At 38.1% G+C, this 565,000-nt stretch overlaps 1 long non-coding RNA gene and 2 pseudogenes across 2 annotated transcripts; 2 read left to right on the plus strand and 1 right to left on the minus strand.

Moving 5' to 3' along the window:
• The first annotated feature begins 42,677 nt into the window (after nt 1-42,677).
• LOC144257168 (small ubiquitin-related modifier 3 pseudogene) lies at nt 42,678-109,874 on the plus strand (annotated as a pseudogene).
• A 14,525-nt stretch (nt 109,875-124,399) lies between these two features.
• On the plus strand, nt 124,400-487,304 carry LOC144257283 (uncharacterized). 2 transcript variants are annotated; one of them, XR_013344417.1, is made up of 3 exons: nt 124,400-124,465; nt 466,952-467,151; nt 486,172-487,304. It is a non-coding gene; the product is annotated as an uncharacterized LOC144257283 (long non-coding RNA). The 2 variants fall into 2 exon arrangements; XR_013344416.1 differs by lacking the exon at nt 124,400-124,465 and adding an exon at nt 386,413-386,794.
• LOC144257248 (keratin, type II cytoskeletal 79 pseudogene) lies at nt 141,734-143,348 on the minus strand (annotated as a pseudogene).
• Nucleotides 487,305-565,000: the final 77,696 nt, after the last annotated feature.

Genomic DNA, 565,000 nt, shown 5'->3' on the forward strand with positions numbered 1-565,000 from the left:
TAACTCTACCACTATCTGTGATTTTCATCTACAGTTGCCACAACCCTAAGCAGGTCAAGTAGTTATTATCTCTTACCTCAATAACTGATACCTGCAAAGTAGCATATTCTGGTATACTAAGCCATAATACAATTTGTGTAGTTTAAAAAAAATGGAAATATAATCACATCAGATCTTCTTCAGAAAGGTCACATTAATTTTTATTCAACAGCAGTATATATGGTGTATAAGACCCCATATTCTTGGAGTAATCATTATTGAAAATATTCATCAAAATTTGTCACAGGAAATTTTAAGAGACAAGTGACCAAGATGTTTCAGTGATGGCAAAAATAATGGTAGTAGACATAACTGATTATTATTAAAAGATTCACACTGAAAAATAGTTCCATAAATAATAGCTTCACAGCAATAAAAAAACTGGTGTTTAGGAAATAAGAGTAATTTTGTAAAGCAGTTCTCAGCTAGTCAAAGCTAAACAAGAGTGGTTCAAAGGGTAAAATTTTATATTAAATTTGAGGCTTGATCTTACTGATTACCTTTTTTCCTGAGTATTTTTCCCTATTGGATATTTTTCTGTTTCTTTGTATGTCTCCTAATTTTTGGTTAAGAATTGAACAATGTACATACTTTATTGTAGTAACTCTGGATTCTGTTTTGTTTATAGAATTGTTTTCATTCTAGTAGACAGTTATCTAAATTTAAAACTGCAAAATTTGCCTTCCTCATGGCTTGCGGAAGCCTCTGATAATTTTTTACTTTGTTCTTAGAACTTCTAACTGATTCTTTTTTAGTTTGTGCCTTGGGAAATCACTTCTGTGCTTAAATGGCTCTCTCATCCTTTCCTCTTCATCTTTGCCTTCGAGCCTTCTTATAAAACAAAAATCAGATCATATATTTTACAAATATTTACTTATTGAAAGCCTACTCTGTGCCAGGCACTTGGGATACACTTACAAAAAATATGGGGGGCGGCAGGTGAGAAAGGTCAAAAGTCCTGGCTTTATGGAGCTTAAATTGTAACTGGAGGAAACAGACAAGCAATAAAGATAATGTATAAGTCAATATAAAGTATGTAAGAAGATGATATATGCTATGGAATAAATTGTGTGGTGCATAAGGCATCTGGAATGTGAATGGGAGGAGAGGTAACTTGCAATTTTAACTAATTTTAACATCAACTCATCTGCTCAAAACCCTCCAATTGTTCAACAAACTTTACTATTAGATTCTAAGGGTCCACAAGCCCTGGTTCCTATAATCTCTGTGACTGTTGTGATAATTTCCTCTTCCTTCTCTATGTGTGGCCACCTTGCTATTTTGAGAACACTCCAGGCATGCTTCCTCTTCTGCCTGGAGCTCACTTATGGCAAATAACCACACAACTGGATCCCTTATCATCTTAAATAGTCTCAAATCTCCTTTACGTAGCGAGGCTGGTTCCAGCCTTCTTATTAAAATTGCTCTTTCATTCCCTAAGGCTGTTCTCCCATTCATCCTATTTGATTTATTCTCCTTGACTGCATGTACATATCTATATAATATACTATGTAATGCATTTACTTGCCTATTGTCTGTTTCCCTACCTGAATGTAAGCTCCACATGGGCATCGTTCTACTATGTCTGGAACTTAGTAGATACTCAAATATCTGTTGGAAGGATGATGAATGAGATGATGTCTGAGCCTGGATCAAAGTGGAGGACCTAACCTGAAAGGCAGTAACAGATGGGACCAGTCTTTGAGTGACTTGAGATTTATAGGACAAAATCCTTTTAGATACTCTCCTTAAATTCCTGTCCAAGCGATCACTTCCTGAAGCCTGGGGAAATTCTTGTCACCATGTAATAGCTATAAATAACCTGGACAGCTTTGACAATTATATATCTCCTCACTTTGGCCTGTGGCATCTCAGGGTCCAGCTTATTGTGATTTGTTAAGAGATCATATATCTCAATATCTAGGGAGATAATTTTTCTCAACCTCATAATCATATGCGGTTGTACTAATTGCTACTTTCTCTCTCAAGATGATAGGATAGCATTGGAGTATACATCTATAAGTTGATTTTGTACAGTTCTATTAACTTAAAATTTTTGTTTTGAAATTCATCAAGGAGAATGACTGAAATTCACCTACTATAGAATCTCCAGTGTAATTGTTATTTTATCCCCCAAGATTGGATTACCACCAGCATTGAGGTTGTGCTTATTATTTATCTTTATATTTGCACATGTTGTTTTTACTGCTTTTTTTTTTAACTAACCATGAAATTTTGGCTTTGAAACTTATCATGGCAGAAAGTTCGAAGTTCACATTCTATAATATCTCAATCCTAATGAGCTGAACACTGGAATAAACCATGGCTGCCAAACATTGGGAACAGATGCTATGTGCTAATTTTATACTTTTTATCACCTGTGCAGAACATTAAGCTGTTATGCAGAACATGTAGCTCATCCTTTGGGCATGAAAGAGAATGGATTTCTCTATTATGAACATGATAAACACTTATGCAAGATACAAGCAGATGTGATTTGATGCTATACCTATAATGTTTCCCTCTAGAACATATTAAAATTCCACCATTCCTCTCAGACAGTACTTTTAATGTCATTATGCAAGGTATGTAGTTAACATTTGTACATTTCCTTGACTTGCACCTTATCTGGTCTATCCCATAAATTATCAATCTTAAAATGTTGTTGAGAAGCTATATGTGATCCTCTTAATTTCTGTTGTATTTTTGTTGATTCTGACTTTGTTTCTTAAGCTGTGGGCCCCTGATTTTTCTAAGTGAATACTATTAATCAAAATCTTTAAATTCCTTGGGCATTTCCTATTAATATCAAATATGACATTTGGTGTTCCATTCTTTCTGTAATAATACATCTATCTTATGCTTGGTGCATTCCTTATATTACCTCTACCAAAGTGGCACCTGTAATTAATTGACCTGACTGTATGCTTCTTTGCAGTTTTTACTATTATTCCATTTGGGTAGGCCAATTTAAAAAGGTATATTTACATCTTAGTACTTAAAACTAATAAATCTGGGCACAAATATGGATAAGAAAAGAAGATTCCACGAACTTTATGGAGTTAAGCTTTTTTTATATGAATATTCGAGTTTAACCTACACATCTGTACTGATAAGGGGCAGTCTCTCGATAGGTCTTAGTATATTTGATTATTTTAGTACTGTAACTTAAAAAACACATTGGAGGATGGTAAAGATTTATCAGTGCTATTTTGTGGTGTTGTTGCAGGATTGTAAATCCATGAGAAAGAGCTTTATAGTGAAAATCTTCACATTTGTGAAGATGGAACTCATCATCATACCTTCAACATACATGTATTAAGAACCTATGAACCTGCTCCAGAACTGCAAAACAAACAAAACTCAGTAACATATGATATACTAGGTAATAGTCTAGTAAAGGATAATGCAAGAATAAAGTGTTGGTTACTATGGGGTTGGTAGATAAAAACAACAGCAAACATACAAATATGTGATGATTTTTGTAGAAATAGGTAATATAAAATATTGGTAATAATACAGAGAGTGCCTGGGACTACCTTTTATTGCTGTTGTTATTGTTGCTTTTGTTACTGGGGATTGACCTCAGGACACCTCTACCACTGAGCTATACCCTCAGTCCCTTCATTTTTTATGAGTTCACTAAATTGCCCAGGATGGCCTTGAATTTGTGATCCTTCTGCCTCAGGTTCTCAAGAAGTTGGGATTACAGGTGTGCTCCACCATACCCAGCTAGGGAATACTTTAAATGGAATGCCAGAGAAAGCTTCTTTGAGAAAAAAAGCATTAGAGCTGTAATTTTATTTATTTTTTATTTTTAAAAAATTTTTATTGTTGGTTGTTCAAAACATTACATAGTTCTTGATATATCATATTTCACACTTTGATTCAAGTGGGTTATGAACTCCCATTTTTACCCCGTATACAGATTGCAGAATCACATTGGTTACACATCCACTGATTTACATATTGCCATACTAGTGTCTGTTGTATTCTGCTGCCTTTCCTATCCTCTACTATCCCCCCTCCCCTACCCTCCCCTCTTCTCTCTCTACCCCATCTACTGTAATTCATTTCTCCCACTTGTTTTTTTTCCCTTTCCCCTCACTTCCTCTTGTATGTAATTTTGTATAACCCTGAGGGTCTCCTTCCATTTCCATGCAATTTCCCTTCTCTCTCCCTTTCCCTCCCACCTCTCATCCCTGTTTAATGTTAATCTTCTTCTCATTAGAGCTGTAATTTTAAAATAAAGAAAACAAGGGGAGCTGGGGATATGGCTCAAGCGGTACTGCGCTAGCCTGGCATGCATGCGACCCGGGTTCAATCCTCAGCACCACATACAAACAAAAGATGTTGTGTCCGCCAAAAACTAAAAATAAATAAATAAATATTAAAAAATTCTCTCTCTCTTTCTCTCTCAAAAAAAAAAAAAGAAAGAAAGAAAGAAAGAAAGAAAGAAAGAAAGAAAACAAGGGGTGTAGAAGAAAGCCAAAAAGTAGCATTGTGACTGGATTAAGAGAGTAAAGGGAAGAAAATCCGGTTGGAGAGACAGACAAGGGCCAGATCATGAAGGCCTTGTAGACAACAGCAAATAATTGGTCTTCTGTTCAGATTTTATTTGGAACCACTGGGGAGTTTTAAGGAGGGAGAAAGGTATAATATAATACATTCTAAAAAGTTTTACTCTGGTTTCAGTGGGAAAAGTAGAGAGCAGGTAGTGTGAATACCTTGGAAACTCATTTTTCTGTACCACCTAGGGAAGAGAGGCAGTAGAAAGAGAAAGAATGAGGGTACGGTACCTCTTCATATATTAGAAAATCTGACATGTTGATTCAGATGGCATTTGTTATGACTTGGGAGCATATGAGGTTTATGCTAAGGGCCACACAATATCTGATGATGTCTGTAACTCTTATTAATGTGACTTTGGTGCCTTGACACATTTTTCTAGTCTCCTGTCTGCACTGTAATTTTTGAGGTTTCATATTCCCCTGTATCTCATCTATATTCCCTAGTTAAGGATTTCTCTCTTCAAATCTTCTGTCAAAGGTCTGCTGTGCAGACTAAATCTCATTCACAGTAAGTAAAGGTGAAAATGAGAAATACAATGCATAAAGTCAAGTAATAATGAACCATGTTAAAGAAAAACAGTAAAGTGACAAACAGATTTTACCCAGGAGCTACTGCAAAGGAGGAAAGGAGACCTAAGTATAGCACTAGGTTTTAATCTGAGTATAGAAGGGACAAGTAGTAAAGGGCAGGGTTGGGCAAGTAGATTGAAAATTACAAAGTGGAAACATGGGGTTAAGAGGGTGATTCTGGCTAAACTGACTTGACAAATTCTTGCTGAATGCAACCTAGTGTGATCAGATATCACCTGGGAAATGGTGGAGGATGAGGAATTTGATCAGAATAAGGTGATTAGAAATGAACAGTGAGGGATTCTTGCAGAATTGACTTATCAGAATTCTTGCTGAAACTGGGCGATCAAGACCATCAAAAACTCATACTGAAGCCCAAGGTTAAAGCCTAGTGGAGAACAGGGTTAAGAGGAGCCTGACTCATATTTGGTCAAGGACAGAGTCTGTTAATCAGGAAGAAAATAAATAAATAATTATGTCTTCCTCTTTAGTGCTAATATGAATAGATAGGAATAATCCTAGGTAAATTGCAGTAACATGGGGAAATCAAACTATGATTTTTATACACAAACAATAGCACTAAGTGGATATTAAAGACAGTCTCAAAGGGTAAAAGAGAGAGAAAATATGAGAAAGCCACATGCAATTTCTTGAAGAAGGTACAAAAAGGAGAATCAATTAAATCAGCTTTATCTCAATATATTGATAATTAGGAAGCAGTAGATATCATATAAAGATTTTTATTTAGTACCACTGAGGGTTCCACTTTATTCTAGGAAAATGAATTATGGTGACTGCTATTATTCAACATCTTTGCACAATTCTACACATAGCTATTGCCTCCATACTTACAGCATACATGAAAAATATAAGCCATATTTCATGTCATATGACCCAGCCTGTTGTCTACAGGTACTGAATTATGAGCACTTGCTCTAATGGCAGCCAATGCCTAGATGGTCTAGCTATGTCATGTGTGGTTTCACAAGAAATGGTGACTTGAGCTAATAGCATGGTTACTCTTATTTATAAATAGAAAAGCTAATTGGGCTGTTCATAGTGGATCTGAAAGTGGAGGATACATGCAGAGAAGCTCTTAAGATAGATCTGGAGCCACATATGAGGGATTAGATTTAGGCCTGTGAAAGGTCGGGACAATTCTTACCTTAAGCAAAAGCTCTCAGTTGGAGAAAGTTCTAGAATAAAGTAATTGTTGTGGCAGACTAAGATAGCTATAGATTTGCTGACATTTTGTTTTACCCAAAGATGGGATTTATATCTCCTTCCTTCCTTTTTTTTTAACTGCTTGACCAATAGTATACAGTGAATGTGGCCCTTTACCATTTTGGATTCTCAAGAGATTGTTTTCAATTTCTTTCTCTTTGAATACTTGCTCTAAGAACCAAGCCAACAGGCTATACCACCAAGAACACTCATGGAAAGGCTAATATGGAGAACTAAGGCCCTGGAACAGCCTGGGCTAAGCTCCTAGCCATATATATACATATACACGTGTGTGTGTGTGTATATATATATATATATATATATATCACATTTTGTTTATTCATTTCCATTTCCAAAGATGACCACTTGGGTTGCTTCCATTCTTTGACTAATGTGCATAATGCTGCTATGAACATGGATGTATAAAAATCTGTTTGAATATCTGTTTAAATCTCTGTTTAATTCTTTTGCACACATATATCCAGATGTGGATTTGCTGGGTCATACAGTAATTCTGTTTTTAATTTTTTTTAAGGAGTTGCTATACAGTTTTCCACAGTGGATGTAGTCCTTTGTCCATATTTTAACTAGCCTGGATTTTTTGGTAGTTGTTGAATTATAGGAATTCTTCATATTATTCTCAATAGTACAGATATGATTGCAAAGATTTTCTCCCATTCTGTGGGCTGCCTTGTCACTCTACTGATTGTGTTCTTTGATATACAGAAGTTTTAAATTTCGATAGTCCAATTTATCTATTTTTTCTTTTGTTATTTTTGTGTTTTATATCGTATCCAAGAAATCATTGTCAAATCCTATTTTAGCTTGCTGCTTTCCTAGAGACAGGATCTCTCTATGTTGCCTAGGCTGGCTCAAACTTCAGTTCCTCCTGCCTCAGTGTCCTGAGTAGCTGGGATTATAGGAATGTTGGTCCTTTCTTCACGCCTCTGAATTTGATATGGATTATTATATAGCAGTAAATGAGAGCAAAATAGACCAAGTAGGAGAAAGATATAGAGAAGGCACAACAAAGATATGAATCTTGTGATGGAAAAAAGATAATTTCTTACAACTATTCCAGTGCATTTCAATTTCTGTGAAATATCTGTTTTCTTTAATATCCCACGCATATCCTCAAAATAAATCAGAATGACTTTCTTTTCCTTGTTATGAGATGAGGTCAACCCAGCATGATATTTTTCCTCTGTTTTTGAGTACTTGTGCAATTTCAGTCACCCGGTACTAGAAATAATCAGTTTCCTCAAGTGTGGGATCTGGGCTGCTAAGCTAAAATGCCACCTCAAGGCAGAGAAATGGGGTAAGAGATGCTTTGAGCTGAATTAAAACACTGTTTGAAATGGGCACCTTGGTCCACCTTCATGTTTGTTTACTTAATTATAATGACTTTAGAAAGAGTTGTCTCATTTTGACCACATGTGCTAGTCAGCTTTTTATTACTGTAATTAAATATCTGATATAATCAACTTTTATAGGGGAAAGATGATCCAGCAGATACATTGCTTTAGATCTCTGGTGAGGGACAGCACATGCACTCCATGGCTGGGTGTGAAAAAGAGGAAGAGGAAGGGGTTAGGGTTCCACTACCCTTTCAAAGGCATAGCATCAGTGACCCAAGATCTGCCACTGGAGCACACCTCTTAAAGTTTACACCATCTTCCAATCATGCCAGACTGAGAATAAGCCCTTAACATATGGGCCTCTGGGGTACATTTAACAATTGAAGTATAGGAATATATGTTGCCTTAGAATTTTAAATTTTATTTATGGAACAAGATAGCAAAATATTCAGTAAAATATTTAATTTGCCAAACTTTTCAAAATTTTGGTCCTGGAAATTTATATTTGCATGTTTAACCATTAGTTTCCTTTGTATCCTACACTAGAGGAATGACTTATATGTTAGTAGTTTTGACATATCCATAAAAAGTAGAATACTACTCCTTAGTTTAATTTATGTTGACTTCCCAGAAGCAAAATTGCAATTGCAAAAACATTGAATAGAATTGCAAATTTAGTGAATTCCTATAGTACAGATGTTCCAGAGTGTCACAAAAATCTATTTCACTGATTATTTTCAGATAATTTACCACTTAAATATACAAAACATAATTGTGTTTCTGAATTGTATTCATTTTTAAAATTTTTATGTCTTTGTTCTAAGATAAGAGTTAATGGAACAATTACTTTTTTTTGGCGGGGGGGGGGGGGGTGTAGTACTGGAAGCTGCACCCAGGGGTGTTTTTTTAATCCCTGAGCTGCATCATTTTCCCTTTTTATTTTATATTTTGAGACAGGGTCTTGCTAATTTGTCCAGGTTGGCCTCGAACTTGCAATCCTCCTGTCCTCTTGTCTCAGCTGGGATTACAGTTGTGTACCACTATGCCCAGCTGAACACTCTTTTAACTGTTAGCTTGAATCCAGAGGCACTTTACCACTGAGTTCCTTTTTATTATTTAAAGACAGGATCTCACTAAGTTGCTTAAGGCCTTGAACTTTCTATCCTCTTTCCTTAGTCTCCTGAGCTGCTGAGCCACAGTCATGTGTCACCATACCCAGCTTCTATCCAGCTTCTTATCAATAACAAAACATGTTTTCATCTGCCTACATTCTGACTTTGATAGTCTCTTTGAAGAAGAAAATCAAGTGCATTGAAATAATTATAAGCATAGAGAATTCAGGCATTAAAATAGATAATTGTTATATCAAAACAAATATCCCCTAAATATTTAAATTAGATACTTGAAGGATTATGAAGAGTGTTAATTGGTAAAGGAGTTTAGTGTAGGAGAAATGTATGTTTCTGTGTATTCCACAGTCTGTAGGAATCTAGAGCAACAGTTCTTAGCCCCAAGTCTGTAATTAGTCTTACTGGGGAGTTTTTAAAAGACCCATTTCACATCACTAAGTGAGAATATCTGGAGATAAGATGCCATTAAAGATATTTTTTTAATAGTTCTCCAATTAGAACTCAAAGTAGAGAACAACTGGAAAGGAGAATAGGAACTATATTTGTACATTTTGCACAAGGCAACTATACTTTGAGTGCTTATTAAACATTAAGGATGATCTTACTGGCTCAAGTCTTAGTAACAGATGAAGCCTCAATTAGGTAGCTGGCCACTCTATTCTAGAGTGCTTTCTGTTTTCGAAGATAAGATGAACAGTATCCATGACAACAGCAGATGTGATTCATCTGTTCCTTAGCTTTCAGTCCTTTGGGACATTCTGTTCCCTGGGATGACATTTGGGGAAGCTCATATGCTCTCTCAGCCATATGGCATAGCTGGTAATTTGAACATGTCCTCATACAACACCTTTCAAACACGACAGTCCTAAGGTGATGCCTTAAGTATATCAGTTCACATATAAATTTTTAAAAATGCCATAATATTTGCATGGTTATGATAAAATATATTGATTGACTTTTAAAAGCATTTACTGGTTATTGCATGGCTAATATATAAAGGTTGATCCTTACCTTCAAGGATCTTATATTCTAAGTACCCTAAATACTTATATTATATTCTTATATTATGTTATATTCTTATATTATAGATCTTATATTCTAAGTACCCTAGTTTATATTTTTTAATCTATTGTATGATTTAGGTTCTTGTGTTCATACATAGGACCTTATTAGAGTTCTTCAGAGAGGCAGAACAAAAAGGGTATGTATGTATGTATGTATGTATGTATGTATGTATCTATCTACTATAAGAAATTGGCTCATGTAATTATGGAGGTTGGGAAGTCCAAATCTGCATTGTAGACTGGCAGGCTTGAATTTCAGGACAGCCAATGTTTCAAAGGAGGCTGGAGGCTGACAAGCTAGAGATCCAGGAGAACTGGTGGTAGTGTAAATAAAGTTCAAAAGCAGTCTTCTGGGGAATTTCCATTTGCTTGGGAAGACTAGTTCTTTGTCCTATTCAGGCCTTCAACTGATTGAATGAGACCCATTCACATTATGGCAGGCGATCAGTTCATTCAAAGGTCACTACTTTAAATGTTTATCTCAATCAAAAGTACCCTACAATTGACATAAGATTAATCATCACAGAGGTTACTCAGAGTCAATGATAATGATAATGAGGAGAGGTGCACCATACAGAGTGTTTACTATGTGCCAGATACTCTGCCACTCACTTTCTAACCTCCAGTCCTTACTTTGACCTTATGTGGGAACTACTACTATTCCTTCACTATATAGATGAGAAAAATGAGACTAAGAAATGTTCAATATCTTGTCCAAGTTACATGGCTAATAAAGCTGACCCTGCAATATGCACCTAGATCTATTTGTCTCATAGACTCCATTCTTAATTACCTCAAAGCTTTACAAAGATTTTTTTGCAAGTTTTCTTCTTTTGTTCTCTGAGGTATGGAATGACACCCTGTAGTGCTAAGAAAGAATAATATTTCATTATTTGATATGTTTCATTAATATTGACTTGAAATGCTGTGGGAATCACATTCTAATGGGTTAAATTCAGAGCAAAGACAATCTTTTTTCATTGGAAAAATTTTATTAATATTAAATGTACCTTTTGCTTTTTACTATTTAACATGGAAAGGGAGATTTATAAGTGGGAGATTTATAAACTACCTTAAGGTCCTCAAGTGAAAAAAAAAAAAAACTCCAAGTAAAAGTATTGTTACCCTGACTTAAATAATTGAGCCAATTAACTTTAATCTCTTGAACAATGTAAAATGCTAATTTAACTTCTTGGCTCTTTTTACTTAATTTCGTAGGTCTTATTATGAGCATAAAAGTAATGTTGTCAGGAGAGCTGTGCTTAAAACCAGTTAGAATGGAATCATGATCTTCCCTAAGAACTAGGGAAATTATTCTCTAATATAGTACCTTCTTATCTTTCTTGTCCCTGGTTCGCTTAACTAATCATTTTGTTAGCTAGCATTCATTCATTTATTCAAAAATTTTATTGAGCATTTTCAACATGCCAAGTGGTTAGACACCATCTGTTTAAAACTTTATAAAGCAACTTCACACATCTCAGTTATCTTGGCCTATGATCCAAGATCAAGATTATTAATTTCTCTTGTCCATATACAATTATTGTTTTTGTTCATGTTTCTCCTCCTTTTCAAATGTTACTTTTGCAGCTGGCATAGAGCGGTGTGGTGACACACACCTGTAATACCAGTGGCTCAGGAGGCTGAGGCAGAAATATTGAAGTTCAAAGCCAGCCTCAGCAGTTTATTGAGGTGCTAAGCAACTCAGTGAGACCCTGTCTCTAAATAAAATACAAAAATAGGGCTGGGGATGTGGCTCAGTGGTTGAGTGCTTCTGACTTTAATCCACAACACCTCCCCCTCAAAAAGTTACTTTTGCTTCAATATAATGGTACTGATGAAATTAAAGACTTGTGATCCCTTCAGAAATGACTTAATAACTACTGATTTCTAAAGTATATGGTTTTCACTGGACTCTTCCTGCTTGGTCTTCCTATTTTAGTCTGCAAGATTAATTTGTGCCATCTGTAATTCTTTAGTTAATGTTATATCAGTTCTTCTCATTTCCTTCAGAAGGTATCAATTATCAGAAAAAAGGATCAGATTTTTGGGACACCATTTGTGAGAAACTGTTACATAATGGGAAGGGAATCTTTACTAAGCTTTGTTTGGTGTTTAAATGAGGTGTTAGACATGGTACCCTATTGCATAAGAGAGGATCATACTATGAAGGCACATGAAAGAATATTTGGAAATGGAATTAAATCTGATCAGCTGTAAGTATGTTCTGGGTGCTGTAACATATATCATACCTTAGTGATTTAAAAACAACAGAAATTTATTCCATAGTTCTGGAGGTTGGGAAGTCCAAAATGAAGGTGTTAGAAGAATCATTTTCTGGGGAAGGCCAACTTGCTGTTCACACGTGGTGATGTTTAGCTGTGTTCTTATATGGTGGAAGGGACAAATGAACTCCCTTGAGCCTTTTATGCAAGGTCATTGTCTTGGTCTGCATGCTGTTACAGCACAACAGAACATACTGGAGGATTTATAAACAGCAGAATTTATTTTCTCACTTGAGGCTATAAAGTTTAAGATTAAGGCACTGGGGTCTGGTAAGGGTTATCTTGCTGGGTAACTACATGAAGGAAGGCAGAAGGGCAAAAAAGAAGGAACTCCTATGGCAAGCCCTTTTGGAACTACATTAATCCATTCATGAGGGTGGAGTCCTCATGATCTAAATACCTCCTCACATCTCCTATCTCCCAGCACTGTTGCATGGGGGATTAACTTTCAACATGAGTTTTTAGAGAGGACAAACATTCAAATCATAGTGGGCACTATTCCATTCATGACCTAATAACCTTGCCAAGGCCCCACCTCCTTATATCATCATCTCAGGGGTTAGAATTTCAACATATGAATTTGGGGGAGACACAAATATTCAGACTATAGCACCAGTCATTGTTTGTCTCATCTAAGCTGTATATATTACAAAAAATAGCAGTAGCTGAAATGCCCATGACAGGCATAATGGCCCTTTCTGAATGGACTCTTTGTTTCTTTATAAAGAGAAATTTTGTATTCAACTTTCCCCACTAACTATACTATGCCTTGCTTTGGGAAACATTACTATTAAGTGCTGAAGATTGTTTCCAATATGCTGAGCTATGAATTGTAGAGAAGTAGGTTATAAGATCCTCATTACTGTGCATACAGAAAGGCTTCAGTACTCTACATGTAGTCTGCACTATAGTATCCAGTGTATTCAATACAAGTAAACACTGAAAAGGAATTCAGCAGTTATTTGATTTCATCCCTTCATCTGGTGCAAACCTGATCATAAAATCAGTCACATTAAGAGATAAAATACTCAATTAGCATGCCAAAAATATCTAATGAAACATTTGGAATCCCAAGATCTGAGTTTTTAACTTGCTTATTATTTTATAGAGAGAAGAACCATTTATTCTCAACTGCCCACTATGGCATTGTTCCCTCCTTCCATCCCCAAAGCAGTATGCTTGACATTTCTCATTGGTAAGGAACAAGCTCTCTGATAGCAAGATACCAGACTAATTTTATTAAACTTAAATGCTCTTATGAAAGATATAGAAATAAGAACATTTGTGAACATTTATTGAGTAGTGTCTATGTGCTATTTATGGCTAAACTCTTGTTTAACTTTCAAAACACTGTGGTTAGCTACATTTTTGACATTAGAGAACTGGGTCTTTTTGATGTTAATAAAAAGAGGTCATACAATTAGTGTGTGACATCCCAATTCTTTCTGAAAACTGTAATGTTCCAGGTATAGTTGTCAAATCCTCTGTGCTCTTCTGCTTCTATAATATGCATATATTATTAGCATGATATAATTTTTCTAGGTTACATAAGTTTGGTTCTGTTTTGAAAATATTGTTATGCTTGACATGTATCCTTCTACCAAATATTTGCATTCTAATTACATGCTATTCATTAGAACTTGTAAGTATGGTACTGCATAGGTGTTAACATTTTTTGAAACATCTTTAAAAGACTTATTTTTTCCTAACTGAGAAGAAATCCCTAAGGTTTCCTTGCTTAAATGTCTATCTACCAAAAATCACTAATCTGTGATTGCTCTATGCTTTTTCTGGGTTACACCATAGTTCTTAGATATTATTTTATTAAATTTGAATTATAAATAGAGACAGTTGAATATAAGATCTAAAGCTTAAATTCTTCATTTGGGAAGTAGTTCCATATGGCTGGAAAAAGATAGCCCATATAGAGAAACACAGATGTTGTTGAAAAGGTAGATTAGGGTCAGTCTGTAAGATGTCCCACCTATCAGCCTTGTTAGGCAAGTAGGGCTTTCAGCTATAGAATGCCCTGCTCTTTAAAATTAACCTACACTAGGCATAGTACCTGGTATATAGTAGGTACTTATTAAACTTGGAAGGGTTATGAACTCTGGCAAGACAATGAAGTTTTAATAGCTCAGCAGTGAGAATCACACTTAGATTACTGTCTTAAGATTTTTATTTAGTAGCAAAACTAATTTTGGGAAGAAAATATAAAAGAATATTAGAAAATAAGATTAACTTTATATTAGCTATTCATAAAAGGAAAATGTAAATGTAAATGTAAAATTTCTGGAAAAATGATGCAGGGCCTAGGCACAGGGAATAGTTTAGGAAGTGTTGAATGAATAAATAGAAGAATGAATAAAAAGCATATGTATATGGAGAGAGAGTGAGCCAGTGAACGCACATGTGCATGCATGTGTATTCACATTTATCATACTGGTAAATGATAAATAGGTGAAATACGAAAATTTAATATATTCAAATATATTCACATTAAACTCAAAGTTCAACTTTAGAAAGACCTAATGGGAAGCCAAATTCAACATAACTCATTTTTTGTCTTTATCCATTGCTATTAAGCTTTTTACTGCTTCCTTGAAATCTCATGTTCCCTTGTGAAATAGTGTAATAATTTAGGGAAGAAAATCTGAAAGATGGTATTGAGGAATAATTAGCATTTAACTGAATGTGAATGCAAGCATGAAACAAGGTCCCAGGGGTAGAAGATAAGAAAAAGGCTTAATGAAAAAAAAGTAATAAAATCAAAACAATAGAAAAATAACACTTTTAGACTTGGGTTTCTAAAGTCTGTGAAACACAGTGGAAGGTTTGGGTAGCAGTGGCTTGTTTAGGGCCACCTGAACACTTCAACTTTTTTGGTTTTAGGAAGTATAAAAGCAGTCTTGTGCCTAAAGCATCACCTTGGCTTTGTATAACAATTATTTTGAAATCATTTGTGCTTCTTTTTGCCCATGTGTATTTGTATGGTCTACTACATGTGAGCTCCTTCCTCTCTGGGTACCTCAATTCAACTGGCTTTACAGTCTGAGCTTAAAGCACCCTATGTGGGTAGAATGTTTTTGTAGATTCATTATGGGTATGGTTAAAAAATATCAAACCAAAAGAAGGCGACATATTAATTTTTCTGAGTCACAATTTAATTTAGCTATAAAACCACGTCATACTATTTGTGTGTGGGGAAATCAACAACTCAGATTCTCCACTGTCACCTTCATCTTTTGTGATCAAAAGAGTGTTCCAGTGACATAGTTTCAAATACCGACAGGACTTTTTTAAATTTTTCAAATATTTAAAAACTAATTTTTTAACTCTTTTTATTTTTTTTTAGTGTATTATATATGTAATAGTAAGGATTCATTTGGATGTATTCATACATGCATATAATAACATTTTCTCCACTTTAGTCCCCAATATTTCTCCTTCCCCTCCTTTCTTCCCTCCTGGATCCCTTTCTTTTTCTCTACTGGTCTTCTTTTTATTAATTTATTGTTTCTTTTTGATAGCTCAATTATAGATATATGTAAAAGTAGACTTCATTGTGATAAGTTCATATATGCACAGAGCATCATTTGGTCAATTTCACTTTGCAGTTCCTCCCTTTTTCCATTCCTACTCCCTGTCATTCCTCTAAAAGAGTCTTGCTAAGAATGTCTGTGCCTGAACTTATATTTTGTAGCGTTGACCTGTGTTTTCTTCTAGCAGTTATTTCTGGTCTAATTCCCAGGTCTTTGATTTACCATAAGTTGATTTTTGTGCAGGGTGAAAGATAGGGATATAGTTTTATTCTTCTACATATAGATAATCAGTTTTCCCTTCTATATTCAAGGGGTTCCCCCCTCCTTTAAAGTTCCTTATTTCTCCCTAGATTCTACATATGAGATAAAACATTTGACCCTTGACTTGATGAATCTGACTTATTTCACTTAGTATGATGTTCTCCAGTTTAATCCATTTAGTGGCAAATGACATAATTTCATTCTTTTATGGCTGAGTAAATATACCACATTTTAAAAAAATCCATTAATCTGTTGACAAGCACCTGGGCTTGTGCTGTTATTGGTATACATGTATCATTATAGTATTCGACCTTGAGTTTTTTTTATATAAGTACTATGGAGTGGTACAGCTGGGTTGTATACCTGGTCCATTCCTTGTCTTCTGAGGAATTTCTATACTGTTTTCCAAAGTGGTTGTACTAATTTGCAATCCCACCAAAAATGTAACTTTACCCCCACAAATTGCCAGCATATATTTATTTTCATCCTTTTATATATATGGATAACCACTTTTCCTAGCACCATTTATTAAAAATGACTGTTTTTTCTTCCATATAAATTTTTGGTAACTTTGTCAAGGATTAGATGACTGTATCTATGTGTCTTTGTCACTGTGTCTTCTGTATTCCATTGGTCTTCATGTCTGTTTTGATGCCAATACCATGCTGTTTTTGTTACTGTATCTCTGTAGTGTAGTTTGAGATCAGATGTGGTGATACCTCCAGCATCTCTCAGTATTGCTTTGGCTGTTCTGGATCTGCTATTTTTTTCCATATAAATTTTAGGACGATTTTTTTTCCTGGCTTTGTGGAGAATGTCATTGGTATTTTGATGGAGATCACACTGAATTTGTAGATTGCTTTTGATATATGGTCATTTTGATTATATTAATTCTGCCTGTTGAAGAACATGGAAGGTCTTTCCATCATCTGAAGAGGGACTCTTCCATTTAATGTGTTCTGCCAAAACTTGTTCAACTTTCATTACCAAATTTGTACAACAGCACATTATTTTCTTTTGAAAAATTAAAAATTAAATAGTTAAAATTATATACTTCTACTTTTTTTGCACTTGTCTGAATTGTACCCAATTAATTAATTGTTTATTTATGTTCTTCAGGAAAACAAAGGCTTTCCACAGTGCTGTTGTACATTTTCAATGAAATAATGTGCACAAGAGCATGTAGTGTATATTAAGTTGATCCTTAGTACATCATATTTACTAGCACAGTTTTCTATTCAAAATTTTTAATTGTTTTATTGCCTTTAGGGTGAAAATCTAGAAAATTAAGATTGTATATTCAAGATCATGAGAGTTTGACCTTATCTACATTTACTAAATTATTTTACACCAATCTCTAATTATTATTTAATCCCAAAAATGTCTTTATGCCCAAAACAGGCATATTCATTTCAACATCTCCACCAGTCTTCCTGTTGCTTGCTTTTTGGGGAACAGTACCTTTCTATGATCAATCATATCCTCCCAGTTTCCACTCCAGTGGTGCCACTTCTATGGAATGGATATAGTGATGCACAAGTTAGACAATGTCTCCGAAATTACAAAGCATATACTCCAGCAGGGGAACAGATAATAGATAAATAAACAAAGAAATGACAGGCCAGGTCCAGAGATAAGCACACACTGGCCTGATGAGCAAACCATCAGCACTCCTTCTGAGCTGGGAAGCATGCTGCAGAACTCTCTTGTTATGGTAACTGCCACGGCAACTGTTGGCAGATTTTAGACACCAGGAACTCAACGTCACTCAAATTGCTGTGGATGCTAACTACTCAATTTCATTGTAACTTCCTCTGCTACTTTGAAAGAGAAACACTCTTCTGTCACCTGTGTACATATATAGTTTATGCATTGAAGACTTGGTCTCCAGTGCAGCAGAGTTCAGAGGTTGGACCTTTGGGATGTGATTGGACAATGAGGGCTCTGACCTTATCAATGGATTAATGTTGGGTTCACAGCTGATGGTTATTGAGAAGTAGTAGAAACTTCAGGAAGGAGAGCCTAACTGGAGGAAGTAGGTGGTTGAGGGTGTGTCCTTGAAGGCATATTTTTCCCCCAGTTCCTTCATCTCTCCTTTCTCTCTGCTTCCTGGCTATCATGAAGTGAGCAGATGTGCTGTGCCATATGCTCCCCTGCCATGGTGTTCTGCCTCACCACAGGCCCAGAAACAAGGGTCCATAGACTAAGACCACTGAAACTCTGAGCCCAAATAAATCTTCCCTCTTTTAAACTTGATTTTCTCAGGCATTTCATCACTGTGATGGAAAACCAACTCACACAGAAGGCAAAACTCAAGATGAAGAAATTGTTAAAATGTAGAGGATAGGCAAAAGGTAATGAAGGTCATGCATGAGAGGCCTCTATGATAATGTACCATGGACATTCACCAACTATAGCATTGCACTGTTACTTGGGGGAATTTTCTCTTCAGTTACCACCTAGTTGATAAGTGTTACTATCAAAGTTCATCCATTTTATTGTGATGATTTCTCCATTTAACTGTGACATAAGGCTAACTACATTTGTGAATTCACAAGTTTACCAGCTACCAGCATTTTTTAAAGAACAGACCTTGGATTGTATATCATTACAGCTATGGAATATGATACATATTAATATACTGAGCAACCCAGTCATCTTATATTCTTTGACATTCATACTGTCCTCATCGAGAAAGAAATTTCATGATGTTATTCACTTGGTGAGATCTACATGCATTATTCATGCATTATTTTCAATCTGTGAGATATTGCCATTTGTTAATACAAATCTTTAAAATAGCAGCTTAATGAGACTTGAATAAAAGAAAATAAGAATTTTCCTTTGCTTAGCTATTGATTTTTAAATTCAACTTTACTGTTATTATTTATGTAAATAAAATAAATCATTTTTCATGTTTGATTAGTTTTGGCAAATATATCCGCTCAAATAATCACCAACCGTAATCAAACTATAGACCATTTCCATAATCCACTAAGTTCCTTCATGCCCCTTTCTATCATCCCTACTTCTGCAGCTCTACAAAGTCATTAATATACTTTCTGGCACTATAGATATCGATTTTTTCAAATTACTGAGGCATAATTTACATAAAAGTTAATGTAGCCATTTTAAATTTGCAGTTTGCTACAGCCATTGATTTTCCAGAAGCATAATTACCCTTCCTACAGTGTTTTGCTCTTGAATTCTCAGCTGCAATTATCGAACTCAAGGAATCTTGCCAATCATTTGATTACAGAAGAAAACATTAAATAAATTCTCTTTGTTTTCTATACATAGAGACTCACATACAGAATGCCCCCATAATTTCTGCCCACAAACTATATGATGTTACAGTATTATGGATTCATAAACTCTTCCTGAAAATTGCTGAGAAAGGCCAAAGAAAGCAAATGTAAAGTTATACTACTGAGTTAGAACCAAATTAGTATCAGCTATTTCCATATACCCATGAATTATAAGGTTCCTGCAACATGGATGTTGATATTGCAAGATAATTATACTCATAAAATTATTTTAAAAGAAGGTAGAATACAACCCTTAAGTAAATAAATGGGAAAACAATGCATAGTTGGCAACTTAACATTTGATGTGTGGGAGAGGGTAGATACTCAAAGTTATCTAGGGACCTCTACTAATGGCACAATTCTGAAAAAGCATATTTGAAGCTAATAGCATGTTTTATGAGTTATTGATTTCTAAATGTCTCTCTAGTTTGGCAAGAGAATCAGATTTTAGAAGACAATGCCAATAATCCTTTTTTTTAGATAGGATGGATAATAGTAGGATGGCAGCTTCCTCAATGTGAAGTTAATATAATAATTTTCAAAATTGTGTTGCCCCTGTTTATATGTGGGTTACAATAATATTGGGAAGCAAATTATTATAGCTTAGAAATTTAGAGCCTGTGAAATTTTTTTTTCACAAAGTTGTTTTTGCACCATTTAAAATTTGCAGAATAAACAAAAATAGCAACCATACAGTCAACAGTCATCATACAATAACCTATCAGTTCTGTTTAACAAACGTTGTGAGTGGATTATGTATGAAGCATCATTTGAGTATGTGGTGGTACACAGATGACGAAGGGCTTCTACTTACAATTTCCTTCTCTGAGCAGGCAGGAGAGAGAGCGAGCACATCGAATTAACAATACATAGAGTGCTAAGTTTCAGAAGAGAAATAGGTGCCGAGTGCTATGGTGGCAGGGTGTTACAGTTTAGATCTGAAATGTTTCCTAAGGTTTATGTGTAAAAAGCATTGTCCCTAATGTGGCAAGGTTTAGAGATGAGGCTTTTAGGCAATGACTAGATCATGAGCCTCTGGCCTCTTCAGTGGATTAATCCATTGATAGCTGAATGGACTGCTGGGAGGTGAGACCAAGATGGAAGAAGTAGGGGGTGTTCTTCAAAGGGTTTCAGTTGTCCCTGGCCCCTTCCTCCCTCTGCCTTTGGGCTACTGTGGGCTGCCAGCTTTTCTCTATGGCATCCTTCCACCATGGTGTTTCTGCCTTAAAGCCAACCCATCATGAACTGAGCCTCTGAAACCATGAGCCAAAATAAATCTTTCCTCCTCTAAGTTGTTCTGGTCTGGTATTTTGGTCACAGCCACAAAAAGCTGAGTAACACATAGGAATTAAGAACACTGGGTTTTTGCTGACAGGATTAGGAAACTTTTCTAAAAGTCATGATATTTTTACTAAGTCAAGGAGGACCAGGTGGAGGAAAAGAATGTGCTGGGCTGCATTCCTAAGAAGCCTCACATCACTAAAACTCACATTAGCCAGGTTACGTGGTACACAACTATAATCCAAGCAACTCAGGAGGCTGGGGCAGGAGGATCACAATTTCAAAGCCAGCCTCTGCAACTTAGCAAGGCCCTAAGCAATTTAACAAAACCCTGTCTCAAAATAAAAAGTAATTAAAAAATAAATAAAAGTACAGGAGATGTTGCTTAGTGGTTAAGCACCTCTGGGTTCAATACCCAGTACCAAAAAAGAAAAAAAATCATGTTACAGATTCTTCAAGGTAAACATAGGAAACATGCTTGAGAGCATCAAGATTTTAATGTAAGAGTCTCTTCTTCCTGTAAAGATTTCAATAGTATATTCTCTATTGTTCTAATGATATTTTTAATATTAGAAGCAAAATAATAAAATCAAAACTAAATACTTTATAATTTTCTCTTTGGTCCATATAGTTTTAATTCCTTCTGTCACTGGATGCTAACCTCATAATTGTGCTTGTTGCATTTATCACACTTGCCCAAGAGCCCACGGAAGAAAATCCAAAGAAAGATGTCAGCAGAACACCCAGTCAGACACTATCACAGTCATGCATCACCATGTCTGTCTGCATGATTGTTCTTTCAGTTCTGTTGGTGAGCTATTAATTCCCAATAAAACTGACTTATAATCAATAGTAGTTTACACAATGTAAAATGGGTTTCATAATTAATCAATTGCTTTATATCTGATTCCCAATATAAAATCTTGTTTTATTGGAGAAATGTTTAAAATTTGGTATGATTGGAGCATAAAATATACCTGGGAATGTGTTCAGGTCTTTGTGTGCCATGCTAAGCCATTTAGGTTTTATTCAAAAGCAATTAATACATTTCAGGGAGGATTGAAGAGCACAAAGTTTGAATTTTAAAAAGTCTCTTGGTAGCAGTGTGAATAGAAATTAGAGTGTTGGGAAATGGTGACACAAGATCATTTAAGAGGCCACTAGGACAATAAAGATCTGAAGTAAGAAGTAAGAAAGCAAAGGAGGGAAAGATTTAGAGAAATAAGAACATAGAATGAGTTTAGTAACAAACTGGATGTAGTTGTGTGTGTGTATGTGTGTGTGGGTGTGTGTGGGGGACTGTGTATGGTATGTCTAAATTAGTATCCACTTTCTGTCTTAGAAACACCAGGTGAGATAAGAAAAACAAAGGAGGAAAAGCAGGATAGGTATTTCTGAAGGGAAGTGATGGACAAGGATGGCTTATTAATGAATTTAAGGTATATAATAGAATATCTATAAGAAAATACTTAATAGGTGGGCCTTAAAATATAGGAAATACTTTCTAGATAGAGAACTTCAAAAATAAAATCTTTTTAAATTAATTTTTATTTATATATGACAGTGGAATGCATTACAATTCTCATCACACATATAGAGCACGATTTTTCATATCTTTGGTTCTATACAAAGTATATTCATACTAGTTCATGTCTTCATACATGTACTTTGGATAATAATGTCCATTCACATTCCACCATCATTTCTAACCCCTTGCCCTCTCCTTTTCCCTCCCACCCCTGTCCCCTATCTAGAGTTCCTCTATTCCTCCCATGCTCCCTCTCCCTACCTCACTATGAATCATCCTCCTTATATCAGAGAAATCATTTGGCATTTGGTTTTTTGGGATTGGCTAACTTCACTTAGCATTATCTTCTCTAACTCATTCATTTACCTGCAAACTCCATGATTTTATTCTCTTTTATTGCTGAGTAATATTTCATTGTGTATATATATAAGCCACATTTTTTTAATCCATTCATTTAGGTTGGTTCCACAGTTTAGGTATTGTGAATTGTGCTGCTCTAAACATTGATGTGGCTGTGTCCCTGTAGAATGCTGTTTTTAAGTCCTTTGGGTATAGATGGAGGAGAGGGATAGCAGGGTCAAATGATGGTTCCATTCCCAGATTTCCACGGAATCTCCATACTGCTTTCCATATTGGCTGCATCAATTTGCAGTCCCACCAGCAATGTATGAGTGTATCTTTTCCCCTGCATTCTTGCCAACACTTATTGTTGTTTGTCTTCATAAGAGCTGCCATTCTGACTGGAATGAGATGAAATCTTAGAGTGGTTTTGATTTGCATTTCTTTAATTGCTAGCGATGATGAACATTTTTCTCATATATTTGTTGATTGATTGTATATTCTCAGAAGAACAGACACTTCTCAGAAAATAAAATCTTAAACTGTTTATCAAAGTGAAGCATACACATGTCTAAAAGCATCCAATTGCCCATATGGCTTATAAAAAAAAATCATAACTATGTGGGATAGTTATCAATTTGTTGCCTCTCATCTCCAAATTCACCCTTTATTGTCTACTATGCAATAATGGGTCTGGATTCTTGTTGTTCCTTTTGAAATAAGTACGACATTAAGCTTTCACAGTGGAAGGCACTAGAAGGAGACTGGACCAAAAAAACAAAACAAAACAACAACAACAAAAAAGGATTTCTCCTCTTGGTTCCTGTGTGCTCCCCTTCCAGCCCTGGCAGAATGGATAGCTTTGCAAGGCTTAGTGCTAAAAACATGGATGGCCTCACCCAGCTCCAGGCTTTTGCAGCGTCCATGACTTGGCCACGATTGATGGCCAACAACCACCTCGGATACTTCCTTTGACAATTTGCAGCAAGTTCCCAGGTGTGGCACCTGTTCATATGGTTTTGCTATGAGTGGTTTTTCTGAGGGTCGTTTCCTGCCCAGCTCCAAATGTCATCTTTTTGCCTTCATAAACCAGAAAATAACTTTGTACTACGTTTCTTTTCTTTCTTTCTTTTTTTGTAGTTGTAGATGGACAGAATGCCTTTATTTTATTTGTTTATTATTATGTGGTGCTGAGGATCTAACCCAGTGCCTCATGCATGCTAGGCAAGTGCTCTACCACTGAGCTACAGCCTCAGCCCTGTACTACTTTTCAATTTAGTTTTTCTGACAGTTTTTTTTTACATTACCAAATAATTCTTCATTAACTAATTTTGGCATTATTTTATAGGCATCATACTAAGACCACTGATGATTTAGTGCATTTCTACACAGTCATGTTACTTCCAATCCCTTCTCCCTTTTGCTATCCCTCTCTCTATCCCTTGATTCTATCATTAGTTTTCTCAGTTCCTTCACTGATAATCTGCAACTTCAAACTACATACCCAACCCCATTTCTTACTTTACTACCTAAATAAAAAAAATAATTTTTTGTTTGTTTACAAACCTTGGAATGTAAGGACATCATCACACTCATCATCTGTTCTACTTTTTCTTCCCCCTCTTTCCCCTTACATGTACTACTTCTGCTTTTCTTTTAGTTTTCATTTTTAAAAATTGGAGCATTTGGGCTGGGGATGTGGCTCAAGCTGTAGCGCGCTCGCCTGGCATGCGTGCGGCCCGGGTTCGATCCTCAGCACCACATACAAACAAAGATGTTGTGTCCGCCGAGAACTAGAAAAAATAAATATTAAAAATTCTCTCTCTCTCTCTCCTTCTCTCTCTCTCACTCTCTTTTTAAAAAAAATTGGAGCATTATAATGATACATAATGGTGAAAGTTGTTGGTATATATTTGTATGTGCACACAATATGACAATATAATTTGGCCAATATCATTCCCTAGTACTGCTCCTTTCTGTTTTTATTTTCTTAAGATATTTTTAATTTGATAAAATATAAATCTACAGATTATATATATATATATATATATATATATATATATATATATATATATATAAATTCTTTTTTGGGGGGGTGTTGAACCCAGGGCACTAACCACTGAGCCACATCCTTAGTCCTTTTTGTATTTTATTTAGTGACACGGTCTCACTGAGTTGCTCAGGACCTTGCTAATTTGCTGAGCCTGGCTTTGAACTTGTGCTCCTCCTGCCTCAGCCTCCTGAGCTGCTGGGATTATAAGCATGCACCACTGCACCTGGCCATATGTAAGTAAACTCTTAACACTAAAACCTGATAAATACCTTTCAGAGTATTTCTCTTTGCTTACTTATTTACATTATCACATAATTATGCAAGTTTGTGACATACAGTGATGTTTTGACATGTGTAAACAATGTGTAATAATCAAACCTGGGTATATTGGCATATTTATCACTTCAAACATTTATTATTCTTGAAACATTTAAAATCCTTACTTCTAGTTATTTTGAAATATATAACACATTATTGTTAACTATACTTATCCTACTATACAATAGATCACCATGCACAGTATTTCATATTAAAAAATTGCTTTGTGAGTCAGGTTATGCAGTGTTATTGTATTTCCTCCTCTAAGTCTATAAAGTCAGGATCCAGTGTCATGCAAAAAAAAAAAAAAAAAAAAAAAAAAAAAAAAAAAACCAAAACCCTAGCATTGACTTCAAGAGGATTCTCTTTATATCATTCACTCAAACTCATGACACAATTTAATTAGCTCCAAATTTAAGCTCTTTCTCTCATATATTTTACTCTTTTAAATCTCCTGTAATTGCAGATTTTTGTTATACTTGTCTTGCATTATGTGCATTTATTATAATCTTCAGGTTTTCAAACTCTTGTTCATACTATAGATTGTATTAAATTCCCCTTCATCTCTTTTTTTCCTTAGAGATCTCTTTCTCAGATGTCTCTATCTCTTCCAATTTAAGCTTTTTGTTTCCTATTCTTACTGAACAACTTGGAAATATTCTTCTTTGCTTTTTTTTTCTACAAGTAGTACAATTTCTTATGTTGTCATGGTTTGCTTTCTTGTTATGTTGGAGCATATCCTCATACAAGTTCCTAAGAAAGAGTGTAGATATAAGATTTTCAGAGTTATTTCATGCCTAAAAATGCCTGTATTTTGTCCTATTTAATTATTTGGCTAGGTAAAGTACACCTGGTTAAAATATGCATATTTTTCTTTAGAGCTAGAAAGAACATTGAATTATACCCACCCATCATTGTTCGTGAAAAGTCTACTGCTCTGAACTTTCATTATCTCCCCCACTTCTTGGTCTTATCAACAGTCCTAATGTTTATGTCTGTCTTATGAAGCAGAGGGGAGGTGATGTGATTGTGCATGCTAGCTTTTCAGTTTTCTTCTTGGAGCTCAGTTGTCCTTTTATTCCATGCTGCTAGAGGTATCCATACTCTTACTCTATTTCCTGTCTCCTATCGATGGCTTTGTTGAAATTCTAATGTTGATTTAAGAGTGTGTTCTACTCTTCTTCATCTGCGTGCCCCAGAGGGGTGGTCTTAATGGACTACAGTCACAAATTTCTTTACCCTGTGGTTTCCAGTTGGGTTTGGCTAATGAAAGGCATCAACAGGATATGGGGAGGTGGGAGGAATATAAGATGGTGTGTTTATTCTTTGGAAAACTTGTTGAGCCATGGATGGGCAGTGGTTGCATTTCTGAACCAAGTGAATCATACCTGCTGCTATGCTTAAAGAGTGTTACTTGTTCTTGGACCTGCTTTCTTTACTGTCCTTTTAGGCCAAGGGATAGTAGTTGCTTCCCATTGTTACTAGTCTCAGAGTGTTATCATTACAACTTGTTGGATTTCTTTCTTCCCAACAAACTTTTGTAATTATCTATACAAGCTCTATTTGGTGCATATTTTGGTACATATATTTGGTGGTTATGAGGAACTTCATTCATATAGTCTCCCATGTCATTTTCTTCTTGGTGGATGAATTCATATATTAGGAAAAAATATAATAATTCTACTTAATCTCCCTTTGTGACCTGTGTATGAGAAAACAAGCCAATCAGAATAAGAACATAAGAGAATCAGAATGTAAATGATAGTTGAAGTTTGGATAAGGGTAAGTTTGCCCAAGTATCTTAGTCCACCCAGGTTGGCATAATGAAATACTTTAAATTCAGTAATTTTAAAAAAAATTTGGGTTTTTTAGTTGTAGATGGACACAGTACCTTTATTTATTTATATGTGGTGCCAAAGAGCAAACCCAGTGCCTCACCCAGTGCAAGGCAAGCACTCTACCACTGAGCTACAACCCCAGCCCTTAGACAGGTAATTTATAAATAACAGGAACTTATTTCCCATAGTTCTTGAGGCCAATAATTCCAAAATCAAGATACCAGCAGACTTACTCCCTGCTGAGGGCTTACTCTCTGCTTCATAATAGTAGCTTCTGTGTATCCTCCCCTGTTGGAAGAGGCAAACAGAGTCCTTCAAGCCTCTTTTATAAGGGCACTGTAAGAATAGAGTTTTCATGACCTAATTACCTCCTAAGGCAGCACCTCTCAATTCTATCATACTGGGAATTAGGTGTCAGCATTTGAAGACTGGGTGGGTCATAAACATTTAGATTATAGCACCAAGAAACTGTTTTGGAAGAGAAGTTGTATTTTTAGCTGTTTTATCAGTGGTTATCTCACTCTGTTTTGTGTTGCTACAACAGAATACTGAAAAATGAATAATTTTTAATGAACAAGAATCTATTGGATCACAGTTTTGAAAGCTAGGAGCTCCAACATCAGGGTGCTGGCATATGGTGAGGGCCTTGTCCCTGTGTCAACATGGCGGAAGGCATTACATGGTAGAAGGGCAGAGAGGGGACAAACCCACTCCCATGATAATGAATCACTCTTGGAATAATGGCATTGATCTCTTTATGAGGGCAAAGCTCTTCTAACCTAAATATGTCTTAAATATCTTACCTCTCAATATTGTCATGATGGCAATTAAATTTCAGCATGAGTTTTGGAGGGAACAAACATTCAAAACAGAAGTATCTCTATTAGTAATTTGGCATGAGAAGTTATTCAGTTGAGTGTCAGGAAATATAGAGAGGATAGCACAAATGAAGTATCACAGGAAATATTTTTTAGTATCTCATTGGTCTTGAATAAAACTAGGTAAATAACTGATTTATTTAGAAGGTTTTTTATTCATAAGTAGGTGAATTTTATTTTTGAAGATCTTAGGTTGACCTCTAAAGGACTCATGAATTTCTTGTCCTCTTGAAGATTATTGTTACTATACACATGGGGTATAAAATAATTTTATTTGTACTGGAAATTTTTGATAGTATTTCTTCCATAAATAATAACATATGCATATTCTAATGGGCCAGTTAAATTTCAGCATAGCATCCTTATGATGGTTTTAGGAGATATTAGGAAAAGGTGGAATCTATGTGTACAGAGAAAAGTGCAAGAGATATTATAAACTTTATATGGAAATAAAGACAGGGTTCCTCATACTAGAAGTTAACTGAACAATCATAATGGATTAAAAGAAACACAAGGAAACTCCTTCAGGCTTAAACCTTTATTTTTGCTAATTTCCATGACATTAACTATTGTAACTGTCAAAACTCATATTTATATAGTATAATTCAAAATTAATACAGTATATTTGTGTGTGTGTATGTGTATGTGGTGGGTGTGGTACTGGAAATTGAACCCAGGATGTTCTGCCACTGAGCTATATCCTCAACCCTTTTTATCTTTCACTTTGAGACAGAATCTTGCTAAGTTGCTCAGGCCGGCTTCAAACTTGAGATCCCTCCCATTGGCCTCCTCAGTCACTGGGATTATAGGCATGCACCCCCATTCCTGACTCAAAATTTTCCTTTTCATAATCATTACTTTGGATAAACAATGAAGTTGTGATGTGGTGGGAGTTGGGAGAACACACACAGCTTGGTGTGGTCCCTGGCTACTCCAGGAATTCTTAAATTCATCAATAGGAATTAATATGTGTCACATGGAGGCTAGAGTTGTGGCTCAGTGGTAGAGGGCTTGACTGGCTTGTGTGAGGCCCTGGGTTTGATCCTCAGTACCACATATAAATAAATAAATAAAATGAAAGATCCATTGGCAACTAAAAAATATCTAAAAAAAATATGGGTCACATGTACCTAAAATAAAACTGCTCCTTCCCTCACAGAGGCTAAGATGGAACTATGGTACGTTAGACAAAGACAATTTAATCCATAGTCTGCTATTTTCATTGTCAGAAAACCCTGGAAATCCATATTTTCTGCCAATACTCAGTCTCTCAGAATCTGCATCCTGTCTACTGGGACTATTCTTTGTGCCATTTACCAAATGAATCTCCAGATATCCAGGTCTCCCCTATTCTCCTACCTTCTAATCCCCTCTGAATATCATATACCTCAATATTTTTTCTTTCCGCCTCCTTCTCCAATGCCTACCATTCTTCCATAGCTGCTTCTGGAATTCCAATTATATTAGACATAAAAATCTCCTGTACCCTAAACCTGGTCTTCAAATAGTCCCTTCACATTTTTACTCTGAAAGAAATGTGGCTCCCTGGGCTTCCTGCTTCCCTGACTGCTGTTTCAAGTGATGGTTGTTTTTCTTCCATGATTCTCTCAATAATCACCAACGGGCCTGGAGGTGGGCGACTTCTCCTTGCACTTTTATGCTGCTTCTAAGCTATTGTCTCTTTTCTGTCCTTACAATCTCTCAACATTGCATCTTATGCAATCAGATTTTATCCCTCATTGTTGCCATTATCTGATACCACAATCTCTTTCTCTTATTTGTATCTGGTTTAATTCTTAGCTTCATCTCGCTCTAATGTGCTCATGACTCCTACTGATTTTAATATGCATAAAGGGAATCCTTCCAACAGCCTGAGCTGTTCCTTGAACTTGTCTCTATCCTAGTGCAGCCTCTCTTTACAAGATTTTGTATCCTAGACTTTTTGATTATCAATAAATGAAAACCCTCCGTATTCTCAACTTCTTATATCTTCGTCTGTAACAAGAACCTCTCTCCAACTTACATTCAGCCATCCTTTGACAATGCCCTGCCAGGGGATCCATCAGCCTGAAACTGTCCCTCTCCTTTTTCTTTTTTAAAAAAATATTTATTTTTTAGTTGTAATTGGACACATTACCTTTATTTTATTTATTTATTTTTATGTGGTGCTGCAGATTGAACCCAGGGCCTCACACGACCTAGGCGAGCACCTAGGCTGAGCCCTAACCCCAATCCTGTCCTCTCCTTTTGACATCCCCATTACCCTTCTTGCCCAGCTTAATTTCGTAACCAGTTGTGATAATCTCTACATACATTTTCTCTTGACATCCATGCTTCATTTTCCCCTTAATTATACTGCTTCATGGAAACTACAGCAGGGTTAAATCTTTCCTTTTCTGAGCCTACAACTATCCAGCTGAGGATTGTTGGAGGAAATATTGCAACCTATTGAATTTAGTGTGCAACCCATGGTCCTCATCTTGTTTTGTCTATCAGTATTTTTGACACAGTTGATCACATGGGTTTCTTTGATTCAATGCCATTGCACCATGCTTTTTTGGCTTTTCTTATATCTCATTGGCAACCCCCACCCCCTTTTCAATCACCTAAGCCTCTTTTATCTGAACTTGTCACCTTGGGTTGATGTAGTGTTCAGCATTTTTCCACTCCTTGATTCTTGTTTTTTTTTTTTTTGATATTTTCACTTACTATGAAGTAGGTCTTTATATATCTTCCTATGCATGTGATTACAATGAGAAGATTAAATAATTTGCCACAATTTAACTCTAATGCTTTTACCCTTAACCACTACACTCTCCTTTCCAATTTATTATTGCATTTCATTAATTTGCATCATAATGAGTGTGAACTATTGTATTACATTAATGCATATTCTTATGAGTTGATGCCTTAAATATTTCTATCATATTGTTAAGTAACCTGAGGAGCAGATATTGTTTGAAAATAGTCACATATATAGTAAATCATGGGGATGAAACAAAATAATATCTATAAGTATCTAGGGCAAGGTACAGCCATATAAGGTACTCCAAAGAGTTTTATCTTCTGAGTATGAGGAAACAGAGGAGAATCGATCTTTATTGGTGCAGGAGAGAGGGGTTAAAGGAATTAAAATTCTCCCAGATTGAAAACATTTTCTCCCAATCTTTTAATCAGCAAATGTTCTTACATGTGTTCTGTATTGTAATGACATCCTGACTGGGAATGATAGAAACAAAAATTATAAAAGAAGTAGGAGCTCTCAAGTTTATTTCCAATACTGTTTTGTACTTCGTTTTGTTAATGATGTGGTAAGAACTACTGAATTGGGCAGATAATAAAACACAATTTCCTGGTGAATCTCTTCCGACTGAAAGACTGTGGGAGTTTATGATTTCAGTGTTGTAGGAGGTCTGGAAAGGTTGGTGGTCAGAATATGTTCCATTTCCCTGTAAGAACTCATATGAACTTCCTGCTAGTACTTAACAGATCTTGTCCTATTGCAACACTGTCTCCTTTCTCCCTGCTTCCCTCCCTCCCTCCCTCCCTGCCTGCTTTCCTTCCTTCCTTCCTTCCTTCCTTCCTTCCTTCCTTCCTTCCTTCCTTCTAATATTTCTGCTTTTTCTCCCTTCATTTCTCCCTTTCACTCTCTTTTATTCAACACATATTTATTGTCTACTTTGGGTCATGCATTGATCTACATGCTGGAAATGCATAAAGTTATGAACAAAACACATCAACTTCCTGCCCTCATGGTTACATATTAATAAGCTTACAAAATACTATAATACAAGGAGGTGATGGATGTTTTGGAGAGAAACCAGAATAAGGTAATAGCAGAGATTCAGAGGGCTGGGATGATAGTGTGATCAGGGAAAACCTCTATATTAAGGTGAGATTTAACTACAGAACTGAATGAAGGCAGAGAATGAGCCATGTAACTATTATGGACAGTTTCTCAGTTGAGGTTAGAGCAAATGCCAAGATCCTGTGGCAGGAATGTGCTTGGGAAATATGAAGAACAGTCTGGCTGCTAGTGTGACAGGAGTAGAGGGGGCTATCAAAATAAGTTTGGAGATGAAGCTAGTGGCCAGATCACATAGGTCTTTATGAGTCCTTCAGTGGACGTGGATTTTATTCTAACAATTATGGAGAGCCAGTGCAGGGCTTCAGAAAGGAATGAATTATCTGATTCATATTTTCAAAGATTTCCTGATGTCTTCATGGAAAAAAGCACCAAAGGAGGAGAGAAGAACATGGAAGCACGGAGACACAGGCTAGGCAGATGTTCATGGTCCTATTTTTTTTTTTATCCCATCCACAGGTCTTACTTGAGTATCTGAAAGGATTATGGGTCAAGAGAGAATGGAGTGGAGCTATGTGGTCAGGACCAGGAGAAGCAGGAAAAGTCAATGTAGAATCCACAGAACAATTTAGGAGAGGGTTTCAACAGGGTTAAATTTAAAGGCTTCTACTTTTACTGACTCTTATAAATGTAAATGTTTGCCACAAATAAAGCTTTTTATAAGTGTAAATTTCTCCACTTGGGAATGAGAGTGGGCGGGGGGACAGCACCCTGAAGTAGAATAAGGTCTAGAAAGTGCAAATTTCTTCAGAAACTCATGAATGGATCAGAAATGTTAAACGAGAAGGAAAAGGTTAGTACCCTGGGGTCTTGTGATGGGCACAGTTTTGCTATCTGAATCTGATTTTCTGCACAACATGCTAAACCTTACCACTGTCAGACACTGAGCACAGGTGGATAGACTAGACAATGGCAGCCTCAATTTCATGCTTATTACCGAGTCTCCTCCAACATGGCAAGGATAAATGATGGAAGTCAATGCTCTCATCCTTGACTCCCTTCTATCGAGCTTCGCCATGTTCAGTTATCTGTGAAGATACAAAGAGCTCAGGCACTTTTTGTGATGAAAAGATCCAAAAGCATCTTTTGATCAAGTCGTGAGTGTGATATTTCAATGCATATTTCACCTCGACACTCTCATGCCTGTGGCTGCACTTCCTGGGAAGGGACTGTGGCTCTCATAATGAATAATCAGAGACTGGCTCACCCTGTAATGGGAAATGCAGAGAATGAAAACAGCTTAGAAGCTCTTTGTATATTAAAAGTGTTTTATCATCATTTGAAAAATCTACTTGTTTCCCTATGAGCCTATGAGGTCGGTGATTGCTGCTGCCATTCTAAAGATGAGTTTGTGGCTCGTGGCTAACTCTTACAAGGTCATACCAAAAGTTATTGGCTTAGTTAAGAAAAGAACTCAAAGTCTTTGTTGTACCATATTATTGCCCTCCAAGTTACATAATTATGGTGACAAATGGAGTAACCAGGGATAATGTGTTACCAAGTGAGATAGGTAGAGAAGCTATCAATGCAAATAGCTGGAAGACAAAAGCCACCATTATTATTGGAAAAAAAAAAGACACAACTATTCACGCCATGTTCTTCAGCCACTAAAGATAAGTATGATGAAGTTATATATTTGCTTCTTTCTCTGTTATTTGTGCTGTGTCTATTAAATGAATACTGTTTCTGCTTTTAGGTTTGTGAAGTGATTTCACGTTGGCTCTTGCCGCTGGTGGAATCCACCAAAGGGCTTGGGGTTCCCATCAGCAGCATGCTGTTTCTGTTTCATACTTAGACGGCAAATGGTGAGTGGATAATTAGCTAGGTAAAATAAGATCTAACACAGTATAGTTTTTTTTTTTTAACAGTCTCATTCTGTCTTTCTTTTAAAAAATCTTTTGAGATATATTGCTCTATTAAGAGAAAAGGACATTGGGGATGAGAGCAAGTGAATCTGGACTATTATTTTACTTGATTTCCTAATGTGGTAGTTAACAAAAGGAGTCTTTATATGTTAGTTTTGTGAATTAAAGATGAAGCCTCAGGTGGTGTTGTAAGAGAAGCTTGGACTTTGTGGTCCAGAGAAAGAATGATTTTCCTCTGATTTGATTCAGGAGATATAAAAGAAAGCTCCTCATTGTCTCATTGCAATTGCCATTCCATTCAGGAATGACAGAAGTGACCTAAGGCAAGTGGTATAATGGCCTCATTACAAAATAGACTTGAAGGAATGGCTTGTGAGTGCTGGTGGGATTAGAGCTTGTGTTCAGACACAGGTTGCACCAACCTATAGCTGAGTAACAGCCCTTTGAACACCATGTGTGGGAGAATTGGGAAATATTTCTCATTTTTGCACATGGAAAGTAAGAACAAGTGTAAATAGGAAAAGAGTAGGTGAATAATGAACATGGAGAGAGCCTAGGGAATCCCATGTCAAGTCAGGATAATACAAGGGTGAGTTATCTAGCTGGTCCTCTTTCCCTTGAAGTGAAAAATCATTATGAGCTCATTCAAGTATAGTAGTTCAATTTTCTGAAAATTTTCTCACATTTGGACAATGAGTAACTGAATATTTTTTGGGAGGGACAGAAAACTGGCCAGTTGACGTCTCTCCTTTATTTTCCCCTCGTACGTTGTATCACCCACAAAACTGAAGTGTGGTCATCGTGCCATTGTCTATTTGCATATCTATGCTTCTGCCTATCTACACCGTGTCATTTCTATGAAGGCTGAAATCTTGTCTGATTTGTCCGTGTGTGGTGTCTCCAAAATCTGGCACGGTGTGCTCAGCACCTTTATAAATGGAATGGTCTTGGTTGTACGCAGGAATGTATGGTGGGTCAAGGAATCAGACTGTATAGATAGGAGGGGGAATAATCAGCTTTTGGTTCCTATACCTATTGATATTCTTTTAAAAGAGGTATACAGCAGGGCCCGGAGAGCCAGGCCAACTGATTCGCGTGGCCTGCCCTGCGGCTACAGAAGGCGTGGCGCCTCAGTGAAGCCATTAATTGGCAAGCAGGGAGGTTAGGGAAGGCCATTAGGTGGAATCCCACCAGCCAAGCCCACACGGACCCTTGGGCCGAGCACGGGTTCTCAGAAGGGGAAGGAAGCGGTACAGTCCCATCCCCCACAGCGGACACTCCACCGAGGCAGTCAGCGGCCACCATCCGGGAAAGCTGAAGGATACACCGCCACTCTCCTTCAGAGTGCAACATCAAAACAGCGGACACTCCATCCAGGCAGTGTCCACCATCCGGGAAAGCTGAAGAATACACCACCACTCTCCAACAGCTTGCAACATCAAAACAGCCAGCAGCAGGACCCCGGAGATCCAGGCCAACTGATTCGCGCGGCCTGCCCCGCAGCTACAGAAGGCGTGGCGCCTCAGAGAAGCCATTAATTAGCAAGCAGGGAGGTTAGGGACTGCCATTAGGTGGAATCCCACCACTCTCCAACAGCTTGCAACATCAAAACAGCCAGCAGCAGGACCCCGGAGATCCAGGCCAACTGATTCGCGCGGCCTGCCCCGCAGCTACAGAAGGCGTGGCGCCTCAGAGAAGCCATTAATTAGCAAGCAGGGAGGTTAGGGACTGCCATTAGGTGGAATCCCGCCAGCCAAGCCCACCGCCCACGCCCGGAACAGGCCCAGCGATCTGCCAGCATTGTAGTCACGACACCCCAATTGGAATAGGGACAGAGCAGAGCCGCCTTCCACTCCCGGAACAGGCCCAGAGAGCCGCCAGCGTGGTAGACACGTCACCCCAATTGGAGTAGGGGCACAGCCGCCGCCTGCACCTGCAAGGGAGACTTTTCAAGTATACAAGAGCAACATAAATAAATAGGGGGTAAATTTCAAAACACAACAGTTGCACCAAGCAGAAAGAAACGCGAGCAGTATGAAAAGACAAGGAAAGAAAGGACCACAAGCAATGCAGGTCAACTCAACTTTAGAAGAGGTAATAGCTGCAACAGATGGAATATCAGATAAAGAGTTCAGGATATATATGCTTCAGATGATCTGGAGTCTCAAGGAAGACATGAGACAGCAAAATCAGACAATGAAAGATCACATTGACAAACAAATCCAGGAAGTAAAAGATCAATTTCACAGGGAGATAGAGGTAATAAAAAACAAACAAATTGAAATTCTAGAAATGCAGGAAACAATAAACCAACTTAAAAACTCAATTGAGAATACTACCAGCAGAGTAGATCACTTAGAAGAGAGAACATCAGACAATGAAGACAAAGTATTTCAACTGGAAAAGAACATAGACAGCTCAGCAAGTCTGCTAAGAAACCATGAGCAGAACATCCAAGAATTATGGGACAATATCAAAAGACCAAATTTAAGAGTCATTGGGATACAGGAAGGCACAGAGCTCCATTCCAAAGGAATAAACAGTCTATTCAGTGAAATAATACGAGAAAACTTCCCAGAATTGAAGATTGAGACAGAATCCCAAATCCTAGAAGCCTACAGGACGCCGAATGTGCAAAATCATAAGAGATCCACACCTAGACACATTATAATGAAGATGTCCAACATACAGAATAAGGAGAGAATTTTAAAAGCTGCAAGAGAAAGAAAGCAGATTACATTTAGGGGTAAACCAATCAGGATAACAGCTGATCTCTCAACACAGACTCTGAAAGCTAGAAGATCCTGGAATAACATATTTCAAACACTGAAAGACAATGGGCTCCAACCAAGAATCGTGTATCCGGCGAAATTAAGCTTCAGGTTAGAAGATGAAATTAAAACCTTCCACAATAAACAAAAGTTAAAAGAATTCGCAGCTAGAAAACCATCTCTTCAAAAAATCCTTGGCAAAACATTACAGGAAGAGGAAATGGAAAACAACATTGAAAACCAACAATGGGAGGTAGGACAGTAAAGGGGGGAAAGTAGTCAAAGAGGATAACAAATCAGGTTTAGTAACATCAATAAACAAATATGGATAGAAGAACAAACCATATCTCAATAATAACCCTAAATGTTAATGGCTTAAACTCACCAATTAAGAGACACAGGCTAGTAGAATGGATCAAAAAACAAGACCCAACAATATGCTGTCTACAGGAGACGCATTTGATAGGAAAAGATATACATAGACTGAAGGTGAAAGGTTGGGAAAAATCATATCACTCATATGGACCGCGGAAACAAGCAGGAGTGTCCATACTCATATCTAATAAAATAGATTTCAAGCCAAAGCTAATCAAAAGGCATATAGAAGGACACTTCATACTGCTCAAGGGAACCATACACCAACAAGACATAACAATCATAAATATATATGCCCCAAATAATGGTGCAGCTGTATTCATCAAGCAAACTCTTCTCAAGTTCAAGAGTCTAATAGACCAACATACAATAATCATGGGAGACTTCAACACACCTCTCTCACCACTGGACAGATCTTCCAAACAAAAGTTAAATAAGGAAACTATAGAACTCAATAACACAATTAACAACCTAGACTTAATTGACATATATAGACTATACCACCCAACATCAAGTAGCTACACTTTTTTTCTCAGCAGCACATGGAACCTTCTCAAAAATAGACCATATACTATGTCACAGGGCAACTCTTAGACAATACAAAGGGGTAGAGATAATACCATGCATCTTATCTGATCATAATGGAATGAAACTGAAAATCAATGATAAAAGAAGAAAGGAAAAAGCAAGCATCACCTGGAGAATGAACGATAGGTTGCTGAGTGATCAATGGGTTTTAGAAGACATCAAGGAGGAAATTAAAAAATTCCTAGAGTTAAATGAAAACACAGACACAACATATCGGAATCTATGGGACACATTGAAAGCAGTTCTAAGAGGAAAATTCATTGCTTGGAGTTCATTCCTCAAAAAAAGAAAAAACCAACAAATAAATGATCTCATACTTCATCTCAAAATCCTAGAAAAAGAAGAGCAAAACAACAGCAAAAGAAGTAGAAGGCAAGAAATAATTAAAATCAGAGCTGAAATTAATGAAATTGAAACAAAAGAAACAATTGAAAAAATTGACAAAACTAAAAGCTGGTTCTTTGAAAAAATAAATAAAATTGACAGACCCTTAGCCATGCTAACGAAGAGAAGAAGAGAGAGAACCCAAATTACTAGCATACGGGATGAAAAAGACAATATCACAACAGACACTTCAGAAATACAGAAGATAATCAGAAATTACTTTGAATCCTTATACTCCAATAAAATAGAAGATAGTGAAGGCATAGATAAATTCCTTGAGTCCTATGATCTGCCCAGATTGAGCCAGGAGGATATAGACAACCTAAACAGACCAATAACAATAGAGGAAATAGAAGAAACCATCAAAAGACTACCAACTAAGAAAAGCCCAGGACCGGATGGGTATACAGCAGAGTTTTACAAAACCTTTAAAGAGGAACTAACACCAATACTTTTCAAGCTATTTCAGGAAATAGAAAAAGAGGGAGAACTTCCAAATTCATTCTGCGAGGCCAACATCACCCTGATTCCGAAACCAGACAAAGACACATCAAAGAAGGAAAACTACAGACCAATATCTCTAATGAACCTTGACGCAAAAATCCTCAATAAAATTCTGGCGAATCGGATTCAAATACATATCAAAAAAATTATACATCATGATCAAGTAGGATTCATCCCTGGGATGCAAGGCTGGTTTAATATACAGAAATCAATAAATGTTATTCACCACATCAATAGACTTAAAAATAAGAACCATATGATCATCTCAATAGATGCAGAAAAAGCATTCGACAAAGTACAGCATCCCTTTATGTTCAAAACGCTAGAAAAATTAGGGATAACAGGATCATACCTCAACATTGTAAAAGCAATCTATGATAAGCCACAGGCCAGCATCATTCTGAATGGAGAAAAATTGAAGGCATTCCCTCTAAGATCTGGTACAAGACAGGGATGCCCTCTCTCACCACTTCTGTTCAACATAGTCCTCGAAACACTGGCCAGAGCAATTAGACAGTCAAAAGAAATTAAAGGCATAAAAATAGGAAAAGAAGAACTTAAATTATCACTATTTGCAGATGATATGATTCTATACCTAGCAGACCCAAAAGGGTCTACAAAGAAGCTATTAGAGCTAATAAATGAATTCAGCAAAGTGGCAGGATATAAGATCAACACGCATAAATCAAAGGCGTTCCTGTATATGAGCGAAAAATCCTCTGAAACGGAAATGAGGACAACTACTCCATTCACAATATCCCCCCAAAAAATAAAATACTTGGGAATCAACCTAACAAAAGAGGTGAAAGATTTATACAATGAAAATTACAGAACCCTAAAGAAAGACATAGAAGAAGACCTTAGAAGATGGAAAAACATACCCTGCTCATGGATAGGCAGAACTAACATCATCAAAATGGCGATATTACCAAAAGTTCTCTATAAGTTCAATGCAATGCCAATCAAAATCCCAACAGCATATCTTGTAGAAATAGATAAAAGAATCATGAAATTCATATGGAATAATAAAAGACCCAGAATAGCAAAAACAATACTAAGCAGGAAGTGTGAATCAGGCGGTATAGCGATACCAGACTTCAAACTATACTACAGAGCAATAGTAACAAAAACAGCATGGTACTGGTACCAAAACAGGCGGGTGGACCAATGGTACAGAATAGAGGACACAGTAACCAATCCACAAAACTACAACTATCTTATTTTTGATAAAGGGGCTAAAAGCATGCAATGGAGGAAGGATAGCATCTTCAACAAATGGTGCTGGGAAAACTGGAAATCCATTTGCACCAAAATGAATCTGAATCCCTATCTCTCGCCGTGCACAAAAGTTAACTCAAAATGGATCAAGGAGCTTGATATTAAATCAGAGACACGGCATCTGATAGAAGAAAAAGTTGGTTATGATCTACACGCTGTGGGATCGGGCTCCAAATTCCTCAACAGGACACCCATAGCGCTAGAGTTAACAAATAGAATCAACAAATGGGACTTACTCAAACTAAAAAGTTTTTTCTCAGCAAAAGAAACAATAAGAGAGATAAACAGGGAGCCTACATCCTGGGAACAAATCTTTACTCCACACACTTCAGATAGAGCCCTAATAACCAGAATATACAAAGAACTCAAAAAATTAGACAATAAGATAACAAATAACCCAATCAATAAATGGGCCAAGGACCTGAACAGACACTTCTCAGAGGAGGACATACAATCAATCAACAAGTACATGAAAAAATGCTCACCATCGCTAGCAGTCAGAGAAATGCAAATCAAAACTACCCTAAGATACCATCTCACTCCAGTAAGACTGGCAGCCATTAGGAAGTCAAACAACAATAAGTGCTGGAGAGGATGCGGGGAAAAGGGCACTCTTGTTCATTGCTGGTGGGACTGAAAATTGGTGCAGCCAATTTGGAAAGCAGTATGGAGATTTCTCGGAAAGCTGGGAATGGAACCACCATTTGACCCAGCTATTCCCCTTCTCGGTCTATTCCCTAAAGCCCTAACAAGAGCATGCTACAGGGACACTGCTACATCGATGTTCATAGCAGCTCAATTCACGATAGCAAGACTGTGGAACCAGCCTAGATGCCCTTCAATAGATGAATGGATAAAAAAAATGTGGCATTTATACACTATGGAGTATTACTCTGCATTAAAAAATGACAAAATTATAGAATTTGGAGGGAAATGGATGGCATTAGAGCAGATTATGCTAAGTGAAGCTAGTCAATCTTTAAAAAACAAATACCAAATGACTCCTTTGATATAAGGGGTGTAAACAAGGACAGGGTAGGGACGAAGAGCTTGAGAAGAATATTTACAGTAAACAGGGATGAGAGGTGGGAGGGAAAGGGAGTGAGAAGGGAAATTGCATGGAAATGGAAGGTGATCCTCAGGGTTATACAAAATGTCATATAAGAGGTAAGGAGGGGTAAGTCAAGAGAATACAAATGGAAGACATGATTTACAGTAGAAGGGGTAGAGAGAGAAAAGGGGAGGGGAGGGGAGGGGAGGGGAGGGGGGATAGTAGACAATAGGACAGACAGCAGAATACATCAGACACTAGAAAGGCAATATGTCAATCAATGGAAGGGTAACTGATGTGATACAGCAATTTGTATACGGGGTAAAAGCGGGAGTTCATAATCCACTTGAATCAAACCGTGTAATATGATGTATTAAGAACTATGTAATGTTATGAACGATCAATAAAAAAAAAATAAAATAAAAGAGGTATACAGTATATATAATTATATATGTCCTGCTCTGGGCCCAGACTGTGTGCAGCTTCCAAATTTAGTTCTGTCATCTCCAAACCATATTAGACGATGTTCCTTAATCTTATTTGTAAATAGGAACAATGATATCCACTTATATTAATTAGGGTTTGAATTTGGCTGCATATATTATGCAAACCCAAATAAGAGTAGTTTAAATAAGAAAAATGATTCATCTTTCACGTACTAACAAAAAGCCAGTTAGAAGAGAGGTGGTCCAGGCCTTACAGCAAGTCTACCATGCAATCATGACCCAGGTCCTTTGCACCTTTCCTTTCAGTCATATTTGGAGATACCTTTTACTATTGTCACCTGGCAGTCAGTGTGGCTTCAGCTATCACACCTGCTCTGTAAATAGGAAGGAGACAGCAAAAACAAACTTCACGTGACAGTAGAATTTGCCAGATTTCTCAAAAATCTCAATCAAAAGCTTGTATCCCATTGCCCAGACTGTGTCACATGAATCCCCTATCTAAATAGGAGTTTGGGAAATGTGTTTCCTTTCTTTCAGTTGGGCATTGCTAGTCTGACAGTGAAAAATGATTATGTTGATAAGAAAGAAGTGGCGAATGGATATTGAGTAGGTAACAAATAGTATCAGAGCAGGCGAAGGCACATAGTGGGCACTCAGCAAAAGTGGCTGTATTCACACTGGAATTGAGCTTGTGATTATAATTGAGATGTATAAGAATATGTAGAAATGGTGGCTATGTAGATTTGAACATTGGGTTGGTAGCATGTGTTTTTTGATTGGCATCCCAACTCCAAGATCTAATGATTAAAGCTGGCAGAGTATTAACTGTGGATCTGGATCTTCATATACATTTGCTCACTCAGTCCTTAACCACAACTCTGAGAAGTAGGTATGAATTTTTTTTCCCCACTTTGTAATCGGAGTAATTGAGAGTTAAATTCCACATCCATTGAGTGAGAGCTAGGTAAGGTCTGCATTCACTTGTCTTCAGAGTCTATTCTCTAAATCCTCTGTGTGAGTGCCTTGCAACTAAATGAATTAAAAAGTGAACAATTCACTTCCTCTAAAACTTTCCAAGTTCTCTCTGTGGAATATGTTAACCATGGAATTTTTAAAATTCATTGAAACTTGTTGTGTCTGTGTGATACTGTATTCAAAATAAGGAGAATAAATAGCAGATGGTGGCATCTGTTAGAACATAAACCCAATAAGGGGAAGTACTGTCATTTTTCTGACTCTAGGAAGCATCTAATTTAGTGTCTCAAATACTATGAGAGAACTTGGCAAATCACATTTGTTAGCGAAGCCTGAAATTTGACATTTTTAGCTATCAAGACTCACCACATAAATATGTTATAATTTAAGAACTTCCTTTACAGATGGAACTAGAATTCTTGTTGTACATTAAAACAAGAACATGCTGCTTACAAAAACATTTAAAGCCAAATGATCACTAGCGAAACAACTTGCAATTATTCAAGAAAAGGCATCTACAGTCAGATTACAAGCATATATGTATACACACATATACATAAGCATGTATTTTACAAGTTTAGATGATATGCATTCATGCTTATAGAAGAAAAAAAGCCTGATCATTTTTAAACATCTGTTGAGACAGGTGAACATTTCCCAGGCACCCTTCAAGGAAGGCACAGATGGTAGATACTGACTGGTTATGAAGAAGTGAATGTTATCAACACAAGGTCAAGCAAAACAAAGCTCTGAGCCATTTCAGTGTCAGGAGGAAGGTAATTCAAATGCAAATGTGAGAGAGAAGGCAGAGGTAGCAATTATTGAGGCTGGACTAGCCAGTGACCAAATAATTATCAGTATTAACCCTGGCAAGGCAAGAAGAGGATGGCACTAATCTTCTCTTGCTTTTTTCTTGCCAACCTACAACAAATTAGCAGTGAGGTGGGGGGCATCTATACCTGCTTCTGATTTGCTGCTTTCCCAGTCCATGAGGGAGAAGGAAGAGGAATCAGCAGGTGGGTCCACAGCCCCAGTAGCTGAAGACTGGATGGTCTTTGTACTATAATTAACCCAAGGAGCTGCTTTTGTCTTCTTCTCTTTGTGTTTTGTTAGTTAAGGCCAAAAATGTTGACCCTTCACTCTGCCCTCAAAGAAGCCCTTCTGCCAGGGTTGGTAGCGACAGCTTTCGACCACACATGCCCCAGAACTGGTAAGTATTTTCTTGGCTAGTTTGCATATTTACCTGTGGGCTTTGGTTGTTGTTCTGATAGTTCTTTTCTTCTTATTCTGTCAAACTGTCCTAAAAATGACGAGGGCCAGATGAAGGCTGCCAGTCCTCCTCAGGCCCTCTGCTGGTATATGACAGCTGGTCCATTAGCTGCAATTGCTTTAGGGGTGATCAGATCATTTGCTGATCATGGGGGAAGAGAGAACCCGATAAATGAAACAAAGTTCCATAAAGAATAACTCTTGTATCGTTAATGTTGTTGATATTGTTGAAGTTATTAGAATCATAATCTTAGTTGGAAAAAATCATGGAAGTATAGGAAGTCACATGCCTTTTGATTTCAGTAGAGAAGAGACACTTTTTGAGAAAATCTTGTTACCTTGTCATTGCTTTGTAAGTTTTGAAATGTGAAAATGTATATATCCCTAAGGCAGCACAGATGAAAAAGTAGTACAAGTCAATGAGGCCTATTTCTTTTTTTCTTCTAATAGAAGTTTTTTTTTTTTTTTTTTTTTTTTGGTATGTTTTGTTGATACTTTGTAAAAGATACTCACTGATATTTGGAACTTTAAAAAAGAATCTACCTTTTAAAATTCTTTATAAAATTTTAATTTTATGGCATAGATTTTTTTGTTTGAGCAAGATTATGCAAATGCATATCCTTGGTAACAAGATGGAAACATTAAATACTGTAGTTAAATCTGATTTTCTGATTATTAAAAGCAAACAGCTACTTAATGTATTTTGGGACAATTCTTTGTATCTCTTTTCCCTTTAGAAACACACATACTTCATTAGTTTGGATGGTACTAATGGCCAATTCATCATAATTTAGGCTGTGTGAAAAGTTTCTAAATAGTTCTTTAATCAATGGCAGAACAAATAGGTTGAAAACAAGATTGCAAAAATAATGTTTTAAAGAATAATGAAAATATATCATTTTTTAAAACTGTATAGAAATATTTTAGAAGTATATTTGCATTTAAACATTCTTATGGTTACAAAGTCCTCTACTTTGCCTATTAATACTTCAATCAACAAATATGCATTGAACATTTCTTTTGTCCCTGGAACTGTGCTAGGTAGTAGAGTTATGAGAATGAATCAGAGGGCTCCTTGTCTTCAGAAAGCTCAAAGTGTAGAGGAAATAAATCAATTACAATTAAAGTAGTTAATGTTCTTACATATGTATGAATAACACACAATGAAGGTTATTGTATGCAGGAGTCAAAAAAAACATTTTTCTCAGGAGATGATATCTAAATTGGGTTTGGGGAAATGAATTGAGCAAATAGAACAACGGGCAGAAGGAATCAGGAGGAGAGGACCCCAGAGTTGTGTCGTGGCATTTATGTGTCTGGACCTAGAGTGTCTGGTGTATCCTTGTGGGATGCAACCTAGACCATGTGGGGATATGCCAGGGGTGTTAGTAATAGTGCCCAGCAATCTCCTTGGTACATAGTGTCTTAGGTTAACTTCTTGTTTCCCTCTTAAAATGTTCTTTACAGGAATCTTCTGGGAATTGTTTTGATAAGTAATAATCTCCCAACTTGACTGTTTTTCCTGTTTTATAAATATGACTGATACTTTACATATCCATATAATTTTATGATTCTTACAAACTTCTTTGGTTGTAGAAATATGAGTAGAAAAATCTGGAAGTAAGAATATTTAGATCTTTAGGCTGAATTGAATCTATCATCCTGATGCAGACCGAGTTTACTCACACAAAGATTTTGCAAAAATTTTTTCCTGTTAGGCTTTTCCCTAGAAAAATAAATAATAACATCTTTCCTGTCCAGCTCATATGAGGATCTTTAAAGAATAAATAAAGTATGAAAAAGTAATTTCAAAAGATCTATACAGGTGATTTAAAAAGATATATACAAAAGTAACAATAACAATGCCTTACACAATCCTTAACTAGAGTAATGTGGGTTATATATAATTCTTAACACCTTCATGTATTTCAATAATCTGTTGAGATAAAAATTTCTGGATGAAAATACAAGTTTCTAAACGTTTGACAAACTCTTTAAACATGATAAATGCTCAATTTCAGATCTAGTTTAGAGGTTATTCTTTTTCCTTTGTTTGTTATGATATACCATATGGTAGAATTGGAATAATGCTATTAACATTTATTTTCTTAAATCACAAAAATGTGGTTAAGATTCATTGGTCACTTCTATAGTAATCAGCATATTATATAACAATTGTTTTCAAATTAGTGTTAAATTCTTTGAGAACTGTTAATTATTTATCATTATACCTAAGGGCTAAGTTTGTGCTCTTATTTAATGATGACTGATAAAGTCACTAAAACAAATCTTTCTCTGTTGTCAACACATTTATGTGGGTTTTAATGGGTTGCTGTACTTTACATGGTTTTAAAAGCAGCTGATATTTTTCTTCCTACTTGAGATATTAGTGATGCTTTCTTATCATTGATTGCTAATGTACAGAGATCTGATGGCCACCTTGGCAACTGCTTGAATTGCTGTAAATTAGGTCATATGAATGTTGGGTGAATGAGAGCATTTGAGAATGTAAACAGTAGTTATGTTCAGTGACCAGTCCCTAGAGGACTCCTGTATAGAAGATTTTAAGAAGGAAACAACAAGCTACCCAAGACAACTATGTACCAATATATAGAGGTCGTGTTATGATTTAGATGGTAAAAGTCCCCTAACATCTTGGTGTGCTATGTGCTAAAGGCTTGATGTCAGCCTGGAGAGCTATTGGGAAGTGTCAGAACCTTCAGGAGGTGGGGCCTAGAGAAAGGAAGTGAGGCCACAGGGGGCATGTGCTTAAAGGGGCTATTAGAATCCTGTTCCCTCTCTTCCCCTCTTCACTTCCTAGCTGCTGTGAGGTGAGCAGCTTTGGTCTCCCACACACTTAACTTTCTGCCAGCATAAACTGCATTCCTACAGGCCCCCAAAGGACAAGCAACCATAGACTGAACTCTCTTAATCCATGAGCCCAAATAAATCTTTCCCCTTTTAAGTTGATTTATCTCAGGTATTTTGTCCCAGCAAAGGAAAACTAACACAGGTTATAATCACCCAGGCTCACATTTAATAGCATAGGGACAGCTCCTGTGAACAATTCTTTTTACTTTCTTATGTGATCTTCAGAGTACTTTACTTGTGATGTTTAGACGTTGCAGAAAACATGTTGCCATTATTAAATCCCTGTAGTCTTTTAGAAGAACTTACTGAAAACTTTTAAAATGCCAAGTAATAAAATGGTCTCATAAGTTTATGAATTGCTTTAATTTTATTGCTTTAACTGATAACATTTTAATATTATCTCCACAGGAAAACAAAATGTTTTTCAACTAAGTGATGACATTAGTGTCAACAGTAATTACTGGATCTAGGAAAGGAGTTTAGTGACAAACCCTAGGTATCTAATTTAGCATTATTTTGTTGTGACATACAAGAGAAACTATGAGACAAGACTTGAATAATTTATGTGCAACATATTTGTTCTGTTATTTATCTTTGAGATTTCTTATAATTGGACCTTTTTGATAGCTATCAAATGTTAGAGTAAAACATGATCTTATGAGAATGTTTACCTAAGGCAACACATTAGATTTATCAATTTTTATGTATATTATCATGGTAAAATAAGAAAAAATCTTGTTATGTTGATGATCTTAAAATAGTAGTTACAAGCCATTATTAATCCTTGCTAGGGTTAGATGCACCTGAAGTTATGGCTTTCCTGTACATTTTACTATTTAATGTTTTATAATGAAAAGTGCTATTTTAATGGATTCTATTCTGACTCCAAATGGAGGTAGTGGAGAATGAAAATTTTCTCAAAGGAAGTTGATTGCTGCAATATGCATTTAATGATGTTGAAGACTTATTTTCTGGGTATTACCAAAAGTGAATAAATGAATGTTTTTCAAGTACTTCCCATTGACCCATCCTCTGAGGCATGGGAGATGTAGCAGATAACCCAATGGGAAATTGCTGAATTTATAAACTTATGTTGAAATCTAGAATGGTCTACTATTTACTATTTTAACACTTTCCCAACTGACCCCATGTAAGTACAGTAACATTTGCCCAAGGAGATACTCTAACCAATGATTGATTTTAGATCCCTAGACTTTTAATGAGTTGGGAGTTGCATTTGGAGTTAGATCATGGCCATTTGGTCAAGATGGAGAGGATTTCTGTGGAATGAAGGTTACTCTTCAGAGCTCCAGATGGGCACTTCAGTTGTTGTTAAGCTTTATGACCTGTTGTGAAAATGTGTAAAATACCTATAGAACTTGACAAATGGATTTCAATCCCTACTTCATGAAATTAAGATTCTTTAGATTTGAAGTAGTGCCTAAGAATCTGCATTTTTAACATGTAACAGGTGGTTACTGTTAAAATAATATTATTTCCTCAAGATTTATTTGGTGTTAACCTTTTTTTTGGTGGACTATTAAAAATAGGTGTCTGAATATATCTAAATGAAAATTTATTCTCTACTATTGCTTCTGACATTAAGAGATAGTCCTGACTCAATTCCAGGCCAGATGCCCTCACATATGAAACTGAGAGCAGAAAGTGGTGCTAACACCTCCAGCCCCTGCCTGTATCAGAGTAGCCACAAAAAGAGGTTTGTGTATGTGAATATGCTTTATTAAGAGAATTAAATTATATTCAGAAATTTTAAGTGTCAATTCCAATGTCTCTCAATACCCAACCCCCTGCACCTCCATGACACCCCTTGCTCTGTATCACACTTCATTCTGTTCACTTACTGGGTTCTTCAGTACAGATTTGAGGTGGGGATTAGAAACTATTGTCATGGTGATTTTCTATTGCTAGCTTTTGAAACTCAAATCAGGCTGGAGAATGTTTTTCTCCAATAATTGTTCACCTAAGAGGGCAAGGTTTATAAAAACATTTTTTGATCACTGAAATATACAATTCATTGTGTACTCTGATAGCCTTGATGAGAACCTCAAAGTGTTATGAAATTCAAGGCTTCTCAATAATAATTTCTGAAAGTAAGATGTAATTCTATTGCTTGGAAGACAAAACACTCTGAACACTTACAATGGCTATAGCATCTTTTTGTTTGGTTTTATAGGGTATTGATTTAACAGTGGAGTAGCCATCTATAAGTTTTGCTTTCCTGTACTTCCTCTTACCCGAAGTCCCCCCACCCCCATTAGTGACCTACCCCATAGTACCATAACCCTAAGTCAATCCCAGAAGGACACAATCCCTTGACTCTGGAAAGCCCCATGGTGCCATCGACCTAAGCCAATCCCATGCTCTTCCCCACCTGCCTAGCTCTGACACAAGCACCCGAGACTATCCCATAGGCCACAAGTACAACTCCCAAACCCCTACCCCACAAAAGCTGAATACCCAGACATCTAGGGGCCTCTCTTCTCTCTACAGAGAGAGATGGCCTTTAACCTTTGTGTGGATCTTCGCCTGGTCTCTGTCCTTCATTTCTCGCTCCCCCATCTCTCACTTTCTCACTTTCCTTTCAGGTTTTTCTTTGAAAACCCTCAGAAGCTGTTGGAATATGCCTAGGAGCATAGGAATCATATGATCTTTAGACACCTAGTTAACTAGATAACCAATTAGAAGATCACTAGCTAAGAGCACATACCACAGGACAATCACTCTATGCTTATCATTTGTAGGAATGACCATCAAATATTTTATCAACAAGTGTTTGTTCATTGTCAAGTTATAGTTCTTAAGAAATATCTGTCTCACACAGTATAGTCCTAGTGAGCATAAATAATTGTGACTAAAAAATTATGGCCTTTTTTTCCTTTCCATATGACATTCCATAAAGAATATTTATCAGCGATGAGATAGCAAATTATTTCTTACAAACTGTGAAGGTTGGCTTTTATCAGATGACTGAGACAATCACAACCATCAGTTCAACTCTTTTTGAGTCCTATGTATTCCCATTATATGGGGTGTAAAGATTTATATCACAGCTGTTAAAGAACTGAAGAGACAAAGCACCAGCCTATAAAAGTGGACTATTTTGTAAAATCAATATAAAAGATATTTTAAAATAAAGACCACGTGAGAAGTGCTCAAAGAATGATTTAAACTATAAATGTTGAATTTAAGGGATGGACAAATCACTTGGAGAAGGTCATTATTGAGGACAGTGAGCTTTGGTTGTGATTTTATGCCACTGATAAAAGGTGAATGTGTTAGTCAGTTTTTGATTATTATAACAAAATGCCTGAGTTAATTAATTTAAAAAGAGGAAAGATTTATTTTAGCTCAGTTATGGAGATTTCAGTTCATAGTTAGTTGGCTCAGCTGCTTATGGGCCTGTGGCAAGGCAGCACATCAGGGTTAAGCACAGGCCCACGAAGGCTGTACTCCCCGTGGCTGGGAACAAAAAGGAGAGAGAAAAATATTAATGTCCCCTTCAAGGGCAGTACCCCCATTGGACTCTTCCACTAGGCTCCACATCATAAATGTTTCCATTACCTTCCAGTAGTGCCAAACTGAAGATCAAGAGTTTTAACATGTGGGCATTAGGGGAAATTACAGATTAAAACTATATCATCATGGGATGTTTACATGATTAAATAATGTATGTAATATCAGAGCAAAGGGAAAATGGAAATTTGGGGAACAGACCAGACCAGCTTATAGAGTAGTATTTGGGGACTGTAGAGGGAGGGGTATGGGAGGCAAGTTAGATTGGAAAGATAAATTGGTGCCATGGTATAACATGTCCTTTACTTTATTTAATTATTTTATTTATTTTCAGTGCTGGGAATCAAACCCAGGGTCTTACTCGTGGTAGGAAAGCACTCTGTCATTGAGCAATACTCTCCAGCCCCTGATACAGCCTTTAAATCTGGCTATAGGTGATGGAGAACAATGAATCAGGAGAAAAGAAATAGTTTAGGAAAGTCTGACTGTAATATTATAGGAAGGACTAGAGCATTCTCAAAGTGTGGTCCACAGACCCCTAGGAATCCCCATGATTTTTAAGGTATCTCTGAGGTCAAAACTTCTTTCATAACAATATTCACATATTATTTACCTGTCATTATGTCAACATTTGTACAGAAGTTACAAGACATCTTTACCTGGATCAAAGCAGTGATGCTAAGTGATGTGAGTGGTCTTACAATTCTTTGTCCTCATACACTTGCAGAAGTACAAGCATTTCTCATGGACATTCATTATGAAGTGGTAAAGATGATTTATTTTATGAAATCTCAGCCCTTGAGTACACATCTTTTTAATGTCAATTGCAACAAAATACATAAAGCACTCTACTTCATACCAAAATGAGTTTTCTTCAGAAAATAAACTTGTTTTGAGGTGAATCGACCAAACCTCCTGCCTCTTTTTTTAAGGGAAGCACTATTTTTACTCTAGAGAGGAAAACTATGGTCATTCAGATTAGAATTTGGCAGATCTGTTCTCAAAAAGAAAGTGAGCCTGTCATTTCAAGGAAAACAACTCACATATCACAGTATTTGTGAATAATAAAAAAACTTGAGCTTTCAAGTGAAAATTAAAAATTTGGAAAACAGTCTTTTTTTGAGGTGCTAGGGATAGAACCCAGGGTCTTGTACATGTGAGGCAAGCATTCTATAATTGATCTATATCCCCAGCCCAGAAATTTGGAAAACTTTTATCTGTCACTATGAGATAAAACATTTTCCTATACTAAGAGACATTTCTGATAACATTAGCAGTAATATTAATAACTGTGATTTTTGTGGAATAAAATTTCTCATTATTTGAGTGACCTGTATAACTCATCAAATTAATGAGTTTTCCAAATTTTCTGATGTTTTCCAAATGACCAATGTATGATGTTATAAAATAATGCAGGTGTAAAATATATCCATTCAAAATTCAAAACAAACCAATTGTTTGTCAGTCAATTGGGGTCACTGTGACCAAAAGTCCTGCAAGAACAATTTTAGAGAATCAAAAGTTTGTTGGTGCTTATAGTTTCAGATGTCTCAGTCCATAGATGACCAACTCCAGTACATTATGGTGGAAAGGGATAGAGAAGGAAATCAGCTCAAGGCATAGCAATCAGGAAGTAGAAAGAATGGGTTTGGCTCATCAGTGACAAAATATAGACCCTAAAGTCACACCCCTACTGACTCATCTCCTCCAACTACACTCTACCTACTTGCAGTTATGACCCAGTTAATCTGTATAGGTGGATCAATTCACTTATGTTAAAGCTCTCAGAAGTTAATCATTTCACCTCTGAACCTTCTTGCATTGTCTTGCACATGCAATTTTGGGAGACACATCCTATCTGAACCATAACACAATGAAATTTAATGTATCTGAGTTAAAAATTCAACAATGTAGTTTTAGATTCTATATTGCAACTGATCTTTAGGAAAACATCACTTGTCAAGTTTTGCTTATAATAATAAATAACAGTATCTATAATTGTCTGAAGAAGCTATTAAGCTCTTCAAAACTATAGGTCTATGTGAGGATGCATTTTCTTCATATATTTTAACTAAAACAATATTGCAACAGATTGAATGTAGAATGTAGAGTGAAGATCTCTTTTACAAAGCTATTTACTATATAAAGATTTTTAAAAATGTAAAGTAATAAAACTGTATTTTTTTGTCTTGGAAATATAGTTTTTATAATAACATGTAATTTGTGTTATTATTATTTTGAATGAACTTAAAAACAAACTCATTTTAAGGGGCTAGGGTTGTGGCTCAGTGGTAGAGTGCTTGCCTAGCATGTGTGAGGCACTGGGTTTGATTCTCAGAACCACATACAAAAAAAAAGTCCTATCAACAACTAAAAAATATTTAAAAACCCCTCATTTTAAAATAAAAATTTTATAAATTTCTCAGTTTTAGCTTCTAACATAGTAAATATCAATAGATATCATCAAAACAATCATACAAAATTGTACAATCATACAATCACACCTATTAAATAGGTGTGTGTGTGTGTGTGTGTGTACATATGTGCATGTGTATGTGTGTAGATAGATTGGTAACACTCACTACCTATGTATCAAGCAAGGTCTAGACAAGAAAATGTAACAGTGGAAAAAAGATTCATCCTTGTTTTGAACAACTGTAGAATCAATTCTGGTAAATTTCTTCTTTTTTCATACAGTACCCATTGTGTTGTGAAGGTTAAATTGGTTAATACTTGTAAAACTTTTAGAAAACAAAAGCATTTAGTAAAGATTCGATAAGTATTTTACATAACTTAAAGAGAGGTTTGTGATTTGCAATTAAAATCTAAAGGACTCATATCTTTTGATGCTCATGTACCTTCCAATGGTGTTAACAGAGCAAAACAGTTGCTCTGTCTTCTGCCTTCTAAATCTTGTGTGAATGCTTCTCACTGGTAATATAATCCAGATCATACTGGCAAAGGATTCTGGGAAATATTCTCTGGCTTCCAGCCCCTATTATACTGGAAAGCTGAGAATGATGCTGAGTTGCCACCAAGCAATCTGAAGCACAGGAAGCACAACGTTAAGAAAATTAAACACAATAGAGAAAATATATTTGGTATTTCTTAGTCTTTGATGTGCTAATGGACATTTTAAAACTCCAAGAGACAAAATTATGTCTTCAAAAATTATTTGACACAGAGCTCTCTTCTCCAATTCACTTATTTTCCAGAGTCTTTGAGCAGAGAGGAGTCCATTGTTCTCCTGGAACATCCTGGGCTCAATAAACCATCATGACACATATTGGCATTGAGGGACTAGAGTCAGTAAGTGTTGAATGTCACAGAATCAATGCTTTAGTTCTTTTGATGCCCGGGAACACTGGATATTTCAACTCTACACAATTGGGAAATTCTAACAGAGTGTGTAAATCCTTCCTATCACCTAAAGTTTTTCAGTCCCCATTCACACTGTTGTTTATCTTTGGCATGGTAAAGGCAAATTTTAAAACAAAATGAAAATATAGCAAGAAAGAATCAATTGGCATAGCTTTTATAATATGTCCTTAAATTGTGATGTCATACTGTAGTTGAATTATGAATACAATGGATTGTCTAATTAGTGGATTATCCACATAAATCATAGTATTTCTCCTGTGTTAGTCAGCTTTTTGTTGTTGTGTCCAAAATGCTCAACAAGAACAATTTGGAAGAGGAAAACTTTATTTTGGTTCATAGTTTTAGAGGTTTAGTCTGTGGTTATTGGAGTCCATTGCTCTGTCTGGACCCAAGATGAGGTAGAGAACATCATGGCAGAAGGGCCAGGTGATGAAACTGCTTACCTCATAGCAGCTGGGAAGCAGCAAGGGAGGGGAAGATGAGCCCTCCCAGGGCATAACCCAAGTGACCCGCCTCTTCCAGCCATAACCCACCTGCATATAGTTACTATTCATTCAGTTCATTCAAACTAGGATGGACAGATTAGGTTACAGCTCTCATATTTAATCACTTCACTTCTGAATATTCCTGCATTAATACAGGAGCTTTGGGGAACACCTCACATCCAAACCATAATGCTCTCATTCTTCCATTCCTTAATTGATCTATTAAAAAGGTGGTGTGTGTGTGTGTGTGTGTGTGTGTGTGTGTGTGTGTGGGTGTGTGTGTGTGCATACATATGTGCATGTGTATGTGTGTAGATAGATTGGTAACACTCACTACCTATATACCAGGCAAGGTCTAGACAAGAAAATGTAACAGTGGATAAAAGATTCATCCTTGTTTTGAACAACTGTAGAATCAATTCTGGTAAATTTCTTCTTTTTTTTCATAGAGTGCCCATTGTATTGTTTTTTGAAAGATTAATGGGTATACCACAGAAAGCTTAAAATATGAATGTGAAATAAGCATTCTTTATAATTTATTTTTTATAATTTCATTAAAAGATTAGGCATTTTTATCAAGAAGAGAGAGAAGTCTATAGGAAAAATTATAAAAAAATTGAATAAAGTAAGTTTATTTTTGTTTTATATTATGTCACTTATCTATGCTATTCTTATCTCCTGTCACAGATAACCTGAACTTCATTGTTTTTTGTAGTCATCAGAATATTTATTTATTTATTTTATCAGAGACACTTAAACATTTTTTTATTGGTGCATTATAGTTACACATAATTGTGGGATTATTTGTGATATATTCTTATATGTACATAACATTCCTTGTCACCTCCCGTTTTTTCTCCCATCCTTTCTCTTTTTTGCCCCCTTCTTGTATTCCATTTTTCTCCCTTCTATTTTGATGACATCCCTTTCCTCTATCCCCTTTTTTTCTCTAGTCTCCACATATGAGAGAAAACATATGATCCTTGACTTTCTGAGTCTGGCTTATTTCTCTTAATGTACTGTCTCCAGTTCCACCCATTTTCCTAAAAATTAAATAATTTCATTCTTTGTAGCTGAATTAAATTCCATTGTGTTGTATTTTCTGCATCCATTCATCTGTTCACAAATTACATTTTTAAAATCATCGAGCAAGTACATTTAAAATTCTTTATTACTTTCAAATTGCTGACCTAGGTAAATGCACTTGTGATTGCATAATAAATTCTGTTGGTATCTGTATGAACAAATTTAAAACCTTAGCTCCAGGAAGTGTAGTCCTTTTGTGCCATATACCCAAAGTATGTGTGCATGTGTACTCATGTGTAAAATTTATACGTCAATCAATGGGACTACTAGGGACTGAACTGTGTCTTCCCAGAATGCATATGTGGAAGAAACTGTCAGTTAATATGACTGAATTTGGAATATGGAAGTAAGTTAAGGATAAATTGGTCATAAGGATGGAACTCTGGTCCAACAGAATTGGGTGATACCAGAGAACACTCTCTTTCTCTGCTATGTGAGGACACAGGAATTATTTGCTGCTAGTCAGTAACAGAGCCTTCACCAGAAACGGAATCTTCTGGAACTTTGGTCTTAGACTTCCTAGTTTCCAGATCTGTGTGAAATTTCTGTTGTTTAATCCACTTAGTATGTGGTGTTTTGCGATAGTAGCATGAGCTGACTAATACACAAGCAAATGTATTAAAAACAAGGTTTTTACCTATTAAGGTTGAAAGCAAGGAAATATGTGATCTTGCTTTGTCTAAGGAAAAATGCCAGCTGACAGCAGATTATTTATATTATGAGGTGATTTTGGAAGAGTGCATTATTTTGGAGGGTAGTGGCATTTAAGTTTTTTTTTTTTATCATTGATTATGATGTATAATAAACACTGGTCAATACTGGGATGATTAAGTAGTTGGAGGTATGAAAGAGGACTTTTAAAACAAAGAAATTGCAAAGAACTGAAATTAATGACAATTGTAATGATAATTGACCTAAATCAATTATACATAATTTCTTCCTGTATAATTTGTTTGAATGTCTAACATGTTTCATAGACAACTTCTTTTTTTATTGGTTGTTCAAAACATTACAAAGCTCTTGACATATCATATTTCATATGTTAGATTCAAGTGGGTTATGGACTCCCATTTTTACCCCAAATACAGATTGCAGAATCACATCGGTTACACATCCACATTTTTACATAATGTCATATTAGTAACTGTTGTATTCTGCTACCTTTCCTATCCTCTACTATCCCCCCTCCTCTCCGCTCCCATCTTCTCTCTCTACCCCATCTACTGTAATTCATTTCTCTCCTTGTTTTTTTTTCCCATTCCCCTCACAACCTCTTATATGTAATTTTGTATAACAATGAGGGTCTCCTTCCATTTCCATGCAATTCCCCTTTTCTCTCCCTTTCCCTCCCACCTCATGTCTCTGTTTAATGTTAACCTTTTCCTCCTGCTCTTCCTCCCTGCTCTGTTCTTAGTTGCTCTCATTATATCAAAGAAGACATTTGGCATTTGTTTTTTAGGGATTGGCTAGCTTCACTTCTTAATGGTATTCTGTCCGTGGTAAAATGATTAAACATACTTATAAAGCCCACTGCTGCTTTTCTTTGTTGATTTACTAATGTAAAACGAAAGACTCACAATGCTTTGACTTTCTTTTGCTCTTTCTTCCCCTTTTTGTTTAATTGTTTTTTACTCTTAGATATTTTTTTTCTTATAGGACTTCTAGTCAGATGATGGCATATCCCAATCTCAGTCCTTGGACGACTTCTCTTCTCCATTTACATTTTCTCATCCAGTCCTGTGATTTTAAACATCGTGGAGAGTGTTATGCATCATTTTCTTGCTGCTTCTTCCCTGGAATCACACCCATACATCAAACCTTCCTCTCTGTTTTTATAACCACCTCTTAACTGCTGTCCTTGTTCCATACTTTAATAAGAATATTAATTATTTCACTAATAATTAATATACATTTTAAATAGACATAACTTGTATAGAGCAGTTTTAGATTTATAGAAAAATTGGGCAGAAGCTATAGAGATTTTCCACATGCCTCCTGCCCCCTGACAAATGTACAGCAGCTTGATCCATTTTTTTTAAATGAGTTAAATTATTTTAATTTTTTATTTGTTATCATTAGTTATAAACCATAGCAGAATTCATTTTGATACCTTGTACACAAATGGAGCACAACTTTTCATTTCTCTGGTTGTATGCTTGATCCTTTTGGACTCAGTAGCTGTTCTTATGTCATTTTCCTGTTCAGAATCCCTCAGGTCATATGTAGAGCCAAACTTGTTCTTCCTACTTCCTGTTTGTGATCTGGCTGCTTTTTCAACTTCATGTCCTATTATTGTTTCTCGCTTTCAAGCTGATCCAGCCACATGACTTTCTGGTTGCTTCTCAAACATGCTTAGCCCATTCCTATTTCTGGATGTCTGCATATGCTATTAGTTTTGCCTAGACCACTCATTTTTCAAGTTCTTCACATGGCTCTCTACTTATTTTGCTATCTGCTCATTTGTCATCTTGGAAAAAATTCCCTGCCACTTTCTATCCTTTAAACACTGATGCAGTTTTCATCAGAGAACTCTGAAACTCTCAGTATCTCATATTACATCATATATTATTTGCTTGTGTGTTTATAATTTGTCTCTTGCACTAAAATGTAAACTCTATGAGAGCAGAGATATTTATGGTTGGTTTGCCACTGAATCTCCAGTTGCCTAAAATAGTACCTGGCATGTAGTATGCTCTTTATAACAACTTGTTGAATTAATGAATACATATGGATAAATTTTGTGCTAATTATTATTTTCATATTGATTCTTCCAATATTTTTTTAATCTCTCTACAGTCTGGTCTCCCTTTTTATTCTTATAACAAGAAATCAAGTTTTGCAATAATGGATTTTGGCTCATTAGAATATTTCTTTGGAATTTAATGACATGCAATTTAATTTTTCATTGCTGTGACAAAATGCTTGAGAACAACAACTTAAAAGAGAAAGGCCTTATTTTGGCTCACTGTTTCAGAGATTTAAGTTGATAGTCTGCTAACTCCATTGCTTTGGGCTTGAGGCAAGTTTAAACATCATAGTAGAAGGACATGGAAGAGCAAAGTTTCTCACCTCATGGAAACAGGGAAAGAAAGACAGAGAGAGAGAGAGAGAGAGAGAGAGAGAGAGAGAGAGAAAGGGAGAGAGGGAGAGAGGGAGGAAGGGTCTGGGGACAAGATATATGTATGAAGATCATGGCTCCAAGAGCCTATTCCCTCTGACTAGTTCCTTCCTTGTAGTTTTCACCTTCTCCCAATAGTCCATTCAAATTATGAACCCATCAATAATCAATCACCTGATGAGGTCAGGGTCCTCATGATCCAGTCGCTTCTTAAAAGCCTCACCTGTGAATAATGCTGAATTAGGGACCAAGCCTTTAACTCATTAACCTTTATGGGACATTCCAGATCCAAACCACAATTTTCTGCCTCAGGTCCCCAAAGGCTTTGCCCATCTCATAATGCTGAATACATTTAGTTCATTGTCAATAGTCCTCATATTCTTAACAGTTCTCGTATCTCTCAATAGTCCAGTTGAATATTTATTCTGAGATTTGAGGTAACACTTAGTTGTGAGCTCCTGTTGGGGGGAGGAAACAACAGTTATGTAATTTCAATATACTAGCTCAGGGTATAGAAAGGAGATGGGACCAAAGTAAGATCAAAACCCAACAGGGCAAACATTAAATCCTATAGTTCCATGTTCAGTATCTGGGACACACAGTGGCAAGATGTGAACTCCAAAGAGCTTGGGCAGCCCTATGGCCTTGCCTGTGGGGGCCCACCTAGCCTCTTTCTTGGACTGGCTTTGCTCACTACCTGCAGCTTTCCTTGGCAGATGTTCCATGTTCTTGTTATCTCTGACCTCTTGGGTCTCCATTATAGCCTTGGCCTCACTCACAACTTCACACATTACTCTCTGAGTGTTTGCCCACACAGATTATGTATGACCCTATCACACACTGCCTAGCCTCTCAGGCTTTCCTTTGAAACCCGGTACAAGACTCCATGACCTGCAACTCTAGCATTTTGCATTCCTGAAAAACCAGCACCACATTAATGATAATCAAGTCTGCTGGCAGGGGAAGCAGTACTTTGAACCATAGCTGTAGCAACCTCTGAGTGCCTAGGCAGCTGAGCCCAGTGAAATGATCCTGGAGAAACAACTTTCTAGGTGGCCCTGTGGGATAAGGGCACCACAGTGCTTTCTTCTTAAAGGAAAAGCTTTTTGAAAGAGTGTACATGTTTACATACTTCCTGAGATGACCATAGACATTTTTCCTATCGTCTTGTTGCAAAGTACTTAGCTTCTTTTTAATGGCACTAATCTCTTTACTGATTATACATTCCTTTGCCTCAATTTTATATGCACTTTTCTGTCCAAAAGGCAATTTTTTCAAATCTTTCTGCTCTTCTTCCTTCTGATCCTCTCTGGAAATTTGGCTAAAAGCAGCCAGCCATATTCATGCCACCACCTGAATGCTGTGCTGTTGTGAAATTTCCTCCGCCAGTTAAACAAATCCATCATCTTTAAACTCAGCCTCACACAAAGCTTTAGGGAATGGAAAAAATACAGACAAATTCTTTGCCAGAATGTAACATGAATGTTCTCTAGTCCAATTCCCACTAGAATGCTCATTTCCATCTGAAATCTCATGAACCGGGTCTTTACTCACCACATTCTTATCATAATTCTGGTCTTCTGAGTTCCTACTGGAAATTTTCCATTAAGTTCTTTTTACAATATTCTAGGGTTCCTTTTGCATTCAACCCCAAACCTTTTCAAAATTTCCTGATAAACAAGTTCCAAAGATTTCTGAATCACATGATCAGGTATAGTCACAGCAATGACCCTCATTTCTTGGCATCATTTTTCTGTGTTAGTCAACCTTTCATCACTGTGGCAAATACCTGAGAAAAACAACTTAAAAGAGGTAAGATTTATTTTTGCTCACAATTCAGAGATTTCAGCCTGTGGTCAGCTGACTCCATTGCTTTGGGCTTAAGGCAAGGCAGAACATCATGAAGAAGGGCATGGTGGTCATGAAGGAGGCAGGGTGTGGAGAGAAAGAGAAAAAGAAGAGGAAGAGGAAGAGCACAGAGAGGACTAGGGACTGACCCCAAGGGCATATCCCCAAGGATCATCAACTAGATCCACCCTCTTACAGCTTTCACCACCTCCCAATAGTTCCTTCAATTATCACTGCATCAAGGAATTAATCCATTGATGAGGTTTAAGCCTTTATGATCCAATCATTTCCCCAAAGCCCCATTTATGAACATATTTGCACTGAGGATAAAGCCTTCAACTAATGAGCCTTTGAGGAACATTTCAGATTAAAACTGTCATATGATATAATACTATTCTTTTAGCTATCTCTTATGACTAACTTCTGTATTCCATTGTCCTAATCAATGCTCCAAACTTTTACAGATACATAGACTCCTTATTTCATCCAACATGCTTCTTAGTAGAATCTTTTCTCACTTATCCATTGAAAATGTAAGTACTCTTAGGTATTAACTTCCTCATGGTCTATTTTTTTAAACTCCAAATAGTATTAATTTTATTTAAAACTTCTTTTTTCCTTTTATAGTGTAGAAGGAGGGCTTCAGACCTTCTCCCAAGCCTAAACTCTCTTAATCTTTCAGTTAGCCCCCTTTCCTATAATCTAATGTCCACAACTCCTTAATGTCCACAACTCTTTCCTCAACTCCACAACTCGGAGCTCAGTGTCCCCCTCAATATCTTTACATCAAATCTTGCCTCTGCTTTCTCTTAAGCTGCCTCCCTACCCACTACACCCAATTTGTTCGAGAAGTAATCACTTGCTATTTCTACATCTTCACTTGCCATTTATTCTTTATACTCTTTTTCTTAATTTTTTTTGTAGTTGTAGATGGACAGAATGCCTTTATTTTGTTTATTTTTGTGTACTGCTGAGGATCCACCCCAGTGCCTCACGCATGCTAGGCAAGCGCTCTGCCACTGAGCTATAGCCCCAGCCCCTATAAGCTTTTTCTTTTATATTTTGTTTAAAAGCTGAAATTAGGTGTATTTGTTGAGTACAAGATGTTTTTATTATGGAGTGATTCCATCTAGCTAGTTAATGAGGGCATTAACTCACATAGTTATAACTTTTGTGATGAGAACACCAAACATCTACTTTGTTTGCACTTTTCAAGATATAATTTTCACCATTAACTGTGGTCACATGTTGTACAACAGATTTCTTGAACTTATTTTTTCTCTGATCAACATCACCTCTTTTTCCCCTCCCTCTTAACCACCCCAGCTTTTGATAACCACCATTCTATTTTTCTGCATTCATAATGTTTAAAAAAACCTGTACATAACCATTTTCTCTCAGAAGTCACCCCTTTTCTTCTAATTTCCATACCCAATAGATTCTTCTTTATCTTTATACCACATGGACTTTTTTTTTAACATTTGATTTGGTTGATCTATCATGCAACATTTTTGAAACTTTCTTTCTTTAGCTTTATATTTCTCTTTATATATATTTGGTCAACCTATATACTTTATACATATTTAGTCAACTTACATATTTCATTTCATTGGCTTTCAGTTTTCATGTACAATAAAAAATATGGGTACTAACCAAGGATCTCTGCCCAGGTGTTAGTGATTAAAATTCAATTCAGAGCAATAACAGAGGATTAGATGTGGGACTCACTTATGAGCTCTAATGTCATCATAGTTTGTTCTGAATTCCTCTATATTTTGGGTCTCACATTGTTGCAAATTTGACCACTGATGGTTTTAAGTCTACATTAGCCTAGAGCTAACAACCTGCGACAAAGAGATTGTCTTTTTTTCTGATAACTTTATGTGGATTGTGGGATCCTCCCTAAATCAATAAGTATGGTCAAGAAAGACAGGACTTGGAATTATCAGTTCTGATCACATACTAGGTTTTGGAGTTGGGATTTGAGTCATCTCTTTCTAAGTCATAGCCTGGAATGTGAGAGGGTGAGGCCCTCTAAAGAGATACTGAACATCTTCTGATTGTTCACATGTGTCCTGGGCTATTGTGTCCACTACTGTAGCTTCTGTTATTATATATGCTGATATTTTATGAACCTTGTAAATTAGTGAGCCTTAGTACACTGAAAAGCAAGATGGAGCAGTGGTACGGCTCTAAAGGCAATGGTGGATCCTGATAAAGGACACCAAAGGCACAGTGTTCAAAGGTGTTGATGTCACACTCATGAGTGGTCTATAAAGTGTCACTATGTGAATCCTGCAAATTATTTCAACTGATGAGTAGGGAGATATTATTCAAATTCAGGTAGACTTCTAAGACTTCTTTTTAGACTCAGCAGAAAACTCACTAAGGCAGAAATAAAGCAGGATATGACCCTGAAGCTAAAGAGAGACTGGATAGAAGCAGAAAAGGCATCAGGGCCCTGATGGAGTAGGTTACTTTACAGTACAAGACCCTAGTGCTTGGAACAGAAGAGAGGAGTAAATGGATTTACTGAGAAGAATATAAAATGGTGGCAGGCAAGAGTATGGATAGACCAATACAGGGAGGGCATGGAAATTAAAGAAGCAGAGGCTTGGGGTCTATACTTTTGTTTAATTTTGTATAATAAGTATCAGGTCTAATATGAAATATAACTTTAATATAATCCAAAGAATTGAGAATATTTAATCATGGGCTTTTGTGCATTTCTGTTTCTATGGGTTGCAGTTGTGTTTTCTTCTTTGTACATTACAAATAAAACAATTAGGTAGAATAGCTAATATCTTCATGATTTTCTAAACTGTACAAATCTACAATTCTCTGACTATTGAAAAATATAATTAATAACTAAAATGAAGGTAGAGATTTTGTTTGATTGTCTTAAATTAATTCAATACCTAGAACAACACATTGCACAAAATAAATATTTGTTGAATTTGAAAGAATGTTTTTCATGAGAAAAAAGTGGAACATTTATTTTTTCTCTCTCTGAATTAAATAATAAGATATAAAATATTTTTGTAATGTCTAACACAAAAAGTGTATGAAACCGTAAGCATTCTTAACTATTATAAGAACTGTGAACATTCTTAATGGCTAATTTGCAATTGAATTTGCTTTTGATTTACTTGGATGACTTTTAGTCCTACCTTATGGGGAAAAAGGAGGTAGACAGACTCTTAAAATAAAATGTTTATGTTTTAATATTTATTTTAATTAGCTTAACTTATAATGAGATGAGCACTTTATTCAGTACCATTCTGTGGAAGACTTGTGCCAAGTGATGGCATAATGTAAGGAGTTTCTTTATTCTAATTCATTTAAAGAGGAAAACAAGAGTTTCAAGTTGTCTTTTTTTCAGAGTTGAAATCACTGTATTTTCTGGTATTGCGAAGGAGTAAGACCACATTATGTCACTAGGTGGCATGTGTTGCAAGTTGAAAGGCAATAGCATCACCAGATAGGAAGCTCAGTTACTGATGTATGCCTGTACACTGCCTTATTTTCATATGTGGCTATATTAATCTTGGAAACTATTACTAAGAGAAATAAATTTTGTCTGTGTTTTAACAAATAAAACAGAAAACTGGCATTAATTTCTTGATTTAAGAAAAATTAAAGAGTAGTTTAAAAAGAGGACCAATAGTTTTTCTTATTTGAAGTCATTGTCTGTTGAGTTAAAACATTAGGGAACATGAGGCCTATGTAAAGTGAGCCCTGGCAAAACTGTGGAGTTGTGGTTGAATTCCTCTCTCTGGTATCCTCCAGGAATCAGAATAGATGGTTCTCCACTTTCCTCATTCCCTTTTGGAAATCCCCTTCTCTCAGCTGCTGCTCTTCCTGTGTCCCAGCTGCTTCACAGTGGTGCTCACCAAACTCATTTTACTTGTATGTGGTTCACAGAATGCCTATTCTATGGCTCATTCTTTTGGAATCAGAACTTTTTTGAGTTCTTACTATACACTGAGTAATCAAGAAACAAACCTATTTCCACTTACAAATAAGAAGTTAGGATGTCATGGGAGAACTAGCTCAACATTGTTTAATTTTGTTCTTCCTCTTTTAGATAAAGTGCATCGTCATAGAGGTTCCAATGGTCAAGTCTGAGCAAGAAGCAGTAGATATACTCAATGGGTTATGAGAAAATTTAGTGAAGGCCTTAAAGGAAGGGCCCAGGAACATTAACAAGTAGCAGGGCACCACCTGGCACCATCCACAGCTGGGAATTATCACTCCTTGCATAGAGTATGTGCTTCCCCCAAAGAGTTGCAGATAGCAATGGAAAAATCCAGCTGCTACAAACTTGAGGCTCTAGGTTGCTGCTGGTGGTGGTGGTAGTTGTGTGTGTGTGTGTGTGTGTGTGTGTGTGTGTGTGTGTGTGTGTGCAGGCGGGGAGGAGGGGAGGGTGTGGGAGGAAGGCAAAGAGTGAATATTTTGACTTTCCTTTCACTGTCTATATTTTTTATGTTGTTTCTTACTGGGGAGACTTCCACCTGAAAGAAGGGGGTCAGGAATCCTGGGAACAAGGCATACAGGTATGAACTTCTCAGGAATAGAACAGGGTGGAAGAGTTGGAGAGTGAATTTGGAAGGGGAACAGAAACATAGGTAACTTTTAAAAATAGCATCTATTTTTCTAAATGGTGTCTCCAAGTAAGGGATTTTGATTAACCAGTCTTACTGGTAAATGGGCCTTGTGAAATCATGAAAAATTCTACCTAAGATGTAATGGCTTTGGTCAGAGAGAGATCATTCTAAACTGGTGCGTGGAGATCATCTAACAGGCTGTGTTTACACTGCTGACTCACAGCAGCTAGCAGCTGTGACTAATTTTAAGTTGACAACTCAGCTATTGATGTGTGGGCTTCAATGCTTGCCCACACCAACCATTGTAGTTTTTGCCTTTTTAAATCCAAATTTTTTTTTTCATCTGTGGAACACACTTGTAGTTTTTCTGGAATTAGTGTTTCACGAATTACAATTCCAAAGACTCTAAATAAAGCTTTTTTTGTACTTTATAGTGTTCATATTAATTATTGAGGACGATTAATATATCACTCAAATCAGATTGTTTGAACAGATCAATATTCCACCAATATATTTTCTTTTGTTTTCAAATATATATGATAAGTATCACACAGGTAATATTTATTTATTCATGTTTTTCTTTGCACATCAACAAATAGGTAGTTCATGAAAATATTTGATCACAAAAAGAATCTTGAAAAAAAAAGAATCTTGCAATGCTTCAGCCATCTACTTTAGTGGTTCTTAATATGTTGAAGAACACAATATCCTATCTTTTTTCATTCTAAAAGGTAGCCTTGGAAATGCAAATGTAAACACAAGTATGTCCATTTACCATGCAAATTTAATAATTCCAATTTTCATGTAATATGCCCAATATTTTTCGGTTAAAGGACAAAGCCTTGGGCCAGAATTCATTATATGTATAGAAGTATCCATCCAGGCAATTTCTACTGTGCTAACTCAGTCTTGCCCTGGTGCCAGAGCTGTGGGTTGAGTGTCCTGATAGGCTAGTTATTTTTCTCCCTCCATGCAAAAATAGTTTTGACACTTTCAGACTTGAAAAGAACACATCCATGAGAAGTACTGAGGAGTAAGAGAAACATGCCCTCGACATCTAGGTTTGATATGGAAGGTACAATAAATAGTTGAGATTAAGCACAGTTCAATATTCTTCATTTAATAGTTCTGCTCTACTGGGTCTTAGATAAAAGTAATTAAAACACAAGTGAATTTTCTTGTTCTTTTTCCCTTGGTGCAGATTATTCTGTGAGAAAAGATTAACATGCCCAAGAGCAGAGATTTAGAAATGCTTCATCACCCAGATATCTTAGTAGTTTACTGAGGAGGTGTTTTACAAACAACTGGGGTTTTGATCACCCTTGGATGTGGGCCCTAAATCTTGCTCGTACTCAGCATCAGGTTGCTGAGCATCTGGGGTAAAGTAAGGCCAGGATCTACATTCTTCCTATTTGCTTACCTAAATCCACTGCTTCAGCGACCATAAATGCAGGGATAACCCTCAGTTCAAACATGCTCATATTCAAACAGAACTACTTCTTAACATACTTTCTTAATGTCCTTTCAGATAATGCCACTACAGTCTCGCTGTGGATAATCCTACTGCCATCTTCTTTATTTCTCAGTAAATCACTCATTTCCATTTACTCCTCAGTACAGTTTTCAGTATAGGTGGGGGATTGGTTCCAGAACTGCTATAGATACCAAAATCCATGGATGCTCAAATTCATGATATAAAATGCATAGTATTTACATATAATCAATACAATATTCCTGTATACCTTAAGACATCTCTAGATTACTTAAAATACCTAATACAATGCAAAAAGTATGTCAATAGTTGTTCTAGTATGTTGTTTTGAAGCAGGCCAGAGGCCCCCTCCCAGAAGACTCCTGCTATAACTAAGCTTCTCCAGAGACCCTCAAATATTCTCTTTAGTATAATTGTTCTTAGACTATCAGCAAGAACTTCTACTACAGAGTTTTCAAGTAGAGGGGTGTTTGCAGAGATAGAATGGGACTCAATGCCTCCAGCCTGGGTCTAGAGCCAACACAGAGGCCTTTGCATCACAGAGGACTATAATCAGGTCCTGCAGAACCACTAGGTGCAGAAGAAAGGGGAGGGGGACTCTCCCTTTCCCAGACACTGATTTTCACAGAGAGTGTGCTTGGCCTGAATTGGGTGCTCAGAAAGGTGAAAAAGCTGCTTTTTATGTGAAGTTCTACAGATTGTGAGCCCCTGAGCCCCTACCCTTACACACTGGATATAATCTTTTAAAACTTTCTGAACTCGGGGTTCAGGGGGTAATTTTGGAGGCAAAAAGCCCCCCTTTTGAACCTGGCTGCAGCCAATAAACATGTTTCTTGCTATTCCTTGGTATCCTGCCTGTGTCCTACTTCAGTTTAGGGGTTAATGACAAGAAAACAAAAATGTCTGTATGTGTTCAGTACAATGCAATTTTTTTTCCAAATATTTTTGGTCCATGGGTGAATTTGTGATGTTGAACATTTGGATACAGAAGATGGGCTGTTCTGATGGAATAGTTTCCTTTCTGTATCCTCTTTATCACTGCCTTAAGCCAGGTCCTCTTCTCCATAGCCATGTGTCATACTGAATTACTTTGCTCTTCTCCAAACCAGCCACAAACCCTCATACCTTTGAACCAGTGGGCCTCTACATCTTTTCATTTTACCTGCTTTCATTAATTAGCTCAAGTACAAGTTCCTCTGTAATGTGAAGTCATGCTGTCTCCCCAAGGCAAACTTAATTTTTCTTTCTTCGGATTCCTATAGTACCTTGTACATGTTCCCATTATTAGCAATTATTGTTATACTTTACTTGCTTATTTCTATATCTGTCTCCCTTGAGTCCTGATACTCTTTGAGGTTTAGGACTTTGGCATAATACCTAAGTATCTCTAATAATCATAATCAGCATTGAATAAATGTGAATTACTAAATAGTTATATATGTATAAGATTATCTTCTGGGTATAGAAATGAAATACAAAACCTTCCACTTACATCCATTGTTGAGTTATAGCCTCACCTAAATAAGGGGAGGCTTGGACATATAGTTAAGCTATAGTCATTGACATATCTGTCACAGGAGGTGTGTTAGGAGGACACACTGGAGATGTGTTATACCAGATTTCCCTTGAGCAATTTTTCAGATTTTTAAAAAATATTTTTCTAGTTGTAGGTGGATACAATACCTTTTTATTTTATTTATGCGGTGCTGAGGATCAAACCCAGAGCCTCATACATGTGAGATGTGTGCTCTACTGCTGAGCCCCAGCCCCAGCCCCAGCCCCAGCCCCCAGCCCCCAGAGTGTTTTTTATTGCTGCAGTCTGGCTGGGCACAAACCACGAGCCACTGAAGTAGGAACAAACTTTATTTTTGAACTGCAAGAAAACACTTCACACACGCTCCCGGGGAATTCTCCCAAAATCCACACGGCTCGTCCAGGAACCAGCCACCGGAAATATCTCCTCCGGAAATCCCTCCTCCTGCACTTCCCCAACCAATGGGAACTCTCGGGGAATCCCCGGGAATCCCCATGAGAACTCAAAAGTAGCAGCTGAGGCGGATAGTAATGCCTCGACTGTCAACTAATACTGTTGGCAAAATGCCAGGGGCTATACAGACTCAGCTGTGGCTCTCAGCATCTCCCCCTTCTGTTTAATTAAACAACAAGCAATGTGGCTTAGGGACCGTGCCTGTTAGGTTGTCCAATACAACGTATGGTTCTTACCCGTCATCGGATGAGCTGACCTCTAGGCGTCAGCCTCCTGTCTTACGTTGGTACCACTGCAATTGGATCATACCCATCACTGGCTCTCAGCATTTTATTATTAAAATTTTACAGACATAATAATCATAGAAACTTGTAAATTTCATACTTAGTGTAATCAATGACATATTTGAGCTTAATTCCTCTTATTTTGTAGTTTTTATTTCTTATATATTTTTTCTCTTGTCCTACATACATTCTTTGGAATAGACCAAGATATCTAAAATTTTATTTTCTCTTCAATAAAAGAATATGCATTATTACTTTCCCAGCTAATGGCAAAGTGTTTGCCAAAGTAGCTTCACCAATTTATACCCTCATTTGAAATGTACAAGAATTTATATGTGTGTGTGTGTGTGTGTGTGTGTGTGTGTGTGTGCGCTGGGGATTGAACCCAGGGCCTTGTGCATGTGAAGCAAGCACTCTACCAACTGAGATATATCCCCAGCCCTGTATGAGAATTTTTGTTTGTTTGTTTCACACTCTCACCAACACTTGATATTGTTTAGTTTCTATAACTTTCCTTAATCTGGTAGGTATGCAGTATCACCTCCACATATTTTAATTTGCATCTGACTTCTACTGAGGTTGATTTATCTTCTCATATGTACAGAGTCCATTAAGATCTTTCTTTCCATCTGAGTTCATTATGCTAAGTGAAATAAGCCAGGCAAAGAGAGAGGAATACTGAATGATCTCACTCACAGGTGGAATCTAAAAAATACAAACTCATAGAGGCGGGGGATGGTGGTGGTGGGGATTGAGAAGATGATTGTCAAAGGGTACAAAGTTTCGATGATGCAGGATGAATAAATCTGAAGATATTAAGTGCCATGGTGACTGCAGTTATTGGACGTGTACTTGCTAAGAGTAGATCTTACACATTCTCATCTCAGAAAACAATGATGAGAATGTGAGTTGATGGACATATTAGCTTGTCTTAGTCATTCCATGATGGATGTATATATTCAAAACATATTGCATCCCACAAACATACATATTAAAAATTATTCTTAGGCAGCTTCTTGTATGTAAATTAGTGACATTTCTTTCTGTCTTCACTATACTATTCCTGTGTCAATTATCAAATGTGTTGTAAATGCTTTTTTTTTTTTTCCTGATTTGCTGTTCATTTCTGCCTCTTTGGTGTCTTTTGAGTTTGGAATCTTAATTTTAATTTATACTTATCCTTCTTCCCCTATGTTTGGTGTTTTTTTTTTGTATCTTGTTTATATCTTTTCCTTTCCTGAAATTTCAAATATATCTTCCTATAATATCTTCTAAAAACTTTACAGAATGATTTTCTTGGAGATCTTTAATCTGCTTGGAAGTGACATTAGTCTGTATCAGAAGTCAGATCTTTTTTGTTTTTGAAATGAAGATATACAATTATCCCAGATAATTTATTTATAAAATTAGTAATAAAACCTTTATAATATATCATGTTTTCCACAATTTAAAAGACCTGCCCTCCAATTTGTAATAACACCTCTGTCATAAATCATGCATTCATATATGTGTATCAATTTCTGGACAATCTTTTCTGTTCCATTGGTTGGTTTCCTTATCCCTGCAGCATTTCTAAAGAATAAAACTTATTCTTAGCTCTATAATAAGTGTTGTTATCTTGTGGCAAATTTCTTTCCAATCTAGTAGATGTAGCACTAAATTTTAAGGCCCTAGATTTCAGGAATCAGCCTATATCTTCAGGGCAAGAATCATTGAGTACTGATGCGGTATTGCTGATTCTTCTTTATTTTATGGCCTCTGAGAATTTTTTTCATTTTCTGGATTTTGGGCTGTGTATTTAAAAGAATCTCTATTGTAAGTCATTTCACACAGTTTCATTTGGAAGGATCTTTGAGGATATCTTTTTCTACACATTGCTGGAATCAAACTTCCTATATTTGTCAAGAAAAAAATAACACGTGTATAAAACATTTCCAGCTCTATTGTTTAAGAGGAAGAAATGTTTATTTTGGCTCATAGTTTTAGAGGTTCAGTCCTTGGTGGGACAACTCTGTAGCATGGGCCCAAGGTGAGGCAAAACATCATGGTAGAGGAAAGCAGCTCAGGACATGGAAATCAGGCAACAGAGAGCCGCATTTTGAGGTCTTGAGAGGAAATGTTACTTTACAATTAATTCTTGAGTGAATGTGAATAAGGAGAGTAGGATGTGGAAGAGAAGTTTAGTTTTATTTCTTATCTCCTCGACTATTATTCTCAGATCTCTATAGGTCCTACCAATTAAAATATTGCATCTAGAATGGAATATTTTCATGGACATATTTAGCAGCCTACCATGCTGTTCTGTTTGCCATAACAAATACTTAGTAAATTCTTTTTGACTGACTAACTGGTAGTAGTATCTCTCAAGACAACTTTTTAAAAACCAAACATTTACATAATGGTTTTCACATGTCAGGCACTATCTGAAATGGTTTACAAATATTTTCTTATTTAATTCTCATGGAACTTGATGAAGTTGGTTGTAGTTATAACAGATGGATTAGCTGAGACATAGTATAATTAATTAGATTGCTTAAAGTCAACATCTGGGGAGTAAGTGGTAGAGCAGGGCTGGGAATCCAGACAGTCCTGCTCCAACATCAGCACGCAGTCACTGTGCTATCTGTGTAGATTTCAGCTAGTATTTCTCTGGAGTTTGTCCAGGTGGGAGAAGTTTTCATGAATAAAACATAATAGTCAATCCTGAGGAGAGAAATAAGAAATCACATAAAATGACTTCATTTCCTGTATTTGGAATGATTTACAAAAAGTTGGCAGTGAGATGTCAAATGTAAGCATAATTTAGAAGTAAGCTACAGCATTCTCTTAGTCCCTTTGGAGTTTGATAACAAAATTCCATAAACTGGGTAGTTTATAAACAACAGAACTTTCCTGCAGATCTGGAGACTGGGAAGTCCCAGATCAAGGCACTAAGTGAGTTTAATGTCCAGTAAGGGTCTGCTTTTTGGTTCACAGATGGTGCCTTCTAACTGTGTCTTTACATGATGGGAAGGGGTGAAGGAGCTCCCCATATGCCTATTTTATAGCACTTATCCTTTTGTGAGGCTTTATGGCCTACCCAGAGGGCCCCAGCTTCTAAGACCCTCATCTTGAGAGAATTTTAACATAAGATTTTGGGTGACACAAACATCAAACCATAGCAGACATGCTTACATTATATTTTATTCATCTAACATTTCTGAGTGCCTGCTTCGTGCAAGGATTTTTCTACATGCAGAGGTTACAAATATTGCATAAGACAAGCTCTCCTTCCTCCTTCAAGAAAGTTTACCAGAATAGCAAAAGTGGGTTTCGTTGTACAGAAGCATCTCTCTGTAGGAATTTTCTTAGATAAGCACAGTTGGGGGTGGAAGAATGAGAAGAAAAGATAAATACATATAAAAGAAAGCAGGGAGATGGATTTTTTTTTAACTTTTTGCTGACTTCTTCCTTCTTTACCTACACTAGTGACCTATTGCTATGCTTCTAGAACAATGCCCAGGAATTTTTTTCTTCTTTGCTTTGGACACTGTAGATAAGATGTGGTGTCCTAGGTAATTCTGAGCATGTTAGTTTTAGGGTAATTGGTGAGTGAGGATAAAGAAGACACACTTCAGAGTTTATGAATGGTCATTTTTATTGAAATGTGAAACAGAGGTAGGAACATTGGTAGTGTACTAAGATAGAAGGTAAGGGATTATCTGCAAAGTATACACGGCTGCTCTGGCTTCTTATGCCTGTTGTGTAACTAGTTTGTGACCTTGATTTCTGCTTGAGGATTTCTTACCACCTAATTGTCAAAATTGTAAAATACAAGTAAAGTAAAATGAAGCTGGTCAAAACGCCAAAAACCAAAGCTGATACCAAACTATAGATTTTTTCTGAGTTTTAGATTATTTCTTACTTGCAACTTGTGCATTTTTGTCCACTATGTGAACATTCCAAGTCACATAAATACTTCCAGAGAAAATTTCTATTTTTTTTCCAGTTTTTATTCATTTATTTCTATACTTATGATTTTACCTTTTAAAAAATGTGTTCTTCTTTAATTTACAGATTACAATTTTCACAATATGGTTTTCATGTAGACCTGACTCAAATCATTAATATGGATTTTGAGTTCCTCTTCCAGGAGCACTATAGTTCTGTACGACTCTTTTCATTCATTCCTTTTACCTGGCTCTCTCTCTCTTTTTTTTTTCCTTTGTGACAAATGCCAGGTAGAGGACCATTAAGTCCTAATCTAGTGGGATAAAAATATTTAGAGAAATTGACTTAATAAGGAAAGCATATTTTGTGATCATAATTATTTTTATTGATTTTATTTTTAGTTAGGTTTAATTATAAGAATCAAGCAATGGGGGCTGGGGTTGAGGCTCGGCAGTAGAGCATTTGTGTGGCACCTGTAAGGCACTGGGCTCGATCCTCAGCATCATCTAAAAATAAATAAATAAAATAAAGGTATTGTCTCTATCTACAATTTAAAAAAATTAAAAAAACAAAAATGAATCAAACAGTGGTTATTCATCAAACCAATCCACATCTATATTTTTGAAGTACAGAGGCTAGTTTTTAAATAAAGGTGACAAATTCAATTAGATTCTCATAATCCTGTTAAGGGTTTATATCCACTTGATTCTGGACATAGTTCAGTCCACAAAGCTAAAAGAATGACAGAATGACATCAGTAATTAGACAAAAATGTGATTTTCAAAATCACTCTTTGTAGGACAAAATAAATTCTAACTTTTAATAAATGTCTAAAGCTACATAAAACTTAAAGGAATCTAACTATTTTTCTGAGATCAAAATAAATTTTAAATTATTTTTTATCATTTCCCTTTTCCTATCTAAACATAATTCTTAGCATTGAGGTAAATCTGAATTCACATGATACTTTGTCAAACTTCCCCCCAAATTTTAAGTCCTGCTTTTGAGAGAAAATTTCATGCTACTTTATTGATTATTATGCTGAAGAAAATGTATTTGTCATTGTATTTGCTGTATGTCATATTAAAAACCATGTAGAAAAATTTTGGAAAAATGAAGAAAAGAAGTAGGCCAAAGTCTGGAAAATAATATAAAAATAATTATTCAAAAGGGACCATTAGCTACAAAATTGACAGGTGAGATGAAACAGAGAACAGAAACATTTTTTAAAAAAAATAGTTATTTATTTTATTTTTTGGTGGACACAATATCTTTATTTTTATGTGCTGCTGAGGATTGAACCCAGTGTCTCACGTGTGCTAGCCGAGCACCACTTGAGCCAAAACCCCAGGCTCAGAAGCATCTTAATAATAAGGAAAACTAATGGTTCTGTGATGCACATCATTATACAAGCATGACAAAGGGCTGGAAATAATCTTGTTTGGAATGCTGTGGGATCCTTCACCTTGTATGACAAGAATGGAAAAGAAGCATCAGTAAAGACAGGATGATAAAAGATCTTAAGGTCATAGCTCCTTGTGGAGAATAAAATAATGAGGTCAGTACTTATTCTTGAGAAGAAAATGAAAGGTGCACATGACTAATGCAGGTAAAGTCTGGGGTATAGAAAAGGTATGTGAAAGAAAACTCTTCAAGGATATAATAGTTCAAAAGCAAGAGGGCATGAAATAGAGCAAAAATGGCCTTGACATTTAAAAGAATGTTATTGAAACAGTGCAACTCAGGTGTGGAAATAATGGCCAAAGCTGGCCCTGGAAGTTTCTATTTAAGTAGAAGGAATTTATTAGATACTTAGGTAAAATCATGAAATAGATTAGTGAGTGTTCAAAGTATGACCTGGCCTGAATGTACTTTTATGAAGAAATTATGTTTACTAATTCAGAGTGTATCTTATGGATAATCTCACATCTATTGATAAGTCGATATTATATTTAGGCTCCTTTTAATCATTGCTGACAATCAATCAATTGTATATACAAAATGATATTTTAATTTATAAGCACATTTATATCCTGACAGAGACACCTATCAATGGAGAAAACTGTATTTTAGTAACTATATAATGAATAAGAATAATAAATAGATGCCCCTCTAGTAGATCTAGGAAGAGACTACAAAGTCAATTTATTTCAATTCAGTATTTTCTTTGTTGAAGAAAACAAATTGCATAAACATGAAACTTGTATTTCCTTGAGCTACACCAGTTTTATGGGTAAAAATGTAATTCTATTAATTATAGTAAATTATGTAGTTTTTCTATCTGATACATAGACAATATATATAACACATATATGTACATGTACTACTTGGTGATTTTCATTACTGTTTATATCTCATGTTTACATTTCTGGACATCTTCAGGTATCTACTGTGATCTCACAAATATGTCCTTTGAACCTATAGCTCACTCTGTAAAGACATCTTTCTGGCTGCTGCTGGTACTCACAGACCCATTAGGCATAGCCATAGGGTACCACCACTGAGTGCTGATGCCCTCAGATGTGCTAAGGTGGAACCATAGTTTGTGGGACCTTCAGAGGTGGGAGAGTATCTCTGTCATACATTGGGTTTTTCTTTATCGTGTGGCTACCAAAAATGGTGCTGCCTTGATTTGAAAGGTTTTGGTGAAGAGGTGACGACGACGATGATGATGATGATGATGATGATTATAATGACAATGATGACGGTGTGTGTGTGTGTGTGTGTGTGTGTGTGTGCATGCACAATTACATATAACTAGAATTGAGATATGAGTCAATCAGTCAAAGCAGATGGCTCACGAGGAACACTGTGTTTTCTCCTGCAATGGCTAAAGTTTTCTTGTTGGACGAAATCATGCATATTCTTTGGCTATATTCCTCCCCAAGGGATTCCTTCTCAGGCCCTTCTCCAATTTAGACATGTCTCAAGTCCAGAAATGAACCTCTGAGATAAAAGCTAAGGGTTCTGGCTAAATGAGGAATCTTAAAATGAAAAACAACAGAGAAAAGAGGAAGTATAGAAGAAGGGAAAATAGAAGAAAAAGGAAAAATAAGTAATGAGAATAAAAACAGAGAAGCATAGATTCAAAGCCAACAGTAGCATAGTCTCTCATTCAGTTTCTCTCCTTTCATCTATTTCTGTCTTTCATTAATTCTTGGACTCTTTGATGTTTCTTAGTTTAGTATTTAATATTTCCCTTCTATTGACATCAAAGTCTGGTAATTCTTGTCAAATGGGATCAATTAGATCCCATCAAAACATTTATGTTTTACACTTCAGACAGTAAATGCAATTATCATGGTTCAAATGAAATTTCATTTTAAGCAATGACTTTCTTATAGGCATCCAGCTTGATTCTCTGAGAGAATGCCAGAAGTAGTGTACCCTTTTTTATTGCTGAAGAGAGAGAGGCTCTTTTATGACTCTTTCCAATTCTCTGTGCATCCTGCTTTATGCCATAATATTTTTGTTGGTGGTTGGCTTCATCTTTATAATTTCCCATGGCATGTTTTTTTCCTGGAACATAACTTGCCATTTTAGCCTGCTTAAGCAGATAGTTTTTACAGATGTTCCAGGGTTGTCAGCAAAGACTGTGAGCTACTGAAATGGGCAGGACTGCACAACCTTATGTGAGGCAAGAGCCAGATGTGAGGCAAGCCCCAGATGCTGGGACACCAGGAAATTTTCAAGGCTAGAATGGCTTTCTATTCTTAAAGAGTAGATGTGTTCATTTGCATATGCTGATGGTCTGCGCTGCAGGGTCAACATTGGCTGTATGTAGTAAAATTAAGAAGGCTGTAGAAAATTTCTCTTGTCATCATTAAAACTTGCTGAAAAAAGACAATCTACAGGTTCAATGCAATCCCTGAAAAATTCCAATGCCACCTTTCATGGGAAAAAACAACCCTAAAATTTATATGAAATGACAAATAACTCCAAATAGCCAAAGCAATATTGAGCAAGATCAAAACTGGAGGTCTCATAGAATTTCATTTCAAAATACTGTATACTTCAAAGTCATGGTAATCAAAACAGTATGGTACCAGCATAAAAATAGACATAAACTAATGGAACAGAATTAGATCTATGCTTCTACAGTCAATTAATATTTGACAAAGGTGCCAAGAACATTTAATGGGAGCACTAGTTTTTGTTTACAATCCCAGCAGCTCTGGAGGCTGAGGCAGGAGGATTTCAAGTTCAAACCAGTCTCAGCAACTTAGAGAGGCCCTAAGCATCTTAGCAAGAAATTGTCTCAAAATAAAAATAAAAAATAAAAAGAGCTGGTATATTGTTTAATAAACACTCCTATGTTCAATCCTTGGTACCATAAGTAAATAAATAAATAAATAAATAAACAAAGAAACAAACAAATAAATAAATAAAACAAAAAAGAACACCCAATGGGGATTATTTCTTCAACAAATAATTTTGGGAAAACTGGATATCCACATGCAGAAGAATGAACTTGGACACCTAGACCATATTAAAAAATCAACTCAGAATGGATTAAAATCTGCTGAATAATTTTAGGTAGTCCATTTTAAAAACTGAGATAATTATCTTCATATGTAGTTGTAATAAATAATACAGTGATGTCTTTTACTCTTTTGTTTACTTTTCTCCAATGCAACAGCTATATTAACAACTGAAATATTGACATTAATACAATTTCCAATCTTATTCAGATTTCCTCATTTACTTGTACATGTGTGTTTGTATTTTTCCACACAGCTCTTTTTATTTTATTTATTTTTTATCCACACAGTTTTACCTTCTTGAAGATTTTTGTGTATCCACCACCATAATCAAAGATATGAAGAGTTCCAACACCATGAGGATTCTTCCCCTTCTCCTTTTATAGTCACATCCATCTCCTTTCTCCCTCAGCACCTCTTTAAAGAACAAATCTGTTCCCTCACTTCTATAATTGTGTCATTTCAATAGCATCATACATGGTATACATTTTAAAAAATACACTTTGAGCAGCTTGAGTCCATAGCAAAACTGAGCAGAGTACAGGTTCCCATATACTCTCTGTCCCCATTCACCCTCTCCCAGCTTCCCAGCCTTTCACACTATTCACTTTCCTCTTTACAGTAGAACAGTTTTTACAATCTATGAATCTATGAACCCACATTAACACATTATCACCCAAACTCTATGGTTTGCATTAGGGTTAATTCTTGGTGTTTTACATTTTATGGGTTTTGACAAATATATAATATCATGTATCTACCATTAAAAATATATATTTTTAAAAATCTGTATATCCTTTGGTGAAAGTCTCTTCACATCCTTTGCTCATTTTCTATTTGGTGTGCTTGCTTTTACATGATTGAATTTTGCATGTTCTCTATATGTAGATAATGGTCCTTTGCTGAGTACATGTTTTGCAGATATTTCTCCCAGTTTATAGCTTGTCTTTTCATTTTCTTCATAGTGGCTTTTATAGTTAACATTTTAAAATTTTGGTGATGTCCAACTCACCAGTTTTCTTTTATGGGTTGTGCTTTTAGCATCAATTCTAAGAACTCTGCCTAGTTCTAGATACCAAAGAATTTCTCCCCATGCATTTTTTTTTCCTAAAGGTTTATCATCTTAGATTTTATATTTAAGTCTACAATCCATTTGGGTTAATTTTTGTATAAGATATAGATTTAGCTCACGATTATTATTTTGCTATTGGATATCTGGTAGCTGCAGAACCATTTATTAAAAGTCTAGCCCTCCTTCATTGAATTGCTTTTGTACCTTTGTCAAAAGTCAGTAAAACATATTTGTATGGGCCTATTTTTAGGTCCTCTATTTTGTTTCATTGACCTGTGTGTCTGTTTAGTAATTAAATTTGATGAGTTCATGTACTTTAAATAAATTTGCTATGACTTATTTTAAGATAAGTAGTTTATGGCATTCCAGGGATTTTTTGATTTCAAAAACTAAACTATTGGGGCTGGGGTAATGGTTCAGCAGTAGAGCGCTTGCCTAGCATGTGCGAGGCCCTGGGTTCCATCCACAGCACCACATAAAAATAAATAAATAAAATAAAGGTATTGTGTCCAACTAAAACTAAAAAATAAATATTAAAAAAACTAAACTGTTGACTATAAAAGGTGAGATAATGAGCATAACCAAGGTCTATTGGGAACATATTATTTACCAGGTACTATTCGGAGTACTTTCCTTGTATTATTTAATTTGCATAAAAACCCTAAGAGTGTTAGGCACTATCCTTATTTTATAGATGAAGAAATTGAAGCACAGAAGGGTTAAATGTCATATAGCTGTTAAATTAGAATTTGCAGTATGACTCTAGAGGCAGAACTATCAGTCAGAATGCTAGTCAAGTTCTTATAGAAGTGTGCATATTTATTTCTATTAGGAATCTGGGCTGGGTGTAGTAGCGCACACCTGTAATCCTAGTGGCTCACAGGCTGAGACAGGAGGATCGCAAGTTCAAAGCCAACCTCAGCAATGGTGAGGAGCTATGCAACTCAGTGAGACAGGTTATAAAATACAAAATAGGACTGGGGATGTGGCTCAGTGGTTAAGTGCCACCGAGTTCAATCTCCAGTAACCCCCCACCCCCCCAAAAAAAAGGAACACAAATGAATGCTCCTAATACAGATACCTACTGTTCCTCTTGTTCCTTATGGAGCTGTCACCTAAGATTTGATCAGTGCTGCCTGGGAGATTTAAGAGCCACCCATCCAGAGGAGAAACCTTAGGATCTCTCTCTGTCTTTTAAAGGACTAGGATGGGGTTGGGGACAGCTCCATGTTCTTCCTGTAAAGGCACTGTTACCTGTGCCACAGCCCCACATATCTACATGTAAGTTTTGGTTGTGTTTTGGGCTCTGACCTACCATATAAAGTTTCCAAGTATTACAGGATAATATTTAATTAAGAAAATCCTTTTCACATTATCACTTTCTTAGAAATTGAATTTATAGTGTAGCATCATTTTCTCCTTTATTATCCAATAAGGGGAGGAGGATCCACTCACTTTTGAACTTGTCTGGTGTATATATATTTCACACAGACTTTTTTTTCTCTCTCAGAAGTGATGACGAAGGGGCAGTTCTCCTCAGATTAAAGGGAATGTAGAAAACCCTCTGTTACTCAGTAGAGAGGGACAAGAAAGAAAGAATGGAGTTAAATAAATAACTAAATAAGAGTGTGTTCTTTCTTTCTTCCCATGGGTATATCCTTCTTTTATTCTTCAAGGGACCAAAACAACATAGCACTGATATGGTGGGAGAGCAGACCTGGTTGAGGAAGGTGTCTAGGCCTGAAGTGCTAAACTGAGAAAGCAACCTAACCTCATCAGACTTCTTGTGGGGACATGGACTGCTAGTATTTATAGCCTGGAAGAACTCCATGGTTGGACTGAGGAGGGGGTAGGGTGTGGGGTTCAGAGATGCTAGGAATAATATAGAAAAAGAGCTGTATTTCAACAGGTAACAGTGTATTTCAACAGGACACTTAGGGGATCATGTGAAATGAGGAACATTTTCAAAATAGGGTACATCAAATGTCCCTTACACTAGTGCCAGGATGATAAGTAAGTTCCCCCAGAATTTACGTTAAGAAGAAAAAGAGCCAGGTGCATGATGTACTTCTGTAATCTTAGTGGCTCTGGATGCTGAGGCAGGAGGATCATGAGTTCAAAGCCAGCCTCAGCAACTTAGTGGGGCCCTAAGCAACTCAGAGAGAACCTATCTATAAATAAAATACAAAAAAGGGGCTGGAATGTGACTCAGAGGTGAAGGGCCCCTGAGTTCAATCCCCAGTACCAAAAAATATAAATAAATAAATAAATAAATAAGGGAGAATGTAAATAAGTGGCCCTTGAGACCAAAGACAAATCTGAAGGAGCCTAAATTAATGATTGAAACACTCTAAATGGAGAAGTTGCCTTTGTTTTTTTTATTTTGTCTTGTTTTGCTACATACAATAAAGGATATCCCCAAACAGAATAACATTAGTAATAAAAATAAATTTACAGCTAGGCAGGGTGGGTCATTCCTGTATTCCCAGTGACTAGGGAGCCTGAAGAGGGTGGATCACAATTTCAAAGCCAGCTGTAGCAATTTAGTGAGACCCTGAACAACTTAGTCAGACTCAAGTCTCAAAAAATAAAAAGGGATAGGGATGTGGCTCAATGGTTAATCAAGCTTGGGTTTAATCCCTGGTAACAACAAAAACAAAAAGAAAAAAATTTGCATTAAAATTTTTTTTGGTGCATTTGAATATGAGGATGCAAATTTTACTCTGATGGATCTAGGTTAATCTTTTAACCTGCCTTTTTATGTATTTTGTAATTACTTTGAAGATTGGTTGTCATTGACTTCAAACTTTCCAGACCTGATGACCTCTCTGTTGTTCTTATCCCATGTTATTTCCATTCTGTTCTTGAGATTATCTTCCTACAGATTTCTTCTCACCCTTGCTTGCTATATGTTGCTGTCATCTGAGCCTGGAAGGCTGAGTTGCTTAGGGTAGGATTGAGAGAGAGGAGATCCAGGCTGAAGATCATCATGGGACTGAACTCCAATATTCAAATCATCCCTGGGTCTGCTTTGATTATTTTCTTTATTCTTTTGATTTTACTGTCTTTGAAATGTCTATAAGTTTTAATTATTTTATTACAATGGATTAGTCACTTCCCTAACTCCAACCTCAAACCTACAAAAATTTCTTAATGAAAGCCACCTGACTTATAGAGAACAGACATAAAATGCTTTTTGGATAAATGAATAGCTGGAGGTATAAGAGGAAGTAATAGAGAGCTCCTCTCTTGAGGGATTGATCAGAGTCAAGTTTTTGTCACAGTTTTGACATTCTGGTGAGAATCATTCTGTGTAAATGTTACTTATGAAAAGCATCTCATCCACAGGTGTATGGAGGCAGAAAAAAAAGGTGGGAAGCTTTGCATTCTGGAGAAGAAAGTTTCCTATATAGGCTTGCTTCTTGACTCATTGACTTATTGAAAGGAACAGGACTAGTCTAAAAATGAAAGTAGATCCAAAATATTAGGAATATAAAAACAATGCTTCTCAACTTTTTATCCTCAGTATCAACCAGGGAAGGGGAAGACAAATATGTACATCTGCCCTCATCCAGTGGTGTGGATTGGGAATCCAGTATATTATAAGCTTAAAGTTTATAATTAATTTAAATGTAAATTCCATTTGGTTCTTGTATTTGTTTTAATATGAGTCTTCTACTTGAACCTTCTAAATGCATGGCCTGCCTTTTCCTCCTCGATTCTGTGTATCCACTGGCCCACGGCTTCCCGGCAGCTGCTCTGTATTTTCCATGCTTCCGCCTACGGAAGCACTAAACTCCAGGTTACAGCCCAGTTACAGAGAGATCTCTCATGGTAGCAGATCTCTTTAAGAGAACACTTACAGAAAGAAAGACAGCTGGAGGCCATAAGCGCTGGTAATGTGGAGTAGGTGGGGAGAATTTGGCATAATGATGGGAGAGGTTTTACCTTTTTTCTTTAGCCAGTCCTGGTGTCTTAGACTTTAGGGCAGCAGTGATTTTGATTAATATGAGCCATAACTTTTTCCTTCAATAATTTTAAATTGTTCCATCTTCCTGTTAAGAAACGGCCAGCAAGAGACAATCTGATCTTGCTGGATAGCCTGCATATTCTACCCCAAACCACAGCTGCAAATGTAGGTGCAATATTACCATCTGCTTCAATATTGATTCCATGGTCCCCGATGACCAAAAGTCACAAATCTGCTGCTTTTTTAGTAAGGGTGATGTTCCTTGCAGTGCCCCTCATCTTTGCTCTTTGTACAATCCCATTTTGTAAAGAAGTGTTGAGTTGGAGCAATAGAAGCTTTGAATATGTGGTCAATCTGACATACAGATTTTTATCACAGTTACATTGTTTGCTAAAGTTCATTTTAAGGTACTCTGAGATGTGATTAATTTTTTTTCAGGGGGAGGATCCTAGGGATTATATTTAGAGGCACTGGGCCACTGAGCCTCATCCCCAACCCTATTTTGTATTTTATTTAGAGACAGGGTCTAATTGAGTTGCTTAGCACCTTGCTTTTGCTGAGGCTGGCTTTGAACTCATGATTCTCTTCCCTCACTCTCCTGAGCTGCTGGAATTATAGGCATGCACTATGTCAGGCTGGGATGAGATTAAGTTTAAGGGCAATACAGGATGCTGTCCATTGAATTTAGAGGCCTTGTGGGATAAATGACCCTGACTGTTTTCTTATTACAAAGGGATTTTTTTTAAATATAAAATAGAAGCAGTTAACAGTATAATAGCATAGTATCTTACTGTTATTGAGGCATAAACTATGTTGGGAGTCATGCTATAGGATAAATGGGGTTACTGCAACACAGTTCAAGCTAATAAAATAAGAGACATGTTAGATTCTGTCTATTTGAACTCTTCTATGCATCACAAGAATGCTCTTGCCTCTTGGAGATAAGGTTCTATTATTCACCTATTATCTGTTTATCTATCTCTCAGTCTATTTGTCCATCAGTCTCTCTGTCCACCCATCCATTCCATCCACCTATCCTCTCTCTTTCAAACTCTTTCAGATCTTCCCAGCCATAATTTGCAACTTTCTTTAACTTATATTCTATAACATCTTCAGGAATCATTTTGCAACTGATCTTATAATGTCATTATTTAAAAATATTTAGATTCTGTATTGCATAGCAAATAAATGTTCTTCCTAACATATTATAAATCTTCACAGAAAAGGGATTATGATTTCCTTTTTGTATTACCCAAAGCTCCTAATGTAGTTCTCAAAGAATATTTGTTGTTCAGTTATAAAGCCATGTTTAGAAAATACAAATAGAAAGCCAAAACTTTTAACATTTACTCCAGGAGCCAGGTGTATGAAAATTATTTTTCTTTTTTAATATTTATTTTTTAGTTGTAGTTGGACACAATACCTTTATTTTTTAAATTTTAATTATTTATTTATTTTTAAAAAAATATTTATTATTTTTTTTAGATGGACACAATATCTTTATTTTATTTTTATGTGGTGCTGAGGATTGAACCCAGGGCCTTGCACGTGCTAGGCGAGTACTCTATCGTTGAGCCACAACTCCAGCCTGCAAATTATTTTTCTACTCATGAATAGCTGCTTATACCAATTCTTTTCATAAACATTATTGAAAATTTAGTTTTTAAGGCATCACTATGTATGATGGAAGGGAGGATGGCTAAGCTCTGAGTTTAATGAGGGAAGAGAGGTATACAACAGCTAACTACAGTTTTAATTTGCAAAGTGTGTTCTAGCAACCAGCAGCCTTGGCACTACTGTAGTCTACAGTGAGAACTGCTGCATTGGAATTAGCATTTTAGCAAGGTCTCAGGTGATTTATATGCATGTTAAAGTTTGAGATGGACTGGACTAGAGCACGTCCTCCCAAATCACTCTTTTTCCTTCTTATGAACTGGTATTCAACAGATTGTATCATAGGGGAACAAAAAAGTGACACAGAACTAATGTCTACTTAGCATCTACCTTGAAATACAGAAAACCCAGAGTTTTCTTTCAGTCTTCCCCTACTAACAGATTCTCTGTTACAATCAGGCTCATGGTTACAAGAGTTATGGACTCATATAAATTCTTCATTCACTGTAATTGCTATTTAGCCATATGCCTGTAGCCATATGCCTGTAGCAGTGTTGACTCCAGGGGAACAGCAGTTAAAGTGCCTGTTTTTGGTCACATTCCCACTTAATGCTACACTCCTGAACAGGACCATGCATTACCACTTGGGGCAGGTGCAGGACTGATGGGGATGAAGCACTAGTGTGGTACCTCTATCTATTTGTAATGCTAGGAATATTTCATATCCTAATGAATGACCTTACTGGCTGCTAATGCATGATAGAAAGCATTAATTTGATCCAGTTTTTACTGAGTACTGATGATTTCTGACAGGAATAGGAATAGAGGATGAGATAAGACATTCTCTTAACTAGATTTAAACAAAGGACGGTATCTTCATTTCCATAAAACAAGTTGACATGTGGCATTAAATTCATTGCTGTTATCTGTCTGAGGCTTTTCTAGGAAGAATAATGAATGCTAAACTTTATTAGAAATATGGCTCAATCTTAATATCGCAAATGTGTTGGTAGACCAGAGGGAATGTAATTGTTTTATCAGAATGACTTTGGTTGGTGAAAGTATAATTAATGGAAGAGATAGCTTATGCCATCAAAATTCTTCATTTAGGCTTTGAAAGTCTAACAAAAATCTAATCATGAAATATACGACGAATAAACCATAGTTCAGAAAGTAAAAGAGATTAAAGAAAAAATGAGGCAACTTCGTGTTAAGTAAGATGGATAGCATATATGCATTCACTACCAATTCCACCAAAGGCTCCCTAAAATGACAATATAGAGATATCAAAAAAGCCATAATAAGCTCCAAGGACAAAAATACCATGAGAGGAGAAAAGAATACAACATAATTTGCAATTTATACGGGGGAAAACAGATGGTTCTGACTTTCTATGGCTGTGTAAGAGACTCAAACAATACTTATTGTATTATAATTTACAAATTTTGTGGTAAAAAAATTGGGGCAAGGTTTAACTGGGAAAATCTTCCACTCCCTATGCATTGACTGTGGTTGCTGGGCTGATCTGGGAGGTCCAGGATGCCTTTACTCACACCCTTTAATAGAAAGTCTGAGCTCAACTAGATACTCTTTCTCTCTCCCTGCAGGGCTTCACTGTTCCTCTCCTGCAGTGAGGCTGGACTGCGTACCTGAGAGCTCAGGGTTCCTGGAATGAGAGTCCAAGATATAGGCCTGCGTCTAAGCATTGGCACAGCTCCGTTTCTGCCATATTTTATTAGTCAAATTAGTAGTCTCAATAGAACAAATAGGACTGAAATTCACAGCCATCTGTATTCTATCACCCAGATGGATAAACAGCAGCATAATTAGAAGGCCAAAGGAAGTTCAAATCCAAGCTAGTAGTGAGAGAAATGTTAGGGGTCAGCTAAGTCCTGCCACAGAGCTCCTTAGAGGCTTAGAAATTTTACATACTTCTAAAAAGTGTGGTGGTGGGGGTACAGGTAGGGCTAAAACCAGAATTGCTTGAAAGTCTATATGAAAGCATTTGATTCTGTGACCCTTCCCATAGTTTGTTAGGCCACTTGTCCATGTTGATAGGAAAGTACAGGTTTAATGTCTAGAGAGGTTAGCAAAGCTGCTTTTGACCTGGGGCATAACTGAAAGCAGGTAAATCACATAGAAAACAAAGATATTAAATAAAAATGTACATATAGCTATGAAATCCTTTCCTCTCATTTCCTAATTGGCTCAGACTCTTAGGTAAGAACTAGAGAGTACCTCTCTGGTAAAATTAACCAGTCTGAGAGGAAATAACTACAGATGCTGACAGTTGGGGTGCCCAGTGAAGTGGCGCTATCACCTCCAACTTCTATGGCACCCTCAACAACTCTCATCTACACACACAGTGTCTACTCAGGCTTTAGGGTCTCATTTCTAATGTGAGCAATGCATCATTAGATATTTGAAAAAACTTCTTAACATAGAGAAACCAAATCAAATAAGTAAAGAGTAAGAAGATTGTAAAGCTTCCTGTGATAGCACACGCCCATAGTCCCAGATATTTGGAGGCTGAGGTTGGATAATCACTTGACTCTTGAACTCACCAAGAGTTTAAGACCAGCCCAGGCAACACAGCAAGATGCTGTCTCAAAGGAAAAAGGAAAGAAAAGTAAATTGTATAGAAAAAAGTAAAGTAAAAAAAATATAATATCCCCAAATATATGAGAAATAAATTACATAAATGAAATACACAAAAGAACACACTAAGGGAACATTGAATAAATATACTAGAGTTCTTGAAAATAAAATTTTAGGATCAGAAATGAAGAATTCAGTAGAATTTTTGAAAGCTATATTTGAGGAAATTTCAATTAAACCAACCAAAGAGATGAAAATAGTAGAAATTACAAGAAAATTAGAAAGTAAGTTTAGGAGGTTTCCCAACTAGATGATAGGATAAACAGAATGGAGGAACAGAAAGGAACAGGCAATGGGAGACATAAATCAGGAAAACATTCCAGACCTGAAGGCTAAAAGTCTAGACTGATAGGGAGCACAGAGCAAAGGATGCAGAAAGTTTCCACATTATGATACATCATGATGAAATTTCAGGGCCCTTGGGATGAAGAGAAACTCCCCCCAAAAGACTGAGGACTCAAAATTACACACATTCTCTTAGGGACACTGGATGTTAAAGGATAATTGGTGTGCTCAAAATTCTAATGGAAATGATCTCCCACCTGGAATTCCCAGCATAGTGCTTCTCCCTGGTTAAAGTGTGATGGCATATACTCAGGGCCCCTAAAGTTTGTTTTCTCTTCACTATGCATTCCACTCTCTCAACTAGACTCTACAATTCCAAGGGACACAATTTTAAATTTTAATTTTCCCACATAGTGTCTGCAATAAAGTAGGTATTTATGAGTGGTATTTATGAATATCTGGATTCGGCTCTACTTTAGGTCATTTGAGATACTACAATAATGTTGCCCTGATATATGAAAGTAGCTTATTTCTTTTGTTGACATAGTTCTTGATACAGTGTCTATTATTTATTCTCAAAAATTTCCTCACAATCTGTATCTATTAAGGGAGGAAAAAAACCTTTTATTATTCTTCCATTTGGTCCAACAGTCTAAAGGATTCCATAGCTTGAATATTTAGGAAAAGGAGTAGATATGTTGCTCACATTGTTGTAACAAAATATTTTCAGAGCCATTTATGGTGAGGTTGATTTAATAACACCAAGTAGCAATAAATTCAAGACAAAATTTAAATATCTTCCTCTTGTAATTACTATCCAGACCAGTAACCGGGTGCTTAATTATGCCTAGCATTATTGCTGGTAATAAAGTATTTATTACTACCACTGAATAGGAGCTGTAATGAACAAGGGGACAGGCTGATTGATTGGCATTGTGGAGGAAGGTGGCTCCCGATCCTACTAATAATGGCTTCAGGGGAACTCAGGAAGCTGTGTGAAGACCTGGAAGCCAGAAAGGACTTTTTAATCTAGAATCTCCAAGATTAGCAGGGATCAACAGGGACAGGAAAGTGAAAGTCAACTTGAATCAGATGTAGAAATATTTTGGTACTTGAAAGAGAATGAAAGTGAACTTCAGAATGACAGAAAGAAAAACTGAGCAGAAATAGAATCAAAGAATATAAGAAGTTGCTTCCTACCAAATGCACACCTATTTGTTTTTATTCTGCATGCATGTAACAGTAACTGTGTATATTTTTTTTCTGTTTTCAGCAAGGCTATTTATGTTTTCTTATTTGCTTTTAAAAAGACTGACTTGGGAGGGTTGGGATATTTGATTTCTTATTATGGTAACTACTATATATGTGGAAAAAATTTCATAACACTAATAAGAGTCCCAAAGAGAGCCTGCTGTGACTTTACACATCTTAATTAACATGCATATGATGGAGGTTTTTATTACTTATACTCTCAAGGGCGGTGCCAAGGTTGATTGCTACCAATGTGTGTTCACCCTTGGGCTAATCACTGAGAAATGTAGTTCTGGGAGTTATCTAAGTGCAAAGACAGCGACATGAAGGACCATGAAGCATGAATGTCTTTTGGTAGAGATGCCAATGATTCCTTCTCTACTCACATCCTGAGGCATTCCAGCTTCTCTTATCCCCAGAATGGGTAGCACTCTGTAACATATGACTTAGTTCTCCATGCTATGGCTGATTGGACCATGGATGGATATCTGACCCAAGCTAAGCCTACAATTTGGAGTTGGAATATTGAAGCTTGATTCAATTAACAGTATAGGCACTGGACTCATGAGCTCACACAAACTTGAAAGCTGTATCCTTGTTTGTCACATAGAGTCACAGAGAGAAGCAACACAGGAAGAAAGACTAGGCTACTGCTTATGTGATGAGAAGCATGATGGTGACTGGGTTTTAAAGCCAGTTCTCACTCATGGAGGCCTGACTGTACTTAGGTACTTTGGGGATAACTTAAAATACCTTCTACTTCCCTTAGTGAGATTCTGCCCTTACAATAGACAGTTAATATTTATTATTCCTTTCAGTTTTTCTGATCCAGCAATAAGTTTGACACACCTAAGACCAGTTAATACCTGGATATGGAATAATTTCAATTCTTTATAACCAGTTTCACCAATTCTTGGATTTTATCTGTCTCCTTTACAAGATTATGAACTCCCTGAATTTTTAAACAAGGAATCTACCCCGGTTTGTTTCTTGCACTAAAATCAATTACTTGCTGAAATTGAGTATTGACTGAGCTGTGGTGAATTTAGCTCATGAGAGATATATTTGGCTGAATGTCCCAAGAGACAAATGTTTCTAGCACTATTGCCATATGTTTAAAAAAATTCTTCTTTATAATTTTACATGAAAAGTTAGGTATGTGTTTTACGGTGGTAGCATCCTTTACTATTGTTTGTACTCAGGATATCAAGTTCTTTGTAATTCACGGAGGAAGTAGCCTCCAGTTTCACTAGTCTGCTTCTCAACTCCAAGAGTGAGGAGGTGAGCCTGACAGTGAGTGGCAGGAAGCCTTGGGTCTTTTTTTTATTCTAAAATAGCCCTTCTGACAGAAAGCTGTGTAGAGCAGATGGTGGGTTTCTCTAGCTTTAAGAATATTTGAATATTGTAAATTTAACAATTTGGCAATTGTTAAGTAAAATCATCCTCAGAACATAAACTATCTTTAATTTTTCCATTTTCAAATTAAAAAAATATTGTCTGGACAGTACACAGTGTAATATTCATTTCATTAAACTGCCTACTTATTGACTTTCCCTAGAGATTTCTTCCTTACTTTTCTTGTAATATGTTATAAAATTACCATAATAAGACTGTAATGAACAAGGGGACAGGCTGATTGATTGGCATTGTGGAGGAAGGTGGCTCCTGATCCTACTAATAATGGCTTCTTATTTCTTATTTTCCACACTCATTGCTCTGATGATTGGAAAAAGAAAAAAACTCAACTATTGAAATGAAGACCTTTACATCTGGAAAACTAATTTGTTTGAAATAAATATGAGAACTCTCATCATCTCACTTAAAACAGAATTAATGGTCACTTTAATTTTCCTTACAGGAAATTATTTCATTAATCAAAATATTCATACCCTATATTTCTCTTTGTTTGGTTCTTTTTCTTTATGTCACTTTTTTTTTTGCTTCCCCTTTCCAAAATTTAACAAATTTTTAATACTTACTTTTGCATTTGAGATTGTGAAGGTTTTAGTTATAAGTAGTGAGTAATGTCCAGGAAACAAACAGTAAATGATTCATAACAGATACAGGCTAGAGAAAGTATGTGACCTAGTCACTTCATTCCAGGGTGCTTTAGGAAGCTTTGTCTCTTTCTACAACTCATTTTCTCATGCAAATTGTATCACTTTGTACATTTAGAAAACAATCGTGCCTAGGAACATTTCTTAAGTATTTCCTTATTTGAGTTCAGTTTCTCAGGCCCTAGGTTATTGTCTGGTTTGGTTTTAGTGTAGTTCCAGGTCCTTTTGATGAGAGAGGAAAGCATTTCTTTTGGACAGCAGTTATGGCTTCAGCAATGACTTCCATCTCTCCAGCTGAGGATAGATCTCATATCACTGAGTAAGTACTCTGGGAGGCTGATGTCTGTTCTGCATGAATGGCTTTGACATTCCCACTCCAATTCCAACAAGCTATCTACCTGGTTCCTTATGCTTTGTCATTAAAACACCAGACTTTTCCAGATTATCTGTTGTTTCGAAGACAGTTCTCCTCTTATTCCTCAGGATACCCTGATCTAATCCTATTTCCTGCCTCTCCATGTCCATCTGAACTCTTCCATTCTGTTCTTGAGAACCCACAGACTGTGGAAAGCACACTGCTCACGTCCTCTGCCTACTGTCTACTTGTTCCCATCTCATTCTTGTTCAGGTGACACCAGCTTTTATTGACACCACCTCCTCTGCAGTCCCTGCAGAGACAGCTGTGTTTTCTTTGATCCTTCATGAGAACCTCTGGGTCAGGTGGTGAGTAGATGACCTTTCTTTCTTTGCCACCTCCAAACATTCCTTGTCTTCTCTTCTTAAGACCTCTCTCTTACAGTTCACAACTTCAGATTTCACCATTATCACCTCATGGTACCATGTTCCCTTCCCAGTTGCTGCTTCTTACTCCCGAATGACCATAAGAGTGGTTCATTTCTGTTCTCTCTTCCACTTGTTGCTATGATAAACTCAGAGGCTAAATTTCTTAGCTCCAGTAATCTCTTTCTTGTCTCCATCATCCCCTTCCTTCTTCATTCATATATACAGTGTGGTATTACTAATAACTGTCCCATCTCCAACGTCTCATTATCCTCCTGGACTTTGTCTTCCAGCCTGCTAACTCCTAATTCTGGTACTATCACTTTGGTAACTCTTTCTCTTAAAAATTGCATATTTACTGACTCAAGTACATTTTTGCTGTTCATAGCCTCCTAATGTCCACACTGTCCTTTCTATCCAATTTAGATTCAGTGTTTTGTCACTATGCCAGCATCCTTAAATCTCTTGATCCCCTCCTTCACCTGACCAAACTTGAGCCTAACTATTTGCACACCCTACGTGTATAACAGAGATGCTGAACTTTACTGGTTAGCAATCACACTCTGATACTGACTAGAATTGCTTCGTTGACTCCAGATCTCAAAATCCCATTGCAGTTTTCTAGTAGACTTACTGCTACTTCCTCACATGACTATATCATGCCATTTCTTCCTTCTCCAATTGCAAACATTGCTTATTCCCTCTTACTCTCAGTTGATGACTTGGTCTTATATTTCATAGAGAAAATGGATTCAATCAACAAGAAATATGTTATTATTCTACCACTTGTCTGCATGTTTAGTCACATATTCTGCCTTTCCTTCATTACCACTCTTGGCTTGTGTCTGGATCAATTTATTTTCCCAAATTGCTCTTATGTTTGCCAGCTCCAGATGGGCTGAAGAGCCTATTAAATAATTCAATAATTCCAAATCCCCTTTATTTAACCTATGACACTGAGGTTTCAAGGGGACAAGCACTTGGGCAAGGTCATACAATAAATTAGTAGTACAGCAAGAAAAGTCACAGTCTTCCAAAAACCTGGAATCAGCCATTATACAGCAAGAAACTCTGAGTGTTGAAGTGTCCCAGAGTTTAATTTTTTCAGTCCTCTAATCTAGTTATATTTTTCTTAGGACATTCTGTTTAGTTCCATGGTTTTAAATACCATGTCTGTGCGGATGGTTCACAAATTTTTATCTATGCCCATAAACTCTGTCCTGAGCACAGAATTACATCTGATTGCTTGATCAAGGTTTTCACTTGGGTGTCACTAACATAACACGGTTTCTTTTAATTTTCTCAAACCAAAACAAAGCACAAAAACAAACCATTCTTATCTTCTCTCAGTCCTTCTACATGTCAGCAAATTATACCATAATTCACTCAGTCTTTGTTCAAGTCTAAAATGTAGAAATGACTCTTCAATCCTCTCTTTCCCTCTTTGCTCACATCAAATGCAGTCTAGCTGCTTTTCTTCCCCCCCACCCCTACCACTCCCCATTTTCTTTTTGTGTGTGGGGGGCTGGGGATTAGATTCAGTGCTTCACACATATTAGGCAAATGCTCGACCACTGAGTTGCACCCCTAGACTAATAAAATTGTTGTTATTTTCATTTTTGTGAATGATGCTGTGGATGGACCCAGAACCTCCTGCATGATAGGCAGGTGCTTTACCACTGAACTTCCTTCGCAGCCCTTGTTTCTGAATTGTATTCCAAATAAAATTTCTAGTGCTGTAAAACTAGACCAATTTGTCACTGGGTTTTACTCAGTGTACTTAGAAACTTCCAAACTTACCATAGTGTTTTTTTTTTTTTTTATGTTTCCCTTGTATTTCCTCATGTTAAAGTGTAAAATCTATGAGGGTAGGGACTTTGTCTTATAATCTGTCATGTTCCTAGCCCCAGTACTAGCACATGGTAAGAGATCAATTAATATTTTTGCCTGACATTTCAGTGGAATCTAACTTTCAGAGAAAAGATTGAACTCTATGGAACACATTACAGATTTATATTCCTGAAATCCCAACAAATTGTCATGTTTCAGTGCTTTATATTTTAAAAAGCTAATCAACCATTATGATACCTATCTCTCAGCTATTGACTGTTCTGATTATATGACTTAAAGGGATCATTTAAGAGACATCATTTGTATGTATGAATTTGTGTGTGTGTATATATAAATATATAAATATATATTTACATCTCTCTCTATATAAATATATATATTTACATCTCTCTATATATGTAAATATATACATTTACATCTCTATACACACATGTTAAAATTTGTGCATACTCACATACACAAGCATACTACTTGATAAAAATGAGGTCATATTATGCACATAGTTTTGGGCCTTCCTCCTTTCTTATTTTTCTTTTGCTTTTTCCTTCACTATTTGTCTTTCACACACTACCACACAATTCTTACAAACCCAAACTAAACATCTGTTATTTTCTTCTGCATGCTATCATAGTTAATAAAACATATATACGTTTACCAAAATATACAGTAATGGAAGTACATTATGGCATTAATTGTTTTACAATAATGGCATCACATTCTGCTATTGGTATGCATTTTACTATTCAAAAGGGTACTTTTAGTGTTTTGTCTTTAATTTTTTTCCCACAAGCTGTGGAAGCTAATTTTTTGTGTCCTGCAAGCTCGCGCGCGTGCGCACACACAGACACACACACACACACACAAACACACACACTCATAGGATTCCATTACAACGCTACTGTGACGAGTATGTCATATAGAGAAGAGAGGGATGATGAATGGAATCACTCTTTTGAATGGGTCTCCATCAATATTTCAACTAAGAACAACTCTAGGTTTAGTAAGGCAATTAATTTTAACTTTCAGAACAATTGCAGGGAAAAGGAGGCTCAAGAGGCCTTACCTGTTAGCGTGAGGGCCTCTGCAGTGTTGTTAAAGTAAGAGCACTGAATTTGGAGTAAGGTGGCCCAGGTTTTAACTCATTCTGCAGCTTACTTGCTAGCTAATCTTTGTCAATTCATTTATTCTCTTTGAGAGAGGATAAGTTGTGGGGAGAAAAACACTTTGTTTCAGGTTTATCACTGAGAGTGTGTTAAGTTTAAGTCATAAAGAATTTAAATTATTTATTTCTGTACCCTGACAAGGTAGAGAAAATATTGTCATACCAATCTCACAGGTTATGTTTTTGAATTCTAGAGGATAAAAATATTCCTTAGATTGCAATATGATTAGCAAATGTCATTGTTATTGCTTCCTCATAACAAGCTGACAGCCACAGTAGATACATTCTAGTGATAGTTCGGTCTGCCCTGTCTCATACTGTAGCTACAAGCCATGTAGCTACTGAATGCTTGAAATTTGGCTTGTCCAAATTGGTATGCTTTAAGTATAAACACACTTGGGTTTTAAGATAGTATGAAAAAAAATGTCAATTATCTCATTTTTATATTGATTGCATATTCAAATAATTTCTAGATTTATAAAGCATTACTAAAATTTGTTCCACATGTAGAATAAAATTACATGTGTAAGCAACCACTCAGTTGTATGGCTGTAGGTAGGTACATTTGTACCCAGTGACCCTGACACCCACCTATATCTGACATAGCTGGGACTTTCAGGGTCGAAAGGATTTCCCACCTATTTAGGGCTTATGCTTTGGTGAGGTCATATCCAGACAAGACTACATCTATGTATTTCAGATATTTATTAGAACATGTAGGATATAAAGAGCTAGCTGCATGAAAACACTTTGCTTTTTTTCTTAATTAGGTTTGGTGGATTAGGTTCCCTGGTTGTTTATATCACAGGAATTTGAGATGGCTCACATATTCTCTCTGGTTCATTCTTTGATCATCCTGCTCAGTCTTCATCTCTGATTCTTGTCTTACTTCACCTTTCCACTTTCATCTTTTTAATTGAGACTCTCTTATAAGGTCTTCTCTTAAATCCTGCATTAGCTATGCTTTCCCAACCTCACTTACCCATTGATTGTGCAGTGCCACAGTATTGATGGCTGCAAGCTCAAAACCAATGGTCTGATTTTACTTCTTAAATTTAATCCAAAAGTACCAGTCTTGAGATTTTGTACAGGTATTCTAATTACATTGCCAAAATTGAATATATTACTTTATAATCATAATTCAAAGGATTTGTTTTTATGTCTGCATTTTGTTTCTGGTGCTCCAAGGAACCCAGTCTTAATGCATGATTAAAATGTACCAGGTTAGAATATGCAGAGTGTGCTATGGCTATGGATGACCTGAGGCTTAGGGGAAAGTGTGTAGAATTTGATGACAGTATCAGAATTTCAAAGATCGATTGCAGGCTAGAATTTGACCCACATTCCAGAATGGGAAAAACAAACAAAATTAAATTTTTTGGGTTGATTTTAAGGTCACAACCTGTGTCCAGAAAGCTAGCTCAAATAAAAGGTGGAGGAACATGGGTTAGCAATATTATAAGAGAAGAGGAGCAAGAGGGGTTGATCCTGAACTGCATTACTAATGAGATTTTAATTTCCAGGAGATGTAACTTAGCTCTGAATATAAAGGGACTCCTTAACTTATGATGGTGTTATATCCCAATAAATCCACTGTAAGTTGAAGTATCATAATTTGGCAATGCATTTAATACACCTAACCTACTGAATGTCATATCTTAGCAACACAGTACAGTGTAAGGTATTGGCTGTTTTCTATTGTGACTGTGACCACAGAATGAACAGTGTCTCACTAGTGCTGCCCATCATCCCAAGAGAATATCATATCACAAATCACTAACAAGGGAAAAGATCAAAATCTGAAATTTGAACTATAGTTTCTGCTGACTGTGTGCTGCTTTTGCACCCATGTCAGTCAAAGACTCTCTACATAATTTTAAACCATGTTGTTATCTTAGTTCCTGTTTGGGGCTATAAAGGTGGGACTCCAGATGTTTTCTTTTATATGTTGGTGTACTAATGAAGTGAATTTTTCTTTGAAAATTTTTTAAAACTTTATTGAATCTTTTAACTTTAAAATTTTACAAGTGTTAAAGCAAACCTGGTTGTATAGCTTTTCTTTTGAAGAGAGTTGTAAAGGGTACTTAGGGTATAATCTTATTTATGTAAAGAAAAAAAAAATCTATGTGTACTTGTGTGCACAACTGGCAAGATACACATAAAAAAAAAACTATGGTGAGTGGCAAGAGGAAGTTTTGAATGGGTAGAGAGAGGGCTTTTAAAAAATATAACTTGATAATATTTAAATATTTAAAATCATGAACATATGCAACTTTTATAATAAAAACTAGACAATGCTACCACTGCTGTGGGTTGTACAACCAAGCCGCTTGAATTCTTTCTGGATCACACACAATGTGTCCACAGGAGGAGAGAGAAGAAACCCAAGGTCCTCTTGTTTCCTTCATATTGAGGACTTCTATGTACCCTGTAGTTAAATTAGGGGTTTTCACATTGCAATGATTCATATTAAAATTTAAAGTGAAATTCACATATAATACAAACAGAGAACAGAAAAGTGAAATTTTTATTTCAACATTTGCAATTTAGGGAAGGAGTTTTAAAAAGTGAATATTGTACATGACAAATTCTTAGCATCCTGATCAATTTTTGGTATTTCACTCTTCTATCTAAAGTTATTCTTTAATATAAGGCCCAACCAGTTATTTAGTGAGTACTGAACATGTAGGTGCTATGACCAGAAATAGATTCTCAAGACTTTTCCTTTTATAGCACTTTCTTCCCTGCGCTTTAAAACAGCCACAAATTCAGTGGAAAGGTGATTTTGCTGTGGTAATTGCACACATTTACATGCTAAGATACTATTAATATTCTTTTTTTTAATTAAAAAATTTAAAATTATTAATGGACCTTTATTTTATTCATTTATTTAAATCTGGTGCTGAGAACTGAACCCAGTGCCTCACACATGTGAGGCAAGTGCTCTAACATGGAGCCACAACCCCAGCCCTATTAATATTCTTTATCATGTTCTTTCCCAAGAACAAATGAACACAAACAAATGTGGCTCTAGCTTCTGCATCCTCTTTGGTGAGGTCGTTCTTGGGTGGCCTTTACATTGTTCTGTACTGGAGATTCTGAGATTTTGATAGCACCTCTTCCAAATCACTATTCTTGAGTTTCTGCTTTTGATGACCATTACCATTTCAAGTCCATGCCTGAGTGAAATACAATATTCTGTTCTGAAGAAACATGGATGATGAAGATGTGATGTGCTTAAAATGAGCAAGACTTTGCTTTAGCTTGTTTTAATTGAAACCATGCTTTTGACAATCTGTCTGGCTCTCTTCTTTGACCTGTATGGCCAGGTCCTCTCTGTGCTTCTGTCCTCTGGCCACAGAAGTGCCCATGCTTCTGGATCCCAACTTCCAAAAGCATCTGAACATTGTGGGATGCTCAAAGATTGACTCAGGTTTGTGGCTTTGTCACTCACTAGTGGTGTGGCTCAGAAAAAGATAATTATTGTCTAAATTTTAAGTTTTCCCTTTTTTGGGGGAAGGGGCACCAGGGGTTGAACTCAGGGGCACTTGACCACTGAGCCACATTCCCAGCCCTATTTTGTATCATATTTAGAAACAGGATCTTGTTTTGCTGAGGCTGGATTTGAACTCACAATCCTCCTGCCTTAACCTCCAGAGCCGCTGGGATTACAGGTGTGTGCCACCATGCCCAGCTCTGGTTTTTGTGTTTTTAAAATGGCTGGAGTGATGTATAACTCTCAGGGCCATTCAGAGCCTTAAATGAAATAATAATGAGAATTCTTTAGCACTTAGCTGATGTTTAACCCATGTTAGCATTTTCCTTTTTTATTATATTTATTTTTAGAAAATTAATATAAAGCTGGAACATGAAAATCCCAATTTTCTCTCAAAAGATACCTGGGTTGAGAGTGGGGTATTCATCCTATCTTATCAGGTTTTATTTCATAAATTTAAAAAATATTGTTACTTCTAGAAAAGCCTTAATGAAAAAAATGCCTTAATAAATATTATTTTTATCATCAAGAACAAGATTCATATAATTGGTACTTTCAGATTCACTTCTACACACACACACACACACACACACACACACGCACGCACACATGCACACACATACACACATCCCAAAGCTGAAGGAAGGTTCTTCTTGGACCACATTATCAACCAGATCTTAGGATGGTGATTATAATGCTACTTGCTCTGATCTGAATGTATACAGTGTCATTGTGGTTGGAGGTAAAGCTTTTGGGGAGGTGTTTAGGTCACACATGACGTTATAAAATGACAGGGAGAGTTTGGTACTTTTTACCATTCTACTTCCTTCTATATGAGCACACAGCATCCAAGGTACCATCTTGGAAGCAGAAAGCAGTCACTACCAGAAAACTGAAATGTCACTGTCTTGATCTTGGAAGTCCTAGCCCCAGAAATATAAGAAGTAATTCTGCATTGCTTATTAATTGTACAGTCTATAATATTTTGTTATAGTTGCAAAAGTGGATTAAAACAGAATTGATACAGAGACCTGAGGTATTTGTCTAACAAATACTTAAGTGTGTGGAAGCAGCTTTGGGACTAGGTTAAAGGTAGAGGCTGGAAGTTTTGAAGTGAGTGCTAGAAGAAAAGCCTACATCACCATGAACATAGAGCATTAAGGATGATTCTGGTGAGGGTTCATAAGAGAAGAGCTGTATGGAAAGCCTCAGTATTTTTAGTGATCATCCAAGTGGTCATAACCAGAATGCTGGTAGAAAGGCCAGGCCTATGGTAGACAGCTGTAATCCCAGCTATTCAGGAGGCTGAGGCAGGAGGATCGTAAGTTCCAGGCCTTCCTGGGCAACTTAGTGAGAATTTGCCTCAAAATTAGAAAATAATAAAAGTAAACATGCTGGGAATGTAGCTCAGTGGTAGAGCACTTGCCTAGCACGCCAGAGGCTTGCATTGGATTTCCTGTACAGCAAGGAAATAGAGAGAGGGGGTGGAGAGCACAAGAGATGGACATAAATGACCATTTTCTTATCGGAAACTGGAGGAAAGGCCATCTGTGTTACAAAGTGGCAAATAACTTGGATGAATTATGTCTCTTACCTAAGACTTTGTGGAAAGCATAATTTAAGATTTATAAACACAGCACAGCCCTGTAATCCCAGTGGCTTGGGAGGATGAGGCTGGGAAGTTCAAAGCCAGTCTCAGCAATTTAATGAGGTACTTAGCAAGTCAGTGAGACCCTGTCTCTTAACTATGTACATATATATATATATGGGGATGTGGCTCAGTGGGTTAAGCACCCCTGGGTTCAATCATCAGTACAACAACAACAACAACAACAACAAAAGACTGATGAATAGGATATTTGAGAGAAGAAATATCTGAGCAAAGCATTGAGGATGCCGCACAACTTCTCTTAACTGCTATAATAAAATGCAAGAAAAGAGAAATGATTTAAAGATGGAATTCATAATTAAGGGGGAAGCAAAATGTAAAGATTTGGAAAACCTTCAGCCTGATAATATAGTAAAAAACCTCCAAATTTAATAAGACAAGATGGCAGAACAGAGGAAGGAAGCATAGCCCAGCAGTTCCTTAGAGGGAAAATTGCTCCTCAGCAAGGTAACAAAGGAACCTCACTGAAACCTAATACTGAACTGTTAAAGAAATTCATAGAGCTCCAGAAAGTTGGTACTTGAGCATAAAATATAATGCCTTAGAGGCGCGCCTGCTCTGGCTGCTAGCACAGCAAGACAGGGGCTGGGGAATAAAGAAATTAAAAAATAAAGAAAAATTGACTTGGGGAAACCTGCGGTTTACAGAGGAAGACTGATATTAATGGGCACAGCGTTGGTAGGGAAAGAGTCTCAGTGAAAACAAATCCAAAACTGTCTGTGGGGATAAAAGCCGTCCTTGGGGACAGGGAGCCTGGAGCAGAAAGCCCTCTGTGAGGGCAGAGCACACTGGCAGGTAGGGAAAATATTCTCAGGCACTGAATGCTGTCCCTGCGCAGCTTCTTGCAGCTGTGAACAGAGGCAGGGGATTGGGGATTTATGAAGGAAGTTACCAGTAGCTGATGAAAAGAGAGACTGAAACAGGCACAAAGATCATTTAACCTGGACCATTTAGTCTGTGGATTCCAAGGGAGAAAACTCCCATAACGGTTGGCATTCCATAAGAGCTATTGCAAAGACACCACCACCACACAAGCGCATCTGCACTCCAGGTGGATACTCAGTAAGTCACATCTGTAACAGTGAAGGTGAAATCCATGGAGGGTTAGTCCCTATGTCCTAAAAGTGGATTTTTTCTTGAAGTCCCAGAAATTCAGAAGCCCAGTAGAGAGAGGAGGCTCCACACCAACGGGGAGAGGGAACCAAATCTCAAATATCCATCAGCAGAGCTCCAAACTCACTGAAGTCCAAACCCCAACAAGTAGAAACTCCAATCTAGAACTCTGCATCAGCCCTGCTACAGGATTACCCAGTTTATCAGCATTCCCCAGTCTATCCCACCGAGTGCTGGGAGATTGGAAGCTGAGAGCTACTACACCTGGGCTGGCAGCTAGGTGAGGAATACAAGGATAGTGGCTAAAAATACAGAGCCAAAAATAAATCTGAAGACTGAAATCCATCCCTTCCAACCAGATTTGATCATCACAGCAGAAACAAGCCCTCTCTCATTCAGATTTTTCCCTTTTTCTTTTCTTTCTTTTTTCTGCTTATTTCTTTCTTCTCTATGTTCCCTTTTTTTACTTTTTAAAATTCTGACTTTTTTTTTCAAATATCATTTCATCATGTTTTATTATTCTTCACCTTTTTCCCATTATGCATGATTTCTTGTGCATGTAAGTATGCTGCATAGTTGTGTATGTGCTCACTGTGCAGATGTGTTTGAATATATAGATATATGTATACATTCATATAACCTAATTTACACATTAATTGCTCTTCTGCATGTGTTCATTATTCAGCCCAGATTAGACTTATGTGGGGTACAATTACATGGGGCTCAAGATCAAAACAAATTGAGCCCCATGTCTCAAGACAGTATTAAATATAGCATAAAAGCCAAAATGGCAAGAAACCACAAACACATATTCACACTAACACTGAGTATTAATGATTTCAACTCACAAATTAAAAGGCATAGGTTAGAACAATGGATCAGGAATCAAGATCCAATTATATGCTGTTTACAAGGGACTTGTAGGCAAAGATACCCACAGGCTGAAGATAAAATAATGGGAAAAAATATTGCATACAAACAGATTCTAAAAACTAGTAATGGTAGCTCTTTTTATATCTGACAAAAAAGATTTTAAGCAAAAATAAATCAGAAGAGACAAAGAAGGCCACTCTATCCTGGTAAAGGAAATGACCCAACAAGAAGATATTATGATATTAAATATTTATGTCCCAAATGTCACCAAACCCAATTACATTAAAAAAAATACTCCATGGCATTAAATCTCAGATAGACCGCAACACTAATACTCGTTGATTTCAACACATACTTATTACTAATATGTCATCAGAATATAAATATCAATAAATATATCTCTAACCTAAATAATACTTAGTAAATCAAATGGACCTAACATATATCTATAGAATATTTCACGCAAAACAGCAGAACTTACCTTTTTCTCAGCAGCTCACGTAACTTTTCCCAAAATAAACAAATTTCTATGTCACAAAGTAAATCTTAGTAAATATGAAAAAATCAATAGAATCCCATGTATTCTATCAGATCATAATTGAATAAACTAGAAATCAGTGGCAAGAAAAATGTAAACATACGGAAATTGAATAATATTCTTTTAAGTGAAGAATGAACCAAAAAAATGTGAGAATAGATACCAAGAAATTCTTAGAAACAAATGAGAACAAGGATACAACATATCAAAATACCTAGGACAGCATAAAAGCATTCTAAGAGGAAAATGTATAGCACTGGATGCCTACATAAAAAAAAAATAGATTTAAAATAAATAAGCTTATGCTCCACCTAAAGGAATTAGGAATAAGAGAACAAACTAATTCCTAAACCAGTAGAAGACAGGAAATAATTAAGATTGGAGCTGAAATTAATGAAATTCAGAATTAAGAAAATACACAGGATCAATTCAATGAAGAGTTGTTCTTTGAAAAAAATAAATAAGATTGTCAAATGCTTAGCCAAACTAACCAAGACACAGAGAGAAGACCCAAATCAATAAAATTAGAAATGAAAAAGAAGATATCACATACCCTTCTGAAATCCAGAGGACCATCAGAAACTATTTTGAAAAGTTATACTCAAATAAACTGGAAAATATGGGAGACATTGACAAATTTTTAGACATATATGACCTGCCCAAATTGAACCAGGGAGATATAGAAAAACCTAAGCAGACCAATATCAATTAATAAAACTGAAACAGCAATTAAAAACTTTCCAAAGTAGAAAAGTTTAGAACTGGATGGATTCTTACCTGAGTTATACTAGAACTTTATAGAAGAAATAAACCAGTATTCCTCAAATTATTCCAAGAAATTGAAAGGGAAGGAACACTCCCAAATATTCTATGAAGCCAGTATAACCCTGATACCAAAACCAGACAAAGATGCATCAAAGAAAACTACAGACCATTATCCCTGATGAACTTGGATGCAAAAGTCTTCAATAAAATATTAGCACACCACATTAAAAAATGGTCAAGTCGGTTTTATTCTAGGGATGCAAGGTTGATTCAACATATGCAAATCAATAAATATACTTCACCAATTAAGCAGACTTAAGGACAACAATCACAGGATCATTCCCACAGATGCAAAAAAGGCTTTTGATAAAATCTAGCACCTATTCATGTTAAAAATCTTGAAGAAGCTAGGCATCAAAGGCAGTTAACATCACAAAGGCCATTTATGACAAACCCAAAGCCAATATCAATACTAAATGGAGAAAAACTAAAGCATTTCTTCTAAAATCAGGAACAAGACTAGGCTGTTCACTCTCACTACTCCTATTTAAAATAACCTTTGAAACATTAGCCAGATAGATAATCAAGCAAGAGAAGGAAATCAAAGGGCTTCAAATAGGAAAAGAAGTCATCAAAGTATCTCTGTTTGCTAATGATATGATCCTATATCTAGAAGATCAAAAACAAACATCAACAAAATGCACCAGAAGACATATAGAGCTTATAAACGAGTTGAGCAAAGTAGCAGAATACAAGATCAACACCCATAAATCAATAGCTTTCCTATACTCCAACAGTGAATCGGCCAAAGAGGAAACCAGGAAAACCATTCCATTCACAATAAAAAATAAAAAAAGTCTCAAAACAAAACATTTGAGAATTAATCTAACCAAGGAGGTAAAAGAGCTCTACAATGAAAATTATAGAACACTGAAGAAAGAAATTGAAGAAGACCTTAGAAGATAAAAAGACCTCCCAAGTTCTTGGATAGGCAGAATTAATTTTATCAAAATGGCCATACTACTAAAAGTAATATACAGATTTCAATGTAATATGCAAAAAATACCAATGACATTTTTCACAGAATTAGAAAAAAACAACATTACATTCATTTTGAAAAATAAGAGTCTCAGAATAGCCTTTGCAATACTGAGTGAGAAAAACAATACAGGGGGCATCACAATACCTGATCTGAAATTGTAACTACAGAGCTGTAGTAAAACAAACAGCATGGTATTGGCATCAAACACACAGGAAGACCAATGCAAGAGAAAACTAGACACAGAGACAAACCCACATACTTACAGCCATTTGATACTTGACAAAAGTGCCAAAATATTTCTGACAAAAGATAGCCTTTTTAACAAATGATGCTGGGAAAACTGGATAGCTATATGCAGAAAAATGAAACTAGATCCCTATCTCTCACCCTGAACAAAATCAAATCAAAATGGATCAAAGACTTAGGATTTAGACCATAAACCTTGTAACTGCAAGAAGAAAACATCAACACTTCATCATATTGATGCTGGCACCAACTACCTTAACAAGATCTCCAAAAGGCAAGAAATAAACCCAAGAATCATAAGTGGGACAGCATCAAATTAAAAAGCTGTATGCAGGAAAGGAAATGATGAAGAGCATGAATAGAGAGCCTACAGAATGAGAAAATCTTTGTCAGCTACTCCTCTGATAGGGGATTTATATACAGAATATATAAAGAACTGAAAAAAAAATTACCACCAAAAAACTAAGTAACTCAATCAATAAATGGGCAAAAGAACTAAACAGGAAACTTCTCAAAAGAAGGATCACAAATGTTCAACAATATATGAAAAATGTTCAACATCTCTAGCAATCAGGGAAATGCAACCCAAAACTAACCTAGAATTTCAGTTTACTCTATTCAGAATGACAACGATCAAGAATAAAAATAATAACAAATGTTGGTGAGGATGTGGGGAAAAAGGTGCATTTATACATTGTTGATGGGACTGCAGATTAGTATAATCACTCTGGAAAGCAGTGTGGAGATTCCTCAAACATCTAGAGATGGAACCATCATATGACCCAGCTATCCCACTCCTTGATATTTTCCATCGTAATGTTTATAGCAACACAATTCACAATAACTAAATTATGGAATCAACTCAGGTGCTTTTCAATAGATGAATGGATTAAGAAATTGTGTTATATATGTACAATGGAGTTTTACTCAGCTATAAAAAAGAATTAAATTATGGCATTTACTGGCAAATGGATGGAAAGGGAGAATATCCATTTAAGTGAAATAAACCAGTCTCAGAAACTCAAAGGTCAATTTTTTTTTTCTAATATGTGGAAGCTACAGTAAAATAAAGGAAAGAAGGAGAAAGGGTAGGATATCATAAAACTATAGGGAATATAAGTAGTATAGAAGATCAACATGCAGTGTTAAGGATTAGAAAGGAGAGGCAATAGGAATGAATTATTAAAAAATCATATATATAACTATACCACAGGGAACTTCACATTTATGTATAAATGAAAACAACAAATCAAACATAAATAAATAGATGAGCAAAAGGAAGTCTTAGACATAGAGGCAGGAACACTAGCAAGGGGAGGGAGGTCGGGAGGGAAAAGGAGGGAATTATAAACTGAAATTGAATTCCATGCATATATGATTTTCTCGGGATGAACCCAACTACTATATGTAACTATGAAGTTCTACCAAAAAATTTTGTTTAGGAAAGAAAACTTCTAATCTTCAAAAAAGAAAGAAGACATTCCTTCTAGATTTATGGGATGGTTAGAGAAAGAAGAGGTCATAGGCAGGTCCATTTTGCACAGTGAAAAAAATCCTCTTCTCTTTGACAAGGAGATTAGTGTACATAGAAGGAAGCCAGGTATGAGCCAGCAGATAGTGGGAGAATAACCCCAAATGCACTTGGATAACTTGGAGGCTGCCACACCCACCTCAGGCCCAGAGTGCCAGTGCCTTGAGGTCAGGATTGCTTCAAATGAGGGACCTAGGTCACCTATGGGAATTAGGGGATTGCTGCTCAGGGCCTCTTCCTTACCCATCCACTTCTGTATAGCATCCTCAGCTGCCCTACTATGACCCAGATGGGCCCCAGTTGTGGCTTGGGACATTGCTGTTGAGGTTGGGAATCATAAATCTTGGCAGTGTCTACTTCTCACTAACTCGGAGGGTTTGGGAGTAAATGAGTTGTGTTCTTCTTGCATGGCTACCTTCACCTGGATTTCAAAGGGTGTCCAGAGCCCACACAAGGGCAATGCATAGTAAAGTCATGGGGGCAGGAGTGCTCTTGAGACCACATAACTATAGATCCACAAGTGTGCAATGCCTGCCTGGGCACCTGATTCCAGCCAATGAGAGTACAGTCTGGGCTGTGCTTAGCATAGCCATGGAGGCAGAATCTCCTGGAGCCTTGGGGACTCAACCCTCACCCCAGTGTATCTGGGAAGCATGACATATTCTCAAGCTTAAGATTTCATATTGCTTGCCCTGTTAGGCTTTGGAATTCCTTCGGAGCTGTAACCTCTCTCTTCATGTCAATTTTTACCTTTTGGAATTGTGATGTCTATATTATGCCTGTTCCATCAATAGAGTTTAGAAGTACATACTAGTTTGATTTTTCAGACTCACAATGGGAGAGCAATTAGCTTCAGGAGGAAACACACGTTTGAGTCTTACCCATACCTAATTCAGATGAGACATTGAATTTTAGACTTTTGAATTGATACTGGGTACAGTTAAGAATTTGGGGGTGGTTTTTTGATGGAATGAATTTTGAGATGGAATGCATATTTTTACTTGTGAGCAGGACATACATTTGTAGGGCCAGAGACAGAACTCTATGATCTAGGTGTGTTCCCCCAACTTCCATGCATTGGAAATTTATTCTCCAATCCAGCTGTGTCAGGAGGTGGAGCCTTCAGGAGGGGTTTAGGTCATGAGGGCTCCACATGAAAAGTCATTGTAAAAGGGCTTGACAGAGGGTATTTGATCTCTTCTGCCCTTCTGCCTTGCTGTGTTAGGACAGGGTTCCTCTCCTCCAAAGGATGTGGTGTTCAAGGCCATTTGAGAAGCAGAGCACAGCCCCTGCCAGATAACTTAACCCGCCAGCATCTTGATCCTGGCCCTCTGAGCCTCCAGAACTGTGAGAAGTACCTTTCTATTGTTTTTGAATTACTCACTCTGTGGTATTTTGTTACAGAGGTGCAAACGTATGAACATCCAGCTATTGAGTGTAATATGCTATAATTGAATACCAATCTGTCATGATAACAAAGACACAGTCTAAATTTCAGAGCCTCTTTATGACTTCCTTAAAATCACAAAGACTTCAACATATTCTGTCCAATGATGCAGCAAAGTATGAAGGACTGTCTTGATGTCTGCCTACTGTTTGAGGAGCTTCTCCTTAAATCGTTTACATCTATTTTTTTTAAAGAATTGACAGAATTCTGATTTCAAAGTGTGTGACATACTTAACAAAATAAACAAAACATTGAGAAATATAGGCTAGGATATTTCTCACTCACAATTATGGAGTAGGATACAATCTGTAACCCATAACCCTGTCACCCTATATTTTGTTATTATTTTTCAAGCTTCTTTCCAGTTAGTGGTTCTTTTTCTCAGTCTGATCCTCATTTAATTTCATTCTTTCCATCCATAGACTATACTCAGTCACTGATTCTAGTAACCTCTTCTTTCTGAATTCTGCAATAGATAAAGAAGCTTGTTGATCTTGCTAAAATAACTACTATCTGAGATCTAATTAGTTCTAGCCACATATAATCCTTAATAACTGTGAAATCTAAAGTGGAAATGTACTCCCTAAACCCCAAGTGATTTTAATGATGCTATCAGAATTGGGGAAAAAGGAAAAAAGCCTGATCATCCAATATTCTTATATGACTTTTGCAAAAGATGGCATGAGAAGAGACTCCATAACTGTGAGAAGTAACTTTCTATTGTTTTTAAAAAAACTAAAAAATAAATATTAAAAAAATAAAATAAATTACTCTATGGTATTTTGTTACAGAGGTGCAAACAGAGATTTCAGTTCATTTTTCTGTCAAGACTTCTAATAAAGAATTTTTGAGAATGAGAATGGGTTAAAAAGTATTTTTAGTTATATTGTAGCATCTGTGCCATCTGGTCCAGATAAACTAAATGTATTTCCTCCAATTTTGCTCCATTGACTAAGTGAGATCAATGCATATTAATGCATGCGTGCTAGTAATTTTTTTGTCCATGGATCACCCATATGTTAGAAACCAACTGATATTCTTCAGAGGCAGTGCATATTGTGGAAAAGGATCAGATATTTAAGACTCTTATTATTAGTGTAGTTTTAGAATTTTTTCCATGCTGTTAAATTTTCTCAGATGGGAAGAATAAGATGGGAAGAATAATATTCTCCTAACAAGTTTGTTAAATGAGGTGCTAAGTATAAAGTATCCATTACGATTAATGGGACAAAGAGGTTCTTCACTAAATTGTATTATCACTGGTTTGATGTTGCTGTCTGTTATCATTATGGTGTTATCACTGTCACCACCACCACCCGGCAGAGCCCTGCTCATTTTCACCCTTCTTCCTCAGGGAAAATCTAACATGATAGCCAATCCCTAAGTGCTTTGTAATGGATCTGAAAAAAGCTTGAGGTACTTATAACATGACCTTGACAAGAATATCAATAGAAATGGAAACTGCAAAAGATTTGTCTCTCCTTGTTTTCTATATGCAGGGATCTTCCCATCCTTAAGCTTTTAGAAGATCAACATTTAAAACACAAACACACCCATATGCACACACATTCTCTCTCACACACTCACTCATTCACAAAATTAAATTCTTAATAAAAAATTTTTAATTGAATATGTCCCCATGAGAAGTTCTCCTGCTACAAACAATGTTTAGAAGCAGCCTGAATAATTGGCTTCAATCCTGAAGAAATAGCTTGGCAATTCAGAGAGGATTCCCTCACTCATACTCTCAGTATCTCCTAATGTACAAACTGTTGGTTGGATGCTCATACACACTTGATGAGATTATGATTATTAAGCTAACTTCATTCTCATTGAAAATTGAAACTTTTCTAAACTATTTTACATAAGAAGACTAGATTAGGATTATAGGTTTTTTGGAGGAAGACCACAGAGACAAAATACCATTCTAATTTCTTTTCTTTTCCTTTTTTTTGGTTTGTTTGTTTATTTTTTATTCATTTTAAAAAATTTATATATGACAGCGGAATGCATTACAATTCTTGTTACACATGTAGAGCACAATTTTTCATATCTCTGGTTGTATACATAGTATATTCACACCAACTCGGGTCTTCATACATGTACTTTGGATAATGATGTCTATCACATTCCACAATAATTTCTAAACCCATACCCCCTCCCATCCCTTCCAACCCCTCTGCCCTATCTAGAGTTCCTCTATTCCTTCTGTGCTCCCCGTCCCTATCCCACTATGAATCAACCTCCTTATATCAGAGAAAACACTTGGCATTTGTTTTTTGGGATTGGCTAACTTCACTTAGCATTATCTTCTCTAACTCCATCCATTTACCTGCAAATGGATTTTATTCTCTTTTATTGCTGAGTAATATTCTATTGTGTATATAAGCCACATTTTTTATCCACTCATCTATTGAAGGGCATCTAGGTTGGCTCCACAATTTAGCTAATGTGAATTGTGCTGCTATAAACATTGATGTAACTGTGTCCCTGTAGAATGCAGTTTTTATTAAACTTGTCCCTGTTGATACTGTCCTTAATCCTGTGGCTCCAGGTGGTGTTTGTCAAGGCACTCCTCTGTAGAGCTCCTCTCCCTCCCTTCCATGTTGCACTCCATGAAGGAAGTTACCATCTGCAGTCTGCCATTAAGAAATTGGAGTTTTGTTCCACTTCTTGAGGGTAGAGGAGCTACATATTTTACTTGGAATTCTTCTGTAATTATGAGTGTGGTGTCATGGAGCCTTTTTATATGATTGGGAATGAAAAGACCCAGAGCAAACTAAGGCAGAAGAAATAAATGCAGGTTTGTTCTTATTGTAGTAGCAGCAAGCTGCAGTTGAGAACTCTCCCTTTTTCTCTTACTAGGCAAGTGACATGTCTATGTGATTTCTATAATTTTAAAAAATATATACAAGAATAGGAGTTAGGATTTACATTTTAAAATAAGACACACATATTTGAGAGTTCTTCTCTTCTTACATATTCAGTGTCAGAAAATATTGGGAGCATGAGGCTCATCGGAATATAGCAAAGCTACAGAATCTGATTCTAAAGAATCAAAATCTTTGATCTTAAACTAAGGAGGCTGGCAAGAGGTTTTGTATATTACAAGACACAGTAGATATTCCAAAGTGGGGACAATTTGCTTCATTACTTCTGTAAAAAATAAGTTCATTAATTATTTTGTAATTTCCCTTAAATTTTTTTTAAAAGGGATGACTTACTGTTCTTGTTCTGTGTTTTCCATCTAATGGGGAGGGAGCTTAGGCTATTCTGATTTGATGATTATAACCAAAAGTCATTCTTTGTGTTCAAACTTTGTTTATGCCAGTTATGCTTGTGTTTTAATTTACATATTTTACTTAAATACCAGGAAAACCTATATAATGGTATATGACATAGTCATGCCTATGAAAACTGAACTTGTTAAATATAATTTGCTACATAAGGTAAGAAATTGAAAGGGGTTAAAGATTTGGACAAAGGCTATGAAATTATAGGAAGTTTACAATTTCAGATACTTTTTATCCAGTATTTAAATTTTTACTTTACTTAGAAGCAAATCCTCAAACAGAAATCATAGACTTCACATTGTAAATAGGGTGAGCATACATTTTGGGATGTTTGAACTGTCTATTTTATTATTGGTGACCTAGTGTCCCATCCAATTTAGCTTTTTTTTTTTTTTTTTTTAACTGAAGCAAAGTATTATCATTAGTGTTTCCATTAAATAAGCAAGGATGTTAATCTTCTATTTGTACTTGAGTTTCTGTTGTGGCCTCTTTATGAGTGTGTGTATCATGCATATAGTACATATGTTCTGTCTAGTAAAAATATTTGCTGAAGTAAGTTATACTGAATATAGGCCAAAATGCAATACTCTGAAAACATTGGGTTGAAATGTTTATAAATTTCTAAATGAAAACAATTACTTTCAAAGAGTGAGAATATTTTCTCAATTAAGAAGTGTAAGTACAGAGAAAAGTTCATTGAAGCTGTAAACATTTAAAAATTGATCAACCTGAGTTGCGGCTGTGTCTAGCTGCCAGCGCTGCACAGCCACATCCAAGGAGAAGCCCAAGGAGGGTGTGAAGACAGAGAATGACCACATCAACCTGAAGGTGGTGGCGCAGGATGGCTCAGTGGTGCAGTTCAAAATCAAGAGGCACACTCCACTGAGCAAGCTGATGAAGGCCTACTATGAGAAGCAGGGCTTGTCAATGAGACAGATTAGATTCAGGTTCGATGGGCAACCAATCAATGAAACAGACACTCCATCCCAGCTGGAGATGGAGGTCAGGACACCATCGACGTGTTTCAGCATCGGATGGGAGGCATGGCCTCCAGAGGGACCACCCCACACCCTGCCATCCTCCTTGCATTTGTTGTTGAATGGTGAGCGACCAGGCTGATCACAGAGGAGTTCGAGAAAACCAAGGATAGTCACCGAAATGATCCTTCACACACTTCAAGTGCCCAAACACTCATACACTGCTGGTGGGACTGCAAATTGGTGCAACCACTATGGAAAGCAGTATGGAGAGTCCTCGGAAAATTGGGAATGGAACCACCATTTGAACCAGCTATCCCACTCCTTGATTTATACCCAAAGGACTTAAAATCAGCATACTACAGAGACACAGCTACATCAATGTTTATAGCAGCTGAATTCACAATAGCTAGACTATGGAACCAACCTAGATGTCCTTCAATAGATGGATGTATAAAGAAAATGTGGCATATATACTCATTGGAATATTACTCAGCTTAAAGAAGAGTAAAATTATGGCATCTGCCAGTAAATAGTTGGAGTTGAAGAATAACATGCTAAGAGAAGTAAGCCAATCCCACAAAACCAAAGGCCAAATGTTTTCTCTAATATGTGGTTGCTAATTCACAATAAAGTGGGGGTGGGGGGACACTAGGGAAGAATAGCGTTACCTTAGATTACATAGAGGAAAGTGATGGGAGGGAAGGGAAGGGGATGTGGAGATAGGAAAGATAGTGGAATGAAACAGACATTATTACTGTATGTGTATATATATATATATATATATATATATATATATATATATATATATGTATATGACTACATGAACAATATGATTCTGCAACATGTACATTTAGAAAAATGAGAAATTATATTCTATCTATATATGATGTATCAAAGTGCATAAATGCATTCTACTGTTATGTATAACTAATTAAAACAAATAAAAAATTAAAATAAAACAAAACAAAACTCTGCCAGGATGATTTTACAGCTTGCATTGGGCCAATCACATTGTTCTCTTTGTGAAATGAGTTGTAAGGTTTTGTTTTTGTTTTTGTTCTTGAATTTGTTCATTGCCCCTCCCAAAACAATTTTTCCTTCAAACTTGTGGCTAAATGTTGGCTCTCAGTCCGTGGCCAGGCTCTCACCCCTGGAGTAGTGGTCACTGCTGGAGCTACTTGTCCAAATCATGTGGCGAGCTCATGTTCACACTGTGCATCTGTGGGAGAGTGTGGGGGGCGGAATTCCACCAAACATGTTATTAAAATTCTAAAAGCTGCAAATGACAAGCTTCATCAAGCAGATGGTAAAGTTGAAGGCAAAATACTAGAATACTTCTTCAGAAGCAAAAAAGAAAGTTAAGTCCCCTTCAGTAGTAAGGCCCAAGTACTTTCTGCTCCTGAGTGTGTCCTGTCTGGGTCTGAGGCCCAGGATGCTACCCCAGCTCTCTTTGCCTGGGTGTGGGTATGTGGGCAATGATTGGCACAATCCAAACCAGCTTTTATCCTTTCAAAACAAGGAAATAATTACCATGTTTCTCATTTGGTAATTGTATCATGGCCTCAGATTTACTTCTAACAAATAATTATGGTCTCTCTATAAAAAGTAAGATGAAATATTACTGAATTTGCAGTTATGTTGTATAAAAGAGCTGTATAAAAGTGTGGTTGCAAAAGAAACCCACAGAAAGGTGACTTAGTGTTACAGAGTTTTACTCTGCCACTGTCCAAATAAATATCAAAATTATGCATTAGAACAGTGACTCCAATTCTGTGAGATATTTGGGAATCTATATCATTTAAAATGTTCATAATTCTGTCTATTGTCCTATAAGGATCCATTGTTGCTTGATGGCCATTCTCTGACTTTTATAGTTACCTGACAATGACCCATCACCTTCTTTCCTTCAAATCTTGCGGAAATTTCTTTGTTTCCTCAGTTTTGCTGTATGGGTTCTGGTGGGATGTTGTTGTCTCTATTGTTTGTTCACCAATTTGTACATTATGTTTTACTTTACTGTAAACAGTAAAGATAGTTTGGTATTCTGTCAACAAGTTTGTTTTTTGATCAACCAAAAAATTAAAAAAAAAAAACCCAAAGATGGTATTGTACCTTTAAAGATGGTTCAGGCAATTTTGTGGGGGAAAAAAAACAACAAGAAAACAAACTAGGAAAAAACACTAGAAAAACTACATCAGTTAAAGGAGTACCAGTGACCATATCAGCCATATATGGCCAAGAAACTGATTATAGTATGAAAATGTACATCAAGAAGACTTAATTTTTGTGCTTATTTTAAAATATTCAGGTAATCAATTTTGAGATTTTTAAACATTTGTTCTAATATACAATTTCATTTTTAGAAAGAATTTAAACTTTAAAAATAGTTGTAAAATAGAGCTATTTTTTAGTCAGTATTTCAAAAGTCATATATTTATATAATATATAGTCATAATATATACTATATAGTTATTATATATATACACACATCAGAATAATGACTATTTTCACTCTCAAAAGTTATCACAATATAAATGTAAAACTCCAATCAGTAATTCTGTAATCAAAGAAATGTCCTTGATTTTCATTTTACACGTTGGTGAAAAATTACACAATTCTATTTCTAAACAAAAATACAATGTTTTATTCATGTATGTATGTTTTTTACATGTAACTATGTTGATGAATATATTCAATTGAAATTATTTCAGTATGTAGGACAAAACCAGATAGAAGGATTTAAGGATATTTACCTTAAATGTAGTAAGTGGTGAAGCTGAGATTAGACCCAAAGTCTGTGCTTTTGTACCATGTACAACAGGCAAGATATTTTCAGTTCTTAAGTAAGCATAGCCCTAGTACAAGTGTTTCTCTTAAACAATAAGGAATTTAACTCCTTAGATAATAGCAAGACTGGAATTAGGGGAAATTCCAGGATTGGTTGATTTACTGGCTCAATAATACCCTTAAGTACCCATGTCCTTTTAGCATTTTACCTCCTTGTGACTGCAAGATATCTCAACAACCAGTAAAGAAGAAGAGGGTCTTATTTTTTATTTAATTTTATATCACTATAAGTGAAAACTTTTGTTAGAAATACTTAAATAGATTTATCTGCAGTTATTATCAACTAGAATTGGGTCACATGTTTATGTCTGAGCTAATCACTATCAAGGGCAATGAAACACCGTAATTGGCTGATAGCCATCATTATTTACTCTCTGAGTGTGAACTTTCTCATAGCACATAAGAAATTGAAGACTCAAACAAAAGTCTAATTTGCCATCAAGGAGGAAAAAACCTGGCTGTTAGCTATATAATAAGTAATATTTGCCACAATTTGCTTTCTCCTGATGTGCTATAATGTCCAGTTATGTCATATGTTGTAGTCTTCTTTATTCAAATATTATTATCATATTAAACCTATGGGAATTCTCATAATTGCAGTTGGTAGACATGTTTTCCTAAGCATAAAAATAATTCTTTAATAGCAATATATGTAATTGTGCTTGAGCCTGTTTTAATTTTAATATTTCCTCATTTCCCTTGAATAAATTGGATACATGCTATACTATCATAGTGTTAATTTAAATAAGTATAACTGAATACCTAAAATATGAAAAACAAACTATGAATTCTAGTGGGATATAGAAATAATATGGTCTTATTTCTGTCTTTGAGGCTCTCAGACTCTAATAATCATTAGCATTTAAGCCTGTCACATAATTTTATTGTCTAACTAGAATAATTCTCAAGAAGCACATAGAACTCTTGGCCAGTAATCCATAGGGAGCAACTCACCATCAGCCACACATTGAAAACAAATAATGCCAATACTGTATGCCCCTTTTTATATTTAAACCAAAATTCTATCTCAGGTTTACTTAATAAAGATGCTGCCATAACTGGCAAAAGATCTGGAAAAAAACAAGATCCCTTCCTCATATTATGTATTAAAATAAGTTCCAGAAGCATCAAAAATCTGGGTATTTAAAATAAAATATTAAAGAAAACAGGAGATACAGCAGAAAACTAGGCAGGAAATTGAGGAACACAAAGAAGAAGGCAGATATTTAAAATATTGTTATTGATATCGGTGTTGAGAATCATGTTGGAGTCCCTTTCCTCTTGTGTTGAAGATATGAACACCTGAGAAATGCTGAGGCAAGTACAAAAAGTTTTATTTAAAGAATAGAACAGAGAGACAGAAAGACAGAGATTCCTCTGCAGAGGATAGGGTCTCAATTGGTGCCCAGGGAGTGGGGGTGTCCTCCTCCTTTTATACTTTTTATGTTTCCTCTCTACTTATGCCCCCTCCCTCTCTTATATTGCCTAAGTGACCCAAAGGTGGAGTGATCCAAGGGCGAGAACAATCCACCCTGGGGTATAGGCATTCATTAACAACTCCTTACTGGGGGGAACAATTCCCTGGAGGCAGGTAACCTTGACAACAAATTGGAGGAGGGGGAAGTGCTCTGGAGATATTAGCATTTTATTTCCTCTTGAATCAACCCCCATCTTCATCATTCATTACACCTGCCCCAGCTGTTCATTTGCAGTCCTCTTACCCCCCACCTCATTATGACCAAACATAACAAAGTCAAGACACAAATAATAGGCTGAAAGTACAATAACAAAAGACAGTTCAGGGGTTCTATTCCTAATATGAACTGATTCCTATAAATGGTAGTATGTTCAAATACTCTTCTGCACTATAACATATTAGCATATGCAGGTGCTTGGAAAGTTTTTGAGTGTTTGTTTAATTAGCTTAAAACTTGGAGGTCTCAACTCTGCACATGCAAAGCAGGTTGACCTCCTACTCAGGCAAAATACCAGTCAAACTGGTACATTTTCATAAGATGAGTAGTTTGCACCCTCCTATGATAGCTAAAGCTTGGTGCCTCAATTAACATCACAGACTATATGCTCTACAAAGCAGTTAGAGAAAACAATTGCATGTTGACTACAGTGCTGCTTTGCATAAAGTTCTTTGAACACATTTGAAATTGGAGAAAGAGTTCTTTCCAAGTCCTTGGTAAAGTCATCAGGGATTCTCTAGGCCATAGTATCTCATCCTAATATTCATCCTAGTACCTTGTTATAGTTTACATGGTCTTTATTCAGAAAGTGCATAACAGAAACTTGCATCTGAGTGACATTTATGTGCCATTTACAAAATCATAATTGGTTAAATGGCAAAATATTTACAATGTTAGTAAGGTTCTGTGTTATAGTAGGGAGATGAATTAATTCCTATTTAAATTTATTTCAAGAAATAAATTGTTTTTTACTGATGAATTCGTTCTTCATTTTAAAAAGTTATTCTTCCCAGGAAATTTAAAATCAAATACAGAATCCCAATCTAGCAATTAGTTCTTTCAGAAATCTTTTAACAGCTAATCTCATTTACCTTTTTTAGATGTGCACCCTTCTGCTTTAAATTTTTTTTTTAGAACAGAATGCTTTAGTTTTATACAATTTTAAATGTATAAAGTCATGCACGTCATTTCAGAAGAAGAGAGGACAAATCCTTCATTGTATATGTAATGAACTGAGACTCAGAAATGCTAATTGGATATTCTAGTCTTATGCTAATTTATAAGTTGAGGCAGGGCTAGAGACCCAAACTTTTGATTATTAATGTAGAATTCATCCTACCTTATTTCTAACTTTTTTTTAAACCAAAATTTCAGTAGATATTCTTCCAGAAACAGGTGAATTGTAGATTCTAATATTTTGGTAAAAACAAAGCTTAATCTCTAAGTGAGGCTATGGAGTTATTTTTTTTTTCTTTATTTTCTTTGGTACTGGGAATTGAACCCAGGAGTGCTTTACTACTGAGCTATACCCACAGCCCTTTTTATTTTTTTATTTTGAGAGAGAGTCTTGCCAAGTTGCTTATGGCTTCATTAAGTTCCTGAGGATGGCCTCAAACTGTAAGGGTCCGTTGAACGTCGGAGGAAGAGACCACCAAGAGACCGACTCATGCAACAGCAAAAGGGGTTTATTGCAGATCCAGCATGCGGGGCTCCGTGCTCACTCAAGAAGGGAGAGCAGCCCAGAGCCCCGAGCAGGGGTTGAGCAGTGCTTAAGTACACTTTTTTAGGGAGGGCAGGGGCTTTACATACATCACAGTCTCCTTTAACAAATCACCATACACCTCGGGAAAATCAAACAACAATTCCCAAACATGATTAGTACATTCATTGGCAGGAACAGGTCGGCGGGAGTGATAGGTCAATCCTAATGAGGGGATACATTCAAACTGATTGGTTTGGGCCCTGAATGCCTACGTGCCAAGCTGCACGGGGTCCTAGGTTATTAAACAACTAAATGGTCAGTACCGGGCATTGTCTTAACTGCCTCAGGAATTTCAGGTTCTGTGTGCAGTTCAGAAACTTTACAATATCTAGTCCTTTACATTTTAACTCAGGCTTTGCAGCTTAGAAACTTTACCCTTTCAGAACTTGTGATCCTCCTGTCTCAGTCTCTTGAGTTGCTGGGATTACAGGCATATACCACTATGCCCAGCTGAGTTAATTCATTTTTGGAGGTAGTTTCTTTGACTAGTTTAATGACTTTTGAAAGGTATAAATTAGGGGTAATTAGAATGATTTAGGCTTTCAATTATATTTTTACTATTTAATAATACCCCAGATTAGTCTGATTTTGAAAAACCTAAAAGTAATATCATTATCACAAAAGGGATCGGGCTGGATGCCAACTTTATAGATCAGCTCAGCACAGCTATTATTTGAGAATGCAGTGATGCCTCTGATGGGTCCATTTTCCTGGTGGAAAATGAGCCACTGGCCAAAGTGGGGTTTAGGCTTATTATAGGTTATACTGAAAGATCACTCAATTAATGAGCATGTCAGTTTGGGCAGTCTTTACTGGGCCAGATGGAGGGTGTGGGGTCAGTTTAGGGAAGGAGCAATGCTTTGGCCTCTTCTCAGAAATTGTCATTTTAGACTTGATGGAAATCCCCACCCCCCTTCCCCCACCCCTGCCCCCACCCTGTGACCTGTCTTGTCACTGGGAAACACAGTGATTCCTTCATTCCTTCTCCCTCAGCCACATTATTTTGGGGTTCATCTTTTTCCATATCCAACAGATATATACTTATAAAAGACATAGAATGTCACAGTTTTTCTTCTAAGGTAACTCATCAGTGCAAATATTACTACCTAGAAAAGACATCACTTGATTCATGAGTAGAGATATAAATTTCAACTATTTTTCTTTATGATCTCTTTAACTCTATCTCATGTTTTACTCTCAACTTAAGAATTCTTAAATCTTGCAGGTATTCTCCAGATTTACATAATATTGAATTCAAACAACCAATTTCCTGTGCAACTTTCCAGTTGATTTCCTTTTCAATGGTATGGCATCTCATATTATCTATCCACTGCTATCTGAGTTACTAGTTTCCCAAAAGCTATTTGCAGGTATATACAGCATATAAAGCATTAAAAAATTTCAGTTCTGAGTGCTGCACAAGATGAAACCCTGTCTGTCTATAGCTGCCAAAGGGGCAGAACAACTTCTCCCAGATATTCCTTACCAAAGGTGAAGAATGTGAACAGGTGTACTGTTGCTTTTCCTTAGCATGAGGAGGGCTTTTCCACCAAAGTACGTTGCCAGCCATGCAAAAATAGACATGCTTGGAAAAATGGGTCAAGTTCTTGGAGAAAGCTTTTTCTTCATATTTATCTCCTTGAAGTTAATAGAAACCACATGCAGAAGAATTGGGTGAGGGTGGCAGTGGCAAAACACTGCTTAAGTACCTAGTGAATCATCAAAACCACCATCAACCAATGTTTCCCAGAACCTTCCTCAAGTCTGGATGGCACCCAGGTTGTTGCTATGGATTTACAGTATTTAGCTACAACAGATTGTTGTACAGGGTTCAGGGTTATAACAGGTCATGAGATTGTGGCAGGGGAAGCAATTGCATACCCACCTCCAACCTCAGCACAAGTGGGCAGCTTTTCAGCTGTGAGACAAGTTAAATAAAAAGTGATCATAAAGTGGTACCCTTTTATTTGTTCACCTTTCCAAAAAGTAGAACCTATCTGTGTTTCGGCTCTATTGTATTACAAAATTTAGGTCATTTAAAGTGTAAGGATAGTAAATAGATCTGAGGAAAAAGTTGACCTTTGAAAATCATTGGGGAAAAAATCGGCAGGCAAGATTGTAGATGGAGGAAAATGGCAGCAGCAAGAAGTATAAGCAACACTGACTCAGGTGGGCAGGTGAAATTTGGAGTTTCAGTACCAGAAGGCTCGGTAGGTCAAAAAATGACCATCCAAATGTGTCAATGCCATCTCATCTTTTATTTTTAATATTTATTTTTTAGTTGTAGTTGGACACAATACCTTTATTTTATTTATTTTTATGTGGTGCTGAGGATTGAGCCCAGGGCCTTGCAAGTGTTAGGCAAGTGCTCTACCGCTGAACCACAACCCCAGCCCCCTGCATCTCATCTTAAGACACTGATTCTGTGACCAAATATTCTTGTCAGAAGGAAAACCAGTATGACAACCAAGAGTTAGCAGTGTACGAAAAGAGGAGATCAAATTGAACGTAAGAATGAAATGAAATGAGACCAGAATCAGCCAGTAAATCAGACACAAGAGGAGCTTGATAAAAAGACATTACTCCAGAAAGACTAGTTATGTCATGGGTGAACTCGTTCTAGATATCCAGGATGGGGTATGCTTCAATCCTCACAAAACATTCAAAGAAGTTTAGTTCATGACACAGAAATTTCAGGTTCTTTATAAACCTCACTATGTGATCTCTCATTTATTCATTATGGAAAATTTGAAATCAAAATAGAAGAAGAAAAAATATGAAGAACTGACCACTTAGTTTTAACAATTATCAACACATGACCAATTTTATTTCAGTTATATTCAATTACACTCTTTCTCTCTTTTTTCCCTATGGATGCTGAAGCAAATTTCAGATAGCATAGTATTTCATCTGGAAAATTTGGTATGTTTTGTAAAAATAAATAAGAACCATTTTATTGTCATTATGCCCTTCAAAATAGAAATCATTTCTCAATTAGTAAATATTGATTCACTGCCCAAATTTCCTAATCATCTCATGATATCCAGTTGATATCATTTGAATTAGGTTCCAAATAAGGTGTACATTGCTTAGTATGGCTCTTTATGCACTTAAAGAACACATTAAGACTTACAACTAGTAGTTTTTCCTTTCTGTTTATTTTTCTCCCCTTTTATGTACTTGTTGAATAAAATAGGTCCCTAGTATATGGAATTTCCCACATCCTTGTTTTAGCTGAATGCACTCCAGGAGGTGTTATTTAGCATGTTCCTCTCATTCTTCTCTGGATTCTCCCTGAAAGAGGTTAAATCTAAAGACTAGATCAGATTCATGTTTGCTTTTTTGGCAAGAATACTGACTGTATCAGTGGTGCTATGTATTTCTAGAAAGAATTCTTTTTTTTTTTTAATACAACAGAGATTTTATTTTCTTTCCCTCTGCTTATAAGGGCACCAACCATATTGGATTAGGGCATACTTTAATGACCTCATGTTAACTTAACCACCTCTTTAAAGACTTTATTTTCAAATATGGTTATGTTCTTAGGTACTATGGTATTCAACATATGAATTTTGGAAGAACACAGTTCAGTCCATAATACATATGAAACAGCCTGTAGAATTTCATCAGAAAGCTCATCAAATCTGATTCCATTTTTTCCATGGTGCTTTGATTGTGCATGGGTTCAGATGTGTATCTATCATTGTAACTTCCTCATCAGTCCTAAAGGTGTTAACAGCCATTGAAGATTATTGTCTAGACAGGTTATTTCATTAGGTTTGAAAAAAGGTTATACTCTAATTTTAACATTCTGCCTGTATTTTCTAGCTAGAATTTACCAATAAAGGAGAACTTTCTTGATCACACTATTAGGTAATCTGGTAATAATTGCTATAATATAGGTAAGGCAATTATTTGATTTTTTCACTTGACCTCATTATCATGTTGAAGAGATTATTAAACCCTTATGGCTAATATACCACAAGAAGCTACATAAAAATCATGGAAATGACAGAATACAATGAGAAAATTGGAGATTGAGACACATGAAGGTCAAGGGAACTAATCTTATCATTGCACAGTGTGTTGCAGATGGTGACATGGCATTTTGATACCAGCAATTTCTCTGCAGGCTAAAGAGACATCTGTATTTATAATGGTGTGTTTCTACGAAGAAATTTAGTTTTCTTATTTCTGTCATTTCTGACATTATCAGACCTCTAACTGTTGCCTTTAGTCTGATATATGTTCATAGTTCTAATAAACACACAAGTAATCTCACTCACTGCTCAGTTTATTTACTGTCAGCTTCCCTTGTTTGCCATGGAAAAAAAACCCATTGAATATCTGGCTCCATTTTGTACAAATAAATTGAAAAACCAGCGTCTACCTCAGAGCAAAGCCTGTCCAAGGAAGGGGCACGGTCTTGATCTTTGTCCTTGGAAAGACCCACAGAGCACTCCAAGGCACATACCCACCCTGCTGAGTTGTTTATCTACAAATAACAGGAGAGATCTGCAGCACCAGGTGTTCCTGACTCAGTCAGGCTAGGTGGGGATCCATAGCAACCCCCTAGCAGCCACCAATCAGCATGAGACAGGGAAATACCTGGGATGCCAGATGACCCTCCCAGGAGTTTATGGTGGTTGATAATGTGTTGGGAAACCATGTAGTTCAGCATGAACACCTCTCTTGGCTTAAACCAATCAGTTCAAACGAATCCCCCTCTTGTAGTAACCAATTACCCCTACCCAAATTGTTCCCGCCAGTGAATGTGCTAATCATGTTTTAGAGTTATTTTATGATTTTTCCTGCGGTGTGTGGGTGTGTGATGATTTGCTAAGAGATGCTATGATGTAGGTGAAGTCCCTGCCTTCCCCAAAGAGTGTATAAAACTGCTTCCAACCCTGGGCTGGGGCCTCTCAGTGTCACCAGTTGCTGTGTGTGCGTGCGGAGGACGGAGCTAGCTCGCAATAAATAAATGCTGTTTACATCGATCTTGGTCTCTGGTGGTCTTTTGGGGGTCCTGAATTAGAGCATAACAAAATCTGCTGTTTTTGTGGCCTCTATCTTGCACTTAAACAAAACCAACCAAATAGTACTAGTTTTAATGTGTCATTAAGCACTTATCTCTGTAGAATAAATCATATATTTATCTACTGATTTTTTTTCACTTTGATTCTTATTAGTTATGAAAAAGACAACTTATCTTACCCGTTTAGCCTTAGCTTCCTCATTAGTTCAATTGGGATCCATAAACATAATCCAGGGATCTTCCGAGAGTAGCAAGGAGAATTTATGTGAAATCATCAATCATAGGGTCTTTCTTATTCATCCTGTTGATTTCTTACTGAGCTCCTTTTTGTGGTAGCTTTTTTGCTAAGTCCTGAGGAAACAGCAAGGGCTTTCCTCTCCAGTTTCAGGCTGATGGCGAAACCAACATATGGTATAATGTTCCTAGGCACACATAATTGTGGAATTTGAATATTCATCAGTTTGTTCTAATTGTTGATTAATTTCTTATTTCTACCAACTTATTAGAAGTTGATGTTTAGTTCTGTCTCCCTGCTATCTAATTTCACTACACTTGGTCTTCTTTACCAGGTTCCAAAAGAATAATATGATGCTAAGTCTCAGTGTATAACCTCCTAATACAAATAAAATAATGAAAGAAGAAAATTTCCATTTAATTCATTCACTCATCCATTTGTCAAATATTCAGATATCAATTACTAAAATACACAAGATAGTTTCTGAGAAGATAGAAATGCTCAAACCAATTTGTTTTATAAGGCATCCAAGACAGGTTAATCAGAATTAGACGATGCCTCTTCTGAGTTTGACTGCATATTATTGCCTATAAATTGGATCATATATTTGAGATGAAAGATTTGGATCAATATGTCTGATTTAATAAACACACTAACAACTTGAGACTGACTTTTAAAGAGTAATTTCCTTTAGAAAATTAGGTAGAACTATCAGATAAGGAAATGAATAGGGAACGTTATCTTCAAAACTGAACCATAACTTCCTTGACTATGGTTTTATAAGCAAAGTTGTATACTTTTGTCCCCAGTTCTTGTCCCCATCCTTACCCTTATTTATTAGTTGCCAAACTCATCTTTGGTTTGCTTGTTTTATGCATTAAATAATGACTTCTGTGCTGACATTGAGTTTTGCTACAACCTAGTTTAAAATATTTAAGTGTGTGTGTGTGTTTGTGTGTGCGTGTGTGTGTGTGTGTGTGTGTGTGTGTGTTGGATAATCACTGAAGTGATTTGAAAATCTGATTTCTGTTCAAGTGCCCAAGGGGGTTTAAGTCTAATGCTTTAGAGGTTCAGGTCATATCTTTTAATTTAATGCTTAGCTTTCTTGGAGTTTTTCTTTATTGGTGATATAAGAGTACATATTCCTTCATTGACAGTTTGGTCCTTTTAATCTTTTTAATAATTTAGTTACAACTTATTTCCTTTTAACTTTGTCATAACTTTCTCACATTTCTCTTAACTTTAAGTTTGCAAACGTCATGTCCGATCCTCAGTAGATAAAACTGTTTTTGATATTAGGTAAGACTCAAAGAAACCCAGAGGAAAAAACAGGAAAGAAGATTCATAAAGCATCTGCTAGATTCTAGTTAGTAGTCTGTGTCCTCTATATATGTCACAATGGCAGAGACTGTTAACTGTACCAAATCTGTTTCCTTTGCCTCTTAAGCACAGACTGCATCTCCAGCCTACATTGTACTTGGGTATGATCATGTGAATGGAAACTTTACAGTGTAATTAGAAGGGAAGTGAGGGCATGGTTGAATGTGTTCTTTTTCTCAATTGTTTTCCCACTTCTATGTAAAAGGATTATATTTCCCAATCCCATTGATACCAGATATGGTTAAATGACTTGCTGGGCCAATGGAACATGAGTGGAAGCAACACAGACTACTTCCTGATGGAAGCTCTCATAACTATCATGCAGTACCACCATTATTCTTTCTATGACATCTGATGGAAATAAGGGCTGCTCCTTCAGTTCGGGCCCAGGATGAGGAAGACACTCACTGTGAACTGAGGTGGACACACACATGTACATGAAAAGTAAATATCACCATGAAAAACTCAGATTTTGGAATCATTTGTTACTACAGCATAACTAAGTGAACTGGTACAAAGGAACATGCTAGTTTTGTCACTATTTAGAGACAAAGTGATGGGCTGTTACTATAAATCAGAGGAAAAAGCATGTGTTTTGAAGAGCTCTGAGTTGGATTCAGTTTGAATTCTATGGTTGTGCATAGTTGGGATAGTTATTTAACTATCTGAACCTTGGTTTTAAACTATGTTAAATGGAGATAAACCTATTTTAAACTTGTTACATTTTCTGTGATGCCATTAATGAAGATGGAATTCTTGCTGCTGTAACCAAGAAATGCAAAACTGTATGATTCAAAATTTATGGAAGTCAATTTCACACTTCACCTAAATGGTAAAACAGATGTTCCTAATTGTCAGGTGCATTTCCTCAAAACTGTGACTAGGGGCCAGGCACCTTCCTTCTGTCTTGTTGTTCTGTTATCTGTAATACATGGTTTCCCAGGTTAACTGTGGACCATCTCCAATCCACTGTCCCTGAGGGCAAAGGAATATGGAAGACTACAAAAGGGAGGATTTTCATGGACAGGGCATGCAAGTGGTATCCATGCTTCCACTCACATTCTCATGATTAGAATCTAGTACAATGTAGGCTGAAAATTCCGCCTAATGCTTTAGAGGCTGGATTCATGCAAAAAGTACTGAAGGGGCTGGGGTTGTGGCTCAGCGGTAGAGCGCTCGCCTTGCATGCATGAGACCCTGGGTTCGATCCTCAGCATCACATAAAAATAAATAAGTGAAATAAAGGTATTATGTCCAACTACAACTAAAAATATAAATATATATTTTTAAAAGTACTGAAAATTTTTGCTTGTCGAAATCAAAACTGAGAGTTCTTGCAAAATACATAAAGATAGATTTGACTCCCAGTCTTTCTTCATCTCCTCTTAAGCAATTGAACTCAGACAACTTACATTATTCATATGGGCCTCTACTAACTATTTCATTTGATGAAAGAAGATGAGGATCAAGCTTAGGTTATTATATACTCATAGTGAGTTTTAAATGGAGTGAAACAGGCAGAACATGAATACAAAGCTGGTGTATAGTGAATGACAACTTTTCTATTAACATTAATAGCAGTGATGATGCTAGAATCATCATCATCGGAAAATAATAGAGTATTGCCAGGGAAAGGTATATTTTAATCACAAGCCCCTTATAGATGTGAAATAGGAACTGTTCTAAATATCTTTTTTCTGTTCTAAATATCTTTCCCCTAGAGAAGCATGGAAAGAGGTTGGAATATGCTTTCTGAAGGGCCCAGAACAAGCTTTTGATCTCACCTGAGCGTTTTGACACTGTGTAACTTGATAGTAAACAAATTATGTCATATACTTGGTGTGCATGCCTTAATAATTTCTGAAAAGCCACTAGAGGGCGCTACTCTGTAAGGAAAATAAAAGTGCCTTCTTACAGTAGCGTTCAGTCTGCAGCCGCGACGTCTGATGTCAGGGGCTAGAACCGAGATCTCCACTGTGAGTATCTGGGTACAATTTACTCATTTATCGTTTGTGTTGGAAGTAAATAGCAATAGTTTAGGTAAGCCACAAAAGTTGATTCAGATAAAATCCTAGTCTTGTCTTTCAGTAAATATTTCTATCAATTCTGTAAGGGAAAAGCTGAGAATATTTGTTACCAAACAAAATTGTGAGGCTGTATGACTTTCTTATGAGAGATAAGCTGGTTTCAGTGTGTGTGCTGTGTTTTTACTAGGTAGCTGTTGTTTTAAGTTTGGGATAATGATTTTATGCTGTCTTTGGTAGTCTTTACTATAAGGTTTGGTATAAGGAAGATCTTCTTGCATTATTTTTGTCCTCTGAAAGATGATATTTCAATGATCCAAAGGTCACAAAAATATTCAGGTGGTGAGGTACAGATAAATTAAGTAGGTGACCTTCGTTTTTTGTTACTCCGGATTTAAAGCAAATTATTCCAACAAGAGGTTGTATTAAGTGTCGGCATTAATTATGAAAACCAGCCTGTAGTGTGAAGCTTCTATTCAATGGCAAGTGCGTCTTGGTGGAGCCAATTACCTAAGGATGAAACATAGACAGCATGGGTTTTGTCAAAAGATTTCTGCAGATTAACTATTGTCTTTTCAGCTGACCTCTAGGTAATGATAGAGCTGGAAGAAGATTGTCAATAGTTGGGTGAGAGAAAGAAATATAAGGGACACCTACAAAAATTCTAGATTTCCAATAAAAGCATACTATACAAAAAGTGAGGGTCTCATTTTTTGATCCTGAGAGACGAGTTAGCTTCCAGGGGGATTTTTCCTCCCACTTCATATTAGTTCCTAAATATTAGAGTTTGGGTAAAGTGTTTCTAGTTTGTTTTGCATTAATAAAAAATGATTGAAAAGTTTCAGACAAAATTTAACTGGAAGAGTCCAAGGGTCAAGTCCTTTGAGTTCTTCATAGCCAAGGGAACTAATCAACAGTCTGGAGTGGACACGGTGATTAAACTAGAATGTGTTCATGGCAATGGCTTCTCTCTCTCTCTCTCTCTGTGTGTGTGTGTGTGTGTGTGTGTGTGTGTGTGTGTATCACACTCCACATGCTCAAATATGCTTGATTACAACTTTAAGAGATCATGTCAGTCAGACAGAACCTTTTCATTCTCCTCTTAGCCTACTTTAATTTTTAGTGTTAATCCACCGTCTTTGATTTGTTTGCATGTTTATCTTTTCAAACTGCTGTTTAGGTTAGAAAGCTATTTGGTGGGAGAGGTGCAGGGGCCAGGATGTTCTGATACTATTCAATTCCATATTTCAACTCCTGTTCAGATAATTTGATTCTGGTTGTAGTTGAGTAGCACTAAAATTTGAAAAATTATTTTTCTATCCATCTTTTTCATTAATATAGATTATTATTATTATTGTTATTATTATTATTATTATTATTATTATTTTACTTAAGTTCACTTGAGGAGAGAAATAAAATGGAGTTGAGATTTCTCCTTGTTAATATTAAGGGAGCAAGGAAAGTCAAATTTATCCTCTTCTATTCAGTTGGATGAATTGGTCCATACAATGGATCAGAAAGGGAGTTATAATGTCTGGGCTGAGTTTTCATGGAGGAAATACCTATTTTAATTTTCCAACGGTATGAAAGCATGGACTATAGAAAAGAACATTTAATTATAGGAAAGGTGAAGGTGGGGCTTTATCACTCTGGTTCTTTCTGCCATTCCTAGTTGTGGCCAGTGGCTTCCTTTGGCTAAACCTTATATGTCCTTAAGGATATGACTAAGCTTTAGATTTTTTGTTTTGTTTTTGTTTTATAGGAAAGAATGGCATCTGTTTGCTTACATCAGAGACATACAGAAAGAGTGCCCTTAACTGTAGAAGCCCATAAAAATGTTGCCATGGTCTCTGTCAGTGTGGCCACCAAAATGGGCTTTATGAGATTAATTGGTTGGTACTGGGAAAATTCCCTGCTTAATTTCCTATTCCTTTATTTTCTTCAGCCTTCTCACTTCTCATTCTGTCCATTGTGAGTTTGTAGGTGACCATATTGAATGTTTCATCCTGGGAACAGATGCTGAAGTTGTGCTGATGAGGGAGATAGGGAAAGGTGGTTCACCTTCCTAGGCATTGTACAGATCACCACTGCCAACACCTGCATCTGTGCTTCTGCTTTTGATTTTTTCTTCATAAACTTCAAGACATATTATATTGTTAATCTCTCAAGTTTATAGACATATACCTGAGCGAATGTGAAATTGGAAACCCTGGACTTATTTTCTGCTTATACTTTTTCATTTGGAAACTTGAGGGAAGCAAGGTTTTTCTGAGGCTTCTTTTGGTGTAGATCTATAACTCTCAAACCCTGGATCTAGACTTCCCTTTATTACCTTACTGGACTATTATCATTAGAGAATCTTCCTCTTTTACCTTATATATCCTTATGCAAGCCCAAAAAATGACAGCCTTGGTTTGCCTGCCTTGATCTCTCTCTCTCTCTTTCTCTCTCTCATACACACACACAACTTCAATTTTATCTATCTATCTATCTATCATCTTTATGGGAAAACAGATGGAGAGCAAAGAGATCAAATATCACCTTTATCCTTTATGAGTAATGAGACTAATATTGGAGAATGAACCTAAGGATGGGACAATAATGGGATCCTAATACCAAACAACAGGGTCTTCCAGAGTCTACTTGGAACCTTCTTGGTAGGAGACTGATCCTGTTGAACCTAAATTCATGCTGGAGCCTATGTACCTTCTAAAAGCAGCTGGCTCCCTCAGGAATGTAGGGAGAAAGGGCTGAGCTACACTTACCTATTTCTTTTCCCATACACATTAGTCCAGTAACAGATTCACTTTCTAAGATGAAAAACTTTGGGAAAACTCCATTAGAGAAAATTCAAGGGCGGTAAAGAATTATCACAAACCCCAGCCTCTAGAAAGTCTTGAGATTTTTTACCTAATGGAGCCTAACCATCAAGTCTGTGGAAAGCAGATTGCTGCTGTTGTCTTAGAGGTCAAATCTGCAGTCTATCAAAGCAGACTTTTCCATCATCCTGAGGTTATTGTCCTACCACCAATGTCTGATTTTGGGTGGATCTGCCTAGTACCACTGGTGAGAGAGAAATCCTTTTCTCTTAGACATGTGTAAAAAGTCAATCTATAATAAAGCTGAAAATTCTCTCCCCTTTATATTCTCAACCCGAATTTTATCCAACTTCATTGTCCAAACTTATTAGAGGATTTGCAACGATAGTAAATGAACACATGAAGCTATTCCAATAATAACATGACAAAAACTGGAATTTCTGAATTTACATATAAATTTATGCCCATTATTAAATTCCTCCACAAACATTAAATTGCTAGTTGAAGTTATTTTGAATGTTATAGTTCAAGTGAATAAAACCCCAGACTCAAATTGTTTCACCTTTGTGATTTCAATGAAATTAGTGGGAAAAAAATCATTCCTTCCAATTGCTTATTCTGATTAGTTGTCAGTAAGGAGTTCTCCTCCGTTATTGGAGAAAATGAGTTTCCTTGGGCAGCTGCAGCCTGGACTATTTCTCACAGAATGGGTGTAGTTCCCACACAGCTTCAGAAACTGCATTAATTCAATGCCAAATTTCTAATGTGATTCGTTTTCAAAAAGGGATTTACATGATTATTATGGCATGGGCCCTTATTCCACCAAAATTAGAAAACAGCTAATCCCCAGCCCTGAGAACAGTTTTGACGGGGGAAATTGTGTTCTCTAACCTGGCATCAATGATGTCAGGACTTCTAGAAGAGATTCATTGACATCTAAGAATAGGGTGGACGGTGTTGATTGTAAGTCTGATTGAGATGCTACTCCATCCATGCCAATTTTTCAGAATTTACAACTTGAGAGCTTGAATTCAATTGGAAGAAGCCCCCTTTAAGGATATTCCCTTTAGCACTAAGTAATTACCAGATCTTGGGGGAAAATCTATTTATGCACATGGACTCTTCTAAAATGGGATAGCTGAGTCATGCTGGTCAAGCTTAGGAATTTGCAAGCATTTCTGCATTATTTGGCAAACCGCTGGGCCATGTGTTTTGGGCATCCTGATGTGATTTAATGTGGGTTCTGTCTAGAGACATGTCTTCCAGTTTCTCCTCTGCCATAGTATGGTGGTGGATCCATTGTTTTTGCTATGAAACAACTTAGCTCTAGGACCTCTTTCTCCAGATCACACCCAGTCCAACTGGAGAAAGACCCTCAGCAGATTTCTGAAATTGTACTGCCTTTTGCTATTTCTTGAAGCTTGTTGTCATCAGGAGATTTGCTGAGAATGGGTATTGTCCTGTGTTCATCAAGACAATGTATCTGACACAAAACAGTTTTAGCTAGAACCTCACATAGGGGTGTTTAAAAATATGTTTTGGACTTGAATGCTTGTATACTTTAAATATAGTTCCTACATTCACAGTTCAGAAACATATAAAAGCAATGAAAATTATTTCACCTATTGTTTGTAAGAGTGAAGAGTGGGAAGTCTGTGGCTGTACTGTAGCTGCCTGCTTCTGAGGGTCTCTGGAGCCCATGTGACTTTGTTTAAGTCTTGTGAACCTCAGTGTATGGAAAATCAGCCTCTCCCTGCATACAAATAATCACAGACCTGTGGACCAGCCACCTAAACTGCAGCCTCCACCAAATTTAAAACCCTCTAGTAACCTATTCCTTTAAAGCCCAAGGTCTAAAGCTGCTGCTTAGGCTGCATTGGTTATAAGCACACCACACAACTATGAAATGGCAGTTGCAAGGTGCCTTGTAAGCACCTACAAACCACCAAAGTCAACAACAGACACCCTCTGACCTGACCCAGTCTTTTAGTATGCAATGTTATTTTTACCACCCAAATCACACTCCATGTCTATTTCTCAATTTTCCTGGTTCAAGGCACCATATTCTAATACTTATTTGAATTGAACTTCAAGATTGTAGGCAAAGGTAAATGGATGGAGTTGGAGAAAAAAATGATAAGTGCAGTTAGCCAATCCCAAAAAACCAAATGCTGAGTGTTTTCTCTGATATAAGGAGGCTGATTCATAATGGGGTTGGGGGAGCATGGGATGATTAGATGAACTCTAGATAGGGCAGAGGGGAGGGAAGGCAAGATAGGAGGCATGGGAGTAGGAAAGAGATGGAAAGGTGGAATGAGATGGACATCATTACCCTAAGTACATGTATGAAGACATGAATAGGGTGACTCTACTTTGTGTACAACCAGAGATATGAAAAATTGTGCTCTATATGTGTAATATGAATTGTAATGCATTCTGCTGTCATACATAACAAATTAGAATTAAAAATAAATTGTAGGCAAAAGCAGAGGCTGTTCTCAATTTTTCTTAGAATAACAGAACTGAGCATCCGCACTCTCTAGTTAGCTGGGTCTTGAGAACAAGGAGGGCAGAAAGTACTGCTGTACTGATGTTCAGCTAGGAAACTCCCCGGTCAGATAACGCACTCCATTTTTGTGCACAAGGAGCTAGAAGTATTTAGGACAGATCTGTTCTCATGGAAAGCAAAGGACTAAAGTTCTAGTCCCCCTTATTAAGACTTGATTAGATTTTCCCCCTGTGGTCTCCTTTGAACCAGTTTCATTCTCCAGAATGAAAAAAAAAAAAAAAAAAAAACAAACTGAACAAATGAACACAAGAGACTTATATTTTCTAAGTAACCGAGAAGCTCGCCAGTCAAATAGCTCAACTCATGGATCAGCAATTTTAATACTGCTGCCAAATTTTGCCCAGGTCTTTACATACATTAACTGTGACAGATCTCTTCACCCTCACCATGTAAAACCTGGAAATGCTTGGATAAGTCTCATTTTCTAAAGGTAGGCCAGAAAGATTTAAAATAATATGGGTGGGAGGGGGCAACCCTGAATGAATAGGAAAATGATTTGCAGCACACAATGATAAGGGACATGTAATTACGTTAAATTAGGTAGCTGTGAAAGCACTTGGCAACCTTATAAAATACCATGTGAAGGTAAAGCTTTAGCTATTACATTCTGTGCAAATGGACTGCAATTCCAAGTCCACAATTTTCTATCAGAAGCCTTTGGTAGGAACTTTAAAGCTTTGTTCTATTCTTTCTGAACGAAATTGAGCCTGTGGAGTGTTGAATGATCTTTCTAAACCTCAGTCTATGTTCACCAACTTAATGAATGTTCAAATGGGACCAGAAGTTGGTTTGGTTCTCTTAAGGATTAGTGTTAGAAGCCAGGAGGTAACTAGATTCATATGAAATGTACCCTGTTGAGGCATGAGACCCTGATCAAGTTGAAAGCTTGGCCATAGAAAAAGTCTTACAACATGAACTCTACATATGAAAAAAAAAATACATATGTTTTGGAACCAAAGAGAAGTTAATTTACCTGTTTGTTTTCCTTGACTATAATATTAAGAAATTATTTGATAGGTAATTATTAGTTTAAAAAAGAAACATTAAATCACCATTTCAAAAACAGAACCATTTTTTCTGTTCATCTACTTCTATATAAATTTACTGTACACACATTTATCTAGAGAATTAACTAACAACTTGTTATGTTGCCATGATATTCAAATGTTTGGGTCAGTGATATATTCTCTTAAGTCTTAGTAAAGTGCTTCCTCTCAATGAAAAAAAAATTCCTAATGGGATTTATAGTCACTGGATTCCTATATAGTAAAACATGAATTGTTCTAACCCAAATGATATTTGAACATGACACAAATTTGAGAGAATCTGTAGGTAAGTTCAGTAAACTGCAGCTAGCCAAACCCAGCTGCATAGCAATTCACCAGCATACATACATCTCAAATATCTACCTGTATGGACATCTCACCTTGTGTTCTGAGCCACACCCACCGATGTCTTTCATTAGAACTTTCAGATAATCCTTTTTCCACTATTTCATAGCACCTAAGCTGAAAGTCTTCTTCAAATTCAGTTCTTTTTCAATATTCAATGCCATATTTATTGTGGTATTTGTGTATTTCATAACCATTTCATGTGTATAAACTGCACTAGCATATTTTTTTTGACTGTTTTTCTTTTTTAAATGAAGGATCTTTAGACAAAGTGACTCGACAAAATTTCCTGATTATATTATTAAATTAGAAAAAGGAAGTCATAGATGGCATAGTATAATCAACTTCATGTTCAAAAATTTATGAATATGTGTAAAAAAATGAAATTTATATATATTATCAAATGCATAAAGAAAACAACTAGAACTGTTGAGGTGGTTAATATGAAAAGACTGTTAAAAGAGGGTTAAACAAGAGGATCTGTACTCAAATTTTATAGTCCGCATATAAATCCAATTTCTGGATCAGGGAGATTATAAATAGTTGGTGAATGATTTAATGGGTTATAAAAAATTGATGGGCTCTATAATTTTAAAACAAAAAAGTAAGAAATTACAAAGAAACTACAACAATTAGAACCACCTAAAATCTGCCACCTAAAGAACTGTTATATATTCCTGGTGTGGATATGTATGTGTGTACATATAGTGGTATGGCTGAAATTCTTTTGAGTATTGTGACACTAACCCCATTTTCTCCTAAGCTCTGTAATTTTTATTGTGTGATATTACATAGCACAATAATTTTGAGGAATGCAGATGTTGCATTAAAGCAGAACTGACTAAATTTTAAATTCAGTTTTTTATATTATAGTTTGGAGCAATAGGTAATACAATTCTCTATTTCCCCTCTTCCTTCCCCACCAATTTTTTTGATAGTGCTGTTTGTTTATTTGTAAGTTTTGCTGGCAAGTTTTGGTGGGCAACAATCCTCTCTGCATTTGCATGAACTATGAAAGATTTCTTGAAGATACACACTTTTGAAGCTGGGCAGAAACCTGCAGTGGTCTTTCTCTAGGTTCAGATATGTTAATTGATGGCAGTCATGCATCCTTGCTTTTGTATGCTCTAAATTTGAAGAACATTTAGGAGACAAAAGGTACCACATATAAATTCAACAAATGTGTGTGTGTGTGTGTGTATGTGTGTGTGTGTGTGTGTGTGTGTGTGTATCTCACATGAGATATACATAAGCAAAATATATTTTCCATAATAATTTTGTTTTGTGTACCTGTCTTAAGGCAAGTGAATAATATCCCATATATGATAATATGCCTTTACTCTGATATTTATTGTTGCACTTTGTCTTTAGAAACCCTTATCCCATCGTGTGCCCTATTCTATGAATAACCACAATACATAAAATATAAATTATAGAAAAATATGCTCAATGATGCAAGAAAAATTTACTTGTTTTGAAAAGTTGAGAAGGAATATTGGTGTCTATTAACTTCTTTTCTGAGTGCTAGGAAGTGGACTACTGTGTTCACTGATAACTTATTCAATTCTCACAATATCCCCTATAATTTTTATTCTTTTTATTTTAACAGATGAAAATACTAAAGCTTATGGAAGTTCATTATCTGTTACAATCTCAGGTGGTGTTAAAGTCATGTGTCAATTTGGTTCCTCTGATAAGTGAACAGGAGGATAAGATTAGATTCACCAGAGGAATATTGAGGGAAATGCCTGTGAAAGATAAAGGGGGAGGGATATGGACTGAAATCTGGGAAAGGAGACAGAAGGAAGGAGGACTTGGTAGGAAGAACCTTAGACCACACAGAGTTCTGAGAAAGTCTCATTCACGATGTCTTGGGAATTTCTAAGCAAAAGAACCTTATTGGAGGAGTACAACTGCACTAGTCACCTTTATGTCATTACAAAACACTAAGCAACTAACTTATAAAAAGAAAACACTTAATTATTAATTAGCTCACAGTTTAGGAGGTTCAAAGTCCAAATTGGGTGGCCCCTTCTGGTGAGGGCAATAGATAGTAGCATATCAGGATAGGAATGTGTGTGTGTGTGTGTGTGTGTGTGTGTGTGTGTGTGTGTGTGTGAGAGAGAGAGAGAGAGAGAGAGAGAGAGAGACACTGAAGTCCCATAATTCTTTCTAAATGAATACCTACAGTCACCTAAGGTCCTCCTACTAGGCCCTACTTGTCAAAGGTTCTGCCACCTCCCAATAGCACCATCCTTGGGACCAAGCCTTTAACCACAATGGACCCTTTCTTTGGGGATCACTCAGCACACACACCATACCACTGGCGAGTTCTAATACCCCTGCTATGCTGACTCATTGGTTAGGTACAGCCCCTAGGGAAGTAGAGACTTATAAGTTGGAGCCAAATGTGGGGCCGCAGAAGGGTGCTGATCAACGGTGATCTTATGAGCAGATTTTTTGAAGGGTGATCCAAGCCATGTACTACGATGGCCATCACAGTTATAATTCAAGCCCAAATCTGCCTAGGTGGAAATTTCTTCTCTACATGTATAATATACAGAATTGCTAGCAGGGGTGGTTTCCTATCAATCAAAATAACTCTTTTAATTACTTCTAAATAATATAACCTATGTAAAATTTGTGGGTTTGAAATAAAACACTGACTTAAAAAAAAAAAGTCTAAATCCCTCCAAAACAGAAATTTTTTTTAGGCTTTAGCTTAAGAGTAAGGACACAGAAATAAGTTTTAAAAGTGGTGGATCTTAACATTTGCAGCACATAAGAGTCAGGGTGAGGAGATATTTAAAACTTTTCTCTGGCCAATCTGTACATTGGACTAATTAAACCAGAATATCTTGGGGGAAAACATAGGCATCAGTAATTTTTAAAGGTTCCTAGATGATTTCATTGCACATCCAAGTTGAGAGTTGCTATTGATTATTAAAAATTATCAACAGGTATAGGCAACTCTAAACAATTACTTTTCCTGAACAAAGTCTTTCCTAGGTCTAGGTTCTGAACTTCAAATTATTACATCTTTAAAACTTATTCTTTAATAAAGATTGTATTCTGCATTGTATTCTACAAAGAATATTTCCATTTATCCTATTGGCCTCTGATATGTGAAATCAGTGACATTTCTTGTTTCCAACGTTTGCTTGTAAAGGGTCGATATTCTTCTGTCTTGCACAAGGCATAGCTTGTCTCCAACCTCTATAAATAACATGTATTCCTGTGTTTAAGCAACACATTCAAGATAAACAGTGATGGCACAGCAAGTGTAAGGACAATGAATTAGCATTGGAGTGATCTCAATTTTGTCATCCTATCTGAAGACTTGGATTTGTGTTTACAGTGCAAATAGTAAAACAGGGACCATGAAATGTGACTTTTTTTGTTTCATACTTCTTACATTGATGTTGTCTTACATTCAAAAAACATCTTTAAAAATTATAAGTTACTCTCCTTTTTATTTTGTAATTTCTTTAGAACTAAAGAACCAATCAAGGAAATAAAACATTGCATCAGTATGATTTGGGAGATATGAATGGTTTGCATTTACTAAAATTCACTTTTTAAAAGAAACTGGCCAGATTCTATCATACACAAAATTTAATAAAAGAGAATATTCACTGTCTTTATATCTTTTCTAGCTATTGCTCATTCCATTTCATGATTATTACTGGAGATAATTTTGTTGTATTGAGTAGAAGACTGTTGAAAAGCCACCAGCTCTGTGTGCTAAATACTCTAGGTATGCCACTGGTTTGTAAAGAACTTGAAAGTCACTGTAATGGGCCTTATCATTTTCATCTATTGTACCTGTTTTTCCCTTTTCCATTCCTCCATCTTCCTTTGCTTGCTGCTAGCATACAATCCTCCAGGGCAGGAAATGTTTTGTAGAAAATGTAGGAAGGAGTCACTAATTATATTTACAATTCTGTTTCTTCCATGTTGTCAAAGAGGCTTAAAAGTATTGCTGCAGACCTGGTCGAGGATTAGCTGTGAAAGTCTGAAGAAATCAGGGAGATTGATTTGTCCAGAGCTCAAGGAGGTCTGATGAGTATTCTACTGAGAAAAGTAATCGGATTTGGGCTGTCAAAAGGAGATTGGACAGATTAAATGGTCACCATGTTCAATGAGTTCTGTTCTGCAGAAATGTCCAGACATTTAATTGCTCTTTAGTTGGTAAGCAAATCCTCCTTTTAGTGCACAGTTGAGGACGAAAGGGAAAACTGAGTCTCCATAGATTTAGAATACTAAAACATGAAAATAGAAGAACAATATTGGAAGGGTCATCTTACACCTCTATTCCTACTTCTTTAGTCTTCTAAAGAGAATGACTTCAAAACACCCTTGGAGAGATATGAAGGCAGAAAATAATTGGAAATGGTGTTCTGAGTTCTCATGTTGTTTCTGTACTGGACAAAAAAGAGGGACTGGGTAATAGGATCTATACAAGCCACTCTTTAAATTTCTTTAATGATGTCTTAAAAATTTACTTGAGTTATAAATATTTCACAATAAAATCTCCTGCTCTTGGTATTTTTTTGTGACAAGAAATAATTCCTGAAATCATATTGATTTTTCACAAAAATAAACTAAAGAAAATATCATGTGCTAAGACATAACACTAGGATACACATATCTATGTCACATTCTACATGGAAATAATTAGCACTGTTAAAGTGACCAGCACCATTTCAATATGCACATGTATTTTAATTTTGTGAATTTTGTTTATTAGGCTATCCTTTAGACATACAAAAAGTTAAACAGAATAAAATAATATATAACAACACTCAATATACCCAACATTCAATTTTAAAAAATTGCAGTATTTCTTCATTTTTGTCTCAGAGTTTTTTTATTTAAGAAATAAGACATTATGGTCACTGTTGAGTCCCTGTTTACAGCTTCCCCATCCTGTTTCCTTCTCTTTCTCTTTCCTTAGGGCTAAGCACTATCTTGCATTTTCTGTTTGTCATTATCACATATGATGGAGGTCGATGGAGGTCGCTGCTTCTAGATTCAAGCCCAGTAGACAGTAGCTTTATTTCTGCTTACTTCTTTGCATTTCACATCCACAGAAGTGATATCAGACACCTCTTAGGTATTTCAGACACTTTAGATCTTGTCATCACAACTTATCTGTGGAACCTTTGGTAATCCATTTTAGCCACAGCCACTGCTTTGTTGACCAACTGTCTTTGGAGACGTCAACAACCTTCACACACGTGCAACCAGATAGCAGGTCCAGGCACGGTCTCACCCCCTGTGTTACAATTCCTTGTTGAAGACAGGCAGGTATTGATAGCAGGCACAACCTAGAAGTATGTGTGAGTGGGTATGAGAGGAGTAAAAGGGCTGTGCAGTAAGGCTTTAACTACCGCGAGGTGAGAGCCTTCTTTCCTCTGTGGATTGGGAAGTCTACCATCTGACATCTCAGATCATCATAGGAGATGATCTATCAGTCATGCCTAATACCTAAAACTGGATTTTCCCTTTACCTGTCTCCTTCCTCTTTTTTTTATGTATTTCTGCTCCATGGGATTTTATCACTTAACAAAGTAGTAAGCTTTTGTCCTGGCATTGTTGGGAGGCCAGGTTAAAACAGAGATGTTTATCTTGTTCCAGCTCTGTCTTTTTGGCTTCATCTTTCCATATGAAGCTATCATTGCTATGTTTGGAGTAAAAGTGGTATAGCTTACTGTTCCTCTTCCTGGCTTGAAGTTGTTCATTCTATTTTTGCAATTGTTTCCTTGCTGAAAACATTACTTTTGTATTCACCATGAATTTTGTAGCATTAGTTATTCATATATGTCCTATTACATTTAAAGTGATATGAACATATTATTTTCAGACAGACATAGAAGAACATGATAGTCAAGTGGCACATGCCTGTAATCTCAGAAATTCAGGAGGCTGAGGCAGAAGGATAATATGTTTGAGTCCTTCCTTGACAATTCAGTGAGACCCCCATATCAAAATCCAAATAAATTTAAACAAAGTGCTGGGGATACAATGCCAAAATACTCCTGGATTCAGTACCCAATACCACATCCATCTATCTATCTGTCTGTCTGTCTATCTATCTATCTATCTATCTATCTATCTATCCCATCATTCTTTTTCCTTTTTCTAAAATGTTATCACTAAATTCCCAGTACTTGGACAACCTTTCTTATTATGCTTTGAGCCTATTTGCATCACTACGTATAACTCATTTAGGATTTTTTCCATATAACTGTCTTTCTTCTAAGATTATGAATTTCAGACAGAAATTGTGTCTCATTCATATTTGCCAACAGTACAGTGCCTGGCCCAATTGGCTCTTAGTTAATGAATATGGAATATATCTGACATTTGGCGTTCACATAGATAAACAGACATACACATTTAGGGTATTTACATACAATTCCCTTGACTTCCTCCCTGAATTCAGAACACTATCAGAGGATTGTTGGCAGCTCACTGTTGTGTTGGCATGTGCGATTCCTGCTGTTGAAAGCAGCTGTTTGAACAAACATATTTACCACTGTGTTGGTTTTCCTGGAAAAGGGAATACTCTGCAAATAGCATACTTCCAGTAATTCAAGACATAATTCATAATGGGGACTCTGTAATATCATGAGAAAAGTGTCTCATTAGCAATAAAAGCTATTAATGTCAGTCTTCTTAATGAAGGATTGGAATAGCATCCCTAATTAGACTGGAAAGGGCAAAAATGATGCAATCCACACTGTGATTGGAAAGTTAGTAAATGATTGAGAAAAGCTGAAATCTAAAATGCCTCCAAAGCTGACAATTTGGATAATATGAAAGGATAATTTGTATCATTTTATGAGACAGGGAAATAGGGGAAAAAAGGGAAGAAGCATAAGAAAGTAGATGAGCCTGGACTATAATAACTTTAATGTTAAATAATATCCATTCACTCAAGAATTAATTCATTCAATTTACGCTGAAAACCTGTTATTGCCAGACACTGTGGTAAGCTCTGAGTGCACACACGGTATTGTCTCCTTAAAGAACTTGTGTCATCAAGTTTTCAAGTGACTCAAATCCAAGTGGAATAATGAATTTTTGTTATGTCAATAATACAAATTAAAGACATATTATTGAATAGGCAACATTGGCCCCCAAAGTAAACAGATGAAATTTAATAAAAATAAATTTGTGTAAAAAATTCTTGGTTTCTATTAGTATACCATGACTTCTTCCTTCTCCCAAATCAAAAAAAATATTCTTAAGCTATATTAATACATATGTGCATAGAAACAAGGATTGTAGAACATATTTATAAAATCAAGAATGCATAAACTTTTCAGTCCACATCTAGGGTACTGTGTTCAATTCTAGGTGCCATGTTCTTAGCACTAGATAGTTAACCAGATAAACTTAATTCTGTGACACATGGAGAAGCATAAAAGGGCCTAGTCATATTTAGGAGAAATAATACTTTATAGTGTTTGGCCTCACTGCCCAATACTAATGTCAAAAGTGAGACCATTTTGGTAGAGAATACTAACTAAGGAGGGAGGTTTGACACATTATAAGATTCAGAAGTCTAAGAATTAAAATCATCTGTGTGAATGAGAGCTGTTCACACAAATCTGTGTGAGGGAAGCAGCAGAAGATGCTCCTGGTAACAGTGGTGGACTTTATTGCTTGCATAAAGAATTAACATTCTAGCAGCCAACCATTTAACTACAGTGTAAAATCTGAAAGAAAAAGAAAAGCACAAAGGGTTCTATATATATACATATATTTTTTTTTCTTTTTACCAACTTGAAGACTAAAAAGGAGGAAGGAGATCCATAAAATAACTTTGTGCTTCAATGCTCCAAGCATTTTTTCTTTTGTTTTCAGTTGTGCTGTGGGATGACATTCTTATAGAGAAGGAAAACAAAAAGAAAGATCAATTTATAAGGTTGGTTAAAGAAAAAATCGTTACGGTTGCACACAGATAAAAAGGTCATGTTTTAAAATTATTCTATCCTAGGCTATATTAAAAGAGAGTAGAATTTCTTTAATAAGGGTCTGATAGGAGAACATGATGGTATATACATTTAACTCTTTGTAGCCCAGTTGAATTTGCAAAGCTAAAAAAATATTTGTAAGTGGGTACTCACTGATGTTTACAATTATTCATATTTAATTCATTTGTCTATTTATGCACTTTTTCATCAAATATCTGTTAAGAGACTACTAAAACTAGGAAATAGGGAATATAAATGAAAGGTTATGTGTGTGAAATAACTGAAATTATAACAAGGGAGGCAGGAGGTATACAAGTAATTAGGCTGCAATGTGATAAGTGATGTGGAAGAGGCAGGGGTAGCCCTGAGTAAGGATGATTAACTCTGCATGGGTTTGAGTGGGGCATAAAGAATTGACCCTAAAGAATGAAATTCAGATGGAGGAGAATGAAATTTCAGAATGAAATTTCAGCATGAGGGTGCCATGTGTGCAAGTGCACAAAAGCAGAGCACACTAAAATCTAAGTGTTTCCAGGATTCTGTAAGTAATTCAATAAAACAATAGCAGCAGCAACAAAAATACTTAACTAATATTTTCTGCGGATTGTGTCCAAGGATACCTTTCTAGGCACACTATATGTATTAAGTAACCAAATTTTCATAGCAATCTGGAGCAGTCTGGCTCCAAATCTTAACCTTTAGCTTTCACGTTATGTGCTTTCTTGAAGAGATGGTTCGAGAGTTGATTGAGTATTGTTTTTCAGAGTACAGGAGATGGAATATCTTTGAACTAAGTGAAAGTGGAACCCAGTGACATAGCTGGAATATTCGCATGCTATAGCTGGGAGGGCAAATTGTTACACATGGTTTAGAAAGCAGTTTGCTGTTATCTTGTAAAACTGTGAAGGTTCAACCCTAGTTTAGACACAATAACTGTACTGATGCATATGGTCTAGAGAAACGTCTGCTCTGGCAGACAAGTAGCATGTTCGTGGCAGCATGTTTTTAATACCATGCACATGAGAAGCAAACCTCCCAATGTCCATCATCAGCACATGAGCAGTTATAGCAGGATAGGTAAAAATATTGTGGTATCTACATAGTGGACTATTACAGCAGTATAAATGAATGAGTTATAGTGACACCATGGGGCAATCTCAGTGAGATTACTTTGAGAAAAAGAGCAGATTGCAGAATAAAGCACATATGTGTAAAGGTCAAAATATGCTAAAGTTAAACAAAAGGCTGTGCATAGATACAAGCATATCTGAAAATAATAAATAAGAGAAGGAGAATGGTTAAAAATTTAAATCACATGTCCTCTTAAAGGGAGGGTAGGAGAATAAAATGTGGTAGGATGGTGAGTAGGTCATATTAAACTCACTGTGTTATCCTTTAAATGATTATTCAAAAATATTCTTTTGTATACTTAATGATTACCACATTTCATAAAATTTTAGGCCAAAATTTTTTATGCTTTAATATTTCTAAAACTGAGATGCATCTTAAAATTGTTAGTATTGTATAAAAGTAATGATCAGTGATTTTCTTAGTCATTCATAGGAAACAATGGCATGTCTTGTAACTGAGGGCTTCTTGGATCTAGTGAAATACTGTAAGATAACATATTTTAAGAAATGATATTCTGGGGATAATTCTAATAATTCCCTGGCATCTATGTCATGAATATGTAGAGAAATGGATTTGAGATCAGAGTGGTGGTTGGCACTAGATCATCAAGGAGCTTGCATGCCATTGCTAGCAGTATTCACCTTCTAAGAAATGGGAGCCTATTAAGGAGTTTTTTGAAGGAAAATAACATGATAAATGTATATGGCTTTATAAAGAAAATAATATGGCTTCTTAGAACTTAATTATGATACTGTCCTGAATTGATGACTCTTATTATAATGCTTCAATTTTCAAACAGAACTCTTTAAAAACCAACAACAGAGAACTTGAAGTACAATGAATGCAACATTGGCTTTTATTTATTTATTATTATTATTTTTTGACTGGAGTTGAAGTTTATTGAGACAGATCACAGGCACAGACTGGGGACGCGGTGGAGGAGGGGGTGGGTGACTGGGGAGGTTGGAGGATCTTGGGGAACCACTCTTCACTTCCCCCTTCCTCCCCCGCCAGCCCTGGACTCCCAGAAGAAAGGCAGAGGTGGTGAGCGAGACAGAGGTGGCCTGGGACACCCAGTCTCCTCTCAGCGGTCACCATCAGATCACTCGACCATGCTGCTCAAGATGAGGACCTTAACCTCCCAGGAGAAAAACTGGGTAGATTTGAGCCTTTCCCCCAATACAAATCGTACCCAAATAGTGTGGTGTGAAAAAACACGGGTCTGTGGTCCCCAGGGCTGTTCCTGAGAAGGTTGGAGAGGGTAGCAGGGATGGGGATGGGGCAGCGAGAGGACTGCAGGGCCCCCGGCATGCACGTCTCAGAGGCTAGTACCTCCGGCTGGACGTCTTGACCGTGGTGGTCTTCCGCAGGATGGAGGTGCCTCCGGAGCCGGCCCTGCCTTTGACATTGCCGTAGCCCATGTTCGTGCTGAATCCAGCCTTGAAGCCACCCCCGCTCCCACCTAGGGAGACGCCACCCCCAAAGCCAGCCGCACTGCCTCCAACCATGGTGGTGGAGTTGCCAGTCACAGAAATGCTGACAGCGCTGGGACATTCTCCAGACATCCTGCTCTCCTCGCTCTCCAACAGCTTGCGGTAGGTGGCGATCTCCACGTCCAGGGCCAGCTTGACGTTCATGAGGGCCTGGTAGTCACGCAGCAGCCGGGCCAGGTCCTCCTTAGCCTGGTGCAGGGCCGTGTCCAGATCCCCGAGCTTCTTCTTCGCATCCTTGAGCGCCATCTCCCCACGCTGCTCCGCTTCGGCGATGGCCGCCTGCAGCTGCTGACACTGCTTCTTGGCCGCATCCACCTCACTCTGCAGCCTCTGGATAGTGCGGGTAAGCTCCGCAATCTCGTTCTTGGTGTCCCACAGGGTGTCCCCATGCTTCCCAGCGGTCACCTGCAGCTCTTCGTACTTGGTCTGGTACCAGGCCTCGGCCTCCGCCCGGCTCCTCTGGGCGATCAGCTCATACTGGGCCTTGACCTAGGCAATGATGCTGTCCAGGTCCAGGCTGCGGTTGTTGTCCATGGACAGGACGACATTGGTGTCAGACACGTGGGTCTGCACTTGGCTCAGCTCCATTTCGTAGAGAGCCTGGAGGAAGTCAATCTCCTGGGTCAAGGAGTCCACTTTGCCATGCAGATCCATTCGGCCCATATACGCAGCATCCACATCCTTCTTGAGCACCACAAACTCATTCTCCAAAGCGGTGCGCTTGTTGATTTCATCCTCGTACTTGTTCTTGAAGTCCTCCAGGAGATCTTGCACGTTCCTCAGCTCCAAGTCCAATCTCCCCCGCTCGTCCTGCTTGCTATCCAGCTGCCTCCGCAGGCTGCTCAGGAAGGCCTCAAAGATGGGCTCCAGGTTGTTTCTGGTGACACCCATGTTCTGGCTTTGCTCCTGCAGCAAAGCCCACTTGGTCTCCAGCACTTTATTCTGCTGCTCCAGGAAACGTACCTTGTCGATGAAGGAGGCGAACTTGTTGTTGAGGGTCTTGATCTGCTCGCGCTCCTGGGTGCGCACCCGCTGGATCTCTGGGTCTATCTCCACATTGAGGGGGGTCAGCAGGCTCTGGTTGACAGTGACCTCCTGGATTCCCCCTGGAGGACAAGCAGGCCCGAAGGTCTGCCTGCCAGCCCCCAGGCCCATGTAGGCCCCACTGCCAAAGCCGAAGCCCCCCAGAGCCCGGCCCGAGGAGCCCCCTCTGGCCACACTGACAGAGATGCTCTTGCTGCCTCCCAAGTTATAGAGGCTCAGGCTGCCAAAGCCACTGGTGCTGGGGCCACAGCGAGCCCCCCCCCCCCCCCCCACCGCCACTGCTCCGGGACCTGGTCACCGAGCTGAAGCTGGTGCGGGTTCGACACCCGCCCCCTCCGCTGGCTGAGTTGGAGCTGAAGCCTCCTTTGGTTGAGTAGGTTTGCCGAGACAGGGAGGATCTCATGGCTGGCAGAGCGGCCGAGAGCGGGCTGAGAGCAGGAGGCAGCGCGGAGCTGCTGAGCCACCCAACATTGGCTTTTAAAACAATGTGGATCTCATGTAAGGAGGCTGGGCTTCTCCCACCATCTGATAGCACAGGTGCCTTCTTTCTCTGCTTGGGGTTGTTGGAGAGGAAGCCTCGTGAAGAGCCAGAACTTTCCCATGACCCACTGGCAAAGAGGCCACCTTTACCACAGTGTCAGTGTAGACTATTTGAGGAACTGGAAACCTCTGTCTCACTATCTAGTCGGCATGAGGAGCCCTTCTTTCTCATTATATTTGGTGTCAATAAAGACCAGTGTAGGCTCCTACTTTCACCTGGAAATGACAAGGTAGTGCCCCTCTCACCCGATGGAAGTAGTATCAGAAAGTCAGCTAAAATAGAATGTTTAAATAAGATCCAGAGTTTAATAGTATACTGCAAAAGGTCTGAGTTTCAGTAAAAAAAATTATCCAGGTTACTAAGAACCAAGAAGGTTTCAAACTGAATGAAAGAACACTGTCAATAGGTACTGAGATGACAGATATATTAGAATTATCCGACAAAGCTGTTATGATAAGAATGCTTTAGCAAGCAATTACAAGCATATGTGGAACAAATTTTAAAAATTGGACAACTTCAGCAAAGAGATAGAAGATACAAATAAGAATCAAATGAAAATTTTAGAACATAGAAATATAATAGATGAAATAAAAAGCTAAATTGATTGGTACAACTTCAGAGTAGTTAGAAAAGACAGAGGAAATAATCAGTGAACTGGAAAACAGAAAAATACAAAATATCTAATCTGAATAACACAGAGGAAATATAATGGGTGAAACCCTGTGGTTTGGATTTGGAATGTCCCCCAAAGAATCATGTGTTAAAGGCTTGGTCTCCAATGCAGCAATGTCCACAGGTGGGGCTTTTAGGAAATGGTTGGATCATAAGTGGATTAATCCATTGCTGAATTCATAATTTGAATGGACTATTAGGAATAACTGAAAACTATAGAAAGTGGGACCTGATTAAAAGTAGTGGGTCCTTGGGGTCATGACTTTGGGACTATATCTTGTTCTTCAGAATGAGGGCAAAATTGAGCCATTCTCTAATGAAGAAAAATTAAGAGACTTTGTAAGCAGGAGACCAACTTGCCTAAAGGAATGGTTTAAAGAAGTCCTGTAAATATAAAGAATACAATAAAAAAGTAACCACAGACAATCCTAATAAAGAACATGATAAGCAAAAATACTGATAAGAACAATAAGCTTTCCTTCTTCTCTTGATTTTTCTAAATTATGTTTTGTTATTGAAGCAAAACTGTAACTGTCTCATGTGATTCTAAATGTATATAGAGGAAATATTTAAGATAATCCTATTATAAACAGGGATAATAGAGGGATGTGAAGATAAAGTTTCTATATCTTACTTGAACTGGTAAAATGATAGATGAGTGGATGAGATGAGTTATTCATAAATAATTAATAACTAGGACAATTTCTAAAAGGCTATACAAAAGATACTCACAAATACTATGGATAAATCAAAATAGAATTCTAAAATAATGTTTATATAATGAACATCAAGCTAGGAAAAAGATAACAGAGAAATGAAAAGCAGAGAACAGTCAACAAGAAAGAAAATGGTATGTTAATTTCTAACATAACAATAATTATGTTAAATGTAAATGACCTAAATATCCCATTAGAAACCAAATATAAGTATAATGGACTAAGAAGACTATATAATATATTTTTTTAAAAAATATTTTTAGTTGTCAATGGAACTTTATTATTATTATTTATTTATTTATTTATATGTAGTGCTTTGAATCAAACTCAGTGCCTCACACATGCTAGGCAAGTGCTGTACCACTGAGCCACAACCCCAGCCCCATACAATATATTTTTAAGGAGGAATTCTCTTTGGATATTATGATCTAGGAAGACTGTAAGGAAAAGGACAAAAAAGGTACATCATGAAAACATTAATTAAGAAAAATAGGAGCAACTGCACTAATGTCACTTAAAGTAGACTTTAGAAAAAGGAAAATGAGATAGAGAGAGACATTCAAATCATCCCTTGGTGTTTGTGAGCTTGAACTTCAAGCACCTGCCGTGGATACCAAAACCCTCAGATGCTCTGATCTCTTAATGGCCAAGTATTTGCATATAACCTATTTTCCCATATACTTAAATTATCTTTAGATTACTTGTAATACTTATATTGTAAATGTCTTATTGTTTTGCTTAGGGAATAATGAAAAAAGTTTGTACATTTTAGTAAAGACATTTTCTAAAAAATTATTTTCAGTCTGCATTTGGTTGCATCCACAGATGTGGAACCTGCAGACATGTAGGGTTGACTGTTTATAATGATAAAAGGGTCAATTCATTAAATCCTAATGTGAGTATACCAAATAAAAGATGTTAAAAAAAATGTGGAGTAACAACTGGCAGAACAAAAATGAGAAATAAAAAAAGCTTCATTATTATAGCTGGTGACTTTAAGATCCTTCTTTCAAAAGTTGATGGAGAAGACTAGACAAGAGTCAGCAAAGGCCTGGAAGAATTCAACAACACCATCAACTAGCAGAGTCTAAATGACATGCATATGACACTCTATCCTACCACAGCAAATGTATTTTCTTTTCAAGTGCCCCTTGATGATGTGTTGACATAGACCATATCCTGAGCCATGAGACAAATCTCAACAAATTCAAAATTATTGACATCACGCACAGTGTGTTTTTTAATCACAATGTAACAAAACAGAAGCTCAGTAACAGGGAGAGAATAGAAAAATCTCCCAAACACTTAGAAACTAAATAACATACTTCTAAATAATCCATAGTTCAAAAAAGGAAGTCTCAAAGGAATTCGACAATTCACTGGATGGAAGGAGAATAAAAATGCAGCATATTAACATTTGTGGGACACAGGTGAAGCACAGTCAAAGACATTTATGACACTAAATGCATAGATTAGAAAAAGAGAAAAAGTCTTGCATCAAGAACCTGGGGTGGGATGGGGGAAGAGTATATTAATCCCAAAGTCTGATGAAGGAAAACATAATAACAATAAGAGTAGAAATCATTGAAACTAAACCAGAAAACCAATGAAAATAGAAACAGCTTTAATAAAATAGATAAGTATCTAGCAAGATAAATATCTAGCAAGAAAGGCAACACAAATGACCAATATCAGAAATTGACAGGAGAGGGAAAGCCAGGTTTTGATGGCATCCTTTGATGAGGTCAGGGACATAAGAGAATACCAAGGAACTGCAGCCTATGGGGTGGGCAGTCAGAGGATGGGGCTCTGAAGACATGGGACAGACTGAATGAACCTAAGGCGTCACGGCAAGGATAACCTGAACTCTGCAGCAAACTCCAGGGCCTTGGGGTGCAGTTCCTTGGGATTCTCTTAGGTCCCTGAATTCAGCAAAAGATGCCATCAAAACCTGGCTTTCCCCCTCCTGTCAATCTCTGATGTTGCTTTTCTTTTTTGTCAGTCTTGCCAGGTATTTATCTATTTTATTGAGTCAGTTTTTATTTTCATTGATTCTGTGTTTTGTTTCAATGATTTCTACTCACATAGTTATTGTATTGTTACTACTTTTTATTTTAACTCATGCATATTGATGTTCACTGTAGTTTTAATCTGAATTTTTCTTAGCAGCTAATGTTGAACAGCTTTTCATATGCCTATTTGCCATATGTATATAGTCTACATTAACATGGACTCCTCAGGTCTTTAGTCTATTTTTAAATTGGATTATTTTTTTCTTTTTGTTTTGTGAGTTCCTTGTATATTTTAGGCACAGTATTTTATTAAATATGTGGTTTACAAATACCTTCTTTTATTCTGTAGCTTGTCTTTTGGACATCTTCACAGAGACTGCTTACAGAGCAAAAGTTTCTGATTTTGCTGGTGTCCAATTTATTGATTTTTCTTTTTATGGAAGGTGTTTTTGATGCTAAGAACTTAACCTAGGCAAGACCCATAGATTTCTCCTATGGTTTTTCCTTCAAGTTCTATGGTTTTTTGTTTCAAATTTGAGCCCATGATCCACTATGTGATAATTTCTGTAGACAGTGTGAGACTTAGCTCTAGGTTCATTTATTCACTTTTGTGTATGGACATCCAAATGGTAGCTCCATTTGCTAAAATGTGATCTGTCCTCCACTGAATTGCCTTTGAATTTTTGTCAAAATCAATTGGGTATATTTGTGTGCATCTATTTCTGGGTGTCTGTATTTTTGACCTTCAGTCTTTTTCTGCTTATTTCTTACACTCATGTTCCTGGAATTAAATGAACCTTTCACAGAGAGTAATATTCATAAAGATGAACACAAATGAATTTAAATGAAAATCTCTACCTTTGAAAAAGATGGGTAATTTGTTTTCTATGCACTCTTTACTATTCCTCTTTCCAAATCTCATATAAAATGCCTTATACAGACACGGGAGACCTGTATTCCTTGTTTAACACTGAGTATTAATTCTGTCATGAGCTCTATGTGTTGATCATGACTGTTAGACATCAAACAACCCATCACTCTTCCTAGAGAGGTTTCTCATGGGCGAGAATACTAAATCCTCATTTGCTGCAAATCAGGTGACCTCCAAGGAAAAGAAGTCTTAGAGATATTTGATCTTCCCTCGCTTCCCATCTAAAGCTAAAAGACCTGCAATGTGCCCAACATTCTCAACATACATCTTCATGTTGGAGTATTAAGTTGGAGCATTATCTGAAGAATTTTCATTGAATATGCAAAAATAATACTCTATATGTGCAGATATCTGAAAACCCCATATCAGTCCAGAGCTGTTGCTTCTCATTCCTAAAGAATGAAACTTTTCTTTGAATTAAAAAAGTCAGTATTTTTAAAAACAATTTCGTTGGTTATTCTTAAATGTTTTTCTTTAGAGGAGCCAAGCTGTTTCATAAATCCGCAAAGTAGAAAACATGTGTGGACTGGATTGATAAATGACATCATAAAATTTCCCCAGGGGTTAATTTTTATCTTTGGTATCTACCAATTAAATGACCTGAACCTTTTAGCCAAGGAATTTCATGCTCTGACTTTTAATGTTTGCTAGTGTATTAGACACTATGATCAGAGATTTTCATGGTATTTTTCCTTGTGGTAAATGCTGCCCACAAGGAACAGAAATGTGGATTAACTCCTGTGTATACATATGGGTTCTCTCTCTCCCGTCTTTCAGATAGAGAGATGGCACTCTCTGTCGTTTGTACCTCAATTCCTTCTATTTGTCCATCTAACAAAAGGTTAAATATGAATGCTGCTACATTTAAAGACAAACAAATCTAGCAATTCAGTCTGTTTTGTGTCTTTGAATAAAATGCAATGCATCTGGGTTGAAAGAGGCCTTTTAAAACTAGCATTGTCTTTTAAGACAATCCTTAGTCTTGTTCATCTCTGATAAGTATCTGCATTATTTGCTTCAGCTCTTGTAGTTGAGAGGGTCACTCAAATAGCCACAGATTCCCTAAATGTTGACAGACACTAATAAATCAAATGGTATCGATTTTATGTCTCTAAGGGTGCATAATCACAGATTGCTTCTCTTATCCTAAATCACAGGGCTGGTGTTTTAAGTAGACTATTGGCTAAACGAGAGTCCAACTGTGAGTTTATGGACAACTTTGCACACATTTTTTCCCCACTGCAAGAAAAAAAATCCTGAAGTTACATATTTAATAGCCATTTGGGACTGCAGTATCACTTATCTCATCAAACAGTGATTATCTCCTGTGTTCTGCAAGTCAATATTTAGGTTTTTTTTTTTTTCATGTTATGTGATAAGGCAAGAGAAATATGCCATTACATAGTGTGTTTATATACTACTAAACTAGCATTTGAGAATTTAAAAACATTTCTAATAAGTGAAACATATGAAGTCTTAAGGATTGAGTTCAATTTTAAATTTCTTATTGCAATGTGACTTTTTCTACTTTGCTAGGATTTGATGGAGATTGTTTGGGTTTTAAGAATGAACGCAACATTAGTGAGCCAATATACTGATTTGTACTTTACAAATAAAGCATTTAATTAGAACACCAACAAATTTTTATTAAGTTAAAGCAATGTTTATTGGTGGTCATGGAAGGAGGTTGTGTGGTACCGTAGCCCTATTCTGAGAGCTATATCCAGCAAAAATCATGACATTGGTGAGCTTTGTCTAAGGCTCCACCCTTCCAGTGTTGTGTTCTGGTCACCTGAATGCTTGGTTAATGGGGGGAGGATGATGGCCAGCATTAATTAGGGAGTCATTCTTCCTGCCCAGTATAACCCAAGCCACCCTAAGACTTACAGTCTCAAATAATCAGTAAATAACAAAGCACAAATACACAGAAATATATTTACAGAATGCAAAGCCCCTGATAGATCTAGTTCACATAGGCTCTGAAACTAGACAAAAGACAAAATGGCTCCAGGAGTTTATTTAAGGGGGATCATGAAAGGCAGGGATAAGGATTCAAGGGTGGAGTCTTGCTTCGTGATGTCGTGCAGTCAGCAGGTTGATTGACATCTTGGCAGGTCACACCCATCTCAGGTGCTGCATGGGATCTTTGGCAGAGCTTGAGGGGGAAGTTCACCTGCATCAGGTGGTCAATCCCTGTGGGGGTGTCATGGGAGCTTCCCAATGCCAGACTTATCCTATCAGGAGGCTACTATGCTCAACAGTCTACACATAGCCCACAGACAGCTCATGACACCTGGTCATCTGTTGTGCCCTAGTTCTGGGTTGTTTCCGTCTCTGCACCCATACCCCCTCATCAAAATTTCCTGGTTGCATCTTATTTCACCAGTATGTTTTCCCTCTCCATTATTTCCCTTCCAAACAGGTACTAGCTACTCTGATCAAAATGACACAAGTCTTCCTAACATTCTCCCATACCATATATATTTCAAGTCACGTTTAAGAGAAAAATTAAACCCAAAAGAGTATGACCACATAGGAATTTCAAGTGTTGTGGAAGAGTCATATGCTGGTGGTTCCACAAGGCTTCTTTAACATCTTATTGTGTGAATAATTCCCTGACTAGTTTTCATAGGATTCAATCTAATCTATGTATGACTAATGACCAAGTTTGTCCCACTTGGTTTTTATTGCAAAACGTAAGATCACAATCCCAAATTAAAAAAAAAAATAATAAAAGTGTTAAATCTATGACACATTCATTTCATTCTTTTTTGTAGTTCTAATGTAAGTGGGGTAAATATTACAAGTAGAAATGCACATATGATAGATAATCTTTTAAAAATTACACCCTCAGTTTTGTGAACTATTCATTAGTGCACTGGTAATTCTTATTTTAATGGAATCATTTTAAAATTTGAAATAGTTCATTCATTAATTACTTCTTTAAATTCCTCAATTTTGAACACTCATTTATTTGTAAATTTATACAAATTTCTTGAATTCATATTTGTTGCGAGTTCTTAGTTATAGGAAGCATGGGAATTTTCATGAAGGAAAAATACCTAACTATTTGATATTTATGAGTTTTTCGTAGGTCATTATACAAATTTTACCCATCTACATCTTGTTGAAATGAAAGATGGGCAAAAAGAAGTGAGAGTGTGTGTGTGCACACGCGCACTCTCTCTCTCTCTCTCTCTCTCTCTCTCTCTCTCTCTCCCCAACAAGGAAAGTATCAACAAAAATTTAGCCTTTACTAGACTACAAAGTCATCAGCTTTCCAAACTCCAACTCCCAAGCCAATTCTTTTGCAGATGGCTCCCTTTGCTGCACTGCAGCCTTACAGACAACATCACCTTGTACATTTTTAAAGAAAAAGTTTTCTCAGTGTGTTCATCCATCACTCAGCAGCCCTGCAAGGCAGATGGCAAATTTGCATTTAGCCACACTCTAGAAACCCAAGTTTTGTTTTGGTATGAAGTCAATGATTTCATATTATTAGAGAGTGTGGAGTGCCTATTAACTACAGTGAAGTGTTAACCCAGTTTTAATCATGTTCCCTATTTAGAAAGTTGATTCTGTTATTTTAATCTGAAACATTATGAAAGATTTCAACTTAAAGTATGCTTGTAATTACAATATATAAATTCTTTGTTTTCTGTTAATGTCATATAATGCAAGTCTCCAAGTATTCCAAGTCTTCAAATGTCATATTTGCTTTCTTTTCTGATTAAAATTCAGACCTTTAGGTTTTAACCAAGAAAATATAAATGTCCAGATGCATTTATCATTTATTTTAGAATAAAATTTGGTTAAGCAATATAAAAAATATTTCTTGTCTGCAAAATTTTTACCATCTTCCTGTAGCTACTGATGAAATTTTTAACTTATTTTTTTGTGTGTTAATCATGGTATTCCAGTGATTCTTCATTTATAGTAATTTTAGAACTTTCATAGATATCAACAGAACTATGTTCCAGAGCAAATTATTTTAATTCTGCTCACTATCAACAAATAATATTAGTAAGTCATCTATAACATTTTTTTTCTCAATCCTGGGCTTTGAACCCAGGACTTCACACATGCTAGGCAAGCACTCCACCACCGAGCTACATCCCAGCCCCTCTAGTAATTTCACTGTTGCTCTGTGTATAGTTGGTTATTGTAAGGCATTAGTTATAAATTGGTGCCCCTTGGACTGTAGACTATTTTATTTTGCCAACTCATTTCTTTTTATTTATGTTTTATTCAATTTGTGAACATACAATTTCAGATGAACATATACTCGAGTTTTGCCATAAACAAATTTTATATGTAGCCTATTCATTTTAAATGTCTATAACTGCCTGGCATTTAAATTTGGCACATTGGCTAGAGATCATAAGAAGGATAAATAGGAAAAATTGAAATAGGCAAAAAATATAGGAAAACATCGCATGCAAATATAGCTTAGGGGATGAATAATTTTTCAGTAGGAATAATCCTGAAGAATAAAAATCATCTATTTTTTTGTGAGAAGCACTGGGCCTATGCAACTGAAAAGTGATATAATCTGAAAATCTTTGATTATGAGGCTGGGTATCAATATCTCTTAGGGTTTGAATATGTGGTATCCTCCGAAAGCTCATGTGTGAGACAATGCAATTCTGCTCAGAGGTGAAATGATTAATTATGAGATTTGTTACCTAAATGGTAGATTGATCCACTGATATGGATTAGCTGGGTGGTAACTGTGGGCAGGTAGGATGTGGCTAGAGGATTTGGTAGATTACTGGGGGCATGTCTTTGGGGTTTATATCTTGTCCCTGGTGAGCGGAGCTCTCTCTGCTTCACGGTTGCCATGTCCTAAGCTGATTTCCTCCTCCACACTTTTCTACCATGATGTTCTGCCACACCTAAGACCCTGAACTATAGAGCTACGGCCTGAGACTGCTGAGACCCTGAGCGCCAAATAAACTTTTCTTCCTGAAACTGTTCTTGTGAGGTCTTTTGCTCACAGTGTCAAAAATAGTGACTAAAACAACATCAAAGTTGAAAGTTTATCAGATTAACATACATTCATAAGATAGCTAGGAATCTGTTGGAGGAATTAAAAGCCAAGCATGGCAAAAGTGAGGTGGATGAGATTATTGCTGCAAATTATAGTCAATTCTATAGGTTCCAGCCATATTTGAATCTGTATAACATCAAAGCAGGGAGAGAAGCTGGAAGTGCTGATAACATACTTTCCTAGGAGGAGAGTTCTTCACCCAATACAGATGAAATTGATCTCTTTTGGGGAAAAAGATGCCACTCAAATGTATATACTGAAGTGGCAAACAGTACGCATGATGTCAAACCTTTGAAGGACCAGTTCAAACTTCTATTGGAGAAATGCACCTTGGTTTGCAAATTTAAACCTCCTTTATTCAAACAATTTTTCAGGTCAGAATGATTTCATAGTTTGCTGATTTTATGTGCAGTGTGATAGAAGAGTACCTTCATTCATTGCCATAGCCCTAGCAAAATCATATATGAAGGCAAAAGTGAATACTCATGATTTAAATCCTAAGAAAACTATAGTTAAGTTTTGGTGTAAAAATTTGTGCTAAAATTTCTTTTTCATTTATAAAATAGTGGTTAAATATATAAAACATGAAATGAAACCATTTAACCATATTTAAATGTATAGTTCTGTAACATTAAGTATATTTATATTATTTTGTGTCCATAATTGCTATCCATCACCAGAACTATTTCATCTCTCTCAACAGAAACTCTGTACATGTACATGTATATACTAATTGTTTATTCCTCCTTTCCCTAGCCCCTGGCAACTATTATTCTACTTTCTGTTTCTATGAATTTGACAACTATATGTACATCATATAAGTGGAACCATACAATGCTTGTTATATGAGTGGTTTATTTCACTTAGCATAATGTTTTCAAGGTTCAACCACATAGCATATATCATCAGAATTTACCTCCTTTTAAAAGCTGAATAATATATCATTGTATGGATATGTCTTATTTTGTTTATCCATTCATCTATTGATGGACACTTGCGTTGTTTCTATTTTTCAGCTATTGTAACTATGCTGCTATGAACATGAGTATATAAATATCTCTTCAAATTCTTGCTTCAATTCTTTCAGGTATATTTAATTCCAGAAGTGAAATTTATGGGTGAAATGCAATTCTATTTTTAATTTTTTGAAGGTCAATCATACCATTTTATTTCACATTTCTATCATCAGTGCCCAAGTGTTCTAATTTCTGCACTTTCTTGCCAATACTTGCTATTTTCTGTATATATATATATATATATATATATATATATATATATATATATTAGATGTTGATGGACATTTATTTTATTCATTTATTTATATGTGATGCTGAGAATTGAACTTAGTGCTTCTTACATGCTAGGCAACCATTCTATCACTGAGCCACAACCCCAGTCCTATTTTCTGTTTTTTTTGACAAAGGCCATCATAATGAGTGTTAGGAGGTGCCTCATTTTCATTTTAATTTGCATTTATCAAATTATTAGGTGAGGTTGAATACTTTTTCAATGTGCTTATTAGCTATATATATCTTCTTTGGAGAAATGTCTGCTCACTTTTAAGGTGGATTTGTTGTTGATTTGGAGGAGTACTTTATATATTCTGGATATCAATCCTTTATTAGATGTATGATATGCAAATATTTTCTCCCATCTGTAGGCTACCTTTTTACTCTGTTGGTAGTGATCTTTGATGAATAAAAGATTTTAACAATGTTCACTTATTTTTCTTAAATATATTTTGATGTCTCTTAAGAAATTATTGCCAAATATAAGGATATAAATATTCATCTTATGTTTTATTCTTAGAGTATTATAGTTTTAGTTTTTAAAGGTATTGGTTAACTTTTTTAAAACATTTTTTTAGTTGTAGATGGACATAATACTGTTTTTATGTGGTGCTGAGGATCGAACCCAGTGCCTCACACATGCCAGGCAAGTGCTGTACCACTGAGCCACACCCCAGCTTGGTATTGGTTCATTTTGAGTTAATCTTTGTATATGGTATAAGGAAAGTGTTCAGTTTCATTTTTTATTTTTTCATATGGGTACTCAGTTTCTGCAACATCACTTGCTGAATACTTTTCATTTCTAAAGGAAAATTTTAGACTATATTCTGCCTTTTCTTCCCTTCTTAAGTTTAATTTGAAAAAATCTTAGTGTACCTGCTACAGGAATTTCTGGATTAACACAGACACAGACACGCACTTCAGTAAACTAAAAACCACAAGAATTGTGTTTGCAAGAGAACTCACTAGGTTGTTTGGGAAAAACATGACAAATAAGACATCACTGGATATATAGGCTAAATTTTAGAGAAGACTTTCTTAACATTATGAAGATTCAGAAACTCATGTAGGGTTAAAGAAGGCAAGGATAAGCAACTTGCTTTAGTATTATGGTTGAATCTCTATTATACATTTTTGTAAGCATTAGTGAAAACAATTATTTAATGAATCACAGTATTTTAAAACCACAATGACAGCAGGCCACAGACTGCTATTACATAATACCATAAGTCTATTCACCACCAGGTCTGTAAATCTCATTTTATGACTGAATATGAAATTTATTTGAAATAAATTCATGATGATTTTTCCTTTACAATTTTTATAATAATTTAAAAGTACTTTTAGATACCATTGATTAGAATTTTATTCTGATCATATAATTTAACTATGAATAAATATTTGATATATTGAATATTTTACCAATCTTGTATGAACATTAACTTCTAGTGAGGAACCTCAGGTAAAATTAAACCAAATTTATACTACTAGTCTGATTTTTTTGGAAATAGCTGATACTTCTAGACTTAATCGTTAACTTTTTACTCAATTTTATGTGGCTGTGAATATGTAGTTCAAAATTAAATATACTCAAAAGATTAAGATAATTCAATAGCAAAATAGCACACCGTAGGAAAGGGAAGTTTCTTTTCCAACTTTATTGAATTATGAGCAATACATTATTATTTCAAGACATGAATTTTGAATCCAATGGTCTTAAAAATGTTATAAATGAAGAGTGTGATGTGCATATTTTTCCAAATTCTTCATTTAGAGTAAAAAATTTGGGAAAAAATAACAAAAATACATAATTCACAATTTTGATTCAGGCTTTGTGTCATTTTACGTATGAATAACAAAATATGAGGAAAATATTAATCCAGGGAAACAAACCATTTAATTATAGTATTTATCGTGAATTTTGTGTGGAACAAAATTCTGGAAAAACAGAATAAAACTATTTTGAAGATGTTTTCACTGTTATCTGCTTAGGTCCGTAGTGTTCTCTATTCTCAACTACTTCATTTAAATAATATGTTGTTAATGATTTCTAGCCGAATGGAATATTAAGTTGCTTGTAATAGAAGAAGTACTTTCCAAGTTTCAATCACCTTTCTTCATTATTTCTCAACATATTAAAGCATGTCTGTTCAGTATTTGTTATTTTTGGTTGTTCTTACAAAGTCTTATTGCATTTTAACGGTTTCTCACCAAAATTTTAAGCTCATAAACTAAATATAGTGATAAAATTCCACCAAATTTTAAGGCACCCCAAGAGTATATCTAGCATATGGAACTGATTAATTTATACAACGTCTCTATGCCAGACATTATGCTAATTTATTGTGATATAAAGGTTGTATTAGTCAATGTTGAATGCTATAACAAAATACCATAGACTGGATGACTTACACAACAGACACTTATTTTCTCACAGTTCTGGGAGGTGGACGTATGAAATCAAGATCCTGTTATGGTGGAGTTTTCTCTGTTTTCTCACTGACTTGCAGACACCCATCTTCTATTGTGCTCACATGGCATTTCCTAAGTGTGTATGTCAGGAATAAGAGAGAGAAGTCTTACATTTCTCCATCTTCTTACAAGTACGCATGACCTCATAAGCCTAGCCTCACAAAGGTTTACTCTCCAAAAAACTTCACATTTGGGGTTAGGGCTTCAATACATAAATTTTCATTTTCAATTAATCTATACTTCCCATCTTTTAACAATTTGGCATTTGTTGCTTATTTTATTAGAGTGGTTGTTAAGGAAGAAAAAGGATTCTAAGCAAGGTTTTTTCTTTCTTGCATCAGTTCTTCTTCTTTCTTGCATCAGTTTTTCTTCTTCCATCAGTTTTTAGATAGGTTTTTAAAAAATTATCAGTTAAGATTTGAGGTTTGGTTGAGTGGAATAGTGTTTGGATGCTACTTGGGGCTATGTTGTGGGCAACATCAGAGGGAATGGACCCAAGTGAGTCACAGAATGTGTTAGATGCTGATGCTGCATCTTCTAAGGATGATGACTTTTGTCTCTTATAGGTTTTTAAAAATTAGTGATTATCCTTTATAACAAATACTTTTGGCAAATTAAAATGAGACTCTACCTTCTTCCCAAACATTGCATTAAATGCCTTGACTCAGACCTTTTATCTTTTAAGTTCAATGCTATCATTGTTCAGTGTTTTCATTGCACTCTGTTTTTTGACTTCCTCTAAGTAGTGATTATTATTACTAATTTAGGAGCTAAAATGTATTTAAATGTTCATAGCAACTTATTTTAAGTTCTTGCATATCAAGCCTTCATTTTTTGTTTAGATCTCCTTTTTGCTGAGGTACATACCTAGTAGCTCCTTCAGCAATGATCTGTGTAAATACTGATACCACTGGTTATCAGTGATGAGTTCTGCTTCCTCAGATGTTGAAGTATAACATTAGGGTAGCACAGCAAGGCAAGCATATAAAATAGGGTTTACTTAAAAAGGGATAACATAGATTTCTCCCAGGAGGGAGAAGGGGGCCTTAGCTGGTATCCTGGTGTCTCAAGAAATGAGGGTGTTTTTCTTTGTTCTTCTGCTCTCTTCCCTCTTCTCTCCTCCCTGCGTATGTGACTAGGCCCAGGAGTTGCTCTGTTGAGATTGCCAAAAGGTGAGAAGCAGATGGGCTGGCGAGGCCAAGATAGAGTGATCTGGGCAGAAAGGGGGCTCAGGATGCATCAATTAACAACCTTTACAACTTCCTGTAAGGAGGGACAATTCTTGGGACAGGTTACCTTAGCAGAATGCATTTCAATTCATGGTACACATATACAACGTAATTTTTCATGTCTCTGGTTGTTCACAAAGTAGAGTCACACCATTTGTGTCTTTGTACATGTACTTGGGGTAATGATGTCCATCTCATTTCACCATCTTTTCTACCCCCTTACCTTTTCCCTTCTCCCCTCTTCCCTTTGTCCTATCTAAAATTTCTCCATTGTTCCCTTGTTCCCCACACCCATTCCCATTATGGATCAGCATCTTCATATCAGAGAAAACACTCAGCATTTGTGTTTTGGGATTGACTTACTTCACTTAACATACTGTTCTCCAACTTCATCCATTAACCTACAAATGCCAGGACTTTATTCTCTTTTGTTGCTGAGTAATATTCCATTGTGTGTGTGTGTGTGTGTATATATATATCACAGTTTCTTTATCCATTCATCTACTGAAGGGCATCTAGGTTGGTTCCACAATTTAGCTATTGTAAATTGTGTTGCTATAAATATTGATGTGGCTGCATTACTGTAGTATGCTGTTTTTAAGTCCTTTGGGTATAAACTGAGGAGTGGGATAGTTGGGACAAATAGTGGTTCCATTCCAAGTTTTCCAAGGAATCTCCAAATTGCTTTCCATATTGGTTGCACCAATTTGCAGTCCCACCAGCAATGTATGAGTGCACCTTTCTTTCCACATCCTTGCAAAACTTATTGTCATTTTATTTTTTTAATTGATTTTATTATTTTTTTAAATACATGACAACAGTGGAATGCATTACAATCCTTATTACACATATAGAGCACAATTTTTCGTATCTCTGTATATAAACTATGGTCACGCCAATTTATGCCATTATACATGTACTTTTTTTGCATTACAATTCTTAATACACATATATACCACAATTTTTCATATCTCTGTTTATATATAAGGTATGTTGACTCCCAATTCAAGTCTTCATACATGTACTTTGTATGATGACCATCACATTCCTCCGTCCTTGCTAATACCCTTCCTCCTCCCTTTCCCTCCCACTCCTCTGATCTATCTAGAATTAATCTAATCCTCCCGTGCTCTCCATCCCTACCCCACTATGAGTCACCCCCCTTAGATCAGAGAAAACTTTGTATTCTTACGTGGAGGAATGGCTCTTGAAGGCATTAACATTTCAATTCCTCAGGGACAGTCTCCAGCTTCCAGGACCCAAACTGGCCTCCATTCTCTGGATCCCACCCAATTATTTATCTCTACTGACTGTCTGACTTTAATTCTGGCTTGAATACTTAAGACTTGCTAGGTAGGAGAATATTTTGCTTTTATTTTTCTCCATAAGTGATAGTTTAACTGAATATAGTTTCACATTTTTTCCCTCAGCATTTTGAATTGTCTTTTGGTAAGTGTTGCTTATGATTTACTGTCAATCTAGTTGATATTTCTTTGTAGATAATTTGTATTTTCTCTTAGATATTTTGAAAGATACTCCTTTGGTCTTTGAAGTTCTCAAGCTCATTAGGTACACATTTGTTTATTCTATTTGAGATCTGGTATGCTTTTACAGTCTGAGAAAGACTCCTGTCTTTCTTAATTAAGGAAAATTTCAGTTGTTATCTCTAAGTATGTGATTTTTTTTGCCATTCTTTATATTTTCCACCTTGGGAACACCTATCCTACATTTCTTGGAGTAACTTATTCTATCACCCATGTCACTTAGTCTTTCAACATTTCCTATCCATTTTTCCCTCTGTCCATATATAGGTAATTATTTTAAATCCATTTGAACTCACTAAGTTTTTCTTTGTTTAAAAAATTATTTATTCTAATTTGTTATATATGACATCAGAATGAAATTAAATTTATATTACACATATAGAAACAATTTTTTTTCAAGTCTCTGGTTGAACACAAAGTATATTCACACCATTTGTGTTTTTCTTTAATGGTATTTGGTCAGCTCTTTAATCTATCCATTGAATTATTTATTTCCATGATACTGATATCACTTTTAGCATGAGAAACATTTTCTAAATGTTTTACAAAGTCTGTCTTTTCTTACTTTCTGGCTTCTATTCTTACCTTTTACAGATGACTACATTCATTTTTGAGGTACCTATTCCTGCATTGCTTTAGCTGACTTTTTCAAAGAGTTTTATTTTCTTGTGTGTTTTAGGATCTTTGTGATCCAGCCTTCTAGAGAAGCTGTCTTTTGTTGGAGTCAGTGGTATTCTGCATTAGGGAAGTTTGCATTGTTACTGATCCCAGGGTCAGCAGCTCTTTCCACAGAATAACCCATGTCTGAGAGATGAGAGCTGGGGAGAAACAAAGACGTTTTTCCTGTGGTCAAAGAATGTAGAAGAAAAAAATCAACTTCTCACCTCCAGCGGGTTGAGGGCCTACAGATATAGGATAGGAATAATGAGGGAGAGGGATAGGATAAGAAAGGGCAGGGATATTCACGTCTTTTCTGGGAATAGGAAGAGATGTTCCACAAACGTGGATGTTACCTTTTTCATTCTTTAGGGGTCTGTTGTTTCTAGTCTAGTCTGGTATGTATCTTTATGCTAAAATGAGGAAGGGGAGAGAGTGGGGGGGGTGGAGGGAAAGGGAAAATAAGTCTGGGTTAATTCTTTATCATAGTTTTTGCCAAAACATTTCTTAAATGAGCAGCATGTCTACATGCAGTGCTGAGTACCTTTCCAGTCACCCATGTAACATCATCTGCCGGCCCAAGTGAAGAGCCAGCGTTGCCAGCAAAAGCAGCCTTTAGTGAGGTCCTTGAAGAGTAACCAAGGCAACCATCATCATCATAACCCACACCGAAGTCGTGTTATCTACAGAAAAGCCAGCGGGAGACTAGTAATGTCATGCCCAGCCCAGTGACCTATAAAATTATTGAATTTTCAGCCAATTAAGAGCAAGTGAGCAAGAGGGAGTATTAAGCTGTTTCTCCAGGTAATATTATCAGTTTCAATTTTGCCTCTGCAGAGGCCTCAACTGCAATGTAGACAGCTTCACCCCGCTGGCTCACCAACATTTAAAATTCAATTTCTCACAAAGACCATCATCTCCTCCACTCCAAACCTGATTTCCTTTCTTTTTTTTTTTAATTGCTTTTCCCAATGAAGGACAGTGTGTCCATTTGCTGTAAGAAAGTACAATTAGTGTTGCTTAAATAAAAGAAATTTGTTTTCAGAGATGCTAGAAATCTGAAGTCAGAGACTTGGCGGGGCTGGTTTCTTTTGAGATCTCTCTTCTTGGCCTGGAGATGACTGTCTTCCTGTTGTGTCTTCTCATGGTCTTCCCCGTGTGTGTGCCTGTGATCTAATCTCTTCTTGTGCAGTCACATTACATTAAGGATCACCCTAATGAACTCATTTTAACTTAATTGCCTCTTTGGAAGCCGTGTCTCCAGGTACACTCATATAGGTATCACCAGTTATTCAAGCCAGAAATCTCTATATTGTTTTTTACTATACTTTACTCTCTCATTTCGTATATTTTTTTACCATTGGTTAATTTCCTAAATATCACTCAAGTCTGTCTACTTCTATGAATCTTTACTACCATATGCCCACTTTTGATCATCAATAATTTTCCCCCTAGATAATAGCAATAGCTTCACTTCTGGCGTCGTTCCATTCTATATTGTATTCCTCTACACCTCCTTCCCCATGACAATGAGATGAATTTTAAAAAGTCTTATATTCTTGTCTATCCCTGTTGAAAACCCCTCAGAAGTCCAAAATCTTTTCCAATGCTTATGAGGCTTTCATCTGAATGGATCTTGCTTTTAATCTTCAGTCTCATTTTTTATCTTATGCTTTTGACTACAGTGTTTTCAATTTTCTATTCAGGACATATTCTCTGCAGTCTCTGGCCATTTGCATCTTATTCTTTATACTTGGAGCAATTTTCCCTCTCTCCCCCCTCACTTTTGATAACTATTCTTTATCCTTTAGGTTTTGGCATGAAAGTGAAAGTCAAGTAAGTGGCCCATTAGTGCCTCACCATCATATACACTTCACAGCAGCGCCTGCTTACTGGCTGTGTAGCCCTCTATCCTGTAGGCACCATTACAGCAAAGATTATTTGTATACTATTCACAGTTGGGTCAGTAGTTATTAACCCAGTAAATATTGACACAACATAGTTCATCATTATTATGCAATAGTGGATGAAATGGCACCTTACTTTCTTGACTATTCAACTTAAAAGTTCAGTCTCACTTTCCTTCTCTCTTGTCTTATTTATTTATTTTTTTAACTTGTCGATAGACCTTTATTTTATTTATTTATATGCTGTTCTGAGAATCAAACCCAGTGCCTTACACATTGGAGGCAAGCACTCTACTACTGAGTACAACCTCAGCCCCCTTGCTTTACTTTTTAATAGAAGAATCATTAATAAAATTGATTAATTAATTATCTTTTATCCTCTACAAGTGTAGAGCTTATACTCTAGATGAGGTATAGAAGAAAACGAAAGGATCTACTTATATTTTTACGTATCATTGATTAGAAGAACTTTGTGTAACTCCTAGTTTTGTACATTGGTGCCTTCCAAAGCACATGTTCGTATCTGGCCCTACATCTTTGTATCATGATGCTAGGTGAATTGGCACAGTGAGTGATGAGAACATTTCTGGAAGGCATTTCTGCAATGGGGTAGCTAGTAATAACAGAAATGACTAAAGCCCACACACGTCCTACTAAATCCAAACAAAATCTACCTTCAAGTATCTCCATTATCTTATTCCACTGCAGTGCTACCTCACATCAGAGGGAAAATAATGGAGGTTGTATCAATTTAGTATTAGTCAATTTAGTGTTACTTGAAGCAATGAACTTTTTAAGAGAAAATGTTTAGTTTGTTCTTGATTCTGGAGGTTCCAATCCAAGATTGGGTGGCCCCATCACTTTGGATCTCTGGTAAGGGTGGCACATCATGGCAGGAGTGTATGGTAAAACAAATTGCTTTCATCATATGCTGTGAAGCAGAAAAAAGAATAAGACTGGATCCAGCAATCCTGTTTGAAGGTTTGTCCCTAATCACCGAAGGGCCTCCCATAAGGTTTTACCACCTCCCAATAGCACCTTCTTAAGACAAGACTTTAACATGCACGCCTTTGGGGAACACTTACTCATATTCAAACCATAGGTAAATTAGGGTAGAAAGAGGCAGCATCCTTGCCTAATAGTCGTCAACATTTTTTTTTACTTTGCAAATTTTACAAAACTTATGATCATGTGACTATATTATTAAGGGCCTTGGTAAGGTTTGCGCAAATAAGTGTCCTTAGGCTTAGCTGCATTCATTTCAAGGTAAACACCTGACTTTAAAACTATTCCAGTTGAAGTGGGGATGGTGGGATTGGGGGCTGGAATCAGGACCAGAAAAATCTATCCATCCTTCCCTTCTGTTCGTGAGAAGATGCTAAGAATCTCCTGTATCTCTGAGCACAGTAAAAAACAACTACTGTGCCATTTTACTTTCTGATATCCTTTCCTTTATACCTTAAGAACTAAATTTTAAGTAAGGAACATTCATTTTTCAAATATGGCAACAAAGCGCAACTGTTTTCAGCATAAATGCTTGATTACATTTTTAAGACTAGTCCTGTAATTTATTATCAAAAGGACAATTCAAATCTCTATTCCTGATCTGGTGGAAAATAGCCAGACTTCCAAAATCATTACAAAACAAAGCAGCAAAGACCCTCTCTTGAAGCAGAAATGATGAATTCCTGTGGAGTGCTACTGTGAAGGCAGGGAGAGGCAGTGCAGTCGGGCTGCGAATATAGATCTATTACCTTTGGCCTCCAAGCCATCAAACCAGGGAGCAGTGAGCAGGTTGCACAATTTAAATGCTTGCCCATATGAACACAATTTGGTAAGCTGTTCGGGAAAGTTTCCAGCTATAACCAAATAATATTTATTATTCTAGAAGAGATGATTTCAAGACTCTGTGTGCAAACTTTAGGCCCCTTAACATAGAAACTGCTTTCAGATTCAGTGATTATCAGCATCCTGCTGTAACCTTGTAGGCACACAGAGAAAGGATTCAGAAATCAGCCCTTATCCAAGGAGGAGGGGGTTTTTGTAAGTGAACTTTGGCAGGTGGTATGTAGTTTAATTCCTGAAAAGAACACTTTTCTTTCTTTATCGTTGTTTTAATTTTAAACATAATCTGCAGTCTAATGTTTGTCAAGGTTCATAGAAAATAATGACAAAGCACAAACACATGGTTAATTTCTTTTTTCTTTTTGGTGGTCATCTATTTATTTATAGTTTTTTAAAATCAGTTCTGTATGGTTATACATGAAGCTGAAATTCACTGTGGCATGTTTATATATGTACATAGGATAGAGCTGTCAACTTCACTCCACCATTAGTCCCATTTCCTGTCCTTTCTCTCCCTCCCTCACTTCCTTTACTCTCCTCCACTAATCTCTCTTCTATTTTAATGGGACCCTTCCCCCCGCACCTCCACTTTTCCCCTGGGTTTGGTTTAGTTTCAACTTATGAGAAAAGACATTGGACCCTTGAATTTTTGAGTCTGGCTTATTTCATTAGCATGATGTTCTTCGGTTCCATTCATTTATTAGCAAATGCCATAATTTATTCTTTTTTATGGTCGAGTAAGACTCATACTCCATTGTGTATATATGCCACATTTTCTTTATCCACTAATTTGTTGGTGGGCATCTGGGCTAGTTCCATAAATTGGTTATTTTGAATTGCACTGCTGTAAACATTGATGTAGGTGCCTCCCTATAGTGTGCTGATTTTAGGTCTTTTGGAGATATATACTGAGGAGTGGGATAACTGGGTCATAAGGTGGCTCCATTTCTAATTTTTTGAGGACGCTCCATACTGCTTTCCAGAGTGGTTGTACTAATTCGCAGTCCCAACAAGAAAGTATAAGTATACCTTTTCCCCTACATTCTTGTATTTTGGATCATTGCCATTCTGACTGGAGTGAGATGAAATTTCAATGTAGTATAAATTTGCATTTCCCTAATTACTAGAGATTTTTGAACATTTTTTCATATATTTGTTGGCCATTGTATTCTATCTTTTGAGAAGTGTTCCATTTATTAATCAGATTATTTGAAGTTTTTTTGATGTTAGGTTTTTTTGAATATGTATTGTAGATATTAATCCCCTGTCAGAGGAGCAGATGGCAAACATCTTCTCCCATTCTGTAGGCTCTGTCTTCACACTCAAAATTGTTTTCTTTGCTGTGCAGAAGTTTTTTAATTTGATGCCATCTCACTTAATGATTTTTGGTTTCATTTTTTGTGCTTTAGGGGTCTTGTTAAAGAAGCTGGTGCCTGCAGCCATATGTTGAAGTACTGAGCCTATTTTTTCTTCTAAAAGTTGCAGAGTTTCTGGTCTAATTCCCAATCATTTGATTCACTTAGAGTTGACTTTTGTGCAAGGTGAGAGGCAGGAATCTAGTTTCATTCTTATAGATAATGCATGGCTAATTTAAAGAGTATATAAAAGCAAATCTTGTTTTTGATGCCAGACTATGGGGGAACCTAATGAAGTATCTTTAAAGAACTTAGAAATTTAGATTGTTTTCTGAGACTTAAAGTGGTAAAATCCAAATACAATAGAAGTAATTATCTGTTAAGAGCAAATATGTAGGGAACAACTAACCACTGCTAAAAGTGAACTGGAGAAAGTGATTTTTGTCAAAAGGATGAGAATGAACTTTCACTTCGGGAAAGGAAAACTCAATAATGATTCCATGATCGGTATGCAGAATGTGGGACAGAGATGGGCCTTAGATGCAGACATGGCACAATCAAAAGCACTGATGTTGACAGTCGCCATCTTCTACCTTTTGATTTCAACCCTTTTCAAATTAAATTTATGGCATGAGATTGAGTTTTAATTCTCAATTCTAAAAATTGATACTGTCAGTCTTCCCAATTTGTCCTTTTACAAAAATATTTGACTCTTTTTATGTCTTTTAAAATTTTTACACACATTTTAGGATCAATTGATTGGTTATTACAAGCAAATTGTTCTAGGATTTTGACTGGAATTATGTTGAATTTATATTTGAAAGAATCAACATTGTAACAATTTTTAGTTTCCTATTCTGTGAACATAGTGTATTTCTCTATATATTTAGATCTTTAATTTCTCTCAGGAATATATTGTAGCTTTCAAATGTAGAGGTATACATTTATTAAATATATCCCTAAGTAGTACCTGTTTCAGGATGCTGTTGTAAATAATCTAACTTATGTAAATTTAATCTAAATAATCTAAATTTAATTTTCGAATATTTCATTGATAATTTGTAGAAATACAATTAAGTTTCATATGCTGCTTTCTGTCCTGCATCCTTGATAACCATTATTTCTTTCTCTATTTTTGTTGCATTGATTAGGATCTCTAGTATAATGTTTTATGAGGATAAAGTGAATATCCTTTCCTCATTTCTGATGTTAGAGTGAATGCATTCAGTTTTTAGCCATTAAAAATGATATAATATGAATTGTGATGCATTCTGCTATCATATATAAATAAGAAAATTAATAAAAATAAAAAATAAAAAAATATAAGTTACAGATTTTGTGTTAGATGTCCTTATCAATTGGGATAGTTTCCAACTTTTCCTAGTTCCTTGACAGTTTTTTTTTTTTTTTATCATGAATGGTGGTTAAATTTGCCAAGCAGTACTTCTGCATCTATTGGGATGATCATATGCATCTTCTCACTTATTCTGTTTATTTGGTGAATGAATTTTCAGTTAAACCAATTCTTAATCTATTGTGATAAAACACACACGGCCTGATGTTTGTATGTGTTTCAATATATATTGTCAAACATGATTTTCTACAATGTATGCTAATAGATTAATATAAAGATAATTTTAATGGGGGTAGGAAAGATGGTGGAATGAGATGGACAACATTACCCTCAGTACATGTATAACTGCACATATGGTGCCATGCTACATCATGTACAACCACAGAAATGTAAAGTGCTGCAATTGTGTATAATGAGTCAAAATGCATTCTGCTGTCATATATTTCTAATTAAAATAATAATATAATTATAGAAAATGTTTATATGTCACATTCATTTATGTATGTTGTATATGTTTTCCTGTACTGTTGGACTCAATTGCTGATTTTTATTAAGGGCGGTTTGTGTAAATGTTCATGAGGCATACTGATTTGTAATTTTCTTTCATGTGTTTGTCTAGCTTTAGTTTTGGGGTTATTCTGACCTCACATAATTAGTAAATTTCCCTCCTCTGTTATCTTTCTAAGAAGTATGAGTAAGATTGGATTTTTTCCCTTAAGCATATATTATAATCAGCAATTGTGCCATCTGAACCTTGTGTGTGTGTGTGATTACAAATTTAATTACTTTAAAGATAAAAGGAATTCTTCATTTTTTGTTTCTTTTTCTCTTTGTTTTGACAATTTGTGTCTTTCAAAGTATTTGTCTATTGCATTTACATAATTGAATTTATTGTTTTTATCTATTCTTTAGCAATCTAGCTAGAACTTATCAATTTAGTAGTTTTTTAAACTTAGGTTTTATTTTCTTTCTATCTTTATATTGTTTTGTTTTTATTTCTTCAAGTTTTGCTCATATCTTTGACTTCCTTTCTTTAACGTACTTGGCAATTCTTTTTCTAGCTTCTTAAGGAGGGTTAATAAGAAATTAGCAATGATATAAGATCAGCATGATATAAAACCTAAGCACATTTTACTCCTATTCCATAAATATTTAAAATTGCTATTTTTGTGAAAAACATTTTCTAATTCATTTTTTAAAGTTTTTCTTTGACATATTAATGATTAAGGAGTGTATTTCTGTCTTCAGTGAAAGGTTTGTTGACAAGATAGAATTACCATTTTTTGTAACAGGTTGAGTAAGGTGTAGTGTATTCTTGGTTATCAGAAACACTTGTATAGCTTTGGGATTTTTAACTGGTGAATATTCATGACGTGTGGAAAAGCATGATACATACTACAATCTCAATCACACAAAATGAGATGTTGTGTATGTGTATGCACTACCTGGAAGAACACATCCAATTAAGATGCTGTAACTAGATGACTTCATTCTTACTTGTGCTTTTGTTCTTCCTGTAATGCATATATTAACTTTTAAAAAATTAAGGAATCTCTGTACTGCTTTCCAGAGTGGTTGCACCAGTTTGCAGTCTCACCAGCCATTTGACCCAGCTATCCCACTCCTTGGTCTATACCCAAAGGACTTAAAATCAACATACTACAGTGATGCAGCAACATTAGTATCTGTAGCAGCTTAATTCACAATAGCTAAACTGTAGAACCAACCTAGATGCCCTTCAAGAGATGAATGGATAAAGAAACTATAGTATGTATACATAATGAAATATTACTCAGCCTTAAAGATGAATGAAATTATGGCATTTGCAGTAAATGGATGGAGTAAATGTCATGCTAAGTGAAATAAACCAATCCCACAAAACCAAAGCCCACATGTTTTCTCTTATAAGTAGACGCTGATCCATAATGGGGAGCAGGGCAAGGGAAGAATGGAGGAAATTTGGATTGGGCAGAGGGGAGTGAGGGGAGTGGTGAAGAGCATGTATGGGAGTAGGAAAGATGGTGGAATGAGATGGACATTATTACCCTATATATGGATATAATGGTGTGACTCTGCTTGGTGTCCAACCAGATAAATGAAAAGTTGTGCTCCATTTGTGTAGAGTGAGTGGAAATGCATTCTGCTCTCATGTGTAACTAATTACAGCAAATAAAAAATAGAAGAAATAAAAAAATAAAAGCTATTTCAAAAACCTGAAAACACAAAGAAGGATATTGGTAATTTCCCAATATTTGGATACTTTTTATACATCTTTACTCATTGTTTTCCTGCTTAATTTCATTTTCAATGGTGAATATTATTTATATAATTTTCAACCTTCTAAACCAATTTTTGAGAGAGCAATATTAATATTATAACCTTGGATTTGTCTATTTCTACCTTTAGTTTTATTAGTATACATAAGTAGATGTATTGTGTGCATTATATTTTGTATTTGAAATTCTATATTTGTGTATTAAACTCTGTTACTAAGGTACCCATACTTAGAATTTCTTTGTCCTTTTAATTGACCCTTTCACTATCACAGAATGTTCTTGTAACTGGTAACATTTCTAATCTAAAAATCTACTTTTACTGATGTTAATGTAATCACTTTAGCTTTCTTGTGTTTGCTGTTCTATATTTTACTATTATGTTACTTTAACTTTCTGTATTTTTATATTTCAAGTTTGTCTATTCTTAAGAGCATATAAACTTTGTTTTTATCCAATATAATATTTAATTTGCTTAGCCCATTTCACTTAATATAAAATTGATGTGGGTTTGATTACATTATCTTGCCATTTCTTTTCCTCTTATTTCAAATGTTCTTTGCTTTTTTTAAAAAAAAAATTCTTTTCCTGCTTTCTTTTGGACTAATAAAGTATAATTTATGACTCTTATTTCATCTCTTCTAATTTTTTTAGCTTGACCTCTTTCCTATTTGTTAATTGGCTGCTTTAGAGATTACAGTATTAATTTTTATTCAATTATAATCTTAAATACCTGGTTTTTTATGAAAAAATGTGAGAACACTTCAGTGGTCAATGTTCACTTACCTGTTCATTCTTAGTGATTGTTCTCATGCACCTACTTCTACATGTTATAAATCACTTAAGACATTGTTATTACTGTGATTAAATTTTACTGACTCGTCTTTTAAGAGAAAGGAAGAAGTCATTTATTTCTATCTTTCAACTCGTTGCCATGTGCATTTGTCTTCATCTATTGTCTTTTTGCTCCCCAGCCCGAAGAACTCTCTTTAATACATTTTCAGTGAAGTTTTGCTAGTGATGAATTATCTGTTTTGTTCCTGAAAATATCTATTTCGTCTTCACTTGTGAAGGACGTTTTTGCTGGACATGGACTGTCTGGTTAGCTTTTTTCTTTTAGCATGTTGAAGAGATTATTCCATTGTCATCTGACTTGCCTTGCTCCTGATAAAAAGTCACTGATATTGTTACCCTTGTATCTGTGTGTGTAATGTGTCTTTGTCTCTGTTGATTTTTAAGGTTTTCTCTTATGTTTTTCAGAAATTTGACTCTTAGAGGGCTGGATGTGGTTTTCATTGTATTTTGCATGAAGTATTTGAGATTTTTGAATCTCTACATTTATGACAGATTTGGAAAATATTTTCCCATTGCATCTTCAATTATTGGTCTTGTCCTACTCCCTTTTTGTGAAACTAAAATTGCATGATTGTTAATGTGCTTGATATTTTCCCATAGATCATTGGTTTATGTTTAATTTTAAAGCCTTTTTCTTGGCTTTCTAGTATTTCTCATTTCTATATGTAATCAAGAATATCAATTGAGCCTAAAACATCTGTCTCTCTCTGCCAAGATTCACAGATATGCCCCTGCTTGTTCAGAGATCAAAATACACATAGACCCCAGAAGACTGTGCTGTTCCTCTCATCTCCTTTCCTGATATGCAGCCTCTTAACTGATTTCTTTAATATTCATTTTACTATTTCAATAGTAAGCAAGTGGTGGAATAAGGAGTGTCAGAAGAATTTTACATAAGTAGAGAGAACAAAGAAGTGATTAGGAAAGTTGCAGAAAACATTGCAGTGAAAAAGAAGAATTTCATGCAGTGGAGGTGTTGTGATTATTTTTTTTTTGTCATCTGAACTTAATTCTCTTGTAGTCTGGACTCAATTCTTACTAATATTGAGTGTTGAAATTCATCCAGCACGTGCTGATACAACTTCAGTTGCTAAAACTTTGGAAACTTCAAAACATAATTGTGTATAGATGCTGCCTCCAAACCCAGCCCTTCCTCCTAGGAATCTGTAACTACATTAATCTAGTAATTTAAGTTACAGTTTGGTTTAGCAGGGGACTGCAGGGACCTATTGTACAACACAGTGGGTGTCTTATGCCGTACACGCATATAAATTTGTATTGCATAGGTATTTTTTTTTAAATATTTTTAATCAGGTTAAACCCTACTGACATTCACCCTGTAATTAAGTTTCTAGGTATTCACGGAGTGATGATGAACTCACTCTCTTTCAGCTGATGGAACTGATTGGAAAAATACAAGTACAATTCAGATATTTGTCAGGGAGAATTGCCTGATTTTACCACTACTTAATGCTTCTTGATAGTTGAGAGTATTATCATCTTAGCCGAGGACTATCTGTTATGAAATCCATCAACTCCTGACTTTAGACACAAAAATTTATTCCCAAATAAAGCCAGAATGTCAGAGAGATGTAGACTGAATTGTTTTACCCCTTTCATGAATTACCTCTACTAAGTTGCAATTTGTAGTATACAATTAGTCTGCACTGAAAGATGTTTTGAGGGAAAAAAACATTCAAAATTAACTTGCTTGCTATCTTCATCAGAATTTAGGGCAGAAATTCTTCCTAGGGTTTAGTAGAGAGGAATAGATTTCCTTCTTGACCCTTACCAGTTTATTTTCATGTAACAAAAACTGTGTATTGAATGACTAATTGTTTTTGTTTTACTGCTTCAATCAGTAACAATCCTAGAGCCAAATGTGTTTTCTACTTTTAACAAGTGTTCATTCTATCTTTATCTCACTTTCTATTTAAAAAATTCTGTGACCAAACATTTTTATGAACTTCCTCATATCATTTTTTTAAACAAGGATGAGTACAAATGTATAAATATATAAATGAAACACAATAAGGCTCCCATCATTTTTTTATGTTCATAAAGCTGAAAACTAATAGCTGCAATGCAAGAATAGAAGGCTCATATTCTGAAGCTTCACTGTTAACAGAGTCTGCATATTGCATGTTATTGATTCCAAGATGCACATTTACTAGTGATTCCCCACATTTTATAAAAGTTTCTTATATTGAATATGATATTTTTATGTAATTGTGGATAATATGGGAAAATGGGAGAGATTCTGTTTGTTTTGCAACATTAGCTTCAGTCTTGCCTGTTCTATTATCCATCAGAATCTTCACCCCCTGCCCCCCTTCCTTTCTGCTTGGTAAATCTGATGTAATTTTCAAGGCTAAGCACAGTTATCATTACCTTCAATTCTTTTCATTGGAAAGGATTCAGTAATTTATTTAACAAATATGTGCTAATAACATGTAAGGTTTGATCCATAATTCTTGAGAATGCATAGATGGGAAACAACCACTGCCTTCAAGGAATTAACCAATGTGAATAAGTTACATCATATGGTTAAAAAAATTGAACATTTGATTTGATAATAAAACTCCCTTAAATCTAGAAGTTTATGAGAGTATGTGAAGAAATAAGAAAGTTTATTATTTCATGACTTCATTTTGTTTATCAGATTTAGTAAGATGGTTCTTCATACATTAATTTCTTCCCAAAAGTTAGATAACATATTTACTTACCTACTTACTGATACATTAAAAGTGGAATTAAGTGGCTAGCTGGAGATAGACATTTTCTTTAGAACGTGTGGAAACTCTTTTTTTTTTTTTTTTTTGGTAACAGGGATTGAACCAAGGGGTACTTAACCACTAAGCCACATCCCCAGCTCTTTTTAATATTTTATTTAGAGACAGGGTCTTGCTAAGTTTTCTTAGAGTCTCACCAACTTGCTGAGGCTGGCTTTTTGAATGTGGGATCCTCCTGCCTCAGCTTCTAGAGTCTTTGGGATTATAGGAGCACACCTATGTGCTGGCATCTGGAAACCATTCATGGTATTGGACACTGTTTTTGGAAAAACCTCGTGCACTCTGTGGGTTCTCTTAGTAAATTTTGTTTAATTTTACTTAGAAACACTACAAGTTGTTACACTGAAATTTGGGCCCTTCAACTAAGCTTTCCACTGGTGTCTTTACTTAGCTTCCCAGTACATGAAAATAGCCCATTAAAATAAACCTAGTTCTCTTGGTTGATATTATGCTGCTAAAACATCAATAGCTATATGTCTACTTTTTTTTCTTGTTAGATGAAAGTCCTTGGAAATGTTTAATTTATATGGCAGAAAAAGTTTTCTTGAGAGATATTCTTCTACAGTTTTCCTTTCATGAGTATTTCCAAGTTTTAGTTATTCCACATACTTGAATGCTACTCTCAAGATTTGGATGGTGTGATTTCTCCTGTAGTATAGCTCTCAAAGGATAATTCTTCCAAAGTGAAAGCTACGAACCAATTCTTAATCCTGGTGTAAGATTCCATCTCCTGGATGTAGTAATCAATGCTGTTATCATTTATAATTTTTGCCAGAAAACTTCTTTACACTTATTTGTCCATTTGGCATTATACTCCCAAGCTTTTAGCATTTATGAATCATTGGCAATATTCTCAATCTTTATGACTCACTAGGAATCTTTGCCAAAGTTCTCAGCAGTTAAAAGATATTTTCCTGTTTTACCTTCTCATTTTAACATGGACAGTTGGCACATATGCCTCTTTTTACAGTAATTTCAAAAATGGATGCCAGACAGTGGTTCCCATATTTAAATCATTCACACATGCATTCTTTTGCTCTAAAAACTCACAAATTAAGGTAACTTTTATGTTGGCTTTTTAACTAATGTGGATATGAAATTAAACAGTGTGAGCTTCTCTGGTCAAGATTTTGTGGTAAGATTGTGAATGTCTTTCTTTTTAGATAAATTGTATTTTCATAATATATATTGAAAATGATATTTAGTAGCTTTAAACATTATTTTCCCAATTGTGTGTGTGTGTGTGTGTGTGTGTGTGTGTGTGTGTGTGTATATTGGTTCTGGGAATTGAACCCAGAGACTTGTGTATGCTAGTCAAGCACTCTATCAACTGAGCTAATGTCTCCAGCCCTCCTTATTGTAAATTTTTACACCTAGAAAGCCCTTCTCTTCAGTGTAGAATTCATCTTTTTAAATTTAATTTTATTGTGTTAAGAACATGTAACATGATCTGCCTTCTTAAAAATTTAAGTGCACAATGCATTATCGTGTATAGGTACAATGTTGTACGGCAGATCTCTAGAGCTTATTTATCTTGCTTAGCTGAAACTTTTTAGCTGGTGATTAGTAAATCCTGATCGCCCACTATCCCAGACACTGTCAACAGCCATTTTATTCTTGCCTTCTATGAATTTGACTATTTTAGAAACTTCTTATAAGTGGAATCTGGCAGAATTCACATTTCTGTTACTAGTTTGTTTTATTTAGCTTAATGTTCTCAAGCTTCATCTGTGTTGCAAAATTTCCTTCTTTTTAAAGGATGAAGAGCATTCCATTATATGTATGTACATATTTTCTTTACCTATTTATCTGTTGATGGGCATTTTGGCTGTGAACATCTCTGATATTGTGAATAGTGCTACAGTAAACATAGCAGTGCTAATATGTCTTTGGGATTTTAATTTCAATTTTTTTGGATAAATATCCAGCAGTGAGATTGCTGGATCATGGAGGAGGTTCTGTTAATTTTTTGAGGATCCTCATAATGGCTGTACCATTTTGCATTCCTACCAATAGTAGGCAAGGGTTTCAATTTCTCTACATTCTAACTAACACTTGCTATTTTTGTTATTTTGGTAAGAGCCATGAAGAAGGGTATGGGGTAATATTTCATTGTAGTTTTGAGTTGCATGTCTCTGATGATGAGTGACCTTGAATATCTTTTTATACATCTGTTTGACTACTTCTGTTATCTTCTTTGGAGAAATATCTATTCATTTTAAAATGGCTACTACAGTGAAGTATATTAACACATCTATCATCTTATCACAGAGTTATTTGATGTGCTAAAGTAGTTTTTATAGTAACTAAAATATACTGCTTACCAAATATTCCTAATGCAGTTTTGTTAACTGCATTCCTGGCCTCATGTTGTTCATTCTGTGTCTAGATTTGCTCATCCCAGAGATCTGCTACTTTTTATCTATATCTTTTGACCTAAAGCTTTCCATTTACTGTCTCCCCACCATAACCACTACTGTCTTCTTTATCTCTGCATATTTGACCTTCCTAGTATTTTTTAAGATTCCTTACAGAATTGAGATTGTATAAAATTTTTCTTTCTGGTCTGGATTATTTCACTTAGCACAGTGTCCACCAGATCTAATCATGTTGGGGCAAAAGGCAAAAATCTCCATTTTAAAAAAAGACAAGGAAAAAAATGTTTGGGAGCATGTAGAGAAAAGGGAACTTAGTACTTTGTTGGTGGGTAGATATTACCTGTGGAATTTTCACATATGGCATTTATTATGTTTTGAGTTTATTTTTTTCTATTCCTAGTTTGTTGAGAATTTTGTATTAAAACATGTTGAATTTTATCAATCTTTTTTCTGCATCTATTGTGCTTTATATTTTTCTATATTCTGTTGATATAGAAAAACATAAAGCACAATAGCCACATTAAGTGTTTTTTTTGCACGTTGAACTGTTCTCATGTCCCACGGATAAATTCCACTTGTTTATGATGTATGTTGTTTGAATGCGCTGTTCGATTTGTTTTGCTAATATCCTGCAGAAAAATTTGCATGTATGTTCACAAGAGTAATTTCTCTGCAGTTTTCTTGTCTTGGTGCCTTTGTCTGGCTTTCGTTTCTGGTACTGTTGGCCTCATTAAATGAGTTTGGAAGTATTTCTTCCTCTTTAGTATTTTGGAAGAGCTTGAGAGGAATTTGACTTTATTCTTTAAATGTTTAGTAGACTTCATTAGTGAAGGTATTTTGTTCTGGGATTTTTGATAAATGGCAGATTTTTGATAACTAATTCAGTCTCTCTGCTTGTATAGACTTTCTACTTCTTCATGATTGAGTCTTACAGGTTATATGTTTCTAGGAATTTATCCGGTCCTTTTAGGTTATTCAGTGAGGTTATGCATATCCAGTGAGTTCATAGTAGCCTCTTATGATCCTTTTATATGTATCAGTTTTAATGTTTCCTTTTCATTTTTATTTTAATTGAGGCTTTTCTACTCTTCATAACTTAGTTAATGGCATGTCAATTTTATTTATCTTCTAAAAATACCCAGTCTTAATTTGGTTAAAAAATTGTTTTCCTCTTTTCTATTTTGTTTATTTATCCTCTAATCTCTGTTATTTTCTTCCTTTTGTCAATCTGGGACTCATTTTTTTTTTTCTTTTTCTAGCTCATTGAGGTAGGCTGCCTTCTTTTTTTAACATAGGTTTTTATTGCAAAAAACTTTCCTCTGTGCACTTTCAAGGGTCTGAATATCTGTGTTCCCTTGATATGTTGAAACCCAATCCCAAGAATAGTGGTATTGGGGGATTGGGCATTTGGCAGATGGTTAATCCATGAGGGTGGAGGCCTTATGAATGGGATTAGTGCCCCTATATGTATAGCTACCCTGCTCTTTCTTGGTTACTACTTGCATAAAATATATTTTTCTATTCCTTCACTTTCATTCTATGTTAAAACCTGTCCTAAATCTAAAGTGAGTACTTTTTGTATACAACTTATAGTTGGATCTTATGTTTTTATCCATTCAGCATTTTATGTCTTTGGAAAGTTTAGTCCATTTATATTTAAAGTTATTATTGATGGGGGAGGATTTGGTATTGCCATTTTATTAATTGTTTTCTGTTAGTTTTGTAGCTCTTTTGTTTGTATTTTCCATTTTGTATTGTTTGTTGTATTGATGTGCTTTGGTTTCTTTTCTTTTGTGTAACTTCTGTAGGTTTTCAATGTGTGTGTATCTTGGGACTTACATAAAATGTATTATATTTGTAATAGTCTATTTTAAAGTGGTAACACCTGAATTTCAATCCAATACAAAGACCACATTTTATCTCTTCCCCTCTGTTTTATGTTATGTTGCAACATAACATAATTTTAACATAATATTCAGTTACAGCTATTTTTTTGCTTTCATCTTTTAACTCTTGTAATAGAATTAAAATAATTGAATTAACTGAATAATTTAAATAACTGAATAATACAAATATAGAAATAAATACAATTGAATTCTATGTTGTTTATTTATCTACCTTCACCAATGGATTTCTTATTGTGTTATCCTATTTGGCGTCTTTCCTTTTAACTTGAAGAACTTCTTTTAACATTTCTTGTAAGGCAGTTATTACAAGAATAACTTTGTCAGATTTTGCCTACAAGTCTATCACTCCTTCATTTTTGAAGGGCATTTTTCCAGGTATAGTATTCTTTTAAAATATAAACCTCATTTTTTAGGACAGTTGAAAGTTAAAATTTGAGCGAAAGTTGCAGAGATTTTTCCATGTATTTCCTATCATATAGCCTTCCCACAGAGTGCTACATTTATTAAAATTTGAACTTACATTGGCACATCATTATCACCCAAAGTCTAAGGTTTATATGAATGCCCAATTTTTGGTGTTATATAAGTATGTTTGTGTTATGGTTTGAATCTAGAAGTGTTCCCTAGAAAATTCATGTTTGAAAGCATAATAATTTGCAATGCCGGAAGGATCAGAGGTGGAATTTTAGATAATGATGAAAGCTGTAACCTCATCAGTGGATTAATCCATTTGAAGGCTTAATAACTTGAATGGACTACTGGGTGGTAAGTATAGGCCAGGGTGTGTGGCTGGAGGAAGTAAGTCACTGGAGGCAGGCCCTTGGGGATGACATCTTGCCCTGGCTCCTTACATGTGCTTTCTCTTTACTTCCTGGTTGCAGTCTTCCCCCACCATGCTCTTCTCCGTAATATTCTGCCTCATCTTGGGCCTAGAGCAATGGAATCAGTTGATTGTGGATAGAAGTTCTGAAACTGTGAACCCCAAATTAATTTTTCTTCCTCTACTTTGCTATTGTCAGATATTTTGGTTACAATGATGAAAAGACAAGAGAGTTCAGTCCAGGGCTCTTGCCTAGCAGTTATTTTCTTCCAACGTTTTGAATATATTATTTCATTCCCTTCTGATATGCAAGAATTCCTCTAAAAATATGCTGAGAATCTTATGGAGGTTTCCCTGCATGTGGAAACTCACTCTTGCTGCTTTCAGAATTCTCTTTTGGCTTTGGTCAGTTTGACTATGATGAGTCTTATGTGTGATTTTGTTTCTTTTTCTTTGGGTATAACTTATTTTGTTGTCCTTTGGACTTCTTGGTTTTGGATGTCTATTTTCTTTTCCAGATTTGGAAAGTTGTTAGCTTTTTTGGAATTATTTCTGGTGACCTCTCTTTAAGTTTTCTATTGCTTCCTTTGGCTTGATATAGTCTGTTGTTTAACCCCTTGTAGTGAACTTTTCAATTCAGTTATTGTGTTCTTCAGCCTATGATTTCTATGTGGTACTTTAAGATTTTTTTTTCTATTTCTGTTGAAATTCTCATTTTGTTCATGTATTTATTCTCTTGGCTTTGATGAATATCTTCATGAGAGTTATTCTGAACTCTCTTTTAAGTGAGTAATATTGTTTCATTAGGATCAATTTCTGGGGACTTAGCTTGTTCCTTTGTTTGGAACATAATTGCCTGATTCTTAAATTTTTTCTTGATTCTCTGTGTTGGTTTCTGTGTAATAGACAAAGTAGCAACGTCTCCCAGCTTCCAGTGATTGGCCTCATATAGAAAAGATCCTCACCAATCAGCAGGGCTCGAGATTCTAGGGGCCTCTATGAATTCTTTCCCTCCCCAGGAGGGAGAGACGGTCGTGGGTTGTGGGTTTTGCTTGTTTACTATGTAATGATCCAGGGGAGGAGCTGTGGCATCTACTACCCTGACTGCCATGTCTATTCTCCCCTTGGTAGAAAGATTCTTTCCTGGGCTCTGACCTGTCAGTGCCCCAAGAACTGTAAGATATATGCTGGTTTTTTAGGCTCCCTGAGACATTGGTATGTCATATGCGCAGTTCTGCTCTTTCTCTCCCCAGTGGGTAGCTGAGGCTGAGATTTTTCATCTGCTCTCTCAGTGCTAAGCAGAGAGGAGGATATACATGATGCTTACCAGTCAAAGCCACTTTCTCTATTCTGCCTCAAGTAGCTGGACTGTGCCAACCCATCAGAGCTTGAGACTGGCAATCCCAAAACCAGTCCTCCGAGGACCTTCTCAGAAAAGTCGCAGACCTAGACATATGAACCAATCCCCTCCTTCAGCTGGGAGAAGCTGTGAGATAGGGGTCTATTCTTGATTATATGACTCTGGAATTCTGGAGAGAATATGTCCCAAGTATCCCTATTGGATTGGGAATGAGTCTGCTTTCATATTCATCAAGATTGCATGAGCCTTTCAGTTAGTTTCTAGATTTCTTACCAAGAAATTTTTCTTTCTTTTCTTTTTTTTTTTGTGAATTGTTGCCTAATTGATGCGTTTATTGGCGAGAAGAAGGATTTGGGATTTCCTATCCCACTGTATTCTTTAAGGAATTCTGTCCATGGAATTTATTCTCTGGAAAATATTTCTATTGATTAAAAGTAGCTAATAAGATACTTACATAAGTGGAAATAAGAATTATGACCAGTATATATTTTTCAGACATAAAAATGTCTAAGACATTATTACTTCATATTGTTTTTGAGGAGAAGGGTAAGTGGTAAGCAAAGCATCATTATCATTACCTTAATTACATGAATAGAGCTCATAATGTCACAAGAAATAATATTCTAGTAGTATAAAAATGCTATAGTTATGAACAAAGAAGTCATATACAGAGACAAAAAAATATAATTTGATTGTAAGTATAAGTATAAATGTACAATATAGTGATCAAACACCAAATAAACAATAAAATTTCATTTTTTATCAAAATCTGATTAAAATTTTTAAACAAATATTTAATATTTGCATGATTTTAGAAAATAGTTATATTAAGCACTGCTGGTAGAACTGTGATTTTATTATTTCTAGAGGTTAATTTGGCATGGTGTCTCAAAAGTCTCTTTATTTATTTATTTATTTATTTTTATGTTGTGATGAAGATTGAACCCAGTGCCTCACACACGCAAGGCAAGTGCTCTGCCACTGAGCTACAACTCTAGCCCCAGACCCCTTCTTTAATAGCAACTGAAGGACATAGAACCTTCCTTCTACAGTATATGTTATCCTGATAAAGGTTCCTAAAAGGTATTTTGGAATCTTTGTTTGATAGAGTTTTTGAATTCTTGTGAAACATCACAGATTATCATGAATCATCTGTATTTATCATGTTGTAAAGATGTAGTCTAATGTGGTTAAGTGTGTGCATTAAATAAATGTATTTAGCCAAAATATATATTCAGCTATAGTGAATATATATATTGTGAATTTATATATAGTGAATATGTATATTGTGGTATTTTCCAGACCTATTTTCACGAAGCTCAGATGAAATGGAGGCTCCAACCAGGAACACAGTGCTGTTCTCTAAATGTAGTTGTCACTGTGGCCTAACAAGTTTGATTAGTTCCATTAGCAGGAACGCCCTGCAGAAAACTTCAGATCAAAAACATTAAAAACATGGATTGTCAACAAACTCAGCCCTTTCTGGGCCTGGTAGCCAATTTAGAAATTGATTGTCTCAAGTAATTGAATTTACTGGGGTTCCTGTAAGAGTATCATATCAAAACTCTGCTTCTTTCTCTTTTGCTGCATGTAACAGACTTCCAGTGCTGACCTTCCCATTCTGTTTTGAAGGAATAATCTGGATTTCTATTGAAAGCATTGCTTGGTAAAGTGAAAAAGCATTGTAAGGCCTGGATATAGGTAATGAGACTCTATTTTATTTTTAGCTGAATTAATAAAAAGTTCAAGGGAAGAGAGGGAATAAAACATCTCTGCTCATAGTACCATATTCTGATTCTTATATTGCTTGTATTCCTTACAAATCAGGGTTTTATAGCTTAATACTCTTCACCGAATTCAAAAAGAGCCAGATTGTGTGGGTGGCATTGCTTTCTATAAGCCATTTTTAGGTAAAACTTTCCAGACATTTCATAGGTCATAATATCAGAGTTACAAATGATTTTTAAAGATTACCTTCAAATAAAAGTTGCTTGATTTATGATGTGATCCCCCCAGATTTAATTAGTGATTTGTTCTTGGTCTTAATGAGAAATCGGGATGAAAATATTTCTCATCATACTAGTGGATAATAATAACATTTCTGTGGAGATCCTGAATGCACTTAATTAAGTGAATATATGTTAATTACTTCAAAACTTATAAAAAAGACATACTCATTTATCACTCTTCCTTTTTCCCTGATATGAAGCCAGTTCTCCATTCATGACAAAGAATCTTTTGTATCCTAAATTCACATTCATTTAAATTCTCAAAGCAGTCTTCATTAAGTTATGCTGTCAAAAACCTCTAAATAATTCAAAAGAATTAAATCTATAGATTCCTTTCTTTTGCCTCCTTTATTCATGCTCCTTTCTTCTACTCTCACTTCCTTCAAAGGTAATGCAGATGAGTTAAACACGAATATTCAGTTGAAATCCATACAGCCTTTCTCAATTAGTAGGCTGGGCCTAATTAAGTGCTAACTAATGTCTTCAGTTGATGACACCATCAACTTGCCAGATTGGACAGATTTGACTTACATTAAAGAAAGAGTTGGGCAAAATGTGGTGTACTTGGTCCTGTGTATGTTGGTGTAATAAACTAGAGGGCAGAGCATGAGTTCTTTCTTGCTTTCCCTCCATGTTTTGTGTGTTTTGAATATGTCTGCTGTTAACTTCTGGTCTTAGCTAATTTCCACTAGTTTGCTAAATATCTGTCTCATGATCAATTTGTGTCTCATGTGAGCTGTTTGGCTTCTGTGACTTAGATTTTCACTTCTCCATCTTTCATGTCTTGAGCTCCTTCCTGACTTTAGAGGTCCAAGGCAAATATTTCATCCTCCCATGGACATTTCTGCCCACAGAAGACTCACTGAGTCTACCTTTCCTACAGTGCTGAACTGTGCCACTTCTTTGTCACGGGTCATTACTACCTTGTGATACTAGTGTTTTTATCATTTACATTAATCATCTTCCACACAAAATTTTCTTCCAGGGTTCCTGGCACAGTGAATTTCCCCACCATCCAAATAAGTGTTCAGGCACAAAGTGGGACAACACCCGTGACTCTCCTGTCTTCCTCACCAGCTGCCCTCTTCACATATGTCTCCTCTGCCATCTCCGTATCTGTGTCTTCTACCATTTCTTAACAACTTCAATTCCTTTGCTCCAAGTGTGAGCACCTTTGACTAGATTACTGTTATGGCTTTCTATAACTGGTCAGATTCCAGAATTGCTCGCATTTCATCCATCCTTCACCATGTTACCAGAATATTTATGCCTCCTGTTGCACATGTAAAAAGGTTCCCTGACCTTTTTACCTTAAAACTTTTCACTGGCTCTGAAATGTCATTAAAGTCCAGATTTCCTGGCGTGACATACAGAATCTTTTACGAAGTAGGGTCCACCCAGCTTTATATTTGGGAATGCTCTACTCTTCACTCTAAGCTTTTGGTATACTGACCCTAACACAGATATTAATGAAAGTGGAACGAGACTTTTCCTATTGATTTAGAATTTCAACTAAAACCTCAAAGGTTAAGAGTGGTATGTAGTAGATATCCATGCCTTCTAAAGGGAGCTGCTACACACTTCTAGAGGACTTTTATAGTAGTAAAATGAGTGTGTGACTATCATTTTCTTCAGCTCACTCTACCAGAGAAAATTTTAAAAACAAAAGATAATTGATTAGAAAGTACAATTCCTAGTGGTAGACAGGACTGCCGTCTTTTTCCTCTTCTCTTCATAGAAATCAGAGGGACATTGAAGCTTTCTGAAAGAGGGGGAACCTCAAGCTCTACAACCTTTCTGCACATTTACTGTACTATGGAAGTGCTGCTTGGGCTCTGGAGAATACTGAAGCTGAGTGTTGAGAGAATTTCTGTGAGACTTCTCCCCTGGGGATTGAAATGTGGAGCCTGGTAGTTTTCTTCCCTCTGGTGAATCTGAAGGGCAGTAGGCTGACTGAAGTACCAAGGTGAAAGAAATAAACAACAGTTGGTAGAAAAAGCATTTGACAGGACAAGGTTCTGGGAGTTTCCAATAGGTCAACTGGATGTAATAGGGGGAGCATGAGGGGGTCCCAGGTGTATGCTCTGCATGAAGTAGACCCCCCCCCCCGTGGGAATGAGCCTGGGGGGATTTACTAAAGATCAGTGGTGTGTGTGTGGGGGGTGCTGTCTGTTTGGAGCTAATGCAGTACAGAGATCTCTGCATCCCATGAAACACCCAGCATTTGAACATTCTCCATAATGGACAGCAAAATACCTAGCCAGTCAGCCAAGGGAGAACTATGAGCACACCTGCCAACAGGAAGTCCTTTGCCCTGTCTTTTAATCTCTCCTTTCTTATTGCTGACCTTGGAAAAACCTGAAGGGATAGAGAGAAAATTGAGTAGGAAGAATTAATAAAATAATAGGAAACAACTCCCTCCTCATTGCAGGCCCAAGAGGCTTGACCTGGGAAGAGAAAAGAAATTGGGAATGGATGTAATTAACTCATTTCTTTGATGAACATATATCAATTATTTATTTTATGCTCGGTACTATTCTAGATTCAGGGAACACAAGAATGAACAAAATATATAAAGATCTTTGGCATTATTGATCTTATTATCTATAGGGTGGAAAAATGAATGAAGTTAACAGAAAAAATAAATATGTAGAAAGTGTTATGTGATAAGGAAAAAAAAATGAAGTAGGAGAGAAGAAATGACAAATGGGCAGGGGTAGGGTATTACAAGTGTAAGATATGAAAAATGTTTCCTGACAAAGACATCCAGTTTTGCTGATGGATTGGATGGGGGTATGACAGGGAAGACTAGTATGATTTTAAGCCTGAGCGACTTGAAGGATAAAACTATTATTAACTGAGAATTGTTTCGCTGTAGAAGAATCATGTTGGACTAGGTTAATGTTGAGATAGCTATTAGACTCTGAGTGCAGATATCATGCACGTAATTAGAGTTCAAAGAGGAGGTTAGATCTTGAGTCAGAAATGAGTATGTTTTGAGGCATTTAAAGCTACAAAACTGGATGAAATTATATTTTTCATTTATATGGCATGGAATTTTTGATATCTGAAATCAAAATTATTTTTGGCACTATAAATGACTGAACAAGTGTGGCTTTGGCCCAGGGTGGCAGTAAGATTCTGGGGCCAGAGGATCCAATGTAACTAGTTAAACCCAACCACAGGAGAAAAATCATATGCTTCCTGTTTGTGCCTCACCAAATGCAGTTCATCCAGCAAACCACTTACACCCTAAGTGTACTTTGCTCTCCCTAATCTTCCCACATTTATATGTGAGTTTCCCTGCCTAGGTTTTCCCCATACTATCTCTACTTATCTTTTTGCTTGGAGAGCTCCTGTGACATTTTCCAATGATCATTTTGTGGGACCATTATTCTTTTGCATCAGTTCCCCTCCATGAGCTCTCCAGTCCTTTCTTCTCCTGATACTGTTTAAGCGTTCCATGTCAGACCTTTTCTAACTGTAAGTTCCCTGAGAGCAGGGAGTCTCTCTTGTTAGCTCCTTTATCTAGTAGAAGACACATGCATAGCAAACGCCCAATAAAAAATTACGTGCCTTTTAAACATTTTTAGTTTTTAGTTATAGGTGGACACAATATCTTTATTTTATTTTTATGTGGTGCTGAGGATCAAACCTAGTGCTTCATGCATGCTAGGTGAGAGCCCTACCTCTGAGCCACAACCCCCCAAATTACATGCTTTTGACTTTGTGCCTCCTTTGGTTTGAGGGTAACGTGTGATACCTAGGAATAAATCTATAAACATCAGTATTGCATAGGAGTGCTGCTTATGTGTTTTTGCTCCCTATGGGCATCAAACACTTGATGGTATTAAATAGTCAGAGTCCCAGTCCCTATAAATACCAGTGAGTTGTGTGGTTTTTTTTTTTTTTTTTTTGTGGTAGGTATTGAACCCAGGGTTTGCAACATGTCGAGCATGCTCTCTACTACTGCTCTCTCACTGGTGAGTTTCTTTATCTCTAAACTTTTTGAAGGTGACAGAAGGATTTTTTGAGAATAGCTAAACTTAAATTCTGGAATGAACATGGTATAATTTACCTTAGGTATGGACATTTATCTTATGCATGGACGTACAATGGCTTATAATTATAAACTTAGATATTTCTCTAAGTTTACCATTAACCAAGTTAACAGACATCTTACTGGTTTATCTGCCTCTTTTCCTTCACTTTTCCCAATTATGCTGATGTTCACCTGTGTGTCTTCTGACATTACTGTCCTAGGGGGTTCTGTGCTGGGTGGTGGTTATAGCATTTAGGATTCAATGAAGCTGAATATTACAGAGAATCTAAAACAACAGTTAAATAGTATAGATATTTATTTTTCTCCATTGCAAAACAAGTCCAGAGAAAGCGGGTTGGGTAGATTTGGTGGTCACTAGGGACTCAGGCTTTTCTCAATTTCCATTCTTCCATCCTAGCATGTGTCTCTGTCTTCAAGGTCACCTTAGAGTCTGGACAGCTTTTTGAAGTTTCAGCCATCGTGGCCAACTTAGAGATCACAGGAAGAGGAAGAAAAGGAAAAAAACAACAGGGACTTTTCTTCCAATAGAGGCAGGTATCTTTCATCGGCCCTCCCTGGAGTCTCTTCCAGTGATTCTGCTTATGTCTAACTGGCCAGAACTCAGTTGTGGGGCAGTTGCCCGCCCTGTGACAGCTAGGATATGCCGTCTTTCAGCCAAAACTGGAGTTAATTATCTACAGAAAAGGAAATTGGTGGCAACAGTGTGGCTTTTCCCTGGGTGAAGTCTGACATCATTTACATTTCATCAGTTATTTTACCTCAATCTCCCCTTAAATATGAAATCTTCACCTATCGATCTCCACAAAATGCCACACTTCACTCTCATCTGCTCTGAACATCCATGCTGACGGCTGTGTTTGTTCACAGAGGATTCATTTCATTTGTTGGCTTGGCCCCGCTGCCCTCTTTCTAAACTCCCTGCTTCATCCTGCATCTGTGTTCCCACAGCCAAGCTCATTCTTCTTGGGGAGTGAGATGAAGAACAGGGATGAGATTTTGCTTCCTTTCAGTTGGATTTGTCTTTCTTGTCAGATTATGAGCTGAAAAATCAAGGCTGGCTTTGAGACATTTTGGTACTTCCCTGTCTGAAGAATGGGGGGATGGGGGGTTCTCACTTATTATGCCCCAATGTGTGCAGCAGACTGTGGCTTGGTGGTGTCAGGTGCTCCGCCTCCTGCTCTGTTTTCTGGGTGAGCCACTTCTTCCTCCCCTGCTGATCCCCTTCTGGCACATTAGACACAGTCCCTTCAGTCCTTGCTGCCGCCTTCATGAAGGTACCCTTAACAGTGAAAGCTCTTGATGCTCCACCCCGTGCCACACGCAGCCCTAGGCATTTATAAGACTCTACTCAAAGACTTGGGTAACTATGCTGCATTGCCAAGTAGATGGTGGAAATGTAAACTACATGAAAAATGGGACTTTCCCATGGCCTAAAGAAGACCTCTTGAGACAATCTTTCAGAGGGTGTCCTCTATTGTTGATATATATTAAGTTCTTTCTACTTGAGAGTAGAACAGAACACCTTAGTACAAACCTCTTCCTCAAACCATAGGGGATAGTTTTACTCCTATCTGATTCCCCCAACCATTTATTTTCTCTTTGTTTGAGCTACTTGCTGTAGGTAACAACCAAGAGTATATAGGGTGCACTTTGAGTTCCACAGAAGGGTCCAGAGTTAGGTACTCCAACTTTCTTCACCAGTGTGAATTTATTCTATTGTCATATAGATAATGGTTCTCTCCCCTCCAGACATGCAACACACACACACACACACACATTTATTAAAGACAGACAGTAAGGTGGTAAATGAATTACTGGAGATGTTTGGGTTCTGACAAGCTTCACTAAAGGGAGCTGTGTGGAATTTTATCACTGAGGGGACCAGGAGGTCATTTTCCATTCTGATAGGGGCAGCTGTATGTTTCCATAGTGAGCAGCATAAGAGGGAATCTAGGTATGTGCTGCCTCTGCACAGCATTTGTTTCTTTTGTTAATTTGGAAGTGAGGATGTAGGAATAAGAAAACTTGATTCCTCTTGAAATGGGTTGTTGGGGAAAGTTTTGTTTTCTTTACAGTTTAGAAAGACTACAAATGGAAGAGGAAGGACTGAATTGATCTTAAGTAGTTTTGCCATCCTATGGATGAGCTTGTGTTGTTGGAGACTATTTTATCCACCCCGGAAAATAATTTGAAATAAAAAATGGATATGTGATTAACTTTTCTTTTTTAAAACAGTGTCATTGAACCCAAGTCCATCTTTTTGCCACATAATGAGCCAATTAAGTCAAGAGACAAAGTGTGGAGATAAGAAAGGCAGCTTCATTAGAGCAGTCAGGTAGACAAGAAGATAGAGTACTCCTGTCAGAAAGTCCATCTTGCTGGGAAGCTGATTGAAGAGTAGTTTATATAGGTGACTGATGGTTGTCTCCAGACTGTCAGGTGCCTTCTCACAGTGTGTGGACCAACGATGCAGGTCTGATTCTAATCACCTAACCACGTGATGCTCCATAGTCCTGCAGATCTCAAGAATAAAGATCATTGTTTCCTCAGGCTATTGTTGTCATTGATTGGTTTGTCCACATGCAGTTCCTGACATGTTACACAAGGCATAGGTTGGGGGCAGGGGTAGATGCCCCTGAGGTCTTCAGAATGATGACCGAACTCATGGTAATGAAAGAAAAATCTCTCTACCCAATTATCCTGGAAGCCAAGGATCTGAAGAAGGTAAACAGGGACTCAGTTCATGAGATCTGATCTCAATGCTTGGGTCCAACAGGACTTATTTTTAGAGCAGTTTTAGGTTCACAGTAAAATTGCATGGAAAGTGCAGAGAATTTTTAAGCACATCGGTATGACTTTTAAAGTGAAATATTAATTCCTGCTCTTGCCACAAAATTATAATGGAATTCACTTTACTATTAGAATTTGGTGCCCTTTAAGTTAACTTATGATTGACCTTTGAGGATAATCATCTTACTGGCACAGAATGACTTAAAACTTAACAGTATTCTTTTTTTTCCAAACATTGTATATTATTTGCTAACCCATCATGCTGTTTTGGGGTTGAAACAATGCATCCATAATGTAAAAGGAAATGGCTTCATTCAAATAGTATCTATTTGAGGACTTTATCAAGAGAAAGTAATTTAGCTATTTGTAAATCCTCATACCTCCACTTAAATGATTGGATATGCAATGAATTTGAATATTATGACTCTGCTATTGTGGGAAGCAGTTGTTGTCTGGGTTACTCTTGTATTAGTAACTATAATCTGGATACTTCTTTATTTACCTAAATAAAGGTTACTAGCTCTGGTACTATAAAATGTTCTTATGCTCATGAGTTTTTTGAAGCTGTCCTGGAGGTTCCATTTATTACTGGAAAGTAAATGTTAGTGCCAAGCTTCTTAGTGGGTTCCAAAGCTTACATTGAGAGCTTGGAAATTTCCATTCCACCATTTTATTATTTATGCATGGATTGAGAAGTATTCTTTAGGGAAAATTTTTTAATCTAATAGGATAGCAACTTGCATTTTTCAAAAATGCAAAGTTTCTAATTCTCTCGAGTGTTGTATGTATATTTGGCTGAAGGAAGAAATATACATGACTATTATTATAAAAAAATGCTACCTGATTATTTTTTGTGTTTGATTTCCCTTTTGAAATATTACATTAAATATTCTGGGCTATATATATATATATATATATATATATATATATATATATTATGTGTATATTTGATACATTATATATATTATATCTCTGCTTTTTCTAAAATTTTATAAAAATTTTCTTCTTATAAGAAATAAACCTGGGGACTGGGGTTGTGGCTCAGTGGTACAGCACTTGCCTAGCATATGTGAGGCCCTGAGTTTGAGCCTTAGCATCACATGTAAATAAATAAAATAAAGGTATTGTGTCCAAGAAATAAACCTGGACTAAACTGTCAGATAAAATAAACCTGGACTAAACTGTCAGATAAATATTTTATATATATTTATCTGGAGTGGAGAATGCTTTTCAAAGCCTAAGAATTTTTCTGAACTTGGTAAGCACATGCTGTGAATTCCTTCTTCCTATGATTCAGTCACCAGCTCTGACGCTGTTCTAGGAATGGGTCAGATGAAGTGAGGTGTACATATGGTCAAGACTCAAAGGAGCTTACAGTTTGATGGGTCAGCAGTTTTTTAAATGATCTATTATAGTCCTGTGTAATAAAATATATGTTAGAGGTTTGCGCAGTGAGAACCTATGTCGATGGGATGGATCATGAAGGATTCTGAGAAGGTAGAGAAGTAGATTGCCTTTGAGCTGGGTTTGGAAAGAGTAAATGGGAATTAGCTTGAAATTGGGAAGGAAAAATGCATTCATTGGAGGGACATATGAAACAGTGTATATGTGTAAATAATCATAAATCTGTTGATGCTGACTGGGGTGAAAAAGCATGTGGAGGAGTGAAGGGAGAAGATTGAGCAGTGGGTGCCTGGGCATGAAGGGCTTCATGTGTGAGTAAGGGACTCTGAACTGTTATGTGAAAGTGACAGAGATATACAAAAGGAATTTTAAGCAGAGAAGAGAAATGATATTCACATTTTAGAAACATCATTTGGGCAATAATTAGAAAGAGGACTTGGAAGCAGGTCAGACTGAGGGAAAAGCATCTAATTATGATGGTACTGCAATATCCAGAGGAAAAGAGATGAGGATTTTAACTTAGGGAAGAAATGGTGGGAGTAGCTCAGAAGAAACCGATTAAAGCAGACTTGAATTTCAGGTCTTTAATACATCTCCTACAGCCCTGGATGAGCAAGTAGGTTTGTGGTACTCATATCTTGAATCAGAAATGCAGAGAAAAGATGAGGTTTTTTTGGGGGGGGAATATTATGTTTTGTTTTGAGTGTGTTCAGATAAAGTGACAATGGCATATTCATCATGGAACTGTCCACTCCAAACTGAAGTCAGAAGGTTCTGAGTTAAAGAAATGGATTTGGGAGTCATTCATCTCTGTGTGGAAACCCAAGTCATCGGTGTCAATAAAGGAAATAAAACCTCTTGGAAACCTTGACATTTCTGAGGTGTGTGGAAGACAAATTCATGCAAGATACGAATATATATGTTTTTCAGCATGTATTTTTGTCATCAACATTATATATGTATCTCATAAGTGGCTAAGTTCTAAATAGTTTCTCCTCTTTCTTTAAATTGTGGTAACACATACATAACATAAAATTTACCATCCTCACAGCTATTTTGAAGTGTTCAGTTCAGTGATATTAAGTGCATTCAAAATGTGCAAGCATCGCCAAAACCCACATCCAAAACACTTTTTGTCGTAATAAAACTGAAACTCTGCACCCATTTTAAACAGTGACTTGTCACCGTTTCCTCCACCCTAGCCCTTGGAAACAATCATTCTACCTTCTGTCTCTATAATTTTGTATACTCAAAGTACCTCAAGTAAATGGAATCACGTACTATCTTTCTTTATGTGATTGGCTTATTTCACTGAGTGTAATGTTTCCAGATTCATTTGTATTGTGGCAAGTGTCAGATTTCTTTTTAAAGACTAATATTTCACCCTGTGTGTGTGTGTGTGTGTGTGTGTGTGAGTGTGTGTGTGTGTGTGTGTATGCGCTTGTGCGCACGCGAGCGCTTATTCATTAATGTACAGTTCTGGGTTGTTATCACTTTTAATCTGTTGTGAATAATGCTGCTGTGAACACGAAGGTACAGCTATCTCTTCAAGACCCTGCTTTCAGTTCTTCTGGGTATTTAGCTTAATTTCTGGATCATATGCTAATTTTATTTTGATTTTTTTGAGAAACCACTATACCATTTTCTATATAATTTTACATTCTTACCAACATTGTACAAGGGTTATAATTTCTAAAATCCTCTCCAGCACTTTTTCTTTCTTTCTTTTTTAAATACTAGCTATCCTAATGGTTGTGAGATGGTACCTCATTGTAGTGTTGATTTACATTTCCTTAATTATTAGCAATATTGATCATCTTTTCATTTGGTAATTAGCTATGTAAATATGTTTTGGGGAGAAAAATTTATTGAAGTCCTCTGTATATTTTTGGATCAATTTTTGTTTTGAGATTTAGGGGTTCCCCATATATGCTGGAAGTTAACCTCCTATCAGATGCATGTTTGTAAAATATTTTCTCCTATTCAGTGACTTGCTTTTTTACTCTGATAATAAATGTTGATGCCAAATTTTAAATATTTTCATGATGTCCATTTTTTTATATTATTCTTTTGTTGCCCATGCCTTTAGTGTTAGATCCAAGAAACCCTTACCAAATACAATGTCATGAAGCTTTCAACTCATGTTTTCTTCTGAGAGTTTTATTATTTTTAGGTTCTATGTTGAAGACTTTTTTTAAAAATATTTTTTCAGTTGTTGATGGACCTTTATTTTATGTATTTGTATGTGGTGCTGAGGATCTAACTCAGTGCCTCACACATGCTAGGCAAGCGCACTACCACTGAGCCACAATCCCAGCCCTACTTGAAGTCTTTAATATACATTCATTTAATTTTTGTATATGGTAATAGATGAGTATTCAGCTTCATTCTTCTGCAAATGGATATACAGTTTTCTCAGCATTGTTATTTTAACCATCTTTTTTCCCACTGAAGTTTCTTGACACCCTTGTCAAATATCACTAGACCACATATGAAAGGGTTTATTTCTGGGTGCTTTTCTATTCCATTGGACTTGATGTCTGTCTTTTTGGTCCTACCATCTGTTTTGCTTACTGTAGCTTTGTGTTATATTTTTAAATCAGAGAGTGTGAGTTCTCTAGCTTTGTTCTTCATTTTCATGATCATTTTGACTACCTGGGGTTCCTTAGCATTTCACATGCATTTTACAATGCATTTTTGCAAAAAGTTACATTGAGATTTTTGTAGGGATTGTATTGAGATTGCTTTGGGTAGTCTGGACATTTGAATGTTAAAATATTAAGTCTTTTAATCCATGAACATGGATATGCTTCTATTTATTTAAGTATTCTTCGACTTCTTTTGGCAGTGAATTTTGCTTTCCATTGTACAAATCTTTGGACTTTTTTTTATTAAATTCTTAAGTTTTTTTTTTCTTTCTGGTGCTGAGGAGCAAACCCAGGGCCTCATGCAGGCTGAGGAAGTGCTATACCACTGACTACATCTACAGCCCTACTTTATTTTTTTATATTATTATAAGTTGAATAATTTTTAACTTCCTTTTCAGATTCTTCTCTGTTAGATTTTTCTGTGTGAATATTTTATATCTTGCTATTTTGTTGAGTTTATTTGTTCAAATAATTTTTTATGTAAAAATATTGTTTTAAAGGAAAAAGTGGGAGGAGGAGGAGGTAGTAAGGAAGGTGGAAGAAAGGCTGGATGAAAACTGATATTTTAAGAATTGAATACTTTCTAAAGTTTTGACACAAAAGAATATAAAATGACATACTGTATTATTTTCCCATAAATGTTGGGATCAAATGTGATTTACTTTAGGAATATCCAAAGGTAGTCTAAATAACATCCATAATATATTTTGAAGATCATTGTTTTTGAGAGTTTCCATAAATACCTATTTCATGGTAGGTTTTCTATGTATACTGGGAGAGTCTGCATTCTTGGGGTGCATTTGTAAATGTGTAGATATTCAAAGGCCTTAAGGAATCATACTGAAGTTTCAGAATTTATCAAACCTAACAGTTATTCACTCAGGGCTTTGGCTATTAAGGAAAAACATATGGAAGAATTCAAATTCAAGACATGAGAATGTTTACTTAAGAACTTTATACTACAAGGTCCCATATACAATATTTGTCCCAGTGTACAAGAGAAGCCATGTGTTGAAACAACAAAAATATGAATTTATAAATTTATCTCAAATATCCCATATTTTTCTGCCTCTCCCCAGTATTTTTAAATTTATTTAGGTGTCCTCAACTCTCAGCTCATTCTCTTTTATTTTGCTTGTACATTGCTTTTATGACTCTGTGTCCTTAAAGGTGTGCAATTTAACTTATTTCTTGTGAGATTTCTAATCATCTTTACAAATTGATCCATATTATGCATAATCTAAACCTCCTTCAAAAACTGTATAGAAGTATTACTTTTTCTCTTCAAGTTTTTTTTGTTGTTGTTTCTAACATTTATAAATAAACTTGTAAAACTTTTTTTAGCTCTTTATCTTAGCAAAATGCAAGAAGGAATGATTAACCATGCTTTGCTAAAATGAGTCTACTTAAGAAGAAATAGTAAAAAAAAAAAAACAAAAAAAAAACAGAAGAAGAAGAAGGGGGGCAAGAGGGGTGATTAATTAAAATAATGGTCATGTCTTTAAACAAGACAATTGAGAGAAGGCATGCAGAAGGTGGAAATGGTTCACTGAAAGCAGAATCTTGAGACTGGTAATTGGAAAGTGCCATTTAGTTTCCTTCTGAGTTTAATTCCATCAGACTGTCTCCTGTGCAAAACCATCCACTCAAGTGTCAGTCACCAACTCCATATTTTCTTTCTCACTGTGGTAGATTTAACTTCCTTTCTATGAGTAGTAGGTGGAACGCTTAATTAACTATTGAGTTAATATTATGGAAAAATATTGTGTAAAGAGTAGAGCTCTCCCTTGAGCCCTAATAAGAGATCAGTTATGAATGACCATGCAGCACACACATCCCAAGTTCTTTGGAATAGTTTTTATTTTTTATTTTTTTCATTTAGCATTACTTTTATTTTATTTTAATTTTATTATTGTTCAATACAATACAATGATCTTGACATATCATACATTTGATTCAAATAGGGTATGAATTCTCATTTTTCCACATGTACAGATTGCAGGATGGAATAGTTTTTATTAATAGAAACTCAGAGATATAGAAACAGTCCCAAGAAGAGTGTCCCTGCTTCTCATGCATTTTAGAGCAAAAAATAGAGATTTAGCAGCACAAGGTATGAGACTCCAAGAGAGGGACCCTGGCTGTGAGTTGAATAAATACCTATTTGTGGAAAACCAGCCTCTGAGCTGGCCTAATCAAGGGCACCAAGAGGATTAGGTTGTAGATCTTTGGCCCTGCTCCTGTTTTGCACATCAGTAGCAGGTTAGAGCACTAGCCTTTCCATAGCTCCCAGCCTGGTGATGGCAGCTCTGTGCATTGGTAGCCTGGAGTCGGAATGATTGGCTCTAGCACCCAGCTCCAGCTGTTTCTTTGTTGTTGTGGACAACTTTCTGAGCAGGAAAGGAATCAGTTATTTGTCCAAGACTTGCAGCAATCAATCTTGGACAAATACCTCTTCCTCTCTGTCCCTTCCTATAATCTTCTGAAGTACCCAAACAATTATTACACAGCAGGGACTGAGAGAAAAGAATTCTGGGAACATCACAGTCCCTTCCATATGGTACTGAGAGTCACAGAGGGACAAGCTTTACAAGACAGAACAGACATGATTTTTCAAAGAAATATCATGTTGGTTTAAAGAATTCTTCAAGAAAGTGTTTGTATTGGTTTGCTTTGTAGCACTAGCTCTTCTAGAGCCCTAGGTCTAAGTAAACCCATTTCCTAAGCAATTTAAAGTTTATAAAAGTAAAGTTAATGGGTAATTATTAAGTGCTGGGCACAATGGGGGCAGGTTTATGTTACAGATAATAAAATAAAGACTCTCAGAAATTAACTGATTTACCCAAGGTAACACAGATAACAAGTGGTCAAACTGCAGTTCAAGCACAAGTTGGTATACTTGGATGCAAAACTTGCTAAAGTCAGAGCTTGTGAAACTACAAAACATATACCTATATTGTGCTGATTTCAGGGGTATTACACAGCAATGGCTTTTTTCTCTTGATCTCTTCCTGAATTCCTGTAATATGATATGTTGAACCAGACATGAAGTTCAAATCTCTTTCATTTTACACAAAAATCACTTACATAAAGCATTGATTACTAAATACTGAGGACTTCCTAGGGGAGTCAGAGGAGGGGTTTACACAAATTGCTTTGTCAACACAGCTGTTACCATTTTAAAACTACCTACCCTTTATTTTGTCACTGAAGAATTTCTGCCCACTTCAGCCTTACTGACTGTATTGACCTGTCCTTTTTCTTTTCTTTTCCTCTCTTCGTCATCTACAACTCCCTTGCAGGAGCAAGCAAGCAAGAAAAATTTCTTCTTTTTAAATTTTTTAAAATAAAGCAACTTTCCTCTTTCTCAAAAGCTCTGATACCAGTCAAGGACCTCATAATCTCCAGAAGCCCCCTCCCTCCCACCTAAAAAAACAAAACAAAAAACAAAAGCAAAAACAAAAAAACACTCACACTAAAAGAGGAATACAAACTTTCTTTCTTGTATAATCTGTAGATTGAAAACTCAATTAACCCTTGAGTTTGGGGCCTGATACCCTACAGCAGTCTTCACCTCTGCAAAGGTATGTAGGCTACTCTGCCTGTCAGACAGGAAAGTCCAGGAAGGAGAGGAACAGGCTGGAGGGGGGAGGAAGGGGAATGGACACAGTGGGGGCCTTTTTTTTTAGTTTTTTTTTTTTTTTCTGTTTTAATCTTCATGTATTTGGGGCTTGCTTTGCATGTGGACTTTTGAAATGCAAGTTGTAAGTTTCTTTTTAGGAATACCTGTCTCCATTCACTGTCTTTAAACTCTTTATCTCCACATTCTTTCTTTTTGCTTCAACTCAGGTAACTGGCCTCAAAAAATCAAAAAGATGTGTGGTAGGAGGTAATTTGGGGGTAGAGGAGCAATGTTAATGCCTTCCTTTATTCATCTTATATGCTACAATTCATTGAATTATCAAAGAAATGTTTTATTAAGCCATTTTTTGATAGAAGACATAGTTGAGATGTCTAGCACTCATATCTTGCCAGTTTCTTTCCTCAGAAAGATGATTTTTTAAGTACTGAGGAAAAGTTCAGATTACTAGTCTATAAAATAAGAACTTTTTTTTGTAGGGTTGTAGAATCCATTTCTTATTTATTACCTATTGTGGACATGATCCTAGATTGGGTGGTAATTGTTAAATTAGCTGTGCTCATCTTTCATATTCAATTTATTTGTCAGTTTATGGGTTAGTCAGCTATGTGTTGTTGTAACAAAATAACTGAGATAATCATCTTAAAAGAGGAAAAGCTTATTTGGGCTCATGTTTTCCTAGAGTTTGGTTTATGGTTGGTCACCTGCAGTGCTTTTGTATTGTTTATGGCCTGTAGTGAGGCAGAGTGGTTCACTCTACCACATGGCAGAGAGCATGTGGTAGAGTGAACCACTTACCTCATGGTAGCTGGAAAGTAAAAGGGAGAAATAAAGAGAATAGGTCCTCAATATCGCCTTCAATGGCAGACTCTAGTGATTAACTTCCCTCCATTAGCACATGGGGCTTTGGGGAACACTTATCCAAACCATTGCAGGTTATGAAGAATTAATTTTGGTTTGATTGGTTTATTTCCTTAATAGAAAATTATTAGAGGATATGCTAAAAATTTTTCTGAATGTCCTCTATCAGTAAAGTTTATTATTCAGCATAATTAGATAATGAGGAATTTGTAGTTCCTTGTATATAAAATGTGAAGTACTGATTTTCTCAGAAATATAATGAGGTTTTAAAAAACCAAATTTAAGTTAATTTCTATAATAAAAAATCAATTGCTTATTATGTTGTCTCCTGTAGATTCTTAAATAAATATAAAATGTATTAAACAGTGTTTGTTCACAGGATCTTCAGAGCCTGAAGGAAGCACACAATTGATCTCATCTATGTGCACATTGGTACTCAAAAAAAAAAAAAAAAAAAAGCATGAGGACTAAGATTCATTTGCACAGTAAAGAGATGAGAAATTGAGGGGTACATTTAGAAAGTGGCTAGTATCCTAGTATGGCTGGAATGTAGCTTATGGTGGGACTGGTAGTAGGTGGTAAGACAAGAAAGATAAATCATGGCCCAATTGCAAGATAGGAGGCATGGAATACAATGCTAAATAGTTGGTATTTAATTTGAAAAACCAGTGTTTCACTGAATACTATGTTTGATAGACTTTGAATTTTCCCCCAAAATACTATGAACAAGTGAGTCTGAGAAATGCTGCATATCTCCTCTCAGACGTTCTCAAAACATACTTGCATATTAAAGGGTGAGGAAAATATTAAAGCCCATTTAATCTTGTTTGATCGACAAAGTGTTTCCAAAATATTCTTAACCACAGAGTATTTTTTCTTAGTACCTTTATTAACATGTTGAGAGAAACCTTTATTTCATGGAACACAGTTTGGAAAAACTTCTGTTGTTGCTGGTAGGCAATGGATTAGAATAAAAAATGTTTAAGTAGGGCAGCTGCATGATTAGATTTATATTTTAGGAAAGAAAAAAAAGAGTCTAATCTTTCTTTGATTCAGTTGATTCGTGTATTTCAAGATATTTTATCACATTGGAGCTGCCATTATTAAAATTAATTATTATTGTTTTGGGTATATTCAGAAGTGTTGATTAATAAATATTTCTGGTTAATAGTATAATAGATTTCAGTATTTTATATATTAAACATATTTCATATATTTTCCAATATATGGGATTTCTGTGGAGTACTTGACCCTATATCTGAGAAGATTAATTACCTGGCTATCAGTGACAAGCTGGTATTCCCAAAAAATTTTAAAAAAGAAAGCTTATCTAGTAATCAATTTCTTTTATGCATTCATTTATTGTAGAAAAGGACCAAAATAATTTGCTTATAGAAATGCAAACTATTCCATTGTCCTTAAGAGAGAAGACAACCTAGAATATGGAGGACATTTTGGTAGTTTTTAAACAGCTTTCCTTTTTTACGTACAGGAAATAGTCTTTTCTGGTAATTTAAGTACTAAAGTTTGTTTATTGCTTAAATGTTATTTTAGTGAGACATAAAGTGGTTTAATTCTGATCAATATAAGGACAGTTCTTAAAATCTTTTTGGAAAGGGTTGGAGGATGTAAACTCAGTGGTAGGGTGCTTGCTTAGCATGTGAGAGGCCCTGGGTTGGATCCCCAGCACCACAAAAACAAACAACAAAAGCAACCTCATTGGAAGCCTATAAAAATCTTGTGTTTTTAGAATGAACTCTTATACAAAGTCAGATTAGAATATCATGACATCTAGTACTCTAATCATTACTATTTGAAAAATGAAACATCAGCACTCCTGTTGAGTAGCTATTATACTTGGCCTCATAAGAAGAATAGAATGTTATATTGGTGAAAAACTACCTAAAATATAACAACTACATATAAAAATATCTTCAAATAACATAGTTATAAGGTAATCAGGTCTTCAATCTTAATTTCTACTACTTACATTTTGGGGAGTCCATTGTGCCTTTCCGTATTCTCTTCCGGGAAGGCTCTTTAACCCATTTGTCACATGGCTGCCTTCTTCCCTTTCTTCAGGTCTTCAAAAGCAGATAATTTACATTGCCAGAATGAGGGTATTCATGAGCTGGGTCTTAGGGATAAGTAGGAATGTAGCCCACGGTAGAAGTTTGACATACCTTTTGATTGATGTGTAGTGTGTTTATATGTGTTTATGGGTGAGTTGAGATAAATATTGACCTATGAATGTAGGCAGGCAACAATCATGGAGGACTTAATATACAGTTCTACAGTGTTTGTCAAGGGCCAGTGGGCTGGGAAAAAAGTGACTTGAAGTTTAGAACGATCATTCTGATAGCAGTATGCAAGATTGATGATAGGGAAAAATGCAGTGAGACTGAAAGTAGGGAAAATTGTTAGTGGAATATAATGATGTTATGAGTATATGTATGTATATTTCCTTATATACTTACACAATATTTTATAACATTAAAAATATAGTTTTGAAAAATATTGAATAATCATCAAAATATTGTATAAAATATTGTATAATATTACATGTGTGAAATATATGCTGACATTTGGAAAATCTGTATAATTAAGTGAATCAATGTTTTTGAATGACTAATTTATAATTTTACAGAATCATATATATTTTCATTTCACTGGTTCTTTTTTTTTAATTCTTTTTTTAGTTGTATATGGACACAATACCTTTATTTTGTATGTTTATTTTTTAAGTAGCACTGAGGATCAAACCCAGTTAATATTGTGAATATTAACTCATTAGCAGATATATGGTTTATATATATTTTATCTCAACCTGTCAGTTACCTTTTCACTCTGTTATTTATTTCTTTTGTTATACAAAAGCTTTTCAATTTGGGACATTATCCCACTTGTCTGTTTCTGCTTTAGAATGTACTAAGGCAAGTGCTCTACCACTGAGTCACAACCCCAGCCCCTCACTGGTTCTTTATTAGCTTTGTGAAGTCCACTTAGGAAACTTTCAGTGAAATTTCTTATATCTGATATTGTGTTTTAAAAATTTTTTAACATTACTATATGATTTTTCCTTATAGTTTCCATTTCTTTGGTGAATTTCATGTATTCCTGCATGCTTTCTACCTTTTTACTAGATTGTTTTGTATGTTGATTATAGTTATTTTGAAGTTCTTATCTAATAGTTCTGGAATATCCATGATTGGTTCTGTTGTTCAATTTCTTTTTGTTTTAAGTTGTAGTTAAATGGAATTTATTATCTTAATTCATTTAAAAATATACAGTACAGTATTGTTAACTCTACTCATGTTAGGATTTGCATATAAGGTGTCCCCAAAAGCTCACCTGTGAGACAATGCAAGAAGGTTTAGAGGAGAAATGATTGGTTTATGAGAGCCTTAACTCAATCAGTGAATTAATCACCTGATGGGAATTAGTGGTAATTGAAGGCAGGTGGGGCTTGGCTTTGGGGTATATATTTTATATCTGGTGAGTGGAGTTTCTCACTCTGCTTCCTAATCATCATGTGAGCTACTTCCCTTGGCTACACTCTTCTATGGTATTCTGCCTCATATATTGTGAATATTAACGCATTCCTAGCCCCAGGAATACAGTCTGCTGTCCACAGACTGATACCTCTGGAACCATGAGTCCTCAAATACACTTTTCATCCTCTCAAATTGTTCTTTGTCAGGTCTTTTTGTACCAGCAGTGAAAAAGCTAACTAAAACAAGCGGAGTGTTGGACAGCAGACCTGTAGAACGTTTTGTTTTTAACCTGCCTGATTAAAACATTATTGAACAGCAACTTCCAAATTCCTCCTCCCTCAGCCCTTGGTGGCAACTGCCATTCTACTGTCTGCTTCTATGTTTGAGTACTACAGGTGTTTCATGTAAGTGGAATCATTCAGAATTTGTCCTTCTTACACTGCCTTATTTCATAATTTCCTTTTGTCCATGTTGTGACAGATGATGAAATTTTCTTCTTTATGATATACTACTACTTTTGTGTGTGTGAGTGTGTGTGAGTGTGTGTGTGTGTGTGAGTGTAGGGGGTACTGGGGATTGAACCCAGGCCTCACACATGCTAGGCAAGTGCTCTACCCCTGAGCTACATCCCCAGCAAAGATTTTCTTTTTTATGGCTGCATAAAATTTTGTTATATGCATTATCACATTTTCTTTAGTCTTTCATTTGGGATGTTTCCACCTCTTGGCTATGTTGAGTAATGCTGCAATAAACATGGAAGTACACATGTCTCTTCAACTGGTTTTAGTTCTCTTGGATAAATACACAGAAGTGGGATTGCTAAATCATATCATGAATGTATTTTTAATTTATTGAGGAATCTTCATATGATTTTCCATAGATGATTGCATCATTTTACATTTCCTCCAAGAGGACATAATGTCTCCAATTTACCTATAGACTCACTAACACTTGTTATTTTTCATTTATAAACTTAATTTTATAGTGGCTAGCCTAAAGGTGTGAGGTGAAACTTAATGTGGCTATTTGAATTTCCCTGATGAGCTCTTTTTATAGACTAGTTGGCCATCTGTAAGTCTTTTTTTTTCTTTTTAAAAAAATTCAAGTACTTTGCATAGTTTTAAAATCCAGTTTCTCATCCTCCTCCTTTTCCTCCTCCTCCTCCTCCTCTTTTGCAATTGAATTGTGGAAGTTCCTCATAAATTGTGAATATTAACCCATTAGCAGATATATGGTTTATATATATTTTCTCTCAATCTCTAGGTCACCTTTTCACTCTGTTATTTATTTCTTTTGCTATACAAAAGCTTTTCAGTTTGGTACATTGTCCCACTTGTCTGTTTCTGCTTTAGAATGTACTAAGAAGTTGCTGACAAGACTAATGTCATTAAAATTTTTCTGTTTTCTTCTAGGCATTTTATAATTTTGGCTTATGTATTGTGTGTGTGTGTGTGTGTGTGTGTGTGTGTGTGTTTAGGAATATTTTTGTATGTGTTTATATAGTTTTTCCCAGCACTATTCTTTAAAAGACCCTTGTAGATCAGTTGAGCATATGTGCATAGATTTATTTCTGGCCTATTTCAGATTTTTTATTAGTCTGTATGTCTGTTATTATGCCAGTCCCACACTGTTTTCATTGCTGTAGACTTGTAATATGTTTTGAAATCAGAGTGCATTGCCTCTGATTTTGTTCTTATTTCTCAAGGTTGTTTTGGCTTCTAGGGTTCTTTGTGGTTTCAAATGAACTTTAGAACTGCTTTTTCAAAAATTTCTGTAAAGAAGACCATTGGAATTTTACAGGGGTTCCACTGAATTTGTAGATTGCTTTGGTAGGTTTTATGATATTCAGCCTTCCACTCCACAACATTAGATATCTTTCTGTTTGTGTTTCCTTGAACTTCTTTCAACAATATTTTGTGGTTTTCAGTGTACAAGTCTTTTGTCTTCTTGGTGAAGTTTATTCATAGTATTTTGTTCTTTTTGATACTATTATAAATGAATTGTTTTTGTGATTTTTCAGATTTTTTAGTGTAAAGAAACAAGTGATTCTTATATGTTGATTTTATATTTTGCAACTTCACTAAATTTCTTTATTACATCCAACAGGTTTTATTTGTGGTTTCTGTAGGGTTTTACAACTATAATGGCATGCCATATACAAGAAGAGATAATTTTATTTCTTCTTTTCTGATTTGCCCACTTCTTGTTTCTTTTTGCTTTTTAAGTTTTTTTTTTAATTTTATATTTATTGTACAGGGACACATACCTTTAATTAATTAATTTATTTTTATGTGGTGCTGAGGATTGAACACAGTGCCTCATATGTGCAAGGCCAGTGCTCTACCACTGAGCTACAACTCCAGCCCCCGTATTTCTTTTCTTGCCTAATTGCTCTAAAACTACCAGAAATATGTCAGATAGAAGTGGCAAGAGTGAGTATCCATACCTTACTCTTGATCCTAGGAAAAAAAAACCTTTTAGGATTTTACCATTGAATAGGGAGGATAACATTAGCCACAGGCTTTTCACATATGACCTTGATTATATTGATTAAATTATCTTTTATTATCGATTTATAGAAATATTTATATTAAAATAGTTTTGAGTTTTGTTAAATGCTTTTTCTGCTTCCATTGAGTGATCATGTGGTTTTTATTCTTTGCTCTGCTAATATGGTATATCTATAGCAGGTTTTGACTAAAAGTTTTTATGTAAATTTGGTCAGTCCTGCTTCCTTTTGGTAAACATTTGAGTGGAATTTTTTTTTCTGTCTTCATCTTTTTTTTTTTAATACTTTCTCTTTTAGTCAATGTGTGTACTTAAACCTAAAGTATCTTGCAGATGGCAAAATGTTTGGTCTGCTTTTGTTTCTCTTTAAAATCCATTCAGTTACTTCATATTTTGAATGCAGTTAATCTATTTACATTTAAATGAATTCTTGATAGGCAAAGATTTACTATTAATATTTTGATAATTGTTTTCTGACTTGTAATCTTTTGTCTGCGTTTCTCTCTTCCTTTGTATTTCTTTGATTTATTGTAATGAATTTTTTTTTTTTGTTACAGTGATTGAATTCAGGGGAATGCTACCTCTACCACTGAGCCACATCCCCAGCCCTATTTTGTATTTTATTTAGAGACACGACAGGGTCTCACTGAGTTGTTTAGCATCTCACTTTTTGCTGAGGTTGGCCTTGAACTTGTGATCCTCCTGCCTTAGCCTCCTGAGTCGCTGGGATTACAGGCATGTGCCACTGCACCCGGCTTGTAATGACATGTTTTTATTCCTTTCTGATAGTCATTGCTCACCTGTATATTTTCTTTGTAGTTACCATCATGCTTACAAAAAATATACATATATCGATTCCAGTTTTTGGGTTTCAGAACTTTGAATATATCTTTTACTCCCTTTTGGCTTGCAAAGACTCTGCTGAGAAATCAGCTGATAGTCTTATGGATGTTCCTTCATATGTCCTGAGTCACTTTTCTGTTGCTTTTGAAATTCTCTTTTGCTTTAATTTTTGACAATTTGATTATGATTATTTCAGTTTTTATATTTGGGATTCATTTTGATTCTTGAACATGGAAGTCTGTTTCTTCCCTAGATTTGAGAAGTTTTCACCATTATTTCTTTAAATAAGTTTTCTGCCTGTTCTTTTCTCCCATAATGTAGATATTTATTTGTTTGCTGCTATCCCATAAATCTTTTAATTTTCATTATACTTTTAATTTTTTTCTTATTATTTCCTATTACTGGATAATTTCAAATGTCCAGTCTTCAATTTTGCTGATTCTTTTGCTTGATCAAGTCTATTGTTAAACTCTGTTAGTAAATTTTTCAGTTCAGCTTTTGTATTATTCAGTTTCAAAATTTCTGTTTGGTTCTTTTCTATATTTTTGGTTATTTTCTATATTTTATACCTCTTTGGTAATAATCTCATTTGTTTATGCATAGTTTTTCAAAGCTCTCTGGACATCTTTGTGACAGTTATTTTAAATATTTTGTTAGGGAATTCTTATAGTTCATTTTCTTTGGGGTCCATTTCTGGAGATTTATTTTTTTTCTTTTATTTGGGTCATATCCCCTGTTTTTCACCCTGCAGTATTTTGTTAATAATCATGCATGAAAACAACACAAAAAACAAACAAACAACGACAACAACAAAATACTAGCCAACTCTCCCACATACAGGAAAATATATTTCTACTCATTCTTGCTAGAGATTCTGGATCCCCCTGAAATATTTTTTGTGACTGTATCTCCTGGACTTGTGTGTTTAAATTTCTAATTAAAGAAATTTGTATTTCTTTTCTTTTCCTCCCTCTTTTTCTTTTTTAGGGAGCTCAATCTCTTGTTCCTTCTGGTGTCTGTGGGTTGTACTGTGAGTCTTCTGAAAGAGAAGTATGTTATGTTACTCTTTTTGTTCTCAATGACAGAAGACATCTAGAATATACTAAGTTTCATCTTTTATTGAATTAGATCTGACAAAAACCAGTTGCTTGGTCAGCCCATGAAAAACTGCAGTGTTGGATACATGCTCTGCTCTACTCTTTCCCTGCCTAGGGAGAACCCCATGAACTGTATTGACTTCTGTCCCCTATACTGCAGACCCTCGTCTCAGTTTCCAGGCATTTAGAGTATGCTGGTTCCTGTCAGTGCTCTATAATACATGAGACAAATGCCAGTCCCCCAGGCAAAAGAGAAAACCAGTAAGAATGTTGGATGTGCAGTCCCGTTTTCTATTTCCTTCTTCTGGAAAGGGAAAGACGAGGAGAACCAGGAGTTCCCTTCTGATCATGTGTTGTTGTATTGGGGGAAGGGACTGTGTTGAGGAGATGCTACAAATTTTTCTTTTGGCTTGGTTTCATACCTACCTGGGTACATAAGCCTCTTAATAGTTTCGTATTTCTCACAAGTTGAATTTGTTCATGTATTGTTGTGGAACCACTGTTTACATAGGAGGATAGGCTGTCTGGGGTTTCCTATATACAATCTTGCTGAAATCACTGCTTATGTTTTGAAAAACAGTCCCTCCCCTCCCCCACCATTATTTTAAATTAAATGTGCTGGACATTATGTATAGAACAGTAGAGACACAGATTAATAGTATTTGTGCCTGGAAATCTGCATGTTATTTTTCACAGAACTGTTAGTATGAGGGTTTGAGTTAAGCTAGTGAGGATTTGAGCTGGGTTTAGTGTTTGTCATTACTGTCATCTTCAGTGTACTGCAGACTTCAAATTTCTCTAGAATTGCACTACTTTTGCCATTAGCTTAGTGTGGGGGTTAGAGTGTCAATGGATTTTCTGTTTGTGCTCCACCTTCAACTTTCAGCTGTCCCTGTGTTCCTGTATTGTAGAAGGATTCTCTCCAAGCTCTTGCTGGTGATAAAATACAGCATGTGAGGTGATCTTGGGATGTTCTATTTTGCCCTATTCAGCCACAGTCTTATGCAGAGCTTATATACCCGGATCATAGAGGTGGGCTTTCTAGCATTCTTGTCCCTCCTTTGGGTGATAGATAACCACAGTCTTCAACCTGCATTCCTATCTGGTAGGAGTTCCCTCCCTAATCCCACCAATAGCAGACCTCTAATCATTATTGATATAGATTCCTTGAAACAGGATGTTTCTTGCCCTCCTCAGTGAGTAGGGCTTTTCTTTCTACCCTTTTCCCAGATGCAAAGGGTCATTGCCTAGGCTCTGGAAACTTGTAATATTGCCCCATTTCCATATATTTAATGTTTTTGTTTCTTAGACAAGAAAGGTCCAGGGAAACAGGAAAGCATTTTTAACTTTTTTCCCCAGCAGTATCTGACTATGCCCTGAAGTCCTGTGTCATTGAGGTTGGTTATTTCTGGTCTCCTAAGTTGCACTATTCTTTCTGGAGAGTACCCAGAGGAAGTACAAGTAAAAGGCTCAAAAATTCAGTGTGAACTGCCCAGCTATTCCAGTCTGACATGGTAGTTCACAGTTGCCATTGAATCATTAAACATTTATTTGATTTCTTTCTACCCATTTGATCAGTGGCCAGCTATTATTCTTATTTCCTTCTCAAAGGAGAGATACTTTGGGATTCTGTTTTGTAGAGACTAATCTCCGTTTTGAGTTCAACTTGTCTGGTTGACTTGTGAGTTTTTTTTTTTTTTTTATAGCTTATCTTAATTTTTCTTATTGTTAAATTGGGAGTAATTTTCTCTCCAGTTTTCTACATTTTTAGACCAGTGGATTTTAATATAAGAGATCATGAAAATTATTGATATAATTTCAATTGACATTGCAGCTTACTTTTAAGGCCTAGTATCTGTTCAATATTGAGAATATTCAAATTATCTGTAAAAGAGTGTTCAAATACTCTTCCCCTTTTAACCTACTTGTCTGTGTGAAACTGAATTTTCTTCAGTGTTCTTCAACAACAACAACAAAACATATCACAACAAATTTAATTAAGCAGATAGGAGAACCCAGATGTTTTTTTTTTTTATTAAGCCAGACATCAAACACATTTGCAAAATAGTAAAACAGTGTCCTTCTTCTCATTATTTTTATTTTGTAAAATGTAGTTTAAATAAATAAAAACATTATTTGTGCTAGTATACAATAGGTTTATTATTTTCTAGTAAATTAATATTTAATCAAACAATAAAATAACAGTATTTTAAAACATTTAATAAAATAATATTTCAAAATAGTAGAGATTTTGGTAAATATATATAGATATAACCTACATAAATAATAGCTCTTTGAGATTCTCAATAATTTTTAAGAATATAAAGGGCTCTGGGAATGGGAATATTTGAGAAACAGTGACACAGATAAATTCAACAGCAGCACATATATGTTACTAGAGCTCAGGAGAAGATATGAGGTAGCAATATTGCTCAGAAGTCAAAGGTGCCATGGTTTACAGAGATGATTGTGGATATGGGTAGGAAAAAGGAAAGAATAATCAGGAGAATTGAGGGAGTAGAATTTGAAAAGAAAAGAATGGTTTAACAGCGTCAGTAAATGCCTCTGGGAAGAAAATGTCTCTTGGATCCTCACTGTGACATATTTGACTGTGGTGAAGTCACAGGAGTCAATAACTCCCTCCAAATCCCACAAACAATTTGATTCTTCCTATGCACTATATAATGAAGTTCTTCCCTCTTAATTTCATTTATTTTTGCCCAATGTAAATTTCACATTTAAGTGAACTAAGTGAACTGATTGAAACACTTCCTAGACATTCAAGCTAATGCATTAAATCAGATTTTTATTTAGGGCACTAAGAGAAATATATCTGTTTTCCTAAAAACTGACATTTTTAAGCACTAGATTTCAGGCAATAAGAATTAATATTTTAATCATGCATTCCAAGAACTATCATTATACCATTATTATTATTTTTTTTACTGACAATGGAATTATTACTGTCTTCAAATTCAATTACTTTATGGAATCAATTATAGATCCTGTCTTTTGAGACTGTTTTGATGCTACCAAATACAAAAACTCCTTGCTATAGCCCTGGTGTGAAGAGTCTTAGTATAAATTAGGAGTTTTAGGATGAGGAATTTGAGGATCATATTGCCTTTGGAGGTACTGAGGGAGCAAAGTTAAGGAAGCTGCCTCTGATGATGTTATTGTGAAGCTTGGAAAGTGAGCATACCAGAATCTTACCAGTTCCTGCTTGCAAATCTCAAGCCTTTTCTGTCTCTGCAGAATAATGACCTCTCCTTTCTCAAGTCTCAGCGAGTGAAAGGTCTAATTAAAAACACAGAGGAAAGAGGATTCTGGCAAAGGTGGTTTCCAGCTTTCTCTCTGAAATACAGAGAGAATGATAGAAGATGGAAGTGGTAATGCCCAGTTGATCATTAACTGTTTAGTACTGAGCCTGAAGTACTGGATCACACCAGGAGACCTGGTACAGTTAAGAGCCTGAGAAGATACACTAGAGTCAATAGGCAGAGATTGAAAGTCAGGAAAAAGACCTGGAGAGAATTATGACTTCAGGACAGGACTTCATATTGACGTTCAAGCCATGCATCTGCAAAACAAGTAACTAAAGCTCTTCACGATCTATCTCAGATCTTCCTCTTCCATCTTAGCTTTCTGGCCTTCTTAAGTCCCTCTTAAGGGTATGCTTATGCTTTCTGCAGCTTCATCTTATTTTATAGATGTTAGTCCAGAGAGATATCCTAGTACTGTTGTGTTTGAGTATTCCAAACCCTCTCCACAGAGCCTTGATTATTTCCTTCTAGCTTCTAACACAATTAACACAATGAATAATTTCTTGCTTCAAATTATTGATTTGGATGAGTCTGCAATTAAATATAAATAAATGTACCAATTAAATATAAATAAATGTACCAAAAAAAAAACACAACAAAACAAAACAAAAAACAAACCCTCAAAAAAGAAATTTATTAGAGCTGGGAAAGCCATTTTGTTAGCAGACCAGTAGGGGAGCTATTTGAGTCATGTGATTTTCCAGGATTCAGTAAATCAATTTTTGTAGCTGCTCTTGTGCTGCTAAAACACAGATACCCATGTACATAAGCATAACTTCCCTTCATTCATATCTATGTATTTGTACTGTGTTCTTAGTTGGGAGCTTCAGTTTACTGCCATAGTGCCTGGTACACTGGATACATCAATGACCATATGGTCAAAATCCTCAAATTGCTATTTTGTTTACTAGTTCATCTCACAGATGTTGATATATATCTACTAGCTCTCCAAATTTTCAAGTACTCAATTATCAATGTTGGATTTGCAGGGCAATTAGATATGACTGCCATCCTGCCTTGATGCTCCTGTATGCCAGTCTATATAGTCAGGACTGTGGCTTGATATGATAGTTCATTTTATTTACAGTCCATTATAGACACAAACACAAATAAACCCACAAAGAATACTGTTAACTACAGTTAACCTGTGTCATTCTTTAAAAAATACTTCCTATTTGTCATTATATATTTATACCATTTAGGTTGATAGGGATTTGGTTTATAGTATTGCTGGTAGTGAGGGGAGAACTTCTATCTATGTTACAAACTAAGCATGTAGTGGACTTTTATTATGTGTATTTATTTATTAAGACATGATTCCATAGATGGTAAAGCTGAATTCATTGAATAGATTATAATAATAAATATTTTTTCTTCTATAGAGACTAGATTCCATTTTTTCCTGATTAAATGACACTCTTTATAGATTATACTTATTCACGGAATCAGGTTGGTGTGTGTGTATACATACCTACTACACAGACATGCAGTATGATATGGAAAGCTCAATCTTATTTGGATATAATTTCACCTTCATCTTCCTTTGCTTCTATTCTTAATTCCTGAAGTCAGTGACTGAGCCCTATGTATTCTATCTTTATTAAGTTTCCTAGAAAATCCTTTTACATTTGCATCTGCATAGTATTAATTGAAGCCCTCCAGATGCTGTGTCTCATGGATGGTTCTAACAGATTTCAAACTCTTTTCCTCAGTCTGTTTCTTTTCTTGAATTTGTATCTGAGCTTAGTCCTCACTAGGTGGGCAACCTGGATGAATGGCATAGTCTCTCTGAGGTTTAGATGACACTTTTGCAAAACAGGCACAATCACACCAGTTTCTTTGTTGCTAAGATTAAATGAGTTGGTGTATATAAATGCCTAGCACCTAGTAAATCCTCAATAAGTGGAAAGAGAAGGAATTGTCCATTACAGTATAATCTACTTTCCAGCTGGGATCTTCTTTCATTTTCTCAAATATAGTCTCTGCTGGAGTGGATCAGACTTTTCATTATTCCCCAACATGCTCCATGTTTACCTGCTACCATTACCCTCTCTACCTGCTGACATCCAACTCAGGGTTTAAAGTCTAGTTCAAATGCCCCCTGAATCTTCAGCCCTCACTGAGTCTAATATTTGGAAATTTCGAGAGGCAGTCCTTGTCCTTGATATAATCAAGACTACATCATAGCTATTCCAAATGTCCCCTGCATGGTTGCAGTATCCTTTTATTACTCCCAGAAAATGAGATGCTGAGAGACAAGTGCATTTAAATCCTTCATCCTGAGACCCAATTGATAAAAAGTAATATCCTCTTTGCTTTAGGATGGAGAGGTTATTCATTTCTAAGAAAGACATCATTCTGTGATGACTACTGCTCACCCAACCCTCCCCATCCACCATCAGTGTCAGAGGAAGCAGGCAGCCTGTAGTCTAGAGCTTTCTTTTTCCATGTCCAGTCTCACCTGTTGCCTCCTTGATTATCTCCCATCTTCTCCTTTACTCCCATTGTTCCCACTCATCTAGGAAATTTCTACCAAATTTGTATGTTATATCATCATTTTTGGTCTTTCTGTATAGACAGTACTGTCTTTTATTTTATAATTCTTATTTATTATAAACTTCTTGAGGATATGAATATATTTATATTCCCCACAGTGCCTTCTTTAGTGCCTTGCAAATAAAACATGTTAAATAATAAATGACTAGAATCAATCAGGATTATGGTTTGGATTTTGTAGATGTTCATTATGTATAGCAGAGAATTGTTTCATTGTTGCTGTTCTATGATTTACATATTTTTCCAGTTAAACACTTGGTTTTGACCCAGAACTTTGCAATACAAATATGCTTACTTTCCAAACCTCATATAATTAGCACTAGATAAAAAAAAAAAAAAACCATGCCTGAAACAGTCATTTCCTTTCTATTCCTTACATGTTCAGACTGAGACAGGTGGTAACAATCTGATCTGGGAAGATCAGGGGTTGTGGGGTGGAACTATAAGACAATGGCCTAAGGAAAATGTTGGATGACTTAGAAAGTCCTCTTCAAGAGAATCCTACTAAAGTACCACAGGTGGTGCAAATGTTGTCATTGATTATCCTTGACACTTACCCTTGCTGCTCTCCTGGTCAAGCCATATGTACACATTTTAGTAACACAGAGTAGTTCTCTGGAGTGACTGTGTCAATTTGTCAGGTTTCAAATTAGAATGCTTGAAACTTATGCTAATTTTAACCAGCATTCTAGCTTGACTGTGATATCTACAATAACGAATAAGCTAGGTGAAAATCTAAAATGAAGAATAGAAAATCTAAAATGAAAATAGACACTAGAATTGCTGTATGAATATATCTGGCTGTATAACCAATGTGATCCTGCAACCTGTACACGTGGAAAAATGAGAATTCATACCCCATTTGAATCAAATGTATGGTATGTCAAGATCATTGTATTGTCATGAGCAACTAATAAAAAAAGAATTAGCTAAGTGAAATGGAGCTTTGATGGTAATAATAATGAAAACTAACAATGACTAAACAGCTTTGTTATGTCATGTGAGCCAGGAAGCATTTTTTTGGGGGGTAGTTTTCTCAGTTTAAGACAAAATTATGGACTAGATTGCATATTTTACTCATAATTGAATTTTCTATTCTTTCTTTCTCAAGCTTCTTTACTTCCCGTGTGTGTGTGTGTGTGCATGTGTGTGTGTGCGTGCGTGTGTATATATCTACATATCCATGCATGGGATTATTGCTTACCTTGCTAAGGATTTTTGAGGATTTAGGGATTGAGATTCTTTCAAATAGTTGAGATGCATAGCATACAAGTTAAGAATTGCATTCTTGGCTGCATTCTTGACAGTTATAAAGCAGAGGGAAATTAAACCATGTTCTTTTTGAACTTATAAAGTCCTTTGTGTATTTGTATCTGCATGTACTAGTTAGAATTTGTGGGCTTTGTGTATATCCAAGGAAGGGATATCCTTTAAAAGAGAAAGAAAAGACATATTTGGAATCATTCTCATGTAAGTACTCTAAAATAATAAAAGGTTTTTAAATGCCAAAAGTTACACATTATGTCATGTATTTTAATTTAGCATAGTGTGAAGTTGAGGAGAATAAATAAAGCACATCCCTATTTTCAAAAGGGATTGAATAATTAGCCTAGGGAGGAACATGGCTTCAATGTTGGGAGTGATGTCACCAGAGTAAAATCTTTGCTGTTTTCACATTTTGGGTGAGTACTAGTCATTATGTCTGCCCCCAAATCTTGGATTCTAAGAGGAATTCTTCAGTTGATATCTCAGTTCACAAATTATTCATTTGTGAATAATATGGTCAGTTTTCCATTAAGGTATGAGGCATGTTTGGAAAAATAAACGTACCTAAAGCAGAAGAAAACTATGCTATCTCTATATATTAATCAATATGGTGTTTCACTTAAAAATATGAACCAATACATAAGTATCACTATATGTTTAAGAAACACAAACAGCACAAAAAGTAATGATAAAGTTAAAAAACAGAAAAATGAAACCAGGAAGAAGTAGAAGTAATCCAGGAAGCTGAAAATCAAACAAACAAATAAGCCAAAAAAATCACTTTATAATTTATAAACTTACAGAGTTTGTGAAGAAATATGTCATAAAGAAGAAACCATTTAAAAAATTTTTTTTAGTTGTAGATGGACACAATACCTTTATTTTATTTTTATTTGGTGCTGGGGATCAAACCCAGTACCTCATGCATGCTAGGCAAACACTCTACCACTAAGCCACAACCCTGGCCCCCGAAACCATCTTTTTGTATTTAAAAAAGATCAATTATAGATTAACAAAATATTCTTGGAATTTAAAATTATGATTGTCTCTCTAAGGTAACAAATAAAAGTCAGTAGACAGTTTGGAAAATAAAAACAATTAATTCTTCAGATGTTAAAAAATAGAAAATATTAGGAAATTTTTAAAGAAACAGTAAGTATGAATGTGGAAATTCTCACACACATTCAAAGAGGAAAGAATAGAAAAAAAATAAGAGGAGAACATTTCTTAGATCTGAAGAAGGCATCTATTTTCAGATTGAAATTATCTACTGAGGTCAATCCTATTGAATATATTTTAAGAACACATATATTTTTGTGAAATTCATCAGAGAAAGATAAGAATTTCTTTAAACTTCTAGACATAAAAAGAGTATGTACAAATGAATAATATTCAGATTAGCATGAAATTCTTTTCTCATCAATAACTTAATATGTTGAGTTCTTAGGAATATGTTTTTGTACTTAAAATTCCACACTAAGCTAAACTATCTGTCAGAGATAAGGGAACAGTCAAGATGTTCTACAAAGTAAAAATATTTAGAAACTCCACTACTAACTAACTTCCTCTGGGGCAGAAGAGGGGGAACCTCTTGAGTATGATTCCAAGAACAAGGAAAGAAGAGAGAAAGGGTAGGGGGCAGGGGTGTGTTGGGGGAAGACCAAGAGAAAGAGAGAGAGATGAGGGAGGGAGTGAGGGAAGGAGGGAGGGGAGAGAGAGAGAGAGAGAGAGAGAGAGAGAGAGAGAGAGAGAGAGATAAAAGAAGAGTTTGTAGTACCAGGTAATAAAAGAACTACTTGAAAGTGTAATGGAAAAATATCTCAAGATGACAAATGTACAGGAAGTTTTAAAATAAATCAATTCAAATTAAAACAGGAAATCAATCAAATCACATTAAAACAGAAGTTTCCTTTAAGAATAACTTTCAGCCTAGGTGATACATGCCTGTAATCCCAGTGCCTCTGGAGGCTGAGGCAAGAGGATTGCAAATTCACAGCCAGCCTCAGCAAAAGCAAGGCACTAAGAAACTCAGTGAGACCCTGTCTCTAAATAAAATATAAAATAGGGCTGGGGATGTGGCTCAGTGATCAAGTGCCTCTGAGTTCAATCCCCAGTACTAAAAAAATAAATAAATAAATAAGTAACTTTCAGAAAATCTAGATACAATCTGCTCAATAGGTACTATTATTAAAATACCTAAAGTTATAAAATATAGTGAATAGAAATATTTCTTGCAATAAGAGAAGAACAAATTAAAATTCAATTTAAAGAAATAAATATACTTGAAAATTATGTACAAAATATGAAACAAATAAAAACTATAGATGATTTGAACATCTGAAAAGTGAAAAGAAAGACTAACAGTTACTAGTAATTACATAATCATAATGGTGTAAGTGCTATTTCTTGGTTCCTAACTTTACCATAAGCACTAAAATGTAAAGTAGACTTCCAGAATGAGATGCAAATGTTATAAACCCTGACAATATGCAGGTGATAATTCAGCTGACAGGTGTCAGGAGGTGGAGAGACAGGATTAGTGCAGTGGTGTGTAGCATGATGTTAACACAAGCTAAAGGTGACAGAGCAAGAAAGAAGTCAGAGTATGCCACCTTCTAATGTTAATCAATGTAAGGATTAAAGTTTAAAATGGAATCAGTGCACCTAGATCATGAAGGAAGGGAGAGGGAAAATGGGAGCTGTATAGGGAACTGATCCTTTCTTAGCAGAGCTGAGACCATTACCAATACATAGAATAAATGCATAAATTGATAAATTGGGATGGTTAAATTTATGTGTGACTTCACTCAACCATGGTTGTCCAGCTATTTGGTCAAATATTATTCTGGGTGTTTCTGTGAAGGTGTCTTTGGATGAGATTAATATTTAAATTAGTTTGCTGAGAGCCATAGCTAAGTAAGAATGACACATGGTAATTTCCTAGTCAGCCTACCCCATGTTGCTTAGAGGGAGGACTCTCCATTGTGGAAATGGGCTTCCCTTGGACCCAGGTCATTTGCAGTGACATTGCATGAAAGGTGACCCTGCTCAAGGACCAGGGTGGATCCGGGTTTAGGGAGGATCCTGCTGGATTAGGGTGGGTCCAGGTTTAGGGTGTATCCTGCTGGGAATAGGGCGAATCCTGCTGCCTCAGGCGTGCCTGCTCCTTGAGTTCCCGTTGAGTTCTCGGGAATTCAGAGAGTATTTTGGGATGCAGAGCCCAGTGGAGGTGTGGATTTTTCCCCAGAACGTGCTTGTAGAGTGCCGGTATGAGTTCGGGAATAAAGAATTGCTGTTTGTATCTACAAGGCTGTGAGTGGCTCGTGATTTTGTGCCCAGCCAGACTGCGGACTGAAGAAGACTGTGTTCTTTGGTAAGAGTGCAACTCATCCAATCAGTTGAAAGCCTGAAAAGAACAGAAGGGTCAACCTTCCTCTGAGTAAGATGGAATTCTTAGTCATGATCTTTGACAGGGACATTGGCTTTTTCCTTCATTTGGACTTAAACTGAAACACTGATTTGTCCTGGGTCTCAAGTCTGTTGGCCCTCAGAGTGGAAATATGAAATATCAGTTCTCCTGGGTCTCCAGCTTCCCAACTCACCTGGCAGCTCTCAGGACTTGTCAGTCTTCATAATTGCATGAAACAACTTCGGTTTCTGTGTGTGTGTGGGTGGGTGTGTGTGTTTGTGTGTGTATTTTTTCTCCTATTGATTCTGTTTCCCTGGAGACCCCTGCCTAGTGCACCAAGAAATATGGATATATGCATATAAACATATCCTTTAGAATTATGGTAATATTAGAAGATTTAATAACCAAAATGGAAACTTCTGAAGAATGGGATTCAGTGAAAGAATTTGGGTGCAGAGACTAGGCTTTTCTGCTATTATAATTTTTCATCATTATCAATATGTATAAAATGCCAAACCTCAAAAGATATATTTTTAAATTATGAATTTTATTCCTAACTTTTTGAAATATTTCTTAATGTTTTAAGAATAAAAACACGAAATTTAAACTATCTGAATTCTTGATTTGTAATTTCATAAAAACGCATACATTGTGACTTTGAGAAAAATGTGCAATTCAAAGCAGTGAGCTTGAATTTGAAAGTCACATATATAATTAGAACCTTTAATAAGCCTGGACAAGTAAACATCTCTAAAAGTATTAGTTATTTATTTCCCCTAGGTAAATGATCTATTCTACAGGTATACAACTTTTGAATAAATTGCTTCTTTTATTGAATCATATTCAAGAGAAGCACAATGAAGTAACTGTCATATGCAATTGGAGTGTGGCAAGAGAGTTGATCCCAAGGAAATGCAAATTTCAGGAAGTTTTTGATGTGCCAGTAAATACTATGCATCCTAGTTAACATAGTATTATGAGAGACTGGAACAAAATGTTCATAAGAAACCAGCAAGGGAAACATGAATGAACAACATATAAGTAAGCATTAGATGAGAATGCACCAATGGAAATTGAAAATCCATAAAAAAGGGACTGTGGACTGTTGATATACATATTTCTCATAGGATATTTCTTTAAAGTATCATTCTGTCCAGAGTTATTGTGTTTGACCTTCTAGAGCTCATGGAAAAGCTGGGGAAACTGATCTGGAAGTCTACACTCATTAAGATTCCTAGCACTACATGTATCAAACCATAACATCTAGTGGACATACGTGTCTGTGCAAATTACAAATAATCTGGGCAGCTCTCACCTACATTAGGCACTCCTAACCACACAGTGGAGTTCAGTTAAAATAAGCAAATAAAACCTTAGGGAAATCTCAGTGGCACTCCAGCCATAGGAACTTGAATTTCTAATACATATAAATATAGGATCAGATCCTTCTAAGCAGCCTGAGCAAGGAAACACCTCAGAAGGAGTTAATTGTTCATACCTTCTCAGTAAATTGACTATTCTGGAGAGGGAGACTGATTTTGAATAAATTGCTTCTCCTGTTAAATTGCATTGTATCCAAGTGCTATAAAGCATCACTTCTATAAAGCAGTGGTTATATGAGACTACTTTACAGAATTATCAGGGGGAAGTTTAATAATTGCTGTCCCAAGGAGAGGATATCTGTTAAGAATGGGTTACTTTAAACCCAGGACTGGTTGGTTAAGAACAGGCAAAACTGCACATGAAAAGAATTTGTTATGACATTGTCTTATACCCCTGACTCTTCCTGACTTAGATTGCATCAATTCATTCAGTTTCCAGCTTGCACACATAATTCTTTTGGGACATAGCAGATGCTACTTAGCTTTCTTGCATCTATCCACAATTCCATTAGCCATAATCCCAGAGAGTCAGGTGTTAGCAAATCCAGCTGTATACAAAACCATTCTCCAAGATGCTATTGAATCTGTTATAGCAAAAGGATATGAGATTTTGGGTGAAGAGATTATTGTAAATATGGACAATAGAAGCAGAATTTTAACTACAAAATTATAGCATTAAAGAGTCTTCCTGAACACAGCCAACAATTATGTTATGTGACAGATTATAGTCCACGTCACTCATTTATTCCCAAATTTGTTCTGTCAATGCCTTATACTTCCTTAGCTAACTTCTTGTGCCCTTTCTGATTTTAAAGGACAAAGCAAAATTTGATATGAAAAGAAAGCTGTTTGAATAGGCAAGCATGGCAGCATTGATTTTGCTTCAAGGTGATATATCTGTTCTGGGTAGAATGGTCACATGGTCTAATCAAAATTCATCCTGAATGCAAGATCTATTGAGAATTTGACAACTATTGTAAAGGCAAATATTGCTTTGTGAATATCACTGTCTCTATCTCCTATTGCTTTTGCATATTATTTCTTAAATATTCTTATATCCATCTACATTTAAAATGGGTATTTAAGAAATAACAGAGAAGAATATGTAAGAAATTTTAATGTGAAATTTTAGCCAGTGAATCAACGTGAACAGGCAAGGTTTCTGCTTTGGTACTGTAGTGTTTCCCTGACACCCATTCCTTGGCCTTTTCCTTCTCCCCCTTATTAGCATGACTTCTTATCCAGACAGAAGAATCAGTGACTGTTGTCCCCACTCTAAGACCCCAACTTCTTTGATACACTCTGAATTTTTCTCTTGTCTACCAATCTTTCTCTTCTTTCCTCATTTTTTAACCTTATTTGAATTCCGTAAGCCTGCTTGCTTCATTTATGGTGAAGATGCACAGACCTGAAAACTAAAAATATTTTGTGAACATCAATTAATTAACCATATTAATTAAGCACCTACTGGAAATTTATTAGTGCCTTCTCCTAAAGCACTGATTCCCAAATTTGAGTTCTGGATTTATAGTTAACCGTAAATATAACAGTGTTCATTAATAGCTTTCTATAATTCAAAGTTTTAAAATCTGAAATAACACATTTCTATTATAAAACTGTATAGGATAACTAAAGCACAATTTGTTTTGGGCTGGGGGTATATTAATTCATTGAGGTAAGACAAATTATCTCACATAGAGCAGAAGCTCTGATTATATGTATTTTGGGAATACAATTTTATTGGATATTTAGTCAATAATGTCTTTGCATAATAAAATTGAGAAAACACATTAATTATTTCTTAGTATAATTTGCCTTGGTAGTACCAGGATTTAAAACATGAAGTCAGATGTAAAAGGGAGAGTAAAAAATAAAAATGTGGATCTCTATATCTATTTTTCTATCTATAAAATATTGCTTTCCAAACATTATTGTATGGAGGGTGAAATGGGAGATGCTGAACAGAAATCTTTGGATTTTTTCATCCATATTTCAATCAGAACTGCTCCAAATGTATTCGCTTTTTAAAAAATATATGCATAGGATACCCATAGTGTTTGGAAACATTTAGAATTTTTTTTAGTAGATTTTAGAAGTCTTTGGTGATGCTGTATTCATTGATGTTTCCAGATTTTGTGAATAACTTATAGAATAACTTGTAGAATTAGGTGTCTGGGTAAGTACTGACTAAAGAGATTATTCAGAGGCCATGAACATTGGAAACTAATGTTCTAGAGCTCTCCAATTTGTCTTTGGCTCCCAGAAGTAAGAGAAATGTTTTGGGGCACTGATTTTCTCATAATGTTCATTGGCAGATGGTTTTGCAAAAAGTATTACTCAAAATCACTATGATCAATGCAGACACAGGGAGGTCAGTGGAATATAGAAGGGGAAAAAGAGGGAGAGAGGAGGAATGGGAAAATGGAGGAAATGAGGAACAATTGACCAAATTGCTATATACATATATGAATACACCAGAGTGAATCTCACTTTTATGCAATCTTTAAAGCATCAATTTAATAAACAATAAATAAATACAAGGAAGACCAGTAGAGGAGGAGGAGCAGGAAGAGAGAGTAAGAGATGGAAGTAGAAGTATTGGAAATGAAATGGAGCAAATTATATTCCATACATGTCTGCATTGATCAAAACAGACCCCAGCATTATGTATAATTAAAATGCATTAATAAAAACTTTTTTAAAAGAGGAAAAATATACTGTACTCTTAATTAAATGGTGACTTTCTCAGCCAAAAAAATTTTAAAAAAGAAAGAGAGAAAATCACTGCGGTCAAACCAAATGAAAAATATAGATGTATCTATGGAAAATGTATGATGATGACAAGTGACTTATTGTTTTGATATAAGCCATGTTTTCATAGATGCTACTTCAAATAAAGTAATAATCATAGTTAAGTAGATGTTGATCAAGGAAATCGGGCTGCTTGTTGAGAGCCACAGAGTTATGGATGGAATGTCCTACTCCCATTTTATTGTAGATTAAGAGCTGAGATATGAAAATACAAGCAAATTCCTTTCTTCAATGAACTTTTGTGTCTCTATCTAGTCTTACACTCTTGCCAAGTTGCTACTGTTGTGTCTCCTTTTTCATTCATAAAGGAGAATAGCCTATTAATGTAAAAGTTGTTTTTGAAAAAAAAAATCATTTCTTTATGTAATGTGCAATGTGGATAAGAATGCCAAAGCTGAACCTCCTGCTATCTCCTTTTATCAGTGTTTGAAACAGTGATTGTTTAATTCATTAAATTCTAAAGTTGCTTTAAAAATCAGGAAATACTACTTAAAAAGAAAGCCATAATGGAAACACAAGTCAGCCTCAGAATAGCTGAACTGTCATTCCTAAGTATGTGATCATCACCTGCCCATCACTGTTTTCTTTTCTTTTCTTTCTTTCAGTACTGGGGGTTGAACCCAGAAGTTCTCTACCACTGAGCTGCATGTCCAGACCTTTCTATAGTTTATTCAGGGTTTCCATAGTTGCCCAGGCTGACCTCAAACTTGTGATCCTGCTGCCTCAGCCTCCTGAACAGTTGGGTGTGCACCACTGTGCCTTGCCACATCACCTAACTTAAGCTTTCAAAGTGTCTTTAGTTTCCTGTGTGAAATTAAAAATGTTGGTAGTCTTACATTTTTGTTAACCTTTTTAATTTGGGGGGTAATTTCATATTTATCAAGAGGTTATAAAGACAGTTCAGATATGATATGTCAAGAGCTTTGTAAGGTTTTGAACAACTAATAAAAAAATAAAAATAAAAATGCTGCCCATCTTTTCATATAAAAAAAGACAGTTCAGGGTTCCTGTGTACCTTCTACCCATTGTCCTCCAATGTTAATATTTTTATATAATTATGATGTTTGTCAAGATTGAGCTTAATATCATTACATCACCATAAGTCAAATGGAAATCTATTTAGATTTCCCAACCTTTTCCTCTAATGTTCTCTTTCTTTTTGAGGATCCATCTAAAGATACCACATTGTAGTTAGTTGATGTCTCTTTAGTGTCCTCTCATCTATATGGGTTTGTAGTCTTGTTTCTTAGGACTTTAATGGTTTTGCAGAATACTTAAGTTAATCTCATTTTTTAAAAAGCAAACAAAATCACTATAATTTTAAAGGTGTAGCATCCAACTGGGTATTCAACATTCTGCAACATTCTCTAAATGGCAATTATAAATTATTTCAGACAGAAACACTCTATGTCCAAACTTAATGGATGAATCAAGTCAAATATTACATGATTAATAAAATGCTGGGATGCAATTTAGAAGATTGGAGTTCCATCACTAAAAGCAAGGTAATCTTGATTACAGACTGAGATAAAATAAGATTCATTCCTTATTAAATGAAAATGTCACAAATTAATTTAAAGAGAAAAATACTAAGATCTGTAAGAAAAATTTATCATAAACAATACTTAGTCTATAAGATTTTTTTAAAATTAAATATTCAAAGAAGATTTTGTTCATAATTTTATAAATTTGTTTATAATTTTATAGATCCAAATTCTTTTTCACTAAGAGAAATATGTTTTTTATATTTGTTTTTGTTTTTTGGTGGGTTAATTATTTTGTTCTCAGCTATGTTCATTTATCTTCAGGAATGTTTAATTCTCTTCACAAATATACATATAATAGAAGGCTGTTTTCTATTTAAAGTTGTAGAACCCAAGAAATTCTTCTCATAAAGAGAAAAAAAGCTGTCTCCTGAAACATAATTTTTTGACAATTGTTAAACTCTATTCCTAGAAAATAATAAATAAAAAGTATTTTAGAATGCTAATAAAAAGAATTTGCATGTGGAGAGCATCCTGGCCTACACATAGTATGTTAGACGGAGCTCTGGCCAATGGTCTCCTTCATTCATGGGATGTCTTTAATAAACCTATTAGGATTGCCAGGCTTTTATTACTATTACCTCTACTCTCTTAAACTACAGTCTCCAAAGGTATGGCATTTTTCATGAAATTGAACACCTGCCAACAGCAGATGGGCAACATTTTTATTAACATGAAAACCAGTCATTGATTAAGAAACACTCTGTTGGTGATAATGTGGCATTTTTTCCCTAAGCAAAAGCACCATCAATTTTCTTAATGGGACCAAGGACTGAATAAAATATAGTCCTGGGTCAGAATCATTCAATAGGCCATGTTTGTTCACATATTATTCAGAGCAAGAATCAATTCAATTTAACATTAATTAAGAAACCAGAGTAACACTTCCCCACATTTTAATAATAATTAAGTTTCTATTTCACATTACCTTAATCTCATTCTTTGATGGGTATATCTAAAGTTTACATTTGTATGTTCAAATTGTTTTAAAAAAGCTAGAAAATCATGTCTTCAAATATAGTGTATTTTAGGTCCTTAAATTACTTGCTTTCAATTCAACAGAGCCTAGGTCTGATGACTTTGATTTCCCCCTTGCACAAGTTTCCTGTTAAGGATGACTATTCTCTTTATGCTATTCCTTGTTCATTCTTAGATATGGGTTCATATTTAGTCAATTAATACCCTGAGTGTTTAAGAATTTTAACTAAATACCCACTATTGTATCCTAGAATTTGTGGGACATGGATAGAACAGAATTTAAAATTACTGGATCTACTCACCAAAGTTGGACAAGTACTGTGGTAGTCAATAACCTATAGAGGTCACTGATTAGGAAATCTATCTGATGCAAGGGTTTCAGGAATCTCTAGTCACAATCCAATTGGTAGTGGGGAATTGCATGAAGTAATATATTGTAGCAAAAAGTTCCAGTTGAATCACAGGAAATTTTGTAGACAGGGAGCTATCCTTATACTCAAGATTAGTTTAGCAGACAATTCTGTCTAAAAAGTCTGTACCTGAACTTAAAGAACCTAGTTATTATTAGTATATTGGGTTATAGTTGTTATCTTGAAACTGACAACAAAGTAGTAAGGCAGAAGTAGTTCAGACATAGACCTGATGTCCTTAGGACACGAATGATAAGAAGTTAGGGGTTGACTCCCCCAAAACCAAAGACTGAATGTTTTCTCTGATACATGGATGCTAACACAAAATAAGGGAGGGTGGTCAGGGAAGAACAGAAGTTCATTGGATTAGACATAGGGGAGTGAAGGAAAGGGAGAGGAGATGGAAATAGGAAAGACAGTTGAATAAACCAGACATAAATTTCCTATGTTCATATATGAATACACCACCAGTGTAACTCCACATCATGTTCAACCACAAGAATGGGAAGTTATACTCTATGTATGTATAAAATGTCAAAATGCACTCTACTGTCATGTAGATCTAAAAAGAACAGATAAAAATTATTTAAAAAAGGAGTTAGGGATTGAGAAGAAGGTAAGAATCCATTTTTCACATTTCACATGTATGCTCAGGACCTCTGAGAGACAGACATCAAGGTGGGGTTAAAACTTCAAGGATTTTATGAGAAGAAATGTGTGAGAGAAAAATGGGGAGGGAGATGCAAAAGTCTGGAATCTGACCCCTGACAGAAGGGGAATGAGAGTGAAGGTTGGTGAGAAGCCCCTTATGCTGCTGTGCAAACTAGTAAAGGTTCTACAAAGCTGTTTGGGAATTCCTGAGCCAGTGCCATTCACCAAAAGCCTCCCACTTCTCATAAGATGGGTCCTGCCCAGGTATGCTCACAGTGTTCAGTCACTGGTTTGTAGTAGACTTGAGAAGCCTGAACTTGGTGTCCATGTGGTAATGGATTTCAGAGCAAAACCAGTGGGACTCTCAGCCTTTTAATCTCCCTGTAGTTGGAAAACTAGGAAATACACTGACCACCCCTATGAATTTCATGTAGAATGGTTTGATGTATAGCCCCAAACCATAAAACATTGGCTGTGACCTGAATTAGCTTTAGACACTTGGGATGGAATTGATTCTATAAGCGGGAATCAAGTGATACTGGGAAAAGGAGATTGATATAGATGAACCAGTTTTTAAGTTTGGATGCTATTTAGGGGTGTCAAGAATTTCTGAGTTTTGATTTTCTATATGTATATAGAGAGTTCGCAGGTTAAATGGGTTTTCTATTTTGAAATGTATCATCAGTGTTTTTTAAGAAGTACAAGACCTCTCTTTTTGTTTATTTTCTTCCCATTTTCAACCCAAAGTTAATATGTTCTGTATAGGATTTTGCAGATGATCACTTTTTTTTTCTTGTATCTCTTCATAAGGTATTTTCTCTAGATTTGCATTTTTCTATGAAAGCAGACTCAGACTTTTAAAAGTACACAGTGAGAGTAAAATACTCCCATTCTATACAGTGGACTCTTATCAGAAATTTTTCATGATAACTGTATAACTTAACTGTGCCTGTTAATTCTCACATATCATTCTGATGGCTATTACAATAAAATATTTAACTTATTTAAATATTAATGAAGAAAATCAGTGTTGAGAGAGGTTTTAATATGATTTATTTTAAAGGATATTGACTTTCTACACCTTGTCACCTTTTATCATATTACATGGGAAGAATATTGAGAAAATGTTGTTTACCAAAATGAAGAAGAGGTCATATTGGCATAATAATACCCAGAACTGGCTTGAATAATAATGATAGCAAATGGCTTCTCTTGGCTTTTGGTTTACAGATTCCAATGTTGAAGTGTGAACTCATAAACTATATGGGATGAAGCTTTGTGAGAACTTGGGGTTAGGAAAATATGTCATTTTGCCTTATGGTCCCCACTGACATCCATGACATCCATATTGCTAAATTTATCTTCTTAATATATTTTCTTGTTTAAAACATTGTTTCTGCTCTTTTTCAATCTGCATAGCTTATTTTCCTCTCTCTCTCTCTCTCTCTCTCTCTCTCTCTCTCTCTCTCTCTCTCTCTTATTTAAAAATATAATTAGATTCAATAAAGCAGTAATGAAGTCTAAAAGCTACCTACTTAGTCCTCAGAATGCTTAATTTCAGGGTTTTGTTGATGAACTAGCTGCATCTTGGCAGACAGGAAAGACAGATTGGTTAAAAAGGCATGAAAACCAGTTTTTGTAAGCTTAGTTGATACAGGCTCCTTACAGAATGTGGTTCTCAGGCTGCCTTTATTTTTCACATCTTCTCCTGTGTACTCTGTCTTTTGACATTCTTCTGTCTTCTAAGTCTGGGTAATAATGATTTTCTACCCACACATTTTTTTTTCTTTTTCCCACAAAAAAGCTCCAAAGATTTATTTTACTTCTAGTCAACTTAGAGAAACAGACAAAGGAGACATATAATGATGCAGAAATATATTTTAGAATTTTCCTAAATGCAACAGACACTCAATGAAGATGTTTTAATTTATGCTGTGGAATCATGAATCCTGGCATATCACATTGTACTTTAATTTGAATGGTACAGAATTTCTAACAAATATAGCTATTGAAATATGAATATTGGAAAAGAAGGCAATTTTAACTATCCATTGCTTGTAGTTTTGCCTGAATGCTATTTATCTCATTTGTGATGCAATTAACTCTCTCATAGTTTTTCTGTTTTAGGATATTATTTAAGAATAATTTCTTAGTTATCTGATTATGGACAGTGTTCATAAGAGACCCCGATGACAGCATCCTGGCCTGGTTTTGTTCAGTTCTCTACAGACATAGGGTTTGTTTTTTATTGAGTAAAATGTGACCAGTTCATTTTTGTTGTTGCTAGAAGGAAATTAGTGGTTGCCTGGCAACCAGTTGCCCATCAGTTTCCTAAAGCAGGAGAAGTTGCCAGGTAAATCATCTGATATTTTGTTTCAGAAAAGATTGGTCTTATCAAAACATAGTCTTGACTTGAGAAAAATTATGGTGGATGACAAAGAAAATAAGGACATGACCTGATCTTTTCTCTTATTCTTCTATCAAAATATGGGCATACTTCTGTATTTATTAGTAAATGGCCGTACTTGGATCCACATGAGCATTCTGTATCCCCAGCTATCTCATTCAATCTCCTGACTTCACACATACCTTCTACATTAACAGAATTAAGATATGAAATGATGAATTCTCCCCTAGGACTCAATTCCAGCTATTAAACATTTTAAGTATCGTCCCTGGAAACGACTGTGCCATAGAGTTCAATTTTAGTTTTTATCAGAGTAATTGGTATAAGGACAGATGAAGTATGAAATAATAGAAATAATATGAGTCTATGAATAAGGAAACTGTTGTGTTATAACTTCATGACTAATTAGCTCAGTGTCCTTATACGGTCTATCATGTCCATATCTGGATCAAGAAGGATTGAGTTATGTGATATATGGAGTCATGGTCAGTTCAAATACCTTAAATGATTTTAGGTGACAATCTCCATCTTTCAAGTTAAGTTGCTTCAAAACTTACAAAATATGGGCTATTAGGGTAAAATAAAGCTCAAATTGCAGTGTGAGTGGGCAACATAAGAAGCAACAAAATAACAGAGACACCTTGATAGCAGAGGTGGCATAAAACTTTGACAGAAAACTTCTGTAGGCAGTAGAATAAAGAGAAAGAAATGTCAGTTGTTGTAGACTGTTTTTATTGGGGCAATATGTCAATCTGATGTGATTTTATAGTTGGACTTATTAAGAATTACTTATGAAATCACAAACTTTGTGGATAATAATTTAATCAAGTAATAGTATTGTAAGTAAGTGACTTTCTTCCAGAAGTGTGAATGGTGTATTTAATGATGTCTACATCCTGTCAAGAAACCTAGAAACAGAATAGAATATCTTTTCATTGTAAATGTTTGTTGGATAATATCTCTTGATTAATTGACTTAAACTAATAAAGCTATATTTAAAAGACAGGAGGCTGTAAATTAGCAAAATGATGAGCTAGAGAGCTTCAAATCCTTGTTTCCCCATGTAAGCCCAATATAACTGGCTGAATTAGCCTAACAGGAGCTCAGTGACAGTCAAAAGCCTAGAGTAACCAAGTATAGGTCCAATAAGAAAAGGTCTCAAAATGGAAGGGAATTCCATGGCAGATTAACTTACTTTGTTCCACCACTCCCTAGTTTAGCCTGGTCTTGGTCTGGAAGAGGGAGAAAACTGGTTCCTAGATCCTTGACTAGAACAGGAGGAAGCAGAGCAGATATTATTTGCAAAGTTTCAGCATGCCTGGGAACGCCTAGAGGACTGGTAGTTTTGTTGTTGCTAGAAGGAAATTAGCAGTGTTTGACAAATTCAGATCTCAAGGGGGGAAAAGCAGCAGACACTTTTGAAAGCTGCAGGGATACTACAGACCTGCAGACTCTCTGAGGCAAAAGATTACAGGTAGAGACACACACCAAACCATCTAAGGCACTAAGGAGAAGCTGGGATTATGCTCTTTGGGAAATTAGGACATTCAAGAGTAGTGGTGTGTGTAGGGAGTCCAGACAAGAATGCATACTCAGGAGAAAACAACAACAACAACAACTGTGGAGACACTATTCCCTCACCTGGGACTGATCTCTAGGCTCATAGCAAGTTTAGCTAATCAGTGAAGGGTGTCTCTGGTACAGTATAAATCTGCAAACCAAAGAGATGTGACTTTTTCTTCCAAATGTCCTGTTTTCAACAATAACATCAAGAAGAACAGATTTATGTACAAATCACAAAGTACATAAAAAGTATCAGAAAAATAATGGCTCATTCAAAGAAAAACAAAATAAGTTGGCAGAAACTGTCCCTAAGTGATATTGGACTTACTATGCAAAGAATTTAAAATAGCAGTATTAAATAAACTCAAAGACATAAAAGAAAACATGAATAAAGGACTAATAACCAGGGGCTGGGGTTGTAGCTCATTGGTAGAGTGCTTGCCTGGCATGTCTGAGGCACTGGATTCAATCCTCAGCACCACATAAAAATAACATAAAGGTATAAAAACATAAAACATAAGGGAGTAAAAACCAGGAAAGTGATATATCAATAAAATTAGAATATTAACAAAGAGAAGGAAATTATAAAAAGGAAATTACTGAAAAATACTGTTTGTCAATTGAAAATTTTACTAGAGGAGTTCAATAGCAGATTTGAGCAGGGAAAAGAAATGATCCACAGCTCAAGGACAAAACAATTGACATGCTCGAGTCTGATGTGACATCATCAAAGTCAACCAATGTGCACAGTGTAAGAGTCACAGAATGAGAAGACAGGAAGAAGAGAGCAGAGACATGATGGCTAAAAACCACAACTATGATGAACTACATGGAGGCATAAGTTCAAGAAGCTCAAAGAACTCTGGGATAAATTCTAAGAGACCCATATTGAGACACGTTATAAACTTTGCAAAAGGCAAAGACAGAATATTAAAAGCAACAAGAGAGAAATAACCTATCAAGTGTGAAGAATCCTCAATAAGATCAAAAGTGGTTTTCTCATCAGAAAACTTGCAAGCCAGAAAGCAGAGGGAGGTAAAAGAAAAAAGCCATTTATCGTGTGTGTGTGTGTGTGTGTGTGTGTGTGTGTCCTTTAGAAATGAAGCCAAAATTAATACATTTCAGGATAAACAAGTGCTGAGGTGGGGGAGTTCATTACCATTGGATGTGTTGTATGCAAAAATGCTAGAGAGTCTTTCATTTGATAAGATATCTTTGTTACTGATTCAAACTTATTATTCGTCTATCTCTTCAGAATTTTTATTTCTTCATGCCTCAGTCTTGGTAGGTTGTACATTTTTAGGGATTTTCTTTTTCTAAGTTATTCAATTTATTGGTATATAGTTTTTTATAGTCTCTTAGGACCCTTTGTATTTCTGTGGTATCTTTTATAATAATATTTCTTGTTTTGTTTCTGATTTAATATATTTGAGTCTTTTCCCTTAAAGTTTGCCTATTTTATTTATCACCAAAATCTCAGCTCTTAATTTGGTTGAATCATTTCAGATTGAATGAAAGGATGCTAGATAGTAACTTGAAGTTACATGAAGTAAATATACGGGACAATATGACAAATGCTATTATAATTTTGGTTTATAATAACACTTTCTTTCTAACAGAACTTATAAGGGAAATACATAAAATAATTATAAATCTATGCTAGTGAGCACACAATATGTGAGATGTAATTTCTGACATCACTAATCTAAAGAGAAGCAGATGCAGCATTATAGGAATGGGATTTTTCTATTCAATCAAACCTGAGTTGGTATCAAATAAATTACATTGTTTAAACTTTGAGATATTGTATTATAATCCCCTTGGTAACCACTGAGAAAATAACTATAGAGTATACATAAAAGGAAATGAAAGAGGAATCAACACTTGTCATGATTCCACCTCCATAAGGAAATTAGAATAATAAAATCCATAAGACAAAGGGTAGGATAGTGATTATGAAGGCTTGAGAGGACAGAGCTATACCGTGTTATTGTTTGATGAGGGCAGAGCTTCATTTTGAGATGATGAAAATGTTCTGGAGTTGCCCAGAGGTGATTGTTGCATACTAATGTGAATGTACTTCATGCCATGATTTTTTGTACTTAAAATGGTTAAAATAGTAAATTGTATGTTACTTATATTTTACCACAATTAAAACAGGGAGGGGAGAAGAAACAAAAGACAAGAAAAGATGAGGGACCTAATTTAAGAGAATTATTTCTTGAACATTCATTATGAGTGCCACTAGGCTGACTACTTTACATATAAATAGCTCATTAACTCAATTCAATAACTCCATCTGAGTAAACTAATAACTAAATCAAGACTCGAGAAGTTAAATATTTAGCTTAAAGTTAATGCAGGATAGTGAAAAGGGTGAAATTTATATCTACCTGTTTCGAGTGAGAACATATTCCCTTTGTATTTCATAGAAAAAAGAAAGAAATTAAAGGTACTCTTCAGGAATTTTATGATGAAAGATGAGATTTATATATATTATTGGAATATGTACAGAAATAAAGTTATAGCATGTCTTTAGAAATTCTATTTGTATATGGAATCATAGTTATAAAATATTCTAGTTTAATTTTCTATAAATAAGAGAAAATAACTTATTAATAGAATTTATTTTACTCAAGGCAACTCTAATTCACTATTTGGTTTTAGGGAGTCCATTTCTTACTGAGGCAGAAGATCTCACACAGTCACTCAAATATATCCTCTCCTCTTCTTCCTGTGTACACAGCTAGACTATCTGCCTAGCTTCTCTTTTCAACAAGGAGTTATTATGTGATCAAGTTTCTAACTGATGGATTGTAAAATGTACTGAGTATTTGCCTGACCTCGAAAATTTTTCCAGGAATCCTCTCCATTTCTTCATCCCTTTGGTTTTTAAGAATAGAGATGATATCCAATGTGATCTTGCAAGTCACCAAAATGGCAGAAGGATAAGGATTTTCTATTTGTTCATTTACCTTATATTTTCAATGACTGATAAATACATTTTTGTTGTGTTTCAGCCTGTATAAACTTGTGGTCTTTTCTGAATAGAAGTCAGCCTATTATAACTAACAGTTATTATAATAATACCAGTAGTAATTTCTAGTATTCTATTTGTTATTAGATTATATTCTGTGTTCTGTTTATAATCAGAATTTTTTTAAAAAAAGGTTAGGACATCAGCAAGGTAGCAGAATAAAAGTTTTTAGCAATTATGTCCCTATGGAAACTTCCATTTGAATGCATAAATACTACTAATGTATAAATGCATTTGTGAGAGCTAAGGAATCAAAGAGAGAGATTAAAGCACCTGAATGAAGCCCAGAAATAAGAAAAGCTGTATTGAAGAGAATGAAAGTTTCACATTAGCTGCATTATCCCTTCCCTGATCCTATGCAACACAGCACAGTGAGAAATAACTTCTACATGGAATAAGAAAATGAAGTGAGCACCCAACTTTCTTTGCCATGAAACTGAGGACCAAGTTGGTCTGCGTGACTCTTGAGACCAGTCTTTGTGGCCCCAAGTTCCAGATTGACACCTATGGACTCAAGATCTAGAATAGCCCCTGTGAACTTAGGCCTTGGGCCTGCTACAGTGCTAGGCCCAGGGACCCAATCTCTAGGAAAACCCCAGCAAACCAACACATGAGACCCACTTCAGTGCCAGGCAGCCCCTATGAACTCAGGCTTTAGGTTACAATGAAGTTGAACAACACCATAGACCAAGTGCTCTTCTTAGGCATATACAGAGCCTTTCACCCAGCAGCTTAATAGACATTCTTCCCAACCACATTTATGTTCTTTAGAACATTCTCAGGAATAAGCATATGTTAGGTTACACAACAAATTTGAACTTTAAGATGATAAAAATAATACCAAGTATATTTTTCAGCTACAATCTAATGAAATTGGAAATCAATGAGAGAAAAACAAAAACACTCCCGCACATATAAAGAATCCAGAAAATAAAGTTTTAAAAATATTTGAAAACAAATGAAAATAAAAACAGCATAGCAACATATATGGAATGAGGGTTGGAGAGTAGCTTCTTGGTAGAACACTTGCCCAGCATGCACTAAACCCTGAATTCAATCCCCACACCTCCCTTACACACATACACACACACACACACACACACACACACACACACACATACAAACCAAAAACTTATGGAATGCAGTAAAAGCAGTACTAAAATGTAAGTTTATAGTTGTAAACACCAATATTGAAAAAGAGGAAAGATCTTAAACAACATTGCATCTCAAGGAAGTAGAAAAAAAAAACTGAACATCCACATGCAAAAATTGAAATTGAATTCTTATCTTACATCATATGCAAAGAGCAATTCAAATGCATTATAAAGACTTGAATCTAAGGCAGGAAATAGTAACAACACTAAGAAAAAAAACTAAGGAGAGGAGCTCTTTGAAACTCCTTGATAATGGCTTTGGCAATGATTTATTTTTAAAAAATCACACTCAAAGCTGTAGCAAAAAAAGCAAAAATGAGTACGTGGTACTATAATTAAAGAAAAAGATGAATTATAAAAGGAAATAGTCAATGAAATAAAAAGATAATTTCTTTTTTCAGATTGGAAGAAAATGTTTGCAAAGCATACATCTGATTAGAAATTAATATCAAAATATAGAGATAAATCACAAAACTCAATATAAAAGAAAAGAAATAACCCAATTAAATAATGGGCAAAGGATCTGAATATACAATTTTCCAAAGAAGATACACAAACTGTCAAGGGAAATATAAAAAGATGCTCAACATCACTACTATCAGGGAAATTCAAATCAATTCCACAATGAAATATCAGTTCATACCCATTCAGGTGGCTAATGTCAAAAAGAAAGAACAAGTATTGGTAAAGGCATGGAGAAAAAAAATCCTTGTGCAAGATTGGTGGGAATGTATATTGTTTCAACCAGGAAACAACATGGAGATTTCTTCAAAAATTAAAAATAGAACTACCATATGACCCAGCAATTTCTCTGCTAAGAATACCCAAAGGGAATAAAATAAGCAACTTGTACAAACATCTGTATACCATGTTCACTACCACATTATTCACAGTAGCCAAGACATGGAAACAAGATAACTGTCCATTGATTGTTTAATTCATAAAGAAATTATGATGTATATAAAAGGGAATATTATTCAGCCTTAAAAATGGAAATATTGCCATTGACTGAGATTAAATAAATAAGCCAGAGGCAGGAATAAATACACTGCATAATCTCATGTACATGTGGGATCTTTAAAAAAATTCAAGCACATAAGAATCTGAAGTAGAATTTTGTTTCCCAGGAATGAGGAAAGAAAATGGGGAAGTAAGTCAAAAGGTATCTGAGTTATATAAGAAGAATAAGTCTAGAGATTTAATGTGCAACAGGAAAACTAGAATTAATATTATGATGTTTTGTACTGAAAATTTGCTACAAGAGTAGATTTTAGATGCTCTTAACACACGCAGAGATAACTATGGAAAGCAATGGAAATATTAATTTGCTTAATCATCATAATATTTCAGTATATATATATATATATATATATATATATATATATATATATATACCAAAACAGCATATTGTATATCTTAAATATACACAATAAAGATGTAAAACAAAAAATAACACCAACACAGTGATGACCGCCTCTGAGGATGACTATCATTAAAAAAACCAAAAGATAAAATGTGTTGGCAAAAGTGTGGAGATAAGAAAACCTTCATATACTGCTGGTAGAACTGTGAATGGGTATCACCGTTATGGAAAATAGTATGATGGATCCTTAAAAATCAAGCTGCCATATGACCTAGCACTCTCACTTCCTTTGATATCTCCAAAGGAAATGAGATTTGTCATTATACGCAATATCTGCACTCCCACGTTTGTTGCAACATCATTCACAATAATCATGATTTAGAGAGAACCCAAGTGTCTGTGAAGAGATGAATAGACAGGAAATGTAACCAATCTCTCTCTCTATCTAGACTGGTATTGAGCTTTAAGCAAAAAGTTCATCCTCTCATTTTCAATAACAGATGACATGATTGTAGAGAACATTATGTTAAGTGAAATAAGCTAGGCACAGAAAGTCAAATACTGTGTTGTCTAGCACGTTCTGCATGGTGAGTAGTTTGTGGAGGTCTAGTGTGTCGTGTGGTGACTATGATTAGTAACATTTTTTGCTTGAAATTTGCTAAGAAAATATGTCTTAAATGTTCTTCCTACATGCAAAAATGTGTTAACTATGTCAAGGATTGGATACGTTAATTGGCTAGGCTAGGCTGTAGTAATAATTTCACATATATGAAAACATCATGTCATACTTCTTAAATATTGCTATGTTCTAAATGTGTGTGTCTCTCCAAATTAATATGCTGAAAACCCAGTCATTAATGTGATGATATCAGGAGGTGGAATTTTGTGCAGGTGATTAACAATTGGGTCCCTTATGAATGTGGCTCCAGTGATGTGCCTTGTCCTTCCAGAGTGTGAGGTCACAGGTGAAAGGATCATGCCTGAACCAGAAAGTGGCCCCTCACTAGACAGTGTGTTGTTTCTTGAACTTGGATACAGATTAGTCTCCAGAACAATGAGAAATTAATTTCTTTGTCTAAGCTACCCTTCGTATTGTATTTTGTTATAGAAGCTAGAATGGAATAAGACAAACATGTGAAATTTTTGTTTGTCAATTTACCTCAATAAATCTGGGAATTAAAGAATATCTTTCATTAAAACATAGACATTAAAAAACTAAAACGTTGGTTAAAAAATTAAAAGTTTTAGCTATGAATATCATGGAGACGATAAAATTCTGAGTTTTTGTGTAGGTGGTATAAAATAGGATGAAAATGATAAAAAAAAACCCTAACATATCAAAGTCCATGAGATTGAATTTATCTCTGATTTAATCACTGGGAGGTCAAATCCTTGAAGAGAAGGTCTGTGCTTAATTCATTTGTTTTTCTAGTTCTTAGCAAAGTTCCTTGCGTGCAGTGGTCTTCAATAAATGTTTAAATGACTGACAGAATGAAGGAACTAATGATCTTTTCATGTGACCTTGAACAAAATATTTACTATTACTGGTAAAGTAAGATACGTTTTCTGCTTTTAAAAGTATCCAAATCAGTGCTGGGATTGTGGCTCAGAGGTAAAGAGCTTGCCAGCACCACATAAAGTAAAATAAGGACATTGTGTCCACCCATAACTAACAAATAAATATTAAAAATAACCTATCCAAATCACCTCAAAATTATAGTGGTTATTGTGAGAAGTATTATTTATTTATTTATTTATTATTTAAATTTTTTTAGTTGTAGATGAACACAATATCTTTATTTTATTTATTTATTTTTATGTGGTGCTGATGATCAAACCCAGTGCCTCATGCATTCGAGGTAACTGTTCTACCACTGTGCTATAGCCTCAGCCCCTCGTATTTATTTTTTGAAAAGCATTTTGCTTAGAGTTAATAACTTCTAAATAAATTAGGGGGAGTAGAGAAGTTGTATGTAATTATATTGAGACTTCTAAATTATAGTGCTGTGTGCATCTGTCACTACAAATCTGGACAAATCAATATTTGATCAAAGAGTGTACTCTTTGTTTATGCCATCTTTGTTATAAGATTGAATATTTCTTATAAAAAATTAGGTTAATTATGTTTTTCTTTACAATGACTTTTAATATCTTTGCCTACCTAATAATTTTCAGTTGAGTAGTTTATGATTATGTATGTCATATACTTTGCATAAAAATTACAAATCAAGATTGATTAACAATAAAATGTCGTTTTATACAATGTTTATGGCTATAAAGGGACATTTACTCATTTGTGTATATTCAGTTTACAAAGCATCTGCCAAAATGTTGTTCTAGTTGTACTTTGAATAGATATTAAGTTTTCTATTTCCACTGAATTTTCTTGTTGAAAGTTTTCATAGGATGCTAACAGATGTTTAATTTGCTAATCTATCACAAAGAAAAGCAAACAAGAATTATGAGGTGATGGATTTGCCTCTTTTGTTTCATTGCTTTTGAAGCAATGAAAATAAAAACAAACTTGTAGAAGTAAAAACCTACTATAAACATGCATCCTGAGGAAAAAGATGTTCAGAGGTAAACATCATTAGCCAAGCTCATCTTTGTGGGACCATTGAAGCGTATACTTACATAAATCTAGATGGTGTAGGTCAATCACTCAACAGGGTCTGTTGATACAGTCCATGAGACATGGTAAGCATGAGATGTAGGAGGCTTTTTCTCTTGTGACAAGGCACAGTTTTTTTACAGTAACCTTTTTTTTTTTTTTTTTACAGGTAGAAGGAGTATACTCCAAAACACTGATACAAGTGTAGTAAATATTTAAACCAGTAATATAGTAATTTATTATCATTATGAAAAATTGTATACTGTACCTAATTATGTGCACTATACTATGACTGGCAGTGCAGAGGTGTGTTCACATCTGTAGGACCACAAAATTGTTAGTGATGTATTGTGCTACGATGTTACAACAGCTACAGTGTCATTAGGTGGTAGGAATTTTTCAACTCCACTATGATCTTATGCGACCATCACTGTATATTTGGTCTTTTGTTGGCTGAGATATCATTAACTGGTACCTGACTGTATTTTGTGAAATTTTGAAGAGCTATACCCTTTTCAAGAAACTATTTCTTGATTAAGGCAAAAAGTTAGTTAATAAATTAATAAATGCATTCTTTTGAAATTATTGGTCTATTTTCTATTTAATATATTTGAGTTTTTATATTGATATTTCTGTATTTTTCATCACAGTCATTTTTACCTCTAGAAGTTGGATTCAAGTGCCTCTTTCTACCTTTCATGTTTCTGACAGTCAGTTCTTTTTCTGGCTCTTTGAACAGATAGAATGCAGTTATAGCAACCTTTTTATTTTCTTTGTTAACTAATTCTCTCAAATTGTGTAATTTCTAGGTCAGTTTCAATGACTGACTTTCTGCCTACTCTTTAGGAATGAAATATTCTTTCTTCTTCACATGCTTCTAGATTTTTTATTGGAAGCCATATGTTCTGAATTTTATCTTGTTGGATGTTGTACATGTTAGTATTCCTAAAATTGCTGTTTTATTGTGGTACATAGTGAAGTTTCTTGGGAACAGTATGATCCTGAGTCTTTCTCATAAGCAGTGTTAAGTAGAATTAGAGCTATACTTACTCCAGTGCTCTTTTCCCCCCACTATTGAGTTCTAATTTTTCACTTTGGCCACTGGAACCAGGAAGTATTTGTAGCCCAGTGTGAATTCAGGCATTTTATCCTTATAATCTTTCTGAATGTTTCTTTTCCTGGCCTAGGGTAAGTTTCATCACATTCTTGCTAAAGATCAGGGCCTGAGAGGAGGGGGCACCTTCCTCAAACCTTGAAACTTCATATTTTGCAGTTCCTTTTTTCTCTCTTTCTATGTGGACTCTGGCTGCATGACTTCCCTGGCTTTACTTTGTGGTCCTACCAGATATATTCAGGTTCTTTGTGCCTGAATCATCATGACCTGTGAAGTTCTTGTTAGGCACTAAGATGGGATATTGATTTACTCTAATATCTCAAGTACTACCATTTCATGCATTTTGTTTACTTAAAAAGATTTCTTTTTCCATAAAGGATAGTGAATCTATACCCATTCCAATTTTTCTGGAAGAGAAAGTTTCTTCTGGTGTTAATGAAAATCCTAGAACTACATTATTTTGGGTAAAGCATCTTGGATAAGCCAAGTAGAGAAAAGAATTCTAGACCCAAAGGGGGGAAGATTCAGGTTCTGAGGATCTGTGTTTTATTGTTCCTGAAATCTTTGGCATGTGTGTCATAGGACAAGAGCACAGAAGAGACTCACTTAATTAATTTTATTATTATTATTATTTTTAATTTGTGCTAATTAGCTATATATGACAGTAAAATGCATTTTAACATATTATACACAAATGGAACATAATATCTCCTTCCTCTGGCTGAACATTGTGCAGAGTCACACCACACATGTATATACGGTAATAATGTCTGTCTCCTTCCAATGTCCTTCTCAGCCCCACACTTCCTCTCCTCCCCTGTGCCCTTCTGCACAGCCCAAAGTTTCTTTATTCTTACCTACCTTTCCACCCTATTATGGATCAGCACCCACTTATCAGAGAAAACATTTGGCCTTTGGTTTTAATTAGAACCAGCCCTTCAGTGTGAATTTTGTGAAACATAAGTCTATTCATGTTATATCTCTCTTTAAACCTCTCAAATGATTCCCATCATAAGAGGGCTGAAGAAATGAAGTACTCGAATTTGTACCATGTGACTGAGAGCAGGCTGAGTGTGTGTATGCTCTGCAGGTAGTTGTAGGATTGGCTTGGAGAGGGGGACAAGAAATGAGCAGGATAGTCCTGTAAGGGATGCATCCTAAGACTTTCCTAAAATTTCCTAATCACAAAAACTTCCAAAGTAAATCAAGGATTACGAGATGAAAAACCAAACAGCTACAATTAAGAACAAAGCTGTCAGAAGATTTGCAATTTCAAAGAAATTAAACTTTAATTTTAGAAAAATCTCGAATAAGTGTATCATAGACCTTCAGGGTTGCTCTCCAGTAATCCTGGGAAAGATAATTAAAACCACAAAATAATGTCTCCCTTCTGTTATTTATTTAACACACACACACACACACACACACACACACACAGAGAGAGAGAGAGAGAGAGAGAGAGAGAGAGAGAGTTAAAATCAAGTTCTTCATGAGTGACTAGGGTAACCTCTGAAAAACTCTTCCTGGAGTACATTGGATTTCTGCCAACCAGTTGACACTTCCCAAGACTGATTGTAGGCTCACTTTTAAACGAGAAAAGTTTAGCCAACAAACTATCAATGATTGTAAATCATTTGCTAATTGCAGAATTCTGTACCAGTTGGGGCACTACAAAGAAAAGAGAAACCACAGTCTTGTTTAAACATACGTTTCTGGAGGCATGACATATTCACGTGAAATATAATGTATAAGGTGAGTTCTCAGAAATAGAATAGATGGAAATATTTTGTCTGGTTCTAACATAATTAGAAACACATCACTCCTTCTCACATAATGATTATATCATTAATAGTTTTATAGACAAAGTTGAAGCCAAAAACATGACTTGTAGAAATTTCAGGTTAGTGAATTTGAACCCCATAGAATACCAAGTTGTAATGCATATGCTTTCTCTCTCTCTTAAATGTGTAGACAGAATTTATTTCAAGGGCTAATTTTTCACAATAGGCCTAACCTTTCCATAAAAATTTCACTTATATTCTTCAGCTCAGGCCAATTTGAATGCAATTTATTTTTACAATGCTTTGGGCTAATGATATGAAAGCACATTTGGAGGATAAATTTAGAGAAATATTAGATTCTGTGGCATTTTCTCCCCAACAATGTGGCAAATAATGAATATTTGTCAAATATACAAATTTGACAATGGCAAAATATGTTCAGAATATACATTGTAAAATATGACACAGTAATAATAGGGTCTGTTCTTTGATCTTATTATGTTAGAGCAGATTGCCATTTTAATGAGCAGAAAGGATATCTGCCAACATTCACTGGTAGTTGGAGTATCACAAGTATCAACATACATGTTTTTGATACTAAAATTTGCTAGTAAGTGCCAATGGTGATTTCTTAGAGATGTAAAATATATATATATATATATATATATATATATATATATATATATATATATATATATATATATAATTTTAATAACATGGTTCTTTATCTACTGAAAAACATGTCTATTCCTATGGAATGTTAAAACACCTAAATTGCTTTGGTCCTTTATGAAGGCTAATGATCTTAGTCTCAAATGCATCCAGCACATAAATCATATAAAGTATATACTATCCAAGTTACTGAATCTAAAAAAAGTAAGCAAAACCTGGATCTCTGTTTTAACATAACTTTCCATATGATGGGAAATAATATTCTTTTAAATTAAGCAAAGTTTTGTATTTTTTAAAATGGGGGCGGGGTGGTTATTCTTGTTCTTTGTACTACTTGTCCAATTCTCTTCTGTGGTTTATATTTCAATAGGCTCTTCCTTAGTAGCAATCTGGCAGCTGCTAGGTTCCTGTTAATGAGTTCATTTGGATGCATGCTCTTTCTTTAGTGAACACATTCCAAGCCTACTCTTTGTGAAGTAAATCTTCTAATTTTACTAGCCTGTATTGGTTGTGGTGGTTGCTGATACAGCTTCTTGAAATATGCTACCTGACAATTTCAGACTAATACAGATTCAATTGCATGTGATGACATTTGCAGTCAGTTTTCCATCAGCTCATACTTATAATTTTAAAATGGTAAGGGAATAGTCTAGCAGGCTACAAAAATTTAGACTTCATTTTAAAGCTTCCTTGTTAATATTAACAAGGCAGATTTTTAAATGGTTCATTAATATTTCATCCAGAAGCCAGTTCTTTATTTAGGCTGGGTCCTGAAAGTGTCTGCCCATTTAGCTCTTCCCTTGCACTCAGACTTAGCTAACTCCTACTCCATCTTCAGGCAATCTTGTTCCTAAAGACTTCACTTCTGTTTAGGTCCAGGTACAGCTTTCACACCACTCTGTGATGTCTTTCTCATAACATAATCTGTCCTCTGTCATGATTACCTATTTACATGTCTGACGGTGTTAGCCATTTAGGAAATGGATAATTTGGAGACAATGCCATGTCTTTCTAATCTAGGGTCCCCCAAATTTGGTTTTGGTAGGCAATTAATAAAAGTTTGTTTAGTGAAAATGACAGAATTTTATAATGTTTTAAGGCTGGTGAATATTTATGTGTTTTTCAATATCAGTTAGGTATATTTTTGTTCCCTGAATATATTGTAGCAAAGTTGGTTGGCAGAAAACCTTCATAAAAAAGAGTATTTCTGGCTGTCATTTAATCACTTTGGGTCTTTTTCTTTTTTTTACCAAGATAATAAAATCCCTGAATGATAAGAGTGCCACTTGTCAACACTAATTCTGTGAATTATTCTTGTAGTGTCTCAGTGTGCTCAAAAGATCTTGAATGGTTTTCTGGGTCTTAGAAGCTTTATAGTCTTGAAGTGATAACTTACAACTTAAAAGCTGTTTTTAAATATATAAAATCATATTATGAGCTTATATAGAATAGCTACTCCTCAGGAAATCATATGTATATTTATGAGGTTGATATTCTGAAACTCTGTGTTTCTAATAATAGAATGTTCAAGACCCCAAACACTGAATGCAAAATTACAAGTGCATTTCTATATATTATCCTAGATGTAGTAATGACCCATTAAACTGAACTAATTTGGACCATTAACAGAAAGAGAAGTATCAACTCTTTCATTTAAAAAGGTGCTGGCTGAGTAGATGTGCTACTTATAACTCTGAGGGATAAGGGAAGAACATTAAACACTTACCGTATGCTAGTGCTTTACATATATCATCCAATTTAAGCCTTACAATAAGGCTTTTTGCACAAATTGCTAGCCCTATTTTATAGCTGAGAAAATTGAACATCAAAGTGAATATGTTTCTTGTTTAAATTTTGCAGAGTTAATCCCTGGTGCTATAAATAAATAAACAAATAAATAAATAAAAACTAAAATGAGGAAGATGGTATGTTAGAGGCACTCCGAACTCTTCTATTTCTCAGGTGGTTGAACCACAACAATGGGTGTGTAGCTGCTTGTTGAGGTAGGGAGGCCTTAGGAAAGTGCTTGTAGTGCAACGGTAGAGCATTGTGACCAGGTGAAATTAAGAAGTATTGGTTATTAGAACAGTAAGAGAAACAGATTGCTCCAATGCTGAGGGCACTGGCAGAGGGAGGGGAAATATTCCTTTGCAGGGCTTTAGGTGAAAGAATCCTGATGATCTCCACAATTCCAGAATCCAGCACTTGGCAAAGCAGATGATAGAACTGGGATCTCTGTGGCAACCTGGCACTGGAAAAGAGGTTCTCTGCACATCCCAGAATATTCACAAGGTTCTGTAACAGGGAAGTTATCCTAAGAAGGGTCCCATCATCTGAGCTTACTGCTTGAGAGATCAGAAACCTTACATTTTTATATCTCCAAGACCCAATGGCCTCTTGTCTTCACCATTCCAAGAGACAGTTTCAGCCCAGAGGAGCGACTATGGCATAAAGCTGTTAAGAATTCGAGGCTGTGGGAAACATGGTCTGCCAGGCAGAGGGCAGTATTAGGCACTGTATTTGAAATAGGTAGTTCAACTTTTGTGGCAAGGAGCAAGACCAGCTGTGTGTGGATTTTCATGGGGGCTGAGTCCAAGAGTGCTGAGGCTCTGACTGGTGATGGCCATGCCAGGGCTCTTCCCCACACCTAGCACACACAGTGACGATTCAGCTGCGTCTTCCACTCTTAGCTACCAATAGCATATGGCTTGAACATATGTCATGTTCTCAGGAGGAACTGACACGGGGTCTCCAGAGTGAGGGGCACAAGACTGATTGGTTCACAGGCTCAGTGGATGAGAGGGGCTGGTGGGTGGCTCCTACTGTAGTCATGTTACCATCTTCAGATGCACATATAGAGGTGTCTGGAGTGCATATAGCTCTGCCAAGTACAACTTTGCCTTACCCTATGCTGGTGGGCAAGGTGTGGTGGGGCTCAGTCTGCAGACTGCCTTGTCTGGCTTGGCTTATTTGGTTGGACTTGAGAAGGAACCCATCTGCTTACAGCTGCAACCTTCTATTCCCCAACCCTCATACCTGGTCAGTGCCAAAATTAGGGGCCCATGACAGACCATTTCAAATACCTTGGCAAGGAGGAATCATTGACTTAATTTTTTTTCTGTTTTATTTTGTTTCCCACATTACTTTTTTCATACTTTAATTTTATGTCTTTTTAACTTTCTTTTTCTCTCCTTTCTGATCTTTATTCTCCCCTTATTCTATTTTAATTTCTTCTTTGATTCCTGTTCTCCTTTTACAAAATTTTATTTTATCATTAATTTTGCTTTCATTAATGTTTAACTTTTTAGTTTATTCTAGATTATTGGTGCCCCTTTCTTCTTTATAATAAGTGGGGTTACAGATGTTGTTTTTAGCAGGTTGTTATGAGATGTTTACCTCTGGCTTGCTTTTAAGTTGTTACTGGTGGTGGTTCTCTCCTCTCAAAGTGGTGCTGAGGATTGAGGACAGCACTTTGAATTCATTTGGTGGATATTCTGCGACTGAGCTACACATTCAGTCCAGCTGAGAGAAATTAAACCTCCATCCATGACCTCGTCCTTTTCAAACTTTGGTGAATACCTCCACTTAAAATGTAGGGGAGACAAAAGCCCCTAGCTAATGACCTGATCCCAAGTAGACACAGATGGGGGTACCTGAGGACCCATTTGCTGGAAATTCACCTCCTTAACAATGACAGAGAGAAAAGTTATAACACAACTTTTGTGGTCATTCCACACACAAAAATCCCTAGCATAGGTTACTCCCGCACTTTTTCAGTCAGCACAGTATTGATAAGTCTGGAAAAGTAATCACAGATAGGACACCTTGTATATTACACCATCTATGTCATACCTGCCCGAACTACCAGAGGGCCCTACATATGTTAGTTCTACAGAGGATGCAGGTTTCTTCGTTGTCAATGTTGTACACACAGAGTAAAAACCTACCAATCACAGCCTAAGCATCCATAGGAAAACTATAATATGAAGTCCAGTTGGAATCAAACTTAACACTACCTATCAAACCAATGTCTCAGGGCACATTGTCGGGAGAAGTCTGCTCACTAAGAAAACCTCACATAAAATTGAGAGAGATATTCATCCCGTCACAGGTGTAAATGTCAACAGGAAAATGCAAGAAACATGAAAAAAAGGCGCCATAACTCCTCCAAAAGTTTGTAACTCTAGTAACTGAAAATGAAGATAGCAAAGTGGATGAAGTGTTGGGCAAAGAATTCAAAGATGATACAAAAACTAAAGTGCTGAATGAATTAAGGAAGACAATGCAGGCTATGAAAGAGAAGTTCAATAAAGTGAGTTCCTGAAAAACAAGTGAATAGAAACCTTGGAAATGAAAAGTAAACAAACAAACAAACAACAAACTCAGTTGAAAGTTTTACCAACAGATGAGACGAAGCTGAAGAAAGAAAATTAGGGTCGGATGACAAAGTAGATGAGCTAGCATATTCAGAGAGTAATGATGAAAAAAATTTTTTAAAAAGTTCTGATCAGAACATACAAGATCTCTGTGACAACACAAAACCAAGCATTCAAATCAGTTTGGAAGGAGTTGAACATAAACTAATGGTGTAGAAAATCTATTCTTATTGACCAATGTACATTTGAATAAAAAGTGGATCACTGAAGAGATGAGAGGAAAAATTATAGAAATTCTTAGAATCAAAAAGACATGGAAACAGAACCTATCAGAACTTAGGGGAAAGCAGTTATATGAGGGAAGTTTTATAGCTTTCAGTGCCTACATTGGAAAAACAGAGAAATATCAAATAAATAACCTAATAATGCCTTAAGCTTTTCTTTCTCAAGTCTTAGAAAAACAGGAGCAACCTGAAGTCCAGCTCAGTAGAATGGAAGAAATAATAAAGATCACAGTAGAAATAAATGAAATAGAAATTTTTAAAATACAAAAGGTAAATAAAACAAAGGATTCTTTGAAAAGATAAACAAAATTGACAAACCATTAGCCAAACTAACCAAAAGAAAGAGAAGAGGTCCAAGTAAATAAAAATTAAAGTTCAAAAGGGGACAATTACAGGTACAACTGAAATCCAGATTACTAGGGAATGTTTTGAAAATTTATATGCCAAAAAGTTGGAAAATCTATAGAAAATACATGTTGTAAGACATGTATAACCTACTAAAATTAAACTAAGAGGATATAAAAAATCTAAACAAATTGACAATAAGCAGTAAGATTGAAGCAGTAATAAAAAAAATCTCACAACAAAGAAAAGCTCAGGACTGGACAGATTCACAGCTAAATTTTACCAAGACTTTTAAAGAAGAACTAATACCAATGCCCACAAATGGTTATATTAAGCAAAAAAGGAAGGAATTGTTTCAAACATATTCTACAAAGCCAGTATTACCCCCATACCAAAATCTGATAAGGACAAAATAGCAACAAAACAACAACAACAGAAACTCTAAAACAATATCCCTGAAGAGTGTAGATGCAAGATTTCTCAATAAAATATTTTCAAATTCAATTCAGCATCATATTAAACGAGTTTATATACCATGATCAAATGGGTTTCATTCCAGGGATTCATGGTTGATCCAATATATGATAATCAGGGAATGCAATTCAACACTTAAGTAGAATCAAGGATGAAAAACACATGATCATCTCAATAGATGCAGACAAAGGATCATACCACAACATAATAAACATTCTATATGACAAATGCACAGCCAAAATCACACTAAATAACAAAACACTGAAAGTCCCTACTCAGGAATGAGACAAATTTGTCTATTCTCACCACTCTTATTCAATATAGTATTGAAAATTTTAGCCAGATAAATCAGGCAAAAGAAGGAAAGAAAAGGGATACAAATAGGAAAGGAGGAAGAAAATTGTTCCTGTTCATAGATGATGTGATTCTATACCTAGAATACCCTACAGAGTCCACCAAAAGCCTCAAATTGATGAAAAATTAAGCAAGATAGAAGTATGTAAAATAATATTGGTATAAAAATTGATGTATAGACTAATGAAATAGAATAGAGGACCTAGGTAAATAAACATGCTTCTACAGCCAGTTGATTGATTCTTGATAAAGGTGCCCAAAACATACACTAGAGGAAAGACAGCCTCTACAGTAAATGGACTTTCACCTATGGCTGATTGAAACTAAATCCTTATCTCTTGTCCTGTACAAAAACAACTCAAATGGATCAGAAACCTTAATGAAATATCTGACACTTAGAAAGTAGTGGAAGAAAAGACAGGGAAAGTACTTTAAGATAAAAGTATATGCATTGATTTCTTAAACAGAACTTTAATAGCTCAGGAAATAAGAGCAAGAATTGACAAATGAGATTATATAAAAATAAAAAGCTACTGCAAAGCAAAGAGTAAAAAGACAGATGACCTACAGATTGGGAGAAAATCTCTTCATCTGACAGAGGGTTAACATTCAGAATATGTAAAGAACTCAGAGAAGTTAACATCAAAAAACAGATAATTCTATCAATATATGGGGCAAATGAATTGAACATACTCTTCTTAAAAAACAGTACAAAGTCTAATAAATATATGAAAAAAATGCTCAACATATTTAACCATCAGAGAAATGCAAATCAATACTACATTGAGATTCCATCTCACTCTAGTCAGAATGGCTATTACAAGAAAACAAAAAATGTGACAAAGGGAAAAAGAAACCTTTATACACTGCTGTTGGGAATGTAAATTAATGCAGCTATATGGAAAACAGTTCATAAAAATGTGAAAATGGAAGTATCATCTTATTCAATTATACCACTCATGGGTTTATAACTGAAGGAAATGAAGGCAGCATACAAAAGAGACACCTGCTTATCTGTGTTTATTGTGGCAATATTCACAATAACCACTGTATGGAATCAGCATAGATGCCCATCCATGGACAAAGAAAATGTAATATATACACATACACATAATGGCCATAGAGAAGAAGAAAATTGTGCCATTGGCAGGAAAATGGATGGAACTGGAGATCATCATGTTAAGTAAGCTAGAATCAGAAAGACAAATATTGCATCTTTTCTTTCATATGCAGAATCTGGAAAAAAACGTTTGACATGAAAATAGAGCAGGAACTATTAGGGAAGAGGAAAGGGCCCCGGGAAGGGAAGAAAGTATGACGGTGGGAGCGAGGGTGGATATGATCAAAGTGCATGCATGAAACTGTCATAAGGAGCCAGGTACAGTGGCCCATGCCTGAATTCTCAGTGGCTTAGGAGGCTGAGGCAGGAGGGTTGCAAGTTCAAAGCCACTCTCAGCAATTTAGTGAGGCCCTAAGCAACTTCTTAAGACCCTGTCTCAAAATAAAAAAATAAAAAGGGCTGGGATGTGACTCAGTGGTTAAGTTTCTGGGTTCAATATCTGGTACCAAAAAAGAAAAAAAAAAAAAACAATGGCATAAGGAAACCCATTATAACTCATGATTATTATAAAAGTTAAAAATAGAAAAAAGTTGCAGAGTTAGTGATGAAGACTGGACTTAAAATTAGATATATTGAGAAAAACTAGATATGTCCAAGATTTGATATAGTAACTAGCAAGTTTAACCTGTGTATTAAGTGTCTTTGTGATGATCTTGTAAAGAAATGTATTATAGTATTATTAAAAAGAGTTCATAGTTATTACAGAAGGGATTATACTAACATTATGTTTAAACTTTGATATAAATAGGTTTCTAGAGAATAATTTGCACACATTTCTTTTATACTCTTTTTTCCCAATAAAATGCTAATTTAAGCACCAATACTGCTTTTCCTGTGGTGCTTGCACAAAGGTAAACTAATGAGTCTAATTAAGGTTTTCTTAAATATAAGCAATTTTCTTCCTTCCAGTATAATTTATCAGGAGATAAAAATCAGGTACAAAGAACATTTGTACAATTTTTTTAGTTGGTAAAAATGAATAAAATCAAGCACAAGAGGTATTTGATTTGAGAGCAAATACCTGGTAAACTTTTGGAAGCTTTTTAAAATAGGATGCAAAATTACAAAATGACAAAGGGAAATACCTTTCAATAAAACATCTGAGGATGGCTAGCAGTGCACATTTTGTTTCTGGAAAGCAGTTAACATTAATGCTATATATAATGAATATTTTCACAAGATGCCAAATGAATATAGATTAGCCACAACTCATTGATAGAAGAAGTATAGTTTGAAAGTTATAGATGAAAAAGACAATGTTTCAAATCAACTTGTGTTTACACAAAGTTATGGAGGTGTCACATTAGCATTGATAATTTATATCTTACCACCATTTGTAATTACAATGTCGCTAGCCACCATTTTCCAATTATTTCTGCAAGTGATACACCAATTTATTATGTTGAATAGAATTTGTAGAAGCAGTGTTCTGATCTGAGGAAGGGAGCCTTAGTACTAGATCTATGTCTCAGGATTGGCTTGAGAAAGGTGATCCCAGTGGCATAGCTGCATTGCATTTAAAAACTTTTATTATTTAATTTAAATTTTAACTTCCAAGAGTATGTAGACAACAACTTCCAAGAATATGTAGAAAAACAAACCAAGGAGTAATCTTCTTTCTCCCCTCATCCCTATCTCCCAAGAGACAAAACCATTACAATTGACTCTCTTTCCAGATTATGTATTTTTTTAAAAAAAATATTTTTAGTTGTAGATGAAATGTGTTCATGATATCTTTATTTTGTTTATCTGGAATGTTCTTTACTGCCTATTTCCCCAAGGGACACACTTGGTGAGCTTTCGTTTTCTATCTTGCACTTTTGGAGTATACAAAGAATGAAAAATTAAAGTTGCCTGGCAATTCTGTCATCACATAATTAATGTGATATATAAATTGTTGGCATCTTTGCCCTCCAAGGCCCCAGCTGACCAGGAACTCCCATAATAGCAACAGAATGAATGACAGGCCAGATCCAGTGGCATGTGTTTAATTTTCAGCCAGCTAACACAAGGAAAAAGCATAAGTCATTGTGTTAATGAAGACTCAGTTCCGTACCATTGTGTTGTCCTTTCACCAATGAGGTGATTCAAACAGAAAATCTTGTATATTTCTGCATCTTTTTACATAATTTCCATGTATGTCGGAATGATTGAGGTCCTCTATTACATGAGTGGAGACAATTCTTGTGCTTAGTTTTTCTGTGAAGCAGAAATCTACATCTACCTTGCCTTTTTAAGCCATTATGATGGTGTTATATAGCTTGAGGTAAAATTTGTATGTTTAAAACTAATGTTCTACTGTGGTATAATTGACATACCACAAACTTGATATTTTTAGAGGGCATAATTTGATAGTTTTTGACATAAGTATATACTGTGATATCATCACTACAATAAATATGAAGAACATATCTGTTACCTCAAAAAAGTTCCCAAGCCTTTTGTCATCTCTTTCTTCCACCTTCCCCAGCTTTAAATAATCAATCACTGATATCTCTTCTCCCACTGTAAATTATTTGGCATATTTTTGAATCTTTATTAATGGAATCACACAGTATATGTATTCTTTTTCATCTGGCTTCTTTCACTTGGCATAATTATTTCAACTCATCTGCGCTGTTGCATTTATTCATTATTCATATATATTTATATATATATATATATATGTATATATGTACATTTTTGTGAGTTGCAATCCGTTGCATAAATGTATTACAATTTGTTTATTCTTTCTTGGGACATTTGGATTAGTTTCAGTTTGGGGCTCCTGAAAATAAAGATTGTATGAACTCTCCTGTTTGAGTCTGCACTGATGTGTGTGCTTTTCTTTTTCTTGGGTAAATACTGAGCAGAAGGATGGGTAAGTCATATGGTAGGTATATATTTAACCTTTTAAAGGAACTCCCAAACTGTTTTCCAAGTGGCCATACAATTTTACGTTCTACCAAATGAGAATTCTAGTTCTATAATATAACACTGTGCCAACCTTTGGTCAGTGTTTTTAATTTTAACTATTTAAATAAGGATGTAGTGATAATTCATTATTTTAAATTTGCATTTCTCTAATGAGTAACTGGTTTGGATATCCTTTCTTCTGTTTATTTATCATTTGAAATTTTCTTAGTAAAATGTCTGTTCAGACTAACATTCTATTTTTAAAATAGATTATTTTCCTATTATTGAGTTTTGAGAATTTTTTAATGTATTCTAAATATAAGTCTTCAGTCAGGTATTTGATTGGGTCATAGTTTTCCCATTCTGTGACTATCTTTTAATTTTCTTTACAGTATATTTTAAAGTATCTTTAAATATACAGTATATTTCTTATTTTTTCTGAAGTCCAATTTGTACATTCTAAAATTTTTTATGGATTATGCTATTTGAATCACAAATTACACATATTTAAACTGTATAGTTCAATAAGTTTTAAAATAGGTATATACTGTGACACCATCATCACAATCAATGAAGATATCAATAGTGAAGATATCTGTTAATTATCAAAATATACCATATCCATTACACCTAAAAGTGTTCCCATGCCTAACTCAAGCTCAGAAATATTACCTATATTTTCTTTTGGAAGTTTTATAATTTTAGAATTTTTGTACATAACATATTTTGAATTAATATTGTACATTTGTATTTATGATACATTTTGAGGAGCTTGTTTTGCTGCTAATGCTACCTTATTTTGATTACTTTCTCTTTACAATTATTACTGTAAATCCTCAAATTTAATTCTTCTTTTCTAAAATGCTTTAGCTTTATAAAATTCTTTATATTTATACATGAGCTTTAGAATCAGCTTATCAATTTCTCCAAAAAGTATCCTTAATTTTAATTGGGATTGCATGGAAACTACAGAAAATTTTGGAGAAAGGTGACATTAGTATTGAGTCTTTTATTTCATGTCTATGGTACATTTCCCTCATTGATTTTAGCACATCTTTAATTTCAGCAATATTTTCTGGTTTTCAGCATACAAGTCTTGTATATCTTTTGCCAGATTTATCTATAAGTATTTCTCATATTTTCATTTGATTGTAAGCAAAATTTAAAGAATTTCAATATTTTATTGTCCTTTGCTAGCACATAGATCTATATATTTGGAGAGTGAATTCTTCAGCCTTGCTAAACTCATCAATTAGTCCGACTAGTTTTCTTTTAAATCATATAGGATTTTCTACAGGCTTTATATTATCTGCTAATGAGAATAATTCACTTCTTCCTTTATATTTTATTGTCTTTTCATTACTTTTCTCACCTTACTGACAGCCTAGAACCTTTAATACTAATTTTAATATGAATGCCTCACTCCAGACCTAATATTGGCAAAATACACATAAAATTAATCATTTAAAATAGTATCAGAGGCAATAAGTATATTCACATTGTTATGCAACTGCCATCATCCAGTTCCAGAATGTTTTGCCTTCCTCCGCTGACCCAGAACACACTAAGTACTCCATCTCCACCTCCTGGCAGTCACAGTTCTACTTTCTGTCTATACATCTGGTCAGTCTTGGTACCTCCTGAAAATATAGTCATACAATATATGTCCTTTTGTGACAGGTTCATTCTACTTGCATAATGTCCTCAAGTAATATTCTAGTATATGTACACACACACACACACACACACACATACACATACACACACACACAGTAGTTGCAACAGTATTCACATGGGACTAAATCCAGGACTCCCTGAGAATATCAGAAACCATGATTTCTCAAATTCCTTATGCAAAATGGCACAGTACTCATTTACCTATGCCCATCCTCTTGTTTTCTTTAAATCATCTCTAGGTTACTTATAATACCTATTGCTATACAAATACCATGTAAATAATATTATACAGTAATGTTTATTGAATAATGACAAGAAACAAGTCTATACGTGTTTTGTATGGATATAATTTCTTCCTAAATACTTTCAATGTGAGGTTGGTTGAATGCAAAGGTACAAGACCTACAGATAAGTGGCCTGAGGATTCCACATTAGTTTATCTTTCTATGTTTTCAGGGACACTTGGGTTGCTTCCACCTTTGACTATTTGAATAATGTTGCTATGAACATGGATGTGCAGAGATTTCATTGACACCATGCTTTGAATTCTTTTGAATATCTACCAGAAGTGCAGTTGCTTGATTATATGATAATTTTATTTTAAAATTTTTGAGGAACTTCCAAAATAACTGAATAATTTTATACTCCCATGGATGGTGTGTAAAGGTTTCAGTTTCTCTACATTCTCAGTAACGCTTTCCTTTTTTGTGTTTTTTTTTTCATAACAACCATCTTAGTGGGTGTGAAATAGTATCTCATTGTAATTTTGATTTGCATTTCCCTAATGATTTATGATATTGAGCATCTCTTCCTGAATGTGTTGGCATTCAACAAAAGACTTTTTAAAGAAGTGTCTACTCACTGGGCGCAGTGGTGCATGCCTAAAATCCCAGTCACTCTGGAGGTGGAGGCAGGAGGATTGTGGGGTTCAAAGCCAGCCTCAGCAATTTAGCAGGGCTCTAAGCAACTCAGCTAGACCCTGTCTCTAATAAAATATAACCTAGGTCTAGGGATGTGGCTCAGTGGTTGAATGCTCCAGAGTTCTATCCCTTGACCCCCTACCAAAAAAAGAAAAGCAATGTCTACTCATATCCTTTGCCTATTAAGTCAGGTTGTTTGTTTGTTCTTGTTGATGAGTTACAGGAGTTTTTAACATTCTGAATATTAACCTCTTAATGGATATATGATTTGATACTCTTTTGTACCATTTTGTAGGCTGCCTTTTTACCTGATGGATTGTGTCCATCAATGCATACAAGTTTTTAGTTCTGATGTAGTCCAATTTATCTGTTCTTGTTTTTGTTGCCTGTGTTTTTGGTGTAGTAGCCAAATTCAGTGCCATGAAGGTTTTGTTCTGCTTTCTTTAATGTGTTTGCAGTTATGGTTCTTCTATACAAGGATTTGATCAATTTTGAGTTAATTTCTTTATATAACGTAAGGTAAGGCTCCAATTTCATTCTTTTGCAAGTGGAAATCCAATTTTCTAAGTACCATATGTGGAAAAGAGTGTGGCTTCTCTCCATTGAATGATCTTACATCTTGTCAAAAATCATTTGAACATATACCCAAAGGTTCATTCCTGATTTCTTTGTTTTATAAAACACTCTTTTTATTTCACCTGTAGTTTTTTAAAGACACTATCCTTCTTGTTTGATACTGCTTTAAGGACATCATCTCACTGTCTTCTTGCTTACATTGTCTCGGATAAAAATTCTATAGCCATTCCCATTTTTTAATTCTGAACATGCTATATCTTTTGTTCTCTGACTACTTTTAATAAGCTCACCTCTGACTTGGGATAGTTCTATTCACTATTTCTTTCTTTATTTTATAATGGTGTGAAAGTAAAGCAATATGCATTTGGTAGAAACTGTACTTCAAATTTTGAATTTTAATCTTTTCCCTGGCTAGGGATATGAGGTACTCTCTTGCAATTTCAGGTACCAGCAAGCCATAATCACTGTCATCTGTAAGATCACAAGGGTAAACAACCACTATTCTACAGTGAAGTGTGTCACTAAGGTTTGATATTCATTTGTTCAGGTGCAATTAAGTTCATTGTTCTATTTAATGATATTTTCAACTTATGCTGATTTTGGGGGGATACAATCTCACAGAAAGTTTTTGTTTTATTCTTTTTATCACTGTTTTAAACAATTTGAGTTTGAGATACTTTGCTAGCTAGCTTGCTTCCTTCCTTCCTTCCTTTCTTTTCTGTGTGGTGCCAGCAGTTGAAACCAGGCCTTGGACATGCTAGGCAAATGTTCTACCATTAAGCTATACTCCTTCTTTATGTTTTTTTTTTTTTGTGTGTGTGTGTGTGTGTGTGATTAAAATTAATGGAATTCCTTGAATTTCTGGGCTTATAATTTTCATCAGATTTGGAAAATTTTCAGTTATTATTTCCTTCTGTATTTTTTCTGCCATTCTACATTTTTTTCAAGGACTCTAATTACATCTCTATTAGTCTATTTGAAGTTTTCTCACAGATTGCTGGTGTTTTGTTCACTTTTTTAGTCTTTTTTTCTCTCTCTGATTCTGATTTATTTTGATAGTTTCTATTGCTATGGCTTCATGTTCATTAAATTATTTTTTGAAATGTTCAGTTCATTGTTTATCCTATTGGGTATATTTTTCATCTCAGATGTAGTTGTTTTCACCATTAGAAATTTGATTTTTGTCTTCTTTATATCTCTATACTATCTCATTTTATAAGTGAGGAAACTGAGGCACACAGACAAGAAACTTGCTTGAGATTTGGGAGTTATTAAGAAGTGTGGATACAAATCCAAGCATCCTGGCTACAGTGACTTCTTTTTTAGTTGTTAGTTGTACTCTTATTTAATAGGCATTATTTTTCCACATTAATCTTTTATTTAGAACTACTTTTGGCATATGAAAAGGACGTAACAATTGTTCATTGTTTTGGTAAAGTGTTGGCAACCTGCAGAACTTTCTCTGATCTGAAAATTCAATTCAGATCAGAATTCTTAAAAAATCCCCTTGATCCCTCCATAATTTTTCTTAAAGCTGCCCCCAGTCTCTTGTCAACAATATAGGGAAAAGTTTGCATTTCCATCCATCTTGTTCTTATTTCTCTAACAACATTACAGAATTATGTGTATGTGTCTGAATGCTGAAAGGAAGGTGAGCTACACAGCGGGTCAAGTGAAGTTTCAGGGCACAGACAGCTTGCTTATTAGTCAATAGATGTTGTTTCCTTGCTGCTAAAGAAGCACCTCATTAGTTGCCACATGGAGAATAGATAACCTGACTTCTTACCACAGGAAATGTACCACTGACAGAGCCTGGGTAGTCTTCAAAGGCTAAGTGTGTTCTCATGACATTTTGGGGTATGTTGCGTAAGGTGGCACCATCTCAGCGGGTGCTGGGTTTCAATCGTGACTAAAACACTCAGGGGTCACTCTAGCTGAACTGGGCTGACTGGGCTGCACAAAATAACTACACAAGGGACACAAATACCTTCATCTTTGGGGTCACTGTGACGGCTCCTCTGACCTTAAGGGTCCGCAGGAAGAGAGAGAGAGAGAGAGAGAGAGAGAGAGAGAGAGAGAGCGAGCCCACATGTACTGACCCCTTTTATTGAGGAGAAGCTATTCAAATGAGGCAAGGGGTCAGGTTTCAGGGGTTGAGTCCAGCTTCATGATGTCTGCTGTCAGCAGGTTGACTGACATCTAGGAAGGTCACACCCAAGGGCACAGTAAGATGAGGGGACACACAAAGGGTGCTTCCATGGAACATTCTATCCCAAACAGGGCAAGGGGTCATATTACAAAGGAACAGGTGAGCACAGCTCCACCCATGGGGCTGTAGCAAGACACTCCCATGCATGAGATACCATCCCTCGAACCCAAGAAGGGTGGGGAAAGTCCTGCCACATTTCTGCGAACTGGATGCCTCAGCACCCAGTCAGGGAGTGTGACTCAGTCACATGTAAGGTTGGTCTCCCACAAGCGGGTGCTATTCAGAACAATTTTTGTAAATAACATCTCCCTAGATTATGAAGTCCACAATTCCCACAATGGGATGTAGCTTTCCTATGTAGTTTCTAGGTGAGTTGTAGATTCAAGCGACCCAAACTTGAGCTCAGTTGGAGGTATGGTCACGAATTCTTCATCAGGATACATGGAGTTCTGGTGATTCCATGCTAGGCTCTACAAATCTTTCATCTCCTTCAGCCTCAACTGCTTTCTTGCTTCTTGTTTACTGAATGTCTCTTCCTTGGATCCTGAGGAATTTTTGTTCTGCCTTAAGGACAGGAAATTTAGCTAATTCATTGGTTTTCTTCTTTGCCTGGAGTTCCCTTAGAGGCTGAGCTTTTGAAACTTGAAAACATTTACATTCTCTACAGTAGTAGAGAGAGCCTTGAGGCTTGAATGTTAAAAGATCATGTTATTTCATTAGTGAAAGGGACAGTCTGAAATATTAGGAAAGAAAGAATATACTACAATTTCAAATATATTTATGTCCTTAATGAGACTATGAATTCTGTAAAGCTAAGGAGCATTCTTTTTATAAACAAAAGGAATAGATTTAAATACCATACAGTTTTGGTCAAGCTAAACTGTCAAATCTTTGTATTTCTCATTAGTGCACCAGAGGAAATTCTGTTCTGTTTTTTTTTCATGCATTATGAACACTTTTATTTCTAAAAATGAGTTGTATGCTTGACTGAAAATTCATTTCTGTGGCACAGAGGTGATTTATTTCATAAGATTAATATTAGATTCACTAATTTTTGGGACAGTTATATTGACTTACCCTTTAACCTGATTATAACATAACCATTCATACTAAGTCTCATTATTTAAGCTGAGAATTATATCTTTGAATTCTAAGAAGTGGGTAAAAGAACCTTATTCTTTGCTATTAAACTGTCATACTTTTCCTGTGCTGAAATTATCTATTTTGTATTTTCATAGGTGCCTAGGCAATATTTAAATACTAGTATAGGTGGTTTAATGAAAGTATGAATTTGATATTATATGCTTGGATTTAGAGTTCATACCTAGAATGTAATTCAATGTAAGTAATGTGAAAATTAAGTATGTAAAACTATAATTAATGGCCATCACCTGCTGGCTACAGATCAAAAGCAACACATTAAAAACCTCATTTGCATGTATTATTTTCAATAGTTAAGAACTTTGGATTCACATTTTGTAGATCTGCATTCTAGTTTTAGTTATATTACTTCATCTTGTGGCTTTGAGAAAATATTTAAATCCTCCAGTTATTTGTTTCTTGTCTTCATGAAGAGGTGATTGGATTGGGTCTGCTGTGGGCTTGCAATTTTCCATCAGTGTCAATTTAGGAAAAATTATCCTTCAAAATGAATTTAAAAAATTATCAGTTATGCTTATAAAGTATATGCAATATAGTGGAAAGACAATGTTTGAAAGCATATATAAAATCTCTTTTATTATTTCTGTGAATAACAATTTAGAAACATACAATAAAGTGATATCATAAAGGAAAGTTGAAACTGACTAAATTTGTTTTTGAAATTCTTATATTTTTCTTCCCTACTTATCTTCTAAACCACTTAATTGAAAATGTGGTATGTCTCATACTGTAGTATTTAAAATGAGATTTTCCCGCTGCAAATGGAGGAAAAGTCAGCAACAATTTTATTCTAAAATCTATTTCCCAGCCTTCTTGTGTTGGAAAAAATGATTTTCATCAGCCACTATTCTCCTTCTGATAGTGGCTAGTGAAAGTGCTTTACCTTTTGAGAAAACCACCTGTCTCTCACACACTGCCACCTGCTGGTCATTTCCTCCTATGTCCTATACTGAGCCAATCTTCCTTCAAACTCCTTGCCTAGCAATTTCATTAGTTTATCTTCTCTACTACCCAGAACCACACATTCAACGGGTGATTCCTAAGATTTGGAAAACAGTCTACAGAACTTAGGACTTTGTAGACCTTATCCTTGATATTCTATTATGAGCCTCACCAAAGAGTCAGAGGGCCAAATGTAGTCTGTAGATTCCAGAATGTACATCAATATACTTTATCATTTTTAGGATTCCTTTCAGCTCAAAAATTTCTTATTTCTTTATGGAACATCAGACCAATAATTTGTATTATTGTTGTTGTTTGATTTTTATATGTAGGACATTAATTCCTGCTAGAATCCTGTGAAATAAATCCATGGGAATTATTTTAAACTGAAATAAACTTTTGTATGCCATCTTGGTGGCATCTAATGGGAAAATTAGGAAATAATATTTTGGAATATTCATAAAGTGTCTACTATAATATACTCAGAAATGTTCAAAGATTTATTAGATGTTCCTTTGAAAACTTATTGGTTTTCAAATTGAGACAGGCTGTTTTTAATTTCAGTGACTATTATTTTTCTTGTAGAAGAGAAATATTATGAATTGTAATATTTCTATTTGGGATTTTTTATAGACTCCTATCTATCATGCCCAACATTGGAAAAATATCATCTTCTTAATCTTCCTGATATTTAGCAACATATTGGCATAAAATAATCTTGAAACCTAGGGAATTTATTTAGATCAATAGTAAGAATGAAAAGAAATCTCAAGCTTTTCAGTCCAATCTCAGAAATTCAGATTCACCCCACAGAAGTGTTTGTTTCTACACATACATTGTTTTATGCAAATTATAGTTCATACCAAGTAAGTTGAAAATTCACACAACTATCATCAAATATATTTTGCACATTTGTTGAGAATAGCACTGATGCAAGTGTCATAGACTTGCTTAGCTCAGGATGAAGTATATTTGATGTCTGCCCAGCCGTCAAATAGGACTAAGAGATCTGCAGTTTCCAGTCTTTGCCACTGCAGTCTGACCATCTGCTGAGATGGCTTAGGTAATGGGTTTGATCATATTCAAAACTATTATTTCTGCTTGGCATAGAAGTACATTTATGCAGAAGCACAGTGTTCTGTTTAAACATTAAGTTTAGATTTTATATTTAACTTCCCAGTAATTTGACTAAAGTCAAGAATGATGTATCTGATTACTTTTATTATATACTAATTAATAAATTGTATTCTCACTAGGAGGGGTATTATTTATTCTAGGAGAAATAAATTATCTCTTTAATCCCTGACTTGAAGGCTAACTTAATAGAAAGTTCCCGTCCTTTGTGTGGCTCCTGCCAGGCATTCTGCTTTCAGAAAGTGGTAATTTCAGATTAAGTTGAAATATTGCCATGCTGGATGACAATTGCTACTAATTTCATTTTTAATGGAAAAAATTTAACTAAAATAGAATATTGATTCAATTTTGAAACTATATTTCCTTGGAAGAGGCTTGTCTCATTTATTACAAATTAAAAGCTATTTGGCTAGCTGCTACACCTATCAATTTCCTCTCTAAAAGTAGTCAACAGAATTAATGAAATAAGAATGCTAAATTTCAAGTTTATGATACACTTTAACAGAGTCATTAAATATAAGTCTTTTATTTGGGGTTTTTATTTTAGTAAGAAATAAAATTTAAAAATCCAATACATATCTAAAAATCTCTCAAAGAAGTAATATAATACCTTTCAGTGCTCTATTTAAAAATATACACATGCGACTTTTCTCTTATTCTTTCTTTTCATATATATCTTAATACTCATTATTACTTCAAAATGTGAGAGTTGCAAAAAATATATAATTCTTTAACTTCATTCTTACTTGCGTCTGTTCATTATAAATGTGTGAGTCAGTATTTATAGTAATGATTATGTTCATCACTATAACAAAATACCTGAAATATGCTAACTATATAAAGAAAAGATGTCTTTTTGTTTCACAGTTTTGAAGGCTGACAGTCCAAATACTCTGGCATGGGCTTTTATGAGGGTCTCATGGTCGATAATAATCTCAGAACTCGAGCTAGTGCAGGAAGAAGAATCATATCTTAAAACCTCAAACTGGAGAGTGACTTATAAGTCAGGCTCAGATTTTTATCACAAACTGATTTTATGATAACTTCTAGGAGACTAGAATACCCTTCACCAGTGACCTAAAGGCTCTCCATAGGCCTCACCTCTTTAAGTTTCCTCACCATCTTTTACCACTGCACTGGGAACCAAGCTTCTACCAAATGAAAATGTGGGGGTCAATGGCATCCAAACCATAGCAATAAATACATGAATGAATAGAATTTTTCCCCAAAGATAGTAGGAAAACTCATTTTTTTTGCTTTTTAATCCTATATCAGAAATAGAACAGAAAACTAAGAATCAAAAAAGAGAGCAATATGGTATTATATGAAATTTGAAGAACTACTTTGATCTAAAACTCTATTGTCAATCATGCAATGATATAATGGTATTTCCTTTTCTGAGAACAAAGGGACATAGCAAAACAGGACAATTATAAAAACACTTTTACCTCTCCTCTAATAGGTTTGCAAATATACATTAAGGAATAATAAATAAGTAAAATTTTTACAAAGCTCCCTTTTCTAAGGAATGCCTAAGGGCTTTCTCTTTTGATAAGCACGTTCCTCTAATTTGTTTAGGAAGAGATTAAGTCCTTTGTCTGCAAAAACAATTAAAAGGAAACATATAATGTTATTTCACAAGATTTCAAGTTCTCATTGGATTTTTACCCTGATGGAGAATAGAATTAATTTTCACTAAGGGCCTAAAATCATATACTGGAAAAATAACAGACGGTTGGATATGCTCTTTTGTTGCCAAGCATGAACTCTAGTTTCAAAATTCCCTGGCGTAGCTAAACTATAGTCAGGAAATGCCCTTTCTGTCACCCAATCCTCAATCTCAAAGCTGGAAATATCAGCTTGAGGGCCTGGAACCACTTTCATTACATACAAATTTGAGCAAAAAGTTTGAAAGAGCCTGTTTGATAACTATATTTTTGAATTTACATTTTGAAGAAAATTCGATGTATGTGCAATATTTTGTCAGTTCTGTTTCTTGATTTGTCTTGAAAATTTCATCTTATTATTATTTTGCAAATTAAAATGTGGTATCTTCTCTTCCCTCATAAGTCAGAGAAAATAACCTGGAGGTTGAGGACATGAGAGGGTAACAAGAATTGAGAGGAACACCAGAGGCAAGGGATGAGGGTGGAGCTTGTCAGGAGGGGCAGACTGTGATGACTAAATGACATGTGAGTTTTTAATTTCTTTTTTTAAAATAAAATGTGACTATTTATTGACATTTTTGAGGAGGCCTCCAATGAATAGCATCCTTCACCTGTGTTCCAAAAAATAGGTGATTATTAAAGTAGTAAAGAGGGACAGAATATTTCTTTTCACTGATAGAGGCCAGATTGAACATGTGGTTTTAGGATTGGGGGCCAAATAAATTTGATAATCCTGAAGCTCAGAAGGGATTAGATTTCCTGGCCCAATGAAAGGAGGAAAGCCCAGGGTGGAAAGAGACACAGAGGAAGAACTGAAACCCTGCTGCTCACGAGCAGCCCACTCCCTTGAGAGAGATGGATGGTGCTCGCCAGGAGTATTATAGTTCAGCTTCCCTTATTTACCCATCAGATCTCTGCTTCCTTGGGGTAAAGGGTGGTGAGAAGCTGGCCTATGCTGAGGAATGACCTTTCCTCATGACAACTTGGAGTAGGAAAATATTATCCCTCTCTCAAATTGATTTATAAAGAAGGGCAGGCTCAGATCATAGTGAACCCTCTGTAAAATAATAAGACTTAGATTTTGAAGGGATAGGCAATGGATACTACTTAAGAATTTTGAGAACAGAAGAGGAATAGATTGGGTGTTTAGAAAGATTATTTTGGAATGGTGTCCTGTAGAGGGGGACCCAAGGGGATGGGGTTAGTGGAGAGAAAAGACTGACGGAAAGCAAGTGGGTTATTCAGAAGACTCTGCCCCACCCTATCTTAGCTAGATTCATGAGTGTCTCAACTAAAATGATTGCCAAAAGATTAAGAAAAATACCCTACTGTAGCATTCACAAGATAAATGTAGGATCGTGGTAATCGTAACCCAAACAATTCATTTGTTTTAACTTGTTCTCTGGGCCTTACTACGTGTACAGATTCATGTCAAAGTATGAGTATTGCTAGAGCTGTTTCAGTTGTCTGAATAAAAAATAGTTAAAGAAAATTATCCATGTACCTCAGAGTATTGTATAAAGGAGTAACTGAAAAGGATCATAATGAGACACATCATCATAACAAATATTTTTAATTTTTATGTAGACAATCGTAGTATTGATGCTTGAGTTGTCTTGTGTTGTCTTTCATCTGACAGGACATTCTTTGAATAGAACCCTCAGTTTAATTATTGCCTGTTACTATGACACCTGTCAGCAGATATTGATGGGGTCCTCATACTGGAAACATTAAATACATACAAATACTTATATTTTTCTAAGAGAAAGCATTTCAAATGCCATTAGTAATTAAAACAGGGAGCCACAGATTAAGAGACTCAAGCCTTAATTTATTTGTTAATGAATAATTACTCTTTTCATAAAACTGTGTAAAAATGTAAACAATCAAGAAAAGGACCCAAGTTTAAAGAAAAAAAGTACTTAAAATTCACAGCCAAGAAATAACAAAATTTGATATCATTTCAAACATCTTTCTATACATATGTCTAGATAGGTTTTATAAAAAGTACTTTTAGAGCAGGTGTGGTGGTACACGCCTGTAATCCCAGTGATTTAGGAACCTGAAGCAGGAGGATTACAAGTTCGAGGCCAGCTTCAGCAAATTAGCAGACTCTATCTCCAAATAAAAAAATATGTAGAGAGAGCTGCGGTTATCATTCAGTGCTTAACCACCCCTATATTCAGTCCTCAGTACTGAAAACTAAATGGATTATAGACCCTCATTTTTTAGCATTAAATTTAATTTTAATTACATTTAATAGAAGTAAGTGCTTACTAAATCAAAAGGAATTACTGAATTATCTGAAGCAAGACATCAGATAAATGTCTACCACAAGAGAGATTTAGTTTTAAAATACCTTCCTGAAGCTAAAAAACTTCATAAAGTTTAGAGCAACCATTTCTTTCTTTGGTTTTCTGTGTTTAATAACATTCCCCATTTTTAGACAGTACCAAAAAGGTAAAGAAGTCAGTCAAGCTCACATGTCCTACTTTTCTGCTTGTGCTTATGTGCACCTTGACAGTTCTGCCTGAATCCCTTTTGATTATTTTTAAATCCTTGTAATTTTGCAGTTTTTTCCTAAAGATATCTTTGAGTTACTTGTTTTGTATCAAATTTTTGTATTGTATTTCCTGGGACCCTTTCTAGTTCAGGTAACTGTCCACTTTTATTTCTCAGTACATAGTGAGCCATTTTCAACTCCAGGTTTGATTTTTATTTTGGTAATCTTTTCCCCTATAGTTTTGACACCCCCATCCCATTACATTTCTTTTGTTTTCTGTGCTGTGAACACCAATTATTTATCAGAACATTTTATTTCTCTTTCATATCTATCATCCTTTTAGTAATTGATGGTATCTCTATGCTTAGTTGTATTATTATTATTATTATTATTATTATTATTATTATTATTATCTCTCAGTGTTGCTTTTCTGTTTCTTTTTGAGCTCTGTCAGCTCATTTGTTCATCTTAAAAGACACAGACATGGCATACTGTTTGAATTACTTTATTAATCATGTTGAGGGATCTGTTTAAATTCTTCATCTCTGTTTTCTCTTTGACATTTTTTCAAAGCTTTTATCCCTAAGTCCTAGAATAATTGAATAATTTCAATGAGCCCAGCTATCTGCTGAAAAATAACTAGGGAAGGCATGGCGGCAGGGGGTGCTGAAGAGACACAGGCATTGAGGCTTTGTGCTGGTCCTCTGGCCAAGAGAGGAGCTTGGTTGTCTCCCTGCTGTGTGAGAAGCATGGCTAATATGTCTCTTTGCTGTCTCTTTGGTTCCTCCTTCCTTGCAGTGATGTCCACGTGTTAGATCCTCAAAAGTTTCCAAAAATGAATTTCTTTTTTTTTAAATTAGTAAAGCCTGAGAAGATGATATTTTTATATGTTACTCTTAACTCTTATTACACACACACACACACACACACACACACACACACACACACACTCTGTATCATATATGGATCACACAAAGGTTAGGTGGAAGAAATAGTGGCAGTTGAGGAAGAGCCCAGCATATTTCCTAATTGCTTTAATATTTCTGAATGTGTTTTCATCCCAGTTGTTGCACACAGGCTGACTGGAAAGTGATGATAATTTGGAAGCTTCTTCCTCCTTTCCAGAGATTGATTTCTAGCTCTGTGTAACTTGCCGTTAATGAAGTCACACATCGGAGGCCAGCAGTGCCTAGCAACACATTACTCTTAATTCCCAGAGAGCCTCACATTCCCAGAGCAGCCAAGACAAACTAATAATGGTTTGCTTTAGGTTCAGTTTTACCAGGTTGATCTGGAACTCCTCTGTTGTCCTAAAGGGAGGGGGAACAGCCGGATCCCAGGATGGCCTGTCACTGCCCTGGAGAGCAAGTTTCTCCTCCTGAATGGTTAAATGTCCCAGAATTGTTAAGTCAATCAAGTCTCCCATTAAAAGAAAGGTGTCGAGTTAGGTGAATCCCTGTGTTCAACTTTCCTTCCTCTCATTCCACAATTACCAACTATATTTTGGGGAAATATGATTAGAGAAGCAACATGCTACGAGATAAAAAGACTAGGTGGAGAGTTGCTTCTCCGGGAAATTGTTGCTGACAGCTTCAGAAGGAAGAGACATTTATTTTTGATTTCTGCCAATCAAAGTAATATGTGTCAGGTGTGGAAAATTTCATCAATACCTGAATGAAAAAGGGAGAAAAGTGCATTCATCCACTTTCTTGCTGTTTTTGGAAATAGCTGCCTTAACATTTTGTTATATTTCTGCTCAGCTTGTTCCTACATGCCTGTCTTATACATTGAGATTATACCATTTGTGCAACTCCATTCTGCTAACTTTTCCACTGAACACTATTTATACTCTTTCCACATTATATGCTCTTAGGAAGCATAATTTTTAATCACTGAGTAACTACCTAAATAAATGGATATGTCATAATTCATTCAATTCCCCTATTGTTAGGTATTTATGTTGCATCTACTTTTTTGCTATTATAAATAACATTGCAATAAAAATTTGGGGAGCATAAATATTTGCCTGAGTGTTAGTATTTTTTATTCTTAAGGCAGATTTCTGACTTACTGGCTCAAGGAGTATAAATATTTTAAGTATTCTGGCAAATATTTATTATTCAGGTTTGACACACATTTATTTTTACTTTCTAACTTGTCCTTATGATTTAGCATTTATTATTAAAAGGATTTGTGCATTTCTAAAATGTCATTAGACTCCAAGATATGGGGTAGTTCATCAGTAATATTTAGAGGTGTGTGCTTGTATATGTGCGTGCATGTGAATGCATGCATGCATGTAATGAGGAAAGTAATGTTTGCCTGTCTCTTGTGAAGAATTAGTTCTGTGAGGCATTAAAGCATGTACTGGGGGGCAAAAATGGTTTGTGTTCAAATAAGTGTAAGGTAAACTTACCTAACTGCTATTAGATTTGTCCTGTCTGCCTACTCACTCAAGGCTAACACTAGCCTTGAAAGAGTATCCGTGATTGTATCAAACTGAAACAGAATCTCTGACTCAGTTCCTGGGAACAACTATGCCATGGGACCGACAACCTAGAGTACTGCTTTTTCAAATGGTGAGTGCTTTTTGTAGCCTATAGGAAGTGCAAGCCAACAGATATTGGATGGTTCTTCTTGCATGGGAAGATCTAGGATGAAGATAGGTATGTTTGAAGACTGCTACATCTCTTTCAGATCAGAGGGGAGTGTGGCCCACTCAAATTAATAGGATCAAATCTCAAGAGTCGAGAAGACCAAACTGAGATGAACAAACTGTCTGTGTATATTTTTCATATTCTTTTTCACATATTAGCTTGGAAAGAACCAAAATTTCATCAAAAGCAAAAAACAGATATTAATCAGAGATTTCCCTATTATGTTTTCCCATGTAGTTAAAAGGGATTTGTTGTCCTAAGTGGACAATAAAGAAGATCAAGGATGTTGTTTGTTATTTAAAGAACTTTCTTCTCAGTTGGTAATATTTTTACTTCTCTTTGATTCTTGAGAGTGGTGCATTTCTTTATACTTTGATGTAAGTGTATCTAGGTCTCTATGACAGTTTAACGGTTAGAAAAGATGGTGTCGGCAGTTATGATATTCTTGCTTCTTTCTTCAGGGAACTATTTGGAAGCATAGTTTTTGGTAAGGAGAACATATATGTGTTAAAAGATATGTCCACCCATTTTTGTGAGTCAAAGTGAAATTACAGAAATCTGGAATAGATATTCTCCTGAAGGACCTTCTTTTCTTAGTGACCCCTCCTGAAAACAGGCTTTTAACCTCTCATTCCAGTCCTGAGTGATGCATTGACTCACTGAAGTTTCTTTTGGAATTTGGAGCTTAGATGTACTCAACACTACTGTTGTCTACCTTGAGTCTACCTGTCTTTAGAAATGTCAGAATATGTAGTTTAGAGATATATTGTAAGGTATGCTTCTTCACAAATCATCCCATAGACATGAACAGTAGTTTCCAGGACAAAAACTGCTGCTTATTTTTTGTGAAACCCAGCACACACTCCTCTCATTCATCCACTGCCCTTATTTTGTATTACTACATTTATTAAATATTTCTAGACATTTCTGGATTTCATAAAGCTGCAACCAACACTGATTTTAGGACAGGTAGTGTTTAAAGGAAATTTGATCTCTTAACAGGTCTTTGAAGTTAAATAATACATGTAAGGCATAGATTATTTTTAAATAATTTATGTGGTAATATTCAGAAGGAAGAAGGTCATTTGAAATCAGAACTAGAGGTAAATGGTAGCTCATACACCTGTGAATTAAAAAAATGATTGAGAGATTGCTGAGAAAAGAAACATTTACATTCTTAAAAATAGAACATAGAGAATCAATTTCTTTAGGTCAAATTTATGTGATTGCAGTTATCATTGTAATCTTACATATGACTCTTAAATGCCAAAAATCAGTTAAGCTAAATATATATCTCAATTAAAAATTATACAAGGGGGATATAGAAATCTTGTAACATCAGTGGTGATTTCCTCACCAATTCTTGGATGGACTTTATGGTAAGTTAATTCTCCTAACTCATGGAAACTGTGGAAAGTTCTTAAGATATAACTTAGCCCTGCTCCTAGATCTCTGGGAGGCATGGGAGACACAGGGTTGAGAAGAGGTTAGGAATATGGGCCATGGAGCCAAACTACTTAGGGTCAAAACCTGGTTCAGTCCCTTGTTAGGTGCAAGTCTTTGGGCAACTAAAAGCTTCACATGCATCAATAAAAAGAATGGATAATGGTTCCTGTCTTACTGCATTTTGATATGAGAAGTAGATGTATTGTTATCTGTTAATCATATAAAGTATTGCCTATACTTAGTGTTATATAGATATTTGTTAAATAAAATCAAATGAGGAGACCAGGGGAATCCTTTCTGTTTGAAAAATATTTGAATGTAAATGTGCTGATCTGGGGCCTCCATGGCAAACTAAAAATTAGACAACCAAGAGGAAATAATAGGATCGAGTTTTGTCCCCAAAAGAAAGTTTCTTTCTAGTGCAATTAGGAAGCTGGCATATAAAATTTACAGTATCTTGTGATACATATTTAAAAGATCTATACACTTGGTACTTTGAGAAGAAAAATTACCAAGTATAAGTGTTACAGAAGAGACATTTGGGCCTTATGGGACAGTAAATGTCAAGAATAAAGAAATGAGGGAAGAATATGTATAAATGATAGAGGTGCAAAGAACCCTGGCTGAGGATTAGTTCAGATTTTAGGGCAGGAAGAATAATGAAAAATGTGGCTGCTAAGTAGAATGGGGTGAGAGCATAATTGTCCATGTTTTATCCTACCAAGGAATTTGGAATTTAACTTACAGGTAACGGGGAGGCTGAAGGTTCTCTTAAGAATTTATGTGGAAAGAAATTTCCTGATATAGAGAATTGGTACCTTCCTGTAATTTTTCTCAGCCACTTAAGGTACCCATGCTTGTAATCTATTTTTCATATTTAAACTCCCAAAGAGAATGATGGGGTGGTTTTTACAAATTGCATATTAAAAATATCATTTAAGTTCATTTTACATATTTGCAAGTATTAATTTTTTTCTCCTTATAAATTAAAAAAAATTGGCATTTTTCTATTTTAAAAACTACGTTAATTATATAGGTTCAGATATATTCAAAAGAAATTATCTACTTTTTTTTCCTTTAAAGAACTTACATTTTCTTTCCTCCAGAAGGAGAACGTATTGTTTATCAGATCTCTTATAATTGTCACACAAGAAACATGACTTGTCATCTCCTTCCTAATGATTGTTGTGCTGCCACCTGACACTTCTATTTGTCTTTGTTTGGTTCTGGTGATTCATAGTCAATAGGAAATTCACAAGTTTCTTGACCAAGACAAAGTTACAACTTTGGTTCAAAGAGTAGTAAATTAGACTTAGTTATTTTCATCCTACCTCCTTTTTCTAAGTTTTACTAGTGGGCAAATTACCGTCTTTTTGTATCCCAAGTAACAGTTCCTCCGTTGGCTACGCATTGGAGCACACAGCTGTATCTCAGTTCTTTTCTGATGTGTGTCTCTCAATTCACAATATCTATATCTTCATTTTAAAGCAGTTCTCCAGTTATTCATAAGCTGGAGATCCTGTTAGAAGATGGTGCCTACAGTTTATAGAGCAAAGATAAAGGAACTACCTTTTAGAATAATAATGCCATATACAAATTTCTGTTAACTATCGACTATCAGGATATCATAATGAATATCGAGCAAATATTTCATTATTTGGATGCAGAATATAAGTTGAAAACTACAAAGCAAACGTAATTTCCTTTCCTTTAGTGAATTACTCCACCCCACCTTTTTTTTAAATTAACTTTTTAGGTATACTTATATGCACCATAAAAATCTATTCATTTTAGATCATAGTTTTGTGAGTTGAAAACTGAGTTATTTCAAAATCAACCTAGAAATAAGTATATCATGATAAAGCATTATGTTTCATTCCTTTTCAATCATATTCCTGCCTTCAGCTCTAGGTAACCACTCACAATCATTATAGACTAAATTTGCCTTTTCCAGAATTTTCTTTAAATGGAAACAGGATGCCACCTCTTTTGTGTTTAGCTTTTTCACTCAGCATATTGGTTTTGCAATTCATTCATATTGTGGAAATTAATAGTTTATTACAATTTCTTGTTGGATAGTACATTATGGAAATACTAAAATTTGTTTAGTCCTTTACCCATTTGGATATTTGTGTTAATCAAATTTACTAGTACAAATAGAGCTGCTATAAGCATGCATATATAACTCTGTGTGTGCTACATGCTTTCATTTTTCTTGGGTAAATATTAGGGGTGCTACATCATCTGGTAAGCATTTGTTTAATTTTTTGGGGGGTAAGAAACTGCCAAATTTCTTTCTAAAGGAGTTATACCACTTTACACTTCCAATTGCTAATTTTCAACTATCAATGTTTTTAATTTTAGTCATGCTAATATATAGTGATAGCTTGTGGGTTTTTTAATTTACTTTTTTGATGGCAAAAAGTATTGGGCATGTTTTTGGATGCTTATTAGTCATTCATGTTTGCTTATTTTTCAACTAGGTTGATACACACACATATATTTTCTGATAATGTGCTGAATATATCAATTATTTTACAGTGGTAACACAACCTTAAATTTCTGGAATTAACCCCACTTAGTCTTGATTTGATCCTTTTTATTATTAAATTTTTGCATATATTTTAAAAGACATTTCATCTGTTTATGAGATATAATAGGTTTTATTTTTTTACAATACCTTTTTTTTTTGGTTTTGTTGCTGTATTAATTCTGGCTTTTGAGTTCAGAATAGCCTTTAATCAACGTCTAGTTTACCTTATTATTAAGGCAAAATCCTTTTGAAGTTTCTACTAAATGTCCAGTGAGGATTCTACTATTTGAATAATCAAAACTTAGATGTCCCTTGTTCTCTTTGTAGTGCCTTCTTCTCTGGAACTTTGCCCATCAACTTCCAACCACCAGCCTGTGGCCCTCAGGTCTGTCTTCTAACTCAGTGAGACATCTATGCTCTGCTTTGGCTTCTCCTCCTGGCACCAGGGCTTGGATAGTGCCTCTACTAGAAAGTTGGGAAAATTGTAGGGATTATCTTATTTATTTCCTTTTTCAGGGAAGAGCATCTATGTTTTCTGTGGTCTAATGCCTGAACATAATTTAAAATGAGATTAGTTCAGTTTTCTAATTATTTACTGTGAGAGGGTGAACACTTTCTCTTTCCCCTTTCCTGGTCAGAAGCAGAATTCCTGAGCCTTACTTCTCCTTCATCACCAATTGAGTTAAGCACAGCATGTGATCCTGTACCCTTTGGGTGGATTCAATGAAACACTGCATGAATGAACAAAGTGCTGTTATTCTTTTCTATTTGAATGGTAATATGTGCCATCTTATTTCAAAGAAGCCATAAATACCCATCTATTTATCAATTGAATAGTCACTGAATCTGAAACCAATTTGGCCAATGATTATTGTGCTGCAACTTGACATGCTGAGGATCCTTTAAAAGCTGACTGTTTACTTAAAGATCTGTATATTATTTACAAATGATGAAAGTGTTTCTGGCTCATATTTTTAAAAAATTGAGTGAGATATTTAACCACTGTTTTCCACCCTCAAAAATAATACATGAATAAAAACAAAATAAAATTCCTAAGTTATTTGAATACATGCAGCATGATTTTATTAATTTTAGCAGTAAGCTTAAGTTAGGAATGGAGAGAACTACAGTGAATATCTTATAGGACGGACACAATTTTTTTTATGGGATCAGAATACCAAAATTTAAACTGATCCAATCAAATGCTCTAAATATGATACTGATGCTCAATATCAGGAGGATTTATATTTCACAAGTATGATTTTTGAATCATGATGAAAACTTGTGCTACTCACCCACACTGTTTTGTCTATTGCCTTTGTAATATAAAAAATAAATAAGTAATAGAATAATTGCTCAAAGTTAGAGTTTAACCTGTAAATGCCATTACTGACACAAACTAGTTATTTAATTTAAGGAATCAGACTGCTGACTTTGGCCTCTAATCCATAAAGCATACCAAGGAGTCATTTTGTGTATTCCTGACATTGAGGTATAATGGGAATATAGTTTGAAAATTATTAATGTGCTTTTCTCTTTTGCCTTTTTGAATATAAGACCTTTACCCTGGTTTCCCAAAGGTAGATGTTGCCTGAGACTATATTAGGCACACATAATGCAGAATACAAAGAGAAAGACTTAGTTAATATTCTGCTTCTGACACAAAAATAAAATTATGCCATGTTAGCCTTATGCATTTTATTATAGCTTTGAAAGGGGGTTGTCCAAATTTCTTTATTTTTTCCTTTAGTTTGAAGAACTATTTTCATCGTTGTCTCCAACAGTGGAAAAAGAGACTCTTTTCTTCTATAGCATACATTCTCTAATAGCAGAAGGATATGACATATGAAGAATAAAAGAAAGCCAACTTCCTACTTAGTCTAGTCCAGAGATTTGCATGAAGAAGGTTGGAGAGCAAAGAAGGTACCAAAGCATATAGATACATGTGTGCTAGTTTTGTTTTGGGGTCTTGGTCAGGATTAAATCAGAAGTTTCATGAATTTAGGGGGCTCATTAAAGTTGGGCTCTTGACTTAGTACTATTTGTTTGGGTCTTTGAGAGGAGACTACTCACATTAAAGTGGGTGATGCATCATGGAGCTGATGGATTCCTTGAAGTTTACATTCCCTGAGAGGAGAGGAGGTACTGCAAAGACAAGCCGATCCCAACAGCAAATGCTGGGGTGGACAGCTCAATGAGAATTTGAGTGGGACACAAGTTATAGATTTAGCAAGAGCTGAAAGCAAGCTGATGGTAACAGTGAGATGGCTGATGCTTCCTGTGTGGGATTCTAGAACCAGAAGGCCAAGTCATGTCTTTTTAGCTCTAACCTGCAGCAAAGGAGGCAGAACCCATGATGACCATGTCAATAAAAGCCATTATCTTTTTAGAATGGGGACAATAGAGTGTACATATCTGAAAATTTGTGAGGAGTTATTTCCACTAATGACATGAGGACAGTGAGGCCCACCAGGGCATCTGTACTGAACATTCTGTCTCCTGCTCATGCAAATTCCATAGAGAAGAATTTGGAGAGAGGGAGAGACTACAAGAAACCCCTGAGAATTTTGCTCCCAAGAAAATGAGCCATATTCACATTGGGTTAATCTTTAATCTGAACTGGATAATTAACTAATTTGTTCTTTCTCATTTACTGAGGCCCAAACAGTAAACATTATCTGAGGTTAGGAGTTTGCTAGAACAAAATAAAGAAGCTTCCTTTTCTCTTCATGTTTTACTTGAATTAAAATATATCATTTAAATTAATGATTTAGACATTTAATGTAAATTTTAGACAAATTATCTTATTTATTTTACTCATTGAAAACAAAAATTTAAAATATGGGAAGTACTATTTTAAGTTATATTTATTCACATATGACTTAGCAAATTGATATGTGAGTACTATCATTTTTTACCACTCAGCTACCCTCTGTTTTTTTTTCTCATCTTCCAATCACACCCATCATACTATCACTAATCTTTCAAAGAATTGCTTTTTAAAAAACAGACTTCCATTTTTTCAATGCACACTGAGCAATAATCAAGGTGGTAGGGGAGAAGAAATTTATTCTGCCATCTCTGTACAAGGAAGTACCAGAATATCTTTAAGATACAGTCTCTTCTCTCAAGTGCACCATTTAATCAAGAAGAGAAGTTAGGTGTACATGTTGAATAGAAAACCAGGTTCCTATGATGGGAGATATATCAGTTAGTAGTGGAATAAATGAATGCCACAGAATTTAACAAAAGGAAGAGGAAAGTGCACCCTGAGCACCTAAGAAATGGTCATAAAAGATGAACTTTTGAGGTGCACTATGAAAGAAGTTTAGAAAGATGTAAAGGATAAGGGAGGAAATTCAAGGATCTCATGAGTGGGCCTCATATTTCCTGGTGCACTAGACCCAGTCAAGTATATGCTATAGAAGGCATGGAACAATCCATGGTCAAGACCTCACTCTATGACTTACTATGTCAACATCTATGAGGGACTCTGGCTCTTTGAGTCAGAATCATAGCACTTTAAATGAAATAACTTAGAAAGGGCTGAGTCCATACCAGTTGCAAAGCTCAACTATGTAACCTAATTCTATGTCCTTCTGTTCATCATTGCCTTTCATCTCCTTGATGCAGCATCTCTTTTACAGATGATTTTGCTCTGGATAGAGTCCTCCCTTTCCATGATTATCTTGTATCACATCATTCCAATTCCAGTTTAAAAATTTGGAAAGTGATATTAAAACAAAAGTTTCTTAAAGGAATCAGTAAATCAAGAGTACTTAACTGCCACAGCCTTAAATAAAAGTAACATTTACCCTTTTCACAAGTTCCTCCTTAAACCCCAAATACTACATGCTATTTCTCATGAGTGTAATAGTTAAAATGATTGCATATACTACGGACTTTGTCTTACAGACATACCTTTATTATCATTTGTGAATATAGTCCTTGTATAGTGCTGGCTGTATTCTATTTAAACTGCATAGTGTATCAGGGGGAATTAGACACACAGTAATTTTGTCATGAGGCTTTTGTAACCCTGTCAGGTCAGAGAAACTTGAGCTTGGCTCTTCCAGTGTTTGCTTTACATCTCCCTAGCCCTAATGTTAGGTTGGAAATGAGGAGTTAGGCACAGGTGGAATTAATAAATTTATTGAGTTTAGATTATAATTAATGAGATGAGGTAACCACTCATAATCGAGTTTTCTGCTAGAAATAAGAATTCACCTGCTTTCTGAATGCCTGTATGTTAATCCACAAGCCAGAAGAACATATTTCTTAAGAATTTTGTAGATTTGATATGGAACATGGGAACTTGCCAAGTTTCTAGCTAGTTTCTAGCTAAATATGCAGTACAGCAGGTGGGTTATGAATTGACAAGGAGGGATCAAAACACACACACACACACACACACACACACATACACACACACACACACACACATCTTACTTACACTTGTTTTATCTCTCTCCCTCACTCTATAGAACATATAGAAAGTGGGGTAACTAGAAAGAGCAGAAATGGAGTATTTTAATAGGCTTTCCTCTTGTCCTGGATTCTTCTTTGTTTCATTAAATTTTTTTTATTTAATTGATTTTATTTATTTTAAATACACAATAGTAGAATGCATTTCAATTCTTATTACACATATAAGCACAATTTTCCATATCTTTTTATATAAAGTATGTTCATGCCAATTCATGTCTTTATGTGTGTACTTTTTTGCAATTCTTATTTTATATATATATATATATATATATATATATATATATATCACAATTTTTCATATCTCTGTTTATATATAAAGTTTGTTGACACCCAATTTGTGTCTTCATACATGTACTTGGGATAATGATGTCCATCACATTCCACCATCCTTGCTAATCCCCTGCCCCCTTCCTTCCCCTCCCACCCCTCTTCCCTATCTAGAATTCCTCCCATGCTCCCCCTCCCTACCCCACTAGGAATCAGCCTCCTTATATCAGAGAAAACATTCGACATTTGTTTTTTGGTACTGACTAACTTCACTTGCATTATCTTCTCCAATGCCATCCATTTACCTGCAAATGCCATGATTTTATCCTCTTTTATTGCCTGAGTAAAAGTCCATTGTGTATATAATGCCACATTTTTTTATCCATTCATCCATTAATGCTTGTAGCATTCCTGAACAATTAGCATCTTGCTTATGTTAGGAAAGATGCTGATGTTTTGAAACTTCCTTGCTCTTTTCTACTTATGCTCACATCTCACTATAATTATAAATTGTGCTTGTGATTTGCTTAAGGAATTGTTTAAGCATATCAGATTCTCCTGGTTCATAAACAAAACTCAGAATTAGCTATCTTAACTGGGTAGAAAGAAGGAGTCAGTGCTTGAATATCTTTGAAAAAAATCTCAGCATGTGACTTCCAAATGTCCCAGAATATCTGCTTCTGTTACTAGATGCTCACTAAAATCCCACTTTCCTTTTTTATCAGTATGTCTCTTGGGCTTCCTAGAATGGAAGGGCTGGAAAGAAGGTTTAATGTTTCAAGAACCACTAAGAATTGGTAATTTGCCTGTTAATGTTTTTGCGATCAATGGTTCTAGGAGGTATACTTAGACTTTTTTTGGTTTCTGGGCTTACACAAAGTTTTAGAGTTTTGTTCTTGGTTATCAGTAAGGCTAAAGCCTTATTCCTGGAACTTTTTTCAAATTTATCCCAGGCACAGGTTGATTTTGTTTTGGTATCAGTCTCTGGTTTCAAAGTGCTGGTCTAACAAGTGTTCTACTAGTTTACAATAAAATGAGAAAAAATTTGGTCTCCCACATTTATGGGGGCAAATATTTTGGATGTTCATGAAATCCCAAAGTCAGGAAATTATTACCCTATAGTATACTAAGACAAATAAATAAAAAAAAAGATCCAATTGTATTTTAAACCACATATTGCAGTGGTCTAGAGAAGACCAGGCAAATTCCGAAGTCAACAGCTGTTCTCTGTTCTTAGCACAGAGCAAGGAAGATATTCTTTAAGTGTTAAGATTTAAAATATTGACTAGCAACATGGGCCATTGTGAGCTAGAAAGTGTGATGTGAGTAAATTAGATAATATTTTAGATTACACTTTTGTAAATAATAATAAAGATATGCCATTACTAACTACATTTTCAGAAATTATTTAGGAAGTTTACCTAGGGGAAGTGAATGCCAGAAAGGGTTTTATAACTAATTAATTGGGAGATTCAGATAATGTCATTATTGGATAATTAGTTAAGATGCCTAACATTTATGCAGAATTCTGTCAGCTTTTATATTGCTGGTGATTCACTTACTCCATTACATATCAACCTGTGTGTAGCTATTGTAGTATGTCAGACAGACCTTGACATGTTACTGGATGTGACTAACAGTCAGGGAATCTATGACCTTTTTATGTAGCAAAAGCCTATGATCCTGAGCTTTAAGGATCCAAATGAAGTCCTTTTACTTAATTAAAAAAATTCTTTTGTAGTTATGGATGGACAGAATGCCTTTATTTTATTTGTTTATTTTTATATGGTGCTAAGAATCAGAACCTAGAGTCTCACATATGCTAGGCAAGCGCTCTGCCACTGAGCTACAGCCCCAGCCCCTTTTACTTAATTCTTAAAGACTATCACACATGTGCGGGCAGCAGCTACCCATTGTTTTAAGGACACAGTGCCTAGGGATTTTTCCCCTTATTTTGAGAAATTTATACACACACACACACACACACACACACACACACACACACACATATATGTACATATAGATATGTATGTTCATATATGTATAATTTATAAATTTATATTTTATCAATATGTAAATATTAGACTTATTTTTATAATGACAAGCAACCTCTGATGACTGTTATAGCTAAATTTAATTTAAACAAAAAAGTTACATTTCCTTACATGAAATAAATTTGTTTTAGTGTTAGGTATTTTTAAAAAGCTCTTTCTGCTGTAGTACTGTACTTTCCACAACTATATCTGCACAAACACCAAATGTTTAATTATAGGCTGATAATTATTCCCCTTGCCCCAGGGTAAACATTCCTGTCCAATTGCAAGAGAAAATAACCACTTTTAGCAGTTTAATAGCCATAATGAACTGAAAGTGTTAATTCTACTCTAAAATTCGAGCAGTTTATTTCATTTTTGTTGGTAGTATCAGCATCAAGAAATGGAGAAAGTTTTATTCCACTACCTATACAAGAGCAAGCAAAGGAAATGTTTAATATTATAGCATTTAACTTGTATGGCTTGTCCCATAATGTGTTCTCATTTTATTCTTCATTTCAATCTGTGTTATCTGTTCTTTCATTTCTTCTGAAAACACTTAAACCAATGTGATTATTTTAATCTTGACTACAAACACAATAAAACAAAATCCCAATTAATTTCAGAGTTAATTATCCACCCAAGAAAGTTAAGCTCTTCCTTAAACTGCAGTTGTCTGACAGAAATGCCCAGCCATTGTCTCTGCTTCCAGCTCCTCTTGCATTTATGTAGGTACAAGATACGGGGTCTCACCAATAGCACACCAAGAGGAATAATTCTGCATTACCATTTTGGTAGTTTCAAGCTAATGAGCACAAGCAGGGGTTCTACCATTTTGGAAGTCAGGTATTGTGTGGCAGGACTATGAGATGAACCAAAAATTAGCAGAGAAAATTTGATCAGAAACACACATCTTGGATTTTACAAGAGGGAGTGATAAACTTTTGTTGCGTTTGAATATTATAATTTTTAACATAATTGTTGTTGTTAGCTCATAAAGTCAGAATGTGCTTCAGATGAAATATGCTATTTAACATTCTGTTGCTCATTCAGTTGTCAAATATTTATAGAGTACATACCCCACCCTCTTCACACACATGTGTGAATATATAATATTTACAGAAACTTACTATGCCAGTCACTGAGGATATGAGGAAAAAGAAGGGTCTCAATGACAGAGTACTGCCCCATTCTCCAAAATTCCTCCTTATGGTGAATTTCTGTTTTCCTAGATTTTCATTAAATTTTTATCTATCAATGGAGAATGTTTTTCAAGATCTTGCTTTCTAATTCTCTGTAATCAATGCTTTTGCTCAATTATCACTGCTATGAATGACTTCCAAGTCCATTTCTCTGGTTGTGACCTTTTAACTATGTTCTAAGTTTTCATTTTAATTATTTACAGGACATCTTCAGTCGACTGTCTGTCATCATTTCAAGTTCAACTTGGAGGAAATAAAGAGTTATGAGTAATAGCATAACAAACAGAAGTTTAATTTGTGATTAAAGCTAAATTTTCCACGGCAAGACAACTATTGATGGAACAACCACAAAAGTAATTATCTTGTCACTAGACTATGTTGTTTCTATTAATAATTTTTTCTAAAGGGAAATGCAGAGTACATGCTGAGTTTGAGTCAAAATGAACTTGTTTGTGTGTCTGCTTCATATAAATAAGGCAACAACTGCTGCATACTCTGTGGAGAGTTGTAGCTACAGCATTTTGAAGGCTTTTAACCTTTACCTTTATTCTGACATGAAATTTTAAAGTACCTCTTCACCAAGGAGACCTTTATAAAAGTGTTTTCTAACCTAAACCTCTTCCCAGGTTTTTAATAGATCCAGGGCACAAGAGCAGGGGACTTCCTTGAAAACAATTATGGTCTAGCTTGAGGAAAGAGCTCATGACCTATTTATCAGAAGTTCTGTCTGCGAGTGGGTCTTGGAAGACTGTGTGAAAGTTGTTATTTCCATTGATACATTAGAGTCTGAAAGTTGTTACCTCCACAGACACTATACTGACACCCTTGGTGATTAAATAGTGAGAATCGTATCTTAATATCTCTAGCTGTGTTGAGTCTCCACTGACAGAAAAGAGTTAAGTTATTCAAGTTTTGGAATTTACTTTAGTTGGGGACAAATGTGAGAGATTATTTTAGGAATAGCAATGAAATGGCACCTGAACTAACCTCTTGCTCAGTCCCAGATAATTAGTAACAGATTGGTAGAGAAAGACAGGAATAGGCAAGCTAAGAGTCAAATGAAAATGGTGTCTGATGCTGTAGTCATACACATGCATGCTAGAAAGAGAGATGAGGCTTCTAGGTTTCATGATTTTGTATATTTAATCCATATAAATATCCTTCAGCAAGTAGCGCTTTGGAGCACATCAGAGGAGAAACTGGGACTAAAGCAATGGTGATGTGACAGGAAGAGCATGTATAGAAAGGAGGATTGGCAGACAGTTGAAAGGAAGGGGATAGTGTTTGGGACAGGCTTGAAAAATATGCCCAAGCATGTCTTCTGAGAAATTTTCTAGCTGCTTTTATAATTCCTTATTTTCTTCCCTTCTTCCCTCCCTTTCTTCCACCATTTCTTTGTTTTATCCTTCCATTCTTTTATAATTTTTATTGAGTACATATGTGCCAGACATTGTGGTAGGCATTATCAGTACCCGATCATTGCCTTTGTGATCATTCTGTGATGGGAGTCAGAAATGTAAACCACTGATTATAGAACAGCAAAGAAAGTGTTATGATAAATATATTCACAGTCATGTGAACACAGAGGCAAGACACTTAACTGGGATGGAGTATTTGGAGCAAAGCTTCTCATTGCCAAGGTCAAGAAGACTAGATAAAGATGAGGTGCAAAAGCAATTCAGGCAACAGAATCCAGTAAATCTATGAGACTAGACCACTAGACTAGAGTTGGAATGCAGTGAGTTAATAAAATACCTATTTTGGCTGCCACTGGAAGAAGAACCCTGCTTCCAGAGGCTGAGATCATATATCACTTATTATCATAGAATTATGGTGTGACTAGTGCTTAATAACATGGATAAGAAGTGAAGAAATTAAATTCTTAGATTTGTTCAGAGTGGAGATTTTGTAAGGGAAAAAATACTGAAAGGAGATCTGCTATTGAGAGGCTGAGAAATGATAAAATCAGAGGGTTTAGGCTGGATAAAGAACTGAAGAAAGTCAGAATCCTGTGAACATATGAATTTTCTTTTTCAGTACTTTTCCTCATCTAATAAAAAAACTAAGCAATCCTTCCACTTAATTTTCAATAATCATCAATTAAATACTGATTATGGGTTAGAATAAGAGTTAGGACCTGTGCATGCTAAAATGAATACCTAATTATCCTTTCCTTAAAAAGTTTGCAATATAGTGAAAAGAGACACATATGGAAGCAAATTAAATCAAGGAGCTGGAGTTCAGCTTCCTTTGACCCTATCAATTCACCCAATATGGTCTTGCTGCAGGAATCCTAATGCCCAGCAGATAACCCATACATAGGGTAGCTGTACCTGGAGTTGATTTTGACAAAGAAATCATTGGATGCATGGTGCTATCCATGCCAGAGTGAGGTACTGTTGGCTCCCTCTTTCTCTTTTCTCATCCTTTGACTATGTCCCAGAAGTTCTATTAGCCCAAATGGTGACTTTAAGCAAATTGGAGAAATTGTTCCATCTTAAGGGAAGTATCACTGTGCCAGATGTTATGTTTTAGTTATTAGGTGTAACATCAAAGATCTTGTGTGAGACAGTGCAAGAAAGCACTGAGGTGAAATGATTATGTTATAAAGGCCTATTAAGTGCATTAATCCTATGATAGGGTTCAACTTTGTGGTAACTGTAGGCAGGTGTGACTTTGGGGTACATATTTTGTTCTCTATGAGTGAAGTGATCTCTCTGCTACCTGACATGATATCCTGAGCTGTTTTTCTCTGTCACACCCTTCTTCCATGATGTGCTGCCTCTCTGGTATCCTAAGGAATGGAATCAGCTGTCTATGGACTGAGATCTCTAAAACTGTAAGCACCAAATAAACTTTTCCTCATCTAAAATTGTCCTTCTTGAGTCTTTTAGTCATAGTAATGGAAAAGCTGACTAAAACACCAGGTGTCACACTTTCTCTTTGAAGCATGGGTTGTACTTCAGTCCTCATCTGCAGCACCAGCTAGAAACCCTTGGGCAAGATACAGCCTCTATAACCATATTTAGAAGTCTCTGCCCACTAGACCAGAAGCTCAACACTCTCAGATATAAGGTGATCCCTCTCACCAGTGTCATTGTTGTGAGGACTGTTTGGATGCTGACAACCACATAGTAAAAGATGTTTAGTTCCTTGTTCCTTGTATGAGAGAAAAGGGTAAAGGAAAGATTGATGTTCCAGAAATTTTGCATTTCTGCAATCTTTTGCAGATCCTGTCTTATACCATAGATGGCAAAAGTATCCCAACCAGTTAGTGTCCCTGGCTACTGAGAGCATAGGAATCATGTGACTTCTTTGAAATTATCCCTAGTTCAGTAATTGTCAACTGGGGGCAATGTTATTCCTCAAAGGACATTTGACACATTTAGTGGTTACAACTGGGAGGAAGGTGATATTCCCATCTTCCCTTATTCTAACAAAGACAGAGATGTTGCTAAACACCCTATAATGCAAAGGACAGCTCACAAGACAAAGACTCATATTGCCCCAAATGTCAACAGTGCTAATGTTGAGAGGTTGGGAAATTCTGCCCTAGAATATTGAGCACATCACTCGTGACCTTGAAAGGGTCAGAAATTGACCTGACTCTAATCTCTCACATCAGAGCTATGGCTCCAGACAAATCTTTTTCTGAATTTCTTCTATCAAGTGTGATAAAAGTACCTGTTATACTGATTTTATTTGATGATAGTGAAAATGAAATGAAATAATATATTTGAATATGCTTTGAAAAAATTTTGAAAGGCTACATTATTTCTGTGGCCTATTTTCTTGTGAGATGACAATGTTTAGATTGTTCTGTTCTTTATTTCTTTGCCTAACTGCTATAGCAAGCAATCCATTGTAGTCACTTGCTTAAATGTAGGGTAAGTTATTTAAATGTGATATGTGATTGTCTTTGCTAGTTATCTTTCATTCTATTACTTTCCTCATCATCAGTTTTTATTTTTTATTTTTGGTCCATGTTGACATAGTATATTTCTCCACCCCTGAAACAAAGTTAAATTTGGGGGCTAGTTTGTGAATTATCAACACCATGTAAAATACCATCATTTAACTATGATCAGAGTCTGAACTAAATCTATATAATTTTGAACTTGATATAAATGAAATAACTCAAATTGACTTTGAGTATTTCATGCACAACGATTAACAGTCATTTGATCCAAACACACAAATTAATGGTATTAAATATTGTGGAAAAAAAGTCTATGCATACATACAAATGTTTCCACAGTCAGAGCTCTAGCAAAGAAATGCTTAAGTTATGTTAATGGCTCTCAATGTAAATTGCTTTCAGTTGTTGAGCCCTTATGAAACCACCATGTTATATTCTTGTAGTGAATCTTTAGCCTGCAAATCTTCATCTTAAGAATTCAAGAGATTAGAAAATATTATTAGAATTATACATCAAAAATGAATATATTATGGACGGAGAAGAACACAATGATTGAAAGGCTTCTAGTCTGCATTTCTTGAATCACTGCTCCAAAGGGACCTTCCAGTCTAGATTGAATCAGGGTGTCATAAAGCTATGTTTTGGTTGAAACATGTTAGTTCTGAGGAAAAGTGCCAAAGGTGAAAGAAAATTCCCATCTCCCACTTGATTACACAGAAATGACATATTTGGACCTTTCTAGGTTTCTTTGAAATTCTAGAAAGCAATCTTAAGCACATACCATTATTATTCTTTCCCCACCTCAATTAAGATTGTGCATCCTAGTTATGGTTATGTTCAAATACAATATTTCAGGCGAAGCAGCAGCAATGGCTGCGTCTGATAGAAGAAAAAGTTGGCTCTGATCTACATATTGTGGGGTAGGACTCCAAATTCCTTAATAGGACACCCATAGCACAAGAGTTAATAACAAGAATCAACAAATGGCACTTACTTAAACTAAAAAGTTTTTTTTCTCATCAAGAGAAACAATAAGAGAGGTAAATAGGGAGCCTACATCATGGGAACAAATTTTTACTCCTCACACTTCAGATAGAGCCCTAATATCCAGAATATACAAAGAACTCAAAAAAATAGACAACAAGATAACAAATAACCCAATCAACAAATGGGCCAAGGATCTAAACAGACACTTCTCAGAGGAGGACATACAATCAATCAACAAGTACATGAAAAAATGCTCACCATCTCTAGCAGTCAGAGAAGTGCAAATCAAAACCACCCTAAGATACCATCTCACTCCAGTAAGATTGGCAGCCATTCTGAATTCAAACAACAAGAAGTGCTGGCGAGGATGTGGGGAAAAGGGTACTCTTGTACATTGCTGGTGGGACTGCAAACTGGTGTGGCCAATTTGGAAAGCAGTATGGAGATTCCTGGGAAAGCTGGGAATGGAACCACCATTTGACCCAGCTATTGCCCTTCTCAGACTATTCCCTGAAGACCTTAAAAGAGCGTACTACAGGGATACTGCCACATGGATGTTCATAGCAGCACAATTCACAATTGCTAGACTGTGGAACCAACCCAGATGCCCTTCAATAGATGAATGGATTAAAAAATGTGGCATTTATACACCATGGAGTATTACACAGCACTAAAAAATGACAAAATCATGGAATTTGCAGGGAAATGGATGGCACTAGAGCAGATTATGCTTAGTGAAGCTAGCCAATCCCTAAGAAACAAATGCCAAATGTCTTCTTTGTTATAATTAGAGCAACTAAGAACAGAGCAGGGAGGAAGAGCAGGAAGAAAAGATTAACATTAAACAGAGACATGAGGTGGGAGGGAAAGGGAGAGAAAGGGGAAATTGCATGGAAATGGAGGGAGACCCTCATTGTTATACAAAATTACATATAAGAGGTTGTGAGGGGAATGGGAAAATAAACAAGGAGAGAAATGAATTACAGTAGATGGGGTAGAGAGAGAAGATGGGAGGGGAGGGGAGGGGGGATAGTAAAGGATAGGAAAGGTAGCAGAATACAACAGTTACTAATAGGGCATTATGTAAAAATGTGGATGTGTAACCGATGTGATTCTGCAATCTGTATTTAGGGTAAAAATGGGAGTTCATAACCCACTTGAATCTAATGTATGAAATATGATACGTCAAGAGCTTTGTAATGTTTTGAACAACCAATAAAAAAATGAATCAAAAAAAATAAATAAATACAATATTTCCCTTACTTATAGTGCTCCCTAATTTGATTTTCCGTATAGTAAGTTTTCTAAATTATACATTACCATTCATACATTTGATAAATTTGGTTGCAGAGAAACTAGGAACACATAAACTTTATATGACTATTCTTGAGTTTGCCAAAAAAAAAAAGAAAAAAGAAAAAAGAAAAGGCAAAATTGCATGGCACATCTAGGGGTTACATATGAGTGTGTAAACAGTTAGAATTTAACGGGGGTAGATAGCCTTAGATTTCTTGACCTGCAAACACTTATGCATATTTTTCCTTCCACTTCTTTTGATTAAAGAAATGCATTTTTAACACCTCATCAAAACACTGCAGTTTGAGCAGGGTAGGACTGAAGAGAGGAGGCAGTAAACTGGCTTGCAAATTTGTAAATTTTGACTGGAGCTCTTGTTTTAGAACACAGAATGCTAGTATCATGAATCAAACTGAAGATATTCTTAATAGGTACATAATAAATCAAGCAATTGCTGAGTTTGCTTTATGGCAGTAGAGTAGTTATTGAAATAGTGTAACAAAGCATTCCCTGCCAAATCACCAGAATTTAAATTGCTACTTAATCCAGAATGACAGTTAGTATTACTGATGAAACATAAGGGCTCTTGCTCACCACAGTGGTTGACAGGACTTTGTAGAATATTATTGCATTGTTCTGGATGGTGCCCTGCCCATTTCTGGTGGTCAGTGAGTGTTAAATAATGCCAATACTCTCAAGTACTTCTTATTTTTCACCCAATAACATTTATAATTCTCTGCTTCATGTACTTTCTAATTCTTCATGCTCAATGACGAGAATGAAAATTAATTACTCTGGGAACGGGAATGTCGTCTTGACAAATCATTCCTCTTCTGTTAAATAACGTTTTTTACCAGTGAAAGCTGGAGGTCCCTGGACTCTCTTCTGTTGTCCTGGTCTCCCATTCCTCCTGCTTCTGTCCAAAGATCTTTTTAGAAATGCCAAAACTGAACAAGGATAATTGCTTTTAAATTTAGGCTTGGGATTTAGATATGATTTACTTTAAAACCTTCCTAAGTATGGCATTCGAGTCTACTTGAAATTCCCAATTCCCTATCTCTGTAGTTCAGCCAAAGATGTCTCTTTGATTTCTGATCTGCACATTCCTGGGAGCATGGGGTCTCATTTATCTGAAAGAGAGAGCTGTAAGCCTGTTTGAAGTTTCAGTTGACTTATAGTTCTTTTTTGACCTTTACTACTAATAGCTGGCAAAGAAGGAAAACAGACACGTCAATCACTGTCTAGGTTTTATAAATTATTGACTGTTTCTTAAAGGATTGTAATGCCTATTTTATTGGTCTGTTGTACCACAGAAGGGGATTTATAGAGTGTCAAAAAAAGAAAAAAAAAGAAAAAGAAAACCAGGGCTAGCTAGCATCATCCAGATTGGCTGGCAATAAAGTAATTGCAATTAATTACTACCCATTAAATATAAATGAGTAGCAATCACACCAAGGAGAGAATCAAAAGCATTTCAATCCCTAAAACTCTTTTGTCATTATCATATTTAATGCTCCGTGAAAAGTTGAATTGACTAGTTTTCATGATTTTTTATTAAGCTAACTATTTCTCAATGCTTTGGTTCAAATTTTCTTCCAAAGGAGGATTCAATCACTTACTATGCCTGCTATTCACTGCTACCCATTTTCCTTTATTCCTTTTTGTCCCCTGAAGATTTCAGGGTCATGGCACACCACCATTCTAACACAGTTAACCAGTAGGGAGCTTCAATACTCTGGACTCTCAGTTTCTTCAATTTCTCTCCTCCAATGATTTCATCCTACATTTTGGTTTAGACATTCATGCCACTGCTCATTCTCTAACCAGCTCTTCTCCTGGTGTGGTCCAATGTATCCTGGGACCCAGACACTTTCAGAGAGTTCATGGTGTAAAAACCACTTTCACAATACTACTGAGAGTTATTTACCTTTGTCATTCTCATTCTCTCACAAGTTCTCTGTTTTCCAGAAGTTACATGACATGTGCTATCACTGAGCGCAGATAATAGCATCTAGCATGTCTTTAATAGACATGTGCAAAAATGTGAAAATAATGGTATGCTTTCCACTAATATTTTTCTCTTGGAAAACATAGCTTTTTGAATAAAAATTGGTTATGTTAATATTTAATGTATGTATTGTTTTAATTAAATTAAATATTTTAGGAGCAATTTCTAATACAGTAAATATAAAAAGATTTAATCTAAATAAAACATTTTTCCATCGATATTTTTTAAGAGTATAAAGGGATTCATAAACTAAAAAGTTAGTAACTGTTGCATTTGACCAAAGTTTTAAAAATGTTATTGTCCCTGAAACTCTTTCCTCAATACTACTTTGCCAGCTTCTATTCTTCACTGGATCATTATCACTGGTGTGAAAATATGTGATTTTCCAATATTACAAAATACTCAATAAACAACTAAAAAATAAAAATACAAAATTTCCTGATGACACCGTTCCCTCTCATATACTTCCTATTAACTTTTGTCATTTTTGGAAGTGTTGACTGTGCTTTTTGTCACTCAATTCTCTCTTTCTGGTTTCTCCTGAACCCACTGCACTCATGAATGTCTCAATGATCTCTATGTTGTTAAAGCCAATAGCACAGCTCTCAGTTGTCATTTTCCTTGACCTGTTGGCAGCATGGAAAGAATTTCTCAACTTGAAATTAAGGACACTGCCCATACCTGAATTTTATTTAATATATCTGAACACCTCTTCTCAGTGGTTTTGTGGTTTCTTCTCCATCTCTTGGACTTTTCCATGTTGGAGTACTTTAGGAAGCAGTAATGGGCTTTTTATTCTGTCTGTGCTCTCTCTCTCTCTGTAAGTTCATTGTTCTTTCTGCTTGTTGCTGTCAGATTTATAACTTAACCTTGGAAACCACATATGGACTCAATACTTGTGTCTTCAATTGTTATTATACATCATCATTTGTACTTCTTTAGGCATTGATGATGTAGTGTGTTCTAAACTCATCTCAACCTTAGTCTTTGCCATTTCAGTTAAGTGACAATTCTGCCCATATGTCCCAATCAAAATCATTTTAACCAATCTTGATTTTTCTTTCTTTCCCTCTGCACATCTATCTGATCCATCAGAAAACTCTGGTAGCTCAACCTTCAACATATTTATTTGACATGAACAAATAATTGACTACTTCCTACCAATTCCAATCTTACCATGGAAATTGAAGCCACCATTGCCTCTCTGAAGGGTCATTATCATAGCCTCCTATCCAGGTTTCCTGTTCTGTTTTCAGTAGAGTAACAAAAATCTCTTCTTATTTCAGAATAAAAGTCAAGTCATTGCATTGACTATAGTTAGACTGACCATAACACTTCCTACTTGGGACACTTTTGAGAATGAAAAAAGAACTAAAATAATTAAGAATAAATAACAGGTATAAATGTGAATTTTATTGGGAAAACTTGGATATATAATCACCCTACCAATAAGTCTTCATGGTAACTTCCCCCCATTTTATTTGTTTACTTTTGTATTCCAATTTATACTTAGAGTTCTTTAAAAATTATCTGTCTAACCTATTAGAATATGAATTCTAGAAAGACAGATTTCTTTTCTTTTTTGCCCTATCTGTAACGTCTAAAATGTGGTCAGTAAGTAATTGAATGTGAGTAAATGAGATATGATCCTACTACTTCAATTCTACAAAATGTTTCTTGAGTATTTTTCAAAGTACCTATGAAGGCCTAAATTAAGATATGTACAAAAGTTCTTTAAGGAACTTATGGAATTATCAGGGGATGCTTTCCATTATTCAAGATACAAAGACTATTGTAAAAAAAGAACTTGTATAGCAGACATTGGGATGGTTACCAGCTACAAGAGACAAGGCATGCATTCGTCCAATCCTGTGGCTTCAGTCTCTTGTGGGAAAAGTAGACATATACACACATCAAACTATGCAGCGTGCAACACCTCTGGAGTGGAATTTATGAGGTTGGGGTACTTGGTGTGCTAGAGGAAGGTGGGAGAATATCTGTGTAGCTAGTTAGAGAATATACATTGAGTCTTCACTGGGAGAGCCATCAGTCTATGCTAGGTATCTGCATTAAGTCATAAAATCCTTATAAAATAAATATAAGGTAGACATTATTATTATTCTCATTTCATAGGATTGAAGCACAGAAGAGTAACTAGTAGGGCAAGGCTATGCAAATACTCAAGCATTGAACTTGAATTTGAATTGTGGCAGAGCTGGGCTTGGAGCTTTTTCATATGACTAGGATGCTATATTAGCTCATAAAGAAGTTTATCTGAGACAATTCCAGTTGATACCTGTGCTCCAGACATAATTAATGTAATTCAATTTTGCTTTCCAAAATATCTGTTGTGTTGAAAACTCATGTGGCTTCTTTTCTTATAGGATGTATCTATGTATATTATGTTCTCAAGAGAGTATTTTTTTAGCAAATTTGACTTTCCACTTGTGATTTGCTGTTTTTAGAATTAAGTCATTTTAGTTTGTATTAAAATATTGATTATTACAAGCAAATATGTAATCTGCATTCAAAGAAAATTTCTGCCTTTGTGTGTGTGTGTGTGTGTGTGCATGTGCGCACGCGCGTGTGCATTCACGTGCATTGACACGTTGTTGAAGGAGTTCAAAGTGAACAAGGATCCAGGTAAGGATGAGAGATGAACATCAGCCCAGTAATGTAGATGTTAGTATAGCAAAGTGAGATGTCATCAACTAACTGTCAACAAGATATATCTGTGAACTCCAAATCTTGTGATTGCATAACATGTATGTGAAATATTTTGAGCATGAGTCACAAACTCAAGTAACATATATTTATTCTAAAACATATACACAGAAATGAACAAGGGTGTGATAGAAAAGAAAATGCATTTGAAGAAAATCAAATATAATTAAACTACTTTTTATTTGTGATTGATTAAATGGAAAGATATGGAGAACCCTTTTCTTTTACTGGTATAATAATAATTTAGCATAAGTAATATGATTGAGTATCCAATTATTTTTAAACTACTTGCTTACAGTTTTTCATGCAGAGATCTGAAATCTGGCTCAGTTTATCTGATTACTTGTTTTTATTTTCTGTCTTATGCTAAAGAGACACCTCACAAAGAAAACCAGATGCAAAAGCAAGGAATAAAGTTTTGGTTGTACTTCCCAAATTGTAACTCTCATTTTGATACCAGCTACTAATCGTGCAAATGATTTTTATTAAAGTTTGATTAGTAAGTTTCCTGATATTCACAATTAGGTTTTCTTTCAATTAATTTAGAATATGCTGCATTTAACATATTTATTATACAAACCTAAAACCTACTGTAACCATTTGCAAGATTGATAAACAGGTTGGAAAATTCTTTTTATGAGGTTCTTTTAAAAATCTTTTTGTTTTAGAATAGATTTGGATTTACAGAAATGTTGCAAAGAGAGTATGGAGAGTTCTCACTTAGCCCATACCTGATCCATCCTATTGCTAACACCTTGTACTACCAGGGCACATATGTCACAACAAACAAATTACCGTCAATGCATCATTATTAACTGCAGCACAATCTTCTTTCAGGTTTCCTTGTTTCTTCCCTAATGTCCCTTTTCTCTTACAGAACAGGAAACTGAATCCTTATATTTGCTTAGACTTGATCCAGACTGACTGTATGGAGACTTGTCTTGTTTTGATGTCTTTGGCAGTTTTGAGGAATGATCTGGAGGTTCTAGTATGCACACATGACAGCTTTCACAAATATCTCAAATCACATTTAAATTGCTTTTTATAACACATATAGATATAGAAAAATTCAAAAACAGTCCTTTTAAGCAACTGTCTTCTGATCACTTAAAAATGTAGCTTCTTTATCATGCATTATTAAAACTTCACCCTGAAGTAGAACGGACAGATTTTTTTTTTACCATGTGAACCATGTTTTAAAATTCAAGGCATAATATTTGTACATCTTTATGGGTTACAAGTATGTTAACTCAGTACATGTACACAGTGTGTAATGATCAAATCAGTGTAAGAAACACTTTCTTCAAACACTAAGTCATTTCTGTGTGTTGGGAACTTTCATGTTCCTCTTTTTTAGTTAGTTTAAATATATCATAGATTTTGGAAACCAATAGTTGTCCAACTGTGCTACAGGAATGGAGAACTGATTTCTCCCATCTTACTGTGTCTTTGTGTCCCTTACATAATTTCATGAGTCCCTCCTCTGACTGCCATTGTCAGTCTCTAGTAACTACTATTCCACTTCATTCTTCTATGAGATCAATTTTTTCATTTTGACAAATGAGTGAGAATATGTGATATTTGTTTTTCATGTCTGGCTTACTTCACTTCATATAATGACCTCCAGCTTCATCCATGTTAATACAAGTGACAGGATTTCATTCTTTTTGTGGCTGAATAATATTCCATTGTATGTATACATACCACATTTTTCCTTAACACTCATTAGTTGATGGACACCTTGATTGATTCCCTATCTTGGCTTTTGTGGATAGTGATTCAGTTAGCAGAGTACAGGTATCTCTTTGGTACAATAATATAGTATCCTTTGGATATAAAACCAGTAGCAGGATTCCTGGAACATATGATAGTTCTATTTTTAGTTTTTTAGGGAATCTCCATACCTTTGCCACAGTGTTTGTACTAACTACATTCTTACAACCATTGCATATTATTTTTGGTCTTTTTGATTATTTTTTCTAACTGGAGTGAGATGATTAGTGATATTGAGAATCTTTTCATGTACTTGTTGGCCACTTGTTTGTCTTGAGAAATGTCTATTCTTATCTTTAGCCCACTTTTAATTGGATTATTGCTATTTTTACTTTTTGGGTGTTAACTCTTTTGAATTCCTCGTGTATTGTGGACACGAGTCTGTTGTTGCATGAGCAGTTTGCAAATACATTTTCCCATTCTGTAAGTTGTCTCTCTGTTTTTGTTGATTATTTCCTTTGCTGGGCAGAAACTTCTTAGTTTGATATAATCCCTTTGGTCTATCTTCACAAAAGTGGCCTTTGCTTTTGAGGTTCTCTCCAAAAAATCTTTGCCTACAGTAACAAATTGTTTTTACCCTATGTTTTCTTGTAGTAATTTCATGGTTTGTGGTCTTACATTTAGATCTTTGATATTTTAAGTTGGCATTTGTGTGTGGTAGTAAGTAGGGAACTAGTTTCATTCTTCTGAATATGTACATCCAGTTTTGCCAGCAACATTTATTAAAGATGATGTCCTTACTCCAGTGTGTGTTCTTGGTACTTTTGTAAACAATTGTTATAAGTTACATGTACATACATTTCTGGTTTCTCTTTTTTTATTGGTGCGTATGTTGGTGTATATTCCACTAGTATGTTTTTTTGGTTGGTTGGTTGGTTGTCATTATAGCTTTGTGGTGAGTTTTGAAATCTGTATTGTTATGCCTCCAGCTATGTGTTTTGTTCAGGATTTTTAAGGCTATTCTGAGTCCATGTGGTTCCATATGTATCTTAGGATCATTTTTTAATTAAAGTGAAGTGCACCATTGTATTTTAATGGGAATTTCATTGAATCTATGGATAACTTCAGATACTGTGATTATTTTAATAATATTAGTTCTGGACCATGAACATGGGGTATCATTCCATTTTTTTATATCCTACTTAATTTCCTTCAGCAATGTTTTATAATTTTCATTATAGAGATTATTTACTTTCTTTTTAAAATTCATTCCTAATTTATTTTTTATAGTTAGGGTATTTAGGTATTTAGAGTATTTAGGTTTTTCTGTGTATAAAGTCATGTCATTGGAAAACATGGATAATTTGACTTCCACTTTTCCAATTTGGATGTCCTTTGTTTCTTTTTCTTTTTTATTCAATATAATAATGGAAATCTTAGAAAGACCAGTTAGATATGAAAGGATGTGAACCTTATTGAATGCTTTTCCTTCATCAATTGAGATGACCATGTGGGTTTTGGCCTTCGTTATGACAAGTGTTAATCCATCCTTACATCACTAGAATAATGCACTCTAGATAATGGTGTATTGTCTTTTTGATGGAGTGTTGGCTTTGGTTTATTAGTACTTTGTTGACAATGTTTGTATTTATTAGGGATATTGATTATATAGTTTTTTGTTGTTTTCTTGTTTTTTTATGGTTTTGCTATCAGGATAATTTTGGCCTCTTAATATTTGGAAGAGTTTCTTCTTTTTAAAAAAATTTTAGAATAGTTTAAGAAAAATTAGAATTAGTTTTCTTTCTTTTTTCTTTTTTTTTTTTTTTGGTATTGGGGATTGAACTCAGGGGTACTTGACAATTGAGCCACATCCCCAGCCCTATCTTGTATTTTATTTAGAGATAGGTCTCACTGAGTTACTTAGTGCCTCCTTTTGCTGAGGCTACCTTTCTGACTTTGAACTTGCAATCATCCTGCCTCAGTTTACTGATCCACTAAAAGCGTGAGCCACGGTACCTGGCAGAATTAATTTTTTTAAAAACATTTTGTAGAACTCACATGTAAAGTCTTCAATTTCTGGATTTTATTTGATAGTTGACTTTCAATAGTACTTCATTATCATCATTAGTCCGTGGGCTACAGAGAAGACTTTTCCTGTGTCTGTGGGGTGAGTGCAGGTGACTTCAGGCATATGTCAATGGTTGTCACAGTGCTAGAACTGCAGGATACAGATTGGACTGAGTGGACAGAATTTAAATAGTTATTGTTAATTTTTGAAATTATATTTTATGTTCCAAGGATCATGTTGGGAAGTCAACACGTTGGGAAAATGTGTCTTCTTGTAAGAGACATGCACCACTAATTTTTATTTCAACAGTTATTTTAAGATCTTGATTGAAAATTTGATATTATTCTGGGTTATGCAAAAAATTTTCTTGCTTATTCCTCACATCATTACTGAGGTATTGTAAAAGTTGTATTGTTTTAAAGATCTTTTAAAAGTGAATTGTATCAGTGACTTCCAGAAACATTTTTTTTAATACCAGGAATTGAACCCAGGGGTGCTTAAACACTAAGCCACATCCCAACCCCACTTTAAAAACATATTTAGAGATAGGGTCTCACTAAATTACTTAGGGCCCCTGTAAATTCCTGAGGTTGGCTTTGAACTTGCAATCCTTGTGCCTCAGTCTCCCAATCCCTGGGATTATAGGCATGTGCTACCGTGCTTGGATTCCAGCAACATTTTGTGTACTTCTAACTTTGATTTCACCAGAATCAGCATGTTCATGATGAAGAAGTGAATGGATTACAAGTGTAGCACTATGTATATGCTTTTTCCTCAAAATTCTTTTTTTAAAATTTCAGTCAAAATACTTGCTTCATTAAAACCACTTAAAAATTATAAAACTCCTTTATTATCAAAAATATATGTTTACATTCTTAAGTCTGTGATGAACAAAAAATTAGTTTTGATGTATTTTATCTTTAAAATATAATGTAACAAGTGCATATGTTAAATGATGTTAGAAATATCTGTACTTTCGTCCAAGTTTATGGAAAAGTGTCTGACCCTTTGTAGATTATTGTCCCAGTAACAATTTCTTCAAATTTTCATCTGTATATGCTATACATTACATCTTCCATAAGTAGTTATTTCACCTTCAAAAGGGAATTTTAAGTCTGTCATGAAATTTAGTTTCTCTTGTAAAATTAAAGTAATTTTTTAACATGACTGAAAAATTATAAAGCTGTGTATTCTTTTCTCAGACTTAGCTTTCATATATCTTATTAATTGTGATGACTTCAGACTAAAATTTAAAAATATCTCAAGGCACACTCTATGTAAGATTTATTATTAATGGTGATAAATATAAGGCTGTATTTCATATAGCTTTCTTGATAATTTGAAAGATTGATTCTACTTTTTGAGTATGCTTATATCATTAGCACAATTTTCTATAGTGGATAATGTGCTCACACTAAGGATGGAAGAAGTATTAGATTTTCCATTTCCTCATTATACTCTTTGGCTTGCATGATTCTTATGTACAATTTGTTGCTAATTTTACCTGAAAAAATTGATCCATTTGTCCATTTCATGAAGATGAATTTGGTAAAATTAGATTATAGGGTCTGACCTGTTAATCCACTTAATTTATGCATGTGCATTCTTAAAGCAAGACACTACTTTGTTGTAGGTTGAATAACAGCCCTCTAAAAGATATGTATGTATACTTCTAGCCTCAGAATCTGGACTCATTTGGAATATGGATCTTTGTAAATGTAATTAAGATAAGGGTTTCAAGATGAAATCAGCTTGGGTTAAGTGAGACTTAAAACTAATGACTTACTTATAAAAGACAGGAAGGCAGGTAGAGAGAGAAAGAGACAGAGACATAGGAGAGGAAGAGAGACATACACAGGGAAGAAGGCCCTGGGGAGATAGAGATTGAAGTATTGTGACTACAAGGAAAGGAATACACAGAATTGACAGTAGTCATCAAAAATTTGAGTGAGGCAAGAGAGGATTCTTCCTTTGAGTTTTCAGAAGTAGTATGCTCCTGCTAACACCCTAGTTTGGAATTTACACCCTCCAGAACTGTAAACATATAAATTTCTGTTGCTGTAAGCCACCAATTTTGCAGTCATTTGTTATGACAGATCTGGGTAACTAATATAGGCCCCATTGTCCTCTTATCTGTCCTGCGACTACCTCACTCTTTCCAGAGAATACTTAAAAACTCATGCATACCTGACCTATAAAGTGAGTGAGCCTAAGAGTGCCAACCCATACATTAGTTATCAGTTACTGAATTAAAAGTAGAGAAATCTTCATATTGTCTTGCACAACACCTGGCGTGTAGGCACCCACTTTGGAGACTACCAAGAAAAAGCTTTTTAAAATTTCAAGATGTATCTATTTGATTGTTTGAAACTTACCTCCAGAATCTCATTAGATAATACACTAAGGCCACACAGCAGCATGTTGCAATTTTTTGAAGAACTAAGAAAATATGATGTGAAGAAGAACATGGGATCAAACAAAGGGGCTGGGGATGCAGAGCAGGGAATCTGAATCCTGGCCCAGGAAGTAGCTCTTTCCCAGTCACATAAACCACTAATACAGCTCTTCAGGGCCACACAATATCAATAAGTTGAAAAAATTTGAAAATGTTTCTATTTATTTTTAGATACAATTATGCCATTGTTGCATTTTAAATGATCATGATGGATCAAGTGCTTACTGTAAAATACAAATGATGGCATTATATATTTCCTCCTACCTCCAAATGTTTGTGTTTTTAAACTTCAGTCTCAGTATATATAGGTTTTTTGTTTCTTGATTCTGTTCACTTGCCATTTTGTTGCATGAATATTAATCTGCTTAGCAACTATTGTGTTGCAGGTTGACTAGCATTCCACCAATATTCATTTGATGAAGTCCTAACCCCCAGTATCTCAGAATTTAATAGATAAATAGGACGAAGATTAAAGAAAAAATTGTTTATAAAAACTCTCACTGTTGTGAAGTGTGCGATTTTCCTGAGGATGCATCCTCTCAAAGCCCACGTTTGCATTCCTACCCCGGAAGAGGGACATGGGGGACACCTACTTTTCCTCCTTCACTCCGTGTCTCAACTCTGCCCCTTCCTTAGCCCTTTGGTTTCCCAGAAATCCCTCCTCTGACAAGTTTAGCTCACCCTTTTTGGGTTCAGGCACTTTGAAGACATTTGGCCAGCTCCCTCCCATCTGGACAACATGTATTTTCTCTTTCACCTTCTTAAAGGAAAATGCAGGCCATTCACAGGCCCCCTCTTTCTCTCTTTCTCTCCTTCTCCACTTATCTACTATCTCAGGCTGATCTAGCTTCAACATCTCAAACTGATCTTTAGGCTTTTCAAACTCCAGGGACACCTGTGAGGCTATGTGATATTCATAGAGCTCCTCTAAATTGGCAAGGGAGATGGGGAATGTGTATATGTGGTGGGGGAGAGGGCTCAACAGTACTCTCCAAACTCCAGGTAAATTCTAGCCTTTCTGGAGTTGAGTTACCCTAATTCTTGAAAAATAGCTTTTCCCAACTCATAGCACTTTCTCATAAGCAATTTAGTAGACTTACTTGGTATCTAGATAGGGGCTCCCATTTGCAGTAGTTCTCAGCCATTGGATTTGAGAGTAAATTAAGATAATCACATTTGTCATCCAGTTAACTTAAAGAATTAAGTTAGGATATGGAAATACTTAATGCATTGATGAAAATCTAAGTCTATTCATTTCTATAAAAGCAAATATATATATATATATTTGGGATCTAAAAAGAGGCCTGTCAAAAATTGTCAGCAGGGCCCTGGTATAAAGAACCCTTTGGATGTGTGAGACAGGATGTGAGGAGAATATTATATGGGGTAGGTAGAGCATATTGAAAACCTAAATCAAGGGAGCAAAAATACCAGGGATGAGGAAAGGATAAAAACATGTCCTGTATTGGAGGTTGATTAGATGCTTCCATGGAGTACATGGTATTCCTCTCCAAAGTCTCATGGTGAATTCTGAACTCCAAGTACCTCAGAAACACAAAATTAAGTAAAAATGAGTTCATTCAGGTGAGTCCTAATTCAATCTGTTCTTTTCCTATAAGGAATACATCTTAGGATGCATGAAAAATGCCAGGGTTGCTTAGACACAGAGGAAAGTCTGTGCGAGGACGCAGTAAAGGGGCCCATCTGCAAGCCAAGGAGAGAGACCTTGGAGAAACAAAGCCTGCTGACACTTTGGTCTTGGACTACCATCTTCCAGAACTGTGGAAGATGAATTTCTGTTGTGTCTAAGCCACCCAGTCTGCGGTAAATTGTGGTAGCTCTAGCAAACCAATACAGATGCCAAGTGTGGGAGAAAGAGAAGGGGTTAAGACCTTGATTCACTAAACTGAGAAGTGTGTAGTGGCTACAGGTAGTGACAGTCTTGGGAGGAGGAGTCCAGCCTTGTTTCTTCTCCCCTTACTTGCCAATCAATCGCTTGACAATTAAGTGTTCAGCTTAACAAGTACAGAGTCCTATGTTGACAGAAGATGAGGTCAGAGGGCAATAAATGTAGCAGCCCAAAGCAAGGGTTAATGTTTAACGAAAACTTGTGTTCAAATCTCAGCTGTTATTTTGGGCAGTTATGTAACCAGTCTTATGAACTGATCAAAACCAGCAGCTGGCACTTGGGCGAGTCTTTGGTTAATGTTAACATTTTCCAATATTCTAATTAATAAAATCTCTGGTTTTGTTTAGAGATAAGGATAAAAAAAAAACATTTAGAGGATTGGTTTGTAGGCTGTGGATTTTGATTTGTTTTTCAAAATACTATCTCTGGTATGTTTTCCCAATGAGGTACTTCAGATGTTACTGACCACTCAAGGGACTAAAATAAAACTACCTATTTATCGCACTGCTTATGCTGAAGGATTTCAATATCCAATTCTCTGAAATTCACTCACCCTTTTGTAAAATGAAATAATTTCACCAAGGCCATACGCACAAAGTAAGGACTAAATTTAAGCATATCTATAAAGTATTGAAAACAATTTTGGGCATACAGCAGGAACTTAAAAGTAGTTATTTTTCAATACAAGGTGATATAAATTATGTGGCTCAATGAAGAAAATAGCCTCTATTTTGTTGTCAAACCACTAACTGGTAAATTGATGCAGAGATTTGCTGGTGAGTCTCAAGCATGCTGGTGCCCTGCAGAGTGTATCAATTAGGTGGACTGATGGAAATGACATGTGGCTCTGGTTCTACCAGCTGCTTTGCCAGCAGTGTGGATGGGGACTCATATATTCTTTATTCTTGAGTTTTTAAATGGTGTTTTCTTAATCAACTAGTTATGAAGATTTTGTTATATTTCATCCTTTTGAATCCAGGGAAGCAATTTCCTCTTAACTTTATCCATGTCTGTTAAAAATATATATATTTCTATCAAAAAAAAGGGGGAGGATTGGAGCCTGCTTTTGGAGGTTTGAATTGTGAACATTGTGCACAAGAAAGTTTGTCATCTTTGCGCAGGAAAGCTGAGAGCTGTGAAGAGAACATTTGAGATTCGATACGGTCCTGTGGTCACTGGACCAAGACACTCTAGAGCAGAACATTAAATTCCTTTTCAACCCTGTGGGCATATATGATTTAGGGTATTGTTTAAACTCTGAACATACCTTTTCAATTTGTTAAATTGCCTCTTTCCCCCTCCATCATTACTATTCGTTGATGTCTTGCCATGTACCACTGGAAATATCCGGAGAAAATTCAGTGTAGTGACTTGAAGAAAAACGGTGCCTATTATAAGAAGTCGACTATTGAAATGTAAACTGAGAAAGTCAGTCAGAATGTGAACGTTTGGGCTGTGTGATAATCTTCTCGATATTTGGAAACATTCTAAGTGGACTAAGTTGAAAGAAGGAACCTATATTATTACAACTCAATTTATAAACAATGATTGATCTTTCTCTTTTCTAAAACCGTAATTTGAGCAAGAAAACATGTTGCCTTAGCTGTTGCCATATCCTTCAGAAATAAGAACAGCTGTTTTGCCAGCAGTGTGGATTCCTTTCTCAATAGTGTTAGTAGCATCAGAAAAAAAATTTCTTCTTCTGATTTCGAAAGGACCAGCTGCTCTGATGTTTTGGGAATATTCCCATATGTTCTGAATGGGAAAAATGAAATGAAGCCAAACCAATGACTTTTGACTTCATAAAAGAGACAAAGCTTTTTAAAACTTTCTCAACCAGAAAGTTTATAATTAGAGTATTAATTTCCTGGAGGGATTTTTGCTTCTTTATGTAATTAAAGGACAATTTTTTTAGCCATTCTCTCATAGGATTTTGTTGTGTAGTTGGAATTAGTAGTCCAATGAGCCAAAAATAGTTCCCAATGGTTGACTGAAAAACTAATTTGAGAGACACTAGAAATGTATTAAAACACGAATTAGTACTCAAAATCAGAGTGTTGCAGCTCATCAGAGAAATATGTCAATATGCTTTTCGAATGACTAGCTTCATATTTGTATTTAAGCTCCCTGGCACTGCTTTGAAGACATCTGTTTTGTGAATGCAAATAGTTAAACTATCTAAAGAACAAACAAACTTCTCTCCCAAGAAACCCCAACTGGGACACTAAATGGCCTACAACTTGTGAATCAGCTGGAAGATGCTAGCTTAGAGATCAACCATGGTTTCTCACATCTGTGGTGATGGTCTTGCATTAACCTGTAGAGTCTCTCAAGGCTAGCTTTAGAAAAAGAAAAATTACAGTCTCTTTGTTCAGGCCTGGACAATTCACAAAGTAGGCTGAGAAATGGATCCATAGGCATGGGCATATATGAGATGTTTCCAGGAGGGCTGGGCCTGGATCTGACCTGTCCACCTGGAAATTACATATGGTTTTAGACATAAGAAATATGTATGTAAATTTTAAATTTAACGAGCTATTAAACTGAACTATTTGTTTGCATTAAAGGAAAAAACAGCACAGATAAATAGGCTATTGCATGTCTTTATTGAGAAAATAGAAATGAAGGACTTCTGGTTTCTAAGACTCAACACGTGTTAAAGCATCATTTTAAAGCCAAAGTGCTCTGGCAGTTCTTTACCTTCTATAGACTCTCAATTTCTAAGATAATTTTGTCATACTTTAATGTCAATTGTTTTTGTTGTAAAATAATAGGTATATTAAACATATCTTTGTAAAATACACACATTTGTATTAATCAACTCTTAATTGTTGTGAGCAAAATATCTGACAAGAGCCACTCAGAGGAGGAAAAGTATATTTTGGCTCATAGCTTCAGCCCATAGTTGGCTCGACCCAAGACAGAAACATCATGGCAGAAGAATGTGGTGGAGAAAAGTTGTTCAGCTCATGGCAGAAGGAAAGCACTCAATGACCTTCTTCCCCAACTAGTACCATTCAGTAGTCCATTTGGCTATCAATAGATTAATTCACTGATGAGATCAGAGTCCATGAGTCAATCATTGTCTAAAGGTCCTGCCTCTGAAAATTGATGTATTAAAAAAATTTCAACATAGGAGCCTTTTGGGGGACATTTCAGATCCAACCCTTCATTGTGTGGGTGTGACAAGGACAGGCATCCTCACTTCAGCTTTTCAGACAAGCCCATTTCCTCAGTGTTTGTTCTTTAGATAGTTTAACATTCTTCTCCTTCTCTACCATATTTTAATGCACAGACAAAGAAACTTCCCTATTGCTTTTATCCTACTGAGAATCAAGATCCAAGTGTAAAGAAGCTGTTTTTTTAGTCAGACAAGTTTCTTAAGTTAGGTTCTGTTGGGGAAAATAGATATCTATATTGGTTGTTTTCTGGTTAATATAGCATAATGGTTAATGATAGCAATAATAAGTAATAATGATACTATCAGCTGACACAGACTATTAACTGTATTCTACAAGCTGGTTGATTATATAATTTTATGTTTTCAATAATATTTATAGCAGTTATTTTTAAGTACAATCTAATTTGTAATGAATCAAGAAAGTAGATCCCAGATAGATTATTTTGGTTAAGGTTGCATGAACATAAATATAAAGACATGATTGGGAGCTTGCTTTGCTGAGCTCCACAAGCAGAACCTTTATAGTTTTTGTTACATTACACTGACTTCTAGATTAAGACCTCTCTAGACACTATAAGGAGGAATGTGCTATTTTTATTTCAACCACAGTCAAATCTTGAGAATATTAGGTTTATTTTCTTCCTTTGTATACTCATATCTTCCAACTCTTCCTCCCTTTGGCCACAGGTATATAGTGATGCTACCACAGGCTTTCCCACGTATAACATTACTAGGATATTTTTCTTCAAAGATGGAACATTTTATGATAATATTATAAAAAAAGAATATAGGAAGTATGCAAAGCTACACAGAGAGTGAATCATAAATTTCTGAATCCTCCTTTTTGTTTTAGGTTTGGGGACAATTGGGGTTTGGCCTAAAGCAGTCTTAATCTCTTGGCTGATGTCTTTACTTGAGGGTGACACTGAGGAAATGGGCTTGTCCGAAAAGCTGAAGTGAGGTTGCCAGTCCTTGTCACACCCACACAATCCATTAACTCAACATCAAGCTGAATCTTTGCTGAATCTGATTGTTCAAAATTCAGAAAGCCTATGCTTGTAAACATGTTCTTAGAGAAGAGAGCATGAGTTTTTGTTGCAAGTGCTTTTAAAGTGGTGTGTCAGAAGAATCAAAGGGTGGTAGTACTTTAAGAACTAAGTGCTCTGGATCAAGTAGGACTGAACATTCTTTGCATAAATGACACTCACAGCTTGTCCTTCTTATTAGGGATTCTCACAGCTAAGAACATTTTGCTGGGAGAAATGTCACATCTGCTGCTACTCTTTGAGGCTACTTAAAAATAGAAGATTTTTGTTTCCTTGGGTAATTAATCCCAAAACATAATCTGGCATGATAGACTATGTTTGCATGTGTCTGTGTAGCACATGTATATGCTCATATGTCTATGTATACACATGGATGTGTATGTGTGTGTCTGTGTCTGTGTGTGTGTCTCTGTGTGTGTTTGTGTGCATCACAGGATGAGACTTCTCAGTATACTGACTGGTTTTTCAGTCATCTATTTTTGCAGGTGCAACCAAAGGATCTGACCAGAACATTTTTAGAGAAGAAAAGGTATATTTGGCACACACAGTTTCAGAGGTCTCAGTTCATAGACGGGCAGCTCCATTGCTCTGGGCTCCAGCTGAGGCAAAACACCTTGGCAGAAAAGCATGAGGAAAGTAGTTCAGGACCTGGCACAAGGAAGTAGAGAAGGAGAGACAACCTTCACTGTGGACAAAATATATACCCCAAAGACACACCCCCAGTGACCCACCATCTCCAGCCATACCCTACCTGCCTACAGTTTCCATTCAGTTAACCCTTATCAGAGGATTAATGCACTAATTATATTAAGGCTAATAATCCAGTCCTCTTACATCTAAGCTTTTTTGCATTGTCTCACATATGAGCTTTTGGGGGACATATTATCTCAACCATAACATTCTGCCCCAGCTTCCCAAATCTCATGTTCATCCCACAATGCAAAACAAACAAACAAACAACAACAACAACAACAAAAACCAGTCCAGTTTCAAGAGTACACATAGTCTCAACAGTTACAAAATCTCCCAAAATCACAAGTCCAAAATATCCTCTGAGACTAAAAGCCCTATAAAAGCCCCTATAAAAATCAAAAGCAGGTTACATATATCCAATATATAAAGGCACAGAGTAAATATTTCCATTCCAAAATGAAGAAGTATGGACATAGAAAGCAGGGATGAAACCAAGGCAAGATCTAAATCCAACTGGTCAAACAAGTTTTATAGTGTCATATCCAGCATTTGGGGCACATGGCATCTTGATGTTCTTTCTAAGTGGCTTACGTCGCTCTGCCCTATGGCTTTTCTGATTGCGACCTACCTGGCTTGTTTTTGCTCAAGTCTTGTATATTTCCTTAGCAGACATTCTATGGCACTGCTATTCCTTGACCTTGGAGGTCTACATGCAGCTTCTTCCTTCTCACATCTCCATGCATTGCCCTTTCAGAGACTGCCTGCAGGGACTCCAAAGATATTATGTTTTGACTGGCCTCCAAGGCCTTCCTTTGAAATCTTGGAGGAAGCCTCTGTGACTCTCTTACTCAAGAATTCTTTATTACTGCAGAACCAGCACCACAAGATCTGTCACCATCTTAAGCAATAGCCAAGACTCCAGGGCTCATGGCTGCAGCAGCCTCTGAGTACCTGGGTGGCTGAGCATGGTAAACTGTGCACGCATGTTGTTCTCCTGTTCTCTTCTCAAAAGAAGTTTTACTTTTCTACCCTTGAGCCTGAAATGGGTGTGGTCTTGCCAATTCCTAAGATGCCCTCAAGACATCTTTTCTATTGTCTCTGGGTAAAGTATTTAGCATTTCTTTAGTGACTATAAGGTCTTTTTTTTTTTTTTAAGAGAGAGAGAGAGAAGAGATAATTTTTTTTCAATATTTATTTTTCAGTTTTTTTTCGGAGGACACAACATTGTTGTTTGTATGTGGTGCTGAGGATCGAACTGGGCCGCATGCATGCCAGGCAAGCGCGATACCACTTGAGCCACATCCCCAGCCCACTATAAGGTCTTTAACCACAACTTCCTTACCCCAGTTTTACACTTTCCTGAGCATGCTGCAAGTTTTTAAAATCTTTTTGTTTTGCTTTCTGCTGCTGATTATCACAATGAACTTGGCTAAAAGCTGCCAGCAATATCCATCTTCTACCTGAATGTTATGCTGCCTAAGAATTTTCTTCACCAGTTTAAGAAGTACATCCCCCTTAAATTCAGCCTCATAGAAAGTCTCAGGACATGGAAAATATAGACAACTTCTAAGCTGGTACATAACATGAAAGCTTTTTAGTCCAATTTCCAATAGTGTTCTCCTTCTTCTCTGAAATCTCATGAGCCCAGTCATTACTGTTCATAGCCCTATGAACATTCTGGTCTTCTGACCTCCCACCAGATTCACTCAATAAGCTCTACTTACAACAAGCTATAAGTTTTCCAGATTTCATCTCTACACTTTAAAAAATCCCTTCCCCAAATTCCAAAAAGATCAAAAAGCTTCTGAACCACATGGTCAATTAGTCACAGGAATGACCTCATTCTCAGTATCAATTTCTTACAGTTTCAGACCCAGTCCATAGACAGTTCCATTGCTCTGGGCTCCAGGTGAGGCAGAACACCATGGCAGAAGAGCCTTTTGGAGTAAAGCAGCTCAGAACATAACACCAGGAAGTAGAGAAGGGAAGATGCTTCCCATATCATGGACAAAATATATACCCTCAAGGCACACCCCTGCCCTACCTGCCTACAATTACCATGCAGTTTATCCCTATTAGAGGATTAATGCACCAATAAGATTCTCATAACCCAATCCTTTTACATCTCAGCTTTCTTGTATTGTCTCACACATGAGCTTTTTGGGTACACCTCATCTAAACCACAACAATTGGAAATGCTACAATGTGTAAACCTAATTTAAAAAATCTCAATGGTGAAATAATCTCCAAATTATACAATTTAAGTACAAATATTTTATATTTTTAAAAATTTGAAATTGTCAGAGTGGAACCGGTAAAACCTTAGAAAGAACCAACAGAATCTCTTGCAAGATAGTGCTTCCCACTTGCGTGGCTTCTGTACCAGCCATTATCTAAAGGAGTTTATATTTAAATTAAGCAGAAGAAAGAATTTAATATTTTTCCTTACTTGCAACCTAACAAGTTAGCCTGCTGCAGTCTCACTGATACTGTGTCTTAGTCAGTTCAGGATACTGTAACAAAAATACTATGGACCAAATAACTAAAAACAGCAGAAGTTTATTTTTCACAGCTCTAGAAGTTGGAAGTCTAAGATCAAGGTGCCAGCTGGTTTGGTTCCTAGTGGGGAGTCTCTTCCTGATTTATAGATGGATACCTTACATCCTTTTACATCTAAACTTTCTTGCATTATCTCGCACATGAGCTTTCGGGCTCTATCCTGAGTGAATTAATGTTGATTATAAAAAGCATGAGGCTTATGAGGTCCATTTATTTTTCTCACCTTCTCTTTGCCTTTCTGCCATGAACTCATCTTAAAAATTATCTCCCAAAAACTCCACCACCAGATATCACATTGAGGATGAGGGCTTCGACATGTGCAATTTGAGAGAACATAAACATTCAGTTTAGAGTGTTGGTAAAAGACAGAAGTCTTCTGGGTTAGAGACAAATCTCAGCTTATTACTCATTTTATTATTTCACCTATCACAGGCAATACCTGTAATCAGATAATCAAAATTTTTGTACCATTCCCACAAGCCCAAATTCCCACAAGGTGATGTGAAGGGGCCCATATGATATAATACACAGTGGATTTAGTAACACACAGGTCTCTTGAAATCCTGAACTCAGGGAAAGGAACATTTTATAATAGTCAGTAAACAAAGCTACCTTCTACTTTGGAGAAAACACTATCTCTATCTTCCAAGTCTATGCAAACGTTCTTGAAAATATAGTCTGGAACAAAGAGCAATCAGTGCCTTTGATTTTAAGACATGCAGAAATGCAAGTGACTTATGGCAAATTATCTCTCAAAAGTTTATTTTCCATTTCTTAGTCTCTATTTTTTTTATTCCCTGTCCAATATTCCTGCCATCCTATCACCTTGCACTTATGACCAAAATTACACACAGGAAAATGTCCAATGTATTATTTCTATGGTCAGTGTTACTTAATGGTCAATTTGGATCAGCTTTAAAGCTGACTGATCATTAGTGCAGAAACTGGTTATTAAGGCTGTCAAAAATAACAGTCATGTGAAAACAACCTACAGAAAAAATTTTCCCTTAGAACCATGGTTTGAGGGTCAATGAGTAAGGGCTGACTCAGGTGAAGCTGGCCCAGATGGTCAGGATCTGGAGACCTTAGGATTCAGTTCCAGAACAATGGACTGAGTTCGGAGTAGCAGCTGAGCAGCCATAAGAGCAGCCATAAGAAACTATAATCTAAGGAGCTACATTAGAGAAAAAGCCCCTAAAAAACAGGCTTTTGGATTATTTTCTGCTTAGCCTGGCACCTAGATTCATTTTACACCCTTTTGGCCTCTCTATATCCTCTGAGTGGTCTGCTCCTAAGAATGTCATTGCATTCTCAATGGCACCAAGGGGATTGAAAGATTGAGGGGACAGAAAGATAGGGAATTTCTTTTCCATATTTTGCTTGGGCCATGCTTCTAATAGCAACTCTCTACTGCTAAAAGAGCAGCTCCAGCTCCTGCCAGCAAGCCTCTCCTGTCAGTTAGTCCCTCCTCCATGGCTCCAGGTCTCATTGAATTTGTTATTCAAGACTAGAGTGATGTTTGCAGCCACTGTTGGTGTTCAGTGCCTCAAATGTCCTTAGTGACTTTCAGCCCTCCTTGCATCTCTAGAAACTTCTTGAATCTTTCAAGTCCCTTGATATTTTTGAGGTGTATTCTGTCTCATATTGAACTGGGGCTTTAACTGATACAGCTAGAGAAAGAAGAACCACCCTAGTTTTTAGTCAGCTTTTTCGTGGCTGTGACCAAAAGATCTGACAAGAACAATTAGAGGAGAAGGAGAAGTTTATTTGGGGGCTCATAGTTTCAAAGGTCTCAGTTCATACAAGGCTGACTCCATTCCTTGGGACTGGATGTAAGGCAGAACATCATGGGGGAAGCATGTGGTGGAGGAAAGTGGCTCAGGCCATCGTACCAGGGAGTACAGAGAGAGCACCACTAAACCAGGGCAAAATATATACCACAAAGGCATGCATGCCCCCAAGGACCCACCTCCTTCAATGACACTCTACCAGCTTTTAGTCACCACTTAATTCCTATCAGGGGATTAATTCACTGATTGGGTTAAAATTCTCATAACTTAATAATTTTATCTCTTACCTTTCTTGCATGGTCTCACACATGGGCTTTTGGGGGACTAATACATATCTAAACTGTAACACCTAGTCTCAAAGGATCTAAGATAACAATAAAAATTCAATTTTTATTTTTATGTGTCATTTTAAGCCTGATGCAAACATATGAGGTATACACTGTTACTAGCTCCATCAGAGAAAGGAGAAAACTATAACACAGGAACTGAGCATAAGGGAGCACACAGCTGGACACGGAAGCCTTTGCCCTTATCACCACACTGTAAGACCTCCCTTTAACATGGCGATCTACTTTTTACCTCTTTGAAAGACAGAGGCTTAATCATTGCTGTGAGAGGCAGAGGCAGACAGTCTTTTAGGGGGGAAAAGGCAAGAGGAAAATTATAACTGGTATAAAATCTCACACAGTTTTAGTATAAGACTGGTCCTGGGCTGGGGTTGTGGCTCAAGTGGTAGAGTGCTTGCCTAACACATGTGAGGCACTGGGTTCTATCCTCTGCACCACATAAAAATAAAGATATTGTATCCACCTAAAACTAAAAAATAAATATTAAAAAAGACTGGTTCTATATGCAGATCTAGATTGAATCAGGTTTTTGAGATTAAGACTCTCTGTAAGAATTCAGGGACACAAGACAAAGAGTCAGGTTGTTATTACTATGTCAGGATTTTAAGCTATGAAGTCATATGTCCTTTGTGAATGGATATATTAGTCTAATAAAGAAAAAAAAAACATTGCACAGTGAGAGCATTTAATGCTATTCAAAACTAATTAGAGTGTCAACATATTTTGAAAGAGAACTGTATATAATTAAAAAAAAATGAACTGAGTCCAACAGAATGAGAAAAATAAAAATAGCAAGTATAGTTGAGTGGTGATCTGACTTTCAGATGTCTGGCACTATTAACTTTCCAAAACAACAATGAACATGAAAATAAGGTTATTAATCCAGAACAATAAAAATAGCTCAAAACAGATTTGAGATCATTTAATTGTTAAAAGGAAAAGCACTGTCTCATTGGCTTATGATTACATAAAACTCAATTCTGGACTTTGGCACTAAAGCCCAGAAGTCCTGGAAAAATAACAGAGTAAATAGTGAAAAAGTTGATGACAGAATATTTTGAAGTATCTGTATACCAGTTTATTTTAGAAAGACAACTGGCTGGTCTCATTGCAAATGCCATGTGGTCAGAAGAGAGAGAAAAAATGTAATGAACAGTCGTGAGAGACTGTAATGAGAAGTGACAGCCAGTAACAGATATCCCCAGTAGGCAGGAGGCTGAAGAAATACCAATTAGATGAGCCAAACACCCAGAGATCATTATTGTGTTGGCAAGCATAGCTCAACCTTCCCTGACACCTTCCCAGTGTCCTGCTTGAAACAGTCCAGCCAGTGAAGGGTGGGAGCCTGTGTTTACCTGCAGATTTTACTCCCCTCTAAGCCCTCCACATCTGCCACCTTCCTCACTCTGGTAAAGCCCTACCTTGATTCTGTTTTAGCAGCTGTTCTGGAGGTAAGATAAAATTTAGGAAATTCTGCTTACTACTTCCTCCTCTTGGAGGTTATCAGTGAACACGTACATCCCCCAAATACGTGAGATGTGAAAGTAAGAAATATTTAATTCTGCTTAACTTGGTCTGTGAGACTAATTTGACACTGATATTTTCTTACTTGAAAATTGGAATATTCTCAGGAATATCCTCTGGGAAATAATGCTGCTGTAGTCTATCACTCTAGAGCAGACACAGGTGTATCATGGAGTTACTTGTGTCCGGGGAGGGAGAGGGAGAGGGAGAGGGAGAGGGAGAGGGAGAAGGAGAGGGACATAGAGAGACAGATAGAGACAGAAAGACATAGACAAAGACAGAAAGACAGAGAGATATAACTGTATACAGAGAGGTAGCCTCTGGGAGAAAGATGAAGTCAACATAAGTGACCCAGAAGGAAGGAAAGAAGGAAATAAGTGCCTGACCTAACTCTCCTCCCTCCCTTTTGTCTTACTCTTGCCTCAACTCTATGGCAGTGACAGTATCACTGAGGGCTAGAGGACAAGGTAGCTCCCAAAACAATTCCTGCAGGTCAGCATTGCCAGGGTGAATAATGGTAGGGAGTGGCTATAAGGGGCAAAAAGAAGATATTCAGCAGATCACCCTGAATTATCACATTGAAATTTCCTAAACCAAAGGAAAATAACCTGCTAAATGTGCATGAAATTTAAGAAGACAAGCATAGAGATCTCACCTGGACTCTAAGAATAGAAACATTTTGATGTATACAGTGTGATGTTGTTGACCCTTACTATGTAACACAACTCATAAGGGAGAGGTTCTGGCAGACTCTGAATTAAATAAAGCTGTGGCCTAATTTTGTGCATGCAAGTAGCTACATGAGAGTTTCCAGTTGTGTTTCATATAAGTACTGCTCAGCAAAAAGGTCAGAAAATGAAGCTATGTTTTGTTCACTGCCTGCTGAAAAGCGCAGAAAGTCACCTGACTGGACTTGCAAAGTAAATGAGAATACAATGAGAAAACTTGATGCCATAGACAAATATTTTGGAAAAGAACGATTTGCTGTTGTTTAGTGTGTAACTATGGATTATGTTTGTACTATAAAGTACATATTTTGTCATTCCAGAAAAGCAGTATTTTAAACACAAGAATCTAGAATCAGAAGGATTTGAGTTAATCTTAGCTCCATCACATGGCTGTCCCCACCGTTCATGTTCATCCATCTCTGCAAAATGTGGTTTCTTTGTCTTTTAAAGAGGGTGTTGCTGTTTTGGTTAAATTACAACCTAATGGGAGCTAATTATTTTTTGAGCCCTTATTTAATGCCAGGCACTGTGCTAAGGATTTTATATGCAGTATACCAATAAACCTAATGAAGTTGCAGTCATTATTCTAATCATTAAATGAAGAAGCTGAGTCCCCTGTCTTGGCCGCATGTAAACTTTCAATGCATGGTTTGGTAATAAATACTTCATAAATATTCAAAGTTGAAGTTATCTATTTAAGGCCTTTTATTTTAAGACAAGTTCTGGCTAAGTTTCTGAGGATGGTGGTGAACATGTGATCCTTACTGAGCCTTCTGAGTAACTAGGATGACAGAGAAGGTGCAGGGTTTTAGAGTCCAGGAAAACACTGAAGATCATTTACTTATTTATTTACCATTTACTTATTCATGAAAAGTGATTAAGCTCGTATTATACTCCGGGAAGATCAGAGATTATGACAAGATATTACCAACAACTTAGTCATAGAACTATTATATAAACTGTATTTCTAGACCAATTTTGCTGCTGGATCTTGCATTTAAAAGTACCCTTAAAAAGAAAGCGAAAATATACTGTTTATTTACAAGTTCTAGAATGGGTGAAAGTAATCTGTGAGGAAGGGCATGAAGAAGCCTTCTGGGTGAGTAACATGTTGCGTTTCTAGATAGAGGTGTGTGTTACACCTAGGATTTGCTTCATAAATTGTAGGACCCAGTGCAAAATGAAAGGATTGTTTTCTTGTTCAGAAGTTATTAAGACTTTTAAAATGGCAATATCAAAGCATTAAACCAAGTGCAGACCCCTTCTAAATGCAGAACTCTGTGCAGCTACCCAGGTCACATACCCATAAAGCTGGTCCTGGGCATACAGTGTATACACTTGCCAAGTATTGCACTAAATCCTTAAGATCCAGATGTAAATTATATCTCAATTTAAAACTGTAAAATTAAGAGTAAAATTGAAAAAAAAATCAAGTGTGATGAGTAAGATTTGAGGTCTGGATTTTCAAGGATCATGCATTCAGTCAGACATTAATTGAATGATGTATGAATGTGTGTGTGTGTGTGTGTGTGTGTGTGTGTATGTAGTGCGTGTGTGTGTGTATGTGCATGTGCGCACACATGCATGCACATGCCTGGCCAGGCATTGCTCTTATATTCAAGTGATTTATAGTTGGAGGAGTTTTCTCCTTACATGAAACTTTGGTTAAAGCAAAGCTTTTATTTTGGCTTCCATGCAGACTGTGCTTTGATCTAGCTTTCTCTTCTTCTGTCTGACCCTCAGCCATCCTGAAATGTGTTTGTTTTTCTACGAAAGCAGAAAGTTCTAAACCAGAGTTTCTGGGTTCCTAGCTTCTGACTGTAGCCCCATGTCCCAAGGTTAGATGCCCTGGGTCTACTCTAGCTCATCTGTTCGTGACTCCAGAAATGCATCAGTTGTCTCCCAGTATCACTTCAGACTTCAGCACCCTGTCCAAATCTAAAAATCAGGCAATACTTTCAATATTATGGTAACACTTAGTCTTCATTTTCAATAACACCGTTTATGCCTAAAATTCTATTAAAAGTCGAATATTAAAGATGGCATGGGGAGAAACTAGCCTGTCTCTGGTTGTAAGGCGTGTCTCTACCAGTGCTATTGGAAGAAAAGAAATGATAACATATGGACTTCATGACAATATGTGGTCATAAATCAGATGTGGCTGAAATAATGGGTGATATTTCTCAATTTCAGTCAAGTAGAATAGTGAACCGAGGGTAGAAAGGTATCTACAAGTGGTCGTTTTATTACCAATGGCCATTTCAATGAACACAGACAATAAGAAGGAAGGATGCAACTAGGCAACTTGGAGTCAGTCTGCAACTGTGTCCTTGTAGCCAGTAAATTCTCCATTATAGTGGGATTCAATACATAGGAATTTTTATTTTTAATTGAATATTCAGAGTAGGCAAGTTAAAAAATTATCTAATTCAGAAGTTCCATTGGTTTGTGATTTCTTGAGATGCAAACTAATTATTTGGGGAAAGGTTACTTTATTTTTTAAATTCAACAGCTGATTGTGATTTATAATACCTTGCCTACAACTATTTACATAAGCAAAATTATTTACCAGTTCTGAGTTACCTAAAAGGCAGCAGCCTTATTTGGGCTTATTTTGGTAATATTACCTAAATTCTCACTCCCCTTTTCTGTTTTTTTTCCATGAAAAATGTTTACCATCTTTATTATTAAGATATGTGGTCTTCAACAAGATCATGGGCCCATTATTGAATCTGAACTACAAAAATCAGCAAATGTTTAAGTATTTGTCTAAAAGGTATTTGTTTTTTTACCATAAACACTGTTTTTTAATGATTATCAATTTATCTTTTTTATATTATTGAATATATAAATTGTTTCAAGAATGCTCACAAGTGTGTTAAAGTATTTATGAGATTATATTGATCTTTCATAGAAAGAGAAAAACAAGATCCTGGAAATTGTAATTTTAACTTGTTACAGTTTGTATAATTTACTTTCTTGGCTGTATTTTGAAGTCTCAAAGAATTCAGCAGTATTTTGTGTGTGTGTGAGTGTGTTAATTTTTTATTTGTATATGACAGCAGAATGCATTACAATTCTTATCACACATATAGAGCATAATTTTTCATATCTTTGGTTTTATACAAAGTATATTCACACTAATTCATATCTTCATACATGTACTTTAAATAATGATGTCCATCACATTCCACCATCATTTCTTTACCCACAGCACTGCTTAGTGCAATGTCCAAGGAGTCCAAGGCAGCGCTGGATTCAATATACTCATAAAATGAAAGACTAATTCTGGAACTGATATTTTATAAGAACTGGGAAAGTAAATTGATTTTGAGGTTCATAAGGTAAATGTGTTTCACAATTAATCAATGCTAATTTTTCTTAAACTTTTTTTAAAAGCTCCTAGAAAAGCTGATTGAGATGATTATTTCCATAGTATAGAGAAAAATTCGAATTCTTACTGAAATCACTATAAAATACTATAAAATTTTTTAGTCTTATAAAATACTATGAAGTTTTTTAGTCTAGAATTCAAGTCAGCTAGACCAGGAAGTTTTAGTGAGCATTTGAAGTCTAGCTGGTGAATTTCTGCACTTCTTGTAAACCTGTGTAGTGTGGATGGACAAATATTACCCACCTGATAGGCCACCCTACTGTTATTATTCTTAATCATTTGTTCCTGTGAATAAGGGTTATTTTATTTTTTGGCAATTACTCTGTTGGCAAAGACATACCATGAATGCTTAATGCTCTTTTTATCAAAAACAGCTCTAGTGATTTCTGTTTGGGATTGCTTCAAGTGAAGTTACTCCCTTTGTATGCAATATAACTATCTAGAGATTTCACTGGTTTATAACAATGTCATGATAACTGTTGAAGCAAAATTTCATTCGCTAACAATTTGCTGTGGGACTGCAAAGTTCTTCCCCAAATACATCTGAGATCCTTCAAGAATATTTTCCATGCATCCCAAATTAGCCTTTTTAATTTTTTTTTTTTTTTTGGTTGCTGCTGCTGAAGACCTGCCGTGGATAGTCTCTACATGCAGGCACACACACAATCCACTGATTAAGGATTGAAAACATGACTGCTTCTGTTTTTACTACCAAGTCTAGGGATCTGCAGTCAGAGGTGCCATCTAACCAGAGGAGCATTTCCACTGATGTGGCTGCTAGGCAGGGCTATAACACTCCCTTCTGCCAAACAGGGTTTGCTGCCAAAATGGGCAGCCAAGCTGATGGCTTAGGTCATCAGGGGTTTCATTCCTCCTTGTTCTTCCAAAGTGGGCATGGGATTGACATCTCTCCTCTAGAATATGATCAGTTATAGGGATTCCATAGCAAGATAAATTAGACCCCAAAGTGTTAAGCTCCTTTAGTTAGCAAAAAATGTCCCTTTCCTCTTTAAAGTATATATAAGCCAACCCAGAGTCTAAGCAGAGAGAGCTGGGAATTGTTAGCTGTGTGTCTGGAGCCCGCATCTCATTTTGACACTCAAATTTATGCAAATTCTTCTCAAATTTGCTATATCCCTCTCTTGAGATTCTCTCTCAAGCCCTGCTTACTCTACTTGAAACTCACTGTCAGTTTCTTTTTTGCTGGTATCCTTAATTTGCTAGATATTCTTACATAGTCAGCCCTTCTTCTCCATGATGTCTGCAGCCATGGAGTCAACCAACCATGGACCAGAAATATTTGAAAAAATTGTGCCTGTGCTGAACATGTACAGACATTTTTTGTCACTGGTTTCTAAACAACACAGCATAACAGCAATTTATATAGCATTTATATTGTATTAAGTATTATAAGGAATTTAGAAATGTTTTAATATATATGGGAGGATGTGAGTAGTGTATATAAAAATACTATACTACTTTATGTAAGGGACTTTGAGCATCTGCAGATTTTGGTATCCATGGGGATTCTAGAATCAATACCTTTGGATATCAAGGGATGGATGATTGTGTAGAGCCATATCTAAGCTGCTCTTCAGCACCTGTATAAATTAATTAAATATGGAGGGTATTTTGCAAAGGTTTCACATAATTCAAAATTTCCAGTCATAGCAATACTTCTCATCCAGATGGCCTTTAGATGTGATAATTGAGTATATACACTTGTTGATTGTTAGAAGCTCTGGGTGGACCTGTAAGTGCGAGATTTCTTCACATTATTTGGATCCACTTCTCAGTGAAGATAGAATGGAAGTGAAGGGCACCCTCCTACATACCATATAGCAAAAAATCATTGTCACTCAAAGAGTGTATTATTAATCTTAAATTAGAAAATAATGTGCCTAACTTAATTTTTCTGAAATTAAAGTGGTTGTTATGGTTTAAATGTGAGGTGTCTCCCAAAAGCTCACGTGTGTGACAATGCAAGAAGATTCAGAGAAAAAAGGATTGTGTTACAAGAGCCTTAAGCCAATCAGTGAATTAATCACCTGATGGGAATAATTGAGTGGTAATTGAAGGCAGGTGAGGTGTGGCTGGAGGAGGTGGGGCATTGTGGCCATGGCTTTGGTGTATATATTTTGTATTAGGCAAGTGAACTCTCTCTGCTTCCCAATCCTCTTGAGCTATTTTCCTCTGCTATATTCTTCTGAAACGATATTCTGTCTCACCTCAAACCCCAGAGGAATGAAGCCTGCTGAGTGTGGATTGAGACTTCTGAAACTGTGAGCCCCCAAATAAATATTTCCTCCTCCACAATTGTGCTAGTTGGGTATTTAAGACACAGCCGCAAAAAAGCTGACTAAAACAGTGGGTACAAAAGAATTTTCAAAGTGGATGTCAGGGACATGAAGAAAAACAGCCTGGGAAACTTCTGCTTATTGTTTCTCTAGGGTATTAGTTTATACTAATGTTATTGTGTTCTCCATTCTGGCTCCTCCAAACACCCATCAGTTTTCTGAGATCATGTCTCAGGTGGGCTTGTCTATTTTATCTCATTCAATTGGAGCGGGTTGGCATGAGGCATTTTTTGGCCTCTTTCTAAAAAGTCTTTTCTATCACTTTAGAGATTATAGGTGAAGCTCTAATGTCCATTTTTACCTCTACTTCACTGGTCAATGGAAAATACCAGCATCTGCTCACAAGAGAAGAGGCCACAGGAGATTGGGCAGTGACCTTCATAAATATAAGTAAATATTCTTCAGAATATGCTGATAATGGACACATCTGGTGTTTGAAGCTGTAGCAAAGCAGAAACAAATTTGGATTAGTTGGCATCATGTGGCAATTCCCAAGGTCAATAAAAGGTGAGGTAAAATCACAGAATTGGAGAATGTTAGAAATGGAAGGGAATCTTCTAAATTAGTGGTTTTTTCAGTTTTGTTGACTAATAAAGTTGTTTTATATCCTGGTTCAGTAGCCTCAAGAGTCCTGCAAAACATGTTTGAAACAATAACTTTGCAGACATACATACAAAACTAATAATATTTATAGTCATACCAGGGAAATACATTCTCCATTTTCTTCTTGACTCACTAGATTAATTCTATGTTCCATACATGATTGTGACCAGAGGTTGTAAAGTACTGTTCTATATCACTTTGACCAGCATTTCATTCTATGGAGGAATGACATAGTCCTAGTAAGTAAGTGAATTTCACAATCACTATGGCTACGTAGGCCTAGAGTCCAAGAATTCTGATTCCTCTGACTGTGTTCTCTTTTCAGCACCCATGTATAATCAGTGGCCTAAGGCATTTTTTTTAATGTTTCTGTTAAATACTATATATGTTGGGCTGCATCAAGATTATAACTGTAATTATTTAGTAATTTTGAATATGGATGGAAATTAAGATTCTATTGTCTAGAAAATGACACATGTAAAACCTCTTAGTATGCATGCAAATAGAATAGGCAGAAGCTCCATCATATGAAGAACAAAATTGGGAGCTACTACTGAGAACTAGAACTTAGGATTTCTTGTTTCCTGTTAGAGTCGGATTTCTTTGGTTCTTGGAGGGACCTCTTGATAATGAATCAGGGCCCTGAGTGGCCTTGAGAGAAATGAACTGGGAGATGTGTCTTACATGAGTAACAGAAAGTTTCTATTTGTACAGGAGCATCAGTGTCCATCAGGTAACTTCTCTTGGTTAAAGTGCTGCTCTGACTCTCTTCCTTCCTTCCAGGAATCAACTGTCTGGCAAGTAGCACATATTTTGAATTGCTTTGCTAGTGGGTGGTATTGAGTTGTAATGAACTCCTGAAGGCACATTTTGACCCCAAGATACATTTAAAACCAATGGTTGACTAGTTCTTTTGCAAAGTGTTGTCATCAGACCATTAGTATGAGGTACGTGGTGTACATATTAAAAATGTAAAATCCCAAGTCTTGCTGCAGTTCAAACATTCCATACTTAAGGATAAGCATGAAATTCACACCTTTTTTAAGCGTTTCTTTTGTGCAGACTGGCTGAGGATGTAGGCAGACACTATGTCTGTTGGGCTCATAACTATGGTTTGAATAAGGGATGCTATTAAGAGGTGTGGTTTTTAAAAGACAATTAGGTTATCAGGACTCCTTTCCTCATAAGTGGGAGTAAGCTCTTATCAAAGAGGCTCTATGTAGTGTTGGAACAGTTCGCCCTCAGTCTTCTGCCCTGTGAGGATGGAGCATTCTCCAGAAGATGCATTAATGAAGCAACATCTTGGAAGCCAAGAACAGCCCTCATCAGACAACTGAACCTGCCCTTGATCATTGATTCCTCAGCCTCTGGAATTGTGAGGAAATAAATTTCTGTTCTTTCAATTACTTGGTCTGAAGTATTTTGTTGCAGCTGCATAAATAGACTCAGACACGTTCATCACTCCATCTCTAGTGACCAGTACCTAACAGACACTTAAGAATGATTTGCTGCCTGACTAGCCTGCCCCCTTGTTATGGTTTAGATGAGGTGGCCCCAAATAGATCAAGTGTGAGATAATGCAGGAACCTTCCCAGGTGAAATGATTAGGTTCTGAGAGAAGTAATCTACTCCATGGTTTAATCCACTGGTGTGGATTAACAGGGTGGAAACTGCAGGCAAGTAGGGTGTGGATGGAGGAGGGAGGTCTCTAGAAGCATGTGCTTATGGTATGTGTTTTGTCCTGGTGAGTGGAGCTCTCTCTCGCCCTGTGCTTCCTCGTTGCCATGTCCTGAACTGCTTTCCTCTGTCAGGTCCTTCTGCCTTGGTGTTCTGCTTCACCTCCAGCCCACATTCTAAGGAGTCCATTGGTAACTGACTGAGATCTTTGAAGCTGCCAGACCCAAATAAGCTTCCTGTCTTTTACATTGTTCTTGTCAGGTCTTTTGTTTACAGTGACCATAAAACTGACTGAGACACCCCTGCTTCCTCACCATCAGTGTCTGGTGAGTCAGTGACTCATCAGTTGGACTCTGGAGCCAGGCTACCTTCACTTTGTACCAGTTGTTCAAAGTTGAACAAACTGATTAACATCTCTGTGCCTAACCTTGCTTCTCTGCTAAAAGGGAGATGAAACTACTACCTACCCCACTTTTGATTAAGACTGAGTGAGTTAATACATTAAAAGCGATGAGGACTTTAGACAAGGAAGAAGAGCTCCCTAAGTATATGCCACACAATTGTTGGTGTGTGCTAGACAAGTTCTTTTATTTTTCTCATTATAATTTAATTTTATTGGATTAATAGGCTAAAATATAGCTTGATTTTTAATTGGAAAACAATGTAAAAGTTTTAACATTATTCAAACCAATGTTTTAAAAATGATCACTTCCTTTCCTCCCCACTTCCCTCATAAGATGAAAAAAAAATACATTAGCATCTCTATTCACCACAGTTATAATATGGCTCATAGTTATGCCTCAGGCCTGGAGGATAACTGGGAGAAAACCACATTACTTATGATTTCTCAATATTTGAATGTAACCAAAATCGTGATTTTCTTATAAGTAAACCAGTATTTTTTTTTGTTTTATATTTTACTGCATTAACCAGAAATTCAAGAACATTATATTTAAAAGATGAAAACAGGCTAGGCAAGTTCTTGCTTGTTATCTTCTCTATTCCTAACTACCTTGTCAGGTTATTTTCATAAATGAGGAAACTAAGTGAATGATATTTTAGTGACTTGCTCAATTTGCAAAGTCTTGTAATTATAAACCTGAATTCAGGCTCAGGTATCTGAGGAACAGGCACACCATTGCCATCTCAAAAACAGCTGCTCTCTTCCCACCTCTCCAGTTCTAATGTCACCTCCTTTCTGTGGAGAGAATTTTACTGCTACAAGAACACTGACAGAATGTTATCAGGACTTGGCTCCTTATACACTTATGCTGGCCCAATTAATCATGTACAAGTTGTTATCTGATCATCCCTGCATTGTATGTAAGGAAAATTAAAAACATTACCTATTCATTTTTCTAACCCAGGGTTCCTCAGTCTCAACAGCATTGACATTTGGGGGGCTGCATAAGTCCTTGTTGTTGGGGCTGTTCTGTGCATTGCAGAATGTTCAGCGTCATTCTTGCCCACTACCTACTACATGCCACCCACCCTGTGTCACAATCAAAAATGTCTCCAGACATCTTTAGCCCACAACCAGCACCAGCTTCATGAATGAAGGTTCGAAAAGTGAGAAATCTCTAGAGAGTTTTGAATTAAAAAAGAGACAAGACTCTAATTACCAGTTCCAGGATGGCTCCTCCTAGCTCCAGTCTCCAGCCACCTATTATGGTAGCGAGGTTTACTGAAGAGGCTAGCGAGAGAGAGAGAGAGAGAGAGAGAGAGAGAGAGAGAACATGCCAGGGAGTGGACTGTTATTGGGGAAAAAAAATTCTGGGGAAAATCCCATCCAATGAAAGTGGGGCAGCGTCCCAAGGTCAGGGGCGACAATTGAGTCTTTGGGGTAATGGCCAGACATGCCTCTGCACGGACAAGCCCTCGGACCTGAGAAGGGTGGGGAAAGCTCTGGACACAAGATGTGTCTAAGTGCATCTCGCCAAGCCAGGGAGGTAACTCAAATCACGTGCGAGGATGGCCTCCCACAGGTATCTCCAGATATGTCCTGGGGAACAAAGCACCCATGGTTTTGTCTGTTCTATCTTATTCTATCCCCCACTTTCAATCACCTCCATCTGACTTCCTGTCTACTGTTTAGCCTCTCCTCTAGTCTTCCAGTTAGCTGTAAGGACAGACAAAAGCAGTAGTCCCTTTCAAAATATATTCTTTCCTGGTGTCTGAAATATCAGTAATAGAAGTTAAAGCATAGCCTCAAAGAGTCTTAAAATACGCAAACCTATGGAAAAAATGATATGTTACCAATATCAAAAATTATAATGGTTTAGTTTTATGGAATCACTTTTGTGTGGCAAGCAGATGATAGGATAAACATGGAACATGATAATTTATATACACATATGTATAATATATACATATTATATATACATATATATACATACTTCAACAGAATTTAATATAATGCTTTATATATAGGCCATAATAAATATTTGTTGAATTAACAAGTGGATGGATGAATGAATGAATGAATGAATGAATGAATGAATGAATAATGGGTTAAAGAATGAGTAGATGTGGAGATACCAAGAATAGACTATTTTTCAAGAAATATTATTGAAAATCATTGTTGGAAATAATTTTACTTTTTTAAGCTGAAGGGGAGATCTGGATATGTTCAAATTTGTTGTAAAGGTAGGAACCAGTGGAGAGGGAGATTTTATTGATTCAGCATGAACTGTAGTACTTAAAGGAATCAAGTCCTAAACAAAATGGATAGGAATCAGATCAAGTTGCCAATTGGGAGGACTATATTTGAAAAAAAATATTATTTCTGTCTTTACTTTTTTCTTTTAGAATTATTTATGTGGAAAGCAAAATATTTTTCAAATAGAAGTAGGAGGGCCGTAGTACACAAATTCATCTCTGTTGTTGCATTGAGCTTGGAGTGGCTTGAGTTAAACTGATCTACTCTTCTGCACTTGCCACTTGCAATTAAGGACTATTCAACATCAGCCATCAACACCTGCTATTTGTCTTAGATTTTTTTTTTAAACTTGACACTGTTTTCAAAGATTCTATTTCTAAATTACAGATTTCCGTTTAGAAAGCACACCCCCTAATTTGTAAAAGGAGATGGTGCGTAGTCAAATTTAAATTGCAAAAGCTGGCTTGTGAGTTTATATTTTAGTTTTAAAAATTCTGCGTATAAAAACAAAACGCCTATGGAAAGAATCCAGTTTCTGTGTTGGATGAGGATATGTTGTACTGGATGCTGAATTCTGGAGACTTGGAAAGCAATTTATAGATCTGTCTGTGACCAGCTAAATTTAATCTGTTTGACAAGGATAAGTTACAAATGACTTGTTTAATAGATGAACTCTGGGAGATGAAATACAAATTAGAAAAGGATGAGAACAGGAATAAGTCCTCTTTTCTTTGCCAGTATAAGAAATGGCTAAACAGATTTTGAATGTATTTCCTGGACCGATACAGGATCAGATTAATAACACTAACAGCAAAGAGGATGATCTTTTGTTGTTGTTGTTTATAATTGATAAGGCATTTCTGAGGTTCAAGAGTATATTGAAAGCTGGGTGCCAGGAGGGCAGAAAAGGCAAGCACTATTTTCCTGAAACCACAGGATTTAAAGTGCTACAAAATATGAGTTCCCAGTGCCAAGAGGTGAGCTGAGCTGGAAATAGCTGCAATGGCTACATCCATGATGGCCCTCCTTGTATTTGAAAGCACTGTAGGCAGGAGTAGGCCTAGTGCCCAGGAAAGAAAATGGACAGTGTCTCTGAGACAAGACATAATAACATAAGAGTGGTGAGGAAACCACCATCACTAGGGATAAATTTTTGGTGACTTACAATATCATTTGACTCTGATGTAGAGCTGGCAGAATCTCCTGGATTTGCAACATGTTCAAAGCTGAGCAATATCACTTTCACTTGCCAATACATAGATAGAAGAGGGCTGTCTCTGAGGGGCAAAGAATGAACTACATGCTGTGTTCTGCTTTCTTGTCCTGTATCCAGACAATAGCCAGGTAATGTTGGGAGAATCATGGTCTCACTGGACCTCAGTGTTCTCACCTGTAAGATGAATGCTTCTGGCTAGGTGGCATCTAAGATCCCTATGCAACTCTATTTGATGATTTGAATTAAAGTAACCAGTCCTCAGGCACATGGGGAGATAGAGTGAAAATAAGAATGAAAGAATCTAAAAGTAAAGAAGAATATGGCAAAGGCATGGCAGATCAGTAGGAAGGAAGAAAATGTAAGATGAAAGAGGAAAATGAGGGAAGGAGATGCGGTAAACAAGCACTACAGCTGGTTTGTGGGTCAATGAAAGAACTGATTTCAGAAGACCAGAAAAGACAATTGTGTTGCAAGTTATCTTTTCCTTCAAGGCTGTACAAATCTCATTTAGATGTTTTCTGTTAAAGAAAAAATGAAAGTCATGAGGCCATTTTGGTAGGAAATTCAAAGATGCATGAGGAAGGATATTGAGAAGTTGAGGGAGGAGAGAATGATGCCCAAGACAAGGGAACAGCAACCCAGAGTGAGAGGTGAGGCTTCCTACCTCTCCTGCACAGCCTGGTTCACCAAGGGCCTTGGCTTCAGTGGTCCTTCTGTGCCAGGTGTGGCCTCCTCTGACTCGGCAGTTCCTGTTGTATTTATGCTTTTCTCAGAGGACTCTGGAATTAAATTAAATCTTCAGAATTTTGTTCATCCCAGTGCAATCTGGGATTCCCAGTAGCCACTATCCATGCATTTCAGTTCACATTTTAACTACAGTGTGCCTAAGTCAGCATTCTCAGGAACAATTAGGAAGATGCACATTTTCAATTCCATATTTATGTTTGAAAGCACATGATGATGGATAAATCTATTACTTAAGGGTGTCTCAATAAGAGAGGATTTTATTGTTCCAAAATATCAGTATGGAATATCTCAGCCAAACACCCTACCTTATTCAACAACAAGAACCACAAAGAAATAAAGACAAGAATAGATTCTTAGAAAAAATACAATTGGTAATATTGAGATGACATTTATACCATCTCAGGAAGAGAGTTAACTGAAAAATTTCCATTCCTGTGAAGTGCAGAAATCTGTGTTCCTGCTGTTACTGATGTTCATTGTTCCAATGTACAAATTGCAAATTCCCTAACTTCTAGAATCTTAGGCAGTTTTTAGTATTTTTACTTTTGTTTTATTTTGTGTTTTACTAATATTTGGAGACACTGATGACTAATGACATTAATATATCAATAAATGTAGCCTTGTTATAAGTGGACTAAGTTATGAAATTGATCTTAGTGTGAAGACAAACAAGGAAAATAACTCTTTAGGCACAGTTTGAGGTTGCTTTCATATTAGTTGAATTCTAAAGGAGGTAACAAGTTAGGCAAAGGATATCTGTCAGAAAGGATCCAAAGGGAACAGAGCATCCTAATGTCCTGTCCTTTCACAAAGGAATATTCAACTTTCAGTGGTCCCTGCTTCTTGACCTGCACTATGGGAGGCTCTCAGGCTGGGGGAGCTCAGAGCCTGATTTTTAACACAGAACCATATTCATACCAATGCCTTATCTCTACTGCATTATTTTTTGTGCTATAACATACTTCTACTTTTTTGTTTTTTACTCATCACTGGTTAAAGCAAATTTCATCATGATCTAAAATATGGCAATGCCCCCAGTGAGAGTTTTCTTAATTTCTGTATGTGTTACATTGGCTCACTAGTGATATCTTAAGTATTCAGCTGACATATATGATTTATTAATGGAATAAAAATTCTTAATAAAAGTCAAAGGAGTCATTTTTATATGATAGTTCAATCACCTAACAGACAAAAGACTTTAGACATATTCCTTTTGATGAATTATATGCCCCATAATAAATACAGATTCAGTGAATAGGTACAGATCTATGGTTGTCAAAGTCATGTATTACCCAAGTTCCTGGAGACCTGGGCAGTAGGCCAGAACATTTACTACCAAGCCCCTATACTCTTGTGAGATTCCTTAACCAAAATTACTGGCAAACTCCTCTGATAGATTGTATTGCTGTTCCCAATTTCACACACATGCTGTGTGGCACTATATACATTTATAGCCTTTGCATTACCTCCCAGTAGAATAGGTGGGGTGTATGTTCCCACCCTGTTGACTTCAGATTTAGTGGTGTTTCTTGACTTGGCTGACAAAATTTTAGCAGACGTTACATGAACTGAGGTTCCAAATGCGTTAGGTGCGGTTTCTTGTCCTTTTGCCATCTAGATGAAAAGAGAGCACTCTGGGAAGCCGCTGGTCCTAGAACAAGAGGCATGTGGGGCATATCTGAACCTGAACTTGACCTGTGGCCTGCAGCAGATGATCCTGGCCAAGTGCAGTGCAAGAGAAATAAGTGTCTGTTTTGGGGAGCTGTTGAGATTTTAGGATCATGTATTAGATAACATTACCATTACAGGTCTCTGGCTAATTTATGAGAATAATATTTTCTTTTCCGAATTCAGTTTACAATGAAGTTTTAAATTTCTTTAGTCCTTTAAATAATAGATACATCTAAAGAAATATTTTGGGTCACCTCTGCCTTATCTCAGTAAATTTCAAACTTTTGTTGAGGTAGGAATCTCAGTTTCTTTTGGAAGCATTTCCTTGTTGAATTGTATGGAAAATGCCAGAAAGCTTATTTGAATGGCTCCTTCTTCCCCACTGAATACATAATTTTTAATGGCATTCTCAGTCCCAAGGTAATGCTGATGTATGGATTTGGAAATACAATATGGGTTCTACTGCTTTAGATAGTACTGTGAATGAAAAATGTGAAATAACATTTAAAATCCTTTTTTAGCATGTAAAAAAGGCAATTTGAAGATTCTAATGCAATTTTTCATCCTGTACCACCTTTCTATATTTGTGCCCTTCCAACAGGCATTGTAACAATCTTTAGCCACTATATCAACATTTCCTGCTCAACTTGGTGTAGTTTGAGGCAGGTTCAACTCAGAATAGGTTCAGTGACAGCCATGGCACATGTGGGCAGTGTGTAACCACTTCTCGCCTCTGCCAGCAGGCGGGGCTATAGAGTTAGATGTGCTTCTGCAGGATCAATCAGCCCTCACTTCCAATGGCTATCTTCTCACAACCACTTTTCAATTCTTTTGGACTAGTGATTAAGTTGTGTGTGTGAAATAGGGCTACCTGTCTGGCACTTGTCAGCTTGTTTGGAGCTCTGTTATGCTCCCTAGCTTTTCAAAACCTCTTCATTCTGGTAACTGGACTCTTCTTTCTCTGCCTACAGATGGATATATTTAGCATTTCCATGCCCCTGACTCTTAACATCATGCCATGATTGTGTCTGAGGTTCCCAATGTTTCACAGAGAACCCCCTCACACCTAACGTCAGTCTGTTGGCCAAACACTTATATATCCACTCTTGGAGTACTGATTGCTCTATTTGAAATTTAGTCCTCTAGGGCTGGGGTTGCAGTTCAGTGGCAGAGAACTTGCCTAGCATGTGTGAGGCACTGGGTTCAGTCATTGGAACCACATAAAAATAAATAAAATAAAGGCATGCTATCCATCTACAACTAAAAAAAATATAGTAAGAAAAATAAGTTCCCTTTATGGAAAGAAAGAGAAAGAAAGAAAGAAAGGAAGGAAAGAAGGAAGGAAGGAAGGAAGGAAGGAAGGAAGGAAGGAAGGAAGAAAGAAAGAAAGAAAGAAAGAAAGAAAGAAAGAAAGAAAGAAAGAAAGAAAGAAAGAAAGAAAGAAAGTCCTCGAGTCGAATGTCTTCTTTAGGTCATATCTTTCTTTGTTACTCACCAACCCGAATTGCTGATATTCCTCCTAATGCATGTTCGTAAGTTATAACTTTTGTTTTCTGGATCTACTTCTAATAGAACATTCCGTCATGTGTTAGTTTGCAAGGTCTTATTACAAATACCACAATCTGGATGGTTTAAACAATAGGAATTTATTTATTCACAATCCTACTGACTGAAAGTCCAGGATAAGGGTGCTGGCAGGTTTCTTGTGAAGTCTATCTCCTTGGCTTCACATAAAGATGACTGTCTTCTCTATGTCTGCACATGGTCATCTGTCCATGTTGTCTTTGTCTTCTTCTCTTCTTCTTATAAGGACACTGATTGTAGTGGATCAGGGCCCATCCTAATGACCACATTTTAGCTTACTTACCTGCTTAGAGACTCAATCTCCAAATAGTCACATCCTGAGATACTAGGGCTTAAGGCTTCTACATGTGAATGGGTAGTACACAGTTCAGTTCATCACATCACATTTTTCCAAATGAAAATAAGTTTCATTTTTTTTCAGTATTTGTCTCATTAAATTTATTTGAAGAAACTTTCTTGAACTTAGAATAATGGTCATGTGACATATAACTTAATTTTTGATTCGTGATGCTGAACAAGGAGAGAATCCATAATTGTTTGGTTTTCTAAAGATGGATTTAGTCCCCTGATTACTTATTTTCAGGATTATTATAATTGGATTATCATCACCTACCACTAGCTAGGCAAAATTACTCAGTAAGTAGTGATTAAATTATGTGCAGTATTCCTTGCTAGGTAATTCAGAAATGGGCAGAGATGGAAGATTGGTGATAAATAAAGTGTGACTAGACACGGAGTCCCTTACCAACAGCATTATTTAAGAGGAAATCAATGAAAGCTTTGCCATTCATTTCAAGCTTCTGACATCTCTGTGCTGAGTGTGAGTCTTCAGGCCATGAATTCTCTCCTCCATCTTCCATCCCGTCACCTGTAAATTTATTCTATCATGCCTATTTCTCCATTTTACTTGGAACTCACTACTTTATGTGACCCATATATCATTCTATCTATTCCAAATTCTCAGGTTCTTCTCTTTCCAGACTTTGTCTCATCTCATCTCATGATCATGGAGAAAAATATCCACCCCCAAATCCAGTGACTTATAACAATCTATTCAGTTCTTGAACCTGTGGGTGGGGTGATTTAGGCTGGGTTCAGCTGAGCTGTTGTTCTGGTCTCAGATGGGCTCTCTCACAAGCAACCACGGATGGGCTGGGGAAACTACATCCTCATCCCTTTTGTCTCAGCTCATTACCATTTGGTTTCTAGGCTTCACTCTTGCCTAATTCCACAGAAACTGATCCCACATAGAGCAGAATTCTCCACTTGTTAAAACCAGTGGTGGATTTTCAGATCTAACCTACTTGGCTGTGCATAACATTTGGTGTTAATTATAGCCACCATCTTCTTGAAACATTTCTCTGCTAATGGCTTCCAAGAATTCTTGGCTTCTCTACTTCTTATTTCTAAATCACTCTGATTTATTCTACTTTTCTTATACCTTAAGTACTGGTATTTACCAGGGCTCCACACTCAGAACTTATCCCACTCTTTCCTGTCTCCCTAAGCAGTTGTCTTCCCTTCCATGGGGGCAACTGAATCAGAGAGCTGAGAGTACTGGACACAGAGAAGGTTCTGTTGTGAGGACTGGTGGAACAGTTATGCCTCATCCAAAACGGTTTAAAAAACCATAATTTAGGGTGAAAGCAAAGAGGATAACCTGGGGAGGAAATGAAAAGGGATCACCCAGTGATGAAGGAAGACCAAAGCATATCTTGGGTGAGAACAAAGCCTAAGATCAGAGAGGAAGGGATGGAGAAGGAGAGAACAGGCAAGCAGGAAAGTGGGATCCGGTGGAGGGTGATTGGACTTTCCTCTGATTTGGTTCTATGGTGTATCTTAGGAAAATAGCTTTAAGTTCTAGGCCTGCCCTAATGGAGTTCCAGGGGTGGTGGCCACGGGTGTTTCTGGTGTGTCTTTCATGAGATACCTCTTTATTTTGATGGGTGAACCTAAGGCCTATGTTGGACCCATGATCGGGTTGCTCTCACAGGAAACTTGTTTCTACCAGCAGATGCCCTCCCCTCATGGCTCCTGTCTGACCTGTGTGTAGTTTATTACTCCCAAATTATCCACCCTCCAAGAGTACCCAGACTAGGAGGAGAGTTCTGTTTGGACATACTGGTCAGATGAATACAGAAGAGGCACCACAACAAATCACAGGAAATGACAGAAGCAGTTTCTATCACTAACATATCCCAGAGAAAAGATGGCAGGCCACAAAGGCCAATGGAGAAAAGGGAGCTGTTTGTGTCACACAGGTTCAGTGAGGTGTAAGAGAGATAAGAGGGAGAGAAAAAGAATCGGAGGCTTAAGCCTTCATTGGGGTCCAATGAAGGTTTTCTCCAGGGAATTTCAATTAGTGGATTTAAAGAGACTTGCATGAGTTTTATGGGAGGTCACTGTGCCTGAGTGGTGGTCACTGTGGCGTATCTTTCTGGTCCATGTGTATAGTGGGTCAAGGGAGTAATTCAAGCAGGTTGCGTGTAGCTGTCCCACCAGGAGGTGGTCACTAGGAGGCAGTAGAATAAAGTAGATAGGCCACACTGAGGAACTGGGAAGAAACGAGAGAACTAGAGAGTGGATCAGTGGTGACAAAACTCTGCTTCTGGCATGAGAACTTCCAACTTCTATTCAAAATCAGTGGTGAAGCAATTATAAAACTCCCTCCAATGATGTAATGATGGGGACTGCATGTGAATAATGGGTGGGCATTGTTGTCTATGGCAGGCTTTGCAGACTCATTCTACATTCTAAGAAGGGCCAGTTTTATTTAAAAGACCAGAGATATGTTTCTTGAAACCATAGTAAGTTCTTAGTACATTCCAAGCTCTGTTCAGGGCATTTGGGATACAGCAGCAAAAGAAAAACAAAACAACAACAACAACAACAACAAAATCTGCTATTGCAAAGTTTATGTTGGGAATGGGGATAGGAACAGACCATACCAAATTACATAATAAAAAGTGAAAATATCTTAAAAGGTGATAACAGCTATGGGAAATTTTTTTACAATGGAAAAAAATAGTAAGGGGCACCAAGAGCTCAGGAGTGAGTTAAAATAGAAAGGATGATCAGAATTAGCGTATTAAGAAGATAGCTCTTTAATAAAAAGCAAGATGAACTCCAGGAGTACTTTGAAGAAGAGAACTCCAGAGAGAGAATGCAAATATCTTGGATGTAAGGCCTTATGGGGTTGGAAAATTAACCTGCAGACAGCATTACTGAGTCAGAGTACCCAGTGGTAACACACAAAAAGCAGCTGAAGACCTCACGTGCCCCCCAAAGTCCAGAGATAAGCTGACGGTGGACTGGTAACCCAGAGAGAGCTTGAGGATATAAACTGGAGAGCACAGTGGTACTGTCTTATAAACCCCAGACCTGGGCAAGGCTGGGATGCAGATGCAGGGAGGAGATCCAGAGTCTGGTGCCATGGCTGGAGGTGAGGGCAGTGGCCCCGTGTGAACTCAGTGCCCCAGACTGAACTCTTCTTCACAGTGCCCGGATGTCAGAGAGGCTCTTTAGTAACTTAAGCTCCCATAAGGAAAGAAGAAGATAAAGGGGAGGGGGCTGAATTTAACTATTTCCCCCAGATCACTGGATTTTAAACTGAAAAGAAACAGTTACCACAAATTGGAAGCATTATGTTTGCTTGTTTTTTTGTTCTTCAACAAAAATTGTAGCTCATTTGCCAACTTAAATTGAGTTTTACTTTTAGTCACACAAGAAATATAATTGCCATGTGGAATGTTCTGTAGATGAAGAGAAAATAGCAGTTAGTTGAGAAAGTGGTATTTAGATTTTTAATCATTGAAGGTCACACATCAGCTTGTTGACAGGATAATATTTGTTCATCCATCTGCTATTTATCAAATATTTATTGGGCACCTCCCATACATAAACACTCTTGTCTTAGACCATAACTGAATTGCAAAACTTTATAAGACACTAATCTTGTCCTCAAGAGGCTGACACTGTATAATATAAAAATTTTTGTTATGGGAAATATGTTAAATAGGCTTTTAAAATTTGTTTCCAAAGGAGCAAAGACAGATTTGAAGGTGAAAGTTATTATTTTTTGAGCAGTTTTAGACTTAAAGGAAAACTGATTGAAAAGTAGAGAGTTCCCATAATCTCTTACCCAAATCTCAATTTCCCACATTATTAATGTCTTGTATTAGTGTGGAATTTTTTTTACAACTGATGAGTCAATATTGTTACATTATTAAGCCTGTTGTTTTAATTGGGCCATTTTGAAAAGTGTATTACAGTTTAATAGAGAGTATTTTCTCTGCCCTAAAAGTCCCTGTGTTCCACCTGTTTATTCCTCCCTTCCTCCAGCTCCCTGGCAACCACTGAGCTTACACCTGTCTGTATAGTTTTGATTTTTCCAGAAAGTTATATAGTTGGAACCATAGTGTATGTGGCCTTCTGAGATTAGCTTCTGTCACTTAGCAATAGGCATTTGTTTCCTTCATGACTTTTTATGACTTTTTTATTGATGAATAATATTCTATTATATATATATCAGTTTGTTTACCACCTACTGAAAGATATCTTGGTTGCTTTAAATGTTATTTTTTAATTTAGTTTTTCTTATGTCCTGTGACTAAATATTATTCTTTCTCATTTAATTTTGGTTGTTTTCATTGGAAAAGCATTAATGTAATGTTATATTAGTATTCATTTGATTGCAAGTGACAGAAACATAAATTGAACAAATTTAAGCAAATTGCTTAATTACTCTGTAAGGACACAGTTTTATGTATGGAGCCTGAAGGAAGGAACAAAGTTGAACTTTTGGAAAAAGTAGAACTTGTGTCAGGATATTTCATCTTGATTGTAAAAGTAGATGTGTGTGTGTGTGTGTGTGTGTGTGTGTGTGTATACATAGACACATCTATGTTATGTGTGTATTATATATACATATGTATATTTACCCATACATATGTATTATATATTTTATACCCATGCATTATTAAGCCCATAGTTTTAATTGGGTTATTTTTGACAAGTGTATTACAGTTCAATAGACAGTATTTTCTCTGCCCAAAAAGTCCCTGTGTTCCACCTGTTTACCCATGCATACGTATCTATCAATCAAGTCATCTTTATATATGAACACTTATTTTTTTAATTCTAAGTCTTTAGCTAATGAAAGAAACTGGACTGATGTTCTTTTTTGACATCAGATATAGATTTCTATGAAGTTTTTAAAAATTAAGAATCTATAGTTTAAATACTCTCTAACTAAAACTATACACAACCTTTCTGAAGAGTGGAAAAAAGAGCAAAGATAAAAATAGCCAACTTTTTTGTGATTACATTTTATTTTATATTTCTAGATTTTTCAAAATACTTCTGATGTTTATGTTCATCATAAATAATATATTAAAATTAGATCTACATCCGGGCAAATTGCAATAACTTCAATTAGTGCATTTCAGGACTACTGATTCAGAGTACAATGCTTGCTCCTTTATTAGATTGCTGCTGAAAACAGAAGGGTAAGAAAGACTGTTCAATATTCTTTGAATAATTTTATCTGACTTCATTGTAAACACCTGCTTTGGTTTTTGGGCATTTTGGTTTATGAACTTGTCATTGAAGTCATTTTGGAATGAATGAAACAACAATGACAACTGGCTCATATTGCATTTTCAAATATTAATGTTTGCTAGCTGACTAATTTAACAGTTAAGGTTAGAAATGTTAATATAAATATGTTGTGGTTCTTGTGTTTCAATATATAAGGGTAGAAATGCCGTTAGATAGGCAAGATGTAACAGTAGCTACTGGTATTCCAAGTACCATCATTTGTCTGTTAATTGAACCACACTGTATCTGAATCTTTTACCCATTTGAAATTCCTGAACAATGGTACTGCGTTTTTTAAAATAATACCTATCTTTGTATTCTCAGTATATACCACAGCACTTGCTTCAGGGTAAGGACATAATCAATATATGTTGAGTAGAACTGAATTGACTTGTCTGGCTCTGGTAAATAAAGAGTGATTGAAAGGTCCCTGTATGCAGAGACCTATGCCTAGTGAGGCAGTAAGTACCTGTGGAATATAATATTAGCAATCTACTCCCTTTAATTCAGTAGCTACTATAGGATAAGTACATTAAGATAGTATGTTTAGACCATACAACAACTTTTATATGTATTATGAAGGTGAACCTTCATAATATATAATACACAAAAATTTTAAATAACTTGTCCAATAATGATATCTAGCAAATGAGTGTCATAATTTGGATTCAAAGTCATACTCTCTAAGAATTTTGTGTTTAACTTCATTACTGACTTACTTGGTGAGTTTGGTTGGCGTTTTTTAATATAAAGCAACTTCCCTTCCTTGGGATACTATAAAAATATACTGATTTTCAATAACATATTTGAATTGCTTTTCTTAGGATTTGGGACTCATTAAAATGTTCACATTGCCTCAACTGTGATCAACAGCAGACATTACAATGCCAGGGCTAGGGCTTCCTTAATTAGCAACATCTTCCTCTGAGTGACACTAAATAGATGGGTGCGGGTAGGGCCAATGACCTTGGCATTGTCAATGCCATGCTTTAGTCAACTGAGCTGTAGTATATTACAAACTCATTATTCTTTACAGCATCTCTTCTTATTTGTGTAAACTTCCATCAATTTTCAGACTTTACTAATTCTTCCTATTAAAACGTAGATCCTGAAAACTCAAATTTAAAAATATATATTTTAATAGTATTATACAAGTTAAATATTAAATACATACATTTAATATCTTTATATACACATACTCATAGAAAAACTTAATTTGGCAAAGCAATAACTTTGTTAGAAATATGATTTTACAGTTAAAAGGATTTCTTACACAAAAAAGGCTTTGGGTTAGTTCATTCTACAGGCAGCAAACACCTGAGGCATCTGAGACTAGATTAGTATCTCTTTATACTCAGGGATTTGAGCATTAGCAGAACCTCTTGTACTGAGTAACAATCCCCTTTTCCCCTGAGATCACTTCTATTCTCTGCCACACTATTTAGCCATGACAGCTTTTTCTTAATAGAGAAGCCTGAAGCTAAACTTTTTCCCAAACTATTGCCCAAAGTGTGTTGAAAATCAAGAGCATAAATGAAGTAATCCTGTAAAACAAATAGCTCCAGACTTCAATATCTCTCCAATGGCATTAACTCAAAAGTATAACTACATCTGCTATACAAAAGTCATGCTTTTAAAATTCAGTATGTAACACCTGGTGTCAAGAGAATAAGAGTTCCACAGTTTAGCTATTGTGAATTGTGCTGCTATAAACATTGATATGGTTGTGTCCCTGTAGTATGCTGTTTTTAGGTCCCTTGGGTATAGATCAAGGAGAGGAATAGCTGGGTCAAATGGTGGTTCCATTCCCAGTTTTCCAAGAAATCTCCATACTGCTTTCGGTATTGGCTGTACCAATTTGTAGTCCCACCAGCAGTGTATGAGTGTAACTTTTTCCCCACATCCTCGCCAACACTTATTGTTGTTTGTCTTCATAATAGCTGCCATTCTGACTGGAGTGAGATGAAATTTAAGAGTGGTTTTGATTTGTATTTCTCTAATTGCTAGAGATGTTGAACATTTTTTCATGTATTTGTTGATTGATTGTATATCATCTTCTGAGAAGTGTCTATTGCAGGTAAATGGATGAAGTTAGAGAAGATAATGCTAAGTTAAGTTAGCCAATCCCCAAAACACCAAATGCTGAATGTTTTCTCTGATATAAGGAGGCTGATTCATAATGGGGTTGGGAGGGGGAGCATGGGAGAAATAGACAAATTCTAGATAGGGCAGAGAGGTTGGAGGGGAAAGGAGGGGTCATGGGATTAGAAATGATGGTGGAATGTGATGGACATTATTATCCAAAGTACATGTATGAAGACATGTATTGGTGTGAATATATTTTGTATACAACCAGAGATATGAAAAATTGTGCTCTGTGTGTGTAATAAGAATTGCAATGCATTCCACTGTCATATATAAATAAAAAATATTTTAAAAAGAGAATAAGAGTAATCATCATTCTTGGAAAATTAAGTTTACTCTGCATTGATTTGCTTTGGTTAAGAATTTTGAAATATTGCATCTTTAATCTAACTAGGCACTGCAATCCAATTGTAATACGAAAATTCAAGAGTTTGTCTATGTGAGATTGGAGAAAATTTGAAACATGAGAATTTTATTGTAATTAGTATGCCCATGTGAATATTTGAGATGGGTTAAATGTTTCCTAAAAAGACAATAGAAAATGTATTTATTATAAGTTGAAGATTTTGTTTTGAACCAAAATGAATGGAGTTGAAGTTAAAGGAATAGCATTCTCAAATAGACTAGTAATGAACTGAGGAAGTTTAATAAAGACAAATGATGCCCTACTAAATAGTCAGTATCCTTTATATTTTTATATTATTTCAGTCTTTAAAAGAAAAATAAATATGTGAAGAATTAGAAAAGACAAAAATACATTTTTCATGTGAAAAAATTCCTAGTTTTCATTTTATTTATTTTTATTTTTGGTATAAGGGACTTAACCAGGGGTGCTTACCAGTGTGCCATATTCCAAGTCCTTTAGAAAATTTTAAGACAGAGTCTTGCTAAGTTGCTTAGGGCCTCATAAGTTGCTAAGGCTGGCTTTGTACTTGCAATCCTCCTGCTTCTGCTTCCCAAAACACTGGGATTACAGGCATGTGCCACCATGCCTGGTGGGTTTTCATTTTAAAGTAATCTTTCCTGAATAGAGCCTCACATTAAATATGTGTATAACAAGGGGTCAATTTCTGATGACTTTGGGGAAGGGTTTAAACTAAGAGACATAAAAAATCTTAGTCATATCTCTGTCTTTTTCTAATGCCTTTCACCAAACATCTCACACATGATTCTCCTTCAGTCCTCTTTTGAATTAAGTCTCTCTTGCCCCAGGAATGAACTATATACAGTTCATGCTGAAATTTTTCGAGGAAGCCATCTTAATATATAGAATGTTCATATGGCAAGGTATTGACTACCTGAAAAGAACTGGACATTAATTAATTGCTTAATTAATTGATTCAAATTACATAAATAAGAAACCACTCCATGCACTCACCAACCCTGACACCAATAGGCACAAGTCCACTTGAATATTCTTGCTTGACTCAAGAAGTTGTTATATATCCTCTGAGTGAGAGAAACCAACAATTTTTATATGAAATCCTTAAAACATTTGTAACCTGAAGTATTTAATATATCGATTTTTCATTCTTCCATTCAAAATCAGACATTGAGTGATGTAGACACATAGCAAATTCTGGGCCTTAGAGACAATGTGGGAATATGACATACATTCTTTCCTCCAGGAGCTACCAGATCAGGCAGATCAAACACAATCAAGAAAACCAACAACATATCCCACAGCCATTGGGGATTAATGTACCAAACTATTGAGAGCTTTACTGCTAGGATTCTTTTGGGCCATAGTTCCATTACACACATGGATTTGTGCTGTTTTGACTAATAAATGTGCAAGAACAAAGGGAACCAGAGAGAATAAATAGAAGAGGAATTTCTGGAGACTATGAAACATCACGAGACCTTCATTGTCTGAGTCATTTACTTACTAATACTATAAAAATTTATTGAACAAATTATTTGGCAGATACTATATTGGATTTACATACTAATAAACTAAATAGATATGAATTCCTCATGGCGAAGTCAAGCAAATTAACAGAAATAAAATCCCAACTCATAGGCAAAATATTACATTGAAAACCCCAAACTATGATGAAGAAACCAAAAATGAGCTTTATGTATTAGCTTGAAAACAAAATGAGGAAGAGGTTTCTGTCTAAATAGAAAGCAGGTCAGATGGCAGGACCTGGCTCTGAGTCTGCTTTTAGCTTCTAGATTTTAAAAAAGATAAATGAGGGCATGAGTCATTGAGTCTATCTACAGAGCAAGAGCAGGATTTGATACTTGGAAGTTGCTCAATAAAGATTTGTCTAGTACGTGTGGGAAATAATAGGCAGAGCTATACTAAAAGACCTTTGCATAGTGAGAAGGAAGGTCTGTGTATCATTTTCCTATTGCTGCTGTAACAAATCACTACAAAGTTAGTGGCTTCATTAAATCAACCCAAACTTGTTATCTTACATATCCACAGTTAGGAATTACAAAGTGGGTGTCATTCAGCTAACACTGAGCTGTCACCAGGGTTATATTCCTTCTGGAAGCTCTAGGGGAGAATCTGCTTCCTTGCTCCATCTTTCCAGCAAACACATTCCTTGGCCCTGTTCCTTTTCCTCTGTCTTTAAAGAGGCAGAGTCCTGTTCATACTGCTGTCTCTCTGGTTGTCTCTTCCAAAGCCATATCTCTTTCTTTTACTTTTAAGGACTGTCATGATTAGATTGGGAACACCAGGATAACCAGGATAGCAGATTAGCAACCCAAATGTATCTGTAGCCATAATAATCCTTTGCTGTGTAACCAAACATGCCCACAGGCTCCATTAAGATTATATACACACACACACACACACACACACACACACACATACACACACTACATCTTTGGGAGCCATTATTCTGCCTCTCACAGTTTTCTTTGAGGAGTGACTTTAAGAGGCTAAGACATGAAAGATGGAAGAAGCCAGTCATGAAGAGGTTTGTTTGCATGTGTTTGCACACACATGTGTGTGCTCAGGTGCATGCTGTGCATATAAGCTAGTGGGAAGGCATTGAGCAATTGGAGCAACAGTGAGGAGAGAGAGCCTTGTATTAGAGGCCATGTGAAGGAAATCTGGATTTTGTTCTAGATTCACTTAGAAGTGATTGGTTTTAGACAAGAAAAAGATCTGATTTATATTTTAAGATGGTTGCCTTTGTGAGAAGCTGTAAGAAGAGGTAAGAAGAGGTATGGATCAAATAGAGAAGGCAGAGGTCTTTTTGTGTGTATGTGTGTGTGTGTGAGAGTTAGTTTGTTTTAATTGCAGGAAGCTAGAAGTGGGACATTTAGAGTTTCAATTGATATTCCTGGGTGACCAATTGATATTCCTCAGCCCCTCAGCTATAGACTTGAGGGGCTGTGGAATATCAATTGGTCAGCCTGAGGTTCTTTCCCTCTGGTCAGTTAAACAACTGATCAGGGGAGATGAAGGATTAGAAAGAGGTAGATAAGAGCAGGTTGGAAGGGGCCTGAGCTGGAGTGATCATTTCTTCTCTGAACACATTCTTCATAGAAAGTCTTTCCAGGTCTTCAGACATACTCAGGAGGTCTTGGTAGCAGATCTGACTCTGAGTCTGCTTTTGACTTCTAGATTCCAAAGAAGATTAATGAGTACTTGGACCAGAGACTGAAGTAGATGTCAGGATCTGAGAAGCTGATAGCATTGTGGCTGCTTAGAGATAGCCAAATTTAACAAGTCTGTTAACTTTTGGAGTCTGTTACTCAAAGTCTTTATGAACTAGAAATGTTCATTATCTCCATTTTAAGAACTATTTTTAACACAAAAAAGGAAACACATTTTATTTGACTTTATTAGAAGCCATGAAACCCTGGATACATGGAAAAGGTAGAGAGGCACATGCCATCATTTCCTCATTAGAGGGAAAATTCATGGAGCACAGAGAGTAGTACCTCTGGTGTGTTCTGAGATTCCTTAAGCAGCTCCAGGCCAGTGGTGACAATCAGTGCCGGAACTCTGGATGGCATCAGTATGTTTAGTAAATTTCTCTCATCAGCTTCTTCAGCCTGTATTACTCATTAAAGTGTCTGTAGGTAAAGCAGCTTATGGGTGAAGGGGTACATATGGAGCTCTGTATGGGTTGTGATGTTAAGGAATTACTATGGAGACTGAAGAGCAAGTAATTCCACCAATATCTTCCACGATTAAGATATCCATACCTATTTGCCATGCCAAGCATGACCTGGAACAGGTGACTTGGCAGAGTCTCAGCTGCAAACAGATGCTCATTTGGATGCTGATTAAAATTCATAAGCCATGTGCCTTTTTTCTTTGGTTATATACTTTGATAAGTTATTTGTTAAGTATCTTCCAAGTGCATCCATTACCAGCAGATTAAAACTCTTTAAAAAAAGAAATTACTGCCTTAACAGAATTGCATTATTTTGTATATGTCTAAAAAGGAGGTCATTGTCTAAGGAAGTCTCCTGAACCAAGATATTTGCATGGGATTTTTAAAAACAAAATGAAATGTGCAATGTGGACATCTCAGCTGTTTGATGTCGGGAGATTAAACTGCCCATCAGCATAAGGACCTGAAGTCCTACCTTCTTTCTGAAAGTCTATTGTTAAGTCCCAGGAGTAAGATTCTGCTGTGAGTGACAGAGGAGTTACAGGGTTCAGTTTTCTCTTGTTCTTCCAGCTTCTCTCCTGTAGCTCAGCATTCTGGGGGGGGGGAGTCAGAAAGTAGACATATATGTCAGGACTGTCATAGGAGGGGCACAAGCCACTGGCAACAACAGAAGACAGATAGCAGAGTGAGGGGAAGTGCCCTGGGAGAAACTGTTGAGGGTACTTATATAGCTCAGAGCTGGTCTGTATGTGGAGGGAAGAGAACTTTGGATCTAATGGTTGGAGCCTCCTTTCATGCTTAGGTGCAGGGCAATATTAAAACAAGCCTGCAAGCAGAACCAGAAGGACCGAAGCAGCCTCATAATGTTTGGCTCAATTGACAGTGGACTGGAATTGCCAGAAATAGACACAGTTTCCTTCTTTCCTTGATCCATTTTCCTTGCTTTCAATGTATTTCTGTAATCCTTATTTTAAAAGATGTAGGAAGTTATCATCTCAGTAGTACTTAGAGACAGAGATAGAGACAGTTCACTGTGGCTAAAAAGAACGAACTACATTGGGACTTTCCAATGAGAGAAAAACAGATGACAGAAGCAGAGCAGTGACTACCAAGGGGGAGATGCTGCTAAGAAAGGTTTTTGAGGTTCCCAGAAGGAGTGACTTATGCCTGTAATCACACAGATTTGGGAGGCTGAGGCAGAAGGATTTGCAAGTTTGAGGCCAGCCTTAGCAACTTAGCGAGGCCCTAAGCAACTTAGCAAGATACTGTTTCAAAACAAAAAATAAAGAGGGTTTACAATGTGGTTCAGTATTAAAGTACCAATCCCCAGTACAAAAAAGAAAAAAGAAACATTTCTGTGATTAGTGTTGATAAGAACCTAAAATCCGTCCTTTGAGTTATTATGCCCACTGTGAATTTTAGCTCAGTTACATCCTTAAAACTCTCTTTCTTCAAAGCATATGATAGCATTCTATCTCTCATCAGAGCAACACATTTGGGTTTCAGGCACTTGCTTTGGTGCTATGCTTATGGAGAACAAAGAACAAGCAATGTAGGGTCCAATCTCCCAGCGGTGGCACTTTTTCACCCCTCAGGGATGGTACTTCTTAACCCAACTTCAAGAAGGAGTCTTAGCCCTAAACTTTCATTCCACAATATCAGCTTTTTCAACAGTAATGAATCATATATGGTATCACAATTATCACTAGACCCTGCAATACCCTTTGTACACTCACAAATTCTAAAGAGATATTAAATCAATATCCATGATTATAGAATAAACCTTAGAAAACTTGAGGATCACCACATTAAATATGTGTGTGTATAAGAGGCATATGAAAATAATAATATATTGCTTTATTTTTTATTTGAGAGAACTTTAATTTTTAAACCTATGGTACAAAGTACTTCACGAATGTATTGGTTTGCAAAAAGAGAATTCACTTTTTTTGGTTAGTATTTTATTAATAATTGCTTTTAAATGTATAAAAATATATTAAAGAAGCACAAAAATATATGTGATATTTTTGGCAAGATTTTAAAGGATAAAACACATAGGAGTACTAACTGTAAAATTATGACTATAATAATATTAAATTATATTTGTTAATTAATTCAATTTCTCCAGTTGACTATATACTGTAAACTGGTCCTAGATGGTCCTGCCAATAAAAAGACATGACCCTTTCCCTTAGGAAGCTCACAGAACAGTTGGAGGAAGCTTACAAGGGAACAATTGCAATGTATAATAATAAAATATCAAAAGAGAGGTTTTATGGGATCTTTAAAGAAAGGGTCTGGACCCTGATTGAGAAATTTAGGGAGGTCTTTGTAAAGTAGACAGAGATAGATCCAAAACTTTAAAAAATAAACAGGTAACTGCCTGCTGAATAATTAGGTGAAAAAAATCTTTGAATAAAAAGATTTTCAAATTCTGGAAATAATATGGAATGTTGGGGAATCAAAAACAGTATGTTAAATAGGGAGAAAATGCTCAGGGAGATTGGTGACTGAGCCATGTGGATAGGGAGGTGAAGACTGGGAGAAGAGGCTTTATGTAATATGACAAAGTTCTGATTTAATCCTGGAGCAAACATTTAAATAAGGTAATGAGAATGTCCAATTTTTGAGTTAAGTGATCTTTCTGATGACAGAGAGAATGAATTAGAAGGGCTTAGGGAGTGTGAATTAGTTTCCTATTACTACTATAATGATTAGTACAGATAACTAGTTAAATCAAGCACAAATTTATTATCTTGTGGTCCTGGAGGCCAAGAACCCTAGACTCAGTGTTATGAGAACTCTATTCCCTCTGGAGGGTCTGTGATGAAATTGGTTCCTGGCCTCGCTCAGTTGTTAGTCTGCCTGGGGACCTTGACTCATGGCCCTCTCTGCCCTCAAGGACAGCAGGTGCCATCTTCAGGTCTCTCTCTGTAACTCTGTGTTTTCCTCTTAAGAGAACCCTTGTGATTCCTTTGAGCCCATCTGAATTATCCAGGATAATTTCCCCTTCTTGAGATCCTTAATTTAATCTCTTTTATCAGGTAATGTGACATACTCACAGGTTTTAGGAATCAGGACATGGAACTCTTTAGGGGGACATTATTCTGTCTACCATGGGGTGGGAGGAGAAGAATGAAATAGGGATGATTCAGGAGACTTTCTCTCATGCATGTTAGCAACAGTGAAGATTTACAGTGAGGTCATGGCCAAGCAATTTCTCTGCTAGATGTTTATCAAGAGAAGTAAAACCCACATCCACAAAAAAGACTTGCACATAAATGCTTATAGCATAGGAGGCTGAGGCAGGAGGATTGTAGGTTCAAAACCAGCCTCAGAAACTTAGTGAAACCTTAAGTTACTTAGCTAGACCCTGTCACAAAATAAAAAATAATTAAAAAAACGAGTTGGGGATGTGGCTCAGTGATTAAGTGTCCTGGGGTTTAATCCCTGGTATCAAAAAAAAAAAAAGCTTATAAATTCATAGCAGATTTCTCCATTGTAGCTCCAAACCAAAATCAAAGTGTCCATCAACAGGAGAACAGATGAAAATATTTACACATAATTGAACACTATTTAGTGGTATAAAGCAACAAATTCCTAATACTAGAATACTAGATGAATACTAGAATACTAGAATACTAGATGAACCTCAAAACCTTTATGCTGGATGAGGAAACAAATCAGAATGAAATGAATGCCACATGGTTCCCTTTGTTGGAAGTTCTAGAAAGGTCAAGCTAATTATGGTGGGAAATATCTGAACAGTGGTTGTCCAAGAAGTGGGCTGAGGGTGAGATTACCTGAAAGGGGTGTGAAGCAAACTCAGGGATGAAGGGAATGTTCTGTGTCTCAGCTGGTTTAGATGTTACATAGGGCTTCACATCTATCAAAACCCATCAAAGGCACACGTAGTATCTTATTAATTTATTGATTATGAATTATAAATCAATTAAAATGTATTGAAAAAATACAATAACAGCAGTAGGGATGAAAAGGAGGTGGGTGGTGAATCAAGAGATATTTGGAATCTACAACTGGCAATAACTAGTGAGTCATTAAATGACTGGGAGAATAAAGAGAAAAGAAAGGGACAGGGAAACAAATTTCCAAACTGCATTAGCAAAACAAAACTGAAGTTTTTTAGCTCTGGTTTTTAGACACAGATTTCAGTGTGATAATTTACAAAATGATAAAAAAGTAACCAGCATCAAAGAATTCATTTATTTAATTTTCTCTTTGGGCTTTAATTCTAAGAACTAAATGTTAGCTATTAATCTCAGATGGGAGCAGTGGCTGAGTTTGGATCTCTGATGTGAAAAATGGGGCTTATTGGATTCAAACTTATTTGTTAAATGGAAATAATACACATAATTAACACTAACTCTGCTGTATTCCGGAACCAGAGTAAGAGGCAGATAAATTAAGCAATTAGTGTGTTTATTTGGAACACAAACAGAAGATGTTTCTTGAACTTTCCAGGGCTTTTGCCTGCTGTGAGTAGCAGCATGGTCATCAATGCATTCAAACTGATTTGAAGAATAGTGGCATTTAGTTAAACTGCCAATTAATTTGAAAAGATGCTGTTATTCTCAATGTCATCATTCTAGTCATAAATAGATTGCTTTAGGGAATCCAGATAATTATTTTTTGAGTCTATTTAAAATAGACAACATCTGAATCTCAGTTACCATAATTTCTTTGTCTGTCTAACTCCAAGGGTCTTTCCTTTGCCCTCCCTTCACCTCCCTCCTGGGCTCTTTCCTCCCTTGTCTTTGTAGATGATCTCATCCAGCTCACATATTACCTATATACTGATAGCTCTCAAGTTTCTGTCTTCAGTCCAGAATTTTCCACTAAGCTTTAGACTTATATATCACATATTTTCAAGAAGGTTTAGCAATTCAGAGATTTTCAGTTTCCAGCTCAAAGAAACTCTGCAATTTTTCTTGATACAGCCAAAATACAGGTTTCAGTATGAAAATAGTTTGCACTTCTGATTATATTATTATGCTCCCATTTCTCCCTACACTTACATACCTCTTCCAAAATTTTTCTTTGGGAAATTCAATTAAAAAGTTTTTTTAAAATTTTAACTTTCTTGTTGACAAATACAGCCCAGCCTAGAGACACTGTTTTCTTCTCTACCTACACTTTTTTTTTAAACTCAGTTTAACTACCAGCTCTTTATTTATGACCTAAGTAGTATACTATTTTAATTAATGAAGTTTTATCTGTGCCCTGAGGCAACACAATGCAAAAGGCATAATTTCTGAGCCTTTGCAAAATAAATTCATAAACACAAAACCCTTTTTCATCTAGGCTAATAAAAACACACTAACCTTAATTGACCACGAGATACAGTTCCAAACTGAAAGCCTTCATATCAACCTTGTGGAGTCTCTGGGGAGACATTTTAAACTAAGAGTGAAACAAAGTCTTACATAATTTTGTTGAATCGAATGGAATGTGGAAGTTCAACCCCATTTTTAAAGCAAGCTGAAACATGAAAATGGATTTAGATGGAAGGAATGGAAGCCTCAGTTTGTGTATCTGGAGAGTTCTTCTGGTATTTATAAGGAACAGAATTTCTACATTAGTGTTTTCAAAAAACTATTTATATCAGGAAGAACCATGTTTTCTATTAATTTTCCATAGTGAACTGGAAGAAACTTTCCATTTTGAGTACCAGCTGCAGAGTAAACGGCTTGAAGAAATAAAAAAAGGAAAATTCCTTCATGCCAGGGGTCAGTTGGAAATGGATAAGGTATTGGGAGTTCTTTTTTGTTTGTTTGTTTGTTTGTTTGTTTTAATTTATCCTCATTTTGCTAGAATTCAATAGTCAATATTTTAAGAAGACAAAGAAGTTGCCTGGAAATTATAATTGGTTTTGATTATAATGTCAGACTACCTGGAGACCTTAATATGCTGAGGATACTAAATGTTGAGAAGTTAGCAGATATCACTTGAGAATATACAGTTCTTTGAACTTGCAGAGTTCTATTGCTGGTCATTGGTCATTTGCAGGTGTGTAAATGGGCAAGTTTCTTCATTTCTCAGTTTTTTTTTTCACTTGTAAAATGAAATAAATAATGATAGCATTAGTTTCTGCTTCATGGATTTGTTGGGGAGATTCAATGAGACAAAACATATAAAATACTTTGAATCAAATGGAAATACAGTAGATCCTCAAACAGTGTTGTTTCCCTCTCTCTTACTCTTCTATTCTGTGAATATTTTCCCTTATGCCTGCGTCTAGGTCTTTTTGATAAATTTTCCTTTATGCTAGATATCATTTTATAATCTTTCTTTCTTTGGTTACTTTATGTGTGGCTTCCTACCATTTTTGTAACCTCATCAGTTCATAAGCATAGCTAAGGGCCTCTCACCTATCTACTGGGACCATAATCTCTTCACTCCTGTTCTTTTTTTGGAATGTATTGTCTACTTTAATATGTTTAAGATAATCACCAGCTAGCCACGAGAAATCCCACTTTTCATCTGTTGTAGCATTCAAAGAAATTAAAGCCAATATATCCTTTAATTTTATAATAAAAATTCCTTCCAGTTATAAAAGCAAAACATTTTCTCTATGGGAAACTTGAAAAATGAAAGAAAATAAATACAAGTCAGAGAAGCTCAAAGAAGTGAAAACTCCTATAGTCCCATGGCTCAGAGATACTGTAACCTTCTTGGTGTATTTTTTCCCTCCCTCCTTCTCTTTTTTTTCTTTCTCTTCCTCCCTTCCATCTCTATGACTCCTCTAGACCTTTCTCATCTTTCTGACTTTTAGAAGGTGTTGTTCTCACAGCTTAGTTGTCAAATATCTCATCTTCTTCATCAGGATCCCTGGTGAGTTCATTCAGTTCTCTGGATTTAAACCTCAGCTGTATGAAGATAAGTCTAGCTTACACAACTCATGAATTTCAGACTCATATGTCAAAATATTACTTGACATTTCTGCTTGGATGTCTAGTGATGTGCCAAAAATATGTTATTTTTTTAATGCTTAAATTTGCTCTATTATATCTTCAGTCAAAGTAAATGAAAGCCTCATCCTTCCAGTTACTCTGGCCAAAACGTTTGGTGTTATACTTTCTACAATTGGACATACCACACCTAAACTATCAGCAAAAATTTCTCTACCTTCACAACACTTCCAGAGTTGAACTCTTTCTCACTGCTGCCTGCTACTGCTCTAGTCAAAGCCTTGATTTCTTGCCTGGATTATTACAGGCACTGTGTGTTCTCTCCCTTGTTCCTCTTTGGCAGTCTGAGTAATTTTTTAAAATACTACTGAATCTTTTAAAATGTCACTCCTCCCCCTTGAAATTCCACAGAGCTTTCCCATTCATACAAATTTAAATCTCTAGATCTCATTAAGACCTGAAAACCAACCCAATCAATAAATGGGCTAAGGAACTAAACAGACACTTCTTAGAAGAAGATATACAATCAATTAACAAATACATGAAAAAATGTCGAACATCTCTAGTAATTAGAGCAATGCAAATCAAAACTAAGATTTCATCTCATTCCAGTCAGAATGGTAATTATCAAGAATACAAGCAATAATAAGTTTTGGCCAAGATGTGGCGGAAAAAAAGGTACACTCACACATTACTGGTGGGATTGCAAATTGGTGCAACCACTCTGGAAAGCATTATGGAGATTCCTTAGAGGACCTGAAATGAAACCACCATTTGACCCAGCTCCTCAGTCTGTACCTAAAAGACTTAAAATCAACATGCTATAGTGAGACAACCACATCAATGTTATAGCAGCTCAATTCACAATAGCTAAACTGTGGAACCAACCTAAATGCCCTTCAATAGAGGAATAGATAAAGAAACTGTGATATATATATATATTTACTCAATGAAATATTACTCATCATTAAAGGAGAATAAAATTATGGCATTTGTAGGTAAATGGATGGAGTTGGAGAATATCATGCTAAGTGAAGTAAGCCAATCCCCAAAACCAAAGGCTGAATGGTTCTCTCTGATAAGTGGATGCTGATCCATAATGGGGGGGGCATGGGAAAAATGGAGGAACTTTGGGAAAAGGGGAGGGAAGGGAAGGGAGGGGGCTTGGGGGCAGGACAGATGGTAGAATGAGATGGACATCATTACCCTAGGTACATGTATGACTGCAGATATGGCGTGAAGATACATTGTGTACAACCTGAGAAATGAAAAGTTGTGCTTCATTTGTGTACAATAAAATCAAAATGCATTCTGGTGTCATATATACCTAATTAGAATAAATAAAGAAATGAATTTAAATTTTTAAAAAGACCTGGAAACCCCCAGTCCTGTGTGCTGCAAACCCTAGCATCAATTTCTCTCTGATCTCATCTATCAATTTTCTATTTTTCTTACTCTACACTGGTAGGAAACTCCTCCTGCCTCCTGGTGTTTTTGAGACAACAGCCACATTTTGCATTTGTTTGCTCTTTTTATTTTAAATGCATCAAGAGGTCATTAGGGAGCCTGCTCTACCAGACTCTTAAAGCTGAGGCTTGATGGTGCCAATTTACTGAATGTTACCATCTTTCTTCTTCCTAACTTTTCTTGCATTATGCCTTTCTCCTCCAACAATCACTGTTTGGTCCCACTTGGTCCTCTTTTTCCCAGAGCAATTTCTGCCAACTTAGTCCTTTAATACATCCTTCTCCTTTTAAAATATCATATTATTATAATTGCTTTGCTGCAAAGCAGTGTAGTTTTAAGAATAGAGGTACAACAATAATCACACAAAAAGCAAAATAGTATTTCTATGGCTCTGACTTGCATACTCTGGAGAAACTATACTGTCTCAAATTCCTTCCAGATAGGTCTAGGAGAAATCTAGGACAGTCTAAGTTGGAAGTCTAGAGTCAACACCATTCACATTGCCCTCACTTGTTCTGGCTCATAGTGATGCCTGCTTACCCATGATGCCCAAAGTAGCAGATACAGCATTGATGCTTACTGAAAGTGCTGCTGCTCTTTTGGAGCTGCCAATGCCTCAGGCCAAGGGACACAATATTTTGTCCTAGATTCTTGATGTTTAATATCAAGGGTACAGAAGATGCTGCCAATATAACCAAAGCTATTGCCCTTCACACTCTTGCTGAGGACAGCAATTTTTGATGTTCCAGAGGATTCATGGAATCTATCTGGTTTCACTATCCCTGCTTTGTTTTTGCAACTCTCTCCTTCTACTTTCTCTCCCTCAGCCTGAGTGTTGTATTGTATCATCTGCACATTACATATTCGTATATGTATAATGCATATAATAATATGTCCATCCCCGCCATGCACCAAATGTTGTTATAGGTCCTGGGAATGTAGCAGTGAGCTAAGCAAATGAAGTCCTTGTCCCCATGGTGATTACCTTCTCGTTGGTAAGAAAGGAAATAGCACAAATAAGTTATGACTGAGCATAATCTTATGTAATCAGGGCTATGAAGAAAAGTAAGGCAAAGTTATTTCAGTTATTTCTGCCCTCTCTTTATTCTCAAACCGATATGCAAGCTGAACTTCAGAGTATCAATTAATAAGGTTTCTCATGCAGGTGAAATCAGTGAATGCATTGACCCTGACAAAGTGTAGTCTTACCAGACATGAAAAGTTTGAAATTTGCCTCAGGCTGACATTTGCTACAATTCTGATGCCCCGAAGAAATTACCTCTCTGATACTATTTTCCAAGTCAACGTGACATTGACTAAAAATGTGTTAGTGTGTAGTGAAGTTTTTTGAGCCAATCTTTCCACTCTCCTTTCTATAAAGGTGAAAAACATTTTCAAGGAAATTACTTGGGGAAAATTCAAAGTAGGTTTGTTTATGTGAATTTGGGAGGCCTAGGCTTACAAGAGAATGACAATGGCAATCTAATCGAGAAAGGGACCTTTCATTTCCACTCTGAGGACAAGTACCTTGGAAGGCCATCTCAGTACTCCCCTGTAGGATCCCACATCAGTCGTTTTAGTCACTCAAGGACTGAGAATGCAATGAGCTGCCCAACCAAGAGAAGATAGAATGGCTGTAAGCATTAAAAAGCACAAGACAACTAATAATCTGATTCTCAGATGATTTCTAGTTGTGTCTTTGAGAGCAAGAAAAACACTTCAAGTTACAGTATTTTTTTCATTTTATTATTTTTTATTTATTTATTTTTACTTATATATGACAGCATAATGCATTACAATTCTTATTATATATATACAGCACAATTTTTCATATCTCTGGTTGTATATAAAGTATATTCACACCAATTTGTGTCTTCATACATGTACTTTGGATAATAATGATCATCACTTTCCACCATCATTTCTAACCCCATGCCCCCTCCCTTACCCTCCAACAACTCTGCCCTATCTAGAGTTTGTCTATTCCTCCCATGCTCCCTCACCCTATCCCACTATGAATCAGCCATCTCATATCAATGAAAATATTTGGCATTTGGTTATTTTGGATTGGGTAACTTAACTTAGCATTATCTTCTCTAACTCCATTTATTTACCTGCAAATGTCATGATTTTATTATCTTTTATTGCTGAGTAATATTCCATTGTGTATATATGCCACCTGAAGGGCATCTAGGTTGGTTCCACAGTTTAGCTATTGTGAATTGTTCTTCTATAAACATCGATGTGGCTGTGTCACTGTAGTATGCTGTTTTTAAGTCTTTTGGGTATAGACTGAGGAGAGGGATAGCTGGGTCAAATGGTGGTTCCATTCCCAATTTTCCAAGAAATCTCCATACTGCTTTCCATATTGGCTGCACCAATTTGCAGTCCCACCAGCAATATATGAGTGTACCTTTTCCCCCACATCCTCACCAACATTTATTGTTATTTGTCTTCATAATATCTGCCATTCTGACAGGAGTGAGATGAAATCTTAGTTTTGATTTGCATTTCTCTAATTGCTAGTGATGATGAACATTTTTTCATATATTTGTTGATTGATTATACATCATCATCTGAGAAGTGTCTGTTCAGGTCCTTGGACCATTTGTTGATTGGGTCATTTGTTTTTTTGGTGTTTAACTTTTTGAGTTCTTTATATACCCTAGAGATTAGTGCTCTATCTGATGTGTGAGGGGTAAAAATTTGCTCCAAAGATGTAGGTTCTCTACTCACCTCAAAGATTGTTTTTTTTTTTTCTGAGAAGAGACTTTTTAGTTTGATTTCATCCCATTTATTGATTTTTTATTTTAATTTTTGCACCAAAAGAATCTTATTAAGCAAGTTGGGGCCTAATCCTGCATGATGGAGATTGGGGCCTACTTTTTCTTCCATTAGATGTAGGTTCTCTGGTTTTATTCCTAAGTCTTTGATAAATTTTGATGGATTTCCAGTTTTTCCTGCATCATTTGTTGAAGAGGCTATCTTTTTTCCAATGCATGTTTTTGGCACCTTTCCCTAATATAATTGTAATTTTGTGGGTTAGGCTCCGTGTCCTCTATTCTGTACCATTAGTTTACCAGTGTGTTTTGATGCCAATATCATGCTGGTTTTGTTACTGTTGCTCTGTAGTATAGTTTAAAGTCTGGTATAGTGGATGCTACCTGCTTCACTCTTCCTGCTAAGGATAGCTATAAGAATCATATGATCATCTCAATAGACATAGAAAAAGCGTTTTACAAAATATAGCACCCCTTTATGTTCAAAACACTAGAAAAACTAGGGATAAAGGAACATATCTCAACATCATAAAGGCTATCTATGCTAAGCCCCAGGCCAACCTCATTCTAAATGAAGAAAAATTGAAGGCATTCCCTCTAAAAACTGGAACAAGACAGGGATGCCCTCTTTCACCACTATTCTATTTAACATAATTCTTGAAACTCTGGCCAGAGCAATTAGACAAAAGAAATTAAAGGGATACACATAGGAAAAGAAGAACTCAAATTTGCACCATTTGCTGATGGTATGATTCTATACCTAGAAGACCCTAAAAATTCCACCAGAAAACTTCTAGAACTAGTAAATGAATTCAGCAAATTAGCAGGATATAAAATCAACACCCATAAATCAAAGGCATTTCTGTATATCAGTGATAAATCCTCAGAAATGGAAATGAGAAAACTACCCCATTTATAATAGCCTCAAAAAAATACTTGGGAATCAACTTAACAAAAGAGGTGAAAAATCTATATATGAAAATTAGAGAATCCCAAAGAAAGAAGTCAAAGAAGACCTTAGAAGATAGAAAAATCTATCTTGCTCTTGGATAGACAGAATTAATATTATTAAAATGACCATACTTCCAAAAGCATTATACAAATTTAATGCAATTCTTATCAAAATCCCAATGAATTTCCTCATAGAAATAGAAAAAGCAATCATGAAATTCATCAGGAAAAATAAGAGACCCATAATAGCTAAAGCAATCCTTAACAGTTTTCTTCTTGTTCTTTTTTTTTTAACTCTCCAAACTTATGCATTATGAAAGTGAAAATATTCTACAGCAAATCACATACAGGGAACTTTGTATGTAATTATTAACATTTATTTCTAAAACTGTCAGAATTCATAGCCTCAGCATTGTCAGGCCAGGCTCACTTATAACAAATAGGAGATGCCATTCTTAGGGTCACAGTTTGGTAACAACAAAGAAAAATGAAGTTTAATCTTAACTGTATTGCAGCATAAAATAGAATTAAAGGTTTACAGACTTATAAATATTTAAGTCGGATTTTGTTTTAACACATCTTTGCTTTAACACATCTTGAAGACTTCTAAAAATATCAATATTTTCTATAGTATAAGAGCCAGAATAAAGAGGTTAGTTATATTAATGCTCTGTCGGAAGGAATGCTTTAAGAAGAGTCACTTGAATTTATTGAGAGCTTTTTCTAACAAGCAAGACTATGTCATCTCATGGCAGGAATAGTGTAGTGGTTTCCAGGCTCGGTAGATTCTATCTTGCAGAGTATAAAACCTTACTTTATTTCTTACCAATAGTCAAACTATGGACAATTTCTTAATGTATCTGCATTTCATTTCTCTGTCAGATAGAGTTAAGAATAGTACCTCCGTATAGATACTATAATAGAATTGTCTTAGACAAAATATACCTGGATTGAAGTTAAATAAATAAATAAGTTATTACTATGACTATTTTTAAATTTTAGTCAGCTTTGTGTCACTGTAATGAAATACCTAATGCAGACTACTTATGAAAAAAAAGGGAGGCTTATTTTGTCTCAGTGAAGTTCCAGTCCAAAATTGGGTGGCCTCATTAATTTGGGCCTCTCTCTAGTGAGAGCACAGATAACATTGGTGGGAGGACAGGTTGAAGTAAGTGGTCATGTGTCACATTAGAAAACAGAAAGACTGAGAGACTGGGTTTGTTGATGTTAAATATAGTGTAACTTTAATTCAACCACATTATATTGAAGATCCTGGATTTTTAGAATCAGGAACTGTGAACTGTCACTTTATTACCTACTAATTGTGTTTCATTGGTAAATCACTTAAACTTTTTGATCTTTATTTCATACTCTATTAAATGAGAGAGAGAGACCAGCTGTGCGCTTTAAAGAATTGTTGAGAGGATTAAGTTAAAGGATGAATAGAACATGCTTCAGAATCAGACAGATCTGGTTTCAGATTCCTACTTTACCACTTAGGAATTTGGCCAAGTTATCTAAATTTTCTGTACCTAAGTATTCTGGTTTGCAAAATTGAAGGTCTAGTGCCTGTTTCTTAAGGTGTAGAGACACTAGTGTGTATAATAAGTCTAAGCTAAACATCTGGCCATAAACACTTCTGAGATGGTGGTGCTTAATGTAATATACATATTCATATAATTCCAGGGGCCCAAACTCTACATAATTTTTGAAAATGTAAGCTTAAAAATATGAAGACATTTCTGAACCCATGATTAAATAAAAGTCTAAAATTCTCCCTATATTCTGCTTATGAATTGTCATAGCAGAGAGTTTTTTAAAAAATATAAACATTTGAAACATAATTCACACACAATATCCTCTCTCCTTAAACCCCCCAAACAGAAAGGTGTTGACCTATGGCCAGGATGAACTACTATATATTTACTTCTTAATTTATGGTGGGTCATGTCCCTATAAACCCGTTGAAGGTAAAAGTATCATAAGTTGAAAAGGCACTTATTATGCTGAACCTGCAGGATTTGGAGCTTATTAACACAGTACACTGTAGAGTGTCAGTGGTCCTGTGGATGACTGGGACCTGTGGTTTGCTGCTGCTCCTCTGAATCATAAGAAAGTATCTTACTGCATCTCACTAGCTTAGGAAAAGATCAAAACTCAGAAACTCAAAATTCGGAAAGTTTCTTCTGAATGCATAATGCTTTCACACCATTGCTAAGTCAAACCATCATAAATAGGGGACCATCTGTATTTGATAAAGGTTCCTTGTGCATATTTCTGTAAATTGAAAACAGAATATATAAGAAGAAATGCAGATTCAGATGGTAGTAGATGGATAGTTGTCCCCAAATCTATTCTCCTTGTTTTCCTTATTAACGTAGTCTTCTTAGCTTGATGCACAGTTGCCCAGCAAGAACTTATATTCTCCAGCCTCCCTGGTAGCTTGCCATGGCCATGTCACAGTGTGCCTGCCAAAGGGCTATGGGCAGAAGAAAGCTGGGTAACTGCATTTCGCTTGACTCTTCTTGCCTTTCCCTCTGGATGCTGGTGATATACCAAACTTAGCCACTTTGTGTTTAAGGATAGCAGAGTTGTCACTCCCTCCTGAATTCTTAGAGAGCTTTGTGAGGAGGAGCTGTCCCGCATTCCTGAACCAGATAGTCTGTCCCATGCAAGAGACTTAAACTTCTCTGTTATTTAATCTGTGGCATTTGGAATCTCTTTGTTATAGAAGCTCCATCTTTATCCTAACTAATACATACTTAAAGTCAAAATATAGGCAGCAAATTTGGCCAGTGATTCCTTTTACTTTCTCTGAGAGGTATGACTCCCATCCAAGAGAAACCTTTATAGCAGAGGAAATTATAGTAGAAATAAATCATTGAAGGTAAATTTAATTCATAGGAACGCAGGTTAAAATAGTTGAGTTCTTTATTCAATAGCCCCAAATTTCTTCGTAGTAACATAAAGATCCCAAAATTGCTATAATAAGAAATGATACCCAAACCACATGACCTTCCCTTTTAGAAAATGTTACTTTCATCTTATGTAACTTTAAAGTAGGTTACAACAGAATTTTTCTGGTAATTTTAACCTCATATTGAATGGAGAGAACTTATAGTCAGTTACTAACAGGCAAATAATATAAGAAGTTCCTTTCTTAAATGTTTCCCAGATTTGACATTTATCTTTTAAGCAATTAGCCTGGAAAAAAAGCATTGGCTCAGTAAATGTTTTGAGAAAGAGGGATTGAATAAACGATCAGAAATGTTCTCAACCAATAGATGACTGTTACATGGTTAGTAAATTTTAATTAGAAGATAAATTTATATTTTTATCCCCCAAAATTTAAAAAAAAATTCTTTTTCGCCACACTTTCCCTAAATGATTCAAGAAATATTTTTCACAATTTTTAACACTTGTTGGAAACAATTTGTATTTGGGGGTGAAATACATAATAAAATTGAAAAATATATAACCTGATATAAATACATGATTCCAAATAAGAGTCTAAATCTTGGGGGCCTAGCAGTCTAGTCAATAATCAGAATCTGTCTTTCTGCCTAAATCAGTTGTATGATTTCATCTATAATGATGGAAGTCACCAAATAATATCCATATCCACAAAGGAAAGGAAATATGAACTATTAAGATTTGTCTTAAATGTAATTTTTTTTTTTATCAAAGCCTAGGTTGCTTCTTAAGTGAACAAGTCTCTAATGTGATCAATTAATTGGAATGAAAATTGCAGTATGACCCAATCCTGACTACATATAGCTAGGTGCATTATCAGGCACATGACCCCAACTCTGGGGATAGGCTTTAAGTCTGCAGTTCTTGGGCACAGTAAGGGAACTGCTGCCCAAACCTGGAATTTGGAAACAGAAAATATCTGAGTGAACAGAGTGGGCAGCCTTCCCTCTTTGAGCCCTCCACAGTTCAAATACTGAGTTCAGAGCATCACAAACCTAAGAACTTCTAAATTGGAGTAAATTTAAGTGTAATGATCACCATCATTATGTTTTATGGATGAATTTTCATAGAAAATTCTTTGAGTTAGAAATTTTTTCAATATAATTGGTCTCCTTTATAATCCTATTATCCTGAAGGATCTGAGAAAGAGTCTGCAGGGTTCACCACATTGTTAAGGATTCTATAGAAGAAAAATTTTAAGGAAAAAAAACACCCTGTTTTTAAGTACTAGGGACTAGTAAATGCTAGCCAAATACTGAATGAATCCTGAGCCAAGTGAATCCTGAGTTCAATTTAACACCCACTCATCCTCTTTCTCTATCAACAGATACATTTGCTGTGGCTGCCAGACCACACTGAACTCCACACTTCACTTTAAAAACATCATTTTCACGTAGAATTTATCACTATTGAATTCAAAGTGGTCAAGGAAATGTCTCCATAAACTAAGTTTGATATAATATGAATTAGTATATTGATATTAATTAATATTAATTGAGATCACGTATCTAAATGGTGATTCTGTAAAAGAGCCAAAATCTTTGTCAATTGCTAGATATCACCTTGGCCCCAATGTCTTGTGAGGATATTATGCTATTCTTATAGGGTATGTTGATGGGGACACATTTTAGACTAAATATACCATCTGCTCTCTTTGTGAACACTGAGGAGAACAGTTAAACTTTGTTTATCCTTTGTTAAGCAGTTTGTCACTTGTAAACTCACTTATGTTAGAAGAAATTTTATTTATACATTTCTAAATAGTTTGCCTATCCAGAAATTGCTTTGTGAAAACTTATTGAAAGCCAAAGCTACCTGGGTAATTTATATATAAATATTATTTATTTATTTTTTTAAATATCATTTGCCTTCCAGAAGATCATAGAGTGCATCATCACATTTTTCCCTTCTGAATTCCAGTTGAAATTTAGAGCTTCTGGTGAAAGGGAAAATAGCATGATTGGGCTGAGGAAGCCTGATTCAGATGTGACTCTGGGATTTAGCAGCTGGAAATATTTGGCCATGTTCCTTAGTCTGTTGTTTTTTAACCTGGTGACATATTAGAAGCATCCAGAAGCTTTAAAACAAGATTACTCAGGCACCTCCCTATCCCTGACTTGGGTTTAAATCATTTTGTATGGGATCTAGGCTCTCTTCTTTAAAAAAAAAAAAAAAAATCTTCCCTTAATGATTCTAATGGGCTACTAGAATTGATAGAATTTAGAGGGTTAAATATACCACTGTGTGGAAAAATAGTATTTAAGTGTTCTGTGTCCTCAGTATATTGTGAAAATCAATGGAAATAATGCACTTAATGTTTAAAAAAACTATAAAATTAACAAAGGTAAGAAAATATGACAAAAAATCTCTACCTGTTGGTACCTGTATTTCAGGTTCAGAATCTAAAATGAGTAAAAGCATTTCAAACTATCTAAAGAGCAAAGTTTTGTTTTCATCATTGTTATTGTCGTGACAATTAATTTGTCCAATCAGTCCAGGCTTATTTATTACTTCTCACAGAATGGGTGACATGAACAACTTTTGTGATATTACTAATGTAAGCAGGTTCTTATTTATGTATTTTATTTATTTATGCTTAAAATGATTAGACAATGCTTTACCTTTATTATAAAATTGACATTTTTGACACCATGTACGTATTTCTATAATGAATATCTTGGATTTGTTAAACAATTTGATAATATTGCTCAAGACTTATGTGCTGCTGTTATTTTATTTTTATTAATTATTAAGCAAGAAGAGCACACATGCCCTGTGGGCTGCTGGCTGCATGAGGAGTATCTTAGGTCACATACTTTAAAACAAAGGCGGAGACAGGGATTGAGATCCATGAGATGTGTCAAGAGTCGTGCAGGAGGAGGGAAGAATGGGAAGTCAGGTTGAGCAGCGGATGAAGCTCAGCGAGGAGGATGGACTTTTAGAAGGATGTGGCTTCTACGTGATTTCGCAGAGGCTCTGAAGCATCAACAACACCACAGAATTTGTGGTAAGGGTCTAGGTTTTTACACCCCTTTGCCAGTCAGATTTCAGTTGAGGACAATTCCCTGGAAAAGAGGGATAGTTGTGAGCTACAGCATCCAGACTTCCCGCAGCTGGAGAAGAGCCAAATGCTGGTAAAAAGGACCCGAGAAAAACATGTCGATTCAGAGGCTATTGCTCCTTCCCAAATTATTATCCTCACCACTTACCATTCCATGTTAGTAGTTTTATTCCTTTGGATATAAAGTGTCACATCCTAGTCATCAATGAGACAAATATTTGTGGAGCACCTATTGCTGCTCAGTAGCCATACAGATTGTGATGTAATGATGTGACATTATCATCCATTATTATCTCCTCCTGTGATTTGAAGAATGCTTTCATGTGAAAAATTTGGTATTATGAGAGCAAAATATATATCTAAGATGTATATTTGAAGAAGAGGAGTAATTTCAAAGGAGATAATAATATAATCTATTTGAGGACAAACACCAAAAGTTAATAGCTTTGTGTATCCCCTGTGCAAAATAAAGGCTATTCAGGAAATCTATGCTAAACATATGAATAAGTAAATGGCACCAGAAAATAAAATGATGACAGAGTAGAGCTCTAAAAAGGAATTTGGCCCATTCACAGTTGTTCTTAGAGTCAAACCTGCTAACAAATTAAAAAAGAAAAAATAAAGAACCCAAAAGGCAGGGATTAGATTTAGATTTGACAAAACATGATACACCATGTTAAAAAGACACTACTGTTTGGCAAGACTAGTATCTCTCTTTTATAGTAACCATTTTTAAAATTGAGTCTGATGTTATTCTGAGGCATTTATCTTGAAAGGTGATTGACTTAATACAGTGTCCTTCAAATTACCCATTCTAACAGGGTTCCGTGCAGTCCTTCTGTGATAAGCAAAGTTAGAGCTTTGTTGATTTGATAATCATAGTGGAAAACAGTTGTTCATTTTCTTACAATTTTCTCAGGCACAATGCCCATCAGATTTTCATCAGCATTGCAACACATTCCTCTGGCATGGAACATGGTTTCATTAAATTGTGTTGAAACATTCTTCCAGGGTCAGAGGAAACAAACTGCAGGTGTGAGTCAGGGTCCACCCACTGCCCTCCTTTCTGCATGGTGCCATCAGGATCAACTCTCCTCAACTGCTGCCTCTTCCAAAGCCTCCAGAAAGCCCATGTTTTTCATACCATCAGCTCCTACCTCTTCACATAAAGATTGCTGGTCTGCATCTGGGAATATTGGTATTTTGATCATTTTTTTTTTACCCTGAACCTTAGTTCCAGAAAGGTCACAAATTTGCAAAAATAAGCATACCCACTTATTTCACTTCCTCTCTCCACCATCTTGCAGCTGTCTGAAAACCATGACCTTCTCTTATGGCCCACTCAACCATTTGAGGTAAAATTTTCCATTCAAAACATCAGCACATGTGCAAGTGTTTTATTAAAATTTAGTAAGATGCCCAACAGTACACACATCTTGAGTTCAGAATTATAGATATAAGTATGCTGGCCTTCATTTAGGAACAAAGCACTATGATAAGTCAGATGTCTTGAGAATTTCTCCTTTATGGGTGACAGATTTATTGTCATCTGTATATGGTTTCCACACGGCTGCCTTGAGGCTTCCTGAGGAAGCTAGAACTGCTTGGATTGGTGAGGTGTTTAGTTATGGAACAGATAAAGCCATTTGGTATTAAATACATAGTTTGTCTAAGAACTGTGCTCTCATCAACTGTTTTTCTACCTTTTCTTTTTGCTGACTCATGTGAGAGATGAATTTGACCTGCTAAACACAATCCCACAGATGAGATAACCAGGGTGAAATCAAGTCCTGGCAGAGTGGCTATAACTCCAGTTATACTCAATTATATGGTTTAACTCCATCCCTTTCTTTCTTATGGAAGAAACATGCTAAATGAAAGAGAAGGCCTTCAGAAATCTTACCTAAAGGTAAGATTCCATTCCTCTGTATTACCATTCATAACTCATTTGAAATCTTGCTCCTTTAACTGATGTAAGTACCACATGACCTGTGATATGACCTCTAGTGCAGCAATGCCCTGCATACACAGACCAAGACAACAGGCCACTTCCAAGAAATGGTCAAGAGTTCATGGCTAATTCCTCAACACCACCTTGAGAGGTAGTGGGGTGTCAGAGGGCACATGACTGGAGAGGGTTAGAGGAACTGGTTTTACCTGTAAACACCAAAATGAATCTTTCCAAGTTTCACTTCACCATCGTGAGACTGAGTTAAAAGATATCTAAACCCTCTAAACATAATCTAAAAATCATATAGTCTCATATCCACAATAATGAACTAATCGCATCTTGGTGATTAGCTAATATAATTCTCTTCTTTTGCACCCAGAAAACTATAGGCCTAGAAAGGTGAGGTTAGTGGGAATGTACATGGTACTTCTGGGTGGACACAGGCTCCATGTTCAGCACCCATGCAGGGGTTTTGCATGGATTATCCCTAATTCTTTCAGTACTTGGGAAGGGTAAGTAAGTGATATCATTTTACAGATGAGGGAACAGATCTTAAAAGGTTAAGTGACTTGACTAGGGTCCCACACCAAAATATTTATCAAAGCCACATATTTTCAAGTACTTCACAGGTTTTGGAGGATCAGAACTAGGATTCAGGATCCTCTTCTTTTGGGCTTTAACAATTCTTAGCATCAAACAGGCTACCGGAAAGACATCAATGTTCAGTTGTAGAATGAAATATCAGTAATTGACAAGGGTTTGAAACATACATGGTTGTGTGAAAGGCAGATAATATGACACGTTGATCCTATGATGGTACATTTGTAGATATATTCAAATGCATTAAAGTGTTCACAGTGGTTGAGTCCGGGAGTTAGGATATAGGGTGAATTCTATGTTTCTTCTTTTTTTCCCTTTGAGAATTTTGAATCAGAAATAACTGTGACCTTGGATAAGTTGCTTAATCATATTGAACTTGTTTGTTCATCTTTGAAATGGGAGTAACAATGGAACCTACCTTATAGTGTAGTGAGGATTATGTGACAAAATCTTGTCAAATGCTCAACATGGTCCTGGCCTATTGTATGCATTAAATACATGTCAGTCACTGGAAGAAAAGAGAACTTCGTATTAAAACAAGTTCTGTTTTCTCTTTAATTGCTGTATAATGTATGTTTACTTAACAGTCAATTAAATTAAAAGTAATATCTTTGGGAGATTACCATCATCTTGAAAGAGAATTATAATTTCTGGGAGGTCCACCTCCACCAAAGCTGGGCTATAGCCTATTTTTATTGAGGCCATGCTTTTGGGTAGTGTTCTATTTGATATTATATTACTAATATATGAAAGTGTGGAAGTTCCAGCTAGAGATTAAAATCTGTGCCGTCTACCCTGAGATGTAGGTTACTGTTTTAATGAGCTTTTTCACTGATGTGACTTAAAGACCGGACAAGAACAATTTTAGAGAAGGAAAGGTTAATTTGGGGGCTCATGGTTTCAGTTCATCTCAGTCCATGGAAGGCTGGCTTCATTCTTTGGGGCTCAGGTGAGGCAGAATATCATGGTAGAAGAGTGTGAGGAATGAAAGCAGCTCAGGACCTTATCAAGTAGAAGGAGAGAGAGAGAGAGATAAAGGAAGGAAGGAAGGAGAGGAAGTGGGGGAAGAGAGGGGAGGGGAGGAGAGGAGAAAGACTTCATTAACTAGATATAAAATATATACCTCAAAAGCATACAACCAATGATCTACCTCTTCCAGTCACACCTGCCTGCCTTCAGTTACCACTCAATTAATCCCCACGAGGGATTAATTCACTGATTGGGTTAAGGCTCTAATAAACCAATCATTTCACCTCTAAGCCTTCTTGCACTGTCTCACACCTGAGCTTTTGGGGCACACTTAACATCTAAACCATAACAGTTACATTTCAGCATGTCCAGGAGACAGTTAAACACTATCTCTCATGCATGCATCTATTTACTAAGGGAGAGGATTCTTTTTTGAAAAACAATCCAGAGAATACAGTGAAGACACCCAGGTTTGAATAAAAAACCATGAGCAGGTTTGCAGGAGAGGACTGATGTGGAGGTGTGCTGACTGTACTTTGGTGAAGCAAGTAGATTTGAGGGGTAAGGTCCAGAGCTGGATTTAGAGCAGGCTGGGGAGACATGTATGGGAAGTACTGTGTTCATGAACTAATCAGTCTATGGGCCTCTGTTCCAAAGCACTTTAGAAAAAAAAATTTACTTTCTTATGAGGTAAATTTCAGAAACAGTTAATGTAGCCTCAGGATCAAGGGGATATTATTAGAATTCTAGACAATGTAAATAATCAAACCCTTTTCCTCACTAATCTGCCTGAAAAATACGAGTGCTGCACAAAATCCTCTGCTCATGTTTTCATTTTACCCCATGTTATTTCAGGATGAGCCCTGACAGATAGTTGAATGCCTGCCCTTTGGACGGTGAATGCAGACAGCTGAGAAAAGGGCCTGGGAATTCTGAAATACGAATCAGATGACATTCTTATAACTCAATTATCTTGAGTTCCTCAACATTCTTTTATCTGTCAACATTACCATATTAAAATTTTATTATGCCTGAAATGTTTATTTCTGCAGTCAAAATCACTCCAGGTTGCAATTTTTCCTCCTCTCAAATATATTGCTATTTCACTAGACAGCTGTTTTCATTTTATCATCCATCATGATAAATGCTGGCATAATCTCAAGCCGGAATGTTTACTGTCAATGCATTAGTGTTTCTTATGGTGACACAACCATTCCATCCTGTACAATTCCGAACCTCAGCTGGCTGGGACTGTGACTGCCAGAATGCAGAAAGGGGGAGTAGAAATCACCCAGATGTTCCAACCGTTGTCAGGGTTTTCCTGGTTTCAGTAGGAAAAGACATTTGCAATCAATACCACCAGTATCATCTTGCTTTTCTAAGCAAATCACACTCCGCCAGGTGTGCTGCTCTTAGGAGACGCTGGCCAGCATTCTTAGGAGACAGGTCCCAGTATTCCTGAAGGAGCTAATATTTCGCACATCTGTGCTCTGTTTCATTTCTATTTCCAAAATGAGGAGATGGGTTAATCGCTGTATGGAGAGAAAATTGTTTTCAGAAGGAGATGAGAACAGAGCTGTAAAACATAATGCCTTCCAGACCAACTTTTTTTTGTCATTCAGGCAATCATTGCATACACTTGAGATTATTCAGACAGAGGGCTTCTTTTCTTTTCTCCTATCCCTCTATAAGAGGATGATTTCTGTTAATAACATCTTTTTATCTTGCTTGGCTTCCCAAGCAAGAAACTTATCTTAATATTTTGAAAAGTAAGTTCTATCGGTTGTCTTGACTCAAGTTTCCCTATCTCTGCCTTTCTTTTTCAGCTCTGTTAATGGTTGATTCTCAGATCCAACTTTATTCTCACACTTCAATTGTCTTCCTATGAATCTATCTAAAATATCATTGTTAATACCTGGTACTTACTCAACTCTCTGATGCTGTACTGGGATTCTGTCTTGCCTTAATTGTGTAATTTTCCTCCTACTTTATTAATTTCTACAGAATATGATCATTTATACCTTTATTTTTGAAATTCCTAGGCTTTGTTTCAGTTCCCCTTGTCAAGTGGAGTTCCCTTTAATGTACAGGTTTCAATTCTTTACTGACTTTTGAGAGAAAACACATGCCTGTCATTTAGATCAACTTGTGTCATTCACGTTTGGAAAGTGATTTCTATTTCACCGAATTAGTCACAATTTTCTCACCTTGTTATGTTCTCTATTAGCATTCTAAGTTGCCTTGAGCAAGTTTTTTTTTTCCTGGCTGCTGTAAAGTTTTAGCCTTTGATATAGGGTTAGACCTTCATTCTTAAGATGAACCTTCTGTCATAATTTGGTGCCACAGCTTCCAAGGGCAGCTGGTTCTGCCTCAGAATTTTATTATCACTGAGAACCAAAAACTAACCATTTCCAGATTCTTTATTAGACAAATGGGGTCAGTTCTTCCCTCCCGAGGGAAGCTCACTGCCATGACCGAACTGTAGAAACCCCAGACATGCAGTATCTTCACCTTTCCCTTAGTCGTTTTAAATGGCATTTGCCCTCTTCTCTCTCATCCTTTAACACACTTTAGCTTACATAAAAAGCTGTCTTTTATCTTTGGGGGCTATTTTAGACTACATATATTTGGTGGTAGAGAAAGGACTCTGACTAAAAATTTCACTTGAAAGACTTTTTTGATTTCCTCCACAGAGATAAGTACTCAGATGTCCATGGCTTATTAACAAATAACTTTATGGTGAAATTGGCCATCAGAAATGAAATCATTATGGCAATTATCAAGAATACAAGCAACGATGCTGTCAAGGATGTGGGGGGAAAGGTACACTCATACGTTGCTGGTGAGACTGCAAATTGGTGCAACCATTATAGAAAGTGGTATGGAGATTCCTCAGACAACTTGGGATGAAACCACGATTTGATCCAGCTATCCCAGAGAACTTAAAATCAGCATATTACGGTGACACAACCACATCAATGTTTATAGCAGCTTAAAATCAGCATATCACGGTGACACAACCACATCAATGTTTATAGCAGCTTAGCTCACAGTAACTAAACTATGGAGTCAAACTAGGTGTCCTTCAACAGATAAATGGATAAAGAAAATGTGATATATATACACAATGGAATATTACTCAGCCTTAAGAACAAAATTATGGCATTTGCCGGTAAATGGATGGAGTTGGAGAATATCATGCTTAGCAAAATAAGCCAATCCTGAAAAACCAAAGCCCAAATGTTTTCTCTGATATGTGGATACTAATTCAGAGTGGGGGGAGCAGGAAAGAATTTGGTTTAGGTATAGGGTAGTGAACGGAAGGGAGGGGTGTGGGAGTAGGTAGGGTAGTAGAATGAATCTGACAATATTACCCTCTGTGCATATCACTACACAGCCGGTGTGATTCTGCATCATGTAGAACCAGAAGAATGAGAAATCGTACTCCATTTATGTATGATACATCAAAATACATTCAATTGTCATGTACAACTAATTAGAACAAATAAAAAAGAAATAAAATCATGCCACTGAAAAGTTTAGAACCCCAAGATATGTGTATATTCCAAATCTTTAATTTGGGGATGAAAAAATAGGTGCAGAAAGGGTTTGCCTAGGGCATCCAAATGAACATTTCCCAGTCAAGGTTAGTGACATCTCATTTATTCAGTGTTCATTTGCTTAAAATCAGACCATTTTTCAAATACTTACATATTCCCCACTGCCTGATTTTAGGAAATTTTACTGAGTTCTAAAAGAAAAATACTAAATTTTTATTCCTTTGATGCCTGTCTGTAACATTACAAACATCAATAACTATCTGACGTAGTAATACTATTTAGTATATGTTTTATTTTTTTAGTCACAGCTGTACAATAAGGTCCTGAATTGTATCCCTCTCCCGCCCCCACTATCTTCCTGAAATAGCTTTTCTCAAATTTCTGTAATGGAACCCACTTATCCTTCTTCCCTCCCTTTTGCTCACACCCTTTAGCTTGCCACTTCTGATCTCCTGTAGGTGGAGAAACACTCAGGCAAATAGTGTATGTTAAATGACATTTACCAGGTCTCAGTGTGTGATCAGGAACATAATACAAGCTTTCCTGCTGGAGTGGCCCTTTCTATTGATTTTTGAAATCTGGTAATGATCTCAAGCTTTCCAAGAAAGTGGAGAATAGGGCATGTCTCTGACCTGAGTAGGCGGAGGGTGGATGCTAGTGTTCTCTAGGAACACTAGGTAGGAGAGGGTCTTCTATTCGTGCACTTTGAAAGAATCCTCCTAACACTAGTATCCAATCCACAGGCCTAACAGAAAACTGAATGCCACACACTCCCTAAAATATACTTTCACTTATAATTTTCGGACAACCTCCTTTGTTCTGTGACTTTCCTTAACCCAGTGACTGCTCCATTTAGAGTAGAATGAGCAAGGTACACCCATTTGAGAGTCATGGTGTGAGGTGTGTTCAGAACTCCTGCACCCTTGATTTGGCAGATGAAAGAAGCATTTGTCAGGGATGCTGGCTTCCCAGACCTTCCCTCTGTAGACAGGAAAAATGGAAATTTTAGAGAATGGCTGACAGAACAGAATCACCCTTGGGCAGATCGTTCATTGTGAGTAATGAAGCACTATTCTTTCTAAATGTCAGAGTTCCCCAAATAGATTGGATCAGAGTGAGTGCTTTTGATGATCTTTTCCACATACTAACTTCTCACCTTGGAAAGAAATATTTATTATATTTATTTATTTATATTTCTAGACAGTGATTATTAAGCAAAATCAAAAGGAGGAAAATGTAAACCACAGTGAATCCAGGTATGATTGACTGTTAGTATCAGAAATTCCAAATGTTCAAAATAGCCACATCACAGTCCGAGCCATTCCTGGTCTGTGAATTCCAACCACCAGAGAAAACTGATTCTAAGAAACACATTTCTTTTTCTTCTGACCTCTATGAATCAGTGTTTGCAAGTATTCCCTTTCTGTATTTATGTAGATATTAAAATGTAATTTCAAAATGGAGTGACATTATTTTCTATATTATTTTTCTAAAAATGAAACATTGTTTTTAATATTCTCTCTCCTTTATGAAATAACATTTATGATGTTAACTGAAATTGTGTGCTATGAGGTTCATTAATTACTCAAAATTTCTCCTTTTTAAATTTCATCTGGTATTTTTGTCCTATTTGGCAGTTTGATTAACTAAAAATGTGTCATAGTGACCTGTTTCCATACTTCCTTGTGTATTACCTCTTGTATTCCCACAGATTTTGTTTTAGATGAGAGTGTCCTTATCTACATTAAACATTTCCAAATATATGTTATATATAACAGTATTTCTCTTTATCTAATTTTGCATTCCAGTATTTTAAGTACTCATAGTCAACTGCAGTTTAAAAATATTAAATGAAAATTTCCAGAAACAAACAATTAATGGGTTATAAATTGCACATCTTTCTGAATAGGATGATGAAATTTCACACCATTTTTCTCTGTCCTTCCCAGGACATAAATCATCCCTTTGTTCAGTGTATCCATGATATATATGCTGTCCACCTGTTAGTCATATGCTGTAGTCCTTAGAAGTTATCAGAATCAATCGTCATGGTATTATAGTGCTTGTGTTCAGATAATACTTGTTTTACTTAATAATGGTCCCAAAATGCAAAAGTGGGGATGCTGGCAATTTTATTATAGCACTTTGTTATGATTGTTCTATTTTATCATTAGTTATGGTTGTTAATCTCCTACTGTGCCTAATTTATGAATTAAACTTTATTATAGGTAGGTATGTATAGGAAACAGCATAGTAAATTTGGGCTCAGTATTATCTTCAGTTTCAGTCATGTATTGAAGGTCTTGGAACACAACCCTACAGATAAGGAGGAACTACTGTATCAAATAATGATATTTAAAGTACTCAGGCTATTTGAATCCCCACAAATAACAGAATTCCACTGCCATCATTTTAGGAAAAAAATAATAACCTTAGGACTTTCAAGAAATTATGATTCTTTTTCTAACATAGACATAGGAAGCCAAAAGAATGATATATTATGCATACTTTCCCCCCCTAGGTTGGGTTCACTGAGTAATGTTGGTGTCAGGAGTAAAAGCAGAGACATAGTGAGAATAAATACAAGGGAAGTGAGGATGAGGACATACGAAAATAATTTTCTATCATTAACTAGAAAAATTCTTTGGCAACTATCAAAAGCTAACCTGGGGCTAGTCTCTAGGAAACTATGGGCATCTTAGAGAATAGGAAAATGACTAGATTTTCCTTTCAGAACATATTAGTCATTACAAACTTTGTACTGAGTTAAGATCACACAAAAGTAATTACTTCACTCTGCCATGTGATGCTGTTTACTCCCCTGGCTTTTGACTTCTCCTTGTTTCTCATTACTCAACTTTGGTGCTCTGGCTTTGTCAAATTCCAGCAGCAGCTGACTTGCTCCAGTGTTACTCAAGCTCTGTCCTGGCTCTCAAGAGTGACTCTGTGCTGTTGGTTCACTCATCCCTGGCTTCCCTACCATCTGACCTCTTGGCTGAGGATTCCTGAACTCTGAACCTTATACTCTTCCAAATGTTTTCTTTCTCAAAGAGGGAAGGAATTTTCTTAATTCCTTGAGAGAAAATGAATGTACAGCTCTGGTTTTTCTCTCCTGTTTTCTTCCCTTTGAAGGGTCATGAGCTAAACAGTCAGTGACCTACTTCTACCTGATTTCTATGCTTTCATTTTTTTATTGAGTTTTTAAAAAATAAATGACAGAGGACTGCATTACAATTTTTATTACACATATACAGCACAATTTTTCATATCTCTGGTTGTATATAAAGTATGTTGACACCAATTCGTGTCTTCACACAAGTACTTTGGATAATGATGTCTATCACATTCCACCATCCTTGCTCACCCCCTGCCCCTTCCCTTCCCTTCCCACTCCTCTGCCCTATCTAGAGTTCATCTATTCCTACCATGTTCCCCCTCCCTACCCCACTAAGAATTCTTGAGCACACTGTCAAATATAGGATGCAGTAACTTTTTAGGTCCCAGGTGTTTCATGGGGAGTGTCACAAGAATTACATACCCCTCTCTTCTATTCAGTCTCTAATAGACATATGCATGACATCAGCCATCCAACAAATTAATATTAGTTAATTATGCATGTGTAACTGTGTGAATGCATAATTGTGTACATTGACAAATATGTCAATGTTGCTTACTTTAAGAAGCTTACTGTAGTCTTATTGAAACAAAAGTTAAATCTATGTAAATAGACTGGCTGTCTTGTTAGAAACAATAACAACAACAAAAACAACCACACTCTTCCACTCCAGTACACAAGGAAAGAAAAGCTCCCAAGAAAAGGAGCTCTGATGGCTGGGATTATGATTCAATGAGACTCTGACATTTTCCTAGTTGATGTTGTCTTGTGTATTATTTCTCCACTTTATCCTGTGCCATGTTCCCATTATCTCCAGGCCAAGCATAGAAGAAAAATCTATTTTCATATTCACTTTAGCATAGTGAAGATAGATTTGATTTCTCAAAATTGTTATTAATTGAAATGAATTGCTAATAAGCAAAAAACCCCAACATTTACTGCATGGCTTTCCCATGGTGGTGGCCCTAGAAAGGAGGAGAGAGCAAAGAGTTTTGCAGAATAGGTTCAAGTAATAGGGTAGTAAGTAATATAAATGACAATTCTTAGAGATCAAAGACAATTCTTACTCTGTCCTTTTAGTCTCCAGGAAAAAAGTAAGAATTTCCAATTTAAACAATACTCAAAAAAGGAAAAATTATATATATGTGCATTAAAATATCCACTTGCTGGAACAGACTTTGCCACAGATTCTTGTTTAGGCTAGGAAACTTTTGCATCTATCTTTAGTAGTATCTCCTTGTCCCATTACCTACCTGTCTTTGGCCAGGTAGAACCCATCAATAGTGTGAAAAACATTCTCCATTGAAGAAGAGGAGACAACAATAAAATCAAGTCTTTTCTTCTTTTAACCCTTTTCAGCATGTCCCAGATACAAAGGAAAATTTACTTTGAATTTCTGTTCAGAAGGTCTTGCCTACTTTCAAAACTGATCTTTATACAATGAATATTAAATACATTATCACTTCCTGGAGTAAGTTCTCAGCCCTACTTCTCCAAATAATTTTTTTTTTTGAGAGAGAGAGAGAGAGAGAGAGAGAGAGAGAAAATCTTTCAATATTTATATTTTATCTTTCGGTGGGTGGACACACATCTTTATTTTACTTTTATGTGGTGCTGAGGATGGAACCCAGTGTCCCGCGCATGCCAGGTGAATGCGCTACTGCTTAAGCCACATCCCCAGCCCTCCAAATAATTTTTTAAAAAATACTTTTTACCAAGACTAGAATTCACCACAAAAATATGCAATATGCATTTTTTTCAACAATTTGTTTTTTAATTGTTTTTTTTAGATATACATGCCAGTAGAGTATATTTTGGCATATTATACATACATGGAGTATAACTTCCCACTTGTGGTTGAACATGATGTGGAGTTAGTTACACTGATCATGTATTCTTATAGGAACATAGGAAAGTTATGTCTGATTCATTCTACTGTCTTTTCTATTCCCATGCCCTCCCTTAGCTTCATTCCCCCTTGTCTTATCCAATGAATTTCTATTCCTCTCTCTTCTACTCTATGCCTTTGGTTTTTGGGGATTGGCTTATTTCACTTAGCATAATAGTCTCCAGTTTTATCCATTTACTGGAAAGTGCTATAATTTCATTTTTCTTTATGACTAATAGTACATATATACCACTTTTTATTTATCCATTGATCTGTTTAAGGGCACCTAGGTTTGTTTCATAGCTATTGTGTGTTGAGCTGCTAAAAACATTGATGTGGCTGCATCACTATAGTATGCCAATTTTAAGTTCCTTAGGTAAATGCTGAGGAGTGGGATAATTGGGTCAATGGTAGTTCCATTCCGAGATTCCTAGGAATCTCCATACTGCTTTCCAGAGTAGATACACCAATTTCTAATCCCACTAGCTAGGTACAAGTATACCTTTTTTCTTACATATTGGATGTTGAATATTTTTTCATTTATTTGTTGACCATTCATATTTCTTCTTCTGTGAAGTGTCTGTTCAGTTCCTTTATCCATTTATTGATTTATTTGTTAATTTTTTTTGAGTTATTTATATATCCTAGATATTAATGCTATCTCTGAGGTGCAGGTGGCAAACATCTTCTCCTGTTTTGTAGGCTCTCTCTTTATATTCTTGATTGTTTCCTTTGCTGTGAAGAAGGTTTTTAGTTTGACACCTTCCCTTCCCGATATTGATTCTTGATTTTACTTCTTGCACTTTTAGAGAAATTTGGTTCCTAAGCTGCCATAATGGAGAGTTGGGCCTACTTTTTCTTCTATTTGGTGCAGGGTCTCTGGTCTAAAGCATAAGTCATTGATCCACTTAGAGTTGAGTTTTGTGCAGGATGAGAGGAGTTTAGTTTCATTTTCTTAAATACAGACTTCCGGTTTTCCCAGCACCATTTGTTGAAGAGGCTGTCTTTTTTCCAATGTGTGTTATGGTTCTGTGGTCTAGTATGAGATAACTGCGTTTATGTGGGATTGTCTCTGTGTCTTATATTCTGTATCATTGGTTTTCATGTATGTTTTGGTGCCAATACCATGCCATTTTTGTTACCCTAGCTCTGTAGTATAATTTAAGTTTGATATTTTGATGCCTCCTACTTCACTTTTCTTACCAAGGATTATTTTTGCCATTCTAGGCCTCTTGGGATAGTTTTTCTAATTCCTCTTTCAGTTGATTCATCACTAAATACATTTTTAAATACATTTTTAAATACATTTCATGACTGCTGTTGCTACTTTTATGAAGAATGTCATTGGCATTTGAATTGAAATTGCATCAAATATGTACTGCACTTTTGGCAGGATGGCCATTTTGACGATATTAATTCTGCCTATCCAAGAACACGGGAGAGCTTTCTATCTTCTAAGGTCTTCTTCAATTTCTTTCTTTAGGGTTCTATAGTTTTTATTGCAGGGAGCTTTCACCTCTTTTGTTAGATTGATTCCCAAATATTTTATTTTCTTTAAGGCTATTGTGAATGGGATAGTTTTTCTAATTTCTCTTTCAGTTGATTCATCTTTAAAGTGTAAGAATACAATTAATTTATGGGTGTTAATTTTATATCCTGCTACTTTGCTGAATTCATTTCTGAGTTCTAGAAGTTTTCTGGTGGAGTTTTTTCTTGGGGGGGAGTGGGGGGGTCTTCTAAATATAGAATCATGCCATCAGCACACAGTAATAGTTTGAGTTTTTCTTTTCCTATTTTTATCCTTTTAATTTCTTTCTTCTCTTTAATTGCTCTGGCTAGAGTTTCCAGGGCTATGTTGAATAGAAGTAGTGAAAGAAGGCATCCCTGTCTTGTTCCATTATTTAGGGGGAATGCTTTCAATTTTTTTTCCACTTAGAATGATGTTGGCGTTGGGCTTAGCATATATAGCTTTTACAATGTTGAGGTATGTTCCAACTATCCCTAGTTTGTCTAGTGTTTTGAACGTGAATGGATGCTATATTTTGTCAAATGCTTTTTCTGCATCTATTGAGATGATCATGTGATTCTTGTCATTAAGTCTATCGATGCGATGAATTATATTTATTGATTTCCATATGTTGAACCAACCTTGCAATCCCTAGGATGAACTCCATTTGATCATGATACACTATCTTTTAAACATGTTTTTGTATATGATTTTCCAGAGTTTTATTAAGAATTTTTGCATCTATATTCATGAGGGATATTGGTTTCAAATTTACTTTCCTTGATGTGCATTTGGTTTTAGAATCAGGTTGATACTAGCTTCATAGAATGATTTTGGAAGGGTTTCCTCCTTTTCTATTTCATGGAATAATTTGAAAAATACTGGTATAAATTTTTTGAAGTTCTTGTAGAACTAGGTTGAGAATCCTTCTGGTCCTGGGTTTTCCTTTGTTGGAAGGCTTTTGATGGTGTCTTCAATTTTATTGTTTGAAATTTATCTGTTTAAATTTTTATGTCATCCTGGTTAAATTTGTATAGGTCATATGTCTCTAGAAATTTGTCAATATCTTCAAGATTTTCTATTTTATCAGTTTAAATTTTCAAAATAGTTTTGATTATCATCTGTATTTCAGTAGTGTCTGTCATGGCACAAATTTTCAGCACAAATTTTAGTAATTTTAGTTTTCTATCTCTCTTTGTTAGCTTGGCTAAGGGTTTATCAATTTTATTTATTTTTTCAAGGTTTCAAGCTTTTGTTTTGTCAATTTTTGTTTGTTTCAATTTCACTGATTTCAGCTCTGATTTTAATTATTTCTGGCTTCTACTGCTTTTGTTGTTAATTTGTTCTTCTTTTCTAGGTCTTTGAAATGTTATATTTGGTAATTTATTTGGTGACTTTCTATTTTTTTAATGAATGCACTCAATGCAATGAACTTCCTCTTAGCACTGCCTTCTTAGTGTCACAGAGATTTAGATATGTTGTATCAGTGTTCTCATTTACCTCTAAGTATCTTAATTTCATCTCTGATTTCTTCTGCTATCTATTGGTCATTCAGTAGCATGTTATTTAGTCTCCAGGTGTTAGAGTAGCTTCTATTTTTTATTTTATCATTGATGTCTAATTTTATTCCATTATAATCTGATAGAAAGTGCAATGTATTATCTGGTTGTTTTTTTTTGTGTGTGTGTATTTCTAAGAGTTGCTTTGTGACCTAATATATGGTAAATTTTAGAGAAGAATCCAGTTGCTGCTGAGAAGAGAGTGTATTAAATATTCTATATATGTCTTTAATGTCTAAATTATTATTGTTATTTTTTAGTTCTATAGCTTTTTAATTCAGTTTTTTTTTGGGGGGAAGATCTACCCAGTGGTGAGAAAGGTGTTTTAAAGTCACACAGTATTATTATATTATGATCTATTTAATTCTTGACATTGAGAAGGATTTGTTTGATGAACATAGATGCTCCATTGTTTGAGGTTTATTTATTCATATTGTTATGTCTTATGAATGTGTAATCTCTTAAGCAGTATGAAATGAACTTTTTTGTCTTTTCTGATTAACTTTGGCTTGAAGTACACTTTATCTGATATGAGGATAGAAACGGCTGCTTGTTTATGAGATCCATGTGAACAATAAGTTTTTTCCCCATACTTTTACCTTGAGTCAGAGGATACCTTTGCCTATGAGGTGAGTCTCATGGAGACAGTTGGGTCTTGTTTTTCTAATCCAATCTATTAGTCTGTGTCCTTTGATTGATGTGTTTAGACTATTTATACTCATTACTTTTATTGAGAAATTATTTTTATTTCCTGTCATCTTGATTTATTTCTGTTTTTTAATTTGAATTAGTTTCAAATTTGATTGACTATTATTCTAGTACAGTTCTCCCCTTTGCTAGTTTTCACCTTTATTTTTTATTTTTTTCTTTGTGAAATATCTTATTGAGTATGTTTTGTAGTGCAGGCTTTCTATTTGCAGATTCTTTTGACTTTTTGCAGGGGTCAGGTATTGGAGTTTGAACTCAGGGGCACTTGACCATGAGCCACATCCCTAGCCCTATTTTGTATTTTTATATAGAGACAGAGACTTACTGAGTTGCTTAGCACCTCACTTTTGCTGAGGCTGGCTTTGAATTCCCAATCTTCCTGGCTCAGCCTACTAAACTGCTGAGATTACAGTTGTGGGCCACCATGCCTGGCTTCTTTTAAACTTTTATTGATCATGGAAACTTTTCATTTCAGTGTCAGTTCTGGAGTTTAATTTTGCTGGGTGTAGAATTCTTGACTGGCATCCGTTTTCTTTCAGAGCTTGATATATATTATTCTAAGACCTCCTCACTTTAAGGGTCTGTGTTGATAAATCACCTGAGATCTGGATTGTTTTCCCTCTAATATGACCCATAGTTCTTCTCTGGAAGCCTTTAAAATTCTATCATTTTGTATGTTAGGCATTTTATCATAATATACATTGGTGTGTGTCTGTTGTAATTTTCTATAACTGGGGTCTTGTAAGCGTCCTGTATTTGATTATTCATTTTATTTTTTGGGTTTGGAAATTTTTCTGATATTATTTCATTGAAAAGATTGTGCATTTCTTTGGTTTGTATCTCTAGGCCTTCATCTATCCCAATAAATCTTAAATTTGCTCTTTTTGAGTTATCTCATATTTCTCGAAAGTTTTGTTCATGGCATCTTAACATCTTTTCTGCATGATCAACTTTATTTTCAAGATTATATGTTTTGTCTTCATTGCTAAAACTCTGTCTTACAAGTAGTCTGGTCTGTTGGTGATACTTTCCATTGAATTTTAAATTTGGTCTATTGATTTCCTTCATTTCAGGGATTTCTGCTGAATTTTTTTCAGAATATCTCTTGATTGAAGTGATCTTTCACTTCCTTTATTATCTCTCTGATTTCACTCCTTACATTGCTTTTTACCTTAGAGGTTAATTTAACTAAACTCCTGTGACTTTTCTTTCACTGTTGTGTCAATGGATTCTGTTATTGAAGTATATTGGTTTGTTTGGGGGTGATTTGTTCCTTTGCTTTTTCACGTTGTTAGTGTGTCTACCCACTTAACAGTATGGATCTGAAGAAATAGAGTTTCTACCCTGTGGACTTATAGTGTCCTTTGAAGTTTTCCAGTATATCACTGTTTAAGGGGAGACAAGTAATAACAACCAATGCAAACAATATTCAGCATTAGAACAAATAATTCTTGCTATGCAGTCTGTAGTGTTAATTGTCACAATAAGCAGAAATGATATGATCAGTTATTGCCTATAACAAAAACTGTAAGTTTACAAAAGGGTTTACAATTTCAAATGGTGCACAGGAACAGAAGTGATGTAGAATGTGATGATTATGAGGGAGGAGAAGAGAGAAATAAAAAATTAAAGTTAGAGTGAAAGAATAGTAGAGATTGGCTTGCTAAGAAGCTACCTATCTGCTTTCTACTATGATCAGAAAATATCTCAGTTATAGCAATCCTCTTCTCCCAGGGACTCATTCTCTAGATACCTGTTTCTGGACTCACATTAAGAGTTGAGAAAAGGTGAGAGCCCAAACTGTTCCTTTCTTGGGGCATTTTCCCCATAGCCAGGGCAAGGCATCCATTATGGCTAAATCTCCACTCTTACAAAGATTCATACTCTGCAGTGGTTGACCCTTTTTGGTCTTTACACAACATGCATCTAGCTGCTAGGTCAATTTGCAAAGATCTGCTGGGTGCTTACTATTTGTATGGACTTTGAGGCAACTGCCACTTTTTGCTCCTGGACCTTTACCTACTTGAATTTGGACTCATATGCTGCCCACTTTTTCTATATACACAGACACTGTTTCCTGGTTCTAAAACTTGAGTCTTTGATCTGCTTTCTTTCACAAGTATAGGAGGTGAGTTGCTTTTCATGACATTACAGAATAAAACTTCAGAATCACCTCTCTTCAGTGACTGCATCTTCTCTAAGAGTATCCTTGTAAAACCCAGGATCCCTCCAGGTCCTAGCTGCCTTGCTTCAGTTTTCTGTATGGTGCTTCATCAGATTCACCACGTGAGTTTTAGTATTCATGTGCTTAGTTTAAAAAAAAATCATGAAATAAGCTTTTTTATTTTGGTGTGAAAAAATTGATGTTGATTCATGAAGTCCTTACACATTAGGTCATTGCTGGTAATGAGGAGTAGTATTTAAGTGGTTCCTGAAGAAACTGGAAACAATACATAGAGTGATTGGTATCCAAGAGAGCCGGATTTGAACTTGGGGAAAGGTTGTGATATTGATGCTCACTTGTAAATTAGACTACAGGAATTTGGAGAAGATCATGGACTAGAGGAAAAAGCTTTGTGACAGTCAAATTCTCCTTCCAACATCTTTGAATGTTTTTTCTAGACTTCATACTATTGGTAAAAGGACCAAGTGAGATAATATAGACAAGAATCTAACATAAAACTTAAGAATAAGTCCTCAGTAAATGTTAGTCATGCTTAGTTTGTCTAATCAGACCCCAGATTCCATAAGCTGCCACTATTGAACCTACAAACTCAATTTCCTCAGTCTCTTCACTACTTCAGGATCTTAGAATGAAGGAAAAAGTCTTAGAATGAAGAAAAAACTCTCAGCTTGGCCACAACCTCTGATTTTATTCATAAGGTACATTAAATATGAGGTATACATATTCAGAAGGGCATTTCCTCCTATACCCTGTTTACCTATAGTTTTCCAAGGCAACACTTTTACCTTTCAGTGTTGCCTCTGTTTTTAAGTTTAGAGTTGAAAGGAGATTTTCTGCATTATAGGTAACAGAAGGTCGCATATGAACTGGGCAAAGTATTGAACATCTTATCAGCTTTTCTGCTGAATGGGTAAGGGTAAACTTGATCAAAAGAACGTGGTCATGGGCTGGGGGATGTGGCTCAAGCGGTAGCGCGCTCGCCTGGCATGCGTGCGGCCCGGGTTCAATCCTCAGCACCACATACCAACAAAGATGTTGTGTCTACCAAGAACTAAGAAAAAATTAAAAAAATATTTAAAAAAAAGAACGTGGTCATGCCATTTCAAATGGAGGGAAGCTCTCTGAGTCCACAGAATGCATTGCCTACTTGAATGCAGACTGGACTCTCCATGCTTCAGTTCTTATGTGGGGGTTCAGTTCCCACTCATGGGTGGGAGTAGTAGCCCAGGCTCATGGATCTCAGGGGAATGACAACCCAAGTCTCTGTGTTGATTTATTTATCACTCCTTTGTCTCAATCTTCTCTCAGGAGATCTCCTTCATCTGCTCTCCACATTGGAGAATTATCTCTGAATCAAAACAGTTCTTCCCAAGTCTTTTGTTATTTATACCAGTTTTTCTATAATTCTGAGCCACAGGCTTTTGAACCTCCTCTTTTGGTAGGTGTTTTGTTGTCTTCCCTGTACCATCCCTGGTCAGAGGCATAAATTAAAGGCACAGGGGAGAGAGGAAAAACAGAAAACAAATGAAAAACATCATTTAGTATTTCAAGGACAGCATCCCATAGTCTAGGTAAATTTCATTACATAGAAGTATCCTGGGACCTATTCACCATGTGAACAATATTTATATGAGAAAAACATTTGTCGTTTCAATCAAAGTTATCAGGATGTATTTCCTGCTGCTTTAAGTGTGCTGCCAGGATAAATGAATTCCATTATTCTATTTACATGACCACTAAGGAGTTGAACTGTGTCTTCCTCCATTTCTGAGCTGGGAAGAGCAGGATATGGAACCACCTTGGGCAATGTAATCTGCAAGGACACAGCTCCATTCTGGGCTGGCTTCCTACCTATTTTCCTGTTCACTCTTGAGCTTCTCTTTTTTTCTTATAACCACTGTTTTTTTTTTCCTTTTAGCAGGGATTTGACCTCTCTCCTGTTGAATGTGACAAAACAAAGTGTTTGCAACTTTAGTTTTTGTTCTCTGTCGTCAAAGTTAGTGTGTATATCTGTGTACATATATAATCTGTGGTCTAGTCCAAAATGAGTGACTCACCTCTGAAATTAAACAATTGGGTTAGGAGTTAATACATCCTCTTCCATCACTCCCACCAGAATTTAGGCACACAACCATGTGTACTGAGACTTACCTCCATTTAGGAGAAAACAGAGTTAGTTTTTATGAGGAAAACCATTTTCCTAGGCATAATGTCCCCAGAATGCATTCCAGCATTAAGGTGGGGAGACTGAGAGGAACCAAGAAGAAGAGATCAGACAAGTCTGTGTGTATGACAACTGCCATTCCTTTTCCTCTGAATCCTCTGCAACCCTAACCTTTATTTGTAAAAGGAAACCCTAGGTTGTTTCTGGACTGATGTGTAAAACAAGGATGAGTGGTGAAGAAAAGATAAAAAAAGGAAAGTAAATTAATTCTAGAGATAGAATAGGAAATTCAATTTGCCACTTGTTTGTACGCACATTTAAATTAAAAAGTTACCTGGAAGACAAGGGAGTGTTTTGCTTTCTCATATTAGATAAAACTGACACCTGACCGCATTCGCAAGCTTCTCAAAACATGCCTTCCTGAGGTTTGTGTTTGGAAGTCCTGTTTTTTCATTATTTGCTACAAATGTTCATATTGACTGCATTGCCCACCTTAGTCTTAGTGCTCTTTTGGTTCTTGACTCATGAAGGTCAACTTTTCAGAGAACATTTAGAGAGAGAATGAGATGGATGCTTTTTCTGGGTGGAGGTGGTAGGGACTTTATAAAAGAGGTCCTAAGGCTGAATTGTATGAATAACATGAGCCCTATTTAAAATTGCTACATGTATTAGGCACTGTGTTTTTTAAAATCCACATACAAGTTTAAATTTTATGTTCAAAAAGTCCTATGGGGTAATATCATGACACCAATGACTTCTAGCTTCAGAGGGCATGCTAATGCATACAACAAGCAAATCTGTGGTGGGGAGACTATTGATTAATAAAGAATAAGCAAGATTAAATCCATTATTAGAATACATATGAACCATATATAGAATAGAATATATGTGCAGATACATTTATATGTGTATGTGTGTGTATGTGTGTGTGTGTGTGTGTGTGTGTGTGTATGTGTCTGTATGGTCATGCATCCTTTAACAATAGGGACACATTCTGACTTGGTCCTTATGCAAACATCATAGAGTGTACTTACAAACTTCAAGGAATGAATTATCCTACTACACAGCTAGCCTATGTGATATTTGTGATCTATAGTCAATAAATTGTTATGTGATATGTGATTGTGGGTGTATATCAGACAGCAAGTGAAGAATGAACTACTGCAGAAACTAGTACCAAAAACTAACAAAAATTAAGGACAAAAGAAAAATTGCCAGGGCCAATTCATAGTTTTTTTGTTTTTTCTTTTAAGAATAGGAGGATAGGCTTGCTGTTAGAAGTTTCTAGAAAGTCAGTTTGTATTGATGACACTTTTGCCATGATTTATGCCAGCCTTTTCTTGTCTTCACCATACACCCCACAGGGTGAAACTCCTATGAAGATTCTGGTATGTGCAGTTCTCTCATAATGTTCATGGCAACATCTAGATTGTGTTGTACATTGGAGTATGAGAGTTGAACACTTCTGTTTTTAATCAATCTTTATTATATCCCAAAGATCTGAAATGTCTGATATCCATAAATATAGTATACAATGTTTGAACCTCTGGGCTTAAAATATGCAAATATTACTGTATGTATTGTTGAAGCTACAGCTATTGGGTGCTGTGATATGAAGGTAGTGGTCAGGCAAGAGGAAGTTGAACTCCTCTTGGAATATATAAATACTGAAGGTTGTTAAGGAAAGACTAGTGAATGAAAATAGGAATTACTCAATATTAATAATGCAATTTATCAGTATCACTATAGAAATCATGAAAATAGAAAAAGAAAAATGTTTAGATTTCTACATTTTGTTAAACTCAAGCAAGGTTATAATAAGGTTGCAGCATAGCTTGTTTATTAGCATTGTTAAAATAATGATCAAGTTAATTAAAAATGAATTATAGTGGAGCTATCTAGATAGACTCATGACAGTCATTTCAATAGGTTCCATTAAATGGTAACAAAAATGATTAAGCTATTTTTAAACAAGCACAATCATTTTTATAGGGATCTTTTATGCACATTTTTCTATTGTCTCCATTGGTAAAGTGCATGGCAGCAGATATTTAGACTGTAGGCTCTAGAAATTGCTGTGACCTTGTTGGCACTACAGTGAATTTTGCAAAGAACTAGTGCTGTTCATACTGTTGGAGCAGAGTAGTTGCAATAAGCATGTTCTTTTCTTCAGCACTTGTCCACCTTCCAAGCATAATGGTAACTCTGAAGGAGAGAGGACAGTCAAGTTAGAGGCCCACAGTCTTTCCATAGTCCTTTTCCCCCAACTCTCGGGACCTCTTTCAATGTCAAAATATTTAAAGTTTTCTTCATATATAAGTGGTTATGGTTTTAATATTCTATTGGCTAACAAAGTTATAATGACATGAAATTTCTGTGAATTCAGTAATAATTAGCATTTTATTAGATACTAGTTATACATATGCAGGGGCAATGTTAGAAAAAGTTTTGTTGAAGCCTGTGATATTTTCATTCTCAGACAAAGCTGTTATGTTGTCTTCTTTCCCCAGGATAGTGCCACTGATGTCATAATCTAAAAGAGAATATCCCAGGTCCCCATACCAGGACCTCCCTGTGAAGTCTCTCTGGGCGGGTAGTTGGGAAATGTAAAAGTGGGTACTCTGGTCAACACATCTGGGTTTTCATGTTCTTGCCATACAAATGTCTCTCATAATTTATCACAAACTTCTATTTTATGTATTTGACTTTGTAGTTGAGACACAGTAAAATCAAAGGAAGAATGAAGCTGGATATATATTATTTCCCCCAAATTCTGAATATTGAGCTTTATGTAATGAATAATTCAAAGACTCTTCATCTGGTAAATAAATCTTGACTTTATTGAGCTAAGGAATGACCGATGGTGTTAGTGAACATTGCTCAATGTGGATCATGTACCAATCTTTTTATTGCAGCCTTTTAAATAAATAATTCATTTTTTATCTTAAAGCTTTATGACTGTTCAAAAAACACACAAAGTTTTGATGACTCATTAGCAGCATAATAAGAAGGTTACTGAATAAATGTGTCTCAGTGTCCTAGGTTGTTAGTAAGCTGTGTGTTCATTGACTAGTATTTTATTTTGGAGCAAGTGTGCTTCACTCTGGAAAGGTCTATGTTCAGTGGCAGATTCTTGTAGCTATTAAATTAAAAATTCAACCATATAGCCACTAATCTTATCTTGATAAAATGCAAATGTAATGTTTTTACTATATCAATGGCTTTGTTTATATAGGTTATGTACACTGGCATATTTTAGAAATATAACTAGTAATTAAAAGTCAACATGAATATAATATGTATCAATTAATAACATATTTATATTACTAGTATTGAACTTGGGGCCTATTAAACTTCTTTTGCAAGAAAAAAAATAGTACTAAATATGATAACTTACTAGAAGAAACTATATTTAAGCAAAGATAAATTTAAATAACCTTTTTGTTTTGGAGTTGACATTTTCATTAATAAAGTTAATTAGCTTTACTATAATGTTTTCTTTGAATTTAAATATTAACACAAATCTATGGTCTCAAGAATTCTAAATATGATCTTTTTGTGCAAAATTTAAAATTTAATTAATCCTTTGTTTCTAAATATATTTTTAAAAATCCAGAAGATTATATCTGAAGGAGTTAATGCCATTTAAAAAATATTTATTTTTTTAGTTGTATTTGGAAACAATACCTTTATTTCACTTATTTATTTTTATGTGGTGCTGAGGATCAAACCCAGGGTCTTGCACATGCCCACTGAGTCACAATCCCAGCCCAATGCCATTTTTATACATGGCAAAGAGCTTAATGTTAAATATTTTTCTTATAAAATTAATTTTATAAAAACCTAATGAAATTGACATTTTTACGGTGATTCACCCAAAACAAAAGGGAGGTTAGAAAAAATTATAATAACTGCTGAATATTTTTTACGCCTGTAAATTATACTAGTCTAAACATTGTCACTTTTCGACTTTCATAGTATAGAAAACTTCAATCTGAATGTGTACAGTTTTAGAATTTTGTAAGTAACAAAAGCTAAAGGTTAAAATAGAAAGTTTTCTTGCACATACTAGAAGAAAATGAGGGCCCAACACTCTAACATATTGCCTCAGGAACTGATGTCCTTAACAAGACTCCTACAGCACAAGAAGTAAAATCAATAATCAATAAATGGAAAGACATCAAGCTAAAAAAAAAAACTTATTCACAGCAAAGGAAACAATCAAAAGCATGAAGAGAGAGCCTACAGAATAGAAGAAAAGTCTGCCATCTGATCTCAGATAGAACATTAGTCTCCAGAATATATAAAGAACTCAAAATACTTAACACCAAAAACCCAACTAATCCAATCAATAAATGGATGAAGGAATCGAACAGACACTTCACAGAAGAAGAAATAGGAATGGTAAACAGATATATGAAAAAATGTTCAACAACTCTAGCAATTAGAGAAATGCAAATTAAAACTCTCCTGAGATTTCATTTCACTCCAATCAGAATGGTAATTATCAAGAATACAAGCAATAATAAATGTTGGTTAGGATGTAGGGGAAAAGGTAAATTCATACCTTGATGGTGGGACTGCAAATTGGTGTGACCACTCTGGAAATCACTATGGAGATTCCTCAGAAAATTGGAATGGAGCTACAATTTGACTCAGTTATCCCACTTCTTAGTATATATCAAAAGGATTTTAAATCAGGAAACTACACTGATACAGCCACATCTATGTTTATAGCAGCTCAATTCACAATAGCTAAGCTATGGTACCAACCTAGTGTCCTTCAATAGATAAATAGATAAAGAAAATGTAACACACACACACACACACACACACACACACACACACTGGATTATTACTCAGCCATAAAATAGAATGACTTTATGATATTTGCCAGCAAATGTATAAATGTATGGATCTGGAGACTATCATGCTAAGTGAAATAACCCAGTTCTAAAACATGAAAGGTCAAATGTTTTCTCTGATACATGGAAACTAGCCCACAATAAGGTGGAGGAGAGAGGGGAAAAATATAAGTTCGGTAGGTTAGACAATGGGAAATGAAAGGGAGGGGGCAAAGAAAAAGGAAAGAGTGGAATGAATCTGACATAATTCTCATATGTGCACAAATGTAAACGATACAATGAATCTGATCATCATGTACATCCATAAGAATGGATCCTAATTAGAATAAGATATAGTCAGTCCATGTTTGTATAATTATATCAATATGGAGTCTGCTGTCAGGTATAACTAAAAATAACCAATAAAACATTATGTTGCTTTAGGGATATTTATATAATTTTCTAAATTGGTAGCTTATTTCAATGGTTTTAATCATTGTTCCCATATATCTTTATGCAGATTAGACAGAAAGGAGAAGCATTTCACTTTTATACTGATCTAGAGATAATTTTTAAAAGTTCATGTCACAGTAGATTTTCTGGCATGTACCAGAGGTGCTAAATTATCTTAAGCAAGAAAGTACCATCCTTCTGGCAAGGTATATTCCTGTTCACTAACAAATAATCTTAATTTCAACAGAAGAAGTGATAAGTGTATGATTTAATAATTCTAAGTGTAAATATTTTATATAAAAATGCAACTGATTTTTGTATTTTAATTTCCTGTCCTGTAACTTTTTGAAGATTGTTTTTTAGTTCTAACATTTTTTTTTGGTGAAGTTTCTGGTTATCTCTATTTATGTTTTGTTAAAAATTTAGAGATAACTATGAAACAAAAACAGTTTTATGACAGGTAATTATTTGCATTTGGGGTTCAGAAAATGATACCCCAAATTATGGCACTTTGACATGCAGAGTACTTTGCATTAAAGAACTATAAAAGGCCTCAGGAGCAAATTTTCTTTCTGATCTCCTCCTACCTACCTTGTCCCCATTCTTCCCCAAAGGAAACCATAGATACCAGAATTCTTCTACCCAGGTCATAGAAACTATAATTCCCTTTCTTTAAGGACATCCATAAAAAAGGAACTATTATTTAAAATTACTTCACCTTTCTGTTTTGGAGATGGCCATAAAGTCTCTGACTTGTCCTTGTTGAATAGTAGGTCATCACGCATTCCAGAGGGATCCTGCCTTATGTCTGGGAGGAAGAAATGCTACAATGGAGCAGCCAAGAAGAATCTGACAGGCCTTGCTAGATGTTCTCACTCAGTCTGTTTCCATTAATTTGTGACCTTTTGTTAAGTCACAGTCCTACATGGCTGTCATTGTTTATCTAATCTAAGCATACAAATAATTTTTTCAGGATATTTGAGTCATCTTACTGAAGGGTTCTGGATCGTAAAACTATGATTAAGTAAATTTGTTATGCTAAAAAAATAGAAATTTTCATTAGTGTTGTATTAGGCTTTTTTTAGTGTAGTATTCAACCCAGAAAATAAGTAAATGTAAACTGATTACCAAAGCTTGGATACTATCATTAAATTCCTATAATTATTTATAGATCATGTTTTTTTTCTATTACTTCATGGTTCAAAATGAGAGATTCTGTGCAATGCATGCTAAGAAAACCCATATGAGAAATTTTCACATTAATTATGCTCGTTTTCTTCTGGTCTATACAGCAATGTGTTGAGAATTTAAAGAACAAACAAATAAAAATGTAAAACATATCTAAATATCTTTATGCACTGGTTAAAGTCTAGGACTGGGTATGTCTCATATAACAATATGCCATTATCCAATGAAAAGTAAGCCTTTATTTGTCTGTGAAGATGATGCTAATAACTATTCGAAACTAGATATTAGCTAAGCATAAATGTCCATGTCATGCCATCCTGTCCACATTTCCTTAAAGGAAGATGGAGACATTTAGACCATTTCAATTTCCCCTTTCTTAGCAATTGAATGTCAGTTTCTTAAAGGTACAGGTAATACATGAATTGAATTCATATTGTGCACAGAGCCTTGGATTTAGGGGGTATTAAGCACTTTTTGCCTGTATAAAAGAACTGTCCTAGTACATGGCAACCAGTGACTTCTTGAATTTTCTCATTTCTCCTAATACTTTTCTTTTTAATAAAAGTACCATTATTGGGCTTAACTAGTTCCCCCCTGTATTCTCAATCCCCTGTGGTAGCACTTAAGTATCTACAGTAGTTTACAGGATCTTAAGCAAGGACATGGGCAAATTTTATATTAATTGTGAATGTTTACATGCTGGTTAAGTTTTGCCTTTAGACTTTAGGCTCTGAGTGTCCAACCAGTAGGCTTGATGGGATTCTCCATTCCACTGAGACTCCCACTTAATCCTGCCTGGGTACTGAAAAACTTATGTCCCCACCTTAGGAGTCACTGATATTTTCCTGCCACAAAACTCAATGGCACTGTTCATTCTCTTTTCTGGTAACCTGAAAGCCTTAAACCACCCCAGATTTGAACCCATAAGACACAGCTGAGCTTGATCTTGCTGTTGCTAATTTGCAGATGATAAGCACCACTGTCCATCCCCAACCTAGGCTGGAGAGGCTTTCTATAGACCTATCGTGAAATGATGTCATTAGGATTCCCAAAGTATCATCTTTATTTCTGTCACTTGTTTAATTTGCAATTCCCTTTCTTGATGAATTTGGAATCATTTTCCTCAAGTTCAAATCAGAGGAACTTGAATGAAAACTTCTCATGTCCTCCAAAAGTATCCTTCTTCGGGAAAGATACTTCGTGCCTCAGGCTGAAATTCTGGTGCCTCAGTTTCTATCTCTTGGGATGATTTCCTATTACTGTCACTTAGAAGCCTCTTTTAATGAACTCTCCTTAAATAAAGCACACAGAGGAGAAAGTCTTCATTTGAAAATGTCCAGGACAGATAATTCAGGCTTAGAATCTGAGACCCCATGAAATTTTCCTCTTATTCTCCAGTCTAACCTTAATCACTCTTGCAAAATAAGTCCTTTCACAGTTTGTTTGGTACCACTTTAAAACATAAACTTGAGAAAATAAAATAACTTTGTAGTACTACGGGGGGGAGGGGTGTTTCTGATTCATAGCCCTCAGCTTACACTGCCCTTTGCTTATTGTCTCCTTGGAAAGTCTTCCTAGGTTATTCTGAAAATATTTAAAAATCTTTATCATTTCCATTGATTTCCCAAAAATGTTATTTTTGGTGTTTTTTTAAATATTGAGGAACTAGTTATGCATAACTCTATTCCTTATGTAAACATCCTCTGTTTAACTTCTCTATGTCTTTAAAAGCAAGCTTATAGTTTTGATTTTTCTTTAGTCTCACTTTCAGGTCTTAGTTTAAAGATCTTGATCATTTCTCCAGGAACTAATTTTCCAGGTAATGAATTATCTGAACCACTTACTGTCCTACTTACTGATATTTTTGCCTGCTTTTTGACCAATTCACTGTTTATTAGCACCTCTAACAGATGGTAGGCACAGAGAAAAGGGAAAGCAGTTAATTTTGCCATTTTTGAGAAACTTGAATAAAAGATTCAACAGGAAAGACATTAAAATTAATACCTTAAATGGAATTTAAAATTGGTCTGTGGGAGGATGACAATCTCCTTCCTCACAAAAGAGCATAATAACAATGATTGTCAAACACCTGGACAGTATAAGTGACACAGGAAAGGCAAATTGTGCTGTCCTTTGCATAGGAAGATGCCATTGCTGACACAATAGTGAAAATAATCCAGAATTTTCACTGGAATAGCTTGAACTCCAGTTTTATCTCCAACCTGTTTGAAGCTTATGTGATTGCTAATAAAGGAGGATTCAGTGTATCTTTTTGTTCTTTCTGTTGTAAAATGTAAATAATGGCAGGGTTTTTACCATTGTTGCAATCAAAGACATTTATATATGGGAAGGCAATTTATAAGGCATGCTCCTATCATCTTATTATTAGCATTATTAATATATTGTAATGAGCTATATTAACTCATTTATATTTTCTTACGTAGTTTGCACCGAAAATAGTATACTAAGTTGAATGCTATGTCTGCACTGCAGCAAGAAGATGGCTTTTGTCTTATTTATAATCTGTTTGGATTTAGACAATACAAGGCAATGTCCTCAGCCCCTAGTCTCTAGTTAATGACCCAAATGAGGAAAATTGCACTCAATCAAGCATGGGATCAGTTATGCTTAGTATCTAGGTCCATTAGCATTCTTGTCAGTTAGATTTGTGCCTTGACTGTATGTTATCTATCAGTGGGGTAAGAATCCACAATGAAGTGAAGTTTCTTCCTTCCCACTAATTTTCAAATTATCTGCAAATATAAAAAAGCTGGTAATGCAGAGGGGAACAGAATTTAATTGGAGGCAAAAGTATATCGATTATTTAAAGAGCTTGGAATCTGATTAAAATACAATGAAATAAGGATTGTCTAGATAGAGGATAAGTCTTGGAATATATGTGACCCTGCAGTGAGACACAAAAACTATGAATGTGAAGAATTATTGATAACTTTTTACATGCATAATAAGGTTATAGAAAACTTTTATAAGATACATGCAATTTAGGTAGACTACAAGTAAATAATTCTTGAGAAAAGAATGGTATTAATTTCCGTGGAAGTATTTAATTTTCAACAAAACTTAATGAGGCCAGGAGTGGTGAGGCACACCTGTAATCCCAGTGGTTTGGTAGGCTTCGACAGGAGGATCATGAGTTCAAAGCCAGCCTCAGCAACAGTGAGGTGCTAAGCAACTCAGTGAGACCCTGCCTCTAAATGAAATATAAAATAGGGCTGGGGATGTGGCTCAGTGGTCGAGTGCCCCTGAGTTCAATACCAGTACCCACCTCAGAAAAATTAATGAGAAGATTCCAATAATGGGAATAGCTAATCTGCAAAATGGTATGTACATTGGGTATAAGTCCATTTTGCTGTGGATTAAGTACTCAAATGTAATTAGATTGCTAAATATTATAAGTATTATATTCAGAGCTGGGTCTACAAGTGGAAAACTGCATGTCTGAAGAAACATTTCACATTATGTGTGTGCATGCATAATATGCATTTGGATGTGTGTGTGTGTGTGTGTGTGTGTGTGTGTGTGTGATTTGTGCATGCATGCCTTTACTCTTGGGTAAGCATAGAAAAGGGAGGGAGTGTGATATACTGTGAATGATGGGAATATAAAGGCTGTCTTAGAGAATTTGTGAGTCAGAAAGCACAAAGAAACTTTAGGATAGTGAAATATTTAGGAATGACATTCAGGTATAAAGTGGAAGATTTCTGGTGGGACCTGACTGGGGGAAATATGTTTATCTCAGTAGGGACAGTTTTGTTCTTTAACAGAATCCAGCAAACTCCTGAATCTAGGTATAAAAAACATAAAGGAAAATAATTTTGATAAAGAAATTGAGGATTAAAGTTGGGGCCCAGGTTTATAGTATGACACAAACAATTATACAAGACAGGACAATATTAAGTATGTGTGTGTGTGTGTGTGTGTATATATATATATAATTTTTTCAAAATATTAACAATAGTTGTCTCTAAATGATAAGACCATAGAAAAATTTTGACTTTTATTTTGTTTTCCTTTGTATCTTTCAAATTTCATGAGTTGAGCTAACTAATTTTGTAATTAGACAAGTACCAGCAAACACTGTTTTGGAAATAAATTTAATCATGGATTTTGTATGTGTGTGTGTGTGTGTGTGTGTGTGTGTGTGTGCCATCTATGCAGGGATACTTGGGGAATGATGGAGTATAACTTGGTATTCTATCAAAATATATCAATTCAGTAAGAGCATAGTGATACCATGATCCTCTCAAAATCTAAATGGCAACATAACATGCCTGATTTTTGAAACCATTGAGTGATAGCATGTCTGAGATGGAATTAGAGAATAGAAGAAATCCAAGGCTATAGTTGATTATTCTATGCTCTTTCTCTCCTTTATTGTCTTTCTTCCAGAGATTTAACACAGTTCATTTTGCCCCATGGTTAACAATAGCAGAACATCCCCTTTCCCTGAATCATGTGATCCAAAGACTCAGGGGAGGGTGGGCCTGAAACTCCTTCATTGCTTTCCACTTTACTTAGCTAAGACAAAGCTGGACTTTGTCAAAAAGGGACTTCCAATGGGAAATGAAAAGAAAAAACAAAAACAGACGTTTGGAAACAGACATGCTTTAAGGCATAGCTTGCTATCTTAATCCTGAAATCAGATCTTGGCATACTACAGTACCCACATAAGTTCTGCATTGTTGGTAAGAGTCCTTAGGAAATGTTAGGATTTTGGCAATTCTTGACTATTCAGTTTTGTTACTGTGTTTTTTGCCCTCTTTGGAATTTATGCTTTCCTAAAAGAAAACATATTTAAAAAGCCCTACTATCTGATATTAATGAACAATTGGCTGATATGACAATGAGTGATTCTATGTAAAGGGCTTCAGAGAATCTGGCAAGAATCTGGTGGAAAACTTGCAATTTTTAAATTAGCAAAGTATACTAAGACATTTTTATTCCATACTTGTTTAATAGTAACATTTGACCCATATAACTTGAAATATTAGACAAAGTAATTATACAAATGCTTGTTGAGTTTCCCTTAATTAAGATCCAATAAAAGAATGGCATGAAAGGAACAGTATCCAGGGTTTTTTTCTTTATAGTTTTCCTATTCTTAACTCTGGCAATAGTGATGTTCAAACAACTCGTCTAAGTGTTTCTTCTTTCTTTTTTCTCCTGTTTCATTTCTAGTTCTCTGTAATCCCTCTAGTCCTGGAGGTATTACACAACATGCCCCCAAACACTGAGGCCCTTCAAACCCTACTTTCCCTTGATAGCTTTTATACGTTTGGTAGAATCTTCCTCTTAAGTAAGGGTTTAAAACTTTGGAATCTTAGAAAGTTAGTCCTCCCCTTTGAATAATTTTGGGGTTTTGTAGCGTTTGTCAGAAACATGTCTTCAACTCAGAACTGATATTGACCAGTAAAATTTATCTTTAAAGGATCCCTGGGGCAATTCACAGTATAGACTCTGGGAACTAAGTGACAGCACTTCCCTGGAGTCTGTGTCACATCAGCATGCTTCTCAGGTGGGGATAAAACTTAGAGACTCTGGTTCAAGAGTTTATTCTCTCCTTTTAAGCTGTTAAGATGCATAGGAGGGATGTCTCCCAGTCTCAACCCACAAAAGAAGAGCAGAATAACATACAGTCTAGTGAACAACCAATCACATTCTACTTCAGGTTATTCTTTCTTGTCACAGATTCTCTGCTAAATCCTACAAAGACTTCTGAGAAGGGCATAAAATGACCCCTTCTGCAGAGAAGTAGGAGGGGAAGAAGGGACTTGTGTTGATGAATTTAAATCCTCCTCCACTTCCACCTGCCTAATCTTACTCTCTAGTAGTTTCTAGTTTAAGAGAATCACATGTATCACATACATCAATGAAATGATATCTAGCACCAGAGGTTGAAGGTTTTGAAAGCAAGGGTAGGGTGTATCAATTTTTCAGACTAGGGACTACCCAGTAACCACTCTGAGTTCAATTTTTGTATCACCTTGAATCTAAATAGCAGTGACAATATTCCTTAGATCCTGAAATAGGTCACAAACATGAGTCTTTTTTAAAATGTCACAAATTTGAATCATACCTTGCCTTCCTGAGGCTTTTCAGTCCATCAGGAGTGTGCAGACTTTGTTTGGTTAATTTCATTGTTTTCCAGTTTTCATCTAAAACTGCCCACTGGCTTTCACCTGCCAGGGAGCTGTTGGAACATGTAAAGCCACATGAGTTGATGAAGGTCATTTATTTTCACAAATTATAAAATAGGGTACATTGCTTCTGGCTACAAATTCCACACATTTTAAAAAAGGAAATGCCAAGAGAGGTTATTTTCCCCCATAGAATTTAATTTGATTCATTTAAAGGCTGAGAATTCTTCTACCAGAAAATCAGCTTTCTAATAGGACCTCAGTGGTTTTTCCAGACAGAAGAAAACGAGGAAAGATGGATCAGTGTCCACTGAGATTTTTATTTTTGATGTTTCTAAATCTGAATGTGTGTTCATCTTCTCTATGCCTGGATAGCCCTAAAGAGGAGACTCTTGGGTCTTAAGAATTCTGGTGATGATTTTTAAAGAGCCCCCCAAAAGACACCTTTATAAAACTTTTGAAATAATGTGATTGGTGTGCCAAATAATCACAACTGTAAGATCTCAGTTTGAAATAGACTTTTTTTTTTTTTTTGGAAGAAGGGGTCTACATCCAGAAAATATATATTACTCTGTCATCTTGCATGCCCTGTAATTCTGAGAACTCTAAAGCCATGATAAGGAAATCATATTTAGAATTTCTCTAAGGACCTAACTAGAGGACATTCCATCTAAATACACATTTCTAAGAATAAGGGCTTAAGTTGGAGAAATAAGGTTTTACGGAGACAGTTGGTGGAAGCAAATAAAACCGGTGTGTGGGGTTTGGCAAAGAATTACAGAGCTTCTGAGGACAGGAGACAGGCATCCATAGACTCCTATCTGTGACCAACGCGTATCCATGTTACACATGAAATGAAATGAGCGATGCCAGCTGCAGAGGGACCAAGGCAGGGCGGGTGCTGTCTGGTCGAGGGGAGAGCCAGGCGCCCAGCAGTGTCGCTCGGGCTCCCAGATAACCCAGGCGGTGGGAGGGAGGGGCTCCCGCCGGCCTCCCCAGTAGTACCGAGGCGGCTCGAGTCTTCTGAAGCTGCCAGTTGCCAAATGAAATCTGAAACCCCGGGCTGCGTCTCAGGGTTGGCCCCACTCAGTTGTTCCAGCCTCTTGTACTGTATATTTACACATTCGCACACAATCACTCTTTCTAACTTCTGGGACGACTCTTTGCGCAACTGCTAGGATTTCTCAAGTGCATGTGGCAACTCAGCCCAGCCCTGGGTGAAAACCAACCAGGCTCAGGAGAGTCTGGGAGGCGAGGGGAGCTGTCAAGGCTGCGGCGGGGACCGGAGAGGAGCCAGTCACCACGGGCTGGGGGAAACCCCTCCAACTTTCCACCGCAGCTGCAGCTCTTTCAGCCCCCGCACATTTGCTAAGAAACCACGGCTGCGGAGCCGCCGAGTGAATGGGGCTGCACACTTCCCCTTGTTGTGGGAAGTAAGGGAACCTCGCCACCCCTTTTCTTCTTTTTCTTTTCTTTCGGCGAGTCCAGGGAGGCTTGTCCACCGGAGCAGCCATCATCGCCAATTTGTCGTGCGCTCCTGAGAGGGTAGGTGACGCGTTTGCGGGGGAGTGCGCTGAGCCCCGTGGGAGGGTGGGACGCAGCTGCAGGCGACAGGGGAGGGGGCGGCTGGGAGTGAGGCGGGATCCCAGGGATTCAGTGCTGGTGCAGTGTGTGTGTGTGTGTGTGTGTGTGTGTGTGTGTGTGTGTGTGTGTGAAGGCGGGCAGGGAAATAGCAAGCTGGCGATAGGTGTTTCTGGCTTACAAAATAGATGGAATTAATAAAAACTCTGCGGTTCAGTTCCCTCTCTTACTATCCCTCCTCCCCTTCCTCCTTGGTTCTGCTAGTGTCTTACAAGAGTTTCTTAGACAACAGCTATACAGAGGTAGGTTTCAATAAATATCTTTTTTTTTCTTCTTTTTAAACATAGAGCCTTATGGAATTTTGGGTGAATTTTAAATCACTCAAAAGGTTTTCTGTTAGATTTTTTTTTTTAAAGTAGCATTCTAAGGAAGTATCCCATGCACTCTCAAGGATAAACATATAACATGTTCTCAGTTTTTAAAAATAGTTTAGATTGATTTTCTTTTATAAGTCCCCAAATAGAAGGGAGATTATGTTACTCCGAATTCCTTAGAGATATTAGGTTTTCAATATCAACTAGTACTAAGAATCCCAGGTTCTCTGGTTGTCTATATCTATTTCATTTTTTTAATTAAATATCATCTTCAAGCAATTTCTGTTTTCATCATATTTTATGTTCCTCTTTTTTTGAATCTTCAAAGCATCATTTTATCTCATTCTAAAAAAGAGGAAATAAATAAATAAAGCAAGATATTTGAAATATAGAAGTTGTAAACGGTTTGGCTATCAGTAAGTAAAACAATATGTGTTGCTGTGTCTACTAGAAAAACAAATCAATTGAAATTCAGAGATATTTGCAGTAGAGTTTAAGAGTTACTCAGTGAAAAGATGGACAGACAGATTCAATACCTTCTGTTCCCTAATTCTAATTAGAACTCAAAACTAGCCCTTAAGTGCACATTGGTATTGAACTGGGCATCATAAAACATAGAACATACAGAATTAATGTAGTAGAAAAAGCCAGAAAACAAGTGTAAAGCTGGATTATAAGACTTGTTAAGATCGTCTTCTCCCTTTTAAATACTTTCTCTTCTCTAGGAATATTTCAACTCCTAAGAAAGCTTAATAATAAAGCATCTCTTTTCATCTTTCCTGACTGCCTGACCTTCGGGTAGCAAGTCTGGAAGTCTGTTCTCTCTAGAGCCATCACTGAGTTGTCAGAGATTTCACCTTAGACATTTTAGAGGACTGAGATATTGACAAAACTCTAAAATAAATAATATCCTCCTCCCACACAGAGGAGGGATGCTCTTGCAGAAAGAACTTTAAGTGGGAATAAGGGATAAACTGTGAGTTTTTAGATCTGGGATATATATCTAGTATGGTACTAGGAAGGAGAAAGTTTTCTACTAAATCATTTTTTCTGCATGTGCAACAGACTGTCCTTGACCTTCAACTATATTACTTTACCTGGTTTTATTACTTCATCTTAGGGGTTTGGATTTGAGATGAGCATGCTTTCTTTGTAATATTCTTTTGGGGTCTACATACTGTGAGTCTGAACTATTTTGAAAACAAAAACCTGATAGTAAGTGGGGCAAAAGTAAGTTTTTAAGAAAAAGTAAAAAATCCAGTGCAGAATAAATAGGAATACATCTTTCTAGATAAAAACACAGATTTTGATGTAAAAATGTGTTTGTTTGTTTCTGAAATCCCTTAATCTTTTGCTTGAGATACTAATGGGAGTTTTCATGTATCATGGTTTTATTTCTTGTATGATCATGGACTCTGCAAGATGAAGGGTGGGGGTGGGGTTGCCAGGGTGTGGAATGTGAGCAGGTGGTAATGAGTAGTTGAGTAGTTTGAGTCTGATTACTTTGCTGCCCTAGCCAAGTGGTGTTTACCAACAGTGCCCTTAAGAGACACAGTGTGACCTACTGGCCCACTGAAGAGTGTTTTCTTTCTGGCTGTTAGTGTCAAGCATGGCTTTCTAGTGCTGAAAGCAGCAGCTTTCTGTGAAGTTCAGAACTTGCCTTTGCTTCCTGTTCTTGGTGTGAGTAGTGCTGCAAGATCTTATTTATCTGTGATTTTTTTATTTATTTAAAATTTATTTATTTATTTATTATTATTTTTTTAAATTTTCCTTTGCTATTTTCAGGACAGTAGTGAACAATGAATTTACCATGAGTTGAGTTTATTGCTGATTCCTTCTTTCTGCTATGCTTTGATATTTGGTAAAGGTGAATGTTTTGGAAAAGTAAAATGCAGGAGGTGAGTGGAGCCTGAGCCTGAAACTTAGTAGAGAAGGACAGTCACCCAGTTGGTCACACATGGGTGGAGAGGAGGTTGAGGATGATAACCAGAACCTCAGGGATCCATTCTACACAGATCACATTCTACTGAGGAAAAATACTGAAGAGATTTTCAATGAAGAGGTGACTGATTACTTTTATAGCCATGTCTAAAGGATTAAGATTTCTCCCAGATGGAGAAAAATATTTAAAAATAAAATTGAAATGGTCAACTTAGCCAGGAAGTGAATGTTCCTCATGCAAGGAGCCAGAGCGTCACATTGAGTCTTGCAGTGGAAACCCATCTGTCTTTCTTGTATGAACTGAAATTTTATAACTCTGCTGTTTGCAGCAGCTAAGTATAAGCACATTTGGAAGTAGAAGGACTGTTGTGATGAAGAGTCAAAGAATATTCAGAGGCTACTGTCGATGTGTGTGCTTTTTAAGCAGCATCTACACTTTACTGTGGCATTGCTGTAATGACTCTGTAAACTTCAGATCTGATTGTGCAGTCCCTGTTCAAAAACCTTTGTTGGCTCCTAATGTCTTAAAATGTTAACTCTAAACCTTTAGAATGTTCTATGAAAGCTCTTTCCAGTCCTGCCTTTTTAGCTTCCTCTTCCTATGCAAGAGCTCCTCACTGTTCACACTTCTATCTCTTGTATATGGATTAATTCTTCTGCAATGCCATCTTGATTGGAAAGTCCCTTTTGATTCTTGGTGGCACACTTTGAATAGAACTTTCCCTTGGGAAAATTTACCCAATCCAATACATCAAGAATTCATGATTTTGTCTTGTCTGCTTCCATATGTCTTTATTATACTCTGAATGATGACAGTCAGGTATCACTTAAATGGGTACACATTCTGAGAAACATTTCATTAGGTTATTTCACCATTGTGTAGACAACATAGAGTGTACACGAATCTAGGTGACATAGCTTATAACACACCTAGACTATATTATAACCCTCACTGTCCTTTATGCCGTCTGCCATGGACTGAATTGCTGTGTGAAGCATGACTGTATTTTAATAATTGTTAAGTATCTCTTTCCACTTCTACTTTTGAATTCCTCAGGAGGTATATTGGTGGTGAGGAATTACCTGTATTCAAGTGCCCAAACCAGTATCTGAAACACAGTAGGTAATGTTTCCTTAACACATTTTCAAGCAAAGTCATGAGTGAATGAAGTGCTGGTGGATTCCAAATCATGCAAATAGTTATATACTAACAGATCATTTAAAAAAAATGTCTATTTGGACTCTAAGTTCATTTTCCAAATGTAACAAAGTTAGAAAATATAGTCTGTTTTCTAGACCAGCCCACACATCCCTATTTAATCTCTACAATAGATGAAATATTGTGCTTGTGCAATTCTAAAGCAAAACAAAACAAAAACTACTGTTGAATCATCTTTTTCTTTTGGAAATCACAAAATGCAACTGAGTTTAAAAATAACAGAAACAATTACAATACATATACATTTTACACAAATATTAATATTGTACTATAAAATCTGTGATCCAGTCCTAGTGGGGGATCCTGGATTTTGCTATGAATACTATTAATAAGGGTAAAATTGGATATACTGCCCATGGGATGGGCAATAGTCTTAATTAATCAAACAAATTGAAATGCTAATTTTTGCTATTTAATAATTATTTTGAATCCTAGTGTTTGAGAGAGAGTAGATCTAATTCAGGGAGAATATGAAATGAATGTAGAGGAAGAAATTTAGAGAACACCCTCTTTCATGTTACTGATTCTTTGTTATCTTGATTTTTCGTTCATCTTATTTGAGCATGGAAGAAACAAAGCTTTTTCCTCAAAAAAATTTTGTGTTTGTCTACAATTGTTTCTACTGCCTAATAGGTAGAAAGGGGATTACACTCCATTTGATCCAAAATACAGAAGGGCTTATTTTATTGCTAGATCAGTGTTACCTTTGTTACTTGCACACCTGCTGTTTGGCAGATGGATACTATTTCAATCAAGAAGGCATCATACTTGAATGTCAGGTTCTAGTCAGGAACCTTAAGTTCAAATTGCTTCATCATCTCTGGAAATCCTGGAATAACAATAATTAATATTTAAAAGTAATAATCCAATCACTTATTTCTCTAAGTTTTTCAAGCCCTCTCTATCTGTGTCAAATTATGTAACCAAAAACTTGCCTACTCTTCTGACACTACAATGCCTTTGTATTAAAATGTTGTCATTGAACTATGCTGTAATACAATATTCTTTTTAATGTAAAAGATATGAGCTATATGGAATATATTTTAGCACTTTTTGTTATATATTTTGATATTCTTTATGTAAGGATTTACATAATTCATCTTGGTCTTTATGGCCAGAAATTTTAAACAGCATCTCTTCTGATTAATTAGTATCATTTTGTTAAGGAGGAGAGCTGAGAACTAGACCTGATGCTGAATCTCACCCTGGTTAAAATTTTCTTAAGCTATGTTTGCATGCTTTCACCCTTACATTAATGTGTCCATGATACCCACACCATTTAATTAGGCTAACTTTCCACTATGGTGAGGATTAAATTTCCTCACTAAGTACTTTTTAACACTGTTTCAATATTAGGTTAAATATTTATAAATTTTTATTGTGTAGTTTTACTTTAGTATTTTAGAGCCAGTAATTTTTTTTCCAGGTCATTTTATGCGGCACCTTGAAACGTTCTAGGTACCATATTTACACTCCCTGATAGAGACAATGACCTTATCCCCAAATATTGCATGTCTTTAGAACCTTAGAAGAAATACCATGTTTTACTAACTTTGAAAGTAGATACTGAAAGCCAACCATGGATGTTTTTCAACATGTGTATCACCAATATATAGAAGAATTCTGTCGGGAATGTCTCTGAGAAATGGAAGAGAACAATTTTTTTTTCTTAAAAATAAAGCATATAAATAAATTAAAGCTTATAGAATTGCAATTGGGGCTGTCTTCTGCTTGTCAAATTGAACCTTCAGAAAACAAAAAATAATTTTTAAAATTCTCTATGGGGAAAAACAGCTTTTATTTTGTCTTGAATTTTTTTGTCTTTCTTCAAGTCTCATAGACTCTCATAATAATGGTCATTCTATTGAATTAAGTACACAATATGTATCAAGCACTATATGAAATGTTTTTGCATATATTATTTCTAATTATAGAAGTAATTAAAATTAATAATTCTAGAAATAATCTATATTATATCTAATTTAAATATTATTATTTTTACTCTATGTGAATGTATTAGGCTTACAGAGGTCAAGAGGTAATAAAGTGAGTAAGTGATATAGGTTTGGGAATCAAAGCTTTATCTATGGAATCCCAAATTCCTGTCATTTGTACTAGATCTCCTACCTCTTGGTGCTTTTCAGTTATGAATTTCAAAATCAAAGTCTGTGTGTTTCATGGGTTTGACATATAGTTAGGACCCTGGTCTCAAAACAGGACTAGAGACCCAGGGGAAAAATAAAGTAGAGCTGGAAAGAATTTCTTTAGCAATAGCAACTGGGAAGGGAAGATAAAGGGGAAGGAGGCAATGGATGATGTGGCAATTAAGAATTCAATCTCTAATAATAGACAGTAAATAACAATTACTGAAGCCCCACTCTGTGCTAGTTATGTCTATGAGCCCTATTATTATATTGCTTTTATAGAAAGGAAAACTGAAAATCAGAAGATTAGTACTTTGCTGCAAATCAAATAGCCTTTAAATGGTAGTTCTGAGATTCAAAGTAAAATATCTACTCCAAGGGAGCAAACTTTTCCACTACACTTCTTAATTAGACCCTAGTTTCACCCTGGCTCTAATGTGCTTCAGCCTTAAGACCTTGGGTCTTAAACCATAGTTTTTCTTTCTGCAAATACAGGAATTTATTAATACCTACCTCATGGTATTGTTATGCATCTTTAATTTATGAAATGAGCAGTGCATGGTAAAAAGACTGGATGGGTGTCTGGTACTTGAAAAATATCAATACAAGTCAATAATTAGTATCATTAAATTGAGTGATGAACAGAGAGAATCCTGAGCAATAGTTATCAAACTGTAGGAATGGATCTATCAATGCTTGTCACATCAAATCAGTTGTTTGTGACCAATACTTTTTTTTTTTTTAAGGAAAAGGCATAGAATAAGATGGAATAAAATAGAAAACAAATCAAGATTCATTATATGTAGCAGAAGAGTTTTATTATTTTTAAATTTCAGTGGTGTGTGTGAATATCTTGAACATTATAAAAATGAAAAATGTACTTATGATTATTGGTAGTAGTAAAAAATGCATTAAATAATTCTTAAAGATACCAGATCTTAATGTGGCACCGGGATAGTAGCATTGGTTTCATCTGAAAAATGCAAATTTCTGAGCCCTACATGGGACCAGCATTTTCACTTTAACAAGGCCTCCAGATGATTCTGATGTGCACTAGAGTCTAAGGACCATTTAATATTCAAAGGTGGCACTTGGAAATGATGAAGCAGTAGAAGGATACGCCTAATACTTAAAGAGAGGTTTAAAGTACCTGCTGACATTGTATGGACTAAAGATTTGAATTTCCTGCACAATTTTGAGCAGTGTTTGTGTGACTTTCCCTTTATGTAGCTGTTTCCCCTTATTTTTCTTTGTTGTCTATTCACAGTGCAGGTGGTTAAGTCCCACAGATGTCAATTAGTTTATTTGTAGAACAACATTAGTAGTTAAATTCTGTACTTTCTTCTAGAACTTTGAAATCAAAACATTCTCTGTGTGTAACCCTGAGCCCTATTTAAAGACAATAGTCCAGAGGCCTAAACAGCTGTAAAATTAGGAATTAAGAAATTATACAAAACTATACTCAATATTTTATTAATCAAAATATTTTTTTGAAATGAATATGTAGATAGGAGGTTGGCCATCCATTTCACTCATTAATAAAACTGATGATTAAAAAGCCTTTTTCATAAAAATGAAAGTGATATACTGGGAGATTCCCCACCAGCAGAGAAAATAATTAATATATTTAACATACATAATGATTGTATTTTATTATTTTAAATGCATAGTATTGAATTGACTAGTCTTTGTTCACGGTGTGGGGTATTTTTTACTGTAGTATTTGGTTTATGGTTGGTAGGTATATTTCCTTTAATATCCTGTTTGAAAAAAAATAAGCATCCAAATTGACCAGAAAAGACTTAAAGACTTTATTTTCCATTAAAAAATTACCTGGATTTTTCTAAAAAGTTAGCTTTTAATAGGTATGTATTAACTTTTCTAAAAGTTAGTTCTTAGTTGTGCATGAGAATATTTTTAAAGACACAGGTGTCAGTAGAAACGCATTTCACGGGTAAGAATGTCTTCTACCTTCTGGTTCACCAAAGATAAAATTTTATATTTAAACCATTACGTGAGAGGTTTTTTGGGAGCTCTTTCTTTATTTTACATTTAGTGGTTGGAGAGGAGTGCAAAGGGCATGGGGAATGAGCTAGAAGGATGTGGACTCCAGTTTTACTTGTGGTATTACTTAGCATCTATAAACTCAGCAAATCATTTAATTTTTCTGTGAAGTAAAAAGTTGGAGTATATGCTGTCTGTTTTAGTCAGCTCGTTTTGTTGCTGTGTCCAAAAGACCTGACAAAAACAATTAAAGGAGGAAAAGTTTATTTGGGGGCTCACTGTTTTGGAAGTCTCAGTCCCTATTTAGCCAGCCCCATTCCTCAGGGCTTAAGGTGAGGCAGAACATCAGAACAGAAGTGTGTGGCTGAGGAAATGCAGGGGTCTGAGAAATGGATGTTTGGATTTTATAGAATGAAGATCTAGAAGGTGTATATACAGCATAACATGTAATTCGCCCTTCCTTCATAAATGTCCTATGCCAATCAGCTAGTTTCATCGACCATGGGTTTGGAGAGAGAGGTGATTCGACACACAAGAAAGAACCTGGAAGTGTCTAAGGTTGTTTGGGGTTGTCACAGTGAGTGTGCAAAGCTACTGGCATTTCATGTTCAGAAGCCAGAATACCATATGTCTTGCAATGTGTGTGATGATCCCTTACTACCAAGAATTTTCCCTCCCCAAGCGCCAAGAGCATCCCCATTGAGAAACTAAAAGACTGAATATTTCATAAAATCATCTGGGAAATTGGAATGCTTCCTTCTGTTTCATATCTATTAGATGACAACTGCTGTTTATGATTCATAGGAGAGAAGAGCCTCCAGCTTTCTTCACTACATATTGACTATGCCATAAGAAAAGCAGTGAAAACCTTGGCTCTGTTAATACAGTGAGCAAATATGACTTGAAGACATACTAGGAATAGCCCCTTTGAGAAATTATTGGTTTCCAGATGACAGCCACATTTTTAATGAAACAGCTTACAGAGATTCCCATCCAATGTAACTAGATATTTCTTGTGTTCAATTAGCTGCTGTGATTAAAGCATTAAATGCATAGACTCTTCTCTGCAATATGCTCAACTGCACTGTGCATAATGCCGAGTGACAGAAGTACTTCTTTCCCTTCCTTTGGCCTCCTGCTCTTGTGTTGGCCTGGTGCAGTCTGGGTCAGGCCAAAGATAGCACCCCTTCAGCAGGAGTGAAGCACTCAGCCAGTGTCTTTTCAACAACCTTTATACTATTTTCAAATTTGAAGTGAACTTTGCTTTGGAATCACTTAAATCTCAGGTCTTTTTTTACATTTTTTTCTTCTTTCTTGAATTTGTGAAGTCCTTGTTTTGCTAGGGTGTATAATTTTGAATTATTGCTGTGATCCAGTTCTCAGACACCATGGGTATAAGAGGTGTTGTATGGATAAAAGTGATGCCTGGCAAAATAAAGCAAGTTCATGTTTTCCAGGAGTGAAAGGGAATCCCTCCCCAATTTTTTTTTTTTTTTTTGGTCTTAATACTTTTGCAAGGGAGAGGGAAGAAGGCAGAATCTAAGTATGTAACCACTCTTTTTCTATGCATTTAGTAAACATTTAGGTTAAATGGAAGGTCAAAATTGCCGAATTAAAAATCAAGTCTTTTGGATAATCTTTCATGTCATTATCTATCCTAGACTACACAAGAACCCCACACCAAATTAAAAGTTCCATGACACGTTCCGCTTGGAGTTAGATCATGGACTTCAGAACAAAAGCTTACTTAGAAGATGGCTGTTACCATCTCACTTCAAGTCTTCCAATATGGAAAATGAGTCCAAATTGATTTAGGTGATCTACCCCAGGACACATACTCAGGAACAAGCTGACCAGGTTCTTTTTTTTTTTTTTTTTAAGAGAGAGTGAGAGAGGAGAGAGAGAGAATTTTTTTTTAATATTTATTTTTTAATTCTACGCAGACACAACATCTTTGTTGGTATGTGGTGCTGAGGATCGAACCCGGGCCGCACGCATGCCAGGCGAGCGCGCTACCGCTGAGCCACATCTCCAGCCCCAACCAGGTTCTTGATTTTTGGTAATTGGCCAGTTCCTCAGAGCCTTTCTCACCTGGGGTCCCTGAGAGAATTAAAAGTTCAGTGTTTTGTTAAGTCATCCTGTGCCTATAACAAATGGCTTGTTCTACTCTGCAGCTGCAACTAGGGCAGTTAACTGGTTATGTATCACCTTTGGCAAGCTGAGCAAATAGTCATTCCATATGATTTTCTGTGCTCCTGAGGGGTCCCTCAACTTTCCCAGAAGTCCATTTGAACTGGCTTTCACCTAAATCCTATGTGTAGATATCACCTTTCTTTTTCTCTTCTTTCCTTTTTTAAATTTTTTAAAATTTTTTTTAATTAGTTATACATGACAGTAGAATGCATTTATGCACTTTGATATATCATACACAGATATAATTTCTCATTTTTCTGAATTGAAGTGTTGTAGGATCACATTGGTCACACAGTCCCATAAATACATAAAGTAATAATGTCTGTGTTGTTCTACTCTCCTTCTTATCTCCACAACCCCCTGCCTCCCTTCACTTCCCTCTACCCAATCTAAGATAACTTATTCTTTTCTAGTGTCCCACCCCCTTAATGTGAATTAGCATCTACATATTTCAGAAAACATTCAGCCTTTATTTTTTGGGGGGAATTGGCTTATTTCCTTAGCATGATATTCTCCAACTCCATTCAATTACTGGCAAATGCCATAATTTCATTCTTCATTAAAGCTGAGTAATATTCCATTGACTATATATACCATGTTTTCTTCATCCATTCATCTATTGAAGGACACCTTGGTTGGTTCCATAGTTTAGCTATTGTGAATTGAGTTGCTGTAAACATTAATTTGGCTGCATTACTGTAGTATCCTGATTTTTAGTCCTTTGGGTATAAACCGAGGAGTGGGATAGCTGGTGGTTCCATTCCAGGTTTTCTGAGAAATCTCCATACTGCTTTCCATAGTGGTTGTACCAATTTGCAGTCTCAACAGCAATGCATGAGTGTACCTTTGCCCACATCCTCGCCAACATTTATTATTGCCTTTATTCATGGTATTTGCCATTCTGACTGAAGTGAGATGAAATCTTAATGTAGTTTTGATTTGAATTTCTCTAATTGCCAGAGATGTTGAACACTTTTTCATATATTGATTGATTGATTGTATTTCTTCTTGTGTGATGTATCTGTTCAGTTCCTTGGCCCATCTATTGATCGGGCTATTTGTTCTTTTGGTGTTAAGATCTTTGAGTTCTTTATATATCCTAGAGATTAATGCTTTATTGGAGGTGCATATGGTAAAGATTTTCTCCCAAGCTGTAGGCTCTCTCCTCACATTGATTGTTTCCTTTGCTGAGAAGAAGCTTTTTAATTTGAATCCATCTCATTTATTGATCCTGGATTTTACTTCTTGCACTTTAGGGGTCTTGTTAAGGAAGTCGGATCCTAGGCTGACATGGTGAAGATTTGGGCATACTTTTTCTTCTATTAGGTGCAGGGACTTTGTTCTGTGCCTAAGTATTTGATCTCCTTGAGTTGATTTTTGTGCAGGGTGAGAGAGTTAATTTCATCTTGCTACATACGAATTTCCAGTTTTGTCAGCACCATTTGTTGAATATTTTTGGCACCTTTGTTTAGTATGAGATAACCACATTTATGTGGGATTGTCTCTGTGTCCTCTATTCTGTATCATTGGTCTACAAGTCCATTTTGATGCCAATACCATGCTGTTTTTATTACTATAGCTTCATAGTATAGTTTAAGATCTGGTATTGTGATGCCTCCTGCTTCACTTTTCTTGCTAAAGATTGTTTTTGCTATCCTGGGTCTCTTATATTTTCAAATAAATTTCATGGTTGCTTTTTCTGTTTCTATGAAGAATATCATTGGGAATTTAATAGGAATTGCATTAAATCTGTATAATGCTTTAGGTAGTATGGCCATTTTAACAGTATTTATTCTGCATATCCAGGAGCTTGGGAGATCTTTTCATCTTCTGAAGTTTTCTTCAATTTTTTCTTTAGTGTTCTGTAGTTTTTATTGTAGAAGTCTTTCATCTCTTTTGTTAGATTGATTCTTAGGTATTTTATTTTACTTAAGGCTATTGTGAATGGGGTAGTTTTCCTAATTTCTCTTTCAGTGGATTCATCACTGATGTATAGGAATGTGTTTGATTTATGGGTATTGATCTTATATCCTGCTACTTTGATGGATTCATTAGTTCTAGAAGTTTTCTGGTGGAATTTTTTGGATCTTCTAGATACAGAATCATGCCATCAGAAAATAGTGATAGTTTCAGTTCTTCTTTACCTATTTGTATTCCTTTAATTGCTTTCTTCTGTCTAATTGGTTTGGCTGGCTAGAGTTTCATGGATGATGTTGAATAGAAGTGGTAAAAGAGGATGTCCTTTCCTTGTTCCAGCTTTTAGAGGGAATGTTTTCAATTTTTCTCCATTCAGAATGATGCTGGCCTTGGGTTTAGCATATATAGCTTTTACAATGTTGAGGTATGTTCCTGCTATCCCTAGTTTGTCTATTGTTTTGAACATGAAGGTGTGCTGTATTTTGTCAAATGCTTTTTCTAAATCTATTAAGATGGTCATATGATTCTTATTTGTAAGTCTATTAATATGATGAATTTTGCTTATTGATTTCTGTATGTTGAACCAATGTGCATCCCTGGGATGAATCCCACTTGATTATGGTGCCCTATCTTTTTAATATGTTTTTGTATGCAACTTGCCAGAATTTTATTGAGAATTTTTGCATCTATGTTTATTAGGGATATTGGTCTGAAGTTTTCTTTCCTTGATGTGTCTTTGTCTGGTTTTGGTATCAGGGTCATATTGGCCTCATAGAGTGAATTTGGAAGGGTTCCCTCCTTTTCCATTTCATGGAATTCTTTGAGGATTATTGGGGTTAATTCTTCTTTGAAAGTGTTGTAGAACTCGGCTGAGAATCTGTCTGGGCCTGAACTTTTCTTGGTTGGTAGGCTTTTGATGGTGTTTTCTATTTCATTACTTGAAATTGATCTGCTTAAGTCATGTATAACCTCCTCATTCAGACTGGGTAGGTCATATGTCTCTAGAAATTTGTTGATGTCTTCTATATTTTCTATTTTACTGGAGTATAAATTTTCAAAATAGTTTCTAATTATCCTCTGTATTTCAGACATGTCCATTGTGATATTTCCTTCTTCATCTTGTATTTTAGTAATTTAAGTTTTCTTTTCATTAGCATGGCCAGGGGTTTATCTATTTTATTTAATTTTTCAAAAAACCAACTTTTTGTTTTGTCATTTTTTTTCAATTGTTTCGTTTGTTTCAATTTCATTAATTTCAGCTCTATTTTTAATTATTTCCTGTCTTCTACTGCTTTTGGTGTTGATTTGTTGTTCTTTTTCTAGGGCTTTGAGATGTAGTGTTAGATCATTTATTTGCTGACTTTTTATTCTTTTAATGAACGTGTTCAGTGCAATAATTTTTCTCTTGTTACTGCCTTCATAATGTCCCAGAGATTTTGATAAGTTATATCAGTATTCTCATTTACCACGAAGATTTTTTTTATTTCATCCTTGATTTCTTCTACTATCCATTCATCATTTAATAGTGTATTAAATAGTCTCCATTTGTTACAGTAGTTTCTATTTTTTACTTTATTGTTGATTTCTAATTGCATTCCATTGTGATCTAATAGAATGCAGGATATTACCTCTGTTTTGTTATACTTACTAAGAATTCTTTGTGATGTAAGATATGGTCTATTTCAGAGAATGAGACATGTGCTGCTGAGAAGAAAGTGTATTTGCTTATTGATGGATTAATAGTCTATATATGTCCATTAAGTCTAAATTGTTGGTTGTATTACTTAGTTCTATAGTTTCTTTAGTTAGTTTTTGTTTGGAAGATGTGTCCAGTAGTGATAGAGGTGTGTTAAGGTCACTCAGTATTATTGTATTGTGGTCTATTTGAATATTGAAATATGTTTGGTGTATGTAGATGCTCCATTGTTTGGGGCATAATATTCATAAGTGTTATATCCTGCTAATATATACTTCCCTTAAGAAGTATGAATGTCCTTCTATGTCTCTTCTGATTAACTTTGGCTTGAAGTCTACTTTACCTGAGATATGGAAACCCCTGCTTGTTTACACAGTCCATATGAGTGGTATATTTTTCAATCCTTTCACCTTCAGTCTGTGGATGTCTTTGCCCATTAGGTGAGTCTCTTGAAGAGAGCATATTGTAGGGTCTTGCTTTTTAATCCAGTGTGCCAGTCTATGTCTTTTGATTGATGAGTTTAGATCATTAACATTCAAGGTTATTGAGATATAATTTGTATTCCATATCATTTTGACTTATTTCTGGTTTTCAATTTGACTTAGTTCCTCCTTTGGTTGACTATTCCTTTAGTGTAGCTCCTCCCTTTGCTGGTTTTCACTTTTTTTTCCACTTCATCCTCATGGAATATTTTATTGAGAATGTTCTGTAGTTTAGGCTTTCTAGTTGTGAAGTCTTTTAAATTTTGTTTATCATGGAAGGTTTTAATATTATCTTTAAATCTGAAACAGTTTTGCTTGATATAAAATTCTTGGTTGGAATCCATTTTATTTCAGAGCTTGAAATATATTATTCCAAGACCTCCTAGATTTGAGAGTCTAGGCTGAGAAATCTCTTGAGATCCAAATTGGTTTCCTCTATATGTAATTTAATTATTCTATGTGTTAGTCATTCTCCTTATAATATGTCTTGGTGTGGGTCTGCTATAATTTTGTACACTTGGGGTCCTGTAAGCCTCTTGTATTTGATTTTCCATTCCATTCTTTAGATTTGGAAAATTTTCTGATATTATATCATTGAAAAGATTTCACATTCCTTTGGTTTGTATCTCTGCTCCTTCATCTATTTTGATAACTCTTAATTTTGGTCTTTTTATGTTGTCCATAATTCTTGGATGTTGTGTTCATGGTTTCTTATCATCTTCTTTGATGGTCAATTCTGCTTTCAATTTTATATATTTTGTCTTCATTGTCTTCCAAGTGGTCTAATCTATTGGTGATGCTTTCTGATGAATTTATAATTTGGTTTATTGATTCCTCCATTTTAAGGATTTCTGCTTTTTTTTCACAATCTCTAACTCTTTATTGAAGTGATCTTTCACTTCCTGTATTTTTTCTTCGATTTCACTCCTTATACTATCCTTTAATTCACAGATAAATTTAACTATGTACATTCTGAACTCCTTCTTGTATACTTCTTTTACTGTGTTATCAGTGGCTTCTGTCATTGGAGTATCTTGTTTTGTTTGGGGCACTTTATTTTTTTGTTTTTTTCATGTTCATGTGTTTTTCCATCTAGCAATATGGATCTAAAGCAGCACAAATTCTACCCTGTAGACATATAGTGTCCTTGAAGGTTTCTAGTGTTTCATCTTTAAGGGTGAGACAAATATCAACAGCATCCAGTATAAATAATACATAGCCTTAAACCTAATAACTTCCACTAATGCTTCTAGTGCTTTCTAGCATTAAAGCAAAATGATGAATTTAATTACTATCTATAATATAAACATAAAATTTGCTAAAACAATTTAAAATTTCCAGTGGTGGATGAGAGAACAGAAGTAGCATAGCACACAACGTTTGTAAGAGAGGAAGAGAGAAGCTAGAAGCAAAGATTCACAGGAGAGTGGAAGAGGAGCCGACAGAGATTAGCTGTTGGAGAAAAGTTAGAAAAGAGAATCCAAGAAAACAGACAAAGGAAGAATACAAAAAAAGAGAAAAAAATTAAAGATATAAAAATGCAACAAAAATGCAAATCACCATTCATATATCATTGTCCTCTATACACTGGTGCATAAAAAACACCCTGATCCAAATATGGTAGAGATGTTAGCAAATAGAAAAATGAAATAAAATATATGTCAATGGGAAGTCAAAAACTGTCTCCATCAGCATTCAAAAGTTTCTCAGCCCTGTCTCTGATGTCTCATGGGATCACCAGCCCCAGATCTGTGCTCATAGACCCAGTCACTGAGCTTCAGATACCTCAGGCTTGGCCAAAGGGCAGTCCAAAGATTTTAATGCTGTGCCTACTTGCAGAGAGACCACTAGGGATACACTCAAGCAAAGGAACAATCCTTGATGGTGGCAAGTCAGGGCCACCAGCATTCCCAGCAGGAAGACCCCAGGCGCTTCCAAACCTGTAGGCACCCCTACACTGGACCTGCAGGTCCCAGCCAGAATCCCCAGACAGGTGCTGTTGTAGTGGTAAATCTGCTGGCACCCCAAGATGGGTGTGGTCCTGTGCAATTAAACCCAGAGTCTCCCACGCAGCAGTCCTCTAGGTGGTGGTAGTAGTGATAATGGCAGTGGTTGGTGGTAGTGGCAGTTGCAACTGCAGCTGTGGGGGCAGCATCCCAAGGCGATCCCCAGGGGCCAGCAGTGGTGTCTGCAGTGGCAGCAGGGGTGGCTGCAGCTGCATGGGCAGCAGCACCTAGAAAGAAGACCTCCAGGAGACCCTGGGGTGGCAGCAGGGGTATCAGAGGCAGAGGCATTGGCAGTAGCCGTGTAAGTGGCAGTAGACTGGAGAAGACCTCCAACTGCTGGCGGCACTGACCTTAGAGGTAGTGTGAGAGGTAGTAGTGGCCTCACCCAGAGAAAAGACCTCCGGGCTGGACAGCGGCCTTTGTGGCCAGGATGTCAACCTTCTTTTTCTTTTTTTTCTCTCACATTTTTTCTTCCTTTCTTTTTCTTTGTTAACTGAATGGGTTCCGTATTTCTCCAAACAAGCAAATAGGAAAACTGCCCTTCTTCTAGGGCCGTTAGCTTCATGGCAGCTAACATTAAAGTTTTTGTTTATTTGTTTGAAAAATGTAATTATTTCTATATTTTTTATCATTATCCAGTACAATATTACTAAATCCAAATATTTGTTTGCACTTTTCAGTTAAACTATTGTTGCTTAATATGAAATAAAATAATTGTGTATTATTTTACTTAGTAATACATAGTATGTATACCAATGTTAATTTTTCTTGTTGTATTAGGATTAGTAAACCTATACATGTTTAGATTAATATTTTTGGTATTAATTTTCAAATATAATTTGACCATAAAATTGTGACTCTTTTTTTTTAAAGAGAGAATTTTTTAATGTTTATTTTTCAGTTTTCGGTGGACACAACATCTTTATTTTATTTTTATGTGGTGCTGAGGATTTAACCCAGCACCCCGCACATGCCAGGCAAGTGCACTACCTCTTGAGTCACATCCCTAGCCCATGATATTTTGACTCTTGAATGAGTATTTAAATTTACTCTGTTCACTTAGATGGGAAATTTTTACTATAATAAGGATTATTTTTACAATTATTGTATGAAAGTATATTAGTTTAAATAAGTGCACACTGTGCATAACTTCTTATTCTCAATTCATAAAATTTACACATGTAGAATTTATTCCTAAAAAAATGGAATAGTTTCAAATTGATATACTTTTAGGAAAAATATATCTGATTACACACAATTTGGTCAATAAACTAATAGTTTAATTTTATATTTCTAAGATGTATACTTTTTAAAAATTATACTTAATGGACACTTAATAATTGTACATATTTATGAAATAAGATGTATAATTTTTTAAACCAGCAAGTAAACCTGTAGCTAATTTCTTTATCTTAATTACTTTTTATAGAAAACAGAATACACAAAATTTATTGCATGCCTAAGCCATGGGAGTATTAGACTCTAGTAATATATTTAAAAGCATTTTTCTAAACTCAGCTGAAAAATATACTATATTGATATCAAGATGTAGCATAATATTTTCTGTTTTGGTTATATTGTTAAGCTAATTCCTTGGATATTCCTTTTATATTATTAGTATGTTGAATACCTTTAATAGAAATATAAATATTCTCAATGTGCTGTAGATTTTCATTCCATTAAAGCAATCTTCAAACCACTCAATAATGAATCATATGTTGTTCTTATTTTATGCTCTTCATAGTTTGGAAAACAAAGAAATAAGCAAACCTGAGGGTATTTATCTCTTAGGAGATTTCATGCAGAAAGAAAAACCAAAAATTTAAAAATGCTCCTTAACGGTAAGCAGTCAAATAATGGTGGGGGAGCCAGTGAGCCTGGAGGAAGGGGGAGGACTCTGAGCTCATTGTGACTGCTGTGTCAATATGAGGAACAGGCAGAGTTCTTTCTGTGCAATGGTTTTATTGTCTCTCTGTTTGTGATCCATCCTTGGCTGTTCAGTTTGAGGAACATTCCAGCTAAGTATCCTTAGCTTCCCTGATGTGAGCCTGGGACTGCAGCTTGATGTCTTGGAAGGACTCTTTTTCAAACAGGCAGGACAAATACAGCAAGTTGGGTGTGCAGCACATGGGTCAGCTGCGTGAGAAACCCTGTTCTTCAGGAACAAGGTGAGCCCTTTGTGCATCTGAGCTGATGGAGGCAGAGCTTGCTGCTCCACAGACTTTTGTAGGCAGTTTTCAAAAGTACAGGATGCTGTTACAGAAACATGGGGTTACTTGTGTATCTCAAAAGAGAGAATTCTTAATGCTTAGATTCTCTCAGGCATTTGCTCATGGCTCAAAGGTGTCATATCTGGGACTTTGCTTCTGAGATGTACTTTCAAGTGAGATTAGGAGTCTAGTGACTCTTGAGGGTTAGTATGTATGTGTTTAGTAAATAACACCCTGACCAAACGTATAGCAATAATAATAATGGCATAATTCTTACTGTTAATTTCTGTTAATTTGATGTGATAAAAAGATTTTCTCAATCTCTTAGAAAGAGCCATTAAGTAAAATAGAGTTCTATTAAATTATTTTGTGGAAATGCCAAGCAATTAGTTCATGATATCATTATGAATTATATTATTAGTGTGAAATGCTAAAATGATTCAAAATGATTATATGATATGTAAAGGTCATAATACCATGGGCCTGAGGGGGCAGGAGTGGAGGGGAGCTGGAGAGATAAATACATACATCATCACGTTAGTATGGATGTGATAAAATTACTGGTGGATAGTTCATATTAGTCTAGGATGTGCTTGAGTTACAGTTGGTGATGTAGTTTGTCAGTGTACAGATCTAGTGACTGTAAATTGGAGATTGATTGCTGATTCCAATGTTGGCCCATAAATTGTGAGCAGATTGTCTTTATTAACTAGGGGTTAGGCAATGTTGGTCTTCAGTAAACTAGTCCCAAAGGATCAGGTTAAATATTTTCCTTAAATCTGAGCATTGATTTGGGATAAAGGTATTAAATGCTCTTTCTTCAGTCACCAGTTTATCTTGCAATTTTCTGGTATCCTCTTGCTAAATTTCTACAGAATTCTCTTTCGGAGGTAGTCTACTTGTCCTATTTCTAAGACACTAAATTTTGTGCTATAATTAATTTTAATAAGAGGCAGGAAAGCACCACAACTTTTTGACAGATCTGTAAGCAATCCAACCACAGAACATTTGTTTGAGGCTTTAGAAAAGTTATTGATCTGGCAGCCCTAGTTTCTTTAGAATGATGCTTTTAATTCTTGCTTGCCTACAAATGTGGTACTTTTTGTTTGTTGTAAATCACTATTAACTATTTGACAGCTAATTTGAAAAGTTTTCTTTTCTTTTTTGTTTTTATTTTGGTACTAGAGATTGATCCCAGGGTCACTTAACCACTGAGCCACATCCCTGGCCCTTTTTATTTTTTATTTTGAGACAGGGTTTCACTAAGTTGCTTAGGACCTTATTAAGTTCAGAGGCTGACTTTGGACTTGAAATCCTCCTTTCTCAGCCTCCTAAACTTCTAAGTAAGCTGCTGGGAATACAGGCATGCACCAGTGCACCTGGCTTGTTTGTTTGTTTGCTTTTTCTGAAACACAGTTTGCAAGGCATGACACTATAAAACCTCCATATTGTATAAGTTATTAGTGAACTTTTCCCATAAAGACTGACAAATGTAATTTTAAGAATCACAGATTTTTAAATCTTTACTCATTTAATCCAATGCAAGTCCTTCTGTTTGCGAACTCCAATTTGCCTTTAATTAATAGATTTGTTTAGTTTAGTACTTTCGTGTAATGCAAGTGAGATCAGCTCTTGCTTTTTACCTGTTAATGGTCTTTATAAAGGTTAAGACAAAATTTAGTATTCTAGTACTCTAGGTTGATCAATTATCTTATTATCTTGCTTCTTCATCTCTAAAGTTTTGACTAAATCAGGCATGATATTAAATGTCTTGCAATTTATCACATAAAAATAATGCTTTCTTGGACTAACTTCAAGTTGAGGATCTTTCATAATTAATGACCGCTTGTAGATTATAATTGCTTTTTAGCTAGCTCATTGATGGTAAGTATGGCAAATTCTTCCATTTAAAATGAACCCTGTGAATGTAAGTTTTGTTCTCTCTCATTTCCTCTGCTAATTTTTGTTTGACTGTGAACATCAATTTCAGAAATTATAATTACAAAAATAACTAACAGAAACTAGTTTCTTTTGCTATTAATTGCTGCTTACTGTTCTGGGACTTGTTCACTTGCTTTTATTAATAAATCATCCTGGCTCTATTTTAGAGCAAATGTTATATAGCAATCACCAGGACACTTGGGACTGTTCATACCCATAAGACTGTGTGGAAACCAAACTGTGGGGAGGAGAATGTCGAGCAGGAGTCCTAGAGTCGTTTGGCATAGATTAGGAACCTGCTGGAGTCCTAGAATTAGGGTTTTTCATCTGAGCTTTTGTCCTGAGTTGACACTTGTTTTTCTGGACAGAACACCCTGTGGACCTGGAGGCCAAGGTACCTGGGTCCTGTGATAAGAACCTCCAACTCCTCTTGGTGTCAGCTGTGCCACCTCATAGAATTAGCTTCAAGTTCCCCTACAGGAGTTTCAGCTGCTTCATGTTCTGAATTCTGATGAATTTGAATCTGTGCTGAGCCGGTGACAGCTGTGAGTTAGGGACCACATCCACAGCTCATTGACTTCCATTCTAATTTCAAGTAATAGGCCCTTTCCTCTTTCAAGTTTAATGTCTTATTTTTAACCTTTCTCTAATCACTATTTTTTCTCTCATTTCCTTTTCTTCCTTTTCTTTCTTTCTTTGCTTTATTTCTTTATCACTCTGGAATGTTGTCATACTAGTTTCCTTTAAGTACCAAACTTTCTTATGACTTTTTTCTTTCCATGTTCTTTCTCATTATTGTGAATCATGCTGTTTACCTGGCTTGCTTTCTTTATTCAGTTGCACAATGAATTCACATGGTACTGCTTCGAGCATTATTTTTGTTTCTTTGTGACCCTCCGGAGCCATGGTCTGAATATTCCACATTAATTGCCCAAAATTGCTTGAACAACTTGTGGCGTCAATATTATTAACTCTTCTTTTCTCTTTCTATAGTCATAAAGCTCTTGTAGAAATGGAAAACTAGGGAAGCAATGGATTTGTTAAATATGACTTTAGTTATGGATTCAAAAAGTCTCATATTTGAGAATCACTTCTGCTCTGATATTTGCAAACAGTGGCAACTCACTTAAAGTACTTTGAAATGAAAATAAAGGTCAAACGAGATAATAGAGCTGAAAGCCTTTCTGGGGCAAATTTTAGTGATTGTTACTGAGATTTATTCTTGAGAAGCATTGCCAATCAATAACATGAGACATTTATAAATTTTATATTTTATTTTTTAACTTTGTATTTTAAAACTGGTGAGAGAAAGGTTGACAAATCTCATCCCCATTTTTAACTTTTTCTAAATGTTAGCATTTTAAAGTTACCCAAATAAGGACATAAATTGTGATATGATACTATTAACTAATTTATAAGTGTTATTCAAATTTTACCAATCTTCCCATCCATGAACTGAATCTGGACCAGGATATAAACAAGAGCCACACATTGCATTTAGTTTCCTCGGTCTGAGGCAGTTGCACAATTTTGCTTGCCTGAAACATCTTGACCCTGTTGAAGAGCAACAGCCAGTTATGTAGGAGAATAACTCTCACTTTGGGATTTCTGATATTTATCATGATCGAATCCAAGTTACGCATTTTTTAACAACAGCACCATAAAAGTGATGCTGTTTCCTTCTCAGAGCATCATATTAGGAAGCACAGGATGTCAGGTTGTCTAATTACTAGTGAAGTTAATTTCAGTTTCTCAGTTGAGGTCCACCAGGTTTCTCTACCATAAAGTTGCTCAGTTCCTTCTTGTAATTAATAGTATCAGGTGGAGAAATACTTTGAGTCTATTGAAATGACCAGTTTTTTTTTTTAATCATACTTTCAACAATGGTTTGGTCTCTAGATATTTTTTCTTAAAACATGTGACAAATGGCAATTTTTTATTCTCATCATCCCCTCTATATTTTTTAATTGAAATTCTTCTGTAAGGAAGAGCTTTCCATCTTTTCCACTTATATACTTTTTCAATTGTTAATTTTTATCAGTATGGACCAGGGGTTTTGTTTCATGCTATGAGTTATGGTTCATTACCACTGGTCTTTATTTTGGTCCACCTTTGACCATTGGGAGCCCTTCCAAGTTAGCCCCTGTTCTTATTCATATGTCACCATCATTTTTAGAAGATTATTATTTTCTGGTACTATAAGATGCTCTAGACTCCTCTTATATTTCTCTTAATCCAATCCTTGAGTCATTTCTCCAGGAGTCCAAATTCCTTTTTAAGAATGGTACTTAGAAAACAAGATCTAGGTGTTAGATGTCCTTATTCATAAAGTAATGTACCTCTTTTCTTCTACAATGAATTTACTTATTTGCTTAAATCTTTAATATACATAAAGCACTTTCAAAATGACTAATTCATATACCGGTAAAAAATATTTTCTGAATGAAGTAGAGGCCAGAGTCAAAATACTTTATTTTACTTTTAGGCGTCTTTTTCCCTTTAGTTTGGACTACAGAATTAAAATACGGTATTTTCTTTTTTTGTTACTGGGGATTAAACCCAGGGACACTTTACCACTGAGCTACAACTCCAGCCCTTTTTATTTTTTTTATTTTGAGACAGAGTCTCACTAAGTTGTTTAGGACCTTGCTAAATTGCTGAGGCTGGCCTCAAAGTTGCAGTCCTCCTGCCTTAGCCTCCAGATCTGCTGGGGACTATAGGTGTGTGCCAAGGACCCAGCTGAAATGCTTAATTTTCATAGGTACTACTTTTTTCTTCCCCATCATGGAAAAGTTCTTTGCTTCGGCCTACAATGAAAACTATGAACATACCATTTTGACCTGTATATTTACATAGTTTGGTAAATCACCTGCCAATCTGATTTTGATACTTTTTACCAATATGAAAAGGAAGCCTCATATTTCTAATACACTTTCAGGCTATTACGTAATTTGGAAAATGTAAAACCTCATGAACAATGCATGTCATTCACATTGAAAATTTTAACTGAGTTTTAAAACTTTTGCAAGAATTTGCTTAGAAACTAATAAAAACCAATAGTTTATTTATTGGTGACTTTTTCAACCTCCTTTTAACTTACTCTCATTGTCCTTGGTTTTTGTCACCTTCATATTCCCCGATTCTTTTCCTTTAAGGTCTACACTGAGGACTAAATCAGCCTCAGTTTGTGCAGGTAGAAATTATACATCATAGTATATCCTCACTCTCCATTTCAGTCGTCACTAAAAATACTATGTTTTTTTTTTTTTTTCCTAGTCAATTCTGGACAAAAGATATTCCAAGAGACTAAGAGATCATTTTTCTATCATAATATCTTTTTGTCATTATAAGTATACTTAATAGCTATTTGATAGAAAAGCTGAAACAAAGCTCCAAACAAACAAGAGAAAGTCATTTATTGGCCTGGCCTTAATGACTGAGGTTCCAGAGAATCTCAATGAATCCTTGATATTGAGCTCTTACTTTTTAAAACCATACCATTTTAGGCATAATTGACAACACAAATCATGTTTATTTTCTGGTACTTGTGGAAATCTTTTCCCCATTTTCTTTGATGATGAGTTTGTTCTATAATTACTCAAAGTAGAACAGAACTTCAATCATCTTCTCTTTAAATTCTCTCTCTTCTGGGAAGCTGTATGTTAAAATTTCTCAGGGTACATAGGCTCTGGACCAGTTACTCAATTTATAATCTTTATTCTTTGTGGTTCTTCGTCAAATTACTTAATCTCCCTTGGTATCAGTTTCTCCTTTTGGGAATTAAACACAAAAAATAGAACTCCTTTACATGGTTATTATAATTTAAGTGAGAAGAGAGATATGCAGTTGCAATTATTACTTGTGGATGCTGCTTTATTTTGAATCTCATCATCATACCTGCATTTTTAAGACTAGTAGATATAGGAATATTTAGATGCTCAATAAAGTTTAGTCATAGTTATTCTTTAATTACAAAGAGGTGAGAACAGATGTCTTCAACCTCTAAGGATGAAGTCAAAGAGGAGAAATCTTTTAAAGAATAAAACACACATTATTGTGTGTTCTTAACTCTATTAATATCATTAACATTGATTTAAATATAATGAAATAACAAAATAGTCTAATTTCAAGTTTTTGTAACAGAGTACAAGACCAAATTTCATGAGAAATCCTATGATAAGAAGTGATCTATGGTTCAAATGACCTTCCAACCTCACAAACCATTTTGTCTTTCTGAATGACACGAATGTAAATGACAGAGTTTAAACAGTTGCGTACCACGTCTTTCTGTCCCTGCGTTCTGTGTTTTAGTGAAGAGGAAAGTGGCTGGAAAAGAGAAATGAGGATAGAAAATGCCAAAAAGGGCAAGAGTAGCTCAAGTCAAGTGACATTTAAGTACAGTAAAAAGCTGCTTTTAATAGAAAATATCAGACATGATGGGACACTGACTTCTATTAGTATGTATTATTCTCAATAATGAGGCAGATTTCAATACATTATAATATGGTAGTTGATGATAGCATTATCTGATGCCCAGACAGAGGTAAATGGAGGTATGATGGTGGTTCAGTGCTCAGGTCTCTCCTTACCTGTCATCTATGAGTGTCAGCATTATTTATCTTGTATCGTGAAAGGGAAATTTTTGATCTTTTTGTGTTAGAACTTATAGTACATATGTTTGAGTCTCATTTTGTTTTGATAACTTTCAAACTCTTGGTAACAGATGAAGCAGTTTGCTGTTATTTTTGTTGTGAGATTTTGATCTTTTATTGTAAATGACATAGTGAATTCTCTCTTTTAGTGAGTGCATTTTCTACTGTTAGTCACACTTGTTGGTTACAAAGTTCTGTGTTCTTTCATATAAATGCCAGCATTTTTTAAACTTCTTGGCTTATGAAGGGTGGGTATTTGGAGTTATTAGGAATTGGGAAGATAGAGCAGGTGTTCATTCACTAAGGTTTGTAAGAGTCATGTGTATGGCATTGTCATCCTTGGCCTATAGAAATCTGCAAAGGCTTCAGTTGCATGTGCCTTATTGGTTCAGCAGTTGTATAACAGTGACAGCTTGTGCATCTTACCATGTGACAGGACCATCAGCATCAGAAATAGGTCCATCATAGTTACTGATGATTTGTGCACAGGAATCTTTGGTATGATGAGAATGTTTGTTTATTTTTCCTAACTAAGAACAAAGGACTCCTTCCATGATGAAGTATATTTCTCCTTTGGCTTTAGAGACTTTTATTTTTTGCATAATTCACTGATCACCTTTGACCCCAAGTCTGTGTCATGTCATGTTGGACAGGTTTTAATCACAACAAGAAAGTTCAACAACTTATTAATTAAAATGGCCTTGAGAGAATGTAAAGACTAGCAATGAGCTCTAGTATATATTTGTAATAATTTTAAAAAGTACAACCTTAGGTTCTCTATGGTTCATGGTTTGTAACACAATTTCATGTGAGTTTCGCAGATTCCTAGCTATATACATTAGCATCCATAATTTGGTGACAGATCAAAAAATGTTTTGGGAAGTTAATTTTAAACAAATATCTTTTTGAATGTTTGTCCTTCCTGGGAAAGGTTCTACTAACACAATATTGAGAAATGACTTTGTAATTCATGGGTGGACAAAGAAGGAAGTCACTGTGTGACATTTACAAGTTTTTAAAATTTACATTACAACAAGGAAGGAAGGAGGGCATTTCGGGCAGAGGGAATCCATGTGTCTAGAAAGAGTGTTATGATGAGAATATTAGATATTTGGTAAATGTCTAAAATGTCTATCATGAATTTGGATACTGCTGATGATGAAGGAATGAAGTCAAAAATTAAGAAAGGATTATAATGACTAAACTTGGTGACTAATTAATAGAAGGAGGTAAGGGAGAAGAGGATTGATTGGAAAGCCCCTAACCACTGAACCCATTAGTCACAGAAATTGGTGACTAAGTCTCCTTATGTCCCCTCCATGCCTGACTAGCCCAGAGTATTAAACTACGCTATGATAAAGCCTAAAAATATGGTTTCATGTTTCAGCTGTCAAAATCATTTGTGTACCTTTAAGAAAATAACATTTATGTTTTTAATATCTGCAAAAGAATAATTATTTATCAGAGTTTGTAAATGCTAATTGTCAGCTGGAATTTAAAAAAGCAAAATTTAATGCCATTTTGTCTACCACTACTAATCATCAAAATTGAGAAACTACAGAATCAGCTCCTCTCTGCTAAATTAAGAAATGTGGCACTGTGTCTCTAACTGTTAGTTAAACTGTCCCAGAAGTTTCCAGACATACTACAGCTCTGCCAGTTTGGAGTCTACCCTGGTGTTCAATTCCCTTATCCATCTTTAAAATTTCTGATCTAAATGAAACAGAGGTAGTTATGGTTGAGTTCCTTTTTCTCTTAGGTTGGTTAATGAAAAGTGTTCAACCCCTTAACCACATAAAATAAATGCACAAGTCATGAAGCATGCTAATAGTTTATTTTCTTTTCTTTGGGGATAGAGGCAAGGAGGTTTTGTGGGAAAAATACTTGTTTGCAAAGAATTGGTGTTAATGTGTCAGAGGTAACTAATATCATGAATCTCATCCAGATACCTACTACAGGGGAACTAAGGACACAGTTAAATAATGGCCACATTTATACCAGGATTGCTTTATTAATGCTAAATCCCCACCTGGCTTACCCTAGTGATCAGGGCAAGGCCACACTCATTGCTTGCAGATACCCTGCACTCCTTTAAAACACAGTAGACAGACGGCAGCCCAGATGGCTTGTGTTATTCTTGACTTCATTCCTTCATCATCAGCAGTATCCAAATTCATGATAGACATTTTAGACATTTACCAAATACCTAATATTCTCATCATAACACTCTTTCTTGACACATGGATTCCCTCTGCCTGAAATGTCCTCCTTCCTTCCTTGTTCACTTGTAAATGTCACACAGTGACTTCCTTCTTTGTCCACCCATGAATTACATAGTCTTTTCTCAATATTGTGTTAGTAGAACTTTTCCTAGGAAGGAATACTTTGCTATTCTATTTTTTCAGTTACATCAACAGAAATTGGAAGAGAGTCCTAGAATAGCTTGACTCTGGGCCTGACCTCTCTGACCCACATGGGGAAGTCCTCAGGCCCATTGAATTCTTGGCAAAAAAACGATAGTGAAAGTAAAGATGACTTTCCCTCCCACTAAAGCCTGGAGAAGAATTAAAATATTTAGGCCCCTGGGATCTACATTCCAACCCATTTCTCAAGTAAGTCTTCTGTATACCGAAGTTGAATGTTTACTAAAAATTCTACCACTTTCTCTTGTCCTTTCATAAAAATACAAAATGCAGCTGTTGATTACCAATAAGTACCTACCCACATCTCTCAGAAAATGAAAGGTACCTATAAGAGCCAAGGAAAAGAATCATTAGAAACATTATTTTCAAACATCATCATACATTTATTTTGTCTTTCATTTGCTTCAGAAAGCATATAATTTTACTGCTTCAATTCATGTCATTCATGATATCAGAGATGAAATATCACAATTAAATGCCTCATGATTACTGAACAACTTAGACTGTTGTTGTGTGTTTCATTGTTCTTATTAAGGTGCTCTTACTTACTAGACCTTACTCAGAATGACTTCTAACTTAAATGAGATCTGGAATATAGGAACCCATAACTCTGCTTCATTGCCCATATGGAAATTAGAATTCCAGTAAAGCAGCTAAGACCTACATTTCAAAAATGGGAAATATAAAACAGTATGTATTGATAAGGTCAACATTTGTTAGATTTTTTTTTGTTCAGGAATTTAGGGGAAAGTCAAATACATGTGACTTGAGGTTGTGTACAGAGCTCTATGGTGGAGGTGGGATTTGAGATTTGATGGCTTGGTTTGTATGGACTGGGGAAAGACACTCCCAGACTGTGGACTCCTTGAACACGTTGATTCTGATGATTTCATCTTCCCCATCCAAAAGCCTTTGGTGCCTGGCGTGGAGTAGAAATTTGGTGTGTATTTATGAAGTCATCAATTTGCTAACAGCGTTCACAGAGGAAAGAGTGAGGAAATGGTGAAGCCTGAGCTTCATGTGAAGTGGGTAGCAACAGATCTAAGCTTTTCGGTTGTTTTCTGATCTAAAGGTGAACATGAGTCATCACTTCTTCACAGGGTTGTTGGAACTATTCACATGATAAGTGAAATGACTTGATAGACAAATAAGGGACTATGTAGATCCAGAAATTCACTCTCACTTGGCTAGGGATAGAGTCTTATTCATCATTATAATTATCACCTTTCTCAGAAATCGATAACCACAAAAAGTTGTTTAGTAAATGCATCAATAAATTTGTCTATATTTCTATTTGTTTCATCGCCTAAAAATACATACACATTCTTGTTAAAAAAAAAGAGTCTAAATGAACTTTAAGGAAAAGTTTGAAGTCTCTGATTATGAACAAAGTTGATGTGTTTAAGTACATGGATATTTTAATATCATTTGCATTTATACATACATAATAATTTACATACATACACACACACACACACACACACACATATATATATATACGTTTTTTCTTTTTTTACTTGTCTTATACAAAACAGTAGAGTATATTTTGATATATTATATGTGGAGTATAAATTATTATAATGTTTTTTTTCTTGCATATTCTTAAGTAACTAGTATTGATGTTGCTCATGCAATTTCTCTAATTTAAAGATAGGGAAAACATAAATATTTAAATATTTTAAAATCCTGATTTAAAAATACCCAATGAAAATACTTAGGGGGTAAAGAGGATAAGGTTCATTATTAGAGAAAATTATATTAAAATGCTGACTTTTAAAAATGGACACAGTGACTGAAAGGAAAAATTTGCAGAATTGAGTGCTTTATTTTGAAGTCTCTAGGAGTGATCTCCCAGTCCTAAATTACAGCCTTTAAAACAGTATTCTTCTGCCTGATGCCTAAACATTTGACCTAAGGCTAAAAGACTTTTGTTATCATCAGCCAAAAGAGAAATTCACATCTTAAAGATAAAGCTCAACATCCTGTCTCTAGGCTCAGACAAACCTTGTGTTACATTCCTTCCTTCCATTCCCACTGCTGTGACCCATTCTCTGTCCCTTACCATTTGATGTCTGGCTTATTGCTGTTTTGCGCAACAGTTCAACCTATCTGTATTTGTTTGACTGCAACCCAATCCCAGCCAGCATATTGGTGCCAGGTCAGTCTTAATAAACCACTTTTTTTTCATCAGATTGTTCCCCTCTCCACGAATCTACATTGGCTTCCTCTTTCAGGGACTTGCCAGGCATACTGACCCCAGCAGCCCTAGGGAGGTTGGTCTTTCCACGGCCTCCTCCCACATTCTAAGGCAGTGCCTCCTTGGCCCTTGTCTCCGTCTTGTCTGGCTGTGGTCGTACCTTCTGTGAAACCTTCTTCTCGTCTATGGTTGGTTGAGATTTCAGAGAACATTCTAGCTCTACAACAGATTTGCCATTTATAAAATTCTACTTTCTAGTAAAGATGCTCCTTGACTTATGAAGGGGTTCCCTCCTGACGAACCCAGGATAAGTTGAAAATATTGCAAGTTGAAATGCCTTGAACCTGCTGAACATCACAGCTTAGCAACACAGAACACTGAGGAATATTAGTGGTTTCCTCTAATTTAACTGGCAGGGAGCTGGGACTCCCTGCTTCTGCACAGCCTTTCAAGAGCATAGTATACCACATGTCACCAGCCAGGCAAAATATCAAACTTCAAAGAAGTTTTCACCTAATATGTATTCCTTTTGCACCATCATAACTCAAAAAAACTCCAGTTGAACCATTGTTAAGTCAGGGACTTAAGTCAGTGTTTTCTTTCACCCATATGTCCTAACTGCAAATTTCTTAATTGAATTTTAGGAAGCCCTCAGAAGAATAAGAAAAAGGGATATTTGGATTATGAAAAGACATATACACATTTAAAAATGTAGGTAATATGTTGCATAAACGAAATTCTCAATATATTAACTATATAAACATTTCCTAACACCAAAAGTTAAAGTGACACCTGAAGATTACTTTCTCTCTGAAGAACTTCTCTGTCCATACGTTTTTTGTATACATCTAGTTTTGGGGCTGTTTATTTGATACTGCTGACTTTCGTTTTGCTCTATCATGGTGCTTCTCTTGGCTGATTATATTAAGTGATGAGTCTACTTTGAACCCTGAAGCTTTTCATGGAATGTTTTATTATTTATTTACATTGATGATAAGTATTACAGATGTAGATTATGACTACAGGTAGTAGAAACTGAATATATTACATTTAAAAATGTTAATTTTATACGATGGGCCACTGTCATTGTGTGCATCACTGGTAAGCCCTCCTCTGAACAACTGTGATACTCCAACAGCGCTAAGAGCTAAGACAGAGTGTTAACAAGATGTGCCTCCATATTTATGGCCCTTGATCTTTACTATCCAAAAATATTTCTCAAAGATCAAACCATAGCACAGTTGGCTCTTGGCATTAGAGTACTTGGGCTTTGATGGTGATCAAGTATTGCATGTGATGCGGCGGCTCCTAAAAAACACTCTTCAAAACAAAGTGATAGGAATACAGACACTCTTTTGTTTTAGAGACAAGATGTTGCCAAGATGAGGGGAAAACATTTTTTTAAGAGAATTTTCTCCTTTTGGAGTTTTGACTGGAAACTTATCCTCATGAGAAAGGGCCCTGGAATGTGTCTTATCTCTTTGTATTCAAGAAGAGGTGCTGCTAAGAACCTGAAGAAGGTGTCTGCCCTGTTACCCAGAAGCAGAAGCACAGGATTTCACACCTTCACACATACACGCCCCATTTCCCCTCTACTCTCTCTCTCTCTCATCGTTTCTTTCCTCTTTCTTTCTCACTTTTTCCCTCTCTCCCCCTTTCTCTCACTTTCTCTTTCCCCTTTCCTCTTTCACTTTCTCTCTCTCTTTCCTCTCCTTTCACCCCTCTCCCTTCACCTCTGCCCCCTCACACACCTCAGTCCCCTTCCTTGTTCTTTCTCTTTCTCCACATTCCTCTGCTGCTCTCTCCAGGTTCACTTTTCTTCCTCCATACATCCAGCTCATGATCATTTCTTTCTTTCTTTTTTTAATCCCCTCCCTGAAAATATATTTTCAATATGTCTTCTCTCTCTCTCTCTCTCTCTCTCTCTCTCTCTCTCTCTCTCTCTCTCCCTCCCTCCCTCCCTCCCTCTCTCCTGAATGTCTTGTTCTCACTATCATTTCTTTCTATTTAAAGGAAATCCATGCCTCTGCTCCAGTAAACACTGACTATGGAGAAAGTATATTGTGTAGACTTGTCTTATTTGCCCACCCTAGTATTCATGTATTTTTCCTCAATGAGTTCTTTATTTATTCAAATAAAACAGTCTCATAGCCACCCACAAATACAAAGAGCTGCCTTTGAAGAAGAAAATTGCTTCAGGATAAATGTTGCCTATTTCAGTAATTTAAAAGGGTAGAGTTCAGGTATTTCATGAAAGACTTTAAGATAATTACAAAACTTGTGGTTTCCACAGCTGAAAGAAAATAAGAATTTTGATTTTTTTTTAAAAAATTATCTTATATGGATCTTTATGTAACTGGAATTTAATAAAATTAAAAACATGCTTTTTTACATGTAATCAGTTGTTCCTCTAATCATCTGGAGAAGACTTCAAGCTCAGGTAGTATGGAAACGTCCCACTCTGGAGGCTATGGAGCTAGCTGCTGTTTTAGTTTATTAGGGTTACTGTCAACAAAGTATCACAAACTGGGTGGTTTAAAACAACAGAAATTTATTGTCCTCATTCATGTGTCAAAAGTCCCAAATCAAGGTATTAGCAGGGCCATCATTCCTCTGAAGTCTCAGGGGGCCTTTCCTGGCCTCTTCCTGGCCTCTGTGCCTTCATGGGCCTGCTGCTTCAGTCTCTACTTGGTCCATACTAGCCACCCTCCCTGTCTGTCTATCATCATGTAACCTTCTAATGAGGATGTCATTCTTTTGAATTAGAGACCATCCTCTTCCAGTGTGCCCTCATCTTAACTAACTAAATGTGAAATAACCCTATTTCCAAATATGGCCACATTCTGATATCACAGGGGTTAACACTTCAATATATCTATTTTGAGGGGACATGATTCAACTCCTAATAGGCAATCTGGGCTCAAATCTCATTTCCTGTGACCTTATTTTCATGTAATCATGTGACCTCTGCCATATTACTTAACCTCACTGAACCTTAACTATAACAGGCAAATAATTAAGGTTCCTGCCTCCAAGTGCTGTGAAGATTAAATGAGACAGTGCTTTAGCAAGATGCCCAGCAAATAAGGGCATTTTTTTTACAATATCTTTATTTCATTTTTATGTGGTTCTGAGGATCGAACCCAGTGCCTCATGTGTGCTAGGCAAGCATTCTACCACTGAGCCACAACTCTAGCCCAAATAAGGGCATTTTTTACATAAGCTTTTTTTTTTTTTTTTTTCCTAATGCTGCTGTGGTTGTTAGAGATACCGAACTCAAGCAGAGTCCTGGTCAAATGTCTTTATAACTGTCACAAGAAGTTTTTTAAAAAGCTTATTTAGTTTACATGTAAAACTAAAATATTAGATACTGTATAATAATAACAAGCCATTCTTTGATACATAAGAAATGGAGGCAGAGGGGTTAAATTATTTTCCACTGTCACAAATAATTTTAAGAAAACTTAGTATTTCCATCAATTGTTCACACTCTGGGTCACAGAAACTGAAAGGATTTGAATATGTTCTCCAGTTTAGGTGTGCAGTGTTGGTTTGTTTGTTTTGTACGGGGAATTGGACCCAGGGTGATTTAATACTGAAATACACACATAGTCCTTTTTATTATTATTTTTATTATTTTAATTTTGAGACAGGATATCACTAAGTTGCTGAGACTAGCCTTAAACTTGCAGTCCTCCTGCCTCAGCCTCCCAAGTTATTGGGATTATAGGCATGAGCCCCCGAACCCAGCTTGTGTGGTCCCTTTTGACAGATGTGCTTGGTTATGGGACACATACGCTTCTCTTTAGATTAACTGGAAATTGTCTCTGCTTTCTGCATTTTGGAGCGTCCTCTGAGGCATGGCTGTTGCTGTCCTTATACGCAGAAAGATGGCAATAATGGCTAGTAGACCTTCACTCGTTCACAGGAACATCTCAATCAAGGGGTGATTGATTCCACAGGAGATTGGCCATATTATTCCAAGAGAGTTGGGAGAGAAGTTCATTTGGTATTGTCAGTTTAGAAGTGGCTGGCAAAGCTTCAACCGAGACATTGAGTAGGGAGGAAACAGAATCCAGAATGCTCAGCCATGATTTCAGGCAATGGAGGAAGTATAAATCTTTTCCCATTTGCTGCCATCTTTAAACACATGGGGATTCCTACTTTTTGGCTCTCAGGAGCACTAATATTCCATTACCTGTCTGATCACCATAATTCTTATTCCACTTATTAAAAACAGAAGTCACTGCGCACCACATTTAAAGAGAAATATTTTATTTTGCTGTGATTTTCAGTTCTCCTGTGTCTAGCTGCCTAACATTCCCCATCTAGAATTATTTCCTTTTTCTTTTAAAATGTTCCTTGTATATTTGTATGACTTGATTATACATGTGTATCTGTTTTCTGAGGATGCTTGGACAAAAGATAGAAAACAATTTTGTAATAGTTTTAACAAAGGGAAATTTATTGACTCATGACAAACCATGGGGAGGATTGACTGCATTATGTAATTGACATTAGCAAAGTCTAGAATTGGGGACTTATTACTATTGGGATTCTCTGTAGTCATCTTCTTTTCCCTTCTCCTTCACCATGATCATGTCTTTCTTTAAAATTGTATTTTTAACCAGTCAGGGACCATTTCTGTAGAAAGAACTTGTTGAAATTTCTATAGCCCAATGATCTGAATAGAAGATTTCTCTTCTCCTAGCATGGATTTGATCAATCTCTTCAACAGGGTGTGAACAGCTCAGCTCAGTAGAATATGTACATTTCAGCCAATGGAGTGGGACTCTATCATAACACTAGCTAATACCAGAGTCATATGTCCAAAGGAAGATGGCTTAGAAAATAGGTGATATTTGGGTTGCTAAAATAATAGATGCCCAATAGTGAGAAAAAAATTCATACCTACAACATTTTAAATTATTTTTCCCCTTTGTGATGGATTCTCTTCTCTACTCTTTAGACAGCATAATTCTGTTTTGTCTCTAACTATCATTATAGAATATAACTTACAACTTCTATGTTACAGACATATAACTGTCTTCAAGGTTTGATGGAAGTCACAGTTTCTGTGTCTCCACCTGCTCTCCATGAACCCTGCCACGACAGGGGTCCTACTGCACATACATTGCCTTTTCCCACTGATGGTTCTCTTATGTTCCTACTTTCTATTTCTGGAAATTATTTCCTCATCCATCTCATTGAAAGTCTTTGTGGTATGACCCATTTATATGTAATTCCTGAAGCTTTTATTTTAGGATGAAGCAACTTCTTCCATTTTGGCGTCATACTGTATATAATGTAAAACTTGTTCTTTTTTGGTTAACTTCTTGTCACATGCTCCCTTTTTCTACACTCAGTTAATAATTATACACCAGTGGGGTTTTCTTGTTTTTGTTGTTGTATTTATTTTTTTGATACTGGGGACTGAATGCAGAGGCATTCAACCATTGAGCCACATCCCCATCCCTATTTTGTATTTTATTTAGAGACAGAATCTCACTGAGTTGCTTAGTGCCTTACTGTTGCTGAGGCTGGCTTTGAACTCCTGATCCTCTTGCCTCAGCCTCCGGAGCTGCTGGGATTATAGATGTGTGCCAAGGTGCCTGGCTACCCAGAAGTTTTATGTAGTATGTAGGCAATCCACTCCCCACAGGAGAAAAGACTCCATGGGGTTTTTCCTCATGTTCCAGGTACTGGCACATCCAGTAACTGTTTGAATCTGGAGTAGCAGAGAGAAAAGGTGGGTAGTAGAAAGAGAAGGAGCCACATTTGTTCTCACTTTTCCAGAAAGTCCTACATTAAACTTGTCCAAGGTTCTTGTCCAGTGATGTATTCACCATGAACTTGCTGTGGTTTCACTAGACCACTGGATCTGGTTTCCCTAGACCTACTGTTTTAGCATTAATAAAAACATAGAAATTATTCCAAAATTTTAAATCAAAATAAAATCTTCTTTCTTGATTTTCATGCTTCCAGAAGTAGACACTAAGATGAAAATCTGAATGAATCTGATTTGGGGGGCAGTGATCCAAGGAAGCATGCTGAGGACTGGAGAAACCAGACAGGGAAAGATAAAGGACCAATTAAGAGTATGTATGGAGAGGCAGCTGCTCAGGCAGCTGGGGCAGCTCCTGCAGAGACATAATGGAGAGCATTTTTCAGATTTGAAGTTGGAGCCTAGGCCTCCAGGACTTTTAGCCACCCTGTATGTCTAGGCTAAGCTTGCACTTGTGATCTGAGAAAACCCCAAACCGAGGAGCACATCTTATTTACAGTTTTTTAAAAAATTTATTTTCTAAATGATAAATCATTTACATGGTTAAAAAGTAAAAACTATTTATATAAAAAGTATACTCAGAGAAATCTTCTTTCCATATGTAATTCCCCCAACCTATACCCACTCTATAAAGGTAATTTTTTAATTTTTATTTTTTAATGTTTATTTTTAGCTTTGGGTTTTGTTATGATATATATATCATTCATATATATATATATATATATATATATATATATATAGAGAGAGAGAGAGAGAGAGAGAGAGAGTATGTGTGTGTGTATATACACACACACACATACACACTATATATAATATACATACATATATACATATATACACACACATACACACTATATATAATATACATACATATATACATATATACACACACATACACACTATATATAATATACATACATATATACATATATATACACATACATATATTTATATAAATATATATATAAACTTAGGTTAAGGTTATTCATGTTTATATATGTGTATAAATAGTTCATATACACATACATATATGTTCTTATTGCTCCTTTTTTATTTCATAAAAGTTAGTATGGTACATAAATATCCTCTCTCTCTCTCTCTCTCTCTCTCTCTCTCTCTCTCTCTCTCTCTCTCTCCTTTTCTCTCAACCCTATGTCCTTAAATCACTTTATTAGCTATTCCCCAAACTCTTCCTCGTTATTACTTTCTAGCTTATAGCTTCATATTATTTCATTGTCTGATATATCAGTTTTTCTACCAGTCTCCCATGGATTCTTATTTAGCCTATATCCAAATATTTACTTCACAATAATGCCAGAAGTAACAATGAGCATATTTTCTCATAATTTTAGGTGAAAATCTTCAAGGTAAAATCCATGAAGTGGGATTGCTCACTCAAAAGGAAAATGCACAGTGGTTTCAGTATTGTATATTCTTACTTCTAGGATTGTATAATATAGCACTCCTACATCAATACCTGACAGTGTTTATCTCTGTTCTGCCAACAGAGAAGGCTGTCAAACCTGAACCTTTTTACCTATTTAATCTATGTTATACTTCTAATTTCTCTTATTTTGAGAATTTTATTTTCTCTATTTGTTTTGGAGATTGGGAAATTTTCATACTTTTTTTTCTATAAACATCATATTTTTTATTTCTTTCTTTTGGAATTTTTTCTGTTCTTCAATTATAAGAGTTTTTTTTATTAAAATGATTAATATTTAGTCTTACATTTGCAATACATATTGCAAATATTTTCTCTATCATTATTCCTTTAGCTTTAGTTTATTTTAAATTTAGAGATGTCAAAGTCTTTCACATTTTACTACATTTATCAATCTTTTATTATATTTGGATTATTAATAATAATTAAAAGGACTTTATAGTTTTTTATGTTTAATGCTTATATGATTTATTTTTTTAATTAGATAACTTATTCATTTGGGGGTTATTTCTGATTTTCCCTTCTAAATAGATGTTAGTCTATCTGCATGTGCCTATACCAGTAGTTTACTTTATTATACTTTATTTTTCTTTCTTCTTCTTTTTGCTCTGGTCAGGGATTGAACCCAGGGTGCTTTACCACTTAGCTATATCCCTAGCCTTTTTACTTTTTATTTACAGACAGGGTCTCACTAAGTTGCTTAGGGCCTTGCTTAGTTGCTGAGGAGGCTTTGAACTTGTGATCCTCAACCTCCTGAGCCACAGGGATTATGGGAGTGATAGATCGCTGTTTTAAACACAGAAATTTCATATTAACCTGTAGGTTTAGGAGACTTAGCTTATTTATTCCCACAGCTAAATGAGTTAAAAAAAATCATTACTTCCTTTACCTGTCTCTTATTTTTGACAATTAAGATTTCCTCCCAATTTTAACAAAAAATGTTTATCATGTTATTTTTGCCTATATAGTTTTTCCAAGTATTGTATAATTGTGTATATTTTTATGATTATACTGATAGCCAAATTGTTTTCAAATATAAAACTTACATAATGGCTATCACAAAATTTTAAACATTAATTTAAATCTCTACCATAAAAATCAAAAACCTAATTTATTTAGTTTTTCAAATGTTTAAAAGGTCAAACATTTTCTTCTGTTTCACCAATTATCATTTCTCTTTTTGTGATTTGTTTTGTTGCCTTTTATTTTAGTATTTTTATTAATTCATATGAAGTTGCATGTAAGTCCTTCATCAATCATGCTTTCTGCAGTGTTTACTATCTTTATTAAATTTTTAATATTATTTGTATTTTCTGTCTGATATTTTGAGCTTTTAGGTTGAAAACTGTGACTTCACTTTTATGATTTCATTAGTTATTTTTAAAATAGTTTCCCATTCGTGGGTCTGATATATATTTATAATTTTAAATGACTACATAATATTTATGCAAAACATAAGAACAATTCTCATTTGCATAGTGATTTTCTTTCCTGGCCTAATGTGGATTTCAAGCAATAAATTAGAAGGCAGAATGATTGTCACAGGCAGGCACACTGACAGCTCTAAAAAGTGACATTTCATGAAAGGACAAGAGTCTTCCTAAAATTATCACACAGAAATCCTTAAAATTATAGCAATCTAAGGCCAATGAAGGCGGGAGAAATAAACCTCAGAATATCCTAAACAAATGTTCAGAAAGCAATTGCAGAGTTATCATGGAAACACTAAATGATATTCAGAATTCATGAAGAAGAAACAAATAAATACAGAAAATGCATTTAGAGACATTTCCAACTCAGGTAATTAAATATGAAAAACAATTGGTGCTTAGAGGCATAAAATTCTTAGCTAACCAGGAAAATTGACGGTGAAGAATGACTTGTTCCTAGGGGTTTTCCATTTAGATGACATTTTATAAAAGTTATTTGTTACCAGTTTTATATGGCTTCCTGGATGATAAAATCCTTGGGAATAATAATCATGATTTATTCCTCGACTCCTCTGTAGTGCCACATATTAATAGGTAGTGAAGGCCCTCTGAGTGCTGTTGCTCTGTATATTTACTTGAACTCACTATCCCACTTTCCAAGGGAGGAAACAAAGGCTCAGAGAAGTAAAGCTCCTTCCTCAAGGCTGAATATTATGAACCCAGGGCAGTCTGGCTCCCACCTCGCTAACCCCCTCCTCCTGCTACCTGGAATAGCTTAGCTTGCTGCCAAGTAAATCATCAAATAAACAACCTAGTACTAATTCTTATCAGGGAGAGCTTGGGAGTGGGTGAGATAGTGTTTATAAAGAGGCAAGTTTTATAGACAAAAAAAATGATATCTCAATGAAACTATAAAGTCCATTTCCTTAACTGCTTTTCTCAGACCGGCTGAGGCAGCCCAGAGCTTAAAAGAGCAGCAACTTGAGTTGGTCCCTGTGGCGCATGCCTATAATCCCAGCAACTCTGGAGGCTGAGGCAGGAGGATTGTGAGTTCAAAACCAGCCTCAATTAAAAGGGAGGTGTTAAGCAACTCAGTAAGACCCTGTCTCTAAATAAAATACAAAATAGATTGAGGATGTGGGTCAGTGGTTGAGTGCCCCTGAGTTCAAGCACTGGTATCAAAAAAAAAAAAAAAAAAAAGGCAAAAAAGCAGTAACTTCATTCTTCTGGGATCCAAATGTATTTATTTCTGGAGGAAATAAAATCTGTATTAAGGCACAGTATCTCATGTCATGCCATATGGTTCTTCACCTTTCCCTGCACTGAATTTGTTACTGGAACTGAGTACCTCTTAGCATTGCTGATTATAAAAATGCAAGCAAGAGAAAGTCCTTTATCTGTATTTGAAACCCTCCCTGCCTGTGGTTTTGTTGTCGTATATTCTACTACATATTTTTTCAAATTCCATCTTGCAAAATTTTTCAAATTCCATCTTGCAAAAATATTTTTGTGGACATGATGATTTTTGAAAGTCACTTTTATAATTGTTCTATGCATTTAATTTTTACTCCCTTCACCATTTTTTAACCTCAGAGAGGATTTATAAACATACTTGCCTAGTGAAATGAAGCTGCTCACATACCTTTCCTTTGTTACTTGGTTAATTGTTGCTTCAAAAACATTTGGGCCCCATTTCTCAACATTAAGTTGGCTACTCAAAACAAATAGTATATATAAAATAGTTTTTAATTTATACATTTAGTGTAGGAACGTATGTAAAATTTATGTGGTTTTGTGATGCAAAGGGTGAATAAGTCAGTGGGGACTTTTCAAATGGCCCATAAATCTGAGTGTTCAAGTGATAGGGGAGAAATATAAAATATGAGAGATATTGGTAGACTTCTTAGATTATAGTACCATTGTCTCAGGGAATATGGCAAATGCCAAAACTGAACTAAATTTTCTATCTCTTTTGGTTTCATATAAATTGGAAGACTCCTTAATGAAGGGGATGGGCATAGGAAATATTCCCTCTGAAAACTCTGAATATGTTGCTCATTCCTCAAGAATGCCTAACATGGTGCAAAGAACTCAGTGGGTACTTGATCAATTATAACATTTACAAATATGAACAAGATTTAGGGAAAGAAATTTTCCTAAATATCTTTCCATATTCTGCTTTCCAATTTATGCTACCATAAGCCATTTTCTTTTCTTTTACCTGTAATGCATTGAACCTTTATCCGGCCACCACCATGCAGTGCTGAATTCAGAGTGTATTAAGTTGAACATGGGGCAGAAAGTTTTGAGGATGCAGACATGAATTACCATTCATTGGCCTTACTGGGTGAATGTATACAAAAGAACAATTTTTGGAAAAGTGAATGATTTGGCCACTTTTTGGAGAGAATATTGAGTGTACTTAAGAAACCTTGAAATCCATGAGAGTAACTCAAGTAGAGAGTGTGTTGGCAAAGCAGGAAAGAGATTATTAGGGGATGTGAAGGCAGAGAGTTGACTAAGGAAAATGGGGCTGGTTTCCTATGAAATACGTCTTATTTCATATGCATGGGGGAAGCAATTAAAGTTTTGGGACAGGGCAGTGCCATGATCAGACTTTGGTAAATCAGAGAATGGGTTGGAAGGCTGAGCCTCATTAGACAGTGGATAATATGCTCCTAATGGTCTTCTCTTCAAGTCCTTCAACAATGGCTCCAGTACACTGACTCTCAAAATGACATGGCGCTTCATTCATAAGTAAAAATACTGTTAGTTCATTTTATTGACCAATAGTGTGTTAATCGACACCCTGTCCAACACTAACCTTTGAAAACTTCTCATATTGTTGAGACAAGGCTTTGAAAATCACTCAGTACCCAAGAGGTCTTTCAGGTGAATGGAGGTGACTCAGTGCTACCAGACAGTCCTTAGGATGACTTGAAATGGTAACTATACAGATTATATGTGTAACCTCCACTCCTTTTTTACTACATACATCCAGACATATATATCCACCACCCTCTAGTTCACCCCTTCCTATCTTTATTCCCGTGGCAGTACAGACAGCCTTCCACATGGAAACCTTGTGACAACACATAACATTGTCATGGCACATAATCCCCTGACTGCTTGCTCTTCTTGTAACTCTTCCAGCCTTTGAGTCACGTCTTGTCTCCTTGAGCATCTCTACCTGGTGTTGGTGCTAATGCAGTAAGTGTTCAGCTAGTTAAAACTACCCTTGATGTTCATTTCAAAACTAGCCACTTTAAAATTCTTTTAGGAGCATGCCCATGTTCTTCCTGAGTCTGGCAGCAAACTTGACAGGAACTACCTCGGTAGAGGGTAGAGACAGTTCTATGCATTTAAGAAGCCAATATAGTTATCCTTTACTATTGACAACCAAGAGCACTGTCAAAGTTAATGACAAGCTGTTATGTTATAAAGAGATGGTTTACATCAGAATGTCAGTGGAAACATTAAAGCTATCAAGTTATTAAGGTTTCATTCTTTAAATCATTGAAGAGCTTCATGCCTGTCTTATAGAATTTCTGAGAAGTTTAAAGAAAACAGGAAATGGTATGTATCTCAGTGTATAACAGTGTTGGTATACAAGTGAGTTTTCTTGTGGGCTCTAGAAAAGTAATATTTGTATTAACTGCTCTGGTAAATTTTCAATTAAATTTCATAATATCAGTAGAAAATTGCTAGACCATTTGTTTTACTAGCTCCTAAATATACACTAAGCCTGGGGAGGAAAACAATGGTACTTAATTGAATTTTAATTTATTTGAGACCATTGTGAAGATATATTTTAAATGAGCACATTAATAAGTAAGCAAAATCCCCAAATTTATTATAGTCCAACCACGTATCCCTGAGTTCTTTGGTTTTTTGTTTGTTTTATTTTCTAGTTTTGATTTTTGAGTCAGGCAATAAACTCAGTTAATTAAACATCAAATAGCAAATACTTGCTACAACTCATTTTCACAACACACAAAACAATTTGAATTGTTGGCATCAGTGTTGGTGTTGGTGGCAGATATAGTTTTACCAGAAGTGACATAGTGGCGATCACAGAGACCTACAACGTGTTGCTGGTGCTTACGCTACTCTTTTTCTACCACCACCATTTACTAACACCCTTTTTTGGTTAGGCACTGTCCTGGGTACAACACAGACATTATCTGTAAACATCACAGCAGTCTAACTAGGATGATGGTGTTATCTGAACTTTTAAAAAATGTAGACTGATACTAAAGAACCCGTGAAGTGTACTTAATGTCTGAAAGTTCATAACTGGTAAATCCAGGATTTGAACTCAGATACCTGGCTCTAAACTCCTGCCTATTTTACTATAATGTGCAGCCATGTTATTCTGCCTTGACTTATTGACATGATATAAATAGCTGTACAGTGACATGATGCTTTCCCTCCTTTTGGCCAGTTTAGAGATGTGTGGATCTATAATCCTTCATTCTGTCCTGTCTTGACTTTCCCCCCTGTTTATTCAAATAATTAGTCCTTTTGGTATTCTTTCTGCCTGATGTGAGTATGTAAATAGCCTTCTGGTCACATGACCTCATTCCAGATGGACTAGTCATTTGGCTCTTTGGTGGCTGATGCACTTCCAGGTGGCTCTGCCAGTCTTTGACAGGGTAGATTGGTATCCGATGTATTTAGATAATGTTAGCTATTCAGTACTAAGAACAAAGCCCATATAGGAATGGACACCGAATTCTTTTCTCTGGTAGTAAGAAAGGTCTCTGCTATTTATGGATGCTTACTGTGTGTCTAACACTTTCCCCTGTGTTCTCCAGTTTTACCATAACACTGAAACAAAAATAATATGTTGAGCAACTTAAATTTTCTTTTGAGGAGAAGGGAATTGAGGACTGCATGTGACTCTCAGCTTTTTCATTTTAAAAGGTGACTTGCAGTTATAGCTGCAACCATACATGCCCCAGAGCATCTCCTCACTGTCAGCCATGAGTCTCAGAGTGTAACTCAGTTTTATGTATGATTTATTCAGAGTATGATTAGGGTCACTCTTCTGGAGGAGAGAAACACAAGCATTTCTTTTCTTTTTTCTTTTTTTTTTTTAAAGAGAGAGGTGAGAGAGAGAGAGATAGAGAGAATTTTTTTAATATTTATTTTTTGGCGGACACAACATCTTTGTTTGTATGTGGTGCTGAGCCCCACGCACGCTACAGCTTGAGCCACATCCCCAGCCCCCACAAGCATTTCTTAAAGAAATACAAGTGTTGGTATCATAGCCAGCTCCATTAGCATAAATGAAACTTTTCTTAATGGTACTAAACTTCAGTTGTTCCTTTCCTTTTCTCAATTCATAATGCTATAAATACTCTAAGACCACCCGGTTGAGTCAGTAATTGTTCTGTAGATGTTGTACGAGGGTATGGGGGTCTTTTCAGATCTAGTGAACTTTAGGAAGCCAGCGATTTCTTCATTCTGATAAGGTAGTGAGCTGGGTTCTCAGTAAACATTCTTCCTAGGAGCTACTGAGCTCATTCATAGTATGTGATATTTCCCTCACTGTGATACAATATAGTGAGAAAGTGGCCTTTGGAAATACTGATATTTCCAAAGGCCCATTAGCTGGGCCACTGATCACAAAAGAATTCAAATTTGGAACTTATTTGAGCACTGTGGGTAAATGCTACTGGCATGATTGGCCCTTTGAAGTAGGGATATTTTCAAACATAGCTGAAATGATCATTTGCTATCTATCTAGTCTAAGAAATTCTACTCTTTATATCTTTCCAAATTCCAAAATGGCTTAAAAGAAACAGAAAATACAAAACAACTCAGCAACACTTTGTTCCCTTACCTTAAGGGTAAATAGTGGGAAAATATCATAATTACCAAAATTTTACACTTAGTCAGCCAAAGATAATTGTGTAATTTGAAACGATTTGAAGACATAGAATTGAAAATGTTATTTTGGGGGTTGTTAGCATCTTTAAAGAAGCATGTTAAATTTCTGAGTGGAATTGTCACCTTTTATATGTAAAAATAGTTAGCAACAAGAGTCCCTTTAGCTTACAAATAAATAAATCCTGTATAGATGAGTTGGTAGGAAAAAAGGTTATTTTCTCCCTTATGGAGAAAAATTACTTGATAAGAAAAATGAGATAAAATATTAAAAGAATAGTTTCTATTGTCTTGTTTTAATAGAATTAAAATATTATTGAAAACAGCTATATTTATAAACATATTTCTTCCTGACTCTAGCATTTATACTCTTGTCTTGAATGTATAGTGATGAGATTGGTCCTTACATGGGTCAGTCATTTTCTGTAGGAGTGGTGTGAACAACCCAGTTCTGTGTCCATGATTCACATTATATCCAGCCAGTCTTGTGAAGAATGGATAATTAATCAGTAATTACAGGTTTATTTGAGAATATCAGTGTCTTCTACATTAGGCAAATCTTGCACTGTTTGACTCCATCATGTTAGAGAACTTTGCTACAGAATTCTGATCATCTTCATTCTGGATCATTGAATAAAAGATTTAATATAGGGTTCTATTTTGACCAAATTTCTCAGGTGCTCTTAAGCATTTGTGTGTGTGTGTGTGTGTGTGTGTGTGTGTGTGTATATATATATATATATATACACACATATATATATATTTTATTTTATTTTTGGTACTGGGGATTGAACTCAGGAATACTCAACCACTGAGCCGTATCCCCAGTCCTATTTTGTATTTTATTTAGAGACAGGGTCTCACTGAATTGCTAAGCACCTCACCATTGCTGAGGCTGGCCTTGAACTCAACAATCCTCCTGCCTCGGCCTCCAGAGCGGCTGGGATTACAGGGGTGCGCCACTGCTGCCTGGCAGTAATGACTCTTTAATGTTGCTTCTACTTTTACTCTACAAATAGTAAATGCTGAATACATTCTGTATAGAATTTTAACTATTAATGGATAAGAATTTTGTTAAATTTTCTCTTCTTTCTCTCTCTCTGTTTTTTTTCTTTTGGTACCAGGGATTGAACCCAGGGCACTCTACCACTGAGCCACATTTCTAGTCCTTTTTAATTTTTATTCTGAAACAAAGTCTTGCCGAGTTGTTTAGGGCCTTGGTAAATTGCTGAGGCTGGCCTCAAACTTATGATCCTCTTGCCTTACCCTCCCAAGTTGCTGGTATTACAGGTGTGTGCCAGTATGCCCAGCTAAGATTAGTCAAGTTTAATCCCAGAACTGTGAGATTAATAAAAATAATAGCTATCACATATTGAACATCTGAACATACAATGCTGAACAATGGCCATTCAAGATCTTTACTTCTCCATAGCCCTGAGTAGTGGGTGATATTATCATTCCCATTTTACATTTGGGGAGACAAGTGAATTGGATAAGAGTATTCAGTATAACAGTAAGAAATGGAGTTAGGATTTAAATCCAGATATGATTTAGTCCAAAGCCTATACTGATCACTGTTATAACAGAATAACCACTAGTTAATTTACGAATCTGTAGCCATGCACAGGTCTACTTCTAATTCATATGGCATCTTCATGCAAAGTACTACAGGGATCATCATCCTTCAGAAAGATGCAGGCCATGCTTGGCATGAACAGAGCACTGAATAGCCTTCTGCTCTTTCCTCTTGGTCCATCAGGTGCCCCTGTACAGTGAAACCCATATTACTATAAGGGGTGGCCTAGCTGATGCTTTTTGTGTGCAAAGTGTAGGGTGCTGTAAGGTAGGTAATCCTAAATCTTATAAGCATATAAAATATGTTAAACATCAGGCTAAAATCCAGTAAATATGACAGGGAAGAAGTGAGAGGAAAACTTGAAGATCGATTACTGATCATCCCAATCTACTGATTTATTTGTGTTGCCTTTGGGGTTCTTGTGAGATGGGATGGTCCTGTACTTTATTCTGTGATGGAGGATAGTTTTATGATCCCTCAACCTTTAGCTGGAATCCATCATAGTTTGACTTGGTTTCATCCACATGTACTTTGTATCCACAGTTTTATTAATGTCCAAAGTGCATCTTTGTTCCAATATGCAGGAATGTTTAAAAAATATCCAAACTGGACTTTTTCCATCTAGCTATATTTGTTAATAGTTTCCTGTGCCCATGTATTATAAATACTGATTTTTTTTGCTATAGTCCATTTTAATGGCACCCATTATACATTTGTATCCTTTTCACTTTGTCTAGCTCAACTTTATAAACCTTACTGTATTTGATTCAAGCTTCCTTTTTGTTTTATTTATTTTCTTCACTAAAGTTTTCTCAGTAAACCAAAATTTTTAATCATTCCATTAAAAAAAAAACATTTTGGCAGACACAATTGTAATCTTAAAAAGAGAGAGCGAGAAAAGAAAAACAGTCATCCTGGTAAGCCATCAATTTCTTGGACGAAAATGGTATAGGCCTATCTTCAGAACTTTCTGCTTTGTGAGTCAAGGATGTTTATCAATAAGTGATGCCAGTTACTGCATGTTTGCTGCCTGTCTGAATCGGCTGTGGCCTGTAAGGCTGTGCATGTTGCCTGCACTATGAGCCATGCCTGGAGTTTTTTTTTTTTTTTGAAGGGTAGTGGATGTTCCCTGTGTTGTTATGTTCTTAGAAGGTCACTCTTTTATTTTCTCTCATTCATTTTGTTAGAAAAATGGAATCAGGATTTTACAGAGGCCTTTATACTCCCCCAGAGGCTTGATATCAGGAGTATATGCTTTTAAGCCTTTTGTTCCATTTCCCTCCTTTGAAGTAGAGATTATGCGCTTAATGAATTCAGAGTTTGTTCGCCCACCTGCATTGATGAACACTAGCTCAACTGGACAGAGCATGAAATATGTTTTAAAGATTTTTTTTACACATTTTCGCATAGCTTTCTTAAAATCAAATTATGAGATAAGAAGTAGCTGCCCTAATGATTTTAATTGCTAGATACTAATGGTATGGTGCCTATTTTTTGTTGTTGTTTTTTCTTTTGGTACCAAGGATTGAACCCAGAGGTACTCAACCACTCAGCCACATCGCACAAAGCCTTTTTTTTTTCTTTTCTTTTTACATTTTGAGTCAAGGTCTCACTAAGTTGCTTAGGGCCTTGCTAAGTTGTAAATGCTGGCTCTGGATTGGAGATCTTCCTGTCTCAGTCTCACAAAGCTGCCGGGATTATAGGCATGTCTCACCACCCCCAGCTGGTGCCTGTTTTGAAGTCACTGTTGGAGACTACTGGGCTTCTGCCTGTATTAAGAAAAAAATAACAATTTATGCGATCATTTCCTCAATTTATATAATGACAAATAGTTGTTACTGTTTATGGAACTCACTTTTATCTCATTTCTTTCTTGTGGGTAGAATTCTTTTTCAAAATTGTTTAAAATTTATATATGATAGCAGAAATGCATTACAATTCTTATTACACATATAGAGCACAATTTTTCATATCTCTGGTTGTATACAAAGTATATTCACACCAATATGTATCTTCATACATGTACTTTGGATAATAATGTCCATCATATTCCACCATCATTTCTAATCCCCTACCCCCCACCTTCCACTCCCACCCCTATGCCCTATCTGGAGTTCATCTATTCCTCTCCTTCTCTCCCTCTGTACCCCACTATGAATCAGCCTCCAGAACTGCCCCTTCCGAACAGCAGACAATAGAATTTTTTTTAAAATTACTTATTCTAATTTGTTATATATGACTGCAAATTTATATATTTGCAATCAGTCTAATTGATACATTGCAGTCTAATTTATATATTCTAATTTGTTATACATGACTACAAAATGCAATTCAATTCATATTATAATATAAAGCACATGATTGTAAACAAAGTAGAGTTACATCATTCATGTCTTCCGCATGTACTTAGAGTAATGTTGTTCATCTCATTCCACTGTCTTTCCTACCCCCATGCACCCTCCTTTCCCCTCTCTCCTCTTTGCCCTATCTAAAGTTCTTCTATTCCTCCCATGCTCCCCCCACATCCCCATTATGAATTAGCATCTTTATATCAGAGAAAACATTCAGCATTTGGCTTTTTGGGATTGACTTACTTCACTTAGCATTATAGTCTCCAACTCCATACATTTACCTGCAAATGCCATGATTTTATTTTCTTTTATTGCTGAGTAATATTCCATAGTGTATATATGTCACATTTTCTTTATCCATTCATCTACTGAAGGGCATCTAGGTTGGTTCCACAATTTAGCTATTGTGAATTGTGCTGCTATAAACATTGATGTGGCTGTATCCCCGTAGTATACTGTTTTTAAGTCCTTTGGATATAGACTGAGGAGTGAGAGTTAAATGGTTGTTCCATTCCCAGTTTTCTAAAGAATCTACATACTGCTTTCCATATTGGCTGCACCAATTTGCAGTCCCATCAGCAATGTACGAGTGTTCTTTTTTCCTTGTGGGTAGGATTCTCTTAGGGATTGCTTTGGGTAAGTTACTGAATTATGAATGCAAATATAATTTCAATTGTTGAACACTTAAGTATCAGTATTAATTATATGAATTGTTTATGGAGAATATATACATGAGAAAAATATCATTTTTAAAGATCAAGTGTTCAGCTTTTTAAAAATAAGATAGAGACCTACTGTATTCTATCAATATTTTACTTTTAGGACTATTATACCTGGCCTGTACATTTGTTACATAACTTATTTCATAGGATCTCTAATAGTATTTTTTTGTATTTTAATTAAACTTCACTTACTGCTTTTTCTACTAAGAGTTAGCAATATTTTGTACGCTTGTTTCTCTCAGGGAACATGGATGGATCACTAGAAAGTCTATAGGCACTTAAAACTCCAGAGAAATGTGTAATAAAAATACTAAGTTGCATAATTTTAAAGGAGACCACACTTGACTTCTAAGACAATATGTTATTTATAGTTCCATGTAATTTAGAATAAACTTAATTTTGTATTTCTTATATTCAACATAGTGTCAAGATATTTTTCATTACGTAATTAAATAATGTTTATAAGCTTCTTTTTTTTAAGAGAGAGAGAGAGAGAGAGAGAGAGAGAGAGAGAGAGAGAACTTTAATATTTATTTTTTAGTTTTCGGTGGACACGCATCTTTCTTTGTATGTGGTACTGAGGATCGAACCTGGGCTGCACGCATGCCAGGTGAGCGCGGTACCACTTGAGCCAAATCTCCAGCCCAAGCTTCTTTATATTTTTATTTGGTCATCATACCTGTTTTAGACATCATTATGTGTCAAACACCTAGGCAAAGTATAGGGTATTATGAGAAACAGATATTTCCTATATCAGAAGGTAATATATGCATATAAATAATTGAAAGGCAAATCTAATTTGGGAAGAGGGGTATTGGGGATTGAATCCAGGGATGCTCATCCATTGAGCCACATCCCCAGCCTCTTTTTATTTATTTTTTTATTTTGAAACAGAGTCTTAGTAAGTTTCTTAGGACCTCTCTAAGTTGCTGAGGCTGGCTTTAAACTTGTGATCCACCTGCCTTGGCCTCCCGAGTTGCTGGAATTACAGGTGTATGCCACCATACCCAGCTGCAAAATCTAAAGTTTTGAGCCACAGAACGCCAATAAAAGAGCTGTAGAAATTTAGGTCCAGTGAGGACACTTTCAACTTTGGGAAGTTCATCTTCTCCTTAATCTCTCTCCATTGCCAATCATCTTCAGAAACTTTTGTTTTACATATGGATTTTTTTCTTTTTAACCTCAGTATGTTGAGCTATTTCATGTACCTCTTCTGCTTGTATACCTTAGTTTTCTTTTTTTTAAAAGAGAGAGGGGGGGGAGGGAGAGAGAGACAGAGAGAATTTTTAATATTTATTTTTTAGTTCTCGGCGGACACAACATCTTTGTTGGTATGTGGTGCTGAGGATCGAACCCGGGCTGCACGCATGCCAGGCGAGCGCACTACCGCTTGAGCCACATCCCCAGCCCTATACCTTAGTTTTCTTGTGCTCATATTCAAGGACAACCTAATGCTTTCGTTTGCATGTTCATTCTCATCCTGTTTCACGGGCATCACTTTGAACATAGAAATACTCTCACTTGCCAAGTATTTTGTTTCCTTCCACATCTTAAATGACTCCTAAAATTTCATCTCATGCAGAGTCTTCTCCTATGATCACAGAAGTAGATATGGATTTTCTATTCAACATTGACAATGCAAACCCAATTTCTTCCCCTGATTTCCTAAGATAAATGCCCAATAAGTTTGTGTAGTTACCTTTTATGTGCCAGCAACATAATTGAATCTGGAATTTTTGGCAAGTACCTTGAGATACAAAATTTTGTGGCATGTTTCTCCTAAATCTGGTTAAATAAAGCATGAGTTTAGAAACACTTGTAAAGGACACAATGGTATACCTAACAGACCACAATATCACAGTCAGTTCTATAATAGTACACTATGTTGAAGGAGCATTGTTAAGACAAGGAATAAAACATCACCTCTGAGGGAGATGATGGGAAGGACCACACCAGAAAGGAAGGAGAGGGAGTCACTAAAGATAGGGACTAGTGCATTCAAAGACAGGAAAGTCTGGAAAGATGTTGATTTGGGTCAGATTGTGGAAGACCCTGTATTTCATACCATGGCAACTGGGTTAACACAAGATGATACCTATAAAAAGCTTAATACAGGGCTTTATACACATAAAACAAGGAAAGATATTAGTTACTATACTAGTCAACTCTTTTTCACCATGCCCAACTGTGACCAAAATATCTGACAAGTACAACTTAGAGAAGGAAAAGACTATTTTGTTGGTGTTAGAGGTTTGGTTCATGGTTGGTTGACTCCATTGCTCTGGGCCAAAGATGAGGCAGAACAGAAGGAAGGAAGGGCATGGTGGAGGAAAGCTCCTGAGCTCTCGTGGCCAGGAAGCAGAGAGAGGTAAGCAATCACAGGGAAGAGCATCCCATCCTGGGCACGACTCCAGTGAGCCATCTCCTCCAGCCACTCCTCACTTGCCTTCACGTACCACCCAGTCAACCCACTCAAATTTGTACAGATCAATTAGTTACAGCTCTCATACCCCAATCATTTTACCTTTGAATATTCCTGCATTAGCACAGGAGCTTTTAGGGTATACCTCTTACCCAAACTGTAATAGTTACTATTGCTAAAAATATTTTTGCCCATTTTTAATCATAAGAACCCAGAAGGAAATCAGGAGCCATTTTTTAAGAAGAGAAATTACTAGGTAGTTATGTCCAGAAAACAATGATTCTGATATCAGTTTAGACTATAGTTTGGAGGGGAAAAGATTTGGGGGATAGAAGATCAGTTGGCTTATTTAACAACAACATAGGCAAAATGAAGTTAGGCTTTGATGGCATGGGTGTGAAATTAACTTTTCTGTATCATTTTCCAAATCTATAAATATTAGGATCATAATACCATCAAATTCATCAAATTTACATGAGAATTAAGTGAGTCGACAGTTTCAAAGCTTTCTAATAGTTCCTTGCACTAGTAAATAATATATGTATGTTAAGTAAAATTCAAGTGTGAATATGGCTGTTCTGACTTTTGCATATGCCTGAGTCCTAGATTGTTGTAAATGGGTATGAGTTGTAATGTCACATCCTCTGCACAGGCAGTAACAAAGAACTGTACATTTTGATTGATTATAATTATGTTATTGAAACTTTTCTACTATCAAAGACAGAGATGAATCTTGGTGTCTGAGTACAATATGTAATAATACTTTGACATAAATCCAGTTATATCTTTTGGCAAGTACCTTGAGATACAAAATTTTGTGGCATGTTTCTCCTAAATCTGGTTAAATAAAGCATGAGTTTAGAATTTTGCTTAATTTTGGACAAGAGACTTGTTTGACTTGGTCTAATATTCTGACATTAGGTGAAAGATTATTGCTGGTAAGAAGAAAATATTGGTGAAAACTGCCAGAGGACCTACCGAAGTTCCTTTGGCCTGAAATATATTGGGGCAGTCTTTCTTTGGCTTTTCATCACCATTTAGATATGTCAATCAGGGATTCTGAATCTCAGCATTATCGACATGTTGTAAGCCTATTATTGATACATTGTCAGAATTTGTTTGTCAGGGGTTGATCTGTGCAGAGTAGCATGTTCAGGAACACTTCTAGCCTATATTCACTAATTGCCAGTATAACTTCCCTTCCCAGTGTGACAACCCAAAACATCTCTATACATCACAAAAAGGGTAGAAAAAGGAGGCAAATTCACCCCCAGTAAAAATAATTGAGAATTACTGTTTTAAATTATGAACAACGAATACTAGAAAGGTGTAATATTCCTGAATCATACATCCAAAATATAAATTTGCTTGTGGTTTAGCTCAACAATTTCAATTTTTTTGCTTACCTTCATCTGGCAACAATTTATCTCTTGGGGAGTATGCTTAAATTTTTTTTTTAAATAATTTTACCAACTTTTCAATATTTTACGTATCTCATTGGGAAGGTTTCTGCCCTCGCTCCCAAACGCCCTGATGTACCACTTGGTTGACTATGAGACTGATTTCTTCATTTCTATATTCAACATTATGAATTTTATGCCAAACAAAACCCTCTTGCTTTTTATTTGAGGGGTGATTAATATAAGTCTATTTATTCCTAATGTCAGGTACTAGAGTGTCATTCAATTAACATTTGTTGAATGTTCATATGCATGAAAAAAAAAATAGACCCGATTCTCAGGTCCATTGTGAAAGAACTATCTTCTAATTCTTTTTCAAAAGGGATTTGCTTCTTAAATAAAAATTTTTAAAAAGGGAATTGCCATATATTTCTCTAGGCCTGGCCAACAAGTGAGCATTTCCAATCTTCTTTTCATTTTTATTAAAATGCAGTGGTGAGGCTGGGGACTTGTGAGTAATAAAAGAGCATAAGATAAATGTGTGCTTCGTTTTCCAGATGAATGAGAATTGTGATAAACTTGTTCATTCATCTTCATGGTGTGATGCTTCCTCATGATGAGACCTGGTAGATGTTTGCCTGGAAAGTCACACTGTGATATTTAGCATTCATAAGACTATTTACTTCACCTCTTTTACTAGATCAGATGGCTTATCACTTTGGAGGTCCCAAAGAATACAAGGCATATTTGCTATACATTTTTAATACTTTCAGTTTTAGGACAAAGGTACTTGGAATATATTTCTGAACTATTATTTTCCAATAAACACCCCAAAACATTATTGAAAAAATGTTGAAATATTTAATCCTTGCTTTCCAAATTGTCTCATAGTAATATTTCAGTCCCCCAAAGAATTTATAAGCACTATAAAACTAGAAATTATGTTCTATATTTTTGGGAGATTCTGGGGATTGAATCCAGAGCCTCACACATTCTAGACAAGTGCTGTAGCACTGAATTCTACTCCCAGCCCTTATGTTGTTGTTTTTTTGTTTTGTTTTGTTTTTGTTTTTATTGTATGTTTGTTTGTTTTTTTAAATTTCCTAGTTTGTGAGTAAAGTAAGGAGTCTCTTGGACAATCTAGATTCTCTTTGTGAAAGTGTTGTTTTATGTATTTATTATACAAAGATTCCTAGGAAATTTATTCTGAAAACTGAGATAAAGAATAGGTACCTGGCACATTTTGTCCAAAGAAATAATTAGTGGGTAAATGAATGTTAAATTAAATCAAATTCATTTATGAATAAAATATGCAAAGGCTATTTTCCATAATCAGTAATCAAAGTCATATGGGGTATTAGGAGTTATTCTTATGCAATTTGGTATTGTTCAGTAATTTTCTAGAAGCACAAATTATATGGGCCAGCTGATTGATAATCCTTTCTGTGTAAAATTTTGTCACTTTTTCTTATGGCATAGGATTTCAGCATATCTATGAATCTTTATGTGTCAACATTTTGAGCACAGCTCATGAATTTAGCAGCTAGAGGGTCAAGGGTATAGAACTATGAGAAAGATGAAGTGATGATTTCAGCAAACGATAGGTACACCACATTGCTGGAGAGGACAACATTGGTGCTGAGATTCACTGCTGCTGTATTTTGCTCACAGCTCTGTCCACAACACTGACCACAGCATCTGGAGCATAGGAAACATTAATGGATATTTGTTAGTTAATGAATAGACAATATAGAATATGTGAGTTCTCTCAACATAGGACTTTGACTGACATGGATGGGAGTGCTAGAAAGTTGGGGAGTGTGTTATTCTTCAAAAGTGATTTTCCATGGATAATAGCCTTAATTTTCAGTTTCTCCAAACTATTTTGGCTTTAGGTTGATCATTAAGGAAAACAGAAGCATTTCAATAGCTAGTGTTCTATGGACTTGCAACTTATTTATGTTTTATTAAATCATTAATATTAGTATCTCAGTGATCTTTGTTTTAAATACAAAATAGCAACAACATTGAGTTATTTTTGCGTTCTCATAAAACACTTATTCAAGTAAATGAAATTGTGCCAACATTGCTTATACATACTAAAAGGTACGAGTCCTGGGACTTCTTCCCTAGGCTTCTTATTTCAAAGTTCATTTATTTTTCCAAGTCTGTTATTTCAGTGATGAATTCCCAGGGCTGTTTTTGTACTTAGCATCCATTAACTGTACAGTCCAAGTATTACAGGGCTCCTCGTACAGTCTATATAGTAAAACTGAAGGTCAGATAATACGAGTAATATAAAATGATAAAATATAAAAATACAACTATTCATCAAGTTATCACAGCAACTAAGTCATTCATGGTGATCATAGAGATAATGGATGCCATTGTTCTCTAGAATTAAGTTTTAAATCATAATTTGAAATAAACTGTGATTAAAAAGTGTAGAAGTATGTAGTGGCACATTTCATTGTTTACTGTTTTGTCTCTTTGTGAGTGATAGTGTTTCACTCAGGGTCCTGGGATGAAAGTAGAATTCACCCTACGTAGCTCAAAAGAAGAGAGTTAAGGTACAGATACCTTATCAGGGCAGAGGAGGCAGAGAATGATCCTAGGAGAGTGAGAAATATGGATGGCAAATGGAGAATAATTAACACAAATAACTCACACTGAGGATTGTTTCATCAATTTCTGAATATGATCTCTATCTCTGGCTGTAATTATGTCTCTGTCTATGTAATTCTTTTAGTTAAGGAAAGTAAGGTTGGTATTATAAAACCACTATTTTTTCCACCATTTGACCTTGCAGAATTTAGCTTCACCATGTAAGACAAATATAACATTTAATATCAACTTTAATAAGCTTTGTGATCTTTGAAAGAAGAAAATATAAGAGCTGTGGTCATACCATGAAGGTTTGAGAGTCAGTTAGCATTTGATAACAGTCATTCCAATCAACTTTGTGTTTTCCACACATATCCTGCAATTTCATGACCTTGCTGCATGAAAACTGTGCTATGACTGTTCAGATCCTGTTGCTGCTAGGAAGCTGCAACAAATCCTTGATGTAGAATGCTATTTTTACATTGTCCATGGCTTTTTGTCAGTGATGGAAAACTTCTGAGTGGCTGAGTTCATTCCATTCACTGACCAGTGGCAGCTCTCAATAGGCAAAAGCCAATTCTGTTGACAAACTGTGCTGACTTGGGAGAGGAAATCTCTCTACTAAGACCATGTGGTGACACCAGAACAAAGTCACCTTCAAGACAGGCTGTGTTTTGCTTTCAATGTATAAAAAGTTATCAAAGCCTAAATAAAATGTTCTTGAAGACACTGAGATAAAATATATATTAGAGGTATTTAGTGGAGAGTTGAAAAATGCAAGTGACTACTCTACATGGAGATATGCAGTTTTGTAGAATTAATTAAATATCTCCATACAGATGTCAAGTACCATCTTGAAACTGGGATACTTTTATCCTTTTTTTATTGTTACGTTTTAAAACATTTCTAGTTTTCAAGCTAGTAAATTGCTCTGGTGAAAATGCATCCAATATTTTCCCTAATGTTTTTCTTTATTTTTACTTTTGACCTTAAATTTGCGAAATTCTATAAGTTATAATCTTAATAGTCTATTTGATATCCATTCATCCATGGAAGTCAGAACAAAAATAGTCTCTAAAATTAATGCTTTCATGTTTCACACCTTTAGAAATGGAGATTTTAGTGCTTAATTAACTTTATAGGGTAATAATTCTGCATGATTTATGGTATAAAGAGAGAAATATTCCTCTTAACAACTTGCATTTTGAGAACTGTTTATATCATCTGATATACATCTCTCAGCCTCTGTCGTGGTTGTGAAATACAAAAGATTTTAAAAGATGCTATTGGTAGTATTTGTTTTGTTGTGGACATAACTCATTAAAAACTCTTAGAAACATTTTAACTGATTTAAGTTTTTTTTTTTTTTCCCCTAAGGGGCTAGATAACTCCAGAAACATATTATAACTTCAAGACACTTGTCCTCAGTACAACACAGAGCTTGACTGAATCAAGTCTCAGTGATAAAGGGTTGAGAAATGTGTATGTCTTATATGAAGATATGAGTGAGGACGATGATCTTATGCAGATAGAACTCTTCAAGGGAAGTTTGTGAAGCAGTTAACTCTGGAATGAAGGTTAGAGCAGGAGAGATGTCCCCCTAAACGTAAGATTGAAAAGCATTATAAAAAAAGGTAAATTTTGGATAAATTTTAAAAGACACCAGAGAAAAGAAAAAAGGTAAGGATTTTTTTAGTGTCTTCTATTAATTTGGAATTTGATATACCTGTTAGATCTGTTTTACCATAATGGGCAAGAGTTGTAGTAAAGTGTTGTAGTAACATCTTTAACAATGCAGAGGTGACCATGTTGGAATTCTCCTACAGGTCTGCTTGCTAGATGACCACAATCTGCCTCTAGCCGCCTTCCCTAGAAGAAGGGTTGTGGTTGGGGATAACAGAAGGAGCCCATGTGGTGACAGATTTATCTAGTGACACTAGAGACTGTTGGCCTATTATTTAGCAGAGGATGCAACTGGAGAACATTAAGCAGGATGGAGATATGTGTGGGTCAGAAGAAGGATGGTAAGGGAAAATGGTAAGGAATCTTAGAAGCTGGGATCTGCTGAATGAAATAGAGTGTAGCAATTGTCCCCTCTATTGTCCTAATTCTTATCAAGTCATAAGATTATTTATAGAAAGCCTCCACTTGCCAATTTTAGAGACATGCTCCATCAGCAGGCCCATTCCTTGTGCTTCTGTAACCTAATAAAAGTCAATAGCAGTGGACTAAGAGCAGTCGTTGAAGGTGAGTACACATGGGTGTTCGCTCACCCTTTAATCCAAAACACAACTAGCAGAGATCTGCTGGGTTTCTATTGACCATATTTATAAGTCAAAGAAAATAACCTCTTAAAGCTGTTTATTTAATTAAATGGGCCTGAATGTCTCCCAAGGCAAAGAGTTAAAGCATGTGGAACACATATAGCAACTCAAACTCCAAATATATCATTTCCTTAAGTTAAGTTGCAAAAATAGTTATAAAATACCTCAAGCTTAGATGCCGATAGATTTTTCTATTGCCATTTAGAGGCACAAAATGTACTACTTGAATGCATCCATTCATTTATTTATAGCTTTTAATAGATAGTAAATAAATTAAACCATTTTTGTAAAAGAGAAGGAACTATAAAAGTGCTGAAGTAAAAATGGTCATTGTACTCCAAATTATTTCTCATTATTCCAAGCCAGACACAAAGTATACAAATATATTAAAAGCATAGATTCAATTCAATAAATATATCACTGTTCACTGATGCAAAAATCAAATATGTATAGTGTCAGCTTTTCATCATTGTGAACAAAATACCTGAGAAAATACACTTAGAGGAGGAGAGATTTATTTTGGCTCATGGTGTCTGAGATTTTAGTTCATAAATACCTGGCTTCATTGATTTTTGGGCTTGTGGTGTGGCAACACATCGTGGTGGGAAGTAAGTGATGGGCCAAAGCTGCTCACTTTGTGGTGGCCAGAAAGCAAAGAGAGAAGGGGGTGGAAGGGACCTGGTCCCAATATCCCCTTCAAGAGGACAGCTCCAGTGACCTCGTTTCCTTTCCTTAGGTCCTACCTCCTATTGGTTCCACCACCTCCAGATCATGACAAGGCTAGAGACTAAGCCTTTACCCCTTTGGGGTCACTTAATATCCACACTGTAACATATGGTAAATATTTAAGAATATAGAAATTGGCCTTTGCCATGTTATTAGTAGCACACAAATTGAATGAAAATTAGGAAGGATTCAGTTGAGAATTAGAGACAGAAATGAGTCCCCCCTCACCTAATTTGTTAATTGTGGTGATAGTTAAAACAAAGGGACCCATAAAAATCTCCGAAGAAGGGATGTGATTTGGTTATGGTGAATAATCACATGCAAAGCAAAAATATTGTCATATCTGAGTTGTATAACCCCTCTTGCTGTCTAACAAATCCTGCACAAGCGCTTTTCCCTGAATTTGCACAAAGTTTGTATCACAGAATTTTATTATATGTGTGTCTGTTTATGAATATGTCTCCATCTCCCTCATGTAGTTTTAAAGAACAAAGTCTATGTGTTAATGCTTTATGTGTTTTCTATTTTCTTGGAAGAGTGAAGTTAATAGTCCATGCTTCCCCCATTTTTAACATTTATAGACTGTCCTTGGTTTCCAGCCTATATAACCTTGGTGCTGGGTTTCATACACTGCATACTCTTTCAGTCTCTCTCTCATTGACAGATCCCAGCCTGTCCTAAACACTGACTGCTCAGTCAACTCTTCCCTGCATGCTTACATTGCTTGCTTCCTGAATGTTGAAGATGGGTGAGGGCTCTATTTTAGTCTCCCCAGTTGGTGATGGCCTGTGTCTCATGATACTTAGGACAGGTGTGCCATACATCTCCTGTGGTCAGCTTCCACTCGTGCTCCATTCATTCAACAACTTTGACAAGAGTATTTGTGGACTGCTTCGTATGTATCAGGCATTGTTTCCTTGAAATGCTGCCACCACATCCCTTAGTCCAACACATACAAAAAGAGATGGTCATTACTTTCAGAGGGCTTAGGATCTACTCAGGTGACTAGAGACCACTAAAAGAATCAAATAAAATAAAATTCTATTTTTGGCAAGTGCCACAGAAGAGAGGTATGTGGTGCTGTGAACACATACAACTTTATCCAAGCAGACAACGAAAACTTTCCTGAGAAAGTTAACTTTTCAGCTTTGTTTTCCTTTGAGTTATTTGGATCACCTTAAATGATTTTATTTCTAGATGGCATGTGCCTCATTTGGGGTATGATTGCCATTTCCTGATGACCATAGTACCCAAGAGTCTTACCTCTAGTTGGATGGGATTTCAATATTTCCATCCCTACACAGGACATGAGGGTAAATCAGACAATGTAGTGCATTTTATTATTGTTTAACACTACAGCAAGAGAATTAGAACATATATATTTAGCAAGTACAGATGGTACATGGTATACTTTTGGTATATTTGATGGATACTTTTTCTTAAAGGTTAGATATCACTGAGGAATAGTGATTAAAAGGTGCTATTTTTAACCTTCTTTACCGCTTATTTTTGTTTTAAGCTCTGTTCTAAAGAGTGAATGCTTTTGTATAACTCATTCAAACTCTAATTGATAAATCTACAGAATTATAATAAGTGGCTGTGTGAGTGATTTAACTGGTAAACAAAAGATGTGGGGACTTTTGATCAGGCAGGAAATTATGCATTCAGATGCCAAAAATTATAGCTGCTTTGTTAAATAAGTGAAGTTGTCCGTTGGTACTTTCTGCAACTACAAAAATCCACAGATGCTCAAGTTTCTTATATAAAACTGTAGTATTGTCACATAACCTGTGCATATGCTGCCATATACTTGAAATTATTTATTCCATATAATAGCTAAAACAATGTGAATGTTGTGTATGCGATTGCTAATGCCACTTTTTGTTTATAAAATAATGACAAGGAATCAAAAGTCTGTACATGTTCAAAAACAGATATAATTACTTACCAAATATTTTTGATGCAGAGTTGGTTGAATCCATGCATGCAGAACCTGCAAATACAGAGAGCCTCCAGTAACAGCAGCCATAAAAACCAATATTTCTTTATACTACATACATTTTGCAAAATTAAATTAACTAAAGTTCTTAAAGAATGATGAAGAAGAATGAAGAAAGATTGCCTTTTAATAAAACTGTCAGTGATAAATGACCACTATGCAACTAAGGTGATTTGAAGGATAATGCTTTTTGGTAACATAAAAAAAGTACATGTGCCCCCACTGCATATGCACACTTATATGTATGTGAATATTTATAAATATGTAGTAATAAAAATATATCTTAAAATTTCAGGTCCTAGGTAATTTTGTGTAGTTCTTTCTCAAAAATCCATATTCAAAGTCACAAGAATTTGTTGCATCTCTGCTATGAACAAAATGGGAGAACTAGGTATTCCAAGCTAGGACTTGGTATAGTAAGAAAGGTCCTTATTGTTTTTCCCAATTTAATCAAGCAAAAATTAATCCAGGGAAGGAAATATAACACTGCATTAGATGCTCTATATCAACCAGTATTTTATTTTTATCAATCTCCTAACCATTCAAGGTTCAATCAATGAAACTGCACCTATTGAGCAACTACTTTATGTTCAATTCTGGGTTATACATGACAAGATTATAAAACTCAATCCTTGACCTTGAAAATTTTCCCAGCTGGTTGGTAAGATAAAGCTCAGACCTAAGACACAATTAGAAAAAAAAATGATCAATTATTGATGCAAGGTCTCCTTTCTGCACCCAGCCATTTACACTTCAATATTTTTTTCTTTTCTTTTTTGATTATTGACTCTGGTCCCAGGTAGAAGGTCTTTATTTTAAGCACTAGAAAAACAGGTCTTTAGTATGAAAGGATGTGAGAAAAAAACCAGTTCAACCAGAGACAAGAGAGTCCTATAGGGAAAACATAATGTTTTTCCTGCTAATTTTGGAAGTATAAGCTGGAGTGTGTGTGTGTGTGTGTGTGTGTGTGTAGACTTGTACATATATATGAACCAGCATATCACTGAGGGAAAATATTATAATTATTGAAGTTTTGTCCCTACAGACTAATCATGCTTTGGAAATTGGGAGGCTTATACATTGTCGTTATAATGTATAAAAAGAAAGCCCATTTTTTTTTGGTGGATAAATCACTTAATAAACTCCAAACATTTTATTTGTGTTTGGTATCTGAGTACCCTCAACCCCCTGACTTTTGATGGAAGGGTACTTTTGATGGAAGGTGTATATGCATACAAAGCTTGAAAGATGGTTTGATGATTTAGGGAAGATAATATCTGGGAATCGAATTTAGAAATCTAAGCAAAATCTGATTATTCATACCACCTTGGAAGAAAAGCAATTCATGTTTCACTTTGGTAATTACTAAGGGGATATGCAGAGCCGACTGTCATTCTCAGAAGTTTCTTCTTCAAGGACTTTGAGGTATAAAATGAGCTAGGAAACAGATAATTTAATGCTGAGACCTGAAATATTTATTCAATAGTTTTATTTTCAGGGGTCAAGAAAAGAAGTAGAACATTTCTATCTTTTGTGTAAATAAACCTATCTCTAAAAGGCAATTAGAGGAACAATGTATTTTGAGTGCACTGCAGTTCTATGTTGATTACTTTTATTTTACTAGTTTGGCTTTCTATTGCGTTAAATCATATGATAGTGTCCTTTTTGCAGGTCAAATCTATTTGATGACAGCAATTTGATAGGGTTCAGCCTAATCAGGAGGCTGTTCCAGGAAACAATTATACTTATGGAATGTGATGACCTCTAGGTGACCATCTTTAAGACAGAAGATGATCAGTAAAGCCCTATCCATTGAGTCTGTCTCCCCTTGGTAGAAATGTATCTTGATGCACTTATTGAATTACTGGCCTAAAAATATTTTGAACTCTGTTACCATGACTTGTTAACTTTAGCAAACAATCCTACCAGGAACAGTAAACCTAGTTGAACTCTGTAGGGTTTTGTTTTGTTTTGTTGGTACTAGGGATGGAATCCAATGCACTGGGTACAAGCTCTACCACTGAACTACATCCCCCATCCTCCTCTCTGAAATCTACGAATTTGTTATAGCTTTGTGATTTTTATATTTGAAAGTGTAGATAACATAACTTGAAGTCTTTTGTAGCATGATACCAGTACATAAATGTAGGTTCTAATTCAGTTATTGAAATACTTAAATTCCACAATTAATTCTTTGTTCTGCTTGAGGGGAAGCAGGAATTGAACCCCTGGGCACTTAACCACTGAGTCATATCTCCAGCCCTTTTTATTTTTTATGTCAAGACAGAGTCTCAATAAGTTGCTTAGAGTCTTACTAAGTTGCTGAGGTTTTTGAACCTCCTGCCTCAGCCTCCTGAACCACTAGGATCATAGGAATGTGCTATTGCACCTGGCACAATTAATGTTTTATATAAGTTATCAGTAGTTTCTGGGCCTATAATAGAGAGTTGATATTGAATGATAAAGTACCAGTATTATACTTATTGGCACGATAATGTACTTTACATTATTAATGGCCTTTGGGTCTTAATGGCTTATGCCAATATTTCTGCTTCCACTTTTCCTATATTATAGCTAATGATATTTAACCTGTATGATCATTGAATTTGTGAACAATATATCCCAGTAATTTATATGCCCCAATAATCATTGGGATATATAAATGGTAAATATATAATAAAATATGGGTTTACTTACAAAATGAGTCCCTGAATATAGAACTTGGCACAATCTGAAAGATCTGAAGCAGAGACATTTATTTTATCTATTTGGCAATGCTACATGCACACAACAGTATTTTTGTTAAGAATGAAGATAAAATGTTTTCCTGTATGATCCATTTTACAAATATAAGAATTTTTTCTTCTTTCCAAGTCTTCACTATAAAAATAGCAGAAAACATAATAAAATGTAAGAAAAAGACAAAAATTTTAACTCACAATTTAATTGTACTCCTACAAACCATTTTATAGTCATATTTAAATTTATCATGGTACTTATTTAAAATAATTTTAATATAAATAAACTAATTCTCTTAATTAACATGAAAATATTGTTTGATAAAGAGCCATGATCTATAAAATAAATCAGAAAGAATCATAATAAAACATATAATGAGAAGAAAGTGTTTGAAACTCTATTATTGTTAAATGCAAACTTAATTTGTAACTTTTGCTCTTTAGGCTTTGCTAGTTGATTGCCACCCAACAGATACTAGACAGTTTCACTAAATTTAAGTTGATTCAGTGAAAAGAAAATAGAAAAAAAAATCTTTGCTACGTTTAAGTTTGAAATATTTTTTTACTCTTTTCATTGTGAAGATTCAAAATATACTGTGTTCCAAAAGGAGTTATTTAATTAGGCTTATGATATGGAAAATAATGTTATTATTGACTATTATGAATTTTCATGTGTTATTAAACTCACCATATTTTAAAAATTAATATGCATCAAAACAATTTGATGTTTAAGAGAATTTCTTCTAAAGAGTACAAATTTGTGATAGCTCCTTGACATGCTCACATATTGGCATTTATAAATGAACACCAATAAAAATTTTAAAATCTAATATATTGGTTTTTCAAACAACAGAGGAAAAGCAAGTATACTCAGAGGCCCATTCAAATATCATTAATAATTTAGTGTGACCAGCCAAGAATATTATTTGGCTAATTTCTTCTCAGGAATCAGCAAGACAGAATAAGACAGAATTCTTGCCTATAAGATGACCATCTCGATGCTGTGATCAACATATTTAACTGCTTACCTTTGATGCTAATGCTGATGATGTGGATAATGATTTAGTGGTTGGTTCCAAGAAGGAAGAAGTGAGAATGAGCTCTGTATGTTAGAGTTGAATTGAGGGGATAAATTTGGACAACTGCTTCAGGTGACACTTACTGCGGGAGTCATGGATAAGACACAGGGAAGCTATATTGGCCACCTAGAAATGTGACTAAGTTTGAACACCATGTAATATGCAGTTGTACTACATTAAATTAATATTTGAGAATAATTAGCCTGGCAGTAGCATTGAGAACTGTGTCTTTCGAAACTTTGAAACTAGGTGAAGTGAATGAAGCCATCATTTTGGTACAAGGGGAACAGGTGGCAGTGAGAAGAGAAGAAAGGTGGTCAGGATGGAGGGAATGGTGACGACAGAATAAAGGAATGTGTTGGTTGTGGACTCAGGAAGAATATCATCAACTGTTGGTGTAGCTTTGAAATTGATCTGGGTATCCTATTAATGATGAAAATACTAAAAACTGATTTTATAATATTACAAGGGAGTAATATCTAAGAGTTTTCTGAACCTTAAAGCAAATCTTAATTGTGTTTATTCTAATTTTGGTGGTATGATTATTTTCAAACTAAGCAGAAATTGCTATGTTATGTTAGAAAACATTACCATACTTCATAATTGATTCATCTGAGTGTTACATTCCATAACCCCAGACTGGCAAACAGAATTTTTCTTTAAACATTCCTTAAAATATTTCATTTTTCATTTTACTCTAAGGTTATAATTTAAGTTGGGCTGGTAGTTGAACTTCTGCAAATGGCCCTTCATTTAATATCTCCATTTAATATTTATAGTATTGAAATCCTAAAGCAACTCTATGGAAAGTAAGTACTATTACAAAGTACTTACTTATATACTTATTTAAATTGTTATAAGATGTGTAAGTCGAATTAATAAAGCAATTAGAGTATTCCCTCAATGGTCTATTAATTTGACTTAACACATTTTATAACAATTTAAATTTTGATATATAAAGTGCTTGCTCTTTGCTCTGTAATTTCTTTATTCATTCCTTTCTTTCTTTTTTAATCCTAGAAAGTGTAAGGTAGTGGTCTATACAAGGCTTAACCATGAAGCAGTGTAGTTCTATAAGAAAAAAAAAATACCTTCAGAATCAAGAGTCAAAAGATGTGCTTTTGCATCCCTTCTCAGATACTTGTTAGGCTTATGCCTTTAACAAGCCACTTTAGCCTCGTGGATTCTCAGGTCTACTTTTAAAGGGTTTTTGTCAGATGCATTTGGAATATATGAGAAGCTACCTGTGTGTATGATTATTATTTTAACAAGGCAAATTCTCAGACAGATTAAAATATGCTGGATTCTAATTGTTACTGTCATAGCTCCCCATCTTTCATCTTTCTCAGACAATTCTATTGCCATTTAAAAACACCTTTGCTTTTGTTCAGCATTTTATTTTTCCTCAGTCCAAGAAAGTTGAGCTTGGGGTTTACATGAGTAATTTAATAGCATCTACGGGAGGCCTAACTGAGCTTAACAGGTGACTCTAGATATTGACATCTAGAGCGAGTGAACACACATTAGTCATGGTATAATGAAATTCTTAGGACTTATATCTTTCTACTTTTCCAACTAAAATGACACAGTGCTCTATAGTTTCTTTGTTTATAAGGCAAAAATGAATTTGTCACTTTCACTGAGGATTTTCTCTTCATAAAGACCAAGCACATGAGCCTTATTCTCCCCTCCCTCCTCTGAATTGAGAATATCAAGTGTGCTGCAGCTTGGCTATGCTTTGTTTGCTGGCTTCTACAAAGAATGGGCAAAAGGCAGCTCTGAACTCCTTGACCTGTTTCCAAGCTGCTGAAGGGAACAGAGAAAAGTCAATAAGGCAAAAGTTTCATACGGAAGGATCTTCTGAGTCTAAGAATGTTAAAAGTAAAAACTCAAAATGAAATATATGAGAATAAATATATGAGGAAAATATATGAGAATAAATAAATAAGCAAACATCAGTGATACATTGAGAACATGAGGCTATGTATAACATGGATGTGTATGTGTGAGTGTGTGTATCTCTATATCTATTTATCTGTAAGTATGAATGCATATACATATAGATAGATGAAAATCCTGGTATCATATTTTGTCCTAAGAATAAATAGTTGATAACTATGTTTACCTTTTCTTATAGATCATTTGAATGCACTAGACTATTCTACACAAGAGTTCATTTTGTATAAATAAGTGGTTGTATAAATATATAAGCCAGATTTTGTATAAATGTTTTTTTTTTCCTTTGGAACAACCACTTATTTGTAGTAGGACTGTACCTACTTTCTCCATCTGTAAAGTGCTAATAATAATGGCACATACTTCATGGAGTTATCGTGAACATTAAATGAATATGCACACACACATACACAGACAGCATTTTCAGTCATCCCTCAATATCCATTAGGGTTTTATTCCAGAATCCCCTATGGATATCAAAATCTGTGGATGATCAAGTCCCTTATTCAGAATGGCATTGTACATTGCTAACCCATACCACAGCAAAGAGTAAACCTACTAATTAGAGTTCAATATTTTAGATGGGTCTTTTGAACATTTGATTAAAGAAACACAGATATCAAGTATATAGTTCATGAGTTTAGACAAGTGCCTCTACAATATGTAACTCATATCTCATCAAGATAGAAGACTTTTCCATCATCAAAGATAATTTTCCTTGTGCCCCTTTTTACCGTCAATATCCACCTTCTTGATTCCTATCACTATAGACTAGTTTTTCCTATTCTAGACTTCATGTGAATGGAATCGGTCAGTGGATGTTTTGAATCTGGTTTCATTTACTCTTTATATGATATTCATCAATATATATATATATATATATATATATCAATGGTCTATTAATTTGACTTACACATTTTATAACTATTAATATATATATGTGTGTATATATATATATATATATATATATATATATATACACACACACACAGAGAGAGAGAGAAACAGAGAGAGAGAGAGAGAGAGAGAGAGAGAGAGAGAGAGAGAGAGAACATTCTGCTAAGTGAAATAAGCAAATCCCAGAAAATGAAGGGCCATATGTTCTCTCTGATATGTGGATGCTAACCCACAACAAGGGAATGTTGGGGGAGGGGAAGAATAGAAGTCCATGGATTAGACAGAGGGGAGTGAAGGGGAAGGAAGGGCGAGAGGAAAAGGAAGGGCAGTAGAATTAATTGGACATAACTTTCCTATCCTTGTATTTGCACACATGACCAGGGTAACTCTGAGTCATGTACAACAAGAAGAAGATCCTAATTAGAATAAGTTATACTCCATGTATATATAATTTGCCAAAATACATTCTACTGTCATGTATATCTAAAAGGAACAAATAATAAAGAATATATATAGATATGTAGTTTTCTTTTTAATTGCTGGGGAGTTATCCACTGTCTACTTAGACCATAATTTGTCTATTTAACTGTTGATAGATGTATTAGTCAGCTTTTCTTCAAAGGTTTCCATCCACAGTTAGCTGGCTCCGTTGCTCTGAGGTGAGACAGAATATCATGGCAGAAGGGTGTGGTAGAGGAAAGCTGCTCCACTAATGGCAGAATGGAAGCAGAAAGAGAGAGAAGGGCCAGAGACAAACAAACCCTCCGGAGGCATTTCTCCAGTAATCTGCTCCCTACTACTAGATCCCACATCCAAGTAGCCTTTCCAACTACCAATTCATCAAATGGATTAATCCACTTCTGATGTCAGAGTCCTCATTATTTGATCATTGCTTAAACACCCCACCTCTAAACCTTGCTGCACTGGGGATCATGCTTTCAATACACATTTCAGTGGGTTTCATTTTTTTCTGTTTGAAGCTAATATAATTAAATAAAACCAAGTAATATCAACATTTCCATACAAATTTTCTGGTGAGTTTATGGATTCCATTTTTTTAAGCATCTAAAAATTACTAAGTCATAAGTAGGAACATATTTAACTTTATACAAAATTGCTAAAAATTTTATCAAAGTGATTGTACCATGTATACTTCTGCCAGAATGTATAAAAATTTTAGTTGTTCCATATTCTCACCAACATTTTGTGTTGTGAGTATTTTTAACTATAGCCATTCAAATGTGTGTGAAATGGCATCTCAAAGTGGTTTCAATATGCATTTATTTGATATCTAATGATGTTGGGACTTTTACCATGAGATCATTGGACTTTTGTATACCTCCTATTCTGAAGTACCTATTCAAATCTTCCTATTTTCCAAATTGAGATTTTTGTCTTTTATTTTCTTGAGTTGTAGGAGTTCTTTTGTATCTTATTCATATAAATCTTTTGTAGATACGGTTCTTTACAATTTTTTTTAGATGTTGATGGACCTCTATTTTATTCATTTATTTATATATGGTGCTGGGAATTGAACACAGGGTCTCATACATGCTAGGCAAGTTCTCTTACCACTGAGCCACAACTCCAGTCCCTGCAGATATGTTTTATAAGTGTTTTCTGACAGTCTCTGACTTGCCTAATCATTTTCTTAATGATGTCTTTCAATGAGCAGGAACTTTTAACAAAGTATATATTATAATTTTCATGTTATTACTTTGCTTATCCTTTCTAAAAACATTTACTTTAACAGATTATGAATATATTCTCCTAGTGTTTTCTTATAAGAGGTTTAATTTTCAAATTTAGGTTTTAGATCTCTCTTAAATTAATTTTTGTGTGTGATACAAGGTAAGGGAAACTCTGTGTGTTTTAAACATAGGTTTTTTATCATTTTGAAGGAAAAATTCTAGAAATATTTTCATTCAGTGTGTTTTTTTCATAATAAAAAGATATTTTGCATAATGCATTATTGAAACCAACTCAAACTTGGTTGGGCAAAAGAAGATTTATTTATTCACTGTTCTGAGAAGAATAATACGTATCTTAGAAGATCCAAGAAAGTTACACAGGGATCAGAACTTAAGGGGCTAGAACTTGGATCCACATTCCAAGGATCTCTCTATTCTTCTCCCATACCTGCCTCTGTCTACACTGCTTCAGTCTGTAGACAGCTTTGCTCTGTAGGGCAGGGAAGATGTATGCTGTCAATCTTGATGTACATCTTCCCCCATCTTTCTATAACCATTAAAATGGAAGGGTTACAGGGCCTTCCTAAGTCACATGCTCATTCCCTGGGCCCATCACTTCTACTGTTGAGCTCAGGTCATGTGAATAATCAAGTCCAGATCTATTACTGCAGCAGTGGTATAGTGGTACCATCTATAACAATATGGCATGAGGGAGAAGGAGACATTTGTGATGTCCCAAAGCTCTGGACATCACAAATAATACATGTGCCACCAAACTACCTAATTTTTAAAAATGTTGTTTTTAATATATAGGATTTTCACTGAATTCTGTTCATTAAGTGTATTCATGTATAAAGGCATTTTTTGTCACCTAAAGCTAAAGTGTGAATTAATTATTTTAAAGCACTAAAACTATGTTCAATAAGGGGATCTCAGCAAAGGCCACAGTTTAACTCATCAAAGTCCACCATAATGTGAATAATGCTGAATAAAGTAGAACAGCTGTCAGATTCTTTTTTTTCCCACTTTGACATCATCTCCCTACCATCTTCAAATTCTAATGAAAAAGTTGTATTGTCAGTACCTCAATATAATAAACAACTGGGAGAGTAACTGTGGTTCAGTGATTAGGACAAGATTTATATACTTAGGGAGAGTAGTAATTTTCCTGGGCTTATAAAGCAAGCCTGATGCTGTTCAACCCACAGGATTAATTGACAAAGAAGAAGCAGTCCTTATTGGAAATCATTAATTGCCTCAGGGCTTTCATTTGAAGGAGAAAACCAGAAAGTTCATTCTAGACAAATGACTATCTCAAAGTTACCCACTTGTGTTTTCTTTTAACTGTGGTCAAATAAAATCTGGTCCCACAGACAGGCTTGAAATGATAGTGTGATCGACAACATTTGATTTTCTTAGTTGGACTCTCTGAACGTAGCTGATATTGAAAGTAGTGCTTCATAAGAGCTTTTATCTAAGCTTAAAAATATGACCACCAGGGGACAGAGATGGAGGGGTTATATCAATGATAGACACAAAGGCCGTTTCCCTATAATGAGAAGAGGACCCAGCTGAGTAGGTTTTCCCCAGCTGGGCATGACCATCTCAGCACCCCACAGACTTTGCCTTTCTTCTCTCCATTCTCCCCACAATGTGCTAAAGCTTTTCTTTATTGCTCTCCTGCTCTCTCTTGCTTTGGGTAGCATAATTCATTACTTTTCAGATTTGGGAGTGGAAACCCTCCTTTGTTTGAAACAACTTTTCAAAACTGATTGTTCTGGGTGAGAGCGGGGAGGGCCATACAAGAGCTTAAAACATGAGATGTTTAGAAAATCAGGTTTCTGATACGATTTCAGAAACATAGAATAACATAGAATAAGGAATATCCAATTCCTATTTCCTTTTATTTGCTTCCAGTTTTTCTTTGTTTTCCTGTGGCCCTACAGCATGCAGTGATATTTGCCATCATCAAGCTTTCGTGAAATGATTAGTTCTTGCCATGAAAAGATATTGGCTTTCTCTTCTGTTATCATTTCAAATGGCATTCCTTTTGAGGAATACCTGAGTTTTGATTTGACATTTAAGGGAGATCTTTAGTTCTTGGTTTGTTTACAGAACTGAAATAACCAAGTCTTCCTTTCCTTTCCATGTGTGATTGATTGACTGATTCTGCCTAGAGTGTCATGAGAGGGCATCAGGGGTGTGAGCACCAGGGCGATTAACTAATGATGTCTTCCATGACCCTGAAGAGCAACAGTACAATTGACAAAATCTGCCAATTCTGTATTAATCCTATCAATGTTAAGTCTTTGTTTTAATTTGATTTTGTTCTACTCAATTTATCAGCATTGGAAATTACAATAGCTGTTCTTTTCACTTATGCTTCAGATAGTGATGTGGTGATTGGAAACACTTTGAAGTATATGTTAAAATACATTCTTCAAAACCTCTTTCAAAAGGAACAGATTCTCTCTACAAATATGAGGCATTACATATACAACAATAACAAAGCAAATACTTAAGATTGGTTTCTTTTTGTATGGTTGGTCCCATTAAGTCATTTTGATTTCTTACTAGGTGAGTGTGGAAATATTGAAGTCTACAATGTGAAATATAGATTGAATGAATTAAAAAACGCAGGGGTAGCATGCTGACAAAGGTAGGCAGGGATCATACTGGGTATTCCAGACCATGACAAATAATTCATATTTAACTCTTATATAAAGGAGTAATCATTGTAGATCTTTAAGCATTGTAGTACCATGACTTTTTAATTTGTTTTATAAAATGAGTTTTGCTATTTTGGAAAAAAACGTATAAAATTATTGTGGTAAGAATGGATTCAGAGAGAAAGTAGAAGGCTATTGTATTAGTAAAGGAAAGAGATGTGTTGAGTCTGTAATTGTATGATGTTTGTTTACAGAATATTCATTAAACTGTAAAGCTATTGTGAGTATGTGTGTATGTGTGGGGGGGAGATAGATACAAGATTTTGTTCAAATTTTAACCATATACCCACATTATATTGACTTCCTTTTCTAAAAACAAAATTATTGAAGTTAGATATTGTAAAGAAAAGAGATTTATTTAGCTCATGGTGATGTAGGCTGAAAGTCCAAAATCTGGTGGCCCCATTGGTTTGGCCTCAGGTGAGAACTTGGTAGTAAACGACATAACATTGGTGGAAGCAGAAGAGAACACACAGCATTACAATCCAAGGAGATTCAGGAGCCAGGTTTGATTTTTTTACAACCACTTGCTCTTGTAGGAATTTCAAGGTCTCTGGAGACGTTTGTGATTTTTTTCCATAGGTGACATTCCCAATGGTCTAATTACCTCCCACTAGGACTTACCTCTCAAAGGTTCTACTACCTCCCAACACCACCACACTGGAGACCAAGTTTGTAGCACATGAAACTTTGAGTGACACAATCAAAGCAAATTCAAATCAAAGCATACATAATTTAATATCTGACTCAGGACAGAAGATAGAGGTATAGACTTTCATGATGGAAGTATTTTTCCCTTACTCTCACCTATTCTGTCTCCACCTCCACTTTCATCGTTCATTTGCATTTCTCTCATTCATACTTGTTCAGCCTTGTTGCATGGTCCTGCTACACTTTTGCTTTCAGCCTTCCGTAAGCTAGGAGATTATATTGACAAATTTACTCTACTTATTCTTGGCTTGCCCACACCTGAGAAGCTGAGTATCAAGGGTGGCTTTATTGGGACTTGGAAAATGGATAGAAACTTGAAGGCAACAGTTAGTCTTGTCATATTTGGTAAGAAAGAAATGGCATTAAGCTCAATGTTGAACTATTACCATTAGGAAGGAAAGTGAGGGTACTAAAAGTGGAGGCACCTGCAACTTGGAATCATCATCGAAGGCCTGTACCCTCAGGAGCTTGAGGGAGAATTGTTCAAGTAATTTACTAGGAAGCTCTCAGAAGAATGGAAATGAGGGAATTAGCATAGGACAGGGAAATAAAGTTAAGTGTAAACTAACTTTGGCCTAATCTACTGGAATAACTATGTAGCACAAATTGTAGCTACAGATTCAAGGATCCTGACTACCTTTTGTACCCCTTTTCCAGTTAGTCCTTGGCTAAGGATTTTGGAAGAAGGAGGTGACAGAGAGTTTACCAAAAGACTCCCCTTTAGTTAAGTCAGTGTCCAAGAAAAAGAGTCTAGGCTGTGAGTCCTGATCAGTTAACATACAAACCTTCTGGTGGGGTTGTTATTCTCTCAGGAGTCTATAGACTGGGTGGATTAACTAATAGAAACTTATTTACTTCTTTATTTTTTCTTTTCTTATTTTTTGTATTTTTTTGTTCTTTTTAGTTATACGTGACAGTAGAATGTATTTTGACATATCATACATACATAGAGTATAACTTCCTATTCTTGTGATTATACATGATGTGGAGTTATGCTGATTGTGTATTCATATATGAACATAGGAAAGCTATGTTTGATTCTACTGTTTTCCCCATTTCCATCCCCCTACATTTACCCCCATTTTCCCTTGTCCAATCCAGTGAACCTCCACACCTCCCTCCCCACTGCCTGTTGTGAGTCAGCATCTGTATATCAGAGAGAATATTTGGCCTTTGGTTTTCTGGGATTGGCTTACTTCACTTAGCATGATAGATTTCAGTGCCATCTGTTTATTAGAAAATGCCATAATTTCTTTTTTTTCTTTTTCTTTTTTTTGCAAAGTTTTTTTTAATTTAAATACGACAGCAGAATACATTACAATTCTTATTTCACATATAGAGCACAATTTTTCATATTTCTTGTTGTATACATAGTATATTCACACCGATTCATGTCTTCATACCTATACTTTGGATAATAATGATCATTACATTCCACCATCATAAATAACCCCATGCTCCCTCACTTCCCCTCAACCCCTCTGCCCTATCTAGAGTTAGTCTATTCCTCCCATGCTCCCACTCCCTATCTCAATATGAATCAGCCTCCTTATATCAAAGAAAACACTCAGAAAATGCCATAATTTCAATCCTCTTTTTAGCTAATATTCCAATGTATATATATACCCCATATGGCATCTATGTAGGTTCCATAGCTTAGCTATTGTGAATTGAGCTGCTATGAATATTGATGTGGCTGTGTCACTATAGTATGCTGATTTTAAGTCCTTTGGGTATAAACTAAGGAGTGGGATAACTGGGTCAAAAGGTGATTCCATTCCAAGTTTTCTGAGGATCACCATACTTCTAGAAACAAATTTTTAACAGTTCTGGAGGCTGAAGTCCAAAGTCAAAGTTCTGGCAGGGAACATTTCATTCTGAAGCCTCTTCTCTTGGTCATTATCTCACTATGTGCTTGAAAGTCCAATTATTTGCACAGACACAGAGAAAGTGTAAGCACGTTCTTGTACCTCTTCTTTTAAGGGCATTAATCTCATCAGATCAGGGCTCCACCCTCATGACTTCTAATGCTAATTCCCTCCCCAAAGCCTCACTTCAAAATATAATTATATTGGAGATTAGGATTTCAACTAATAAATTGAGGGTGGGGACAAGCATTCGGTCCATAGTATCAGGAAAGAGTTCCACATAGGGCACCAACTTCTGCTATAGATAGTGAGGGTTAGAAGGTGAGGATGGGGACATCCAGGGACAATTCAGATGAAGTTAGAAAATGGAGAGAGGTTTGGGAGGATTCACCATTCACATTCAACATCCATAGTTGAGCTGAAGTAGAGGAATAGCTGTTGTATGTCAAGCATGGAGTGACTGACTCAGATGAGAAAAATACTACTAGTGTTACTTTATCCTGAAATTATTTCATATTTAGAATACTAGAAGAATTTGATGTTCTAAATTTGATGTACCATTGCAGTTGTTGGAGAAATGTTTTAGGAAAGAATAAAAATAACCCTTAATTTCACAGATTAACTGTATTACTAGCACAAGCAGCTTGCTTAATGAACACTGTGTGGTGAAGTTGTTTTATGTTCTTTGCTTCATGAAAGAATATCAGGATCTGTAGACATACGCTTACATGCCTTCCTATGCCATGGCATTTAATATTTTAAAGATGAGAAAAAATATCAGCAAATATTTTGCCTTTAAGGATTTTGTTCTCTAGGGAGAACACACACAATGCATGTAGACCCACACTTACCATATACCTGCATGTATATACACATATATGTGCATGCACGTGCTGTCTTATTCTTTGTGTTCATAATGTGAATCCTCCTAGATAGAAAAGATATATACTAGCATTTAGGAATACAGCTAATAGAATGTTTGAAAAACCATCATATTAGCAACAGCTAGAAAACAAAGTGTTTATTTGTTTAATAAGAAAGAGAATTCAGAAGAATATTGACTGTAATTTAACAGTGCATACAGAGGAATCATATCTTACAAAGAAGTTTGATTCTAATGGATTCTAATGCTGTCACAGAAGGTGACTATAGGATGTGATCCAAATTGCTCCAGTCCTATAAATCTCTCATAAATCACAATATTCTACCAATATTGCTTGTTTTTGTTTTCTTCCCCAGCAAAAAAAACAGATTACTGTTCTTACATTGAACAACTTGAGTAATTGGTGTTGAGGAGCCATGAGGCATGAAATCATGTGCACCCAAACTCTAAGGCTACATTTGCACAGTGAGATGTTCATCCTTCCAGATGCCAGGGAATTGACACTGATGGGGGTCTGCAGATGCACTTCTTCCATTTGGGACTACTGTGGGGGCATACATTCATTGAGTGGCTTGGAGTTATCGAAGTGTAGTTGCTTTTGCTAGTTCAGTTGCTCTCTCTCTTCTCTTCTGCTCTAGTTCCCTCTTTCTTTCTTAATCTCTTCTGTTTGCTGACCATGTGTAGTTGAATCTATATAAATTTAAATGTTTTGCAACTCTTTGGTGTCAGGCATTTTATTTATATTCATCTGACCTATAATATTCAACAATATTCTTTGTTGAAATGAAGTGTGTGCCTTTTGAGGTGAGAAGATTCTGTTAGGAGCATATATTTTATTTTGATTGTATATGCAAGGCTGTTGCATTTCTAGTCTCTGGTTGCAAAAAAAAAAAATAACCATATGAGTAGATGCAGGAACTGGTTTCCACCATTTAAAAATAATTCAAAGCTACAAGCCCATCAAATGATGGGAATTTTCTAAGCCATGGTATGGTATAGTAGACCAAATTAAGGCTTTTTATTCAGAGTGATATTACCACACAAATTAATTCATCAATTTCATTTTTGTTTCATTTTGGAGTAGCCACCCATTTACATCTTTATTATATTGTCATTGTTATGTTCATTTGGTAATGAAGAAGGTAATTCTGTTTTGTAATCTCATCTACTACTCAGCTTTCATGCCCTGACTACAGTGAAAGGATTTTCCTGGTATAGATTCAGTTGAATCATTCTCTGAGATTTTAAGTGAATAAATGGTATTCTTTTTAGTGTTAAACCAAATTGAGTATGTGCATTTACTAACAAGGCTAACAAGTCTACAAGTTTGAATAATATTATTATTTTTTTTTGTAAAGGACAATTTCAGGTTTATCCAAGTGTGATAATTTTAATATTGTATTTAAGAACACTTTATATGCTAACTGAAATCTATGTCAGAGGGGAAAAAAACCCATTTCTTAAAGTACACAGTTTTCTTTAAGGCATTTAATAATATTAGAAAGAAGACTCAAAAATTTCCTTTTAGGAATTCTATTATGGTTGTTATCTAGTTTCATGTGTTGATTGAGTAGATGTGTACTGAGTACACTATTAAAAGCTCTGGTGATACTATAGTGTGAAAAACCATGTCCTTGACCTTGTGAAGCTTATGGTCTTCTGATGGGGTGATAGACAGAAAATTAAAAAAATTTGAAAATACAAAATAAACAGGTAAAGAACTTGAAATTTAGGGAAGTGTGAGGAAAATGGAGGATACAATTCAGGACAGAAAATAATGAGAGATGAACTAATTCACAGAGTGACTAATGAAGGCCTACTGAAGAAGGTAGATTTTAGGCTGAGACTTTAATGGAAAGGGGTAGACCATTCAAAGAGCCCAAGATAGTGGTTTATGGCTAGAGATCAGCAAATATCAGGCATCAAAGCATAAAGAAGCTTGGATCTCTCCAGAACCGAAAACAGTCTGGTGTGGTTAAGCATGTATGTGTGTGGGGAGTGGAGGAGCAGGGAAGAGGCGGTATAAAATTAGGTTAGAGAGGTAAACAGGCTCCAGATGATTCAGAGCCTTTCAGACTCTGGATTTTGAAATAAGTACAATGGGGAAGTAATAAAAATTTTAAATGTAGAGAGTCATTATCTCATCTGAATTTTTAAAACCTTATTTTGGCTGCTCTTTGAAGAAGGAAATATGTGTGAGCTTGTACCTGTATGTTTGTGTTTGTGGTTAAGTACAGAAATAGAGAGACCACTTGAAAGGATATTAGAATTGTCTCCTTAAAAAATTAAAGGGTGGCAATGAAGATGAAGCCAAGTGAAGAGATTTGTGACATTTTGGAGGTACTGTATTTTGGATGTATAGATTGTGATATTCAAGGTAAGGGAACATCAAGATTCAACTTACCACTTTTTTTTTTCTTTTTTGCAACTGACTGTATCACAGTCTCATTTTCTAAGATCAAGATCGGTAGATCTTGTTTCAGAAGGAGATTGTGTTTGCTTTTAGACTGGCATTAAACCTATTGTAAAATTGATTAGTTCATCAAACATTGATTGAAATTCACCATACACCAGACATAATACTAAATATGGGGGATACCTGGTGTTCCTAAAGTTGTGGGATTTCAGAGATGATAGATTTCAGAGTGCTAAAAGAGACCATGAAGTTATGAGCGATCTACTTCATTATCCTTATTTTAAAGATGAAGGGTAGAATTTGAACCATTTAATTTCTCCAGAAATATCATGAATCCTCTATAAAAATCATGGTTACTTTTGTAAAAGTTAAATTTATTCATCCAGAGCTAGTTGTGGCATTATTTTTCTTCAGGGATGTGATGAATCTATATTCATTTGTTTTAATGAATCATTATAATTAGCATTATTAAAATACTTTCTGATGTATTATAAAGTCATGAAAATACAAGTAGCTTAGCCAGGATTTCAATGAGGAATGCTTTATTGGCTCCAGCCAGATTTATTAATAACAGAAACATGCAAAATCATAAGCCATATTCTAATGTACACACATTTTCTTCACTGTGGCATTAATAGTAGACAAAAGGGAAATTGGCCATTGGTGTTTCTATATGATTGATAGTAAGTTGCTAATTACTTTGAATTATTTTTGAGTGAACTTTTTAAACCTAATATAAAGCATGAAATTGAGAGGAAAGGGAAAAAAAGAGGCCCCCCAAAGTTTGTTTTTCTGTAATGCATACTAGATGTGCATGTATAGAGATGTGTGTGTGTGTATTAAAATATTTGTTTTATGGCCCTATTTAATTTTTATAAATTATGTTGTTTGGTTAAGAATAAGTAGTGAGGAAATGCATTGTACAGATTTGAATAATTTAAATACCAGGAGAAGAAAAAAGAAGATTATTTAGGGTGGTCTAAATAAGCAAGCTTATTATCTAAATTATATTACACCATTTATTGTTCATTTAGAGCAGAGTTTTCTTGGCTCTTTATACTAGGTCAAGTACTGTGAAAGAAAAGAGATGAAAGTTCTTGCCCTAAGGGCATAACAAACTTAAAACATCAGGCATGATCCAATCTGCAGACATACCAGCACACACACCAGGAGAGGCTGTTTCCTGCAGTCAGTGGTTACTGCCATGGGAATGCCCCATATAGCAGAGAGTTTCAAGATATTTTGTAGAAATAGGGGGTGTTAATTAGAAGAGCATTTCAGTATAAAAAAGGATAAAAATAGATATCAAATAGACAGATGACAGTCCAGTGTCCTACTTGAAGTTTAAAAGGAGTTCAGAGAACAGAAGATTTTGAAAGCAAGGAAGGAGATAGATTGGAATGTGTGCCAAAGGAGGAGGCAAAGCTACTGAGAAGATGGGTGAAATTATCAAAATAAAAAGTAATTAAACCAAAGTTCTGCCTCATCGCTGAATCTGGAATGGCATGATTACATTCAAAAATGCTTTGACCAATATCAGAAGGTTTAACCTGCCCCTTCAAGGAAAAAACATTAATAACCAAGGGCTGATGACAAAATGCATGAAGTTTATCACCAAGATTGTGAACACACAAATTGGTTAAAAAATGGTAACAATAAAGAACATTCAAAAAGGTAGCTTGTCTCCTGGAATCCATCAGAAATAATAAAATAGGGGTTTTGTTTGTGAATGTTTCCAAACAGCAATATTCTGTTTTATGAGTTTACTGTATCACTGTATCCTTGTCATAGACACAAGGGTGAGCTGGGCACAGGGGTCCACAGCTGTAATCCCAGCATTTCAGGAGACTGAGTCAGAAGGATTGAAAGTTGGATGCCAGTCTGGGCAACTTACTGAGAACTTGTTTCAAAATAAAAAGGGCTGGGTATATAGTTCAGTGGTAGAACATTCTTGGTTTCAATCTCCATTACCAGGTAAAAAAAAAAAGAAGAAGACCTAAGAGAGAAAGTGCATGTCTCACTTCCTGAATAAATTTTTAAAAAATAAACCTTCACAAGAATTTGGAGGAAGCCTTTGAGGCAGGAAAATCTGTCCTAATTCCTAACCACCCATCCCTGGGTCTTCCTGTGAGCTCACCTCCTCCAGTCCTCCTGTGGTAGTTCAGCTTTCTGTTGATTAATATTTTGCCTGTAATTAGCTTCTTCTCTTGCTATGTATACAGTATTCAGCCTTGTACTTCTTCACATATCACGTTAGAATATTCTTCCCGGGGCACCCACTCATTCCTGCAGGCTGAGGGGGAGAGTGGGGTAAAGGAAGGACAACTGACCAAGCAGGGTTTTTGTTTTTTGTTTTCTCCCAAACTTCTTTGGCTGCACTAATTTCCAACCAGCCAGAGAAACTCTCGAGAGGATACATCTTGAGAAATGTTCACATATGCAAACCAAATGTCTTCCAATGAGGTTTAAAAAAAAAAAAAATCTCTTTAAACGTTAACACATGTAGGGCCAGAGCTTGCTCAGGTAATCCAGGCCTGCACAGGCAGGCTCCGTCAGCACGCACCAGATACACAGGCCCTCATCTTGAGAATTATGTTTTTGTTGGTCATTTTCATAAATTGCTTCTTTACACATTACCTCTAGAACTTTCCCATTCTTAAGTCTACTCAGGAAAAAGAGGTTCTCCTCATTCAGCAGCCAAACTCATTTAAGGAGGCAGGAAAGCATAGCAAGTTCTTTCCAAGATGCCTCTGGGCATGTTGTTGTCAGGTCTGTGGTTTTCATCTAGAAATTTGGCCAGAAGGTTGATTGGTTCTTGGTTCTTGGTTCTTGGTTCTTTTCTTTCTTTCTTTCTTTCTTTCTTTCTTCCTTCCTTCCTTCCTTCCTTCCTTCCTTCCTTTCTTTCTTTCTTTCTTCCTTCCTTTCTTTCTTTCTTTTTTTCTTTCTCTCTTTCTCTCTCTCTCTCTCTCTCTCTCTCTCTCTCTCTCTCTCTCTCTCTCTTTCTTTCTTGGTGTTTTAAGAAAGAATTGAATATAGCACAGTACCTTAGTCTTTCCCTTTCATTGTGTTTCTCAAACAGGAAAGTCCATCAGCTTGATCATGGAGGAGAACAATGACTCCACGGAGAACCCCCAACAAGGCCAAGGGCGGCAAAACGCCAGAAAGTGTGGGTGGCTGAGGAAGCAAGGAGGCTTTGTCAAGACCTGGCATACCCGCTGGTTTGTGCTCAAGGGAGATCACCTCTATTATTTCAAAGATGAAGATGAAACCAAGCCACTGGTAAGTAGGAAAAAAAAAAAGCATTGCAGGCCTAAGAAAGCCAAGAACAAGTGGGATTTACTAGAAACTGATGGAGACTAAAGCCAACTCCAATTCCTTCATTTTCTAGCCATCCTTCACACTTCTTCACCATTGTTTGCTTTAATGTGGAGCCGATGAACTTGCTAATTGAGGCCAACAAGCAGTTTATACTTGTCTAATGTTAATTTTCTTTTTACTAAGCTGGAAAAGAATACCTGAGTCCCTCAGGCACGCTAACTTCATGAGAGATATTTAATGCACATCTACTAGAAGATACACTTTGTCGCCCAAACATCTTTTTTTTTTTGGGGGGGGGTAAGTTAAAAGGATAGACTTGAAGGCAAACTGTAAACACGACTGACTTTCAGTAATTGCTGAGACATCTTCAATAAGAATTCTCAGAGGCATCCGCTCCACCTTAACTCTTATAAAATATGGATATGGTACTAAACCAACACACATAATATACTCCTCTGGGAATCATTTCTGTGTTGCTTCGTGGTTCCTTAGCAGTCTTTTATTTCCTTATTTTCTCAGCCACAAATCCCAAGTCTCCAGTGGCAGAAGAAAAATCTCCAAACTGCATTTTGTAGCTGCAACAGGGGTTTTCAGCTGTGATCATTGCTCATTAATTGATGGATGTGAGCTGAGGCATCACCCTGTGATTTCCCCTCATCTACATCTGTGGGATGTATAAATCAGAGAAGAGACATTGTAGATTAGTTTATGTAAACATCCCTGACAGTATGTTCTTGAGGCTATTTCCTCTTGTGTTAAAGTTCAAGAACTTAATTAGGAATTTGGATCGAGACTCTGCTTTAGTATTTTAAATTCCTGAGGCATTATAATTTCACAAGGTTCTCATTCCTTTAATTGGATTACATAAAAATAGCAAAGAAAGTACAACTATAAACCCAAATAATTTTCTGGGTTTTTTTTTTTGTGTGTGTGTGTGTGTGTGTGTGATTCCTACTCATTTTTGAATGTCCACAAAGGCTATTTGTGCACATTTTCTTATGAAGTACTCAAAATAATGCTCTGAGGTAGATGTTATTAATCCCATTTTGCCCTAAGAAGTCAAGGCTTAGGTGTGATTCAGATAACCCAAAGTGCAAAAGATGATGGGGCCGTGATTTTGTCTGGATACATCTGAGTTCATATGTCTAGAGGAATGTAACTTAATAAGCTGGTCCCACATTAATATTATGACAGTGAGAGCACATTTCTGCATCTGTTATTTTACTTGACATAGCAAACCTGTGAGGAATACCAGGATTATTTTAACAGATCAACACATTGTGGCTTAGAGCTTATGAAGTGACACAATCAAGATCACATAGAGATCAGAGGCAAAGTAGTGCCTGTGATGTTACTTAAAATCGTACCCATTCAGGTTAACAACTCAGTCCACCTCACACCATGCCAGAATGAGAATCCATGGGATCGGACACGGAATCTTATTCATATTTCCATTTTCTTTGATGAGCTCCTCCATATCCGTCTCCACTCTGATTCCCCATGTTCTATGTTTTTCACATTAACTTGATCCCTTTCACTGAATTTGGTAAAATGATTTTGGTAAAAATAATATCTGGATGTCTTGTGTTCAGGATAATAACTCACAATCTTATTCTGAGTATTTTATGATAAAGAACAAGGTGCCCTTTTCTCACTACACCTTGTAATTAAACACGAAAAAGTAGACCTTCTTGAAAAATGTTATAGCTGGAAAAAAAATTATATCTATTTGTATTTGCCTGTGTAGCAGCCAAAGGGCTATTGTTGATGAATGGCAGATGAGGACTAGAATCAGAGCTCCTTGCTCCTGATACAGTGCTCCTTCTGTTTTGCCTTTTGCCCTCCCAGTGAGATTCAACTTTTCTTTAGACTTACTTTAAGTAAGAAGTATATCTTGGTCATGTTCAACTTCAGTGCTTCCAACACAAGGATGCCCTGGGCCTTTGTATGTTTTCATGAAGGATACTTCAATAATATTGGAACAAACAAGCATTACTAAAGAAATGAAAAAAAAAATTCACTCTTTTAAGAATTCCTAACCAGCTAGAAATGTTCAATAAACATAACCTCCTTTTGTTTTCTCTCTTACAAGGCATTTACTAAAATAGGCACATAAAACCCCTGAAATGTGTTTCTCTCTTGTCCCAGAATAAGGATCTTAACTGACTTATGGAAAACTGTCAGTGAGTTTCTCCTAAACTCAATAAAGAAAATCAAACTGTATCATTATCTTTATTATGAAAAATGCTCACCTGCTGAGGAAAATATATAAGCAAAATTATAATCACAATAGAGTACCATGGAAATGCTAAATGCTGTGAAAACACAATGTAATTAGCACCAAGGAATGAGTGGTGCTCATCTGCTAGGGTTGGGAAAAGGTGCACAAGGTAAAAGATGACTCTTACCTGGGGTGTTGGAGACTGGTGGAGGTTTTCCAGGTGGATAAATTGGGAAAAGGAATTCGGAGCTGGGGGAAGATATGGAGTTGTATAATAGATATCTATTGATAGAGTGTTCCATAATGAAAGGGTGGCAAAATGACAAGAAATGTCATTAGAGAAATCAGTGGGGCCATAATAGATAGGATCTGTATGTAGAGCAGTTACTGCATTCCCTTGTAGGCATTGGGAAGCTATTTCCAGACAAGCTGCACAACTATGTTAATCTTGAAAAGAATTAGGATAAATGTTTCCTAGTTTAAAACCTTAGTTAATGAATATAGTTTTCTCAATTAGGTTTTTCTTCCATTCATACCTTCAATTTTCATCTCTCCAAGAAAAATATGTATATAACTATATATATGCAAAAATATGTATATATCTGATTTAGTGTGTTACAGACTTAATCACTTAAACTTAAAATTGATGTTTTTATGTTCTTTTTTTTTTTTTTTTTTTTGGTACCAGGGATTGAACTCAGGGGCACTCAACCACTGAACCACATCCCCAGCCCTATTTTATATTTTATTTAGATACAGGTTCTCACTGAGTTGCTTAGGGGCTTGCTTTTGTTGAGATTGGCTTTGAACTTGTGATCTTCCTGACTCAGCCTCCCTTGCTGATTACAGGCATGCGCCACGGGGCCTAGCTTATTTTTATGTTTTTATTCACATTGAAACTTGCCTTCCAAATATTCAACACCCTGTGCAAGTTTGAAGACCTAGAAAGTTTCACCTCCATTTTTCTTATTTTCTTTTTTGAGCCAACACAAAAATGCCTCTAAGTTCTCTCTAAGGACAGTATCTGATTGTAAACAATGACTTTCCAGTGCTTAACCAAGATTCCCTGGCAATATATTAGCAGCTTTTCTCACAATATGGCTATTTTATAATTAAAATAAATCAGACATTATATTCTTAGTATCCTGTGATTTTTTGAGAATATTGAAATAAAATCCCATAACTAGTTTATCATGAATAAAACTATTTCCAGAAATCATTGGCTACAAGTGTTTGTACTTATATAGAAATGTATTTTATTCACAACAGATTTAAAAACAAAAGGTGATTTTTGTTGTTTCTGAAAAGCACATTTACACAGAAAAGTGATGTATGTAGTCAACTTATGAAAATACATTGATATATCTATAATTCTGTGACTCACAGGCCACTACTGTAAACATTCTATATGGTTGTATTTTTCCATTTTGAGGTAATATTTTTATTTTGATTTTTTAATTTTATAATAAAATCTTATTTATTTTTAGAGAAAAAATTTAGAAATCATACCATGCAGAAAACTAATAAAACAAAAATCCTCCCTATCACTGCATATTCCTAGAACTTTGAAATAGTGATTTTTAGAAAGGTTTTAAAACAAAGTTACACTAAATTCATGAAAGTTTCTGTGTGGTCATCTTTTATTATTAATAGTGATGACAAATGACTGAGGCCTTAATTATAGATACCATAACACGGAGGGAACAGATAAAGCATGAATGTTAGTTATCCTAAAACTCAGGCAATTTTGCTGGTTTCGTTAAATGAATCCATTGATAAATTTCGAATGCTCTTTTGGATCCATTTATCTTAATTCTATCATGAAGTGTATTATTACTTAAAAAAAGCTGAATCTCAACTTGGGCTATGCTAGAGAATACTTCTGACATATTATCATTGCTAGAAGTGGACCAGAGAAAGCATTGATTTTTCGGAGCCAGTTTGAGACTCCTGATAAAATGGCTGAAACCTAACAGGCACCAACCCAATTAATTTATTCTAGACATTCTACAGAAGTTATTGATCCAATTGTGTGGGGAATGTTTTTTCTGGACATGATGAGAGTGACACTATATTAGATCATAATAGATTTTCTTAGGGAACAAAATGATTTTGAGTGAATTATAACCTGAGGGCTGACCACTACATGTGCAAGCATTGATTGCTGATTAAGAGTAAGCTCTAATTTTAAATATTTAATTCATGAGTTCATGAGATGTAGAAATCTCTAAGTCATTGCTGTTCTCTGTTATAAAATATGAGCCAGAAGGAGTCAAAGCCCCAACTAAGTGCTTAAAATAATACTGAAAACAATAAAACTTGGATTTCATCCTCAAATCCAAAGCAGATTTCTACATGGCATCCAAACCTTTGGGTGTTTAAAAAGACATATAAAATGGTTCTGTATGTCATCATGAAATTTAAGAGCTCTTAGTGCTTTCCTAGAAAAGATCAAGACAGAAAGTATTAATATAAAATATTTTACTCTTGTTGAATAATGTTGCTTATCACTGTATGGCAATATAGGCATAAGATGTATGTATTCATTTCAGAGTAGATAAAAGTAAAATTGTTTGGGTTGAATTTTGGCTTATCTACTTACTAATTGAAATACATTGGACAAATGTCTTAGCTTGTACAATGACATAATAATAGCACACACCTCATAACATTACTGGGAGGATTAAATGAGAATTTATGTAGATGATTTTATAGAAATCAATGGCATCAAACAAATGTTAGCTATTTTTATAATATTAGACTCTTGTATTTTAAGAGACTTATACTCCTCATTCATTCATTTGATTATTTAAAATTTCAAAATGTATTTGTAAGTTTCTAATGTGTCTATGGGGATTATGCTAGATTTGAAGAAATATAAATGTGATATATATTACAGAGAAAAGTGATTTGTGCAGCCAACTTTTGAAAATACATTAATATATTCATAATTTTGTCACTTACAGGTCACTACTGTAATTGTTTTATATGGTTTTATTTTTCCATTTTGAGATAATATTTTTTTTTTCTATTTTGAATATTTGATCATATGATAAGATTACACACACACACACACACACACAAATAAGTATTTTAAAGAACAAGCTGATTTGTTTCTCAAGTGAAAAATTCAAATAAGCAAGGGAAGGCTGCTTCAAAAAACTGTTTTGAATCCCAGGCTACCAGTGATTTTGAATTTAAGTTTTAGCTTCCAAATTCCTTGAGTTATGCTTTTAACTGTTACTAAAAATGACTGATAGCTTTTGTGTTTGGGATTCAACTCAACATACAAACCAGATAGTCCATATTTTTACTAACTTATTAGCAGAAATAGGCAAATTTCCATTATGTCAACTAGTAGAGAAGAGAAGTTAGGGGTAAAAAATGAGTAAGTACAATGTTAAGTTGAACATTTGCATTTTTGGTGTTACAGAACAATTTTAAAAAGCTACCCCCCCTAACAAATGAAATATTTCACAGCCATTTGGTATTTATTCTCTTTTAGAATTTTTTGGGCAGTAGACCTTGTAGTTTTCTCTTCTTTAGCTTTATCCTGCCATAATCCAGCTGGTCTCTATTTTTCTAGAGTTATTATGTTCTTTAATTCAGTGACTATTAATCAATATAAACTATACAATTTACATTATAGCTTTAAAAACAATTTGATCACTTTTTATATACAAAGCAGTAAACCCAGATGCAAAAATTATTATTTTCACTATGAATTCTGGCTCCTTTATCTTACTGTAATGTTTTTAAAGCTTTTTGTAGTAGGCATTAATATTTCACTTCTTATTATTTCTTAATAATATGCTATTGTATTAAATATACCACATTTTGTTAATACATTTATCAGTTGATAGTTATTTGGGGTGCTTATGCTTTCTGGCTATTGTGAATTGTACTGCTATGAATACTCACATACAAGTTTTCCTGTGGGATATAGGTATGCATCTCCAAGCCTATCTTCCTAGTAATTAAAAAGTATCTTTCCATTCAAAATTATGAAATGCAAAACTCATGAGATAGGACCTGGGATGTAGCTCAGCCATAGAGTACTTAGCCTGGTATGTGCCAGGCAGGCCCTGGGTTTGATCCCTAGCATCTCAAAAAACCAAAACAACAACAAAATGCATGAGGTAGAAAACTTGCCTGAAGTTTTTAAAACATAAAACTGCCATTTACTGCTTGAAATTCTATCAATTAATTTCTTTTCAAAGAATTGTGAATACAATGGAATCCCAGAAGAGACACCAATATTCCTTGTGCCACTATCCAAAGAGCTTGCAGAAGGGTCAATTTAAATATTAAGTTTAACCTTTCAACTCTTAGTATTATATATCCTATTATTACCAGGCGAAGACCTTCAAGTACTTAATTATGGATCTCTGCTAATAGTCTGAATTGACAAGTCTCACCATATTTTAATTAAGATGTTTTGGATCACATAAATTGATTTGATCTTGGAAATAATACTTTGTAGAAGCAATTTTTTGTCTTTGAAAAGACAAAATGTCTTTGATTAGCCTCTTCAGCTGAATTGCATGTTTTTTCCTTCATTTTATAATCTAGTTTGGGACATAGAATTTGTGTAGCACTACCCCTGAGGACTTCCATTCTCTGGCATTCCACAAGACTGATATTTTTCTAACTTTCCTATTTTAATGCCTATCTGAGAATTTCAAATTTTCTCTTGTGAAATATATTATCAATTTTACTGATGTCCCAGAAACTAAAATAATAGTAAGCTTTCTTATTTCAGAGTTTAACTCAAATATTCTTCAGTTTCTATTTTTTTTAACATTGAAAATTAGAAAGAGTTGTAGCTAATAAAAATTGAAAATACATTTTAAGAGGTTTTCACATTGTTTACTGTGATTTTCCAGGAAGATAAAAAGGGAATTAACATTCATTATGAGCTGTTATGTCTTATGTTCTTGGCTCAGTACTTTACATTTTTTTCATTAATTCCCACAAAACATTTTATGCATAGATTTTTTTATATCAGAAAATCAAACTTCAAAAGGCTTAAGAAAAAGTGATAACCCAAGGTGAGCTATTGGCAAAACTGGGCAGAATAGTGAAAAAAAAATAAGAAAATGGTCAAGAAGGAAAAGAATAAATGTTCTCTGGAAGTGGGCAGGGTTCATCTAGTGTCAAGAGTTTTCTGAGCACATTTATTTATCAACTAAGAAAGGCAAAAGAAGGAACTTGATACCAAGTTTAGTATATAGGACTAAAGCTTGCATAAAGAAAACTTCATTCTTAAAATAATGATGCGAATTTAGAGGCATGCTGGAGGTTATAGAAATTATATTAATAACTCACTATTTTTGCTGAGAGTTCTTAGGAGAGGAAATGTTGACCTTCTCTAGACCTTACTTAACAATTTGGGAAGAATGTTCAGAGTGTGTATCAAGATGAAACACAGAACCTGCTAAAACCTACATAGATAGGTTTTACCTAGATATCTACAGCTAATGTTCATTCTTTGGTGTTATTCATGAAATGAACCTCTTTAGGCCGTACAAGTGTCTTTACACGCTAAGTTCTGTTACATTTCGCCATGCTGATCCATCTACACTCCTAACATAAACCTGAGTTTTGTTTCTGGCTTTCTTCACAATGAAAAGGACCCATGGACAAAAACAGACCGTGGTGCATTCTGTTTCTGACGCAAAACGCAAGACAAATTGGATACAGAGCAGTGGCTGATGATTATAACTGAATTTTTAGACATGAAATGGAAGTGGCTAATCAGGAAATGTGTCATGGACTCTCGTTTTGAGCATATGACAGAGGACTGAGAACAGCATGACTATCATACCTGCTTTTGCCACTCACTTTTGTGGATTCCCATGGGATTATCCTTCTGATAGGGTGAAGCCCTAGAGAGGAACCTGAAAAATTATAGAAAAGGCACTATTTTTAACTATATTTCCATTTTAGTGTTATTACTAGAAAGACAAATGATATGAACATCTGAACAGTTGCTGATATGATGATGTTGGAAAATAGATTTGGATATTTAGGCCAAGGAATGAATGAAACTTTTATAATATCATAGAATTTAAAAATGAGCAGTATTCCCCTTTTCTTCCATTTCCTTTATTCTACCCCAAGTAGAGGAGGTTCTGCTTTGGTAAGTTGAGCTTGCAGGCTTTGTCATTGGCACTGTCCAATGATGGTTCCCAGTAATGGATGAAAAGTCCAATCCAGACATACCCCCCTCCACACACACACACACACACACTTTGCTCCCCTACTGACTGCTATCCAGAAGGAAGAATTGCCAGTTATCTTCTTTATACTTTGCATCTAATTTGTTCTTGGCTCAGTATACAAAAGATTTGGTCTTGATCCTTCATAGAAGAAACAATTTCTGAATTCTGAATCCCTTTGCTTTTGCATCTCTTTTTGCATATTTACATTTCTCTTGTTTTTCACTCCTTTTCTTCATTCTATCTCTCAGCAAATAATTGCAGACTGGTCAAGTAGAGAGTTCCATTTATTGAGACACTACTCTCCCCCTGTCATCTCTATTTCATTCTTTTTTTAATTTTTTTTTTTTTTTAGTTGTAACAGACACAATACCTTTATTTTACTTATTTGTTTTTATGTGGTGCTGAGGTTCGAACCCAGGGCCTCACTCATGTAAGGCAAATGTGCTACCAACTGAGTTACAACCCAGCCCCTCTCTTTCATTCTTGCTCAAACTCTTTGAGTTCAGTTGCTGGGACCAGGACTTACATCACAGTGTAGTAGAAAGAACTAAACTTTGGATTTGGATTTTGGGTAAAAATAGAGGAAGGAAGACATTGTGGTGATTCAAGGCTACTTATAGTTACTTTGCATAAAGAAAAGGAATTTTCCCTTATCAACCTAGTATACCAGTGGATCTGTGCAGAAGCTTTGAACCAAAGTCTACACTAGTAAATATATGAGAACTTGTTTATTACTATTTTGCATATAGTCTCATGGTGAAAGTGATTGGTTGAATGAAATTTTCAGATATTCCTGTAGCTCTGCAAAATGCCATTGTGAGACTGTCTCTGTAGCATACCAATTCCTATAGCTCAACAGAAAAGCTTGGATAGCAATATTCCAAGCATATCATTTAATAGAAGAGTAAACTGAGAGACAGAGAAGATTATAGATTTTTATAAAAGTTCCTCATTCCTCATATTTAATAAAATAGAGACTTGCTTAGATTTACATAATAGCTAAAAATAGCTCATGTATTTGATCAGAGTTTCAAATCTAGGTCTTCTACCAAAAGCACTGAAGCTGGAGAATTAGACCATAATCCTTGATGTTCCTATTTCTCAAAATGGGAAATAGGGTTCTATCAGAACCTTATAAAGTACCCATAGTAATTTTTTAAGGTGCTAGGATTGAGCCTAGGACCTGGAAAATGATAGACAAAACATTCTACCACTAAACTAGAGCCCCAGCCCTTTAAAAAATTATTATAATTATTTTGTTATTTTGGAGGCATGTTCTTCCTAAATTGCCCTCACCAGCCTTGAATTTGCAATCCTCCTGCCTCAGTCTACTGAGTAGCTGGTATATAGGTGTGTACCACTACACCCAGCTTCATAGTAATTTTTAAAAATATCTTGTAACTATTAAAAAATCAAAGACTGCCTCAAGTTTTCAATAGCTATGTTTCATTTGTTTTCATAATGACATTGGCCCCAAGTGCTATTCCTTAATTAACTTATTAGAAAAATAGAAATATACTTAATAAGAAATGTTGCATTTCCTTAAAGTGAAGGCCAAATGACTCACCATACAGTACTTTCTGAACAAAGGTTTCCCAGTATTAGAATAGATATAAGTGTTAGGCAAATTGTGGTACCAGATTCTCCTGTGCTATAGCAATCAAAACCTAATTTATATTTAGTTATAATCATTTTTTAATAGCATCATCTGACAGATCACATGAATGTGGCTTGTCATTTAATGCTAGGCATGCACATGATTGAATCATTAACAAAAGCCTCCAATTGCTTTTTTATCCTGTGTTGATGATACTTCCTGCTTACTAAATGCCTTGTTCTGCTCTTTCATTCAATAGCCTTTGTTTATTTAAGAGAAAGTAAAGTCATGTTTGATGTCCTTCGGCCCTTCCTGGATTCCTTCTTTCATTGTCTTTACCCCATGGAATATGGGGTTGGAAATAAGTAGGGTTCTCAGGTCAATTCTCACTGAACCCCAGTTCAACTGACAGCAGTTGCCATGTAGGATTGCTTCTCTCTCTTATTGGTGACCCTCCAGTTCAGGGACCCTCTCACTTAGCGCAGTGCATTCACTCAGTGTGTACTCAAATCATGTCCATTGATTGAGAAGTACCATAAATTCATATTCAACATGAACATATGATTTTTTTGAAGTTCAATGAAGATACAAAATTCATTAATGAGGTTTATGCACTTTTCAAGATGGATCCTGAGATTGTTTTAAACTAGAAGTTAGGTGGATAAAATTAACTCAACATTTATTTCATTTCTGAAGTTTCAAAAATCTAACCTTTTCTTTTATTATCAATGCAGTTTGTAAAATGTGTGGGGAAGAGTTTAAAGGCAGGGATTCCTGAAAAGTTTGTACCTGGAATAATCTGACCCATAAACCTTTGGCCAGAGATGTAGAAACCTTCCATTTTTTTTTTTTTTTTGCTTCCCCATATCATATTGGCTTTTTTTCTTTCTTTCTTTCTTTCTTTTTTTTTTGTGGGGAGGGGGTGTGCACGGTGCTGGGGAATCAAACCCAGGGAGGGCCTTTTGAATGCTAGGCAAGCACTCTACCAACTGAGCTATATCCTCAGCCTGCAAACTGTTTATTTTATTTCTTTTTTTTATTCTCTCTTTTGATACTTTTCCCCTTGGGGTACACTAGTGAGTTATCCTTACCTGGAGGCTTGGGTTGGAGAGAGAGGTGGATGGGTTTGGCTCAGGCAAGCCAACTCAACAGGTTCCCTTTGTCAAATTTACTACAATGGAACTTTACCCTTATAATAAAAGTATAGTGAATGAATTTTAAGATGAAATTTTGCATTTTGCATTTTTGTGACTTTTTTAGGGTACTATTCTGAGACATCTATCATCAAAATACTTTAATAAGCATATATAATATGACATCTATCATCAAAATACTTTAATAAGCATATATAATATGCTAATACTAATCCTATATGTTAAAGAAGTCTTTCAAAGTAGACTCAAAAATTTAAAAAGTAGAAAGTGGGTTTTCATTTTGCAAATGTTTCTCTCTTAATTATAAGTCTGCAAATTAGCTCTGGTATTTTTCAAAGGCATTGCCACAAGTTACATACCATGCCACATTTATTCTTGAAAAATTACTATAATGTGCATTTCATGTTAATTTAGATTATCCCTTTTTTAAGAAAGTAAAGAGAATTCACTCTTAAAGGCTTAATGAGTTACTGCAAGACAGTGAATTGGTAACACAAAGATGTTAATGTTTTTAGAAAACGACTATTTATTGTAAATGCATTTTAATTTGTTTAGAATGGGAAAACTACCTTTATTCCTTTCTCCCTCCCTCCTTTCTCCTCATCCTCATCTTTCTTCCTTCCTTCTCTCTTACCTTTTATAATTAAAATAAAACTCATTGAGCTGCTGTCTCCCATGCCTTTTCTGCAACCATAGAGTCAGAAGTTCATGTTCACATATTCCTCATTCTCAGATTCAATAAACCTCAGATCAAAAATGTTATGTTGTTAATGTGTACTATGTAGTTTGTCTATCATGTGTTTTTCTATACTGCATGTATGTAGACTGTCTTTCTTATAATTATTCCCTAAACAATGAAGTATAACTATGGTGCATTTATATTGTATTAGGTATTATAAGTAATCTAGAGATGATTTATAGTATATGAGAGGATGTTCAATTGGTTTGTAAATACTACGCTATTTTATATAAGGGACTTGAACATCCTTGATTGTGATATCCATGAGGCATCATGAAACCAATCATTCTACCCCATACTCTGAGGGATTGTGGTATTGTATTATATACAATTTTCCTGCTAGAAACACCCTACAACATTTATCAGTATTTATCAAAACGATAGTGTAGTTTTAAGTAAACTTATAGATGTGTTTATTTAAATAAATACCTTTACTTTTTTCAACAATTTGCCACAATTTGTAGATATGCATATGGGGAAAAATCAAAGAGTAGTTAAAAAACAATATAAATCATTGGTCTAAGTTATCATTGTTTTAATTTTTTATCCACTTAAGGAAGGACAAAAGTGGTTTTTAAATCTGTTCTCATGCGACTAACCTGCCCATCCCATATATCACCACTATTAGATATGTAATTTAAACTGATTTTCTAGAAGTGTTTGGTAATCACACTTTTACCAATTCTCATCTACATTCCACTTTTATGAAAGCATGCATGTGTGTGACATTTATTGAAATTAGGAAGGGAATGAATTTGGGAACCAAGAATTGGCACGTGTACTATGAAGTACTCCACTTGAGTGTCTACATGCTCATGTATCATAGCCATTAGTTAAAATCAAAGTCATTAGTCACAAGTCACATAAAGTCACAAGCCATTAGTTCAAATATTAAAGCTTGAGAGAATTTCACCTTTATAAATTACAGTGGGTTTAAAAATTATCCCTATAAGACTCAATTGTACACTGACATTTTCTTTATCAGGAAGGAAAGGGAGGAAATTGCAACTAGAGCTGTTGAGAATTGACCACAAGTCTTAACATAGCTATGTTAAAGGATTCCTGTAAGCATTAGCTGTTTGTTGCATAGAAGATACTTATGGTACTTTGCATACAAAAAAATGTCCAGTTAATCTATAATATTGCTACCAAACACAACCAACTAACCACTACCAACTACAATGAACTTTTGTTATTACTCTTACTATCAATTACGTGAAGCATGACAGAATTAGAAACGGTTTAAAACCTCCAGCTCACAGGTGGCAGTGGGAGTCTAAGGGCAACGAGTTCTCTGTCTTGGTCTTCTGCCACTCCCAGCCACAGAAATGCACTTTGGGGGTGAAGATGTCCTAGGACCTCTGCTTTCTGCACCCACAGTCCACGCAGGAAGTGGCTGGGGATGGTGAGGTTCTCTCTCAAGACCGCCCCAACCTAGCAGACAACCTAGTTCCTCAGTAGAGAGGCTATATCAGGCGATGGGGTGAGCAGACACACACAGTGGGCTCATGGACAAAGGGAGACATGGCAGCTGTGGGAAGCAGAAGGTCCTGGGCAGCTGCCTGGGTACCACCACCTCCCGCATTCTTCTTCCTGAGCAGGCCAGTCGACCATGCACAAGACCAGGGCCTGGAGCCTCCACCACAGAGGACATCCCAGCTACTGGTTACCTTATCACTCTGACACCCACTATCCCATGCCCTTGCTGCCATGCCAGCCTGGAACTCTTCGCTGCAGCCAACCAGACCCCCCACATGGCCACTGGTTGCCACTTTCACTGTCCTGCAGCTGGACCCCAGTTACTTCTGCAGGATGAAGATGCTCACTGCTGGACACTGCCTGTTGTTGCTGCCCCTGCTTCTGAACTCTTATGGTGCCACCACCATTGTGCAGCACTCAAACTTCCAAACTCCAGATGGACTCCAACAATGCCCACCAAGGCCCCAATGTCATCGTACTTTACACCACACCTGGTGCCCGACCCCTCTACTGAGGATGGACCCCTGATGTAGCTGCATGTTGCTCCTGCACCTGCCAGACCCTGGAGCTCCGCCCTGCTGCCACCAGACTTTAACATGGATACTAGACAGTGACACTCAGTACTGGGGCCAACTTCATTGCAACTGCCAGAGTTTGGTCCATTATGTTTTTGCCAAGAAGCCCCTCTCCATAAAGAAAACGTGCAAGGCAAAAAAACAAGTGCTGATGGAGAAGCTCTTGCAAGTTATCTAGAAGGTCTTGCTAAGCTATTCGATGAAGATGTGTTGTGCTTGAGGTATTGGTGTCTGAAGTTCAGTTATGGCAGTGGTGGCAAAGGCAACTGAGGAGTCTGTAGGTGGCAACGTCAAGCCAGGCATCCAGAGAGTTGCATTCTCATCCTCTGGCAGTGGCAGGAGTCTGGTCCCAGTGCAGTGATGGTGGCTGCGGCATCACTGGTGGCCCTGTGGGGACTCCAGTGGCTTCAGTGTGGAGCTCTGTTAGCGGTGATGGTGACAGCTTGGGACAGCAGGCCTCAGAGTCAGAGGGTGACTGGAGGCTGTGATGGCCTCTGCAGTGGCTCCTCCAGGCAACTGGTATTGCTCCTTGTAGGGCCTGCCTGCCCACAAAGCAGGGCGCAGGAGGCGGTGGTAGCCAGACACCTGCTGAGGACCTTATGCTGCCCATTCCAGCAATGCCTGGCATTGGCCTGGAGCCCACCAGGCTGCTCACCTAATCCTTGAGTTCACCCTGCCCCTCCCTGAGTTGCAGCCTCTGAGGGATGAGTAGGCCTGCTGCCAGCTGGGGCAGCCTTTGGAGAAGGCACCCACCCTCCCCAGCTACATCTCCCCTGGGCTGGGGTAGCAGAGTGCAGAGGTGGGAGGTGGGGGGGGGCCTAGAAAATCCTCACCCTCCAAGTGCATCCCTGGGCTGGGACAAGGTGGAGGGCACAGGTGGCAGTGGGAGTCTAAGGGCAACGAGTTCTCTGTCTTGGTCTTCTGCCACCCCCAGCCACAGAAATGCACTTTGGGGGTGAAGATGTCCTAGGACCTCTGCTTTCTGCACCCACAGTCCACCCAGGAAGTGGCTGGGGATGGTGAGGTTCTCTCTCAAGACCGCCCCAACCTAGCAGACAACCTAGTTCCTCAGTAGAGAGGCTATATCAGGCGATGGGGTGAGCAGACACACACAGTGGGCTCATGGACAGAGGGAGACATGGCAGCTGTGGGAAGCAGAGGGTCCTGGGCAGCTGCCTGGGTACCACCGCCTCCCGCATTCTTCTTCCTGAGCAGGCCAGTCGACCATGCACAAGACCAGGACCTGGAGCCTCCACCACAGAGGACATCCCAGCTACTGGTTACCTTATCACTCTGACACCCACTATCCCATGCCCTTGCTGCCATGCCAGCCTGGATCTCTTCGCTGCAGCCAACCAGACTCCCCACATGGCCACTGGATGCCACTTTCACTGTCCTGCAGCTGGACCCCAGTTACTTCTGCAGGATGAAGATGCTCACTGCTGGACACTGCCTGTTGTTGCTGCCCCTGCTTCTGAACTCTTATGGTGCCACCACCATTGTGCAGCACTCAAACTTCCAAACTCCAGATGGACTCCAACAATGCCCACCAAGGCCCCAATGTCATCGTACTTTACACCACACCTGGTGCCCGACCCCTCTACTGAGGATGGACCCCTGATGTAGCTGCATGTTGCTCCTGCACCTGCCAGACCCTGGAGCTCCGCCCTGCTGCCACCAGACTTTAACATGGATACTAGACAATGACACTCAGTACTGGTGCCCACTTCATTGCAACTGCCAGAGTTTGGTCCATTATGTTTTTGCCAAGAAGCCTCTCTCCATAAAGAAAACGTGCAAGGCAAAAAAACAAGTGCTGATGGAGAAGCTCTTGCAAGTTATCTAGAAGGTCTTGCTAAGCTATTCGATGAAGATGTGTTGTGCTTGAGGTATTGGTGTCTGAAGTTCAGTTATGGCAGTGGTGGCAAAGGCAACTGAGGAGTCTGTAGGTGGCAACGTCAAGCCAGGCATCCAGAGAGTTGCATTCTCATCCTCTGGCAGTGGCAGGAGTCTGGTCCCAGTGCAGTGATGGTGGCTGCGGCATCACTGGTGGCCCTGTGGGGACTCCAGTGGCTTCAGTGTGGAGCTCTGTTAGCGGTGATGGTGACAGCTTGGGACAGCAGGCCTCAGAGTCAGAGGGTGACTGGAGGCTGTGATGGCCTCTGCAGTGGCTCCTCCAGGCAACTGGTATTGCTCCTTGTAGGGCCTGCCTGCCCACAAAGCAGGGCGCAGGAGGCGGTGGTAGCCAGACACCTGCTGAGGACCTTATGCTGCCCATTCCAGCAATGCCTGGCATTGGCCTGGAGCCCACCAGGCTGCTCACCTAATCCTTGAGTTCACCCTGCCCCTCCCTGAGTTGCAGCCTCTGAGGGATGAGTAGGCCTGCTGCCAGCTGGGGCAGCCTTTGGAGAAGGCACCCACCCTCCCCAGCTACATCTCCCCTGGGCTGGGGTAGCAGAGTGCAGAGGTGGGAGGTGGGGGGGCCTAGAAAATCCTCACCCTCCAAGTGCATCCCTGGGCTGGGACAAGGTGGAGGGCACAGGTGGCAGTGGGAGTCTAAGGGCAACGAGTTCTCTGTCTTGGTCTTCTGCCACCCCCAGCCACAGAAATGCACTTTGGGGGTGAAGATGTCCTAGGACCTCTGCTTTCTGCACCCACAGTCCACCCAGGAAGTGGCTGGGGATGGTGAGGTTCTCTCTCAAGACCGCCCAACCTAGCAGACAACCTTCCTCAGTAGAGAGGGTATGTCAGGCGATGGGGTGAGCAGACACACACAGTGGGCTCATAGACAGAGCGAATATGGCAGCTGTGGGAAGCATAAGGTCCTGGGCAGCTGCCTGGGTACCACCGCCTCCCGCATTCTTCTTCCTGAGCAGGCCAGTCGACCATGCACAAGACCAGGGCCTGGAGCCTCCACCACAGAGGACATCCCAGCTACTGGTTACCTTATCACTCTGACACCCACTATCCCATGCCCTTGTTGCCATGCCAGCCTGGATCTCTTCGGTGCAGCCAACCAGACCCCCCACATGGCCACTGGATGCCACTTTCACTGTCCTGCAGCTGGACCCCAGTTACTTCTGCAGGATGAAGGTGCTCACTGCTGGACACTGCCTGTTGTTGCTGCCCCTGCTTCTGAACTCTTATGGTGCCACCACCATTGTGCAGCACTCAAACTTCCAAACTCCAGATGGACTCCAACAATGCCCACCAAGGCCCCAATGTCATCGTACTTTACACCACACCTGGTGCCCGACCCCGCTACTGAGGATGGACCCCTGATGCAGCTGCATGTTGCTCCCGCCCCTGCCAGACTCTGGAGCTCCACCCTGCTGCCACCAGACTTTAACATGGATACTAGACAGTGACACTCAGTACTGGTGCCCACTTCATTGCAAATGCAGCCAAACCCTTGTCACTATGGCAGATGAAAACACTCATGGCTTGATGCATCTGTTGTTACAACCACTGTTTCTGGATTGTCTGTCACTGCCACCATGAGTAGGAATCAAGGATCTCCCAAGTGACAGCTGCATGCTGACACCACCACAGTCACCCCCACCCCACGGCAATACTCGACTCCTGACTTTCGACACCTGATGCCCTATGCCCAAAACAGCTGGATGCTGCTCTTGCCACCATATGCCACCTTTTCATGATGGTGCCATTGCAGTGAATTGAGCCCAAGGATGCTTCTCTGCTCAAGATGTATAAGAGCTGGGAAACTGATCATTCTCCCTTACAGTCACCTCACCAAGTTCCACTGCGTGCTGCCTGCCTTTTGTCACCCCAGGACCAGACACCAGTCCTCAGGACCCTTGAGGAGTTGTGGCTCTAACACAGAGAACTCATCCAAAAAAAAACAAGTGAGCACTCTAAATAAAGGCTGCAGTCCTCACAGCAGTCAGTGGGTGGGACTAGGTTGGTCCAGCTCACTGGTGAGAGGGTGGGGTTAGAGCCTGGGAGCTGCTGGCAAGGTCTAGACCTGATCCTGTAGGGCAAGATAGAGAGGGATCTTTGGCTGCTCTGGGAGTCTAGTCCTGGAAGAACCTTCTGGTCCTTTCTCCTGAACTTTCCGTGGTGTCTCCTTCTCCTACTCCTCCACTCTTCCCTGAGGAGACTCTGTGTCCTGGACATAGGGTCATCCTGGCACAGGGTCTCTGGGCAGTGGTGTGAGGCCCCAGTACATTCCAGCAGGCTGGGGACAGCCAGACTGGCCATACCTGGACTTGTAGGAAAAATAGCCTATTAGGAAAATACCCTCCAAATCTACCAAATTTAGCCTAACACTGGCTTCTTCCAAGAGATTATCAAGAAAGGAAAAATATAATAAGCAAGTTTGTCTGGCTAAGGGGTGGTGTGAGGAGAAGTAAAGACTTCAGATTGGGTAGAGCTGGATTTAAATCCCTCTTAACTGTGTGACCTTGACCAGGGTGCAGAACTAAGTACAACCTTGGGTTTGCATCTGGTAAAGTAAAGTTGGTGAGGAGGATAAGCCAGGGGTAAAATTAAGCTGTTGAGCAGTACCTAAACTTTGGGAGCCAGGAAGGCATTTGACATGATTTCCATGCAGAAATATATTCTGAGATTAAAGTCAACGCACTTAGAGGTGCACCTTTGGAAGGCAACTGACCTGTGAGCAGGCGGTTGAACTGACTTCATTTTTTAGATGAAAAAATAATATATGGAAGATCATAAGCCGATGTTGGGTCGGGCTTGTGAAATTATAGGCTGTTTTCAAATTTGTTTAAAGTTACATTGAGTTAGATCTACATAGTTCAAGCCTCCTGGGATATCCCCCACCTCTTGTCACACCCCCACATAGAGCACTATCTACAATCCCTTACTCTAATTTTTAGAGTGTCACCAAATATGTCAATGCATGTATGTACATATGCAGAGATATACATTATGTAATACTTTGTTCCTTTTAGCCTGCTTTGGAACCTCCTGAAAATAAAATCTCTTATTCTTACGTACATTCTTTTGCAGCTTTCCCTCCTTAATTTGTACCCCTTAAGCTGAGCATCAGGAAGAAGGAAACACCAGAGAAACTCAAAGATCCGAAGGACACCAACCCTGCTCAAGTCACTCTGGAAGCCGACTAGCCTGAATGTGCCCAAAGCTTGAGGAAACATCAGCCCTGCTTCAGCCACTCTGGGTTGGATGTACAAGGTGAAAGATACACTAACCAAAAGGAAAATGGACTGTTTCACTCTTATACTGTCATTGCCACCCCTTACTTCTGTCATATACAGAGTCCTTTGTTTTGTCTTGACTCTAGGACTGATAACAATCAAACACATAGTTAATAATATCAGAAAACAAACACATGTACCAGTTCAATCCTGAAAGGGCATTGCAGTTGAGATCCAAGCTCACTATTTGGAGGATGGTTTCCTTTTCTTGGTGGATTCAAAAGCTTAATTGACATAGCATGGATTGTGCTATGAACTTGTGTATTGCTTCCATGTTTGTTTCCTCTTTTCATTAAAACTAGTGGTTCTACAATAGAAGCAGGTTTCCTTTTTAAAAAAGAGAAACAAGAACTATGATATTACATTATATGAAACTTTAAGCCAAGAAGATAATAATGCCCTTTGACTTAGAGGATTAAATAATGAGCATCAAAGGGGGTAATGCTGTAGTTTCCAAAAGACTCCCACCTTAATTGTAACACACAAGTCTCTCTCCTAATCAAGAAGAGATTATTTTAAGAAGTCAACAAAATTTCCAGAGCACTCATTGTGCTTTGAGCTCCTTTTTGTTGTAAAGGCCAGGTTTCTCTTTCTTGTAAGAGTTAGGCCTGCAGGGCTGGGGTTGTGGCTCAGTGATAGAGCACTTGCTTTGCACATGTGAGGCCCCTTGTTCAATTCTCAGCACCACATAAAAATAAAGGTATTGTGCTCATCTACATCCTAAAAAAAAAATAGTCTCCAATCAAGTTTTTTGATGTGTGAAAATTTCTGTTTTCTGTGTAAAACATTGTGAAACCTCTGTTTAACCTATGAATGTGGAACAAAGTTAAGTTATATTAAACATTGTGCTGTGTAACCACCCACTGCAATGTTAGAGAATTTCCAGACCTGGGGTCCAGAGATTGTTTGGTGTTATCCCTTCTGGGTTGCTGCAGCTTAAATAAATCTGCTTCCTCCAAATTCCTCAGGTGTCCAGACTCATCTTTCCTGCATCAATGCCTGCTTGAAATGCTAGAATGTCCTAATTCTTGAAGGGCCTGAAGAGACAGTCTCTCAGACTCTGTCACAGTATGAATTCTAGAAAAAGTAATTCATCACAATGAATCTAATTTCAGATTTCATTATAGGGACTTCCTGGATGTAATATCAAAGTTGCATGATAAAACTTGTCTACGTCTATTGAGTTGCCATAATATACCCCATAAAGATATATAAATGTTATATTTGAATAAAAATTTAATCTGGGGGAAAATATGTTTTGTGAGAAATCTAAAGCCATGCTTGCATTTTGTGTTGTTTTAAATATTATGCTGAAATAATATTAGATTATATTATTTCATTTTTGAATCTGAAAAAGACATCAGAATTTTGTACCATAATATTGTCAAAAAGGGAAAATTTTATTGATTAGAAATATGCTTTCCTGTTTTTAGAGCTAACAGTTGAATTAAAGTTTTGCACCAGACACCAAGTCCATCAGAACCTCAGTCTGGTGAAGCCACATCTTGGTGCCTGCCCAGGCCAGTGCCCAAGAGCAGGTCCCAGAAGTAAATCAGGCTGGCTCTTCCCAGAGCCCTCTGGACAGAGGTTGGCCTCCTCCACTCTTAGTGTTATTTTTTCTCTGATTGCTTGGCTCCTCTCCATGCTCTTCAAGCTGTCCTCTCCCATCTTTGTTGTTCAGTGACATCACCTGTCATTCATGTTTTTATAGACCTCTGAGGAAGAGAAAATCCACATGGATTTCAGAATGGCTCAAGATGTAAATGACTGGTCATAATTGGACACCCTAAAAGGGGATGGTATTGATGGCACAGGGGTATACATCTCATGATGGGCCAGAAAACTCATTTACAGAGGAGGCAAAGGTCTATGTCCAGGACCCAGAGTCTCCTCAGGGAAGAGTGGAGGAGTAGGAGAAGGAGACACCATGGAAAGTTCAGGAGAAAGGACGAGAAGGTTCTTCCAGGGCTAGACTTCCAAAGCAGCCAAAGATCCCTCTCTATCTTGCCCTACAGGATCAGGTCTAGACCTTGCCAGCAGCTCCCAGGCTCTAACCCCACCCTCTCACTAGTGAGCTGGACCCACCTAGTCCCACCCACTGCCTGCTGTGAGGACTGCAGCCTTTATTTAGAGTGCTCACTTGTTTATTTGGATGAGTTCCCAGAGTTAGAACCACAACTCCTCAAGGGTCCTGAGGACTGGTGTTTGGTCCTGGGGTGACAAAAGGCAGGCAGCATGCAGTGGAACTTGTTGAGGTGACTGTAATGGAGAATGATCAGTTTCCCAGCTCTTATACATCTTGAGCAGAGAAGCATCCTTGGGGTCAATTCATTGCAAGGGCACCATCATGAAATGGTGGCATATGGTGGCAAGAGCAGCATCCAGCTGTTTTGGGCATAGGGCATCAGGCGTCGAAAGTCAGGAGTTGAGTATTGGTGTGAGGTGGGGGTGACTGTGGCGGTGTCAGCATGCAGCTGCGATTTAGGAGTTCCTTGCTTCCTACTCATGGTGGCGGTGATGGTGGAAGAATCCAGAAACAGTGGTTGTAACAACAGATGCTTCCAGCCATGAGTGTTTTCATCTGCCATAGTGACAAGGGTTTGGCTGCAGTTGCCATGAAGTTGGCCCCAGTACTGAGTGTCACTGTCTAGTATCCATGTTAAAGTCTGGGGGCAGCAGGGTGGAGCTCCAGCGTCTGGCAGGTGCAGGAGCAGCATGCAGCTGCATCAAGGGTCCAGCCTCAGTATAGGGGTCGGGCACCAGATGTGGTGTAAAGTACAATGACATTGGGGCCTTGGTGGACATTGTTGGAGTCCATCTCGAGTTTGGAAGTTTGAGTGCTGCACAATGGTGGTGGCACCATAAGAGTTCAGAGCAGGGGCAGCAACAACAGGCAGTGTCCAGCAGTGAGCATCTTCATCCTGCAGAAGTAACTGGGGTCCAGATGCAGGACAGTGAAAGTGGCATCCAGTGGCCATGTGGGGAGTCTGGTTGGCTGCAGCGAAGAGTTCCAGGCTGGCATGGCAGCAAGGGCATGGGATAGTGGGTGTCAGAGTGATAAAGTAACCAGTAGCTGGGATGTCCTCTGTGGTGGAGGCTGCAGGCCCTGGTCTTGCGCCTGGTCGACTGGCCTGCTCAGGAAGAAGAATGCAGGAGGCATTGGTACCCAGGCAGCTGCCCAGGACCTTATGCTTCCCACAGCTGCCATGTCTCGCTCTGTCCATGAGCCCACTGTGTGTCTGCTCACCCCATCGCCTGATAGAGCCTCTGTACTGAGGAACTAGGTTGTCTGCTAGGTTGGGGCGGTCTTGGGAGAGAACCTCACCATCCCCAGCCACTTCCTGCGTGGACTGTGGGTGCAGAAAGCAGAGGTCCTAGGACATCTTCACCCCCAAAGTGCATTTCTGTGGCTGGGAGTGGCAGAAGACCAAGACAGAGAACTCGTTGCCCTTAGACTCCCACTGCCACCTGTGCCCTACACCCTTGTCCGCCCAAGGAATGCACTTGGAGGGTGAGGATTTTCTAGGCCCCCCCACCTCCCACCTCTGCACTCTGCTACCCCAGCACAGAGGAGATGTACCTGGGGAGGGTGGGTGCTTTTCCAAAGGCTGCCCCAGCTGGCAGCAGGCCTACTCATCCCTCAGAGGCTGCAACTCAGGGAGGGGCAGGGTGAACTCAAGGATTAGGTGAGCAGCCTGGTGGACTCAAGGCCAATGCCAGGCATTGCTGGAATGGGCAGCATAAGGTCCTCAGCAGGTGTCTGGCTACCACAGGCTCCTGCGCCCGGCTTTGTGGGCAGGCAGGCCCTACAAGGAGCAATACCAGTTGCCTGGAGGAGCCACTGCAGAGGCCATCGCAGCCTCCAGTCACCCTCTGACTCTGAGGCCTGCTGTCCCAAGCTGTCACCATCACCGCTAACAGAGCTCCACACTGAAGCCACTGGAGTCCCCACAGGGCCACCAGTGATGTCACAGCCACCATCACTGCACTGGGACCAGACTCCTGCCACTGCCAGAGGATGAGAATGCAACTCTCTGGATGCCTGGTTTGACGTTGTTACCTACAGACTCCTTAGTTGCCTTTGCCACCACTGCCATAACTGAACTTCAGACACCGATACCTCCAAGCACAACACATCTTCATCGAATAGCTTAGCAAGACCTTCTAGATAACTTGCAAGAGCATCTACATCAGCACTTGATTTTTTGCTTTGCACTTTTACTTTATGGAGAGGGGCTTCTTGGCAAAAACATAATGGACCAAACTCTGGCAGTTGCAATGAAGTTGGTCCCAGTACTGAGTGTCACTGTCTAGTATCCATGTTAAAGTCTGGGGGCAGCAGGGTGGAGCTCCAGCGTCTGGCAGGTGCAGGAGCAGCATGCAGCTGCATCAAGGGTCCAGCCTCAGTATAGGGGTCGGGCACCAGGTGTGGTGTAAAGTACAATGACATTGGGGCCTTGGTGGGCATTGTTGGAGTCCATCTCGAGTTTGGAAGTTTGAGTGCTGCACAATGGTGGTGGCACCATAAGAGTTCAGAGCAGGGGCAGCAACAACAGGCAGTGTCCAGCAGTGAGCATCTTCATCCTGCAGAAGTAACTGGGGTCCAGATGCAGGACAGTGAAAGTGGCATCCAGTGGCCATGTGGGGAGTCTGGTTGGCTGCAGCGAAGAGTTCCAGGCTGGCATGGCAGCAAGGGCATGGGATAGTGGGTGTCAGAGTGATAAAGTAACCAGTAGCTGGGATGTCCTCTGTGGTGGAGGCTGCAGGCCCTGGTCTTGCGCCTGGTCGACTGGCCTGCTCAGGAAGAAGAATGCAGGAGGCATTGGTACCCAGGCAGCTGCCCAGGACCTTATGCTTCCCACAGCTGCCATGTCTCGCTCTGTCCATGAGCCCACTGTGTGTCTGCTCACCCCATCGCCTGATAGAGCCTCTCTACTGAGGAACTAGGTTGTCTGCTAGGTTGGGGCGGTCTTGGGAGAGAACCTCACCATCCCCAGCCACTTCCTGCGTGGACTGTGGGTGCAGAAAGCAGAGGTCCTAGGACATCTTCACCCCCAAAGTGCATTTCTGTGGCTGGGAGTGGCAGAAGACCAAGACAGAGAACTCGTTGCCCTTAGACTCCCACTGCCACCTGTGCCCTACACCCTTGTCCGCCCAAGGAATGCACTTGGAGGGTGAGGATTTTCTAGGCCCCCCCACCTCCCACCTCTGCACTCTGCTACCCCAGCACAGAGGAGATGTACCTGGGGAGGGTGGGTGCTTTTCCAAAGGCTGCCCCAGCTGGCAGCAGGCCTACTCATCCCTCAGAGGCTGCAACTCAGGGAGGGGCAGGGTGAACTCAAGGATTAGGTGAGCAGCCTGGTGGACTCAAGGCCAATGCCAGGCATTGCTGGAATGGGCAGCATAAGGTCCTCAGCAGGTGTCTGGCTACCACAGGCTCCTGCGCCCGGCTTTGTGGGCAGGCAGGCCCTACAAGGAGCAATACCAGTTGCCTGGAGGAGCCACTGCAGAGGCCATCGCAGCCTCCAGTCACCCTCTGACTCTGAGGCCTGCTGTCCCAAGCTGTCACCATCACCGCTAACAGAGCTCCACACTGAAGCCACTGGAGTCCCCACAGGGCCACCAGTGATGTCACAGCCACCATCACTGCACTGGGACCAGACTCCTGCCACTGCCAGAGGATGAGAATGCAACTCTCTGGATGCCTGGTTTGACGTTGTTACCTACAGACTCCTTAGTTGCCTTTGCCACCACTGCCATAACTGAACTTCAGACACCGATACCTCCAAGCACAACACATCTTCATCGAATAGCTTAGCAAGACCTTCTAGATAACTTGCAAGAGCATCTACATCAGCACTTGATTTTTTGCTTTGCACTTTTACTTTATGGAGAGGGGCTTCTTGGCAAAAACATAATGGACCAAACTCTGGCAGTTGCAATGAAGTTGGTCCCAGTACTGAGTGTCACTGTCTAGTATCCATGTTAAAGTCTGGGGGCAGCAGGGTGGAGCTCCAGCGTCTGGCAGGTGCAGGAGCAGCATGCAGCTGCATCAAGGGTCCAGCCTCAGTATAGGGGTCAGGCACCAGATGTGGTGTAAAGTACGATGACATTGGGGCCTTGGTGGGCATTGTTGGTGTCCATCTCGAGTTTGGAAGTTTGAGTGCTGCACAATGGTGGTGGCACCATAAGAGTTCAGAGCAGGGGCAGCAACAACAGGCAGTGTCCAGCAGTGAGCATCTTCATCCTGCAGAAGTAACTGGGGTCCAGATGCAGGACAGTGAAAGTGGCATCCAGTGGCCATGTGGGGAGTCTGGTTGGCTGCAGCGAAGAGTTCCAGGCTGGCATGGCAGCAAGGGCATGGGATAGTGGGTGTCAGAGTGATAAAGTAACCAGTAGCTGGGATGTCCTCTGTGGTGGAGGCTGCAGGCCCTGGTCTTGTGCCTGGTCGACTGGCCTGCTCAGGAAGAAGAATGCAGGAGGCATTGGTACCCAGGCAGCTGCCCAGGACCTTATGCTTCCCACAGCTGCCATGTCTCGCTCTGTCCATGAGCCCACTGTGTGTCTGCTCACCCCATCGCCTGATAGAGCCTCTGTACTGAGGAACTAGGTTGTCTGCTAGGTTGGGGCGGTCTTGGGAGAGAACCTCACCATCCCCAGCCACTTCCTGCGTGGACTGTGGGTGCAGAAAGCAGAGGTCCTAGGACATCTTCACCCCCAAAGTGCATTTCTGTGGCTGGGAGTGGCAGAAGACCAAGACAGAGAACTCGTTGCCCTTAGACTCCCACTGCCTCCTGTGCCCTACACCTTGTCCCGACCCAGGGATGCACTTGGAGTGTGAGGATTTTCTAGGCCCCCCCACCTCCCACCTCTGCACTCTGCTACCCCAGCCCAGGGGTGATGTAGCTGGGGAGGGTTGGTGCCTTCTCCAAAGGCTGCCCCAGCTGGCAGCAGGCCTACTCATCCCTCAGAGGCTGCAACTCAGGGAGGGGCAGGGTGATCTCAAGGATTAGGTGAGCAGCCTGGTGGACTCAAGGCCAATGCCAGGCATTGCTGGAATGGGCAGCATAAGGTCCTCAGCAGGTGTCTGGGTACCACAGGCCCCTGCACCCTGCTTTGTGGGCAGGCAGGCCCTACAAGGAGCAATACCAGTTGCCTGGAGGAGCCACTGCAGAGGCCATCACAGCCTCCAGTCACCCTCTGACTCTGAGGCCTGCTGTCCCAAGCTGTCACCATCACCGCTAACAGAGCTCCACATTGAAGCCACTGGAGTCCCCACAGGGCCACCAGTGATGCCGCAGCCACCATCACTGCACTGGGACCAGACTCCTGCCACTGCCAGCGGATGAGAATGCAACTCTCTGGACGCCTGGCTTGACTTTGCCACCTAGAGACTCCTCAGTTGCCTTTGCCACCGCTGGCATAACTGAACTTCAGACACCAATACCTCCAAGCACAACACATCTTCATCGAATAGCTTAGCAAGACCTTCTGGATGACTTGCAAGAGCTTCTACATCGGCACTTGTTTTTTTGCCTTGCACGTTTTCTTTATGGAGAGGGTCTTCTTGGCAAAAACATAATGGACCAAACTCTGGCACCTTCAAACTTTTTCTGCAGCTTTCTCACTTCTCTTGTCAGTATAACAATCTAAAGTGATGGCCTTATCTGGATTTGGATTCATCTTCATAGAACGTGGGGTGTTCTTCTTTTCTTCAGAATATAAAAAGTTTTTCCAGATCAGGAATAAGGCATTTTTTGCCTTCTAGTCATTTACATATGCTTTGGAGCAGCACTTTAATTTCCTTGTTGAACATTTCCTTTACATTCTCAGTGTGACAAAGTAGTGTAAGATGCACAGCTTTTTATTTGAAGTGCAAAACGTAAGACTCTTCCTTTTATTTAAAGAGTACAGACCATTACTGAGTCATTAACGGTTCTAACTTCAATATTGTGTCTTGAAGAATAAGAGGATGGTGAGCCATGATCTGTGGAGCAATAATAATGTACATATTAAGGTTTTTATCTTAGTATGTACATATTAAGTTTTTTATCTGTGGAGCAATAATAATGTACATATTAAGGTTTTTATCATAGTATGAGTTATAATGGCCTAAAATCTTCAACACTCATTAGTCAGTCCCTCCTGCTCCATAACTGGGGCATCTATCTCACCTCCTCCTGGATGGCCTGTTTGTATCCTCTCTCACAGCACCTATGAGCTCTACATGGGCTCCATTAGAAGCTAGGCAGTACTCGTGGTGGCACAGCCTGAGAAATGGATTAAGCACTTTTAGGTCAACATAAAAGAATGCCACTAAAAATACTTACAATGCCATAAGAATTAGCATCACAAAAAATAAAATAGAAAAGGCGAAAGATTTATATGATCTGAAGAGAAATAAAATAGATGGTGCGGCCAATTTGGAAAGCAGTATGGAGATTCCTTGGAAAGCTGGGAATGGAACCACCATTTGACCCAGCTATTCCCCTTCTCAGTCTATTCCCTAAAAACCTAAAAAGAGCACACTACAGGGACACTGCTACATCGATATTCATAGCAGCACAATTCACAATAGCAAGACTGTGGAACCAACCCAGATGCCCTTCAATAGACGAATGGATAAAAAACAATGTGGCATTTATACACAATGGAGTATTACTCTGCATTAAAAAATGACAAAATCATAGAATTTTCAGGGAAATGGATGGCATTAGAGCAGATTATGCTAAGTGAAGCTAGCCAATCCCTAAAAAACAAATGCCAAATGTCTTCTTTGATATAAGGAGAGTAACTAAGAACAGAGTAGGGACGAAGAGCATGAGAAGAAGATAAACATTGAATAGGGATGAGAGGCGGGAGGGAAAGGGAGAGAGAAGGGAAATTGCATGGAAATGGAAGGAGACCCTCAAGGTTATACAACATTACATACAAGAGGAAGTGAGGGAAAAGGGAAAAAAACACAAGGGGGAGAAATGAATTACAGTAGAGGGGGTAGAGAAAGAAGAGGGGAGGGGAGGGGAGGGGAGGGGGGATAGTAGAGAATAGGAAAAGCAGCAGAATACAACAGACACTAGTATGGCAATATGTAAATCAATGGATGTGTAACCAATGTGATTCTGCAATCTGTATACGGGGTAAAAATGGGAGTTCATAACCCACTTGAATCAAAGTGTGAAGTATGATATATCAAGAACTATGTAATGTTTTGAACAACCAACAATAAAAATTTTAAAAATAAAATAAAATAGATAATCTCAGAGGGGAGGGAAAGGATAGCTGTGCTGGGGGTTCTGGCACCGGGTAATGCTCAGGAGCTCACATGTGGGAGATGCCTTTGAAAAGTTTAGAACTAGGTAAGTGAGGATACATTCTAGGAGATGTGGAGGGCTATGGCCTAATAGTTTCTTGACCTCCTGCCTCTATTGTTTTGGACCCTGAATTTATATTGCTGCCAGGAATGGTGGTTCTCTTTCAGAGGATGGGATGGCAGCTTGGAGCACCATATGTACCATACATATATACCAAGTGGAAGATAATGTTCAATATCCACTGACTTGCTTATTGGCAGCTAAGCTTCCTCCTCTTCTTGAAGGTTCAGTGGCCACTGGTGGCTCCATATCTTCCTGTGTGGTCAATGCTGGTGTCGGACCAACCTCTGATTTTGAGGGCTATTTCTCCTCCTTCACAGGGAATGTGATGATATGCTCCCCCAAATGTAAGCAAGTAAATTGGGCCACAGCTGCTGGAGGCAATTATATCACTTGATATGGTGCTAGAGCTGCAGGAGAAAACACCCAACATGACAGAATTTCCTTGGGCCTTTCCCAATTCACACTAGAACCCTGCCTCTGAGAATAGTCCTGGCCCTCCTCCACAATTGGCCATCTTCCCAGACTAGGTTCCACCAGCTGAAGGATGTCAGAGTTGTGTGTCTTGGGAACATATGGCAGATCCCAGGGGCACCAGCTGAGATTCCTCTGCACACACCTTCAGTCATCCACCCCAGACCCCATCATCAGAGAGCTCAGACTTACAGGATCTGTGTTCTTCAGCTGGGGAAGCACATGGAAGTTCCCCTCTGATTCAGGCATAATGATCAACAGGAAGGTCCTGAGAAGCTTCAGGTTGTCCAAGTCTTGGGACCTCAAAAATATTCTGGATAGAGGTACAGCTGCTTTTTGATGATGGAGCAGAGGGTGCTGTGGAATGTGGAGTGAAACAGGGAGTCATGATGGACAGGGCCTCTCTTTTAACTGGAACCTCCCAAGGTCCCTGCATCATGGGTTCCCAAAGAGTAGCCAGGCAAGTCCATGCACCAGATCAGAAGGGCAACCTGTGAGGCACATGTGTGGGGAAGGGGCTCCCCACACTTGCTCTCCGGTCTCTGTACAGAAAAGTAGTGGCAACCTGGGTTTGGATTGGCTGTGTTGGAAAGGGATCCCCACAGGGCTTGGCTCTGAGGCCCCAACCACTACACTGTTCCTTTGGTGCCCAGAATCCAATGCAGAACAATATGTTCTTTCTACAGGGTAAACCCCAGAGTTGAGTCCTCTGCAGGAAATCACACAGGGTGGAAATTGGGATTTGCCCAGCCATCATTTATAAGAGCTCCCCATGAAACAGGAGCCCTCCTGACTGGCCCAAAGAACACCCCCTTCTTTCCTTGAAGCTACTCCTCACAAACATCTGGCTGCAGGTTTCTATACCTAGAGATGGTGAGGATGCTGACACCTCTAACATCCTGTGCCCCTCATCTGCCAAGATGGCTGGTGGGCTTGACTAACTTCCTGACAATACTGGAACTCCAGGAGGACTAGTAGGTTTGTCTGAATTGATTGCTAAATTATAGGCCAAATGATGGCCCATGGTGGTGCTACACATACATTTGAGTGATGACTGAGCCAAACCACCTACTGCCTAGCTATTGAGGGCCAGGACCCTATTCATTTCTCCCCAGGTGTCCCTATTCTGGCTACATGCAGGTTGGAATGCTCCCAGATGCAATCCACAGACTCCTTCCTAAATGTGGAAATTGTTTTTCCTGAAGCCTCAGAGTGGTGAGGCCTGAGGCAGAGAACTTTCTCACAGGGAGGGGATATGCTCACAAGGTAAGGCCAGAGCTATAGGCTGCCTATAGTTACACAGAACCAGACCTGAGGCAGACACTCTTTGGGCTCATCCTACTCGGTTTTCTAAACATCCAGGCAGGATGCTCCTCTGAAAACACTACTTTCCCCAGAGCTGACTGAGTTCCCAGCACCAAGCAGGAGATGGCCATGTGCCAGGGCTTGGAAGCAATACACATCTTTTACACAGCAGCTCCAGCACCTTCTGAGGAATGTCCAAATTTTGGGAGGAATGCAGTACCTTTCAAGAATTGAAGACAGTAGCTGCCGCATAGTAAGTGTGCATACATTTGTTTTAGTAGCACCACCTACCACTGTGTTTCTGGCCCATGCTCATGGATATGGTTTCTTCATCTCTTCATGGTAACTCAATGTGATGCTTATATCCCCCCTCTAGAGATGAGGAAAATGAGTCATGGTCAGATGAAATGACTTGCCACAGAATACTCAGCTACAAGTGCCGGGGCGGGGGGGGGGGGATTCAAATCCAGGCTGTCCCACACCAAGTCTGGAAGAGAGTACCGTTATCCACTCATTCAACAAACCCCTATGGGTGCCTCCTGGAAGTGAGTTCTTCCTGTGTAAGCCCAAAGATTCATAGCACCCATGCAGTGTAGGTGTCACTTTTACCATTCCCAAGCTTCCAATGAGGCTGCTGACCTAGGAAGGCAAGGCCCATCAGGCCTGTGAGGAGACTGCACTTTGCATCAGTGAAGCTCCACATGGATTCAGGTTGCTCTGTCCTGATCGCCAACGCACCTGCTTCCTAAGATCACAGCCAGTAAACATCATGGTCATGGCCAAAGGTGGGTTCATGTCATTCTACAACTGTCCATTCCCACAGAATGTGCATCAGCAAGGGGAAAGATTAAGGTTAGCTCCAGACTCTAGGTGACAATGATGTGGGTTTCTGAACTGGAACAAATGTGCCTCTCTGGTGGGTAGTGATGCTGACAGAGGCAGAGGCTGGGCAGGGATGGGAGCATTTGGGAAATCTCTGTTCTTCCCCTCAATTTTGAGCTTAAAAATTCTCTAAAAAGTTATCAAGTAAAAAACAAGAGGAGGAAGAAGGATTTTGCGGGAGGATTTTGTGTCCACTCCTTATAACAGGAGTGGACACCTGGCAAATAGTAAGCCTGCAGGCAGCACTTAAGACCAAATACAGGCACAGGGGCAAAATCAGCCACCTCTACTGCAAGGGGCTGTGCTCTAAATGCAGCTGCTCTCACCCCTTCAGTGGGGACATCTGTGGCTTGCCTGCTTGGCTTTCATCTCCCTGTCTCATCATTTACCCTTGAATATTTTTGGTGACTCTTTCTTTCTCTCACACAATGATTCAGCCCCTCCAGGCTTGACCACTGAGATCAATCCATCCCACCATGATGGGCAGAAAGAAGCAGTGTCCCAGGCTGGCCCATGACTTTCACTATCATCATTAGGACACTGTCTTTTCCTCCAATGCCAAACTAGAAGATTGTGTCTCTAAAGCTGCTTGGCAGCATGCCACCACCACCCCCAGAGACAGGGTGGGCAAAGAAGGCAGTGTCAGGAGATGGAGAGAGGCAGTGTCCTGATGATGACACTGCAACCTCTGGATAAAGCTGTGCCTGAATCTGTTGTGTTCAGCCCACAATTCCCAAACATGTGAACCAAAGCAATGCACTTGTCAGCCTTTCTTTCTCCTGTAAAGTTATGCTTGTTTACTTATTGATCTAGCTAACATTGTCAGGGTTTATCCAATTTGAAATGTGGACCGCTGCTTTGCTGCTTCATAGCTGTCTGGCCTTGGCTCAAGTCCTTAAACCCTCAGAGCTTCAACTTCCTTGCTAATAAAGAGGAGTTGCTACTTTCACCTACACCGGAGGAAGTCAGCCTTGTGGATTATAGGAGACAAGGCAAAGCACTTAGGATTGGTGTTTGATGAACTGAAGATTCTATAATTCTAGTCTACTAATTAAGCATAGTTGACTGAAGAATAACTACAGGGAATGCTTTCAAAGACCCCAGTATCACTGAGTGTCTGACTCCTAGGGCCTCAGCTATCTGATTTTTCAATGTGGCCTCGGTATGGCAGCAACTGTTGCATTCCATAGAACACCCACAATCTGAGCTCCTAAAATATCAGGAACAGAAAAAGCATAAAAATATGTATCTTCCATCTTCTCATATCACTAAAAGAAAAACACAGTGACCCATCTGAATTTTCAACTCTGAAACCCCTCCCCCAAGGGCTCAGGACAACTCCATGGCAGGATCAGGAGGCTCCCCCCAAAGAGCTTGCCCCTTTGGACATCAAGAAATACCCCTTGCATTCAACGTATAGCACAGCTCTGGGGCATGCAGCACCCCTACCAAGGGCTTATCCAGGTGATCAAGCTCATGCTCTGAGAGCATCTGCAAAGTCATCTGTAAGCAGAGGGCAGAAACTGACCCCCTGCAGCTGAGTCCATCTTGCTCCCACTGGAGTGAGCGAAGCAGTCCTTCCTGCATACAGATGGCACCACGAGAACAGGTCAGCAACACTGCTGCACAAGGGAAAAGAGACTGTCATTCCAGAGGTTCAGGTGCTACTAAATGGGCAGGACCACAATTTGAACCCAGGACTGTCTGATTCCAAACTCTGGCCCTTTGCCAACTCCAACTCACACTCCCAGCATAGGTCACAACCACCTGTGGGCTGTTGGTTGCAGCTGCAGAGCAATGTAAAGCACGGTTTGCAGCCAGATCCCTGGGTGAACCACTCACTAGCTCTGTGACCTTAGGCAAGATACCTGCCATGTCCATGTCCCAGTTTTCTAATGCACCAGTGAAGGTGTGTTGTTCACTCCACAGAGCATGGGGGTGGTTAAATGAGATTGTCTATTGAACAGCTAGGTATCATATGGTAATTTTTTTGTTTTGTTTGTTTGTTTTTATGCCTTTATTTACTCAGGATGTCTTTAACTGAATCCTGGGCTTCCTGGAGGGGAGCAAGCCTTATCAGCTGCTGTTTTATGATATCTTAAGTACAGCCTTGGCAAATTCCAGGGAGTACCGGTCACAGAGCGTGGTGCCAGCTGGTGGCTAGAACCTAGGGCTCACCAGAGGTGGTGGTCAGCTCTAGAACCTCCTGTGCTTAGAAAGCAGGAACAGGGGGATGTGAGCAGGGACTTTTTAGGAATCACATGGTTGTTAGGGACAGAGGCCTGGGAACAAGGCTCAGGCCATGTCCTGTTGCATCAGGTGCCCGAAGCATTAGCAATTTTGCAGGCCCCTGGGGGTGACAAAAGTGCCCTTTCCTACTTGTTAACCCATGACAAAATCCTCGCCCAAGCTACTACAGCACCTCATGAGGCTTCTGCAGGGAGACCCAACAGCATGGCACAGGAGACACAAGCAAACAAGAAAGCCAGGCCCCTCTTGCCACTCTCACTATTGATAACCAGGAAGATCAAGGCTACCAGACACCCAACACTATCCAAAGCTCCCAGGAGCTGTGCTGCCAGAGTCCTGAAACAGCCTCAAAACACATCATATGGGTGGGACTGCATTATTCATGAGAAGCTCTGCCCCCATGAGCCTACACACAGGCTCAACTGAGTCAATCCTACAGGACTCAAGGGACCCAGAAATGTCCTTCTTGGAAGTTCTGTGCCCATTCAATGAACAAGGATTCTGCCAGCCTTACTCTGAATGCTGAAAAGTGGAGGCTGAGCCTGGGGTTCCCAGCTCAGAGGCAAAATTCTGCAAAGAATAGGCCGAAGTTTCCTCTTTGGCCTGACACCCTAGTGACCGTGCTTCCTTCCTACTGGTCCCTGATACTTCCATGTTCCTCCTCTGGTCCAAACTCCCCCAGAGCTCCCATCTTACCCAGGGTAAGGGCCAAACACCTCAGCAGCCACGAGACTCTGCAAGGTGGACCCTGTTCTTTCTCTGACCGCATCATCACTCTCCTTCACTCTGCTCTGGTTTCATTGGCCACCTTCCTACTCTGTCTTCCCAGCTCAAGATCTTGCAGGTGTTGATGATTCTGCCAGGAACACCCTTCCTGAACAAGCGTATGTTCTCCCTTCCTTCAACGCTCTGCTCAATCATTATCCCCTCAGCGAGGCCAAGCTGACCACCACCTCTGGTGAGCCCTTTCCCTGTCTTTCTGACCTTTATTTCTGCCATGGAACTTACTATTTATCTACCTGTCCTCAGACTGGATTGTAGTCTCAATGAAAGCATGTGAGTAAGTGCTCAATTTGCATCTGCACGGGGAGGGGAGCCTCAGTGGTGCTCAGTTCGTCTACCACATGATGCCACCCCTAACACACACACACACACACACACACACACACACACACACAGACCAGACTGGCCCAAAATGTCTACACCATGCAAGATCTCGAGCTGACAGCTCACAAGATGCAAACATGGCTGCAAAGGGGTGCCAAGCTGAGCAATGGTGGGGGGTGACAAGAGAAGGGCAAATCTCACACATACATACACACACACACACACACACACAAATCATAGCCTTATTTATTCATATATACTCATGCATTACACTAAACAAACTCACAAACACAGTTCACACCGATTCACATGCAATGTCAGGAAATGCACTTGGACATCTGCAGACAGATGCACATACATTCTCTTGCTCACACACTGCAGCCCAAACTCCACACATATGCACACCACACACACACAGCCATGTGTGTACCCATGCACACTCAGTCCAGACCTGCAGATGCCATCCTCAGCCCCACCACTATAAATGTTCCCTACCTCTACAGGGACCTCAGAGGTGACTAGCTATAAATCCAGAGGCTGGACTAATCTCCACCATGGCCCAAGGGACAGTAAATGGGCAGCAGGGCAGCAGAAGTCTGTTTGTCATTCTCCTGTGTAAGGTGGTTAAGATGATGGGACGCTGCCTGCCAATGGAGCAGTCCACAGACCTGAGACCCCCAAGAAGTGGCGTCTGTCTCCTGGTGGTGGTGGCTCTGGGTACTGCGAATGTGTGCGTGCAGGAGGGAGTCTTTTTGTCCCCAAACTGAACCTCTTCTTTGCTGAACACTGGGCCCTTTTTGGCATGGTCCTCCCCAAACAGGCCTACCTGTCCCCAGGAGCTTGTCTCTCCTTTAAGGCCCCCTCACTGAGACCCACACAACTGTTCCTGCACAACAGGGGGTCCCAACCAGACACCTCAAGGTATGCCCCCAACCTGGAGGATCTTCACACTGCTTAAAGACACCCATGCACACAGCTTAAAGACACCACAGGTACCCCATACCTCCAGCCCCAGAACCCTAAACACATGGGTCACCCCTCCAGGCCTCCAGAGGTAGATGCTCATCCTGGGTGTGCCTGCCTACAGTGTGGTAGCTCCTGTCACCAGGGAGCACCCCTCCAGGAACCATTGGCCCCCACCCAAGTTGGCTGTGCCTTCCCAGATGTGCGGCCTGCACGTACCTTCTTCCTCAAGGTCAGCAGCAGCTTCAATACTCTACAGCAGCTTCTGCCTTATGCCAGGTCTTCATCTCTAGGGGACAAGCCGGTGGGCATGGGTGACCACATGGTAGGAGCATCCAGGGCTGTCCACTCCCCAGCCCACCTTGACCTTCCTTACCTGAGGGAGCAGCAGCCATGGCTCTCACAGCATCCTCTGAACAGAAAGGGATGGGGGACCCTTGGGAATATGTGCCTGGTAAGGGCAGTGTGTTTGGTGTGCTACCACTCAGGTGGGCATGGGTAGAGCCAGGGACTGCCAAGTTCTGAACTCAGAGCCAGGTGCCTCCCACTACAGTTGGACCATTCACTAGGAGGGCACCATCACCTAAGATCAGCTTGGAAAGTGTTGGGAAATTTTCCTGGAGACCAAAGCCTTCCTCAGGATCTGAGGATCTCCTCACCTGATCCACGCTGCCCTCACATGGACTCATACCAGCATCACAGAGCAATGGTGCAGTAGCTTAACCACAAGAGGCCTCTGCTTCCTGCGGTGTCACTTCAGCGCCCTCTACTGAGGAAGCCGACAGCGTGCACTGTGTAAATGGGAAATGGTGTAAAAGCCAGGCTATGGTGGAGGAGCAAACACTGAAGGAAGGAAGGAAATAAAATCGGAGCCAACATTAATGAACTTGACAACAAACATAACAACACTAAGGACCAATGAAATCGTTGTTTCTTTACAAAGGTAAACAAGATTGAAAAGCCCCCATGCTAAAATAACCAAGAAAAAAGCAGAGCCCCTTTCCATTCAATTTTCTACCAGTCTTGGGCATTTAGGTGAAGTTCATTGCCAATATTCAAAACAATATGGCCCTCAAATTGGGCCCACTATTTTTGGCAGCTCTTTCATCTTCAGTCTCTTTTGGACACAGAATTGGCACCCGAGTCACATCTTTTTTCTGTCATAAGCATTCCAATTCCTCAGAAGAGCTGTCTGGATAATTGCATACACATATCTGTTCCAAAATGAGATTTGAAGGGACAAAACCAATGTCCTTCAGTGCTCAAGAAAACCTCTTCTAGTGGTAGGCACTTCCCTACCAACTGCAGGAGGAAGTAGAGAGGCATGACCCACAGACCCTTCTGTCTACATCACACCACAGGAACACCAGAGGCGCCCCACTCTCTTGACAAACAGAGAACCGCACTCCTTCACACTGTGGAACTCAATGCCCAGGGTCAGTCCTCACTAGTCACAGCTAGAGATGCAACAAGGAATAGAGGCAATGGAGTGCATCTGGAGTGAAACTCAACACCACACACCAAACCATCCTTAGCCGACTGCACCAGGAGAAGGCAGATGATAAGAATGGATCCAAAACAAATGTGAGACACAACTGGGCATGGCAGTGCCTGCCTTTAATCCCAGAAGATGGGAGGCTGAGGTAGGAGGATTGAAATTTCAAATCCAGCCTCTGTAACATAGTGATGCCCTATTCAAATTAGTGATAGCTTCTCTCAAAATGAAAATGAAAAAAAGTGGCTAGCTCAGTGCTTAAGCTCCTCTGTGTTCCATCCTAGATTAAAAATATATAAATAAAGAAATAAATAGCAGAGACACATCCATCTCAGCGGCAGGGCAAATTTAGCACAAATACAAGAAATTTCACAATACAAGGAAACCTGACACGTCCTACATTCTATAACTTTCTTGGCACTGATGCCAAATATTTGAACTTGCCAGACAAACTATGCAAAACATTAATCTTTTAAAAATATCAATGGAATCTGAGAGAATTCAGCTGAAAGATTGAAGGGGTTTAAGGCAGAACATGAACCCAGAGAGAGAATGTTAGAAAAAGAACCAGCCTTAAACAATGAGTCACAATGGCTGCCAGAAGGAACTTTGATTTGAAACCCTGACTGAACTGGACAATTTTTGTTGCTGGACAGGAAAGTGGGCAAAAACATTCAGGCTTTTTGAGGTATGATCCTGTCCCCTTCCCTCTACTCTCTGCTCTGTCCTCCTCTCTGTTCTATCTGTTCTCCTGATCCAGTCTTCCTTGCTAGGAAAATCCCAAACTCCTTCCCATTGTTCTTCAACCTCTCTTTCCACATCCTCAGAACCACCCGAGCTGCTCTCAGCCCTACCTTACCTGTCTTCCCCCTCCCAATACACACCAATCTGCTCCTGCCACCCCTCTTACCCCTCCCACCCCTCCTCCTGCCACCACAGCTCCTCCTCCCTCGCTCCATACAACTCCCTCTTCTCCTGCAGCCAAGGCTCCTCTGCCCACCTCTTCTACTGACACAACCTTTCCCCTCCCCCTCCATCTCTCTCACCCCCCTCCTTCCTCCTCTCCTGAAGCCATGATTACCTCCACCCACTCACCCCTCTTTTCTCCTGTCAGTGTCCACACCCACTCCCACCAGACCCTCTTACCAGATAACCCAAAGTTCCTTTGTCCTTTCAGGGAAGTGGCTCATGCTGAAGGGATTGTCCAAGTACATGTCCCATTCTCACTTCAAGATCTTTCCCAGATTGAAGAGCACCTTGGGTCCTTCTCTGCTGACATTTCTACTTATATTTCAAAATGCCAATACCTCTCCCAGACTTATGATCTTATCTGGCATGACATCTCTGTTGTTCTGTCCTCCATCCTTACCCCCATGAGTGAGCCCGCATCTAGCAGACTCAGTCAACCTATGATATCAGAAAAAAGCTCAAACAAGCTGAGGAGGGCCCTCAGAATCCTATCCAATATCTGGTGAAAATGGCCTTTTAAAGTTTATAATGTCCAGGAGGAGTCAGCTGAACTAGCTAGGTAGGCTCAATTACAGGAAAAGGTAACACTTCAAACCCAGGCCTTACCAGAGCCCTGAGGCCTACAACTCAAGCAAGAGCTCCATGGAGGTTCCATCATTCCTCTACACCAGGTACTTGCTTCAAATGTGGATGCAAAGGTCACTGAAATCACCAATGCCCAAAGCCACACCCTCCTTCCAGGCCATGCCCTATCTGTAAGCACACAGAACATTTGAAGAGTGACTGCCCCATGGTTGGCCCTTCCTTGTTGCCTCTACATCAGAGTATGACCAGCTAGGTGGTATCTTCTCTTAAACTATTGGGGTTCACAGAAGACTGAAGAAGCCCAGACTTGAGGACCGCCATTACACTCACAGAGCCCAGGATAACAGTTCAGGTAGTGGTTAAGTCCACAACCATCCTTGTGGACACAGGGGCTACCTATTCGGTCTTGCCTGCCCACTCTGGGCCTGTGTTTTCTTCCAAGGACTCAGTTATGGAGATTGAAGGCAAACCCTCCTCCCCAAACTGAACTGCTCAGCTGACCTGTGCCCTGAAGGGACACCCATTCACAAACTCTTTTCTAGTCATTCCATCCTGTCCGATTCCTCTCCTAGGCAGAGGTGTTCTCAAATTACTAAGAGCCACGGTCCAAAACACATCCAGAGAATACTACCACCCATGTCCTTCTTCTGCCTCTAATCTTTACCTCTCTAATAACCAGACAGTATCTACTGTGCCATCGTCCCCTGATCTAGTCGATCTCCAGGACTGGGACATCTTCAAGCCGGTCATAGCCTCCCACCACAAGCCAGTACATATTTAGCTGAAACTGCAAACTAAACTTCCTTTATGTCCCCATTTTCCCATCTCCAAAACCTATAGGGAGCAATTTAAACCCATTATAGACTGCTTACTTGCCCAGGGACCCCGCTTTCCTACTGACTCCCCCTGCAACACTCCCATATTGCCAGGATGCAAACCCTCAGGAGCCTATCACTAAGTCCAGAATCTTCGCCTAATGAATGAGACAGTTATTCCCATCCACCTGGTGGTTCCCAACCCTGACACTCTTCTTTCTCATGTCCCCCCTTTGATCTTAAAGATGCCTTCTTTATAGTGTCCCTCCATCCTGACTCTTATTAGCTCTTTGCCTTCACATGGGAAGGTATCATCAGCTGACATGGACAGTCCTACCCCAAGGCTTCAGGGATAGTCCCTATCTCTTTGGGCGAGGCTTGGCATGGGATCTAACTGCTTGTGACTTAGGGGGCAGCACACTCTTACAATATGTGAATGACCTTCTATGTGGTTCATTATTCAAGGCTTGTGAACTCACACTGCTCATCTCCTCAATTTCCTGGGGTCCCTGGACTCTTGGGCTTCTCCAGCCAAAGCCCAGCTTACTACCTCTTCAGTTAATTATTTAGGTGCACTTCTCACTTCAACCTCTAAAAGCCTCACATCAGACAGAATTCAAGCTCTCCATGACCTACAACCACCCAAAACAGTGGAATACATCCTCTCTTTCCTGGGTCTGGCAGACTTTTTCAGGCATTGGGTTCCCCACTTTGCACTTCTTACCAACCCCTTATACAAGGCCACTGAGGAGACCCCTCATTGGACCCTCACCTCCCCTAAGCTAGTAGCCAATTCCTTTTAAAAGCTCAGGAATGCTCTTACATATTCTTACACTCTCTCTCTCTTCCTAACCCTAAACACCCTTTCCACCTCATTATGGATGAAAGACAGGGTATCACCACTGGCCTGCTCACTCAGCCAACTGCACCCTCCTATAAGCCGATGGGATACCTCTTCAAGCAGCTTCACTCTATGGTTCATGATGACTACCGCGAAATGTTATAAAATTTTATGTTCTCCTGAGAAGTCAACTTAAATATATCTCTAAAAGACAACAAAGAGAGCCTAACTTATTTAAAGTTTAAAAATGTTTTGCCCCTTTCCCTTAAGAGGGAATTAAATGTTTCATATATAATGATAAATTACATTCAAGTTAATATTAATTTAAAAATTCTGTATAATTTTTTATAAAATAATATTCAAGTAAAAAATTAAGATTAGTTTCAAAATCAAAACATCTTGCCTAAGATTGAACAAGTGGTCACCATACCTAAGTTAAAATTCTTTCATATCATTCCAAGTTAAGACAATTATTCAAGTTTATTTAAAATTAAATTCAGAAGATAGGGTTTTGTTATAAAGATTACTGTATTCCTAAAGTAAACAAAAACACTATATATAAATAAGTAAATGTTTCAAATTATAAAAATTATATTCCTTAATTTATAACTATTATAAAATAGTAAATAAGTAAATGTTTCAAATTATAAAAATTATATTCCTTAACCTATAACTATTATAAAATTAAATCTTTTACTCTTATTAGTTTTATATTGTATTATCCTTACAAGATTTAAAACTATTATCTCGTAAAAAGTTTCAAGATGGTGATATTAAAAGTCTCACTCCTGCTGAGTGACACATGGAGCTTCACTGGGGTGGATGCCCTGGCCAAATTGAGTGCCCTCACAGGTCTTCAAGGGCTACAGCATGCCAGACTCACCATCCTATGGTGGAGGTGATAGGATGCCCAGTGGCCCCATGGAGTGGAGGCAGGGCCAGCTGAGGCGCAGCTGAGGGCAGCGGAGGACTGTTGGGATCTAGGCAGTGTCAGTCCTATCCTGGGTAGGGGGGCTGAAGGTGTTAAAGCCCAAGTGCATTCTTAGCGCTTTCTCGCGCTTCTTGTTTCTCCACGTGGGCTGATGACCATGGCTCCAAAAGCAGAGATCAGATCTGGGAGCCAGTCTGGGCTCCCAGGGCTCACAGATGGAGTATGGGTGGACGTGAAAGTAGAGGATGGCTTTGAGGATGTGGTGCTGGTTCCCCCAGGAGAGCTTAAGCCTTTCTGTGTGGGCAGGCTTTGGGGGATGGCAGTAACTGTGGCCACACCAGAGGTTGCTTTCCCTGGGGTGTGCCTTGCATTCTGTCCCTTGGTCCCCATGGTGGTGCTCTGGCTAGGGGCACTGGAGGTGTTCTGTTGTAACTGTGCCCCATGTTGCTGCCGGTTGCTTGGGGTACCTCCTCTTTTGGAGGAGATACACAAGGCCTCAAAAGCTACAATGAGTTCAGGGAGCATGTCATGGCTCCCAGATCCTCTCGATGTCATTGGGACCAAAGGGTAACTAGAGGTATCTTTACTGGCTGTACTGCTTGTCCCGCAAGGTGGGCCTAGGTGTTTCTGGGTGAGCAGGCTTTGAGGAATGGCAGTCAGGGTAGGAACATGAGTGTTTCCTTGCCCCTTTGTTCCCTTTTCTGTGTGTTTCCCCAGTGCCACGGTGGTACTGTGGCTAGGGGCACTGGAGGTGTTCTGTACCAACTGTGCCCCATGTTGCTGCCTGTTGCTTGGGATACCTCCTCTTTGGGAGGAGATACACAAGGCCCCAAAAGCTGTAATGAGTTCAGGGAGCAAGTCTTGGCTCCCTGATCCTCCTGATGTCATTTGGACCAAAGAGAAACTAGAGATACCCTTTGTAGTGCTTGTCTCCTGAGGTGAGTTTTGGTGTTTCTGGGTGAGCAGGCTTTGAGGGATGGCACTCAGGGTAGAAATTCTACTGTTTCCTTGCCCCTTTTTAACCTCTTTTGTGTTTTTCCTGGGTGCCATGGTGGTACTCTGGCTGGGGGCACTGGAGGTTTTCCGTTCCAACCTTGCCCCATGTTGCTTCCTGTTGCTTGGGGATTCTCCTCTTTGGGAGGAGCTACACCAGGCCCCAAAGGCTGACATCATTTCAGGGAGCAAGTCTGGGCTCTCTGATCTCCTTGATGTCACAGGGGCCATAGGGAGACTAGAGATGCCCTTTTCAGTGGTAGTACTTGTCCCCTGAGGTGAGCTTAGGTGTTTCTGGGTGGGCAGGCTTTGAGGGATGGCACTCGGGGTAGGAACTCCACTCTTTCCTTGCTCTTTTTTACCCTCTTTTGTGTGCCCTCTGGGTGCCATGGTGGTGCTCTGGCTAGGGGCACTGGAGAGGTTCGGTTGCAAACTTGCCCCATGTTGCTGCCTGGTGCTTGGGGTTTCTCCTCTTTGGGAGGAGCTACACCAGGCCCCAAAGGCTGACATGAGGTCAGAAAGCAAGTCTGGGCTCTCTGATCTCCTTGATGTCCCAGGGACTGAAGACAAACTATAGGTACCCTTTTCAGTGGGAGTGCTTGTCCCCTGAGGTAAGCTTTGATGTTTCTGGGTGGGCAGGCTTTGAGGATTGGCACTCGGGGTAGGAACTCCACTCTTTCCTTGCCCTTTTTTACCCTTTTTTGTGTATGTTCTGGGTGCCATGGTGGTGCTCTGGCTAGGGGCACTGGAGGTGTTCTGTCCCAACACTGCTCCTTGTTGCTGCCTGGTGCTTGGGGTTTCTCCTCTTTGGGAGGAGCTACACCAGGCCCCAAAGGCTGACATGAGGTCAGAAAGCAAGTCTGGGCTCTCTGATCTCCTTGATGTCCCAGGGACTGCAGGGCAACTAGAGATACCCTTCGTAGTACTTGTCCTTTGAGGTGAGCTTTGGTGTTTCTGGATGGGCAGGCTTTGAGGATTGGCACTCGGGGTAGGAACTCCTCTCTTTCCTTGCCCTTTTTTACCCTCTTTTGGGTGTTTTCTGGGTGCCATGGTGGTGCTCTGGCTAGGGGCACTGGAGGTGTCATTTCCCAAACTTGCCCCACGGTGCTCTCTAATTTTGGGGGTTTCTCTACTTTCTGAGCCTGATATTTGCTTGCGTGATGTCCGACCCAAGGACAAGTCTCTCCTCCCATCTGCCTTTGAGGTCACTGAATGTGTCTGGGTGCTGCCACGAGGACCCACAGTGGAGTTTCTATGCTGGTCAGACCCAAGGGCTGAGTAGTTTAGGCTGCCCACGGTTGTTGGGCCCACAGTCAAGGGTGGCATCGGAGCTGCCCCTGGACCTGGAGCTCCTACGTGTCCATGCTGACGACAGCTGACAAAGCTAGGGGCTCCAGGCTTCATCCCACCAGGAACCCCAGAACTGGGTGGGACGGTGGCTCCAGGGGTGAGAGGCTGCTTCCCCTGCAGAATGTGTCCTCGCACCCTTGGAGCTGGAGAGCTGGAGCTTGCTGCAGGTGAGGGCCTGTGAATACAGTAGGGCTTTGGGCCCTGGTGAGAGCGCCGGAAGCTCCTACCCAAGGTGGAGGGAGGCCCCAGATGTGGGGGCTGTGGAGGCAGAGTGGCGTTGAAGGGTGTGACCCCAAAGGGGGCCACTGGCTGTGCAGCCAAGCCTGCCAATGTGCTGAGAGAGGGCCTGGGAGGAAGGGCCAAAGCAGCAATTGGCAGGCTGGGGGAGAGCGGTCCTGTGAGATTGGTGATGGGAGGATGGCTCTGGGAAGAGACAGCAGAGCTGACCCACACTGGGGTGTGGGCCACCATGGTTGTGCTGCTGGGGGGATGGGGAAAGGTCTGGCTGAGGCCCACTGATGCCAGAGGCCTGGCCCCTCCCGGTGGAGAGGGGACCCCCCCATGGGCTTGTGGGGCCATGGCACAGCTGTTCCCAATGGCCTGGGTCTCACCCATCAGAAGGCCGTTGATGCGCTGCAGAGCTTTCTTCTTCTCCCTGTCTAGGTCCTCAGCCGTCACTGCACAGGCCAGTAACAGAGGTGGTGGCAGCTTCAGAGGCTCCCCTCGGCGGCATTGCAGGAGAGGAAACTTGCGTTTCCGTGGCCTACTGGTGTCTCCCGTGGGTGAGGACTTCTTCTTGGGAAATGGGTGTCCCGCCCTGCCTTCTGCCACCTTCTCACCCTGGGCCTTCTTTGGGGGAATCCCTGGGGATGAAGAACATCCCAGGGGCGGCTCCCCATTGGATGGGTCTGGAGCCCTCCTCTTCAGGGCTTGGAGACCTTGCGTGGAGCTGTAGGAGCTGCTGATGGGGTTTCTTTTGGGGCAGGAGCTCATGCAGATGGCCCGGGAGCTCTCAGCTCTGTCTCGGGAGCTCTGGGTGCAGCGGTTACTCCACAGAGGCCCAGGCCTGGGCACAAAGGCAGCCACACAGCTATGGGTCCCCAGGGGCCTAAAAGCAGATGCTCTTCCAGTGACCTGAGGGGGCCCCTTCGGATGGTCTCTGTCTACAGGATGCTCTGCTTGCTCAGCCACCACTTGGCCACTGTCTCCAGGGGCTGTGATCACAGTCCTCCCTGGGCAAGGTTCTTGGGCTGCTGGAAGCTGGCATGGAGCCACTTCCTGCCCCTGCACCCTACAAGGCGGCTGTCTGAGTCTGCAGCCTGGGATGCAGGAATTCATGAAAGCTGCAGTTGACAGCAGCCTCCTCCTCAGGAGACCTGGCATGCGGAGGGAGGAGGCAATAGCCAAGTCTCCCAGAAAAGATCGCAGGGTCCGCAGGACCCTGGAAAAGCACCTAGCAGGCACATTGCGCAACCGCTGAGGAGCAGTTGCAGGATGGCGGCAAGATGACCTGCGAGTGCTGCCACCAGCCCAGGAAGCCCTCAGTAGCCAACGAGTATAGGGATGTCGTCGTCGGCGCGGCCCATGACCCGGCTCCTGGTGGGACCCTTCTGGCATGTCTCTGCCCCTCAGCGCCTGGGGCAGCGGTGAGGGACAATACTTGCTGTGAGAAGTCTCCACGGCAGTCTCAGCGAAGGCGCTAGTGGGTAATTGTAGCCTTGATCTCAAGAAGGCCTTCTTCCGTTGCTCACGCAGCTTCAGGTGAAACAGCTGTCAGACCTGTTGCCAGGACGCAGCTGAGGAAGGAATGAGTGTAGAACGTGAGGAAAACCGTTAATACTGGACAAGAGGCAGGCTTGCGCCAGGAACGGTCGCGCGCCTGCAAATTCCGCGTGCATGCAAATTCCGCGTGCATGCAAATTCCGCGTGCATGCAAATTCCGCGTGCATGTGCAAAGTCTGCATGCACGTGCAAAGTCTGCATGCACGTGCAAAGTCCTTGCACCAGATGCGGAATAGGCACGTGCTGATGGGATGAACTCCAATGGACGTGGGTGCAGTCAGAGGGCTGAGAAGGCTCTTGTGAGCAAGTGGTGGTGGCATCTCCAGGATCTCACTTGCTGAGGCTGGGAAGGACACCTTGTCCTCCCTTGAAGGTGTGAGCTAGTGTTTGTATCTAGCCTTGCTCTGGTGAGGGTGGGCGGGGCATAGTTTGACAGCCAGGAGCTCTTGCAATGGCAGCAATCCCTCAGCCCATGCACCGCCCCTGAGCTGTCAGAGTTCTGTCTGCTCACCTGTCTGGGCCAGGAACTGTCGCGCGCGTGCAAATTCCGCGTGCATGCAAATTCCGCGTGCGTGCAAATTCCGCGTGCATGTGCAAAGTCTGCATGCACGTGCAAAGTCTGCATGCACGTGCAAAGTCCACGTCCTTGCACCAGATGCGGAAGAAATAGGCACAACCAATGGACTTGGGGGAAGTCAGAGGGCTGAGAAGGCGCTTGCTGCGGGTTGAGGGTAGCTCTTGGGGCGTGGAGCACTTGCGGACTAGGGTGATGAGCAGGTGTTTGGCTGGCAGTACCTGCACCTCCGGTACAGGGACAGGTCGGTGCCTCTTCAGGAGTGCTCTTCTCTGAAAAGGCGGGAAGTGCCATGGCCCCAATAGAAGCGCCCCCCATACCTCCAAGCTTGAAGCAGGGGGTAGCCTCCCTGGGCCTCTGAAGGGGAAAGCAATGTCATTAGATAGGCGGTGCACCAGCAGGTGAGCAAGTGGTGGTGGCATCTCCAGGATCTCGCTTGCTGAGGCTGGGAAGGACACCTTGTCCTCCCTTGAAGGTGTGAGCTAGTGTTTGTATCTAGCCTTGCTCTGGTGAGGGTGGGCGGGGCTTAGTTTGACAGTCCAGAGCTCTTGCAATGGCAGGAATCCCTCAGCCCATGCCCCGCCCCTGAGCTGTCAGAGTTCTGTCTGCTCTCCTGCCTGGGCCAGGAACTGTCGCGCGCGTGCAAATTCCGCGTGCATGTGCAAAGTCTGCATGCACGTGCAAAGTCCACGTCCTTGCACCAGATGCGGAAGAAATAGGCACAACCAATGGACGTGGGGGCAGTCAGAGGGCTGAGAAGGCTCTTGCTGCGGGTTGAGGGTAGCTCTTGGGGCGTGGAGCACTTGCGGACTAGGGTGATGAGCAGGTGTTTGGCTGGCAGTACCTGCACCTCCGGTACAGGGACAGGTCGTTGCCTCTTCAGGAGTGCTCTTCTCTGAAAAGGCGGGAAGTGCCATGGCCCCAATAGAAGCGCCCCCCATACCTCCAAGCTTGAAGCAGGGGGTAGCCTCCCTGGGCCTCTGAAGGGGAAAGCAATGTCATTAGATAGGCGGTGCACCAGCAGGTGAGCAAGTGGTGGTGGCATCTCCAGGATCTCGCTTGCTGAGGCTGGGAAGGACACCTTGTCCTCCCTTGAAGGTGTGAGCTAGTGTTTGTATCTAGCCTTGCTCTGGTGAGGGTGGGCGGGGCTTAGTTTGACAGCCAGGAGCTCTTGCAATGGCAGCAATCCCTCAGCCCATGCCCCGCCCCTGAGCTGTCAGAGTTCTGTCTGCTCTCCTGCCTGGGCCAGGAACTGTCGCGCGCGTGCAAATTCCGCGTGCATGTGCAAAGTCTGCATGCACGTGCAAAGTCTGCATGCACGTGCAAAGTCCACGTCCTTGCACCAGATGCGGAAGAAATAGGCACAACCAATGGACGTGGGGGCAGTCAGAGGGCTGAGAAGGCTCTTGCTGCGGGTTGAGGGTAGCTCTTGGGGCGTGGAGCACTTGCGGACTAGGGTGATGAGCAGGTGTTTGGCTGGCAGTACCTGCACCTCCGGTACAGGGACAGGTCGTTGCCTCTTCAGGAGTGCTCTTCTCTGAAAAGGCGGGAAGTGCCATGGCCCCAATAGAAGCGCCCCCCATACCTCCAAGCTTGAAGCAGGGGGTAGCCTCCCTGGGCCTCTGAAGGGGAAAGCAATGTCATTAGATAGGCGTTGCACCAGCAGGTGAGCAAGTGGTGGTGGCATCTCCAGGATCTCGCTTGCTGAGGCTGGGAAGGACACCTTGTCCTCCCTTGAAGGTGTGAGCTAGTGTTTGTATCTAGCCATGCTCTGGTGAGGGTGGGCGGGGCTTAGTTTGACAGTCCAGAGCTCTTGCAATGGCAGGAATCCCTCAGCCCATGCCCCGCCCCTGAGCTGTCAGAGTTCTGTCTGCTCTCCTGCCTGGGCCAGGAACTGTCGCGCGCGTGCAAATTCCGCGTGCATGTGCAAAGTCTGCATGCACGTGCAAAGTCTGCATGCACGTGCAAAGTCCACGTCCTTGCACCAGATGCGGAAGAAATAGGCACAACCAATGGACGTGGGGGCAGTCAGAGGGCTGAGAAGGCTCTTGCTGCGGGTTGAGGGTAGCTCTTGGGGCGTGGAGCACTTGCGGACTAGGGTGATGAGCAGGTGTTTGGCTGGCAGTACCTGCACCTCCGGTACAGGGACAGGTCGTTGCCTCTTCAGGAGTGCTCTTCTCTGAAAAGGCGGGAAGTGCCATGGCCCCAATAGAAGCGCCCCCCATACCTCCAAGCTTGAAGCAGGGGGTAGCCTCCCTGGGCCTCTGAAGGGGAAAGCAATGTCATTAGATAGGCGGTGCACCAGCAGGTGAGCAAGTGGTGGTGGCATCTCCAGGATCTCGCTTGCTGAGGCTGGGAAGGACACCTTGTCCTCCCTTGAAGGTGTGAGCTAGTGTTTGTATCTAGCCTTGCTCTGGTGAGGGTGGGCGGGGCTTAGTTTGACAGCCAGGAGCTCTTGCAATGGCAGGAATCCCTCAGCCCATGCCCCGCCCCTGAGCTGTCAGAGTTCGGTCTGCTCTCCTGCCTGGGCCAGGAACTGTCGTGCGCGTGCAAATTCCGCGTGCATGTGCAAATTCTGCATGCACGTGCAAAGTCTGCATGCACGTGCAAAGTCTGCATGCACGTGCAAAGTCCACGTCCTTGCACCAGATGCGGAAGAAATAGGCACAACCAATGGACGTGGGGGCAGTCAGAGGGCTGAGAAGGCTCTTGATGCGGGTTGAGGGTAGCTCTTGGGGCGTGGAGCACTTGCGGACTAGGGTGATGAGCAGGTGTTTGGCTGGCAGTACCTGCACCTCCGGTACAGGGACAGGTCGTTGCCTCTTCAGGAGTGCTCTTCTCTGGAAAGGCGGGAAGTGCCATGGCCCCAATAGAAGCGCCCCCCATACCTCCAAGCTTGAAGCAGGGGGTAGCCTCCCTGGGCCTCTGAAGGGGAAAGCAATGTCATTAGATAGGCGTTGCACCAGCAGGTGAGCAAGTGGTGGTGGCATCTCCAGGATCTCGCTTGCTGAGGCTGGGAAGGACACCTTGTCCTCCCTTGAAGGTGTGAGCTAGTGTTTGTATCTAGCCTTGCTCTGGTGAGGGTGGGCGGGGCTTAGTTTGACAGCCAGGAGCTCTTGCAATGGCAGGAATCCCTCAGCCCATGCCCCGCCCCTGAGCTGTCAGAGTTCTGTCTGCTCTCCTGCCTGGGCCAGGAACTGTCGCGCGCTTGCAAATTCCGCGTGCATGTGCAAAGTCTGCATGTACGTGCAAAGTCTGCATGCACGTGCAAAGTCCACGTCCTTGCACCAGATGCGGAAGAAATAGGCACAACCAATGGACGTGGGGGCAGTCAGAGGGCTGAGAAGGCTCTTGCTGCGGGTTGAGGGTAGCTCTTGGGGCGTGGAGCACTTGCGGACTAGGGTGATGAGCAGGTGTTTGGCTGGCAGTACCTGCACCTCCGGTACAGGGACAGGTCGTTGCCTCTTCAGGAGTGCTCTTCTCTGAAAAGGCGGGAAGTGCCATGGCCCCAATAGAAGCGCCCCCCATACCTCCAAGCTTGAAGCAGGGGGTAGCCTCCCTGGGCCTCTGAAGGGGAAAGCAATGTCATTAGATAGGCGGTGCACCAGCAGGTGAGCAAGTGGTGGTGGCATCTCCAGGATCTCGCTTGCTGAGGCTGGGAAGGACACCTTGTCCTCCCTTGAAGGTGTGAGCTAGTGTTTGTATCTAGCCTTGCTCTGGTGAGGGTGGGCGGGGCTTAGTTTGACAGCCAGGAGCTCTTGCAATGGCAGCAATCCCTCAGCCCATGCCCCGCCCCTGAGCTGTCAGAGTTCTGTCTGCTCTCCTGCCTGGGCCAGGAACTGTCGCGCGCGTGCAAATTCCGCGTGCATGTGCAAAGTCTGCATGCACGTGCAAAGTCTGCATGCACGTGCAAAGTCCACGTCCTTGCGCCAGATGCGGAAGAAATAGGCACAACCAATGGACGTGGGGGCAGTCAGAGGGCTGAGAAGGCTCTTGCTGCGGGTTGAGGGTAGCTCTTGGGGCGTGGAGCACTTGCGGACTAGGGTGATGAGCAGGTGTTTGGCTGGCAGTACCTGCACCGCCGGTACAGGGACAGGTCGTTGCCTCTTCAGGAGTGCTCTTCTCTGAAAAGGCGGGAAGTGCCATGGCCCCAATAGAAGCGCCCCCCATACCTCCAAGCTTGAAGCAGGGGGTAGCCTCCCTGGGCCTCTGAAGGGGAAAGCAATGTCATTGGATAGGCGTTGCACCAGCAGGTGAGCAAGTGGTGGTGGCATCTCCAGGATCTCACTTGCTGAGGCTGGGAAGGACACCTTGTCCTCCCTTGAAGGTGTGAGCTAGTGTTTGTATCTAGCCATGCTCTGGTGAGGGTGGGCGGGGCTTAGTTTGACAGTCCAGAGCTCTTGCAATGGCAGGAATCCCTCAGCCCATGCCCCGCCCCTGAGCTGTCAGAGTTCTGTCTGCTCTCCTGCCTGGGCCAGGAACTGTCGCGCGCGAGCAAATTCCGCGTGCATGTGCAAAGTCTGCATGCACGTGCAAAGTCTGCATGCACGTGCAAAGTCCACGTCCTTGCACCAGATGCGGAAGAAATAGGCACAACCAATGGACGTGGGGGCAGTCAGAGGGCTGAGAAGGCTCTTGCTGCGGGTTGAGGGTAGCTCTTGGGGCGTGGAGCACTTGCGGACTAGGGTGATGAGCAGGTGTTTGGCTGGCAGTACCTGCACCTCCGGTACAGGGACAGGTCGTTGCCTCTTCAGGAGTGCTCTTCTCTGAAAAGGCGGGAAGTGCCATGGCCCCAATAGAAGCGCCCCCCATACCTCCAAGCTTGAAGCAGGGGGTAGCCTCCCTGGGCCTCTGAAGGGGAAAGCAATGTCATTAGATAGGCGGTGCACCAGCAGGTGAGCAAGTGGTGGTGGCATCTCCAGGATCTCGCTTGCTGAGGCTGGGAAGGACACCTTGTCCTCCCTTGAAGGTGTGAGCTAGTGTTTGTATCTAGCCTTGCTCTGGTGAGGGTGGGCGGGGCTTAGTTTGACAGCCAGGAGCTCTTGCAATGGCAGGAATCCCTCAGCCCATGCCCCGCCCCTGAGCTGTCAGAGTTCTGTCTGCTCTCCTGCCTGGGCCAGGAACTGTCCTGCGCGTGCAAATTCCGCGTGCATGTGCAAATTCTGCATGCACGTGCAAAGTCTGCATGCACGTGCAAAGTCTGCATGCACGTGCAAAGTCCACGTCCTTGCACCAGATGCGGAAGAAATAGGCACAACCAATGGACGTGGGGGCAGTCAGAGGGCTGAGAAGGCTCTTGATGCGGGTTGAGGGTAGCTCTTGGGGCGTGGAGCACTTGCGGACTAGGGTGATGAGCAGGTGTTTGGCTGGCAGTACCTGCACCTCCGGTACAGGGACAGGTCGTTGCCTCTTCAGGAGTGCTCTTCTCTGGAAAGGCGGGAAGTGCCATGGCCCCAATAGAAGCGCCCCCCATACCTCCAAGCTTGAAGCAGGGGGTAGCCTCCCTGGGCCTCTGAAGGGGAAAGCAATGTCATTAGATAGGCGTTGCACCAGCAGGTGAGCAAGTGGTGGTGGCATCTCCAGGATCTCGCTTGCTGAGGCTGGGAAGGACACCTTGTCCTCCCTTGAAGGTGTGAGCTAGTGTTTGTATCTAGCCTTGCTCTGGTGAGGGTGGGCGGGGCTTAGTTTGACAGCCAGGAGCTCTTGCAATGGCAGCAATCCCTCAGCCCATGCCCCGCCCCTGAGCTGTCAGAGTTCTGTCTGCTCTCCTGCCTGGGCCAGGAACTGTCGCGCGCTTGCAAATTCCGCGTGCATGTGCAAAGTCTGCATGTACGTGCAAAGTCTGCATGCACGTGCAAAGTCCACGTCCTTGCACCAGATGCGGAAGAAATAGGCACAACCAATGGACGTGGGGGCAGTCAGAGGGCTGAGAAGGCTCTTGCTGCGGGTTGAGGGTAGCTCTTGGGGCGTGGAGCACTTGCGGACTAGGGTGATGAGCAGGTGTTTGGCTGGCAGTACCTGCACCTCCGGTACAGGGACAGGTCGGTGCCTCTTCAGGAGTGCTCTTCTCTGAAAAGGCGGGAAGTGCCATGGCCCCAATAGAAGCGCCCCCCATACCTCCAAGCTTGAAGCAGGGGGTAGCCTCCCTGGGCCTCTGAAGGGGAAAGCAATGTCATTAGATAGGCGGTGCACCAGCAGGTGAGCAAGTGGTGGTGGCATCTCCAGGATCTCGCTTGCTGAGGCTGGGAAGGACACCTTGTCCTCCCTTGAAGGTGTGAGCTAGTGTTTGTATCTAGCCTTGCTCTGGTGAGGGTGGGCGGGGCTTAGTTTGACAGCCAGGAGCTCTTGCAATGGCAGCAATCCCTCAGCCCATGCCCCGCCCCTGAGCTGTCAGAGTTCTGTCTGCTCTCCTGCCTGGGCCAGGAACTGTCGCGCGCGTGCAAATTCCGCGTGCATGTGCAAAGTCTGCATGCACGTGCAAAGTCTGCATGCACGTGCAAAGTCCACGTCCTTGCGCCAGATGCGGAAGAAATAGGCACAACCAATGGACGTGGGGGCAGTCAGAGGGCTGAGAAGGCTCTTGCTGCGGGTTGAGGGTAGCTCTTGGGGCGTGGAGCACTTGCGGACTAGGGTGATGAGCAGGTGTTTGGCTGGCAGTACCTGCACCTCCGGTACAGGGACAGGTCGTTGCCTCTTCAGGAGTGCTCTTCTCTGAAAAGGCGGGAAGTGCCATGGCCCCAATAGAAGCGCCCCCCATACCTCCAAGCTTGAAGCAGGGGGTAGCCTCCCTGGGCCTCTGAAGGGGAAAGCAATGTCATTAGATAGGCGGTGCACCAGCAGGTGAGCAAGTGGTGGTGGCATCTCCAGGATCTCGCTTGCTGAGGCTGGGAAGGACACCTTGTCCTCCCTTGAAGGTGTGAGCTAGTGTTTGTATCTAGCCTTGCTCTGGTGAGGGTGGGCGGGGCTTAGTTTGACAGCCAGGAGCTCTTGCAATGGCAGCAATCCCTCAGCCCATGCCCCGCCCCTGAGCTGTCAGAGTTCTGTCTGCTCTCCTGCCTGGGCCAGGAACTGTCGCGCGCGTGCAAATTCCGCGTGCATGTGCAAAGTCTGCATGCACGTGCAAAGTCTGCATGCACGTGCAAAGTCCACGTCCTTGCGCCAGATGCGGAAGAAATAGGCACAACCAATGGACGTGGGGGCAGTCAGAGGGCTGAGAAGGCTCTTGCTGCGGGTTGAGGGTAGCTCTTGGGGCGTGGAGCACTTGCGGACTAGGGTGATGAGCAGGTGTTTGGCTGGCAGTACCTGCACCGCCGGTACAGGGACAGGTCGTTGCCTCTTCAGGAGTGCTCTTCTCTGAAAAGGCGGGAAGTGCCATGGCCCCAATAGAAGCGCCCCCCATACCTCCAAGCTTGAAGCAGGGGGTAGCCTCCCTGGGCCTCTGAAGGGGAAAGCAATGTCATTGGATAGGCGTTGCACCAGCAGGTGAGCAAGTGGTGGTGGCATCTCCAGGATCTCACTTGCTGAGGCTGGGAAGGACACCTTGTCCTCCCTTGAAGGTGTGAGCTAGTGTTTGTATCTAGCCTTGCTCTGGTGAGGGTGGGCGGGGCTTAGTTTGACAGCCAGGAGCTCTTGCAATGGCAGCAATCCCTCAGCCCATGCCCCGCCCCTGAGCTGTCAGAGTTCTGTCTGCTCTCCTGCCTGGGCCAGGAACTGTCGCGCGCGAGCAAATTCCGCGTGCATGTGCAAAGTCTGCATGCACGTGCAAAGTCTGCATGCACGTGCAAAGTCCACGTCCTTGCACCAGATGCGGAAGAAATAGGCACAACCAATGGACGTGGGGGCAGTCAGAGGGCTGAGAAGGCTCTTGCTGCGGGTTGAGGGTAGCTCTTGGGGCGTGGAGCACTTGCGGACTAGGGTGATGAGCAGGTGTTTGGCTGGCAGTACCTGCACCTCCGGTACAGGGACAGGTCGTTGCCTCTTCAGGAGTGCTCTTCTCTGAAAAGGCGGGAAGTGCCATGGCCCCAATAGAAGCGCCCCCCATACCTCCAAGCTTGAAGCAGGGGGTAGCCTCCCTGGGCCTCTGAAGGGGAAAGCAATGTCATTAGATAGGCGGTGCACCAGCAGGTGAGCAAGTGGTGGTGGCATCTCCAGGATCTCGCTTGCTGAGGCTGGGAAGGACACCTTGTCCTCCCTTGAAGGTGTGAGCTAGTGTTTGTATCTAGCCTTGCTCTGGTGAGGGTGGGCGGGGCTTAGTTTGACAGCCAGGAGCTCTTGCAATGGCAGGAATCCCTCAGCCCATGCCCCGCCCCTGAGCTGTCAGAGTTCTGTCTGCTCTCCTGCCTGGGCCAGGAACTGTCGCGCGCGTGCAAATTCCGCGTGCATGTGCAAAGTCTGCATGTACGTGCAAAGTCTGCATGCACGTGCAAAGTCCACGTCCTTGCACCAGATGCGGAAGAAATAGGCACAACCAATGGACGTGGGGGCAGTCAGAGGGCTGAGAAGGCTCTTGCTGCGGGTTGAGGGTAGCTCTTGGGGCGTGGAGCACTTGCGGACTAGGGGGATGAGCAGGTGTTTGGCTGGCAGTACCTGCACCTCCGGTACAGGGACAGGTCGGTGCCTCTTCAGGAGTGCTCTTCTCTGAAAAGGCGGGAAGTGCCATGGCCCCAATAGAAGCGCCCCCCATACCTCCAAGCTTGAAGCAGGGGGTAGCCTCCCTGGGCCTCTGAAGGGGAAAGCAATGTCATTAGATAGGCGGTGCACCAGCAGGTGAGCAAGTGGTGGTGGCATCTCCAGGATCTCGCTTGCTGAGGCTGGGAAGGACACCTTGTCCTCCCTTGAAGGTGTGAGCTAGTGTTTGTATCTAGCCTTGCTCTGGTGAGGGTGGGCGGGGCTTAGTTTGACAGCCAGGAGCTCTTGCAATGGCAGCAATCCCTCAGCCCATGCCCCGCCCCTGAGCTGTCAGAGTTCTGTCTGCTCTCCTGCCTGGGCCAGGAACTGTCGCGCGCGTGCAAATTCCGCGTGCATGTGCAAAGTCTGCATGCACGTGCAAAGTCTGCATGCACGTGCAAAGTCCACGTCCTTGCACCAGATGCGGAAGAAATAGGCACAACCAATGGACGTGGGGGCAGTCAGAGGGCTGAGAAGGCTCTTGCTGCGGGTTGAGGGTAGCTCTTGGGGCGTGGAGCACTTGCGGACTAGGGTGATGAGCAGGTGTTTGGCTGGCAGTACCTGCACCTCCGGTACAGGGACAGGTCGTTGCCTCTTCAGGAGTGCTCTTCTCTGAAAAGGCGGGAAGTGCCATGGCCCCAATAGAAGCGCCCCCCATACCTCCAAGCTTGAAGCAGGGGGTAGCCTCCCTGGGCCTCTGAAGGGGAAAGCAATGTCATTGGGGAGGCGGTGCACCAGCAGGTGAGCAAGTGGTGGTGGCATCTCCAGGATCTCACTTGCTGAGGCTGGGAAGGACACCTTGTCCTCCCTTGAAGGTGTGAGCTAGTGTTTGTATCTAGCCTTGCTCTGGTGAGGGTGGGCGGGGCTTAGTTTGACAGCCAGGAGCTCTTGCAATGGCAGCAATCCCTCAGCCCATGCCCCGCCCCTGAGCTGTCAGAGTTCTGTCTGCTCTCCTGCCTGGGCCAGGAACTGTCGCGCGCGTGCAAATTCCGCGTGCATGTGCAAAGTCTGCATGCACGTGCAAAGTCTGCATGCACGTGCAAAGTCCACGTCCTTGCACCAGATGCGGAAGAAATAGGCACAACCAATGGACGTGGGGGCAGTCAGAGGGCTGAGAAGGCTCTTGCTGCGGGTTGAGGGTAGCTCTTGGGGCGTGGAGCACTTGCGGACTAGGGTGATGAGCAGGTGTTTGGCTGGCAGTACCTGCACCTCCGGTACAGGGACAGGTCGTTGCCTCTTCAGGAGTGCTCTTCTCTGAAAAGGCGGGAAGTGCCATGGCCCCAATAGAAGCGCCCCCCATACCTCCAAGCTTGAAGCAGGGGGTAGCCTCCCTGGGCCTCTGAAGGGGAAAGCAATGTCATTAGATAGGCGGTGCACCAGCAGGTGAGCAAGTGGTGGTGGCATCTCCAGGATCTCGCTTGCTGAGGCTGGGAAGGACACCTTGTCCTCCCTTGAAGGTGTGAGCTAGTGTTTGTATCTAGCCTTGCTCTGGTGAGGGTGGGCGGGGCTTAGTTTGACAGCCAGGAGCTCTTGCAATGGCAGCAATCCCTCAGCCCATGCCCCGCCCCTGAGCTGTCAGAGTTCTGTCTGCTCTCCTGCCTGGGCCAGGAACTGTCGCGCGCGTGCAAATTCCGCGTGCATGTGCAAAGTCTGCATGCACGTGCAAAGTCTGCATGCACGTGCAAAGTCCACGTCCTTGCACCAGATGCGGAAGAAATAGGCACAACCAATGGACGTGGGGGCAGTCAGAGGGCTGAGAAGGCTCTTGCTGCGGGTTGAGGGTAGCTCTTGGGGCGTGGAGCACTTGCGGACTAGGGTGATGAGCAGGTGTTTGGCTGGCAGTACCTGCACCTCCGGTACAGGGACACGTCGTTGCCTCTTCAGGAGTGCTCTTCTCTGAAAAGGCGGGAAGTGCCATGGCCCCAATAGAAGCGCCCCCCATACCTCCAAGCTTGAAGCAGGGGGTAGCCTCCCTGGGCCTCTGAAGGGGAAAGCAATGTCATTAGATAGGCGGTGCACCAGCAGGTGAGCAAGTGGTGGTGGCATCTCCAGGATCTCGCTTGCTGAGGCTGGGAAGGACACCTTGTCCTCCCTTGAAGGTGTGAGCTAGTGTTTGTATCTAGCCTTGCTCTGTTGAGGGTGGGCGGGGCTTAGTTTGACAGCCAGGAGCTCTTGCAATGGCAGGAATCCCTCAGCCCATGCCCCGCCCCTGAGCTGTCAGAGTTCTGTCTGCTCTCCTGCCTGGGCCAGGAACTGTCGCGCGCGTGCAAATTCCGCGTGCATGTGCAAAGTCTGCATGTACGTGCAAAGTCTGCATGCACGTGCAAAGTCCACGTCCTTGCACCAGATGCGGAAGAAATAGGCACAACCAATGGACGTGGGGGCAGTCAGAGGGCTGAGAAGGCTCTTGCTGCGGGTTGAGGGTAGCTCTTGGGGCGTGGAGCACTTGCGGACTAGGGTGATGAGCAGGTGTTTGGCTGGCAGTACCTGCACCTTCGGTACAGGGACAGGTCGTTGCCTCTTCAGGAGTGCTCTTCTCTGAAAAGGCGGGAAGTGCCATGGCCCCAATAGAAGCGCCCCCCATACCTCCAAGCTTGAAGCAGGGGGTAGCCTCCCTGGGCCTCTGAAGGGGAAAGCAATGTCATTAGATAGGCGGTGCACCAGCAGGTGAGCAAGTGGTGGTGGCATCTCCAGGATCTCGCTTGCTGAGGCTGGGAAGGACACCTTGTCCTCCCTTGAAGGTGTGAGCTAGTGTTTGTATCTAGCCTTGCTCTGGTGAGGGTGGGCGGGGCTTAGTTTGACAGCCAGGAGCTCTTGCAATGGCAGCAATCCCTCAGCCCATGCCCCGCCCCTGAGCTGTCAGAGTTCTGTCTGCTCTCCTGCCTGGGCCAGGAACTGTCGCGCGCGTGCAAATTCCGCGTGCATGTGCAAAGTCTGCATGCACGTGCAAAGTCTGCATGCACGTGCAAAGTCCACGTCCTTGCACCAGATGCGGAAGAAATAGGCACAACCAATGGACGTGGGGGCAGTCAGAGGGCTGAGAAGGCTCTTGCTGCGGGTTGAGGGTAGCTCTTGGGGCGTGGAGCACTTGCGGACTAGGGTGATGAGCAGGTGTTTGGCTGGCAGTACCTGCACCTCCGGTACAGGGACAGGTCGTTGCCTCTTCAGGAGTGCTCTTCTCTGAAAAGGCGGGAAGTGCCATGGCCCCAATAGAAGCGCCCCCCATACCTCCAAGCTTGAAGCAGGGGGTAGCCTCCCTGGGCCTCTGAAGGGGAAAGCAATGTCATTGGGGAGGCGGTGCACCAGCAGGTGAGCAAGTGGTGGTGGCATCTCCAGGATCTCACTTGCTGAGGCTGGGAAGGACACCTTGTCCTCCCTTGAAGGTGTGAGCTAGTGTTTGTATCTAGCCTTGCTCTGGTGAGGGTGGGCGGGGCTTAGTTTGACAGCCAGGAGCTCTTGCAATGGCAGCAATCCCTCAGCCCATGCCCCGCCCCTGAGCTGTCAGAGTTCTGTCTGCTCTCCTGCCTGGGCCAGGAACTGTCGCGCGCGTGCAAATTCCGCGTGCATGTGCAAAGTCTGCATGCACGTGCAAAGTCCACGTCCTTGCACCAGATGCGGAAGAAATAGGCACAACCAATGGACGTGGGGGCAGTCAGAGGGCTGAGAAGGCTCTTGCTGCGGGTTGAGGGTAGCTCTTGGGGCGTGGAGCACTTGCGGACTAGGGTGATGAGCAGGTGTTTGGCTGGCAGTACCTGCACCTCCGGTACAGGGACAGGTCGTTGCCTCTTCAGGAGTGCTCTTCTCTGAAAAGGCGGGAAGTGCCATGGCCCCAATAGAAGTGCCCCCCATACCTCCAAGCTTGAAGCAGGGGGTAGCCTCCCTGGGCCTCTGAAGGGGAAAGCAATGTCATTAGATAGGCGGTGCACCAGCAGGTGAGCAAGTGGTGGTGGCATCTCCAGGATCTCGCTTGCTGAGGCTGGGAAGGACACCTTGTCCTCCCTTGAAGGTGTGAGCTAGTGTTTGTATCTAGCCTTGCTCTGGTGAGGGTGGGCGGGGCTTAGTTTGACAGCCAGGAGCTCTTGCAATGGCAGCAATCCCTCAGCCCATGCCCCGCCCCTGAGCTGTCAGAGTTCTGTCTGCTCTCCTGCCTGGGCCAGGAACTGTCGCGCGCGTGCAAATTCCGCGTGCATGTGCAAAGTCTGCATGCACGTGCAAAGTCTGCATGCACGTGCAAAGTCCACGTCCTTGCACCAGATGCGGAAGAAATAGGCACAACCAATGGACGTGGGGGCAGTCAGAGGGCTGAGAAGGCTCTTGCTGCGGGTTGAGGGTAGCTCTTGGGGCGTGGAGCACTTGCGGACTAGGGTGATGAGCAGGTGTTTGGCTGGCAGTACCTGCACCTTCGGTACAGGGACAGGTCGTTGCCTCTTCAGGAGTGCTCTTCTCTGAAAAGGCGGGAAGTGCCATGGCCCCAATAGAAGCGCCCCCCATACCTCCAAGCTTGAAGCAGGGGGTAGCCTCCCTGGGCCTCTGAAGGGGAAAGCAATGTCATTAGATAGGCGGTGCACCAGCAGGTGAGCAAGTGGTGGTGGCATCTCCAGGATCTCGCTTGCTGAGGCTGGGAAGGACACCTTGTCCTCCCTTGAAGGTGTGAGCTAGTGTTTGTATCTAGCCTTGCTCTGGTGAGGGTGGGCGGGGCTTAGTTTGACAGCCAGGAGCTCTTGCAATGGCAGCAATCCCTCAGCCCATGCCCCGCCCCTGAGCTGTCAGAGTTCTGTCTGCTCTCCTGCCTGGGCCAGGAACTGTCGCGCGCGTGCAAATTCCGCGTGCATGTGCAAAGTCTGCATGCACGTGCAAAGTCTGCATGCACGTGCAAAGTCCACGTCCTTGCACCAGATGCGGAAGAAATAGGCACAACCAATGGACGTGGGGGCAGTCAGAGGGCTGAGAAGGCTCTTGCTGCGGGTTGAGGGTAGCTCTTGGGGCGTGGAGCACTTGCGGACTAGGGTGATGAGCAGGTGTTTAGCTGGCAGTACCTGCACCTCCGGTACAGGGACAGGTCGTTGCCTCTTCAGGAGTGCTCTTCTCTGAAAAGGCGGGAAGTGCCATGGCCCCAATAGAAGCGCCCCCCATACCTCCAAGCTTGAAGCAGGGGGTAGCCTCCCTGGGCCTCTGAAGGGGAAAGCAATGTCATTAGATAGGCGGTGCACCAGCAGGTGAGCAAGTGGTGGTGGCATCTCCAGGATCTCGCTTGCTGAGGCTGGGAAGGACACCTTGTCCTCCCTTGAAGGTGTGAGCTAGTGTTTGTATCTAGCCTTGCTCTGGTGAGGGTGGGCGGGGCTTAGTTTGACAGCCAGGAGCTCTTGCAATGGCAGGAATCCCTCAGCCCATGCCCCGCCCCTGAGCTGTCAGAGTTCTGTCTGCTCTCCTGCCTGGGCCAGGAACTGTCGCGCGCGTGCAAATTCCGCGTGCATGTGCAAAGTCTGCATGCACGTGCAAAGTCTGCATGCACGTGCAAAGTCCACGTCCTTGCACCAGATGCGGAAGAAATAGGCACAACCAATGGACGTGGGGGCAGTCAGAGGGCTGAGAAGGCTCTTGCTGCGGGTTGAGGGTAGCTCTTGGGGCGTGGAGCACTTGCGGACTAGGGTGATGAGCAGGTGTTTGGCTGGCAGTACCTGCACCTCCGGTACAGGGACAGGTCGTTGCCTCTTCAGGAGTGGTCTTCTCTGAAAAGGCGGGAAGTGCCATGGCCCCAATAGAAGCGCCCCCCATACCTCCAAGCTTGAAGCAGGGGGTAGCCTCCCTGGGCCTCTGAAGGGGAAAGCAATGTCATTGGATAGGCGTTGCACCAGCAGGTGAGCAAGTGGTGGTGGCATCTCCAGGATCTCGCTTGCTGAGGCTGGGAAGGACACCTTGTCCTCCCTTGAAGGTGTGAGCTAGTGTTTGTATCTAGCCTTGCTCTGGTGAGGGTGGGCGGGGCTTAGTTTGACAGTCCAGAGCTCTTGCAAGGGCAGGAATCCATCAGCCCATGCCCCGCCCCTGAGCTGTCAGAGTTCTGTCTGCTCTCCTGCCTGGGCCAGGAACTGTCGCGCGCGTGCAAATTCCGCGTGCATGTGCAAAGTCTGCATGCACGTGCAAAGTCTGCATGCACGTGCAAAGTCCACGTCCTTGCACCAGATGCGGAAGAAATAGGCACAACCAATGGACGTGGGGGCAGTCAGAGGGCTGAGAAGGCTCTTGCTGCGGGTTGAGGGTAGCTCTTGGGGCGTGGAGCACTTGCGGACTAGGGTGATGAGCAGGTGTTTGGCTGGCAGTACCTGCACCTCCGGTACAGGGACAGGTCGTTGCCTCTTCAGGAGTGCTCTTCTCTGAAAAGGCGGGAAGTGCCATGGCCCCAATAGAAGCGCCCCCCATACCTCCAAGCTTGAAGCAGGGGGTAGCCTCCCTGGGCCTCTGAAGGGGAAAGCAATGTCATTGGATAGGCGTTGCACCAGCAGGTGAGCAAGTGGTGGTGGCATCTCCAGGATCTCGCTTGCTGAGGCTGGGAAGGACACCTTGTCCTCCCTTGAAGGTGTGAGCTAGTGTTTGTATCTAGCCTTGCTCTGGTGAGGGTGGGCGGGGCTTAGTTTGACACCCAGGAGCTCTTGCAATGGCAGCAATCCCTCAGCCCATGCCCCGCCCCTGAGCTGTCAGAGTTCTGTCTGCTCTCCTGCCTGGGCCAGGAACTGTCGCGCGCGTGCAAATTCCGCGTGCATGTGCAAAGTCTGCATGTACGTGCAAAGTCTGCATGCACGTGCAAAGTCCACGTCCTTGCACCAGATCCGGAAGAAATAGGCACAACCAATGGACGTGGGGGCAGTCAGAGGGCTGAGAAGGCTCTTGCTGCGGGTTGAGGGTAGCTCTTGGGGCGTGGAGCACTTGCGGACTAGGGTGATGAGCAGGTGTTTGGCTGGCAGTACCTGCACCTTTGGTACAGGGACAGGTCGTTGCCTCTTCAGGAGTGCTCTTCTCTGAAAAGGCGGGAAGTGCCATGGCCCCAATAGAAGCGCCCCCCATACCTCCAAGCTTGAAGCAGGGGGTAGCCTCCCTGGGCCTCTGAAGGGGAAAGCAATGTCATTAGATAGGCGGTGCACCAGCAGGTGAGCAAGTGGTGGTGGCATCTCCAGGATCTCGCTTGCTGAGGCTGGGAAGGACACCTTGTCCTCCCTTGAAGGTGTGAGCTAGTGTTTGTATCTAGCCTTGCTCTGGTGAGGGTGGGCGGGGTTAGTTTGACAGCCAGGAGCTCTTGCAATGGCAGCAATCCCTCAGCCCATGCCCCGCCCCTGAGCTGTCAGAGTTCTGTCTGCTCTCCTGCCTGGGCCAGGAACTGTCGCGCGCGTGCAAATTCCGCGTGCATGTGCAAAGTCTGCATGCACGTGCAAAGTCTGCATGCACGTGCAAAGTCCACGTCCTTGCACCAGATGCGGAAGAAATAGGCACAACCAATGGACGTGGGGGCAGTCAGAGGGCTGAGAAGGCTCTTGCTGCGGGTTGAGGGTAGCTCTTGGGGCGTGGAGCACTTGCGGACTAGGGTGATGAGCAGGTGTTTGGCTGGCAGTACCTGCACCTCCGGTACAGGGACAGGTCAGTGCCTCTTCAGGAGTGCTCTTCTCTGAAAAGGCGGGAAGTGCCATGGCCCCAATAGAAGCGCCCCCCATACCTCCAAGCTTGAAGCAGGGGGTAGCCTCCCTGGGCCTCTGAAGGGGAAAGCAATGTCATTGGATAGGCGTTGCACCAGCAGGTGAGCAAGTGGTGGTGGCATCTCCAGGATCTCGCTTGCTGAGGCTGGGAAGGACACCTTGTCCTCCCTTGAAGGTGTGAGCTAGTGTTTGTATCTAGCCTTGCTCTGGTGAGGGTGGGCGGGGCTTAGTTTGACAGCCAGGAGCTCTTGCAATGGCAGCAATCCCTCAGCCCATGCCCCGCCCCTGAGCTGTCAGAGTTCTGTCTGCTCTCCTGCCTGGGCTAGGAACTGTCGCGCGCGTGCAAATTCTGCGTGCATGTGCAAAGTCTGCATGCACGTGCAAAGTCTGCATGCACGTGTAAAGTCCACGTCCTTGCACCAGATGCGGAAGAAATAGGCACAACCAATGGACGTGGGGGCAGTCAGAGGGCTGAGAAGGCTCTTGCTGCGGGTTGAGGGTAGCTCTTGGGGCGTGGAGCACTTGCGGACTAGGGTGATGAGCAGGTGTTTGGCTGGCAGTACCTGCACCTCCGGTACAGGGACAGGTCGTTGCCTCTTCAGGAGTGCTCTTCTCTGAAAAGGCGGGAAGTGCCATGGCCCCAATAGAAGCGCCCCCCATACCTCCAAGCTTGAAGCAGGGGGTAGCCTCCCTGGGCCTCTGAAGGGGAAAGCAATGTCATTAGATAGGCGGTGCACCAGCAGGTGAGCAAGTGGTGGTGGCATCTCCAGGATCTCGCTTGCTGAGGCTGGGAAGGACACCTTGTCCTCCCTTGAAGGTGTGAGCTAGTGTTTGTATCTAGCCTTGCTCTGGTGAGGGTGGGCGGGGCTTAGTTTGACAGCCAGGAGCTCTTGCAATGGCAGGAATCCCTCAGCCCATGCCCCGCCCCTGAGCTGTCAGAGTTCTGTCTGCTCTCCTGCCTGGGCCAGGAACTGTCGCGCGCGTGCAAATTCCGCGTGCATGTGCAAAGTCTGCATGCACGTGCAAAGTCTGCATGCACGTGCAAAGTCCACGTCCTTGTACCAGATGCGGAAGAAATAGGCACAACCAATGGACGTGGGGGCAGTCAGAGGGCTGAGAAGGCTCTTGCTGCGGGTTGAGGGTAGCTCTTGGGGCGTGGAGCACTTGCGGACTAGGGTGATGAGCAGGTGTTTGGCTGGCAGTACCTGCACCTCCGGTACAGAGACAGGTCGTTGCCTCTTCAGGAGTGGTCTTCTCTGAAAAGGCGGGAAGTGCCATGGCCCCAATAGAAGCGCCCCCCATACCTCCAAGCTTGAAGCAGGGGGTAGCCTCCCTGGGCCTCTGAAGGGGAAAGCAATGTCATTGGATAGGCGTTGCACCAGCAGGTGAGCAAGTGGTGGTGGCATCTCCAGGATCTCGCTTGCTGAGGCTGGGAAGGACACCTTGTCCTCCCTTGAAGGTGTGAGCTAGTGTTTGTATCTAGCCTTGCTCTGGTGAGGGTGGGCGGGGCTTAGTTTGACAGTCCAGAGCTCTTGCAATGGCAGCAATCCCTCAGCCCATGCCCCGCCCCTGAGCTGTCAGAGTTCTGTCTGCTCTCCTGCCTGGGCCAGGAACTGTCGCGCGCGTGCAAATTCCGCGTGCATGTGCAAAGTCTGCATGCACGTGCAAAGTCTGCATGCACGTGCAAAGTCCACGTCCTTGCACCAGATGCGGAAGAAATAGGCACAACCAATGGACGTGGGGGCAGTCAGAGGGCTGAGAAGGCTCTTGCTGCGGGTTGAGGGTAGCTCTTGGGGCGTGGAGCACTTGCGGACTAGGGTGATGAGCAGGTGTTTGGCTGGCAGTACCTGCACCTCCGGTACAGGGACAGGTCGTTGCCTCTTCAGGAGTGCTCTTCTCTGAAAAGGCGGGAAGTGCCATGGCCCCAATAGAAGCGCCCCCCATACCTCCAAGCTTGAAGCAGGGGGTAGCCTCCCTGGGCCTCTGAAGGGGAAAGCAATGTCATTAGATAGGCGGTGCACCAGCAGGTGAGCAAGTGGTGGTGGCATCTCCAGGATCTCGCTTGCTGAGGCTGGGAAGGACACCTTGTCCTCCCTTGAAGGTGTGAGCTAGTGTTTGTATCTAGCCTTGCTCTGGTGAGGGTGGGCGGGGCTTAGTTTGACAGCCAGGAGCTCTTGCAATGGCAGCAATCCCTCAGCCCATGCCCCGCCCCTGAGCTGTCAGAGTTCTGTCTGCTCTCCTGCCTGGGCCAGGAAGTGTCGCGCGCGTGCAAATTCCGCGTGCATGTGCAAAGTCTGCATGCACGTGCAAAGTCTGCATGCACGTGCAAAGTCCACGTCCTTGCACCAGATGCGGAAAAAATAGGCACAACCAATGGACGTGGGGGCAGTCAGAGGGCTGAGAAGGCTCTTGCTGCGGGTTGAGGGTAGCTCTTGGGGCGTGGAGCACTTGCGGACTAGGGTGATGAGCAGGTGTTTGGCTGGCAGTACCTGCACCTCCGGTACAGGGACAGGTCGGTGCCTCTTCAGGAGTGCTCTTCTCTGAAAAGGCGGGAAGTGCCATGGCCCCAATAGAAGCGCCCCCCATACCTCCAAGCTTGAAGCAGGGGGTAGCCTCCCTGGGCCTCTGAAGGGGAAAGCAATGTCATTGGATAGGCGGTGCACCAGCAGGTGAGCAAGTGGTGGTGGCATCTCCAGGATCTCACTTGCTGAGGCTGGGAAGGACACCTTGTCCTCCCTTGAAGGTGTGAGCTAGTGTTTGTATCTAGCCTTGCTCTGGTGAGGGTGGGCGGGGCTTAGTTTGACAGCCAGGAGCTCTTGCAATGGCAGCAATCCCTCAGCCCATGCGCCGCCCCTGAGCTGTCAGAGTTCTGTCTGCTCTCCTGCCTGGGCCAGGAACTGTCGCGCGCGTGCAAATTCCGCGTGCATGTGCAAAGTCTGCATGCACGTGCAAAGTGTGCATGCACGTGCAAAGTCCACGTCCTTGCACCAGATGCGGAAGAAATAGGCACAACCAATGGACGTGGGGGCAGTCAGAGGGCTGAGAAGGCTCTTGCTGCGGGTTGAGGGTAGCTCTTGGGGCGTGGAGCACTTGCGGACTAGGGTGATGAGCAGGTGTTTGGCTGGCAGTACCTGCACCTCCGGTACAGGGACAGGTCGTTGCCTCTTCAGGAGTGCTCTTCTCTGAAAAGGCGGGAAGTGCCATGGCCCCAATAGAAGCGCCCCCCATACCTCCAAGCTTGAAGCAGGGGGTAGCCTCCCTGGGCCTCTGAAGGGGAAAGCAATGTCATTGGATAGGCGTTGCACCAGCAGGTGAGCAAGTGGTGGTGGCATCTCCAGGATCTCGCTTGCTGAGGCTGGGAAGGACACCTTGTCCTCCCTTGAAGGTGTGAGCTAGTGTTTGTATCTAGCCTTGCTCTGGTGAGGGTGGGCGGGGCTTAGTTTGACAGTCCAGAGCTCTTGCAATGGCAGGAATCCCTCAGCCCATGCCCCGCCCCTGAGCTGTCAGAGTTCTGTCTGCTCTCCTGCCTGGGCCAGGAACTGTCGCGCGCGTGCAAATTCCGCGTGCATGTGCAAAGTCTGCATGCACGTGCAAAGTCTGCATGCACGTGCAAAGTCCACGTCCTTGCACCAGATGCGGAAGAAATAGGCACAACCAATGGACGTGGGGGCAGTCAGAGGGCTGAGAAGGCTCTTGCTGCGGGTTGAGGGTAGCTCTTGGGGCGTGGAGCACTTGCGGACTAGGGTGATGAGCAGGTGTTTGGCTGGCAGTACCTGCACCTCCGGTACAGGGACAGGTCGGTGCCTCTTCAGGAGTGCTCTTCTCTGAAAAGGCGGGAAGTGCCATGGCCCCAATAGAAGCGCCCCCCATACCTCCAAGCTTGAAGCAGGGGGTAGCCTCCCTGGGCCTCTGAAGGGGAAAGCAATGTCATTGGATAGGCGGTGCACCAGCAGGTGAGCAAGTGGTGGTGGCATCTCCAGGATCTCGCTTGCTGAGGCTGGGAAGGACACCTTGTCCTCCCTTGAAGGTGTGAGCTAGTGTTTGTATCTAGCCTTGCTCTGGTGAGGGTGGGCGGGGCTTAGTTTGACAGCCAGGAGCTCTTGCAATGGCAGCAATCCCTTAGCCCATGCCCCGCCCCTGAGCTGTCAGAGTTCTGTCTGCTCTCCTGCCTGGGCCAGGCTAGTCCGAAGGGGAACTGCTGGGGGGCAAGTTTCTTGGCTGAGCAGCATTTGCAGGTGGAGGCAGCTTTGGGATCATGGCCTGTTTGTCTTCCTTCACTTCCTCTGGGAACAGTGGAGGGAACAGCTGCTGAGAATGCATTTAAGGCATCCCCCAGAGTCCAGCTGAGGGGTTCATCAGGGCAGGCTGGGAGGGAATGCTACCCTTTGTGCACAGTCCTTTCTCTCTGTGTGGAAACCAGAAAAATCCAGCCGTGTGCTCACAAAATCGAGTTTTATTCATATTTGGTTTGCTTTCTTTGAATTTTGGTTATCAAGATTCTCCAATTTTTAAATTTATTTTTTTTTAGTTGTCAACAGGCCTTTATTCATTTCTGTGCAGTGCTGAGAATTGAACCCAGTGCCTCCCACGTGCTAGGCAAGCACTCTGCAACTGAGCCACAACCCCAGCTCTCCAATTTTTTGACTGTCTTCATGCTTAGCTGTTCTGGGGACAATACTAGGCCTCCTACTGTTCCTAAAGTGTAAGATATGTTACCTTTCACCAGTCCAATCCAACACAGACACCTACAGACCCAGAGATCCACTCAGCATTCACTCTTTGGAGGTTCCAGTTGTCATGGGTCTTGGCTTTTCCTGGATGGAAGGGCACCCTGCCAGAGTTAGCTGTGAGGTTTCAAGCTCAAGCTTCCCATAACCCGCTAAGCAGCCCTGCATGCTCCTCCATGCTCAGCTATTAAGAACTCTCCCTCCTCCCCACTGGTGGAGTTCTGGGCTTGCTTCTGAACTGGACAAAATATCAGTGAGTGGGGACCTGGAGGAGTGAGGTTGGAGGGAGCCTCACCTGGGACTGTTGTCCCAAGTGGGTGCTCCTTGGACCCCTTCGATTGCCCATGGCCTTTTCTGGGTCCACTGGACCTTCAGTAATCAGTGAAGGCCGCTGGGTGAGGTTGTGGCAGTGCTCATCTCTCCTGGTGGGATAATTCCTGGCATGGTATCCTCCTGAACCCAGTTCGAGGTGCTACCCAGTAGGCTGCATTGGGAATCAGGGTCCTGGAAGTAATGGAATCACCTGATGGGCCAGTGCAGCACAGACTTGCAGTGGGTGACAAAGTTGGAGTTGGGTTGCCAAGAACATGGTCCTGGGGCTCAGTGTATAGGTCCTTCCTCATGCCACACTGCTGAATTGGCACTTATCTTGAACTTTCCTCTGGAGTGGCCAGAACCAGAAGCTCCTTCACTTCCCGAGTGTCATGAAATCAGTGCTTTTGAGAAAATGGCTGGAAGATGGGTTTATGTCCCCCACCATAGGCCTCCCCACAGGCTTAAAGGCTGGGAAATTCTCAGTTTCCTCTTTCAGTCACCATTTCCTGCTGCATAGGGAGGAAAAATGGACACCCTCCTAGATCTTGCCTGCCTCTGGAGTCAGGGTACTGACTGCATTGATGGACAGGGTGACCACAAATCTGGGCCACACCTGAGTGGTACTGGAGTCTGAGGTTGGCCAAACTCTTTATTTTCTACTAACAAAGGTAAACACAGTCTTTATTTCTTGTTTTATTTCTTATTAAATCAGCAATTCATGCTTGGGTAGATCAGATAGAAAGTACAGATTGCTAAGATTCCTTGGAATGTGGCCTTGGGTTTGAGTCTATGGATAGTGTTGTGTACAGGTGTTGTTCAGTCATTTAAAAGGAATACACATTGTGGTGGTCGCAAACATACACCTGTAGGATGAACTTGCAAATATACTAAACCACACGAAGGCCTCACTGTGGTTTGTCAAGATCATCCTGATTCACAAGGACCCGTCTTTCCCTCGCCTTAGAGGGAACAGAACCCAAGTCCTGGAAACTGCCTTTAAGACTCCAAATTTGTTTTGGAGACGGTAAAAAAACAGCAATGTTGGAGAGGACTATGATGAGTTTTAGTTAAAATTGATTTCTAAATGTGGAATCAGAATAAAGTAATACATGTATAATATAAGCATATATCGTTGTTTCTAAATTATCATGTTAAATTTCATACATATCTATTAGATCTCCTGAAAAGTTGATATCATCAGGAAAAAACTCCATTTTTATCCTCTTCCTGGGAAATATTTTCTATTCCCACACTGAAATTTTTTCTTAAACTTGGTTTCAGCTTTTATTTTGACACCTGTGTTTGTATATTCATTTTTTTAGATCGAGGATTACTTGCATATATCATCCAATCACCTGTTTTTAATTCAATGTAATCATACACACACACACACACACACACACACACACACACACACATTGATCAGGAGTTATTACCATCCTTTTTCTTTATGAGGCAGCAGAAGCACAGAGAAGATACAGAATATGCCCAAGACTCCACAGTGCATTTCCTACTGAATGTTTGTGTCTCCTCCAAATTCATGTTGAAGCCCTAATGCCAATGTGATGGCATGAGAAGTGGGGCCATTTGGAGGTAACCAGATTTCGATAGGCCGGTGGTGGCGGGGGGGGGGGTGGAGGCTCGGGGCATGTCTCCCAAGATGAGATTAGTTTTCTCAGAATTTCAAAAAGAGACCAGGGCTTACTTGCTCTCCACCAATTGAGAATACAGTGAGAGGCAGCCAGCTATGAGCAAAAAGAGGGCTCTTTCCAAGAATTCAATCTATCAGTACCTTGACCATGAACTTCCCACCCTCCCAAATGGGGAGAAATAAATGTTTCTTAAGCTTAGATTATTTTGTTGTAGCAGCTAGAACTGACTAGGACAGTCAGTGAAAGGACTTTGTGAATATTCAATGAAATAATGTATGCAAAGTGGTCTATGAATATAAGCTATTGCATTATCACCTTCATCATCATTACCATTTTTCCTAACCAAATGGCATAGGAGCTATTTTTCACACCTAATTCAATTCCAAAAGAAGCCACTGATATTTCTCCAGCAGAAAGAGGTTATGACTGCTCCAGATGAGTTACTACCTAGATTTTCAGGTTGTTTGTGGCCATTTTATGGATCTACATAGACCTTTGGCTCCTCTGTAAATGAGTTTTCTGGCCCATCATGAGATGTATACCCCTGTGCCATCAATACCATCCCCTTTTAGGGTGTCCAATTATGACCAGTCATTTACATCTTGAGCCATTCTGAAATCCATGTGGATTTTCTCTTCCTCAGAGGTCTATAAAAACATGAATGACAGGTGATGTCACTGAACAACAAAGATGGGAGAGGACAGCTTGAAGAGCATGGAGAGGAGCCAAGCAATCAGAGAAAAAATAACACTAAGAGTGGAGGAGGCCAACCTCTGTCCAGAGGGCTCTGGGAAGAGCCAGCCTGATTTACTTCTGGGACCTGCTCTTGGGCACTGGCCTGGGCAGGCACCAAGATGTGGCTTCACCAGACTGAGGTTCTGATGGACTTGGTGTCTGGTGCAAAACTTTAATTCAACTGTTAGCTCTAAAAACAGGAAAGCATATTTCTAATCAATAAAATTTTCCCTTTTTGACAATATTATGGTACAAAATTCTGATGTCTTTTTCAGATTCAAAAATGAAATAATATAATCTAATATTATTTCAGCATAATATTTAAAACAACACAAAATGCAAGCATGGCTTTAGATTTCTCACAAAACATATTTTCCCCCAGATTAAATTTTTATTCAAATATAACATTTATATATCTTTATGGGGTATATTATGGCAACTCAATAGACGTAGACAAGTTTTATCATGCAACTTTGATATTACATCCAGGAAGTCCCTATAATGAAATCTGAAATTAGATTCATTGTGATGAATTACTTTTTCTAGAATTCATACTGTGACAGAGTCTGAGAGACTGTCTCTTCAGGCCCTTCAAGAATTAGGACATTCTAGCATTTCAAGCAGGCATTGATGCAGGAAAGATGAGTCTGGACACCTGAGGAATTTGGAGGAAGCAGATTTATTTAAGCTGCAGGAACCCAGAAGGGATAACACCAAACAATCTCTGGACCCCAGGTCTGGAAATTCTCTAACATTGCAGTGGGTGGTTACACAGCACAATGTTTAATATAACTTAACTTTGTTCCACATTCATAGGTTGGACAGAGGTTTCACAATGTTTTACACAGAAAACAGAAATTTTCACACATCAAAAAACTTGATTGGAGACTATTTTTTTTTAGGATGTAGATGAGCACAATACCTTTATTTTTATGTGGTGCTGAGAATTGAACAAGGGGCCTCACATGTGCAAAGCAAGTGCTCTATCACTGAGCCACAACCCCAGCCCTGCAGGCCTAACTCTTACAAGAAAGAGAAACCTGGCCTTTACAACAAAAAGGAGCTCAAAGCACAATGAGTGCTCTGGAAATTTTGTTGACTTCTTAAAATAATCTCTTCTTGATTAGGAGAGAGACTTGTGTGTTACAATTAAGGTGGGAGTCTTTTGGAAACTACAGCATTACCCCCTTTGATGCTCATTATTTAATCCTCTAAGTCAAAGGGCATTATTATCTTCTTGGCTTAAAGTTTCATATAATGTAATATCATAGTTCTTGTTTCTCTTTTTTAAAAAGGAAACCTGCTTCTATTGTAGAACCACTAGTTTTAATGAAAAGAGGAAACAAACATGGAAGCAATACACAAGTTCATAGCACAATCCATGCTATGTCAATTAAGCTTTTGAATCCACCAAGAAAAGGAAACCATCCTCCAAATAGTGAGCTTGGATCTCAACTGCAATGCCCTTTCAGGATTGAACTGGTACATGTGTTTGTTTTCTGATATTATTAACTATGTGTTTGATTGTTATCAGTCCTAGAGTCAAGACAAAACAAAGGACTCTGTATATGACAGAAGTAAGGGGTGGCAATGACAGTATAAGAGTGAAACAGTCCATTTTCCTTTTGGTTAGTGTATCTTTCACCTTGTACATCCAACCCAGAGTGGCTGAAGCAGGGCTGATGTTTCCTCAAGCTTTGGGCACATTCAGGCTAGTCGGCTTCCAGAGTGACTTGAGCAGGGTTGGTGTCCTTCGGATCTTTGAGTTTCTCTGGTGTTTCCTTCTTCCTGATGCTCAGCTTAAGGGGTACAAATTAAGGAGGGAAATCTGCAAAAGAATGTGCGTAAGAATAAGAGATTTTATTTTCAGGAGGTTCCAAAGCAGGCTAAAAGGAACAAAGTATTACATAATGTATATCTCTGCATATGTACATACATGCATTGACATATTTGGTGACACTCTAAAAATTAGAGTAAGGGATTGTAGATAGTGCTCTATGTGGGGGTGTGACAAGAGGTGGGGGATATCCCAGGAGGCTTGAACTATGTAGATCTAACTCAATGTAACTTTAAACAAATTTGAAAACAGCCTATAATTTCACAAGCCCGACCCAACATCGGCTTATGATCTTCCATATATTATCTTTTCATCTAAAAAATGAAGTCAGTTCAACCGCCTGCTCACAGGTCAGTTGCCTTCCAAAGGTGCACCTCTAAGTGCGTTGACTTTAATCTCAGAATATATTTCTGCATGGAAATCATGTCAAATGCCTTCCTGGCTCCCAAAGTTTAGGTACTGCTCAACAGCTTAATTTTACCCCTGGCTTATCCTCCTCACCAACTTTACTTTACCAGATGCAAACCCAAGGTTGTACTTAGTTCTGCACCCTGGTCAAGGTCACACAGTTAAGAGGGATTTAAATCCAGCTCTACCCAATCTGAAGTCTTTACTTCTCCTCACACCACCCCTTAGCCAGACAAACTTGCTTACTTATATTTTTCCTTTCTTGATTATCTCTTGGAAGAAGCCAGTGTTAGGCTAAATTTGGTAGATCTAGGAGGGTATTTTCCCAATAGGCTATTTTTCCTACAAGTCCAGGTATGGCCAGTCTGGCTGTCCCCAGCCTGCTGCAATGTACTGGGGCCTCACACCACTGCCCAGAGACCCTGTGCCAGGATGACCCTATGTCCAGGACCCAGAGTCTCCTCAGGGAAGAGTGGAGGAGTAGGAGAAGGAGACACCATGGAAAGTTCAGGAGAAAGGACGAGAAGGTTCTTCCAGGGCTAGACTTCCAAAGCAGCCAAAGATCCCTCTCTATCTTGCCCTACAGGATCAGGTCTAGACCTTGCCAGCAGCTCCCAGGCTCTAACCCCACCCTCTCACTAGTGAGCTGGACCCACCTAGTCCCACCCACTGCCTGCTGTGAGGACTGCAGCCTTTATTTAGAGTGCTCACTTGTTTATTTGGATGAGTTCCCAGAGTTAGAACCACAACTCCTCAAGGGTCCTGAGGACTGGTGTTTGGTCCTGGGGTGACAAAAGGCAGGCAGCATGCAGTGGAACTTGTTGAGGTGACTGTAATGGAGAATGATCAGTTTCCCAGCTCTTATACATCTTGAGCAGAGAAGCATCCTTGGGGTCAATTCATTGCAAGGGCACCATCATGAAATGGTGGCATATGGTGGCAAGAGCAGCATCCAGCTGTTTTGGGCATAGGGCATCAGGCGTCGAAAGTCAGGAGTTGAGTATTGGTGTGAGGTGGGGGTGACTGTGGCGGTGTCAGCATGCAGCTGCGATTTAGGAGTTCCTTGCTTCCTACTCATGGTGGTGGTGATGGTGGAAGAATCCAGAAACAGTGGTTGTAACAACAGATGCTTCCAGCCATGAGTGTTTTCATCTGCCATAGTGACAAGGGTTTGGCTGCAGTTGCCATGAAGTTGGCCCCAGTACTGAGTGTCACTGTCTAGTATCCATGTTAAAGTCTGGGGGCAGCAGGGTGGAGCTCCAGCGTCTGGCAGGTGCAGGAGCAGCATGCAGCTGCATCAAGGGTCCAGCCTCAGTATAGGGGTCGGGCACCAGGTGTGGTGTAAAGTACAATGACATTGGGGCCTTGGTGGACATTGTTGGAGTCCATCTCGAGTTTGGAAGTTTGAGTGCTGCACAATGGTGGTGGCACCATAAGAGTTCAGAGCAGGGGCAGCAACAACAGGCAGTGTCCAGCAGTGAGCATCTTCATCCTGCAGAAGTAACTGGGGTCCAGATGCAGGACAGTGAAAGTGGCATCCAGTGGCCATGTGGGGAGTCTGGTTGGCTGCAGCGAAGAGTTCCAGGCTGGCATGGCAGCAAGGGCATGGGATAGTGGGTGTCAGAGTGATAAAGTAACCAGTAGCTGGGATGTCCTCTGTGGTGGAGGCTGCAGGCCCTGGTCTTGCGCCTGGTCGACTGGCCTGCTCAGGAAGAAGAATGCAGGAGGCATTGGTACCCAGGCAGCTGCCCAGGACCTTATGCTTCCCACAGCTGCCATGTCTCGCTCTGTCCATGAGCCCACTGTGTGTCTGCTCACCCCATCGCCTGATAGAGCCTCTCTACTGAGGAACTAGGTTGTCTGCTAGGTTGGGGCGGTCTTGGGAGAGAACCTCACCATCCCCAGCCACTTCCTGCGTGGACTGTGGGTGCAGAAAGCAGAGGTCCTAGGACATCTTCACCCCCAAAGTGCATTTCTGTGGCTGGGAGTGGCAGAAGACCAAGACAGAGAACTCGTTGCCCTTAGACTCCCACTGCCACCTGTGCCCTACACCCTTGTCCGCCCAAGGAATGCACTTGGAGGGTGAGGATTTTCTAGGCCCCCCCACCTCCCACCTCTGCACTCTGCTACCCCAGCACAGAGGAGATGTACCTGGGGAGGGTGGGTGCTTTTCCAAAGGCTGCCCCAGCTGGCAGCAGGCCTACTCATCCCTCAGAGGCTGCAACTCAGGGAGGGGCAGGGTGAACTCAAGGATTAGGTGAGCAGCCTGGTGGACTCAAGGCCAATGCCAGGCATTGCTGGAATGGGCAGCATAAGGTCCTCAGCAGGTGTCTGGCTACCACAGGCTCCTGCGCCCGGCTTTGTGGGCAGGCAGGCCCTACAAGGAGCAATACCAGTTGCCTGGAGGAGCCACTGCAGAGGCCATCGCAGCCTCCAGTCACCCTCTGACTCTGAGGCCTGCTGTCCCAAGCTGTCACCATCACCGCTAACAGAGCTCCACACTGAAGCCACTGGAGTCCCCACAGGGCCACCAGTGATGTCACAGCCACCATCACTGCACTGGGACCAGACTCCTGCCACTGCCAGAGGATGAGAATGCAACTCTCTGGATGCCTGGTTTGACGTTGTTACCTACAGACTCCTTAGTTGCCTTTGCCACCACTGCCATAACTGAACTTCAGACACCGATACCTCCAAGCACAACACATCTTCATCGAATAGCTTAGCAAGACCTTCTAGATAACTTGCAAGAGCACCTACATCAGCACTTGATTTTTTGCTTTGCACTTTTACTTTATGGAGAGGGGCTTCTTGGCAAAAACATAATGGACCAAACTCTGGCAGTTGCAATGAAGTTGGTCCCAGTACTGAGTGTCACTGTCTAGTATCCATGTTAAAGTCTGGGGGCAGCAGGGTGGAGCTCCAGCGTCTGGCAGGTGCAGGAGCAGCATGCAGCTGCATCAAGGGTCCAGCCTCAGTATAGGGGTCGGGCACCAGGTGTGGTGTAAAGTACAATGACATTGGGGCCTTGGTGGGCATTGTTGGAGTCCATCTCGAGTTTGGAAGTTTGAGTGCTGCACAATGGTGGTGGCACCATAAGAGTTCAGAGCAGGGGCAGCAACAACAGGCAGTGTCCAGCAGTGAGCATCTTCATCCTGCAGAAGTAACTGGGGTCCAGATGCAGGACAGTGAAAGTGGCATCCAGTGGCCATGTGGGGAGTCTGGTTGGCTGCAGCGAAGAGTTCCAGGCTGGCATGGCAGCAAGGGCATGGGATAGTGGGTGTCAGAGTGATAAAGTAACCAGTAGCTGGGATGTCCTCTGTGGTGGAGGCTGCAGGCCCTGGTCTTGCGCCTGGTCGACTGGCCTGCTCAGGAAGAAGAATGCAGGAGGCATTGGTACCCAGGCAGCTGCCCAGGACCTTATGCTTCCCACAGCTGCCATGTCTCGCTCTGTCCATGAGCCCACTGTGTGTCTGCTCACCCCATCGCCTGATAGAGCCTCTCTACTGAGGAACTAGGTTGTCTGCTAGGTTGGGGCGGTCTTGGGAGAGAACCTCACCATCCCCAGCCACTTCCTGCGTGGACTGTGGGTGCAGAAAGCAGAGGTCCTAGGACATCTTCACCCCCAAAGTGCATTTCTGTGGCTGGGAGTGGCAGAAGACCAAGACAGAGAACTCGTTGCCCTTAGACTCCCACTGCCACCTGTGCCCTACACCCTTGTCCGCCCAAGGAATGCACTTGGAGGGTGAGGATTTTCTAGGCCCCCCCACCTCCCACCTCTGCACTCTGCTACCCCAGCACAGAGGAGATGTACCTGGGGAGGGTGGGTGCTTTTCCAAAGGCTGCCCCAGCTGGCAGCAGGCCTACTCATCCCTCAGAGGCTGCAACTCAGGGAGGGGCAGGGTGAACTCAAGGATTAGGTGAGCAGCCTGGTGGACTCAAGGCCAATGCCAGGCATTGCTGGAATGGGCAGCATAAGGTCCTCAGCAGGTGTCTGGCTACCACAGGCTCCTGCGCCCGGCTTTGTGGGCAGGCAGGCCCTACAAGGAGCAATACCAGTTGCCTGGAGGAGCCACTGCAGAGGCCATCGCAGCCTCCAGTCACCCTCTGACTCTGAGGCCTGCTGTCCCAAGCTGTCACCATCACCGCTAACAGAGCTCCACACTGAAGCCACTGGAGTCCCCACAGGGCCACCAGTGATGTCACAGCCACCATCACTGCACTGGGACCAGACTCCTGCCACTGCCAGAGGATGAGAATGCAACTCTCTGGATGCCTGGTTTGACGTTGTTACCTACAGACTCCTTAGTTGCCTTTGCCACCACTGCCATAACTGAACTTCAGACACCGATACCTCCAAGCACAACACATCTTCATCGAATAGCTTAGCAAGACCTTCTAGATAACTTGCAAGAGCATCTACATCAGCACTTGATTTTTTGCTTTGCACTTTTACTTTATGGAGAGGGGCTTCTTGGCAAAAACATAATGGACCAAACTCTGGCAGTTGCAATGAAGTTGGTCCCAGTACTGAGTGTCACTGTCTAGTATCCATGTTAAAGTCTGGGGGCAGCAGGGTGGAGCTCCAGCGTCTGGCAGGTGCAGGAGCAGCATGCAGCTGCATCAAGGGTCCAGCCTCAGTATAGGGGTCGGGCACCAGGTGTGGTGTAAAGTACAATGACATTGGGGCCTTGGTGGGCATTGTTGGAGTCCATCTCGAGTTTGGAAGTTTGAGTGCTGCACAATGGTGGTGGCACCATAAGAGTTCAGAGCAGGGGCAGCAACAACAGGCAGTGTCCAGCAGTGAGCATCTTCATCCTGCAGAAGTAACTGGGGTCCAGATGCAGGACAGTGAAAGTGGCATCCAGTGGCCATGTGGGGAGTCTGGTTGGCTGCAGCGAAGAGTTCCAGGCTGGCATGGCAGCAAGGGCATGGGATAGTGGGTGTCAGAGTGATAAAGTAACCAGTAGCTGGGATGTCCTCTGTGGTGGAGGCTGCAGGCCCTGGTCTTGCGCCTGGTCGACTGGCCTGCTCAGGAAGAAGAATGCAGGAGGCATTGGTACCCAGGCAGCTGCCCAGGACCTTATGCTTCCCACAGCTGCCATGTCTCGCTCTGTCCATGAGCCCACTGTGTGTCTGCTCACCCCATCGCCTGATAGAGCCTCTCTACTGAGGAACTAGGTTGTCTGCTAGGTTGGGGCGGTCTTGGGAGAGAACCTCACCATCCCCAGCCACTTCCTGCGTGGACTGTGGGTGCAGAAAGCAGAGGTCCTAGGACATCTTCACCCCCAAAGTGCATTTCTGTGGCTGGGAGTGGCAGAAGACCAAGACAGAGAACTCGTTGCCCTTAGACTCCCACTGCCACCTGTGCCCTACACCCTTGTCCGCCCAAGGAATGCACTTGGAGGGTGAGGATTTTCTAGGCCCCCCCACCTCCCACCTCTGCACTCTGCTACCCCAGCACAGAGGAGATGTACCTGGGGAGGGTGGGTGCTTTTCCAAAGGCTGCCCCAGCTGGCAGCAGGCCTACTCATCCCTCAGAGGCTGCAACTCAGGGAGGGGCAGGGTGAACTCAAGGATTAGGTGAGCAGCCTGGTGGACTCAAGGCCAATGCCAGGCATTGCTGGAATGGGCAGCATAAGGTCCTCAGCAGGTGTCTGGCTACCACAGGCTCCTGCGCCCGGCTTTGTGGGCAGGCAGGCCCTACAAGGAGCAATACCAGTTGCCTGGAGGAGCCACTGCAGAGGCCATCGCAGCCTCCAGTCACCCTCTGACTCTGAGGCCTGCTGTCCCAAGCTGTCACCATCACCGCTAACAGAGCTCCACACTGAAGCCACTGGAGTCCCCACAGGGCCACCAGTGATGTCACAGCCACCATCACTGCACTGGGACCAGACTCCTGCCACTGCCAGAGGATGAGAATGCAACTCTCTGGATGCCTGGTTTGACGTTGTTACCTACAGACTCCTTAGTTGCCTTTGCCACCACTGCCATAACTGAACTTCAGACACCGATACCTCCAAGCACAACACATCTTCATCGAATAGCTTAGCAAGACCTTCTAGATAACTTGCAAGAGCATCTACATCAGCACTTGATTTTTTGCTTTGCACTTTTACTTTATGGAGAGGGGCTTCTTGGCAAAAACATAATGGACCAAACTCTGGCAGTTGCAATGAAGTTGGTCCCAGTACTGAGTGTCACTGTCTAGTATCCATGTTAAAGTCTGGGGGCAGCAGGGTGGAGCTCCAGCGTCTGGCAGGTGCAGGAGCAGCATGCAGCTGCATCAAGGGTCCAGCCTCAGTATAGGGGTCGGGCACCAGGTGTGGTGTAAAGTACAATGACATTGGGGCCTTGGTGGGCATTGTTGGAGTCCATCTCGAGTTTGGAAGTTTGAGTGCTGCACAATGGTGGTGGCACCATAAGAGTTCAGAGCAGGGGCAGCAACAACAGGCAGTGTCCAGCAGTGAGCATCTTCATCCTGCAGAAGTAACTGGGGTCCAGATGCAGGACAGTGAAAGTGGCATCCAGTGGCCATGTGGGGAGTCTGGTTGGCTGCAGCGAAGAGTTCCAGGCTGGCATGGCAGCAAGGGCATGGGATAGTGGGTGTCAGAGTGATAAAGTAACCAGTAGCTGGGATGTCCTCTGTGGTGGAGGCTGCAGGCCCTGGTCTTGCGCCTGGTCGACTGGCCTGCTCAGGAAGAAGAATGCAGGAGGCATTGGTACCCAGGCAGCTGCCCAGGACCTTATGCTTCCCACAGCTGCCATGTCTCGCTCTGTCCATGAGCCCACTGTGTGTCTGCTCACCCCATCGCCTGATAGAGCCTCTCTACTGAGGAACTAGGTTGTCTGCTAGGTTGGGGCGGTCTTGGGAGAGAACCTCACCATCCCCAGCCACTTCCTGCGTGGACTGTGGGTGCAGAAAGCAGAGGTCCTAGGACATCTTCACCCCCAAAGTGCATTTCTGTGGCTGGGAGTGGCAGAAGACCAAGACAGAGAACTCGTTGCCCTTAGACTCCCACTGCCACCTGTGCCCTACACCCTTGTCCGCCCAAGGAATGCACTTGGAGGGTGAGGATTTTCTAGGCCCCCCCACCTCCCACCTCTGCACTCTGCTACCCCAGCACAGAGGAGATGTACCTGGGGAGGGTGGGTGCTTTTCCAAAGGCTGCCCCAGCTGGCAGCAGGCCTACTCATCCCTCAGAGGCTGCAACTCAGGGAGGGGCAGGGTGAACTCAAGGATTAGGTGAGCAGCCTGGTGGACTCAAGGCCAATGCCAGGCATTGCTGGAATGGGCAGCATAAGGTCCTCAGCAGGTGTCTGGCTACCACAGGCTCCTGCGCCCGGCTTTGTGGGCAGGCAGGCCCTACAAGGAGCAATACCAGTTGCCTGGAGGAGCCACTGCAGAGGCCATCGCAGCCTCCAGTCACCCTCTGACTCTGAGGCCTGCTGTCCCAAGCTGTCACCATCACCGCTAACAGAGCTCCACACTGAAGCCACTGGAGTCCCCACAGGGCCACCAGTGATGTCACAGCCACCATCACTGCACTGGGACCAGACTCCTGCCACTGCCAGAGGATGAGAATGCAACTCTCTGGATGCCTGGTTTGACGTTGTTACCTACAGACTCCTTAGTTGCCTTTGCCACCACTGCCATAACTGAACTTCAGACACCGATACCTCCAAGCACAACACATCTTCATCGAATAGCTTAGCAAGACCTTCTAGATAACTTGCAAGAGCATCTACATCAGCACTTGATTTTTTGCTTTGCACTTTTACTTTATGGAGAGGGGCTTCTTGGCAAAAACATAATGGACCAAACTCTGGCAGTTGCAATGAAGTTGGTCCCAGTACTGAGTGTCACTGTCTAGTATCCATGTTAAAGTCTGGGGGCAGCAGGGTGGAGCTCCAGCGTCTGGCAGGTGCAGGAGCAGCATGCAGCTGCATCAAGGGTCCAGCCTCAGTATAGGGGTCAGGCACCAGATGTGGTGTAAAGTACGATGACATTGGGGCCTTGGTGGGCATTGTTGGTGTCCATCTCGAGTTTGGAAGTTTGAGTGCTGCACAATGGTGGTGGCACCATAAGAGTTCAGAGCAGGGGCAGCAACAACAGGCAGTGTCCAGCAGTGAGCATCTTCATCCTGCAGAAGTAACTGGGGTCCAGATGCAGGACAGTGAAAGTGGCATCCAGTGGCCATGTGGGGAGTCTGGTTGGCTGCAGCGAAGAGTTCCAGGCTGGCATGGCAGCAAGGGCATGGGATAGTGGGTGTCAGAGTGATAAAGTAACCAGTAGCTGGGATGTCCTCTGTGGTGGAGGCTGCAGGCCCTGGTCTTGTGCCTGGTCGACTGGCCTGCTCAGGAAGAAGAATGCAGGAGGCATTGGTACCCAGGCAGCTGCCCAGGACCTTATGCTTCCCACAGCTGCCATGTCTCGCTCTGTCCATGAGCCCACTGTGTGTCTGCTCACCCCATCGCCTGATAGAGCCTCTGTACTGAGGAACTAGGTTGTCTGCTAGGTTGGGGCGGTCTTGGGAGAGAACCTCACCATCCCCAGCCACTTCCTGCGTGGACTGTGGGTGCAGAAAGCAGAGGTCCTAGGACATCTTCACCCCCAAAGTGCATTTCTGTGGCTGGGAGTGGCAGAAGACCAAGACAGAGAACTCGTTGCCCTTAGACTCCCACTGCCTCCTGTGCCCTACACCTTGTCCCGACCCAGGGATGCACTTGGAGTGTGAGGATTTTCTAGGCCCCCCCACCTCCCACCTCTGCACTCTGCTACCCCAGCCCAGGGGTGATGTAGCTGGGGAGGGTTGGTGCCTTCTCCAAAGGCTGCCCCAGCTGGCAGCAGGCCTACTCATCCCTCAGAGGCTGCAACTCAGGGAGGGGCAGGGTGATCTCAAGGATTAGGTGAGCAGCCTGGTGGACTCAAGGCCAATGCCAGGCATTGCTGGAATGGGCAGCATAAGGTCCTCAGCAGGTGTCTGGGTACCACAGGCCCCTGCACCCTGCTTTGTGGGCAGGCAGGCCCTACAAGGAGCAATACCAGTTGCCTGGAGGAGCCACTGCAGAGGCCATCACAGCCTCCAGTCACCCTCTGACTCTGAGGCCTGCTGTCCCAAGCTGTCACCATCACCGCTAACAGAGCTCCACATTGAAGCCACTGGAGTCCCCACAGGGCCACCAGTGATGCCGCAGCCACCATCACTGCACTGGGACCAGACTCCTGCCACTGCCAGCGGATGAGAATGCAACTCTCTGGACGCCTGGCTTGACTTTGCCACCTAGAGACTCCTCAGTTGCCTTTGCCACCGCTGGCATAACTGAACTTCAGACACCAATACCTCCAAGCACAACACATCTTCATCGAATAGCTTAGCAAGACCTTCTGGATGACTTGCAAGAGCTTCTACATCGGCACTTGTTTTTTTGCCTTGCACGTTTTCTTTATGGAGAGGGTCTTCTTGGCAAAAACATAATGGACCAAACTCTGGCACCTTCAAACTTTTTCTGCAGCTTTCTCACTTCTCTTGTCAGTATAACAATCTAAAGTGATGGCCTTATCTGGATTTGGATTCATCTTCATAGAACGTGGGGTGTTCTTCTTTTCTTCAGAATATAAAAAGTTTTTCCAGATCAGGAATAAGGCATTTTTTGCCTTCTAGTCATTTACATATGCTTTGGAGCAGCACTTTAATTTCCTTGTTGAACATTTCCTTTACATTCTCAGTGTGACAAAGTAGTGTAAGATGCACAGCTTTTTATTTGAAGTGCAAAACGTAAGACTCTTCCTTTTATTTAAAGAGTACAGACCATTACTGAGTCATTAACGGTTCTAACTTCAATATTGTGTCTTGAAGAATAAGAGGATGGTGAGCCATGATCTGTGGAGCAATAATAATGTACATATTAAGGTTTTTATCTTAGTATGTACATATTAAGTTTTTTATCTGTGGAGCAATAATAATGTACATATTAAGGTTTTTATCATAGTATGAGTTATAATGGCCTAAAATCTTCAACACTCATTAGTCAGTCCCTCCTGCTCCATAACTGGGGCATCTATCTCACCTCCTCCTGGATGGCCTGTTTGTATCCTCTCTCACAGCACCTATGAGCTCTACATGGGCTCCATTAGAAGCTAGGCAGTACTCGTGGTGGCACAGCCTGAGAAATGGATTAAGCACTTTTAGGTCAACATAAAAGAATGCCACTAAAAATACTTACAATGCCATAAGAATTAGCATCACAAAAAATAAAATAGAAAAGGCGAAAGATTTATATGATCTGAAGAGAAATAAAATAGATGGTGCGGCCAATTTGGAAAGCAGTATGGAGATTCCTTGGAAAGCTGGGAATGGAACCACCATTTGACCCAGCTATTCCCCTTCTCAGTCTATTCCCTAAAAACCTAAAAAGAGCACACTACAGGGACACTGCTACATCGATATTCATAGCAGCACAATTCACAATAGCAAGACTGTGGAACCAACCCAGATGCCCTTCAATAGACGAATGGATAAAAAACAATGTGGCATTTATACACAATGGAGTATTACTCTGCATTAAAAAATGACAAAATCATAGAATTTTCAGGGAAATGGATGGCATTAGAGCAGATTATGCTAAGTGAAGCTAGCCAATCCCTAAAAAACAAATGCCAAATGTCTTCTTTGATATAAGGAGAGTAACTAAGAACAGAGTAGGGACGAAGAGCATGAGAAGAAGATAAACATTGAATAGGGATGAGAGGCGGGAGGGAAAGGGAGAGAGAAGGGAAATTGCATGGAAATGGAAGGAGACCCTCAAGGTTATACAACATTACATACAAGAGGAAGTGAGGGAAAAGGGAAAAAAACACAAGGGGGAGAAATGAATTACAGTAGAGGGGGTAGAGAAAGAAGAGGGGAGGGGAGGGGAGGGGAGGGGGGATAGTAGAGAATAGGAAAAGCAGCAGAATACAACAGACACTAGTATGGCAATATGTAAATCAATGGATGTGTAACCAATGTGATTCTGCAATCTGTATACGGGGTAAAAATGGGAGTTCATAACCCACTTGAATCAAAGTGTGAAGTATGATATATCAAGAACTATGTAATGTTTTGAACAACCAACAATAAAAATTTTAAAAATAAAATAAAATAGATAATCTCAGAGGGGAGGGAAAGGATAGCTGTGCTGGGGGTTCTGGCACCGGGTAATGCTCAGGAGCTCACATGTGGGAGATGCCTTTGAAAAGTTTAGAACTAGGTAAGTGAGGATACATTCTAGGAGATGTGGAGGGCTATGGCCTAATAGTTTCTTGACCTCCTGCCTCTATTGTTTTGGACCCTGAATTTATATTGCTGCCAGGAATGGTGGTTCTCTTTCAGAGGATGGGATGGCAGCTTGGAGCACCATATGTACCATACATATATACCAAGTGGAAGATAATGTTCAATATCCACTGACTTGCTTATTGGCAGCTAAGCTTCCTCCTCTTCTTGAAGGTTCAGTGGCCACTGGTGGCTCCATATCTTCCTGTGTGGTCAATGCTGGTGTCGGACCAACCTCTGATTTTGAGGGCTATTTCTCCTCCTTCACAGGGAATGTGATGATATGCTCCCCCAAATGTAAGCAAGTAAATTGGGCCACAGCTGCTGGAGGCAATTATATCACTTGATATGGTGCTAGAGCTGCAGGAGAAAACACCCAACATGACAGAATTTCCTTGGGCCTTTCCCAATTCACACTAGAACCCTGCCTCTGAGAATAGTCCTGGCCCTCCTCCACAATTGGCCATCTTCCCAGACTAGGTTCCACCAGCTGAAGGATGTCAGAGTTGTGTGTCTTGGGAACATATGGCAGATCCCAGGGGCACCAGCTGAGATTCCTCTGCACACACCTTCAGTCATCCACCCCAGACCCCATCATCAGAGAGCTCAGACTTACAGGATCTGTGTTCTTCAGCTGGGGAAGCACATGGAAGTTCCCCTCTGATTCAGGCATAATGATCAACAGGAAGGTCCTGAGAAGCTTCAGGTTGTCCAAGTCTTGGGACCTCAAAAATATTCTGGATAGAGGTACAGCTGCTTTTTGATGATGGAGCAGAGGGTGCTGTGGAATGTGGAGTGAAACAGGGAGTCATGATGGACAGGGCCTCTCTTTTAACTGGAACCTCCCAAGGTCCCTGCATCATGGGTTCCCAAAGAGTAGCCAGGCAAGTCCATGCACCAGATCAGAAGGGCAACCTGTGAGGCACATGTGTGGGGAAGGGGCTCCCCACACTTGCTCTCCGGTCTCTGTACAGAAAAGTAGTGGCAACCTGGGTTTGGATTGGCTGTGTTGGAAAGGGATCCCCACAGGGCTTGGCTCTGAGGCCCCAACCACTACACTGTTCCTTTGGTGCCCAGAATCCAATGCAGAACAATATGTTCTTTCTACAGGGTAAACCCCAGAGTTGAGTCCTCTGCAGGAAATCACACAGGGTGGAAATTGGGATTTGCCCAGCCATCATTTATAAGAGCTCCCCATGAAACAGGAGCCCTCCTGACTGGCCCAAAGAACACCCCCTTCTTTCCTTGAAGCTACTCCTCACAAACATCTGGCTGCAGGTTTCTATACCTAGAGATGGTGAGGATGCTGACACCTCTAACATCCTGTGCCCCTCATCTGCCAAGATGGCTGGTGGGCTTGACTAACTTCCTGACAATACTGGAACTCCAGGAGGACTAGTAGGTTTGTCTGAATTGATTGCTAAATTATAGGCCAAATGATGGCCCATGGTGGTGCTACACATACATTTGAGTGATGACTGAGCCAAACCACCTACTGCCTAGCTATTGAGGGCCAGGACCCTATTCATTTCTCCCCAGGTGTCCCTATTCTGGCTACATGCAGGTTGGAATGCTCCCAGATGCAATCCACAGACTCCTTCCTAAATGTGGAAATTGTTTTTCCTGAAGCCTCAGAGTGGTGAGGCCTGAGGCAGAGAACTTTCTCACAGGGAGGGGATATGCTCACAAGGTAAGGCCAGAGCTATAGGCTGCCTATAGTTACACAGAACCAGACCTGAGGCAGACACTCTTTGGGCTCATCCTACTCGGTTTTCTAAACATCCAGGCAGGATGCTCCTCTGAAAACACTACTTTCCCCAGAGCTGACTGAGTTCCCAGCACCAAGCAGGAGATGGCCATGTGCCAGGGCTTGGAAGCAATACACATCTTTTACACAGCAGCTCCAGCACCTTCTGAGGAATGTCCAAATTTTGGGAGGAATGCAGTACCTTTCAAGAATTGAAGACAGTAGCTGCCGCATAGTAAGTGTGCATACATTTGTTTTAGTAGCACCACCTACCACTGTGTTTCTGGCCCATGCTCATGGATATGGTTTCTTCATCTCTTCATGGTAACTCAATGTGATGCTTATATCCCCCCTCTAGAGATGAGGAAAATGAGTCATGGTCAGATGAAATGACTTGCCACAGAATACTCAGCTACAAGTGCCGGGGCGGGGGGGGGGGGGGGATTCAAATCCAGGCTGTCCCACACCAAGTCTGGAAGAGAGTACCGTTATCCACTCATTCAACAAACCCCTATGGGTGCCTCCTGGAAGTGAGTGCTTCCTGTGTAAGCCCAAAGATTCATAGCACCCATGCAGTGTAGGTGTCACTTTTACCATTCCCAAGCTTCCAATGAGGCTGCTGACCTAGGAAGGCAAGGCCCATCAGGCCTGTGAGGAGACTGCACTTTGCATCAGTGAAGCTCCACATGGATTCAGGTTGCTCTGTCCTGATCGCCAACGCACCTGCTTCCTAAGATCACAGCCAGTAAACATCATGGTCATGGCCAAAGGTGGGTTCATGTCATTCTACAACTGTCCATTCCCACAGAATGTGCATCAGCAAGGGGAAAGATTAAGGTTAGCTCCAGACTCTAGGTGACAATGATGTGGGTTTCTGAACTGGAACAAATGTGCCTCTCTGGTGGGTAGTGATGCTGACAGAGGCAGAGGCTGGGCAGGGATGGGAGCATTTGGGAAATCTCTGTTCTTCCCCTCAATTTTGAGCTTAAAAATTCTCTAAAAAGTTATCAAGTAAAAAACAAGAGGAGGAAGAAGGATTTTGCGGGAGGATTTTGTGTCCACTCCTTATAACAGGAGTGGACACCTGGCAAATAGTAAGCCTGCAGGCAGCACTTAAGACCAAATACAGGCACAGGGGCAAAATCAGCCACCTCTACTGCAAGGGGCTGTGCTCTAAATGCAGCTGCTCTCACCCCTTCAGTGGGGACATCTGTGGCTTGCCTGCTTGGCTTTCATCTCCCTGTCTCATCATTTACCCTTGAATATTTTTGGTGACTCTTTCTTTCTCTCACACAATGATTCAGCCCCTCCAGGCTTGACCACTGAGATCAATCCATCCCACCATGATGGGCAGAAAGAAGCAGTGTCCCAGGCTGGCCCATGACTTTCACTATCATCATTAGGACACTGTCTTTTCCTCCAATGCCAAACTAGAAGATTGTGTCTCTAAAGCTGCTTGGCAGCATGCCACCACCACCCCCAGAGACAGGGTGGGCAAAGAAGGCAGTGTCAGGAGATGGAGAGAGGCAGTGTCCTGATGATGACACTGCAACCTCTGGATAAAGCTGTGCCTGAATCTGTTGTGTTCAGCCCACAATTCCCAAACATGTGAACCAAAGCAATGCACTTGTCAGCCTTTCTTTCTCCTGTAAAGTTATGCTTGTTTACTTATTGATCTAGCTAACATTGTCAGGGTTTATCCAATTTGAAATGTGGACCGCTGCTTTGCTGCTTCATAGCTGTCTGGCCTTGGCTCAAGTCCTTAAACCCTCAGAGCTTCAACTTCCTTGCTAATAAAGAGGAGTTGCTACTTTCACCTACACCGGAGGAAGTCAGCCTTGTGGATTATAGGAGACAAGGCAAAGCACTTAGGATTGGTGTTTGATGAACTGAAGATTCTATAATTCTAGTCTACTAATTAAGCATAGTTGACTGAAGAATAACTACAGGGAATGCTTTCAAAGACCCCAGTATCACTGAGTGTCTGACTCCTAGGGCCTCAGCTATCTGATTTTTCAATGTGGCCTCGGTATGGCAGCAACTGTTGCATTCCATAGAACACCCACAATCTGAGCTCCTAAAATATCAGGAACAGAAAAAGCATAAAAATATGTATCTTCCATCTTCTCATATCACTAAAAGAAAAACACAGTGACCCATCTGAATTTTCAACTCTGAAACCCCTCCCCCAAGGGCTCAGGACAACTCCATGGCAGGATCAGGAGGCTCCCCCCAAAGAGCTTGCCCCTTTGGACATCAAGAAATACCCCTTGCATTCAACGTATAGCACAGCTCTGGGGCATGCAGCACCCCTACCAAGGGCTTATCCAGGTGATCAAGCTCATGCTCTGAGAGCATCTGCAAAGTCATCTGTAAGCAGAGGGCAGAAACTGACCCCCTGCAGCTGAGTCCATCTTGCTCCCACTGGAGTGAGCGAAGCAGTCCTTCCTGCATACAGATGGCACCACGAGAACAGGTCAGCAACACTGCTGCACAAGGGAAAAGAGACTGTCATTCCAGAGGTTCAGGTGCTACTAAATGGGCAGGACCACAATTTGAACCCAGGACTGTCTGATTCCAAACTCTGGCCCTTTGCCAACTCCAACTCACACTCCCAGCATAGGTCACAACCACCTGTGGGCTGTTGGTTGCAGCTGCAGAGCAATGTAAAGCACGGTTTGCAGCCAGATCCCTGGGTGAACCACTCACTAGCTCTGTGACCTTAGGCAAGATACCTGCCATGTCCATGTCCCAGTTTTCTAATGCACCAGTGAAGGTGTGTTGTTCACTCCACAGAGCATGGGGGTGGTTAAATGAGATTGTCTATTGAACAGCTAGGTATCATATGGTAATTTTTTTGTTTTGTTTGTTTGTTTTTATGCCTTTATTTACTCAGGATGTCTTTAACTGAATCCTGGGCTTCCTGGAGGGGAGCAAGCCTTATCAGCTGCTGTTTTATGATATCTTAAGTACAGCCTTGGCAAATTCCAGGGAGTACCGGTCACAGAGCGTGGTGCCAGCTGGTGGCTAGAACCTAGGGCTCACCAGAGGTGGTGGTCAGCTCTAGAACCTCCTGTGCTTAGAAAGCAGGAACAGGGGGATGTGAGCAGGGACTTTTTAGGAATCACATGGTTGTTAGGGACAGAGGCCTGGGAACAAGGCTCAGGCCATGTCCTGTTGCATCAGGTGCCCAAAGCATTAGCAATTTTGCAGGCCCCTGGGGGTGACAAAAGTGCCCTTTCCTACTTGTTAACCCATGACAAAATCCTCGCCCAAGCTACTACAGCACCTCATGAGGCTTCTGCAGGGAGACCCAACAGCATGGCACAGGAGACACAAGCAAACAAGAAAGCCAGGCCCCTCTTGCCACTCTCACTATTGATAACCAGGAAGATCAAGGCTATCAGACACCCAACACTATCCAAAGCTCCCAGGAGCTGTGCTGCCAGAGTCCTGAAACAGCCTCAAAACACATCATATGGGTGGGACTGCATTATTCATGAGAAGCTCTGCCCCCATGAGCCTACACACAGGCTCAACTGAGTCAATCCTACAGGACTCAAGGGACCCAGAAATGTCCTTCTTGGAAGTTCTGTGCCCATTCAATGAACAAGGATTCTGCCAGCCTTACTCTGAATGCTGAAAAGTGGAGGCTGAGCCTGGGGTTCCCAGCTCAGAGGCAAAATTCTGCAAAGAATAGGCCGAAGTTTCCTCTTTGGCCTGACACCCTAGTGACTGTGCTTCCTTCCTACTGGTCCCTGATACTTCCATGTTCCTCCTCTGGTCCAAACTCCCCCAGAGCTCCCATCTTACCCAGGGTAAGGGCCAAACACCTCAGCAGCCACGAGACTCTGCAAGGTGGACCCTGTTCTTTCTCTGACCGCATCATCACTCTCCTTCACTCTGCTCTGGTTTCATTGGCCACCTTCCTACTCTGTCTTCCCAGCTCAAGATCTTGCAGGTGTTGATGATTCTGCCAGGAACACCCTTCCTGAACAAGCGTATGTTCTCCCTTCCTTCAACGCTCTGCTCAATCATTATCCCCTCAGCGAGGCCAAGCTGACCACCACCTCTGGTGAGCCCTTTCCCTGTCTTTCTGACCTTTATTTCTGCCATGGAACTTACTATTTATCTACCTGTCCTCAGACTGGATTGTACTCTCAATGAAAGCATGTGAGTAAGTGCTCAATTTGCATCTGCACGGGGAGGGGAGCCTCAGTGGTGCTCAGTTCGTCTACCACATGATGCCACCCCTAACACACACACACACACACACACACACACACACAGACCAGACTGGCCCAAAATGTCTACACCATGCAAGATCTCGAGCTGACAGCTCACAAGATGCAAACATGGCTGCAAAGGGGTGCCAAGCTGAGCAATGGTGGGGGGTGACAAGAGAAGGGCAAATCTCACACATACATACACACACACACACACACACACACACAAATCATAGCCTTATTTATTCATATATACTCATGCATTACACTAAACAAACTCACAAACACAGTTCACACCGATTCACATGCAATGTCAGGAAATGCACTTGGACATCTGCAGACAGATGCACATACATTCTCTTGCTCACACACTGCAGCCCAAACTCCACACATATGCACACCACACACACACACATACACACACACAGCCATGTGTGTACCCATGCACACTCAGTCCAGACCTGCAGATGCCATCCTCAGCCCCACCACTATAAATGTTCCCTACCTCTACAGGGACCTCAGAGGTGACTAGCTATAAATCCAGAGGCTGGACTAATCTCCACCATGGCCCAAGGGACAGTAAATGGGCAGCAGGGCAGCAGAAGTCTGTTTGTCATTCTCCTGTGTAAGGTGGTTAAGATGATGGGACGCTGCCTGCCAATGGAGCAGTCCACAGACCTGAGACCCCCAAGAAGTGGCGTCTGTCTCCTGGTGGTGGTGGCTCTGGGTACTGCGAATGTGTGCGTGCAGGAGGGAGTCTTTTTGTCCCCAAACTGAACCTCTTCTTTGCTGAACACTGGGCCCTTTTTGGCATGGTCCTCCCCAAACAGGCCTACCTGTCCCCAGGAGCTTGTCTCTCCTTTAAGGCCCCCTCACTGAGACCCACACAACTGTTCCTGCACAACAGGGGGTCCCAACCAGACACCTCAAGGTATGCCCCCAACCTGGAGGATCTTCACACTGCTTAAAGACACCCATGCACACAGCTTAAAGACACCACAGGTACCCCATACCTCCAGCCCCAGAACCCTAAACACATGGGTCACCCCTCCAGGCCTCCAGAGGTAGATGCTCATCCTGGGTGTGCCTGCCTACAGTGTGGTAGCTCCTGTCACCAGGGAGCACCCCTCCAGGAACCATTGGCCCCCACCCAAGTTGGCTGTGCCTTCCCAGATGTGCGGCCTGCACCTACCTTCTTCCTCAAGGTCAGCAGCAGCTTCAATACTCTACAGCAGCTTCTGCCTTATGCCAGGTCTTCATCTCTAGGGGACAAGCCGGTGGGCATGGGTGACCACATGGTAGGAGCATCCAGGGCTGTCCACTCCCCAGCCCACCTTGACCTTCCTTACCTGAGGGAGCAGCAGCCATGGCTCTCACAGCATCCTCTGAACAGAAAGGGATGGGGGACCCTTGGGAATATGTGCCTGGTAAGGGCAGTGTGTTTGGTGTTCTACCACTCAGGTGGGCATGGGTAGAGCCAGGGACTGCCAAGTTCTGAACTCAGAGCCAGGTGCCTCCCACTACAGTTGGACCATTCACTAGGAGGGCACCATCACCTAAGATCAGCTTGGAAAGTGTTGGGAAATTTTCCTGGAGACCAAAGCCTTCCTCAGGATCTGAGGATCTCCTCACCTGATCCACGCTGCCCTCACATGGACTCATACCAGCATCACAGAGCAATGGTGCAGTAGCTTAACCACAAGAGGCCTCTGCTTCCTGCGGTGTCACTTCAGCGCCCTCTACTGAGGAAGCCGACAGCGTGCACTGTGTAAATGGGAAATGGTGTAAAAGCCAGGCTATGGTGGAGGAGCAAACACTGAAGGAAGGAAGGAAATAAAATCGGAGCCAACATTAATGAACTTGACAACAAACATAACAACACTAAGGACCAATGAAATCGTTGTTTCTTTAAAAAGGTAAACAAGATTGAAAAGCCCACATGCTAAAATAACCAAGAAAAAAGCAGAGCCCCTTTCCATTCAATTTTCTACCAGTCTTGGGCATTTAGGTGAAGTTCATTGCCAATATTCAAAACAATATGGCCCTCAAATTGGGCCCACTATTTTTGGCAGCTCTTTCATCTTCAGTCTCTTTTGGACACAGAATTGGCACCCGAGTCACATCTTTTTTCTGTCATAAGCATTCCAATTCCTCAGAAGAGCTGTCTGGATAATTGCATACACATATCTGTTCCAAAATGAGATTTGAAGGGACAAAACCAATGTCCTTCAGTGCTCAAGAAAACCTCTTCTAGTGGTAGGCACTTCCCTACCAACTGCAGGAGGAAGTAGAGAGGCATGACCCACAGACCCTTCTGTCTACATCACACCACAGGAACACCAGAGGCGCCCCACTCTCTTGACAAACAGAGAACCGCACTCCTTCACACTGTGGAACTCAATGCCCAGGGTCAGTCCTCACTAGTCACAGCTAGAGATGCAACAAGGAATAGAGGCAATGGAGTGCATCTGGAGTGAAACTCAACACCACACACCAAACCATCCTTAGCCGACTGCACCAGGAGAAGGCAGATGATAAGAATGGATCCAAAACAAATGTGAGACACAACTGGGCATGGCAGTGCCTGCCTTTAATCCCAGAAGATGGGAGGCTGAGGTAGGAGGATTGAAATTTCAAATCCAGCCTCTGTAACATAGTGATGCCCTATTCAAATTAGTGATAGCTTCTCTCAAAATGAAAATGAAAAAAAGTGGCTAGCTCAGTGCTTAAGCTCCTCTGTGTTCCATCCTAGATTAAAAATATATAAATAAAGAAATAAATAGCAGAGACACATCCATCTCAGCGGCAGGGCAAATTTAGCACAAATACAAGAAATTTCACAATACAAGGAAACCTGACACGTCCTACATTCTATAACTTTCTTGGCACTGATGCCAAATATTTGAACTTGCCAGACAAACTATGCAAAACATTAATCTTTTAAAAATATCAATGGAATCTGAGAGAATTCAGCTGAAAGATTGAAGGGGTTTAAGGCAGAACATGAACCCAGAGAGAGAATGTTAGAAAAAGAACCAGACTTAAACAATGAGTCACAATGGCCGCCAGAAGGAACTTTGATTTGAAACCCTCACTGAACTGGACAATTTTTGTTGCTGGACAGGAAAGTGGGCAAAAACATTCAGGCTTTTTGAGATATGATCCTGTCCCCTTCCCTCTACTCTCTGCTCTGTCCTCCTCTCTGTTCTATCTGTTCTCCTGATCCAGTCTTCCTTGCTAGGAAAATCCCAAACTCCTTCCCATTGTTCTTCAACCTCTCTTTCCACATCCTCAGAACCACCCGAGCTGCTCTCAGCCCTACCTTACCTGTCTTCCCCCTCCCAATACACACCAATCTGCTCCTGCCACCCCTCTTACCCCTCCCACCCCTCCTCCTGCCACCACAGCTCCTCCTCCCTCGCTCCATACAACTCCCTCTTCTCCTGCAGCCAAGGCTCCTCTGCCCACCTCTTCTACTGACACAACCTTTCCCCTCCCCCTCCATCTCTCTCACCCCCCTCCTTCCTCCTCTCCTGAAGCCATGATTACCTCCACCCACTCACCCCTCTTTTCTCCTGTCAGTGTCCACACCCACTCCCACCAGACCCTCTTACCAGATAACCCAAAGTTCCTTTGTCCCTTCAGGGAAGTGGCTCATGCTGAAGGGATTGTCCAAGTACATGTCCCATTCTCACTTCAAGATCTTTCCCAGATTGAAGAGCATCTTGGGTCCTTCTCTGCTGACATTTCTACTTATATTTCAAAATGCCAATACCTCTCCCAGACTTATGATCTTATCTGGCATGACATCTCAGTTGTTCTGTCCTCCATACTTACCCCCATGAGTGAGCCCACATCTAGCAGACTCAGTCAACCTATGATATCAGAAAAAAGCTCAAACAAGCTGAGGAGGGCCCTCAGAACCCTCTCCAATATCTGGTGAAAATGGCCTTTAAAGTTTATAATGTTCAGGAGGAGTCAGCTGAACTAGCTAGGTAGGCTCAATTACAGGAAAAGGTAACACTTCAAACCCAGGCCTTACCAGAGCCCTGAGGCCTACAGCTCAAGCAAGAGCTCCATGGAGGTTCCATCATTCCTCTACACCAGGTACTTGCTTCAAATGTGGATGCAAAGGTCACTGAAATCACCAATGCCCAAAGCCACACCCTCCTTCCAGGCCATGCCCTATCTGTAAGCACACAGAACATTTGAAGAGTGACTGCCCCATGGTTGGCCCTTCCTTGTTGCCTCTACATCGGAGTATGACCAGCTAGGTGGAGCCCAGGATAACAGTTCAGGAAGTGGTTAAGTCCACAACCATCCTTGTGGACACAGGGGCTACCTATTCGGTCTTGCCTGCCCACTCTGGGCCTGTGTTTTCTTCCAAGGACTCAGTTATGGAGATTGAAGGCAAACCCTCCTCCCCAAACTGAACTGCTCAGCTGACCTGTGCCCTGAAGGGACACCCTTTCACAAACTCTTTTCTAGTCATTCCATCCTGTCCGATTCCTCTCCTAGGCAGAGATGTTCTCAAATTACTAAGAGCCACGGTCCAAAATACATCCAGAGAATACTACCACCCATGTCCTTCTTCTGCCTCTAATCTTTACCTCTCTAATAACCAGACAGTATGTACTGTGCCATCGTCCCCTGATCTAGTCGATCTCCAGGACTGGGACATCTTCAAGCCGGTCATAGCCTCCCACCACAAGCCAGTACATATTTAGCTGAAACTGCAAACTAAACTTCCTTTATGTCCCCATTTTCCCATCTCCAAAACCTATAGGGAGCAATTTAAACCCATTATAGACTGCTTACTTGCCCAGGGACCCCGCTTTCCTACTGACTCCCCCTGCAACACTCCCATGTTGCCAGGATGCAAACCCTCAGGAGCCTATCACTTAGTCCAGAATCTTCGCCTAATGAATGAGACAGTTATTCCCATCCACCTGGTGGTTCCCAACCCTGACACTCTTCTTTCTCATGTCCCCCCTTTGAGCACTCACTTTATTGTCCTGGATCTTAAAGATGCCTTCTTTATAGTGTCCCTCCATCCTGACTCTTATTAGCTCTTTGCCTTCACATGGGAAGGTATCATCAGCTGACATGGACAGTCCTACCCCATGGCTTCAGGGATAGTCCCTATCTCTTTGGGCAAGGCTTGGCATGGGATCTAACTGCTTGTGACTTAGGGGGCAGCACACTCTTACAATCTTACAATATGTGAATGACCTTCTATGCGGTTCATCATTCAAGGCTTGTGAACTCACACTGCTCAGCTCCTCAATTTCCTGGGGTCCCTGGACTCTTGGGCCTCTCCAGCCAAAGCCCAGCTTACTACCTCTTCAGTTAACTATTTAGGTGCACTTCTCACTTCAACCTCTAAAAGCCTCACATCAGACAGAATTCAAGCTCTCCATGACCTACAACCATCCAAAACAGTGGAATACATCCTCTCTTTCCTGGGTCTGGCAGACTTTTTCAGGCATTGGGTTCCCCACTTTGCACTTCTTACCAACCCCTTATACAAGGCCACTAAGGAGACCCCTCATTGGACCCTCACCTCCCCTAAGCTAGTAGCCAATTCCTTTCAAAAGCTCAGGAATGCTCTTACATATTCTTACACTCTCTCTCTCTTCCTAACCCTAAACACCCTTTCCACCTCATTATGGATGAAAGACAGGGTATCACCACTGGCCTGCTCACTCAGCCAACTGCACCCTCCTATAAGCCGATGGGATACCTCTTCAAGCAGCTTCACTCTATGGTTCATGATGACTACCGCGAAATGTTATAAAATTTTATGTTCTCCTGAGAAGACAACAAAGAGAGCCTAACTTATTTAAAGTTTAAAAATGTTTTGCCTCTTTCCCTTAAGAGGGAATTAAAGGCTCTCTTACCTTGTCTGTTTCATGTTTCATATATAATGATAAATTACGTTCACTAGTTAATATTAATTTAAAAATTCTGTATAATTTTTCATAAAATAATATTCAAGTAAAAAATTAAGATTAGTTTCAAAATCAAAACATCTTGCCTAAGATTGAACAAGTGGTCACCATACCTAAGTTAAAATTCTTTCATATCATTCCAAGTTAAGACAATTATTCAAGTTTATTTAAAATTAAATTCAGAAGATAGGCTTTTGTTATAAAGATTACTCTATTCCTAAAGTAAACAAAAACACTATATATAAATAAGTAAATGTTTCAAATTATAAAAATTATATTCCTTAATTTATAACTATTATAAAATAGTAAATAAGTAAATGTTTCAAATTATAAAAATTATATTCCTTAACTTATAACTATTATAAAATTAAATCTTTTACTCTTATTAGTTTTATATTGTATTATCCTTACAAGTTTTAAAACTATTATCTCGTAAAAAGTTTCAAGATGGTGATATTAAAAGTCTCACTCCTGCTGAGTGACACATGGAGCTTCACTGGGGTGGATGCCCTGGCCAAATTGAGTGCCCTCACAGGTCTTCAAGGGCTACAGCATGCCAGACTCACCATCCTATGGTGGAGGTGATAGGATGCCCAGTGGCCCCATGGAGTGGAGGCAGGGCCAGCTGAGGCGCAGCTGAGGGCAGCGGAGGACTGTTGGGATCTAGGCAGTGTCAGTCCTATCCTGGGCAGGGGGGCTGAAGGTGTTAAAGCCCAAGTGCATTCTTAGCGCTTTCTCGCGCTTCTTGTTTCTCCACGTGGGCTGATGACCATGGCTCCAAAAGCAGAGATCAGATCTGGGAGCCAGTCTGGGCTCCCAGGGCTCACAGATGGAGTATGGGTGGACATCAAAGTAGAGGTTGGTTTTGAGGATGTGGTGCTGGTTCCCCCAGGAGAGCTTAAGCCTTTCTGTGTGGGCAGGCTTTGGGGGATGGCAGTAACTGTGGCCACACCAGAGGTTGCTTTCCCTGGGGTGTGCCTTGCATTCTGTCCCTTGGTCCCCATGGTGGTGCTCTGGCTAGGGGCACTGGAGGTGTTCTGTTGTAACTGTGCCCCATGTTGCTGCCGGTTGCTTGGGGTACCTCCTCTTTTGGAGGAGATACACAAGGCCTCAAAAGCTACAATGAGTTCAGGGAGCATGTCATGGCTCCCAGATCCTCTCGATGTCATTGGGACCAAAGGGTAACTAGAGGTATCTTTACTGGCTGTCCTGCTTGTCCCGCAAGGTGGGCCTAGGTGTTTCTGGGTGGGCAGGCTTTGAGGAATGGCAGTCAGGGTAGGAACATGAGTGTTTCCTTGCCCCTTTGTTCCCTTTTCTGTGTGTTTCCCCAGTGCCACGGTGGTACTGTGGCTAGGGGCACTGGAGGTGTTCTGTACCAACTGTGCCCCATGTTGCTGCCTGTTGCTTGGGGTACCTCCTCTTTGGGAGGAGATACACAAGGCCCCAAAAGCTGTAATGAGTTCAGGGAGCAAGTCTTGGCTCCCTGATCCTCCTGATGTCATTTGGACCAAAGAGAAACTAGAGATACCCTTTGTAGTGCTTGTCTCCTGAGGTGAGTTTTGGTGTTTCTGGGTGAGCAGGCTTTGAGGGATGGCACTCAGGGTAGAAATTCTACTGTTTCCTTGCCCCTTTTTAACCTCTTTTGTGTTTTTCCTGGGTGCCATGGTGGTACTCTGGCTGGGGGCACTGGAGGTTTTCCGTTCCAACCTTGCCCCATGTTGCTGCCTGTTGCTTGGGGATTCTCCTCTTTGGGAGGAGCTACACCAGGCCCCAAAGGCTGACATCATTTCAGGGAGCAAGTCTGGGCTCTCTGATCTCCTTGATGTCACAGGGGCCATAGGGAGACTAGAGATGCCCTTTTCAGTGGTAGTACTTGTCCCCTGAGGTGAGCTTAGGTGTTTCTGGGTGGGCAGGCTTTGAGGGATGGCACTCGGGGTAGGAACTCCACTCTTTCCTTGCTCTTTTTTACCCTCTTTTGTGTGCCCTCTGGGTGCCATGGTGGTGCTCTGGCTAGGGGCACTGGAGAGGTTCGGTTGCAAACTTGCCCCATGTTGCTGCCTGGTGCTTGGGGTTTCTCCTCTTTGGGAGGAGCTACACCAGGCCCCAAAGGCTGACATGAGGTCAGAAAGCAAGTCTGGGCTCTCTGATCTCCTTGATGTCCCAGGGACTGAAGACAAACTATAGGTACCCTTTTCAGTGGGAGTGCTTGTCCCCTGAGGTAAGCTTTGATGTTTCTGGGTGGGCAGGCTTTGAGGATTGGCACTCGGGGTAGGAACTCCACTCTTTCCTTGCCCTTTTTTACCCTTTTTTGTGTATGTTCTGGGTGCCATGGTGGTGCTCTGGCTAGGGGCACTGGAGGTGTTCTGTCCCAACACTGCTCCTTGTTGCTGCCTGGTGCTTGGGGTTTCTCCTCTTTGGGAGGAGCTACACCAGGCCCCAAAGGCTGACATGAGGTCAGAAAGCAAGTCTGGGCTCTCTGATCTCCTTGATGTCCCAGGGACTGCAGGGCAACTAGAGATACCCTTCGTAGTACTTGTCCTTTGAGGTGAGCTTTGGTGTTTCTGGATGGGCAGGCTTTGAGGATTGGCACTCGGGGTAGGAACTCCTCTCTTTCCTTGCCCTTTTTTACCCTCTTTTGGGTGTTTTCTGGGTGCCATGGTGGTGCTCTGGC

Source organism: Urocitellus parryii, chromosome 10 (assembly GCF_045843805.1).
Source record: "Urocitellus parryii isolate mUroPar1 chromosome 10, mUroPar1.hap1, whole genome shotgun sequence".
NCBI classification, from domain to species: Eukaryota; Metazoa; Chordata; class Mammalia; order Rodentia; family Sciuridae; genus Urocitellus; species Urocitellus parryii.